The sequence below is a fragment of the Rissa tridactyla genome, chromosome 2 (assembly GCF_028500815.1).
Source record: "Rissa tridactyla isolate bRisTri1 chromosome 2, bRisTri1.patW.cur.20221130, whole genome shotgun sequence".
Lineage (NCBI taxonomy): Eukaryota > Metazoa > Chordata > Aves > Charadriiformes > Laridae > Rissa > Rissa tridactyla.
In genome coordinates, this window is record NC_071467.1 from 66,752,396 (window position 1) to 67,313,472 (window position 561,077).

At 40.5% G+C, this 561,077-nt stretch overlaps 7 protein-coding genes and 1 long non-coding RNA gene across 17 annotated transcripts; 3 read left to right on the forward strand and 5 right to left on the reverse strand.

Moving 5' to 3' along the window:
- Positions 1–22,909: 22,909 nt before the first annotated feature.
- Positions 22,910–108,359, forward strand: AHRR (aryl hydrocarbon receptor repressor). The gene is made up of 11 exons (XM_054192330.1): positions 22,910–23,026; positions 41,116–41,187; positions 47,379–47,560; positions 80,762–80,862; positions 97,182–97,271; positions 98,570–98,699; positions 100,133–100,266; positions 101,600–101,799; positions 103,461–103,579; positions 104,516–104,657; positions 107,240–108,359. The coding sequence occupies exons 2-11, from the start codon at positions 41,126–41,128 to the stop codon at positions 108,357–108,359; spliced, it is 2,280 nt and encodes a 759-aa protein (XP_054048305.1). The 5' UTR covers positions 22,910–23,026; positions 41,116–41,125.
- Positions 108,360–116,883: 8,524 nt separating this feature from the next.
- Positions 116,884–157,659, forward strand: LOC128906265 (uncharacterized). The gene is made up of 16 exons (XM_054193296.1): positions 116,884–117,020; positions 117,385–117,476; positions 118,453–118,521; positions 124,061–124,094; positions 131,863–131,913; positions 133,960–134,037; positions 136,342–136,478; positions 137,013–137,132; positions 137,647–137,677; positions 143,776–143,797; positions 144,440–144,464; positions 145,367–145,405; positions 147,610–147,711; positions 148,917–149,022; positions 150,143–151,051; positions 151,838–157,659. Exons 2-16 carry the CDS (start codon positions 117,402–117,404, stop codon positions 151,891–151,893), a joined length of 1,854 nt encoding a protein of 617 aa, XP_054049271.1. The 5' UTR covers positions 116,884–117,020; positions 117,385–117,401; the 3' UTR covers positions 151,894–157,659.
- Positions 157,099–166,627, reverse strand: PDCD6 (programmed cell death 6). 7 transcript variants are annotated; one of them, XM_054193301.1, is made up of 7 exons: positions 166,468–166,595; positions 163,985–164,118; positions 163,825–163,886; positions 160,548–160,592; positions 159,204–159,362; positions 158,420–158,529; positions 157,099–157,645 (listed from the first exon to the last, which is right to left on the reverse strand). In XM_054193301.1, exons 2-7 carry the CDS (start codon positions 164,023–164,025, stop codon positions 157,547–157,549), a joined length of 516 nt encoding a protein of 171 aa, XP_054049276.1. In that variant the 5' UTR covers positions 164,026–164,118; positions 166,468–166,595; the 3' UTR covers positions 157,099–157,546. The 7 variants fall into 7 exon arrangements, with proteins under 7 accessions (XP_054049276.1, XP_054049275.1, XP_054049274.1 ...); XM_054193300.1 differs by having other exon boundaries at positions 163,985–164,106; positions 166,468–166,586; XM_054193299.1 differs by lacking the exon at positions 163,985–164,118 and having other exon boundaries at positions 159,210–159,362; positions 166,468–166,625.
- Positions 166,628–167,797: 1,170 nt separating this feature from the next.
- On the reverse strand, positions 167,798–195,933 carry EXOC3 (exocyst complex component 3). 4 transcript variants are annotated; one of them, XM_054193293.1, is made up of 13 exons: positions 195,824–195,933; positions 192,666–192,850; positions 188,418–188,637; positions 185,705–186,386; positions 181,079–181,196; positions 178,047–178,172; positions 176,443–176,543; positions 175,838–175,948; positions 174,932–175,082; positions 173,414–173,536; positions 170,646–170,807; positions 169,208–169,335; positions 167,798–168,767 (listed from the first exon to the last, which is right to left on the reverse strand). In XM_054193293.1, exons 2-13 carry the CDS (start codon positions 192,807–192,809, stop codon positions 168,596–168,598), a joined length of 2,238 nt encoding a protein of 745 aa, XP_054049268.1. In that variant the 5' UTR covers positions 192,810–192,850; positions 195,824–195,933; the 3' UTR covers positions 167,798–168,595. The 4 variants fall into 4 exon arrangements, with proteins under 4 accessions (XP_054049268.1, XP_054049269.1, XP_054049267.1 ...); XM_054193294.1 differs by lacking the exon at positions 195,824–195,933 and adding an exon at positions 195,483–195,718; XM_054193292.1 differs by lacking the exon at positions 195,824–195,933 and adding an exon at positions 194,045–195,052.
- A 1,786-nt stretch (positions 195,934–197,719) lies between these two features.
- On the forward strand, positions 197,720–366,114 carry LOC128905824 (dynein axonemal heavy chain 5-like). The gene is made up of 76 exons (XM_054192389.1): positions 197,720–197,882; positions 201,047–201,147; positions 202,064–202,252; positions 202,352–202,426; positions 204,737–204,823; positions 206,204–206,275; positions 208,980–209,081; positions 210,038–210,224; positions 211,424–211,589; positions 211,694–211,787; positions 212,970–213,068; positions 217,356–217,537; positions 219,880–219,999; positions 220,671–220,872; positions 223,821–223,916; positions 224,649–224,822; positions 224,914–225,003; positions 225,696–225,851; positions 226,779–226,918; positions 228,335–228,486; positions 230,366–230,573; positions 231,375–231,462; positions 231,579–231,702; positions 231,815–231,978; positions 233,098–233,190; positions 234,340–234,543; positions 236,376–236,456; positions 236,540–236,944; positions 237,097–237,215; positions 239,444–239,580; positions 240,627–240,789; positions 244,223–244,334; positions 244,658–244,786; positions 249,135–249,334; positions 249,438–249,591; positions 252,011–252,277; positions 252,477–252,605; positions 253,006–253,221; positions 254,807–254,953; positions 256,996–257,168; positions 259,756–259,934; positions 267,075–267,262; positions 268,465–268,659; positions 276,153–276,287; positions 277,297–277,486; positions 279,587–279,804; positions 280,359–280,670; positions 285,781–285,870; positions 285,967–286,203; positions 286,727–286,894; positions 290,833–291,039; positions 292,006–292,335; positions 293,721–293,927; positions 294,014–294,256; positions 295,093–295,247; positions 297,718–298,382; positions 299,595–299,875; positions 300,241–300,456; positions 303,131–303,298; positions 310,314–310,532; positions 313,018–313,194; positions 317,374–317,568; positions 320,478–320,633; positions 320,907–321,089; positions 324,351–324,521; positions 324,941–325,319; positions 326,498–326,769; positions 327,844–328,008; positions 332,512–332,779; positions 334,503–334,624; positions 335,855–336,202; positions 341,017–341,205; positions 349,211–349,343; positions 358,878–359,086; positions 363,988–364,209; positions 365,552–366,114. The coding sequence occupies exons 1-76, from the start codon at positions 197,720–197,722 to the stop codon at positions 365,768–365,770; spliced, it is 13,971 nt and encodes a 4,656-aa protein (XP_054048364.1). The 3' UTR covers positions 365,771–366,114.
- LOC128905826 (uncharacterized) lies at positions 325,391–360,041 on the reverse strand. The gene is made up of 3 exons (XR_008464995.1): positions 359,681–360,041; positions 327,003–327,186; positions 325,391–326,260 (listed from the first exon to the last, which is right to left on the reverse strand). It is a non-coding gene; the product is annotated as an uncharacterized LOC128905826 (long non-coding RNA).
- Positions 366,115–368,304: 2,190 nt separating the features above from the next.
- CAVIN4 (caveolae associated protein 4) lies at positions 368,305–384,228 on the reverse strand. The gene is made up of 2 exons (XM_054192390.1): positions 383,656–384,228; positions 368,305–370,415 (listed from the first exon to the last, which is right to left on the reverse strand). The coding sequence occupies exons 1-2, from the start codon at positions 384,064–384,066 to the stop codon at positions 369,753–369,755; spliced, it is 1,074 nt and encodes a 357-aa protein (XP_054048365.1). The 5' UTR covers positions 384,067–384,228; the 3' UTR covers positions 368,305–369,752.
- Positions 384,229–384,946: 718 nt separating this feature from the next.
- On the reverse strand, positions 384,947–440,839 carry TMEFF1 (transmembrane protein with EGF like and two follistatin like domains 1). The gene is made up of 10 exons (XM_054190566.1): positions 440,692–440,839; positions 438,703–438,812; positions 434,428–434,557; positions 426,550–426,576; positions 414,855–414,951; positions 398,685–398,833; positions 397,751–397,816; positions 390,655–390,778; positions 387,531–387,689; positions 384,947–385,831 (listed from the first exon to the last, which is right to left on the reverse strand). Exons 1-10 carry the CDS (start codon positions 440,837–440,839, stop codon positions 385,747–385,749), a joined length of 1,095 nt encoding a protein of 364 aa, XP_054046541.1. The 3' UTR covers positions 384,947–385,746.
- Between the last annotated feature and the right edge of the window lie 120,238 nt (positions 440,840–561,077).

Here is a 561,077-nt window from a genome sequence, read left to right on the forward strand (position 1 = left end):
TTAGGGACATGGTTTAGTCGTGCACTTGGCAGTGTTAGGTTTATGGTTGGACTTGACGATCTTAAAGGTCTTTTCCAACCTAAGTGATTTTATGACTCTATAGATGAGAAGTTAATGAAGTTCAATAGTGACAAATAAAGCTAAATACAGTAGGAAAAGAAGTCTTGACTGGCAGACCTAAACACAAGAAAAGAGTTTTTGAGGTGTACAAGACAGGGAACAAAACCACTTAAAAATTTAAAGTATATAGTCCTGTTACTGTATGCCAATGGTAAACTGTTATTGATACAGAAAAGGCAAATGTTAAAATGAGTATTCTTCTGTATTTAGAAAGCAGAAAGATATTGGTTTATGGGTGATGGTTGATTTTTCATATGAGGATGACATACAGAAAGAGAACGTCAGATTTCTGCTAGAGGGAAAGACCGGCTTTGGGGGATTGGGGTTTTTTCATTAAAATGAAAGTGATAGGGCAAGGCCAAGATATGATACGGCCTGGCTCGTTCTGTGAGATGGGCCAGTTCACGAAAGCATCTCATTGCAGATAACACAAAACCTTGTATTTGAAACCGATGTGCAGAGGCCGTGCCTGAAGACGGGAAAGCAGAAAAGCAAACACCCCCAGCGAGTAGGCGTAATTTCTGGATCACCAGGGCAGGCACCCGACCTGGCCTCCTGAGGGTGTGCACCTGCAAAGAGGATTAAAGGGGAATATAAAGGAGGGGTGGTGGTAAGAGATGGAAGTGATGCCTCCCTAGGTAGCCCTGGGGAACCCAACAACAAAATATTGTTGGACCGCATGCCTAGGCTTTACACTGATGTTAAAAATGAGAGGGTGAAGGTGTGGATATGAGCCACGGAGTGTTCTGAGGGGTGGGTCTGAGAGGTCTCCTTATATCAGTTGTCTTTATGGGAGCAGCCTTTTGGGCTTATAAATAAGAATTTGGTAAAGCCGCATGATCTGACTGCATAAGAATTCTCCTCAGGAATAAAAAAAGATTGCTGAAGAGCTTTTTAATCAGGCTTTTTAATCTGCTCTAGCAGAATAAGCCTGATACTTAGAAGTCTTAATGGCGATGGGCAGTCAGTCAGCTGCTGGCAGGAGAACCACTGTTACCAAAGACAGGCCTCTGCTTTGTTTATAACCATATGCTAACTAAAATGTTGTTGTTTCCTACTAACCTTCTTATTGTGTGAGAAAACAGCTAATTACTGACCTTCTTACTGTGTGAGAAAATAGTCACTGAGCTGATGTTACAGATAGTGATAATGAGGAGACAGACAGAAGTAGCTAATCACCAAGGATGGGATAACAAGAAGTAGTTAATCTCTTCAAGGTTCTTTTATGCGTCAAGTATGTACTCCTATACCAATTAGGACTGAGCTGTGTCTCCTTCAAGGAACATCCTTATCACCCTCAAGAAGTTGGCAAACTTACAGTAAACTATTTGGTCATCCTAATGAATATGTAAGCCTAGGTGGAGTTATGTATTAGGTAGGTGGAATTATGAGAATATTTTGTGCATAAATAATGGGCAAATATCGCCGGTAAGGCGTGCTAGATCTGCAGGTTTTCCCCCTAGCACCTGACATCGAATAAAGCAGTATCTCCTAACTACTTTTGGTTTCGAGAGCTTTTATTTCAGGTAACACCACCCTGAACTAAGGCTGCTTCTCGCCTCCATGCCACCCCGCCGAGGCCAGGTGCCTCCCTAGGGGGGTGCGACAAGTCGGTTCTGGACTTGCTTCAGAGCCAGCGGCTGGCAGAAGGCGAAACGCCGGGCCTGGAGGGACAAGCGGGACGACGGGACACCCCGGGCCGCCCCCCCGCGGTCCCGGCCCCGGGCCCTGCTCGCTCCCTCCAGCGGGCGGCAGCCGCGGGCCGCGGGGAACCCGGCGTCGAGCCTCTCCTCGGCCGGCTTCCCGGGGGGAAAGCGGCTCCTCCCCGAGGAGCTGGAGTGTCCCCGGATCCGCCGGTCTGCCGGGAAGCGCCGGGCGGTTGCAGCTCCTCAGCGGGAAACCTGCTGCTTCCCGGCGGCTTGTTGCGCCCGCCTCACAGATCAGGAGCTATGGAAGCCCCGCCCCGGGCCATTCCCCGGCACCCGGCGACGCCCAGCGAGCTGGATGGTGGGGTGGAGGTCGGCGGTGGCCCCCCCTCTGTGTCCCCCCCGCCTCGGAGCCGCCTCCCCCGCAGGGGCCGGGGGCCTGCGCCGGAGGTGTGAGGAAAATGGCCGGCGCCCATCAGTTCTAGTGGTCTGAGGCCCAGGAGGAATGCTGGCCTGGCGTAACGGGCCGTGCTGTTTTAAAATTAATTTCCTCGCTGGGTGTCGGAAGCCAAGCCAACATCTTTATTTCGTCTCGGCCTGCGCCAGTGAGGGACTGGTTTATACTGAAAGAAAATCAATCACTTTCCTAGAGAAATCATAATTACATATGGCCTATATATAGCCTGTTGTACTTTGCTTAAAGGCTGAATTAGAGTGAACAAGGCTTTCCAAACCCCTTGGCAACATCTGTCCCCCATTCCACCACCACCATCACGTCCCCCCCACCCCCAAAGTCTCCAAAGTCAAGGGTTTTGTGGCTTCAACACAAAACAAGAACGAGGGAAGCACATTGCAGGTGAAATCCTCACATTTTCCAGCCTGTGGAAGTTTTCCCATTGATACCGGGCTCCAGGAAATCCTCGATAAGGGTCAGGGCAGGATCCAAAACTGCGGGGGATTTTGCCAGATTCCTCTTTGTTCCCTCCACCAGAAAGAGAAATTCCTCAAATCTCCATCTCAGTTTGGCGTGTCTTTTGCATCAGCCGGTCAGGGCAATTCTTCAAAGTCTTCAAGGTATTTATTTTCTCAGGTTACGTCTGCACTAGGAAAAAGGGTTGTATGCCAGTGATAGTAGTCGCTGTCTTATAAAAAGTTGGTTAGGCAGGGCAAGCTGTGAACATACGCTATATTAAAGTGGGGTTTCTTTAAAAACCCTTGTTCTCTCATACAGGTTTTTCCTCATCAAGCCAGCTTATATGAGAAATGCCAGGTACTAACTATCATGTTTTAAAATCACACCATTTTGCCAATCCAGGCAAAGCCTCAGGGAAATTCTCCCAGATTTTGTTTATCCACACAGTGCATAAATCTTTTAACCATTCCATTTGCCTGAGGCCACACGGGGGTTACACACTGCACATAAGCACGGGGAACATGCCGTAGCCTTAGGCAATCCGAATTGTTGAAGAAATTGTATGTAAACAGTTATAAACAAGTTTTCAAGATCTCTATTAAATAAGCAATAAACTAATCCTTGTCATACACAGATAGGCACCCATGTCTCAGCTGTTTAAGAGCAAATTGCGTAAGACATAGTGCCTGAAATACCTCAGTCTAAAAGCACCATCATTGTGTTCATGCGAAAATGAAAACAAAGACAACCAAAGACTGGGGAGACTGATCGGCGCAGATAACGCTAAAGTACACACAAAATAACTGAAGTTCCCGGTTCTTGGTAGCATTCACATTTGTTTCTCGTTTTCAAAGAAAACATACCTGTACCTTGCCATATAGTTTCCGCCAATTCAGCTTCTCGGTGCTCTTGCTAAAAAACTTCTAAATGACACCAGTTTAAACCACTAGCCCCAGACCCAGGAAATTAAATTATACCCCGAGAGCTCAGCCATGAGTAACTTTTTCCTGCCCCCAAGCTGAGAGCTAAACAAAAGGGCTCCAGACGTACACATTTTCTGACCCAAGGAGAGAGGCCAGACAAGAGAAAAAAAATACAACAACATGTAAACTTGGAAAACCTGCTTAACTAATAGGAAAAATTGCCATCCACTGACCCAATAGCCATCCTCACCCAATCCTGACTCCCAGCCCTGCCCGGTTGGTAAGACAGCCACCCTGCCCCAGCTAGTAGCTGCAGCCGCTTCCAGTTTATCATTCTGGTCTGGATGCATCCTGGTGCTCCAGGAGTTGGTATTTAGGCCCTGGCAGTGCTCCCACTCCAGGCAGCGGCCTCGGCACTGGCTGGTAGAGAAGCCATTGCCGCTGCCTGCAGCTCTGCTGCCCACTCCAGCCACTGCCATCCCAGCAGCCCGCTCCCTCTTCTGCCTCCCCAGCCTCTTGGACTCTTGGGGGACATTACAGTTCCGAGGGTACCACAAGTCTATTTTCTTAGCAGAGAAATGAATGGTGAACAGGATCCACATCTAGTCCCTATAAGCAAAGAAAGACATCCTTATTTTACCTTAATTTTTTCATTCTTCTCTCCTGTCTTGCTTGCCCAGCGCTCCCGCATCTCAAGCATCAAAGCTGCACAGGCCGTCTATCATGAAATACCAATATAACCCTACCACCACCAGGCCTTTATTTTATTGGGATAGCTGTAAACCAACAGCTGTAAACAGGCATCAGCTGAGACGCGCCACACTCCAGTCAGCTGCTCATACAGCCTTTCTGCCAGAGGGAGGAGGCCTGAGAGGGGCTCGTCCCCCCTTGCAGGTGGCCACTGCAAGTGAGCCCCCTTCTGCGCTCTCCAGCCACTGGGATCTTGTTAAAAATGGCACAGCCAAACCCTTAGAGGTCATAAGCTAAACACAGAAATATTTTTTTAATTTGACAATATATTTGCAATATATGAAAATGCCAAAGAATTTGCTAAACATGAGTGAGGCTATTCAAAGAGTAAATAGTAATAAGCCATGTATTGTATAGTAGAGTAAATTAAATGAATAATAAACTGCTTCTAGTCACTTTGGGGGAAATCAGAAGACTGCAATGGGCACAAGAGAGGAACCTGTGGACTACTGCTATCCGGGCACTTGCACAAACTACAGTGAAGTCAAATCTACAAATATTATCAGTTTCCTTCACTCTAACAGCAGAACCATCTATGAAAAGTTATCTGGTTTCAACTCCTCCTCCTCCCCCAATTTTTGTTTTTAATAAAGAGGTTTTGTGCCAAGACTGAAAAATGCGACAGATCCCTATCTCAAGTTCCAGAAGAGTTACTTGATATTTATTGTATTACTGAAGAAACAGAATGTAAACAAGTAACTAAAGACCACTGCCTGTCTGGGTAAGTCTGGAGCACTCCCACTAGCCAGTAAAGTTACTGCTTTCCACCAATTTTGCACTACCCTTGTCAGCAGAATAGCCAAGCTGTTTCTGGGCTACACTAAGTAATCTGATGAACATCTATAAGCTTGAGTCTATCTATCTGGGATGGTTACCTCTGGCAAAGTCCCAATATTTTCTGAGCATCTTATGCTGATACCTACTTCTCTGAAATCCAGGGAGGTTTATTAGCTCACTGCTCAACAAGGCAGACAGCATGCAGCACCTCCTGGACGTGAAGTGCTTCGGGGTTACTGTGATAGCAGGATAAGGGAACTATGGGCAACACAGCCATCGGTAGAGGAGATAAGGAAGGTAAGAGATGGTGAGAGAGCCTGTGTCAGCTTTTGTCATGCAACATTTAGTAGCTTCAGAAAAATGGTCTACTGCTGAAACACACTGGTGAGCGTATCGGGTGCAGATGCCCAGCAACAGTCAGGTCCGTTCAGCTGGAGCCCATTAGCTCTGGATGAGCGCCAGTCCCACGGGACCCATGCTGTCACCAGGAGAACTCCTTGTCTCCATATCTCCCTCCTACTCACAAGTCCCCCACTGTCGAGGAAGCTTACCTGTCAGTGTGCAGGCCCTCATAAGTACCCAGAGGTGGTTTGAGGCTGACATCGTGCCCAAGCTGACGAACCTTTCCTGAGACCCACAGTTGCAGGAAACACAGTCCATGCAAACGGTCAGAGGTCCTGCAGGGTCTTTGAGTCTGGGCTCCGTGCTTTATTAAAGTACCAATGCTAATGACAGATCAGGTCCATCCTAGAAATGTTACGGCCGTGACCACTAGAGGTAGGTCCAAACCAGCTCTGCGTTGCCTTCCTTCACTTGCCATGCATCAGTACCCTCACCCAAAGAACATACCAATTGTGTAAGCAGGAAGCATGAGGGCACTTCCAATTCCACCATGAAAACTGGGGTCAGGTTGTTCAAACCCTACATAAACAATATACCTCACAGGATTGGCCCAGTTCTCCTTCCTTCCACCAGATATCACTGTAGCTTCACTGCTCTGCTGGCATCCCCAACATACACTTCTGAAACGACTGTCTCCAGACTTTCTTCCTTGATACCACTTTTGCAGATGTCTGTCCCAGAGGCCTGAGAGCAATTCCTGCACCTGAGAGGTTTGCCAAATGGACATAGGTATCAAACCTACAGTCGTAGCTAAAGGCCTCCTCTTTTGCACTGGGGACTTGGGGCGATTGCTGGAGGAAAGATTGTGAAGGACTCATCTCTGGAATACCGCCGGGCTCCACTCTCTTCCACCCTTTTTGATACATCAGCAAAGCTATTGCAAAAAAACCCGCTGGGGATATTTGACTCTTTTGCCACTGTACACAGAATTACTGTTGTGCTGTTGGTAATACCTATGTTTTCATGATAAATTCCTTGCTTTTAGGTTTATGGAGTGTGTCAACATTGCAACTAATAAACAGGAGACAGCCATCAGGCATCAGATGAAATGAATGCACTCAGCAATGAGAATGATGTGTATCATACTGGATACCACAAAAACCACAGGAGAAATGTACTGAGGGAAAGGCTGACGTACTTGTCACAGGAATACCCTACATATCTCTGTCTCATCATCTCCATTCCTTCTGAGTACTAAGAGAGCTAGGCTTCATTGACTTCAAACTTGGACAGAAAAATAAGCAGACTGAGTAATCAAAGAATTGGTTTGCCCCTTCTTGTGCAATATAATTCGGGGGGACTGAGGAAGATCCAGACAGCGTGGGTAGAAAATGGGTAGAAATTCTGTATTTTGGCAGGAAGTTAATTAGTAACTAATTGTTCCTTAGCAAAACAAGGGGATACCAAGCTATACTTAACTGAAATAAAAAGATACTTTTAAACTATGATTCTGCGGATAATTTATTGTAGTGACAGAAACATTTGACTTACACAGACAAAGTGAGTATTCTATTTTAAAAATAAATTTTATCGTGCCTTTTTCACAGAATCATAGATCACAAGACATCACAGAAGGGCTGAGGTGGGAACATGACCTCTGGTGGTCATCTGGGTCGACTCCCTTTGTCAAGCAGGGTTACCTAGAGCGAGTTGCCCAGGACCACGTCCAGAGGGCTTTTGGATATCTCCAAGGGTGGATGCTCCACAACCTCTCTGGGCAACCTGTGCCAGTTCTTGGTCACCCTCAGAGTAAAAAAGTGTTTGCTAATGTTCAGAGGGAACCTGCTGTGTTTCAGTTTGTGCCCTGTCTCTTCTTTGCATCCTCCCTTCAGGTATTTATATACTTTGGTAAGATTCCCCCTTTTCATATACGTCTTCATTCCCTTGCAATATAAGATACTCTTTAATATCTAAATATAGTCAAAGAAACACTGAATTGAAAGGTAACTTCAGCACTAAGTCCACAGAGCATGTATGAATGGGCACTAGAGACGATCAAAATCTGTGAACGGTGTGTTGTCAATGATGATCCATTTGTGCTTTAAAAATATTGGTCCTTAACTCAAATATTAGACTGGAAAAGAATAAAGAACTGATTTGGAAAACAAACACAACAGTGAAACTTGTAAGCCACTCTAGGTCACCATATTAGGAAATTAGCATATTATATCACAATGTGTAACCAATAAATCATGTGCCAGGTGTAGTTATTCCACTTGTCATGTTGCATTTATAAACACAGATTTCCAAATTGTTTGGAGTTTCGTTTCTGCGCTCTTCCACCATCTTAAAGCAGATAGAAGTTTTACCATTTTAGAGGTATAATCATTTTGACAAAATAAACTCTCTCCACTTGCTAGTAGAAGAAAGTAGTGGAAAGAACAAAATAAGCTGAAAATGAGCTGAAAAATACCTTTGCTATCACCTGTGTTTTTTCTGAAGAAACATGCTTGGGAATTTCAGTGCTGCTGCTAACTATTACTAAATACTTTAACAGTCTGAAAATACAGGTTACATTTGGGCTGGGTAAGAAACCTGTAAACAAAGGAATCTTTGGTGCATAGAAGTTCTGCTGGCAGGCGGCTTGTGGCAGATGCCTTGTTCTTCCTGCATAGCAGGGAAACTTTCCGCCCCCGTGAGACAAACCTGAAGCCTGGGACTAAGGAGCCTGGGTAGAGGTGAAGAGTGACACGGTTGTGCCTCAAACCCTCCTCTTTGGCCATGAGGGCAGAGGCGGGGGTGACTTCTGGAATGACGCCACTTGCATTCTTCCCACACTGTCTGTCAGGGTAGGACTAGCGGATAAGAGGCATGTGAAGAGAGTACTCAAAGCCCCAGTGGTGACTCAGAAACGACAGTGTTCCAGTTGGCATGCAAGAGGGATTGCTTGAGATGATTCTTCATTTTTTTTGTCTCACTGCAGTGGGAGGAGACCTGCGCTGGGACTGGCAGAGGAACAATCCACTCCTTTTCCTAGGCAAAGATTGGAGCCATCTGTCCTTGCTCCAGAGATGATCACAAGAAAGAAATCTGCTACTGGAAGGGGAAAGAGCTCTTTGCTGTGCAAAACCTCAGTTTCTACATGGCGCAAGCATTTGTGAATAGGTTAGGAAAGGTGGCAGATGCTGTAGAGGAAAACCACCAAAACACCTGAAGAAGGTAGAGGTCAGCTGAGGAGCAAGACACACACAGAGGTGCTGGTAGAAGTCTGCAGGTTTCAATAGCTGATTAATCTGTGGCTGCAATCTACCCAGAGACAGATCTCGTGGTGTAGCTGCATTTTGAAAACAGGGGGTTAGAAAATAGTAAAAGTCTTAACAGGTCCACCTTTTGCAATGCACAGTGAACATGTCTCTCTCCCGCTTCCCCCCTCCCAAACATCCTTAGTGAAAGTAAGATTACCAGTGCCAGTTCCAGCCACAATCTTTCTCCATACTGGGAAATGAAGTCTTGAAGGTGGAAAGCTTCCAAATTGCTGCAGAACACCACCAGAAATCACCATTGCTTCATTTTTTCTTCCTGCTGAGACTTGTCATCCTTAAAGCTATGGGGAGTGCTATTGCACAAGGCTGGCACTGCTAAGGCAAGAAAATTTCCTGACCATGACGGCTGCCACTGGCACAATCTGCAGAGCTCTTCATTGAAATATGGCTCAGGATGTTCTAGTGCAGCTCCACTGCCCTAAACAGCTTTGCCAGGCTGTTTTAATTAATCTTGTCACTCTTTGGTCTACTAGCCCCTGATATAATGAATGAACAGGAATTAACAGAGAGCAGTGAGCAGATTGGGGCTGTCTAATTCAAAAGAGTGCTATATGTTATCCCAAAGAGTCTTTTTATGGTAAAAATCATGGTTAGGTTATTCTGAAAAACTCCTACAACCTTTGAAGAGAGACAAATGTCATGCAGAGTTGAGCTCTAGTTTGGGACAAACACGTACTTTGCCTTTTCTCCAAAGATTTGAGTGTAGCAGAAATGGATGTTTTGGAAATCTGCAAAGTATCCACTGGATAACTTTATCACACTTTATTAAAGATAGATCTGGGAAATTAGTTTCTGTATTGATTATATTTTTTGGAATCTTCATGTTCCCCAGCCCACATTTCCTCCAGGAAAACATAATTAAACTGCTTTGGTGCTCCTGTTTTATCTACCTTTCCACTGAAGAACTGAGGTTTAATGGACAAACATCATCCAGCCCATCTTGCCACGTGGGAGTCCTGGTTTCAGGTAAGAGGCTACTAACGAACTGAAGCAGTGCCTAGTCTTAAACACAATACTTCAAGTAAAAAAGATCCCCAAAAGTGAACCCAAGTAGGGCAAGAGGAGTGATCAGAGTTTTAGAAATAATGATGTCTGGCAAAAGACAGAAGGAGACTGGCTTTTTTCTGTTTTCCTCTCTTTTCTAGAAGAAAGTTATTGAATCCTACATATTAGAATGGAACAGTGGTTACTTATTACTGCCTCCCCTGGGAAAAGGCCAAGAATAAGTGCACTTGCTTTGCAGAAAATAGTAATGGGAAAATTTTTAATAGGGTATTGAAGCACTTGAACAGGATACCAAAGGAATTTCTGGAATCTCACTGGGAACTCTTTATTCTTCAGTTCAACATCAGTCTGTTGTCTGCCTGTGGTCTACATATAAGTGGTAATGTCTTATTTCAGGTTTTTGACCTAGAGAGGATAATGTCATTAGACCCTGCATGTCACCTGTATAGAGTGGATAGTCCCATCCACAGCAGATATAGTAATAAAAGATGGCCTTAAAGAAAACGGCTCTGTCTTCTAAACAGCTTTGATCACTTTCTGCCCAACCCATTCTCCTTTACTCTTCTCCAGGCTTTCACTGTTTTAATATTTCTCTTCCCTGGCCACCCAGGAAAGAAGAAAGATGGTGAATTGTAAGAAAAATACATACCATCTGCAGGCAGAAGTAAGTGATGCGTGTTATGGACCAGGACTTTAGAAAGCGGTTGCACACTTCCATCTGCAGCAGAGGAGGTTGAAGTGTGAAATGAAGCCGTCTCTTCACTGACATTCACAGCTGAACAAAACAAGCATGACACATGAAATGACACAATCATGAATTGCTCTTTTCAGATCTGTAGAGTACTTCTGTCTTTGAGGCTTTGATAGTTATGTGCCTGCTACATCCAGCTCCCTACTGCAGACCCTAGTTTCCCAGAAAAAGCAATGCAAAGGAAGGAGGGCATGGCTCATATCCTTTCCCTGGTCAATTAATACTGGAGGAAAAGGAGATGAGGAGTATCTCCTTTTCCTAGCTGGAATACCTGTTGCTGAACAACTGATAGGTGGGTACAAGGGGTGCCACATTCTCCTTTCAATAGCAGGTAAGAAGTTGCCTAGCAGATTGGAGTTCTCTCCAATATTTTTATATATATTTTCCCTCTGTGTTAGTATATATCATTACTTCTGAGCTTTCAGGGATGAAAGATCACTCTGGTACCATACGTTATTGGTGAACTGTGGAAATCCCTTTGTCATTCTAAGTATTGGTCAAAAAATAGGAATTACAAACGACATTGCTCAAATGACTTATACTGAGTTTTCTGGGAGCACATTTCCCCCAAGAGTTGCACAGGATAGCCTTATAAGACAAAGACTAGAACAAAGATTAAAGCAAATATTTTTCACTATCCCTCGCTAGTGGGATATCTGTCTAACTATATCTGTCCTCAAAAGTTACAATGTGAATAGCATTAGGAGATCATGCTGAAGTAGGCGAGGAAGAGGGAAATGAGATGCATCATATCATTTTACCCATTAGTCAGAAATCTATTTCTCTTGATTCAGTTGCTTAGAATACGTGAAAAGCACAAGTCACTGTGACAATATTGTAACCAGTTAGCCTGATCTTCTCCTAATACTAGCTTCTTTCACTGGGAGTCTAAAACAAAACCAGAGTCTGCATGTGGGTCTCTGTCCTTAAACCTCCAGGATGAGCCTCTCAAGAGTGCAGGCAAAGAACAATGTACGCAAAACTTCTAAAAGTTCAAAACTAACAATCTTAGTTTGCAAAAATAGCATTATTGCATGCTTCTCATCATTGGTATAAATCTATGACTGCAATATTAAGTTCTGCATCACCAACTAACTTTTTATATGAATCTTTTTGCCAGAAAATGATTAACTGTAAAAGGGACTGGATTCAATTTCCAGGCGTACGTACCAAAATACTTAAGAGAGATGCCTTGATCTCCTCACCCCCAAACCAGAAAAATTTATCTGCACATCTGGGCACTCAAAAGCGAGCAAAGACTCTCCATTTGCAAAATGTGACACATAGAGGAGATCTAAAGAGAACTCCCAAGGAAAGACAGTGCAAGAAAACTTTAACCAGTAGAGTCTTAGTGAATGGTAGATGAGCTTCTCACAGCACAGTGACTCTGGCAATAGTCCTTATGTAGTTCTCCAACAGAACTGAAGACAGAGGGAGCCAGCTGCCACCTCTTGTCTGATTATGCCCTTGTCTGAGTATCCAGGACAGGAGTCCAACTGCTGCCCGAGGTGATCTCTTGCCTCAGAGGGATACACAAACGTGCCCCATCCATAGGCGCGATCACAGTAGGGTAGTCAAGTTCTGGCTAGCCAGTTTGTAAAGGGCTGCTGTTCTGCAGATGCCTCTTGCCTCAGGGCATGACAGTGCCTGTTCCTGGTGTGCTCCATGGGAGGAACGAGACAGGGGGAGAGAAATGTGAAGGATGATAATGCTCCTGGAGTCAAAGTGAGCAGATGCGACTGTTCCACCTTAATGTTCTGGTACAGCCAAGTTTTTATCTTCTTGCACTTGCACAATCTAGGACTCAACAGGCACACCCTGGAAAATGCTTCTGATGCTTTTCAGCTTATCCTGGGCATCATTCTCCAACTGATGCCTGCTCCCGGGGTAAAGTGGTGATGCAGACAGTCCTGTATTGAGGCAGAAGCTGATACCCTTGGTGGTATTGCCACTGTAAAGCCTGCAGATGTGACACTACAGCATGGAATAAAGATCAAGGGTTTTGAAAGTGGCCAAGAACAGCACTTGAGGCAAACAGCACTCTTGGCAAGGCTCCCGTCATGTCTCCCGGCTCTGGAATTGGACAGGATTGTTGGCATGGTACACTCATTCAGACCCACACATTTAGGCATGGCCAACAGAGGAGAGGCTGATGACAGATGACAAGTGCCAAGGAAACAAGATTGATGACTCCTCCCAAGAGAGTGCACCAGATAGCTGAAGCCTGGCAAGATTTTGCAGAAACAGAGATGGCACCCCATCCTCTCCCTCTACCACCAGCCAGCCTCCTTCCCCTGAGAACACTTGCCCTGTCAGCAACACTTCAGAGAAGATGGTAAAAACTGCTTTGTGCCTGAGGTTGGTATGCCGATTTCAAAGCTCCAAAGAGGCAGAAAAATTCCCTTAGGTTTCCCTAAGGGAAAGACTAGATATTCCTTCTTTCACTCCAGGGACTCTGTTTTTCACAAGAGTATCAGGATTAGCACAGTGGTGAAAATGACTGAATGCGAGCCTTTGCCCGGACTGATACATATGTCATCTCAGTTTGGTTTTCTTCTTGGTTTTGTCTCTCTCATTTTTGGAGAAAATTCTGCCTCTTGTGAGCTTAGAGAAGGGACAGCAATCCACCCCAGCTCAAGTGGTGACTATCTGGGAAAGTAAGGGACAAGGCCAGGTTGGACATAGCTGGAGAAACAAGTCTAAAGGTCTAGTGCCATCCAGTTCAGCTGACCTGTCACATCAAACTAAAGCTTCATTGGTTTTGACATAACACTTTCAAGACATCTACCACAAGACCTGTTAATGCTACTTGTCCTGTCTCTGCAAAAGATGCCAAAATTTGGCTCTAATATCTAATGCGTCTACCAGGGGATTAAGGTAATTCCTTAATTAAATGTATTAAATGTATTTTATAGTGTCATGGTTTCAGCAGGGATGGAGTTAACCTTCTTACTAGCAGCTGGTGTGGGGCTGTGTTTTGGATTCAGGGTGAGAGTGGTGTTGTAGAGCACTAGTGCACTGATGGTTTTGGTTGTTGCTAAGCGGTCAAGGCCTTTTCTGCTCCTCACACCGTGCTGCCCACGAGTGGGCCAGGAGTGCACAAAAAGTTGGGAGCAGACACAGCCGGGACAGCTGATCCCAACTGACCAAAGGGATATTCCATACCATGTGATGTCATGCTCAGTATATAAAGCTGGGGGAAGAAGAAGGAAGCGGTGGGCAGATGTTTGGAATGATGCTGTTTGTCTTCCCGAGTAACCATTACACATGATGGAGCCCTGCTTTCCTGGAGATGGCTGAACACTTGCCTGCCAATGAGAAGTGGTGAATGAACTCCTTGTTTTGCTTTGCTTGTGTGCGCGGCTTTTGCTTTACCTATTAAACTGCCTTTATCTCAACCCATGATTTTTTTCTCACTTTTATTCTTCCAATTCTCTCCCCTATCCCGGCTGGGGGGAGTGAGCAAGCAGCTATGTGGTCCTAGTTTCTGGCTGGGGTTAAACCATGACATATAGTTATCCACAAAATCTAAAAGTATTTAAAATCTAAAGCAAACGCCCACCTTATTCCCCCTTACACTCCCTGGAATCAATAGAACGATTCTTGTGGCACTACATCTTCTCCTGCGTTAGCTTTCAAATCTGGCCATTGCTTCTCTTGTGCTGCTGAGTACCTGGCTGTCGTAGGCCATCCCAACACACCATGAACCCTATCACAGATGCGTTTGAGAGCAGAGCACTGCATAGCTGAAGACTTATCTCCTACAAGGTACGTATCGGATTTTGATGACAAAGGAAATCACTTCAGAAAAAGACTGTGAATTTTCAGTATGTATCTTGGCAGAGCGTTTTTTGATAGTAAGGTTATCGAGCACTATCTCAAATCTTCTGTAAATCACAGTGAAGAAGATGACAAAAGCACAATGAAGCCACACTTTGGCTGTGTCCTCTCCATGGAGCTTTGTACTAACAAACAGCTTTGTGCCTGTACCTGAAGTGGACTGACCTTCTGAGTTAAGGGAAGACCAAAGTTCTGGCTTGTCAGTGGGTATGGGAGGCCTCTGGGACAAACTGCAGGATTTCTCAAAGGTGTCTCAAAGGCAAAGAAGGAGCTAAAGAATGAAAGACCAAGGATGACAGCAGAGTGAGGTGAAAATATTAAACTTGCCAGATAACCTAGCAGAAGAGAGACTTGAGGTGGCTGTTAAAAATGCCAATTGATACAGAGGTGTTATGGCAGCTTGCAAAGGTGAACAACCAAACCCCACGAGGAGGCCTGCTTCCTATCTTCTTCTGTAATTGACACAGTTACAGGGTTCCCAAACCTTATTTGTGTCAGCATGTAAGTGATTAAACCACTAGCAGGTATTGTGCTGGCAAGAACTCAGCTGTCTCAGTTGTTTACATCTGAAAGTTGGGTTGCTGTCATCTTGCAGCAACCCTGACGAAGGCAGTCTACTCACAGTAGCTTTGACTCTGTTGTGGTCAAGATACTATTTCAAATTCTCCCTTTTCCTTAATTTGAACTTCTGCTGTTAGCACAGTGCATAATATTTGCACACTTGATAACACCTATACTGTGTAATTAAGTATAAAGACATGTCCATGAAATCCCTCCAGCCAAACTATTTCCTGGGGGAACATAAGAGGCAATACTGTCCCCCCTCACCAAGATGAATACCTTCTCGTCTGTCATGGGACAGGCAAGAAGCTATTGGGCTGTGCAGAGCACTCATTCTCTGTGACATGAGCCATATGCAGTCCCTCTCTCCCCCCAAAACTTTCACAAGGAACCTGGTAGGTCCCAGCACTCAAACTGGAGATCAAATTATAATTTATGGTACTAAACATTTTAAATTCGATGAAAATACAAAAATGTGCCCAGATGTGCTCTCCCATTTGCCACCATATGCACGCACACACAAGCATCCACCATTGGCAAGTGCTGTTCTGCCAGTTTAAAACTCATGAGGACATCCAGAGCGTGAAAAAGCAATTGCTCTACATCTCCGTCCTCCACAGCAGAAGTCCACAGTGCCCCATCCGCAGCTTATGGGCTGCTGTTCTTTGGGAAGGGGCAGCTTAAGGCTGCTCCAGGTACCCCAAGGAGCTCTCCACAGTGGGACTGGGAACTGAACTAAGGGTGTCCCTGCTTGGCACCACTTTTTCTGCTCCTCCATGTCACAGCCTGGCACCCTTTCCCATATCATGCTGCTTCATATGGCAGAGGCTCCTTCAGGAAACAGCCTCGCTTGACCTTCTTGTGTAGGCTCTAATTGGAAGCTGTAGAGAGGGAGCCGGGTGACCAGAGGCAGAAAGTCAGTGACAGTGGACTGTGGGATCAGCTCTAGCTGGCCACACATGTTCCTGATGCCTGCACTGTCCAAGTGAGTTGTGTGCAGGGGTGAGACAGACTGGCATAGCTTCATATCAGATCCGTGAGCTTTTTCCTGATAGAAGAAATAACCCTCTATCTTATGCAGGACTCGGAAAAGGATCAGGACGATGTCCCTTCTCACTGTGGTTGCTTTCCCCCTCTTTAATTTGAGTTTAGCCTCCTTGCCAGTCCTAGTCGTCTCCTGACAAAGCTCCGGAACAGTCTGATGAACTGAAAGCAATGCCCGCTTTACCAGTCAATGCACCACTCAGAGGAAAGCAGCAGGCAATTTTTTGAAAGGGAGTATCGTTGCCATACTGTCATAAGTCTGAGCCCGAGGTTGAAGAAAGAAGCATTTGGTGCTCCTCTGTCGCTGCGCCTCTCAGGATGAAACATTTTTAGTGCTTCCCAGAGAAAGGGCTGTGCGCAAACAATTATAAAAGCTCACGGGCTGTGCCACACCTCAGATTCTCCATATGTGTGTCAATAAAAACTTTTCCTTCTCTGAGCCATCTATAGCTGTAAACAGAAATCCACATATCCCTGGAACCATTCAAGGTCAGGTTGGACGGGGCTCTGAGCAACCTGATCTAGTTGAAGATGTCCCTGCTCATTGCAGGGGCATTGGACTAGCTGACCTTTAAAGGTCCTTTCCAAACCAAACTATTCTATGATTCTGTGATATTAATCCAGTGATATTTCCTCTGCACATAAACCCCAAGTATTGTTACAACTTTTCTGTTTGCGCAGCTTTTAATTGAGTTACAGAGCTGTGTATCAAGGATGTTTTCTATTCACTGAAATCAGTTATTGCAAATGCATAGTTGTAATAACATACATGTTACCTAAATGCATTTTCCTTTGGGCTTAAAAATCTAGGTTTCAGGTTGCATGCAACCCAAATTTCCATAACTACAGGATAAGAAAGTATATTAGTGTCTTTCAAGTTAGACATCTGTTTAGAATGTTTTGTGGCTGCGCTAAGTCTTAAATCAATTTGGTTATAAAAACAAATATTCTTTACAGTATTAAAATAAAAGAATGGGGATGATTTATTGCTTGTTTTTAGCAACTGACTTGTCGGAGAGAAGATGGACCATATGGAATGAACTGACTTAAAAATTCACTGGCATGATGCAGTTTTTTATTAATTTTTATAGACAATAATGACCTGTAAGGGCTCTGCTCTGCTGTTTCCCTGTTGCTTTAGCACCCTCTTTTAATACTTAAGGAAATCAACTCCGTTTAGCTGTCTCTGTGCTGTCTCACAACAAATGAATAATATGACAAATCATAGTTGGGTATCTCATAATGTGCTGTTATAAATATTTTCTGATCCTTTTCTTCCTGCTTATTCCCATTGAGAAAATAGAATTAGGATTTAGATGTCTAAACATCCTTTCTTCTTTCTCCAATCTCTATATGAGTGCGCTAAACATTTCTCCTTGCATTTTGCAGTAATGCACAGGTTCATATTGACTTCTAGGTAAGAAAGGTCAAAGGAATTGCTAGAAACAGAGTTGGAGCACACAAAAGTGTGCAAAGAAGTATGCAAGAAGTATCTTGTTATGAGCAGTTGTTCTTCTTCTGAGCTCTCTGCATTTATTTTAAAACACTTCATTTTTCTTTTCCATCTCTGTTTCTCCGGTGGCTTGTAAAGGTGGTTCTGTTCCCCAGGCACCCACCTACAGTTTCTGGGCAAGGGGTCCCACTCCTGCCTGAAGTCAACAAATCCTAGAATTGTCTAGGTAGGAAGGGACCTTTCAGGTCCTCGAGTCCAACCATCAACCTAACACTGACAAAAACCAGCACTAAACCATGTGCCTAAGCACCACATCTACCTGCCTTTTAAATACCTCCAGGGATGGTGATTCCACCACTTCCCTGGGCAGCCTGTTCCAGTGTTTGATAACCCTTTCGGTGTAGAAATTTTTCCTAATATCCAGTCTAAACCTCCCCTGGCACAACTTGAGGCCGTTTCCTCTTGTCCTCTTGCTTTTTACTTGGGAGAAGAGACTGACCCCCACCTCGCTACACCCTCCTTTCAGGTAGTTGGAGAGAGAGCGATAAGGTCTCCCCTCAGCTTCCTTTTCTCCAGGCTTCTCCCCTTGGCGGAGAAGCGATGACAAAAGTGACTGAGTTTCCATACCGAGGTCACTGTCACTTTCAGGGTGCTGTTATCTGAGATCTCGGATCAACTGCTACTCCGGGCAGCAGCGAGCAGCGGTTTCAGCCTTCTGTCGCCCAGCGGCTCCCAGTCCGGCTTGTCACTGAGCAGGCAGCAGCCCCTGCATGCAGGCAGCAGCAGCAGCAGCAGCAGCGCAGCAGCCGAAGTGCCTCTTTCCCTCTCTGCAGCATTCAGAAGCCTTCAGTGAAACATCATCACCCCAGCCTCACCAACCTGCAGCCCTCTGAGGGGTAGGAAGAGGAAAACGGAAGCAGAAGTAGCGCAGACGATGAAATTTTTGTTGCTGTATAACACAGTCAGATGAGGTTAATAGAGACAACCCTTAGAAGTATGCAAGTTTAGAGAGCTACCCGATACCAGTTAAGCACGTCTTGGAAAAATAAAAAAAACCCCACAAACCAAAACCCAACTCATCATCAAGATGCTCTTTTGAGCTGCAATTTGACTTCTGCATTTATTATGGACAGTTGATTAAATTAGGGGCTAAATCCAGAGTGAGGACAGCTTGCAGTTTAACAAGAATGTTATCCAAACATCTTACACAGTTTTTAATTTTTTTTTAAATAGGATATGCTAGTTCTGAAAAACTCTTTTGAAAGAAAAGAAGGTAATTTGAAATTGCTAGCTCCGGCAATCTGGAGACCTAGTGTATTTCAATCACTCTAGACTTTAAGAGTTTATAAAAGCAGTATGGAAGGAATAAGAAGCAACCAGTATTGCTTCATGAGGAAATGCTTGTGTTTATGACAATATTAAGAATGTCTGTCTCTTTTTTTCAAATAACATGTGTCATTTAAAGCATCAAGAAGAAAATTATGTTGGCTTCCAACTCCCTGCTAGTTTCCTGCACACGATCACCTCCTTTCCCGGTAGTCTAAAAATAATGGGAAATATTAAAAAATGAGCAAAAGGATACAGTTGAGGAGCCACTTACTTCCAAGAAGCAATAATAGTAGAGATAAAATGGATGTTCTGAGTGTATAGGGGCTTGAAGTAATGAAGACCATAAGAAGACAGATGACGACTGGGGTCTATAATTATTATCCAGAAGTGAAGTGGTGTTATGCGAGAAATTGATGGCACATGGTCTTGAAAATTAAGGTGTGGATGAGAGTCTAGGTGCAGTGTTCAAACCAGCCCGTTGAACGAGCACTCGTTTTCCACCAAGTAGAGGGAGTCTGAGGCGAAAGCAGACTGGTATTTCAAAGTTTCTGCTTTGAAACCCCACGCAGGCACAGATTTTCTAAGTCTGTGAGCCACTTAGTAGCACTATCAGGAACCTGCTTTCCTGGTCACACGACGCAGCTGAGACTGTGTGGGTCTGTAGCCTCCTACTCCATGTGCACTGCAACTGCAGCCCTGTCTGTGTCTCTCTGTATATGTGCTAATATAAAATCGGTATGTCCTGATAACCTTGGTCTCAGCCCTGCGGAATCCTGAGCTCTACTTCCAGTCCTGCAAAGCATCTAGATGCATTCCAGAACTTAAATGCTTATGCCCATGGTTAAATGCTTTGACAGCTCAGGTCCCGATTCCTGCACATTGCGCTGCAGGAGGGAGCAGAGGAGGAGTAAGGAGGGTGCTGACCCCCTGCCTTTACGGTGAGTGATGGAACTTACTGTTCCATTTACAGTTCCATTTTAAAAATAGATGCCGGGCAAGTAAGCAATTAAAATTCAAGAAGGAAAGCAGAACTATCTGGCAGTTGTTCAGTAAGCCTAACTTGTATAAAAAAGATCTGCACATAGCTGGTATAAGTATAAACAGTCAGCAGCATGAGATTATGAAAAACAATTCTTGCCTGGCAAATGTAATTACTTTTAACAAAATTTAAAAACCAGGGAGTGAAGAGAACACAGCACAAATATTCTCTCTGCGGGCTGGGTCATTCAGCTGTACATGGAATAAGCTCCCGTAAAACATCTGAACCGTCGTCTTTGGGCGTATCGATACAAACAGGTGCAAAAGGGTCCAAATTCCAAGCTGGACATATGCTGGCTCGGCGCCGTTCCCAGTCAAACAAACTTGCTAAGAGATTTGGTAGGGTGGCCTGAACACCACATGGTGACACCGCTTCTGAGTCAGAGATGGTTCATGCCTGGTCAATGAGCTCAGATGTGTCTTCACCCACCAAGACACCTCCTATCTCCTCCGTGGCATTGCATTCACCAGGAGAAGTGATGAACAATAGTTGTCCCATGACTGTCTCACCATTATCCAGGCCTTTCTGGGCTCCACCCCCTCCCCCTCCCCAATTCTCTTCTGGGTAAATCACTCCGTGTCAATGGCCTGGCAGCAGAAGCACCATTGTTCCATCTAGTGGAGAGCTATTCAGTGTTGATGGCCTTTGATTTCTCTTTCCAAACATAGGCCTCGCCTCTGCCAGATAGGATTTTGCTGGTAGGGTTATGCTGGCAAATCCTCCTAACATAAGCACAGTCTGTAGTCCCCAAAGATTTATTGTGGCCTGAATTGGTCTAACTTCCATCAATTCTGTGGATATAATAAGTGCAGACAATACCAAATTCTCTCAGAAAATGTCCGATATAAAATAGATACACTAATTTACTGTGAAGGTTACAATCGTAAATAGCCTTCAGAAGAAAAGTAAATAATGGCATTCATAGTTTGGCACCGACGCGCTGCCAATGTGTCACATCCTGACGGATTGGGGATATGTCTGTGTCAAACTATGAATTCCGTTTTTGCTTTTTGAATGCCGTTTACAATTGCAACTGTCCATGTGGATTATTGCATCTATTTTTATAGCCAAGGCTCTGTCTGGGAAGATGTAACGGAGCAATCAACAACACTGACTGGTTCTATTTTGCTGGAACAATAGTGTTCCTGCGAGCTGGGCTCTTCAATCTTCATGCGCAGGACAGGAGGGCTGGGGTCCGGGTGTCCCCTCATCTTGAAGAACACGTCCAAAGAGGGATGGAAACATTTTAGGCAGGGACATTTGTCAAAGTGAGATCCCCCTGCTAAAAGCAAGACAAGAACGGTCCAACCGAAGACTTAACAGTGATGGTGAGGTTGGGCACTGCAGAGAGGTACAGCTCTGAACTGCTGGGGACGCTGGGAAGCCACACAACCGCAGCCACAGAGACCTGCCACGGAGCTAGTGCCACCCTCCTCACTCCTGTTCGGGTGAGAGGGGAGAAAGGAAGGCTCAGGTGCTCCCTAACAGCCCTGTTCCTCTCCCCTCCCTCCCCAGTAAATCCATGCCCAGGCGCTGCATTTTCAGTCAATCTGTACCACAAGCAACCCCAGAGTAAAACTTCGTATGGACAAAACATCTATAAGCAAAAGTGCAGTTCTTTGCTTTCCTGTACATTATTCCTGCCACTTGCATCTTGATAATCAGGCTTTCCCAGAAGGATTGCCCCTGGATATAGAGCTAAGCCAGCTGGTGCCCAAGAAGCTGCAGCAGTGCCTGGGGGGGGCAGTGCTGGGCACTGTTGTCTGAATGGTGGTACCTGCTGTAGGTACCTGGTACTTACAGCATCTGCATCCTAGGCCATACCTCCGCAGTCCAGGGCTGAGGAGCAGTAGACAGTTCCTCCCCACAGCAACCAGTCCCAGAAGTCTGCTGTGGGGGTTCAATGTTTGGATCTCCTCGCTAAGGACTGGCATCGCACCAGGGGGAGGATTGTTTTTCACTTTGCTACCTTGGACTCTCCACATCAGCCTGCTCTCGTTTTGTCTATCCTCTCCTTAAGCCTCCCATGCAAGAGCTGCTTTAGGTGCTTGTCTAACACCAGCACCTCACATCACTTGCAAAAGGCCTTGCTGCTTGACTGGAATCCCCTAGCACTTCCAGTACAAACCAGAAATTCATCGGAAAAACATTCTGGGGAAAAAAAGCCCTGCTAGTTAAAAAAAGAGAAAAAAAAAAAAATCCCAGCTATTACTCAGCTTCTTGGTGAAGCTGGTAAATAGGGTGCTGAACTGAAGGTACCGATGTGCAGAGGGAGATGTGCTTCTACCTGGGCACTGTCCTCCTTTGCAGCAAAAAAAAATTAAGTTGTGGACGCCCCATCCCTGGAAGTGTTCAAGGCCAGGCTGGATGGGGCTTTGAGCAGCCTGGTCTAGTGGGAGGTGTCCCTGCCCAGGGCAGGGGGGTGGGACTAGGTGATCTTTAAGGTCCCTTCCAACCTTAACAATTCTATGATTCTGCCACGTGAGGCGACAAGGGCAAAAGGACCCACAGGGACCGGGGCGGGCAGAGGGGCAGGTGGGCGGCAGAGGGAAGCCCGCTCCGGAGGCACGGATGCCAGAGGTGGGGTTGAGGCTGCTCCAGACATCCCAGAGCAGGGGAAAGACCCGGACGGTACTTTTCTCTTCCAACTTTTCGTGAGAGCCGGGCTCGGCAGGTGCACTGGGGGAGGAGGAGGGGGGGGCGGCCTGTGTGCCCGGTTCGGTCCCCCCCCACGCACCCCGCGGCGGAGGAGCGGGCGGCACCGGCGGGGAGACGGGTTTCAAATCCGCGTCCCCGTCCGGCGGCTCTCCCCAGCTCCCCTCCCCGCCGCCGCGGCCGCCGCCCGCCCCCCGGCCGTCGGTGCCGCCGCCGGTGCCGCCGCCGCAGCGCCCTCTGCCGCCGCCGTGGGGGGGTGACAGCGGCGGCGACGGCGGCGGCGGGCCGGGGATCGCGTGCGAACGGGGTAGCCGGCGGCTCGCCCTGTCACTCGGCCGCCAGCCCGCCACCTGAATCACGAGGGAAGCGGCGGCCGAGCATCCTCCCCACCCCCTCCCTCCCTCTCTCCCTCCCTCCCTCCCCACCGGCCCCCTCCGTCCCGCTCCCGCCGCCGCACCTCCGCCCCGGCACCGCCGCTCCGCGCCGCGGCCGGGGGGCTGCTCCTCGCCCGCGGAAAACTTTGCACCCCCGCCGGGTGGTGGCGGGGACCGTGGGGTAAGTCGTTGCATCCCGAGAGGTCGCGGTGGGCGGGCGAGCGAGGCTTCAGCCCGGGCTTTGGCGGGACAACCCGGGGGTTTGGGTCACCTCGCCCCCCCCAGATTACCCCCCCACACCCCCGAGGGTGTCGCTGCTTCCCCCCCCCGCCCCGGACGTTTCGGTAGGGACCGCAGCCGCTCAGGACGCGCCCCGCTTCTTCCACCCGAGCGCCGGTGATGGTCCGCAGCTGCCGGGCGAAAGCCCCGGGAGGTGGCGGCTGCCCGGGGGATGCACGGGGGGCTGCCTCGCCGTCCCGAGGGCTGAAAGCAGGGGGGGGGGGCATGGCGGTGGGGGGGTGCAGAGGGCTCTGCCATGGCACCTTGGCCACATCTGGCTTCAGCCATCCTTCCCACTGATGCCTGGAGAGACCTTGGGGGTTGGAAAGCAAGCGAAATAAAGTTTCACGTCGCCTCTTTCAAGCCCGAATCGCGCTCGCTTGGCATAGAAGAGGGTGGGTATGCTTTGGGGGTCAGTTGGGATGTCCTCTCAAAATCTTCATTTTCAGCGGTTTGTAACTTCAGAGCTAAAAATTTTTGTTGTCTTTCACTTTGACATACCAAAAGGTGGAAAAAAATCAGTGCCGGAAGGGCGAAGCGTGTGTACGGGCTCTGGTGCTTTTTCTGACTTTGTGTTACTTTGTTCAGTAAACAAGAATTTTGTACATTTTCGGGCGAAGCTGTAGTTTTATGTCTTTATTAAAGAATAACGCAAATAGCAGAAAACCAAGTTATATCACATAAAAAAACTTTTTTTTTTTTCTGAAGACGGGCACAAACAATGTTTGTGCGTCATTTAGCAAGTTTCTAGGAGATAGACTATTAAGACCAAAAAAAAACCAAAAAAAACAAACAAACCACCAGAAAAACCCAAGAATATGCTTCACGTTGTTTGGTAGTTGGAAGTTTCAAAAAGACAACCGGGACCGGATTTAAATAAAACTGACTGATCTGGTTGGGCTCAGAAGTAGTCTGTTGAGAAGAATGTTGATGCACATATGTTTGCAGTAGATAAAATAAAACAGTTCTCCTTTATGAACCATAGAGAGTGTTATTATCCAGGGCTAAGACTATATCATTGCATTTAAGCGAGAGACTTAATGACTGACAAGATCAAATTCACTGGCAAGACACTCGGTTAATTTGCAACCAAGAATCATAGAATCAAGAGCAAGAATTTATTTCCTTGAAAAAAAAAATGCCTAATACCGTAGATGTTAATAACCAGAAAGAGTTACCAGTGAAGGTTTGGATAGTAACTTTAACGCCGCTGCTCCTGCCGGCACCCCCTGCCTGAGCACAGACTGAGACAATCCTCGCTTTTCATTGCCGTATCCACCGCTTCTCTGCACAAGTAGATATGTTTCTGACAACCTTTATTTTATTTTATTTTATTTTATTTTATTTTATTTTATTTTATTTTATTTTATTTTATTTTATTTTAATTTTTTTTCAGTAGGTGACCATATAAGTGTATTTGGGTGTTCTCTGATCTCAAGGAAAGGATTGGGTTTCTAGGGGCTGCCTTGGGCTAGTTTGGTGTAAAAACCTCTAGTCTTCAGCTCTGGAAGGCCAAAGCTCCACAGCCCCATAGGGTGAAGGTGTGCTGAGGGGGACTGTTTTGGCGAAGAGCGGCAGGGAACCAACACTCGTATGTGGAAAAGCCGTGTGGTTGTGGTTTCAGGATTTTTATTCCAAGTGAGCCGTGGGAGGGGGAGGCAGGTTATTACCTCAACTTCCCATCGATTCGGATTCCTGCCCAGGAATCGTATGGAGGAAATGCAGCACTAGGCCCTGTTTGCAGTGGGGATGCTTATGAAAACCAGCCAGCCAGTCTAATATTGATTCATCGGCTTCGGTGTATAAACAGATTTAAACTCTACCGTGGAGGATTTAGTAGTCAGAAATGATTTTTCCATTAGATTTGCCTTTCTGTAGGTACATCTGAAAAGACGGTAAAGACACTTTCAGTATCAGGAACTGCCAATACGTAGTTGAACTAGACTGAGAAGTTGGTACAGGTTTTGCCATCGTGTTTTTAAGGAGTTCGATCTAACCTAAGATCCCGCTAAACATGGGGGCTCTGCTGTTGAATAACCAAGGTCCGGTGCCAAATCTTTCCTTAATATTCCTGGTAATTACTGCTGACTCATGCTGACATGTGAGTTCAATTAGCCCCAACTGGAATGTAAAGGATGTGGGAGTGTCTCTTTGTGCCCAGAGACAGCTAGGACAAAGCAGATTTTGGAGGAAAATTTAAGGAATTGCCAAGTTTGGGTAGGAAGTGTCAGCCAGGGTGTTGGGTTTTTTTTCACAGTAATGTTTGAATAACCAATAAAGTTGAGTCCCGGGAAGGGGGTGAATTTGGATAACACGGGCTTGTCTTCACTATGGAATAACTGGAGTCCTAACTCAGACGTTGCTTCTAATTTGACTCATGTCCACACACACACACACACACACACAAACTCGTTGCTGAAGAGTGGTGATGTTTTCAATTTGAGTTGGCTTACCCACGAGGAATAAGCTATAGCTCAGATAACCACAATTCATCAACTGCTAACGCGATCTGCCTCAACGGCACAAGTGCCATTTCACTCGACTCTGGCTGCTCTGCTCCCGCTCGAATGGGGTTACCTGGAGAGGAACCTGCCTGCTTCCCTGCCACGGGCACAGCAAAGACATCATCGGTTCGACCGTGAGGTAAGCGATGGGACGTTTGGCAATGGGAATGTTCCCACACCGTTGCTGCCTAACCGCCATGTTTGTCACAGCTGGCTGGCGGTGGTCGCTGTCACCGCATGGCCATGGCAAGCCGGACAGGAGGACCTTGCGGCAGCGCAGCGCTCACTGATTAGCTCAGAATGGGGCACGGCTGCAACAAGGTGTTAAAAGTGAAAAATTGTCTTTGCCCCAGAAATTAATTTCATGTCAGTTACCAGCTGTTACGAGAAGGTCAGTTATATGTCAGAGGTATATACATACATATATATATATATAAAAATAAATTGTCTAGCAGTAGCAAGAGCTGCCGCTTTGGGAGGAGCGGTTTCTTTGTTGGCCCTCTATGCAAATTGCTACCAGCAAGCGCAGACCTGGATTTCTACAAATATTTCGAGGCCAAAGCAAAGAAGGTGGACACCAGAGCAAATATGCAGCCTTAAGTCCACCAAGGGGATGCTTTTTTTAAGAGGAAGATGACCCTAATGCAGACTCCTGTGTCTGTATGAAGAATGAAAGTTTCAAAGTGCTTTGCAAGGATTGACCCAGAGTCAGGGACCAGCTGAACATCCTGAGATGGAAATCCTTTAGGAGTATGTCGGTCCGGAGCTCCCACAGAGCTATTGGCAGTCATTTTGGATATAGTTCGATTTACCTCCAGAGTCATGATCTTTGAGGTTACTATAGCAGTGGTGGCTGCCTTGTGCTGTTGTCCACGTAACAAATATGACATGGGCAACTGCAGAACTTGAATGGATGGACTTACAGGATTGCACAGGTGAGGCTGACAAAATGATGCCGACATAACGCCAACTAAATGCACCCCAAATACTTATGGACCCCTGAGATCCCTAGTGCCAGTGTGCCATATGACTGTTCCAGTGTAGACAAGGTAGGATCTGCTCACTCAAGTGCAATCCTCAGGCACAGAGTGATGCAGCTCCTGTCGCAAGAAATCCAGTGTATCTCTTTTCCTTTTGTTTTGGAAACCTTATTTTGGATCTTACCATTTCCCTCCAAGAGGTGCCTTCTGGTATGTAGCAGCAGGGCCAGTGCAGGATGGTGGTGTAAAATTGTGCAAGACGGCAGCGCTTAGCAGCCGCTGGCAGGGGAACACCTTTAATAGGAGTCTATATGAGCGAAGCATTTAGCATGTATATCATCATATTTGTTGGATGATGAGATTGCTTTGGGCTGGACCATAGCGTCTACGGTTCTGAATCAAGGCTGCATCTGCAGAAAACAAATAAATAATTTCCATGATGCGGTCTATTAAGCTGAGGCTGCAAAACATGTTGTTTGCAATCATTTATTCGACCTGTCCTGTGATTGCAGTGGTGCCTGGTGCGCCAGAGGTATTGCTCTCTATTCAACAGCAATATCCGCGCATGGCATTAAATATATTAAATATTTATTCCTCAGTCTTAAACTTCATTTGTATTGATGCTAAATGGCGGTCATTTCAGTAGGTTGAGCTTGCTGAAAACATGTGCTAACATAAAATCAAATTTCATCACTCGTTAGGACTGTAAAAATCCACAATTATTGGATTTCCCCCTCTTCTGTAATGCTGGAGCTGAGACAGAGTGAAGTTGGAATACGTGGCAGTTTTGGGGTCATTGTCTCGCTTTCCTGGGAGCTGTTTCCTACATTTGGTAGGACACTGATCCCTGGAAGTCATGATGCTGAGTAGCCTCTTGAACTTTTTCCTGTGCTGACACTCCAACTATTACGCTCTCACCTCGCAGTCGGGGCAGCATCATTTGGGAAGCAGGCTCTTCTTGGCCTCGTTGTCTTTCATGGGGATTTGCCTCTCCAAAATGCGTTTTTCTGATGTCTGAGAACTTCTAGTGCATTTGTCTTGTTTGAGTCTTCCCCTCCTCGTCGTCAAATGAGGAATCCTTCCATAAACATGGTGTTTTCTTCTTGTTTCGGGCCATTTCTAGAGCAGCAAAATTTGCTGCGGTTGTTCTGTGGGTGAAGAATACAGGCGCTAGAGATTTTGGAGGGGTATATTGAGAAGACTGTCGTTCAGGTTGGGACGCCACAGGGGTCTGTCAGAGCGGTTCCCTATTTCATGAATGGCTCGAATGACGGGTCAGAGCATGTGGGCATTCAGCCTGCAGATGTCACCAAGCTGAAACGGTTTCAGGCACCCTGGAAGACGAGAGTCAAATTCAGAGTGATTTTTGACAGTCACAGCCTCCAGAAAACCAAGCAGGACGCGAGTCTGTAAGGTTTTGTGCAAAAGTTTATCTTGGTTCAGGAATAATCATGTATTCAAATACAGTGTGGGGAAAGGCTGGCTAGGCGACACAAGCTAAGGAGAAAAGGATGTGGAAATTTGGTGGATCACAAATTAAACATGAGTCAGTAGCATCGCGCTGTTGTGAAAATGGCAAATGGACAAATGGGGTGTAGAAATAGGAGTGTTTTTTCTAAGAGATATGAATAATCTTTTCACCCTACTCAGCCCAGGTAGGTCCTTAGCTGGAGTATTGCACTCATTTGGGAGCAGGATACTTGAGGAAAAATACAGACCAAATTCAGTGTCCAGAGGAGAGCAACAGGAATGATCAGGAATGATACCTAGGAAATATCACTTCCAAGAAAAGACTACAATAATTGTTTGGTCTCGGGATGGGAAGAGTAAAGGGAAAAAAAGTTAAAAATCTTTAGAAATATAGGGTTAGCTGCCAAATTAGTTGAACTTAAACTGTTGTTTTAAGTTCATGTCGGCTAGGGCAAGAAATTACCATCTTACGTCACAGTAAGGAAAATTTAGGTTAAGATGCATAGGAAAAATTCTGATATTTTAGTAACAGTTAAATGCTGGAATAAAATCTCTGGGGTACTCACAGAAACTGTACTTCTTCAGTATCAGCAGCTTTTGGGAGTGGTTTAACAGCTGTGTTGTTATAGCTATGATGGCCTAAGCATGTAAGAATGGAAAAGACTAGAAAGATGTGGCGCTTTTTATTATATCAATTGATTGCGCTAGAAAAACCAGACAAGGCTTTCATGCTCACAAGCCATTTCTCCGATCTGAAACCTCTGAATGGTTTTGGTACAGCTGCTTCGCTATGAAACCGGGAAGGATGTTCTGTATGATCTCTTGAGGGTTCTTACAGCCCCGTTTGCAAAGATATAATGATTAACAAAATCTTTCTGTCTCGGGATAGATGGGTGTTCAGGGACCGGGGAGGGAAGGCATGCTGTGAAAGCAGATAAAATAGCTCTCCCCTACCCTGCAATCGGGGAGATTCCCTAAAATTTTCTCGCTGTGAAAAATTCCTGTTTATTACTTTTCAGGAGTGGATGAGAATCAGTAAACGTTAAACTAGCTGCTTTATTAGTGTCAGGTGGTTTGGGATGGTAGCAAATGCTTTATGACAAATTCTATTGTGGTAGGATGTATCCACAAAACGTTTGCCTTTTTATCTTAGAGACTAAAAAAAAAATTCTGGGAGTTTTGAAGGCAAGAGTTCAAATTTCCCCCCACCTCTTACCCTAATTATAAACAGTAAAATACTTGGAGTTGTTACTTGTTTATGAAAATTAAATTTAATTCTTTTTAAAAAGTCAAGAATATATGATGAAAAATTTAGTGAGCGCATAGAAAATACCACTGCTGGGGATATTAATGAGAATAAATTTGTATATATTGATTACTTTAGGGTAGTAACAGATATAAATAGTATTAGAAGACACGGTTGTACTGCAGACAACTTGCAAATGTATTTAAACGTATTTTTTCCTCTGGAGACATATCTCTAAAGCAGTAAAAGTATTTACAATAGAAAGTGCCATAAATTGTCAAATAACAAACAAAAAAAAGGTAGATAGGTCCATAGATCTCAGAAGCAGAACGGGAATAGATATGTTATACTGCTTGTAAATGAGAAATCTGTGTTCCTGGAGAGGAAATCGTATACTTATACATCCATGGTTAAGGACCCGCAGTAAATTTGAGTACGTATCCAAACCAAGGTGCTGGAGTAGTGCCTTGTCAGCGTAGCAGACAAAACTGGGCAGCCTTTCAACCAGTAGAACTTGTTTAGCTACTTTTATAATCTCAAAAATAATAGCTGCATCAGTTTTTATTTTTACTTTTGTCTTCAGATTCCGTATCTGAAAGAACAGGATCGTTTGAGTCTTCATTCTGCTTTTCGTGTACTTCATTAAACCAAAGACTTGCAAGAACTGAGCAAAATCTTGACAACTCCCATGCCAGCCTGGCTCTCGCTGTGCATTTCTAAACTGTGACCTGCTGCTTTCTAACGCTGCAGTGCTTCCTACACTGTTAGCAAAAACATTTTAAAAGACGGAATTGCAGCAATAACAATAATAACAATGTCAATTTAAGCATCAAGCTAACATAACTCACTCACTTCTAGGAGAAAATATTTTATCTTTCATTTCAGTTTTTCTCTGCATTCCCATTTTCCATCCCAAGCTTTGAGAAAAACACCTTTTTTCCCTGAAAGTTTTTGCTTTTTTCCATGGATCTTCAGATATCTGAGCTCTGCTGAACCTCTGTTATGGGGCACTTGGCATTTCATCCTCTGCCTCTCCTTTGGTTCCATCGAACAACCAGGAAGGAGGAACATGGAAGAGCAAGGCCAGGAGAAGAATGGCATTGCATCTTCCCAAAAAGCTGATGTTACCATCTGGGTTTATAAGTAATTTTTCCCCCTGCTCTCCTACTCCTATACACACGCATTTCATAATAACTTTTATAATAATAAAGATGTCAGTGCCTATTTTGTTAGTTCGTGTTTGTGCTGGATCTGCCTTAGATCCAGCCCTCTTTTGCTTCTTTTCTCGGGGAAAACGCTGTGCTGTGTTCTCCTGGTGTCACAGAAGCTCCTCTGGGGACAGGCTGTGGCTCTGAGCCAGAGACGGCCACACTGTCCCTCTGTCAACAGTGATACAGAAATATACAAATATATGAAACATATATGAAACATATATGAAATATATACATATACGAAACTCTCTATATACTAAACATATAAGCTGTCATATATTTTGACTCCTGTTCTGCACTGGAGTGCAACTAGAAACTTTTTAAGAAGCCTTTTGTGAAAAAGAGGAGAGAAATGAGACTACAGTTATAGTGTAGGGCAGACTTTTTCAAAGGACTTGGAATTGAATCTTGGGCCACTCACAGGAGGGATTCACCAGCTTATTGGCTACTGCGGAGAGTCTCCCTGATTTTCATAAGCAGTCCTTTCCTGATAAAGATTCCATTTAAATTAGCGCCAGTGGAAAACTCCTAAAAATGGTTCCTAGTGTTTCTCTCTTCCTGCCTTGTCTGTTCAGTCCTCCCTCTGTGTAACTCGGGGTTTCTCATCATGCTGTTAAGAGTTTGCTCCAAAATTGCCCCACACTTCTAGTTTGGCCTGGTGGATGCACGATGATAGTCTTATCAAAGATCGCTCTTCTACTACTTCAAAGAGAATCCCAAACCCCAGACAATCAAAGTCAGATGAAATGACAAGCAGGGTATTAAAACACAGGTGGTTGGGAAAGTAACACCAGGAATGCTGGTGAACTTACAAGAGGGTTTGGAGGACCGGCATAGATAGCTTCGTAGTTGCATTTCCAACCCCGTGGCTAGTTCTGCAACTCAAAGTGACATGTCTAGTTCACCCTGTCAGAGTGCTGTATGGGTGCTGGATCATGGACCACCTTGTGGTGGAACAGGGGAGTTGGGAATGAGGGTAAAACAAGCCAAAAAGCAGCCAATGCAGGACCACATGTGTTTGTTGTGAAAAAAAGTGACACAACGCATTCGAAGTTATGCTGTTCTCCTTTGATTTAAGGGCATTTATCCCTCACTTACAGTTGCTGAGTAGTGTAGGCAAACTAATGAACTAGACAAACTTGATGAACTAACTAGCTCTAGCAGCCTTATCATAACAGCACAGAGCTAAATGTGGGGAGAACCTATCTAAAAAGTTATCAAGTTACACTTGATAAATATACTTGTGGTGTTAGCTGGTACTGAGCTCTGCGTTGCCAGCATAAAGCTGCTCCCAGAACCTGAACTAGCTAAGGTTTGAAGGCGGCTGAACTAAGGCCCTGCTACACTACACATTCATGGCAGAAATATTTCATTGACCTATCTTAGTGATTTTAGTCAGATTTGCTCTGGAAATTATGGTTACGCTTTCACAGCCTCTGCCTTTCAGTCTCCAGAAGTGACTTCTTTTGACTTGTTAAGTCAGGTTTCAGCAAACATAAGAGAGAGGCAGAGATCTCAAAGATACGATGTTCCTGAGAGTTCAAAGGTGAAACATGCTACACTAATATCCCTGCTGAGGGCAAGATTGCTATGTAAGATTGAGTGTCTTGTTAATCATCAAATAATCCATCTGGTTCAGGCAATATCTTAAATGCCCCAGCTGTAGCAAAACTTTTCATCACTGCTCACACCTTACTATGGAAAGGGTGATCCAGCTGCTGGGGCAACCCCGTCTTCTCCTCTCATGGTCTGTGGCAAAGGCAATGGAGGACCAAAGTCAAGCCTGGTAGAAAGAGATGCCACTCTGTTAAGGATTGTACCACACATATGCCCAATCTGATTGGTTTTGTGTGTGTTTTTATACGTGCTATGGTCTGTATCCTTCCTGAAGTGACACAGCGTACATGTTAGAGGTTCTAAAAACAGCCTAATTTTTAAAACATCACTTAAAAAAAACCCCCTGCATCTAAGCTTTTTTTTTTTAAAGTTGGTTATTTACATCCTCAAAGCTCAAAAAAAGTTTCCTTGAACTTAATTTCAGGCTTTCTTATATAAACAAATAAAGAAAGGAGGGCTGATGAGATAATTTAGTCCCCAAATGAACTTGTTTGTGAGGGAAGAATAGTGATTGAAATTATTGTTCTGCTAAAGATTCCCGAAGAGTGTAGCTGCATAGCCACCCTGTAGCTAAAAGGGCTGCCATGTTTCAAAGCCAAGCACTTGCAAATTAGGCAACCCAGGAGTTAAAGACGAAATGTGAATTCCTCACCTATGTGGACAGGCACTAAACTTAATCTCATATTAAAAATAGAAATTGCATATTTTGTTTTTATTATCCTCATTCACCTTGTGGTCCCAGCTCCGTATGATGAACTGTTCAAATCCCATTCTGAACACAGCGCTATGAATTCTGTTACAGACTTTTTTGTGATATTTGTGACTATAATATCTAAGTACATCAAAACCGCTGCTGAATTAATCTTCATTATGCTGCTGAGACATATGGACTTACTTGCAGAGACAAATCTGAAAGACATATTCTCATTTACTCAATGCCAGGCACTCAGGACGATGCAGCCTTTGGTGTACGTTCATTCAGAGCGCAGTTCTGGGTGCCTTCAGCTGCGGCACTGGATGCTCTTCACTTTCAGAAACCAGATCAAGGCTCCCAGAAAACGAGGATTGACGCCTCTGACGTCGCTGGCTGTAGTCGCGTGCCTCGCATCGCGCGGTCCTCATTCCTACAGCCCCAGATCCTTCCCTAAGCTCTCTGAATGGGGCTGGCTCCGCATGCTCAGACTTCTTCCCGTAACATAGGCAGTGATGGCAAAGGAGCCCGCAGGAGACCTGGGCAGGAAACTGCAGTAGGGGGGTGCAGGCCACCTAATTTCTGGGAAAATCCCATATTTTGGATGGTTATGTTGAAGTAAGTCCTAATGTTCAGTTTTGGGCCTCTCACTACAAGAAAGACATTGAGGTGCTGGAGAGTGTCCAGAGAAGGGCAATGAAGCTGGTGAGGGGTCTGGAGAACAAGTCTCATGAGGAGCAGCTGAGGGAGCTGGGGTTGTTTAGCCTGGAGAAAAGGAGGCTGAGGGGAGACCTTATCGCTCTCTACAACTACCTGAAAGGAGGCTGTAATGAGGTGGGGGTCAGTCTCTTCTCCCAAGTAACAGGTGATAGGACAAGAGGAAACGGCCTCAAGTTGCTCCAGGGCAGGTTTAGATATTTGATACTAGGAAAAATTTCTTCACTGAAAGGGTTGTCAAGCTTTGGAACAGACTGCCCAGGGAAGTGGTTGAGTCACCATCCCTGGAGGTATTTAAAAGACGTGTAGATGTGGTGCTGAGGGACATGGTTTAGTGTAACTGGGCAGTGCTGGGTTAACAGTTGGACTTGATGATCTTAAACATCTTTTCCAACCTAAACAATTCTATGATTCTATAATTCAAAAGCAGCGCTCCCCAGTGATCCCTTTCCGAAGTGTTACGAAACACAGCATCTGCCTGCAGGTCTTAGGGATGCCGAGACTCAGGACTACAAGCAGTCAGCTTCTGTCCCCCCCCCGCCTCCTCCCAGCATGCCTCCCAGTCCTTCCCACCGCCAACTCCTCATTCCTGTGCCTTAAATTTGGAGCCCCGTGTTTCTGGGCTGGGGCGGCTGGAGGGGGGAGAGCACACCAGGATGAGGAGGAACAGCGAGAGGGAAAGTCTGGCTCTGCCTTTGCTGCTCTGCTCCGAGGGGAGGCATGTAAAGCACATGGGGATGCATATGTATAGTGCAGATGCCTGTGGGAGGAATGAAGGGGATGACGTGTGCTCAGCTCAGGCAGAAACTATAGATAACTGTCAGACTACAACAGATCTCCTGAGCACACGCAAACTGGAGATGTTTTTTTTTTTTTTCAGAAGCTCCAAACACAGCCAAATTTGTACATATTTTCTTTAGAGGAAATGAAAAAGAGATTTTATGTGTGCCATGTCAGACAACCTTAGCTGTGCTGTAAGCCCAATATGTGATCCCTGGTACTTGCAGAACCACGCTCTGTAAGTCAAGCGCTATATAGCTTTTTGTTAGTCAATTAACATTTCTAACAGCTCTTCAGGTTTGCGAATTAACCTTCTTCCTTTTTCACTGGAGAGAAGACTGAGGCAGAAAAGTAAATTTTAAGGCCAGAAAGAGCCACTGTGGTCTTGTTTCAATCACACGTATAACATGGACCATCAGATATCCTTAAACAAATTCTTCGCCGCACAAGTCTAACAGTTTTCTTAAGAAAACATTAAGATTTAAAAAATGCTCAGTGATGGAGAGTCTTCTACAGTCCTCGGGAAGTTATTTTAATAGTTATCCTCATTTATTTGTAATTTGAATTTAATTAGCCTCAAATTCTGCAAATTGGATCTTGCTAGAATTAGCTTGATCTCTGTCACGAAATGTTTGTTTCTTACATAACGTAGTTACTTATTGTGAGGAAGTTCTTCCTTGCTGTTCTTCATGATAACCCAAACAGTTTGAGCTCCTGGACTCTGACTGCGGAGCTCATTTCCTCAGACTTTCATCATTTTTGTGACTTTCTGCTCCAGTTTCTCTTGAAGCGGGGCTGCTTGAGCTCATCACAGTATTGCATGCTATTTGTAAAGATAATATATCCAAAGCCATTATCATCTTTTCTCCTAAAACGTGACTGTTCATCAGAAGCAATGCATTTAGCAGAAACATGCTAATCACAATTAATTTGCTGCCCAGAGAGGTGGTGGAATCTTTGTCTCTGGAGACATTCAAAACCCGCCTGGACGCCTTCCTGTGAAGGAAGGACCGCGCGATGCGAGGCACGCGACTACAGCCAGTGACGTCAGAGGCGTCAATCCTCGTTTTTCTGGGAGCCTTGATCTGGTTTCTGAAAGTGAAGAGCATCCAGTGCCGCAGCTGAAGGCAACCAGAACTGCGCTCTGAATGAACGTACACCAAAGGCTGCATCGTCCTGAGTGCCTTCCTAGGTGACCCTGCTCTGGCAGGGGGGTTGGACTAGATGATCTCCAGAGGTCCCTTCCAACCCCTGTCCTTCTGTGATGATTCTGTGACAGCAGGCAGGTAGATTTCTATTATGTTGATCAGCCGTCACGAGTGGAACTCTTTTTCCAGAGTCGCTGTCTCCCAAGGTAGAAGCAACACATAATCCTGTGAAAAGCCAAGCAGTGCTCCGGCCCCGTCCCCTTCTTGCGCTGCTGGTGAAGCTGCTGGGGAAGCTCCGCTGCGGTTCTGTGGTGGAGCAGGGATGAGAACACAACTTTCTTATTCCCAGGCTGCCTCTTTGAAACCTGCGCCGCTCCGAAGCTGTGGTCTGCACAGCCCTTTTATGTAGTTCAGGCATTGAATGCATGGTATGTGATCACATTCGGACAGGAAATGATTCATAAAATTTAATGAAAGGAGAGATCATTGGATAATGTAATTTGACCTCCTATAGCTACCAAAGCTACCAAATGTATACTTTTTTCTGTGCCTGCATTCAGCACAACTGCTTGTATTTAATTGAAGCATAACTTCTGTTAGGGTAAAGTGCACATTACAGAAAGACACCTAACAGTGACTTCAAGACAGCAGGAGGTGCAGGATCCATTAAATCATTTGTAGCTTGCCCCAGTGTTTAAATACTCACAATGTTACAGATTGACACCTTATGTCTTATTTGGATATATCTGACTCTCTCCGTACTTGCTGTGTTTCGGATCAAAATAATTCAGCGCCAGTATCTTCCCCATGGAAGTACTTCACTTTACTCAAGTTGCCTAATTCTTTTTTCTATGCAAGGCAGTTTCTTCATCCCGCAAGCACTTTTTTTAGCTTTTTTCCTCGCCCTTTCCAATTTCTAACATTTTTTGAAAAGCACTTACGTAGGAACTGTACACGCCGTTCCAGCATCAGTCTCATCATATCTGTAAACAGAGGTAAAATCACTTCACTGAGGTCAGCAACTGCATTAGCTGCTTTTGCAGCAGCTCCTCCCTGGGAGCTCAGGGGATGGATTGTATTCAGTTTTCACTTTGATCCCTAATTCCTTTCAAGAATTGCTGGCATTTCAGGATGCAGTCCCCATTCCATATTCTGAGATGCAAATGTTTGCATTTGGCTGTATTAAGATGCATTGTGGATAAAGAGAAACAGCCTACTGGACACTCCAGATTGCTCTATTTCATTATATCTTCTGCATTATTTACCGCTCTTCTAAATTTTTATAACTTTGCAAGTGTTATCACCAATGGCTTTGTATTGAACCTTGATGCTTGTAAAATCTAAAAAAACCTTTCTATTTAGCAGTGATTTCTCTATGATTACTTTTTTTTTTTTTATCTGTCAGTTGACCAATTCTTTACTCATGGAAACTGTGCACTTTAATATTTCGTTGTGTCTTTTAAAAATCAGAATGGTGGGCTGCTAAATTAATTGATTTACAAATACAAGTGAATTCCTTTATCAGGTAGAGGTGATAACGTCTCCATGAGTAAGTTTCACTCCAAAGAGCATGATATTCCATAGAATTCTGCTAAGTGATGTCATTTGTCTTTCTTATCAGCTTTTCTGGTATTTTGCTTGAGATGGATGTCAGTCTCGCCATCCGGTGGTTAGCTGGATCATTATGTTTCCCTTCTCTGAAGATTGTCATACAGCAGCTGTCTTTCAGTCCTTTGGATTTCCCCAGTGTTCCGATTCATTACGACTTAATGTCAGCAGTGATTAAAAGCATCTGACATACGAAAGTGAATGATCATGGTCCACATCTGCCCTTCCCCAGCAATTCTGTTCCTTTCAGTCCTAGCTCTCCTCCTGAAGCTCCTTAAGCTTGTAAGCCCCCTCTCCTGCTGCTGGAGGGGTGAAAGGTTGCAGCTTTGGGTTCATCTTCATCCCCTCCTCAAACAGGGGGAGAGCATGTGAGGACTCTCAAGTGTTACAGAGAGAAAGAGAAAGAGAAAGGAAAGAGCACAATTGTTCTGAGCAGCTGAGTGCCGTCCTCCCAACTTCTTTCCGTTTCTCATTCACATGTGAGGCAGGGGGGCTGGTAGGGGAAGGAGCCCCTGGCCACCTGCAGTGGTGGAGATGGGCTCTTCTGTCCCAGCGGTGGAGAGCAGAGCTTACAGACGATCAGAAGAGGGCATGGTCCAGGCAGGACTATGAATATGTGCTCTTCTCCAGTTTTTAAAAGCAATGTTTTCTTGGTCTATGGTTCTATGCAACTCAACAACTTCAAGTGCTGTTTTCAGATGTATTTTTAGAACCACTAGCCATGAGCCTTCTGACTTCTTTCTTTTTTTTTTTTTTCCCATGTATTCATTCTCAAATTCATTTTATCTGCATGCCACTATTGACATTGGTAGTAGCAGAAGCACCTCTCGGCTGTCCGCGTATCTAGGACGTTGGTGTTCAGTTGCTGAGGCAGTGCTTCATACCATGTTGCTGTGGTAACGCCTTGTCCTAATTCTGTAGAAAGTTCCTGTAGAAAGCCTGAAGAGTGCATCGTGTATTCTTATTTGATGCAAGTGCATGATTCTCCTTCTTTTCAGAGACTAGAAATAAGTCTGTTGAACACTCTTACCTTTTATGCAGTTCTAACATACAGCCATCTCCATCTGATAAGCACTCTACACACTTTTTAGACTTCTTTTGTTCACAATATTCTTCTAAAAAGGCCACTATCTTTTCTCTTTAGCGCTGCAACTTGTGAATTTTCCTTTGGGCCTTTATCTTTCTTAACCAGAATTTTACACTTCATAAATTCTAGCTCATATTGTTTGCTATTTATTTCCTGGTTTTCAGTTGTTTGAATACTGGTCTTTTAATTTATTTCTGTTTGCTGTCACATATTAATCAACTGAACCAGAATGGGTTCTAAAACAAAGCGGTCCTTTTGGGAAATTGAATGAACTCTTAACTTTCAGTTTTCAGTTGAATTATGCTGTCCAAGTCTTTCTCCTCCTTGTAATTTTGCTCATGAAGGCAAGAGAAGGGAAGTCTAGCATGTGACACTCTTTTGAAACATGAACTGTGAGTCATAGATTCATATTATGGACGGGAAGGACTCAGAACACAAAAGTATTACAATATAAAGAAAATAACTTTTAATGTAAGGTCTCACAAGAAACTGCAGCAATGCTTTTGGCTTCTTCACACCATTTCATCTTCCCACTGGAGCAGAAAACACACCAGGGTAGATGAGATCTTAAAAACTGGCAGACTGTTGCAAAAAATGAGCTTGAGACTAGCCTAACCTAACAAGGTCTTTGAAGGCGGCAAGAAGCCTCCCTTTAAGCAAAGGCTGTGGGATAAGCAAACTTTCTTAGCCCAGGGCAGTATTTATTGCACTGTAGACTATCCCTCATAGACTTTGGCCAGGTAGTTCACCCATCTGATGTCTCATGAAATTGTCCCAGTAATAGTGAAAAAAAATGGTTTTGTTTATTTCTTGATGAACTCTGTACCTGAAACTGCTCCAATTGGAGAATGACTGGTGTTTCCACCATCAGCTATAACTGAGAGAAGGCAACTACTGACCTATTTGTCTGATCTCTATACTATGCATCATTTTAGAATGAATTCTCAAGGAAAGAACCATTAACGCCTGTGGTTAGTTGTGTAATGGAATAAAAACGGAATGTAGATTTACATGATTTTGAAAAAGTAATCAGATAGCTTTCTGTTGATACAATAACTGATTTTCCAGATCAGGGAAATACGGCTAACCTAATCTATCTGAATTTAGCAAAGGATGCTGTGCTGCTGAGGACTAGTAAAGAACTGAAAGGGTTGGGGGAAGGAACTGGGTCAACAGGACACGCTGAGAGGAAAATGACTGATCAGGAGGGAAACAACAAGTAGAGTTATTCAACTATCAGTTTGGAGACAAGACAGTTTTACTAAGAAAGTTCATGCAAAACCAGGAGTGTAGCAATAAACTTAGTTGTTTGCACCATCAATACTGAAGAGGCGACAATTCTCACACAACAAAAATGAACTGGAGATGAATTGTGGCTGGGCACTTTGGCACTAAAACTTATATTTTCTCCATAAACTGTGCATTTATTTATTGCAAATTATACATGAAGACAGAGAACTGTGCATATTAGGTGAGGCCAGGATGACTGTGAGCCATGAATTTGATAATGGTTATGAAAAACAAAAATGCACTCGCACAACTATCAAGTGAGATAATTCCCATAAAGAATTAAGGGTTTGTCACTATGTAAGTATATATACATATATGCATGTCTGAAATATTTTTAGATTTCACTTAATATACAGTGCATGACTATGTTTATCTATGTTTTAGACTGATTGATTGAAATGAGGTAGAAAAGGCTCCTTAGGTGATGGGAAGAATAAAGAGTTTGTAACATGAGAGGTGAATAAATGAGTTTGGGTTGTCCTAGAATAGAAAAATGAAGGCTGACTGAAGATATGACTGATATTTAAAAATACACCAATGAGTAAACACAATGGGGGAGGAAGAGCTATTTAAACCAAAAGACAATGTTGGCAGAAGAACAAATGGGCATAAAATGACCATGAACAAATTTAAGCTGGAAAGCAAAAGATTTCTAGTTATCAGAAAGCTGTCTTTCAATGAAAAGCAAAGCTCCTCTAAACAGTTTTTAAATGAAGTTCAGTAAGGCTATGATTTGCATTATATGATATAGGTGTCTTCAATAGCATGGGATTTGATTCAGTGACGTGACGTAGAAGGTCCTCTTAATTTTACATCTTACATAAAGCACCAAATACTCTTGAGATATAGTAACCTCTCAGGCAGCATGTGCCCACTGTTGAACAGCACACAGCAAGTCTAAAATACTCTTTGAGACAGAAAATCAAGGGACTTTCCTATTCGGCTAATCACCAGAAGTTTTAAACAGACTGAATGCAAAGACTTGTTTCAGAGCTTACAATGTCTCTAAGGCTCAAACGCAGCAATAACACGATTAAGTTTTGTCTGAAAATTGTCACCTCCCTCAACACTGCATTGGTTGGATCCTAGTGCTCACCACAACACTGTGTGTCATTTCTTGAGCTGTTGACAGATATACTTTTAGTCTTTAAAAATGAGGATGTGAAGACCTGGAAGAATGCTGATTTGAATAATTGCATCCCACTTATCACAGTGTCAGCAATGGAAGATTATATTCCTGTGTATTTAAAAAGCTGTGAAATCCTCCTGCAGAAGACGATGGGTAGTATTATTTGTTTAGCTGAATTTAAAAATGAGCCTAGAAGGAAAAAAAATTAATTTTGGATATCGAGTAAACAGGATGTATTTTATACCCATTTTTATACCATGTATAGTATGCTTAATTTGGAAAAATGAAAATTGAATATAAACGTCAATATTCTAATAATATTAAGGTAGGAAATTGGAATAAGCCTTAAGCTTCTATCTTAACTAATGCCACTGTGCTTTTTAGTGTTGTTGAACGCCACACTCAAGGAACAAACATTTTCCTCGGTTGAACTTTCTCGGTGCTGTCATTTCGTACAGCGGTTTGAAACACAGAAACCTCTGAACTAAGAAACCTATTCCTTTTGTTTTTCAGCATTGAAACAATGATTCCTCCGGGGGAATGCCTATATGCTGGGAGGAAAAGGAGGAAACCCATTCAGAAACAGTTAAGTATCATATTCATCAGGAGGCATCTCCCTCTGAACGTACGTGCTAGCAGTGAGGTAGAAGAAGGAGTCCCTTCATCCCATGGTCCGCTGGCACAGGAGAGACCTTATATCTTTCTCTCCAGCGAGAAACCCCTGGTCAGGAGGCTGGCTCTTCATGGTTAAGACTGGCCCCAGAAAGGATGCCGAGCATGGGTCAAACCATCCTTACCCATCACTAGGTGTTCCAGAAGGAAGCCAGTGGCGGTTGTGGTGTGAGGAGTGGAGAGGGACAGCACTTTTTCATGGGCAGAAGATACTGGTGGACCAAATGTCATCTGGACAATGGTTTGGAGGGGTGGCTGCTGCCTCCGCGGTTCTGTGTTCCCCGCCACCTGTTGAAGGAGCCTTTTGAGAAGCTGTGTGTGGAGTGGCACCAATGCACTGGCATCGCGCTCCCCCCTTCCCCCTTCCTTGGCTTAGCCTTGCTTGGGGCATCGCTACGTCCTGCATGTGTGAGCCTGGAAAGTGGGTCAGTTCAGCCAACTGAAAAAGCAGGCTGGTGACTCACTTTTTGCATAAAGAACACATCATTTTCGAACCACTATTTACCATGGGATCACTTTCATTAGAAGAAAAATGGGATAGAGGAATTGTATGTGTGAAGGCAAAGCAGAAAAAGAAAAAAAAGCAATGGGAAGCCGTTACTACAAGATGCTTGAAATGGGAGGGAAAAAAAGGTTGCTATCACTGAAATGTAAAATGATTTCCAGATGTCATAAACCACTCTCTGAAATGAAGCTTTTTAATATAATCGTCCCACATCTTCTGTGTTACACTTGATTATATGGTTATGAAACACACATTTTTACTGTGTTAAAATTATGAACTAGCACTGGTGGCCTTCACAGACAATTTAAGGATGAGAAGGTAACTAAAACAGATTTCCCTATTTTCAGTTGTTCAGAACTTCTAAAAATAACCCACTTGGCTTAAAATTGTATATATTGGTCTAAACTCAAAGGGGAGTTTCTCTGAATGTTTGAGTGAAATCTGTTGATTTTGTTCGGATTTTGCAGAGTATTTGCACATGAACCACTTGTTCCCACTTTAGAAAAATATTTATTTTAGTGTAAAATAGATCATAGGTGACAACAGGCAAAGAAAATGACATAAGAAAATAATTCTTCCTGCAAAACCTGAGTGTTAAATGCAAAACGTATGTAACATTTCTGCACTGCTGTTCAAGTATGGATGTGGATATTTAACTTTATAACTGCATGAGGCATGGAACCACTCCAGTACATGAAATAACCTCTCTGCAGAACAGTTTATGGATCATAACTTTTGTGAGAAAGGAGGGAGAGTTGCAGTTGCTTTGAGAAACATTAAGCTTCATGTTTGGAGCATATATGGCAACTCGAAGAACTTCTCTCAATAATGACTTATAGATAAATGCAATGGTTAAGTAAACTACCTGCTGACAAAGGACAGAAGTGTCCCCATTAGCTTTTTTTGAAGTTCTGGCTTCAACAAAACCAGAAGCAAATTCTCACTTACTTTGACGGAACCAAGTTTTCACCTTGGGAACTGTTGCAAGTAATGCTACCTTGAAAATAGGTTTTCTATGAGATTGCAGTACAGGTACCTGAGCATGAGCGTATCCAGCCAGAACACAGACAATTCTGATTAAGAAACTTGGTTTTGTTTAAAACGAAGACAATCTTTTGGATCATTAGAATACTGAGCTCCCACACTGGAAACAGCCCTCTGTTTGCTGTGGTTAGTTACTTATCGCTTGCTGAGGATGATTTCTCAGTTGCTAGCAACACTGGTCTCTTCCTCAAACCTTATCTGTTTGTGGGCTTGGTCTCTGGTGAGCCTTTCCTGTGCTCATTCCCTCACTCAGGGACTTCCTAACTCTCATCTGAAGAGGCTCTGAATGCCCAAGACCAAGCGGCTGACAGAGCTCCTTTCATGGTCTATGTCCTTCAGCCCTGCAGATCATACTGACAGTTCAGGACTCTGAGGTATCCTTCCTGTTATGCTGCCTCAAATCATTTATCTTGAATTTAGAAGGGTAGACAAAGCCTATTAATGGAACAGTATATTTAACCATGATTTTGATCCATGTCATACCGTTTTTGTTACATTTTTTTTCTCTTGTTTGATAGCATAGCATATTTTCCTTCACAGCCTTGTTCTACTTTTCCCCTGTCATTCTGATAACAAATCATGGCAGATGCTGCCACCTGTTCTGGGAAAGGCAGGCAGGAGTATTTGTTCAGTTGAAAAACCTAATTTTTCACAGGAAAAAAAGTTGATAGGAATTTTTTGGCCAGTCCTAGTGATGATTCCTCTCTTTTTAACATTAATAGCCTCTAGAATTTAACTTTCTCTTGACAAAGGAATAAGTGAGCTCAGGTGCCAGTCTGAGCAGGATACTTGATTTTCTGTAGGGATTCATGGATTAGTCCTTTTGATGGTCAGGATTTAAAGGACAGAGGTGCAGCTCTCCCCTCTGCAGAACAACTGGGACTTTCACATCTACCCATACTCAGTGCATCCCAGAAGGCCAACTCTCTGCCTCTCCATCAGCTTTTTGTCACGAGGCTGTCAAGACAGGTCGTGATCCTGCAGCTGGCTTTTAATCCAGGATATCACAGAATTATATCCCTCATTACATTCACGTTTTTTTCAGGCACAGAAGTTCTATTCTGAGGTAGCTTTACAGAGTAATGATGAAAATGTATGAAGCAGCTCCACAGGAGAATGCAGAGACCCACAAGACTGTGGAAGAATGTGTGGAAAACTTGATTTACTGGGAGCAGCTAATATGTGTCATCATCTTCTCTACACAGAACTAGGAGATACTGTCTTCGTTAGGTTGCTATTCTTCAGACAATACATTGGGTTCAAGTTCTACTTTTGTACGTGCAAATAAATAAAAAAACCCTATCTGTTCTCCTTTTGCCCCAGAAAGCTTCCAAACAAGCCCCATTAGATGTGGTCTACACTAAAGAATTTTGGCTTTTTCGGACTCAATTCAAACACCTGGAGCTCAGACTGATTGAAAATTTTCCATCAGATATGCTTTTCAGCCAGAGAACTGTAGTTTTGACTAAAGGAAATATTTTCTACCAAGTGTTTGCTTCCTGTGGAAATCTAACATTTTACGGGTAATTCAAGCATCTGAAAACTAAAGAGATCTTGGTTTTAATCTCAGATTAAAGCCACTGTGCTGAAAGTAATACTTACACTAGAAATGCTAAGGCAGTGCTTCAGGACAGTTACCATTTGAGAGCTTCAGCCACTTCTTCGTCTCAAACCCTGGCATCTTGTAAAACTCTTTCCCTCCACAAAACATTTCTTGTAATGTTTTACAGCTCTTTAAAGGCAAGCTACAGCCACCCGAGCTCTGAGTGTATCTATAACTGCTCCAAACTGCCCACTTCAGCCAGAACCCTACCAGTGCCAGGGTAAACAGAGACCTCAGGAGGTGCAGCTCCCTCCTGCTTCCTCGTTCTCATTTTAAAGCCCTCTGTGGCATAGCCCTTCCTCTTACTTGGTATCACACTATCCTACCTCTCATCTGCTCTGCCAGTCTGGTGTCTTCTTGACCATTAGTTCTGCTTCCTCCTTTCCTTGCTATGGAGACCCAGAAGAGTTAGAAGGTGGAAAAGGGGCCTCCCTTCTCTCAAGCGGCTTTCTCTCATTCAGTCCTTTTCGCTCATAGGAGATGGTGAACATCTGCACATGCACAGCTGGCACTGGAGCTCAGCTCTGCCAGGATGCCTACGCAATGCCCAAGCGCAGCTCAGTGGCTGCAGGTTCTGGTCAGTACGTTCATGGCAATCATCTGCTGGTACTTTGCACTCAGCCTATCTGTTGCATCTCATGGTCTCTCCACTCAGCCTATCTGTTGCATCTCATGGTCTCTCTCCTCTTCCCTTTCCCTTCTTACTGAAACCTTGCCGTCATAGTAGGTGATTAGATTTTTCTCAGTTTAGATCATCTGCTGGTTTAACGCTTCAGCGTACTTTAAAAACTTGATTCAGAGTGAACTTTTTGTTAACAGGGTAGGGCTCCCTCAGAGGGCAGCGAACAGCAGACAGAGCTGTAGCTGCAGGAAATTCCTCTGCAAGCTCACCAAACTGGTTTACACTAGTGGCGGGTCTGTGTGTCATGGGCACACTGAATCATTAAAGCGCAAATGGCTCAATGCCTTACTGCCGCCGAACACAGAAAATGGTCTCTGCCCCAGCTCCCACAAAGCGGTTCCTACCGAACAGGGACTGGTGAGGTGGATCTCGTACGGGTACAAGTGCTTGTTCCTGCACAGCAGAATTTGGATGGTTTACCAATGCAAAGAAGGAAATGCCAGTTTTATTGTTTTAATTACATGTGCTACTTTATTGTAGTCGTGTTGCACGAAAAGCAGATTAAAAGAGGTATCATAGAGTGAGCGCTATGTCTCTGCTTAGACGTGATTTACACAGTTTGAGAATCCCTGTTTTAAAACAAACACAACAAGCACCTTCTACTTGCAGCTCAAAATAAGGGCTAGAATTTCCATTTGCCTCAAAACAGCTCATTGAAGAATTTCCCTGCCTGCCCTTTTCTGTTTATGGATAGCTAAGCTAGCCTTTCCATGGAACTTGCATTGTTTTAAATCGCATCCACTTGGCACCTAATTACCATTTACATCAAACCCCTGTTTGTTTGGATTCACTCCCTTACTGAATCATTTCCTTGAGTTTTCAGGAAGACTCTGTCCTCGGCTTTCTCCTGTAGTGTTTTTACACCGTTCCCTACAATCTCCAGAAAACTGTTCCTTATGCTCAGTACAAATGCAGTCCACATAATTGCCTTAAACCATACCTCTCTGACACAGAACAGTCACTTTTTTTTGTGTGGTAAATAGGTTTGAACAATTTCTGTTCCTATTCCATGTTAGTCTTGGCAATTTTTACCCCTTGAACTCATCAGTCTAATTTCCCTTATTGGTATTAATTTTTTTCTGTCCTAAATTACTTCCTTGCTTCAGCTGGTTTGTCAGATGTAAAAAACAATTAGCAAAAGCTTATGTTCTTTAGCCTCTACTCAACTATAGGCTATATTCCCACGAAATTACTGCTCTCCACAGGTCAGACATCCTTTTGGTGTCGTAGTCATTGGACTGCTGCTGGGTCCAGCAATGGCTGTCTGCTGGAGATTACCACCTTCTCAAACTTACCACTCAGGTCTTGTTGCTTCATTGACAAGTCTGTGCTTCAGCACTGACCACCCATCGCTGTTGCGCTAGAAATCAGGTTCCCATGACTGTGTGCAAGTGCACTGGCTTTTCTTTTTCTCCCTCTTGACAACAGCATCTTACGCGTTCTGTGAGAAGAAAACACCCCAAAATCGAGCTTCCTCATTTGTGATGTATTTAATCTTAACGCATTTTTCACAATCGCTTTTCTGAGGTATCTGGTCCTGTCTGCTGCATGAGAGGGACATGAAATGGGGATGGAACAGGAGTGCTTGGCTTAGAAATCCATGTAATATTAGTCTTTATGTTTTGGGAGGAATATCAGTGTTCTTAAGAGAGAAACCAACTTCTTATCTTTGTTATTACTGATGTTGGAAGATAAATGTGAGAATGCTCACAGGGTTTTTGAGCTTGAGGAAAGAATGTCTTTTCACCTTGCTTCCTATACTTTTTAAAACCATGTCTAAAGACAGGCTCTTTTCTTAATTATTTCCTGACCCACAGGTTAACTTTGAGTCATTAAATGGACGGAACTAAGATGCTTTGAATGAATACAGTGGGTATTGAATGGGTTCATGCATTACTCACGGTAATTTTCCTCTGCTGTTCTGACCCTCATTTGTACAACATAGATGAGAAATTGTTTTTCCCGGTATTCACTAGAACATGAAGACAGTACCCATTCCCCTAAAGTGAGAGGTTTGTAAGTAAGAGATATCAGTTCTTCATCTGTTTTTCACTGGGCAGATGTGAAAAGAGCGCCCAATGTCCATGTCTTTGCACTATGGCAGACGCAGAATGGTAAATCTCTTTTTGGCAGGGGACAGAAACTTTAAAGATTTTCATAGAAGCTAGGTTAAATGTGTCTGTTATCAACTAATTGCAGACAACATCTCAGTCTCTGGTGGTACTATCTGGAGGTAAAACAGGTAATCGAAAATGTGTTCTCCACCACAGAAGGCCTGCAGTCGGGAATGAAAAATCGAATCCTTCAAAGAGACACAGGGACCGTCTGAATGCGGAACTGGACCATCTGGCCAGCCTCCTGCCTTTTCCACCTGACATCATATCGAAGCTGGACAAACTTTCCGTCTTGCGCCTTAGTGTCAGCTATCTCCGAGTCAAAAGTTTCTTTCAAGGTAGGTCTCTTTAAGATATCAATATCCTATTAAAAGTCTCCATCTAATGTACTGCTGCTTTGTACTAAACCCGAGTAAAATTAACAAGTAGAATTATATTGATAAAGGAAGAAAAAAATATCTATTATTGAATTTATTTTGTGCATGGGATGTTGCGTTGTAAATTTTGTGCGTTTCCTCCTATGCCGTTTCTGTGTTTTTCACCAAATAATTAGATAACTCCCACCCTTCCTCAGCAGGCTTTAGGAGACAGGAAAACATGACTGTAAAATCCCTAAACCAGCAAAGAGTCTTGAGGCAGATGTAATACCTGTAGATACTTCGAACTCCCTTTTTGAAGCTATTATCGTGCATGTTCACAATGCCTGTTTAAATACGATGTGAAAGTCAAGCAACTACCGTATTACCTGTGTTTGTTGTATGCCAAGAGGAAATGGGTTTGCCTGAAAGGCCGAAAAGATCTGTTTCTGTCAGGATAAGCGAGATCCAAAGGTTAAAGTGTTGACTAAAGCTGTACTAGGGTACGCTTTGTTTTTGTAGCCTGGCACACTGCACAATGAAAGCCAAATGTGTATGTTCAGATGCACATAATAAGGATCCTTCCAAACTCGTAGACATTTTTAGTTTCTTCTGTTGCTGCAGAGTTCACAAGAGGAAAATCCGGATTAGGGATTTAACAATGAAAATCCTCTCTAGCGTTGTTTAAAAAAAAGAAAAAAAAAACCTATTTGAAGGAGTATAATTGACCAAAACTTATAGGTGGACCTCAGAGATAAAGAGAAGTATCTTTTTATGGACATTATTTTTCCTTTACTACTCTTTACTACTATTTGCTGTTACTATTCTTTATTATGCACAGTGTATACAAGGGAGCCCTATATTTTTTTTTTTGTTTTGACTGGATAATAATATCTGTTGGTTGGTTTCTTGCTTTTAAAATATATTTTAATGTGAAAGAAATGCCAGTTTGACGAGGCTTTGGCGGACTGCAGGGCATTTTACGAGCTGCCATCAGATTACAGATGGTGACATTACTGATAGCAGGAACCTCCCATGTCAACTGTGGCAGCTGGTTGCCCGGCCTCCAGCATCCTGCAGTTTACAGAGTGCCTCTCTTTCCCTTTGAACACATACCTGAGTCTTACGGCCCCTTCCTCTGAGCTTTACTTTCGTTTCTCATGGATTCACAAGCAATAAGCTGTCTTCAGCTGCCTTTACTGCTCTTCTGCCGGAGTTTCTAAAGATTCATTGTCTCCTTTTTTTTAAAGGGATTGGATAAAAGGAAAACAAGTAAAACCAGACTTCATCACCCTGAAATGTTCCATGCTTCGAGAGATTTCATTTAATTTAATCCCCAAATTACCTAACTGAACACATAGTTTGTGTTCCCTTCAATCTTATTTTTAAATGTTTACATCATGAAACTAAGGCTACAGAAAGTGTTGTTTATAGTAAAGGAAGGAAACTACATGCCATTTTAAGACGCGAGAGGAGGCTGGAGCTTCAGAAGGGTGGAGTGGAGGAGAGGTGAGCCCTGGAAGCAGCGCTGGGTGAGGAATGGGTGCTAACCTTTGGGTAAGAGCAGGAGCTGCAGCCTCAGCTTCACAGCACACCACGATCTGCTTCCTTGTAGTTGTGGAGAAATAAGGCAGAATCTGGTGTTTTTAAAACAAAAACTTCGATAGGAAGTCACCTAAAAAAAGCAAACAGAAAATATCCATCCCCAGTGTTTTGATCTTTGTAGTGATGAAAGAGGACAGAAGAGCAGAAATGGCTTGTTTGTGGCTTTTTAAATCAAAGGATGGTACTAAGTTGTGAGCTGTTATAAACACTGTGAGGACAGAGAACAGGCCAGCGGCATACAGGGATGTTATAAAATTGGATAAAATAAAATGTATCTGGAAAAACTGACCTAGCAAATCCGTACTAGTTCACTCAGGGAAAATTAACCCAAAGGAACTGGTGTTCAACAGAAGAGACAAACCTGGAAAAGGGAACATAAAAACAATAATCGAAGAGGGACAGTGGTCAGCAAATTGTTCTGTGCTTGTAATATGATATGTTGACATAAACAAGAAATCCAAGTGTGGATTTTGGTCTGTTTGCCCAGAGGCAGCGTGTCACTACACAGGAAGGTTATAATCCCTCTCTGCATGAGACCAGCATGACTCCATCTGGAATACAGCTTTCTGTTGTGGGCATCTCCTGGTCACAAGGCCATTAGTACATATTAAGGGGTGTGGAATAAATACAGGCAAGAAGCGACTATAAAGTTGGGTGGACATTAAAAAAAAAGAAAAAGAGTTAAATTAGCTTGAATGTTTACAGTTTATATGCTTTGGCTGTTTGTCTTCATAGGAGAGAAAGACAAGAAGGGAGGGATTGCTTCGGATATTTTAGAGTGGCTCAATAGAGGACCCAAGGAATGATGGCTGAAATTTGACTTGAATATCACGCAAAACGTATCTGTAATGAATTCTGCTCAGCTATCCGATATTCCTGAAACTGATGCAGTGGGGATTCACGGCATTGAAATTTGTAATCTATGACACACAGGCGTGTGCATCTTTTGTTTAAAAGCCTGTTCTGTGAGTTTTAAGGAAGTTAAGTTTAAATTCCATGTTTTTAAAAAGTGCTTGTAAGGATGCTGTCTGCCATTTAAAAAAAAAAAAATTAATAGTGCTATTTGGCACATAAGTTCATATATGACATTGCAGATTCAACCCATAACAGTTCGGCAATTCCCGTGACAATTATAATTACACACCTTCAACAGTCCCAGTGGTTTCTAGACATACTCGTTTACTTACCACTAGGTGTCCTTTCAGTAGCTACGCTGCAATACTCGGTGTGTAGCACAAATATTGTATTTATAAAGATCAATAGCCAATTAAAGGGCATAGAGTGACCTCACCGTATTGATTTCAACTATGAAAATAATTTTGCAGAGAATTAGGTATTAGGGGATAGAGACTATTCATCAGTCGTTTGTTCCCTCTTTGGTGACCATTACAGGTTAGTGCCTTGAAGCATGTGGCCAGTTCATCTTATTTAAGTTGTTTAAGCAAAGGCCTGTTTCTTTTCCGAAATTTAGATCTGGTTGTTGAGACAGATTTTTCTGCTATTCAGTTTGAGTTTCTGTGGTGGATTCCCTCCCTCATTCTTAGAAATGTTTTCCTTTGGCTTCAGAACAATTCTTCTGTCTACTTGGTTTACAGTCTTCGTATCTCTGTTATCAGTTGGCTCTATTAATAGCCCTGCTCCCCCTTAAGCTATATGCATTTAGTCATTTTGCATTTTCCTGATAAGCACTTCAAAATGGCTTGCAGTGGTAACCTTCCAATCTCACCAGATCTCTTGTACCAAGCGTCACGGATCTGAACCAGTGCTTAGACTGAGAGACGTCAGCTGCTACAGGAAGCCGTGCCGGTCATTCGACCCTGACAAAAATTTGCCTTGGGTGGGGCTCCTGTGGGAGTGGAGTGGTACTTAGGGGCTGTGACCACTTGAGCTTGTGGGCCCCCGTCTTGGCCATATTCCATCTTGGTTAATTGTAGTCTCTCTTCCTTTACCACTCTTGACAATGCATCCTTTAGTACCTCTTATTTCTCAGTTTTTCCACTGGCGGAAAAATGGTGGTCTTACTCCACTTCAAAACCGACTGCCTTTTGTTGATCCTTTAAATTGTTCCCTTCTAGTATAGGTATTAATTCTGTAAACTTATGTACAAAGAATAGCACCTTGTTCTTTTAGCATCTCAGATCCTTTCTGAGAGACAGCTAACTTCAGCTTCCCAGTACCTGTAAGGAAAGTAGTTACGACAATTTAGATAGACAAATAGAGTTACAACTAGGGCTTCTCATCTTTCAGTTCTTGGTGTAACTTAACCTTGTATTGGTAGGCCACTCAAAGTTTCCTTCAACATACCATTCATCAGTGTTAATCCTTATGAATGATAACTGATGCTGTTGATGGCGTCTTAGATGGCAAAAGTAGAGACCTCAATATGGATAATTTTTTTTTATTATTCAAGAAGTGGGGGTACTTTAAATATTTCACTACATAATTTATGTAAAAAGTAATTCAATTTAATAGCTTGTTATTTTTCCCATCTGGTCATTTTATGCATGCAGAAACGTGTATTTTGTTTTTATACACACATACACAAACACAGCAACATGCATGCACACACAAAAACAGTGTCATCCCAACAAAAAGTTCCTCGCAGTATTATTTTGACTCTGGGTTTATTTCAGACTTCAATGCCTTCTCTGTATTTTCTTACTTCCAGACTTCATTTCATTTTGAAAACTGAAAATCTGAGAGATATACGGATGACTAAATAAGGAATGTAGAGTCATAAATTAACTCTGTGAATAAACATATTCAAAGTTTCGGTGAATTTTATATTTACATTGTAATCCAGTTCTTTCCAAAATTAGTGACAGTCAAGTATGGAGACGTTGTTTGACCTGCTTTATGCTAAAGTTATATATGCATTTTAAGATGAATTTCTGTAGAGTCTAAGAAATTTGTCTACAAATGTTGGTTCATCTGCTTCCATGCAGAATTTAAGATTTTAGGAAAAAGGCCTGTAGTGGACTTTCCTGCGTAAAAAATCAACTGTGCCTAAACCTGAGGGTCATTTGTCTAATGTTTTTGTAAATCTGCAACATGAATGATTCCACACCTTCCTTGTCAATCCCTAACATCCAAGCTGGAGCTCTCCTACTGCACTTCGAGTCCTCCTTCTATAGAAGAACAATTTATTCCCTTTTCTTGTGGCATCCAAGCGTTTACAGCCATGAAAGTGTCCCATCTTTCCCTCAGTCTTTTCTTCCTTAGACAAAACAGCCCTGCCCCGCTCCTTTGTTTTATTCTCAAGGGCTATATTTTCTTTAATCATTCTTGTTGGTCTGCTTTTGTCTTTTTTTCAAAATTAAGCTAGGGTATGTGCAATGCATCCTTCCATTGTACAACAAATAACTGATACCTTTTCTCAGATTACGGTTTCTTAAGTAAGCTTGGTCCCCCTTCCAACAAGATTCTTCAGTTTACTTTTGAAAACACTGTGAGACAGTAGGAATAGCCTTTTTAAACTTCTGAAGACAAGTAATATCTATTCTTCCCATCCACATGTCCAGTTGTAGAAGGTAATTAATTTAGTGTAACATGACAACATATCCTTGACAGATCTGTTGATTTCTACTTCTTTTTTATTACATTTACATCTTTGCAAATAGGCTGTTTGATATTTTTCTCCGGTATTTTTCTAGGAATTGAAGCTCAGCATAGTGGTCCTACTATCTTTTGGTTTCCTCTTCCCGTGCTTTCTCCAGTTAAACTCCATGTTTGTCCTCTTCTAGTCTTTCAAAATCTCCCCTTTCTGTCATGATTTCTCATAGGCTAAGAGCTAATAGCTCTGGGTGTGCTTCAGCTCATTCTCAGAATATGCTGCAATGAGTCTCACCAGAACAACTAACTTGCAAATATTAAACTCCTCCAAGTACCAGAGGTACTAGCCTTGATGCTGGTGTTTAGTGTCAGTATCTGTCTGACCCTAGCTAATAGAAGCAAAAAGAGGCAATAAACACTTAAACTTCTTTGGTTTTGCGTTGTCTGTAGCTCCTCCTCTGCTGAGTAGCAGAAGACTTTTTTCCCAACCTTGTACTTTTCCAAGTCCTTGGCAAAGGGCTTCCAGAATGCTTTTGAGACCCTTCCTTTTCTTCCTACATCTTATTTTATGCATCGTCTTTTCTGTTTCTCTTCTTATACACCTGTGCTTTATTTTATTAATTTAAAAAAATATTTTCTGTGAGCTTCCAGTCATTGAAGAACTCAGGATTTTGTTATGATGGTCTTTTCTTGTATTTCCCACTCTTCACTGACACGGTTTACACTTATCCCCTACGCATTGGTCTGTTCAAAGAACATCCAGCTCCTACTTCCCTTGGATATCTGTCCTCTGAGATTTTGCCTTCCAGTTCGCCAGGTGTACTGAAGTCTCCCTTCCTTAGGTTTGGTGTCTTCATGTTGCTGTGCCTTGGATTGCTGCTGCTGGGAGAACCATCAATTTCAGGATTTCCTGGTCACTTTCACCAACTGCTCTCCCTCCTTCTAACCCATTTCTCCCCTTCAATTAAATCTCTTTTATATATATTTATTTTTTTAGTTCTGGCAGGATAGCACATACTGTGTGGCTTCTGTCTTTCTTCTGATTTAGCATTTATATTAGTGGGTCATTTCCTTTTACTCATTTATGTGTTTGGTGCCATCCAGTTCCCACCGATGTTTATCTTTAATGGAAACTGGATTTGTTCCTTTTAAGAAGAAAGCAACAAAGGATTCCTCTCAGCTGGCCTGATTTTCAGTATCCTCAATTACTTGCAGTCTGTTCCAGCTTTCATCTCCTCTTACTGTATCCATGGCCGTTGATCTCATAGCTCAATGACACACATGGACTTCTTACTACTTTGATTCAGATTCCTTAGGCTCATTCATTAGACTCTTTAGATTAGGCTGTCCTAAGGAAGGACAGCTATTATTTCTTGTAGTATTTGAATATTTAGCGCAGCAGGCCACCCTCTATAGCTTGCAGACATGTTTCTGATGTGACACGCCTGTCACTGCAGTGCCACTCACAGACAATTAAGAAATTAAAACTTGAGGTGGGTAGGGAAGCAGAGAATGATGTTGCTTTCAGTGCATTATCTGCACTGTAATGGTGTTCAGCACTGCTTTATGAGTGCTGTTTACCTGAACCAAAGCTCCTGGCCTGAGGATCCAGGATTCCACTGCAGTGCACGCAGAGGGATTATCAGGCATTCTATTTTTCCCCACTGTCTCTCCCTAACATTTCTGTTTTTCCAGAGTTTTCTTTTCAAAATCTCTCAGCTAAAGTTTTTTTCTGGATTGACAAGTTCTGTTCTTTTGGTATAAATATATTTTTTAGATTTTACTTTACATAAGCAAGGAAAATTTTTCCACAACAAGATTTAACCGATTTTGAAACTAAACTCATACGTTTGAGTTTATTGTTACAATTATGGCCTATACTGGATATATTTCCATGGGAAAATTTCTTCTTTCATTTGTTAGCTGGTTCCAGTAGCCTGAAGCTTTCCCTTAAATTTAAAACCATTGTCTTAGTGAATCACAGACGGGTTGAAGTTGGAAGGGACCTCTGGAGGTCATCTGATCCAACCCGCCGGCTCAGGCAGGGCTACCTAGGGACAGTTTCCCGGGATCATGTCCAAATTGCTTTTGAATATCTCCAGGGAGGGAGACTCCACAACCTCTCTGGGCAATCTGTGCCAGTGCTTGGTCAACCTCACAGTGAAAAAGTATTTCCTGATGTTCAGAGTCTTGTGTTTCACTTTGTGCCCATTACCTCTGATCCTGTCACTGGCCACCACTGAAAAGAGCCTGGCTCCCTCTTCTTTACATCCTTTCTTCAGGTATCTAGATGTGCTGATGAGATCCCATCTGAGCATTCTCTTCTCCAGGCTCTCAGCCTCTCCTCATAGGAGAGATGCTCCAGTGCATTCAGCATCTTCGTATCCTTTCATTGGACCCTGTCCAGGTCCTTTGTACTGGATGTATTTAGAACAGGTATAGGAAAAGTAAAATAATAGAAGACCTGAAATACAAGTAAAGATTATAAGAGAGGCTACACTGAGAACAGGATAAAATGCGTAAATCAACAATCATGGAATTATACCTCCTTGACTCCATCTGTTCACTCCCACTGATCTTTTCTTGGTATGATTTATAAATTGAGTTCCTTTATGGAAATAATAAGAGGCTTTCAGATTATCAACAAGCCTCTAGTTTTTGATGAAACCTGTACTTTGAATTATAAATCCTGGATTCCAATTGCGGTTCTCTGCTTAGTTAGGCTTGAAGCTGTTACCTTGAGTCAAGAAGTCCCCAACACAACTGAACAGTTGAACAAGTTTGTTTTTTAAAGTCATATTCTACTGATTTAGAGCACTCCCAGTTCTGTCCCCTGAAACAAAATGCCTGAATGATTTATTTCTTGAAAGAGAAATAAGGACTTTTCTTTTTGCACACATACAAAACGTCTTTAGGGGATGTGTTGCTGTAGTCCACAGTCATAGCTTATTTGATTGTCTATAAGCATTTAGGCTGTTTAGGCTTCTCAGGGCAGCATATTCAATGACTTGCACTGAGAAGGAACCTTCATGGTCAGAGTGGGTAACAGGTAAGGTTATTGCTGTGGCTGGACTGAATCATCGTATTCAAATTACCACAGTGTTCAGAGTGTTTCAGCCAAAAAGGGAGGGTTCATGAAAGAAACATTTTCCACTCTCTACCACTCTCTAATTTTACCATCTTCATAACAACATAGCAATTGAAAAGAGGAAAAAGTGTTCTGCTGCATAAGTGGTACGCAAGTAAATCTTTGAAGGAAGACCTACTGTCTGCAAGTCATTATCTAATCAAGTGCTAAAATACTACATCAGTGAAATTTTTGTACAAGTGTCAAGACTTTAAGCAGGCTAGCTGCACATATTCATTCCTGAGATCTGGCAGCACTCGTTTCTGGAGAAGCAGCTGCACATTGACTCTCCCCTACATCACCCATTTTCAAACAGTGGATAATTTTGATTAGATTTTTTTGACATTTTTAATTGCCAGAGAGACTATTTTGTTGTGACATATTGCTTATACCAATGCTTCGCTTTTTTCTTTTCCCCTTGTTTTCTGGGGACACCATTCATTCCGTGTAACAAATACCTGAGGCTGTTTTGCACTGCACGTCCTCTTAGATAACCTGGAGATCTCTCTGACCCTGTGGAGACCTTTGCTGACTCTTGGAAGAGGACCATATCTCCTCTTTGTGCCTTGTTGTAAGAGGATGGACCTCCTTCTGCTAGTTGGCTTTCTCTTTAGTTTCTTGCAAACAAGATGGGTTTTGTAGGAGAAGGAGAGTAGATTTACAAGCAGGATTTACTTGAGAATAAGCCTATATTCAGAAAGAACAAGAGGACTCTTAAATTGCTTGAATTCCTGTCACCTTTGAAGACCAAGGAAACCTGTTAGTGCAACACTATGTTAAGTGTCGTATTCTGAGACTGGCTCTAAATTCCATACCTTTTTTTTTTTTGGAGTAATGGCAAATAAAGGACCATAGTTATAAATGTCAGGTCTTCCCTGGTATTCCTTGGGTACTCGTGCCATGTGCTGTGAGTTGTTCATATTATCAGACCTCACAAGCTCAGAGCTGAATCAGTCATCTGCACAGAGAGGGCTGGACTTGATAGACTTCGTGCTGTCTTTGGGAAATACACCATCATGATGATTCTTCCTGCAGAACTTCCTCTTGCGACGCGACTCTGGATCTGTATCTTATACCACTTTTCTATTGTTGGATGCCATTCAAGTGAACATCCCTGTAAGCTGCAGTGTTTCTCCTGGTATTGGCAAGACTGATTATAAAACCAGGGAGCTGGAAATGAGAAGTGACGGGGGAGGAATCTTTGACTGTTAGATTTCTCCTGCGGGCGTTTGGCACTGGAAGAGTTCCACTGTTTCAAGCAATAGTAGAAATCCACTCAGAACCAGACAACATGGTCACAGACCCACACAGTGTCTGATTTTATAGGTGTTCCCACAAACCACAGCTGCTATATTTGTCCAATGCTAGGGGAAGTCCCCAAAATACTTTGAGTTGTTAAGTGCGGGTCCTTATCTTTCTCCAGCTTACTTAGTAATTTTTAACCATTCTGATTTGGTAGGCTTTTATGCTCAGTTACATTTGATTAGCTCACTCTATGCATCTCACATAGCATTGACGTAAATAAATGCAGGTATGTGGCAAGGAAAAAACTGGGCCCATCTAATCCAGTAGGCTGATATATGTACTGACTTTTGCATTCAGTGATGTTCGTCTTGGTCGAGCGCTGTGCTTCTTCAATCCTTCCTCTGCAGCTAAGACCCTTCTTGGCTCAGCCTTGTACCAGCTGTTGAAATACCTTTATAGTCCCCTGTGGATCAAATTCTATTATCCTACGCTATAATGAATAAACTTTTACTGACCTCATTTTCTTGAGTTAAATTGTATTTGGATGTTGGAGACTGAGAATGAACTTAGCATGAAGTTTAGTTCAACTGCAACCTGAGTCTTCCTTGGATATGGAAACAAGATTGGTTTTCATCGTAGGAAAGATTGTATTTTTACTCCAGAAGTTGCTAGCAATTGCAGTGACCATAGAAGGTCCTAGCAATAATTCTGTCCTAAGCACTGCTGCAGTGGATGGGAGGTAGGAAAGCATTCCCTCAGACTTGAACTTTGGCCTGGTTTACACTTGTTCTCAGCTTCATGAGTGATTACCATCTCTGAGAGGAAACGTGTTTCTTTACTGTCAAGAAAATGATTTACTTTGTTTCTTATTTTAAACACAGATATGTTTTAAAGAAAAGACAATACCTCTTATCCAACAGAACAAGGAATTTAGCTTGGCATAATGTAATTGCTTTGAAGACAAATAGGACGAATAGCTTTAGGCTAGAGAACAGTGTGGGAGACTGTCCTCCTGGTTTCTCTTCTCACTTTGCTACTGCCTCACTTTTGGCTTACAGCACATGGTGAAGCTCTCTGTAGAGAACTGTGAAACAATGCAGATGTTAGAGTGCTATAGCAAGAAGCAGAGTGGCTATGTCATTTTGGGGATAAGCCCATGTGAATTAGTCCTTCTAAGAGGCACAGTTTACTAGAGTATGTGCCTTGCCATCCCCATACAGACACAATTTTTTTCAAGCTCCAGTTATGTCCATGTAACAGCGTAAGACACTGTGTGCCCATACCAATATCCTTAGAGCTAGCTCGAAGACCTCTGCGCTACACTCCATCATGTCCAGAGCAGACATACCTCACTGGTGCTTGCCAGATCAGGTAACTCCAATCTTTTGAGTCTGTACAATTATATTGGCTATGCCAAAGTAGATCTTAAGACGATACTTGTAGTCTATGGAGATGGAAAGCTGCAAGTGTAGGCTGAGACCAAGAGCAATCATGTTTCAGTGCATATAGGTCCCTCCTGCTTGTCATTTATCACATTTTCAGGCAAAACCCAGGAAGCTGTCCTAAGACCATTTGCCAGATAGCAGCATGGATGGAGATGGGGAAGAACCGTATGGCAGTATGTCATAGCTCCTTTGAAGACAAGTCTTCCAGAGTAGTGTAAATATAGTCAGGAATGATTTCTGATGAGACTTTAGGGAAGGCAAACCCATTAATACCTTGAATTAAGAGCCTGCCATTCAGATGTAAATCTAAAACACTGCTTTCTTTCTAAGACTTTTCAAAAATAATTTGAATTACAAGACTACTATTTAGCTTTTGGACTTTGTAATAGTCTTATAGAGTCAGCTCATGAAGTTCTGAAATGCTCTCTCGTACGCCTCACTAGCAGTGCATGGTGGTTACTGGGACCCTGAGAAGTCCATGAGATGCAGTCTGAAGGCTAAACATGGGGGCAGGGGAAATGTGGAGATTGCAAAGATGTGCCAAGACTAGACAAAATAATTATATTATTTTAAATTGCACTTACCAGCACTTTTCCCTATTATGATTTTCAACTGGAATTCATACCTAATATAGATCAAGCTACATATAAAGATAAGTTTACTGGTTGTAGTCAAGCTGGATGGGTGGAGGGGGTAAGAAGGCGCAGGGTAGGCTGGAGGGGAGAGGACAAAGATTAATAGCCAGACCCTTAACTGGCTTCCGTCATCTACTTACTGGATTTTCATATAAATGCTGTACTGCTTCTATCTATTAACCACTCACATATGTGTTTTATTATCTACTTTCCAGAGTTTTATTTTAAAAAACGTCTTTCTTGTTCTGCTCCCCAAAGGCTTACTAATTGTTAGGCAACTGAAGCTCTGAGACTATTGCCTGTCATGTGCATCAGTATTGTCTTAGTGGGTTTTCATATTGCTCCCTCTGCATCGTCTGTCTGTGTCTGTTGTTTCCTGACTTATACTAGGTAGATGCATGCTTTATCAGTGAGTGAGCAGTTTTTTATTGTGAGGGGCCAAGTGTCTTTCCATCTCTAATGGTCCTAAAGATCCACTGGAATGAGTAAACATAGGGACAAGAGGATACCAAAACAAGGAAGAGGGCAGGGCTAAGAAGTGGCCTGAAGATTTTCTGTAATTCATTCTGTCTTTTCAAGATCCTATTTAGTCTCTGATAAATTCAATTTAAATTTTGTTTACTGATAGCATTTTATTGACTTTTTTGAATGTACTTGGGGTATTTATTTTTTTTTTTCATACCGTGCTTAGAGTTTTAAATGAGTTTAAAACAAGCAAATGAAATCTAAATTAAATGCTAGCAATAAACAAAACACCTCACTAAAATTCAGGTAGGCAGCCCTGGTTAACCTAGTTACTACTCCAGAAAATGTGTGCCAACGACTGGAAGCTCTTATTTTATGTCATGCAGCACTCAACGGTGACATCTTCTCTGAGTAGCAGCCTGACGCATTTGTTCAGTGTTGACATGGAAGGGCATTATCCTATAACCCACAGACACCATTTCTCAGGATTTCTTTAATGATTGATTTTCCACATTCTGACCAGTCCTCACAGTCTTGGAGAAGGCTGAAGTCTCTTCAGTTCATGCCTTTCGGTCTTCCTTGTGGCGTAATTTCCAGAACAGTTTGGCATATCTTTGTCTGAATGCTGCCCATGGACAAGATTGGTGCTTCCTTCCTTTCCTCCTAAACCTCTGTCCATTTGGTTGCCGACATCACTGCTGCTCCAGCATCTGCTGTCAGAAGCACCTGTCAGGGTGCCGCAAAAGCTGGCAGCTCCCTAAGGGATGGAGGCTCCCCATGGCGTCCATCAGGGCCTCCCAACCAGGGCCTGTCCCACCACCGCATCCAGGAGCAAGGCATCCGGGGTACAATGGGGACAGCCCCAGCCCTGGGCATTGGGCACCTCCCTGGGGATCGTCTGAAGCCACACTCTGCCTTCTTTCTCTGTCTTGCCTCTATAGCCTGGGGACATCTTGTCCCTTCCACCATTTCTGGACTGTAACTTCATTTTTGAACATGATGCAAAGACTGTTGTCCAAAACTTTTATCTTCCTTGTTTTGTAACCTCTGTATCACAGGCACTCCTGTCATCAGCAGCAATTGTGCTCCACAGAAATCATAGCCAATAGCTTCTCTTCCTTGCCCATTTCTCTGAATGAGAAACTTGCTCTGCCACCTCTATGGGCATCTCTATGCCCAGCTTTTTCCTATTAAGGACATGTAATCGCAGTAATCCTTGCCTATCAAGTCTTTATTCTTATCAATCCTCTCTCCTCTTCCTGTAGCTTTGACTCTTTCTCCTACAGCCATTGTTCGTTTTCTTCACGTTGCCCTGTATGAATAAAATGCCCTTCTTGAAATCATGCTTGCGTCACCCACCAATTCCTCCTGCACAAAAACCTTCCTAGTTGTAAGCAGAGCTACAGATGGCTGGGAGGTTTATAGAAGTATGAAAGTAAATAAATAAATTGATGATTTAGTCAAACCCAGAAGTTTATGATTTATCACATGATTTATACAGCTGAATCTGTGCAAGACATCTGTCTTTCTAGGCTGTGACTAGATCTTATTTAGATGCTTGGAAATCATAAAACATGAGACGGGAACTGGTATCTGCAAAGCTTACCTCATTTTGCTATATGATTAATCCCACAGTTTGGCTCAATGGATTACTATAAAGGACTTGTTTTCATTTAATTATATTTGGTCTAGTGTCTTTTTTGTCTTATTGGCAGGAAAATCCCAACTGACAGAGATGCTTTTCTTCTCTATCTAGTGTAGTGGTAGCAAATAAGTGCTCTGAACATTCACCACCATGAAATGAAATATTTTTTTTTAGATGAGGCAGGGCAAATTTCCCTTTATAAATCCAGTTTTCATTTGATTATAATTTTTGTTGCAATTATGTAGATAGCGCAATTGATAAATTTTCTAAAATCTTGACATCTATATGAGTACAAGCGGAAGCAGAATGCATATCAATAAACTAAATTAAATGCTTACTAAGAGAAGTTAAAACGCACTTTAAAACTTCCTTCAAAGAAGCTTATAATTTCTTCTGTGAAAGTTTGATGCTGTGCAACAGTCTCGCCAAACACGTATCACATGGATTTACTGTGTCCCTAAAATTCCATTGAAATCCCCTCAGTGCATTCCCTTTTTATATCTGCACGGAGTATATCAAGTTGAAGGTGTACATATAGGAAGTAAATCTCTGCCTGTAGTTTCTTGTTATAATAAATAAAGTGTCCGCTATTCCCATTTACCTATGAACCTGCAACAAGAATTGGCTACTTACATATTGGAAACAGCTGAAAGAAGTTGGGAGAAGAGGACTGAAAACAAGCAAAGATCAGATCTAAATCAAAACCCAACATATATTTTTCTATTTCTAGTCCATTAACAATTTCATAACCACTTTACTAATTGTATAGTTGCAAAACATGTATGTCACCTTATATTAATCTTACATATTCCGCTGAGTGTTTCAACACCTGCACAGAAAATGCTATCTTCTCTGTGTTAATATTATGTAGTATATCAGTGTCACTGAAAACTTGTCACAAAAACTCTGTATTTTTTCCCACATAATTTATTAAAATGATACTGTGCCAATCAAATGACCCCTATAAACCTCGTGTGGAAAATGGCCCAATAAATAATACTTTATGAAAACACTTCTTGAGAGGAGAAGTAATCTAACCTAGATAATACATCTTGAACTGATGAACGTAAGGATTTATGTGGAAAATATTCCAATATATTATTATGAGGGCTAAGATAGTAAGTGGAGAAAAATGAAATTTCATTTCTTCTTTCCATACTTTTTTATGTCTTAATCTACATCGCTGCATATGGAAAACATCTCAAAACAAGTAATATTTGTGTGAGGAAATTAGAGATGTTTAAAATTACAGGAATTACTTTAATAGTTATTAAAGGCTCAGTCATGCAAGCTGCAAAGTGCTCTCAAATTACTATGTGTTCAACAGGAATTGATTGTTTTCAACACTTCAGAGCCATCAGAACTGTATAATAATTAAACTCTAGCAACAGAGCTCTATATACCTGTTTAAAGGAAGAGTTCTTTCTTGTAAGCCAAAAATGTACTTGGTGACATGGCAGAGAGCTTGAAGGTATTACACGTTGCAATAGCAGTCTTCATTCTTATTGATGCTAGCAAGCGCTTTAGAAATATTTAATGCATTTGGCAGTAAGCGCCATATTATTTGGGGACAGTGATCCAGCCTACATTTGTTGCTGCCGATTTATGGCTAGGAAAGCAGCGATAATGTCAGTTTGAAGGTTTGCTTCGCGATCGCACCTTGTAAGTATGATGGTGGTAATTGATAATGTATTTAAAACCAGTAGCGTGACTGAGATAATAACCTCTGGCAGAATGAGGTGGGAGGAGAGGTCGGTTTATGGACAGAGGACGTGCCCCTTGCAGCAACACTACAGGGGCACTAAGTTTGAAGAGATCATTTGAAAAAGAGGAGTTTCTTTATTGTTTCTTTGTTGTCTTTATCTAGTCAAGTCACGATCTCCAGATAGAGGTCTGGAGGGTGTTTATTTGAGATATTCTAGCTTCAGCAGATATTCCATCTTCCGAATATTTGAACATAACGTTCAACAAGCTCAGTTTTAGTTCTGGAAATAAAGTAAAATGGTTTATCCATCTAGAGAGAAGCTGCAATGGCAAACTACACTGTTGTGACTCTCCATCGCTCTCTTGCCAAACGATACACCCAGCAGCGTGTGAAAAACATGTTGGGGAAGACTTTTAAGGCCTGAAATGCCTGTAGCAGAGACTGGGAAATGCAACAGAAACTTTCCAACGATGAAGAGGACAGTGGGAAACCTAATCTTCTTCCCACTGAGGCAATCTGCCAGGAAAGACCTACTCCAGGCAAAATCCAGGCAAAAGGCCCGTTCTCCGAAAACAACAGGTTTGGTTGGGGGGGAAACAGAAAGGCAACTGGTCAAGTCCTTAATTCCTTATTATATTTCACTTAACTTTGGCATTAGTGGAGTAATACAAGTCAGGCCTTCAGAAGCTGGCCCAGTGTTTTGAAAACTGCATTGCCTGAAGTTAAATGTATTTTTAGGAATCAAAGCAAAAATTCCATTGAAAAGTTTGAAGCCTGGGAGGGGTGAGCTCACACCTTCACCACTCCAGTAATTTGGCTGGAGAGTGTTTCATGCTAGGTAAATTGGGCACCAGCTACCCATATTGCAGCCAGATTCGCAGTGGTAGCAGGCTGCTGGAGGGAAAGAACACTGGAAAGGGAACTCAGATCTACATGGAGATAATGGGATACATGTGAACAATTGGCGGGATTTTATCAGTGTACTTTGGTGTCAAGCTTTTAATGAAATCTGTCATTTTTATTTTTCCTGAATGCGCTTTTGCTGTTTACCTTGGTGACTTTCCTTCCCTGTTTCAGTGTCTGTAGTTTGTTAATCTGTTTTCTTCCTGTAATTTTTGAGAAATATATTCCACGTATTTTTCTCTAGCGGCCTTTCTAGAGATAACTCACCTCACCTCTTTTTAAATGCTTTTCTTTTTTGCATCTTCCTCACCTGTAGACTTTCTTGTTATCTCCATGTAGAACTTTTTACCCCTTTTCCCATCTTTGCTACAACATTCTCCCTTTTCCCTGTATTCCTTGCTTCATCCCCAAGGTTTTTCTTATATCTGCCCTCTGCCGTTCCAGAACTAGATCTCCATCTCTTCTCTCTACTAACAGACCGACTTTGGTGGGAAAGCGATGCTCTTTTTTTTTTTTTTTTTTTTTTTTTGCTAGTAAGACATTGTTCTTGTCTCCTGTTGGGTGAAAGAAGGACTGGGCAAACCTCTTTTCCGTTCCCCTCCGTGAGGGCCTTTTGCCCTATGTGGTCTGGGTGTGGTGAGCTCAGATAGCCCGCTGATGCTTTCATTGCATGGGCCACAGGGAGGGGATGTACCTTTCATTCCCTCCCCTACACAGAGCCCTACCACAGCGTCAAGATGATGAGAATCACTGCAGTGGAGGGACGAAGCCTTAGGGCGGGAGGGGGGGAATAAATAACGAATTGTTGTCAACCCTCCCTACTGCATTAGGCTGCCAGATGATTGCTTATTCCTTGCTCCCACCCACACGCTTCATGCCACCACCAGCATTCTTGGTCCTTTGTGGCTGATGTTGTGGGCTAGTCAGCTGATGAGTCAGCCCTGCTAACCAGTGCTTTTCCAGCTCCCCATGGCAGGGACAGCTTTGGCGTAAGAGTTTCAGCCAGGATTATTTGCATGGAAGGGCAGGGGGGACCGCTTGGGCACCTTAATTGATGTATTTAGAAGTTTGCCATTCTGCATATAAAGAGCAGGTTTCCAGGGGTGTGCAGTTCAGCTCATCTTGTTCTCTTTGCGTACGCTCCGATGCAGGGAGTTTTGAAACTGCACCCTGTATACCATCTGTTAGTATGGGAGCGGGGAGTTAATGGGAAATTCAAACTTTGAATAGGTCAGGAAATTCAAAGTTTTGTTCTCACAGCAATTAACTACATGTTGGTCTCAGATGGTATTTTAGCTCATCGGGTTAATGTACAAAACGAATCTTGCGCCACAGCTGAGTTCCCGCGCCACAGCTGAACTTGGCACGGGGACCGAGTGGGAGAAGAGACGATCAGAGCTTCAAAATACCTTTGTGCCTCCTCGATGCCGGGCAAGCCTGGGCCTCTTTAGCGCTTCCCAGGGGTCAGAACACCCTCCGGGACTGGCGCATCCAGTGTCTCACAGCTCGTGTCAACTGGGGAACATCTGGGCAGTGGAAAATACATCAGGCGTAAGAATGTTCCAGCTGCCCTGTTCCCAGCCTGCCCTGTCCTGCCTCGACTCCAGCGACTCCCAGCTGTGTTGCCTTGGCTGGGGCGCTCCGTTTAGGCACTCCAGCTCCTTTTCTCATCCTGCAATGTCAGGCAAAGGCGGCGCCATGCTGGGAGATGTTGTATGGACCACCACGTGCGGAAGGCTCAGTCACAGCAACTTGCTTTAAACTAATTTCTGCAGCTGCACCATTTGCTGTCGTCTTTAATCTGCCTTCTACTTGGATAGTGCCAGGTATCCTCCAGCAGTCCTGGCCAAGCAAGAACTTCATTTACGTTGCAGTAACAGAACACTTTTTTCTTCCACTTCGAGACAAAAACTGGCTGGAAAGCACTGGGCCATGGTAGAAAAGTAGCCGAACCTCAAGTATGTACTGTATGTTAGGGCAGCAGGAAGACGGTGAGGATAGAAGGGTTTTTTTGAGCATGCTTGCTATAATTTTCGTAACTGAGTTACTCAAGAATCCTTAAAGCTTGATTGTAATTACTGTAATTTCTCACAGTACTTAAACTTATTTCTAATGAAAGAATACCTCTTAGCAGCTATTTAAAGTCAATTCATTTATTAAATAATGATTTGTATTACACTAATTTGAAATCATTTTTTTTTGGATTATTAGTTGGAGTATAAGTGAGCTGGATTATGTTTCTCTGGGTAATCTTAAAATTAAGTAAACTTCACAAAAGGACTAAAAAAATAATGTAAAGGCAGATTTGCAGCTAATCCAAATTACTGTCTGCATGTTCTCTTACATATATAGGTGGTGTACAGATCTTTGACTGTCAAGTGCAAGTTTTTAGGACTGTGAGGGAATGAGGAAACCTTGCAGTAATTATTTGGAAACTGGCATATTAGAGGTCATTGTTTATCCTGATTTCACTATATTAAATTACTGACCGATTCTTTCTCTAGAATTGCAGATCCAGTGGCACTTAGGCACAAGTATTAGACGCCTTCTTGCATCTCCGTAGGAAATGGAGCAATTGACCACATTGTCTTTGAGTAGAAGAGATCATATTCTTGAAAAAAGATCGCAAATATTTTATTTTCATACAGTAAGGAATATAAAAAGGACTCTCAGTAAGGCGAGACCTTTTTAGGTATCAGCTCTGTGGCCAGACTGCCATGCAGAACAGAGCTGAGCAGTAAGTATTCTAGCAGCTGTTTACCCTGATATACCCATATGTAAACTCAATTCCTGCTGTTACCAATGATTTTTTCGCCAACTGCCTCCAGAAGAACAGTATAATTTGTTTGTAAAGGTAAAGTAGGACAACAGTGTTTTCATGTATCTCTTTCCATAACTAGAAAGGAAAAGTTGCCCTGTTAATTAAATACTTGCATTAGCATCCAATGCTTTTTCACTTTGGATAAACTTCTTGTGGTCTAGCCAAAGTTCATAAACAGGGACAAAGTCGCATCTGTTTAGGCAGGAGTTGACCTTGTATCTTTTTCATTTCCATGGGAAGTTGTTGTAGTGGTAACTGAATGGGCACAAATCAGTAACATAAGAGTCAGGGCAACATCTTCAGAAGTTTCAGAAATCTTTGAACCTATGGCCTATCTTCAAAAATTCCTGTGGCCTTGTCTACACTGGTACTGTTGCCCTCAAGGTCATTCTGGAGACTGTCAACACCTTCCCTTTACAGATCATCATCTCTGTCTCATCACCTTCACCAGGACTTTGTCCGAGCTGAGAAACTGTGGTGATGCTCATCGTCTGCGGCTGAGCCTGCCTCGCTGCCCTGATTTTCCATCCACGACTGAGTGTGCCAGGCTCTGACAGCAAGGTCCACCAGCAGTAACCTCACAATCCCTTGTCAAGTTTCCAGCCTAATTCCCTTCCATAAATATAGACAAGACTCAGAGCAGAGACAAGGCTGATTGTGGGGTGTGATTAGTTTCGTATCGAAGTTAGACTGGGAGGTCATCTTTTGTGTAAACAGCAAACTGCCATGCAGACGGCAGGGGACATCTCCCACGGCTTGAGCTGGGTGAAGATATACATCAAGGTCAAGCCTGAATATCCCTTTGGATGAAGCCAAGGGCACTTCACAACCCATGGTTGCATCTCCAGAGTCCCTGAAGCTGTCTGTAGGCATGTGTGGGTGCACCTGAACGAGCTTTCACCTGGCTAGCGTGGCTAATAATAACAATGAACTTGCGGGACAGTGTGCAAACGAGTCATCTCGGCTCACACTGTGAGTCCTCAACGAGCTTAACGCTGTGCCCTCATTGCTTTTGTTACTTATTTAAGCTGGATTATAAAGCTGGTTTGGGCAAGCCTGTTTGTGCTGCCTTTAAATGAAATGTGCCTGTATACTAATCCGTGTAAAATGTCAATGAGCAATACATCCAACTTAATTTTTTTAAATTGTAGGCTCTAAAGTAATTTAACAGCTTTTGGAAACTTTATTTCAGGTAATTAGTGCAAGTAACTCGTGATGGAACAACAACAGTTGCTTTCATAGCACTAACTGCTTGTGAAAATAGGCCAGCGCCCCCCCCCCCCCCCCCCCCTTCATTGGGTAGAGTTGACTTATCGTAAGAGGAAAGATATTTTTCACTTTTTTCCTTAAATTCCAACCTGCCCCCCATCACCCAAAAGCCATTCCAATGACCACCTACAAGGCATGTCCATACAACAGATAAGTATGTAGCTCAGCTGTGGGACACTGTCAGCTAACATATCAAATAGGCTTTTCTGTCCTAGAAACAAGCTGTAACTGGTAGTCATTAGATTTTCATAGTATTTCTTCCGAATAAATTTTTGATAGTAACCCTGTTTCCTGATCTACCATTTCTGTATTGCTGGTGTTTCTAACACTGCAGGAGGGCAGTGTTCAATTCAGGGCAATCGTATCTGTTCTTTATTGAATCTAATGTTTGTTTGACTGTTTACCACGGCTTTTAAATATCTTAATTAACATAATTCACAGTAGCACATGGTTGGCAGACATGGACCTTTAGGATAATAAAAAGGAATGGGCTGAACAAATATTTGAAAAAGCTGCCAGTACAGTTTAAAAGAATCGTAGAGCTATTTATCTTAACTTTTTCATTCGATTCTACTCGAGCGACATGACTCCATCCAGATAAAACTCCAAGCTGCACGTTCCTTCCCTGCTCCAACTGAAATAAAATAGTCCCCACGACACGTTTTGGGGGAAGCCCGTGCGTTAACAAGCCGCGTGCCTTCTTCCTGCGTGGGTCGAAAGGATGGGCTGCCTCTTTAAAAGGTTTCCGTGAACCTGTATTGTTATAGTAAGCTCTGGTAGGCGAGGGGTTGCGTGACTGCAGCAGACTCATTTGTGACCTCAGAAAAGTGGTTATGAAAGTGATCTCTTGATCAGAGGAATAGAGCTCTGCTGCCTGCCAGACCAGCAAGGCAGAAATGAGCCTCCTCCCTGCAAATCTGCCCCGGCAGGAGAAAAAACCTTCCTCTTTCGGATGCAGCGTTCATCGAATAAATCTTTAAAGATTCCCCTGAAAGATACTCGGCTTAAAACAAAGTCGGGTCTGGAATATACATTTTCTCCAGTTAACTCGACACATTTTTAAAGATTATGTGCAAAAGCATCTTTGCTTTTGCTTTTTGCAATTTGCAAGGCACGTTTTCTGCCTTAAACCTATTCGTATTTTCCTTAGCATAGCACTAGTAAGTCTTGTTTCAATGGCTACTGGACTGACTCTGGCAGCACGTTGCAGTGCATATCCAATGAAGATCATATTATAACTGATGAAAAACCAATATAAGCCGATGTTTATGTCACATAATGAGTGTAAAACAGATCTGATCAGTCAGTAGGTAAGAAATCACCAGTTTTCATCCAGAAGACCTTCACAGAATAAGAAGCACGGGAAGTAATTTATTTATCATAATTCTCTTTATACATACTCTTCACCTAGTATTGATCACTTGGTGAAAGCTGTAATTAACTCTAATTGCCTTGAAAGTTGAGGCCACAATCCCCTACGTTTCACGAGTGGGAGACAAGTTCCCTGCCCTTATTCCATAAGGAATACTTGTTATTTCTTTGGTGGCTTGCTATGAGTCAAGGTAGCAGCTACCTTTGCAGGAGTCAGACTTGCCTGTTCAAGTCAATGACACACATGCAGAAAGGCTGAAACTAGAGAAAAGGTTATATTTTATTAGGTAGAACTTTGTTTCTGAAATACAGAACATTGTTTGGTTGTTCCTTGTCTTCACATGGGGCAAGTCTGATAAGAACTCTGTGGCTGCCTTTTAATTTTATCACTGCATCTAAGTAGTTTCTGTTTTGAAAAATTGAAAAGCAAATCAAAGCAGGGCCACAATTTACATTCTTAGAGCTTTAAATGTTACCCCTCCTGCCTTTTTTAAAGATAGTGTTTTTCATTACGCTTAGACATTTCAAAGGTCCTAATTCTGGTTGTTGACCTAGGAATTGTGGCATTTTCAAAAATTCAGTTTCTCCAGTGCTAAGGGGGAGGGAACATGGAAGCCCACTACTGGACAGCTTAGAGTCTTTAGGATCTGCATGGGATCTTTTTCTGAGCGTGGAACCTGGCTGTGAAAAAAGGCAAAGCAAAACGGTTGTGGGGAAGTGAAAAATGAAAGTTCTTGTAGTAATTGAATGCCTCACGTGCATGCATTTTCTAATTCTGCAGAAGGTTCCTGTTCTGCAAAGCAATTTATTTCTGGACAAACCATAATGTCTTCCCTGCAGGCCTTCTGACTTACAAGGGATTCCAGTTGGGAGCAAGGTCCATCTGTTTGGGTAGCTTTTCAGGACTAGTCTTTAAATGCATCATTAAAAAATTAAAGTGTATGAAAACTCATTAAACATATCCAGGGATAGTCACATTATCAATTTAGGGTTCTGGTAGTTCAATTTTTGACTCCTGTTGTTGGCTTGTACTTCATTCTGTAAGATTGAAGTAAGATTTAGGTAAGATTTTCATGTTACTTGTTTTCTTCAGCATTCTAAAAAGTCCTGGAATGTAGTTCAGTGTTTTAAACTTATCCTGAAAATCGATTCTGAAATATTTTTTTTAAAACTTTTAGATACTGTTTCTGATGTTTCATTTGCCTGTGTTTTGTCTCAGCACGTTCTTTTACTTCCTGAAGCAAAAAGGCCAAAGCTCAAGGACCTCCTCTCAGGCATATTTTTCCCACAGCTCATTACGTTCATTTGACCTCTCGAGGCAGCTCTTCATACAGTCAGTCTCATCGTAGAAGTCTCCACAGATAGCAGAAAAGACCAAAGCAAAGCACCTCTGCCTCAGAAAGAGAGTGCCCGGTTGCGTAGGGTGCGTGTATGCATCGGTGACTGTGCAGCAGTGTGTGGTGGCATCCATCTGACTCAAAGGTGGAGATTCTTGCATTTACCCTGGCGAGTGTGTTTGCTTATCCAAAGTACACTGGAAAGCAAACGTGGCTGTGTCTTTGCCTTTAATAGCGGATGCAGTATAGCTGCTATATAAAGCAGATATTAAGGAATTGCTCTTGCGATATTTCTAACTCTGAAACCGATGAAGCCAGAATTGGTTTTCTGGGTAACATATGCACATCCTGTGCACTAAGGTCTCAGCGTGAATATTTTAGATGCAATGTTTATTTCATCTTGGAGGTTTCCTTTATCCTCTCCAGATCGTGTGCTTTGGCTATTTTTAAACAGTCTCTTGGGTGATATACTGGCCTACTGACACATGCTCTTTTAACTCTCTTCTAAGAGATACTGACTTAAATTCCCTCTTGGAGCTAGCAGGTATGAATTTAGCCCATGCCTTTCCATGCAGACTGGTGCAAATGAAATTATAAATGGACAAGAATGTTTCTAGGAGCAGTAGAAATAGAGGAGTGGAAGCTCAGGAGACAGTCTATTTGAAAAACAGGCCTGGAAAAGAGGTTATCAAATCCAAAAAAGCAAGCAAAGATCACGTAAATCTCACATAAGTCAGTCATCGTCAGGTTCATTTCATCAGGAAGGGGGAAGAGGTGCTTTCTCATACACTTTCGTAGTTGCGTTTATTTTCACACTTGGTCTTTGATTTGATTTTAGTTTTCAGGGATTGATTTACTAAATGTTCTAAATTGAAGAGGGTAAGATGGCACACATCTTCTGCAGCCAATAAAGACTAAACATGTTCTGATACTCTCAGGATAAATCTGTTATCAGGACTTCATTGCATTTCTTCTGTAAGCTGCAATTCTTAAAGTCTCCTTTTTTAAAGTGGGGAAGATTCCAGTAGACTGTAGTTGCTTAGTTATCAACCAACGTACATAGCTTTTCTCTTAGCTGTCTTTTCAGTAAAAATGGATTTTGGTCTCAGTAGTTACGTTTCTGAAAAATATTTCAGACTCAAATTTAGTTCAATAGGCTGTTTATCATAAAAGACTTTTTTTTTGTTTATTTGGATGCAATGATTAGTCACAAGCTGGTCTTTCATCATATGCTTAAATTTAGTCACACACAGGCTTTCTCATAAGGTTCCGATTTTTCTTATTGTCGCTTCTGTGATATACTTTGTTTCGCGTCACAGATGCTGCTCTTGTTCATCTGTTGTTTATTTTCTGTCTGCAACAAATTTCGTGGACAAGGTCGTGGCATTGCAGTGAGAATATGGCAATGTAAGAAATACACTACTGTGTCACACAAGTGGTCCATCTAGTCTGGTATTCTCATCTCCAAAATGGCTTTCTTTTATATCTGCTTTAAAGCATTCTGGCACTGGTGTCATTGAGCACTTCACTGCCCCCGTATTGCAGGGCTGGGTGAACAGCAGTTCCGCGTTCAGCTTATCCATTGCCTTTACAGTTTTGTAAACTTCTGTTACATCTCCTCTCATCGTTCTCTCCTCAGTGAACAGTCACAGCCGTTTCAGCCTCTCCTCAAAGGGCAGCCGCCTCTGCTGTGGACCCGATTGTCCATTGTCGTATTATTTTTATTGAGAGAATCAAATGGCCTCGGGACAATGAAGTAATATGAGCCATATCAAAAAAGGACTACATTCTTGGACCACAGAGAGACGAAGTGCTGGGAATTCAGAGGATAGAGAGAACCTAAAGTTTATTTTTCCCTGTACAGATTTTTTAAAATATCCTGACAAGGGAAAAGATGACGAGCTATTCAGCCAACAAGCCATCATGAAGGACACTTGGAAGAACTGAAAAACTCTGCAAGTGCTTTTGATAGGCCAACTGCTCCATAGATCCTAGAATCAATGTGTCCTGATGTTCTATTCCTCTGAATATGTATGTATATCATGACCGGTGGGGTTTGCTGAGATCCCACTCAAGCAATCAGGATGTGGCAGGTCAGAACACGCTACAGTACACTTAACGCTAAGGTGGATTAGTTTGGTGAAGTCTGACTCCCTCTACATTGGCTTAACATGCCGTGTTTCAGAGTGTGGTACAGAGGAAAATGGAAACTAGAATAAAACAAACAAAACCAAAACCAAAACCTCGTACATTCTGAGGTCCTTGACTCTGAAACTAACCAATGTTATGCAAGTTTTCTAAATACAGAATAGTTGTCTTAAATTTATTTTTTTCTACACTAAACTTATGCTGTAGATTTCGATTCTGATTAATGGACATGTAATTTACAAGTTCATGACTTAAGGAGCAAGGAATTTGTTGGAATCGTCTTAATTTTTATGAGGCATGTGGGTATTGATTTGAAAGTGGACTAAGTGGTTTGCAGATTTCTTACTCGAGGTTGCCAATAATTTAGGGTTGCAATCCATTTTGTAGTTTGACAGAATAACCAGTTTGTATTTATCTTTTATGGATTCATTCAAAAGGGTGTGCAAGCAAATACACACCCAGACAAGCTAATGTATTACAGCTTAATTAAACTAAGAATGGAATAATACAGGGATAAAATTAAGGCCCCAGGACTGAACCTATAAATCAATAGGTTCCCATCATCAAATCATCATACTCAAAGTAGTAAGTAATCAAATGGAATTATGAAGATGAAACGTAACACAATTACTTGGAATAAGTCTTATATCTTGGGATAATTTAGGAGGACTGCATGTCTTTGACAGTCTTATAGCCAATATAGTCTACCAGACCAACTGATAACGCAAATATTTACTCACAGTAATGCAAACAGATCTCTAAAATATCGTCTTTGCCAATGCACAATGTGGGGTTCTCTGTTGTGGAGATCATCTGTTGAGTCATATGAAGAGAGAAAGGTTGCAACAGTAAGCTGCGGAGAGGAAATGTACTTTCTAGACAAGTTCTTTTGAGTCTGTTGTTTGTATAGTTATCGTACAATCCGGTTTCACATGGAGGCACAGCTTTTCTTTGGATCTGTGATCCCTCAGAAGTTATGGGATAAGGGAGGTGTTGCAGTCCCAGGCTACATAAAAATGCGACATATAATTGTGGTTTCTTGTGAGCCAGTTGTGTGAGATACAGATAGAATAAACCATCAAAAACCATTATAAGAATAGCTAATAACTTAATTCACACATTCTCCATATGCACACTCTTTTCATGACAGCTGTTTAACCATTCTGAGCCTTTCTTAAATTATTCTACACATTTTAGAGACCAAGAATTGTGGAAACAGGAAATGTCCCTCTAGAACTTATCCTATTGCCCATTCACCTAAATCCATAAGCAACTCTTACCTTACAAAATTAATCCTCTTTGTAATTAATCAATGAAAGTTTCCCTAGAGGGAATGTGAAATGTCCTTTACTGGGGATACTCAACAAAAACCCTGAGCACCCTGACTAACTGAAGTCAGCTCTGTTTTGATCAGGGTGGGGTAGACCAGATGACTTTCAAAGGTCCCTTCCAGCCTACAACTTCCTAAGTATGCGTGATTCTCTGTCCCGACTGAATAAATAGGCCTGGGTTCCTCACAGGTAAAATACGTTGCGAAAGCTTCGCGGAGCTCCTTGCACCGCAGCACAACTGAACATGAGCAGGTAATTGTTTTCAGCTTCTCGGCTTGCCTCATCTAAATTGTATTCCCTGAAGGCACACAGGCTTCTTTCTCACAGGCAAGAAAAACGCTCCTTGGTTTGTTTTCTTCTTTTTCACCCACACCCTGGCTCCTGGACTCTCTGGTACTGCCTGCCCTGGCCTCACGCCAGCTCTGTCCCAAAGACTCAAGTCTGCCCATCATGACCTCCTACCTTGAACTGATTCCCTTCCCAACACAACCTTGCTCAACAGTTAGGTCGAGAGGGAGAGGGTAGGACTGACCGATTTTAGAGGGCAGCTTGAGGAAGAGGGGGGATTTATTCTGGGAACGGGAGGACCTTTCTCACCTGCTAGAAACCCTCTCTGAGATCTCATCCTTATTATCTTGTCCAATCACCACTAAATCTTCTAATGAGCCAGATCTCTCAGAGCTGATGTAGAAAAACTAGAGGAATGCGAGCTTTCTCCATCTTTTCTGGTTTTCTGTGGAAATAACTTCCGTGTGTACTTTTACACACATAGACAGCAGTAGCGGCCAGATCGCTGTTTTAGAAAGTTTCTCTCATCTGCAATAATTTCTAAAATCACAAAACCAGTTGTCCAGTGGAATATAGTGAAATGAATTGTTTTGATGATCACTCCAGCAGCATTTTTCACCGTTTACAAAAGGATTTGACTTTGGGGAAATGCTCCTCACCTCTCGCGCTGCGGGTTTTCTCCCCTCTCCCCGCTGCACAAGAGCTATTTTCTGATCCTTTCCTTTAAGCCCCTTTGCTTTTTTTTTTTTTAAGCGACTTCCAGATATCTGATACAGTATATAATGAGGAATTAGGTTCCATTACACGAAGGCTTAACCTTCTCGAAAAAGCATTCAGCCCTTGCCAGGAGTCATCAATATTTAACAGCTGTTGTTATTATGAAATACTTCATAGGGTAATGCGGCTCGTCTGCTCGCACGCAAGGGTTTGAACGGGCGCCAGGCCCCTGTCAGAGCCGCTGGGGAGATTGACAGGCGGCCAGGCTTTGCGTGACAGCGGGGCTGGGGTTAGTCAGCAGCCTGCCTCCTCCGCAACGGGGACTTCTCCTCCCCTTCGCCTCCCCTTCAAAAGGGCTCCTCCGGGTGGGGGTCTCCGGAGGGGGGTGGTGGGGGTGGCCGAGGTGGCCCCACCAGCTCCCGCTGCCGGGCGGTGGCATCTCTTTGATGCCCCTCTCGCCTCCCCTGCCTGGAAAAACGGTCAAGGCGCGCTGGGAAAAAGGGGGAAAGTGGTTCTGAAAAGAAAGAGGGGATGGGATCTGGGAAGCAAAGGGTTTGGGTTGTACCTTAAATAAATGTCATGCTGTACTCGAGAGACTTCAAAGGGCAGTCGGATTTCAAAGCATCCCTTAAGAAGAAGCAGACTGAGAAAACCGCTAAGTTGGGAAGAAAAACTTTGCATTATTGCTAGCATAATTTCATCTGGCGTTCTGGTAGCCTCCGCAACAGGACAGACACCATACATCTTTTATTCAGAGGGTGCATTTTGGTGCCGATTTTTTGCTCAAGCGTTCGTGCAACCTGTATGTTGTATTTCAGAGTGCAAACATCCTTTTCATATTATTCAGCCATGTATAATAGCTGTTCTTTATGTTGTATATTGTTTAAATCCAGCGTGCATCTAATGAGTCCGGTCCTTATTGTCACTCGGTGTTCTCTGTAATGCAGCAAGAGGAAACAGACCGTTTCAGTTCATGGCTGTAGGTCTGTTAAGCAGAATTGCTCATACCGAGTGTTTCCGAGTTGTTTTGTTTTGTTTTCTTAGCATTCAGGGTAACACGCATAGCTGATCCTTCCTGCAGCTAGAAGATCCAGGAAGAAAGACCCTGTTTTCACTTCCTTTCAACTAACAGTTACCAAAAGTAAGACTTATATTCATAAAGCAGTATCTCTGAACTTGCAAGCTAGATTCGGGTATTTTCATCTGCCCGCTTTAAGAAACAATTTATCCCCTGGGCACCACTGGAGAGAAGTGGTCTCACAGGTATTTCTCGTAGAAGGGCTTGCAACTGATACGCCTGCACCATAGCGAGTCTGAAAAAGACAGTACCGTCCCCTTCGTACACCTCAAATGAAACCCAGGCAAAGCGTTCAGATAAGAAACAGCCTCCCTTCACTGCTCATTTCTCGCCTGTGCCGTTGGCTGACGCAGGCAGCCCGGGCGGGGGGAGGTCCCTGGGGTGGCTGGGGTATACACACAGTTTGACCATGCATTAGTTTGTTATATAGCTTAGCTTGGCAGGTAGTTTTGCTAATTATTTTCTGGAGAAAAAAGGTTGTGCTTGTGCGGGAAGAGGTACAGAAACACTCTGGAGAGCGTAATCCCACAGGTTTAAAAAGTACAGTTTTATGACAGTCCTGAAATTTCCATCCCTCTGAACTGAAGAGCATTCTGCAACGAATAAATGTTCTGTTATTTCTGGGGAAAAGGGAACGGCTGGTTTCATGATACTTCTATAAAGTGTCAGGCAGCTTTTCCCTTCTTTACATTATTCCAGATTTGATTTTCAAGCCAAGCGGTTTGCAAATGCAGATAGCGATGCTCATATCAGAACTGGAGGCTCAAAAGAGATCTCAGCTTTTTACAGTGTTCTGGGGAGAGACAGTGCAGCTGTGAGGGGCTCAGCAGCACCGTCTGAGACAGTCCCAAACGTATCATCCCTTTTGTGGACTTTTTTTCCCCTGCATTAATTAGCTGTCAGTACCAACTCTACATTATTTTTTGGTTTCCACTCCTTTCGCCTCTTTCAGATCAGAAATTGGAACAATGTCCTTAGATCTTTGACCTTTCCTTCAGGAAACTGCTTTGGCCGTTTTTCTTCATTTTTTCTCCCTCCTCTTCTTCCTCCTAGCCCCCTTTCCCCCTCTGCCCTGTATATTTCCACAGTGTTGTCTTTCTGTAGGACCTAGTGTTTCCAAATTTGGGGGCTTTTAATGTTGCCTGGGATTGCGCTAGGCTCACTACATCGCATGACCTTGCAAAACCACCAGCCTTGGTACTTGTATATCTTGTATTTATCACCCTATGGTATCAATACGCTCATTCATCTTCCTTGGCAGAACAGCTCCATCTTCTGTTTTATTTCGTTTTCTGGAAGCGCAGGCTAGATAAGTTGTGCTCAGAAAGAGGTCTCTGCTGATCCTGCTTCCCATCTCCTCAGCTTGCCATTTTTGAACCTGGTAGGTGAGGGCTCTATGCTGAATTGCTGACAATCTAGTCCAAAGAGTTGCCTCTCCCACAGAAAGCAGTCCAAGGCTCCATAAGTCTGAAACTTTCCAGTTTTTTACAGCCAGCAGCGTTCACCAGACTTCGTGCAACATCAGGTTTTTTTCTTGCCCCATTCTTGATATATGGGAACTCCAGCAGCCAGAAGTTTTCCCCTCAGGTCACTGAGTCATCCTCTGCTGTTTGTTGTTCTTTATCTTTCCACACTTTGCTCCTCCCTGCCTACTAGAGACAGTACTCCTGCATTCTCCCACCTTTTGTTTGTTTTTGTCATCGTAGGCTTCACCTTTCCTCCAGAGGGCCACCATTTTATGTCATGGCTAAGCTTGACCACAGCTGTCTTGGCATCAGGGCCCTTGCTACCAAGCCACCCGTCATAACCAACGCTTACTCTCCTTCACTTCTCCCCCTTGATTCTTGCTGGTGACAGGGGCATCACTAGGCTCCTCTGTTTTCTTTCCCCTATTTTTCTGCCTGCTCAGGTAACATCTTGCAAGTTGCCCTCCTCACCCTGCCCTGTCTTGCTTTTCCTTCTCCTCCTCATTTGTTGTGGGGGATCTGCGTGGTTTTCTGCCCATCTTGCTCTGCTTTCCCCAGGTGACAGGCTATCACCATCTCCTCTCAGCCGTCCCTGTACTATCAGCCGAGCCCTGGGTGGATTAATGGAATATTTCCAGGGAAGCAGAACAAGGGTGAGCAGTGAGCAGCGGCTCTGCTGCCTCAGGTGCGAGGATCAAACATCCCCGTCTATGAGGAGCTCTTTCTTCTTGGCACGAAGGGTGTCGTTCGTCTTTGATGGTGCAATGGGTCTCCTTGCAGCCCAGGCCAGTGAGTGGGGTATGTTATGAAACGGATGTGTGTGGCCTAACATACGGGTAACTCTAGCTGGCAAAATAACATTAAAATACTTTCCATTTGGAGATGGAATTTATAGTAGCCAGACGAGCTGCGGAACAAACATCTCTTGTGCTGCTGCTGCTGTGTTTGTGTGAGCCTGAAGGCTAACAAACAGGGAGGGAGCTCTGGCCCGCTCAGTCGGGTAAAATAATAGTTTCCACTAACGATGAAGTTCAAACTGGCGGAATTTTCACAGCGCCAAAAGAACGCATCAAAAAAGTAAACCTTCGTTTCCTCTCACCCCTCCCAGTCTGTCCTTAAACCTGCACAAAGACTGCAAACCACTGTGTCAATAATTACAAAAACATCTTTTCTGAGGGGGGAAACTCTGGAAAAGGCCATTGGAATAGGGGTTGGGCTTTTAAAAATTATTGTCGTGAATGTCCATATGTCTGTTCTTATGGGCAGGCGTAGCAGAAGGCTTGGCCGGTCAAGGGGGGGAAAAGCGACCTCTTCCAATTAGTTGAAAAGGTATACCAAAATGAAAATGCAAATTGAGGAATCTGTATCTCCTGTTCATAGCAGCCAAGCTTGCAAGTCTAAAATCACAAAACTGTTTTTGCTGGAAAACATGGGTAGGGATCTGGTTTAGGCAGCTTGGGATTTTCCTGATGTGTTTTCCCATGCCCAGGGGAGGGATTTATTACATCTAATTATACATTTGAGATGATTGCTTTGGGGTAATGACCGACATTATCACTGGCGGCAAATATTTACAATGTAAGCTAAAAAACATCACGGATATTTAGTCAGTGTGGTTCTGCATTGCCATCATCGGTTGTAAAATGCATATGTACTTTGCAACAGTCCCTCACCAGGCTGTTAAATTGATAAGGGGCTCTTGCACAGTCCTTCGGAAAGGAAGTGACTCCATTTAGATCATATCCTCAGTCATTTGCAGCAAACATTATTCAAGCCATTTAAAAATGTAGACCTTTTTCTTAATTTGGTATCTTACTAAAAATTTAAATCCCATTCTCATGGCTTTTATCAGCAAGCTCAGGAGCATTAGAGGCTTGCTGGCTGTCTCCGCTTCATATTCTCATTTGGTATAAACTATTCCTGTCCGTCTCAACCCTTCTTTTTTTGGATTATTAACCATCTCTGGCAGTGGCTGCTCCAGCTCTCCTTTAGTTGGAAGGGACAATGTGTATCAAATGTCCCAGCTAATCTCGCTGGTATGCTCTCTTCTTTCATTCTCTCCGTGGAAAGGAGAACAAACAGAAAACTGAATCTCTGTTTGCTACCGGCATATTTGTATGACCCATCTCTGGGATGGGGCAGTAAGAGTGAAGCTGACTCCTTAATTTTTACTGACCAAATGATAAAGTCGGGTTCCTGTCATACTCCCTAAATCATGCAGATCCAAACGTGCTAACTGCTGTAAGCCTTCTCAGAAATTCTTTCACTATCCCTAGAAATGGGATTGTATTACAGGGATTTTTCTATGGGATATATCGATACGAAGACTTTAATCTGAGTATTCAACGATACATCAAGCAATGATAACCCGTGTGCTGGGAAGACCACTCACCAGTTTTGACTCCCATGAAGGTTTTCATTATTATTAGGAAAAATGTATGCCATTTCAATCTGTAGTGAGAGAATTTAATGAATTTCATGTAGTAAATCACCTGCTGAAAACAAACTTTAAACCTCTGTTTAAAACTGAAACAGTTTAAGAACATTCCCTTGAATCTTACAGTCAGGCTCAGACACGTAGAAGGGAATAGGGTAAAGTGAGACTGAAAATAATCTGATGCCAAGAAGGTCGGCACTGAAAAGAAGAAACTTATTTCAGTCCCTTGTCTTCTGAGCTATACAGGCATTTCTTTATATTGTCATAATACATATTTTTATAAACAAAACAACTTGCTAACTTTCTTTTCTTTCTTTCCTGTGGGTTTTGGTTGTTGCTTTCTGTAGAGTACACTAATGGAAAAAATATGTTCAATAAAAAATGTGATAGATATTTCATGTAAAAAACATCTGGACTGCCAAATATGTATCTATCTCCCTCACAGCAAAAGAAAGTTGTCAGTGACTGAGATCCAGACCACAAAGACAGCAACTCCCAATGAAATCAATGCATGTTAAATGCCTAAATAAGAATTTTAGTCTAGCGGCCCTAATCGTTATGATTTCTAAGTTGATAATAACTCTTTCCAACAGCCATTCAAGAAAAGCACTTTAAGAAGCAAGTTGGCCCAACGATAAAAGAAGACAATGTGTCTAACAAGACTGCTGTACAAGAAGGTGGACTTCTCCTAGAAGTGAGTGCAAAAATGCCGTCTTTTCTGGCTCTGACTTCTTTAGTTTGATGTTTTGGGTTAATGCTTTGTGGCAATTTTGAACGAATGGTCGGTCTTGGTGCGAGTTGTTCAAGGATCACATTTGGGAGCACTTCTTGCAAGAGCAAAACTGGCAGTCGTCATAGTCCCAGTCAGTCTCTGTTTGGGCAACTGTACCTTGCACCATTATGTCCTCAAAATTACCAGTGGACCAGTTCTTTGTCACTTGGAGTGACAGCAGAGCTTTATTTCACTTGGCCCATATTTTGATGGTGCCAATAGGAGCTTGCCTGGTTTCTGATCTGAGTTGAGAGTATTTTGGGATATTTTAATTTATCCTACTTCCTCAACTCTGTGCTCCGAGGGAAGCGGTGTGTGCAGAAGTTAATCCTTCTATGTATTTTTATCCCCTTCAGGATGACTTTATACTGGCAGAGCAGCATAAAGGGGCCATACTGTTACTGAGAATTGGATCCATTAATCTGGATGAAGAATTAATACTGCTGTGAACTACTGAACCAGATAGAGCACAGCAGTCCATCCCAGATACATCTGCATTTCAAACGCATGATGTAATAATGCCTTTTATACACTGAGGTCCTTGGAAATTCCTATGTGATTAAGAGTACATATGTATAGTTGTTTTGGATAGGATAATATTAATGGTATAAAAATTGTGTTTTACTGACAGCTCTGAGATACATGTAAATGTAAATTAAATAGTAGCCTCCGGCAAATAAATGCTATATACTATTAAAGAAAAAAGACATTTTATCATGGGATCCAATATCGTAAGTCATTCGAGTCTGTGGAATGGAAATTGGCACCCTGCTTTACTTCCTCTGAATACTTTAGAAGATTTTAATTTTGTATTTCAAAGCAAGTAACACAGAGGCATCTGATTAGTTAGTGCTAGTGCTAAATTGAGATGTTTGGCTGTCAGGTATTATTTGCAATCATTGCCATTCTCAACGAAGAGGGAGTCCAGGGCGTACAATAAGTGATAAATATGGTGAGTATCTAATTTTTAATGAGGCTCTCCTGTCATTAGTTTGTGTTTTGTTGGGTGTACGTTACATGCCCACAAGTTGTAATCATTAGGGATCTTCAAACAGTATCCCTACGGCCTCGAGCACATGGAGAGAACACTGATACGTAATTTCAGGTAGGTTACAACAGACCAATACTACTGTGTATGCTAACGGCCTGCTCACTGCAGGGTCTATAGGAGTCATATTCCTTTTGAATATATGGGAGATATTATCTTTTTTTATCCTGGATCATACATAATGTGGATCATTAACTAGATGATTAAGTTAATGTTAATATGAATGTATTCACCAGGCTTCATTTATGGGCATGTCTGACCTAGGATAAGAGGGTGAATTTTCCTTAGACCTTGCTGGGAATGTTTCCTGGGGACTGAGTTTGGCTCAGATGCTCATTCAATGGCCATAGCATGTGAAGAAAAGTGGGTTTTTTTAGTTGTTCAACCAAATTCACCATGTTGGTTATTAGGGACTCTGGGGTTTTAACTAAACAGTCGCATTTGTGATTTCTTCCAAGGAAAAGCAAATCATCTTGCTTTGCATATTGACTTGTGAATCTGGCCACTTTATTTGCTCTCAAAAGATATTTTTCATCTGTCAAAAGCCACTTTGCTCCTTGTGACACCACCTTGCACTGTGTAACCTCCGCTAGAGGCTTTATATAATACAAACCAGAATAATCTGAATCACCAAAATATGTGTGAATAATACTATCCCTAACTGCAATGTTAATGGAAAATCAGGGACAACTGCATTTTTTTTTCCTAGTGGTTATGATCACTGTGCTCTATGCATAGATAGAAATATGGAATAACAGGAACTCTGTTTACTGGTAAATAATGTATCTGTGACTCTCCAGTCTTGGAATAATGCAGCACTTCCCCTTTCAGCTTAAAAGAAAACAGTGGAATTAGGCTGTCTTCAAAGTATGTTTAAAATGCTTTTTATTTCTAAAGGCCTCTGCCACAACATGTGTTTTTTATTTAAGATTTTATAGAGATTTTTTACAGCTATAATCAAATAGCTTTCATCAGCAATAATAGAATAAACAATGATACCAGTTTATCAAAGACTTTTTAGTGGAGCACAGCAGGTAACTAAATAAATAATTTCTTCCAGTGTTTTAAGTTTTAAGATCACTTCTTTTGGATAAGAGAGCTTTTTCTTGCCATCTGTCTGTTTCCCTTCGGAGAGAAGACAGACAAAGCTCTAAGAACCAAAGTCCAATTTTACTAATGGTCTTTTTCAGTATCTCCTATTCTTGCAATCTTTGCTTTCCTTGGAGTCTTCAGACTCCAACTGCTGACTGCAGTAATGATTTTTAACTTTGCAATTTCGAAATATTTTCCAAGACAGGTGGTATTGCAACCCTTGTGCCACATGCCTTCTGGCAGAAAATGGCCACATTCAGTTTCTGAAGCCTGTTACTGAACACTTAAGGAACACTGGGCCAAACCCGTAACCAGAAAAGTGGGAAAATAAATTGTATTGGCAGTCAATAAATCCAGACAGAATTTATGGGGTGATGGGGTGGAGAAACACAATAAAATAGTGACTTGGAAAAATAGGAATGATTCACTGGTGGGTATCTAGGCAATAGGCTTGATTGCAATAATCATCGCATGGCTGTTAGCCACCTCCTACTCTTCCCCCCAGCTACGCTGTACTCACAGTCTCAAGTCCAGACTCAGAGTCTACACTGTTGTGCAGGTTATTTCTCATCCCAAATGCATGTGTTATTGCCATGTATTATACTATCCTATCTGAAGAATTAAATGTCTTTTGTTGAGAGGGAGGTCCTCTCTGGACTTGCTTTCTCAATGGCACGCAGTCAGGCAGTGGCCCCATCATCATGACTGACATTGCTTCTTGCGTAATCATCACCCATATATGAAGCAGCAACCTGCTAAAATTGTCATGTGGACCTTAGTGACCACCCCACAGTTGCTCCTGCAGTTGTTCTGCTCGTTATGGAAGAATCACTGATGTTCAGATTTCTGTCTCAGTCCTTGCTGCTGAAGGAGATGTCTTGATGGTCGTTCCTTCCTTCTTTCTTTTGTCTGTTGGTCTTCTGTTTCACTGTTGTAGGCTGCAGCATAGGATTTATTGTATTTCTGTCTCCAGATGTACTGGACATAATTCTTTTCAGGTGTGAAAATAGTGTTTTATATCCAAAATGTCACAAAAATTAAAATGAAATCTGGGTGAACCAGGCAGCTCTCAAACAGATGCTAATGGAGTAAGACTGCCTGGTTCTGTCATGCCCCATCTCACTGATGAATACTGATAAAGGCCAGACCTAGCCTGTTTTGTCATTTCCGTGCTCACCGGCTGCTCACACTCTTTCATGGAAGGTCCATGTTGTTTTCAGGATATTCCAAGACACTCTTGCCCGGTTCACAGACAGATTTCCATGAGTCCTCTTCTCTTAAGGCTTCAGGGCACAAGAATCACATTTCTGTGATTTTGTCCCATGTTTTTCGTTACGGTTGCACTGAAGATGCCAGTCATCATGCTATCTTGGTATTTCTTATTCAGTGACACTGTACATTTACTCTTCCTGAGCAGAGATGGTTAGCTCTGCATGCCTGAGTTATATTTTTCCTGCTAAAAACAAATAATGACATATGGTTGAATAAAAAGGTATTGGATTTCGTTGCTCTTTCACTTTAAAACACACGCATGGGAGCAAGAAATGCAATAACCTTTCAGGCATAATTTGAGTTACAATCCAGAATGGTGGCTGTAGGCTTAATATGTCTGCGTGCCGAAGAGAAAAACCCCATAGCCTATTTTTCTGTATGTAGTTCAGAGTGATAACAGGCTCCCTTACAAAAGCCTCCACAATGTTGCTCAGATGCGGAAATCACCTGCTCTTTCAGTGGGAACATCTGCACCTCCCTGGGTCTGCAGCCCACCCCACCCTTCCGGAGCATCTGCTGGTAACTACGCCAGCCTTTATTCATTTTGGCATGTCAGGAGACTATGCCCAGGAGACCCCTGCTCTCAGTGTACATCCTTAGCAGCAGGCTGCTGAGCGCTTTGGAATCTCCTCCTGCATGTGAAAGAGACTTCATTTCTTCCGGCCAAACACGGGACAGACCTCTTAGTTTTCACCAATGGCAGAAAAAGCAAATTATTGACATTTTGTATATTATTCTATGGTAAAAATTTCATTCTCCGCCCTTCCTAAACAGTACTATGATTACAACTTACTTATTCGTATTTTTAGACCAAGACTGTCAGATGGCTGGCATCTTAAAAAACATCTTCAAAAATAAAGAAATAACTTCTTCAAGATCATGTGTGTCTTCAGAAGTGGAGGAAAACAGTAAAAGCTAGTTTTGGTGGTGCGGCCCTTATAATTCTCTACTGGTATCAATAATCTTAGCTTCACTACATTAACCACTTAATTGTCTAAAGTTGGATTTTTCAAATTGAGCTTCTGTGTTTTGTAGGCATACTTTTGTTCTACCATTTAGCAGATGATTTTTGCTGATTTGAGTTGTAAGTAACATGTTGTAAGCTAGGCAATTCAGGTATCTAGCTACTGAACCAGCAGCATTTGTGCTTGGAATTGAGCATTGGTGCAAAGCGATAGCAGAGTCAGGTAAACGCACTTTATCACACAGACAAGTCCTTTATATATTATCTCTTAATTCCATATCATGGATTTAGGCATTGTTGTGAATAGGAAATTTTGATTCTTGCTTGGTAGTTCCCGCTGAAGTCAGTGAAGCTTTTTTTCTTTAGCTTTAATACCAAATAGAGCCCGAGTCTTCTTAATCAAAACCAAGGAAAGTCAGACTTTTTCTCTAAGTAAAGGATTCAGGATTTGATAGAACGCCAGCTTGAGCATGTTGTTTAACATTGTGTCGTTACCTTAAAAGTGGCTGCAATTAATAAGCTTTCTGGGAGTTACTTTGAACAGAGAGGTGCATGTGCACATTTCGGCACTGAAAGGTATTTCCAGGTGGCCTCTACTAACAGCTTGAACTAGGGTTCAAGTTTCATTCCAAGGGAGTTGGAAAATGATACATTAGAAAACATCCTATTGGTGCTGTTCTTCACTCTGCATAAGGAAATAACATAGGAAACCCTTTTCCCACTTGGTTTCCTGTAATTTTTTTAAACTTGTTAGTGTAATTCCACTTCCTCCTTCCAAACTGATTTATGTAATCAGTACTTGATAAAACTGTGCTCTTGAAAAAGGTACTCCAGTTTGAATTTCAGTCTGAGAGCAAGAGATTTTACTCTTCCTGTTATTTTTTAATTTAAACTTGAAAAGGAAAATTGGGAGTCAGACAAAGTGCGTTGTTGACCAAGGCACGGGCTTCAGAAATGAAAAGCTGGTAGAGAGAGACATTTTGATTTATTCTGGTCTTGAACTCCTTTTCAGCAACGGTGCTGACTCTCTTAGCACAGTCCTCCTAAAGTAAATCCTGTTGGATTTTGATACCATGCTTTACCTTTTAATCTACTGGTTTAAAATGGTGCCACCAAAATAGGACGTTGTTATAAAGAGCTCATAGTCTCAGTGCATCTTCTTTTTCAGTTAATACAACTTTTAAAAGTTACCCAAACAACCCTTTTGCTTTCCTTTGTTTTCTAGCATGAACCTTCTCCCAGTAATTCAGATGACATGATTTAAGCTGACATTAGTCACTTGGGATGACTTACAGAGAATTTAGCCATGAAAAAAAGAGCCATAAATAGGGTCAGGAGTAACTTGCCATTTTATCACATGCGTACATTTGCTTTCTTCTTGCCAGGCGCAGGCAAAACACAAAGGAACATTTCAGAGGCCCTGGTCCCTCTTTTTTTTTTTTTTTTTTTTTTTCCCTTTGCAAATAGGCATATTTCTAAAATCCAGACTTGAAATTTGGCATGGCCACAACTTTGTGCAAAAAATATCCTTTCTGTTGCCCTTCAAACAAGTAACTAATGTTCTCGCTTATTCCATTCTTCTTTTTTTTTTTTTTTTCTTCTCAAACAAATCCGGACAGAAAAGCCTGTGACCTCTAAATACCATTTGCTCTCTCCTCCAGTCCTTAGTGCTACTGTTAGGACTGTAACGATCACGGATGCTGCCACAGCGCTGAGGTTTCTGAAATACAGGCGGTGGCACCCTCCAGCTCGACAGAGGGGCAGAGCAAAACCAAAAGACGCGATCCTCTCCCTTCAGATTTGCAGCCTAAATATAAGACAAGTGATGAAAGATGCATTTTGATGGGCAACAGAGCGCATGGAAATAGTGAACAAAATGGTAACCCCGATTGCCAGTGCTTATAATGTACGAGCAGCTTGACCATTGCCAGGACTTTTGCAAGGGTTTTAAGGAGGGATTTGAAGGGGAAAAATCAAGTACCCCTGTAGAGGCTTGCATGGAGCCTTTTAGCAAAATGGGAAACACCATTAAGTGCTCGTTTTCAAATCTTGCATATGGGTGAGGGGAACGTGGTTGGACTGATGGGAGTTAGTACTTAGCTTCTCCAACATGAAATGACAGATTATAACTGAGGGGGGCGCAAGCTGTGAGCTGCCAGCCCAGGTGTGCAGTGAGGAGGGACAGCTGGCATCCTCTCTGGTTTGCACTGGCACGGGAAAAGTTGGCTTCCATTTGTCAGGGCAGAGGCAATCTCCCGCTGTCATATGAGGGGGCCTAGCTGAGAAATTTCAGGCGTACTGATGAACGGAGAAGTTGTCCATCAGCAGCGTTAAGGTAAAGAATCAATAAGCTGTGCCAGTCCGGCACAGACCAGATGTGGATCCGAATTTCCGGCCACCGTTGCTGTCCCCAGACTGTTCATCACAGCCAACTCCACCCGAGCTCACTTTTCACAGCCGCTTCCTCTGTTTCTGCTCAGGCTATTTTGGTGCCTCTGGAGACGGTCCAGCGTCCACGTGACTTCCTCCCCAACAAAACATATTCTCCCATTTCAGCTCGGTTAGGTTTTTTTTCTCTCACAGACTTCAGAGCTAACCCTTGGCAACCCTCCTCGCCAATCAATCGGTTCAATATCTGTATGTGAGCACTGCATCGTATGGATGCACCGGCACTTAGTCTGCTACTAGAACTGGACTTTGTGCATTCAAGTAACGAAGGCAATCATGACATGCTGCTCCTTCCATACAAGTTCCTGCATGAGCATTTGCTTTTGAGGAAGCGTCCTATTTTTGAAGATGGTAAAGTCATGTACTGTAAAAAAAAACCCCAACCCAAAGACATAGAAATACACTTTAAATAATGCCTGTCTATTATCGTAGATAATCGCAATCTTACATCGTTTATCTGGCCTTCAACTGGCTGAAGTGAAATCATAAATTAGTAGCCTAATCTGTATTTACAGCTGACACTTGCTTCCAGTGTATTCCTCATTCTCAACTCAGAAAAGCTAATGAGCTGCAGCTGTGGTATCTTCTCAGTAAGGTGAAGGGACGAGCAAGAAAGCAGGTCCAGGCAAGATTGTGTGTTGTCCTAAGAATTTTTGCAAATTTGCAGTGATTTTTTTTTTGTGTGTTTATGAAGATTTCAAAAGAAAACCCTACATATTTTATGAGAAATATTGAGTACATTTCAATTTTACTTTTTGCCTACCTCAGTTACTAAAACTTGAATATGCCATTTGATGGGATTGAACTGAAAAGAAAACTGGTGTTAAAAAGCATGATGCTGACCATTAAGTGTACTGTTTCCTATTAGCAAGGATAGAGCGTTGATTTGGAGACAGGAGGACAGATAGGCACCCTTCAAATAGTTCTGTTCCTGTTCCAAGAACTTCAAGAGAAATCTCCATCATTCTGATTTTAACAGTTCCTGACATTTTATGAGCAGAAAAAAGAAAAATGAGATTGTTTTTGTATCCCACTGAAATCGCAGTCGTCCCAGGAATTCCTAGCTGCAAAAGCCGATGGTGGAACACAGCAGGCATTTTCCCCAACGTGTTTTGCACCTTCCCACCTCCTCACAGTTACTGCAATGCCCCCGCAATTCTCCAGTAACTGCGACGGGGCTTTTTTTTAGCAATAAGAAAACAAATAAAAGCAGGGGCTCACAGAAGGGCCTTGGGGAAGGGTTCATCTACATAACTCAGGCGGAGATTTGCAGTCATTGCTGCTGGTTTGAGGAGTTGTCTCTAACTTTCCATCCTTCCCTCTTTCCAGATGATGATCCGCTGTCATCCACTTGGTGTCTAGATTAGAGAGAAGGTGTCGCTTGGCTCTTCGGGTCAGCGTAACACATCAGTAGTAGAATTCACCCCAGCTGCTGGTGTGGGGCAGGGTGTGTTTTATACAGGATACTTACAGGACACAAGACATGCATAAGATGATAACTAGAACAATAAGACAGTTCCCAGAGTCAAATGCAGGAATGCCACACTCCCTAAAAACTCCACTGACCTGGAATGGCGTTTAAAAAAGCTGTTTTAGCATGTATTATTGAACAGAATGTGAAATACAGGTTGTTTTGCTCCTCTCCCCACCCCCTGAAATAGTTCCATGTTAGAAAATGTAATATATAGTGCTAAATACACAGAAAAATAGTGCTGTGAAATTAGGACATCACATTCTGTTTACAGTATATAGGCTGCAACATTGTGTCTTCTAGGTTTTGATTCCTTACAGCAAGAGATGTCTGCAATTCATACTTGTAAACAGTTTGCAAGCACAAATAAAAGTCAGCTGTGGATGGAATATTATGACAGCTTCTTCTCGCCAGGACTTGATGCACTTATATGTAAATAACACTGAAAAAAAATTCCAGACATTTGGTACTTACATATGTCTAATTGTCCAACATGTTGGATAAATATTACTCGAGACTCTTTTCAGTAAGTTATTTCTGTGGAAGATAATGGGTAATCTTACTACATTTGTTGTTGCAAAGGCTACCTAACTAAATTTATTATTACAAGTGCAGAGCAGCGAGCAATTAATGCTTCATTTTGAGTCTTCTCAAATGGAATTCATCAGGCTTGCATTTTCTATATTGAAATTGTTGAAGAGAAGACTGAAAAGCCCCAAGCAGCTGCAGAACTCCGAAAGAATGAAGGGCTGAACTTGCACTGAAGATACGATATTGCCCCAGCTTTGCTCCCATCTGTGAATACAACATCTGCTTTTGAGGAAGTGAAATGAGAAACTGCATAAATCAATATAAAGATTGTTTCTATTTCCAAGTGTAGTCCAGGGTATAGTATTTGTGAAAGAGCATTGACAGTAGGGTTCCATTACTGGTAGAGCACAGTTTTAAATTCAACATCATGATTAATGAGGAAGCTAAAGGAAAAGATATACAAGATTATGTCATACTTTAGTATCCCTTCATGATAATTGCTAAGGTAAATGACACACTACTCATCCAAGTACTCACTAGCGTATCCAGTAATCGTGATACATACATCTCTGCAGTAATAAAAAAAAATGCTTTTTTTCCTGACAATTTTAGAATTAATGATTTGAATATTCTTCTTCTTTAGATTACTATAAATAGTCTCCTATACTTGTGTAGTGTCCGTTAATCTCAGGAAGTGTTCATATACTCACTTCCCATATGAAATCCCAATTGGTAATGCAAAGAAAAGAATCAGGGATTTTTTTACAATTAGACATGAAAAAATCCACCAAACCTGACCATCAGTAGTGAGCATTGTTAGTATTAATAATTTATTCTAAACAAACACGCCATATAACAAATTTGCACTGAGGTGTTTGTTGTCACCCATGAATTCACTTTTGCAGCAACAAACCCTTCCCTAAACCTGTCTTTAAGGTACTAGTCGTTAGTACTGCTCTGATCTGGAAGCACGGTCTGAATTCTCATTTCTAGTGTTTAGTACTTGTGAAAACAATGGGATTCAATTGGGATGTATCTCTTTCTAGCGTGCACCACATAACATGCGGCACATACAAAGTCAAACGATGCTTCAGCTCTTCTTTCTCAGTACCATCTTGGGCAGAGTGGTTGGCTTTGAGGTGCCGGGCTCATCGGAGGCCAGCGGTTCATGCGTATAGTAAAGACGAGAGGCCCTACCACAAGGACGTGACACAGACTGAGCAAGCTTTGTTACAAAAGCTTAGCTTGGAAGGAAAGTATAAGGGAAGAAAAACTACATTTACAGTTTTGCATCAGGCAATCAAAACAACTTTAAAGGCAAAGCTGTTCTTGGTGGTGTCCAATACTTATTACATATCAAGCATATAAAAAACAACATCACCATGGTTTAAAATGCGTTTACATGTGTGCACGCATTACAGTCTCACCCTCCAGGGAACTACTATGTTTTCTTGAAAGTTTATAGCTCACAATTACCAGAGCTCAGTGACTTACATTTTCCTAACCCATTTCCAGGAAGCCAGTTTTGTCTGCTGCCTCTTGACGAGCCACAGCCCTCCAGCTCCCTTGTTAGACTGAAGACACATATATAAACAAATTTCTCCAAAGTTGCCCTCATTCCTTCATAGAAGTGATGGGATACTGAAAAATGAAATAACGAGAAATTTCACCAGCTGAACGGCTCATAATCATCCATGCCTTTCAGATGGCACAGCTGTTCCCTCCGACAGTACATGGGAGGGCCAGAGTTCAAATTCATGAATGATCTTTGAAAATTCTTCCAGGCCGTGCTTTGGGAAGTGCTGCACTAGATGCTGAATTTCCGTACTGCCTTTAAGGAGCCTGAAGTGATATCCAGGCTCAAGGAGACAGGCAGGAAAGCGAACTTCATTTTATCTGGAAAGACAAGAATAGTGACGGGGGCATAATGATCATATGTATGTATTTCTTTGTATTTGAAAATAAACATTTCTGCTATGAAAACCAATCAATTGGATCGAACGCTTTCCCTCCGAAAGGCTTCCCGTATAAACCCATGGCTGTAGGCATCAGCCTGTAGGGTTTACTTCCTCCTCTGGCTCACATGATGGAAATTTGTCTTCTGGTTTGTTTCTTTTGCCTGAAAACTAAGCAGTACACACAAGCCTTTGATCAAAACTGAATGTTAAAAACAATTCTGCCACTCCCCCTTTGCACGAAATAGTGCTTACTCACAGAAATATTCCTTTTGAAGTTGCTTTGTACATATCAGAGAAATACATAAGAGTCCAGAGGGCTAAGAGATACTGTACTTGTTGAGCAAAGGCCATATTCTGATGTCACCAGATACGGTATTTCTGAATAGTCTTTTATGTGGGGTTTTATTTCAGGGTTCTGTAAGAGCTTCTTTTTTTTTTTTTTTCATTTTGCTTTATAAAGAGAACCTCAGGGATTCCAGAGGGATTTTTGAGAAGAGCAATTATAAGTCCTAAAAACACCAGTGGAAAGAAATACTGATTCACTAAACAATACAGTTAAAGACAGAAGACACATTAACTGTCTGCATTTTCCTCCTAATATGCATAAGACAAGAACGAGTATATCATTTCCAGAGTTTTTAAATAGCTACTTATTTAGATCACCAGAAAATGGCCCCATCCCACATAGGATGCAAAAACCCAGCTATCCACTATTAAATGAAGCTGTTCCAGATAAACTGTGAGCCAACTGACCCTGGAAATTTAGTACCCAAGTTGCGTGACTTGAAAATCTGTTCAAAGCAAGGCATGGCTGCAGGCCTTGATTGTTGTACTTTAGTAACCATAGTAACATGGTCTCTGGAGACCTAATGCTAGTGAATTTTCCTTTATTTCAAGGAAGAGTAATAAGAGAAATGTGGCTTGGAACTTATTCTCTCCCTCTCCCCCCCCCTCCCCCCCCCCTTATTTTTACTATGCCATGACCTTGACCAAACTATCTTTGAAGTATTTGCTGGCTGATTTTCTGCTATGGGACCAGAAAAAAAAAAATCAGGATATATAAAGGTTCTTGCCAAAGGAAGTCCTATCTTCCTCAAAATATTTGCCTTCATTCCCAAAGAGAACCTCTTGACTAATAATGTTTCAAAAACTTCTTAATGGAAGGAACTGATAACTTTCATCTCACAGCTACTGCGGGCACCAGAATAATGTTGTACTCTCTTTGAACTGACAGATTAATTGTTTTTTGTTTCAGTAGCAGGTGCAGCTTTTCGTGAGTACATAATTGGATGTACATGTTTTTTCAAAAGAACACAGGCCCCTGTCTGGTGCCAAGCTCTTTTTTAAATTTTTTTTTCCATTTGGGAAAAAAAACCACAATTTCATTTTTTAAGTACAATGTAGAAAACTCATGTAAGTGTTTTTAAAAAGCCAAATACAAACAAACAAATGTTCACAATACATACTTAAGTCTGTCTCACATGTTTCAGCTATTATCCTGGATTAGAAATTCCATCTGTCATTGAATCCATATGGTTTACCAAATGGCAGTTTACAACCATGTATTTTTTGCAGATTCGAAGTTAGTTGGTTTTTGTTGCAAAAGTTTTAATGTCCACACTCATATCTGTCTGCGTGTGTGTTTCTATCTGTGTGTGTCCCTGTGTGCTTGTATAAGTATATGCAAATTGCTAAAAATTGTGATAGGATGCAAATGGACTTTGTCCATTAGAACACACCAGTTGTACACAAAGCAAATGACATCAACATTGAGCCATGGAGTTCGGTCTAAATCCAAGATCCCTGTTTTAGGCTTTCCCTTATTTCTACTGAAAAGAATAAAGTAAATGAGGAGAGCTGCCTTTACTTCTCTGTGCTGTCCTCTCTGTGTTTTGGGCAGACACGTGCTTACATTAGGAAGCGCAGACTGCACAAGTATGAGGCTGGTCCATGTCCTCTTTCCCTTTCCTTGCCCCCAGTTTATCGATAACCCAGGCAGATTCCGGCTGTGGTTCTGACACAGCACCCCAGTGCAGCCTCCTGTTCACTGGGAACGAGAGAACGCTATCGCCGAAAATTTTATTTCAATAACTGAGAATGTTTAAAATCATAAGTGGAGCCATATACTTTGTTGTCCTGTTTACTGTGAGACCCAGTAACTTGGAACAAAAAATTCTTGTTTGTTTTTGTTCATTCTCACGGACTAAAGCTGTCTCTCTCTTCCACTCAGTCTAACAAATCACTAAGATTCTGGCCAGAATAGCAGAAAATCTCTATGCAGTGTTACTGTAAAGGGCTTGAGTATGGAGTTGTATATGATACCTGAGAGATTTATCTGAGAGGTCGGAAAAGGTCTTTTCCTACTAATTTGCAATCACTGCTGCCCACTTCTGGGGTACCAGACCTGTGAGACCAAACACCCTCCTCCTTTTCCCCAGCTGTGGTAAGTAGGTAAGAAAAGTATAAATCTTAGCCTAACTCTGACTCTGTTCAGAGTCCTCTGTGCTACAGATGTCAGATTTCACGCTGAACTGCATTTTAGGGTAATATAGTAAAAACAGAAAAATTTGCAGTCATGGGTAAGACTCACTGGTTATGAAGTTCTACTCCGTGTCCAGCTCATCTCTTCTTAGTGTGGTTGAAGCAGCAGGTTTCCCAGCTAAAGTGAGGTTTAGACACAAGGAATTTGTGTTTATCCTCAGTAGCTTCATGTGGCTTCATGAAAGTTGTTGTTGCATCGAAGTGGGTTTTGCTTTCCCTGCCTGCAGGGCAGAGCATCTGATGGTTGTGTTTGGGGTCATGAAAACCAGGCAATGCTTACTTAAGAGATCTTAACTCAGAAAAGGACATCAGCATTTTGAGAACAAAACAAAAACAAAGCAGGGGAAGTTTGTAATTCTCTTCATTTACTCCTTCAAATCCATACTTGTTTCTGGCTTAACTGAAACACGTGGCTCCTTGAACTTTTCCTCCACTTCTTCATTCCTCTTACTCTTTCCCACTCTTCCTTAATACCTCCTACAACCTCATAGATGTAGTTGCCAGTCCACTGATCTGAACTCTTAGAAATACACATGGTCCCATTTCCCCTTCCCATTTTTACAAACTGCTGCACCTGGTAGAGCCCAACTTTGGCTTTGTGAAAGAAAAACTTGTGTAAAGAAAAAGCTGCCCTGCCTTCCACTGTGGGATAGAGACTGATCTCTTAGGGTACATGTCTGGGCCTATAGAGTATGTACACATATGTTGGATGAAGAAGATTCATTTTTGCATAGGAGTATTTATTTCTTGATCCATAAAAACAATCCTTGTTTTTACAAAACAATCCAGGTGCTCCCCCATCCATTCCCTACTGGGGCTGAAAAAGTCCGTCTTGCCTGCAGGACAACGGAACGCACATTTTAGGGATGTTCAGCATGATACCGTGTGAGATTCTCTGATCATATTCAGATCTTGTGGTCATTTTCTAAGCCTTCCCAGATAGGGCTTGGTGCATGAATTTGCATAGGTTAAGAACATTCCTTTAATGTTCTTAATTTCTACTTGCCACGGCTGTGCAGGCAGGACCAGAGGTCTTTTGGAACATGCATGGTAACAGCCACAGACATCTGCATGAAGGAGCTCCCTTAAATGTCCTATGGTTATCTTTGTGGAAATTTTTAGTCTGTTCAAATTAAAAGGCCTGCCAGATGTTCAAAATGTAATAAAATTCTAACATCACATCACTGATGGTTTCATTCCTGTGAAGATGAGTCCAAAGAGACAAGATGCCAAAAATGCTTTCTTGTCTCCACTTGACACTGGAAATGGATATGACAGATACCATCTACGGAGGCTCCTCTCTGCGCAGTGGAAGGCGCAGATGTGAAGATGTAGAAATCTTGACACATCATCTTCTGGTTGGTGAGGTGCTGGGATGAATTTGGGCATTACTTGGAGCAGAAAATAGCACTGGTCCAGCAACTCCTTGTGCTCGAAGAGTCGACAGGGATAACTAGTGTTCAACACAAACCCAACTAGGCAGAGACAATGCTTATTCTGGGAAGGATCTGTATCTATGGAGCTGACCTGCAGCTGAACATGGTTTTCCCTTGACTATTCTTAGCGATGACTCATGGTTAGAATTGACTTCATTGAATGAGTTGCTGCTACAGCTTTTTCCAAATGTAGGTGAGCCATTACAGTCTCTCCAGTAGATTTCTCCAGTCACCGTTTCACAGGTTCTCTGAGGTGGAGAGCCCTTGGCTACATATGGTCCCTCTGGGCCACATCTCCAAAGGTGCTCCACATTGACTGGGGCCAAAAGTTTTCTGAGGAGGTCGGCCTATTGTGCACTGAACTCTTGAATTTCTGCCCACCATTGTCACAGTGGGAACAGGCTTCGAGCAGTCTTGGAAATCTGGTCCTTATTTAGGAACCGAAAAGAGAACCAAGCTCACAAAACTATGTCAGTGTATCTGGTTACTGAGCAATTGAAAATCTGCCCTCATTGTGCTTCAGGATTAACCGAGGATTAATAGGCACATCACTACAACAGTCAATTGAGAGAAAGGTGAAGGAAGGATAATAATAATATAGCAGTATTTCATTGGCAGCTATTTGAACTGTAATCTCAAAAGACCTCAAAACCATCCCATGAAAGGATCATCTAAACTACTTTGGAATGCAAGCCTGCTGGTGCGAAGATACGTTACTGAATCTTTATCAAGGGAAGAGAGGCAAAATTAGTCAGTCTGCACGCAGCTTGGTAGATCTTAATGTTTACGTCATGTATTTCAGTTAATCCTTACTTTTATTTTTGCATTTCTTTGGTTGTTTTCCTTGCATCACTGAGTCTATGAGAATTAATTTAGCTTTTTTCTAGACTAAACATTGGCCTATATCAGTGAAGTATTTATTGCCTACTTTTTATATTCTTTGCATATATGCAATTATGCTCTGTATGTATTTTTATAGAAGCTTAAGAAAATAGCCATACTTTAAAATACACATCCAGTTTTAAAGTCATAGCTACAACAGCACATGTATTTAGTTTTCTTGTTGGAGATTATTATATTGTCTATATGTATCAATGCGTATAAATTCAAAGCAATTATTATAGAATGTAATGTTTTAAATTAAAAGCAAAAAGTAGTTGACACTTGCTATTAAACTTTTAATTATATGAATTAACGACAAAACAAAGTTTAAAGTGATAATAAACTGGTAATGTAATACGGTAGTTACACTGTAATTAGCTATCCTAACTTTTTTAAAAAAGGAAAAAAGCATGTTCCAGATTGTTACTCGTTTTTCATGTTAGAAAAAACAAAGACTTTTCTGCAAAAAATGTAATGTCCAACTTTTTTGCAGTAATTTTTTCATATCCAGAATATTCTTAAAATTATTACATTGTATAGCCATTTTACTCTTTACTTTGTGATTATATTTTTAATTATTTTCTTTTCCCTTCTTTAGTCACTGAATGGTTTTGCATTGGTGGTGAGTGCAGATGGAATGATATTTTATGCCTCATCGACGATTGTGGACTATCTAGGGTTTCATCAGGTAAAAACATTAACAAATATTTAGAATACTTAGTCACTGTCATTGTAATGACTTTCTTGTTGTCACTCCTGCTAACGGGCTTTGTCAAATGCAGCACTCGTTGTTTCACTTTATCCTTCTACTGCTGATTAGACATTCACTATTACTGAAATTAAGTTCTTTTATGGTGCCATTTCAGACTAACTTTCTTTTTTTTGGTGATCTGACAGAATTCCTTGTAGTGTTGACCCTTTTGCAAAGCTTTTGTTAACAGAACCATGATCCGTTATAAAAATAATAAGCTAAATGTTTCCTTTCGATTTCATTATAAGATGCTGCTATTCTAGACTGGCTACCCGTGTATAATAAATATCATGTAAAGTCACAGAATAACAGAACCGTGTAGTTGGAAAGGACCTTGGGAGGTCATCTAGTCCAACTTCCAACTCAAAGCAGACCCAGTTAGAGCAGGTTGATCTGCGACTCATCTAGTCAAGTTTTGAGTTCCTGTGACCCCTCTGGAAGATGTGTTCCAGTATTTAACCACCCTGATTGTAATTTTTTTTTGCTTACATCAAGTCCCAGCCCCAATGTTGCGACTTGTGTCTGTTGCTTCTTGTCCTCCCACTTCGTTCTTCTGAGTCGGGCTTTGTCTTCTCTACACCTGCTCATTCAGTTGATGTAGACAGCAGTAAGTTCTTCCCGAAGTTTTCTCAAGGCTGAACAAACCCTGTTATTCTCTCCTCTCCTGGTATGTCATGTGCTCCAGCCCTCTTAAGTGTCTTGGTAGCACTCTTCTGGGCTCACTTTGGTATGCTAATATCTTTCTTTCCTGGGGTACCCAAAATTAGAGACAACTTTGCCTTTGTTGGACTTCCTGAGGTTTCTGTCAGCCCATTTTACTGAGCTACTCAGCCTGTCAAGATCTGAGTAGCTGACCTGCTCTCCCCAGTTGGTACCCTTCGCAAACCTGCTGAGAGTGCACTCTATCCCATCATTCACTAATCAAGACATTAAACAGAGTTGGTTCCAGCATCAGTCCCTGGGGGATGCCACAAGTCAGCAGCTGCCAGTTGGACTTCTCTATGACTCACATTTGCACATGCACAAAAGACTTCGGAATAAAACCAATCATCTTAGGATGTGAAGTCAAAAAGCAGATGTGAAAAACAGAGGCCTCTAAAATAACTTCCCTCAATCAATCTTTGCTCTGAAGGTATCTTACACCAGTCATTATTTTAAGGAAAGTATCAACCTAAAGATAAGTGCCTGCCCCACTACACTTACAAATTAAACATTTCTTGTTGTAATTGTTTCAGACTGATGTAATGCACCAAAACATATATGATTACATTCATGTGGATGATCGCCAGGATTTCTGTAGACAACTGCACTGGGCCATGAATCCTCCCCAGATGTTGTCTGGGCAGCAACTACAGACAGAAACAGGTGGGATTGTATATGTTGATTGGAAACATAGACACCGCTGTATAAAGTTATTGCACTCCACCTATGCCCATGCCTGTTCCACGTCTTGTCTTCACTGAAAAGCTGCGTAGTGGCCATTTATAATGTTTTCATCCCATAGATGATGTTTCTTCCTGATCCTTGACATGTGTGAGGTAGCGTGCGATACTGAGGTTAGAAAGTTGATGTTTCCTTTATTATACCTACAGGTATTCTTATCCCTACAGAATGGACAGCATCGTTGCTCATCCTACCAACCTTTTGTTCATACTGACCAGGACATTAGTATTTCTCTCATTAATGCAAAAACTCCCACGCAAAACTGTGCTGTACAGTACCACAGCAGCCGCTTTTTGCCGCTTGTTTTCCCATGCAAAGTTGTGCGGATAGGAGTTTTCAGAAGAACAAGTAGGTTTAGCAATGCATTTTTTCCTCTGAGGCTGTATTTTCCTAGTATGGCAGGTAAATACATGTTCTTAAGGTTTCTCCTACATGTGGCGTTAAGCTGAAATCACAACTGAAGAAATACAAGGGGATTGAAATTGTAAGCTTTATAAAGAATTATTGATCCCAGCAAATGTATGCATTTCACCAGAAGGTGAGGAAGTAATTGAGGAAAGAAATTGAGGAAGCACAGTCTCCAGAAGGGTGGGGAGAAACTTGCAAGCAGTCCTTCAGCAGCCTTTATGAAGTCGTCAGGAACACAGTCGCAAAACTTTGGTAGGATTTCTTGCAGTTTCTGTTTTGCAAGAGTCTTACAGATATCTGAGGAACTTTGCAAGATTTTGTAGGAAGTACTCAGAAAACAAAACAACGTGCATGAATATTTCAAACTACTAAAAGTTACAAACATTTGGAATTTTTGTCCTAATATATACAGTAGAGAATTTCAGTTCCTGAGTTTGTACTTCTGTACCAATACCTGTGTCTTTTGGGAAGCAAGTATTTCAAAAACTATGTGCTTGTGGTCCAAAACTGGAAAATGCTTCATTAAAAATCAAGGAGGCAACAGCTGAACATTAGCTAATCAGCCAGTGTTCATTTGTTTGGTTTTTTTCCCTTGCATTAGCATTTTTCCTTATTTTGTTCCTTTTTCTAATGTATTTTCTGTGATCTCTGAACTCAAAACCAGCAACATCTGTTACCCTGCTTTGCATCATTAAAAATCACAAAAACTCAGGAAATAAAAAAGTCAAAGTTTCTGAACAAACTCACCTGAATCCCATTGTAGAGCTTTTCTTTTTGCTTTTGGTAGAGCATGTGCAGATGTACCTATACACGATACAACTTAATATTTGCCCCTCCATAAAGTAATTTTTAGCCATTTCCATAACAGCTTCTTCAACTGGCTACAGAACATTTTTCAGTCTTTCTTAGTGTGATCTGATATATATTGCCTCCACTGTTGTTCCTAGGAGAAGAATATATTCTCAGTAAATTGTTTAAAGCACAAGAGAATGACAGCACGACAACAGATTATTCTTCCTTCTTAACTCGTTGTTTCATCTGTCGAGTTCGCTGCTTGTTGGACAGTACTTCTGGCTTCCTTGTAAGTACAATTTCACTTAGAGAACCATAGTCATGACATGCTAGAATTTAATCACTTCATATGAAAAATATTTCAACATAAATATTGTGAAGAGCCATGGACAGGACACATTTTTCATTTGCTGTGCACTAATAAGAAACACCTAAGGACATTTATTAATATGTACAAAGAGTGATGGGAGAAAATAAGTTTGTAATATTTGAAACTGAAAGAATCTATGCACTTCTGTGTTTTAAGTTCTTTTGGACATCATCTGTCCTCGATTTGTACTGGACCTAGCACAAGGGTGGCACGTCTGAATTTCACCGACTACCATTTAAGCACAAAGTATTTGCTTTAAGAAACAGGAATAATAATGATCCATTTTTCCCTTTTATAAAGGGTCCTTTAATTATAAAAACCAGAATTGGAAAGGCTACCACATGCTCCTCAAGTATCCTTACTCAGAGTGGCTCATTTCTAGAAATCACTTCCCTATTTGCGTTGTACAGACCAATGCTGTTTCTTCTTATGACAAAGCACGGCGCGTGCAAAGAAAATCAGAGGATCAGCACGAGACAGGGAAATGCAACTTCTGTCTCAGATGCTCATTTGCCGGAAGACTATGGGTTTGAACAGCCGTACCAGTTAGTCATTTCTGCATCCCTCTTTTAATCTTGTAGCTCTGGAAAATGCCCAACTCAAATGGACTGATTTTTCTCTGGTCATTTTGTGGTGGGTAATTTTTCCAGCGAGAGGCAGCAGCTTGCTATTAACTTGATCTCTGCCTTCTGATTATACAGAGATTTGAGGCAGGGATGGATGGTTCCTTCCAAACTGTGTATACTTTGTATCTGGCTATCTAGGGCATATCTTTTCCCTTGGTGTCTGCCTCCACAGCCCTTGAGTTGTGCCAGCCCATATACTTCCTACAGAAAGTGCAGGGCAAGAGGAAAGAAACTCGGGAGCCATCTCACCGGAGAGAACAGAGCATGGAAAAATAATAGTTCCAGCTTCAGGGTGAGGCATAGAGGAAATAGCTGTTTGCTCCACCATATGTTGCCTGTCTTGGCAAACAGAACGTAACACAGAACTTCTACTTTAAGTACAAAGGAGAGAAAAAAAACCCCAAAAACCGACCTCAAATGTCTGATTGTACTGTGGATACGGTGTACTCTGCTCACCATGCCTCCAAAATGGCATGGTTTAAATCGTATGAAGACAATGAAATTCCTAGTTTTTCTCAGTTTCAAAACTGGTTTGGGTGTTAACACAGTCCTAGGTTGTATTTGCATTTTTAATGTTTATACACTAAATGCTTAAGATAATTCTATTGGTTTTTTTTGTATAACAGACTATGCAGTTCCAAGGCAAACTAAAGTTTCTTTTTGGACAAAGGAGGAAGTCCTCATCAGGAACAGTACTGCCACCTCAGCTGTCCTTATTCTGCATAGTGGTACCACTTCTGCTCCCTTCCATGACAGAGATGAAGATGAAAAGCCTGCTTGTGAAAGCAAAACACAAAGCTGATGATGCAGCAGCAGCGAATACAATGTATTTTCAAATTAATATTTTAGCTGTTAATAAAGTATACTATGGGCTTTATGTTTATTAAGTATGTAAAAAACACAAATTAGGCTAAATAACTCTCCATTTTAAAACTCCTTCTTAGAAAACTGAATTATTTATCTGGATTTAACCATATAATACATCATAACTATGATAATATAATATAATGTAAATATTGTACTTTATGTATAATACATATTAAGTATTATATTATCTTACATATAATTTTATAGAAAAACTGGAAAGTTAAGAAATCTTCCTAACCTTCAGAAGTTACCAACACGATAAGTCATTCTACTAGTTGTAAAAGTTGAAAAGAAAAAGTATTTTTACTAGGAGTTTTCAAATTTCAGTATCTTTGGGTAGCACAATTATTTGGACTAGGGCATTTTGGTAGCAAGCAAAGGAAAATTAAAACTTTAGAAAGCTGAATGTGCGTGTGGGTAGGCGTCCACATAGAGTCAAATGAGATGCATTTGGTGTATGCATTTATCTAACAACAGAAGGCTTATGAATGCAAAAGTCTACAATTGCACTATATGGCCTGGGGCTGATCACTCGGTAGCAATCACAGAAGATCAAGACAGATTGTGTTCAGACTCGTTTCCTTCCTAACACTTATTTTTGTTACTCTTCTATGATTGAATTTTAGTTGGTGTTTGGGGCTAGGATTATGTTTTCCCTTATTTGGTTAAATGTAACCTTACAGCAATGAGGTCCATTGGTGTGAAGCAAAATGCTCTTCAGTGTGACTGACAGCATCATAATTTGGCTTTTAATTAGAATATGCTTGTGTATGTGTGGATTTACTATCCAGACATGTAATGTGGTTCTAGCACATACATCCTTTTGACAAGAATGAAATTACTGGAAGGCTGATATAATGGACTACACAGGCTTTTAGAGCAGAGTTGGAAAGTCATTTCCACTTGCTAGTTTTCAGTGACCCAGGTGAAATTAATTGATGATCAGAATTCAGCTCCTAGAATTACTTAAGTCACTTAAGCGTTACTTAAGTTTTACTAACTGACTGGACAGTGGCCAAAGATTTGACGAGAATGAAGAGAGCATTTAACTTCAGTGTTTCCTTTGGTTCAGGCCTGAAGCATGCTGGCCAAGGACGGTGGGCAAATTTATATAGTCATTTCTTTTCTGACCGTCTTAATAAAAGGAAAAATTTGTAAAGCAGTGTAGGGAATTGGCACCCTTTCCAAGCCCTAATATACATTTCGAACTGAAGACTGGAAGAAATTCATTCAAATCATATGATGATTATTGGAAATTGAAGTCATGCTAACTCTTCCGTGTGATGTATGTACCTTGAATGTACAGGCAGAGCAGGCAATACAGTGTTTGTGTCAATTCAAGCTGAAACTTATTATTCCAGATATAGTTAAGTCATGAGCAGAATATTCCTAAACATAAATATTCCTCTTAATTGAATGCAGAATTCCAGTCATACACTGGTTTGACCAACTTAATGATGCGGTGAACATAGATAATTATTTAGTGTTGGTTACTATATATTTAAACCATAAGTCTTCGCTAATAGTCAACAACTTGAAGATCACATCTTTCAGAGTTTGTCATTTTACTTTATTGTCATTCACTGACAAGGACTTTTTCACATTTTCTGTCCTCTACAGCTCCATTTCCAAAGGTAATTCAGGTCTGGGTGAAGCAGCAGAATTATGTGGAAGAAACAGTCATCATGAAGGTGCAGCTTTCACTAATGTGTTACAGATTGCTGAAAACCAAATCAAAGGTGTGTCTGCTAAGTACTTCTGGATTATATACAATTTATGGAGAACAAATCTTGTCTTTTCTTCTGTTAGGTTTTCCAGGTTTTGGTACCAACGATATCTTTTTTTCTTCTCCCTAAAACCACTTCTGTAAAAAAAATGCAAAAAACAAAAGAAATGACCACCACAAAAGACAGTATTGAATAAGTCTGCTGTTTTGGAGTGGGCAGAAATACCATGATCCTGAGTTTGCAGATATATAAACAATCATAGTAAATCTGAATACTCAAAGTATGCTTTCCTAAATACAGCAGCACTGAATTTAACAAGATTATGTGAAAGACTTAATAGTAAATGACCATATCTATCTCTCTCTGAGGAAAAGCGGATATTTTACAAATGCTAGTTTTTCCCAAAGATCAGAAAACAGAAGCAAATGAGAATAAATGTCTTTAAAACTCATGAGTTGCTTGCAGCTTTAACTCATGCTTTTCCAGTGTTTGCTGTGGCAATATTATGAGAGTCTATGCTGTATTTCAGCTTTTACAATGGATAAAATTTTGATGGTGAGTCTACCCCAATAGGCAACTTCTTCTTGAGTAGAGTTGTACTCAGCCTTCTGCCGTACCTGCTGGAAACCTTTAACTTCTTTAAAACCATTCCTCTGTCATAGCCCCAGTTTTCACGATTATTTTCTTGTTGGTATAGTACTATTACTGAGAGGGAAAAATTGTAATGAACTAATAATAATGAAAAATCCTTGGTTACAGTTTAAGTGCCTCATTAGGCTTTTCAAATTTCATTTTTTAAATGTAATTTGCCTAGTTTTGTGACATACTTTAGCTTGTACTTTGCTGATGATTCTAGGGCAGCAAACAAACCTTTGAACATTCGCCTGTAGTTTAGGTAAGAAATAAATACTGCTTGTATTAAAATAGATTTTCTTTTAAATCGTATAGCAAAGAATAATGGAGAAAATGGCATTTCTCTAGTCAAAGTACAAACAAATGAAGATCACTGGGTCTGGGTTCAAGCTAACACTCAACTTCTGTATCGAAGTGGTTGTTCAGAATATGTCCTTGCCCAACAGCAAATGTTAAAGTAAGTATATTTTTCAATACGAAAAAAATTTCTGTATTTCAGAAAAATGAATGTATTCTTTATGTATGAGATCTTTAAAAGGGCTGTAGTGACCCAAGAGAAGAGCTGAATGAGAAGGATTTAGTTTACTTACAAAATGGAAATCCATTTTTGTCTTGGGTGATATGAAATGGCTATTATAATCCTAAACAATATTTATTGCTTCAGTCTTTTTTTCTTCCGAAGTTGAGTGTACATATATACTAAACCAGAATACTTCAAAACCAAAATGCTTGATTATTAATATGTTTTGACTTTCTTAAAATGTATTTTGGGGTTTTGTTTTACTTTGCAGCTGAAACTCCTCGCTGATTTAGCGTCCTGGTTTTTCTATTTTTTAACATTTCGATTTGATTACGTTAAGGTGGTTTTTTTCCTTTAAGGATGACAATTGAGCTCATGTTTTCAGTTGTGGTTGTTCAACATAATCTAAACAGGGATGCTCATATGCATTGTATGTTTTAGATAGATACATCTAGTTGGCTGTAGGCTCAGCCTTGGAGTGGAAGCTAATCTCACAGATTTGCATTCAAAGGGGACCTCTGTGCTGGGTTTTAGCCTTTCCTCCCAAATAGGCTTTTCTTCCTTCCCCCATGGGACTGTCTGTTCCAGTTCCTGTGGGCCTTGTTGAGGTAGCTCTTCAAGCTGGTCTGAGGGAAGAGATAAGAGAGTGCACTGAATGAGCAGGGGTCAGGAGGTGTACACAGCTGCCATCTGGCCCAGTGGAAAAAATGTGGCTGTTATCACCGTTTTTTTCCTTTAGGATGCTTCACAGGTGGAAGAAATAAATGAAAAAGTCTTTGAACTTCTTGAGTAGATATCCCTTGTAGGCAGTGTATCTCCCAGGATCCACATGAATAGAAGAGGAGCTCCCACCTGAGGGTGGTGGAATGCTTCACCTTTACTGGGATGGCACAAACACCATCTTGCTGTGTGAGGGAATGAGCTTCTATTAAGAAGCCGATTAAAAGAGGCTGTTTCTTGTATTCAAGTCTACTTCTAAATTGGGTTTTGTATAATTAAGCGTGCTCTTTGATGTTTATTTAGTTACATTTTTACCCTCTGAATGGATAAAATCCTTCCTTTGTGCTTGATAGTTCCTGCAGACTGAAGGGTTACGAGAGTTGCCCTCGGAGATTATATTCAGTTCTGTCCTCCTGTCTGCAATAGACTTTATCCTTACTACTACTTTTTTTGCTAAAATATATGCTGTCTTCCTGGAAACATACATTATTTTGGAGAATTTTCACTAGATACTATTTCACTGTAAAATTCTTCATTAGGGAGTCTAAGCTTTTATGACTATTGCATTTTGTTCAGTCCATTGCTTCCCAATTAGACCATTTCCTGAGAACCTAGTTCTACAGCAAACTTGTGTCCTACCTTTTGCATCTCAAGGCTATCAATAATAACAATAGCAATATTTAGCAGAGGACTGAAAATATTTAATACCTCATGGAAAAAAAGAGAGAAAATATTCTGCTTTCTTGGTGTACATTTTATTACAGTGGGACGTTCTCTCTTTCTAACAACATGGACTCCCTCTACTGGAAAATCCTATACTTGCGCATTGATTCGATACCCAAGGAAAAAGTTCTTAATAACGAACTAAGAAAAAACCTTCTAACCCCCTTACTAGCTCTCCAGGTTTCCATGCTCAGTTTCTTATTGAGATGTCTGTCCACCTCTTGTTCAGTGAGGGAGGGCGGCGGTTTTCTAGCACTGATCCTGCCTGGTCAGGAATCAGCACGTTAGTGAATTCCAGACAAATCCTGAACCTGAAGATTTGGACCTCGAGTTCTGAAAACTGCTGCATTGGGCATGGAAATGCTCAGGCAACTTTCTCTGCTAGAGCTCTTTGCTAATGTTGAGTACTTCAGCTGGAGGTCATGGAAAATGAATTCACTGGCCACCTTAAAAAATGAAAGACAACATGAATTAAGTTAGGCATGTAAAACAAACCAACATCTAATATGAATATCTGTGACTATTCTGGACACGTAATTCAGGCATTTTATTTCCTCTCTGCTAACTACGCATTCTCAAAATATAAGACCCCCATGATTCTTCCTCAAATCACTTTGATCAGAAAGTTCTTATGTGTCCAAATAATTCCTTGTTAACAAAATACATCTCATTGAAGATATTATTTGCATTTTATCTCTACATTTTTCTGCACACAAATATTATTTAGATATATTTTAAGGGAAGAAGAGAAGTGTAATGTAGTTACCATACTGCACTACAGTATTTAAGGTCTTTGTGAATTGTGTCCCTGAAATGGACGAGTAAATGCATGTCAGAATTTAAACGAAACAGTGCCACAGAAAGGTAGCTGTGTACACACATTGACACCCAGATGCATGCACATAAATACATCTCAAACAAATACAAATGTTGTATGGACAAGAGTGCGAGAGTCCTATATTCAGTTAAGGACAAAGTATCACTTGTAATGTATGTCAAGCCACTCCATTTGTGTCCCAGAAAACATCCATTTAGAAACCTCTGATTGACTTATTTTTTTCTACTGTTATTGAAAGGGAAGAAGGTGAACAACTGAAGATACCAAGCGGTTTTGCCAGTTTGAAAGGAAACCTGGAGGGACTTTCCTATAACAGCGCCATTGAAACTCTGGGCCAGTGGAAGCATCTTAGCTGGACAACAGTAAAAAATGAACAAGATAATGTAAAAGTGAAGTTTGAGCCTCATACAAACGGTGAGTGTTTTATGCAAGAGGAACCTCTCAGTTCTAACACATCTGTTTTAGGTGTTCAAAACAACTGCACCACAAACAGTAGCTGGACTTTAAGAAACTCAAGCTCTTGTTCTATGAGCCAGCGAATGAACACGTGTTCAAACAGGAGAGCTGGATCATTCTACAACAGAGACCAAAGTTTCTTAAATTTAGCATCAACTTGCCATTCCCACTGGGGGAGTGCAGAAAGCTGCCAGTCTTTTTCGGGTGTACAACAGCGTTGTGCGGAGAACTATGCGACGGACCATCTGAAACTGCAGAGACCATTAATATCCTCAGACTCTCTCTATGACACAGCCTTTCCCTTGGAGATGCCTGTCAAAACGGAATACGATTCTGATTCCGAAAACATTGCCGATAACTACCTGACATCACAAAACCGAGCCTGGTTGGATGAGAACGGCTCGGTGAGAAGACAGGTGTTTAGCTACCCCAATAGAGTACACCTCAAAACAGAACCGGACCTCTGTGAGCCAGCCTCACCTTGTCAGAAGCCAAGGCACTGCCTTTACACGCCGCATAATTGGCAATGCATCGTAGCAAATCATCCCAACAGCCTAACCCTGAACAGATCTTGCAAGGGTTCACGTAGCAAGGAGGTGGCCCCGTTTTGCCCTCAGAACTCCTCCGGGTGTTTGGAAAGCATGCCTGACCTGCCACACACAGCATGCTATGGCCACTTCTACAGCCCCAGCCCAGGGGAGGAGAAAGAGCAGAGTAACGAGGTTTTTAAAATGTCATGTGAATTTAAAAACCCCTGCTTGGTTCAAGCAATCAAGCGTGAGCCCCTGGATTCTCCACCATTGTCCAGCAGTGGACAGAACAGAGTACATGCGAGCTTCCCTGAAAATACATTAGCAGGTCCTGTGCCTCATAAAACCAGTGAATGTACATTTTTACAATAGATATAATAACATTTGGAATATTTATAATGTTAAAAGCAAGAAGTTGTAGATTCTCTTACAGTTGGGTTAAAGGAGTTACTAAAATTAAACGCTAGTGGAAAGAGTGTGTGTATGTGTGTCTGTGTGTGAGAAAAAACAGACACAGACACACACACCCTTCACTGCCCCCCCTTCCCCCTGCCCTTCTCTTAGTGGTCTTTGGAAAGAAGGAAAGATAAAAGCTCAGGCACAGAAAAATAATCATTACTTACTGCACAGGTATACCTGCTAGTTTGTCTTTATCACCTTTCCTCTCTTGTCTACAGTGCATTTCCAAGGTCTATCTATTTCTGCTTCCTGCCTTTGTTCTGTTTGCTTTTCTCAAGCTGATGTGATGCCTCTGAGCGAAAAGAAAATGTTTATGGTCTTCAGTGTGGCCAGTTTACCTTAGGAGTTTTTGCATTTTTATTTTTTTGCTACTCCAATAAGAAGCATCACCTCTTCCTTTATCTCAATGAATGGCAACAGGCAAGGGCTTTCCAATGCAACTTCTTAATTTAAAAGCATAGCATTAATTAAAACAAATGACTTTCATAAAATGCATTAGAAATTATTTCACTTCAAACTGAAGTTCTTCCCAAATTTCCTTGATAATAATAATGTTTTAGTTAACATATTTTTTAATTTTAAAGCCATCAGCATTTCACGTTGCTGTTTGAAAAACTGAACAATGGGATGTTATCCACTTGTATAAATGAGTGACAAAGTGCTGTTAAATGTACATGAAAAGAAAATATTTCTCCAATTATTTTCCTTGCTGTTACTTGTAACATTAACAAGGGAAATTGTTAATTGTTAATGCCCAGAGAAGCTGTGGATGCCCCATCCCTGGAAGTGTTCAAGGCCAGGTTGGATGGGGCTTTGAGCAGCCTGGTCTAGTGGGAGGTGTCCCTGCCCAGGGCAGGGGGTTGGAACTAGGTGATCTTTAAGGTCCCTTCCAACCCAAACAATTCCATGATTCTATGAAATGCACTTTTTAATTTGATGCTCTTTGACTGCTAGCAGCTTGTTAGACATTGTCACCTGACATCAAAACCAAATCCCACACTAAGATTAGATGTGTTGTTTTCAAAAGCATCCTAGTTCCATTCCCAAAAGAAAAGCTTAATCTCACCAAGAGCTAACTGGAGGATGTACACCTTTCGAAAGCACTTTGGTGCACTCTGGTGCTTTTGAAAACAGATTCATATGCTTTCCTTTGAACCCGGCCAGTAATGTATTTTCACATACACAAAAAAATCTACAACTTCTGTTTTGGTTTTTATTGTTGTTGTAGCTTGACTCCTGCACTAACTTTTGTTTGAAAAATTGCACTATTTCAACTTTATATCAACTTCACCTATATAAAAAACACATCATTTAAAAAAAGCTTAGATGTATATGTGCTTTCTGAAAGAAGCCCTATAATGAATATTTTCTTTTTCAAAATGTTATAAATAAAGTCTTCATTTCTATATCTACTAGCCACTAAGGGAATGGCTTTTCATGCCAACAAAGTGGCATAAACTTCTCCCGAATGCTATAAATAAGAGGGATAAATGCAGTTTCCAGGTAGGGGAATGGTTCTGCACCTGGGAGGCTGCTATTGTCCAAGACTGTCTGTCTTCTCTGGTAGAAATTACTGCCTGTACATTACAGCTGGCAGATGTAAAGATATACATACTCTGCGTGTCAGGTAAGGGCTTGTGAACAATGGTTTGATCTGAAATGCTGCACTTTACACTTAAATGGTTGAGATAACACACGTCTCTTGATGACTGTCCTGCAGAAGGCAGTATTCCCAGCAGAAAGGCAGAACTGGACAGTAAAGAAGTGCAATGATGTCTCACTGTAGCTCAAGTTGAATCTGCCATACTCCAGCTGACCATACCCAAGCCATGAGAACATCTCTTTTTGTGTCTGAGGTAAATCATCTCCCTGTTGGCAATGTGCTGCCTTTTATTTGAGACAGTCTTGATATCCTTGGTTTAATACTCCCACCCATGGATGCAATGCAACATCAGACCCCTTTCTGAGATGAGACTGTAATGCTGGAATTTACACCGCTGTCTGGCACACCACTGTTCATGTCACTTAAATTTAATCCCAATTGCAAAAATACTTCTGGACAAGCAAACTGGGTACTCATGTAGAGTGAGACTGTCAGATATCAGTCGCAGTGCACAAGTCTGCCTTGCTGATTCACGATCTACAAAAATAAGCGCAGCAGCTCCTTTTAGACTCTCTCAGAGTAGCTCTCATAGACCATTGCTTGGTGTGCAGCAGTGGCACTGCTTATGTCCCAGTGACACTCTGCTGTGGCAGCACAGCCGCTGGTAGGATTGTGCTATGAACCTTGTAATATTCTCCAGTCCAGCTCCTTGTGCAGCTGCCTGGCAAGAATAGGACAGTGTGGAGGCAGGGTAGTGTGGGAATAGATGGCTGGGGACAAGTGGAGGACACACCAGCATGACTGCTGAAAAGATGCTTGTTTAATTCCATGCTTGGACTCCCTGTCGCAACCCTCCGAATGAGAGTACCTGGGCCTGGTTTCACACTACCTTGCACCTTCTCTTGTCATTTACATTGATGCAACAGGACTGTAAAACACTATTATCCCCGTCTGGACATGCTGGTGCCATTTTGCACAGATGTGAGTGGTCGTACCAGGTGCAGCTCTGTAGAGGACTGTGCCACTGAATGCCTTGCCTCTGCCTAGAAATATTTCCTGGCATGACTGCAGTAGGAGAACTATACCAGCCAGATTTCTCTCTTCAGTGCAGAAGCAATTTATACTAAAACCAGAAGTTCTCTATAGATCTCTGTTATAGAATAAAGGCTATTTTGTTGACATAACTCTATCTACTCTTAGGCTTTCCTAGTTTATTTCAATTGGGATGATTTTTCTCGTGTTGCAAACACAGATCACCCACATTTTATGCATCTTAATTGATGTTATAGAGGTAGATGAAGCTTCTGCATGTAAGAGAATCTAATCTGATATATGAAACATAATGGCCTTCTAGGAGGGTGGATGAACGTGTGACTCAAAAGTGAGATGTCACCTTCTAACTCCCCCCTGTGTAAATGCAGTCAGGTTTGTTTCCTTATCATTCCATAAAGTTTGAACCCAAGAAAAACACTCTTATCCTGTGCATCACATTTGAATTTGGCCCACTTAATTTGTGGCTGAGTTGTTATTCCAGGTCTCACAGAAAAAAATGTGGTATCAGTGGAATTTTTTCTAGTCTAAGTTATCACGCGCATGCAGCAATCTCCTCAGAACTGGGGTTATGAAGAGATCAGCAGCTTATCCTCTTTCTGGACAATCGCTAACCACTGTTCATAGTAAACGAAGATCAGTTCCTTCTAAGTAGTTGGTATATCACACCATTTGGAAAGAACAGAGGAAACAAGCGCTAAAAAAGAATCTCTTGCTATCTGCTTTTAAGGCACATATATTCCTTCCATCTCTCGGCATGTGCCCTGGATTGAGTCTGGGCTGAAATCTGACAATGTATTGTAGCGTGTGAAATTGCCACTGATTTAATCTTATAAAACCTTTTTGTATGAAGATATGGCATATCTTGGCACTGGTACTGGCACTGGTCACTAAACAGCATGAAATACAGAGCAGTTAATTTAAATGGTTACATTTTCTTAGTCTTGTTGTTGCTTTGGTACTATTTTAAAAACTAGCACTGAGAGTAGGGTTTAAGATGTTTTCAGTCACTGGTGTTTAGCTTTTATCCTTAATGAGCTGGTGTTTGTATCCCTCAAGCGCAGCCCTAAAGTCTGTTTTAGGAGCCTCCCAATGCGTTTATTGTAACAACAATAAAAATATTATTCTTGTAGAAGAAATGCCTAATCAAACACTTACCTAATATGAACTTGGAGCACTCAGGCTGAAAGAAATGCCTTTCTTTTTCCAGTGCGTGCCTCTAACATCTGAATGATGATAACATTCAAACTTCTTCAGCCATAAACTCTCCAGTGGCTGGGACAGAATGACCTCATGAATTCTGATGTTTGGGGAGTGTGTTTTTTGGTATGGAAGGTGAGATGTTCTGAAAGCTCTGAGAATATGTCTCCCCCTGAGATGTTACTCAGTGCACAGACAGCACAGACTTTTATCAATGCTAAAGCTGCTGATTAAGGTCTTTACTGAGAACGTGGCCTGATTTTAGCCATCAGTGGACAGCTGCTGAACACCATATAAATGCAAGTCCAACTGAAGTACACCATTGTAAGCCACTATTTTTACTGAATACCAACCTGATTTGAGATAGGGGTAAAGTTGTGCACCAAAAATTTTCCTGCTGCTTCTAAGGTTTGCTGGGATGCAGTTACACCAGTGGCAGACCTCCACTGTAGATAACACTATCAATAATTTGTATTCACTTTAGATTCTTTGGCTACCAAAGCAGATCTTTGTTTTGAAAACGTGAAGCGTGGGTAGGGCAGCAGTGTGGAAGGGGGAAGGTGGTTTCAGTTGGTCCTCAGTTTGGAGATTTAACTATTGAATTGAAAGATCAAGGGACTGTACCTAAATTCTCTGTAGGAAAGACTGACTTCCTGCTCCTTGATTGTAATACCATAATGTGAAGCATATCTCTATGTTTTAATCACCCTTCATTAGATCACAGTGATGCAGTCTTAAAATCCTTAGAATTGAGTTTCCTCTTGATGGCATAGGGAGGTCTGGCCTTTGTGCATCAGCCAGGTCAGTAAGACTTTAGGTGCTGAGATCAACAGGGCATGTGCAATTCTTTTGGAAATTTCTAGTGCTTAAAATACTAAGTGGGAGGCAACAAGCCTAAGGCCAGGAATATTCTGTGTGATAAAATCATCTTCTCCTGCGTAGAAGCTTCTCTTAACTCTCTGTGTTGAAGCCATATTGGAACTTAAGTAGGACAGCCTCACCCACTGTAGTTACTTCAGAAAAGCCATTAATTTGTCTTATATGTGTGATGTTTTAATTGAAATAGTTAAAAGACACCATTTCCCCTACCTATGAATACATACATTGCCTAGGATACTGGGGAAAAACATTAACCTACTCGTTTTCTTTCATCAGTGTCATGTAACTAAAAAACTCAACCTCAGAATAATGGAGGTATAGAGTTGTCGTTCTGTTTTTCTTGTCTTTTCTTTCTGCTCTCTTCCTCTCTTTCTCTCTACTGTCTTAGTGTAAACATTCAAAATGGAAAGATTTTTCTGATTATATTGAGACAAAAATCCTATACTTAAACCAGATTGTAGAAAATTTCTTGCTAGAAAAGGAGTTTTTTTCCCTGGAGTTTCTTCCTCTCTTTTAAATCTTGCGAAGTCCTATGTGAAATCATGTGGCAACTGAAGCAGACCTCAGTAAATGTGTGTAGTGAGCAAAGATATTCTGCAGGTGGCCAAGCTCAGGTTGTAGTCACCAGGTTTTTATTTAGCTGAAGGAGACTCATACAAGAGGGCTGCCAGTAGCTTATGTTCATAGACACTACCACCCTGACAAATATATCTTTGTCGTGTTTGAACGCACGTGACCTATTTTCTTGTCAGTATGAGTACATTTCCCTTTCATGCTATCAGAAATGCTTCTGAACAAAATCATCAGTGACAGGCTGAAAAATATACTACAACCACAAAGTCCTTTTTTTAAAAAAAACACATATGGAGATCCCAAACACTTGCCTGGGCGAAGACTTTCTTTGGGTGGAGGTTTGGAGGGAAAGTAAAAAAAGATTGTTAAGACAAATTTTGGGGAGAAAAAAGATCACCTTGATCGATATATTGCTGTCAAGGTGCAATTACTCTGTGACTACAGCATTAATTTTCTGCCCACTGCTTGTAACTCTGTGCTCTGAAATCGTGTCCTTATTTTTTCTGTAGAAATGAATTTGTAACTTCAGGCTGAAAATAATTTCTTGAAAACAAGGATTGAGGTAATTCAATGCTAAGTTGTATTTCTCAATCAGACTGAAAACATCATTCCAGGAGGCATGAAGCCCTCCTGTTCCTTGTCTGGGGTTAGTCTTTGAAACTTGGCAAATTCAGTGTCTGCAACAACTCTCTTGCTGCTGGTGATTGTAGCTCAGTCATGCAGCTGGTGCTCTAGCTGTGCAGTCTGAAGTCGCTCAGGATTTCCTTGATGCAACAGGGCTCCAGGGACAGCTGTACAACAGCCAAAACTTACAGTTTCACATTTCTATTGGTAGCATTATGGTATTCCAATGACTAATACAAATATGTGGCAGAAAGTAATGGAAAGAACATCAGCTGAGTAGCTAGTCTCAGTAATTGTATTTAACTAATTAAAAAGCTATGTTAAATCAGGTGAGATCCTGTCTAGAATTCCCCATTTTGCACAGGAGGGTGTCATAGGAATTACACTGCTGTTCTCCCTCTTCTTAGGTCACACCTTGGTCTCTTCCTTCCTTATCCCTCTAATATCCCTTCTGAACATCTTTTTTAATTTTTTTATTTTAACTTTTTGACCATATAAATCCCTCCTTTGTTCATTTGAACTGTGAGATAAGGAGAGGCAAGCATCAATTGTTGTGTGTGTTTTTTTTTAATTTTGTCTTTCTAAGAATGAGCTTCAAAAAGGCAAAAGTGATCTCAGTTCTCAGTGACAGTATTCTACTCTTATCACAGCCAAAAAGATTCTTCATCTGCACGGTCAATGAACTTCCCTCTTCTGAAAGGGTCCTTCCTCACACTCCTTCTCCCCTACACAGCTTCTTAGCAAAACCAAAGAACGCTTTCTTCCTTAAAGGCAATTTTGTCCATCAAAAAAACTTTTCCTTTTTCTTCCTCTAGCTTTTCTACCTTTTTGATTTTACCGGATGGTACATTGTGGCGTCCACCCTTTCTGTTTTCTGCATCTGTAGCTTTATTTCCACTTTAGGCATACTTCAGAAGCTTTGACAAAAGAACAGTGTTAGGCAGAAGTGCAATCCCCCATTTCCCCCCTGCCCTCCTTCATAAGACAGTGGTGCTCACTAATTACAACTGTACTCCTAAAAAAGAAAAAAAGGTCACTTTACTGGTGAAATATCCTCTCTTCAGGAGGCTGTACTGCCAAGAAACTCTGAGCTAACACCAACAGTTTAGTTCTGCAAGTATATATGCTGCCAAATCATTTTGTGTTTAGACCTGGTCTCTCTCTCAAAAAATCAAGGAACCCATTTTCTCCTTTTTTGCTTCTCTCGGGTTTTTTTTTTTTTCCCCTGTAAGTTTTTATTCTTTCACTGTGCAATTGCACTTTTAATTTGTAATTTTTTTTAGAAGAAGGGTATGGAAGCATTACACAACATATGCAGTGCAGCGTTTTCAATTAGTCCTTTTGAGATTAGAACCACAAAGAATTACCAAGCATTTTAATGTGATTCCATGTAAAGGACTCTGACCGTTACAGAAATGCCCATGAAAAATACTGGTATAAATAAGAACATTAATCTTGGAAAGGGATATAATCTGCTATCAAACTCCACTAATAATCCTGTACTAAGAGTGCCATTCCTGCTCCTCCTAAGGAAACACAGTGGAGGACAAGATTAAAAAAAAGGTACATGGAGATCTACCAACAGTTTTGCCCTGACTGGTAGTGCCTGATCCCAGAAATTTAAGGGCACATTTCTGGAGAGAACACCGCAACCACCCAAGCATTATTTGAAAACGTACCGGTTTGTGCATGTAAAACACGTGCATTTAGGTGTGTGATTCAGAGAGCTGAAGTCGCTGGGCCCCGCTCCAGCCCCGATGGCCGCCCGGGGGGGGACGCAAACCTGGCAACTCCTGCAAAAGCAAAGCGAGTTAGCGAAAATACCTTTGGTAAACACGTAACCTAACCAGTATCGACTATGCTGCTTCGTATATAATAGACGTCAAGATATATCACTAGCAGGCTAATTTTAAAAACATGGATTTGATATTTTGGAATTTTGTTAAAACCGGTGCACTTTTCTGTTGTGGTTTTTTTTTTTTTTGTACTGTTTTCTGTCTGCTTTTAGAAGGAACTTTCAAGTGTATTTCTTAAATTATATTTTACATTTATTACCAGTCAGAAGCGTAAAGTTAAGACATTTTAAAATAAATATTTGCATTTAAATTAAGGCCGTTGCCGAGTGTGTTTCCTGCCCATTTTTCCTCCAAGGCCCGAAGACTGCAAACCCCGCGGCCCAACCGCCAGCCCCGGGCTGCCTGCGGGCCGGGGCTGGATGTCTACCAGACGGCGACGCGGCCGTTATTTTCGTTACTTTCCGTTACTTGGCTCGCGCTGTCTCCCTCCCGCCCGCCCGCCAGGGGTCGCCAGGCAGCGACCGGGCGGGAGCAGGGCTGCTGCCGCCGGAGGGAGGGGGAGGGCTTAGCGAGGCGGTGCTGGCTCCCCATTGGTTGAGGTGGGAGGCTTCTTGCCTATTGGCTGCTTGCCGCGCGCAGCGGGGTTGTGGCCGCCGGGGCTGTGGCCGCCGGGGCTGTGGTTGGTTTCGCTGTGGAAGCGGCGGAAGTGACGAGGTAGCGGAGAGGAGGTTCGAGCTCTTGGATGCAGTTGGGCGCGCGCGTTCTGCGCTGCCGTTACCGGCGGCGGAGGAGGAGGCGGCGGCGCCAGGCCTGGGCGCCCTGCTGGAGCTAGGCGCCGGGGGGCAGCAGGTGAGAGAGATGCTGAGGTACCACCGTGTCTGGAACAGCGGCGGGGGTGGGGGGGAACAGCGGCGGGGGTGTGCGCGGCCGGAGAGCGGCGCTCCCCGGGGCGGCGGAGGGGGGGACGCGGCAGCGGCTTCTCTGTGAAGCCACTCCAGAAGGACGAAGGGGGAGGGTGCCGTTACCGGAAGGCTTAAGGCTGTAAAGGTGCCCCAGTGATAAAAGATGTGGTTTCATTTGGAAATGCGTTGAAGCAAAACGATCAACTGAATTCATCCAACTAACGCTTCCTTTCCCCCCACCCCCAATTGTTCGCTGAAAAGCACTGTGTAAACAAGAGTTGGATTTATTTTTTTTTCTTCATTGTGTGCAGTGAACCAGTTTTGCAGGATGAGCACTGTGACTGAAGAAGTTAAGCCAGAAGATGGCAAGCCGGAATCTGAAAAGAAAATATTTTACTGTGAAGTGAGTGTGTTTCTTGATGGATTTTCAGACTATATGCTAAAATGTAGGCCCAAGGTATTAAAAACCATGCTCTTAGAAATGGAGACCTAACCTAGATGTAGTGTGGCAAACTTGTGAGAGAAGCTGTTAATGTGGAGAATAACATGGTCAGTCCCTGGAACAGCTTCTTGTCTTAGGATCTGGTGAATTCAGTTTGTTCTTGAGCAGTCACAGGTGCAATATAATGGTCTTTAATTGTAGTCTTTCAAATCTCTGTTAAGTATTTCTCATAGGTGACTACAAAGGCTCATTTATCTGTAAAGTTTACAACTTTGTGTCAGAACATATTAAATTTGTCAATCCTGTTGCTCTAGCAGTGTTTTGTTTTGTTTTTTTTTCTGGTGACAGTATTTCAAGAGAATAGGCAATATTAGCATATATTAATAATTGCTTTTTTTTTGAGCTAAAGGTAGTAACAAATAATTGTAGATTTGTATTCCATTAATTATTGTAATGGTATATGTGTGTCTGGGATTTTAATGAAATGCAGATGTCTTTCTCCATTGGTGTGGTTTTTTTTTTTTGATCCCTTTGATGTAACAGTGAATTATTCTAGTTATTCTAGGGCGTAACTTTGTCTCTGTGTATTATCACTGTTTGATAATGCATTTTTGTTGGCTTTGCGGTCTGCAGAAGTTTAGAAAACTTAAAAATACAGAAAGCAGTGGTAGGAGGAAAGGGGAAGGCTCTTAAAGATTCGTACCACCTGGTGTATTTAAACACGTGTTTAAGTATCATTTGAACAGATTTGCACGCTGTTTCTGATCGCTTTAGTGGTGTGCAGCTCTCCTAAATGTCATGCGAATTGTACTGTTTAAGCCAAAGAAGACCCTAAGAATTGTGATGTAGAAATGTATGTGTTTCCAGTTCTTCTAACTCACCAGCTACAGAATATCCATACCGTAACTGAAGATGTGCTTTCAATTTATTTTTTTAGGTTTGTAAAGTTCCATGTATGAGTTCTATAAGTCTTCAGTCACACTATCGTGGTGCAAAGCATAGAAAGGTAACCTTTTTCTATATTAAGTGTATATGCACTTTTAATCATAAATCTGGGATTCTTGTAAAAATCAGTAATTTATGTCACGTTGCTTCAAGTGCTTATCTAACTCATTGATAGATCTGTAACAGTAACTTGCTTGCAAAATCACCAGGAAAAGATGAGGTGGGAATCTCACAACTCTGCTTCATACAGTGTGTAACTTGAAACATCAACCATGGGTAAAGGTAAATGTGTGTTAATTGTGAAATTAACATTTGGATTACACGAAAGTCACAGATAGTGAAAGAATGCAAACTTCTGTTTTGGATACAGTTGGGAAAAGTACTGCTGTGTTTTACAAGTTACAAAACTCGCCTGTACTTTGAATAAAACTAGCTTTCCTGTTACTTTGATAGTAACATCAATTTGGATTTCTTGCAGGAGTTACATAGGTTTAACTATCAACTCATATGGTTCTGTTTGTTTGAAGCATCTCGATAGCAACTTTCTGGTTTACTGCCTTGGCTTGTTTTGTGTTTGAATTATTAGACAGTGTTCTGTGAGGACGTATTTGGAGATGAGGCTTTTATAAATGTTGTTTGACTGAACTTTTGACTGTTGATGGGCTGGTGATTATCTTTTGTTTAAAATTCCGTATTTTCAGTCTATAAAATTGAGACATATTCAGTTGTCTATACTTCCCTCTGTTACTTATGATCGCTGTCATTAAATTGATTGTATTGTTGTGGCACTGAAGTGCCTCCTCTAGTGTTTTCTTAATGACATTTTTATTTTTCCTGGAACACTAAGGATTAACTGCAATATTGTCTTTTTCAAGTGTTTGTGTGCCCCTTCTCTTTCAGTTGTAGCTGAGGGGCATCTCCCACCTCTTGGTTTTCAAGATAGATTAATCATATTTTGTTACCTGTTTGCTGATAACTTTAATAGTGTTGAAATAAGTCATTATCTCCACTTTCTCCAAACACTTCTTTTTTGTCCCCCCAGGATTCAGTCTTGTGCCCTGCTGATCCAGTAGAAGTGTCCAATACTGTAGTATTTTTCATGTCCTGCCAAATATTCTTTTGGTTTTATGGTTGTTTCTTTTTATTTCCTAGTTAACCTTGATAGTGATCCAATTATTGCTGGTTTTCCCTTTTAAAGTGGGAAAACTAGTGATTATTTTCTTAGAAAATCTGCATGTAGTTTTCCTTCTGTTTCACTCAGGGAAATCAGTATATGCTAGGCTACATCTGTCAAACTTTAAGGAGTTAATGAAGGACTGCAAACTGATCGTGAACAGGAATCAGGCAGGTTAAAACTGGATGCTTGTTAGATGTTGAATGTTAGTGCTGGTGTAGAGTCCTGGTAAGTCACTTGACTGCATTTCTGTAGGAAAAATTCTCCAAGATCGTATCATCCTTGTTTTCAGTTACCTCTAATTCCTCAGTTTAAATCATGAAATCTAGTGTGTGTTTTGTCAGAAGAATATCAGAATTCATTGGGTTATGTCAAGAAGTTTTTGTATCACCCAGTTTGAAGTAACTGTAAAAGTCCTGAGCTATGTTCCTTTTTGATAAAGGATAGGTGCTGATAGTGAATAGCTTAGTTTGCTCCGTATCAGAGGAGTTCCTCTTCAAAATAATACCAAAGGATGTCCTGACAACACAACAAAATGAAGAGAAGATGGTAGTATTTTGCCTAGATTCTGGCAGTAGCCAACCCGCCAGCTATTTCTTATGACTTCAGTGAGATGACTTTTTTCTTACAGCTACCCATTGTTTTTAAAATGGCTTTGGTAAAGATGTTTTATGCTTGTCCTCCACCAGAGGATGTTTCAAAAACACAAGAAATGATACTTCATGAGGAGAAGGACAGTCACTCGAAAAATTCCAAGAAACAAGTGTAAAATTTGCTACATGTGTGAAATGATTCTCATTTCATTTGCCTGTATTTCCCGTAGCTATTCACAGTAAAATGTATTATTTTGAGTAGCTCTAGAGGTAAAGCTTGACTGTCTGACAGATCTGTAGGTATAGTTTAATTGACTTTGCGTACACGGTTATTGTATAATTTATTTTTTTTGTCACCCATGTGGTTTGGTTATTCTGGGTTTTGGATAGGTAGACAAGATACTTACCTGTGACATTTATTAGGTGATTTCTGCATACCTTTGTTTGGTCTCTATATGTGGATTGGTTTGCTCACCTGTATGTCAGTACCATCAACTCCAAATAAATTACTCATTCTGATGCTATTTTTTTACAGAGAGGACACTTCCCAAACCTCAAGCATACTTCTTAGGTAAATTGTATCAAATGCATAGCTTCCATAAAACTAGGGAGTCTTTTTATTAGTGACCTATGTGAAACCAAAGAATTAAGACATCTGTTTTTCTGGGGGGGGGAATCTAATTCATTTGTGCTACTCTTCTCAGACTCAAGGAATATTGCTTTTCGTGAGTTAGAGATTTTTAGGGTGTTTTTCCTGTACTGACTGTCAGCCTGGGTGTTTGAACTGATAGTGCCTAAATCACTTGCTGCTGGAGGGGAAAATGTAAATAATAGCCATCTCTTCATGGCAGCTTAGGCAGACTACCCAGATTTGTTATAAGTTGGACAGAATTTTTACCCAGAATATTTTACTTCCCAAACTAAAAGAGAATAAGCCTATACCTAAAGCCTTGTGGAATTCCTTTGGCTGTGTTGGAGGCTAATAATCTGATGCATTAAGCCGAGTCTATGTTCTTACAAGAAAGTGAGTCCTGAGTTGTTTCACTTGTGTTTTAATTTGTATATTTGCAGGCTTAATGTTCTGTAACCTGCTGGATTGATTTCAAGGGTGAGAAATAGACTGAAGTATTGCATTAGAATATAAGTAAAATAGAAGTAACTTTAAAATATTTCAAGCAAATGATTAGTCGGTGCAATGACTTTCTTCCTAGCTTGTTACTAAATTAGGTTTTGTTTGAAGACTTTTCCATTTGCAGTCTGAAATTTATGTGATTTTTTTTTTTCCAAACAAGTCTGAGTAGTTGCTTTATTCAAATAATAGATGATCAGTTATCTAGTTAGATAAAATTGTTGCCATTTGCATTCTATGATATATGAAACTTAAACATAGAGGTTCTCAAGTCTTTGAATGCTTAATTTAAAAAATGTTAGGTAGTATTTTAGTTCTATATGATGCACCTCTTTAAAGTTCATTTCGTTTCTCTCCCTGAGAGTTGATTCTGTGTTGTGCCAAGAGTTTATATTTCTCACTAACTTCAGTGTTCATGACTATGGTGCTTCGGTGTCTTGAACTTGAGTGAGCTTGAGTGATAAGCAGGATACACATCTAACTTTTTCTAGTGCTGCTTCTATCACGGATTCAAGGTTCCTTGCCCTCCCTTCATATCTGGGGATAGACAGGGTAGAAATACCTATTGCGCTCCAAAAGGAGAGGAATCTGCATTCAGGACTCTGCAACCTCATTAGAAACAAGGAACGTTCAAATCTGTGAAGAGAGTTGTTAGTCTTTGTCTTCACCACTTCAGAGTTCTTGTTTCTGCTATACCTCTTGCCCTGTAGTTGCTGTGCATCAGAACCTGTGGTTGAAAATACCTGAGGTACAGGCAACTTTCTGTCCTTCTGTATGGCATTAAAATCAACCATGCTGGAAAAGTGTTTTAACTGGACATTTTTGTGTTGATATTTGGAATGTTAATGTAGATAGGTTTCAGTTACAGGAAAATTACCTTGCTCTTGTCTTGTTTATGTTTGGTCTCAAGAAGTATGCTATTATGTTCTGCAGCTGGTCTTCATGATCCAAAGAGGCTTAAAACTCTAGAGCTTTTCTTTTTTTTGGGAGGGGGAAACAAACCAAAAAACAACAAACCCAACAACTTGATTTGCTTAGTCTGAGCTTGAAGAGTAAAAATAAATAGAATTTCTGTGTATGAGCTACTAATGTCTAACTGATATGTTTTCAAGAGTGTATATATTTAGGAACAACTAAATTCTGTGATTCTGTGTTAACATAATACTTAACTATGCAGTTGAAACTTTTGTTAGATAACCTGTGAACTTTAATTTTGTGGAAAACTAATTTATACAGTAGCTCTTCAGATTACAATCTGTGTCAGGGGTTTGAACCCTAAAAACCAGGAGGTTTTGAGTTTGGGCTTCTTGAAGTTAGACACTTTAGAAGTTACCCTAACATTTCATAATCTTAACTCAAAAACAGCTGTTGCAACTTGCTTGGAACACTTGACCCAGGACAGAGAATAAGTTTCTTACCTAATGTGTGAGAATCTTCATTCCTGATGTAGTTTTGGGTTTTTTGCTTCTTGCCTTTTTTTTTTTTTAAACAAACCTCAAGAAGGGTTCACAAGTAAAATGGACCCATTAGCTTCAGTTGTGGAACTCCATTTCTAATATTAACAAAAGCAGTAATCCAAGTGCAATCAAAATCAAAGTTGATTGTCCGAAAATGGACAGGAAGAAATTCTCTTTGAGCAGCAGCTCACAATTCCTGATGTTTTCTTCGCTTGTTTGAAAAATTAGGTATTAGCAGCTGTTTGTTGTAAAACTCTGTAGAATGACAAGTAGTGAAAACACTTGTGGCAGCATAACTACAAAAGAGACTGTATTCTAAGGTTATAAAGTCCTGCTGAGCTCGCACACCACCACCCACTATTTGTGGCGATACTGTTGCTTAGGTAACTTCCTTTTTTTATAACTGCCATGAAAACAGCTATTTGGCAGCTTAAACAATTAACAATTGTGTCAGTCTTACTTCCTACTGAATTGTCACATCAGCATGCAGCATCTCTTCCATGCCACTAAATACTGAAAATATAGGACTCAACTGTTTGGACTGCTCTGGACAGACAGCTGCCCTACTGGTAGAATGATCACAGTTATTTTTTCATTCTTGTAAATGGCGAGTTTGTTTTTATTTGCCAAAAAGTTCTCAAAGTGAGTCAGGATTGTTTTAGCCATGTTCTGAAATGAGAATTTAAGTTCCTCTTTTCCTTAGATTCTGCCAAAAAGCAATCTGTTCTGGATTCAGCTGATGAAAGCTACTTTTCCTGTTCTTCATGATCTGAATTAACTTTCAGGAGATTTGGCTAGCCTGAAGGCTTTAGCCAAATCCACTCAAAATGGTGGGAGAGCTTCTTTTTGTTAGTCTTTCCTTTCTGGGCAAGTTTTCTTTTTCTTCTTTTTTGCTGGAACTTCAGCTCTTGAAAACTTAGGAGCTGTAATCATGCAGAACTCAAGGTTATGTCTGGCATCCTTGAGATGTTGTGTTTCAAGCTGTAATCATCTCTTTAAACTTCATTAATAACAAGGCTTATTAACCTTGTATTAACTCTAAGTACACTTTTGTCAGTACTTCCAGCTTTTGCAGAAAATCATAAAGGCTTTGATTTTTCCTATTTGGCAATGGAAACTTTGGTCTGTAATGTAATTCATCTGCAAAGGCTTCTCAGGAAGTACAGAGTTTTTCCTTCAAATGGTGCAGCACGTTAATTTCTTTTTCTTATTTTATTTTGGGATGACTTGCATCTTCATAATTAAAGAAAGAGAAAGCCCTGAGACTCAAGACTGTCTATTGTAAGTATAACACTTTTTTTCCTTCCAGCCTCTTAGGATAGATATTGCTTGGGGATTTTAATGTTTGTTGCTTTTCTAGTAGTTGAGGTATTTGCGCTTGCCAGATTTATGTGTCTATAACTGTGTTTCTCTTTATATGGTGAACATTCTTCTGAGATTTCTATCTAGAGAAATGCTGAGCAAAGAAATATTTTAGCACATGAAACCCTAATTATGCCTTTCCACATCTAAATATTTGTCTATCTATCTAGTAGAGGGACGGATAGTCAGTATTTTAGTTTCTTACTTTTCCAAGCTCAACCTTTTCCCACTTGTCTGTCAGCTTTATGCGCTCACTGCTAAGCTTCAGGCAGTATGCTAAGAAGCTAAATCAGCAGGCTAAGGCAGCCTAGCTGCATGACAGGAATGTTCTGTCTGTCTTTATTGTAGTGAACTTGGAGTAATAAAGACCTGTTAAAGGTAAACTCAGTTGCTGGGGTATCTTTTCCCCCAGAAACTGAGAAGGTGAATTCAGACTGTCATATGTCAACAAAAATAAGAGTTGTGATAACAGGTTGAAAATGTGGGATATAACTAGCTCACAGTAGAAATGGAAATTTTGTTGTAAAGGCGCTGATGATGACATACAATATTTTTAAAGTACAGGAAGCACAGAACATTGGCAGATATGGGAATACTGATTAAAAATCAATGAGAAGATTCAAACCCAAAAAGGTTATGCAGTCAGTTATCATGAGAAATAAGCCTTTCACTTCTAGTTTATCTTCTTAGCCTGTTCTCCTAAGAAACAAGGTTTATATTCTGGCTTTGTCATCTGTTCCCCAGTATCTTTTGAACCTCTCGGCCTTTTTGAACCAAGTTGATCAAGGGTTCCTGGAAATACACATCTGCACAGAGAAGAGCAATGGTGTCAGTCCTCTACTGAGGGAAGTGCTGCAGGCTGAACTCACCACTTTACTGTGATACAGTAGCCGTGAACAGCACAAAACACTGGGGTGGAAGGCTCCTCAGGCCTTACTAATACTGAGTTAAAAAGAACATAGTTCCCTCCTTACTGGAATAATGTAGCGAAGTTTGAAATGCTTTGTAAGTAAGTGTATGGGTTAAACACCTGCTGGGTTTAGTTTGATAAAAGGAAGCCTTGAGACATTGTATCCTTGAGTAGAATAGGTAAGGAGAGATGCTAGAGTAAGCTAGTTTTGTGAAAACAAAGAGTTGCAAACTAGGCCAAAAGACGGACTGAGTATGCACAAAGACTGAGTTCAACCAACAGACGTGGTGAGGAAGACTATCGATGACCACCAGAGGACCCTGGAAGACCACCAGTGGACATGGATGCGCATGGGTCAAGGACATTTACATATATTAATGAGTTCTAGGTGATAATATGAATGTTAATCATTTCTGGGAAATGTAATGAATATGTATATTGTGACTGCTTATAACCTTTGTAGTTGAGCAACTTGGCATGTACACTAGGCAGAGTGTACCCTGTGTGCCCAGTGCTGCAATAAAGAATGCCTGCTTTCTAACACTCCAAGATTGAGTCTTAGAGAGTCCTTAATTGCCAGTTTACGGTATCAACTGGACCCCGAAGAATCAACACAAAAGAAAGATTTACAAAAGCACTGGTCACAATCTGTTTTCTAAGAGACTGGGCTTCATTAGCTACTCTCATTGTTTCGTGTTGACAAGAGAATATCAGTGCAAAACACATCATTCAAGTGTGTGAACAATTCTGAGGCATTTGCCTCAGCAGACACGAGTACCGCATGCAGATCTTTTATTTTTAGAAATACTGGTAATGAAGCTCCTTGAAAGAATTTCTGCAGAAGTTCTGAAAACATAGGTCTCCTCAAAATCCTGTGTATTTGAGCAGTACAGAATTGTAGCAGATTTATTTGGCTCAGTGCTTCTAATGGAAGACAATTTCTAGAGAGGTTTATTTGTATTTCTCATCAGAAATAGTCACTAAAAGTAATACTCACTAGCTGAAGAGGTTCTTGCTTCAAGACCGTAAAATCTGGTTTTGGAGGAGTAATGTAATGGATACATGGGTTAGCAAGTGAGACTTGAATAAGAGGACAGAAGGTGTGGCAGCAAGACTATAAGAAGAGTGGTGGAATACAGGAGCCTGTTACAAAGACTTTGGAAAACAGTGCTGCTTAATATACTACAAGTTCAGTGTTCATGGAGAATTCGGGTTAAGAACATATCCTTATTGTAAACACTGCATGTCTGGAAATGTTATAGGTTAGAATCTTTTAACTGTGATGTATCTTACAGAACGAGAAGACATAAATTAAAATATCTGATTATTAAAGTGAAGAATCTAGAAATGAAATTCTGGTAAACAAGCTGGCTCTAACTTCTGGCAAAGTCCCAGCATCACAAGGTACCAACACGTGTCAGAAGCACTGCAAGCTGTGCTTTAATCCAGAAAGTTCTGTGTCTCAGTGATCATTTTGAAGCAATCAACATCTTTTACTTCTACTATGAAATGATTATTCATACTATTGATATCTCCTTTATCGTACTTTATCCATACTGAACTCTGCTTCACTGAAGATCCAGATGTGGGAGGCCAATTTGCAAGCCACTACTAGGGTTTACTTGTCCAAAAGAGAATGAAATTTTGCCTGATGAAGTTTATTTGTATGTTTTAGTTGTGTGGTGGTGGGTTTTTTGGTGTGTGAGGGGTTTTTTTTGTTGTGTGTGGCTTTTTTTTTTTTTTTTACAGATAGAAAAGCTTTCCACCTGAGTAACTTGAAAGATGGCAATTCAGGTTTTATTTTGGGGACTGCAATGCAGAATTATGTATTCAATGTATATGCAGAAACTCTCCCACAGACAAATTACCAACTATACAAATAATTCTTCCTTAAGAGCCAGCAGGTCCAGGAAATTCGTTGTACTCTGTCACTGAAATATAAGAATAAATTCTAAATTTGCTTGGCCTTTGTTTTTTCATTTTAAATAGTTAATAACTTTTTCTACAGTTTGCAGATATATATAGTAATCATGAATGGAGATTATACTGCCTTTGTGGAGTTAAGTAGTGAAGTCTTGTGAATGAGCATGAAAAATCTGGATATTCTTAAATTAGGTACACAGTAAAGTATGAGTCTAGTATTATTTCAGGATATAAATTAATGAGATGTTCCTCGTATTGCTACTGGATCTGCAGTCCAGTTCTAATGTTCATTTATCAGATACTCCAGTTAATGTGAAATGTGGCAGTATGTTCACAGAGCTGGAGTTCAAAGAGCCAGGAACAAAAATATATGGATGTTGTCAAAGAGAAGGATGGATTTTCTTGTAAATCACTTGGGACAAAACCTGACAAGTATCTGAAATGTATGCTGTCTAAGGAAGAACAGGTACTTCAGAGGATGAGGTTTGACATAGTAAAATGTTTCACACCAACATCTGCAATTTCTTCCTTGCTGCAGAATTAAAACAAAGTTCCTTTGCGAGTAGGGAGAACACCACTAACGCTGCTATCATTTGTAAACCAAAATTAAAAAAAAATTTGGATTCTGAGTGTTTTCAAATGGAGCATGCCATGTACACTATCCTCTCTGAACCCATCAAAAGTAACTGCTCAGAATCCAGAAGTGATGAGCGTGAGTAACCTGACTGTTTAACTTGTACAATCTTGTTGGTTTTGAAGTCAGTTAAGTCAGGAAATGCATCTGTTTCCAGATAATTGTGTTTGGAGAAGTACCGCTTTCCGTAAGACAGACATCTGGATACCATGCAAGTTTCCATATAGCAAAACTATCAACAAGTTATTTTTGTGGTAATGACAGAATTGCGTATCTGGAGTGGTTTTTTGCCTGCTCCCCAGCAGTTCAGAGGAGAGCAGCTTAGTAGAAGATGTGGGAAGAGAAGATGCTGAAGTTCTAGGACTTTACTCATAGAGTTAAATCAAAGCTCAGCTAAGTATATAAATTTCAGTTATGTGACTTCCTTGTACAATAATAGAATTGGACAGATGGAAGATTTGTTTCAGCTCTAGTTGAGGCAGTTGCACGTACATGTTCAGGGATAAGGAGGGGACGAGACTGAACATTGTTTTCCTTCCCAGGACCTTTTGGCCAAAGCAGACAGAAGTTTGGGAAACTTTTTGCTTTGAGCGACAGGCATTAAATGATGGGGAGAATGCCAATATATACGTTAGGCAAATGTTCCCTAGGCAATGGCAAAAATACAGTGGTTTACTAGTAGTGGTTTACTACTAAAATGAGGCAGCTCAGGTAGAAGGCATAGTATAGAGTACATGCCCTCTTAAAGCCATTTCTGGGCTGCCTAGCTTTTTTGGTGAAGTTAATTTGGCACAGAGTGGATTAATGGAATTTTTTTGCACAGCCTGTGGACTTTTTCTTGCGTTACAGGAAGATGCAGAATCAGCTTGTAGTACTTCTCTTACAAAAATACACACAGAAAGTATTGAAAAGTGTAATGAGATCTTGTAGTTGTTTAGTAGCTGGATCTAGCACCCTATGTCTACATTCTTCAACTTAAAACCTTTAAGTAGCACCATGAGTGAAGAAAGCTTCACTATGGTTGTTCTGTTAGCTCTGGAGTCAATGGGAGGAATCGGAGGAAGATAAGCTGCATTTATTTAACACTACTGACTACAACTTCTTCCTCTGGTGAAAGCACAAATATCATGTATTCTGCTTTGGGTTCACCAATGACAGCCTTATCAGTATCTTGGTCAGCATTTCAGCTTTATGATATAACATAAATTTACTTATTTTAACATGTCCCTCTGTGCTTGTCAAGCATTGATTTGTATGCATAAGGTTTTGGGGTGTAAAACTACTACATTTTTAAAGAAAGGAAACCTGGAAGTTTTTTGCTGAGTTACAGACTAGAAGAGAACATGTTTCAGAAATCGTAATAGAATTACGAAGATTGAATGCTACTCAGACTCCCTTACCACCTCTCTCTTGGGGAGTTCCCCCATACAATGGAATATAGAGTGTTTGTGCACTTCACCTCTTGTGTTCAAAAGTGAACTTACAATGCTGAGTCCAGTACCTCTTTGTTGCCACTGAGTAACTGAATTGTCAATGTCTGAAACTGTCCTTAAATTTTGAAACATAGCTGGTTTATTTCTGGCAGTCATTAGGAATGCTGTGTGCATTACAAATACATGTATAGATGTAAAAGGTGGAGAACAAAGGAGTATGTTCAGGACAGTGTCATTGAATATTGAAAGGAAAGGGATTATTTTTTTGTTGTTGTTGTTCATATAGATAACTAGTATCTGGAAAATATCCCTTACTAAATAAAATCACTAGTTGGAAGGGATTTCCTGGGACTAATTAGGTGATTCTGAACTTCCTGAGTGAAGCAGGACTACGGCCAGTGCTGGATCATCACTTGCTTACTGAAGCTTTGAATATCTCCAAGGACAGAGAGCCTGCTACCTGTGTTTAATCAGTCTGTAGTTGCTTCTCTGTCTTAAAGAAGAATTTTATCCTAACATCTAATCCGTGCCTCCTAAGCAGCTATTTCTGGCTGCTGCTTGTTATGCCGTTGTCACATCCCCAAAGGGTTTGACTCATCTTTGTAGCTGCTGTTCAGGTATCCATGCTATTAGGTCTCCCCTTAGCTTCGACTTTACCAGGCTAAACAAGTCCAGCTCCCAAACCTGTTCTCATAATTTATTTTTCCTGGGTTGTTTGTCTTGATGGCCCTTTCACTGGACCCTCTCTGGTTTCTCCACATCCCACTTAAAACTGGAGAAGAATGGAACTAGGCAGCCTCGCAAATCCCAAATAATGGAGGATAAGATATTCTGAAGTATGCTGCCTATGCCAGTATCTCAGTATGGAGTTTGCCTAGTTTATGGGAGACATGCATTTGGCTAATATTTAGCTTAGCATTCATCATAACTCTGAGGTTCTTTTTGACAGTGCAGCTGTTCAGTCAGCCATATCTCAGTCTATACTCGTGAATGGGATTATTTCAGCTGCAGAACTCTACACTTCCTACCAAGTTTCTTAAAGTTTCTTTAATCCTTACTGTTCCTGAGGTCCAGCTCAATGGAAGCTGTGCCATTGATTGTATCCCCTAAATTACTAATGTCTGTGAATTTGCCCAGCGTGTTCTGTGCATCCTCAACCAGGTTATTGATGGTGATGTTAATTGTTGTATGCCCTGGAATCAGTCATTGGGGTACTCTGATGCTTACTGAACGTCAAGAGGCTGGGCTGTTGGTTGTTGCCCTTTGAGCCTGGCAGTCCAGCTGATTTCCAGCTCATTGGTCAGTCTGATGTGCTTTAAGGGAAAATACTGTTGTGTTTTGGTTTTGAGATGCTTAATAAATATAACTTGCATTATTAATAGCATTACAAAGCCATGTGGCTAGTAAATGTGAATTAAATATTAGCCTGGAAACCTGCTATTGATGAATGGGAGAGTGTCTTCAAGATCATAATTGCTTTGTTAAACTTCTGCAGGGAGCAATGATAATGTTTGCTAATTTTATATTTTTTTAAAAAGAAAATATGGTATTTGCTAATTATTTTTTTAAAGAAAAAAATATCTCAAAACCCCAAACTGCTACCTTTGGTGATAGTAGCAGCTGCAACTTGATTTTTAACTTGACCATATTTGTAAACATCAACCGTGTTAAGGCAGACTGCACTGTGAACTGAACTGCTTCTGGTGCAATTCTCTGCAAATACAGTTTGTCCTTAGAAGTAAAGAGAAAATAAAACACTAAAAATCTTATTTCACGGTGTCAAAAGTATACTTGCAGAGTACCCAGAGACGAGGTACCAGAGACTTTGAAGCTTTTTACCAAAAAAGATGGATAACTTACTATAAGAAATCAAGGGAGATGTGCTTTCTCATAGCCTTCCCTTACGTTAATACAGCAGAGTTGTTTGTAAAATGTTTATAACTTTGACTTGATTTACAGCTTTGATACTTATCTCTTAACTGCCTATCTTGTGCAGAAAGAGGAGAAAACCATTGATGTATACAACATGTTGTATTTGCCATCACTATGGAAAACATCTTCAGTTCAAAAATAGAAATTACATTGACAAATATATAGTTTAACTTCAACTTTCACTTTTTCCAGTAAATGAGTACTGGTGTGTCATCTTGATTTAATCTTGAATGCTGCAATTTACAAAATATTGAGGATATTATTAAAGCACTCTTGTGGTGTGTCTGTGTCTATGGATTTGAGGGAAGAGGGAGGCAAGGGAAAGGCATTCCAAAGGAAGCATGTCTAAAAATACAGTTTGAAGCTCTGAGTGATTAAGAATATATGCAGAACCCTATGTACAAGAAGGCGCAGTTTAATGACTTTATGGATTGTCTCTGGGACTGTGTTTAGGCTCTAAATGTTTAGACCAGAAGTTTTCTGTCAGGTATCTATAACATAGGTAGGCTGTCATGCACAATACCAAATAGTTAAAATAATTTAAATAACTAGGCAGCATGAAAAGCACTTAAAAATCAAATAAAAATTGAATATTCTCTGCTTCTGTGACATTCACGCATTTGGTATATTGTTTTGGTGGGGAAGGGGAGTGGAAACGAAGAATTTTTCTTACGTAGAGCAGTAAAGTTACAAAAGGAAAGTGTACCAAGGTGAAATACTGCTATTACTGAGCCTATATTAAACTGTAAAATGAAGATAACTGTTCAGATCTCTAACTTGTTTGTATGTTCTACTGAGTACTTAATAAAAGCAAGTGAGAAGAAGCAGTCTTTAACTGTCAAACTATTATCCTAGGTTCTCCAGCTCCAGTCCAAACTCCGATGAAGTATGAAACACAGAGACCAGGTAGCTGAATATAAATGAGCTAATGTCCTTTTCAGGTGCAACTTTGAAATTGGTGGTTTTGTTTTCATGATGACCAAAGCAGGTGGTTGACTATGTTTAAGAAGCAGTGCAAGTTACCAAACATTTGAACCATTGCTTTTCTTTTGTGCACTGGTTAATTTATGTAAGAAAAGGTCTTAGGAGAATATGAAGTTATGAAACATAGAAAGACTTTCAAACTTAAGACATTATAGTTTCTATCTTCCTGATTATCTGATACCAATTACTCTAGCTGCTGTTTTTTTAGCTGATGAAGTTTTCAACAGAAAATTTTGCAGCATGCATGTGTGTACGCATGCAACATAGTGAAAGTTTGACAAAGCCAAAGCACATAAGCCAAGAACACTACGGGTTCTTTATTATCAAGATGGTACTAAGACAAGAATATTTAGTTGTATGTTAGGAAGCGAGAAGAAAATGGTCATTACCTTGTAGAGACCTTTAACTTTTTTCTGTGTGGATCTTTCCATATTAAGCGGAAAAGACCACATGCCTATCAATGTCAGCTTGGGAACAGCAAGTGCATGTTGAGAGCTACCAAGTGCACGAGAACTGCGTAACACATTTAAGTTTTGGTAAAAATGTGTCTATGGAGACTTGTTACATGGCAACAACTTGTTACATGTCACCTCTGTCATGCTATGCTACTACTGCTGCATGGCATCTCAGACAAAAAACAACAGACAAAGGTTTTTTACAAGACTTAATTTTTGGTGGGAATGGGCCACACTGTTCGCATGGCAGGAGGTGTCCCATCAGCTATTTGCTACCACAATTAAATTATAAGAGGTTTTCCATATAAATTAATGCTGGAACTTTGTGAATTTATTTTTTGTGTGTGTGCAGCCCTGGAGTTTGGTTTGGTGGCAGCACAAGCATATTCCTAATGGAATGAGTATTTAAGAACAAGCATGGAATTCCCTATCCTTCAGAAGTTCTATTTGGTTTTTAAGCCATAATCTGGCATCCTAGGGGGAAAGAATACAGTACATACTATTCAGGGCTTGTGGTATTTCTACTTGTTTGCTCCAATTTGAAGAAACCAGCAGTGTTTATGACTCATGCAGTTCATCAGTCAGTTAAAATACAGCTGTATGTAATTAGGAAGATGAGTTCTATTTCTGCATATTTTTTTCTCAGATTAGAAGTATGTATTTTAACACTTCAGTGTGCTCTTTTATAGTGGCCAACAGTTGAATACACTGACTGCCTCTTTTAGATTGTTTTGCAGATACATTTAGCTGAACTCTGCTGGTGATCCGAGTTGACCAGGAATACTTTAAAATGTTTTAGGGAGTGCAAAAACCAATCTGTTAAAACCCAGTGGGGAGTGAGATACAGCCCTGATTGAAATGTTTTTAGTTCAGGCCCAGGAACATACTAACGGTGTTGTGCTGCTTCTGGTCTGCCAGGGTATGTTTGTGAAGACTGTGTGTTCTTTATTAGACTTAAGGCAATATGATTCTTGAACTTCAGTCTCCAAAGAAGAAGTTTTAGTATGCTAGATGAGTATTAGGGTTTTAGAGGAAGGAGGAGGTTGTTGGCTTGGCTTTTCTTCTTTCCCTTTTTTTTTCTCCTTTTTTTCCCCTCTGTTTTTCCCCCTTTTTTTTGTTTCCTTTTCCTTATTTCCCCCCCCCCCCCCCCCCCTTTTTTTTTTTTCTTTTTTTCCCTCTTTTTTAATGAGAACTGACATGGTCTGGGGCATGCTACGAATGTGTACTTGATATCTTTCCTCAGTAAATTGGATTGTGTTAGAAGGTCCGGTTTGCTTATTTGGTTCTCTTCTTGAAGACATGAATTCCTTGTGTGTAAAATTGTTATGGAAGACAGAGTATTGGAATCTTTTTGTGAGTGATTGAGATCTTGCCCATTTTTCTTACACATTTTAGAGTGAAAATTAATTTTGTCCCCCTAAAATCTCCATTAGAAACTCCTTTAAAGTCTTAGAAATTGTGTGCAAGCTGTCTAATGTATAATATCTCTCTATGTGTATATTTTTTACTTTAGTGAAGAGAGGACTCACAAAGGACATAACCTGTCTGAAGGATTTTATGAATGATCCTAAAAGAGAAGAACCTCTAGTTGGTATGTTTTTTTGTTTTCTATATGGTATGTCTTTGAATTTATAAGCAAAAGGCTCTTGTTTTGAAATAAAAGGTGGAATTTTAGATATTGTTTAATTTTCTGTAAATGTATTGAATAATTTATGGGATGTATCTTATCTCTCATACCTTTTAAAATTTAGCATATTACACTGAGTACTATAAAGGCCACCTCTTTTATAAACCTTAATTATTAGACAACTCATTCCTGAAGGAGCCATCTTAGTAAAGAAGCTTGTCACAGATCACAGAATGCTCGAGATTGGAAGGGACGATTGGAGGTCGTTTGGTCTTAACCCCCTACTGAAGCAGGGTCACCCAGAGCAGGTTGCCCATGACCATGTCCAGATGGCTTTTTAATATCTCCGAGATGGGAAGCTCCACCAACTCTCAGGAAACGTGTGCCAGTGCTCAGTCACCCTGGCAGTCAAAGGTGTTTCCTCATGTTTAGACACCATCTCCTGTGTTTCAGTTTGTGCCCATTGCATCTTGTCCTGTCACTGGGCACAACTGCAAAGAGCTTGGCTCCCTCTGCTTTGCGCTCTCCCTTCAGGTATTTATACATGCTGAAGAGATCCCCTCTGAGTCTTCTCTTCTCCAGACTAAATAGTCCCAGCTCTCACAGCCTTTCCTCATAGGAGGGATGCTCTAGTGCATTCATGGCCCTTTGTATGTCCATGTCTCTTGTACTGGGAAGGTGTGGCCCTACTGGTGCTGAGTGGAGAGGGTGGACCATCTTCAGCCTGCTGGCAACACTCCTCCTCGTGCAGCCCAGGATGACATTAGCCTTCTTGGCCAGAAGGGCCCATTGGTGGCTTGTCTTCAACTTGGTGTCCACCCAGTGCTTTTTCTGAGAAGCTGCTTTCCAGCTGGTCAGACCTCAGCATGTACTGGTACCTGGGCTTGTTCCTTCCCAGGTGCAGGACTTTGATGATAGTTTATTTTCAGAGTTAAGATTTAGCAGTATAACACTGTAGTGGGTCTGAGATGGAGCTGAATTTCTCCATAGCAGTCTATGTGTTTTGAATTTGTGACTAAAACAGTATAGATAATACGCCAGTGTTTTGGCAGTTGCTGAGTAGCACACAGCGTCAAGACTCTGTTTTTTTCCACTCTGGGTGCCCACCCCTCGTCCCTTATGTAGGCTGGGGGGGGTTGGGCGAGAGACTGGGAGGGGACACAGCCAGGACAGTTGACCCAAACTGACCAAAAGGATATTCTGTACCACATAATGTCATGCTCAGCAATCACAATCAGGTAAAGAAAGAAAAGGGAGGAAGAAAAGCCGACGGGAGTGGGGTTTAGCTTCCAAGGTGACTGTTCAGAGACTGGGTATTGGTCTGCTTGTGGGGAGGTGAGTGACTGGTTTTCATATGTGTGGGTTTTTGTTTTTTTTTTCCCCCCCCTCTCTTTTCTTCACCTAGTAAACTGTCTTTATCTCAACCCATGAATTTTCTTGGTTTTGCTCTTCCTGTTTTCTCCTGATCCTGCTGAGGGGTGTGCATGTGAGTGAGCAAGCAGCTGCTTGGTGCTTGGCTGCTGACTGGGGTCAACCCATCACAAATACACAGTATTGGAATTTATCATAATAGGGAACAGCTGCAGATTTTTCCTATTTGTTTTAAGCTGATTATAAAATTGTTGCATTTAAGCTGTTCAGAGTAAAACTTTTCATGCTAGGTATAAACCTCAAACTTACAGGAATACTTCCAAGGCATAGTCTTTCAGTCATTTCTAGAAAAAATGATGAAAAATCCCATTTTCATTCCTGTAATTCTTAAGTTTATGGAAGATTTTTAAATTGTGGGCTCAATTTTTTGAAGTGATTATTGTCTTTCCTACAGCTGCTTTGTGCTACTCTGACACTGTCCAAATTATGTTTGACTGAGTAGTTTAAATCCTGTTTTTTAATAGAGACATTTGTGTGGAATTTCCTGTTCTCATTCTCTTTTTTGTACGCCCTTCTCCATGAATTCTCTTTACATGACTGTATTGAATGGAGGGCTCTTTCTTAGTTTATTAAAACTATCATGGAATATTTTGTTTTTGTGGGCTTGCAAATCTCCCATAGACAGTGTTTTTCCTTTCAGAATAAAGCATCCTAATGAGAGAAATTTAGCTGATGCAGGTAATAAGTCCTATCCTTGTGATCCCAAAGACATGTTGAAATTCTGAAAATGGAATACTTTTCTGTATTAATTTTGGCTTTTAATGAGCAACATTAAAGAGAATACATTTGTTTAGTAGTCTATACTAAAATATAGATATTTGTAACTTGCCTGTACAGGTTTAGAACATGTGGTTGAAATCAGATTTGAAGGAAGAAAAGAGCCGCATTATGAGTGCAAGCTGTGTGGGTTTAACACAGAGATGGCACCTATGATAGAACATCTTAGTGGATATAAACACAGAAGAGCATACATCGTGAGTAGTTTTGATGCATTTTGATCACAATTTCTTTATGATACTCCCCTTTTATTTTTTTCTATAAATACTTACATCAAGTTTGAAGTTTAAACTCCCATATGATACATCACTAGTACTTGTATGGTTGACTCTTCATGGGTCAGATCAACATGAGAGCTATTGAGGAAGTGCGATCCAGGGGTGCGTGTCTGTGTCTGGTCAAAGTCTGTTCCTGAGTGTTTTGATTGCCCCCAGGATCAGGTTCGTAGAATGTTGTGGTTCTGTCTTATTCCTCAGCGTGCCCGTCGCGTTGTTGGATATGGTACAGAGCATGTTACCTTTTGGTAGCAAGCTTTGCGTGTTTTGAAGACTATGTAAACAACTTTAACATTAAAATTTAATTAGTTGTGTTACAGAGAAGAAACTAGTTCATAATGTTCAAAATAATGCTTACCAGTCTTTTGAAAGCTTGCCCAAAAGGTCAAATGTGCCAATTTTTTAATATTGTGATGAATTTTGATACTGACCATTTCAAACCGTTTTTGTCAACAGTCTAAAGAATTTCCGGATAAAATGAAGAGAAAGACAACAGATGTAAAAGAATGCAAAGTCTCGTTTCTCAGACGGATAGCAGGAGAGCTAGAGAAGACTGAAGGATTAAAAATGTATAAGGTAATTGGAAGTAAATATAAAGCATCCAGTAATATGTCTTTTATCAGTGCATTTATGTTTGACCTAGTAAATTTTAAAAGTACTGCTGACAAAGCTTTTTAAATTTCTGTGTCTTTCTAGGAACTGCAGAATTAAATTGAACTAAGACTTAAAGTTGCCCTCAAAAAAGGGAAAAGAACAGTAGTCTTCCAATTCCTCTGAAAAACCAAAATTGTTTATTTTTAAGAAGTTAGGTTTTTTAGATAGAAAATGTCCAGTCTGAATTCAGTAGTTCAGAAATTTTATTGCTTTACATCAATGATTTTTAATTTTTGCAACTTAAATTTTCTCAAATGTAAGCAAATTTTCTCTTAAATTTCATTGATATTTACAAGATTATATCTCCAAGAATATGGGCTACACTATACTGGGATAATTAAAAGTGCTCGTTCTGTTTCTAAAGGCAGTTGCAGTAGAGACTGTTGATGTGAAATTTTAATCAGAAAATCTAATATGAAGCTATTTCTATTCCTAGATTGAAGGTTATGTAAGACCAAGTACCTCACGTAAGTCTATGAATTACTTGAATATAATAGATTTGATGTAATTGATATTTGACTAATTTGAATTAGTAGTTGAATTCAAAGGGTTTGACTGATTTAAAACTTCCAACTTGTAATAGCACAAAATATTTTCAGAGATTTTGCAGTTTTTCTGAATTTGAAATGAGGGAAGAAGGGAATTGCCAGACTTGCAGCGTTTCTTAGACATTTTTAACTGCTTTGTTCTGGAGGTATTTAAGATAACTACAGTAATTTGCTAATCAAGGTAAGTGAAAAAGTATGGAAAAATGGTTTCATGGGTTTCTCTGAATAAGCTGATAAAGCCCTCTCCACCTCATTTCAGTGATCAAAAGGGATACATGCTGAATCACTGCTAAAAGTGGAAGTTATAGTTCTTTAGCAAGTCCATTGGAACAAGCAATGGAAACAAAACCCTCAAACGTAAAAACAGGATGTTCCCTCATACAGTATGTTTGAATTATGTTCTTTGTTACTGTAGATGTGCTATTGATAACTTACTGATGCCAACCTGAAGAAATACCTAGTTGCTACCTTTTGACCCTAGTACTAGTATCAGTGGGAAGGTAGATTTGATTGAAATGGGTTAAGGTTGCGTAGATCAGCAAGAGTTTGTCAGTGTGAATCCTGCTGTAGGTGCCTACCACAGCAGTGGTTTTTTTTGGATTGATCATTGATGGCTTCTGTGGATTGTACCTTTTAATACTGGTCTGCAAAACAAGGTCATGGAGACTCTTTTTGAGCTCTGTTTGTCTCTCTTGTGAAGAAGAGGGAATGTGACCCAGTAATCTAGCTGAGTAATTCTCTGTCCAGAGTAAATTGACATCAACACTTACTGGCTTCTGTAGAACCAGAAGACATGCTCAGATATAAAACCCGAACATCAAAGTAGTGATCCCACCGAGTCCTAGAGGATATGAAGAACTAGGGGAGTGGACAGGAGTCAAGTTAGCTGCAAAAGTGTTGTGTCATTCAGTATTAAGGTTTGCTCTGATTAGGTGGTAAGGGCAATATCAAGTGAATTCTAAAACAAAAATACTGTAATTATTTAGAAGAAAATCATGCTTACTGGTTTAGCAGCTGTGTGTCTTTAGACTAGATCTTATTGGAAGAGAATGACTTCCAGCTTCAAAGCTCCCTTCTGAGAGTGAGAGTGGGTTATAAGAAAGGCCATTTGGTGGCACAGCCTGGTGGCAAAACGGACATTAAGACCCAATTTTGGCTGCTGCAGAGATCATATGCAAAACTAAGATAAGGTTATGTATTCCTTCATATATATGCACACATATATATGTATGTATGAGAGGCCTTGAAGTGATTGATTTGTTGCTTTTCTTAAAGGAAAAATTATGGTATTTCTTTATTCTCTAAGGAAGAGAGGTTATCTGGATTTTGGTTTGGGCTTTAGATTAAAAATATTATCTTATTAAGGTAATTTCTGTAACCAGTAGGGAGTTGAGCTTGAAGGCCTTATGACACTCTGTATAACATATGAAGTTCCAATCTAATTTAGTCTCTGAATTCTGCCTGCGTAATTTTTTTTTCCTTTCTGAAAACTACTCTTAATGCTGCTACAGAGTACAGCAGCAAACTAAATAAATCCAGAGATTTACTTTTCTATTTTGGACGAGCTTTTCAACTTGAATTATTGCTTCCTTGACGTTATAGCAGATACCTGGAGAAGCTTGTCTGTATCTTCAGTGGGGAAGTGATAACTCCATGTGTCAGCACAGGATGGGAAGTGACAGACTGATCAGTCTTGCTAAAAAGGACTTGTTGGTTATGCTGGATGCCAAGCTGAATATGAGCCAAGAGAACACTCTCATTTCACATAAGACAAGTCTTATATTGTGATACTTTGTGAGGAGCACAGACAGCAGATTGAAGAACAGTCTTACCCCTGCTATTCAATGCTTATAAGACCAAACTTGGAATACTGTGTCTTGTTTTGTTCCTTCTAGCTCAAGGGGAAGATGGAGAAATTGGAGAGGTTCCAGCAGAGGATTATGAAGATTCTCAGGAGTCAAGAGCATGTACCTATGATGAGGGTTAGAGGGAGCTGGGCTTCTTTAGAATGGGAAAGAGGAGGGTAAGGGGTGATCTTATAACTGCCCTGCAAGCATCTGTAGACTGCTACAAGGATGAGAAAGACCAAGTTGTTGGTAATTGCAGGCAATGCAGCAAGAGATGGCAGCCACAGATGGCAGCTTGAGAGGCTGAACTCAGGAAAAACTTCTTTCCTAGAGGGTAGTACAGCACTGGAACAGGTTATCCGTCGGTACTAAACCCTTCATCCTTGGAGGTTTCCAAGACCTGGCTATTCAAAACTAGAATCTTATGTTGGCAATAGTCCTGCTTCAAGTGGAAGGTTGGACTAGATGGTGGAACTGGAAGTTACTGTGTGGTCAGAGAGCTATGACATCTCAGAATTGCAGAGATGTAATGCAGTAGCTTGTACGACTGGAGTGCTGTAATGGGTAGATATGGGCTCCTTATGAAAGACAGCATAGAAGATGGCAGTAGAAGTTGTGCTGGATGCACCTTTTCTCTATAAAGCCGTGGCTGTATAGAGCACCTTTTCTGTGTAGAGCCATATAGGTTCTGTATAGGTGGTTGTTGAGATCTTACAGGTCAGGACTAGGGGGAAGGCCAACAAGAACAATATCATGGTAGATGTCTGCCCTTCTTGAACAGGCAGTCTGTAGCAAGGCTGTCTTTATATAATGGGAAGAAATCTCCCAAGTGCAGGTCTGGGTTTTCTTGGGGGGCCTGACTTTTGCTGGAAAAGCCGCATGGCAAGTTGCAAACAACCCAAAAGTGAGTCAAGGCCAGTTTTTCATGCAGGTGCTGGATGAGTCAGCAAGCGGAAGTGTTTTGTGAAGAGTCAAGAATGTGATGGTCAATGGCAGCCTTAGTTGGAGTGATCATGAGATGATACAGGCTAAAACCCTCTGGGGAATGAGGAAGTTACATGTCACACTAATGACCTTGAGCTTCAGGAGAACAGTCTTCAACTTCTTCAGAAAACTAATAGTCAGGATCCCTTGAGAGGCTGCTTTGAAAGGAAAATAAGCCCAAAAGAGCTAATCAGTCTTCCGGGAGAACCTCCTCAAAGAACAGAAATGATCCATTCTGCTGTTCAAGAATATGGGCAGGCATAGCAGGTGGCTAGTGTGTTCGAACAGAGAACTCCCAAGCTAATCTTAAATGCTAAAAGGAGGCAAGCTTCCAAGAAGAAATGTGTAAGATTTACAGATGTAGTTCTGGTAAAATTAAGAAGGCAAAGTTTGCCTGGAGGTGAAAGGAATATGAAGGGCAACAGGAAGGCTTCTGCAGGTATGACAGCAGCAAAAGAAGATGTGGTCCCGCTGCGATGAAGGACATGGAAGAGGCTGAGATATTTGTAATGTTCTTTGCCTTGGTCCTTACTGAGAAGGTGTGCTCTCAGATCTTTGTGCGTAGTTGTAAAGCTTAGGGGAGAATGGCATTACACACTGTAGAGAAGAATCAGTTTAGGGAAGAGCAAATTGAGCATATACAAGGCCACAGGACAAAAAGGGATGCTTCTGGTGTTGAGGAAGCTGTCTGCTCACTAAAGTCTTTGAAAGGTCATGGTGATCAGAGGAGTTCATTGGGGAGCTGAAAAAAACCAAATGTACTTATCTTCAAAAGTAAAAAGTGGCTACAGGCTGTCGCACACTTTATAAAAAATTACAGGGCACGTCCTCATGGACATCATTTACTGGTGTGTGAAGGTCAAGAAGGTCACTGGGAACGGCCAGTGTGGATTTACCGAAGATAAACTGCGTTTGACCAGTGTGATTGTGTTTTGCAATGACATGGGCTGGCTCAGTGGACGGGGGAAGAAGGGTGGATGTCATTTTAACTTTCGCAAAGCTTTCAGCGCAGTCTCCCATGTTATATTTGCAGCCAAACTGAGAAGATAAGTCTTACAGGGTGGATAAAAGGTGGCTGAACTGTTAGACTCAAAGAGTAGTTGTCAGTGATTTTAAGTGTGCTGGGCAGTTACCAGTGGCATTCCTCAGTGGTTTCTCCTGGGGCCAGCACTGTTTAACATGTTTGTGAATAATGGGATAGAATACACCATTGTCACATTTGCAGATAACTGTCAAATTGGGGGAATGCCTGGTATGTGGTAGAGCAAGACTGCCATTCAGAGGGATCGCAACAAGCTGGTGAAATGGGCTGTCAGAAACCTCCTGAAGTTCAGCTGAAGTACACGTGAAGTCTTACACCTGGGATGGAACAACACCCTGATGGATACAGACTGGATACTATTGGGCTAGGGCACAAATCTTATGAACCTGCAGGTTTTGATATACAACAGTATGAGTGTGAATCAAGCAATGCACTCTTGATGTAGTGAAGGCTAACAACATACTAGCTGCATTATCAAAAGCATAGCCAGCAGGTTGAGGGAAGTGCTTATTCCATTCTATTAAGGACTCATTAAGCTGCTTCTGGAATACTGTGTCCTGTGTACATGAGAAGTTTTGGTGAACTGAAGTGAGTCAGCGGAGGACTCACCAGGTACAAAAAATCATGAGGAGACTCGAGCATATGATGTGGAGGACAGCTTTAGTGAGCTGGGTTTGATAACCTTAGAGAAGGCAACAGCTAAGGAAAGGTTCTAATTACCATCTTCTGCTACCTAAAACTTACTACAGAGAAGGAGCTGGACTTCAAGAAGGTGCGCAGGGAAAGAACAAGTGGCAACATTCACAGGCTGCAGTAAATGAAATGCTGATTGAATGTTCAGAAAGTTCTGGACAGTGAGTGGTCAAAGCACTGAAATTGCCTGCCCAAAGAGGTGGGAAATTGCCATTCTTGAAGACTTTTAAAACTCAACTGGACTTGGGCCTAAGCAGCCTGATCTAGTCTTGAGGCTAATCTCTGTCAAAGTGAGCAGAACCTCAGTCATTAGCTTGAGTACCACTCAAATTCCAACCACTGAGTAGCACTCCTTGTCTCCACTGATCTTCTTTTCAAACAGGGAGGATTTTGGAGGCTTACTGGAAAGACAGCACAAATTGAATGATTCAAGAAAAAATATTCTAATTGTCAGTGTCCTCATCTTACAGTTAATTGTTTGGTTTCTGTTGTACCTCTGTGGGTACGTTTCTCTTACCTCTCAGGCTGGACTAGATGACCTCCAGAGGTCCCTTCCAACCTAAACTTTTTTATGATTCTGTGATTCTACCTGCAGAGGTCCCTCCCATCCTACGTTTCCATGATTCTTACTTCGTTGGATATCTTCTGTGAAGTGGTAGCAGTCCTTTTCTCACCCGACAGCCAGAAAACTTTGGGACCTATGGTGCAACTTTTTGTTGCAACTCATCAGTGTTGCAACACTAATCATGTGTTCAACACCAGGTGGTTAAATCGGTAACATGAGTCTTTCAGCCTCATATTCTAGGGGTAAAGTTGTCATTTGTCCTGGGAATTACTTACTACTTGTTGTGTTGCTTATCCTGGAACACCTGTTCTGGTAAATACTTAAGAAGTGATGAGTTATGTATCATGCATTAGCTGATTCTCTGAAGCATAGCTACTGTCTTAAACAGACTACCTGATTTTACTGAGCTTTCCCTCCTTCCACGTGCTTATACACTGTACTGGCAAGAGAGATGATTAGACATTCAGGTCTCCCTAACTTCTCGTTGAGAGACCAGTTGCACTAGAATATGTGCACCTTTGAGGTACACTGGTACGTTCACAGAAAAAAATCCAAATCACTTTTCACTTCTTGTATCAAGCAGGCATGCCCACCTCAGTTCAGTCCATACTGACTTCTTGTGGTGGGATTCAGCTGCCTGAACATAGATGCCGTAGGGTACCCTGCAAAGCTGTTAGGGCATAGGTCTCCCATAGACCTTTCATCAAGGATGCCTGGTGGTTTCTAAAATGACTGTATATGCATAGGTTTAGGGTGCTGAATCCTGCCCTTTAAAAAAACTGCAGCCACTTTAGGGCCAGTAACTGTTCTGTTTGTGTGATGCTTCTATTGCAATAATACAATGGAAACCCTCTGATGTTGCTAATAATTCTTTTTAATTTTCTAGCCCCATCAAAGAAGAAAGCAAGGTGAGAATATAACCCCCACAGGGGAATCAAGAGATTATTTTCTTTGAGATCTCTTTACATATTACAAAGATCTTATTTTCTGTAACAAACATTGTCACGTACGGGCAAATATTTTATATTGTCTTTCTACTGTACTACTTCCTCTTGTGTAAATTGTTCCTTTCTCTCTGTGAGGAAATAATCTGAAATAAAATTCGCTATTCAGTTTAGAAGTAGCTATGGCTTTTGAAATACTGTGCTGGTTATGCATTTCAATAGCAATCTGATGTACTCATGCACAAAAAAATTGCAATTCAAATTTCAAGGTGTGACCACTTTCTTGGGGATGCCATTGCCCAAGTAAGTTGTATAAAAGGCACCGCTGGTCATACAGGAAGAAAAAACCCACCATTACTTTAGTCATCTCCTTTAGTTGATCTGTAAAGAAGTTCATCAGTACTACTGATCTCTTTGGGAGTCACTCAGAATAAGGACCTTTAAGAGATATAATATTGTAGGTATGCCATAGAAAAAGATATCCTATATAGGTAAGCAATATAAATTTGGAAATGGAAATATTTTTATTCTAGATGCTATGAGTAAGCCTAACTTCTTGTTAATCTTTGGAATACATCTTAATATTTTCATTTCTTTCCTTTTAAGGTGGGAAGATGATTATAAGCATGAGGTACGTAGAGGTGGTAATTCTGCAAGTGTCTTATGTTGTAGCATTTTCCTTGCTTTTCATTTTTCTGAAAAACTTTTCTTATTTGGCTTCATTTGCCATTGTATTAATATTATTCCAGAAGCAAAATAGCTGACCTATTGACCAGAGTTTTGTGTTCATCACAGCAGAAGGGAAATGAATATTGTACATCAGGATGCCCATCCACCTTAGCTCTCATAAGTCCTGTTCAAAGTCACTGAGAGTCTCAGACCCAGTGTCTGCAGGTCAGGTCTCCCACCCTGTGCTGCAGTCTTTGCTTCTCTGTTTTGCCCCTCTTCACATCAAATGTATTCTATACTGAAGGTCTGGTTGGTTTAAATCTTAAGATATAGCTAAAGACTTACAGTCCTTCTTTCTGACTCAAAGGTGAAACTCAAAATGCTCTCCCTACTCTCTGTCCTGAATAGCACTGTACACAAACACTGAGAACTGTCTCCTTTTTATTTTAGTGGCAGAGATTATTTTGTAATCTGATGTGTTTTGTGGTGATGTCTTGCTCTTTTAGGCCTCGGGTACTATGCTAGATGCAGGTGGGCACTTAACTTTTTTTTAAAAAAGGGGTTGGACCTGAGTGAGGAAGGCCTGGGAAAGATTGCTCTTGTAGGTATGTAGCTTAGATGTGAAATGTGTTCTTCCTGGTACTGGAAGTAATGCAGTCGCATTTGTAGTGGCTGCCACCTAATTGTTATTGAGGGCCTAATGTTATATGTTTATGACTGTGACCTAAAAATTACTGTCTTTTCTTTGTGTTGACTTGTGTGGTTGGATAAAAGATTAAAAGGTTGTGTTTTGTACAAGATGATACAAAAAATACTGCAGTATTCAGTCTTTCAATTTTTCTTCCCCTTTCTGCAATCCCACAGAATGATCCTGTTCGGAAACAGAAAGCTCTGGAGTTCTTGGTATGTATGTAAAATGATTGTGATAAGAGTTGTGCAGTTTCACCAGTATGATGCAATGAATATTGTGAAAGAGCCTCTGATTACTGATCAAACTCATTTGACCACAATATTAATTTCTAATTAAAAATTTCTATTTTAATGGACTCTGCCCTTTGAAAAGCTAGTGCAGCTGTGGCGTAATGTCATAGAATCATAGAATGTGTTGGGTTGGAAGGGATCTTTAAAGGTCATCTAGTCCAACCCCCCTGCAGTAAGCAGGGACATCTTCAACTAGATCAGGTTGCTCAGAGCCTCATCAAGCCTGGCCTTGAATGTCTCCAGGGATGGGGCATCTACCACCTCTCTGGGCAACCTGTGCCAGCGTCTCACCACCCTCATTGTAAAGAACTTCTTCCTAATGTCTCATCTAAACCTACCCTGCTCGAGTTTAAAACCATTGCCCCTCATCCTATCGCTACATGCCCTTGCAAACAGCCCCTCCCCAGCTTTCTTACAGGCCCCCTTCAGGTACTGGAAGGCTGCTATAAGGTCTCCCTGGAGCCTTCTCGTCTCCAGGCTGAACAACCCCAACTCTCTCAGCCTGTCTTTATAGCAGAGGTGCTCCAGCCCTCTGATCATCTTTGTGTCCCTCCTCTGGACCCGCTCCAACAGGTCCATGTCCCTCTTGTGCTGAGGGTTCCAGAGCTGGACACAGTACTCCAGGTGGGGGCTCACGAGAGCAGAATAGAGGGGCAGAATCACCTCTCTGGATCTGCTGGCCACGGTTCTTTTGATGCAGCCCAGGATGCGATTGGCCCTCCGGGCTGCAAGCGCACATTGTTGGCTCATGTCCAGCTTTCATCCACCAGTACCCCCAAATCCTTTTCTGCAGGGCTGGTTTCTAGCATGTCATCCCCCAGCCTGTAGTGATAATGAGGATTGTCCCAACCCAAGTGTAGGACCTTGCACTTGGCCTTGTTGAAGTTCATAAGGTTTGCTCAGGCCCACCTCTCTGGCTCATCCAGGTCCCTCTGGATGACATTCCGTGTCAGCTCAGAACAACTTGCTGGATTAAATGTGAGCTCTTTACCTGTTCTCTGGATCATTCTTCCCTTTGCTGAGGAGCTACCCTGACAAGCAGTGTTCGCAGCACTGGTGTTGCTCGTGTGGTGTTGGCTGCCCTTATCTAATGGGATTGCTGATAATGCTGAATGAGAGGAGCCAGTCTGGTCTGGTTGCCTGTGGTGCTGTGGCCAGTGCTGCTGCTGCAGAACTAAACAGCCAAGTGACACTGGCTGATACTAGAGCACGGCTGCTGGTGTTGGAGTGGGGAAGTTTTATCAGTTCAGTTGCTGTTATCAGTGGCATAGAAAGCCTCAGTTTGTCTTCTGGTTTTATGTTGTGAAAATACCTGACCATTTATATTTCTCGTTTACTCTGTGAAAGTCATATTCTGTACCTAAGGCAATTGCAGACTTTCACTTGTCTGAATTGTGTTTATACTCTGCAATCACAAGTAGAGGGTTTTGTGATAAGTGCTTCATTGCCAACTGAAGAGATGTTTTTCTCTTTAAGTTTTTCTTATTTTTTCTTTCTTTTAAGCTGTGGTTACTTGTGACTGTAGGAAGAGGTAGAGAAAAAGCAAGTCTGGGGATAATTACTAAACTACCCAGGCTGCCTATATTCTTTTAACTTACTGTAATCACTTATAGCTTCATAGACTTACTAATCAGTCTCTTTAGACATTAAAAAGACAGATAGCCATAATTGTTCTGCGTTTTTTAGAATTATATCAATATCTTTTGGTATCTCTCATTCCCAAAATTACACATGGGACGATTATAATGGAAACTTTCATCCTTCTGTTACTAAAGTGGGGGAATCAAAGGCATTTGATGAAGGTGCTGAAGCTCACTTTTTATTCAATTTTCTACACAGACAACATAAATTTAGGACTTGCGCCCTTCTCCATCTGCAACAAAATGTTCATGATTGATAGTATGGGAGTGGCATGGACATCCAGGGTTTTGTTTTACCTTCTGTCAGGCCATAATTATGTTCACAATTCTGTTTTCTTATACATAGGTGTGTATACTTGTATTATATATGTCTTATATATCAATGAATAGTATAGACTTGGTTATACCAAAATCAAAGTATAACTTTGATCTGTTTGTGTATATGACACTTTTAGCATCCTAATGACCAGTTCTGTTTTTCAACAGGAGACTTTCCACATCACCTCAGACTCCGAAGCAACACTTGTTGTTCATATTACACAGGAACTCACAGAAGCTTTGAAGGCCTTTTGTGAAAAGAAAGCAGCAGTAAGGAACTTAATCTTGACCAGAGTTGGTTTACCATTGGGAGGAAATGAGTGGTTGAACTCATTGTGTTAACACCTTGCCAAACTGTAACAGTTCAAGCATAGGTCAACCCGCCACCCCCCCCCCGCCCCCAGTTAAATATACTTTACTTTTTTTTTACAGTTTCTAAGTACCAAATACATTAATTTCATGGCACATTTCTGTTAGTTTTCCATCATCTTCCATCTGTTTTGGTTTTCTTTTGTACGCGTTCTCCCCCTGTTTTGGGCACCATTTTGCTTCATGGTGTCTGGTTGTCATCCTTCCTTTGCAGTTGGTCCCTTGTGTGATAGCTTTTCTTCTAAGATTAATCAGGCTTTAAGTGCTACCCAAATGTGCCATTTCTTTCTTTTCTGGGCATGTGGATAAGTCTTTCTTACTGATGACTTGTAGCTCTGCTCCCACTTGAGAGCTTTAATCTGTTCAGACTAAGGTAGACAAGATGTTCCTGTCTCTCTGTTGGCCCTTACAAACCTCCGTAGCTTTTTTTGCATAAAAACGGAATACCTGTAGAAAATGGGGTCTGAAGAAGGACCAGAATCTGTACAAAAATGACTCATCACCTCTGGTAGCTACTGGTTTCCAAAATTCAGCATGTGTTTTTCTGAAAGATATTTCAGACTATTTTTTTAGATATTAATAACGCATTCCATGTCAGTTGAGCTATGGTAACTGTCTTTGTGCAAATGTGCCACCACCACCTTTTTGAGAGCTACACTTTCAAAATGTCAGGTACTTGAATATATTACAGTCCTCTGAGCTAGTTAAAAATTGTTTTCATAGCTTAATCTCAGGCAGTAGCTGAGCCTTGCATTCTGCATTCCCCAGCTAGAGACAGGATTTGCATGTGTAGCAGTTTTACATTTTAGCCAGGTGATGTTGAGGGATACGGGTCAATAAAGTAAAGAAATTTGGAACAGGTAACGTTGTCTTCCCCACACACATCATTCTGTTCTCCTCGTGTACCTCTGCCAAATAATTCTTTTGAAAATTGTGGTTTAATGTGGTAATTGTGAATAACAGAACACCACATCCTTCATTTGGAGTTTGCTGTCAACTAAAATTGTAGTTTGCTAACTTTCCGTGGGGAACTTACTGTTTTGGTTTTTTTGAATGCTCAAGATTTGAGTTTAAAACCAGACATTCTGACCTTTTGCTTTATCTAGGTTAATTATACTAGCAATCTGAGGCCACTGATGTCAGTATCTCAAGGTGAATTTCTGGGAAGGAAAAGCATCCCAAATCATTATAAGCCATATGGAAAATCCAAAGGTAATTTAGACGCTTTGTTCTACTAGTTTAAGCCTATTCTTAACACTGCACAGATTGCAAAAATTTGCTTTTATGGGCAGCCATAGTGCTTCTTTGCTGGAGTACTGTGTGTCTTTGCCCTCTGAGTCAGTTAAGGGTATTGTTTTCTGAAGCCTTAATGACTTCAGCCTTGACTAAGAATGTTTCTATCTCACTGGGTAGAATTACAGCAGTAGAGGTTATTAGAAATCCAAGCAGTAACACCTGCCTGGTTTCGGTGTGAAGGTTGATGTGTCAAGGTATCTTCAAAGGAGTATTTGCCATTCTTACATTGAAAGTGAATGTACCGGTACTGCTAAGGGATACAATGAAAGAGATTTTTAGCTTGTTTCCTTAGACTGCTGGCCTTCTAAGTAGTTGTTTCCCTGGACTTCCCACAAACCTTAGGGTGAAAAGAAGCTCAATAAGAAAGGACGTAAGCATGAGCTGCAAAAGTAGAGCTTTGGCAACTTTTTGGTTGGCTGTATTTCTAAAGGATGTTAAGGCTCTAATTTTGTAAACCTTTTCTATTTTTTTTCCCTGCAAACTGCAGAACTGATACATTTAATAAGAAAAAAAGCACTGACAGGAAAACTTACAAATTAAGCTAACCAATTTTATTTCATATCCACGGTGGATTAAGAGCACATGTGCTACCACCATGTGCCAATCAAGTGTGTTAACTTCTTGAGAGATGCTAAGCTTTACTATTTGTAATTGTTGATATATACTGTTGGTGTATCCTGTTCTCCACGAACTGTCTTAGATACGTGTTGCTTTAGAGGCCTTCAAATGGCCTAGTCCATTTTCAGGTTGCTTTGACAGTAAAGCATAGTTGAATTCAGATGATATATCAGTTCAAGTGATTAATTGGTTTGAGTCAGTTGTTCCCCTCCTATTATTCTTTAATTTTATTCTGCTTTACAAATCCAGCCAAAGAAAGAAGGCTGGTCTTTGCTAATGCAGTAAATATGCATTAAACACCATATATAGTCAGACAAAAAAAAGGCTTATACCGAGTTAAGTTTTATTTTACAAAAAATCGCACCAGTTGCATTTAACAAATTAGTAGTGCCCTTTATTTATTTGTTTGTTTGTTCAGGAAATTCTAACTGGAATCAAGGTTTTCTGTCTCAATATGAAGAGTGTTCTGCAGATGCTTCTTTTGCACCCGCTAACTTATACGGTTACCAAATAGATGATGGATCATCTTCCTATGGGCTGAGATCTAATGACTGTGCAATGATGTCTGCACTCAGGGACTCTTTTGCTCTTCAGACTGGAAGTCCTGCCAGTGGTATCAGTGAATGGCTGAGGCAGTTCAGCCGATCTGCTTCTGGCAGTAATTCAGCTGGTGGGGCTTCCTCCTATGAGACAAGTCCAGTGAGTGAGTACTCGGCAGAATATATGTCCAACGATGTGCGAGGAAATGGGCTCCCTGATAACAGAGTCTCGTATGGTGGGGAATGTACAAATTGGAGGAATCAACAAGCATGTTCAAAAGCAAGGAGTATAAGTGACCAAGGATTACCCTATCCCAATTCTTCTGCCTCATATCCTTCATCTGGAAGATATTCCACAAACTATCCTTCACAAAGCTATTCCTCTTACAAGAACAATGAGTCTGTGAATACTTGTACATCTTCTGCAAATTCTGCTGCTTCAGGAAGAGGTGGCTCCAGGTGGAACGAGGACTCCAGGTGGAACGAGGACTCTAGATGGAACCAGGAGTCTAGCTGGAGCAAGGAATCTAGCTGGAACCAGGAATCTAGGTGTCAAGGATTCAGGCATCAGAAGTCAGACTACAAGAGTGATTGGGGTTCACATCAGTACTCGTTTTCTGGCAGTGGTTCGTACAGGGATTACCAGCAATTCAGAAGCTCAGATAAGATGTTTGATGAAGATGCTGTTGGTCTTACTCCCAACATTTTGAACAGAGTACGAGGAAAGGATGTACCTACAGTGACCAGGATGCTCAAACAGTTGGCTCCATATTATCCAGCACTTCAGAGTAAGTTTGTGATTAGTTTTCACGTAAAATGAGTTACACCAACATAGTTGCTTTAACATAAGCAGGAGACTGCGTGTTGCAGAGATAGTATACTCCATTCAGTACACAATTCAGAGTCGAGTTAATTTTGCTCAACATTTCTGTCAGTTGAAGAATGGCATTAATTGCCTCTCTGAGGAGACTTTGCCTCTTGACAACTAGGTAGAGCTGTGAGTGGGAGGAAATTTTTATAGCACAAAAATTTCCTGAATTGAAAGGTTTGTCCTCGGTCATCTTGCTAGCTTGCTGCTTGTGTCATGATCAGAGTTTGTACTGTTTGGGTAACAACTATGGGGAGGGCATGCATTGGCATAAGGAAAAAAATATTGGTAAGTGTGCAGAACCAGCCTTGGATGGCATTATAATAGATGAAAATGCTCCAAATGGATCAAACACATTGGGATAACAAAAGAGAAATGTTATCAAAGAGCCGGGTCGTTATATGACAAATTATTTTTTCCAATTATTGCAAAAATATTCCTTAATGTTAAAAATAGTGATATACTATTCAAATAAAAGATTCTCCTTTAGAAACAGATTATAAGAGGGATTTAAAGGGAGTTAGGCACATGCTACTCTACAGCTGTCACTGGGCATAAGTTTGGATAGAGGTGAACTATGCTTATGGTAGTAGAATAAGGATAGTTAGTTAACAGTAAAACTTTCATTTTAACATTCTCTCTGCTGTATTACGTGAAATAACATGAAATAAAAGTAACTTTAAATGTTTTTATCTGCTCTTTCTAGAACTAAATATTCAGACATTAGTCAATGTGCTAATAGAAACTAGAGGAAAAGATTAAGGAGCAACAACAGCTGAACTGGAAACAGACGAACAGATTCAAGAATCTCCATTTCTTGGCTCCAGAAAGAGACTGCATTTAATTCTGTGTTTGACTGGGTTTGGAAGGGGAAAGGCAGGTAGGGTTTAATTTTTTTAACATGGGAAATATAGCTGGAACACAAACTTGCACATAACGGAGGTGAACATACTATTTTGTTTAGGCTTTTTTAATGTATTTGTTATATCTTAGTATATTACAGAAAAAAATCTTTTGTTACTTTTTGAAAATATGTTAATGTTATTCTGTCAGCAAAAAGCTAATCACCTTTTTAACACCTTTCCCAACTCAGAAAAAAAGAAAGGTTTGCTTTTGTGTTATCTACTTAGGAAGAATAGTCATTGAAAATACAGGTCCGTTGCATGAAAATACAGGTTTACTTTTCTTCACGCAATTTTAAGGCCAGTTCAGTTATTTTAAGGCTTTATAATGAGGATATTTTTAGAAACTGATACACTACATTTCCCTTTAGACGAAGAAAGGAGAATGTCACAGCAAAGGTATTCTCTAGCTTAACGTTGATGCTCTATGAGAAAAATGTAATCTGTTCAAGGGGATTGGTATGTAATGCGGCATATTAATTGCTTTACTTGCAGAGTAAAAAGAGATGTGAAATATATGCAGATTTTTTTTATCATGTTCAGAATGAAACTGTTACAAATCAACTTAAAAACTCATTTGATTAATTGATCCATACTGAAATAAAAATTCTTGATTCTTTCTACTGGCAAAAGTATATCAAGAAATAGGCAATAAGGCAATCAGATAAAATAGCAGGGAAAAATAAATAACCAAAATGACATATTAACTGAGAAATATGTACCAGTTCATTATGTTTATCAGTGGTCCATGCTTATGTTTTCTTTTCCCAACACTTCCAAACCACATGCTTGTGAATGCCTGGCTTTAGATGTCTACTTTAAACAGTCAAATCCAGCTTACATGGAGCTAAAGAAAAGGAGTAAACTGAGATATTTCACTCCCCAGTGGCCATTTTCCTTTTCACTGCTGTGTTGTGGACTATCATTTTTCTTCTCACCCGTACCTGAAATATTTCTCTGATTCTGTGCATTAAATATTTGTGCTAAACCAGAATTAGTCTTCCAGAGCTGTCATATATCTTTTTGCATTAGATTTGTCATGTAAGCTTTAACACAAAGGCAACAAAGCAATTAGTGATACAGCTTATAAACTCAATTCTCTAAAAAAAAAAATCAGAAAGGATCCACTTTCCTTTTTCGTTCCTGTTCACTACTTCTTTTTCTCCTTCTCATACTTATTGAAGGGTTTAGGTAATATCTAATGGCCTGGACTCAGTAGTTGTGCCATACACTTTTGTCCATTGAATTACAGAGTAGACCTTCTTGCTTAAAGGGGAAAAACATTATTTTCTACCACAGGTGTCTGCAAGAGTTTTGATTTAAAGCTCTGTGGGACTGATCAGTTATTATCTTATTATCTATATTTAAAAACTACCAGAAATTATTTCTACAAATGTTACTGTCATAGTTTTTTTCCACAGCAAGTGTAGTGCCACTAGAAGTCTAAAACTGTAGAAAAGTGTTACTAGAAAATGTTACTGCTACAACTCTGTCAATTCAAATGAAGACCTTTTCTTCTGAGGTTTTTGTGGAGAGATTTTTTTTCCCATTCCTCACTCCCTTTGGGATTTTACTGCCGTGACTGGATATCCCAGCGGCATACAGCAGCTGGCTGGTCCCTGCCCACATTAGATGCTCTTTCTGCCTCCGCATTCCCTTCTTATTTTTTGTTCTGAGGAACAGTTCCTGTCCCTGCTTCTTGTTGTGCAGAGTCCTGCATTGGGGAAACGGTTCTTGCATTTTGAAACAGAGTTGGAATAGTGACCAAGTTAAGAGAGGAAATGCATTTCAGCATTGATTTACTAAAGGTTTCCCGAGCTGTAGGTAGCATTTGGAGTCTTGTAAATGCCCTTTGCTTCTCCATTTCAATTTTCAGTTCTTATCAAAATCAGTGGAGTTCTTGAGGTGATTGTCTGTTGGTTCTTATACATAAGCACTATCATGTAGGGAATTTTTTTTAAGCTGGTGGTATCTTGTAATACACACTCTAAGCCTGTCTTATCTCTTATGTGCAATTGCTACCAGCAGTGTGTTCTTCTCAGCATCCTCCAATCACTTGGCTGAGGCTGTTTCAGCTGCATCACTGTTTTCTCCTTAATTCTCTTTTTATTTTTCTTCTTTTCAAAGATCTTCCTAGTTTTGGAAATACAAAGCTTCAGTGTGCAATTTCTGTACTGATACTAGCCTGGGTTCCACCACTTGGCACCCCAGGTTTGACTGACTTTTGGTCTATAGCTGTGACCTCTACAACTGTGTCCCATACCAGCAAACAGGTATAGTTGACTTGTGTCAAACAAGTAGCATCTTAGTTATTGCAGGAACTCATTCCTTCATGGAGTTCGATTTCCTAGTATTCAAATTAAAGTCAAAAAGAAACAGACAGAAGCATCTTCAGGATACAAGTCTGCAAAGGAACTGTCTGCCCCTGTGACAGGAGTGATGATTTTTCCTTTTTTCCTAGGGCTGTATAGAATTGTGAGTGCTGTGCATCATTCCCTCATTTGGAGGGCTTCTGTAGCATCTTCCCTTCCTCCGTAGGGTCGGGTACTTGCAACTCAGAGTATTTTCTTTTACAGGACCCACCCTGAGGATCTGTCTGCCTGTTTCACTTCTTTCTCTCTAGCCAGCAGCTCATCCTACAAACATGACTTCTAAGCAATGGCGACTTTGAATTTTGTCTTATTTGTTCTGACTCACTTCAACCCTGCCACCTTTAAAGGGGGAATCAAATGACGCTAGGAAAACAAATCCAGGCTTCTGACCTTCTTTGGCACCTGACCAGCAGTGTCCACAGAGGCACCAGGTAAGAAGACCTCATGGAAAAAAAAGTGAAATGTGCCTTGGAAGTTCTGTTATCCTACTAGTTACTTCTTCAACAGGCTTGCCTAAGCCAAGACCTCTTGTTCCTTCTGTTTTCTTGCGTTGGCCAATTTCCTTGAATCAGCTTCTGCCTACTCTTCACTCCCAACAAATCTCTTTGCCTTATCTTGCTCCATGTAGTAGAGAACTGGAGCAGAATGAGTCTGCTGCCTGTTCCTCTTTCTCTAGGCTCTGGTCCTTCTTCAGGAAACACCCATCACAAGGTAGGCATTGATAGCCTGCAGAGCAGCATCACTGTAGATGCTTGCCATTCTTCAGCACTAATACAGCTACACCACAAGCTCTGCCGCTGAGATGAGAGTTTTGAGGCTGCACCAGAGCCCTTTCAGCCAATTTCACATTTCCTTAAAAAGCCATTGATAAAAATCCAAACTAGAATATGGTTGGGGGGGTAAACGGTCTACTTTCCAGCCAGTTTCTTGGTCTGTGGTGTACCTGCTTTCACACCTTCAGAAGCATCCGTTTCCCACTGAGACAGGAGTCATTCCAGTCCAGAGCCGCTTTGGTGATTTTCCGCAGCAGCAAGGCTCCTTCAGAAAGTGCTGGAGCCAGTTGTTCTACACCAAAGGCAGTGAAGTATACCAAGGTTGGGTGGAAAAAGGAGACATCCTTCACAGGAGACAACTTGGGAAATTTCTTTGTTTCCAGCTTTTTTAGTTTTGTACCGTGGACCTGTTAATGATCCTCAGAATGCTTCCCAGAAATACTGGGTTTCATTTGGGTGAATGTGTGAGCCAAAGGGACAGATCCTTAGTGGGAAAGGAATGGGGAAGCTCTTTTAAATGTGGGGTCATTTAATGGAGAAGCACTTTTGAGCCCAGAACTCTGGGGCTCTTTTTTTTCTGAAAAGAACATACATAGCGATCGTCTCAGCCTTCTGGGGAGGTAAGGTTTGAGTAGTAACTGTTTGAAGTCTTTCTCCCTTGTCTTCTTAAACATAAGTAACTTTGACAGTTCTCAGGTGTTCTCAGACATCGGTCTTTATTCCTGCTCCCCCACCTCACCCAGAGCCCATTGGGATGATCCACTGCCCTTAGGACGATGATGCCCAGAGTGCTCTGGGAGAGCACCTTGTTTCTATGTGCATAAGCTGTGGAGACCATCAGCCTCTCCACGGATGGGTCACACCAGAAAAGTGTTTAGAAAACGTTGTTGAACTGTTGCTATGGGTCTGTTTGCTTATCACTTGACAACTAGTAGCAGCTTCTCTGCGTGACAGATGTTTAGTTGTTAACTGCACTTGCCACTTGGCTGTCTGCACCCAGACACCAAATACTATATTCTGGCTGAGACACTTGGGAAGTAGCATTTTAACATTGGGGTTTTTTTGAGCAGGATGGCCTGTGGAACCAAACCTTCTCTGCATAATCTCTTGGAACATCAGCTTGGTATCAGTGACAGCATCAGTTTAGGTGTAGGCGCTCCCATCAACCACAGCTTACCTGCCTGTGGCTGTGTGTAATTACAAAATTTGAACCAAAAGGGTGTGTGCGGACTGCCTGCGTACAGTGAGCTGGGGATGGGAGAGGACTTAGGAATAAATTGCTATTGCTACAGTTTAAGAAAAAAGTCTTTGAATAAAAGCTAAAAGCTCTCGCCTGTAAACATATCCTGAAGAGTAGTGATTACAGGGAATAGTGCTGCTTGAGTATTTTTAAGTGCTTTGGATAGTGCTGGTGTAAGATTTTCCTAGAGCAACCTAAGATAACTTGTTAACTTCTCGTTGCTTCTTCAAAGTTACTGCAGGAGATAACGTACGACAGGAATCAGTCACTACTTTTTTTGGTTTGCTTTTTCCACCGTGTCCCTCTCCATCTGCAACTGGTGAGATGAGGGTAAGGTTGTGAGAATTTTGACTGTCAATTCAAGGGCACCGCAAGTAAGTGCTTCAGCACAAAAAGGAAGACTATTGGTGTTAAATGAGCCCACTGAGCAAAGGGAACTATGTATCCAGAGCAGTTTATTGTAGGGAACGTGTTGAGGAAGATGTGGTATTGGACACAGCTGTGAAGAAGTTCTGTTTGAAGGTGTCCCGAGGATACCCTGAAAGAAGGAGGCAACTAGAAAATAAAAAGATAGGGCAAGGAAAAGCGGGAGGGACCCCTGAAGTGTAGAAAACTAGAATACAGAAACAAACTCCCCCCCGCCTAAAAACGCTGTACAAAAATGAAGTAGGCTCTAAAAGTTGATCTAATATTTTTACTTCATTTTAAATTCTGTATTAAAAATTAATACATTAAACTCTTATTTATAAAAGTAAGGCACATGCAAAACATGTTGTGCAACTTCTGACTTTCAACTCTTATAAACTAACAAGCATTATTTTAATTTGGCATTTCTAAAGAGTCATTTTTCCCCATGCAGGATATGTGGAAGAAGGTTAAGTTTGACATTGCACCAGTTAAATCTAGATTCTGTGCTTTCTGTCCTACAGTAAGCAGAGATGGTCATATTGTACAGTCATACAAAATAAAAACCAACTCAAGTACAGATTCTGAAGGTGACGACCAACATACAAAATTCAAGAATGTGAAGTTATATCCATTATAATACATCAATAATCTTATTCAGTACAGGATGATTTGGCAACTCCAGTCTGTGTAACGCCAGTGTGCTATGGCTAGTTATCAGTGTCATACGATGCTGAAGACCATGGAAAGATATTGCTCATAGGACACCTGAATCCAGCCATCTTGATCAGTATCGTAACGTCGGAACACATCAGTCAACCTCTGCAAAGGGGGGGGGGGGGAAACCATAAATTTTTGTACATCGGGAAAGTTGAGACTGCCACGTATTTCCCTTGCCACTTAGGTTGCTATAGTTTTATGAACACTTTCTGTTCATCCCCTCTGTAGACACTTTACAGCCTCCTGCAAATCGAGGTTAGCTCTTTGCCATGTCTCATGCCTGAGCTCCATAGCAGATCTGATTCTAAAACCGCCTTATGATACGATACCTAAGGCTATCATCTAGTGCTTACATAGCCCTAGACCAGGCAGCTTTTAAAACTTACAGACCAGACAGCTTTTTATGACTGGCTTTAAAGGGGGGAGATGTTTTTTACTGCCATTGCCCCTGCAGGAACAGAAGTGACAAAAGACTGAATAATTCAGCTTGCTAGGTCAAATTCCTTTTAGTTTGAGCCTTAAACACACACAAAAAACTCACAATTCAGATTACGAGAATGATGGGCACCATGGGACATGACACACTCCAGTTTTAGTACACACAAGATGCAGAGGAAGCGTGCGTATTAAACCAATGGAAATAGTGTTAAGTGTTTTCCTTTTAAAACAGACTATTTTACTCAAATTTGTATCAAATTTACTTATTATGCAAATGAATAACTAGTGAATAACTAGTGTTTTATCATAAATAAAAGCAAGTTCTAGATCTAATATTATAGTTAAAATAAGAACCATAAAAGCTTAAGAAAAAGTGATTTTTTTGTTTTTTTTTTTTTTTTTTTTACAATGGACATTAAAATATATCTCCTTTCTTACCTGTAAAACAACACAACACTGAATAAAGTCATCAAAAGCAACTTGCCCTCTTCCTTGTCTGTCAAATTTCCGAATAAGGATATCGTAGAATTGATCAGACAGTCGGTAACCTTGGAAAAGAGAAATGCTTTAAAAGGTTCCAATTACCACAGTCCTTCTATAAAAAGAACGAGGTTGTTTAGCAGGCAGGTATAACAAAACCAGAAAACAGTAAGGAGGTAGAAGAGACAACTTTCTTTTTTTTCCTAAATATCTCTATGTTTAAAAAGCATGCAATAAAAGCCGTGCTTAATAATAATAATAGACAAGAGTCACAGTAAACATAATTACTGATTAAAGCGACTAGTTGGTTGAGGGAACGGTTTAGGGCTGCAGCTCAGGTTTTTATAAGTGAAGTCAATTGACTGAAAGTTCTTTTGCCAACAGAATGCTGCCCTGGCATAGCAGCTGGCTGCATTTTAAAAAGCATGAGGCTGTGTCAAGTACCTTCCAAGTTCAGGCATTTACCTGAAGTGTTGGTAACGCCCTCGGAGCAGCTAACAGAGACTGAAACTGGATGTGTCAGTACATGTGTGGAATGTTTTAATTTCTTTCGTTAAAGGAAACAGCTTAAAGAAAAGTAATTGTCGCAGGGACATCTTTAAAAGGTACCTTATACCTAAAAGGAAAACTGTATTTCACTCGCCTCATCTTTAGTCACATTTGTCAGAGCAGTACAGCCCTAATAATCAGCTCATCTGATGACATAATGCAGTCATAAGAACTGTAATTACAAATGAATTACCAAAACCTGTTAGTGCTTGCTTTAGTTCATTTTTGTCAATCATTCCAGAATTGTCTCTGTCATACGTTCGAAAGACATTCTGCCAATCTGAGATGTACTTCCAGACTCCTGTGAATTCATTGAAGTTCACACCACCTTTGTTTTCCCTGTCGAACATGCCTGAAATAAAAAATAAGAAACTTATCAAGCTTTAATCATACTACTCCTCAGAAAGATCTGCTGGTATTTCAGAAGGCAGCAAGAGTGCTTTGTGGAAGGTACTGAAGACAGAAAAGGAATTGCTAAAATACTAGTGGTATTTTGGAAAGTTCTGACAAAAAAAAGCAAGTAGTCATCCACTGAAGGAGGAAAAGACAAAACGAGATAAAAGAGGACCAGAATTAATCACATTATTTTTCCTGGGTTTTCATTTCCAGTTTGAAAATAGGGCTTGATTGATCATCCAGTGACAAAAAGAGGGGTGGGTGGGGGTGTGTGTGTGTGTGTGTTCTTTTTTTAAGGACACAGGAAAAAGTCTGAGTCTACTGACTGACAGAAATGCTGGGATATTTATCTGCATTTGACTTACTGATACTGTAATCTTTATACAAAACGCATATCATAGAGATAGAACTCAAGACTGCTGCTGAATACTTATTAAAAACAACACAAAAAAATTAGTCCTTGGATTTATGAACTGTATGATAGAAAAGATTTTTTTTTGTGCTTGAATTTTTCTCCTGTTCTACTACTATCTTCATATGCATTACTGGAAATTATTTTAGGACACTAAAGAATTAGAATATTGAACAGCTTCTGTTTGGTCTTTTTGGAGCAGAACTTTGGATTAACATGCAAGACAGGAAAAACTAGTTACAAAGACAAGCTATATAATATCGTTTTAGAATCTTCAAGCTGACGGTTTCTCCACGCATAAATGACAGTTGCTATCTGTTCAGTTGTACAGTAACATTTTCTCAGACTACTTCGACAAGCGCCTGTGTGCGCACACAAAGGGCAGTCCTGTATTATTCAAAAGGGAAAATACTTGAGTTTAACTTACTACTGCTGGGCTGTCTGAAGAGGCAAAAAAAAAAAAAAAAAAGGAAGAGTAAAGACATGTTGCAACATACCAGACATACCATCTAACAGTGAAAGCCCAGCTTGTTCACACTACAGGCAAATTAGTTCAAAAGGCCTTTAAACAGGCATTTGTTATTACAGTAGAAATACATCTTGTGTATGTATTGTGATATTTGTACATACTTATTTCTCTGAAACAGTGCAGCAATTGATAGCATTCAGTCATCTGAACAGATCACAAAACAGTATTTTGACTATTTCACATCACACAACTACACTCACCAAGAATTGACCTGACTGTTGCTGGATTAAACGGAGTCCACGTGCCTGAAACAGAAAGAATCACTTAGATCCTCAATACTAGGCAACGTTTTTCAAAAAATGCAACCAACCAACAAACCAACCAAAAAAATCAGGTAAGAACTTAAAACAGTGAATTCAGAGCTAGAAGACATGGAGCTAGCATATTATAAAATAAGGCTGTTTTGAAGTAATTATGTTCTTGACCATTCAGAGATGACTTCAGACCAACGCTCTACAGATAGATACTACACAGAAACCAACGTTTTTCAGGCTGCACCAAAAAAACCCTCCAAAACCTAAAACGTTGGAAGAACTAAGAAGGATTTTTTTCATCCCAGGTAGTCAGAAGGCATTGGATAAAAGGCAAGATCAAAACTGAAGTCCCACTTTTTCTACTGATGGGAGCAGAAGAGTTTTAAGTTATAACTCACACAAGGTCTCATATCTATTACTTGGTAAAAGCCCATCTGCTTATTTCTTATTTTACAAGTGGATTACTCCAAGTTATTTAGTTTCTGACACGTGAAAAGAAAGAGTTCCTAATATGGCAAAACCACACAGCACAATTTAGAGTCTAGTATAAATCCCTCCTCCACTGCTAGATCAATGAAGCGTTAGTTTAAATTAGTATTTTCTGAGCAAGAAATATTGCTGCTTAAAAGGGCCTGAGCAAGAATGATCTGAAGAGGAGCTTTGTACTTCTCTGGATATTTAGAGGCTTTGGAACTTTGGAACAGTTTTCATTCGGTTGGGAGCATTCCAGAGTGCTAGGAAGCATTAAGCTTTCAATTAAGAGGAATACTGTGCCTCATCTAGAATTTCCCTACCAATTCTCTAGAGCCTGTGAAGGTACCAGGAAGACCAAGAAGCATATATTAACTTAACTGTGGCTGAGTGCAGGGACCACAGAGGAACAAGCAAGACTAGGGGTACTGTAGAGGCGTTTGCCATGATGCAGTTAGCTGACCACAAATAAACAGTAGAAAAGCTGCGCTGGTATTAAGCAGGCTCTGTGAAAGCATGGCTGCTTTGCTGCATCAAGCTGCAGTGGTGTAAGTAACACTTATACTAGCGCTGAATTTCTCCCATAGAAGGGAGACTGTATCAGTGGAAGTCTACGGATGCAGTGATGGGGAAACAACCTATACTGTAGGCAGGCCATGGGACCATTTGCACATACAGAAAAACATAAGCAGAGAAAGAGAAGAGTAAAAATGGCTCTGAAAATGCTTAAGCAGTATTTTACACACAGGACATCAGTACCTTAGAGCTGTATGTCTCCTGACAAAAATAAAAAATAATGGAATTATTAATAGGGTGCCAGCATTTAACTCTTAGCAGAATAGAGGAAAAAGTGAAAATACAGTTTGAAAGTTAACTTATTTCATGTTGAAATTTTCAAGAGATTCATATAAACACCATAGAGTGAAATCTGAGCAACTCCGGTGCTGCAGAACTGTACTGATTTCAGCCTGTTCCAATTAACAGGGAAAGACTGTTCCCTCCTCCTCCCCTGACTACTACTAACTTTACATGACAGCACAGAAAAAACAGGAAGGAAAGGAAGCACAGTGTTTTATTGTGCAAACAACTAGATGAAGTGATGATCAGTCCCTCCCAGGTAAGTATACTGTTATTTGCATAGACTTGACATGTTGAAAAGCTGAATGTCAAAAACACATTGAACTTCAAATTTTAATGAGCACTATGCAGACTTTTAAAAATGTTTCAGAGATAAACACGTAACATTATTTTAGCCCATGTTAGACTGCAGGACAGCTACACACAACCATCCACTAGAGGATATATTTTGAAAAGAATATAGTGAATTGTTAGTGACTTTGGTGTACAAGATCTAGAATCTCTCAGAATGAAGGAAGCTTACAGTTCTGTAAATATTTTGTCTAATAGTGAATTCACTTGGTGTGGATTCTTCATAACTGCAAAGCACTGAAACTGCTAATCTACACTGGAAATAAGGAAAGAAAAGAGTTCAGATAGTCATCACTGCCTATTAACCTTAAATTCAATCAGATGAGAAGATATTTAAAATACATGAAGTTTAAAATGGCAGGTGAATCAGGTTCCCACATTGTTCTAAACAGCACTGTAATCGTAAATGAAAACAGTGACTTAATCATTTTAACTTAGCTTTTGCTGAAGTTGTTATTCTAAATAGTATTTTAGTTATGGATCAGGTGCAGCAGCTCCAAAGACCACAATTTTACTACATAGAGTATTTATCCAAATTTATTTCAAGTCAGGTGATTACTGACAAAAAGGAGCCTTTCAGTCTGTGTACACAGCAGCTCACAACATCAGTTTAAGTCCTTCTCAGTCGCAAAGCACAGGAAGGATGAAGGAATTAAACCCTGGGAGACGGGGAACTTGATATGGACTCAAAGATGCACAAACTGCTTCAATATGCACTTTTTCAGATTTCTAAGTGGAAAAAAAAAACCAACCACAAAGTACAACCCTACCCACCCTAAGTCACCAGAAGAAAGTAAAAATAGGCTACTGGAAAAATTTTTGGGTTTTTTTTTTTTTTATTTTGCTTCCATGAGTTATTTCACTATACCTAGTTACTCTTTAAGCGTTATGACAGGGAACTGACAGACTAATAGGAAGTTTTAATACTACGTCTAGAGTGCATTTTTCTACTTTGTTAGGGAAGAAAACCCAAACACGCCTCATTTGGGGAAAAAAAAAAATATTAAAAATTACCATCTTCAATTCCTGCACCGTACTGTATGAAAAGATTTTATGTGCAGTAAAAAGGCTGGCTGTAAACATCTGATCTTTGTCCAGGTTATACACTGATCCTGGTTAAAAAACAAAGGTTCAGTAGTGATGAGAGAGGAATATACAAATCACCGGTTTTTTTTTTTCCTAGAGAGCAGAACTGGAAAAAATAAAGGGATGTCCATGCCTTCATTCCCCAGAATACAAACCAGTAATTTTTACAATAGGTACTCAGTTTATAATGCGTTATTATTAACATGCACCAAACCCAGAAAACTTCCCTTGAAATTCAAAAGAAACAGGAACAATGGGCTCAGCAAAAAATAAATCAGAACTGACCACCTTTTTCCTTCCCCTTCAGTCTTTTCTTATCTATTAAATAGTATTAATCAGTAGTAGGAACATTCTCCCCACCCCCAGTCAAAGAATTATGGCATCAAGTAACCAGTCTCACATGAAGTTTAACATTAAGTTTACAACTAAATACCTCACTGCTCATTTACAGACTTACCATTGGATAATGCCTGCTGAAGTTCATTATCAGATATTATTCCACTCCTATCTTTATCAACCCTGGGGATAAAAAAAAAAGCAAAAAAAAAAAAGCTTTAAATGGCTGAAATTAACAGGTTCCACTTACAGAAGACTTCAACGGTCTGGTTCTTACTCACCAGATAAGATTAATCTTTTCCTGAAAAGTCACTAATTGCATTTACTTGGTAAACAATTCACAGTTTCTGCAAATTAACCACTTCATTCAGATTGATGAAGGCATTCTGGAACATGATAAAAGCTACAAAGAAAACTGCAAGACTTACTTATGAGTGAAGAGACACACACACACACTGGCAGTAAAACAGTCTGGGCATAATCCACACAAAAAAGTATTTTTATGTATTTATGTTTATTTTTAAAAGAACCACAGAGCACACCATGCTGGTTAAATCCACAAAATGCCTAATGTCACTGTAGTAAGCTGTCGGTCTTCCAAATTGGAGCCCCAGGTTTGGCACCCAGTTTCTCTCAGTAAGATGCTGGCAGTGGAGAGAAAGCCACTGTGACCAGTGCCAATACTGAAAGAATCGACTGCAGGGCCTTGACCCCTTTCAAAGGGGTTCAAAAAGTGAAAAAGCGCAGGCAGGTGCCAGCTTCCATTGAGCCGCCACAGTCTACTAGAATAGAGTTCTATCACAAAATTAATAAACTAAGTAATTTCTGCCCAAATAAAGCAGAATTGTGCCTTCTTTAAAAGGATATCTGAAGGTAGTGGGGCCTTCCCTCCATGTTATACAAGGACCTTCCCCTTGACACTGACAGTTTTATTTCCCCTCAGTTACTACCATTCCAAAGCAGAGTGCTTAGTTGATCCCTCTGTTTTTTTCCTTTAGTCCTTATTGTCTTTCTCCAGGCCTTTTCAGTTTGTTCTACTAGATTCCTTCCCCATCTCAAAAATTATATAAACTGCATACAACATTAAAATTGCAAGCTTAAATTGCATAGATTATAGTAATGAAATGACACTGCCCTTTTTTATTTTCTATTTCTTTTCTAGGTATTCCAAACATTCTTTATCTTTTATGAGCTGCTACTAGGTGCTAAGCTGGTATTTTCATAACGATGTGGCCATGACAGGGCGATATGACCCAGTCATTCAGGACTCCTGAGGTCTTCATAGGCCTGATGTACTGCGGGAATTGGTTAGTGTAACCAACAAACTTCATCTGATCATTCACCGTCTTTTCCCCCAGTTGTTCCTGAACACATTGAATAAAGATCTCAGAACAGCTCCATCTGTCAGTGGGGCAGATGACCACATACTCTTCTCTTTAGTCTGTTATTTATCCAGCAAAGGACCTTCCCTTTCATTCTACGTCTACTGCATTTATTCAAAGGCCTTTGATACTTCTGTATGTTGAGAGGATCTCTGGAAGCTATACACGCGATATCAATGGCACCAGTTCTAGCTATATCCATACCCAATCCTTATTCAGCATACTCCAAGCCTTAGACAGTCGTTTGCCAGACAGGAATACTTTGAACAAAAGCCATACAACTTTCCTGACTAGCCACATTACCTAAAACGGTTTCTGCTGGTTTACCTGATGCAAAAGTCAGAAATGTTGATCTGTTTCTTTCTGGACCCTTTAAAAAAAGAAACAGCATCATGCATGAACCCTCCAAGTTCTCAGATGAAGTGGTTTTCCAGAAGGCTGGGTAGGTAAGTTGCCACATTCCTGAGTCACTCCTGAGTAACTAAGTAAATACTATCCAGTTTTAGCAACTTACTACTCTTTGTCTACTCCTTAACCTCTTCTTGCTGTCACTTGAGTCAAGATAGATCCTCTGAGACACCTCCCATAAAAATGGATCCAACGTAGGAACCTGCCAAGTTTCCTCGACATGACACAAATGTGAAAAACTCCTTTAGCTTCTTTAATACTACTGTCTCGACAGCGTGCCTTTTAACACAGGCCTGCTAACTCCCTTACAGGTTCCTGCTCCAGATGTGTTCAAGAGAATATTTGTTGTTAGTTTTTATTCCATTAAGCATTTATCAGATTCCTTTTTACAAGCCTTCCTGTAGTGACACATTGACCCTCTCAGCTTTACAATTCTTTATGGACTCTCAGGTCAAAACTGACTCCAGTGTTTTCGAGGTTATCTATCTTCTCACTTCCATTAACCCCTTTCCTTTGCTCTAAAATGCAGCCATGCTTATTCCTCCTCAAGCCTTTCCTAGATCTCCCCCTCAGACTCCTCCTACAGGGATATAACCGCGATGTCTACCCGCCCGGCAAGGCCTCAAGGCAGCCAAGTCCTACGCTGGATGCCCGCGGCCGGTGACAGGCTCCCCCGCAGCAGCCGGCCGTTTCCGGGCGCCTCCCAAGGCCCGCTGCCTCCCGGTGCCCCCTCAGGGAGCGGCAGCCCCGGGAGGGCCCGGCCCGCCCAGGAAGACTGGGCAGCGCGGCCCGAGAACGACGGAGGGTGGCGGCGGACGCCTCAGCGCGGCGGGATGCGGATGCCTGGGCCCAGCAGGGCCCGGCGGCAGCCGCAGTGTGTGTAGGGAGCCCCCTCAGCCCTCCGCGTCCCTGGGGCAGTTAGGGCGGCGCGGGTCGCGCCGCCAGGACACCCCCGGGGAGCGCGGCGGCCTCACCTCTGGAAGACGTTCCACAGGAAGGTGGGGTCGGGCAGCGGGGCGCCGCCGCCGCCGTTGGGCCTGTACTGGTATCCCGCCGCCATGGCCCCTCCGCAGGGCAGCTCCGGCCCTTCCGCACCTCGCTTCCGGCACCGGCCGCCTGACGCGGTGACGTCGCTGAGCCGGGCACGCGCAGGGGCCCCGCCCCGGGGGAATCCCCAGAGGAGCCCCTGCACCGCCCGCCCGTTGCCGCGGCGACGGTTGCGGGGCTGGGCCGGGCCCGGCGGGGGCCAGGCGGGGCGAGTCGCTCCGCACGCCCTAGCGGGCACGGTGGGCGGTTGTCCCCGCCGGCACCGAGCCTTCAAGGGCTCACCGGGGGAGTTGTGCGGGCTTCGGCAGCGGGGCAGCCCCTCGGGCCGCCCGAGGGAGGGCGGGCGGGGTCTGAGGTAAGGGCCGGCCGCAGAGCGCACTGCGGCCGCCGCCCGTGGCTTGGGCAGGGCGCAGGGATCGGCGCCCCCCCCACAAGGCCTCACTCGTCCGCCGTGACGGTTTCTGCAAGGGCGGGAGCCGCCCCCCTGACCGTCCCCCAGGGAGAGACTAAGGATTCCCCGCTCAGGGGAGGTGGTTTGTCGTGGAGAGGAAGTTGCCAACGTTTAACATCCAAGAGAGAGACAGCTACTGCAGCAGAGAAAGGAGGTGCCCAGAGAAACAAAGCCCGATGAAGTGATGCCCTTGGACAAACTGAAGATCAAAAGCATACGCAACAAGAATTTCAGGTACAGCCCAGAAACCACTGGATTGAAATTGAAGTACAAGCCCCATTAATCAGTATCACCTCAAAAATTCTTAACTGAGCACTGAACACCCTCCAAAAAATCAGCCTAATTCCCCACCCCATCCCCCCCAGCTGCAATTTCTAGGAACGGGGTAAGATCCCATGGGACCTTGCTCAAACTCCTCAGGTACAATCTGGTGCTCTACTCAATCATCCTCATCCTTTGGGAGACGCTCCTCTTATTGATGAAAAAAAGCCACAATCTTTGTTTTACCCTTTGTCCAAACTGCTGACCTTGAATGTATCTCTTCAGGGTAAAGAGGAGTCCATAAAGAGGTAAAGAAAGGGTCAAATGGCACAAGGTCTGTGTGGTCACATGTTACATACACAAACTCCAGAACATTAATTAGAACAAAGTAGGGTTCTGTCTTGCTTGTACTTATCTCCGACAACTCTGTTGACTTTAAATTCACAATTGTCTAGTAGTATTTTATAATTAAAACAGATAATACTGAAAATTAGCGTTAAGCATTGATCTGAAAATACCATGGAAATAAAAAACAGTATCTCATATTTCCAGAAAACTATTAAATCCAGAGTTTATTCACACTTCAACCAAAGAACATAAAAGAAAGATTTAAATCTACTGTCAATCTATAAGGATGCAAAGAATACATAGCTGTAGGTAGCAATGATTTAACGTTTTATTGAACTGGTAGTGCTTTACGTGCTGTTTTTAGTAAATCAAAAAAAAAAAAAAGTTGTACCTCATGTGTCTTTATTCACCCTATAATCAAATTGCACAGTAGCAATTTCATTCAGTCCCTTAGTCGGGAAACTGACTTCATAATTAAGTTTTCTGCAATAAACTATTTTACACCAAAGTAAGTACATACACAAAGTATAATGTGAAAGTGGATTGAGGATGTTAATATAATGCTCAATGAAGTGCCATATAAAGACGCTTCTAAAGGAGTCTGCTTAGGTATTGTGTATGTTAGTATACCCAGCACTAATACAGCTCTCTGTTGGTTTTGGTACAAGTATCTTTATGCGGCACTGCAGTGCACTGTGCAAACATATTCCACAAGAAAAATGTATTTGCTGACAGCAAAAATGGCTGTAACAAATGGGTCAGTAAAAAGCCCCTTGGCCATTAGAAGCTTTATTCTTCAAACATGACCTTTATATCCATCTTCTTTCAGAAATCTGATTATGTTTTCCCACATCCCAGTCTTTAGAAAGAAACATGCCTAGCAAGTATCAGTGTATAGTGAACTTTACTCAAAATAGCATTGCCAAATTTGCTCTCAGATATTTCAAACCTGTTGATCCCAGACCAGTAATGACACACAAACACAGAATTGTCATTTACTTAAGAAGTTTTGGCACCGTTAGAGTAGGAACTATAATTTCTTTAAAAATTGGCACATAGTTTGGATTTGGTTGGCTTGAACCTTGATCCAAAGTCTCAATGATAGTCTGCTTCATGTCTCTGCTGGCATCGCCTCTCACTGTCAGCAAAGCTGCAATATGGTCATCCCTGCCAGAGGAAAACAGTAAAACTGGCATTAGTAGGAAAGGCCACACAAGTAAGATTTTGTCAGAAATATCACTTAGTTTCACTCAGTGTCAGTGTGTACTTTAATTCTTAATCAGATCTCTAGTCACTCAGAACTAGCTTTTCCAGCTCAATATAAAGCACTATTTTGGCTGCTCTTAGGACTCTAAAACACATTTTACCCTCCCAAAACACAGAATGGAAGTATTTTCATTATTGCTTTGCTGTACCACTGAATACTGAATCACACGCACCTTCTAGTCCAGCTCACAAACATTTTATGTTAGCATTACTTTTCATAAGAAAGTGGCTACATTCTAAAATAGGGAAAATACAAACACATTGTTTTAAAATTTGCCCAAGACTACCATGAAACCATGATGTTATCTATCTATATTGACTGTGAGGACAGAGAGAATTACCTGATATCTGGGTATTTACTGACTAAAGTTGAAACTTCCAGATAGAGCAGTGAAGGATCAGTTAGCTTGATAACCTCCGCAATCGCTTCAATGATGTCACAGAGTCCTTCAGTGTCCTCTCCAGAACCCTGCAAGATGAAAATTTAAAAAAAAATAAAAATCCCCACAACAAAAGCAATCGCCCACAATATCTACAAACCTTTAATTAGTATTTTGTCCAACAATGCTGTTGAATTCCCCAAACATCTGAATTTTCAGACATTAAGAAAACAAAATACTTGTGAATTGTTACCATAAGACTTTTCATTCTTTCCCTCTTCTTCATTCAGAGACTTACCCTCAGAATATCAGTAAAGAAAGTCATGGCTTACAAACAATTTTGCTAATTTGCCGGCATAAACAGTATGAATAATTGATGTGAAAGCCAGATCTCTTCTGAAACTATTACTTAAAGAGTGACCCTGTGTTAGCTTCCTCCTAGTCATCTGGCCACCAAGGCAGCTTTCAACAACTGATCAACTGAACTGTAATATCTATTTAATCTCTGGACTATTTTAGCGCTCTTAGTTCTAGGTCATCTGGTCCCACCAATCTGCTATTGTTCATTCCATTTATTCCATAACCTCTTCTATCAATGCCTTAATCTGAAACAGATCTTACACAGGATCCCACATAATGAAGGACTCCAATGCAGGAGTTGCCCCAACATCTTCCACAGTGAACAGAGATGAACTTCCCCTTCCTCACCCTCCCTAGTTTTTCAGGCTTTATCTTTTCTCTGCATTCTTTTTGCATTTTGTCATCTGTTGGTCCTCGGAGCTTTCCAACAGATTGCTGCTCCTTATGCAGTTAAAAAAAAGACTTAAGTATTCATTTTAGGCCTATCTTGTATGTTGTTTCTCAAATACCTTTTTTGGCCCATCTTTTCTATTGGGGTCACATACTTGTCTTGTTGATTCTAAATAAATACACTGCACGCTACTTAGGTAATAAGTTAACTGCATCTGTTTGATGCAGTATCGCCCTTTCTTCCAGCCAGGAAAAGCAAAGCCCCATTACTTTTTTTTTGTTGTTTGTTTGTTTGTGGGTTTTTTGTTTTATTGCTTTTTGTTTGTTTTTTTTTTTTTTAAACAAACAACTGCTTTTTTCTTTCACTTATTACTACAAATTCAGGGTACCTATCTCTGTGAGGGCATTCAGCTGCAGAGAGCTGTATAAACAGAAAGCAGTAGAAACTGGGGCTCAGGAACTTTAGCAGCGGACCCATGCGTGTTCAGAAACTCCATCTGTGCCCTCAGCTGGCATCCTTGATATTTACAAGTCACCCAGCATTTTGGAGACACAGAGATCTAACTCTAGCCATTTTCCCCAAGCAGTAAACATGTGTGGTTTATTCTAAATTACCCGGTTAACAACATTACCCAAAGCAAATACTTACAGCCGCAAGCTTCTTAAACAGAAATCTGAACTGTTCTGCTTCTTTGATCATTTTTTCTGCACCCTCTTTTCTCTCTTCTGCATTCTTGAAAGATATACGTTTTAACATGATTGCTCTGATGTATTCCACAACAACTCTCCGATGGGCCTCAACAGTCATCGTCTGAAAGAAAAGAAAAAGGTGGTGTATTAAGCCAGTGATGCCTGCAAATGTAGCCATTATTTTTAGTCTTTGAACAATTATGAGTCTTTGAAATGTGTACTTGCACTTAATCACCAGTACTCAGTTTTTGATAATACTACACATTTTGAGTAGCTTTAGGTGTTCACAACGCTAACGGAAATGAAAATCTGTCCTTCCCTAATGAAAAGGATGTGCCAGATATGAGAAAGAGACACAACAAACCCAAGATATCTCTAATGACATGTCTGAATTGTTTCTGAAGAGCACCAAAGATAGAAGAACAAACATGAAATAATTTGGATGATCTTCAGAACAGACCTGTGCTTGACCTTGCAGGTTGCTCCTTTTATCTGGTCAAGGAATGACCACCCATCACAGAGGCTTCTGCTGGAGAACTCCAGTACATTGCATAAAGCACTGCAAATCTTGTCTACATTATATCAAGTCTGGTAAGAAGCCTGGAGAGCCAGCAGCAATCACTTTCTCAGATCTTCCTCAACCGGTTTGCTGTTCTGCACTTGTCTTACTCACCTACTGGTGACTAAGTGAAGCATCTAGTATTGGTGTAAGAGTAATTCTGAGCTTTGGAAATAAAGAACAAAACAAACACCCAAACCTTTACATGTTTTTTCAACTCTAATGTAAGGAGAGTCCTTAAATTCCACAAGTTCTCAGGTGTTGTTTTTTTTCTCCCCCTAGGCATGATGGCAAAGTTACTTACGATTAAGAAAAAGCCTGCATAATAGGTAGTCACGAACTTTTTATCATACTTTATTAGTATATATCAAGCTTTAGTTTCAATCAACATGTTCTTTAGTCAAAATTTTAGAGAAAGGTTTCAGGAAGAAGAGAAAAAAAAAAAAAGAGAGAGAGAGAACAACAGATTGCAAAATACTGGAAGTCACAGTCCTCATCCAGGACACAGAAAACACGATTTCAAGTCCTGCTCTCAAGACTGTGCAGAAATACCTGGTTGTTCAGGGATGGATTCCCTTGCATTGGTGGAATTGATGCCAATTACACAGAGGAAAATTAACTGCACAGAATACTGTGGGAGACTGACATGTATGCCCCATCCCACTGAAAAGTAAGTGAAGCACAGCTCTACTACAACTGAGAAAAAGAACACTCAATAAAAGCCAACAACAGGGCACTCACTTTACACACAACGAAAACCACAAAGCAGAATGACTGTAAGATCCCCCCTGTTCCAGAACAGCGTCCTTCCCGTTGGGCTATTTAGTCTTTTTGCACGTGCTCTGTTGACGTGGCTTTTAAAAACTGGATTTTCAAAACAAGGTTAACCAAGAACATTTTAAAACCAGAGAAAAAAGCCCACCCAAACCAGGGAAACAAGAGTGTGTCCCATCCAGTGCTTGAACATATGGCGTTTTGTGTGGGAGATTTTTTCATGCTGGAAGACAGTGGAATAGCAGGTGTGATAAATGCCAAAAATGTGCTTATCATCTTCTTCCCCATAAGGTGACAATAAACGCTAGATGATGAAACACATGTGATTGCAGAAATCGGTATTAAAACTTAAAGAAACTCATGACAAGCACTATTACCTCAGCAACAAACCAAATCTGGAAAAGAAAGCTGTTCCGTGGATATAGACTAATTCTGGGACTGACCTAACTTCCTTTATGTACTTTTTCTGGACTGAAAATGCGTATTCACTTATATAATAAGGCCTCTAGGATCTGCAAATACTGAAAGTTAAGAGGTCATCAGAGGAATTTTGAGCAGACTCGTCAATCTCTTAAGAGTAAGTGTATGATTTTGAGACTGTCTTTTAAGTGGTACTACTGCTTAAATAGTAGTACTGCTTTTAAACAGTACTACTTAGTAAGGATTTGTTCAAAGACCTCACCTAAATCCCGATCTTGCTAGCTTCAAATATTTCCTAGGGAATCATTTAAGACATGCTATCTTAACTACACAAAATTGACTTTAATTCAATAAATGATAAAAAGAAGTACAATAATACTAAATATTAAAGGATAACAGAGAAATAGATACCCTTTGACAGACCACAGGAAAGAAAATAATAATAATAAAAAAAAGATGACCTAACCTAGCACATTATGCTGTTGTAACAGCGCTTGAAACATGAGTTATGCATTTGTTAAACCTTACGGCACCGATTGAACTATAACTCATCATACACGTTAAAACTAGGAATTACAGAATGTGCATTTGTAAAAAAAGTAATTACAGGCCAAACTATCAAAATTAATTTCAGAAGAGCTAATTTTATCTGACTACAAGCTCCTGAGGAGAGGTAGAAAAGTACAAGCTGGTAAGAATACAATCTATTAACAATGCCAATACATTTTCTGGACTAAATCCTGCAACTCAGATCTGTCTTTGACAATATTATATGGCTGTGAACAAAAAAGATAAAGAGAAATATAAGATTCAGTTTTTGCAATATGATTATGAACATTTTTTTCATTTCCAGTGATCGACCAATTCCAATTTCTGTATTCTAATTCTGAATTCTATTCAGGGTTCAGGAATTCCAAAGCAACATGATATTCAGAGTACATTAGCACAGTATCATAGACTTATTTTGCACCTACCTTTTTATAAGGCTTTTTTATTTTTGCAAAGTCATTGAAATAATCCTCTACAGTGACACAGATAGTCCCCACTGCATTAGACCCCATCAACCACTTCTTTGTCATCAGCTCATTGAGATGTGGCTGAGAAGGGAAAAAACAATTGATCAGAACAGATTTTTGACACTTTCATCATATCACTGCTGTTACAAAAAAAAAATAGGAGAAAATTTTAAGTGTCATACATTTCTAAACTATACTCCTTCAAAAGGAATAAACAGTTAGTGTAGGAAAGTGATGTGATCAGTTGTCAGAATGGTAGTTGCCATAAAATGCTACACTGACATACACACTGAATATGTACGTTTACATACACTGAGTGTGTATGTAAACCAACTGCACTAACCTAAGCATTTGTTTCATATGAGTTCTCTAAAATCCTTTATTGCATTCTCTATTTAAACGTCTATGGTAAATAGAAAAATTAAGGTCCAAGGACTAAATAGGTTTAAGAGCTGACGTTCAAATTTTAAATATGAGGAACTTTTAAACTGTTGTGATAATGGAACTTCATGCGTGATTTCTTGAACTGCTACTGGCTACTCAGTTGTTCCTCTTTGATGGCCCCACAAACTTCCTGTGCCTACACCAAACTTGGTGGCCTATATGCTTTACTCCTTTCCCAGAACTCCACAATGCATAATTCCAGTATTCTCTACATCTACATATCCATCTTGCTTTGTTCTCCCCAGAGGAAAAATTCTTTACGTATTAGAGCATGGTATTTTATAAATTATAATAGTGACATGAAGCTTGAGGTTAATGGATTTCAAAGAATGGTCATTAGAGTGGACAGAGTGACTTCTCATAATCAATGAGCATAGCTAATGAGAAATAAAGGTTTTGCTTAAAAGCCATAAACACTGCTCCCACATCTTTCTTAATGTGAGTCATTCAAGGTGTTTACATTAGTTCAAAATATTATTACAAATCTAAGAAGTCCCAGAGCATCTTTCTTCACCCCCGCCATTTCTCTAATTTCCTTGTCTCCCTCCCCATACTCCCTATTTCTTTTTAGTAATAAAAACAACTATTTTTTTTCCTGAGGGATTCTATACAAGAAGCTAGAATTCTTAAACATGGAAAATTACCAGTCAGAAAGGGCCCACCTTTAGATTCAATTAACTATCTTAATTATAGGTGTAGTGCACCTGTACAAAGGTTGTAAAGGCAGCAGTAGTTTCCCAAATATTTTTTAAACTCAACTACATAAGACTAAGTACAATCTGTTAGAAGATATTCACTATATACAAAGCGCCTGCCTGAAGTCATCCTGTGAAATACAATTGAGCAACCTTTCAGTCTCCTACATGCAAACTATACCAGTGAAGAACAGTACTGACATTTACTGGCATTTTGCTAGCATACCACCTATAAAGTGTGTTTAGCAATCAAAAGGCTTCCTAATTACTTAATTCCTGAATTATTTTTCCTTATTTTATAAGAATTCTGATTTTTGGAAGGAAAAAAATTTCTAACCTCTAAATCCATGAAGACTTCATCTAGCAGGCTAGAGCATCCTTCTTTGGCAATGACATCTAAAGTTGCATCCATGCTTGTGTGACTGCTTGACAACGTGTCTTCCATTTCCATTTTCAAGTATTTTCTTTTCAGACTGATTATAGATTCTCTGTGACAAATAACAATGCTTTTCATCATCCACTGATGCAGAATTGCATTGCTACTAAATTTTTGGAGTACATATACAGAAAGAGACATACTAGACAGTCTTATTTTTGCAAGGGGAAATAATGTCTGCTGCTTGCTTTGGAAGACTTAATTTACTCTCCAGCATGGTTTTAGAGCGATCAACATAGGCTACTTGTATGTTGGTGACACACTACTGCTGATTTGTAAACTTGAGAATGACGGCAACTACAGATGAACATGGGGTTGGATTGCTGACCACTGAAACATAAGCAATGAGAATTTCTTTCTCCTGTTTTGATATTCTTAATAGGGCAAGCTCTATCTTTACTTTTCTCCAGTTCAGTTCACCTTGATCACACTGCATGAAAGTGAACTGTGAGAGACCAAATGGAAGAGATGATGGCAGGTCCCAGACAAACTAACTGAAATGACTTCTTCAAATTCTGAAAGTTGAAGATAAATTTTTCTTTGGCAATGAAATTCTTGGAATAACAAGCAGATTTTCACCAGTGAGGGGCAATGGCTTGGCTTGCCAAAGGCAAGAGCAATCACAGTATCTGCCTCTCAAAACAGTAATGTATTTAAACCTGTTGTCTTTGTTTAGTCCGCTAAACTACCTTAACTGAAATTCCCTTTGTATACAAAACAAGAGAAGGTCCTGGGAACACGTAGTATTACAAATGAAATATCAGTACATATTTTTCCTTATAATACTGCAAGAACATGCAGACTTACTTAAAGGTTTGACAGTTGTTGATGACTGCAATCATGTATTGAACATAGCATTGAGGATACTGACGATTTTTAAGATGTTCTTCTTTATACAACTGTGCTTCATCTTTGTACCTGTAACATATACAAGGAATGGCATTAAGCAGACAGAAATTTGTAATAGCTTAAGTGCGCCTGTAGGACCAAATGCTCCAAAAGGGCCTGTCAGGCCCTTTAGAAGTATTTTATAAAGGGATTGTTGCTCATGGGATGTTTAGCGTCTCTGTTCTGGGCAGAATCCAGACAAGGACGTGTATTCTGTCTTCCTTATGAGAAAGAGATACAAATTTGAGATATAAAAAGAAAGTGGAACCGACTGCAAAAATTACAGCCCTTTGCAGAGAGGAACTGAAAGTGCCACTCACCAGCACAGAAGAATATCAGTGAAACTGGGGAAGGGAGGAAGAAAGCAAGAAAAGGAAAGGGAAGAAAAACTTGGTTGGTACGGATGTGATAGAAGAAAGACAAAATAATAAAGAAATATCCATAGGAAAAACAAGTACTGGAACTGTAGGAACAAAGAGAGGCTGAGGCAGGATAAAGCATTTATATTTTAAAAATTTTGTTACCTGGTTAGAAATGAATTCATTTGTTGAAGACATAGAAGGAGTACCTTTGTTTTCAAATCTTCATTTATCTGAGCAGCCACTTGAAGATTCTGCTCAAACATCTAAGTTAAAAATAGTTTAGTTATAAAGAGAGGCCTTTATCAGTGGTAAACCAAAGACAGAACTCCTATGTTGTTGGAGACTCTCACTAGCACCAGCTCTACATACGCTGGGTTTGTTTGTTTGTTCTCTTTTTTGTACAAGTGCAGACAATTGCTGCTGACTAAACCAGAAATCACTATTTCCGTAAGTGTAATTAAAAAATTATTGATAGCTATTAATGTATGCTGCAGTTTTCTCCTGATACTGAAAACAGTTGCATTCTTTCTTCAGCAAAAAAGTACTTAATATTTCTAATTCAGTAGGAATTCGGCTTTACAGCTCCTGCAGCTAGTAATGAATAATCTGGTAACACAAATTCCTTTGCCTTCCCCACATATGGAAGTAATAAGTTCACATTAGTGAAGTAGAAGGGATGCCTGAACTTTAGAAACACAACTAGGCACAAGATCTAGGTGACCTACAGGGAACTGTGTTTGTGAGGAGGGGGATGGAAAGGAAGGCTACAAGCCAGGTGGAAACATGAGCTGTTTCTATGCTGAGATGATTTTGAAAGTTTCACTGTTACATGAATCTCAACACTGCAGCCTTTGACAGCACAACACTAGAGCCAATCTGCCACCAGTTTCTTTGACATCACATGCCTTCTGAAAAGGATTAGATGAAGTCAACCTTGGCACTAATACAAATGTGAAAGAATGTAGCAAAAATCTGGTATAAAGCAGGAAAAAAATAAAGTGGGAAACAAATGCAGGAAGAAGAGATCATCTATCTTTCACTGAAGGTACCTAACACAATATTTGTAAAGAAAAATCACAAAATGAGCATAATAAGCTGACATTTTTCTGGTTGATAAAGACCACTTTAAAAACTTTCCATTTCTACTACCAACAACGGGGGGGTGCAGGTTGGGATTTTTGTGGTTTTTGTTTTGTTTTTTGTTTTTTTTAATATCGCTATCTTTTCTGTTTTGAGGCTCTTTAATAATTTGGACAGGCATTAATGGCAACTGAAGTAGTGTTTAAAGAGCACCATTTTTGATCTTCAACAGAACTTTTCTTTCCAGTATTAAGGTGTTAGTATAATGAATAATTTATAGGAACAAATACATGCCTAACTACCTCAGCACCATATTAACAAACAATATTCTAATAACTTACAAACATCTTATCTGGTAGGCTTATACTACAAATTTTCATGTAGAGACCTAAGTAAAAGCAGTTAACTAAATACAAATATCAATTAAATAGACCAGGAAAAATATGTTTCCAATCTATACATAAAGAACTAAGTCTCAAAGTGTTAAAGTGAAAAAGGCAAATAAAAACCTCAAAAGAAGGAACCCCTCCAACTAACAAATCTACAGGAAAACAACAAACTATACTGCAATAGACATAGAAACAATGGCATTCCAAACAGTTTGGTTTTCCCCTCCTGTCCCTCCATTCCCCCAAATTCACATACTGCTTCTGTAGATTTTCTGGAATAACCAAGCTCTCTTATACCTGAAAAACAATAGCTGGGAGCGTAGTCTGATAGTACCCATCTTGATCTGCTTCTGGTTCAGTTTCTTTTATCCAGTCTTTTTTATCTGTCTCCAGTGCTTTTCGTAGCCAGCCAATGATGTTAGACTACATTAAATAAAGCAAACAAGAAAAAGAGAAGATTTTTTTTAACTTAACATAACAAAAACACCCCACTATAACATTTGGAACAGCAGCCATTTCCATAATGAAGAGTGGCATAGTAACAGATAATGTTGACCACTCTTGTCATCCTTCCAGGATACCGGTACCTTAGACAAATTAAAATTTGCATTTACAAAGACAAAGTTTAGTACCGGTAAACAAGTGGTGTAGTTTGAATGAAGCTTAGGCACATTTTGGAAGGGGACTGCTCCAAACACAAAGAGCAAGTCAGTTTGTCAGAATCAACATGTTAACTAACTTTGGAAGCATTTATTAAGCCTCAGGCTTTAGGTTTCAAACAGAATTTTTCAACAACTGAAAAAATTGGGGTAATACTTGATTTAGGAAAATTAGCACATATCTGCTTGTAGTATCTTTTACCTACATTTTAGGAAACTGACGCTTGTTACCCTTGGGACAAAACCCCATGATTAGATTAAATAAGTTTTGTTTCTTGGAACTTAAGCGCTGAAGAAAATAGTGATGGAGATGCCATAGTTGGCTCTCTTTCCATCTGACAAGCACATTATACAGCAAACGGACATTAAGAACAACTGTTTTTAGAACTAGATTAAGTCAGTTTTCTGATCACTTGCATGACACAGATACCACAGACATATTTACAAGAGTAGGCAGTAAAGACCAGCATGTTTGCTAAGTATCTAATTAGATTGATTTCTATCTAAAATAATTATCCCTATGTTTTCAAAGGATTGAAGTTTTCTGCCTCTTTTCTACTTTGTTCACATATAGTTAAAACCCCTAGTAATATAAAGGTTCATCTTTCTTTCCAATGTGTAACAGGTATATTAATGTGCCCTACAATGCAAAATTAAACATGACCAGTAGGCACGTACAGAAAGGGCAAAAAAGTCTAAAATAGGTATATGTATTTATTTTTTTAAATGTTTACATTTTTTAATGTATTAAATCAGTATCTTTTGGTCAAAAGTCTTATCAGCAGATAGGATAAAGGAAGAAACTGAAAGCTCTACAATCTTCCTGCATAAGAAAGGCTGCTGACCAAACACAGACCTGCAGTTATCTTTTTCTCTTTTTGACTACAGTGAATGGCCTGTCAAGTGCTGTAGCTGGTAAGCACATATAGTACCATCTTCAATTACGTGAAACGATGTACTATCTTTTTTCCTCATAAGCATGGAACTGCTCTGATGAGATATGACTTATAAAGAAGAATTAATCTTTTCAGCCAGCATCCCAGGGTACATCAACATTTCACCTTAAGATCATCATTTACAAGAACTTTTTTTCAAGCTGAGATGCTTGGAAAAAAAAAATCTATTAGAAATCTGTTAAAATCTATTAGTATTTTGTTTCTCATGAAAATGAGACATTTTTTATTCACTTAAACATCAATATTTATTTTCTAATTGCAACTATAAACTTACTTTCATTTACCCAAACAGAACAAGCTGTATTTTGTTCATAAACAGTTTTAAACACAACATCAAAAGAATTAAAGTATAAGTGGGGATGCGTAGAGAATTAGATCAGGCTGAATCCTGTGAAACAAACAGGCAGTTTCAGTAATTTCTGCCTTAAAAAGAAGATACAGACAAAAATCAAAACCAGGAAAAGAAAAACACTCTGTGTTTAACAGAATAGCAGTTTTGCCCCATTTTATTTATAGAATATAAATACAACAATGTTCTGTATATAATATTTTTCAGTAAGTAGGGAAAAAACATTTCTGAAAAAACAATATAGGTATATTTTTTCATCTTAAGGGGGGACAAAATGAATTCAAAGGCATTTCCTGAGTCAAACCAAAAGCAGCTTGAGAAACAAACCAATGTTTTTTTTTGTCCTAAAGGTAAGTGCAGAAAAATAAATTTGCATAAAAGTCCTAGTAAAGCTAATGTAAAGCAGAGCCTCTACTGGCAACTTCCTTGAGACGTAACAAGATAGGTTCATATTATTGTGATGAGTATCAAGTCCAAGTAGTTACTGTTGCTGGACATATTTTAGTAGCTGACACATCCAAAGAAGCAAAAAATTTCCCTCCTCTGCTTGGGAAGAGTAGGAGTTCAGTTGAACAATGTAAGAACAGCAAGTCCAATGTTCCAACTATCCCAATATCCAGTCTTAGAGACAATCAACAGTGGATCTTTAAAGAAAAATACATTTAAAAACCTGACAATCACATACTGATTCTTTTGCCATGTAGTTGACCAATTTCCAGTGACTCTTAGGATAACCAAGAAGCAGTGTCTTTCTACTTAAGATGCACTTGTAATGGCATGCACAAAAGGAAATGATGCTCATGCAGTTGACAGGCATAAAAGGAAAAAAACTGTTAAAAGAATCAAACTGGCAAATATGAACATCCCGATTACCTTGAAACGATCACATCTGTATCAAATGTTAACGTAGTTACTGTAGGGACCAAGCTGCATTTAGGGGCTTCTAAGTGTAGTAATAGCTAACATACTAGCACTATGAATTTAGACATACGAACACTGGAATTCCTTCCTTTCTAATAAAATATGATTAATACACTCTGTAAAGCATAATTATTCCTTGAACTGTCATCATTTACATCTTGTTTCTGTTTTGCTACTTGTATCACATTTGTATCAAAGTTAAAATAGAGTAAAAGAAAACCTACCAATGCTTCCTGTATTGGTAAAGAATGCACCTAATACAAGATGATGACGCATCTTGCAGGCCAAATCACCTGATTATAACTTTATAAACAAACCTACACATAGTATATGAAAATTTATAAAAGTAATGTCACATTAGTTTCCTCTGATGGAGGAAAAGCACTGAGGCACTAATGCACCTATAAACTCATCCAAAGGTGTCTTTGCATTATTATTACTCACAGTAAGTGTTGACATATACTTGCTGAGAAGCTGGTCTACCACGTTTTGTGAAATCAGAGGATTCAGAGAATTTACATCCACTTCAGGAGACAGTTCTGAATTTCCCATCATCTCTGCACTAAGTTTAAAAAAAAAACCAACAAAAAACAAAAAACAACATTGCAGATTAGTAAAGAAAAATTAGATAAAAAGTTAAGAACTATGCAGCTTTTATTTGTAGTACGACCATTGTAAAACGCAATTTTCCAATACCCGTATTTTTCAAAAAGTTCTTAATACTAACTGCAACAATAAATGCATTTGCAAGGAATGTAAATAACACTATATAAAAGAACAGGATGTAAAAGCTATAGCCCAGCATATATTAAAAAAACACATTACAGACTTTTAAAATATTCAACCCTTTCATGTGTTTAACTTTTATGAACAAGAATTAGCGATTGTTTAAGACTGAATAAAACTGAATAAAAACTTGTTCAACCTGTGGGCTCTTAATAGGGGACACTTTTATATGTCTTTTAAATTTCAGAGGTGATGACAGACATCTTCCCCATTCTGAAATTCCGAATGTGTAAGAGCAGTGAAAAGTACTAAATATTCTCCTCAGAGTTTCTCAGAAGAGTTTCTGTTTTGCTACTTGTATCACATCATATCAAAGTTAAAATAGAGTAAAAGAAAATCTACCAATGCCTCATGTATTGGTAAAGAAGACATCTAATACAAGATGATGAGGCATCTTGCAGTCCAAATCAAAGGTGCACTTCATGGGTACTGCATTTTAACAGCACCATTAGCTACAGTTGCTTGCAAAGGAAAATTCTTGATTTTATAGGATTAGAAAGAAACTAGAGCAACCCTCAAAATATTTTGACAAGGATTATATAAAATTAATACTTTACAATGATATTTTGCATCTATATATTATAAGATTATATAATGAGTTGCTTGTGTAACTAAAACAAACAAAAAAGCTATGCCAAAGCACAACATAGCAAGAACTCTAAATATTTCATGCTCAAAAAATCAATAACTCAAAACCACGCTCTTCAGAGAGTGCTTTATTAACACTGGAAAGTTGATGGAAATATAATCAATCATAACAAAATAAATTGTTTCGTATTCCATTTCTAGTGTGCTTTTCAGAAGGAAGCCACAAATTCTAGAGAAAAAAAAAAAAACTAAACAAATGCTTAGTTTGTGTATTTCTGCAAGTTAAAGCTGTGCTCTTGGGTACACGCAGTGAGTCAGCACAGGGGTGCTTCCATATCATGAAAAAAAATTCAAGGCACTAAAAAAACCCAAACAACACCATGGCTAGCTACTTAAAAAACAAAATTCTTGTCTTTGAAACCATTAAAGCTACTGTAACTGAACACTTCACATTTGTAGCGTCTTCCTGAGCCTGTAAGAAAAGAGACAGAAGATATTTTAAGTGGCTCAAGCTATTCACAAAACTGAATTCCATTCTGTTGCTGTTTACATAAAGAAAACACATCATAGCAGGACCTGCTCTAGGCTTATTCATGGGAAATGTGAGAAGCTGTTTATGGCAGTGTGCCATATTAGAAAATATTTCTAGCCTTATTATACCATCATTATCCCTATTTCACAAGGCCACAGAGACACTAAATCTTTCTCAAAGCTTATCAACTGAAACCCCAAAACAAAGACCACAGGCTTCTACTTCCAGCCCCCAAAACCAAAAATTCTTCCTATACACAAGTTCTCTGTCCTGATTGCCACAACCGAAGTGTTGGCGGGAAAAGAAGTGATAGACAACCCTGTTAGAAGTGTCAGGAGGCTTCTAAATATAGGGAAGAGTAATTTCCCTTCAACAGGAAGTTTATAATCAAGTTGAAATTTCAATGAGAATTGTCTTATCTGGAAACTAATGTTTTACAAAGCTGCTATTCTGCCTCCCATACCAGACTTGCCACCAATCCTGCTCTGTCTTGTAAAAAGAGGCACTCAATCCAGAAAACAGCATCCAGCTAGATACACAGTACCATTCCTTCTGTTCTTCAGAGTGAAGATTGTTGACACTGTCAGTAGCAATGCTGTTGAACTCTTAGCAGTATTGTCAACACTTGATCAGTATCTGATAAAATGATGTGATGAATATGGGCATTGGGATCTTACAAGACTTGTATTTTCCCTGAAACACAGATTAGCGTCCTGCTTTCAACACAATAACAGCAGTATGTTTCCAAAGTACTCATTGACTTAAATATGAAAGCAAAATACATCTAGCACATTAAAACTGCATCCCACTCAAATATTAAAGGCTATTATTCCACACAGAGCATCACTTTATTTCTCCGCTATGAGTTGAATGCAGTTCTAAAAAACAGCTTCCATCACATGCTCTGGTGAAGAACATGATTCTTTTAAAACTCCCGTCTTGCAAATATTGTAAGCAGAAATTATGTATGGCTTTCTTACCAATTCATTACATGGAAAAAACGCTCAATGCTTCTCTTAACTGGTGAGTATTTTCTCAGCTGGTTTTAAAGTGCAGCTGTAATATACAAATTTATATGTTCCCTCTAATATTCTATGACATTTAATAAAAACAGAGAAAGATTTGAACGGAAAAAATTATCTTCCACCATACAACGTTCCATGAAAAGTGAACAAGGAATGTAACAGCAATTTAGAACCTATTTTTCATACAGGGAGAAGAGGGTGAAATGTCACAGAAACACAGTTCTCGTGATGTCATATAGGCCATCCTCCTTCACACTTTATTATAAACACAGCCCTATAGAGAATTGTTTATTGTGGTGTTAACAGATGTCCAGCAACTGAGATTTGGTAAGCTCTGCAAGTATCCTGCTTAAGCACTTTTCCCACTCACAAGCCTGAGCTGATTTCTTCTGCCACTGTCCACTACAAACATACAGAAGAGCTAATTATCATCCTCTTTATAACAGTGTATCATAATCTATAAGAATACAATTACTGCACTGCCCTCTCAGGCCTTTTTTTTAAGTTTTCTTTCAAGAAGAGGGAAACTCAAAGTCTTAATTTTTTCCTGAGATATTTCCTCTAATTTCTATCACACTTGTTACATGGATATACTGGGGAGAAGTGTATTTTCAGATACCTTGTACTCTATCTACTCCTCTCAGTGTCTCACTTCCTTTACAAGACTTTGCCATCATGTGCTACAGGCCACATATCTAAACGGAATCATTCCTTCTAAAGCAAGTTTTGTTTGCTTTGTAAATAAACGCAACGCTGGCTCTGCTCCCTCCCTTTGCCCTTCCTATGATGGAGTACGTGGAATGAGAGATTTTAGCTTTGAACTGTCCAACTCAATAGCAATCTGCTTTACTTTCTGGGGGAAGGGAAATTTTAAGACCAAGAATTCTCTTACTGGAACATCAGCCCCAGGACACAAGTGAAGAACCTAGCACCTAGGCCACGCCCCTATAAGCAGAGGGATTCACGTATTTCTGATTATCATTCATTGTGGAGTTATTCCTCTGGCCTTCTGTTAACAAAGAAGAAAAGGCCAATGAACTCAGCTCCTTTATCTCATCAGTAGCTGTATCCTTATTAGTGGCTGTATCTCTCATATACCCTGCACAGGTATGTAAGTATGCATTAGTGGGTGCTCCTGATTGTTCCTTGCAGGCAAGAGAACCAGGAGAACTTGGAAGTGTAGAACAATGCACGGAGTTCTAAATACAAAATGAATCTTAAAGATGGTTATAAAAATTCTACAGAACAGTATCATCTCCTACCTATTTGCTTTATGGTATTATACTCTAAACCTACAAAGCATCCAATTTGTTGAACTAGTGAGATTGAACAATTGAAGACGGCAAAAGTGTACACAGTGCAGACTCTGGGTCAATGCCAGCTATTGAGAACAGGATTACAGTCATGAGCCACAGAAAGGCTAGCATTACTTTTTCCCCAAACAAATCAGTTGTCCTAGTAACTACATGCCAGCAAAAACTAAGTAGTTGCCATTTGAGCTGTTTCTATCTGGAGGATCAAAAAAAAAAAAAAAAAAAGATATAATGCTTAAGTTATCCCAACAAATCCCAAAGAAAAGAGTTTAAGAGTATCACAGGAGACAACCTGTAAGCAGAAATTCTTCTAAATAAACAAATCACCACAGAGTTCTGAGAGAAAACCTGAAGGAAGTTACTACATTCTTTCCATTTAACAGTAATGAAGCAACACTGAAACAGTCACAACCCCTGTAAAAAAGAACAATAGAAAGTTAAGAACCATACAACTCTTCTGAGGCTGTGGCCAACAACATTTTGTTTCACTCACATGAGCTCTCAGTCTCTTCTGCTCTTCCCAATACTTCAAACTGGCCTACAAATACAAGGTGACTGTAGCTTCAAGCAAGTCTTTAACCGAATTAAAACTGGAAGCTTACCAAGCAACTCAAAAATCACATATTAGAAAACGCAAACAAGTTTTAAGGAGCAATTTCCAGAAAGCAAAATACATAACAAATATGAAACCAGCAAGTTCTTTACTGTTATCCCTCTTTTGTTTTATCTTCGTAAATATTAACAGACATACAAATATTAGCACATAAACTGTATTTTGCATGCCTACTCTCAACTATTGCTAACAGAAAAGATACGGGGACCTTACCTTTTGTATGTATTTAAAACCCAAGTTAGAAGGCTAACAATCTCGTTTGCTTCCAGATCTTCTGCAGCAAGCTCTTGCATGCGGGTGGACAAAGCTTGATGGTACATGTTTAGCAATTTGTTGAAAATGTCATAATGTGGAGGAAAACATTGATCCAGCAGGGTTTTAGCCACAAGCAGGTCATCAAGGACATATTTACGTATGATTTCTAGATGGCGCACAAGCCACATTTTGTCAGATTCTCTAGTATCTGCTTGAGTGCCTTCAATTCGTGTGCTCACAGTTCTTTCCAAAATGTTGAACATTTTTTCTTTCCACTTCTTTGGTCTGCCAGGAGGTATGAACCCAGTTTGTTTTTTCCGGTCTAACATGCGCCTGTCAATTTTCTCCTCCCTTTCAATTATCCTAACAACAGAAACAAGCAAGGTTGGATCTCGACGGACTGTAACAAGAGATCTTTGAACCACCATCCAAAGTTGCTTTGCCAACTCCTCAGAAAGTTTCTGCATATCCCCAAAGTATGTATGGATGAGGTTCATGTCATGTGTGTTTTTGCTGTCCATGCGATACTGCTCATACATCAGGTTATCACGAGAACACTCTAAATCCATCAGTTTTCGATGAGCTTGCAGAAGTTCCCCTCGCTCAATCAGATCTTGGGTCTCCCTGACTATCTCTGGAACTGAACAGCAAAAAGGAAGGAAAAAAAAAAGTAAAACAACACAATCAAAATACAAAAAATAAATACAAGGCAATAAAAGCACTAGGAAACAATCTGGGCTGTAGTAAGTCTTTTGAAATAATTTAAAGTAAATTATTTTGAAGTATTAAAAATTGCTAGTAAATGCTATGTATCTTCATACTTTATTAACTATAATGCTCCATTTTGATTGGTGGCTAAACAAACTAAGATCATAGTGCCAACAGAACACAATTTCCTTTCTCTGCCTCGCTCCCCGCCTAAAAAAAAAAAAAAAAAAAAGAAAAAAAAAGGGTCCATGAAAGTCTACCATGAAACAAATGGCAATACAAGCCTTTTGTATAAGAAAGCTAGTAACTTGCCTGACTAAAAGTCAGTCACCCTGTTGAACCTGAGGCTGCATATACCCAACAAATACTGAAATTTACCTCCTTCTTGAAGAAAGTTCTTGCCTGCCTAAGGCACACAGGAAGAATAGAAATAATTATCTATGCTGCTAAGCTAAAAGATGTTTTTTCTTCGTTATTTTTCAGTATTTGAGGAATACTATAGAAGAGAATTAGGATCCTAGGGGGGAAAGAACTGAAAAATCTCATCAGAAAAACTGTCACTACAAACAAGGCAGCTAGTGATAAAACTGGCACCTGCAAAAACGGTTTGAAAATACAGTTACACAGAATCATTAATCATGATGAAAACCACTTGGTTTATAAAACATTTGTTTTGCTCAGAGTGAAGTTATCATCAATTATACTGTTTAACAATCCTGGGGGGAAATGCTTCACACTAAAAACCTCTCAGAATGCCAGAAAAGAAAAGGCTTATTGTCTCAATTGCATTCATCAATGTAAAAGAAAACACCACTCCCAAAATAACTCAGCATTGGAATACACAGAATTTTGTTGTTCTTTTGTTTCTTATTGCAAGACTATGCCTGTAAACAGAAATACTACTCTAAGTTGTACACCATATCCTACTTTGGTACTGTAGCAGTTCGACACACTCTTACAGAGATTAATCAAATCAACCTGGTATGACTGGGAAACAATTTTTCTTTATATCCACACTTTGTGAATTACTATCATGAGAGAAGGGGAGATAAAAGACTATTTAAATTAAATCAAACAGGTAGGATAGGTTTAGCCTCCATTACAGGGGTAAAATTCTTAAAATTACTTATAACCAGAAAAGCCCTGGCAAGGAATTCATCCTGATTCAGGATGGAATGGAATGTGCACCAAAAAGCCTGCAAAAACGGACAGAGGTAATCTCATTTTCTTTATCTTTACAGTATTCATTGCACCACATTAATAATGTTTAATTTTGCAAACCTTCATAGTTACGCAGTCATGCAAGGAAGAAGTGTCTCCCATTGTATAATTTCTTTATGCATGAGTTGGCTTCTGTGATTGTGGTGCTTGATTCTCAAGCAAAGATTGTGCACAGTTGAAACTGAACTTCAGGTAGTTTATACTTAGGCTTGTAACATTAATGGAAATCCTTGAGGCTCCTAATTGTTGTGTGAGAAAGATTGCCAGGGAATCTTTGACTGGAGATCTTGCTGTTTCCTACTTTGCCTTTGTTCGCAAAAATTTTTGCTTGCTAAAATCATTTGGGACTATTTTTACCCAACAGGCTTGCTGTAGGTGCCCAACTCACTGGCAACATTCCAGATCTTTCCAAATTTTTCTCTCTGTACACGCTACTTGCATATTTCAGTCTTTTATACTGAACATGTTACCCCTGCTACCGATTGCTAGCAAGAAGCTCCTTTGTGACTTGTGTCTGATGAGATAGGCCAGACTAGAAGTTCTTACAGTGCAATTTAGACTCAATATATATTAAATGGTTACCAGCTGCTTCCCTGAATGTGATGTGTAGGTGATTCTTCCTTAATTCTTCATTCTCAGTGAGGTTTAAAGTTAAGGACATTACTTAATAACTTTACAGCTGTTAGTACCATTTTAAAGTGCCTTCAGTATGTGACAGATTACATAAAGAACATTGAATTACCTGAAAAGATGTTCTTGAGATTTTCTACAGCAGCTGCCAGTTGGCTATGTTGCACTACAGCATCCTTAACATCCTTGAGGTTTTCTATGGTGTTGATGCTCTGTCTCCAGTCCTTATTGACATCTATCAACGACTGCTGAATGTCCTTTACATCATTCAGTGCATTGTGCAGTTGACTTAAACCTGTTCGTACTCCATCCAACTGCGACTGGATTGCTGCCTTAAATACAAAAAGACAAAGAAAGAACTCATATCAATCATTATGTGTTTTCAGCATCTCTTAAGAATTAATTTTCATTTAGTAATTAATTTTCATTCACAGTATCTAACATTTTTCAGAGATAAATTGACTGACAAGGTAATATTATAGCTTACTAAAAACGTGTAACTTACTGTGTGTGTGCACACATTCTTTTTTTAAAGTTCTGAAGTTGTATCTAGCTTTAAAGGACCTAGATACAACTGGTTCACTCACAAAGCTAACACAGGAGCTTAGGCAGATAAATCTATATTAAAGCTTTATAAATCTACATTAAACCAGGATCATGGGAAGGCAGAATGAGATATCTTTGCGTTTCCTTCATAAATTCATTTCAAAGGGAGATAGAAAAAAACTGATCCAGATGTTCCAACAAAATGCTTGGATCGAAAAAGTATTTTACTAAAGCAATTACAGATTTTGACTGGCAACAGAAAACGTTCTAAAAACACCCCAAAAAATGATTCTGAAGTGTTCTGAAAAAAACCCAAACCTCTGGCCTATGGTGCCAGAAAGCCAAAATAATCAAAAGGAATCCAGTCAAAACAAAAAACAACAAAACCCCAAACTGAATTAAATTTCAACACTGTGAAACACCAACAACCAGACCAACAATCCAACTACTAGACTATTTTGGCATAAAGAGAGGTTATTGATACAAATATCTCTTGTCACAGGTGACACTTGAAGTATGACTTTTCAAATAGGCTATTAGTCCTGAATATCATTTGACAGTCCAGACATCTTACAGAACATGCATTATAGTGCGTATCTGAGTGAAAGAAACCAGTACACATCCACAGCATGTTTTTTTATGTATGTATTTTTAAAGAGATGTGACTAAGACTAAATCAGGTGAGTGGAAAATGAAACTGGAAATAACAGACTTCAAAAGACAAGCCAAAGGCCAGACACCAGTGAAAACTCAGTACTGTATCTCAAGGACTTGAAGTAACCAGTAAAAAAAATGAGGCACTAACCATTTTGCTAAGCTCAAAACACATTTTTTGCCATACTTTTAAAGCCAAAAAGCTTGGGCGGTCATGGAACTTTCTGTCTGTTACTAGAAGCCAAAGAGGAAATCCTGGTAACTATGAACAACGTTTATTGTGTTTTAAATGTACTGGGAAAGTCCCAGAAAAATGCAGTGATTCTTAAACAACTGCTTATTTATGTACTTTCAAATTATGACATGCTGATTTTATTGATAAAAATGTATTTTCCTGTCAGACTCAATACAATTAAGCAGCAGTAAGGCATTTTTGTACAACATTTATCTACAGAACTGCTGCATTAACTCATTTTTTCCCTACAGGAACTGAGGTAATTAGGATACTGAAATTCAATGATACTCAAACACAATCTTCTGAAGCTGATAATGAACTATTTTAAAAATCACATGACCATGAAGTGTTCAATACTTCTGATTTGATATTTTGACTTCTTCTGAGGCACATCTTACAAGTGTTATATGTTCAAATTTTTGCCTATTTAGCTTTTGCAGAAACTTGATTATGTTAAACAGAAACAATCGCTGATCTCCGTAACAAACATCCACCCACGTTCAGTTTGTCTTCTAATAGTCAGATGGGGCCAGGGGAGGGGCGTGGGGAGTGAGGCATGTCCTAGCATTGTGGACTTTGCTTCCTAGAATGCATATTCATCTTAGATTGGACTGACCATCCCTGTAATAACAAAATCAAAACAAACCCAAGCCATGCTAGGAACAGGACTCAAAACTTCATTTTTATCTCTTTTCAAGTGATAGCCCTCAACATCAAGCCATGGAACCAGGATCCTGGCTGCCTGGTCTCCCTAGAGCCCTATGGCTCAAATTCATGATTGCACAGCAGCGAAGAATCAAAAGGTGGAAGATTCAAGGATGTTTATACTCAGGAAAACCCATGACCTAGGAACTCTCCTAGGACACGTATACAGTATTTCTTCAGGGTGAAAGAAAACCAAAACCTAAATTCTCCCATTGACTGAATATGTGCACAAAGAAAGATGGCTGTCAATGCTCCTAACTTTCCAGGCTCTGGAATAGAGTCCAAGCAGCTCTTCATCCCAGAAGTACCAGCCTCCAATGCTAGCTGGTGCTTATCCACCCATCGTTTCAGAGTTCCGCTACCAATCCTTACAAATACCGCTTCTCTAACTGCCATCAGTCTCACACATGAAGCAGGTGAGTTTGACACATTTCAAAGCAGTTTTTCCTATAAGAATTTATATAACACAGGAATAAACACAGAAAAGGATATAAGAAATTGACATAACTAAATATTTGGGATAGGATGTAGAGAGAGGAGTAGGATAACCAACTGGAGGAGATGCTGGGTTTTTTGGGCAGAACACCATTCCAGATCTCTGCTGCTTCATCCCTGTAAGTGACATACAACTACTACCCTGGTTTTCCACTCTTCACCCTTGATTAGCTTGATTCATATGAACAAAATGATGACAAAAATGAAAGCATATCCAGTCAGAAAGAAGCACCATGTTCACACTAAAAGATGTACCATGTGTTCATTCACGTAGATGAAGCAGCTGAGGTTTTTCAACAGAGATCCAACCTCAAAAGTCAGCAGCTCCTCCAGCTGATGATGCTGATGACCCTGTCTCTCCATCTTCCAACACCATACATGTACTCAATTTAAATACAGAGCAAGAGGACTTCTTAGATCCTCTCTGTGCTCCCATCCATTATAGTAATTCTTATGGGAAAAAATGCTTTGCTATCCATTGCATCACTAACAGTCACCCATTTCAGCAATATATCCTGAACGGATTAAGCCGTATTGTACTTCTTTTTGGAACAGGTATTTCTGACCATCTACAGATGACTGAAGCTAAGGCAACTTAAGGAAAATTATGAGGAAACTTCCTAGCTATGAAGTGGATTTAGGCATTTACAAAACTTACAGTTTAGTCATCACTGTCTATTGAAGCAGCCAGTACGCAAATAACTGTGCTCATATATTATAAATAGATCACAGTAACTAAACAGTAGCTCCATTATTAATGGACTCCAGTATATGCTTCCACTCTTAAATCTTTAAAACCCAGTCCACCTGGGTTTTACCCTTTTACCACCTTAAAACCTCAAGTCATCAGGAAAATTTTTGTTTCTATGCTACAGACAAGAATTAACGTGTAATTTGCTAACAGATTTTTTCACTGTGAAAGAAGACGGGCTCTCTTCTACTTAATGCAGACTCCCACAAAGGAGGAGCCTTCAAATAGTTGTAAGATGAACTAACTTATAGTGAAATCTAAGATTAGATACAGTGTATACCAACTATTTTGACCTGGTAAACCCCAAAATATTTCCCAAAACACCGTTCTAAGTCTCTACTCCAATTACTTAATACAGCGGTCTAAAGTGACTGCTGGCTAGTAAGTAATGCTGAAGGAAGAGAACACAGAATTCTGTAATATTCAGATACTAAACACAGGATGAGCTTACTCATATTTCATGCTAAGTCTGTGTGTGTGCATGTGCATGCCTGCACTCACATGTACACATGTGAAGGAGGGGAAAAATGATGGGGTACACTTCTGCAAGAGACAAGAATGTGACAGATCGTAGCTATTTTCCATAAACCTATGTAAAAGTCGGAGACTAAACTGACTGATCTTTTTCAGATGCAATCATCAATTTTGTGTTACAAGTTCAGTATTCAGTCATTAAGAGAAAGGTCTGTTGGCTGCTGGGCTACACAGCACGAGGATAGCTGTCCATAGATAAACTGTAGAAGTTACAGGATGTAAGAACACATTAAAAGCTTGAATAAAATTTCAGTAAGATACACAGCATTAGTTTGTGTTACTTTCAGGATGCAAAGTTTCTGTTTTGCACACAGAACAAAAATTAAAGTCCATGGTTTAAAACTCCCTGGATGAAATTGTAGAAGAAAACAATAAAAGGAAAAAAATAGAAAGTACATTTGTGCTGCACCGTGGACACTCATGTTTATCAAACTTTGTACCTTGAGTCGAGCTTCTACTGAAGCCTTCTTACGAGCTTCCCTCCTGCGATACTGCTCCACTTTATCCAACTGATCAGGACGCTGAAGCATTCCCGCTACTCTCTGAACAGCCGTTGCAACTGCTTCCCTATCCGTTTCCTCCATTGTTGATTAGGACCTCAAAATGCCTTCATAATTTAACAGTACTGAAAAGAAATATGACATATTTAGAAAATGTATTTTCATTTGATGGCTATGTGTCATTTCAAAGCTAACAATTTGAGAACTAACTTTGGCAATAAAAACTGCAACTTGACAGAAGTATCACTAGAAAGCACTACAAACAGTAGTAACGGGAATTCTAAAAGAATCACATTTGAAGTCACTTAACACTGTTTTATTAGTTTACCTGAAATATTCTCTGGTTACTGTTTTTTCATTTACCTTGGTCTCTGTAAGTTTGTATCAGAAAGAGAACAACAACAAAAAAAGAACAGCAGAACTTCATTTTAAAAAAAATTTCTGTCTTACCCTACCCTAGAGTAGGATAGCCCATTAAAAGGGGGACGAGATAACCATAAAGAAATCTTTTGGCAAGTCCAAGCAAAAATCCTATCTCTTTCTGAAATAGAATCTGGTAGAGCTGAGAGAATCATATGGCTCAAATTTGGTACCAAAAGTGTTGAGAACATAGCTGTGGAAGAGAGATTTAACTATAAAACACTTCTATTTATACTTTTGATGGATGATTTTTTTTATTTCCTACTCTTTGTTTGCAGTTCTTCCCACAGCATCAGTCCGTCAGAGGTACAGGTCTACAGGGAAAAATTAAGCAAGTATTTCACCTCAGTCTCCAGTGGAACTTCTAGTGAAGTTGAGACATGCATTCAAACTAGTATTAGATTTAAAATGCACAAAAGGTAAAATTTGCTGGCCATCAAACCAGACCTGTTCTCTCAAGCTTCACTAGCTACTAATAGAAGGCAGGGAGGATCCCAGTCAACAAAGATGCAAAAACATGATGCTCGCAGAACTCCAAGGAACACATCTGGAGTTCATTATTCCTTCCAAATGGAAAGGAAGATTTTACATTTTCACTCTTGGAATCAAATAAAATATTTTAGGTTCTGCTGCCATGACTACACATTATACTCTCTCATATCCGCATTATTCCTTGAAAGTATCACTTTCAAATCATCCCTTAATCTCAACAGATTAAATTAGTGATCTGATGAAGAACTGTACCAAGTGCACAGAACTGGAAGAGCAAAAGCAAGAAAACTCATGGGTCAAGAGAAAGACAGTTAACAGGTGAAGGAAAGAGGAAACAAGTAAACAAAAATCCCCAAACCAAAACAAACAAAACCAAGAAAACAAGTGAAGCAAAGGACATTGCTCACCATCCACCATAGGAAAAACAGTGCCCCAGCCAGTCTCTGAACAATGTCCACCCTAGAAGTCACCTCTCCTGCTTTCTTCTTCACATATCCCATTTTTTTTATTGCTGAGCATGACATCATATGGTAGGGAATATCCCTTTGGCAGGTTTGGGTCAGCTGTCCTGGCTGCGTTCCCTTCCAATCTCTTGCCCATACCCAACCTACTCAAGGGTTAGAGGAGGACTCAACAGGAAAAAAGAGAAAGCCTTGACGCTGTGCAAGCACCTTTCAGCAATAGCCACAACATTGGTGTGTTATCAACACTGTTTTAGCTACAAATCCAAAACACAGCACCATACCGGCTACTATGAAGAAAGTTAACTCCACCCCAGCCAGACCCAGTAGAACATTATTACAATTAGTCAGTTTAGAACTTAACATGGTTAAAAAACACTCCAGGCAAGGGTTGCCTAAGAGCTAGTCAGTAAGACCGTAAGTCTGTATCTCAAGTTCCTTCATCCGATATCTCAAGATCTGTATCTCTAGTATCTTCAAAAGTTAAATGCGTATGTATGCACTTATTCCAGAATTATTTCTACAGTTTAAACTCATGGCCTACTTCACCCCCTCAGCTGTGCAACCATACCCATCACTTCTCTACTAATGGCCCGTTTACTTCAAATGAGGTTTGATTTCCTATGCTACATCTCAAGGTGCAGAATCTATTCCCACCACCCGCACTTTTGAATGAATACTCTGTTTTTGTTTAGTTCAATCCATTTCCAAGTTATCAAGACTACACCTACAACTAAAAGTGAGTTGTTTTTAAATATGAATTTATTACAGAAATAGATGTCTGCAGCTGATAGCTTTATGGCTGATAGCCTTTATTAACAACTCTGGATACATTCAACAGAGTTATGAGAGCTTTAACTCATGCAGCCACTACCCAGGCACATTAAGTAGACCTCATGAACAAAGTCAGTAGTCAATATACTGTAATCTCCTGATTACATGCTTACTTGCTGAGGTAGAGAGGTTATTGCACAACTACTAACCATTCAAAAGGAAGTACAAACTTTAAGAAACCATGCCAACTTTACATGGCGGCTGTCAGCCAACACCACAAATATCTTCAGAGCTATAAAAGAAAGTCCCGAGCCGTCTTGGAAAGCCTTCAGCTGCAAGCACACCCTCCTGCTCCTCCTCCAGACTCAAGCTTGGGCCGGGATGCCAGAAGCGAGCTGGGGGGACGACAGGCCCTCGGTGGGAGGCCCACGCCGGGGCCCTCGGCGGGGACGGCCCCTGCCCTCTCCAGAATGAGCCTCTAGGCGAGAGGCCCTCGGCGACACTCGGGTGTCGGGGCACAACCCCTCACAGAAAAGCTCGGTGGCAGCGCCCTCTCCGCCCGGCTCCTCCCGGCCGCGCTCCCCGACGGAGGCGCCTCAGCTCGAATTACCCGCATCGACGCAGGTGCCCGTCCCAGCCGGGCAAAGGCCAGCGACCTGCCGGGCAAAGCCCCCACCACGCCGAGCTCCTTCAGCGCCGGCACGGCCCCTCGGACGGCAGCCGCGCCGCAGGAGCCCTCAGTACCCGCTTCGGCCCCACCATCCCGGGGGGGGGGCTCCCGGATCGGCCCGGCCTAGCCCAACCCAGCCCTCCTCCGCTTCCCCATCAGTGCCACACTCGGGTCGCTACCGACACCGACAGAGCTCGGCAGGAGCCGGCCGGGCGTCACTGACCGTCCGTGGCGCTGGCAGAGGGCCAGCAGCGAGGGCAGGAGAAGCGGCCGCCACTTACCGGCTGCCGCCCACCCCTCGGCAAGGGGAACTGACAGGCCGCCACCGCGCAGGCGCCGACCGCACGCCGCGGCGCAGCGAGAGGGCGCGCAGGCGCAGAACGAAGACGCGCCCCCCCCCCCCCCCGTCCGCCGGGGGGGGGGGGTGGTGGTGCTGGGGACGGCGCGCATGCGGACTGGGCTCCCTCACCTGTGCGCGGGGGGGCGACGGGCTGCGCCTGCGTCTTCCCGGGAATGGGGACGGGGGATGGGGCTCAAAAAGCCTGTCTGAGAGCAGTAGCCGGTCAGGCTGGTTTAGTGGCCATGGAGCGCTGTTGCTTGTGTCTCCCTGAGGAGCTTCGTGCCGGTAGCGTGTACGCGGCAAGGTGTTGCTGGGGGCCAGGGGGGCGGCCGCTTCTCCTCAGAGCGGGCTCTGGGCCGCGGCTGCAGCCTGCGGGGATACCGGTGGCACCTCCTCTGCCTCATCTTCCTCCCTTCTTGTTTTTTTTTTTTTTAGTCTCTCAGCGTCGAGGGCGCTGTCAGTGCTTTTGGGGCCTGGTTCAAAGTCACTGAGATTGGTTAAAAAACCAAAATGCAGAAGTCCTTTGAGGTAGCAAACCTTTGGGGTTGAGTGGTAACCTATTGCAGTGAAAGCCTGGCCACAGAATCACCGAATGGTCGGGGTTGGAAGGGGCCTCTGGAGATCATCTAGTCTACCCCCCTTGCCAGAGCAGGGTCACCTAGAGCAGGTTGCACAGGAACGTGTCCAGGTGGGTTTTGAATGTCTCTAGAGATGGGGACTCCACCACCTCTCTGGGCAGCCTGTTCCAGTGCTCTGCCACCCTCAGGGTAAAGAAGTTCTTCCTCATGTTTAGATGGAACTTCCAACGTTCCAGTTTGTTCCTGTTGCCCGTTGTCCTGTTGCAGGGCACCACTGAGAAGAGTCTGGCCCCATCCTCTTGACACGTGCCCTTTAGATAGTTACAAGGTGGTTGTTGAGTATCATCTGGAGAAAGGAAGCGTGCTCCTAAGGCTGCTGCAGGTGGATAAGCTGCGGACCATGTGGTACCTTTCAGATCTATGTGGCAGTGGCTTTGCCCAGCAGAGGAAAAGGGAAAGCCCTCGTTCAGCCCCTTGTCTCAACTGTGTCTCTTCAGGTGTTGCCCAGAACCCAGGTTGCTGCTGTGCCGAGAAGGGCTGTGTTGAGGAGAGTGTTATGGCTGCTGGCATGTGTCTCACTGTGGCCTCCCCTGGCTCTGCACATCAGAAATGCTGATGCTCAGGGAAGCTGCTTGCTTAGGATGTAATTTATATGTAAGGGAAAACTCTGGTGCATTTAGAAAGACACGTAGTTATGGAATCAGCACTGGGTTGGTGTATGCAGCAGGAAATGGGGACAGATGAGGTGCCTCCTGGGGACTGGGTTGTTAGCTGGGTTTGTGTAGGGGTTGCCATAGCAGCTGCCGGCAACTCCCAAGTGCCCAGGCAGACCGAACGAAGGCTTAAAAACCAGCCTGAGATTAAGCAAGTGCTTCAGCCGGCGATCTGTGCCCAGCGCTTTGCAGTAGGACCTGCAGCTGTCCTGTAAGAAGGAGCTCAACCTGTCCCTCGATGCGTGAGTTCCCACCTACAGCAGTCTGGTCAGAGAGAAAGGACAGTTATGCAATTAGAAATAAAGTTTTGGTAATGAGCAACCGTAGTGGCTTGCTCATTTTATCATTTTGTAAACTGCTTAGATCTTCTCCTTTTAAATTAGCAACCAAAAGTAGCAAATTTTTTATTTCTTTTCATTGCTAGTCTATCATATTGGTGCTATAACAGGAATAAAAATACTGAAGATGTGGTTAGTTGATACAGTGCTATATTGCCGGTCATTTTCTGTTTTGTTGATTTAGGTTGATTTTTGTGCCGTGGTGGAAATGGAGGAAACTGTGGGAGATGAGACTGAGTTAGGGGGAAGAGTTGAGCTTAGTTCCTCTCCTGGTCACTCTGCACCACAGGAATCAGAACAACTGAAAGCAGTGCAACTTTCTTCCAAACCTGACATTGAACTCTGTCCACCTCTCATTGCTATAAAAAAAGGTAAGGGAGAAAATAATGATAAGTACTTATAAGTACTTCATGTTGTCTTTGTATGGAAAAAAAATTCCATGTACAAAATCATAAACCAATTATTAAGTAGAGTGTTTAAATTTATAACGTACTTAAGTATACTGGATGGGTATGTGCTATTCTGAATGTGCCAGTGTAGGGACTGCAATGTGCAATTTTCTGCTTTATAAATAAATATGTACATATAAATAAACAAATGCATATATTTATATGTATTTACAGGGTCATGCACAGTGCAACTGTGATCCCTTAACAGATTTCCTAGTGTCGAGTCATAGTAACCTGATTAGAACCATTTTTCTGGAGTTCAAATTAGTAGTACTCTATAGTATGGCATATAGTATGTTATCTCTTTTCTGAAATATATTAACAGTGGTAATAGATTGAATAATTAGTTCAAAGATTATTGAACATGGCCTTTCAATGACATCAGCCAGCTCCCCCCCCCGTGATTGTAGGTGCATCCATCAGGGCCGACAGGTTTATGTACGCCCACTTTGCTTCAGTACTCTCTAACCTCGTCCTCTTCCGCAAGGCCGGGGAATACTTAAGCAAAGTGAGCATATGACGTATTTTCAGTAAGGCTTTTGACATTCTCCTGTTGTGAGTTTTTTATTGTGCCCCTTGAGGCAAATTAAACACACTTTTGTGCTGAAATGTAAAAAAAATAATTAATGACCAATGCATTGGACAGTCTTACAGCTATAACCATTCTATAAAAAGTCCTCACAAGGCAATTCCTTATATACAGTTGCACCAGTACCTGTTCTGTTCCATCAGCATGGAGCACCTCAGGCCACCCTTGGGTCCATCCCCCAGCACCAGCTCTGCCGCCTAAAGGTAGACCCTGAGCCTCCAATTCCAGGATGGCAAAGACAATGCTATGGCTGTTTCTTATCTCATCACCAAGGGAAACTACACTCCCTTAATGGGAGTTGTTGTCTCTGGCATTCCTGCTTCCAGCCAGCTTAACCCTTGTTGGGCCTTCTTGCTCTCCGTGCCAAATCATTCTTGTGTAACAGATTAACACTGCTGAGCAGTTACAACTTGAATTTCACCTTCACTCCTGTAAGATCCTCATAGAGAAGCTAATGAAGTGTGGTCTGGCTGAGCAGACAGTGAGATGGACTGAAAACTGAACAGACAAGCTAAGAGCATGGTGATCAGTGGCACAAAATCCAGTGGTGTACCCCAGGGGTCGATACTGCATCCAGTCCTGTTTATCAACTTCATTAATGATCTCGATGATGTGGCAGAGTGTACCCTTTGCAAGGTTGCTGATGACACTTAACTGGGAGGGGTGGCTGATACACCAGGAGGTTGTGCTGCTATCCGGAGGGACCCTGACAAGCTGGAGAAATGAGCTGACAGGGACCTCATACAATTCAACACGGGAAAGTGCAAAGTCCTGCATCTGGGGAGGAACAAGCCCGTGCGCCTGTACGTGCTGGGATCTGACCAGCTGGAAGGCAGAGTGGCAGGAAAGGAGCTGGGGGTCCTGGTGGACACCCAAGTTGAAGATGAGCCAGCAATGGTCCCTTATGGCAAAGAAGGCTGATGATACCATGAGCTGGATGATGAGGAGTGTTGCCAACAGGTCAAGGGGGGTGGTCCGTCCTCTTAACTCAGCACTGGTGAAGCCTCGCCTAGAGTACTATGTCCAGTTCTAAGCTCCCCAGTACAAGAGAGACATGGACATACTGGAGAGAGTCCAGTGAAAGGCCATAAAGATGATGAATGCACTGGAGCATCTCTCCTGTGGGGAAAGGCTGAGAGGAGCTGGAGAAGAGGAGGATCAGGAGGGATCTCATACATATATATATATATACACACACACTTTTTCACTGGGTACTGGCACAGATTGCCCAGCGAGGTTGTGGAGTCTCCCTCCATGGTGATATTCAAAAGCTGTTTGAGTATGGTCTGGGCAACTGGCTTGAGCAGGGAGGGTTGGATCAGGTGACCTCCAGAGGTCCCTTCCAATCTCAACCACTCTGTGATTCTGTGAGTAATACATTATAATCAGGGCAAAGGAGACACAATCTGTAAGAAAATTTATAAGGAATTTATAAGGAAATAGATGCTATTAGAATATTGATTTTAGTCAAAATCTCATCATTTATTTAGAACAGATTAAACAGCAGATCCTAAAAGTTTAGTGAGCTGCTCATTAGCACTGCTGTATACTCCACTGAGGATGCCATTTGCTGCCAAGGATGGGACCTAAATATCATCTTCTGAGAAATAAAATGGTTGCTTTTTCTTGGGATAAAAGCAAGCTGTAGCAATTACAAATAGTGTTGTTTAATGCTTTCAAATAATTATCTTTTTGAAGCTAACTGAAACAGTATTTCTGTTAAGGAGAGATAAAGCAATATTTAGGAATGCTTTGTAACTAAAATTTTTAAAAGATAAATAGTGGCTGGGTGGAGATAAATTATTGTACTTAGTATTGGGCAAACATAAATACTATTATTTGTTACTTAAATTACTTAAAAATATTCAGACCCTAATTTCTGCGAAAAACAAAGGCATGTGATAAATTTTTTATTAAATAACTTCAAGGGCTTCAAAAGCTCTTAAGGAGGCTTACACAATCAAGAGAAGATAGTTACACACTCTAAAGATATACGTCCTGTTTTTATTGCAAATATTAGCAATCTTTGTTGTTCAGGTATTCCATGCGCTCAAGCTTTCTTGCAAGTCTCTGCAAGTAGCAAATTTGTCAGAAATGCATGACAGTCAGAATTTAGATAAAGAAATAACAGAAGAAGAATAACTGTGTGACAATAGCAAGTGTGAAAAGTGACCATATTTCAAAGTCTCTATTTTTTCCAGAACTGATTTCTTCAAGCTAGTACCTTAAATTGCTTTTTCTTACCTTTACTGCTATCAGTAGCAATTGTTTGCAATTGAACTCAAGATAAAAGCTGGTATAGGACATCTTTTCCCCCTAATGGATTCCAGGGGTTTCTGCTGAGGCACGGGTTTTCTAATGTTCCTTTCATGCCTTATTTTCCCCAGCCTGAGAAGAGGTTAGCCAGCAGATATTAAGACACAACACTGCAGGTGTTGTAAATGCATTTATTGTGCATATACCTGAATAATTAGAAGTTGCTGCTTCTTTTATCTAGACACAGAAAGTAAGCATCGTAGACGTGGAGGGGACCTGAAAACAAGGAGCACTGAGCTAGGATCTGCTGTCACAGGATCACCTTTGACTCCTGTTCTTCCGGCAAGTGTTATCATGCTAAAATAGGTGGTGAGTAGGAGGCAAAGGTGGACGTGGGCCAGCTTTTTGGTTTCTTTTTTTTTTTTTTAATCCAGGAGTAAATAAGGATTGATCAATTAGAATTCCCAGTTTAGAGTACTGGGAAGAGGATGTAATTTATCTTTGTTTCTCTGCAATAAAAGTTGTGAGGTACAGAGACGCTCCAGACATCTCCAGACTCCAGATACTCATGTCAGTGGAAGTGATGTGTAGAAGAAAATGATCAGTGTGGTGAATTTTTTACTCAAATCTTTAGTTTTCTGTATAGCTTCTGAAGATTATCTGTTGACTTTAAAATGTTATTCACCATATCTATTTTCAGTCTTGTTCACATTGTTATGAAGACTCTAAAAAATCCTTTGTCTACATAAATTTCCTTCTTTATCATTCAACTGCCACCTTTGTATAGCCTGTGCATTAAACATCAATTGTATATTTGGTCCAGTTGTGACTGATTTTAGAGTGGATTTGTTTTATTTCTTTCCTTTGATGAAATAACTTGATACTATATATTAAAATGCTGGCAGTATGGAGACACATCTGGAATATGGACATACAGAAGTTCGGAAGCTGGATTCACAAAGCTGAGATTTGAATTAGGGCCTTTATATTGCTAAATTTGTATTATGACCTTAGCCTGGATCCACATCTGATTCTGAGGTCCTGATCTGAAGTTTCCATTGTAGCAGCTCTATATGGCAAAATAATTTTGGCCTAACAAGTTAACTATTAGTGATCTTTTCCCTCTGCATTCCTTAGATGTAATTTTTTATGTTCCTGCTTGAAGTAGGTTATGAAACCAGCTTAAAGATCAACAATATAAAATGCAATCCTTAAGTGAGCAAAAAGAATCTCTCTATAACAAACTTTTATTTTCTAGACAACTGGTAAGAAAAGTATAGTACTTTCCAGTGAAACTAGAAAAGAACTAGCCAAGCAAGCCAAAGTCACCAAAGAGGAGAGAAGAGCTCAGATAGATGAAAGATACAAGTATTTGATATCAAGATTAGCAGATGGGATAGGCTTAAGTGAGCAGCAAGTGGAGGAGGCCATTATTTCTGATGACAAGGTAAATATTAATTAAATTATTATGATTAAATATATTTCCAAAATTTCCAGTCTTTTGAAACTACTTCACAATTAACTACAATTTTAATTTTGGTTTTAGTTTCAACTTATAGAACAATTCTTTGCTCCTAGTGGACTTAAAAAGTTGCTCTTCTTTTACCAAGATGTATTGCAGGTATGTTTCTGTTATTACTTCTGTAAAAGCAAAGTTGTATTTTTTTTTAAAATACCTCACATGACTGTTGCAAAATGCAGAAAATCTTAACAAATATTTTTTTGTTATGCATACCAATGTGGAAAGAACTTGGGTCTCATTCTTGAGATTCGGCCATGTTGGCTTACATGAGAATGCCCTATGGCATGTTTTGGTACTGTTCTTGTTTCACAAAAGAAAACTTAAAAATGGCCAAGTAAAGTAAAAATTCAGATTTCAAAAATGATAAAGATAATTGAGATGAAGTGTTCACAGTATTCAGAGTTTAAAAATACTAGATTAGCTAACATAAGTATTATAAGAATGAGGGAACTGTGTGTATAATGACTATTTTGTCTTCTTTTGGTTTGAGCTGTACCAGCTCCACTATGGACACAGCACTGATTCAGGAGAGTGAAAATCGATACAGTTTCTTTCCAAATTAAGGTGGCTTCATGTTCAGGTCTGTCCCATTCTCCGGAAACTAATCTTCGAAAACTGTAACTAGAAATAAGGTAGTTGTGGGCCCCAAGATGTATTTCTCTCTGTTTCAATTTTGAGAAGAAGCCTCTTCATAAAAAGCAAAATAATTTATTCAGCTTCCACTGAGTATGTGATATCAGAACGTGCCAAGCGACCTTGAAATTGCCTAACATGACTGTTGTGGGCTTCCTGAACTGCAGAAGTCCTTCCTCAGTTCTTTCAGGTTATGCCATTGAGGAGCCATGTTAGGGTCAGCTAATTCACCATGTGCTGGTATTTTAGGCTTGTTGGGGAGAAAAAATGATTGATAATGCTTGATCATCAGTTAAGTGCAAGAATGAATTACAGATTCATTATAACCTAGATAAGTTAAAAGAACTTTTGAGTGTTACTGGAATTGCTTAGAGACTTCGCAAAGCTCAGCTGTCGAAACAGTCTGATCAGTTTTTCCTTTTGCTGGGACTGCGTGTACACATTTCTGGGATGAACGTGTTGTTCTCTGACTTAAATCAAGATGAAACTAAAAATCTTGAAATTGCTTTCCTTAACTGACAAGCCAGAAATAAATGCCCAGCTTGGGTTAAATGAATAATTTCATTTCTGCATTTAATTATGTTTTATTATGGTCTTTTTAACCATTAAAATATGAATTTATGAAAATTTTGTTGCAAAAGCAGCATAGCATAAAAATAAATGTTTCTGATGGAAAGTAGGAATGCCATCTCTAGTATCTTCTACCCCATTCTGATGAATCAAGAGATTTCATTAAATTGTGTTCATGTTCTGTCAACAGTTTGGTTTCAAATATATTGGAGAATTGGAGATTACTCAGGGGCAGTATCAAACATGCTCGCCCTGTTCTTATCCATTTTTGGCCATTCTTGGAGACAAAATACTAGCCAGGACAGACCATTGGCCTGGCCAAGTAGGCATGTTCTGACCACGATTTGCCAAAGATCCTTTCTTCAGCGCTGCTTATCTCTCTCTTTCACCACCATGATGCTCACTTGAGACTGTGCATAGGGGTTAGAAGATGCTGATTTGGGGTGGAAGTGGGGAGCCACCACCGTGTATAATACATCACACATTTAGTCTAGCAGGAGCTGAACATTTGACTTTTTAGGAAGAGGTGTCTCCTCAACTTGAAAGAGAAATATACCTGCAGGCTTCTTCCATGTTGTTTTCAGTTACATTCTTCCAGGTTTCAACAGATTCTTTTCGAACGTGGATGACAGAAAATTAGAGGGAAGCACGTCTTTATTAGGCTTAAACCTTTTTGTTGCTTCAAAGAGAAGAGACTGTAGATACATCTCACTGGAGAGGGACCAGCAGCAGCAAGGCTTCTCAGAGAGAAAGTTTTTCAGTGATGCGTGGTTAAAGACATAGGCAGAAAACTAAATTTCTTTGCATTGTTGGCAGGATCCAGCTGACAGTGCTTCTTGTGAATCCCGCATGCAATTACATTATGACTTCGCAGACCAGGCACTGGACTCTTTCTGGAAGACATCCAGTTTGTTTCCATGGAGGAAGTTGTTCTAGGAAACACTTCAGATTTAACTTCATTATATTTTCTGAGATTTTTTTTTTCCCCCTTCTTTGAGTGTTTTCTGAAAAAAACAGGGCTATGAAACTGTGAGATTCATGCAAAGCTTATTCTCCAGATAAAGCCAGCCTCATGATTTCTATCTGGGAATCTACTGACTGATTCAGAATAAGCTTAGTTATAATTCACATATTCAAATACAATAAGATATTTGTATGATAATAGTTTTTATTTTATTAACTTCTCATTTATAATTTAATTGCTAGCAGAAGTTGAATCCGTCACTGAGGTCAGATGAGTCGACAAAGGGTTTCCTTCAGAAGAAGTTATTTATTACCATGGGTTCTACTGAGGTATGGTTGAAAAATTCATTAGATGATGTTTGAAAAGTAAAATATTGAAAAAATATAACAATTGTGCAGTGTTAAGCATCTTTTTGTAATTCTTGGGTAGATATTTAAGGACTTAACTATGTCCTCATAATGCAAGATCTCCCAACATTTCTTGAGCTGAGGTTGGAATTCACCACTAAATAAGCAGTGATTAATGGATTTGACTACCTGAGAGGAGACCAGGTCAAATAAACCCTTGTTAAAAGAATCACAGATCCTAACATTTTTGTTAGTGACTGCATGTTTAAGTATTTTCCAGTGCCTGGGCACTTCTGGTTTAAAAGTGCAGTTCATCGGTGGTTTTAATAATACTGCACATTACTCCAATGGATAAATTCCCTTACTCAATTCAAATTTTTATAACAACCTCCTCATGTAATGTCTAAGCATTATGTAGCAGTGTATTGAGAGTAGTCATTAAGATTTCTGATTAATTTTCTTTCTTTGTATCTCTTTTTGGGGGAATTGGGTGTACCATATACGATTTTCTTTGGAGAAGGCATGGTGATGTCTTTTTTTTTGCCACAAGTTTATATTAACATTCCTATGTTAGAAAAGATATAGCTGAAAAATTCTTTCTTACTTTCAGAGGAGAAAGGAGGTTCATTCTCTGCCAATTGGACCAATTGGAATGGCTCTTCGAATTTGTTACAGTTGAATTAGTGTTAGATTTAATAGATTAAAATTAAGCATTGTTGCAGTACTGCTTTGAAACTTTTACATTACTTCATTCTCGAAAAGATGAAAATACATGTTAAAAAGTATTTGGATCAGAAGGTTTTAGTAATCCTTAAGTTCCCTTTTTTAAAAATGAAATAAATGTCATTATAAGATGCTCCATTCTGGTCTAAATATCTATGAAAAGTACTTTGAATGTTTGAAAGCTGAGGGTGTCTTTAGTTTTCTTCTGTGAATTTATGTTGACAGATTCAGAAAGGGATTAGACAATCTCGTGGATAAGTCCAAAGGATACTAAAATGACTAGACAGGAATATGTCATCTAACAGCTCTCATACAACGGTTGCAGGTGGTCAGGGAATGCAAGAGGAATGGAGCCCAGGAAGTAGCCTAGCTTGCAATCTCTCCTTGAACTGTGTTTTCTTGGTAGAGATGCAATAGTGGACTTGTCTGCCCAGAAGGGCATTTTTGATGTTATGTCAGATGGAGAAAAAACTGTTTGATTTGAGAGGGACAGACGTTCAAATATCCTACAAACAGTTCACTACTTTTTTTAGTAATTAATTTTTTACAATTTTGTTTTTGGCATATTTAAAGTTGTTAAGTAAATTTTACTATACATATGTATACTTTTTTACTGTATGCATTTTGTTGTTTTTACAGAACATTACAGGGACTTGTGCATTTTTCCTAAGGACATCAGATAAAGTTATAACTGCATCAAATGCTTCCCAGGTCAGACCAAAATCATGCAGTGTTTGCAGTGTACTTAGTATTTTCTTAGACCTTTATTCACGCAACTCAAGTCAGAAAAAGAAGTGGGGGGTGCTTTCATGAAATTTCTAGTTCTGTGTTTAACAAAAGTTCTTTTCCACCTGAATAAGTATTTATGATAAAGTAATGTTCTAATGATTTGGAAATTAGCTACTGCAATATTATTAAAAGCAATATTTTAATGAAAATTAATTATTAATCACTCATTAAAATATAATTTTTAATGGCAATAGGGAATAAAGACCTAAACCAGGAGATTTCCTTTTAATTAATCTGGTTAAGTTATGGAAATGCTGCACTGTATCTTTTAAACTTTTAAAAATTTACAATAACTGTAAATTAGATATGATTAGATTAAAAAAAAGGGATACAATAACTGTATCTTTTAAACTTTTAAAATAACGATCATACTTGAAACTAACTAAAGTAAGCTTTTCCTGCCCCTAATACTTTAGTTGTGTGTAAGAAAAGTACTGTAGCAGCCTTTTCTGACTGTCAGAGAGACTCATGTTCTTGGGAAATATTGCAATAGTTTTTTACAGAAAACATCCAGATACCAACATCTAAGAATAGACATTAAAGAAAAAAATATAATAAGCCTTAAATCACATTCTTAAAAATATTGATGCACTCATTTTTATTCTGTGCAGATTTTCTCTGTATTTGTCACCAATAAGTTGGTGTGTTCCATTTCAGCGGGCCAAAGCTGTAATAAGTTTGTTCTCCAGCTACAGGCATGGAAATTAGTATTTCAGTTTCTGTCAGTCACTTGCCTTATAACGATATTTTTACAAATACCTCATCCAGGTGTGCAAAAGTAATTTCTCGGCTTCCTCTTCTTGTGCCCTGCTGCACTGCTTCAGTTGGGTACCTGTCAGAATGGTTGTCTAAACACTTCAGTTAGCTGCCTTGGCACCTTCTCTCTCTGGTTTGCTTGGGATCACCTTCTTTTGGCAGGGCCTGTCATGTAGCTTTCATCAAACTTCATTCTTTATGTGAGGCAATATTTTTAGATGCTACAGGAGGTAAAACAAACCCTACTTTTTCGGTCAGCTGGTCTTCACACTGATGAGGCTTGGAGCTCAGGCTCAGACTGGTTTGACAAATTTTGATTTATTCTGAAGAGCTGTGTAGGAACAGTTGGAAGGAGAATCTGAGAACCCCCTAGAAATACATGGATTTGTCCCCTATTTCTCAAGAGAAACAGCTGAATCTTCATCCTCCTGTGGAAAGAAATGGATCAGCTTGTATGTCGACCTTGTCCTAGAGATTCTTGTGAAGAGACCGATTTGAAAGACTTAATTTTCCCTGCCTCCCCGTCCCTGAAACAAGTGCAAACACTCTCTTATGGGAGTAAGTGACATTGTTAAAACCATCTGAAGGGGAATAATAGAGGTCAGTTCCTATCGCCATTACCCTTCTATCCTTCCCTTCTGCTATTTTGCCAACACACCCTTTTGCAGAAGGAAGTATTTTAGGGGCATTTCTTTATTAAAAACCTTGTGGGCATTGCCTCCCAGGGAGCCTGTTCAGACATGCAAAGAAACTTACTCTTCTTCCTTGTAAGCACTTCCTCAAGCATTGATTGTCATCCGTAATTTGTACACATTTTGAGAAAGGGCCTTCTACCTTCTTATACGCTAGTGGGATTATGAAACTGTAATATTGTTAGGAGATGGTATTCCACCTATGCATAACAACTAATTGTCTTAAATGCTCTTCCTTTGCATGCAAGTGTGAAACTAGCAAGAAAAACATTAGTGATATTAATAATCAAGATAGTCAAGAATGTCAAAATCTCTACAAAAACTTGTTTGCAGTTGCAATTCCTAAAACACTCTGGAATTGCTGTCTTTGCACAGGCAAAACTTGAGAGTAGAAGCTTCTAGGGCAGAACTCAGTACACTTTCCCCTGCATCAGCGAAGCATTCTTTATGACGTTGGCAAAATCAGTGTGTATTTGTGCAGTTCACAAGTTCTGAGAAGAATGAGACTCCCTTTCTTCTAACAAGAGAAATACACAGAGCCAAAATGGCTAGTCGGTGTGAGTCATAGAAAGCATGTGACCCATATTCAGAATGTATACATTTGTAGGCAAAATGCCAGTAACAGAAAAGCCAACCAGTCCGTAAATGAATAGCACTGGGGAAAGATGCAATCCCTCACTTCTGCCAATTTATGCTTCAAGTTTTGCAGTAAAATTCCACTCACCAGTACTGTTTCTCCTTGTCCCCAGCTTCAGCAATTCACCGCTTCTTGCATTAACGATGAACTGGAGAAAACCGAGCAACTGAGAGAGGAATTTCTTGCCTGATACATTTGTTGTCCTTTTTTAGGCATTTATGATAGATGAAAGCTGTTCCTCTAAAAGAGAAATATAGACATAGAATTGTTTTAAGATTAATTAATGCATTGATGTTAAATGGTTCATTTTAATTGATTGCTGGAATGTTGCTACAATATGAGAATGATGTTTCTGGTGACTCAAACTTAAGGGCAAGTCTTGGAATTTCTAATTGAATTTTAGTCTATGTCCAATCCAAATTCAGCAGCTGGGGGGCAATATCCTCATGGAACATTTGTAGTTACGGACTGTATGTATGTCTGCCACGTGTCTGAATTTCACTCAAACATGCATTCTGCTAACTTCTGTTTCTTCCTGAAGGAGGTGAATTTTGGCATATTTGATTGTACTAATGGAAATATCCTTCAGGGCCTGGAATTTTTCTTGTCCCAAATCATGGTACCAGCACTTAAATCCCAACAGGTAATCTAATAGTCTTTTTTCTCAAGAACATTTGGAATAAAGGCAAGTGGCTGCTGTAGTCCCCTTTGTGCATTAGGTGAACATAAAACAGAGGATACAAAAAGATACAAGTCTAATATAGGCCTTTATGAAAGTCATGCAAGTTGTATATGTGTTTGAAATTCACGTAGTTGTTGTTTATTTTCAAGCAATAGCACCAACTGTAATGCTCATGACGAAGGACAACATAGCATAGCAGCCATACTAAGGCAAAACTGTGATGATTTAATTAAAACTAGATTAAGCCTGTGTTGAAAGAACTGCCAAGTTCTTCGGGCAGCACAAAAGATCGGTCCATTATTTTATTCTAGAGTGGACAGCAAGCACTGTATCACAGCCAGGGTATCTAGCATCTTCAAGTTGTCCTTGTTCTGTGGCACTCACAAAGCATCACAGTTGGTTCTGTTGCCTCTAAAAGTACACATTCGTGGTGGGAAATATAATAAAGCTCAGTGTCTGTTGAGGCTGATGGTATCATATGCAGTTAACCATATGCTACCATTTTCTCTGACCCAGGAGCAGGAAGGGAGATCGGAATCTGTTTTTCAGAGAAAACAGATTTTCTCTGTTCAGAGAGTCAAATCAGACTGAAAAAAAGACAATTCGGTGTGAGGACAGTGAGAGCAGGGAGATATTTTTATTTCTTGAGAGCCTCATGCTTGTTTGTCTCTTCTTGTCTAACAGAATAATTAAACCAATGCACACTTTAAAGTAATTGTGCCATAGTACCAATGAGTGTATTTTAAAGGGCATACTGGTAAATCTTTATATACTGCCATGAATAAGAAATACCTTTCTAATGAAAAATAAAATAGCTTTTGTGTTAAAAAAAAAACAAAACCAAAAGAAAGTGTGACCCTTGTTTTAACTTCTTTTTTTTTTTTTTTTTTTTTTGGCATGAATCGTAAAATAATCAGAACTGGGGAGCTGTGAAAGAAGGCTTGAAGAACAGCCAGATACAAGACTTTCTGTATTCAGTGGATAAATTTGTGGGTACTTTGTCATCATCAAGACAGAATATAGAAGATAAAATTCAGCTCACAAAAGTGGATATTGATATTTATATCAGCAACTTACAGAACCCATCTGACTACATAACTGCAGGTGAGTAATTCCTACAGCAAAGCAAACACAATGATGCTGCTTATAAAATAAATGTTATGTCATTAATAAAAAATTACCTTTAAGAAATAATTTGTCTTCCTTCAGCTATATACATTTTTCTGCTTACTCTTTCCAGGTTTCTGACTGTGTAATCTTAAGGTCATCAATCATTTGCCTATCCTTTAATTCATAGGTCTTAAACGATTTAGTTCCTTGTCATATCATGTACGCACTGGCTTGTTTCTCCGAATTTGCTGGCCAAGTAGTTGCCGAGTGAAGCTAACTACTAGTGTGTATACTCTATGCTTTCTTTGATACTGGGGAAACTTATCCAATATTAAGTCTGGCTCTGAGGCTTGTGAGTCAAAACAAGATGTATTTCTATAATTTTTTATATATATATGTGTGTGTGTAAGAAAAAGAGCAGTTATGTCTCTTTGAACAGTAGCCTTCCACCATTTCTTATCACCACGGGGATTTTCAGACTGAAATAATGCCAAACCAGTCAATACTTCTGCAATCCCCTTCAATCTTACATGAGCCTATGGCAGAACAGCTTCCAGAGAAGAACTACTGGCTTTTAAGATGAGGCAATAATGTTATATGGCTGAAAAAGTTCTTTAGGTCTGTTTAGCAGTTTAAGGTCCACAAGTCCTAAACATAATGCATGAAGCAAACCGGACTCTTTCAGCCACTAGGACAATCTAAAATATATGCTGACTTAAAAATGGCAGGGTTTTTTTTGTGACTGTTAATAACGGTGTCCTTTACGTGATGCTTTTAATATGGAATAAGCCGTAATGGCAGAAAGAGAGAAATGTGGAGAAGTCAAGTCTTTACTTACCAAATAGAGGCAGAAAAATACACGCATCATAGCTAATGCATTTCTTGGATCTCTGAAACATGATTCTCCCAAAACCATGTTGCTGGTTTTTTTTTCCTTATGAACTCACTGTATTTTTAACTGTTTCTGTTGTAAAGGATATGCAATAGTAACAGAGTAGGTGGATATAAGTTGTATGTGTGTGCATCTTGTTGCTATAGTCTTTATCTTTTCCTGGTTTTGGTTGGTGATTTGAATATACCCAGCTTACACAGCGTCTTAGCTTACATTTGCCAATGATGTTTCATTTCTGTAGTTAAAAATCTGCATATATTTCTTCATACTTATGAGACTGTCATATCCTGTGATTCTGAAGGCAGTAATACACAGGTCACTGAGAAACTTGAAGAAGCGGTAATGATTTGGATCAAACAGATCAAACAAGTTTTAGTGGAGAGTGAACAAATGAGAAGAGAAGCTGATGACATTGGTCCATCGGCAGAGCTGGAACACTGGAAATCAAGAATGTCATCTTTTAACAGGTTAAATTCCTGCATTATTTCTCATAGAGTCTAGAAAAGCTTTTTAAAAATAAATTTAAACTTTCATTTTAAAGAGATATTTAAATGTGTTTCTTTCTTCAAAGCCTTTTAGATGAGATCAAGAGCTCAAGACTGAAGAAAATTATAAGTATTCTTCAGGCAGCGCGATCAAAGACATTAAAGCAGTGGAAAGAGCTGGTAATTACTATGTTTTATTAAAAGTTTTAAATGAGTACAGTACTGTATTTGTAATACAGAACTGAACACACAATGATAAAAATAGCTTTGAGTGTTTATGCTGGTTTTATACTGTGGTTTATTAATCTGTTTGAAACATTTAACACTGAAGATTCTGAAGTTAAAAAAATAGATAACTTGAAAAGAAGTCAGTGCTTTCTGTAATGTGTCTTTCATTAACATAGTGGGTGGAATAGTTGTGCGAAAGTAAAGTAATGCAGCAATACAACATCTGTCTCTCTCCAGCTGTACCCTGTGATGGCTAACGGTAGAGATGCCTGAAATTTTATCATATTGCTTGTAGGATTATTAACAGCTGGGTTTTTGTAGCATAACTTCTACTTCAGTAATGTAAACTTATCAGTAAAAATTGTAGGCAGGCCAGAAAATAAGCTGCAAGCAAGGTACCGGCAATCAGACCCCCAACACCCATTAGAATGTAGCTCTTACAGCAGTTAAAAAGATAATCTACTGTTTTGAAAATAGACCAGGAGAACAGTGTCATTTTACTGAGTTTTTTACTTTGTGCTTAGCATACTTGCAGACTTTTATGATAAATGGAATTACGATGGTAGTGTCTGTACAAGTCTGTAGAGCCAGTACAAGTCAGAACTACATTCCTTTCTTCATACAGAATTGCCTCCTAAGTACTGGGTAGTTCCACCTGTTATGAGTAGAAATGAGTAGAAAGATATATAGGCATTAGTTATGAACTGCTTTGCCATATTGTTTATGAAAAAATGATGGGAACCACCCTGGTATATTTCAAGGATCTTGTCAAAGTTCTGTAGAACTGGTAGTTTAAAAAACAGTTGTACCATGCTAAAACCATTCTAAAATGTAAATTGCATTATCAACCCCATGCTATAGCGCTTCCATCATGAAGGTAAAACTTTGGGGGTCTGAGTGAGGAGTTCCTCTAAATCACATCCAGAATGTCGCTGATTGGCAGGTAGAGCTTACCAATTCCAATTTACCAATGTAAAAGCAATTATTTCTTAAGTGAAGAAGAAATGGTTTGTTTGAGAGAACTTGTCAGAAAATGTTTGCAAGATGGAATCATAGCCTTGTGGTAGCATGCACTGTAAAAGCGCAAGAACTTTTATAGCAAATTTTAACAGTATTAATTCTATTTCCCTTCAGGATGGTAATATAACAATTGCTGCCAATGAAGCTAAAGACAATGTGAGATATTTATATACATTGGATAAATTTTTTGGTCCACTTGCCAAAGCTTCACCTGTAAGTAGTACTCTAAAAGTACTTAACGTGAAATTCAGAAAAGAAAGGAAGGGCTTTTGCTGCTGAAAGAAAGATATTTCTTCTTTGCTTAATGATTAGTGGACAACCTAACTCCTTTGACATTAATGAATTGAGTTTACATATTTTGAATAAGTCAGAGATAATACTACTTTCTGTGTAGGAGGCAGTTGTCATTCCAGAAGATAACTGAAGGGGATGGCAAAAATAAGCAAAAGATGATGTTTTTCCAAAGCTGATACCGAGCTGAATTGGCTTTGTGAGGTTAGTCTTTACATATGGTACCTTGTCCTGTCTCCATGCTTCAGGTAGCAGTTACTCATGATTGTTTTAACACAAATGTCATAAAATGATCTTATGCTTTCAGTTGAGCTAAAATTAGCTGGGAGGGGTTTCCACTTATTTTATAGGTTGAAGCTGTTTCTCTTCCAGGTAGCATGTATTTACTTTCATCCCGGTTCAAATGATAAAACTTACTGTCATAACCATGTGGCTCTTGGATTTAATTTTTTAAGTGAGAGGATGGATTTTGAAGGTACAGCCACCAAGCAAAGCTGTCTAAGCTTACATGGTTCAGAAGATTTACGCATAATCCAGCTGCTTACAAATTTTCTAAATTTTCAAAGCTTGAACTCTGTTTGAATCCATTGTGCTATTTTACACTGCTTTTCTTCTGCAAATATTCACCATTCTGCCATATTGGACTTGACTTTTAGATACCATGCTTTTTTTATCCTTTTCTAGACCAATCACTGTCTCTTGTTCTGTGTATATCTGGCTTGCATGCATTTCTGTGGAATCTTTCTGTGGGACAGAAAAGGCTATAGTTCAGTATCCTCAGTAAGGGAGAGATTATTGTTGCCTTGCCTCCCCCTTCTGGGTTTCTCTTCCATACAGATCTAGGCAAAATGAGCAAAGGCCAGCTTTCTTTTTGTCCTTCTTACAGCAGGCCAACTCTTTTGTAGCAGTGTATGGCAACTTTTCTTCAGGTAGCATATTCCTTTGCAAAGCAGACTACAGCACCTTCATCGACTGGAGGCCAACGCCAAAAAGAGTGCAGTCTCTGTTTTTCCTCTGGAAAAATCCCACTCCAGAATAAGACCTATTAATTACCCATTCCCCATTTTTTTCTCTTAGTCTTAGTGTGTTAGGTCATGGAATCACAGAATCACGGAATCTTCAGAGTTGGAAGGGACCTCTAGAGATCATCTAGTCCAACTCCCCTGCTAGAGCAGGATTGCCTAAAGCACATCCCTCAGGGCTGCATCCAAGCGGGTCTTGAAAATCTCCAGAGTGGGGGACTCCACAGCCTCCCTGGGCAGCCTGTTCCAGTGCTCTGTCACCCTCACCGTAAAGAAGTTTTTCCGTGTATTTGAACGGAACTTCCTATGTTCTAGCTTGTGCCCATTGCCCCTTGTCCTGTCACTGGGAACCATTGAAAAGAGCCTGGCTCCGTCCTCCTTAAGCCCGCCCTTTAGATACTTGTAAACATTAATCAGGTCCCCCCTCAACCTTCTCTTCTCCAGGCTAAAGAGTCCCAGCTCTTTCAGCCTTTCCTCATAAGGGAGGTGCTCCAGTCCCATAATCATCTTGGTTGCCCTTCGCTGGACTTGCTCCAGTAGTTCCCTGTCCCTCTTGAACTGGGGAGCCCAGAACTGGACACAGTACTCCAGTTGTGGCCTCACCAGTGCAGAGTAGAGGGGGAGAATGACCTCCCTCGACCTACTGGCCACAGTCTTTCCTATGCAGCCCAGGATGCCATTGGCCTTCTTGGCAACAAGGGCACACTGCTGGCTCATGGATAATTTGCTGTCTACTAGGACCCCCAGGTCCTTCTCCTCAGAGCTGCTTCCCAGCATGTCCGCCCCTAACATATACTGGTGTTTGGCATTCTTCCTTCCCAGGTGCAGGACCCTACACTTGCTTTTGTTGAACCTCATTTGGTTCTTCTCTGCCCAGCTCTCCAGCCTGTCCAGGTCACGCTGGATGGCAGCACGGCCCTCTGGAGTGTCGGCCACCCCTCCCAGCTTGGTATCATCAGCAAATTTGCTGAGGATACACTCTGTCCCCTCATCTAGGTCATTAATGAATATATTGAACAAAATTGGACCAAGTATTGACCCCTGAGGGACACCACTGGTTACAGGTCTCCAACTGGACTCTGTGCCGCTGATCACAACCCTCTGGGTTCTGTCACTCAGCCAGCTCTCGATCCACCTCACTGTCACCTCATCTAGCCCATACTTCCTCAGCTTCCTAATGAGGATGTTATGGGAGACAGTGTCAAAAGCCTTGCTAAGGTCAAGGTAGATGACATCTACGGCTCTCCCCTCATCCAGCCAACCCGTTATAACATCATAGAAAGCTATCAGATTGGTCAGGCATGATTTGCCCTTGGTAAATCCATGCTGACCACTTCCAATAACTTCCTGTTCCTCTATGTGTTTGGAGACGAAATCCAGAATGAGTCGCTCCATTACCTTCCCAGGGACAGAGGTGAGACTAACTGGCCTGTAGTTCCCTGGGTCCTCCTTCTTGCCTTTTTTGAAGATTGGAGTGATGTTAGCCTTCCTCCGGTCCTCAGGCACCTCTCCTGTTCCCCATGACCTTGCAAAGACAATGGAGAGCGATCTAGCGATAACATCTGCCAGCTCTCTCAGCACTCGCGGGTGCATCCCGTCAGGGCCCATGGATTCATGAATGTCCAGCTTGGCCAAGTGGTCTCTGACCCGGTCCTCCTCTACTAAGGGAAAGTCTTCCTCTCTCCCGACCTTCCCCCTTGCCTCCAGGGTATGGGATTCGTGAGGGACGGCTTTATCAGTGAAGACCGAAGAAAAGAAGGCATTCAGTAACTCTGCCTTTTCTGTGTCTTACACCACTAGGGCACCCGTCTCATTCATCAGTGGACCTATATTTTCCCTAGTCTTCCTTTTTCTGTTGATATTCTGGAAAAATCTCTTCTTGTTGTCTTTAACTGCAGTGGCCAAGCTGAGTTCTGATTGAGCTTTGGCCCTTATAATCTTCCCCCTGCATAGCTTTGTTATATCTTGATAATCCTCATAAGTTGCTAAGCCCCTTTTCCAGAGAATGTAAGCCTTCCTTTTTTTCCTGAGGTCCAGCCAAAGCTCTCTATTTAGCCAGGCTGGCCTTCTTCCCCGTCGGCTCGTTTTTCGGGACATGGGGATGGCCTTCTCCTGTGCTTCTAAGAGCACCTGCTTGAAGTATGACCAGCCTTCCTGGGCACCTTTGCTCTTCAAAACTGCCTCCCAAGGGACACTCTCAACCATGCTCCTAAACAGGTTAAGGTCTGCCCTTCGGAAATCCAAGGTGGCAGTTCTGCTGGCTCCCCGCCTCCCTTCACCAAGAATTGAAAACTCTATCATTTCATGGTCACTCTGCCCAAGACGACCTCCAACCTTTACATCCCCCACAAGACCTTCTCTGTTAACAAACAGTAGGTCCAGTAGGGCACTTCCCCTAGTAGGTTCCTTCACCAGCTGTGTTAGGAAGTTGTCTTCCACACACTCCAGGAACCTCCGGGACTGTTCCCCCTCTGCTGTGTATTATTCCCAGCGGACATCTGGGAAGTTGAAATCCCCCACAAGAACAAGGGCAGATGATCACGAGACCTCTGCCAGCCGCTTATAGAATACTTCATTGGTTTCTACATCCTGATTAGGGGGTCTATAACAAACTCCCATCACGATATCTGCCTTGTTGGCCTTCCCCTTAATTTTTATCCATACACACTCAACACTGTCATTCACACTGTTGAGTTCTAGACATTCAAAACCGCCCCTGACATAGAGGGCCACCCCACCACCTCTCTTCCCTTGCCTATCTCTTCTGAAAAGCTGGCAGCCATCAATTACAGCACTCCACTTGTGTGTGTCTTCCCACCACGTTTCCGTGATGACAATCACATCATAGTTTCCCTGCTGCACGATGGCCTCCAGCTCGTCCTGCTTATTCCCCATGCTGCGTGCATTAGTGTAGATGCACTTCAGTTGGGTTAATTGTCCTGCCACTTTCTTGGGGGGACAGGCCCTGATTTGCACCTGATCATTCTTGGACACTACTGTAGTTACCAAGGTCCCCGCAAATGAATTGGACGGTCCAGATTATAATGAGATGTTTACAAGAATTATGTGTTACAATCAAAAAGATATTTATCCACTGACAAACATACTCCCAGAGCTGTCACATTTTCTGTTGTGTTAATTTTTAGGAAATTTGAATTGCTCACTTTCCCATTTTTTCCTGTTGTAGGTAACAATGATGGAACAAGTACCCAGTTTAATGAATACTGTCTGTATGATCTACTGTACATCACCATACTACAACACATCAGAGTGCATGACATCTCTTCTTCTTAAAATCACTAATCAAATGATTAACACATGCAAGACATATCTATGTGAAGGTGTTTCAAAAATCTGGGATCTGGACAGGTGATAAAATTTTAGTAATTTCATCTTCATTTGTTAACACTCAAAGTAAAATTATAGATTAGTCATGAAGATTATTAAAAGGTAAATTTAAGTAGCACCTCGTCCTCCTGCCAGGCAGTATTTCCCATGTTAATTTTAAGCTTGTGACTACTCATTTTTATGTAGAATTAAGTACTCTGCAAAACCAAATTTACTATGTTGTGTGAAAAAAAACTATTATCGAAAAGCATGTAATGTATATCAGTATACAACACTCGATGTTTTGTCCTCATGGCTTTTTTTAGACCAAAACACACTCGAGCAATTAGAACTGGGAGCTAAGGTTTTTCATAAAGAAGCTCCAAGGACAGACTGGCAAAGTTCCATCTAAGATTTATATTTTGCTGTTGGTGGGCAGGAAAGCCAGTCTGAGGAAGGAGACAATATGTACCAGGACCAGAATCTCAATTTGATTGTAGTCTGTTTGGAGTGAGGTATGTGGGTGATAGGATGGGACACAGGCTTGTATTTTCTGAGTATTCCGTGGAGAATGCTCTATGAGCAAACATATGAGGCGTGTTAATGGTACCAGTGAGGCACCTTAAATTAAAAAAGCTAGATTTGCTGTAAGTTTGTTAGTTAGACATGCTTAAGACTAGTTTTGTTCTTCCTTTCTATTGTTCTTGTTTCCGCTATTAGTATAGCAAGAGTCCCTGTTTTTCAGCAAATGTTAGGCACTATATGGAAAATGAACAAAATGTTTATCTCAGCTTTAAGGAGCTTGCAATCTAAAACATAAGAAGACCTTGCAATCTGAAACATAAGAAGTGAATAGTGAGATGCGGGGAGGAAAGAGGGATGGAGAAACCCCAGCAATCATGGTGTGTTGATCAGCTGGAATGACAGTGTTTTCAGCAAACCTTGTGATGCCCTTGAGTGTTTTCTAGGCATCACTGCCAGGAGAACTAAAGGAGACATTTCAAGGCAGGGATGAGTTAGCTGCTCTACAGCTACTCGCATGGAGCTGCTCCCAAGTGCTACACACAGCATAAGCAGAAGCACAGAAGTGTTTGTATGAAACTTAACAAGTGGGTGGTGAGTGCTGATGTCGCTGTCAGAACAAGTATATGTGAAGGATGCGAAGTTAAGCGGAGATAGTGTAGGAAGAACACATACTATACGAACAAGTCAATTATTTTTATGCAAAAGAGATGGGGGAAACCATAGACAGGGGTTAAGATGACCATGACATCTAAAGTTATCAACTGGAAAAGTAATGATTGGAATAGCCTCTTGAAAGAGTATAATTGGCGCAAGGTTATGGTTACTGAGGTGAGAAGGAAAAGGTGTTACAAGCTTCATCAGGACATAGACAGTTAGGATGTCTGTGCTTAAATTCCAGCCAAGTCAAAGGTGACACTGAAGTAATAGGCTAGGAGACGTAAATCTAACAGTTTGGATTCCTCCTGTATTTTGCTGTGGGTACAGGGAAGTTTGCATAAATTACCAGCAATCAATTAAGTATTGGCTATGTTTATCCTAAAGAATTAATGTAAATAAAAGTAGAATACGTGTTTTTGTTTATTCTAGCTGAATGTATTTTTGAGACATTAATTTCATTTGCTTATTTGCTGCTGCTGTCCCTGGAAAAGTTTCTCTCTGTCCCAGTTAGTGGTTTCAATCTATAAAGTCTGGCTATCATTTTAATTCCCAATGATCTTTTGGAAGGTGAAAGACAAAGCCACAGTGGAGCAACAGTCTTAGGTAAATGGCTTATAGCTAATTTCCATGCCTCACCTATGCCTCACCTCACCACATGAGGCACCCATGCCTCATGTATATTAGTACCTCAGGGTTAATGAACAACTGTGTGTAAGATGTAACTATCTGCGGCCTTAAGAACCAAAGATCTTCCTGGTGTATCTATGTAAATAAAAAAGACTTTGCTCGTGCTTACTGTAGTCTGGAAAAATCTCTCTCCAGTCTTGTCTGCTTAGAAAAAACAAAGAAGCAAATGAAGGAAAACCCGTCATCAATACCAAGTTTACAGAAGATGAGAGATGGCCAAACTGCAGGCATTCAGTAGCCAGGGTTTGCCTGGTGCAAGTCCTTTCTGGACTGTGCTATGAAAGTTTTGGGTTAATGGCAATGAAATCTAAACTAAAAATATCCAATCTGGATAACAAATTTAAAACAAAAACTTTTAATGTAATCCTCATATTTTGAATTTTTTTCATGTAGTGTATAATTTTGTGTTCTTATTTTGCAGAGTTGCATCTCTGACTGAAATGTTCTATTTTTATTTACGTTCTTTTGACGGCTGCCTTAGGATGATTTTCTGTTTTCTGTGCTTTCTTCCTCAGGCAAGAATTGCTAAAGAGGATACAACAATGCATTTCGCTCAAAGAACAGTACCAAACATCCTTTCAGAAAATTAAGGAGGAGCTAAAGGAAAATCCAAGCGACAGGCAATTTGATTTCAGGTAAATAATTCACTCTAATATTGAATCATATTAATTTATACAATTTATGAATGAGATATCATTATATCTGCTGGCTAGCAGAAAAGCTAAATACTCAATTAAAATGTAGTATTTATTATAATCAGAACATCACCTTGCAGAGTTTTGTTTTTTTTAAATTCAGGAATAAACCAGTGACAGGTTTTTGACAGTCAATTGTTGACTTCACAGATGTCCAAGGGGACTTCAGGGGAATTTATGCATGTGTTAATTTAATACATATGGTCTGAAACCCCAACAAATTTGAGTCATGAATATAAGTGAAAAGACTCCAGGAGAATTTAGTCAGCTCTATCACAATGCCAAGGGGAGTTTTACCTGTATTGGCACTTAAAGCACGAGGCATTTCTTAGTATTGTGCATTCATATTTTGATCTCCTGCAAATGTCTTATTTAAAAGAGTAACTCCTGTAAAATGTGGTAAAGGCTTTTAATTGACATATATAAGGATTAAGCATTTTCTGGTTTATATCCATTGCTTTAAAATGGTTTTTACTTGATTTTTAAGTCTTACAGCATAGAATTTTTAAGTGAAACTTGGTAGCAGTTCTGGTAGAATATATGTGGGTTAAATAGAAAAAATGCATGACAAACAGGTTTGCATAACAATCTGTTGTTTTTTTTATTGTTAGTGAAAACTATATATTTGGAAAATTTGATACATTCTGTAAACGTTTGGAGAAGATTTCAGATATGAGCAATATTATGGAAAGTCTTTTAGGACTCCAGCGTATAAAAATAGAAGGTATTGAAGAGATCAGTACTCATTACCAGAGCATTGCTACAAACGCCAAATCCAAACAGTATGATGTTCTGGATCACAGAAAAAAAGAGGTACATATGTTCAGCACTTGTCTGACAATCACTCCCTTTATTCTCTGCTTTTCACTGAGTTATGCAAAGAAGATTAAATTTTATAACAATGCATATAGTATTTTGCTGTAATAATAGTACTTTCTATCTTTTAATACAATTTGAAAGTGTTTGGGTAAATTTAACTAGGTTTTGTGTGATAGGTAGTACTACAAACAACTTTTCCTAAACTTGTGTGTTTTGAGATGCATATGTTTTGAACTTCAGACTGAAAACTAATTCACACACATCAACGCATTAAATACAGTTTATCTAGTTGCAAGAGTTACTCAGTGTTACTGAAAATACTTAGTGGAATAGTAAAGGCAGTATTATAATAAAGGTAGTAAAGGCACTTAAATAAACATTTTAGAGGGAAAGTGAATGATATCACTCCCAGCGCTGAGCGGGGTGGTAGAAACTAAAGTGGCTTTTCAAGTGCTTTAGATTCATGTTTTAATACATCCTGTATATGCTGGAATTGAGCTGCTTTTTTTGAGCTGTTGTCTGCTTGCTTTGCAGAATTAATAGCCTCACAATAGAAGTGCTAGAAACGTTGATTTCCTCTCCTGCCTTCCTGAACTGTAGTTTGCAACTGTCAGGAACTTTGCTTTAAACATTTAAGTCTAGAATACCTTTGGCTTTCTTCTAACTGGCTGTTGGCTTATGTTTCTGTGGTACTTGTTGCGTGGTTCTTTTCTGAAAGAGAACATTTACTGTTAACTGGAATTTGGAGGTGTTTAAAAACTGCGTGGCTTTTCTACATCTAACTGGTTGGAGCAATCTTCCCAAGCTTGTGGAGTGCTTTCTGCAAGAGGAAGTATGCACTGAACTCTTTCTGTAGGTCCTCAGTATTTTGGACTCTTAAGAAAAATTATTACAGATAAGTACCCAAATTACTTCTAATTAGGAGCTGCCAAATTTGGTAGCCCAGTAGAGGTGAGGCTGTCACAGTTCCATGTCCCCAGGTCCACTCAGCTGCAAGGCTGAGCATGTAACTCCCAACAGGCATGCATGCACGCATACACACAATACATTTACGCACAGGTCTGGCCACATAGCTTAATACAAACTGAAAACACAGCAGTCACTCAATTACAAGTAGTATTAATGACCTCATCCTGTACCTCTCTGGCTGAGCAGGAGGAAAGCCTGTTAGTAGAAAGTATATATACGTGGATTCTTCCAGTAGCTGGTTCTTACATACTTAGTCTATCCAGTAACTGGCCACTGGATATCCAGGTCCCCAGTTTCTGGACTTAAAACCTCACTCCAGGGCCCACAGCCCCACTCCAGTTGCTGGTACTCAGACCTATACCACCACCCCCCACCCCCAGACACATGCACTATGGCTCCCTCCAGTAACTGGTCTTAGGCAATCAGTCTGCCCTCTACCTGACCCCTGGATCCCCTTGCTCTCCTGTTTGCTGACACAGAGAGACACACACGTGCAAACAGTTCTTTCTTGTAGTTGGTCCAGACTTATAACCTTATCAGTAGTTGACCTTCAGACCCTACTGTCTCTCTGGTAGCTGGCTTGGGCCTCCTGGTCCCTCTGGTAGCCAACTCTTTGACCACGCTGGTCTCTTCAATATCCAGCCTAGACTTATGGGTGCTCTGACACTTGATTCCCAAGCCTCTGTCCTATTTGCTGCCCTTCTGGTTTGGTATTCTCTAGACATTATATGTGACCTACACACCCACACAGTATGCACATGTTCAAGTGTCTCTAGTTGCTATGATCCATGGTTCCTACTCTGGTTGCTGATGCTTACACCTCAATACACTCCAGTCTCTCCAGTTGCTGACTCTACAGGTGCACAAGCCCCAGGGACCCGTGGTTTCCATAAAGTCATAGAATGGGTTTGGTTGGAAGGGACCTTTAAAAATTACCTAGTCCAACCCTCCCTGCCATAGACAGGGACATCTTTCACTAGATCAGGTTGCTCAAAGCAGCATACAGCCCCAACCTGACCTTGAACACTTCCAATGATGCGGCATCCACAAGTTCTCTGGGCAACCTGTTTCAGTGTCTCACCACCCTCAGCGTAAAAAATTGCTTCCTTATGTCCAATCTAAATCAACCCTCTTTTGGATAGATTTAAAACTGTTACCCCTTGTCCTGTTGCTACAGGCCTTGGTAAAGGTCTCTATCTTTCTTAGAAGCTCCCTTTAAGCCCCTTCTATTCCTGTTGCTGGTATGTAGACGCCCATACACGCTCACGCACACAGAAGAGAGAGAGAGCCCTTTCAAGCAGGAAAATGGTTAGAAATGGAGATAAGTAAGAAGACAAGACAGACTGGGGTTACCAGGTGCAGGGCATGGCCAGACAAATGTACTGACCAGCAACCTGTTCACATGTGACCAACTCCTTTTATCCTGTCATGCCTCCATTTTCCCTCACCACACCCTGCCTTTGCTTCTTCCCTAACTCCCACAATACGTTTTGTATAGTCCCAAAATGCTCTTCCCTGGTAAATTGTAATGAGTCCCTTATCTCCTAGGCAATAACCTCCCTTAGTCTGTAAGGTGCTCTAGAGAACCTGCCAGTTAGCTTATCTTGATGGGTTTCATATGTGGACAGTGAGCTGAGCGCTCTCCTGTGGCAGTGCTGGGAGTAGCTGGTGGGTGTGCTCTGTTTGGTCTGATTAGGTTGTTAGATTTCCTCTGCCTGTACTTGTTCCTCTGTGCTCCTTTGTGTTCATGAAGATGAGACATTAATCATATAACCTAACACCTCTTATTTTTTGTTTGCTTTGCTTAGAATGTAAATGCCTTTGTTACAGGTGTTGTCCCTGTTCTCTTTAATTCAGTGCTGAACACGTGCTGGGCAGATAAAGCAAATTCCCCAAAAACTTAAGGGAAAGAATTTTGTATGAAATGAAAGCAACACTACAGGTGATTTTTTTTTTCTTTTACCCTTTTCTAGTTTGAAAAAGATTACCTTGAATTTAAGAATCAAATTGCAGCATTGTACGAGTCCATACAAGAATTTGTGGATTCCTGGTTTGAGAAGACAGTAACTGTAAGTAATTTTACAAATGGAAACCCTTTGTTCTGGTGCTCAGAAAAGCTGAGCACCCACAGCTCCTACCGGACTGCTTCATTACTGCCAGTGTTCTGTATTGTGCTGGTGGCTGCCCGAGATAATGTAGGAGGACATCAAGCCTATTACGAGTGTTCTAAAAGTTGCCTGCAGAAGTGCTGGAAGATGATGTTCATTGTTACTTGGTGCCAGTTTTATGTTCCATCTTTCCTTACCAATTTTATAGCCCTGTTTTTTTTATTTTCTTTCTTCATCCTGGTGTTCCCCATGCTTCCTATTGCATTTCTAAGTTATTCCTGTTAGACTGAAAGGAGTTTTTGCCATCTGTTACCTTAATGTCAGTACTGTTCATTGATTCAGGCCCTGATCATGATATGAGATGTTAATGAAGCATGAGTAAGGGTGTAGGTGTGCTACCGCGACTGTTTGTAGAAAAAAAGAGTGATGATTTGAGAGTCAGATAAAAATTAAATATTCCCTTATGCTGTAGTGGTAGTAGTTTCTTGGTTCATACTACAGTAAATATATTACCTATGGGACAAAATACAGAAGTAAAATTCACTAACTTGTCTGGAGGGACTTTTGTATGTTTCCTAGAAAACAACTTACAATCTTACATAACATATTATAAATTAAAAATAACAGTTTATGAGCAATGACTTTCTGAACTATTAAAATCTTCTGTAGTAAATGCTCCGTCTTGCTTTTTAGACTGAACAGATGCTGGGACTTCTGATGAAGCTTGAACAAATAGGAGAAAATCATATTGATCTTAATGAGAAGTATACCATTGTCCTTCAGCAGTACAGCCAAGACTTAGAATTTGTTCGAAAACTCTACCAGAAGGACAAAGAAAATCCACCTATACCACGTAATATACCACCAGTAAGAATGAAATAAAAGAGAGAAAAAAGACTTTGCTTCTTGACTGTTTTTAAGTTAAGGGAAATATAACCTCGTATCTTCTGTGTTTTAGGTAACAGGGAAGATTATGTGGGCTCAGCAGTTATACAGAAAAATTGACCATCCAATGACATTCCTTAAAAAGAAAACCACACTTCTGAAGGTTGGAAATTAGCAGAGGAGGATTTATACTAAGCTTTCAAGCATGTTATTAACAGATATATGATTTATTTTTATACTCCTAAGCTTAATTTTCTAGCAACTTGTATTCAAGCTCATCCGACAGGATAGGTGTTAGTGTTTGCTCCAGGATTTGAATTCCTTTTTGCAGCATTATTATTCTGCGACTGAGGACAGTCACTTCCCTTGAGACATTAAGCTGATGCTTTGGTCCCTTCTGGGGCTTGACTCATGTTAATCCTGATAGCAGCACTGTTGGCTGTGTACCCAAGCCTAGAGCCTTCTGTCTGCTATGTTCTGTAGAGAAGATGACTGAGATATTTAACTTCATACACTAGCCATACTTCATGAAAGAATATAATTTTTATACCTTTTTCAATGGGACATCAGTGCTTTGTACAGGTCGTAGCACAGACTGTGAGGAACAATCAGGAAAAAAGTTATGTTGTTTGGAGCAGTTAAATACTTCTTAATAATTAAATTCCTAAATATATTTCTATGTTTCTGTGTCTTTCCTTATCTCTAAACCAGCATAACTTAAAGCTTTCTATTTGTTTTGTTTTCCTAATGGTGGTGATGAAAAGTCTAGTGGAGTACATTTCTACCATATTAGACTCATTAAATTGATTAAATGGTGTTTGCTCTTCCCCCCCCCCCCCGTCCCTTGAATTGCAGACACTGGAAATGAAAAAGGTTGTTAAGAGCTACAATAAAATGGCTGCAGTTCTTTTGGAATTTGAACTTATTTATCATAGAGCTTGGTGCAGGTTTGCTGACCAGGCTAGAAATGCTCTGTGTGCTTCCTTACTTGTCAGGCACCCAGAAACCAAGGTAAATATGATTTATTCTTTCTATTACTGTTGCATTGTTTAGTATTACACATGCTACTTGAATCATATCATGGATAGACAAGCACTGAACTACTGGAATTGATTTTTTTTTTTCCTTTTTGTGTATATTTGTGGTACAGACTTCATCATGTCTCTTCTTCGTAAGGCTTCTGCCTCATTCAGGGCATAAAAGAGGCAATACGCAGCAAATACATATCTATTATTGACTTACCTACATCTTTTTAGATATTTTTTTGTGGTTTATTTTCTATGTTAGCCAAAATTTTAGTCAAGGAAGGAATTTTTAATTAGATCATGGTCTTTTCTGTAGTGATCAACATCACTGTGTTGAGTATGTATCAATCATTCGTTAATTTGCTTTCAAAACTGCTTGCTGAGACAGAAAATCTTACCATTCTTACTTAACAGATTATTTTTTCTGCCGTATTGCAGAGAAGTTATGGTTACAATGTGGCATTTTTTGAACTAACGATTCCATAATGGACAGCTAGAACCTATTTTTCAAATGTATTTAGCATCTTAATAGCATTTAGTGCCTTGAAAAGTGTACAGAGACTAACCTTCCCAACATTTCTCCCTAGTGTACCAATGGAGAAACTGAGATGAAAAAGCGAATTAGTTTCCACAGAGTGTAGCTGCAGAACTAGAATTAAACTTAGGAGCCAAGTGGTTAGGGCACAGTGAAGGAGTCACGGGAAATTGAAATCAGTGTAAGATATTGATTGATTGATACTTTGGAAAATCCAGATATTTGTAGAGGATAATGAAGTTCTGTGTAGAAACATGGGTATCTGTTTTAAAAATCTTTAGTCATCTACATCTTCTTATATGTTCCAGTTACATGTAACCACCAAACTACTGCCTTATTTTCTAATTCTTTTTTCTCCCTCTGTACTGCTACATGAAGGAATTACTTGTAAACTTGGACCCAGTGGTCCTGGAAGTACTTTATGAAACAAAATACCTGCAAAAAATGCATTTTGAAGTTCCAGATGTTGTGCTTGGCTTGTGTGCAGATGAAGACCAGATTAAAAGACATCAAATGGAGTGAGTGAGCACTTTTTGGATTTGATTCTCATCTGCAAGTGGGAATCCCTAGCTTTGAGTCTGTTGCATATGCTTTTGATTTATTATAATTTTTCTCTTTGATGGAGTTTAATTGAAATTTAATTGCTTTCCCCTGCATTTCCATAGTAATATTGGTAATAAGCAGTTGTTCCTATTTCCACAAATATCTCATTACTAGGAAATGCCTACATACTTCTGTTTTGTTACTGCAACAGCTGCTCTGTAAGTGGGGCTCCTAGGTACCGCTAAGGCATCTATGTGCTATAACATAGGCATTACACTCCAAAATATTACAGTTAACATCAAAAGCTTTTTTCTGTTAGGAAAACAAACTGGAATTTACCACTTGGTTAAGGCACAACACAAACATTTGTATAGATAATACATCACCTAAGTTATAATTTGCTCTCTTGTGTTGAATATCTGAAATTACTTTTGCTGATTCTAAATTATTTCTTTCTGCTTCTAGTAACAGTGCGATTCTGTGCTAGAAGAGTTCTTTGCATTCTCAGCGATGCTGATTGTTAATTCTCTAACTGTTGTGGTTTACCCCAGCCGGCAGCTAGAACCACACAGCCACTCGCTCACTTCCTCCAGTTGCGATGGGGGAGAGTATTGGTAGAGTAAAAGTGAGGAAAAACTTGTGGGTTGAGATAAAGACAGTCTAATAGGTAGAGCAAAAGCTGTGCACGCAAGCAAAGCAAAACAAGAATTCATTCACTGCTTCCCATTGGCAGACAGGTGTCCAGCCATCTCCAGAAAAGCAGGGCTCCATCACATGTAATGGTTACTTGGGAAGACAAATGCCATAACTCCGAACGTCCCCCCCTTCCTTCCTCCCCCAGCTTTATATACTGAGCATAATGTCATACAGCATGGAATAGCCCTCTGGTCAGTTGGGGTCAACTGTCCTGGCTGTGTCTCCTCCCAACTTCTTCTGCCTCCCCAGCCTAACTCACTGGTGGGGCAGTGTGAGGAGCAGAAAAGCCCTTGATTGCTTAGCAACAACCAAAACCATGAGTGCACCATCACATTATTCCCATCCCAAATCCAAAGCATAGCGCTATACCAACTGCTCGTAAGAAAGTTAACTCTATCCCGACTGAAACCACAACAGAATTTCCTGAAGATTTTTACAGTAGTCAATTTTCCTTGGAAGAAAGATTCTCTAAATCAATCACAGTCACTTTACGGGAGGTATTTATTTCCCCAGTCTGGTTCTGCTGTTAGTGAGGAGAAAGAAGTGTAGTTTGATCTAGAAAGAGCTGGGAAGAGTTCTTATTTTTAACATGGTGTTAGAAATTGCAAATCTTATTAACAGAAAACGTGTCTAAACTTCTGTTATGTTTCAAGTATCTGAATTAAGCACATTCTTAACATGATCGTGTATTGTAGGCTCCAGAATCTCTTGATGAATTACAAAGAGCGTCTGAATAGGATTCCTGTTATGTTGAAGCCACTGATGAAACCATTCATAGGACAAGTCGAGGATGCCCTTACTCCGGGCCTGATGCAGCTGTCATGGACTTCTTTGACCATCAATAAATGTATGTAGTAGGAGAAGAAGTGGTGAACTGTTGATGCCGTTAGGTGGTACTGGCCAGATATTTCCGTGTCAGTTTTAGGAAGAGCACTTCATCTGTAGGAGGGAAAAACATGCCAGATCCCTCCCTCCTGATTATAGAAGCAAGTCAGACATGAGTAAGGTGAAAACGGTGGCCTGCTCTAAACTGTGGTGATCAAGTTAGGGCTGTTTGACAGCTGTCTTTGAACAGCCCTTGTTAAGTCATTTTGCTTTACCAGGCATACCCTTTTTTCCCCCCACGGTGATGCCCCTTTACCACTCTTATGTGACAAGATAAACAGGAACAGAGGTAGCCTAAATCCGAACGTGAAATGGGGCATGGGTTTGTGCAGCTATTCATTTGTGACTGTGCCAGGTGGCTCGACCAGTGCTTAAGGCAGGGCTGGCCACCTTTAACTTTACTTGACCTTTGCCTGACCAGAGCACAAAAAATAATAGCAAGTGGTTTTTCATGTTTGTTTTATAGCTTTAAAATGAATTTTTGTGTTTGGTTTGCATAGTTTAGTAACACATCATAAGAAAGGTCTTTACAATATCAGTAATTTATTTATTCATTTAGGTACTCTCTGCACTATGTTAAATATCTGAATAGCTATAATTCAGCTTTTAATTGTTCTTTGGTGGAAATTGGCCTTTTTTACAAGGTAGAGGTTATGCAGTAAGAGTATCTAGGCTACCTCCTGTTTCCTGCTGCTGCAGCTGGAATGGAATCGCCTCTAGAAAGGAATGCTTTTCTTGATTGTTGTATGCATCATCTCTTTTTGAGGATGTGCAATGTCTAGTGTGCCCAGAATGTATACTGGACACTTACAAATTAGCCATTAGTTTGGTGTATATAAAATAACTCTGACCTGTCAACGATGTGCCGAGCTCACTATGCATGAGCCTAATGTCTTAAGTGCCTTATTTCCATCTAATATATGGAAGTATAGGGCCCCATGGTTGCCTTTTAGACTAAAACTCAGGAAAAAAGGGGAAAAAATGGATTTAGTACTACCTAATTTATATGTTAAAAAAAAAAAGCTAAGGAATTAGTTGTGTTATCTGTCCATTTTAGTCAATAAAAAAAGACAAGCTGCATTATTAACTTCCTAATAGGAATAAATTATGTTTTCCACTTAAAGCATCAGGAGCTGGACACCACTGTCACACTGCTGTGTCTTAGATATCATAGCGACTTCTTTCTACATACAGTAAGAAAGAGTGTTGGTGATTCAAATGATACTGTCTGGTAATAACAAATACAAAGACAAAGGGTGTCATGTGACATATTTCTTTCTTTTTTTTGCAATGAAAGTATGAAGGACAGGGAAAGAATTTATCCCCTCTATTCAGAAACTGTCATTTTTATCTAGTTTTAATAAACACATCTGTTAAAGGACTCAGTTTCTCTCTTTCCAAAGCAAGTTAGGTCATATGCAGGAAAGAAGAAATCTAGTGGTTTAACCAGTATGTAATCTTGGCTGGAGGAATTTTAGCTGTTAAATTTATAAGTTAATTACAATGATATAAGTACTGGATTTCCCTGTGGATTTACATAGAAGGACCGAAATAATTTTTGGTCAGTTGTATCCTTTCTGTTTTCCACTGTATACATTATGTTGTTTTTTAATACACAAGAGATATTTTGAAGGCTATTGTACTATTTATTATAAAATGGTTGAATCTGAAGACTCCAAAGTAGAGTAAGTCCAATGTGTTTTGGTTCCAGGCCTTAATAGGATATTTAATTGCCATTAAATCTTCATTTTATTGTAATACCATGGGGGTGGTGGCGGGAGATGAGATTTAAGAGGTCTGTATTTTGCATGATTTGTTTTCATTTTGTTTTCTTTGCTTAGTTATTGAGAATGTTTATAGTACCCTGAGGGAGCTGGACTATGTAGTCAAAGAAGCAGCTGATACCCTGGAATGCAGAATTGGAAGAATTCTGGAGGATATGTCGAACACTGCTTTGATAATTTTGCCAGAAGATGAACCTATAGATGTGCTTTCTTTCCTGGAACAGACAGAAAAGCTTGCTGTCTCTGCTGCTCACAGACTGTCTCAGTAGGTTTATTCACTGCGTAGATCTGAAGGCCATATTTGGGAGGGGTTATTTAGGTGCTACTTTTTTATGCCTAGCGAGTTTACTTTTAAAACTTTATTTTAACAGGGTGCTAGTCTAAAGCAAAATGATAGTCTCAGGATCCAGGGAGAAACGCCAAGTATCTTGAATACAGCAGATGTAAGATTGCATCTGTAGTGTTTAGCATTTCATATTTTTCTTCTTATGGCATTCTAGTCAGTAGCAAGAAAAATGAAGATGGATGACTGGAAATCTCATCCCCTTGTTAATTGCTTGATTCTTCATGCTAGTTTAAGATTTCCCTTCTCCCAGTGTTTCACATTTTTTGGCCTATGCTTATTTTCCAGGTTATAGCAGAATAGTTATTCAGTTCTTCTCCAAAAAGATATCCGTGCTCACTGTGCATAATAAGATACCTTCTATTTATTTTTTTGTTTTTATTTTGCCAATTCTGATTTCACAGATTATCTCACTGTATCATCATGATAAGCCTGTTCTGTTAACTAGCTGGAAAATAACTTTTTTTTCTTTAATTATTATGAAGTACAGTTGAATCAGATATCACAGAGTCTGACAAATGTGTTTCTTGATAGTCTGCATATCTTAATGTCTTATATTCTCTGTATGCCAAGCAATAGGAACAAACTGAAAAGTAAAGGCTTTTTTCCTGCACATAACAATTTTTCGCAGTGCAGTGGGAATGGGAGTGTGTGCCTGGAAAGTAGCAAAGAGTATTCTTTATGTTTTATTCCCTGTGAGTGACTGTAAGGTTGCTTTTGTAGGCAGAGTCAGCAAGTGGAATGCTCTGTGTACGAACTGGTAGATATTCTTAAGCACAGGCTGAAAGCAGATGCCGGGAGAACTCTGGAGGTAAGACCTCTACAGTGTAAAAAGTAACCTTTTATAACATAGTCAGATACTTTATATTTCCTTTACCTGCTGGATAATATTGTTATTTTTCTAAGAATTTCCCTTTAACTCTTCAGGATTCATATGCCTGTACACATCTTGACATGAAACAGAAAACACGCTGCCAAGAGTGCCTGTCCTGTAGTTACTATAATCTGATAGGACAGCTTTGTCAGAAGAATACTGACTCTTTGGTCAGATGTGAGTCTGTCTTTTTTCGATATGTTTAATTTTTTAATATCATTGTAAGATTTTTCTCCAAAGTTTATTGTGGTAAGAAATACAACCTCACTTAAATGTTATATTTCTTTAGGCATGAAGATTTCTTTAGAGTCCTTAAGACATCGATTGCGTGTTGTTGACTCTAGGTATCTGATGACCAAGTGTGTAGAGACACAGAGGGTTCCTTTGTTCAAATCTGAAATTCAACTGGCTATTCCAAATGTTGTCTTGCGACCAAGTCTTGAAGATATTCAGGTAACAAAATAATTGCGCATCTCAGTCATCTGTGGTAAAACATTTATAAATTCCTGTTTTAGAAACAACATGTGGAAGTTTAATCTGGTATAAGAACTAAAAGGAAGGGAAAAAAGAGATTCAAATTCACTTGAGTTCATGACATCATTGGATGGCAAGGACATTAAGCCACCTATCAGGTTTGTTACACAGGCTAGTACAAGGAACTGCATTCCTAAAAGCTCAGTAGCTCATGTTCACAACCCTCTACTTAGAGGCAAACATTTCAAAGTGAATGCAAAAATAAAAATGAATGCCATCGATACAGCCTGATTTGACTTCCTGTTCTCCTTAAACTCTTTCAGAGTGTAAAATGATGTTATCATTTTAAAATGTCATTCATAAATCAGCATTGTGCAGTAGTGAATTGTAAAGAAAAATATTACCAGTCTGAAGCCCTAAACTATGGACAAATTTGAACACTCATTTAAACTTATACTAATTCAGCAAAATTCTTACACGTATAGTCTTCTATGATGTCTGAAATGATTCACAAAGTATTAGTTGTTTGTGGTGTTGATTTATGGACTTTGCATTGTCACTGTCAAAATCAGAAGTTTAATTTCATTTGCAGCCTTCATGGTGGTGTCAGTAAGAAATCAGACCACAAAGTGTAATTTAAAAATACCATAGACAGAAGAAGTTATATAATAATTCATATAGCTGCCTGTATAGATTATAGGCTATACCGTCACAAATTCAGATAAATGTATTCAGGCATTCTGATGTGAATGTGGAAACTATTATTATTAATAATAAATACGTTGATAACCAGTTTAAGGGGAAATGATACTATAATTAAGTTGTGATCCCCAGTGATTCATGGTTACTCTTTGTAAAGGTCTCATGTTCTTGTTTGAAAACCACATGATAAAGCTTTATGGAGTATTTTTTCCCCTTACAAAATGTGTTTTGGGTGATCCTATTTCATGCTTATTATAGTATTTCCTGTAAAGATGGAGGTCTATTTTTTCCATTTTGGTATTGTTTGGAGGATCCCTTTTTTCTTATTTTCTTTTTTCCCCTCTTATTTGTCATAATCTCTCTGTGTGCTCAAAGTGAATGTTTTGCTGTTTTCAGAGTGCTGTAAACAAAGCAGTAAATATCATATTATCAATAGCCAAAGATATCCCCCTGTGGAAATTTGCTTACTTACATCATAAACAGCAGCAGGTAATTATTTTATTTTAATTTTATTAAAATTTTAGTATTTTGGTTAAGGTTTCTTAATTTCATAAGAATATGTTCTGTACCAATACTTTCACTTGTAATCTGGTGGATCTTCCTGTTAAGTGAAAGCCTAGTTTTTAATCTCTATAGCAAGTAATTGCACATAAGAGCAATAATTCATAAACCTTATCTTTGGTAGTTTTTAATATTAAAATTGAAAGTTGCTTTAATAAAAATCTTTTAAAATTACTATTCAAGTATGATGATGATATAGTAGAGAATGTGTGAGAATTATCCACGAGTACTGCTAGCTGAGTATAAATTATTATCAGTCTTCCCAGGCAAAAACTTTATTCTAAGTTAAACTTCCAGGCTGCATACAGCACCTATAATGCTACAGTAAATACAATATAAATATTTTAACTGGCACTAAAATGAGCACTAAAACCTTGGGAAGCTCTGAGGTATAGATAGAAGCTGAAATTTGTTGAAATACAGAAATGCGCAATAACGGTGCTCAAATGTCCTTAATTCTCTCCTCTGGTAACGAAATACAGATCTATGTAGATCTGTGCTGAAAAGTGTCTTTGTAAATATATCTTCCTATTTTGTCAATCTGACATGAAAAATATATCAGCTCATTTCAATGAAGAAACCCCATTCAAGTCCTGAAAATAAATAATAATAAAAAAACCAAGCTAGGAGAGAGTGAGTTGAATTCAGTTTCTTCAAGCGGAATTGTATGCTTATTTCCAAGCAGCCAACCCTACACTGTCTCCAGGCCTTTTTTTGGCCAAAAATGGGTATAGATTGGAATTCTACACTAAAGGAAGCAGGAAGACCTGAGCGGTTGTTTAGGAGCAGGAAACAGCATAGCTGTACTTGTATATGATGAATATTTGACAGATGTCATTCAGAGATGATTAATGTAGAACTCCACATAGCAATTTTTTATAAAATCAGCTTTAACTCTAGAACTATAGTTCTGTAAAAATCCAAGCTAAGAATAGGGAGTCTCCTTGTAGATGCTTTCTCTGCACTTTCTACCTGTTCTTCGAAGTACTTATTATGTGTGCGTTATTGGGAATTCCATAATGTAAAAATATAAATAAAATTAGCAGACATATGTTTTTTTTGTTTAATTTATGCCAGATTGAACAAGCTGTTGCTGTAGAGCTACGTGATGAGAGCAAACTCACCAGGATGGTGGCACTGAAGCCTTTAGACAAGCAGATCATCGAGCATAAGGATGTGAACAAAGTGGTGATCCAACTAAATACAATTATTTTGTCTCTTAAAACTGAAACATCGGATCTTCTGAACAGCTTTTCTGAATTCTCAGGCATCTGGAACAAGGTTAAAATACATACTTAATAAAATATGTTGCTATACTGTGAAATCTTCTAAATAAACTGCTTTGGGTTGCACAAGGAGACTGGGTGCTCAGTAGGAAGTATCAGGTACATGGTAGTATCCATATACCCATAATACTTCCTCTGTCTACTCGTGTTGAACAGAAATTGTCATTCTTTGCCAATTAAACCATCTGAGGAAGAAAGCAGAAGAACAAAAAATGTTGGAGCATAAACAAGCTTATGCTCTCGTATGCTTTTGCAACTTTCTCACAGCACCTTGTCTGCATAGGTTATGGAAAAGAATAATTTAGCAGAATCTCTGAGAAAGTGCAGACTACAAAACTGCTCCTGACTGTTAAACTGACTAGTTCCTTAGCAACTACTGCTGAAAGCAGCTTTTCTGTTTCTTCACAAAAATGATAAACAAAATCTAGGAAATCTTTGCAGTAATAAGGATTACAAAGCAGAAGAGAATTTGGGCTGATGGAGTTGTCCTCATTACGAAGTGCGTGCTGTCACATAAGTGGTAAAGCTCCGCAGAGTGTTTTGGCAGGAGATATTCCATGAAATAAAACCTTGTGTTCATTCTGACTAATGAAATTCAATTCTGTGTGGATGGACAACCCCTGGTCTTACCTGTCAAAGGTGTTTTAGTCAGGATGAGAAACAAGCAATCAAAACAGGAGTAATCTTATCTTTGTAACTGCTCGCTATTTTTAACTTCCCCTTCCTAAACTACCTCATAGATGACCACATTCCCACAGATGACTTTTTTGCAGTTAGAGTTCAGACTAAGACAGGGAATTTTCACCTCTTCATGGCTTCTGCAGTTCCACTTCTTAATGCTTATTTACCTTAGTTTTTGGAGATATTGTTTGAGCTAACCGCATATTGATTGTATGACATTTTACCCAGGCAAGGCACAATCAGATTGGATGATGCAGTAGCATGATATTTCCTTTTAATAAAATCTTCTAAAATAGTTAATTAATCTGCTCCGTAACCTTAAAATTCGTGAGGAGTTGGCACTGTTTCCCCCCCGTCTTTATAATTCCTGTGGGATCACTGGGAACTGTCGCTGGTAACTCGTTATTGGCCAGAGAAGCTGTAATAGCTTCTCAGGGACCTCACAGTGCAGACTGTAGACGAGCGTCACTGAGCGGATGAAGATCATTTTTCTGTCATTGAACTGAGAATCTAACACATTTATTGAGCCGGTGACACTGAAGTTCTCACCTCTGCAGAGACTGGCCTACCTTATGAAAAGGAAGGATGCGGAGTGCTCTGTTCCCTTTAAACAAGCTTCCACAAGCTAAATGCTCCCTCTTCCCTTAGGTCCGTCCTTCCCTGCCAAACTGTGCTTGATCCAAATGGCCAGCCCATTTTTAACTAGAAACTGCGGTAAATTAACATTGTTTCAGGAAGAGTGAAGATGGCTGAATACAATTTCTGCCATTTAAATATCTGTTAGAGGACGTAAGCCGCTTTTGGGGGTTTGCAGGCAGAAGGGAGACTGGGAAGGAAATACTTCCAACAAAGTTTTAGTAGCTGGATTGTAAATTTCATAGTAGAATTCGGATAGATAAGGGATATCGTGATTTCTGTCAGTTTTTGAGTTATGGATAGATTTCAAGTACCTTAAAGAGTACTGTACAAAAAATAAGAGTCAGGAAAAACAGTTCAAATGAAATAATTTGATCTTAATGCTTATATCTTAAGCTCTTTTAGAGAGGGATCATTTGTGTTTGCACAGTACCCCAGACAGCTGGGTCCCCCATAGGTTATTGTAATACTGATGCTAAATAATAATTAAAATAATCTTCTTTTATGTAGGATCCAGAGGAAAAAGTGGGGGAATTTATAGATACTAAACCAACAATGGCTGAATTCCAAACTCAAATCAGATACTTCTCTGTAAGTATTAGGTTTTTAATAAAAATGAACTGTTCAGAGAAATTGTAGTGAAATTAAAAGCTTATTGCTTGTGTTTGTCTTAGCAATTAGAAATGCAAATCAGAGAACTGCCAAATCACTATGTACTGGAATCAGTGGATATTGCAACAGAGTCATTGAAAATAGCCTTAATTCAAGAATGCCGCTCAAGACAAAGAACGTTTGGATCAGCTTTGAACAAAAAGTCTGCCACAGACATGGCTGAAATTTATTCATTCATTGAAAATGTCAGCAAGAGATTAAGCAGACCTATCCATGACCTTGACGATGTACGGGGAGCAATGGAAGCCCTAAAGGAAATTCGAGAGAATGAGATTAAAATTGATATGACGGTAGGACCTATAGAAGAATCTTATTCTGTGCTTCATAAATACAATCTGCTCTTTCAAGATGGAAATGCAGAAAGAGTTGATGGATTGGCTTATGCCTGGAAGAACCTAAACACACAGGTATCATAGCTGTTCTATTTCTCATCACATATATAGGAAAGTTTTGTCAGCCTTTTTAATGATGAAATGCTAGAACAAAACTATTTTCTTAAAAAACTATGACTTTTTTCCTGCCTCTTTTATGCCTGTTTTTCCTCTTTGTCTGCATTTAGGCACTGCAGGTTGAGGACTTGCTGCTGAAGGTACAGCCGGAGATGAAAACAGATTTATTGAGTGGTGTTCAAAAATTCCACATTGATACTGCCGAATTTTACAAAGATTATGAGGAAAAGTAGGTGACTTGTGGTGCAATAAAATTATGCTTCATTAGTGATTGTTGAAAAAAATGATGTATCTAAAGGGCTTCAGAAAATAACCACAGCACAGCCTTAATGTATATATGACAGCTGCTAAAAAAGCCTGATTTCAGAATAATATAAGATGGGCAGATACTGTCACAGATTCATTCACGTAATTTCAGTGCTGGAGTTGGTGAAATTCCAGAAGAGTTAATAGGCTGGGGGAAAAAAACAAAATTCTCAATCCAGGTCCAAATTTAAAGTTTTTTGTGTTTCTAAACTTAACAAAGCACTTAAATCTTTAATATTAAGTGTATAAGTAGTGCCTTGGATGTGAGTGGAGATTCCAGTTTTGGGTGTTTCTAAGTTCACTGAGTCTTACTCAGTCTTACTTCTAAGCTTACTTTGGCTTTTTTTAAATTTAAATTGTGGCGTATGCATGCTTCATTGGATACTTCTACATTAGCAACAAAGGGGGAAAGACCAGAATTTGGTTTTCTCTGATCTGTTATGGTTGTAGGACATGCAGAGTGTGTGTTTTTTTGGCAATGAAGTTCATGTCGGCAGCACTGCCCATGGGCAGTGTGAAGCAGCTTTATGTACTGCCTCTGCAGGCTGCCTTGCTGTTATGAACAGAATTCAGTGCATGTGTAGAGCACATACTCCTGGAGGGACTTGGAGAATATATACTCTTCTGCTAGGGCAGGTGCTTTTGCATCAGTGTTATAAGCAGGGTCGTCCAAATGGTAACCGGGTGTTTGGCTTCAACCTTGGCTTCACCAGGAGTGAAACTTCTCGAAGGCACACTAGCAGATCATTTGAGTGCAAGCTTCAAGACTCCAGCTGTACACACAAAGTGAATTTGCACCTAAAAGCAACCTGCTAGAGCATCAAGTTGCCACTGTGGATGCATACATAGTGCCACCTGCAGGTCTGCTCTCAGAGTTGTCCAGAGGAATTAATGGAAACACCCTGTGGCTGCTACCAGTTGTGGGGACCCTGAAAGCATCTCCCTTCCTGGAGGTTCAGCTGCCTCGGCTCAGGGCTGCCTTAGAGCTAGTGCATCTGAGGGCTTCCCCCTTCCTTTGGTGACAGAGCACTCTCACGAAGCTCTTCTGGGAGGGCTCAGGAAGGCTGACACTCCTTTCTCTGGGATTTGCTTTTAAGTTGAGACTTCACTGCTTGGTCCACCGATCTACGTCTCCAGCTCTGTCGCAGCCATGCCTGTGGCTGCCCATGGACCCTACTGAGCTGAACCTTGATCCCAACATAAAGACTCACTTCCCAGCCTGATCTCAGAACAGCCTGGTAACCGCTGGACTGTCTCATCCTGGTTGCCTTCACTAGACCAGCTCCTGACCCTGACATGCTGACTCACCTTCCCTGCTTGGCCGTGGGCCTGTGTAACTATTGTGGACTTGTCTAAAGATCTGGACTCTCGTTTGAACCTGACTACCATCCTCAGTCCTGCCCTGCTCTCCTGGCTCAGGTAGTATGGGACCAGACCCTGGCTGCTTCCGCTGACTATGCTACTGCTTTCAATTCCTGGTTCCATTTTCCTTTCCAAGCAGCCAGGCTGCACTGCTCTCTCATGCCCATGTGCCTGTATTACTTTCTAGAAATAACCATGGCACAACAGAAGATGACATACTTATTGTTCTCATCCCAAAATATTATGATGCAGCCAAGAAATGGTCCCAAGCATGAGAGCTGGGGATTGCACCCAGTCCTCCAGCTGAGATGTACTCACTGGGGCAAAACCATATTTTTTTTTTCTGTTATTTTTCTGAGTGCTTAGCTATGGTTGTAGTACCAACTACCACAGTTTTCATCCCTGAATTATATACGTGCTGTCTTCCCCTTTTTAATAATATAAATGAAAATAATCATTAAAATGTATTTTACAGGAGAAAAGAAACAGAAAATAACAAAGGCAAAACATTTGTAGATCTTTTTAGTTGTTTTTAATATGTATGGTAACCCAGATTAATCTTATTATTGGAAAATAAATTGGGTTTTCTTTCAGGGACTACTTGATGTGTAATGTTGGGCCACTGAATACACTTTGCATTTTCTCTTTTAGTGTCTTTCGTGAAAATTTCTAGAAAAAATGTTAGAAAATATTAAATACTGTTCAATAAGCAATGTCTGGGTTCTGTTGTGCTTCTTTGTGAAGCCTGTATGATTGATACTTGCACCGAACTTGTTTTGTTTTATACAGGGGCCCCAGTGAGGAGAATATTCCTCCCCATGAAGCAAGCGACAGATTACAGATCTTTCAAGCCAAATTTGATGAACTGTGGAGGAAGTATATCTCTCTTTCTGGTGGGGAAGAATTATTTGGTCTTCCTATCACAGGTAGTTTCTCAGGGGATATGGATACCTGGTCCTAGGCTAATAATTTTTTCTTGTAGATCCTGCTAAATGCATTCAGTGCTGGATTCATTGTAGAAAACTTCTTTGTAGTAAATTGTTATTGTCTTTCCTATGAAAAGCAGCTGTGTGAAACTGGCTGTCAGTCTGCACATACATAAACATCAGGTGGAAAAATATTGCACTGTTCTGTGTATCTCAGGGTGCAGCTGCTTACCTCTCTTGCATTTTCTGTTCAGAGCTAAGCGTATCTCCTGTCTGTATTCTTCCATGTCCAAATTTGGGAAACATGTTGCCCAAGTACTTGAGTTGTCCCTGCTCCAGATATATAATGAATTCCCTCGGGCTGTGTAACTGATCTGTAATATCCTTATGTCTCCTAGCCAGACACACTTCAAGTGTGGAAGGCTGTGGTGTGAATTAAAGTTATAGCAGAATGTATGAGAGGCACTTTAATTTGTACAGACTAAATTCAGCATATTTTCCTGTCTGAAGGCATATGCAATAATCACGATATATTTAACTAGGAATTCCCAAAGAGGTGAGAGAAAAAACATTTCCATTAAAAAGGTCCATTTTAAATACTTTTATTGTGTAACATATTCCATATTTTCATGTTGAAAGCCCAGCCCTCATCACCAATCTCTGCCTCTTAAGTAAATAGTACAAAGTGAGATAGAGGATATTTTAGTTCTTGTCCAAGACTATAGTGTGTTCCTTTGCCATTTCAGCTACTTTTTCAATATTATCTCCCTCACAGAGATAGATCCCTTATAAAATTACATCTACCATTGCAGAAGAATATTTATAAAAAAATCAGCAATCTAAACAATTACTGTGCATCAAAATCTGTTGTTCTTGCATAATGTAACTAGAAACGTTTGTCTTACTAGGCACTATGTAAAAGACTGCAAGTCTGATTTCAGACATTTATTAAATACCAGTTTTAGAAATACATGGATTTTTATGTTCATGCATACAGTTGTACCTAATTAACATTCACAAATCTCTTATTTTAAAATTTGAAACAGAGTATCCTGAGCTGCACAAAATTAAACGTGAACTTTCATTGCTTCAAAAACTTTACAGTCTTTATAATTCAGTTACTGCTAATATCAATGGATACAATGAAATGCTTTGGAGTGATTTAAATATTGAAAAAATTAACAGTGAACTTCTGGATTTTCAAAACAAGTAAGTTATTACTCATTGAACTGCATACAATTTTTATTTCTCGCCTCTCTGTGTTAAGGGGGCAAAAATCTCTTGGTTGATTTCAAGCTCAGGCTCTCTCAAGTGCTCGGCACTGCTGCATTAGTTGCCGACTGTGGTGCAATATGCAACTAGCGCGTGACCTTACTTAGCTCAGTCTAGGAGTCCCTTTAGGCTTGTTGGGGTATACCAACACAGTAGGTTGTAGCTTATTTAATGAATAATGTGCATAAACCTGTGGCAAGGTGGTTGTAAATATAAATAACCTTCATAGCTGATCTTCATATACTACTTTCTCATTTAGTTTACAGGCAATTAATGGTTAGTCTGTGATGTTAGACAGAATTTTGATGTTAATGTCTACTTCTGCACATTTGTATGGATTGAAATTGTTACTAAAAACAAGGGTAGGTAGCCACACTAAATTCTGAGGGGTCATTTGTGAGGTTTGGGAGGAATCACGTTTTCCACATTACATGCAAAATAACTGTTAGCTGAAACCATGCTTTGCTGAAGTCAGAGGAATTCTTCTACTGTGTTGGTAAAGGCGCACCTTTGGTTTTTCAACAGCCATGTCTGGATCTGCAAGACTTCCCTGGCCCAGCTTGTTACTTCTCTCAAAGGCAGGGGCTCATGGACAAACAGTATTTGAATTGATTCCCCTTTGCCAGCTTTGAATTCTGATTCCTGGCACTGGAGTATGGACAGAGTTGCTAGAAAAGGGGAATTTTGTTACATGCAAAAGTGGAGAGTCTATATGCAGGTCTTAAGTATTCTGTGCATCTATTTCTTCAAAGTAGTTGTCTGTACCAGTCTGTGTTTTACTCTTAATGGGAATTACAGAATACACATATGAACCAAATTACATGCAGAAGTTGGAAAATAAAAGTGCAATATTTTAATCCTGTGCATATCTATTGGAAAAAAGATGTGAACTGTCTGTTTTCTTTCTTCTTTTCTTCTTTTATTATTTTTGTATAAGCATTTTCTTCACCTCTTTAATACAATGGCTCTGATCACTTTCTCAGTGAGTTCTGTCGAGACCAGTTCATACTTAATATAAAGAGCTTTCTCTTCTGTGCAGTCTCTCTTCTGGAACAGCCAGTGTGTGTATCTGTTTGCTTCACCAGTAGTTCTGATCAGCTTTTTATTTTGGATTCTCCAGTGTGACCTGAGAGAGACTTCACTTACACTTTGGTATTATTCAAGAGACTGAGATAAAATCTGTGTTTTTCATCTCAAATCCTAAGTCTTTGAAAAGCATAAGAAAAGTTACTTGTGCTCAGGCTTTTTAGTCATATGGTATTTTAAGTGTGTCACCATTTTAGCAGGGTCCGTTTCTGTACACACTGAAGGAGTGAGGCAGAGATTTTCTTCTTTTTCTGGAAAAACTGAGTGAACTGTCTTCTAGTCATTAATTTGGAAAAAAACCTCATTTAAAAAAGAAAAATAATAATAGTAAAAATGAATGTATGTAAAATATATATACTTTTGCATTTGGACAATATCTATAAGTCTTGATATCATTTCAGTAGAATTCTGGAATCTGCATCATCATTTTTTCTATAGTTAATTATATTTTACAGGTTAGTAGGATTCTCTTTATGCCTCCTTCTCCTGGAACTCTAAAGGAAGCCATTGTGTGACAACAGTTTTGGAAGTTGTGTGTTTATCTTTTTACTTCACGTGTGACTTTTTTTTTTTCCTCTCAAGTGTTGAGCTGTATTTGGAGCATGGTGACCACCATGCAGTAACTCCATAGGCAGTAAATATTTGTTTGTAATAGAGTCTAACCCAGTACTATCCTTCCTTTGGCAGTCTTGCTAGCATTATTGCATCAAGCTATTCTCTTTAAAGCTGGAGAAATTTAAACAGTGTACAGGGGATACCTACAGAAATAACTAAGATGGTATGCTGTGTTATGAAAGGAGCAGGAATACTGGAAATACAATTAGTGGTTTAATTGTAAAGATATGCATAATTCTCTAATGTTCTTTTTTGCTATCCCTTTAAAAAATAGTAATAGAATAGAAAACCTAGAATCATGAAAATAAGAATCACAAGAATAACTGTAGGTGAAAATAGATCCATGTAAAAAGAGATTAAAAGGATAAATATTTAAAGAAAACACATGTGATAGAGAACATTATAGAAGTTTATAATAACAGCTAGAGAGAAGTTCCCCTTTATGTTTTACTGTAATATAGTGTAAAGAGAATGTCCGGTAAATTTAAGAAGGAAATTTAAACCTGATTAATGGAGTAGTATTTTAACATAGTATGTAACTCATAGAACTTCCTATTAGAAGATATTACTGAGACCAAGACAGAGAAAAAAGGTATTTGTATAAAAAAGTTAGCAGTTTTCATTACCAAGCCAAGACCTCCAATTTCCAATTGTCAGCCTAAGATAAAGTTTGTAAGAATGTTACTTGTGCCTCAGCATAGAAGTAGCCAGGAGCTGCCTCTTAAAGCTTTATCCATACATGGCAGAGTATAATTTTCCATTCTGCAATGCTTTTCTCTGGCATATTTAATACTGTCTATTGTTGGATTCAAGATGAAAGACTACAGAGATTATTGCAGTGCCATGACAGTATGCATATGTTCGTCTACCTCTTACCAGCAAGCAGTGAAGAATTCACACATGCTCCAGTGTTGTGTGACAGGTCTGTCTGATTTTGAGCTGTGAAAAATGGAGGATTTCTTTGAAGGAATTTTTCATTATGGGTTGGTTTTATGCAGATTTTTGTTTCTGCCATTGAGCTGTAAGAGAACTGCTGTCAGTCTTTGGTCCATAGCTTTGGCAGATGAAAATTGGCATTACTTGTTAGAAGCAAGCGGAGCTCTGACAATTCGTAGTACAAGAGGTTCTTTATTTTAGTTTCGTTTTTTTTTTTCATCTTGAAATTGTGCATAAAGGAAGATTTTTCTTTAAATATCTTTTGTACAAACTAGGTATAAAATAGCAGATGCTTAATTGAAACAAAAGTATTTTTTCTGTTTGCAAGCAGGTCAGTTTTGGTTTACAATGTACTTTATTATGCTTGAAAAAAAAGTATGTTTTTAATCCTTTTTCCCCTTTACAAAATTGGGTGCATTTTCAAATTTTTGATAAAACAGTGACATTGCAAAAGCTTAAGTTCAGACCTGGGTTTGCACATGAAATTAATCTCCTTTAATTCAAACTGAAATAGAAACCAAACCGTTCTACTGTAATTTTTACTGTCTTTAGCAGTGTTTCATGCCTGCAGTCAGAAACAATCAGCTATATATTATGTTGCCAGCTTGCAGCTGGATTTTTATTTAAAGTCTACTGGTCCATTCGTTGAAAAATGAGAAGATATTGTACTATTAAATGGTGGATTGTGATTATTAAGAATAAAATATTTCTTCTTTTTTTGTGCTTTTTAAAGAATCCGTAAGTTACCGAAAGCATTGAAGGAATGGCAAGCTTTTCAAGATCTTAAAAAAAAAATTGATGACTTCACAGAGAGCTGTCCTTTGCTTGAAATGATGGCAAACAAAGTATGTTCAGCGTAATAATTTGGAGATAAGGTTCACTTGAAAAACTCTATTGAAGACTATGTTGTATAAGATGCTTTCTCTAATTCATTTTTTGTAGATAAAAGCAGCTATATTTGTGGCAAAAATCTAGTTAGGATTAGTTAGAGAAGAGTAAAACAAAAGACTTCATAATGTGATTAGTAGAACTATTAATGCTTTCAACGGAATGGAAATACAGACTCTTCTATTTGTTAACAGAGGCAGTGCAAAAGTATGTGATCATTCTAGTCCTAAACATAATACAATTTTAAAAAATCTTCCCTAATTCCTATGGACTTTTCTAGGCAATGATGTCACGACACTGGGAAAGAATTGCACAAGTAACTGGGCATCACTTTGATGTTGACTCTGAAAATTTCGCTTTGAAAAACATAATGGATGCCTCTTTATTAAAATACAAAGAAGATATTGAGGTACAAGTACTTTTCTGGGTTTTCTTTCATTTCTTTTGTTGTTTTGTTTTTTTGTTTTTTTTTTTTTAAATTAATAACTTGTGATCTGGGGCTCTGTGCTTTTGGAATCCTGTTTCTAGCCAGCTTTGTAACATTAAACAATTTGGCTTTAATTGGAGAATTCTTTTGAAGAATGAGCTTTGGTAGCTGGTATTAGCAGTGATGGTTAGTTTATTTCCTTTTTATTCTGGAGAAGGATTAAATGGATAGATGGTATTACACTAATCCTTCCATAGAAGGAATTAGTTTATTTTAAGAGTAGTGTGATTCTGTCATGCTTCTGGTTTATGGTCAGCCTACTTATAATTTTTTCTTCCTTTTAAAAGTCTTATCAGAGAGAAGAAATAGTTGATGTAAGTCTGATCCTGTTTAGTGCTCAAAATCCTTGGAACAAAGTAGAAGTGGAGGATATGGGATTAAAGGAGAACAAGATTCTTTTGTCTTTCAAAAGTGACTCTTCACAAGAGCACAGAGCATTGAGAAGGCTTATGTAATGAACACAAGCCTCAAAGCTATTGCCTCCTCCATTTTGGGGACAGTAGTTATCTATCAAGTACATTAGCTTTATGCTCATTACCTTTTGTAAGAACAAAGTATAGCTAAAAATAAAGAAGGAAAATGCCAACAGTTTCTAACTTCAGTTCTATTGTCACTTAGCTAAATCTGTGGTCCCTTCGTAGTTGTGACCTGATTTCAAGGCTTTGGGAGGGTTAGTAAGGGAATCTAGAGCACAGGTTATATTTTCTCTCTCCTCCCAGTTGTGGGCAGCGACATTGGAAGAAACAGATGAGCCCAGTCTATTAATACATGTCTCCGTGGCTGGTGTCACCACCACCAGGCTTGCTGGCATCAGATGGGTTTCACCTTTCTGAAAGGGGGAAGAGGGTCTTGGCTCATGAGCTAGCAGGGATCATTGACAGAGCTTTAAACTAGGCTTGAGGGAGGAGGGGGACAATATCAGTCTTGCCTGTGACAAGCTGTGGGATGACATGCAACAGTTAGAGGGACGGTGTGCTAGCAAGGGCCTGCAGCCTGTTGCTCTGAGACGTTCTGGCAATACTGTAGCACACTTGAACTCTTACAGAGATGAATCAGGGGCTCTTGAGGTAATAGGAGCCAAGAGGGATACTTCAGTGAAATACCTCAAAAGGAATTAAGAGGTGTTCCTCTAAGAAAGTGACATGGCCAACAACCCAGCTGAAGTACCTCTACACCAATGCACACAGCATGGGCAACAAACAGGATGAGTTGGAAGCCACCATACTGCTAGAAAACTGCGACCTAGTTGCCATTACTGAAACCTGGTGGGGCGAATCCCATGACTTGAGTGTGGCTATCGATGGCTACAGGCTGTTCAGAAGGGACAGGCGAGGAAGGAGGGGTAGAGGTGTTGCCCTCTACATCAAGAAACTGATAGAGCATGAAGAGCTCTCTCCACTCTGGTGAGACCCCACCTGGAGTAATGTGTCCAGCTCTGGAGCCCTCAGCACAGGAAAGACATGGACCTGTTGGAGTGAGTCCAGAGGAGGGCCATAAAAATGATCAGAGGGCTGGAGCACGTCTCCTATTAGGACAGGCTGAGAGAGTTGAGGTTGTTCAGCCTGGAGAAGAGAAGGCTCTAGGGAGACCTTGTTGCAGCCTTTCAGTACTTAAAGGGGGCCTACAGGAAAGATGGGGACAAACTTTTTAGGAGGGCCTGTTGCGACAGGACAAGGGGTAATGGCTTTAAACTAAAAGAGGGAAGGTTTAGGCTAGATATAAGGAAGAAATGTTTTACACTGAGGGTGGTGAAATACTGACACAGGTTGCTCAGAGAGGTGGTAGATGCCCCATCCCTGGAAACTTTCAAGGTCAGGTTGGATGGGGCTCTGAGCAACCTGATCTAGTTGAAGATGTCCCTGCTCGTTGCAGGTGGACTAGGTGACCTTTAAAGGTCCCTTCCAACCCAAACTATTCTATGATACTATGATTTGTCTTGTTCCACAAAAGAACACTTCTAAAGCAAAAACACACAATCAGACATCTTGGTTTCAAACAAGAATTTAAGCCATGTGAAAGGTTCAAAGTGGTAGTCCTACACTTAAGGAAAGACTTTAAACCTGTGATGAAATCCAATAAACTCCTGAACCTGAATTTGGGGTCCAATCCATATAGTTGCTCCTTTTGCCTCTGATGCAGTAACCAATTTTATGACAGTCCTGTCCTCTTGAAGAGGTAGCAGGCAGTCATGTTGTCCACGTAAGCTCTATTCTTGGACTGTTTATTGGTTTTGATTGGTAATGTGTATTTTCCTTAACCTCCTCAGTAGGTATATTTGACTTCAAATTTTAATATATCTAATACAAATTCTGCCTGCAGATTAACTGAGTCAGTGAATTTTCAAATGCGTAAGGTGCTAGTGCAAGTGAAGATGGAGTATAGCCCATAAGATGTTCCAGTTACAAGTAGTACTATAATGTAGTCTAGTTTGTAATATAGTAATTTTGAGGTGTTTCAGTGTATATTTTCATTAGCTAGAAATTAAAGTCTGGATCTAAACAACGAATTTTAATTGTCTTTGTAAGTGTGCATTAAATTAGCCTTAGAGGAACATCATTATTAGCCTTAGAGGAACAGCAGTAGGACCAGTTGTTCCCTGAGTACCCAGACCCCTGAGCTAGAAGACAGGGATGGGGAGCAGAATGAAGCCCCTGTAATCCAAAGGGAAATGGTGAGGGACCTGCTTCAGCACCTGGAGGTGCACAAATCTATGGGGCTGGATGGGATCCACCCAAGGGTATTGAAAGAGCTGGCGGAAGTGCTCGCCAGGCCACTTTGCATCATTTATGAGCAGTCCTGGACAACCGGGGAGGTCCCAGCCGACTGGAGATTAGCAAATGTGACACCCATCCACAAGAAGGGCCAGAAGGAGGATCCGGGGAACTACAGGCCAGTCAGTCTGACCTCGGTGCCTGGGAAGGTCATGGAACAGGTCCTCCTCAGTGCCATTACACGGCACATGCAGGAGAACAGGGTGATCAGGCCCAGTCAGCATGGGTTTGTGAAGGGCAGGTCATGCCTATTAAACCTAATATCCTTCTATGATAAGGTGACCCACTTAGTGGATGAGGGAAAAGCTGTGGATGTTATCTACTTGGATTTTGCAAAGCTTTTGACACTGTTTCCCACAGCATTCTCCTGGAGAAACTGGCTGCTCATGGCCTGGACAGGTGTACTCTTCGCTGGGTAAAAAACTGGCTGGATGGCCGTGCCCAGAGAGTGGTGGTAAATGGAGTTAAATCCAGTTGGTGTCCGGTCACAAGCGGTGTCCCCCAGGGCTCGGTGCTGGGGCCGGTTCTTTTTAATATCTTTATCAATGATCTGGATGAAGGGATCGAATGCACCCTCAGTAAGTTCGCAGATGACACTAAACTGGGCGGGCGTGTTGATCTGCTTGAGGGTAGGTTGGCTCTGCAGAGGGACCTGGACAGGCTGGACCGATGGGCTGAGACCAATGGTATGAGGTTCAACAAGGCCAAATGCCGGGTCCTGCACTTGGGTCACAACAACCCCATGCAGCGCTACAGGATTGGGGCAGAGTGGCTCGAAAGCAGCTTGACAGAAAAGGACCTGGGGGTGTTGGTTGACAGCCGGCTGAATATGAGCCAGCAGTGTGCCCAGGTGGCCAAGAAGGCCAACAGCATCCTAGCCTGTATCAGGAATAGCGTGGTGAGCCGGACTAGGGAAGTGATCATCCCCCTGTACTCGGCACTGGTGAGGCCCCACCTCGAGTACTGCGTTCAGTTTTGGGCCCCTCGCTACAAGAGGGACGTTGAGGTGTTGGAGCGTGTCCAGAGAAGGGCTACAAAGCTGGTGAGGGGTCTGGAGGACAAACCTTATGAAGAACAACTGAGGGAGCTGGGGTTGTTTAGCTTGGAGAAGAGGAAGCTGAGGGGAGACCTTATCACCCTCTACAACTACCTGAAAGGAGGTTGTAGAGAGATGGGGGCTGACCTCTTCTCCCTGGTGACAAGTGATAGGACGAGAGGAAACAGGTTCAAGTTACGTCAGGGGAGGTTTAGATTGGGTATTAGGAAACATTTTTTCACTGAAAGGGTTATTAAACATTGGAATAGGCTGCCCAGGGAGGTGGTGGATTCACCATCCCTGGATGTGTTTAAAAAAAGGGTAGATGGAGCACTTAGGGACATGGTTTAGAAGTGGCTTTTGTCAGGGTAGGTTAAAGGTTGGACTTGATGATCTTAAAGGTCCCTTCCAACCTCAGCAATTCTATGATTCTATGATCATTTACTAGTTTAATTTTACACAGGATATCTGCATCAGTGCTGTTAAAGAAAAGGATATTGAAGGAAAATTGAAGCACGTCATCGATGAATGGAGTACTCATGCTTTCAGTTTTGGCCAATTCAAAACTCGAGGAGAACTCCTTCTGAAAGGATCAGATATATTGGAGAAAATAGCTTTGGTGGAAGACAGCCTCATGATATTGGGGTCGCTAATGAGCAACAGGTACAAAACTTAATAAATACACATATTCTGTAAGTCTAATCAAACCCAAAAGTAAACAGTTATCATCTTAGGTTCTTTTTCCCTTTAACTCATGTTCATACAGGTATAATGCACCATTTAAGTCCACTATACAACAGTGGGTTCAGAAGTTGACCAATACTGCAGAGATAATTGAAAACTGGATAACCGTACAAAACCTCTGGATTTACCTTGAAGCTGTGTTTGTTGGTGGAGACATAGCAAAACAACTACCCCAAGTATGTTGATTTGTGATAACAATATGTTAATAGCAATATGTTGTACCAAGAGATTAGCCACATCACAGAGTTTACTTGCCAATGCATATATGTTTTATGGGCTGTGCATAGGCAGTTCAGAAGAAGTTTTGCCAAACTGGGGTCTGTCTGGTTAGAACTTGATCAAACCTACAGCAGCAGTATTGTTTGTAATTCAGGCTCAAATGTTCCTGTCAGCTTGCAATATTAGTGAATCGTATGATAGCACAGGGCTTAGGACTACTTAATGGTACAAAACTGATATATCACTTCTCCCATATATACCAACATCCCTTTCTTCCTGTGCACACGTGTTTATATGCTCTAAGTTATGTAATAATAGAGTGACAGATTTTCTGTATGAATTCTGTACTTGCTAGGACTCAGTATAACTAAGTCCGAGAGAGGTGCTGCAAGACTTCGGCAGCTGCATGTATGCTAATCTGTGTGGACTATTGCAGCTTCTTCAAATGGCAATTATGACCTTCCGTCACAGCGGCTGCAAAAGAGTTAAGGAATGATCTGACTTCCTGCAGGAGAGAAATACAAGAATACATCATCCTTTCTGTTGCATCTTGTAATGAGGGGTTTTCATATAGTTCTAGGAGACCACAGTTTAGTAGCACTGCATCAACCAGCACTGTAACTTAGCAAAACCATGACTATTGGGAAATTATTAAATATGAATTTATTTCAGGCCACATCTTTTATAATTAACGTCTTACAGTTTCCAAAACTAACATTAATTTTTGTCAGTCAAGTAAATCTTTAACTGTTATTTAAGATAACAATACATTATTTTTAGTTCATTAGATATGTTTATATTGTTAAAGTTTATTAGAGAACTTATAAGCAGTTTTTGCAGATAAACAAGTGCTGCAGCACAGCTGAGGCATTTGATAACTGCTAAAGCTACTTCTTACAAGGATGATACATGAAAGAGTATTCTGGAAACAGGCAAATGTGGTGACTATCTTTAAAGAAGGAGGAGAAGGAACAGCTTGGTGGAGGAGTAATGATAGATGAGTGGGCTTAATTGCAATTCCTGGATGAATACCGCAACAAATAACTGTAAGCATCTGGAATTTAACAAGGAGATGAGTAACAGTCAGTGTGGATTTGTCAGGAGCAAAACGTGTCAAACAAATCTGATCTATTTTTAGAGTGGGCAACAAGCTTTGTGGATAGAAGAAAATCAGTACTTGCTATATATCTTGGCTTTTGACACTGTCTCTCATAGTACCATCAGAAAATGAGTTTTAGATTGCTCATTTGTAAAATGCAGGCAGAAAAGTGGAATGCATAAACAGCAATAACTGATAACTAGAATATTGCACCTGGTTTTGGCCAAATAAACACATAGACAAATTTGAGAGAGCATGAAAGAGGGTGATAAGAATAAAGAGCTGTCCATGAAGGATGAAGCACAAGAAACATTCAACAAACTAGGCTTGTTTGGCTCTAAGGACGGGAAAAATTGAAGGGAAGATGTGATAAGCTTTAACAAAAATAAGTGTTGCTCGCATTGAAAACAATGCGTTCTCTGTATCTATGAATATGATGAGAAGTAATTGGTGTACACACAAGAAAGATTAAGCTTACATAAAACAGTCACCAGTAGCGAAGATTGCCTGGGGAGGCTTCTGAATCTCCAGCACTGAGCATCTTTAAACACAAGAGAGACAGATGTTTTTCAAGAGTGGCATGGGTATGATCCTGTCTTGTGGCAGGCAAATAGCTTTGGATGGTCTCTTGAGATCTCTCTAGAGATCTCTCTTGAGATCTCTCTAGAAATCTCCTCTAGATTTCAGATAATTTATGATCCCATTAACATTTCATTTGTTGTAGGTGAAGAAAGACTTTTTGAAGTCAGTATATCCAGTGTAGGAGAGTATTTATTCTCCAGCTCCCAGTATTTGAGAATTTGTCTCCCTTCACCTACAATACCTTACAAGTGCAGCAGCTTCAGACTATTTATACTGTTTTCGTTTGTCAGTTATTACTACTAACAACTTACTCCTCATTCCTCATAACCTGTGTGGAGCAGCCATTACATGACATTGTGTATTGCTGTTAGGAAGACTGCTATTTCTGCGAATGCCACTGTTTGAGTTTTCTGGTGTGTGCTGGAATCTTTTTATATGGACAATTTTGGTGCCCAACAGGAAGTAAAAGACATTTCCAGAGCTGTCCTATTGGACTCTTTCTCTTGCAATTTGAAGTCTGGTCATTATAAACACTGATCATTATAAGCATGCCTATAAATATTCATACGCTAGTCCTGAAAGAAGACTTGAACAGCAAGGGAAATATTAAACTATTACCTTGTCTCATGGAATCCTTTAATTTTTAGAATTTGACAAACATAAGGAAAAGCTAATGCATTTTTCATGTACTCCAGGAAGCCAGAAGATTTCAGAACATTGATAAGTCATGGCAGAGAATTATGCAGAGAGCCCATGAAACATCAAACATTGTGCAGTGCTGTGTTGGAGATGAGACTTTGGCACAGCTATTACCACATTTGCTGGAACAATTGGAAATCTGTCAGAAATCATTGACTGGGTATTTGGAAAAAAAAAGGTTAATATTTCCAAGATTTTTTTTTGTATCTGACCCTGCTCTTCTGGAAATCCTTGGTCAAGCGTCTGATTCCCACACTATTCAGGTACAAGTAATAAGTCAATAATGTTCTTACGGTCAATATTAGTAAGTGAGGACCATGGAGGATTTTGTTATTTAGTTGAGAGAATTTCGTTCACTTATGGAAAGATTTATAGAATCTTCTAATACAGGATTTAAAGGAAAAGTAATAATGCCATATCAGATGAGTTTATAGAGCTTTTTTTTTTCTGATTCTATTGTAGGCACATTTATTAAGTTTGTTTGACAATGTTAACCGAGTGGGATTTCATGAAAAAAACTACGACCAGATTTTATTGTTTGAATCTCAAGAAGGAGAACAGGTCAATATTATTGAACCAGTTTTAGCTCAGGTAATGGAAGTATATATTGCAGTTTTTCATGACTTGATTTAAAGTAGATTTATGTTTCAGAGACCGACAGTATCGCATCATGCTATTATTTGACTACTTGAAGGAAAACCTTTCAATGTGAACAGCAAGAGCAAAGGCCAGAAAGGACCGGACATTTGTGTCATTCTATAATGATTACTTTACCTGTTTTTTCAGCGGTACTGATGTGAAGTGCCAAATCCATCACATATCTCTAGAAGGGCAGTGCAGTAGAAGGAAGGGAGGAGTCTCTTGAAGATTGGAGAATAACAAAGGGGGAAGTGGGTGTATGAAGGACTGGAAAAAAAGTCGCGTAGGGTTTTTTCTCCTTGTGAATTATTCATAAGCTAATTATTTAAAAATACTTTCTTATTTATTTCAGGGCAACGTGGAATTCTGGTTAGGTCAGCTGCTGAATGGGATTAGGAAAACAATCCACACCATCATTAGACAGGCATCAATGGCCATTAGTGATTCAGGATTTAAGCTGTATGAGTTTCAGGCAATGTTTCCTGCACAAATAGGACTTCTGGGAATTCAAATGATCTGGACCAGAGATGCAGAGAATGCACTAAACAGTGCCAAAACAGACAAAAAGGTAGTATTTAATGAATCTTTGGGGATTAATTGAAAGCATTGTTTGGAACAGTGCATATTGTGAAAAGTTAAAAGTAGCGTGTAGGAAAAAGCACAAAATACTAGTTAAGTAACCAGAATAACAAATAAAATAACAGGAAAACAGAATGATGAAAAATGTGTTAAGAGGTCACACCTCTTCATCATCCCCCAGCACGTGCTTTAGAATTGCTTCTAATCCTGTGATTTTCTCTATTGTTCTGTCAGTGCAGTCATTTTGGAAGGGACAGTTTCTCATTTTGGGAATATAAGGAATCTTATTGTACTATTTTCCCAAAATCAAATTTGGAAAGCAATCAGAGCTCCCAAAATTTGGGGAAATAACTGTGCTTCATGGGCATTGGTCTACTGTAAGAGTGTATTAGATTCTTCATTTGATGAGCTCTTTTTTTTAGGGAAGGGAAAGAATAGAAGCCATTTGGGGAGGTGCTAGTTTAATCTCGAACGTGTAGAGAAGATACTGTTAACACCAAGGTGTTATTACAAACACTGCATCTATAAAGGAGGAAGGAGAGGATGTCAGCTGAAGATTTGCAAATTAACATTAATCATGAATATACAGTGAGATTGAACTAGTAACACCATCTTACAATAAAAGTAAATGCAGGGGAATGGTACCATGCTGTACTTTGACACTGAATGAAAACAAAGACTCTAGACTATGAAAAGGATCACTTAGTGCTACATAGACCTGCTTTTAGTCCACTCCAGTTCATATACTAACTAGAAGCAAAAATTCTTTTGCATTAACAAGAAAACAACTTTCATTTTTTTGGGTTGAACTCTGTGTGTGTGTTTGGGGGGCGGGGAGGTTGTTTAGTTCTCTGTTAGTTTTGCAGTGTTTTTAGCATTTTTTTCTCAGCAAACAGTGTGAGTTTTAGGCTTTGGATATATTTACAGAAAGCAAGTGTGATTGTTCTCTCACACATTTGGAACAGGAGTATATATGAGCTGCCCTTTCTGAAACCTCAGTACTTTATAATTTGTTGTATACCAGGAACACCACTGAAGAGGCTGACGCTGTTTACATAAGTCAGTATTGTATTGTCAATGTTGTATTTTGTGGAATTTTGTAGCAGTGTCTGATGCCACAAAAGAAATTATTGTTTTAGCATTGACATCTAAAATTACACTACATTTCCCCCCTCCTCTGGTTAGGGGATGTGGTAGATCTCCAGGTTCCTGTTCCTCCTAAAGAGTAGATATTGCTTGGGCTGATGTGCGATACCCAAAACCAGAGACTGATAGTTCTGAAAATATGCAGGGATGCAACCAGCTGAAGGTGTAATGTACAGTAGAAGGACCAACAGTCTTGAATAAAATCTCATGATGTGACCTGTTCACCTAGATATAAAATTCTTGTTCTCTTTTGGGCTAAGAATGTATGCATGGAGGGCAGCCTGCAAATCCAAGTTTAGGATTCCAAGCCTAATAAATACAAAGCAGATGATAGATGTCATGGACCCATATGTTTTATTTTTTATTCTAAACATTGGAAGAACAAATGATGTTTGTATTAATATGGCTATTCCTGCTATGTGGAAAAGGTAATGCACGCAACAAATCAGAAGTTTTTGGAACTTTTAAATGATTTGATTGACATGACAACACATGATCTGACAAGAATGGAGCGCACAAAATATGAGACTTTAATCACCATTCATGTGCACCAGAAGGATATCTTTGATGATTTGGTAAGTTTTTGAAAACCTTTAGGGGACTTTCTGCATGGAGGTTTTTGCACCTATAAAAATATTTAAACAAATCTTACGATCTATCCTCTTTGAGTAGCTCTGACATTAGTGCTGTGATATAGCATATCAGATTTAGTTTGATTTCATATAGATGTCACAGAATCACAGAATGATGGGGGTTGGAAGGGACCTCTGGAGATCATCTAGTCCACACCCCCTGCCAGAGCAGGGTCACCTAGAACAGGTTGCACAGGAAGGTGTCCAGGCGGGTTTTGAATGTCTCTAGAGATGGAGACTCCACCACCTCTCTGGGCAGCCTGTTCCAGTGCTCTGCCACCCTCAGGGTGAAGAAGTTCTTCCTCATGTTTAGATGGAATTTCCTATGTTCAAGTTTGTTCCTGTTGCCCCTTGTCCTGTCACTGGGCACCACTGAAAATAGCCTGGCCCCATCCTCCTGACACCCAGCCTTTAAGTATTTATAAGGATGGATAAGATCCCCTCTCAGTTGTCTTTTTTACAGATTGAAAAGACCCAAGTCCCTCAGCCTTTCTTCATGAGAGATGTTCTAGTCCCCCTGATCCATGTTAGGCAGAGATAAGGGTGGATTTACATATAGGTTTGTTCATAGGTTCAGGCTTCAGTTTTTAAAATGGTTGTTGATACCCATCATGCACAAACTCACTGTGAGCAAAAGAATTCAACTTTTAAAATTAAACTATTCTCTCAAATTGAAAATTTAATACTTTATTTAATTGAAATTTAAATGGGAAAAAAGCCTGTTTAGTATTGCTATCAATCATGTGATTTCCAGCCCAGCTTGTATGTTGATTTAAGGTAATAGTTATTCAAAGATTAACGTGGTGAGACTCCATATATTTGAAAAGGGTAGCAACAATAACCAGAACAGATATTTAAATTATTTTATAATTGCATTGCATCAGACTTCCTTTAGAGAAGTGTTTTGAATTCATGAAACTTATAATTATAAAAATGGAAGTAAAATAACTTTCAAAAAGCTTGCAAGATGCAAAGGTCAATAATTCAGTATGTGTTGTTTAATTTATGCATATATGTTAGAAAGATAAAAATTAAGTGCACGTGTAAAGAAAGATAGAAAATCATAAAGAAAAATACTGTAATTTAGAAAGAAAACTGCCAGCTTCTAAGATAGGGATGGGTTTTATCCTCTGCCTGTAATTTTTAATTTATTTTCATAATTATTTTCATAAATGAGCATTTAATCATCAATTACTTTAATGTCATATTATAATATTATAATTAAATGAAATCACAGAAAATTGGTTAAATTTAAAGGGTCCGTATGTGGAATAAAAAATCAGGGGCATGTCCAAAACTGGGGAAAGGATTCTTAATTGTTACATGTAATATTATTCTTTTCTCTCAAAACATTATATTCCCTGCTAAACACGGCCTTTTGTGATTGAGAGAAAGTAGAGGGAAGTGGCTGAGAATCCAGAACCTCCTCTTCACCTTAAACCATGCCTGCAAGGCCGATAACCAGGACTACATTTTCTGTAAGAGGCTGGTAGTTTTGAGTTGAAGTGTCAAAAATAATGAATCAAGATGTATTAATCTGCCAGAAATCTAAATATGTATGTGGCAAGTTCAAACTGGAAAATATATCCCAAACAAACACATCGGTATGTGTACAATATATTCAAGCGTTGCTCACAATCTAGTATTTCTGTGAGTAATGGCACCAGATACTGTGCAGTGTAACCAGTATTGTTACTTAGTTTTTTATGAAGTTTTCTATCACTGTTCTTCAATATCTCTGTAAGATGCAATTCACAATCTCTGTACACAATTCAGAGGAAAATCAAAGTGGTCAAAAGGTTCACAGTGTGTCATAGACAGGTTTGAAAAGATAATTCTGGGTGTCTCGAGTCCTGACAGATCCTGTGCTCGTTCTTCCAGCTCTTGAATTTATGCTTAGTAGACTTTTCTTTCTGTATGGAATTTAAGATGAATTTGTAATACTGTCTCATTTCCGTATTAATGATTTTTCTTTTCCATTATAGGTCCGTATGAACATTAAATCTCCATCTGATTTTGAATGGCAAAAACAGTCTCGATTTTACTTTCTTGAAGACTTGGATAAATGTGTTATCCAAATCACTGATGTAGAGTTCACCTACTGCAATGAATACTTAGGATGTACAGACAGGCTTGTTATAACTCCCTTAACTGACAGGTAGTTATAAAAAGAATGCAGTGCACAGTAGGAATTGTTATGTTGGCTGCGCTATAATGCTGCAATATCGCTGGTGAACAGCAGAGGCCAGTGCTTCTATATTCAGCTAGTGAAAGCAGGCACCCCTAGGAGGGGTCTTGAATTCTCTTTGAGTGTTTGCTTCAGCTGTATGAGCTGTGAATAGGCATTGAAAAATTTACTGGTACTCAACGTAAATATAGCTGAGTGCCATACACTTCACCAGCCTAAACAGAGTGGATCTGAAAAACAAAATATTGCTGCTTTCCATAAGCTAGTAGTTGCATGAGAATTTGGGATTACAGCAAGTGATTTATTTGAAGTCACCCTAGAGGAAAAAGCAGTAATGCGAGATATAGTGTTCAATAACTAGTGCCAATATGGTTTTAAGCAAGGCCTATGGAGCATTACAAACACAGGAAAAGCTCTGAGGGCAAAACATAAGGCTAGAGTGTTAGTTATGCAGCACAGTACAAACTCCACTAGATGCATATTTTCCTAAAGTACTTGGTAGTGCTTCAACTATACAACTATACTGTGCCAGAGCTTGTTCTTCTAAGCGTGGATAGAAATGTCAAAATACTGTGAATGTTCAGTCATTTGTTGGGTGAAGAATGGCTGAAGGCCGTAGAATTAATATTGGAATTGTCTTTGCACTCTCTGTGCAACTAGATTTTATTTACTAGTGAAATTTCAGACTTTTGCCAATTTCTGAACCAAAATTATGCCCAGTGAGAGAGAGCCAAATCCCTGTGCTTTGATACCCGACTTTTAATATGTAACAGATATCTAGCAAATTCGATGCTATGTACCCTACTATTCTTATGCTGGATAGCGATTTGTTTGCAGCAGTAAACATGCAGTTGATTAGTGGGTATGGGACCACTACCAGGCAGACAATATTTTTGCCCACTGGGAGAGACGATATCAAGAAAATGTTGTTTTTCAAACTTTGTTCACAGAATTAAAATGCAAACTAATTGGTTAGGGATTGATTCAAGGCGCTATGTCACATGAGACTGAAAACTAGCGCAGGATGACATTATTCAGGAAAATAAGTCTTTGAATGAATTTAAACTATAATAATAACAACAAAAAGGAACAGAGTAATCTCTCTTTGGGTGAACCTAGAAAAGCCAAGCAGAACTTCAGAGATTGGTGGCTATCCACTGTCATATACTGAAAGAGTATTTGAAGCAGAGATGTTTTCTAGCGTTGGCATGGGAAACTTCTGTATCTAAGCAGTGTTGCATAAGAACAGATTTTATTCCCCTCATAGGCTTTTTCTATTTTAACATTTTTAGTATTGCTATATGGATTTGTATGAGCTTATGGCAGTTTTCAGGTAATGATATCTTTGCTTTCCATTAATCAACTTGGAGTCAAATGCTGTTCGGCTAATGATTTTATGTTCAGAAAGATTCCTGAAGCACATAATAAATACACACTGGCGGTAGTACATTACATTAAGATAATGGGACTGAAATTGAGTGCTCCTGAACATCATGTCAGACACAGACCATGTCATGGCAGATACAAAAAATGAAATGCAAGTTCTGTTTAGGACTTGTACTATGTGTACAGTTTGTCCTTACTGCATTTTCAGTAGCAGAATCATTAGGCGTGGTATTCTTTCTGTGTTAACTGAGTGCCTATTAGCTGATTACTGAGTAACAAGGTGATAAAGCATTGTTATTGCTATTATATGAGAATGAGTACTGTATTATTTTATAGGAAGTGATACTAGCTGGTATCATTTGGGTTTTTTCAGTGCCCATTTTCTTTCCCCAGATATATCATAAAGCTTTTGAGTTTCACAATGTTAAAATGGGCTTACTGGGATTTTGGAGCATTGTAGGTTAGAACAAAAGTCTTTCTACACCCTTCAGTGGTCTCCACACCATCTGGGGAGGCTGAGACTTAAACCTGAAGATGTCAATCCAGGATGGAGGCTGAAGCAGAAGATGGTCCTAGGATTCATGGATCCCTCCTTTCTCCATTCCCCGTTACAATCGTCCCTCTCATCCGTCTCCACCCTGGAACTCAAAGACCCCATGTGACTGGCAGCACTGCTCTGGTTTGGCATGCTGGTAGGGAAATGGCAAGAACAGGAGCTGCTTGTAGCTTCTGTGCCTTCCTATTGCCAGATCAGAGAGCCCATCTTGTGTGCTCTGGGGAGAGAGTAGGAGGATGGGAAAAAAGGCAGAAACCCAGTGGGTCTGGGGGCTGCAGAATGATGCTGAGTCATTGAGGGAGGTCATGTGATTAGTGCGAGAAAATCACATTACTACAGTATTTTGGTATTCAGCATTTAGAATTGGCCTGTGCGTTTCCTGGACTGTTGCAGTCATTGCTGTGCTGGATGCATGCTTTTCTGCAGGTGGAGCAAAGGTGGTACATGGTAACTCAGCTTCACAGTTGGGGATGAGTGAGGACCTACCACATGGAAGCACACCCATTTCTGTCCTCTGCCCCAGCTCTGTATAATACAACTGCTGTGGTTACATTAATGGATTTCAAGTAATTAATAGTAGAAAAAGATTAATAGAACTCTTTGTTCTATCTCTAGGTGTTACATCACTCTAGCACAGGCCCTGGGCATGAGTATGGGTGGTGCACCAGCAGGACCTGCAGGGACGGGGAAAACTGAGACAACTAAAGACATGGGCAAATGCCTGGGAAAGTATGTTGTTGTTTTCAATTGTTCAGACCAAATGGACTACAGAGGACTTGGCCGTATCTATAAAGGTGAGAAATAATCTCCCATTTTCATTTTAGAGTCATAAGTTTTTTTCTCTTCACTAGTGAGTTAGCAATGATTAGTATTTTCTTCTTTGTTTCCTCTTATTTCCAGATGCTCAACCACTTTTCCTGGTGTTTGATTGATTCTCCTTGTTTTTAACTTGTTTCTTCTTGCACGCTTTCCAGTCTTTTTTTATATTCTTGGAGGGTGTCTCCTATCTATGTCTTCTTTTCCTTTTCCCTTTTAATCATTTCTACTGATTTTCTTTATGCCTCTATCCCACCCCTCCCAAGGGGGAGGATGTTTAGCTCTCCTTTGCCACTTTTGTATTAAGCAAGACAAACAAATACGAAGCTCACTGATGTTGTGCAAGGCAGGGAAACATGCAAAGTGGTGCAGTATTTTATTTCGAACTCTAGAACTTATTTGAAACCAGGAAAATGAGGTAGTGGTCAAACTCTGGTAGCTTTTCATGATAAGCAGGGCTTTGAAGTCAGTTTTGCAAACAGTGATCGGGTGATTTGATATCTGTGGACTCCATTATGTCTGTTTTCTAGTATATAACCAGTATTGGTTATATGGAGTGGCAGACAACAGAACACCACCATTTTCTGTGAGTGGTGGGCTCTTAAATCTAACAGAAGGTATCATAAACATAATTTTCACTGTTGTGATATCTCCTGAAGGTTAAAATATAACTTGGAGATCATTTCTAGCTTTAAGTAAGAAGACAACAAAGTTGGCCAAGATTTTAATAGAAGTGACTTTTGTCTTTGGCTTCTTATTAAGAGTATCCTATTAAGCTTTGTAATAGAGATAGAAAGCCTGAAAGGTATACCAGGTTTGGATTAAAGTGGTTTTGTATTTAATTGTGAAAACCTTGTCCATATTTCACTAATTTCTTCTGTGGTCTTACTGGGTTTGTTTGTGGCTGAGTTGTATCAGGAAGACATGTATTTGGGACATGTATGTATTTGGGTACATGTATATATTTGGGAAGAACTGAGTTAAAAGCAGTACTTGTACTGGCTTCACTCGACTACTGTTCTTCGTCCTAATCCTTTTGTACTTTTACAGATATTTTTAGGCCTCATTAACTTGTTAACTTTCTTTAATGGCCATATCAAAAAGAGGGAAATGGGAAGAAGTAGAGCAGAGAAAGAAGAGGAAAAAATGATTTAACCAGTTTGACAAGTTTTTCTAATTCTGACTCAGAAGCTTTGTAGTTCCCTGTGCATTCTGCAGAATGCCCTGCTTCCCTCTAATCATAGAATCATAGAATCATTTAGGTTGGAAAAGACCCTTGGGATCATCGAGCCCAACCATCAACCCCATTCTAGAAAGTTCTCCCCTACACAATATTCCCTAGCACCACATCTAAACGAGTCTTAAACACATTCAGGGATGGTGATTCCACCATCTCCCTGGGACAGTGTCTGACCACTCTTTCTGTGAAGAATTTTTTGCTAATGTCCAGCCTAAACCTACTCTGTTGCAGCTTGAAGCCATTCCCACTTGTTCTATCACTAATTACCTGTGAGAAGAAACCAGAACCAACCTCTCTACAATGGCCTTTCAAGTAGTTGTAGAGAGTGATTAAGGTCTCCCCTCAGCCTCCTCTTCCTCAAACTAAACAGTCCCAGCTCCTTCAGTCGCTCCTCATAAGATCTATTCTCCAGGCCCTTCACCAGCTTTGTTGCCCTCCTCTGCACTCACTCCAGCACCTCGATATCTCTCTCGTATTGAGGTGCCCAGAACTGGACACGATATTCAAGGTGTGGCCTTACCAGTGCTGAGTACAGGGGGACAATCACCTCCCTACTTCTGCTGGTCACACTATTTCTAATACAAGCCAGGATGGCATGCATTGGCTTTCTTGGCCACCTGGGCACACTGCTGGCTCGTGTTCAGCCGCTTGTCAATTAGAACCCCCAGGCCCTTTTCTGCCAGGCAGCTCTCCAGCCACACTTCCCCACACTTCAAACACGTTCGCTCTATTTGTAAGAACATGAAAATAGATAAGAAACAAACATTTCCATTCTTGCTTTCTTTGCCTCAGCCAGCCTCCATCCCCTATTCCTCTGAGACCTGAGCAAAGAGATACACTGAGCTTTGGAAAGGCACTGCTGCCTCTTAGCTGCCCTCTCTCTCCCCCAACCCCTCACCCCGAGGCATGCTCATGTCTGTTGCCTTCGGTCCCACTGGGGATTTTCCTAGTTGGAGCTGCAGGAAGGGGCCAGCCTGGAGCAAGCAGGATAGCTGGAGAAAACAGTCAAGGAGACACTGCTACAAAAAGAGAGGATAAAGTGCTCCCTGCTAGAGCAGCCCTATCATTTCCATACCAGGAATCTGAGGTGGTGCAGTGAATATGGAAGCAGCAGACAGTAGAACTAGTGACCGTCATTATTAGCTCTTGTGTCTAATCCCCAGTCCTGAACTGGTCCCCTGAAGAGACCACTCTTCTAGCTAGAAGTTCTGCTAATGCTACAAGAATGGAAAGTTTGATCACAGTCTTCATTTAAAGCATTAGACAGTCTTTTAGTAGTCTTCTAGCTTTAGCTTTACCTTTGGTCTTTTTAGGTGAATGCACGTATTCACTGTCTTGGAGAAAGCTGAAACTGGCTTGATGCTTGTATGAGCAGTGAGAGCAGAAGACAGGTTTCATAGTATCCCATTAAATTATGCTGGGATGTGGGTTAAACTTTCGTAGAAGCTGATGATTTCTGTACTGAATATATTGTGTTACTGTAGTCCTCACCTGAGGTAAATACTGTGTTTGTTACTTAAGATATGTGTCATTTGAATACAAAAGAGAGTTTATAGCTGCTTTGTCATAATTACTGCACTGTGACACTATTTTTAGCCAGACCTCCCAGTGCGGAACAGCACATAGGGTTTTATCACCTGGCCTGTTGGATCACCTAGGAGAACACGGGTTGTCACAGTAGCCTGCAACATACTTTCTTTCTGTGTGGATCCCCTGTACCTCCACTGGGGACTGTGACCACAATGTAGCGTTCAAGGATCAGGCCACCCAGCTGTGTGTCGCTCATAGGCTCACTGACATGGAAAAGGACACGGCACTGCATTGCAGAGATGCATTTTGAAGTCTTTCTGAGGCAGGAGTGGCTATGCTGTGTGATTCTTACATCATGTGAGGACCAGGTTTGTAGGATGTATGTACTGATTGGGAGATGTCACATTTCTTAGATGTAGTTAAAGATTCTCTGTAGTCCTGTCCTTTATTTTCTGTTTTTAATCCATTTTTGTATTTGATTACCATACTGTGTTCTGTGTGGTGACAGAAAGTAATGCACAGTATGGCAGTGCACAATAAAATTACATTGTCTCTAAGCTGCTATGCAGCTGACAGTTTGCTTGCTGTGCCTTTGCTTATGTGTGTGTGTGTATTTTCTTTCATTTTCCTTTTTAAACACCACCAGAATGAAATAATTTTGCAAGACCGAATTTATTCAAAGCTGTGGGGTATTGGCCTTGCCTGAGAGTCAAGTTTCCTAACTCCATGCAGCAGGTGGCATTACAGAACAAGTGATTTTTTTTGTTCCTTTCCCAAGAAAAAATTGTTTGGTTAGAACCTCACCTCACCACTCTACAGAGAAAGTAATTTCAAAACCCTTTAATATACAGATAGTAAGTGTAAGAGACCATATTATATAGAACTACTCAATGAGTTTTTTGCCTCAGTCTTCACCATCAAGGACTCTAGCCGCACCACCCAAGTGCAGAAGGCAAAGGCAGGAACCGGGAGAATGAACCACCCACTGTAGGAGAAGACCAGATCCAAGTGGCGAGCAGTGATGAGTGGTGTTCCTCAGGGGTTGGTACTGGGACCAGTGCTGTTTAACGTCTTTGTTGTTGACATGGACAGTGGGATTGAGTGCACCCTCAGCAAGTTTGCCGATGACACCAAGCTGAGTGGCGCGGTTGACACACTGGAGTGAAGGGATGCCATCCAGAGAGATCTGGACAGGCGTGAGAGGTGGGCTCATGTGAACCTCATGAAGTTCAACAAGGCCAAGTGCAAAGTCCTGCATGTGGGTTGGAGCAATCCCAAGCACAAATACAGGCTGGGCAGAGAATGGCTTGTGAGCTGCCCTGAGGAGGAGGTCTTGGGGGTGTTGGTTGATGAGAAGCTCAATATGAGCCGGAAATGTGTGCTCACAGCCCAGAAAGCCAACTGTGTCCTGGGCTCCGTAGAAAGAAGCGTGGCCAGCAGGTTAACAGAGGTGATTCTGCCCCTTTACTCCTCTCTGGTGAGACCCCACCTGGAGTACTATGTGCAGCTTTGGAGCCCTCAGCACAGGAAAGACATGGACCTGTTGGAGCGGGTCCAGGGGAGGGCCACAAGGATGACCAGAGGGCTGGAGCACCTCTGCTATGAGGACAGGCGTGGAAGGTGTCCTCACCTATGGCAGGGGTGTTGGGACTAGGTGATCTTTAAGGTCCCTTCCAACTCTAACCATTCTATTGTTCTATGCACAAAGTCTCTTTGTTGAAGAATATACAGCTTTAAGGCTTTTCCTTGTTGCATCCCAAAGAGTAGATATTGATGTTTAATAAACAAAGTAGAAAAAACACTTTTTTTTTTTTAATGGATCCTAGTAGCCAGATAACACATATAACAAAAGGGGCCAAATACATTTGAAAAACCTCTGCAAGAAGTTTTCATCAGGGAGCAGTAAGAATGAAAGAGCTCCACCAGGGAAGACAAGCCAGGTGCCATGGGTGACCACCACACAGGCAGGGGCAGGGACTTCACTGACCAGGGCACAGTTCCACAGTGCCTGAGCAGGGCAGGTTGGTGACAGCTTGTTCCATCGGTTGTCTAGGGACCATCAGACAAGGTGAAATACCAAGCTGGGTCCAGGGTACATCTAGGAAGTTCAGTCAGAAACAGTAGGAGGCAGGGCTGGAGGTAAGACTGTGGATAGTTCTGGGGTCCTCCACAAAGTTCAGTCAGCAAGTCAGGATTACAGCGGATAGGGCTGTGCCCAGCCCCGTGTACAGCATAGCTCAGGCAAAGACTGAAGACTCAGACCTGCCTGAGCTGAAATGGAGCTCCTGGACTGGAGGACAGAGGGTATGGGTAGAAGCCACGGGTAAGGCTGGTCAGGGCAATTAAGGCCTGTTGGTGCATCCAGGGCTCTGATATTCTGCATACAAGAGGGAGAACGTAAGTTAAAGGACTTGCTGCCATACCAGTGAAGTCAAGGAACATTCTTCATTTGTTTTTAAAGACAGTAGGATTGAGTCTTTCATGTTTTAAATTTGGTACCTATCTATAGAATTACTTTACCTTTGCTTCATTATGGCATTGTGGTATTTGTATGTGTTCCGTTTGGTTTTAAATTTTGTAATTAAGTCCATGTGACATTTTACTCTCTTCAAATTCCTTTCTTTTGGAGCATGTTTTTCCTTATAATATCACAGAAATTAGTTAGAAGCAGTTTAGGAAAAAGATTACATATGAAATTGAACCGAATTTCATGGGAGATCTGCAGTATTGCCCTGGCTGAATCGAATCTTAAGGAGCCAATTTTGGCTGTACTACCATTGATTTTGATCTGGTGTGACTCTACTAATTTTGTTTAAGAGTTCTTCTAAAATTATGTGGGTAAAAAAAGACCAATCAATGCAACGATATTAAAAGAAGTGGTTAACGGACATGAAAAAAAGTGAAAAGTGAACGTACAAATTATTTTCATATTTTTTCTTTTTTTTTGCTATCTGTAAACACTGACAAGTATTGATTGTCTATGAAGGCTGATCACAGTAGAAGATGGGATAGAGTAGAGGAGGAGCAGAGAAGAATCATAAAAGGGGTCTTGGGGGGATTTGGAGTAAGATGAGAGTTCCTAGAGAACATCTTAAAGAGCAAGAGAAGATCAGACAAGGAACAGTGGGGGGAAGGGAAGAAGGATAATATAAGCAGAACAGGCCAGAGCAAAGACAAGGAAGAGAAAACAAAACAAAGTGAAAAAAAGTATGTATTAATACTATTATTATTGATTTTTGAGTACTTTCTCTTCCATTATCTTAAGTGTCTTAAGGAATTATCATTATACATAAACCTCCCCTTGATTTATTTTACTAGTGCTATAGGCATTGCTGTATAAAGTATGGGAATTCAGGGGAGCTGCGGCCATAGTTGTTCAACACTGCAAACATACAAATGCCTTGGACACGTGCTTGATTTCTGCATTTAGCACTGTCTTCAAGTAGCTTAAGCCAGTGGAATGAATTAAACTCCTCTGAACATTTGTTTGTAGGACTAGTTAAAGTACTGATTCAGGTCCTTGCTGGACCCAGGCAATAGGAAATACTAGTCCAGAATGAGCTTTGGGAAGGAAGGAGGTGGCATCCATGAAGTTCCTGCATAGACTCACTAGCCTTTGTCTCTTGTGAAATGGACATGGAATAGCAGGGGATTAAGTAGCTTTCCCACTACTGCTCTGGAAAGCTACCACTGTAGACTCTCCTATTTCAATCCTGCTAACATGATACAGAAGGAGGAGTACTTGACTCTCCCAAAAGACATTAATTTCATGATGTTAGTGGATACTAACGTCTGTCTAGAACTCCATGGCCTATTCCAAAGAACCGTTGTAAGTGTGACATCAGATTCCTCTCTCTTGAACAGACAGATGTCATTCTCCAACAACTTTTGACCTGTGAATTAATTGTTATAAAATGCTACAATGCTTGTGTCACATATGTAGTGATTTCTGAATTTGATTCTGTGCTTTTCATTTAGGTAGGGGTGTCTCAAGCTCATCTTTGACAATTTCAACCCCTGTATAGATGAGTTTCCATGCTATGTGCATGTTTGTGGTACTAGGTGCTGTATACAGTATTATTTAACACTTTCTGCCTCATGGTTGCTGTAAAGGTGTAGGATTCTTTGTAAAGAAGTTTGTGTATCGTTCTTCCACAGGGTGATTCTTTTTCTGTGTCATTAATGCACAGCTTGATTTATTTTGAATTTTCCTCATTTTACTCTGTGTTCACACTCTCTGTTCTTCTCGTGTTACATTAAATTGTGTAGAACATGCTGTGTTTTATATATAAATTATTCTTGTTTGATCTGATATTTTAACAAAATATTTTTCTTTTTTCTTTTTTAGGTTTAGCCCAGTCAGGTGCATGGGGTTGCTTTGATGAATTTAACCGCATTGAACTCCCAGTTTTATCAGTAGCTGCTCAGCAGATATATATTGTACTTCAGTGTAAGAAAAATAAGAAACCTCAGTTCACTTTCACTGACGGTGATGTTGTTGACATGGACAGAGAATTTGGTATATTTCTGACTATGGTATGTATGTGAATATGTGTAAATGGCATCATTGTGAAAAAGCTTTCCTAATTATTTTCCCATTGAAGTTTCCCTGTTGAAATACTTGGAACTGTCTGTTAGAAAATAGTGAATACAATTTGAGCAATAATTTGATCAAATAATAATGACAATATATTCTCTTGCCCATATGTTTAGCTGGAACTTAGGACTTGAGGTATGCAATTATCATTAACTACGTATTTTAAGGGCTTTTTTAGTTGAATATTTGACAGATTGAGACTAAACCCAACCCTCTTATACTTTTGGTCAACGTCTGTCAAAATAAAACAGAAGTAATTGACCACTGCAAGGTCTACTGCAGTTGGTCTGGTCAGTACTTCATCATCTGTGAAGAACTTTTGACCATAGTCCTTCTATATGACAGCATGAAAGAAACCACTCTCACTCTGGTTCACCGGCCTCCTGAAGATTTATCTTTGGGGCCTGTGGACTGCTTCTAGCAGTGCAGGAGGCGAAGAAGCAGGAAAGCGTTAAGACTACCCTAAAAGTCTCGCTGTATCTCCCCCTCCTTAGCTGTAGGCTACATACCCATAAGTCAAAATGGAAGCATTTGTCTTTATTTTAAGGTTTCCTACCTTTGAAAAGGTGGTAATGTTATCACTTTAATTTGAAAAAGAGGACAAATTAGTGGCATACAAAGGCCAGTGGGAAGGCGTTTGGAAACAGCTGGAAGAGTTTACGAAGTTATCACTGCATAGCCAGCGACTACTGTTCTCTCAAATGAGCCATGCAGTAGTCACATGGATGTCTTAGACATCTTCAGTGAAAAGTCAGATCCGTTAGTTTAAATTATATTCAGTAATGGCTTGCACCACTTGACTGACTTTGCACTGAAATGGTCTGGGAATGCTCACAAGGGACAATAACCTCCAGCTCTGGAACACTATCAAAACCCTGAGGAACTAAGCATTTAAAACAGCTCCAACAAGATCTGTAAGTGGTTGTCTGTTTATGTGTGTCTTGGGCATCTCCAAATAACACGTGTGATACCACATACTTCATGAACTGCATTATTTAGACAACTGCGTAGTGATGTGTAATTTGTGATGTGCTCAAGTTACCCTCTGTAATCTGGCATGTGCTCCTTTTATCAGAGAAGATAAACCGTTTTATTCTGCTTTCATTATGTAATATTTTATTCTATATTTTCCATTTTTCAGAACCCCGGCTATGCAGGACGACAGGAACTTCCAGAAAATCTGAAGATTCAGTTTCGCACAGTTGCTATGATGGTGCCTGACCGTAGCATTATTATGCGTGTCAAGCTGGCAAGTGCTGGTTTCCGAGACAACCAAGTCCTTAGTCGAAAATTTTATACACTCTACAAACTCTGTGAAGAGCAGTTATCTAAACAGGTAAAATAAATATTTGTCCAACCTTAAGCTGTCACTGGAAAGGAATGAAGAGAATATACTTTCATAGAATACATAATTAGTTTGACACTCATGAACCTATTAATTTTTTAGGGTTTTCAGTTTCAAGTTCTAGAAACAGAGTCTGAAATCATCAATTTGTTTTTATTTTTCAAACTCATTTGCATAGTAAAGGAAATTTGATTTGTTATTTTTTAACAGAGTGCAGTTAATGGAGAAGTTATGAGGAATGGTATATTGCTCTGCTGGTCTTTGTAGAGGACACATTTTTCAGTCTCCTCACTTATGAAGCCTAGAACTATTGGAGAGGCAGTGTAAGAATTCTAAATAACTGAAGAGTGCCTAGAAGGCACTGTCTTGCTGAGTGCTACCAGAAGAATGCTATTCTAGGGGTACGGTATGGGGTATTTAATTAGAAATAAAGGATAAAGCTGCTTTTAAGAACAGAACTAGTTGTTGCCTTTTGAATGCCCTGTGCTGGCTGTCCACTAGAGGGTCTCAAAGAGAAATCATAGGAATGGTAGCTAAGTTGCAGTTCAAATGCCTGCTTTGGTTGGATTCTAATGAATTTAGGCATATTGACTACATTCTCCATAATATTATTTCAGTTCTATACCACATATTTAATAGTGACTGTTAACTCTGATATAGAAATCTTGGACTACACCAGAACGAGATAATGGTGCGTCATATTGCCCTCATTATTTCAGAGTTAAAACAAAAATGTACAGATTTGGATTTTCTCTTCCGTCCTCCATACGTCTGTAATTTCCCTCTCAATATATATAACCAAACTGGATTCCAATTTTAATTTCTCTCAGGTTTCTTCTCCTGGGAGAGTTTTACTCCCCAGCTTTATGTTGTAGACTGGCTTCTGAAGGGTCATATTTGCTATTGGCTTCCCTGTAATATTGCCCAGGGTGTCTCCATTAGCCTTCAAATTAGTTTTTAGGCAATCTGAATCATGCTGTATTGATCTAGCATCACTAGCGTTAGTCCATTTGTTGATGTCCAACCTACTCTCTCAATTCTGTCGTCTGCCTGTGTTTTATAGTTACCAGGCTTACAGGCTGCATTTGTCAGAGGATCAGTTTCCAAGAGCTCTCCCTTAAGTGGAATTTGTGGACATTGTTTGGGAAAATTTGTGCATGCACAGTTTCAGCAGTTACCAACATAACTTGCCTCCAGAGTGCTGAATATAGATCTCTCTTTTTTTCCTCAGGCTTGGCCTCAGTAAGATTACATTTTCTCATTGCCTCAGTTTCTGTGGTCATTTTTGTCCTGGACGTGATTCTTTCCCTCACGGTGGAAGAGACATTTAAGCAGGCACCAGAAATTTGGCCATCTCCCTCTGCAAAAGTGCTTTGCTTGTTTCATGTTGTCACATTTGTTGGAACTGTTTCATTCATGGACAGAGTACTTAAAAACAACACACACCCCCAAACAAAACTTAGCTGTGTGGAAAACTTATTTTAGCTATTTTAACGGTGTCCAATGTTTTGCACATGACCATTGCTGCTGCACAAAGACTTTCTATGTGTAGTTTGGTCATTTCTGCAGCAGAAACTGCCCTGAAGTCTTCAAGACAGCCAGAGTCTCCACTCAGCATGTTAATCAACATATTGAAGCATGTAAGTAGTGCTTATCAGTTGGTCTAGGGATTGTAGGAACTGCCTGGAGAACTCTGTGTAACTGTCTGAAATTCTCATCTGGAGAACTCTTGTACCAATTAGTCAAATGCTTTGTTGTGAAGGCATGTAGCTCAATCACCTTGTCTCAGGTCAGTCCTTTGTCTCATCCGTGCTGATGCTAGCAAGGGAGTTCCTTGGTATTAATGAATGGAAGTTAATGACCAAGAGCTCTGGGTGTGCACATGGGCACAGCCCTCACACCCAGCTACATCACAATTATATATTTGAATTTTATGCTTAAATCTCATTTATAACTTAAATCCCGTAGTTCTTACTATACAAACCACGATGTCACGTGTATTTATAATTTCTTGAGGACTCTAACATTTCTACAGTATCCATCAGAGAAGCCTGCTATGCTGATCTTTGCTCCTAGTGGTAATCCAACATCATGGATTATGATTCTGTACTCTGTAATATGAGCCAGGAAGCATAGCTTTCTGCAAACCTGTGGTAGTATGCTAGTTTGTCCTGCCTGTGCCAGTCAGCAGCCTTTTGGACAGTCCTGCTCTTGTATAAATCCATTATATACAATTGAAAAATCAGAGAACTGAATTTGGAAGGGACCTCTGGAGGTCAACAAGTCTTATACCTGCGTTCACAGTTGGGTCAAATAGAGCAGGTGGCTCAGGACTTTGTCTAGGTGAGTTTTGAGTATCTCCAAGGGTATCTCCACAGCCTTTCTGGTCAAGCTGTTGAAATGCCTTACCACCCTGTCTAGTCCCCATTTTGTCTGTGCGGATGTTATTGGAGAGAGTGTTGAAATCTCTTGGAATGCCTCTGCCCCGCTGTGTTGCCCTTCCAGCAGATAGTGGGCTGTGTGAAGAACCCAGTGAGGACCAGGGCTTGCAAAGATGAGGCTAATTCCAGTTGTTGGAAGAAAGTTTCATCAGGAAGTTTGCAACAGACATCTGCCACAATGTTGATTGGCCCTCTAATCCTAACCCAAATGCTCTCAACTGGCTCATCAGCCATCCTAAGGCAAAGCGTGGCCACTCTCTCACTTTCAAAGGCAACTCCCCAAACGGCCCTCCTGCTTGTCCTTCCTAAGAAGCCTGTATCCATCCATTGCAGGACTCCAGCCTTGTAAGCTATCCCACCACATTTCTGTCATCCCAGTTAGACTGTACCCCTGTAACTGCAGGCAGAGTTCTTTTTTTTCCCTGTTTTGTTCCCATGCTGTATGAATTAGTGAACAGGCACTTCAAATTGGCACCTACTTGTGCTGGTTACCCAAGAAAAATGTGAGAGCTTCTGCCATGATGCTATCCTCTTGGCCCTTTCTTATCTGCAGGCTACACTTGAGATGGGCCACTTTCCACACTGTCTTGTCATTCTTGAGGTCTCTCTTGTCCACCTCTTTTGCTTTTCAATTGGGTCCACCACTTCCTCACTTGAATGTGAGTTGTTATCTCCCTCCCCCACCATTGTAGTAATAATGGGGTATTTCAAAAGGCTTGCTAAAGTTCCTTGTGAAGTTTGTTCTGTATTTAAATTCTTAATGGTAAATTTTAAATTCAAAGTAAGTACTGCTGGGTATATGGGCAGTTGACTGGAAAGACCCGAGTCACATAAAGAATCAACGTGATAGGAAATGGCAGAATGTTGCCTGTTTTCAGCAATTGCAATATACATCAACAGAAGAAAATAACAGCAAAGAAGCATTCACCAATTGAACTTACCTCCCACAAAATCTAAAAGGAATTTGCAGAAGGAACACATGAAGTCCTCCAGACATTTTACACATACAAATGCAGAATTAGAGGAACTGTAGAAAGAGGAACTCAGCCTTACAAATAGCCAAAGGCACCCCGAGTGACTATTGTCTCCTCAGTAAAGAAAAACATACAAAAGTAAAAGAATAGTCCTTAGCATATGTAGAAAGCCCAAGGTGTCCACAGGCCTGTGAAACAGTTATTCTGACAGAGTCCCCAAAGCTGAATTATTTGCCTTTGTTCTAGAACTTCTAGCCAAAGTTCCCCACTGCCTCCTTCCACAGAGCCTCACTGAGATTAGGAAAAACCATAGAAACTGAAAAGAAAAACCTAACAAAACTTGAAAGCAAATGAGGCCATAATCCCATTTTGAGCATCATCTGTCTAAGGTGCTTTCATATGGAGAAAATCACTGATACCCCTTTTTTTCTTTTCCCCACAACAACAAATTATGCTTCTAGTGTTGAGATTTTTATTTGCAGATTTTTAATTCTTTCTTACAAGAGCATCAGCTATACTACTGCAGTCCATTTTGCCCAAGTGCAATCTTTTGCCTGCTGTTAAAAGATGTAGCAAAGAAATAGCTCACAATCCGTATTTGCCAGTAAATTCTATCTGTTCTGTACCATTCCTGAAAGACAAAGCTGTTGTAAAATTAGCAGACTGATTAAGGAAAATAAATGGTGGTTGCTTTGAACCACCCATCATGTAGGTCAGTTGAAATGCACCAGAAAACCCATCTTTAAAAGTAATTTTAGTTTGTTTTAAATTTTCTAATAGATGTGACAGTATTTCTTCAAATTTAACGAAGTCGTCACTTCTGTAGAATCATAGACTCATCTAAGTTGTAAGAGACCTCCGGGGGTCAATATAGAGCAGGTTGCAAAGGCACTTGTTGAGTTTTGAATATCTCTGAGGATGGAGATATGGCCAAAGATTCAGTTTCTCTGGACACCTTTTCTGTGTTTGACCACTCTCATTGTGAAGAATCTTTTCCTTACGCAAACTGTAGCAATTTCCCCTGTTGCAAATTTTGACCATTGTCTCTTTTTGTCTCACTTGGTTGTCCTTTGCTGGACTCATTCCAGTATGTCAATGATGGTCATCTAGCATAGAGAAAAAGAAATATATCAGCCCTTGTCATGATTCCGGATATTTCACTAGGACATATCATTTACTAAACGATATCAGACTTTGTCATCAACCTATAATCTGCCCTCCAAACTTCACGTGAAGTTGTTAATATTTTTGTCGTAATGTTTCCATCTGCAAATGAGATTTCCTGGCAATACCTGGCTGAATATTTGTATCCGATGTTTTCAACTGTTAACAACTTGGCACCTGATTGAATAACAGAAAATGAGGCTGGATGGGGCCTTGAGGGGTCTTCCATTTACCTTCCTGGAGGAAAAATAATTCTTAGCTAAATAATTTGCTACAAATGTTTGTGACCCTCTTGAACATTTTCCTGTGACAGGTAGCCTGCAGTTTCCCAGGCAATCTGTTCCAAAGTTTCGTTTTCCTTATGGTCACAAAGTTTTCTCTAAAAGTTAACTTGAATCTCCCTTGCTGTAGTTAAATGCATTACTTCTTTTCCTTTCTATTCCTTCTGTCTTCCTCTTTGCAGATATTTTTTGTGTGTCAAAGACCTTTATCATAACTAATCCTACATATTTGTTCTTCCTACGTCTACAGTAGATTTTGGTTTACTTCTTCCTGATATAGCATGTTTTCTAGTCAGCTGATAACTTTAACTTCTTTTCGCAATTCTTTTCAGTAGGATTCATCTTCAAGTGTGGAATCCAACTTTTGGGCACAGTACAGAAGTGCCAACTGTAAAGGAAATGTCTTTAACTGTCTTAAAAAGGACATTTTTATTTTTATTGCCCACTATAATTATAATATGTCATTGGGGAGTTTGTGGCTTCAGTCCAATCTCAGATGTTTTTCTGTGAAATTTCTACACCTGACTTGTTTCTCAACTGAATGAAGAAGAGTTGTTACTTGTCTTTATTTATGCAGTTGGTTATTTCTATCTGTGTAGTATTTTGTACTTGTCTGTATTTAATTACATCATACATAGATCATTTATTGAATTTCTCTTGGTAATTTTGAACTCTAGTTGTGGTCTAGCTTGGTAACATCTGCAAACCTAATCAATAAGTTATTCCTTGCTGAAAATTCTGGGTTGTACTCAATGTATTGTTCCAATTTGTCAGCCTGGGAAATAGAGGTGGGGACTAGGGGCAAGGTATTTTTTTTAATTTTGTCTTTGTTTCTCACCATCCAATTATATTATAGTTGTCCATAAATTAAATTAATTCTCCCTAAGTCAAGTCTTTTTTGCCTGTGATGGTAGCTGGTAAGTGAGCTCCCTGTCTTTATATTGACTGATGAGCTTTCTGTTAATCTTTTCACCCTCTATCCTGTTGAGCAGAGGGAATGAGAGAAGGGCTGGGTGGGCGTTTGGAAGCTGGCCAAGTCAATCAATGCACAACAGATAGTGTAAAAAAGAGTCTCTGCACTTGGTCTCAAAAATATTTCTGATCTACCAGAGGGAGCATATATTCTCCAAATGTAACAATATCTTTACTACTTCCTTCCATGTCTGTCTTTATCACTTAGTTTTCCAAGCAGTCGGCAGTAGTGGAGACTTTATAATTTAAAACCTTTACCCTGATAGCTTTCCTTCTAGGATTTGCATAAAAGATTGAAGAGATGACAGAACATTTGCCTATATTTTCAAATCTTTGTTAACTAAGACAGAATTGTATGTTCAGGCACAAGTGCTAAAATTAATTGAGTATGTCTGTATGGCTTTGCACATATGCAGCTGCACTCGTAATGAAAGGGAAGATATGCTGGCTATTACCTGCCTAAGTCCAAAGCTGGTTAGAATCACCTCTAAGATGCATGTGCCTTTTGGAAATAAAGCCTTTTGTTCTGAACCAAGTTGTTTTGAAGCCATCCACAGAGCAGAACGTCATTAAGTGCAAGATAGGATAGGCTTACATATAACAAATTGTATCTGAATGATTTCAGTATGTTTCCTTATATAAGCCAACAGGATGCTAGTTCCATCAACAAGGGCATCGCCAGCTGAGACAAAGTCATTATCCCACTCTACTCAGCACTTATCAGGCCACACCTGGAATGCTGTGTTCTGTTTTGGTCCCCGCTATACAAAAAAAGATGTGGACAGGCTGAAGAGGGTCCAGAGAAGGGCCACAAAGATGATCGAGGGACTGGGAAGCCTGCCATATGAGGAAAGGCTGAGAGAACTGGGTTTGTTCAGCCTTGGGAAAAGAAGTCTTAGGGGAGACCTTATCACCATATTCAAGTATTTAAAGGGTGGCTACAAAGAAGATGGAGACTGCCTTTTTACAAGGAGTCCCATGGAAAAGAGGAGGGGTAATGGGTACAAGTTAGTCCTGAGGAGATTCCAATTGGACACAAGAGGAAAATGTATCACAATGAGAGCAATCAGCCCTTGGAATAACCCCCCCGGGGAAGCGATGAATTCCCCGATATTTGACACTTTAAAGATTCAGTTGGACAGGGTGCTGGGCCATCTTATCTGGACCATGCTTTTGCCAAGAAAGATCGGACCAGATGATCCATGAGGTCCCTTCTAACCTGGTATTCTATGATATTGGCCCTTTCAGTCACGAATCCCAGTACCATATATCAAGATAGCAACAATCCTTGCACGAGCAGAAAACAGGGAGTAGTCTGAATATGCGTGGTTTGCTGTTTGTGCATCTGCCGAATTATGAATTTAGGAAAATGATAGAAGATGCAGCTCTATTACAGATGACTTGTAGAAGTGGTAGTCTACCACCAAAAGGGACGCTTGGCAGGTATGGACGTGCAACACTGGAAAATATCTTCAGGGTATGATAGTAACAGAACTGGAAATCCAGTTGAAAAGATGAAAAGCTGTAAAATTAATCATCCTTAAAACTTCAATAACATATGTATTTCTTCAATTAATTTAGTTTTCATCCCTCTGTTGATTTTAAAGTGTTTAATCTTTGTGATACCTGTTGTTTTTATGTATTATTTCAAGGTTCACTATGACTTCGGGCTTAGAAATATCCTGTCTGTTTTAAGAACACTTGGAGCAGTGAAAAGATCTAATCCCAAGGAGCCGGAGAAAACCGTAGTGATGAGGGTTCTGCGGGACATGAACCTCTCCAAACTGGTACTGTAACACTGTGACTTTCCCAAGAAGAGTACTTTGCATTTTTAAATGTATTTATTATGCACTTTGAAAAGATCTTTTTCTTCAGCAGCTGGATACATTATTTTTCAGTTTTTAATATGGTCTATCAGTGAGTGGAGAATCAGAATATTTATGGTGTGAGCACTATTTGTCTTTTAAAGAGTCGAAAACACGTCAGAAGCCTGAGCTGAAAAATCATTGGGAATACCATCAGAACCTAGGGGACCTAACCTGGTCTTCTAATTGCCTCTTGTTTTTTCTTTTCTGCCCTATCTGAGGATTGAAAGGAATAATACCTTGTATTAACTTTAAATAATGTCATTAAATATCCTTCTTAATCCAAAATTTCAATTTATAAATTTCTTGGGAGTCTTTTCAGAACATCATAAGAATTGTAATGAGTGAGGTAATTGGAAGCAGCTAACGCCTGCTTGTATAGTATAATCTCTTTCAATTTTACTATTTAAAGTATTCATCTTTCTTTTTATTGATATTATTGAAAGGCTATAGCATGTCTAGACTCTGTGTATTTACCTAGGGAGACAGTTTTTTGATGGAACCAATTACTCTGTTTCTGATGTTAACCTATTCAGCACATTGGTACATGCGTTCAAATCTATAGGCGTGCTTCAGTGATTTACAGAAGGAAAAAAAATGATAAAAAATCCAAGGGAAAATACAATTTGAATAAATCTTGCTGGTTTATGTAACAAATGAAGAAATGTGTGTGTGTGTATATTGAAGAAAATTGTACTAAGATATTAACATTTTTATAAGCTTTAAGTATTTAATTTAGAAATTACTACTTGTGATTTCATTGTATGAATTTCACTTAATAAAACTGATTCATAATTATAATATTTGCTTTGGAAAAGAGAAGGTTTTCTACTGCCATCTTTTAAATGGCATAATCTTGAACATTGTTTACAGCTATATTAATAATTTAAATGAATAAATAATGTATTTTCCCCTACTTTATTCTTGACAGGTGGATGAAGATGAACCTTTATTTATGAGTCTCATTAATGACCTATTCCCTGGAATTACTCTGGATAAAGCTGGGTATCCTGAACTACAGTCAGCCATTCAGAAACAGGCAGAGAAAGCAGGGCTTATTTATCATCCACCGTGGATACTTAAACTCATTCAACTGTATGAAACTCAACGAGTCCGACATGGTTAGCATGCTAGATGAAGTTTTGAGACTGCATAAGAGCAATAGTTTTCTATATTATCTGCTACAGATTGCAGACTATTTTCACAAAAAATATATTTTAAAATGAAACAGATGTTATTTTTAAAGCCTATGTGGGTATTTTGCTAGGAAACTGTTATGACTTTTTTTGGTGTGCAATGCACACATAGTGAGATTTTATCTTTGTTGTCTTACATTTTTACGGGAAATACGAGTGTGGCCTTCAGCGATTGGAATTTCTGTGGAACAAGTTAAATGCAGTGTTCATGCACTGGTGGAGTTCAAGTCCTGATGGATATGGGGCAGGGGAAGAGTAAAGTCAGGACCCTGAATTTTAGGAAGGCAAAATTCCAGCTCTTCAAGGAGTTAGTCAATAGGACCCCCTGGGAAACTGCCCTCAGGGGCAAGGGAGCAGAACAGAGCTGGCAGATCTTTAAGGATGCTTTCCACAGAGCACAAGAGTTCTCGATCCCCAGGTGTAAGAAATCAGGAATGGAAGGCAAGAGACCTGCAAGGCTGAGTTGAGACCTGCTGGTCAAACTAAAGGGCAAGAAGGAAATGCACAGGCAGTGGAAGCAGGGACAGGTATCCTGGGGAGAGTATAGGGACACTGCCCAGTTGTGTAGGGATGGGGTCAGGAAAGCCAAGGCGTAGCTGGAGCTGAATTTGGCAAGGGACACCTATTTGGTCCCCAAGCTGTTTGGTCTGTGAGACACCATAGACCACTGTTGCCCAAAAATCTCCAGGTTCCACTGTGGTATTCTGCTTAGATGCCTCTTCTCTCCACACATCCCTGCTATTCCCAGAGGTCGTGCAGCTCTAATTGGCCTAACACCTGGACACCCAGGGCCTTTCTATGACACAAGTTATTGCATGGAGGAAAAAAGATCTCTGTTTTCCCAACTTCTGTTTGTCCTATTCATGGACTCTTGGATTTATGGAGAGGTCACCATGGGATTTCAAGTAATGAGGAAAAATGTGTAAAATACATGACTTCTCTTGGTTGAAATAGAGGCAGTATATGCAAATGGAGTGCTCATACACCCACCCACACGCATGCACACGTGTATGTGTGGAGATTTGATGCATGGATCCTGAAATCTCTTTTGCATAACATTTTTGATTCAAATGCTGTTGAAACCATCAGAAAGGCCATTCCATTAACATTGAAGGGCTTGGATTAGATCTCCCCAAATGTAACATATGGTATGAGTAAGTGATTGTCTGGGTGCCCAAACTGTTTTGGGGAACATTCAGCTCCCTTTAGTTATAGAGGCGGTCTGCATTATACGGGATTATGTTTGTAACTTGTGTTTGTGATTGTTTGTTCCATACCTTTGTTGAAGAGGTTTTCAAAGCCAACTAGGGATTATGTTGTCCAGTTTCCTTTAAGGTTAATAGGAGTTATCTAGCTCCCTTAGATGACTTTGGAAGTCTCAGTTTGAATGTCCCATCTGCTTTTGGACTCTGGGCCTCTTGAATAGTTTATTTAGGAAAATATAACTAAAAAGGATTAACCGTAGGCTCAATTTATTGTTGAAGACATGGCTTCTTCTCCTTAGACAATATAGGTGTAACTGATGAAATTAAAAGTGTGGTTGCTGTTAATGGTTTTTTTTATTTAAGAAAAATATATTAAAATCTTGGCATGGATGGATGCAGGTACATATTTTTTTGTTTTTGCTTCAGAAAGATACACTTGATTTTGTATATCATTGGGAACTACTCATTAAATGCATTCAGAAATTACTGTTTTTGGTTACTAGCAGTCATGCCAATGTCATTGCATGCGAACATCAAAAGGCAGTTGTGTTTTCCAATTAGAAGAAGGAAGAGAACTGCCTGAGGGGAGATACAGACCCACATAGGCTTGTGTATCATAATAGAGCAGACATTTATAGAGGCCTTTTAATAACATTTTAAAATTCCATTTCAGTCAACATTGAGTAAGTGGAGCGAGAAACATCTTTTTTTGTATTGTCTTTTAATAAAAATAAAACAAGGATCATTGATGCAAAGAACCATTAAATGCTGGTGTGACATTTTGACATTTCATTTTAAACCATGTTTGTATTGTTTCAAGGTATGATGACTCTAGGTCCAACTGGTGCAGGAAAGACAAAATGCATTAATATTTTGATGAAGGCAATGACAGATTGTGGTGCTCCTCATAAAGAGATGAGAATGAACCCAAAGGCAATCACAGCTTCCCAGATGTTTGGTACCCTTGATGTTGCTACAAATGACTGGACAGATGGTATTTTCTCTACATTATGGAGAAAAACTTTAAAAGCAAAGAAGGTAATGTGTGTTGCGTCATGGTAGTTAATAAGGACATTTAATACTGCTTCTATAAGGTTTCTCACTACCTGTCATTTGTGTGAATGATCTTACATTATAAAATCAAACGGGAAAATACAGAGTTAGTTTTGCTCTGTATCTGAACAGCTCAATGTACGCCAGAGTCACAATTATGTGTATGTGCCAGAGAGCACTAGGCTTCCCAAGCACTTAAGGTTCCAGAATTAAATCGGAAAAGATTTTAAGGGTTTCATCCACCTTGATGGATGCTCGGATGGCTGATGTACTTTTGTAGAAGAGACAGGTTTCTGCTTAGAACAGCCCAAATTAATTTTTGTCACTTTTCCTTAATATCCTTTTTGGTGTGACACGGGCTAAGAAAAGAAGGATTAAAATCACTGAGCAAATTATAAAAACTGTAGTTCATGCTGAGCTAAACAGCACTGAATTAAGACTCATTATTTATGTCCAAGAGTACGTTCTCTGAGATTAAGTAAATGTGTATTTTTGGTCAGTGTACGTAAAGTTGCTTGGCTGTGTGTCTACTTTTTTAGGGAGAGCATATCTGGATAGTTTTGGATGGACCTGTTGATGCAATATGGATTGAAAATCTGAACTCTGTTCTGGACGATAATAAGACCCTTACGTTGGCCAATGGAGATCGTATTCCGATGTCCCCCAGTTGCAAAATTATTTTTGAACCTCACAACATTGACAATGCTTCTCCTGCAACTGTTTCTCGTAATGGGATGGTCTTCATGAGTTCTTCGGTGTTAGATTGGAAGCCTATTTTAAGAGCTTGGATGCAAACGCTACCTGTTACATACTCTGATGTCCTATGGAGTTGCTTTAATGCTGTATTTCAGGTACTTAATTCAACAACTTGAAAAAAAATTATTGCGTTTCTTATTCTTCATTTAATGAAGCATTGTTTCTTCCTCAGTGCTTTTTCAATTATTTACTTCTCTTTGTTTATGTAATAAAATAAGGATGAAGGATTTAAAAAAAAAAAGAAGAGAAAATTATCTCTAACATTAATGAATGAAACTATAACAAATGAATAATTTGGATGCTTGTTTTGTCTACATAGGTTAGTTGGCAATGAATTGTTAAATCTGTAATTATTTTATAATGTATGTTGGCAAAACAGAGATATTCTCTTTGGCTGTAATTGTTACTGAAATTTTAATTCTTGTTAGGATACATAAAGGGAGTGGATCAACTTCCTTATTTGTTTTAAATGTAAAGAAGTAAATTCAGAAAGAAATTAACCTAGATTCACTCTGGTGGACTCTTTCTCAATTTTGGCTGCAACAGGAATGCATCTGGCCTACTAGTTATTTTTAAAAGACACTCTATAGTTCAAATTAATTAAGGGCAGTTCTGTGCTCTGTGGCATTCTGAAACTCAGCACAGGTGACTATAGTGGTCTCTTCTGATTTTATAATCAATGATTCTGTTCCAAGGGAACAGAGTGGTTTTGAGATGGTATCTCTTTGATGCATTCTCTGACTAAATCGTGTTCAATCAGTAGATCCAAAAAAACATTCCAAATGTTTTTTCCCCTCTATTTGGCCTTAGCATACTGAATCATTAAAAAGTTTCATTAATATTATGGGTGATTGCACTCAACAGTGGATCTAAAAGCATAATCTCAGTGTACTCTTTTTAATTACACCAAAATTCTTATTTTTTCTTTGGAATTTTTAAAAGAAATAGTCATGACTTTGCAATCTTTCAGCATTATTATCTTCTGTTTTCCTCAACATCTGTGGAACAAATGCAACTTTATTCTATACCCCGCTTTCCCATTGGCTCTCTCCTACCAGTTTTCTTGTGTAGTTGGTGCTGGATTTCACAGGGCTTTCTCCTGTAACGTTTTTCATCACTGTTGGATTTTACAAATGCAGTTTTTAATGAACTTCGAGTGACATTTCAGAAAGTTTATTTATAAATCATGATAAGAGCAATGACTAATATAGTTTTGGAATGCCTTGAATGTCTTCTTAACAATGTCTTCTTACAGATATGTTTCATTTCAGTGCCCATTTACTTTAAAACCAATGTTTAACAAGCTATTCATTTTGTTCTACCTCCAAAACATAATGGTATGACATAGTTTTATCGCAGCAGCAAGAGACACAATTCTGATAATGAATTTTAAAATATGCTTCCAAAGTAATGTATATGTGGGTCAATTTACTGCTTCTTTGCCACAATTCTATTTATATTTTATGCTACAACTTGCTCTGAAAACATAATAACAACATTTAAATACCCAAGCCTGCAGCAATAGCAATAAAGTCCAGAAAAATATGTATTTTATTAGATTGAGAGATGAAAATGCAGTGAAATATGAAGTTAGTTCTATGCTGAAGGCTGCATTTGGAACTATGGAAATGTAAATGAAAGCTGTCACGCTGTCAGTTTTCTTTCACTTTTAATGAGCTATCGTTTCTTTTCAAATAATAGAAGTGATAACAGTGATTTTACAGATGAGGGTACTTTTGTATTCAGGTGGCTCTTTTCACAGTTGTTATTTTCCTCCGTGTTAAAAGAACGGGTAAATAAATTCTAAAAAAAATATTGGTGAAATAAGATGCATCAACAGTGGTAGTCAAGCCCCAAATACAGACCTTGGTGAATTTAGTGCCAGTATTAAGAAAAGCATGGATATAAGCAGCTTACAAATATTGGATTTTTAGAAGAAAAGGAAGATTAGGCTATAGATGGAAATATAGTAAGTAAGGAGAATCAGTCTTTAAGTATACCTATAGAGACCTTTTGAAATCAATCTAAATTCAACCAAAATAGATGTAAGACAACTGCTATAGTAATTCCAATTTGCTTACAATAAACATTTATTATTTATGATAATAAAAATAGTATTTGTCACTGAAAGTCTGCATATTGGATAAAATCATTATTAATGAAGGTACAGCAAGTAGCAATAATGTAGGACGAATAATAGCTGTGAATCAGCGGAAAGAATGTATTTATTTTTTCCATATATATTATAAATTCAACCGTAAGTCATTAGTTTTTATATAGAAGACAGGAGGTAGTCCAAAAGACAAGGATAAATTAAAACCAACAAGCAAACAAAAAACCACAAACACAAAAAACCCTCCAAAACCCCCCAAACCCAACCTTTTTTAAAATTGAGATTATCTCTGAGTCCTTTCTATTTCCGCAGAATTTTTTTTAAATGGTGATTGAGGGGTTCGACTTTCATCCTCCCTTTCCCTCTTTAGGAGTAATTCCAAGTAAACTCCCCATCTAAAGTTTCTACTCTCTTAAATTTAGAAGCTATACTGCCAATTTCTTCTCTGTGAATGATGCTCTACCTGTAAGAGTTGCATGGCTGATGGAAGTAATTATCTGAGACAGTTTCAAAGAACTGAAATAATTTAAAAAATTACCTGAGTGGCATTATTTATTTTGTCTGCAAAGTGTGAAGCTCAAACTAGTGATGGATGTTATTTAAGTAATGTAAGTTTCAGCATGTCTATGTATTGTTTAAATGCAAAAAAAAAAAAAAAGATAGTAATTGTTAAATCACACTCACTTTCCTTTTTTTTTAATAAAATCTGGTGTCCTGGATCCCTTATTGACCTATTCTGGAGACTTCAGAGAAGTCCTAAAACCAGCAGAGTAGTCAGATGAGACTTATTCCTCCTTCTGCATTAAATGTCACCCTATTCTTATTTGGGTAAAGGCTGCTATTGCCTCTGGAGCATAGAGTTGAATATATCATCCAAAAAGTTTATTAGCTTTAATATTTAAATGCTGATGTCCAAATTAATATTAAAAATACTAAGAACTTTGCATTATTTAATTGTTCTTGTGCTTGTCTAAACCCTTTGAGTATGTTGCCAACTTCTTGTCCTAAAGAGCATTCTACCGTCCAGTGAGTTCCACAGTGACTGTACGCTGTATGAAAGTCTTTTCTCATATGAGTTTTTACCATCTGACTTCATTTTGCAGTCTCCTTTTAAGGGATAGCAAATTCCTGATCCAGATTCTCTGCAATTTGTGTGCATTTGTCATGGCCCAACTCATTTTTCCAGACCCCCTGTCCAAAAAAAATACCAAAATAAGTAGCTAATTCATGCTAATTGCTATGTTGATCTTGCATTCTTCTTTCTTCCATGTATTGTTTTAAAAATAGTAGTAATAAAGTATTAGTGTATATGGACCTGATTTTTTATTTTTTTTTCATAAACTCAAAGAAAAAGAATTACACAAATCTCACTGGAATTGTAAGTGTTGTAAAACTCATTCTCGTGAAAATTTGGCTGTTGAAAGTACAGCCTACTTTGATTCATGAAATACCTTTATTCTGAGTATCTCAAATCAATTATTAAACAATTTGCAGTGCCCTGTGAGACATGTAGTCTGTTTTGCAGATGAAGAAACTGAATCTCAGAGAGAATTCAGATCCAGATTTTAAAAGTCTTTAGAATCAAATCTTCCATGCTGCTTTCAATGACTTACTTCTACCCATTCCTTGCAGAACCCAGAAACCCCCGATTAGTCACTTGAGCACCCTATGTACTCCTGGGGGCAAAACATGTATTTCAGAGGGTAAAACGACAAAAAGCAACACATAGAGGTGGAAGCACTTTTGCTAGCAAACAAGAAATAAGATAAAAAGGGATGTTTTCTAAGCCTTCCTCCTCTTATGTATGCCCACATTCAGACTGTCTTCTTTCTGAGACCACTTAGCCATGAGACCTATTCTAGCTTAAGATGCTTAAGTGAGTTTTTTCTCTTAATATTTATCTTTGTTGTGTGTGTTACTTACTATTCTAGTGAGATGGAACTCAGGAGGGTGGGGAAAAAATCTTGATTCAGTCTCTGTGCCAATAAATACTCAGTATAGGGTACTTAGAGAACCAGTGGCAAAAAGGTAAACTGAATATTGGAATAAAGCTGGTGTGTGTGTGGGCAAGAACCTTATGGATTTTTCAAAAATATCTAGATGATTGTTTACATCTTTGGCTGATTGAATGTCTTCATTGTCTTAGCTTTCTCACTCACAGGACATGGGAGACATAAATGGAAATCCTCCAAAATTACTATCTCCCATAGTGTCCCTGTTATACTTTTACTTCCCAGAATGAGTAGGCAGTGTTGATTTCCAAAGATTATGAAGGCTAATGGAACCCACAGGGAGGGAATTATATTAAAAAATCTTAAATGAAATTGAAAGTAGGTTATAATTTACATCAGTCTGTACTAGGGATGGCCATCGATATTTTAAAATAATTCTGCACTGCAAATCTCAGAGAGGACTTTACATCAATTTGAAACTTTGCTAAAGATGACAGAATCACAGAATGGTTCAGGTTGGAAAGATGTTGCAGAACACTTGGCAAAGGCAGGCAGGGTAGCCATCACTGTGGAGTAACCTGAGGGAAGTCCACGTTCCATTAAAATCAATTGCAAAATTCCCTTTGGATCCTGCCAGGGTTCTACAGAAAACCAAGAGTATTGGTTTCAAGAGGGACAGGTACATTATGGTGCAGCCAGAACAGATCAGATGATAGATAGACAGAAATTTATAGTGGTGAGGTTGTGCATTATATACATATCATTACCACAATCCTAGGGCTTTTATCTTTCCACTACAAAAATGGCAATGATAGATTAAAATCTCCAGTGGAGAGCACAAATGGCAGATCCCTGATGTAACTGAAAAGCAGTCTTCAAATTGCTCTTCAGGAAATTGCTGTATGGAGCTCATATGAATAATTCTGCTAACTGTTGTACATCAAAGTTATTTTTCTAATATGTTATTGTTAGCAAAATTTCGTGGTCTAAGTCTGAATATTTGTAAGCCCAGAAAGGGGGGGAAACGTTTGGAATAAAGTTTAGAATATACTTGAAATAAAGAAATTGGTCTCATCTAAGAATAAATTGTACCATTGAAACTGGTAAACAGATTCTTTAAATGATGTTTTTCCTTTCCAGGATGTGATAGATTTTGTTTTCTCTGCTGTGACACCAAAAATGCCAATTTTAGAATGTATGTACATCAAACAAGCTATTGACCTCCTACAGGTAGATATGACATTCAGTTTTTCACTCTCTCATTCTGTTATTTGTGCTGTCATTATTCTAGGAGGGCAATAATTACATATTGTATCTGCTTTGCAGGGTTTATTGTCTGACCGAGATGAGAAGCAGCTCAGCGAGGAACATATTGCTCGCTTGTTCATTTTTGCTGTAATGTGGTCAGCTGGAGCTCTTTTGGAACCGGATGACAGGCTGAAAATGGAGCTGTTCCTACGGAAGCACTCTGCAATGAAAGAACTTCCAGCTGTGAATGGAGAAGAAACCATGTTTGAATTTGTTATCAATGCCTGTGGCCAGTGGGAGCACTGGTCAAAGAAGGTTTGTATGCTGCGACATGCTAAGCTTTCTTAATGAGTATACAAGAAAGATGTATTTGGTAAGAGGCATATTATTTTGTTATTTAAAATCCTGCATAATTTGGTTAGGAAGATTAATTCTAACAAATGCTCAAGAGTTTCTTTTTTGAAAGATTTTTCTTCTTTTCTCCATAAATATCTGTGGCAGAGAATAGGAACGTGCATTTGAAATAGCTGTGGAAGTGAAACAGAAGTGATCTTAGATTTGTCTACTGTCTATTGCCCTACTATTTAAGAACTCCCAGCAAGGAAAAGCTTTCTTCAAGTAACAGAGAATAATGGAGTGAAAATATCCCTTTAGTCTAACACCCTTTTAGAAAAGCTTGGCAAGGTACTGATTGATTATAAGTGGATGCTTGGCTTTCAGGAAGAAAAGTTTTGCTAATGTACATTTTGTAAAGTACATTAGGTTTTCTGTTGTGATGCAAAGTGATCGTGGGGCCAGGTAGAAAGTCTCAAACTTTTTGCATGTCTTTCTTATGCAGGTCCCTGAGTATATTTACCCTAAAGATTCAATACCAGAATATAATTCCATTTTAGTTCCAAATGTAGACAGTGTCCGAACAGACTTTCTAATGCACACTATCATGAGGCAAGGAAAAGCTGTTCTGCTAATTGGGGAACAGGGAACAGCCAAAACAGTTATGATTAAGGTAGGTGGAATGGAAAAACATGTAATATCTTTGTATGATAACATTGCAATAATTGACATTGGCACAAATGTTAAATTGAAGTGTAAGAGTAATTTGTTTTTTCTTCAGATTACATACTAGCATTTTTACTAAGGCATTTTGCCAGTACTCACATGGTCTACAAGCAAAAAAATGTAACTGTCTATACTCCGGTATAAAGGGTTCTTTTAAACTTTGCTAACCGTGGCCACAAGGTCATGGGATAAATGCTCTTTCACATGCCTTCTTTTCTTTCCTTCTGAATCTCAAACTGGAGATTTTGCTAAGAAAATATTGATCCTTGGAGGATTTTTTCATTTCCCTGTGCTTTGTTGATGGTGCCATGTATGAACTGATCTGTTGTACACCCGTGTGCACAGACTTTCTTCACAAGCCAAACTGAAGAGAAATAAAGAACTTCCATCTTTACTCAGGGCGATTTTTCAGAGGGTATATTTAGTGTTTATTATCTGGTCCCTTAATTCCTTCACTGAAAATGACGTATTGCCCTTTCTGTAGAAGAAAATAATAACAGGATGTCTATTAAATTAACAAATGCATACTTTCCATATTATAAAATGGTGCAGGTTAATTGTAAGACACTTAAAAAATTTAATATCTTACTGCAGAAGAGCTAATAATCAAAAGGCTGAGCAAACCCATATATCATACCAAACTTGGCATCCCTTGTTTGAAAAAATGCAAGTGTAAGGGTTTTCAGCATGGTGTCTGTGATTTCCAGGGGAACCTGTAGACTCTTTGCTCAATGAAAGGTACCTAAATAAAACTGATCTACTGTTGGGACAGCTGAATTTGCCATACAGGCATCTGTACCTGGAGTTATTTGCAGAGGTCTTGAAATTGAAAATAACTGAAAAACACTGGCCTAAATTGACCTTTGGCTTTCTTAAAATCTGGAGCCATTTTGTGTCTCCCAGCCATGTGCTTTCTGAGCCCTGACATAAAGCGAGTTGTACCAATGCCAGCAGCCTTTAATACTACTTTTTCAGCTTAGCTGTTGATGCCAACATGCATGCCAGTGTAATGTCAACTTCTGTTCCTGGCACCAGGTGGAGAACTATTTTAGCAGAGTGAAGAGGCAGGGTCTGGGTGGTGGTCTTGATATTCTGCATGCTGGATTTTGGCCAGATACTGGCAACCTCCAGCCTTCAGCTGCCATTCCTGTCCCTAAAAATAGTTGGAGCTGATTCTTGGGAGTTGCTTACCCAGTGTCTATTCTATAGAGCAGAGTATGTTCCTTACACAAGGGAGCATAATGCCAGTAGATATTTGATCTCATTTAAGATTAGGAGTGAAAGTTAACTGCCTTCACAACTGTTCCCCTTCTGCTTTCACCTTCTGTAGAATTTTGCTTTACTACACCTTGTGGAAAAGAAATTTCCAGACAAAAGCAGCTGGTTTTATGAAAAAGTAAAAACACTTCAGGTAGCAATCTGAATTAATCTGAAGTAATCTTCAGTGTTGAGTAAGGTATCAGTATATATCAAAATAAAGAACTTAGGTGTTATTTAAGACCTTTACTCTCTGTACTATTAATTCATGAATTGCAAAAAATCCGTAATTTAACATGAAACTGGTATGGTAGAGTTGAAAATTAGGCCCAGAATCTGACAGTTAAAGTAACAAAAATAATCCCATTAAACAACCTCTTCTTTTTCAAAAATAGTTCTAATTTATTACTGTTACCATGTAAGGATTCTGAAATGCCATAATGAATAAAATACAAGTGTGTTTTTTGAATGGTTGTAGCGGCTTGACCTTGGCCAGCTACAGGACCCCCCACCCAGCTACTGGTTCCCTCCCCCTCCTCAACCCCAGGACACGGGTCGAGAGAAGAACAGGGAGATCACTCACCAGTTACCCTCAAGGGCAAAACAGACTCAACTTGGGGAAAATTAATTTAATTTATTGGTGATTAAAACTAGGACGGTGAAAAACAACAACACCACCAAAACCACCCTCCGCTTACCCCTCCCTTCTTCCCAGGCTCAACTTCACTCCTTCACTTCCAACTCCTCTACCTCCTCCCACCCTGAGTGGCACAGGGGATGGGAATGGGGGCTGTGGTCAGTCCATAACAGCTTCTCTCTTCCCCTCCTTCCTTCTCCCACTGTTCCCTGCTCCCACATGGGGTCCTTTCTGTGGGGCACAGTCCTTCAAGACCAGACTGCTCCAGCATAGGTCCCCACAAGCTATAATTCCTGCCAGAAAACCTGCTCCTGCGTCAGCTCCTCTCCACGGCCCTCAGCTCTTGTCAAGAGCCTGCTCTGATGTGGGCTCTCCACGTACTACAGCTTTCGTCAGCACATCCAGCTACTGTGGCATGGGGACCTCCAGGGACTGCAGTGTGAATATCTGCTCCAGCGTGGTCCTCCGTGGACTGCCAGGTGGACAACCTGTACCATCACGGTCTTCTCCATGGGCTGCAGGGGAAGCTCTCCTGGAGTACCTCCTACCCCTCCTTCTGCTCTCACCTTGGTGTCTGCAGGGTAGTTTTTCTCACATTTTTTTCTCACTTCTCCCTCTGAACTGCCAGGCAGCGTTTTGCCTTTTCTTACACAGGTGGAGTGGCTCCGGTGGGTCTGTTGCAGCCGTCTGGAACTGCCTGTGTCTGGCTTGGGGAAACCCTGTCCTCACAAGGGGCTGCCCCACAGTCCCCACTGCCAGCACCTGGGCACCTCCACCCGGAATATTATTTTTATATAAACTGTTGGAGCCTTGAGGAGAGGTCTGAGCAGTGACCTGCACCAACCCATCAGCTGTCAAGAGTACTCACCAAATACAGGACTATTGCTTGTGCATTGCATGTGTAGACTGTCATTTGTGTGATGTCTGAGAAGAACTTATTTCTGAAGGGCACCTCTTCTTAAATTGAGATCATTGTATCAACATTGTATCAACAAAATCAACAGTTTAACACTATTCATCAAAATATTTTGAGGGGGCATAGCCGTGTCTTCCTCGCTATTGTCGCACAGAGTGTACGTCTCACTGGTGGTGTTCTTAGAGCATTTAATCAGCAATGATATAGGTTTATTTTTCTGAGGTACCGAAATGGGAACATTTCTAGTCAACCCTATTATAAAAATGAGAATTTAAATGATATTCAACTTCGTCATCATTGCAGAAGAATTGAATCTTTAAAAAGAAATAATGTTGGAAATCTGGAATTTTTAATAAGATTTTTATGTCCCAGGACTCTTGCTAAACAAAATACTTCCCATGCTTTATATATATGCCTTGGTGTGACTCCAGGGTTACATATTTTTCTTTCCGGTTCTATTATAAAACGTCACTAAACCCAAAAAGTGGAACTTTTTTGCTTTAGGGCATCAGCAGCAGCTGTGGGAATTGTATGCATTCATAAAACCAAGGATTCCTTTCTTCATGAAGAGAGGATAACTATCAGTAAATGTGATGTAGCTGGGTTTAATTTTACAGTACCATTTCTTTACACTGCTTTTGTTCTAAGGTATGGTGCTGTAGTGTAAACGTGAAAAAGGATTTGGGTTTTCACTTGTTTCTTGCAGACTGCTGTAATAGATCGTTAACAGCTTGAATTTAGAAAAACCCTGACAATCACTGATGCAAAGTCTATTTGCATCTTGAGTTGTCACATGTCTACTTTTTGTAACATTTAGTGAAGTCTGTTAAAAGCTTCTAAATCTTAATACTTTGAAACTTTATGCAAAAGATTGACCGAGAGTTTGTTCGAATTTCAGTTTGGAGATGGTATATTGTCTTAAGTAGATTGCTATTTGACATTTTGATGTTAATAGCAGTACTGAGATTTTGTATATGTCTGATTTTTGCAGGGCTGCTGAGCGTCTGCATCTCCTTTTGGCTGAATTCATCTGGGGTTACTGGTGCACTTTACTTAAAAGTGGTTTATCTTGCAGGATTACACGAGGAAGTATGATCCTGATGTTCACTTGACCAAATGCCTAAACTTTTCTTCTGCAACTCTGCCAAATATGTTTCAAAGAAGCATAGAAAGTTACATAGAAAAAAGAATGGGCACCACATACGGTCCTCCGGCAGGGAAGAAAATGACAGTCTTTATTGATGACATCAACATGCCTGTGATTAATGAATGGGGGGATCAGGTAAAAGGAAAATGTTAACTTTTGGGAATTGGTGGTCTCACCATTGCTGCTGATGGAAATGCTGATCTGCGGGTTGCAAAAATAGGAAAGTTTATGAAAAATGTATCATAATACGGAGTAGACCAAGTATGTGTACTAAGTGTAATTTCCTTGAGCCAGTTTTTCCAAGAACGATAAGCTGTCAGCCCCAAAAGATTAGGGTCAGCATCAAGCCACTTGGTGCAATCATTGTAGCTTTTAAGCCTTTTGTTTTGGTTATACACAGATCATGCAGAATTTCCAAACTAGCTGTACTAAGAACCAGTCTGGGAAATGAGACTCCTTCCTTCTTCCGTCTGCCCTGGGCTTTAAAGTACAATTATTAGTAGGTGAAATCTAACATCGCAGTTTACATCCAAGACTAGTGAGATGTCTTGAGGTTCTATAAATAAATACATATAGACCTATACTCTGAAAATCTGACTTAAATTAAAAAAATGAATTACTGCTGAGGAAACCTAATTTTCCTGCTGCCAGTACAGCTCTGTATTCCTCTTCTGTCACTGCCTCTGTACAAGTGAATGTGTGACTATACTTTGTGCTAAACTAACCATTCTTTGTCACTACGTAAGTGCCCTTGTCAATCTGAATATGTAGTCTGGCTTGAAACTTTAAAGTGCTAAATTTTCTTTGATATTATGGAAATCCAGTTGAATGTCTGACCTTGTGTCCACAACTGCTTAGCACGTGAAGCTTACATGCAGAAAATCCACTGCATCAGATTGCTTCGTACCATGTTGCATGGCTTTATAAATTGCTGAAGTGTCCAGCAGAATACCTGAAATTAAGAAAGATAAGGGATGTCTTTCCTTCTGTCTACTATTTTGTTAGAGATTTCCTCTTTTCCTTTTTTTTTTTTTTTTTTTTTAAAGTTGAGAACGCTGAAATACTTAACTGCTCCATTTCTCTTTTTTTGGTGATAACTAGATCACCAATGAGATTGTAAGACAGCTGATGGAACAGAAAGGTTTCTACAATTTGGAGAGACCAGGAGAATTCACGAATGTGGTTGACATCCAATTTGTAGCTGCTATGATTCACCCTGGGGGAGGTCGGAATGACATCCCACAGCGCCTGAAACGCCAGTTCACCATCTACAACTGCACACTGCCTTCCAGTTCCTCTATCGACAAAATATTTCGAACAATAGCTGAAGGCTATTTCTGTGAACAGCGAGGTTTCCCTGCAGAAATATGTAAACTGGCTTCAGCATTAGTATCTACAACTCGAAAGGTTTGGCAAACAACAAAAGCAAAGGTAAAATTACATCTGTTAAGAAGCCTTTGAAACATCTGTACCATGACAAAGCAACAAGACCCAGGTCTTCTGTAATGTCATGTGTGTTCATACTTCATATTGTAAAGCTGTGACCTGTATATATAACTACTGGCTCGTGCCTGTGTTCTGAATTTGTTGCTATCAACACCTAGTTAGCTACCTAAAACCATAACCATATGCAGTGCCTTGTATAGCTAATATAAGAATTAAATTATGTAATTATAATATAGTAGTCATAGCTGATAGGAAGATTTAGGTGTCTTCTGGTTGAGAAAATGTCAAGGGCATAAGGAACCATAAATTAAAAATTAAATAGGAATCTTCTATAAAGATGTTTGGGATTGTGAGAAACTTTAAAGATATGAATTAAAGGAAAGAAGTCCAATTTGGCAGGGAGGGAATCAATTCAAAACAAATGAAATCTGGTATTTAGTAAATTCTAAATATTTACTTCTTTCATTTCAAACAGATTGTAAAAGCATTTAACTGCAATTCCTAAGCAAATGTTGCTTTGAAATAGAAAATAAAATCTATGTGTAGAATGGATTTTGAGCAGTTAAGAGTAAAATAACAGCATAGAAATATGTGCCAAATTTGATCTTCTAATGAAAAAAGTGGAGGAGAATGGTGGAAAGATAGGGATAGGCAGGGATTTGATAAATGATATTTTCTAGTCCAAAAAAGGTTGGTCAGAATTTCCCAAACAACTCAACTGTAGACATAAACTTGGCTCACAGAGAAACAGAGAGAGTTCTAGTGAAACTATTGACCAGTCAGCTGTTGACCAGTGAATTCAACAGAAATGATGCTTATTACTGCTAATTAACTGCCTATAGAGAAAATACATCTTTTGCCAGAGAAAATACATCTTTTGCCAAGTTGTTATTTTTTTCAGATCATCTTTCCTTATTTTTCTGCTCTCTTTTCTTTGCTTTCCTTATCTACTTTTCTTTGTCCTCATGAACTTTTCCTCACACGTTCTTGGAAAGGACAAAAGAGAGTGAGAGAAATGATCTAGAAGAAAGGGCAGGAGCAACACCACAGGTTAAGCAATGCTGACATTTTTACTGTGGCCTTTAATGCCATCATTAACTAACCTGTCCTGGCTACCCTTCAGTCCATGTTCCTGGGACTTGAAAGATTCAAAGAAATTCATGTGAAATCTATGTGAAATTAAAGAGCTGGTCATTGCTACTGTCATTTCTTCATTTTTACCTTTACCTCTTAAATACCAACCATGTATTTCTGCTTTAATGCAATGTTGATTTTGAAGTTTGTGAAAATTACTATATTCATTTAATACTATATAGAAAATATATTTATGTGGTAGTTATTTGAATATAGCTTATGATGTTATTTTGTAGATGTTACCAACTCCAGCTAAATTTCATTACATCTTTAATTTACGAGACCTCAGTCGTATTTGGCAAGGAATACTTACAGTTACTTCTGAAGTCTGCCAGAGCATCAGTGTTTTGGTAGCCTTGTTCCAGCATGAGTGCAGACGTGTTATTGCAGACAGGTTCATCAGCCAGAGTGATAAAGACTGGTTTGAAGATACGATGAAAAAGGTAGGCAAATAAGTTCAAGTATTTGCCACAGAAAGAGGCCAATGAAATGTTTCATTACTAAAGTAATCCCTAATGTATTGTTGTAGATTGCTACTGCTGAACATGGTCAAAATCTATTTGAAGATGAATCCACAGATTTGTACTTTGTGGATTTCTTGCGTGATGTCCCAGAAGCTGCTGGAGATGAACCTGATGATGCAGAGTTGAAGGTTCCTAAAATTTATGAGCTTATCCCTTCTTTGGATTGTTTGGCTGAAAGATTACAGATGTTCATGCAACAGTACAATGAAACAATCAGAGGATCAAGGATGGATTTAGTATTTTTCAAGGTATTAGAACCTGTAATTACATTAATAGAAGAAATGCCCAGTCTCTTGCACTTACTGATACATAGATCTTGAATGTTTCTGTCAACTTATCTTGGAAATAGCTCAGAATGGCTAGCCCTGTATCCAGCAAGCCTTACAAATAAACTCTATAAAACTATGCTGCTGTCTCCCATCTGCCTTCACTCCCATAAATTATTCCATCTCTTTGCAGTTCCCAACTTTTCTTTCTCCTGTCTTGCATAATGCAAAGCATGACTCATTTGTTTCTACAGTGCACATTGTCAATGTCATGCGTTTCTGGAAGCTACCTCCTTCTCAAAGGTCTCTTGATGCATGATGCTTTCTTCAGCTTTAGACTGGGTGCTTTAACAGATTATTAGGGCATTTCAAATTACTTATATCTCTCTGATAAATACAGCAGTTGAATAAGAAATGTCTATAGCGTACTTGTATTTTACATTTGGCAGCCTATTTAGAGAGCCTGTAAATAGCTCAGCTCAAAAGGTTGGGGGAGGTTGTTAATCCACATCCTTTCTACTTTTCCTTCCATCCCCTAAGGGGCATGCCCTCAGCTCTGACGAGTACAAACACTGCATATGACGTTTCTTCATATGAGCTTGATACAAGGACATTTCTCTTGGGCTAGCCCTGACGCCAGTGAAGTCGGGGGAAAATCTCTTACTGATTTTGATGAGTACAGCACTGACTCTTTGGCATAAGCTCCACAGAAGGCATCTGGCTGTTGAGAAGCAATCACTCAGTAATGTGCTTCCAGATGAATATACATTATATCATTTTTACATCTTTTTGTCCTTCATTTTTTTCTCAATACACAGGATGCAATCATCCATTTGATTAAAATATCACGGATTATTCGTACTCCACAAGGAAATGCATTGTTGGTGGGTGTGGGTGGATCTGGAAAACAGAGTCTGACCAGACTAGCGTCATATATTGCTGGATATGAGACCTTTCAGATTACTTTAACAAGGTAACACAACACAGTGTACATAGACATTTGCTCCTTAATTTGCCATAGAAATGAATTGCTCACAATCAACTTGAAATGCAAACTTGTCAAACATTTTATCCCTCATTGTAAACTACATTTTCAATCAAAAGCACCCATATAAATGCACAGTCTATGGACGACAGATCCTGTGTCTTTGGTTTGGTGTCTTTATGCTATTGACAAGAAATCTGTGTTTCCTTCAGCATTTGAATCTGCAATGTACCCCATGAAATCCCACTAAAAATACCATTTTGCACAAAAGATAACATGGAATAATCTGCTGATGTACTCTGTATAGTGGGCAAATGCTGATGGGCAGGGGAAATAATAACTTTTTCTATAGATGCCTATGTACCCAGACTCTGTTATTACAACTGCTATTAATGACTTGATTGTAGGTAGTGCTGGAAGCTGGAATTCAATCATTTATAGAAATTTGAGGGGTGGGGGGGACACTTTTTGTCTTTTTTTTTTTTTTTTTTTTTTTAAAGTTAGAAGCCTATATTTTAAATTCCATTTACTTGGTTTCTTTTCAGAGGGAGAAGGAGTTGGGGGAAGACAAGTAGAGAAAGCGTACAAGCACAAGAGTGCTTCTTTTCTCTGTCTTTATTCTCTGGATGTTGTTTTGAAACTGTCCCTGTCATTCCTGACAAAAGGACTGGAAGAGATCTCTCCAAGGCTTGGTCAGCGTTGCCACCTAATTGTCTGGAAGGCATTCTATATAAGCCTTCCTGAAGTGACTGGGAGTAACCACTGCTTTTCACCTGTTTCTCTTTTGACATAGGGCTTACAGGGGTGAGCACTGAGGGCTGGCAGTGTGTATTTCACCCTGCAAACTACTCGGTACGCTGAGAAATCTTCCTTAGAGAGATATATCAGGCCTTTGAACAATGTCATGAGGTTTCTGATGAAAGAGCAAGAAAGACATATCTTGGTCTCTTTTGTGTCCCAGAAGCAGAAGGAAGGAACAGTGGGAACAAAAATAAAAGGGAAAGAAGAAAGAGTAGAGTCACAGAACAGAGTCCCTAGACTTGCAGGATTCAAAATGCATTGATAAGGCAAATAAATGTCTCTGTCACTTAGGAGGTGTTCATTTGCTGAAGCTAACTGGAGGTGGGCCAAAAGAAGGTAGCTGAAAGTGTGTATTTACAAAACAGATAGTCATCTTTTGTAATTTGCCACAGGAGGCTGTGGAAGAAGACAAAATCAGCAAGCTCATAAAAGAATACCGAAGGGAAAAGATGGACATACCTTCTAATATTCCTAATACAATGGCTATGAATATGGAGGGGGGAAGAAAGAAATGAGCAGCGAAGAGTGAATGTTGGCTCATGTTTTCTCTCTAAGTAGCATTTCCCATTGCCAGTGTTGAGTATTGAGCTAGATGGCCTTCTATTCTGACTCAATAGACAAATTCTTATGGTTTTATGAGAATACCACAAATCACTGTAATAACTGTAGATGACCCATGCAAACTGAAGATGTAGGTTTCTTTTACAAGTTCTGCAGTGCATCCAATAGGGGTATCTATAGACCAGTGGTAAGATGGAGCTGGGGAAGAACAGGGATACTTTCTGTGTGGCAAATTTAATAGAAAAATTGAGTAGTGTTTTCAAATACTGAAGAATGGGTCACGTGTGTATTGCAAGTATTACTTATGACTTTGAAGAGACTCTTGAAAATAAGAAACTCATTTCAAAGAAAACAGGTTCCTAATTTCAGCTTTAATTGGCTAAGAACATAATGGGCACAATCTGACATTTTATTAACCTTACTTTACTTCATTTTATATTGCATAATCTGAAATCTATAGTTGAATTTGTCTTGACTTCATTTGAATCTTACTTGTGTGCACCAGCCATAAGAGTGGTAATGAAAGAACCAGTCATGGTCTCAATTTGCAGCAGAGTTGATCAGCCCAAGTGATAATGTTCAAACAGGATTTACGGGGCTTGATTTCAGTTAAACCGAATAAGACGATAAAAACCTCAGTCTTGGTTATTCTTGTCTCTTAATGATTCCCTTTAACCTGCTCTCAATATCTTTGAAAGATAATCCAGCTGTATTTACGTATGGTGACAGGTATCAGAACCTACTTGACAACTTAATCCAACTGTATTAACCTACAATTCTAATAGTTTACGTCTGCAGACTGTAGGGATGCAAAGCAGCATGATAATTACCTTAGACATAGTATTGCTTTTACCATCTTTTTTTCCAGCACGTTATTCTGTTTATTTCACCTCCTTTCCGTGATTTGTAGTACAGATTATTCACTTTGGGAAAATGTTTAAGAGAAGAACACCCCCAAAAAATGAAACCAGGAAATGTACTATTAATTTCTTATGTAGTTCTTTTCTTCCCTTAAGGAAGCTGAGCCAGATGACAGATACTTCCTAAACTGGTCTGTGATTTTTTTTTCTCTTTCTTTAATTCTTTTCTATCCCAGAACATATGCCACCAATAACCTTTTGGATGATCTGAAAATCTTGTACCGCACTGCTGGGCAAAAAGGAAAGGGCATTATCTTTATATTCACAGACAATGAAATCAGAGATGAATCTTTTCTTGAGTACATGAACAATGTTTTGGCTTCAGGTGAAGTTTCAAATCTTTTTGCACGAGATGAAATAGGTGAAATCACACAAGACCTGATACCAGCAATGAAGAAGGAGTACCCAAGGCGTACTCCCACTGGTGAAAATCTTTATAATTACTTTCTTGCTCGAGTTCGTACTAACCTGCATGTGGTTCTTTGTTTTTCTCCTGTTGGGGAAAAATTCAGAACTCGTGCGCTCAAATTTCCAGGTCTGATTTCAGGCTGTACCGTGGACTGGTTCCAGCGCTGGCCCAAAGATGCTCTTGTAGCGGTTGCACAGCATTTTTTAGTTTCCTACCATATTGAGTGCACAGATGAAGTGAAGCAAAGTGTTGTTAACACCATGGGAACATTTCAAGATATTGTAGCTGAAAAATGTGTTGAATACTTTGAACGATATAGGCGAAGAACATTTGTGACTCCAAAATCTTACCTGTCCTTCATTGGAGGCTACAAAGCTATTTACAAAGAAAAGTTTGCCTATGTTGGAAGTTTGTCTGAGCGCATGAGAACAGGTACTGTAAAATCTGTTTGTTTGTTTGTTTGTTTTTTGGTTTTGTGTGTTTCATTTGTTTGTTTTTAAAAAGGTAAGAAGAATCTGAGCAAAAGAATGTAGAAGTATAGATTCTTAGACATCTAGAGATTTAGTTTATTTAAATTGTGAGTAAATTCAAATTGTGAGCATGAGCTCACTTTCATTTGGAAGCAGACTCCTACGTTTTCAACTGTGTTGTGTGTGTTTACAAAATATATGGAGGTTTTGTTTCAATTAACTTTGTGAATGTTGCAGATTGCTGATGAGATTTGGAAATAGTATTAGTTAGCAGTTAAAATTCCTGAAACTCCTGCTTTGTATGCATGCCAAGGAACTTCTGAGATCCTAGTTTTCACATTTAAACATACTAGAAGTAAATATGAGGGAAGGTAAATAAATGTTCAGATTGAGTCATTCTGAAGAATCTTTTAAAGAAATAGTTATGTGCCAAATGTAAAATTTCCAAAATATCGCACTGCACGAGGTCATACACTGTAAACAATTAGTTTCTGAACCTGAATGGTGTTTGGAAGTGAATGTGAACTTAAACGGTTTCTTCTCCCTTTGTCACCAATTGTAGAACTGAGCTATGTACACATACCTCCATAGGCAGAGGGCGTCTGGCTGCCTGGAAGGAACATATGTGCTTTTTTTTGATGGTTAGAAAGATTTACACGATGCTTTTACATTTACATGCATGCATTTATATATAAGGATTTTTATACTTACAACTTTTCTAGGTGATTTCAGCCTAGTCTCCTTGTGTCTTCATTTACATTGCTCAGGATGGCAGGTTCCTCCTCTTTGTTTTGTACAGAGAGTACAGCCTAGTACTTCTTATGGTCTCATAGTATTCTGAAATTGCACACTTAATTCGTAAGAGTGCCATTCACAATACTAATGCTTTTCGATATGTGTGTTTAATCTTTAGTGTCCCTCTCATATATAAGAATATAAGCAAGTGATCAAGTGACAGATTCTGAAGACTCTTACCCATATAAAAAAAAAAAGAAAAGAAAAATTAAATAGCAAATGGATATTACCCCTGCTAAATTTTGGTGTTCAACAAATGGGATCACTCACTGGGGTTCCTAAATACGAATCTGAGTGACTTATTTTAAGTATCCAGATTGCTTCACTGAGGTTCCTCAATAGGTATTCCTGTTGCTAAAATGGAATTTGTTCAACGCAGGTCTTGCAAAACTGATGGAAGCTGAGGATTCAGTAAATCAGCTCTCCAAAGAGTTGGTGATGAAGGAGAAAGATTTGGCTGTAGCTTCAAAAAAAGCTGATGAAGTTTTACTGGAAGTAACTATGAAAGCCCAAGCTGCTGAAAAAGTGAAAATGCAGGTGCAAAAGGTAAAAGACAAGGCTCAGGCCATTGTGGATGATATTGCCATTGATAAAGCAGCAGCAGAAGAGAAGCTTGAAGCTGCAAGACCTGCACTGGAGGAGGCTGAGGCAGCCCTGCAGGTCAGAACCAAAGATATTGTGAACATGCATGTAGTTAATGATCATTATTTGTAATAATATGGCTTATGCTTCTGACTTAAAAAAAATAATATTGAAGGGACTAGCACTGACTTGTTAATCCTTGTAGAAAAAACCCTGAAAATTGAGGCAGTGCAGAGGTAAGATGGGCAGTACCTCCTTTACTGTTGGGTAAGAAAGCAGCCATTGAGTGGTACTACCTTTATGGACTTTCTGCAGTACTGCTTCTGAGTGACCTGCAAAACTGCAGCAATTGCATTGCATACACAGTCCTCCCAAAAAATGTCTATCTCTACCATCAAGTGGTTGCTTAAATAAATGGTTTATTTTCTTTTTTAATTTTTCAGACAATAAAACCTTCTGACATTGCAACTGTTAGAAAACTGGGTAAACCTCCTCACTTGATCATGAGAATTATGGATTGTGTACTACTTTTATTCCAAAGAAAAATAGACTCAGTAACACCTGATCAAGAACGCCCATCTGTGAAGCCGTCATGGACTGAGGCTCTAAAGCTAATGAATAATTCAGGATTTCTTAGCATGTTGCTTACTTTCCAGAAGGTAAGAAGTTAATAGTGGCACTATTAGTACCCTATAACTACCTTATGAAATCACGTGAAAATGTCTTTTACCTTTAAAGGTATTTTGAAACAGATGAGGTTTTTGTGTACCTATAGCTCTGGATACCTTCATGACTGTGTTCCGCTCCTTTTTCATGGTTCATCATTTCAGTGATCTTTCTCCTGGGCCACAGAGTTTTCACGGCAGACACAAGTATCCCAAGCACTAGATCAAATCTGGAGAAACTTAGTGTTATTTTTATTCAGGCAGCTCCCGCTTCTCAGTAGGAATTTGCCTTAAAAGGACTTGCTGTTGATTTTTCAAATGGCTCACCATCTCCAGCGCTACCAGGCCTGTTTGCATATAAAGCGCTCTAGAACTCTGTCTCCAGAATTATTTGGTGGGGAACTAGGAGAAAATACAGAAGAAAACGAGCATCCTGTCAGGAAAAATACTGAGATATTTGGGAACTTTGGGGGTTCTTTCACTAGAAAAGTAGTGAAATACAGAATGAACTGAGAACCTTAGTATCGACTGTAAGAAAAATAAGCAAACACAGGTTTCTATTTGTCCGGACAGAAACTTGTCCCATTTACAGCAATATTCACTGAACTGTGAGACAAGGGAAATTTTTCTGCAGGGAAGAGAAGAAAGCTGTCACAGCTGGACCAGAAAAACAGCTAGGGTGGAATATGGAATGGCAGAATCATGGCCCAACTTTAAAATCCAGAAAACCAAGCCAGTTTTGGTAAAACCTGGGTTTTCTGCAATGTTGCAGAACATACTCTTTCATTTGTGCACTGATTTTTTAATCTGCTTCAGCTGTGCACTTTGCTGATGACTTTTCTAAGTTACTGGAGTGTTTTTGTTGTGCAGATGGGGCTTGAAACCGTGGTTCCCACTATCCCCAGGAGCCATTTCTCCCAGTGAGCCGTATTGACAAGGCACCACGTGGAAACTCGCACTGCCTGTGTAGGCAGCCTGTTCCTGGGGCTGTCAATCAGGTCACTTTCCCAAGTGCTATCTTCACTAAACAGAAAGAGGAAATTAGTTTAAAGATAATGGGGACTAATTATGCACTCCTTCTTTCTAAGCTATGCACTTGCTTCTCTCTAATGAGGATTCCAGTTTGGGCACTTATTAATAGTGTATGTGTTCCTGCTGGTAGTTTGCAACACATTTAACTTTACTCAGAGGAGTGAGAGCAACCTCTGTGGGACTGAGTTCTTGCAGGAAATGATACTGAGGAATGTGGTGAAGAGCACTAGGAATGTGGTGAAGAGGTACTTCACATGCTGTTCTGCCTCATTTCTTGTTTCCAAGATTAAGTATATGTGAGAAGAAAGCTCATCGTGTCTGGAGTTCTGAGTAGACTACACTGCTTGTTTGTGAGATTTTTGTTCTTTCCTAATTTTTTTAGGCAAGGAAGATCAGTGGATTAAATAGTTCCTTGGGTTTAAAATTCATTACTTAGAAGGAAAAGCATAACATTTTTCAAGCTCTTGAACAGAGACTTAGGACACTGCTGATTGATTGGTCTTTGCTTCACCTTTGCCTGCTTCCTAGCTCATAATTTTGAGTAGGAGAATGAAAAAGTCAAAATGTTTGTCCAGCCCTATTTTACATTTTAGCAAATGCTCATAGTCAAAACATCACCATGTCTGATCTTAGGAAAAGTATAATGAATGTCTTTGTTATTATAGTAGCTAGGGATCAGGCAAGTACAAGACAGTCAGCTATGCAGAAAAGCAGGAAACGGGTATATTGCTTGACTATGAACGAAGGATGATTTTTAGATGCATTAAAAGAAAGGCATTGATATATGGCCAAAAAAAAGGAAGACTCTTAATGCCTCTATTGTTAGGTAACCATTGTTACCCTGTATAAGCTCTTCTACTTTATACATGGCTTAAGGAGATGAATTCCATTTTCTTATGACACTTACATAATTATAGATTAACCACCATCATCAAAGATCTGGCTTTTCATGTTCTCAACAGATTGGCTAGGGTGGAAAAAATCTGAGATTAGAATAATGAAGTGAACAGCTGAAAAAAATCGCTTTTACAATTAGGGAAAAGGGTGAGCTTCAGTGAAGTGAAGTCAGTGCCTTGCAGTTTGACCTTTTTCCTTCGTAAAGCTGCGTGTTTGACTCCCTTAACTGTGTTCACACTGGTTCCTGTCTGATGCCATGGTGAGCTTGCTCAGAGAACCAGCCTAGAAGAAAACTGATCACTAGTTTGCTGAATTAGATTTCTGTCATATTAGCTTCCAAACTAGCTCACCGAGCATTGGTGATGATATTAAAAGTGGGGCAAGAACATTTGGTTGAAGGGGAGAGGAAAGAACGTACAGTGCTGTAGCAGGAGTAACTTAGATCAGCTTAAGTTGTCATGGAGCTACGAATACAAGTAATGTCTGTAAATCTTACGGGTCAAATAGGGATATTAAATGCAAACTCAAGTCAATCTGTTGCAATAGGAGTTATTTTTGCTTGAGTTCACAAAACACAACTCATCTGTCCTTTATAAGAGTGAAAGACAACAGTGGTGTTTTGTTCGTTTCTTCTGTAAGAAGTGGTAGCACCATGTTTTTTAAAAGAAAAATGTTTCTGCGAAGCAGTCTTTATTCTAAAATCCATTTCAAAAAATAATTTTTCCTTTTCATTGCCTAGGACTCAATTACAGGAGAAACTGTGGATCTTTTAGAGCCTTATTTGGATATGGAGGATTATAATCTTGAGACTGCTAAAAAAGTGTGTGGAAATGTAGCAGGTCTTTGTTCGTGGACACAAGCAATGGCTTACTTCTATGGTATTAATAAAGAAGTTCTTCCTCTTAAGGTATTTCATATTACTTATTTTATTTTTTCTGAGGGATGGCTGTAGTTGAGTGGAAAAAAAGTTGTGTTATTTTGGCTAAAAAAGATCACGAGTTACAAGAGATTCTTGCTTACTCACATCCAGTCATGAAGTCAAGCACACAGAGGTTAAATATATCCTGGCAATTTTTTCCCCTTACATGACTACTCTGTGGTACAGTTGTTACTTGTGTGAATGGATTCAGTTTTCAACAGGAGCCTTAACGCACAGGTTCTTTATAGAGCCTGGCTATCTGCAAGGGGGAGATACTGATACTGTCTCTGCTCTTGGACGTGGTGCCAGGCACTATGGTTTCCAGAAAACTTCTCCTCAGTCCTACTGGCCTGGGAAGGAGCGTACTCATTGTGATCTTGGCAGAATCTGGGAGAGGAGAGACCATTCTTGGCACTGAAGTATTCTTTAATGAATTTAGCTGGAATTCAGATCTCTCAAACTTTGCAGTGTAAAACTGCTACATGTGAGTGTATATATAGTAAAGTAAGTAGTCTCCTGGCATAGAATTCTGTTGTAACATTGAACAACAGTAGAAATAGATCAGCTACCATTGTCTGTATTCCTACAGACACCTTTATTGTCTTGGAAATGCTTCATTTATAAGCATATTGAAAAAAAAAAGGACTTTGAATATTTATATAGTGATTTATAATCACTGCATCTACAGGGGATCTTATGGCTCTTTTCTGAAGAAATACATTAATTCAGTTATGCTTCCACTGCACTTATGTTCAGTCTCCTATTGTATAAGCCACTGTTATCAATGGTATATTCAAAACTCTTGGCATATTCTTTTAGTATGTCTAGGCAGATCTGATGCAAATTTGTTAAAAGCATGATATTTTTGATTCAAGTAACCGATAGAGAAGACTATATTTCTGTGATATATAAGTAGCAATTCCCTTTTCAAATAATGGGATGTTCGCTAATGAAAATAGAATTTGAAATGTGGCTATTGAGAGCTATAAAAGAGAGCAGGACCTAGAGGAAATAGTGGCTTTATATGCAGATGCAACTCTGAAAGCTGCAAAAGTGCTCTTGCGGTTTCTATTTGAATATATATGACTTAAGGCTACATATAAATTTAACTTTATATTCAAGTATTTACATTCCTGTAAAAAGCCGAGCATGCATTTAGTGGAAAAATGATGCCTATTGTCATGTATAGCAACAGTCACAAATATTTTAAAACTGAAGATGACAGAGGGAGGAAGTGTTTAAAGTATGCAGGAGATATTGCAGGAAGCGCTGGAGTGATGCTAAGAAAATAATTGAAAATAAATGTAAAATTAAACTGTGTATAGTGCTAGCATAGGCTAAATCATCCAGTGCTCAAAGCCGTTTTACTGAATGAATTGATCAAGCTGCTTTATCCTATCTGCTGTTCTAGAAGATCAACCCCCTTCAACACCTGCAAAATACATCCAATATATTTTTAAATTGCATCTTAACTCTTAACTGAGACTCAGTGCCTCATTTATCTTAAATGTGACAACTTGTGAAAACTAATTAATGGTTACTTATATTTTATTAAATATAGGGTGCAAAAATTAACTCATTCCTAAAACTGGATACCTACATTCTTTAGATGTATGGCCTGGAGCCTAAGGGTCATTAGTTAGAATCAAACACAGAAAGTATAACCAGATGTTGCCTGCAAATACAATGCTTATCATACCGTGGTCACCATGTGTGTGCTACTTTCCTATAAACTTTCAGCACAACCATGAGCTGTTCCTCTCTAGCTTGTTACCTACTAAACAAGCCTGCTGGATTAACCTGATAATCCTGAAACACCATCTGCTATTTATCCATTAGTTGAACAATGTAACAGCAGAACGAAGAAGGCCTGGCTTCTGCTGTGATTCTGTTGGCCTCCTTTTAAAATACTGTGTACAGGGGTATAATTTTGCTTAGAGATATCTCCAGTAATTTTAATTAAGTTCTCCTTAGGCTGTTATGATCATCAAGGGAAGTTTGTCTACAGTTTATAAATTCTGTTTGATATTGAGGATTCTCGCTCTCAAACTCAGTTTTAAATATGAGACTTTATTGCCTTTTCTGCTTTCACTTGCCACCATGCTGAACTAAAAACCACAGCAGGCAATAAGAAGAAATCTTGCACCTGAGGAAGAGGTAACAGTCAAGGAATGTCAAAATTTAATGGTCATCTATTTAAATAGGCGTATCCTTGTCGAGGTAATGCCCACTGGGCAGGAAAACAAGCATTCAACTCTGAATTCAAGGCCCACAATAACTGTGGAAAGAAAGCATATACCCTGGGGATTGAAGGGGAGGATTAGATCACCTAACACAGATTGAAGTCAGGACATGTAACTGAATGGAAGACATGGAGAATCTTTCAGTAGCTAGTAGAGGCTGTGAAAAGCAGATAAGAGGCGTGATCTCTGTGCCTTTCAAAGGTTGTTTTAATTCCAAAGAATGGTCAGTGTTAGCAAAGAAATTGAGGCCAATATTTTATTAATGTCACTCTGCATGGATCTCTTTGCACGAGTACATATATATATATATGTGTATGCTTGTGGATCCTGTGCCCGGGACAGAATTGAAGCAAAGGGCAAAGGTGGTCACACAGCACATCCACAGACGTTCATGAGCAGAGTTACAGTGTCCAAGTACAAGAAGCCTTCTGGCCTGTTCCAGCAGTAGTGAGTGCTCCATTGGACTGTAAGAGCAGTGAACGTGGAAAGCTAAAACAAGAGAGATGCTAAGAAAGCTCCAAATCTTCCTTATCTGTGGTGAACTATAAAGTTTCAGCTGCCTTTTTTTTTCTTTTTTCTTATGGGTTCTCCTACTTATAGTAACATTTCCTGAATTTACTGAGCAACAGCTGGTCTTCAGAGTGATTTGTGGTTGGTCTGGGCATTCCATTCAAGAGCGGGGATAGTATTAAATGGTGTGAGTTTTTTTAATGGAGAAGGCATTTTTATTTAAATGCCTTCTTGAATCAGGGCCAGATATACTTGCTGCTCTGCAAAATTGAGTTTGCAATGAATCAACGAGAAACTTATGGCTATGTCAATACTAATAAATTAAACAGTGCTAGGGAATTTTTCTAGACACTGGAAAGTGATCATCTGCACTGTTAAATTGGTAGAATGATCCCTAGTCTGAATTGGTATTGGCCAAGCAGCATTTTCTCAGCAATCTCTGGGCACCTTTCAGGTACTAGCTTGGTCCAAAGGCCATTTCCACGAGGCTGTTTGCACGCAGCTGTACTGTTTTAGAGGCTGGGAGAGCTTAACGTGAGCTGCTTTATGCTAGTTAACCTCAGTGCCAGAGAAGGGTCCCAGGCATGTTTAATTTAATAGTATAGCTCTGGACTATAATGATGTGTTTATTTGTCCGGGTTTTATGTGGAAAGCAAAAAGCTTAAAAGGGGCAGGATCATCTCACCACCTGCTATGAAGTCCTCTCTGAGGGCATCTCAGAAGAAGGCAAAACAGCTACCTAACAATTTAATCTGTGGCCCTTGTTAGCACAGGTACCATCTCTGTACTTGCCCCATGCAGACAGATGCAGAGAGCCGGTAGAGGCCCTGGCTGCAACAGATGTTGAGAGGATTGTCTGTGTGGTTCCCCACAATGCCAATGGCAAGAAAAGGCTGAAGCTGCTGCTGTCACACGAACCCAGGCATGTTCTAGCGTAGCCCCGTCTCCGGGAGCGCAGATAAGAGTGTGGATCTCATGTCTTGAATCGTCATGATTCATTCACATAAAATCCATTTATTCAGGCTTTCACACTGCATCCAACTGGAACAAATTGTGAATCCTTGCTTTGCTGCGTGACTCAGAGGGATGAAATGGAGGGTGTGAAACTTGTTCACATAGCAATGCCACTAAAATTAGAAAGGCCACAGTGGTTCTTTGTGGTTGGGAGACACATTTCCTTCCCGCCTGTAATTGGCTGGAAATCTTTCTGTGAAGCTGCGTGCGACTGTAATAGCCTTCTTGTGCACAAGAGTCTCCTTGGCAGCAGAACTTGCCTCCTGCTCTCATGGCAAAGCTCTGCACAGAAAGCTGCCAGCCAACCTGCCAGTGATGTCAATACAAAAGCAGTGTTTGTACCCATGTAACTTTGAAAAATGGAGTTGTAAAGAAAGACAGGGAGAGAGCAAATAGTGATGATTTCAAAGGGTAATCTGAAACAAGTAGTCTTTCTGCCTTTGGGAATCACGTAGGTTGGTCATCCTGGTATGTTAGCAGTCAATTCTTGTGCAGCCAACGATTATTCATCACATATGATTAAACAGCCTACAAATCAAACTAATACCAAAATGTATAACTACTTATTTATGATTACCCTAAAATTGGCTGAAAACTTTGGTTGAATTTTCTGTGAAATAATTTCTTATTATAAGTCATCTTCTAGAGGTCCCATAAACTCTTGTGCAAATAATTTTGGGGTTTTTTTTCATTTAAAGTACAAAATATTTTTTCTTTGTACTCATCTGAAATATTTTTTCTTTGTCCCTACATCTTCAAAGCTGATAGCCTTTTAAAAACTTTTAAGAACTAGGAAGTCTGTTTTATTGGTCTTTTGCACTTTTCTGGTTAGTTTATTGCTGCACCGAGGTTTGTTTTTCATATTTACAAGGCATCGTTGCTCATATGTATCGAGGATTCACATGGCCACTCTTTTCCATTGAGGTTCACATCCTGCTGTGATAAATGTCAAGGTGAAATATGATTTCACACAGACAGGTGCAAGTTCTTTGTTGTTCCGGCTGTTCTTCCCAGCTCTCCACAGATCTTGTTTTCCCTGTTTGACTTCACTATTTGTCAGCTGGGGGTGAAACAATATGTCATCATTTTGTTTTACTCCCATTTTTAGCCCTCACAGAGTTTAAGGATAAGAGGATGCTCTGCAGTGGGGAAGGGGTGGCGAGGGTGAGGCAGGAGACAGAGGTCTGATACAGGGCTCTTTCTGAATCTCAGTAAGAAAGGCCTGACAACAGATGGCTTAATAAGGCAAGTGCTTTAATAAGAGGGTATAATAAGAGGAGTTTATAATAGCTTGAATGTCCAAAAGAGAGAATTTTCTCTCCATGGACAGGATCTACTCTGTGCAGCGTGCCATGGGGAAACCTATCCAGGCTCTGTCTGATGCTGCATGAATGTGTGGTGCTCAGCACCTGAAAGGACGTAAAATGTACTCACAATCTATGTTCCGCTTCTTATTATGGATCTTTTTAAAGCAGTTACCTTATTAAGCCATTTGTTCTCAGGCCTTTCTTATTAAGATCCAGAATAGCCCTGCACTCTCTCTCTCTTTCCTCACCTCTCCCCCGCTGCAGGACACAATAACATTGCGTCACCTACTCAAAACTTCTTACTGTTTAAACTTTTCCTGGTAGTCCAGGATTCACTAAAAAATAACAGCAGTCATTCTGAAATCTGCTTAGTCTTAACAAGACTCACTGATTTAACAGCGTTGATCTTGAGGAGATGCTGTTTAATGTGATGAAATTCTTTACCATGAGGGTGGTGAGGCACTGGCACAGGTTGCCCAGGGAAGCTGTGGATGCCCCATCCCTGGAAGTGTTCAAGGCCAGGTTGGATGGGGCTTTGAGCAGCCTGGTCTAGCGGGAGGTGTCCCTGCCCAGGGCAGGGGGTTGGAACTAGGTGATCTTTAAGGTCCCTTCCAAGCGGAACCATTCTGTGATTCTGTGTGCTCTTTGATAAACGGTGGAGTAAAAATATTTCAGCATTCTTATGAGATGGAAATTATATGAGCAGCCATTTCACTGGCTTATCTCTGTTGTAAAATATTTGTATATCTCCAGGATCTGTCAAAAAACACAGTGGCTACAGTAAATGAATTTTCTGCTGACAGTGCTATTCTCTGGATGTGTAACTCTAAAGAAGTGCTAATGTGTTGATTAGTACGTACATGCTTCTCTGATTCCCTGCTCAGAGACCTGTCTTTTGAAATCCACCAGACTTTGTGCTGTATTTTTTATCATGCCTAGATCTCAAAATACGATCTTGGAACCTCTATTCTTTTTTTGTTTTCTCCTATGCAAAGCAAGAAGAATTTGCTGATTTTAGCATACTTTGATCAGAATTAAATCTATATTTTTAGTTAAGATATGATGTAAAAACCCAAGCCATAGTTATACTGTTTGCTGAGAGTCATCACAGAGATTCCTTGTACTGTTACTCTTCTGGTGTGATGTGAGTGTCAAGTTTCATATTTGTATTATGACAATTTTCACAGATTTTTGGTTTCCATTTTCATAACTCTTATAGCAGAAAAAATAGAAGTAAGATACATGATATTAAAAAAGTGTTTTAAATATTCAGAGTAAATGGAAGCAACCTTCATCTGTAAGTGTGAATTTCATAAGAACTTTGTCAATCTCTAATCCTTTTAAACATGTATTTGGAAACAGGTTCTGAATTCACAGAATACTTTTTTTTTACCCCTGTTAGGAATATACAAATTAAGAGGCCAGATTTAAATGACTAGCAACTCATCATTCAAATTTACATAGAGATGTGAGAAAAGTCTCTAGAGTTGTAGTTTCCAGAGGAGTAAAAAATTGCTATATTTTTATTGTGGAACTATGTGATGGGAGTAGTTTCTATTACAATTATTATTATTAATTTTCTTTTGCACTGAGAATAAATTGCAGAAAACATTGTATGGATTGCCTCATATATCTAGTATACAGCTGTTTCAAGTGTATTGTGATTTCAAGTCATTGATCATTGTATAATCAATAGATCATTCTGAAAATATTATTAAAACATTTTAAGATTGCATTGAATAACTTTAATGCTATGCTTGTGTTCCAGTTTTAGGTTGAAAAGTAATAAAGGAAAAAAAATGCAGTCATCTTAAACATTTATTATTTTAAAAGGTACCCAATACAGTACAATATGTGCTATTAAATAAACGTCATTTGCTCTTGCCAAATAATAAGTATTAACTGCTCTTTACTTTTAAATGTTTGTAGGCAAATTTAGCCTTGCAAGAGGGAAGACTTGCAGCTGCCCAAATAGAGCTGAATAATGCACAAATTCAGCTGGATGAGAAGCAAATGGAACTGGATCAAGTACAAGCCATGTATGATACTGCTATGAAAGAGAAGCAGGCCTTACTTGATGATGCTGAGGCATGCAGAAGGAAGATGAACAACGCCACAGCTCTGATTGAAGGATTAGGTGGAGAAAAGGTAGTAGCACATATGAGTAGGTTTCCAGAACAAAGTAGGTTCTCAGTTTTGAGAATACTCCATAATGATCATTAGTAGAGCTCAAGAAATTCAAGGCATGATAACATCTCGATATCATATGACACTTTATTTTAGTTATATGTACGGTTTTTGCTTGAACTGAATGTATCTAACAAAGTAAAATTCTTCTGTATGAAGATTTATGTCATATCATACTGCTTGTATTGGGATAAAGTTCAGATTTAAAGCCAAGGAGACAAATTCCTTTTAGCTTTATTAAGAAGAGGAATTAGGCTTAACCTAAATAATTGCCCTAAAATATTTATAATAAGGATTACTCTCTTTTTCTCACCAAGTATACAAGAATAGGAATTTGAAGCTTGACTAATTTCATGAATTATATTTGAAGTTCAGATTTCTGTTGAAGCCTTTTACAGAATTATGGGCTAATCATTATCTTCTAAACTGAGCTTGAAACCTTTCCTCTGCAGATTTTTCTGGCTTCAGCCTGAAGGTTTCCTGAGGAAGCAGGATACTCTTTTTTCTCATCTGATTGATTGTTTGCCTTGATGATTCCTTGGTTGATTTCTCACAGCGTCAAAATTGATGAGAGTTTTGACTTCAACCATTGTGTCCTGTGAGGCCAGGACCTTAGCATTTGTTTGCATAGCTGCACTTTAAAATTTATCAGTCAAAAATGTTAGATGCTTTATCGTATTTTTCAGTGAATTTCTAAATTTAAGGGCAGCACCAAAATAGGAAGTTACAGTGCCTTATTGTGGGTTTTCTGCAGCCTTGTGCTATGAGGTCTTATAAAAGCTGTTATTCCATTCTACTTTTGAAAATTCAGACGAAAAAATAAAAGACTATATATGGCACTTGGAGCCTTGGGCAAAACTGACACGGCGTTAAATGTGTATTTGCTAAATTTAAAAATGTAGGTCTAGACCAAGATTGCATGCAGAGTGATTGGAAGGGAACAGAAATCTGCAGAGGAAGCAATAAGTAAACCTCAGAAATAATATTCAGAAAATCACAGAATCATGGAATAATTGAGATTGGAAGGGGCCTCTGGAGATCATCTAACCCAAACCCCCCTGCTCAAAACAAGGTCAAATAGAGCAGGTTGCTCAGGGCATTGTCCAGTTGGGTTTTGAATATCTCCAAAGATGGAAACTCCACAATCTCTCTTGGCAACCTATTCCAGTCCTTGACCACTCTCACTGTAAAAAAGTTTTTCTGTGTTTAATTGGAATTTCTTGTATTTTAATTTGTGCCCTTGCCCCTTGTCATTTCACTGGGTACCACTGAAAAGAGTCTGGCACTGTCATCTTTACACCCTCCCATCAGGTACTTGTGCACATTGATAAAATTCCTCCTGAGCTGTCTGTTCTCAAGGCTAAACAATCTCAATTCTCTCAGCCAAGGCTGCCCCCACCCTTTACATCCCTGACCAGTTATTTCTTGTTTGCAAGTCGGAGGTTCAGCAAACTGCCTTCACTCATTAGATCCTCAGTTATGTGTGCTAAGAATTTTTGGTCAGTGCACTCCTTAAAACCTCCTGGATTGCTCGTGTCTTCCTGTGTTGTCCCTCCAGAAGATATCAGAGTGGTTAAAATCCCCCATGTAGACCAGGTCCTGTGAATGTGAGGTTTCTTCCCATTTTCTGAAAATGACCTCATCTACTTCTTCCTGATCACATTGTCCGTAACAGACACACACAGCATCATCCGTGTTGGTCTGCCCTCTAACCCTAGCCAGTACACTCGCAACTGGTTCATTGTCCATCCGGAGTCTCAGATGCAGAGCTCCATGCATCTGCTCTGTCACATAAAAGAAAACTCCCTTCCTCACCTTCCCAGCCTGTCCTTCCTAACAAGCCTGTATACACCTGCTGCAGTGCTCCAGTTGTGGAAGCCTACCCACCACGTCCCCATGATCCCCATGAGATCATGACTCTGCAACCATATGCAGACCTCTGATTCCTCATTTGTTCTCCATGCTGTGCACATTAGTGTACAAGCACTTTAGAGAAGTGCCCAGCTGTGCTATTTCCCAGAAACAGTATGAGAGCTATCCCCATTGTTCTGTCTGGTAGGCATTTCTTTGCGTATGTGGATATGCTTGGGGTGGTCCTCCATTAGCCCTGTTTTAATGATTACAAGGTCCCTACTGTTTATATCATCCCATGTATTTTGTTTGCCAACCCTGTCCTCCACTTCCTCACATGATTATTGGTCATCCTCTCCCTCCCACTTTCCTTCTTTGAAGGAGACAAGCTGGGCCAGCTTGTTGTCAAAGATGCTTTTTCTACACTTAGTCAAGTGGTTGCAATGTCTTCCAAGTAAAATTCTACTTCTGAGAAGAATGATTTAAAGCCAAAAATACTCCTGGCTCGAAGAACAATTATTTACCAGTTAAGTTAGATCTTCGTGTTAGTTTTGTGCCTGCCTAATCTAACCTCTTTATAATATTTTACATACAGCTTCGTTGGACAGCAAGCAGCAAAAACTTTCAAAATCAAATTATTAATTTAGTGGGGAATGTTCTTCTGGCCACTGGATTTCTCTCTTACTCTGGACCTTTCAATCAGGAGTACAGGAATTTGCTGCTCCAGTTGTGGAAGAAAGAGATGGACAACAGTAAGATTCCATACAGTAATGTAAGTGTTTGCGCTCTGTCCTGATCTTTGTCTTGCAGAGAAATAACGTTCAGAGCATTCCGTTCCAGAAAAGTACATAATTGGAAGATTATTTACAGGCTGTCACATTCCATCAAATTATTAATAAGTAAAAAATCTGAGCACTTGATAACTGAGGATCTAAAAACATGTGTTTATACTTTATAAACATGTGTTATATACTTTATACTGTCACGCATTGCAAGATTGGTATATAGGCTATCGCTCTGGCAAATCTGAGGGAGGTGCTGTCTGAAGTCAGCTGCCCTGGGAGGAAGTTGCATAATATGGAAAATAAAGTAAAATTTACCAGCGTAGAATAGATTTACCTTATCATAAGTGATTGCATCAGGTAGTCACAGTTTTCCCCCATAGTTGGTGCTTTTTTGCAAATGCCATGTTGTGTCCATAATTTCAGTCATAAAGTCAAGCTAATCAGCCACATCAAAGTAAAATATGCATATTGAAGAAAACACCAGTTATAACTGTCTCCTTCAACATTTTAAGTTATCCCCTTACAAGGAATAACTGGGAATATGTGGTTGAGAACACCACCCCACAACTAGTACTCCTGTGCCCCTGTAGTTTTCCAGGCAGTCTTTGAAGCAGCAGCTCCCAAGTTAGCCCCACAGGATGGCACAGAGGTGGGGAGATTGCTCTGCGGCTTCTGGGTTGGGTGGGAGTTATGCCCCAACTAAATTCCAGGGACCCAGCAAGATTTACCTTGTTTCCACTTTTACCACCTACAGTCCCATGTACTGCTGCTGAAAATCTGCTCTCTCTCTAGATATTCACTTTTCACTCTGAACTGTAAATGTAGAATATAAAGGGTGAATTTGAATGAAAGGTTTTTCATATATTTTGTATTTATGACATTGCATCATAAATTATTTAGCCTACTGTTCTTAATATATTAAATTTTGAACACAACAACCTAGGAATAAAAATCTCCATTATTTTCATTTAGGATTACTTAAGTACAACTTTTTAATAATATAAATTGGCTAGAAAATATCTGTAAAATGGAACTAAACAGAATTTCCTTTTCAAAGCTTCGCAATTTTATTCTTAGTGTAGCTTGATTAACATAAAAATACTTTTACACCCAATTATAGAAAAGACCATTGCACATTTTGAACCAGGAAATATCCCCTCTGCACCTCCATGTATTATCAGTTAATACCCTCCTGTCCTACCCTCTACTGTGTACCCACACCATGTAATTTAGTTTAGTTTGGAGAGTCTTGTTGAAATGATCAGGTTAAACAAAACCTGGATTTTGTGAAGCTTGGGGTACACCGTTTCAGCTTGCTCCAGTCTAAGCTTTTAAATCCATGTACATTTGTCACCAGTGAGGCTGTTCTCAGTGAGTCTGACATTACAGCTTCTCCTCAAATGGCCCAGTCTGTGCAGGCAGAGGTGGCCTAAAATGCAGCTTCAGTTGCCTACTTCATCGTATACTACCTTTATTAAAGTGAGCAACATGCATGCTGTGACTATGGTACGGCGCAGGTTCCCTTACATGAGTCTTGTTCTTTCCTTTTACCACTGTCTGCCTCAGGAGAGATGGACCTGGCAGCTGTTCCAGGGCACAGGCTTTGCTTGTAGCCAGCGGCAGCCTTGTTCCTATTCCATAACTTTTAGGATGTCTGTCTAATATTCTTCCTTGTACCTTGAAGACATTTTCATGCTGAAGGCAGAATTCAGGCCATAATAATCAAAACTGTCTTTCTGAATAATCTGTCCATGTTGCCTTCCACTTGGTTTTGTGAATACTTGCGTACATTTTCTCCATCAGTAAAGGCTGAAGAAATAGTTCAGGGAGTCTCTCTTACTCTCAGTACAGGAGTGGAGGCATTAAGCCCAAATGGCTCCTGTCCTCAGTGTCCAAGCTTTCGACAGAACAGGTGCTGCTGGAAAGTGCCGGGAGCAGGTGAACAACCTGTGTACAGCGGTGGCTGTGCCATTGAGAAGCAGTTAAAGGTAGATTAGTATCCTTGCCGCATCTTCTTTTCAGGTTCTTGGGGGATTTGACACTCAAAACCTATATTAGGGAGACCTCTTTGCCATGAGAGGTTTGTCATCTCATAGAAGTTAATTTTGAATCTTTTTTTGTGCTAGGTGGTGCATAACGCTTCTTGTAAGAGTGATTAACCTTGACCTGACAGAGTGAACCTCACAGCCCAGCCCATTTTATGCTATGACTTAAAAAGATGAATGATTCTGACTTGCCCAGCAGAGCTCTTTGAAAGCTCCTGATGATAAGCAATATGTAAGACCAAGATGGATTTGTTAATAAAGTACCAGTAGCAGTACGGTCTCAGGCAAGATTCTTCACCCATGTGCTATGGGAGTTATCATACATAGATTCATCCCAGGGAGGCCCCAGGAGTGCAAAATATTCTTAAAAGCTACTTACCTTGGGGAATATCTGTCAAGATTCTTACCATTTAAGGATAAGAACTTGGATGTATAATGTCCTTAGAAAGCAAGACATAAAGAACTAAAATTCTGCCTCTACAAAGATGTTCTGACCACATTACTACTCAGCTGCATCCTTCAAATTTTGAGGAATATTTTTTTGATTGTTTCTGTGTTGCCTTTTTTTTTTTCGTATGGACAGATAAGACACAGAATGCTGTAATTAACGAGTTTCAAACCATAATTACCATTCTGTTTAGATAGCTGCTGTTAAAGACAGGATTATGGTTTTAATGATAGTGTATGGAAGAGAGTTTTAATTTTTTCCAGTGAATTAAGTACTTACAAAAGGCAGCATATGGGCTTCTCTTGATACTTCACACCACAGGAAAGAAAGCAGCTTTGCAGTTCAAGCAAAAGGCTTGACATCTGCCTTACTTTGTCACAGACTAACTGGCTGTGGGTGTATGAGTCATTTAGGCATAACAATTTAAATAGAGCTGTTAAAAATTATCTTATCTATCATCTGTGTAGTTAGGCACTTAAAGTAGCTAAGTTTGAGAGTTGCGTAGTGACTGATACTTCCTGCTGCAGTAAGAAAAAATTCAAAGCTGTTTAGACCCTACTCATCTGCTTACGGAGCTAAGTGCAATTTTAGGTTCCAATTGCTAAAAATTTTGGCTATTAAGTGCTTTACTGTCCTTTTCACAAATGGAAAAGTGCTTTACTGTCCTTTTCACAAATGGAAATTGGATTCCTGAAGTTTCTCTGTCTTCTGAGAATGGCTTGTGTTGCTTCATTCAGATTCTTCAATAATCCGAGTAGTAAAAAAATCAAAGGGGTAAAAAGTCTTTTGAGTTTTGCAACCACTGGTATCACTAACGCTCATGATTGTATCACTTCCCACAGTATTTGAAATTTTGCTTTAGGCTTCAGATGCCGAGTTATGTGATTTTTGCAGGAATCACAGGCTTTTTGTTTCTTTTTAAACATGTTGTTTGTAGAGAAAGCTTACAAATAGGAATTCTTGAGTGAAAAATATAAGGAGCAAATAAAAAAAAACACCTTCAGTTTTATTCTTTTTAAACTCACATCATTATTAAGCTACTTTTCTGATTTGGAGAGCTTGGTTTGTGATTTTAAGCACTGTTTTCTTCACATACACATACTTGAGAGGCCAGTCACTGTTAATAATGAATAAAATAAAGCAGGTTAGTTGACATGTGCAAATCAAACTTCTGGAGAATAGATGAGCTGGGAAGAGTTCTGACCATAGCAACAATAACTTTCCGTGATAGTTCATGGTTATTGATCCATAGCACATCTCCTCCTTCTTTGAGTCTCTTACAAGCCATCCTATATGTATATACACACTTGGAGGGCACTTTACAACTTTACAGCAGGAGCAAGCTTTTGTGACCAAGACGACCCTTCCTCTTGAGCTAGCAAGAAAAGAGTTTGCCAATATCAAAATCAGCTTGTCATTAGACATTGAACTGGCTTCAGAGTTTCTCTGACACTCTTTGATGGACATGAAAGCCTCAACAGAATTCACTTTCATTATTGCTCAACTTCAGTGATTTAGGCACTGAACTTTAAAGAAAGGAAACAATAAACAATAACTAATAAATACATTTTATCCTGCATTATGATCAGAATAAGAAGAAAAACTTTCCATTAAACATTTTAGTATATCACCTGTAACTGGTACTGATTTTATAATTACATATTTTCTATTAGGACCTGAACCTTACAGGTATGCTTGTTGACAATGCTACAGTGGGTGAATGGAACCTCCAGGGTCTTCCGAACGATGACCTTTCAATTCAGAATGGCATCATTGTCACAAAAGCATCTAGATATCCTTTGCTGATTGATCCACAAGGTCAAGGAAAGATATGGATTAAAAATAAGGAAAAGAATAACGGACTCCAGGTAAACAGTTCATTTAATATTTTTTTATGTGTGTGTCATTTCACATCATAGTAAGCAATGCAAACTATTTTTTCTGCCGTTATAATTTGGCCATATGTAATTTAAATCTGATGTTTATTGTATATAGTTAGGCAGAATTTAAAACAAGACTGACGCAAAATCTGTGACCTATCTGTATCAGGGTGAAATAGCTTGTACTGCTTTGCCATTTCACAGTTTCAAGAGCAAATTGGAATTGTATGTTATGCCATATGTATTTTTATGATGAATCTTTTAATTGCTTGTCATAGAGAAAGAGAAATGTAGAGGGAAGTAACTGACTTGCAAAATTAAGACCAGCAGGATCAGGCAGTTGGTGCTGCATGGCAATAATCTTTCAGGGTAAGCATTTTAAGAAGAAAATAGGGAAAAGAGAAAAGGCAGGAAATGGAAATAGAATCATGGCCTGAGGTAGAATGGAAATCTAGTGATTGTTGAGGTGTATCAAACACAAAGCCCAAATTTAGGCTGCGTCTATGCATGTGATAAAAATATTTATTGCTTAATTTATTCACCTTCTTACTTTCTGTCTAACAGTGCATTCTGTTTGGGATCTGTGTCTTCTATTTAATTCAAAACCTTCTTTTATTCCCCTTCTAAGCAGCCTGCCCTCCATGCTTTGTTACACCAATAGTGATAAGATGGGTTATGATAAAGATCTAAACACATGGTATATTTTCAGGCCAGATCAAGCATGATACTAAAGAGTTAGTTGTTAATAAATGGAGTCTATCCTACATCTGTAGATTATCACATGAATACCATGGTATACTATCTTGACTCAAAATGAGAGTGATGGATAAGAAAAAGAAACTGAGAATGAAGGTAAGGATGCTGACATCCAGAGAGCTGATGACATCATGGCAATGTCATTAGCTAAATCCTTAGCCTTCTGGAGCTTGACATAGATCTGTATTTCCTAGCACTGTTAAGAAAGGCCGAACATTCAATCCCCCACCAAATCCAGTTTCTGGTAAGTTGAATGTGCTTAAAAAATGGTGCGGAAACACAACTAGAAATGACAACTATTGACTGAGAAGAGACAGAAGAATAATTTACAACATTCAAAGATCTTGGAAAAATGGATGCCTTTGTTAAAAATATGATGAAAAGCTCTCCTAAAACAGTTGTATTCACAGAAGAATTTAGGCATGTTCTGTCTGTGTGAAATCTACTGTCTTAGAGTAGATAACATGGCTTGCTCTATATTACATCAGACCTTACTTTGGCCACCCAAAATTGGATCAAGAAACACTAGTGAGCAGGATAAATCTCATATTCCATCCTCTTTGAGACTTGCACTTCCTACTTAGGATTTCAGAGAGCTGCTGAGCTGAGTTCAGGACCGGCAACAGTGAATCTCCTTCAGTTAGGGACCTACACCGACTCTTTCTGCCATGCTGTAGCCTTTCCCCCAATAATTTTAGTGTCCTCCAAGCTGCAGCTTGAGTTCCCTCCCTTAATTGGCACTGAGTTTGTGTTGCCCGCCCTCCAGCTGGCTGTTCTCACCATGTGCCGGCGTGCAGCCTGCAGAAGGGGATTGCAAACACACCAGTTCCATTCTCTGGTCCAGAAATTGTGTAAGGATTTTACATCACATACCCCCCAAAGCAGGGACTGGGAGATGTAGATTAAAATACCATATCTTCTTTCCCCACTGTTCATACGCTATAAGTGATGATGGCATTTGACTGATGAGCCAGATAAAAATGTCTACCAGGCTTGCCTTGTGTGAATATCCACCCTTTGAAATGCGTGAATCCTAATGGGGCTTAACTACTGAGCTGCTGAGTACTCTCAAAACTTACATAGCTTTGAATACACACAGGTGCAGCCTCTAAATGCAGAGGAAGCTTTCCTGATGAAAATGCAGTCAGTTACGGGCTTTTAGACATCCTGGCTCAGGTGCCAGCTGTGTTAGAAGAATCTGAGTTCTCCCCCTGTAAAGTCCAGGAGGAACAGTTATGTCAAGACTCTAAATACCCAAGTATTTAGGTTATGTCTTTATATATGGGATATTGTAATTTGCTATTGTCTTGTTAGGGTTATATTGTTGATCACTACAACACTAACTTCATCCCTCAGTTTCAGTTGAACTGAAAATGTAAGTAACGTACTGTTTTGGTGGATACACATGTGTTTACATGATATCAAAGCTAAAAGTTCAGAGTGGTGGAACATAGTATTAATTTTTGTGCCTTTATGTGCCTTACCAAATGTAATGTGCCTTTAGATATTTTAATTATACCTTTTTCAAAGAGCACTGCCTGCAAGAAAAGGATTTATTTTAAAAACATGTCTATCCTAGGTTTTTTTTCTGTTTAAAAAACCCCACACTCTAAAACCAGGCTTAACAGATGCCTGGAAAGGCTATTCAATTACCATCTCAAAGGCTTATGTTACATTTCTTAATTTTAAATAAATGAAAAGGAGTCTATGTGATTTTTAGCAATTTTAAGACTTTATACTGTGAAATGGGAACTGAATTAGAAATTCAACATCTGATGTGAGACTAGGCCTCCTGTGTAACACTGGTTCCCTGTCTGAACCCTATAAATATTTCCCTACTTCACATTAGTGTTCTGAGCATAAATTCATTAATATTTAAAAGATATTAAAATACTACAGTGATTAGATAGATCCGTAGATTAGTAAATAAATAGATAACAATAAAGAGGTGTGATCTCCTATTCTGTTAAGCTTAAAGCAAAACTTCCGTTCATTTCAGCAGAGGTGAGTGTTGGTCCCTAAAATGTCATCATTTGTGTAGATATCCCAGGATGAGTATAATTTTTGAAAGTTGAAATAGATTTTATACTGTTTTCTATGTGCTTGCAAATTCATGATATATTGTGGACCAATCTTCCCAGGTTACAGCTATGAACCACAAGTTCTTCAGAAGTCATATAGAAGATTGCCTGTCCCTTGGCCGACCTTTGTTAATTGAAGATGTTGGAGAGGAACTTGATCCTGCTCTAGATAACATCTTGGAAAAAAATTTCATAAAATCTGGTTCAGCACACAAAGTAAGATGAATTGTGAACATGAAATTAAAAAATAGGACAGATGCTGGGTATCTGGTACTCTGGATACTGCCAAGATTCACACCTTTGCAACACTTAGGAAGACGAGTAGTGAACTCATGGGGTTGTTTGTTATTTTTTTTACCCTTTAAGCAGAAAGTTTAAAAAGTGTAAATGAAAATGTAAAAAAAAAGAGTTCATCAATTTTTCACTGGATAAAATAAATGTTTTTCTGAATTCAGCTTTTGAAAATTGAGTAATATGTTTTATTTTCAGGTGAAAGTAGGTGACAAGGAGGTAGATCTGATGAAGGGGTTTACCCTTTATATGACAACAAAATTGGCTAATCCTGCTTATACTCCAGAAATTAGTGCAAGAACAACTGTGATTGACTTTACTGTTACTCTGAAAGGGCTAGAAGATCAGCTCCTTGGCCGTGTCATCCTCACAGAAAAACAGGTATCTCATAGCTTGCAATATTTGTATAGAGGGAAGGCTTGTTCAATATTTGGACTATGAGTGGATATATTCAATGTCTTGGTTGAAATCAAATGCAAGAACAAAAATGTGAATGAAAGTTTAGGGATTTGTGCATTTGCTGAAACACAATGCGGAGCAGGTTTCTAATTGAATTGAGGGACCTAAACATTTATTTTAAGATCTGGCCTTGGAAAGAGAAGAAAGTAAGTTACTCATTAAAAATACATCACAGACATATACATGACATACATAAAGCATCTTTATTCCTTTATATATAGCAAAGGCTCCCTGTTCAGTCAGAAGCCTCTTTCATTTCTGAATTTCTTTTTAAACTTAATTTGAATTACATGAAAAAATGCTTATGAACTCAGACTACTTTTGCCAGCCAGGCTCTAGTGTGCAAGGAGATATGAGAATTTTAAGGAGCCCCGAACACTGACTTGACTCTGCTCTTACTAAAATTTCCATTGATTATGTGGAAGCAAATATTAAGAAGAAAATCCTCTCTCAGATGTTTTTCAGGAGTTTTATTTCATAATATCAAATCTGAGATATCATCCCTGGTAATTTAATTCCTAGATCACTCCTATGTCTTTTTGTGTGATCTAATTTAACAGCCTGGCTATCCAAAAACTTAGGAGTCAATTAATCAGAAGCAGTGGGGACAAAGGTGGGTTTTTACTGTGGTAGTCATACCAATAAATATGTTGAATGTTATGGTTCAATTACACTAAAATGAAATATTTTCTTCCTTTCTCATTAAAGTGAAAGCACAGAAGTTGTATTTCACATCAAATTGAATGACTTATTTATTTCAAATGGAACATTTCATAATTGTGTATTTGTGAGAAAAGTAACAAAAATTAAGGTTTGGATTAGCAGAGATGCTGCTTTCAGTAAGTAACTCAGATAGGCTTGCTCATGTGAGAGAGGTTGCCCACCTAAGGGAATTCATTCCTCCTCCTAGAACCTCCCAAAGCATGTTCTAACCGGCGTGCTTTAGTGGTGCTGTTACTTTCTCCAGCCAACAACTTTCCACTTTGCTCAAACGAACATTTGCTGAAGTAAGGACTGGAATCTAAGTGCCCTTCCTTCAGTCTGACAGTCACAACCAGAGGCTGGAAAGTTACTGTTATGCTCAAACTTCCTGTGAACTGTTATATGAAAAATGGAAAAGCTACCACAGGAGCTAGTGAGGAAGAGCTATCCATTAGCAGGGTGGGACAAATGCTAGGGATGAAAAACTTTTAACCTTTACTCCAGTAGATGTATGTTTACGTAAGCTAAATTGAACAGCAACAACAGGAGTGGCTGGAACTATCCTGACTGAGTAACTTACCTCTGATGGGAGACAGAGGTTTAAATCAAGATAGAAGTGAAATTGTTTTCTCATGACCTACATATGAAACTCATCTCCTCCCCTGCCCCCCACCCAAATACCCTCACTCTGTGTTTTTTATCCTGGACAAAACTGTTAGAGAATTCATATTGTATGTATGTAGCAACACCTAGACTGCATTTTGGATCAAAAATATAGTCACTGAAAAATATTCTTCCAGTGCTGTGTATCATCTGAAGAGAGCTGCAGGGGTTAGTATCAGCACTGCTTGCTGCACTAGGACATGGTTGCAGGTGATCAACATTTATTAAACTTCTTCCCTTTAGCAGATATGAAGAAATCATGGTTGTTCTGTCTCTTCTGTCTCAATAAGAGATGAATGTCCTGGGTGGATAGCCAGAGCCAATGGAGCTCTGATAAATTTAGTTCAAAGACAAGACAGAGCATGAACAGAGAATCTGAAGAACAGGTTTTCTATTACAAACAAGAAGACAAGTTTATGATCACTGAGCTAAAGTAACAGATTAAAGGAACCAAGATATTCTTAAAGATTGCTATAGTCTTCAGTGAAATCTATGATCAAAGAAGTGTTTATTCTTCTCAGCTTTAAAGGTTGCTGTATGAAAAAAAGGTTGCTGTAACTGTATGAAAAAAAAAACAGTCAGCATCTTTTTGTGCTTGGATAATGAAGTTGCTGCCACTGTTTGTGTTCAGAACAGTTATTTTTTATGTTACAAATGCAGTTGTAAAATCCTCTTGCAAACAAAAGCCTGGCATCTGATATATTTGCTAATTTTCTGAAAGACACTCTTATGCAGGCTTACAATTAGAATAGATGAGGTGCCTGTTCTTAAATTAAGCATGTCCTTACGTAGAATTTAAGCATATACTTAAATGCATGTTTGAGTGTTCTGAAGAACTACTCATTTTGTGTAATTTTAATCTTTTTGGCATTAAAGGTAAAGAAAGAGGAGGAAATGCAGAAAAATTTAAGCTGAATGACTGACGCCTAAGTCATTCTCCCCTGTTGGTATGCAGCTTCCACAGAGCTACATTCTGTAGACCTAGAATATATTACTAACAGGTTTCCAAATAAGAAGTTTTTGAGAGTAAAGAAATCTGTCACTTCTTTGAAATACAGGAGAGACTCTTCTGTACTGCATAACTCTGTACATCTCCTTTTTCTCTAATGGCATATTGACAAGAATGAAAATAAACTGAAGACATAGGTGTAGGAAGACTGGTATTATTAACTACCCTTTTCTTACAGGAAGGTTGACTTGATTGATTAAATGAAGGTTGCCAGCAAAAGTATCCCTGAGCTCCACTGGACTGCAGTATAGCTGCCTCATTTCACTTAGAATTGTGTTGACTTGTCTGTCATTGTTCCCTTGCCATTGTCTGTCTTGTAGAAATAGCATAAAAATTCCATATGACATAGATGATAATTGTAACATTTTCTATTTTGTAAGCAGTAGAGGAGTGTATCTTGCAAAGTCACAGAATAATAGAAATTAGAAATGGAAAAGGTCATCCAGTCAACTTCCCTAACAATGTAAAATCCATCCATATAATGCATCTTTCAGTCCTTTGTCTGATTTAATTTTAAGTACTTAATGTAACGTGGCTTTTATCACTTCCCATTGGAAAATAGCTTTAGTGCTTTTTGCATCTTACTATGAGGAAACTTTTCCTGGTAATTCTCATGTGTTTTCACTCTTGAGCATGTTGCATTAATCAAATAAATGCAATATATATATAAATTACTTTAGTATATATTTCTGAAAAAAGCACCAAAGCCCCCAGTCTATCATGCATGAAATCACATGTTTTCTGTGTCATTATAAAGAATCTTTCTTTGAATTAACCTTAAATATTCTAAGGAAAATTTCTGAATACAGGAACTGGAGGCAGAAAGAGTCAAACTGATGGAAGAAGTGACATCTAACAAGAGGAAAATGCAGGAGCTTGAAGATAATCTACTGTTACGTCTAACCAGTACAGAGGGCTCTTTGGTTGAAGATGAGTCTCTGATAGAAGTCCTAAGAATCACTAAAACCACAGCAGAAGAGGTGAGTTTTGAATGCATTGCAGATACATTTTATAATTGTAATTTAAAGATTATTTGTAGACAGATTTTTTTTCCTGGTTTTGTTTTTTCCATTCAGAGACACTATATAACATCTGACTTCTTAACAAATAAATAGTAGAAACACTGTAAATTTTTCTTCATAAAATGTTGCAAAATTAAACTATTACCTGGATACTACTTTATATTCCAGGCATACTTTGCAGGTGTAAGTGTGAATCAAATAGCATTGTACTCAGTGTTTGAACACATAAAGATACAATGTTGAAACACTGACAGAGGGAAGCAAAGCTTGACTAAAAATACCACTGTGATCTTAATCAAGACCTTTTCTTTTTGTTGTGCACTATAAATCACAAGTGACATGACTTAATCTTCATGGTCTTTTCCATTAATTTTAAGGTCAGTGAAAAATTAAACATAGCAGCGGAGACAGAGGTGAAAATCAATACAGCACGTGAAGAGTATCGGCCTGTTGCTGGTCGTGGTAGCATCCTTTATTTCCTAATTGTGGAACTGAGCTTGGTTAATGTCATGTATCAAACATCCCTACGGCAGTTCCTTGGCATTTTTGACCTATCAGTGGAAAGATCTCGGAAATCTCAGATCACAGCAAAAAGGGTAGCATATATAATTGAGCATCTCACCTATGAAGTTTTCAAGTACACAGTTCGAGGGTTGTATGAAAATCACAGATTCCTGTTTACGTTGCTTCTGGCACTGAAGATTGACTTGCAGGCCAAGAGAATTTCACACACTGAGTTTGAGACACTGATCAAAGGTAATTTCTCTAAAAGTGTTCCTGTTTACATATGTCTGTGAACTGAGAAATTCAGATTTTGCAGTGCTTGCACTAGTGGTATGTTGTATCCAGTGGATCTAATGTTTTTTAACTGCTGAGTGAAAGCATATATAGCCCAAGAAGAGCAATATAGATTATTTATTATCAAAATAAGGCTTAGATGAGGATCATAGAATCATAAAATTGCCTAGGTTGGAAGGGACCTTTCAGATCATCTAGTCCAACCATCAACCTAACTCTGACAAAAACCATCACTAAACTGTATCTCTAAGCACTGTTTTACATGGCAAAATAGAGAAAAATGTCCATTACTTTGTAAGTGACCCTACAGTTTTCTCCTGTATGCCTCTTTTTTGAGTGATCTTGGAGTCAGCAAAATCTCTTTTGGTGGCTGGTGAGCAAGCATGTGAATGCACGAGGACTCTGTACCACATTTAAGTGTCAGTATACAAAAAGTGGAAATCTGTTACATGTTGTAAAATGTTATTATATTGCATTGCATTATGCCACCACTGCATATTGCTACTCTGACACGATAACAAAGAAAAATTTTGGTAAAGTTCATAAAATTTGATGGGGACGAACCCCGCTGCCTCCAAGATATGATAAGTACAATCAGGTACTGAGCTAAGTATAGTCTGGTACTTGCCATCCAAATATCTCTGTGTGCTTTGCAAACACCGATTTCATGTTTAGCTGTGACTCAGCTGTGTTGGAGGTGCAAATGGGCGTGACGCTGGGGTGGTGGTTGAGCTAAGAAGGCTGTTGAAGTTGCACAGTCCTGGAAACGAATGCACCATGTGCTTTCGTATTCTGTAGTCTAGGTGAAAGGAGATCAGATTAACCATAGGTTCTTCCTATATCTGGTCTGAAGACTTGTGTTTCAGCATCCTTTTAGGTAGGCAAGTTTTATTCCAGTTCTGCAAATGGAGAAAAAGCAGCACAAAAATTACTGGGGTATCAACTTTGGGAGGCACTGAGACCACTTTCCCAATCTGCCTTTGTTAAATGAACCTTCCATGCAAATTCTGTGTCTCTGTGTCCTGGTATACAAAGACTTTTACTCTCTAAACTATAGAAATAAATATTTTTTTATTACTTGTCATTTTTCTGTTTAACAATGGTTGATTTCCTCTATAATGCTTTTCATTTTGCAGGAGGTGCCAGTTTGGATCTGAATTCTGTGGAACCAAAACCAAAAAAGTGGATCCTTGACATGACATGGCTCAATCTTGTGCAGTTATCTAGCTTGTACCCGTTTAATCAACTTCTGGTTCAAGTTGTTAGGAATGAGAAATCTTGGAAAGCTTGGTTTGATGAAGCAGCACCTGAAAAAGCTGTTATTCCTGATGGATATGACAGCTTACTGGATCAATTCCGTAAACTGCTCCTTGTCCGTAGCTGGTGCCCTGATCATACTGTTGCCCAAGTAAGAAAATAATAGAGCTACTATTCCTCATTTATCAACAATCTTATCATGTTGCACAACCATCTCTGAGAAAGAATATCTCTGAATAGTGGTTTCAAAAACTGTAATTATTTTAATTTTTGAGGAAAGAAGGGATTCTTTTTGTTATCTTCTTTATCTCTTCTTTCCCTACTGTGTTTCACCAAGTGTTACAAAATTTTACCTCTCTTCACCAGGGCAGAAGTTACACTTACTAGTGGATGATTGAGTTATTTTTTTCTGGAATGGGCGTCTTCCTCAGTCCACTTTGTTCCTGGGTGTTTCTCTCCATACTACATGCCTCAGAATCTGTGCTTTCTTTACACAGTTGGAAAATCATGTCCGTCAAAAAAGAGTTTCATACACCAGGATAGCTTTAGAAGTCCTTTCAGAAAATGTCTGTGAAAAGAGGACAATAGAGGCATAGGGAAGGTTTGACTTTTAAGGATAAAGTCTGAGCTGTGTTTGTGTTTTGTAGAAATAGATAATGAGCGTAAGGACTTGAATTGGATAACCACTGGACAGGAGATTTTGTTTGAAGTTTCAACAAATATACGGAAGATTGTAACTGGGTCAGATGAAAGATCTGTCTAATCTGCTGTGCTGTAGAGACAGTGTCAACAATACATGCTTAGAGGTGTTAAGAATGGGGCTGGTGTAGCGAAGCTCTTTTGTTTGGCTATCCACCAAGCTTTAGCAGTCAGTAATTTAGGGGCAATATCTGGGCTGTCCTTAGAGCCGACAGTGGATCTATTCTGCGTGGGTTTCCTTAGTTCTTTTTAAAAAAACATTTAGCATCCTCTAGCAACAATGTTCACAGGGTGGCTGTTGTGTGAGCAGAGCAGAATTCTTTCTTCTCTTTGTTTGAAGTTTGCTGAGAATTTCAATGGTTCTCTCCTGTGGACTGTAACTTCTGTTACACCGAAGTTGAAAATGAAAGTTTAGAAAGTTGTTGCCTTCCAATGTAGCTATTGGTAAATTCCACATCAGTGATTAATGCTAAATGAAAAAAAAAAAAAAAAGTATATATTTCTGGTAATTTTTTTTTTTTTTTAGGCTCGACACTACATTGCAGAATCTCTTGGAGGGAAATATGCGGAAGGTTTTATTCTTGAAATGGAAGCAATGTGGAGCGAAAGTGACTGTCGAACACCTTTGACATGCTTTTTATCAATGGGGTCTGACCCCACTGAAAATATAGAACGTCTTGCAAAGTCAAAGGTATCCTCCTAAACTGAGTTTGCTAGAGCTGCTAAAGGCATTTAAAACTATCCTTTGAACTAAAAATGGTATTTCCATGTTTTATAGAAGTTCAAATGATGATATTTGTATTCATATAAGTGTTCTCTGGAAGTTAATTTTGGACCAGTAGCCAAAATGCATTTACTGAGGAAATGGAAATGTTACATTCTTTCTTTTTAGAATTGTTTTATTCCAGTGAGTCCTCTATCTTTATCCAGCTGACTATGGTAGTCCATTACTTAGTGAAAGCACTTAGCTATAAGAACAAAGCAATAATTGTGGTTTACAGTGTGTTGCATTCACCGTAGGAGCTGACAGTAATGACGACTACAAGAAGATGCAGAAAAAAATAAGAAATACGGTGACAAGAGAAATTAATTTGGAGACTCTATCATTTAATCGGTTCATTTGATGGATAGACATTGGACATTTCTTACAGCATAGTGTCACTTTAAAGCACTCTGTGCTTTATGTTTTATGGTTTGCAATGTAGATGCAAGTATAATTTTCCCAAGAAGCTATTCACAGTAGATCTCCATAAATTTTCCTCCCTGTTAGAATGCATCTTCATTTAGAGGTGCAGAACTCTGGTATGCACTAAGTAAGACTTGCAAAAGTGGGGAGCACCCACAAATCTCTTAACTTAGTAATTAGAAAGTTTAGATGCTTGTTCTATCTGAAAATCAGGACTCTCTTATTTTATTTGTCTGACTGTGATAAAGAGTGCTTAAATTTAGGTTCTAAATTTAACTCAAGTGTTTAAACTTGGTAATCTTAAGTCTGAAGTTGTTGATGTGATCCTTGTCCCCAAAAACTGTGCAGCCACATAGCCAGCCAATATACAGACATGGGGAGGGAGAAGGATGGCAGTTGGGTGAGCAGGATTTTTAGGTTTACTGGAAGCAATGCATTTGAAGAACAATTTTATTCCTATTCACAAAATATTGTATTGCCTTTTCCTAAGATATAAGAGACATTTTGAGAGTGTAGAAATGAAGTGCAACAATGTTCATAGACTAAAAACAAGCAAATTTTTTTAGTCTCTTTTAAACTCCAGGTAAACTTAGGTGGTTGTGATTGGAATCCTGTTTTTCATGGCCTATGGTATGAATACAAATGGAGTGTCAGCTTTGTGATGGTGTTTTTATTCACCTATTCGGCTCTTTAATATGTGTATCCTGTGAAATGGACTCCTGGCTAGGTACTTACCCCATCTCCAGTAGGAGTTAGTTTCTGTAATCAATAAAGAGAAAGAGTGGCTCATTTGAAAGCAATTCAGAGTACACGATTGAAACTTAACTTTGACTTGCATGGAGGAGTTGAGTATTTCTGTCCCATTGGCAATATAAGGCGATGAGGTACACTAACCTCTAGAGTCACTTGAAATCATCTGGTCACTTAGATTCACTCTTACAAGGAGTGGAACAAAATGCTCTCCTTTCTGTCAAATCTTAATCAAGACCTTAGTCTGTCTGGGGAAGTGCTGGTAGGTAGGAGGTGCTCTGTAATTGTGACTGTCACTGGTTTTGCTGTCATTCTGAAAGTATATTGCAGTGGGGAGTTTTAATATGTTTTCATGCTTTAAGGCAACATGTATAGACTAATAGAAAGTGAGGCTGCAAAAGAGCCAAAGGGATTGCCTTGTTTATTCACACATAGTTTATGAACAAGGCAACAGCAGCTGTCATAACTTGAAGTTCAACCGTAATGTCAACTGTAAATGTAAAGTTAAATGTGATGTTTAACTGTAAAGTTCTGATCTGTCGAAGCAAATATCTTACCACACAGCATATAGAAACCTTTCAAATTTATGAAAGCCATCCAGATTCTGCAAATCAAACTACAAACACAGATCTTTTTTAACGTAAAAATGTATATTAACCTTGTGGTACTGGAGGAGCACTTCAGTAGTTCTTTAGCTTTTAAAAAATGTATCTAGAAATCATTTACAGTTTTCAGAAACATTTGCAACAAATTATACTTAGTTCCTGGCTTTCTCTGGGCTTTCTCTGCTTTTTTTTGCCAAAATAAACCTTTCATTTAACATATGTTAGCTGCACCAAGGATCTGATCTTGGTATATATGTGCTTCTATACCTCCAAAGTGCCCTGTCCACCCCCCCCTTTTTTTTTTTCTTCTTCTTCTTAATGATAGAAAACTTCCAAAAGACATGCTGAGCCTATTTTTCAGTGATTTCCCTTTTATAGGCATAATTTGTAGTCTTAAAATGAATTGTCAGTACTGATAGTACCTCTAAGTATTACATTAACAATATAAATCAATTATCTACAGTTGGAAATGTTCAAATTTGTGACCAGAATTTATTTTTCACTATAAAATTTAGTTACTCAGGTGGCCTTCTCCCAAAGAAATGGAAACAGTATCTGTGACTACTGAGCTATATAACCTTCTTTACAAATCAAGCAAGCTCTATCTTAAAACTAGTTGGATTTCTGCCCCCTTTACTTTCACTTAAAGATGGAGTGAAAATTTAACTTATGTCTACCACTTTGGTTTCATTAAAACTAGATAATTTTATTATTGTAGACATAGTTTCTTCTTTCAGGGAATGATGTACAGAACATTCAACAGAACTGTCAGGACCACTGTAGTGACTAAAATGGCAGTATTTTCATCTGGATAGCGTTGTATTAGGATGACACAGATACATTGGTATGACTCACTATTGAGAGAAACATTCTGTACACAGACATAGATAGAGTTCTTTCAGGAGTAAAATGAGGACAAGCCATAGTGAAAAATATTTTTTCCTTGTCTTGATGTTTCTACAACCTTTAATGATTGTACATTTGAGAGGTAACATTGCTGAGAAGAGCAAATTATAAGCAGATGCTTTGTTAGGAAATAATATAACAGCTGAATATTTATGCACTCTGCAGGGGTAGTCATAGCCTTTGACTGATGGAAGTGCTAGCTGTACTCAGGTACATCTTAGAAAAGGTAAAGTTTTTGCTTCTCTGGCACATAGCCAACTTCACAAACTATTTAGTTTTGCTTCTTTTAGCTGCAATTTCAGGTTTTACTGACCTGAGAGCAGGATTTAACTGCTTTCTTATCTTTGGCATCCTCTTATCCTTAAATCTTTTGCCAGGATGTGGAGGATCATATACAGCAGCTGTATTTATACTGTTCAGTAAGATCAGGTCAGGGCTTGTTCTCTGGCTCTAAGGCCAAATGACCCAGCACAGCTTCTTCCCATACGCTTAACCTTTTTCTCCTGCAAAAGTAGGGCAGCCTCATCCACACTGTTTAGGACTGGATGACTTCCTTCTTTTTTATTTCAAAGTGAGAAAGTCCCAGTAGCAGGAAGACTTGAGACTAACCTTTGTAGCTCTCAGACAGCTGAAGATAGTGCAGATTGATAAGTCTTTATGCAGCTCATTGCTCACAGCATGAGGGACACTTGGCTGTAGTTCTTAAACATGAAACTGTCCATGAAACTAAGTCTCTAAGTCTTTTCATCAATTCCTTTGCCCTCGACATGTATATAGAATAATACGCTCAACTTGGGTTTGATAATTCTGGTTTTCCCTGGTAGAAGTCAGAGAAACAACCTAAGCCAGGGGACTACTTATTTAACAAGAACAGGGGTAGCAAGAACAATAAGCAAGGGGGTGTCTGCCTGCACTTTACTTACAGACTTGTATGGCCCTGATCACAACCTAGTCAGCTTGTCTTTTTTAGATTCCCTTGGAGAGCTTGTATCATCTTCAGTTTTTTCAGAACCACTGGCTCTCTTCTCCTATGGCCTCTGGAGGAAAGACTCCATAAATTTCCAGAATTCTTGTGTTTGCATTTATGAGCTCTCTCTCTTCTGAATCCAGAAAACTAACAGTTAGAAAACTAGCTAGAGATAGCTGATCACCAAACTAGAATCCTCTGAATCAGTGGCGTCACATCTGACAATTAAGAATACAGGGTGTTTGCTAAGGGATGACTTAATGTGAGCCAATCTTTCCTATCTTTTCTGCTTGCTTGACAGTTCTCTTTTAAATGAAATAAATATGTTCAGACAGTAAAAAGACACCAAAATTGTTGGCTTTACTCTGTGCATTAATTATTATGTGGAGCATTAATATCTGTCCATCTCAAGATAGTCCACGTCATAGGAAAAAGAACAGTCAGGCAAGCTATGTTGCTGTCTGTATGTCCTGCTTTATTTGGGGAATGGGAAAAAGGAAGGGAAAATATTTCAGTTGTCTTATCCCATTGACTTTGTCAGACCTGCAAAAAAAGATTATGTCCAGTGATCACAGTTTTCTTTCAGCAAGTGGCAGATAAGAGCAACATGGAGGGTTTTGGCATTTTGTTTACTCTGTTTTGATATAATCAGTCTCCATTGATATTAGCGGTTTCTTTGTGGCACAATGTCACTATACCTGGACCTACAGAAGCAATATGTCATGTCTATAATCATTCTAAAGAACTATATATAAAAGAAGCTTTCTTTTTTCCTTCCAGAACGTTCCCTGTCGTGCCATTTCAATGGGTCAGGGCCAGGAAGTCCATGCAAGGCGCCTGTTAAATCAGTGCATGCAAGATGGAGGATGGCTCCTTCTACAGAACTGCCACCTTGGCTTGGAGTTTCTCAGTGAATTAATGGACACCATCACAACAGCAGAATCTATGAGTGAAGGTTTCAGGACCTGGATCACTACAGAGGCTCACCCAGAGTTTCCTATTAATCTCTTACAGTCCTCTATCAAATATACTAATGAACCCCCCCAAGGTAGGAAACCATGCTTTTTTTGAGTTTTGGAGCTTGCTTTTTTCCCCCACTCTGTATCACTGTACTCTCTGCAGTGTTTTAGTTTTAATCTCTTTTTTCATTAGCTAAATACAGCACTGTGCAGGTCAGTCTTGTGATGTGTAAAGCATGACCCTTTTGGTAAGAAAACCTGCCTTATATTCTACTCATGTATGATGAGAGAAGGTAACTTTGTATTTCAAACTATGGCAGAAAGAAATCCTCAAGCCTGACACTTATTTTGTCTTTTAACTCTCTCATCGTTAACTAACTTTGTAATGCATTAACTTGCCCTTCATTTATATATATGTGTTGCCACTGATTTCAGTTAACGAAGTCAGTAGGAGCTGAGAATTTTTATCCGAGGTTGTATTTAATGCCTCAGTCATTTAAACCTCTTATTTCAGTATTCATCTTCCTTAGTAAGATGTCTACAAAATGTCTGATCTTGTGAAAAACATCCCATTTCAGTGTATATACTCCACTCTCAAGAGCAGATAGTCAGTCTTCTGTTAAAAATGTCTTACTTCTTTTTCTTCTCCCCATCCTTAATTCAGTGCTCAGCATCTTTTTATTGTACTGTGTCCCCTCCTTATCATTCAAATAATAGCACCCTGTAGCTCCAAGAGGCTGTTTTATAAGTCAGGTTATAACCAATTTACAACTTGCATTTAGTAATAGAAATATGCCCCGTGTAACAATTTAAGTCAGGATAAAATATAAACAGTTTTAGTTTCTGATACTGTCCTGCCACATTGGTAGCACGATGTTACAAGGCACTTTTGTTTGGTTACTTTGTCCTGATTTCGAAATGCTATTTGTTTGAGTACTGTTCTACAGGATCTTTGTGAAGTAGTAAAGGAGCAAAAGGGCTTTTATTGTGTCATAGGAAGTATGATGACTTGGACAATCTATTCACTGCACTTGAAATCTGTCTTTTTAGACTTGTGTTAAGATGATTAGGTGCAAGATATCGTAAGAGGGACCTGGTGTCAGTAACTCATGCTCAGCGTTGTCTGCCAAAGGCAGATGATGCTTCAATAACACTGCCTGAAAGCATCTGGGAGTAGTGGGGCTTACGTATTCCATGGAAGCTGAGATTGCATCAGTATCATCTGCCTAAAGCTGTTCCTGGGATTTGAAATGTCACTGCACAAACAAACCTCCCCAAGTATTAGTATTTCCACTGTGAATTTCGGTTCTTATCTCATCAGCTTGGTGCCTGTATGCCAGTTTGAGAAGCTGCATACAGAATTTTGAGATTGTTTTCGGAATGAAATCTAAATAAAATTGTCTTTGGTAGAACTAGAATATCATTTTACATGTAAATATTGAAACACAAACTCTTGGATATTCAGTGCTATATTTCATATGACATTAGGTGTATTTTTGATTACCATATAGTTGCTGAATACTTATGGTTGTATTTCAGTTGTTATTGGTAACATTTAGAATACAATTGCTTAAGTGTAATTCCTTCCAGACTTCTGAACTTAATTTGGTGTGTCAGCTACCTGAAACAAAATGTAATTGCATTTTGACTACTATGACCAGCTGAACAGTTAATTGATTCAAAAAGATTATTTGAAGCTATAAATAAGATGATACTGTAAATTGGATAGAGAATTCTGCTTTATAGAAGTTGGAGTTATGGGTTCCATACATTTTTTTGCTCATATATTACATTTTTATACTTACTTTCTAGGTGTGAAAGCTGGCTTAAAACGAACATACTCAGCTATTACTCAGGATCACCTAGAAGTGAGCAACATGCCACAGTGGAAACCACTGCTATATGCTGTAGCATTTCTTCACACAACTGTTCAGGTTTAAAACTATGTTTCCTTTCTTCTGTCATGAAGCCATGTTTCATTTATTGATGCACCGTGTTATTAAATGAAAAACATGTTTAAGTAGAAATCCCATGTTGGTAAATTAACACAAATAAAATCAGAAAGAAAACAACACATCTCTATTACTGCAGCTGCCTTAGAACTCTACTCATGTTGATCTTGTACCTCCAACAGGGATGGTATTTCAGAGTAAAAAAGGACAGTCAACCAATGATCAATTACCGTACTCTTCTGTTAAAGTCTTTGGGCATGGCTGTGTGATCTGTCTTTCAACTAACTGGTTTTTTACTAATATTTTAAATCATAAAAGCACATTAAAGAAATTTACAGCTTGTGTTGGAAAACCGTAGTCTTAAAACTGCTGTTTTCACAATGAGAAGGTCTAAGAGGGTGAATATAAATCCTTCCTACACTGAAACCTGCAGGAGGAAATGAAGGTGGAAGATGATTTTGGGTCTTGCCTTTCAGGAGTTCCATTAACGAAAGTGCTTTATGGATTAACCACAACTTTTCATCATTCTATTGATAGATTTTGCAGTATCCTGAGTTTATATTTGGTGCATAGTTAATTTTAATCTGTGGCACCCGTGCATTGATATGTTGTGGTCCAAACGCAGCCTGTGGTATGCCTGTCTTTGGCCCATTGCTTCTTTCTTGGTGGGAATTAAGAATGTTTAAATACCAGCTATTGGCCTAGAAACCACATATTGCCAACTGCACCTGTAAATGATTCAGTAAGAACCAACTTTTGCTACTTGCATCTGCACTGTGCAGAGACATCAGTGGTATGAATATACCAGGTCCATAGGAGGACCACAGACAATGATCATGTCCGATGAGTCTAGACATCCTTTCATTTTTTAAATTCAAAAAATATAGTTCTAGACTCACAGATGCGCTGCACTTAAAAAAGAGGATTTTTCCTTAGTGAAAATATTAATATTCCTATTCTTTGTTCGTATAGCAAATGATATCATCTCTCTACTGATGATGATAAATGAGGAAATATTAAACTACTAGATAATTAATCAAGCATTTGGCCTTGTGTGTGTTAAGAGAAGAATGTTTTTTTTAAAGTTGGTGAAATATAGCCCCAGCTGGACTACTGCACTCTTAGCATATTTCTTGTATTCTTCTGCACTTAGTGTTTTGTTCACAATTACTGTCAGTCAGGCTTTTACCTTTAACTCTATCTATTTTACAGGAAAGACGAAAGTTTGGTCCATTGGGCTGGAATATTCCTTATGAATTTAATCAGGCAGACTTTGCAGCCAGCGTGCAATTTGTTCAGAATCATTTGGATGATATGGACATTAAACGTGGAGTCAACTGGAGCTGTGTTCGCTATATGCTTGGAGAAGTACAGTATGGTGGTCGTGTAACTGATGACCTTGACAAAACACTGCTGAATACATATGCAAGAGTGTGGTTTGGAGAGCATATGTTTAATGAAAAATTTTGTTTCTACAAAGATTATGTTATTCCAAAAGGGAAAACAGTTGAAGACTATCTCCAGTACATAGAGCAATTGCCATCGATTGATACACCTGAGGTAAAATATTACAAAGTATTAAAGAGAGTTTTTGTCAGATTTAATCAGGTATATTTTCCAGAGCCATGAATGTAAATGTTAAGATTAGCAGGCAGACTGTTATAGTGAATATCTAGTGTAGATCTGCTGCCCAGGAAGAGGTAGATGAGGCCTTCTTCAAACAATTGGAAGAAGTCTCACATTCACAGGCCCTGGTCCTCATGGAGGACATTAGCGTCCCTAATTATCTGCTGGAAGGGTGATACAGCAGGGTTCAAGCACTCCAGGAGATTTCTTGACTGCAGTAATGACAATTTCCTGACACAGGTAACTAAGGAGCCAACAAAGAAAGGTACTTGGCTGGACCTGATACTTATGAGCAAGGAAGAACTGGTCAGGGATGTGAAATCTGGAGCCTTGACTGTAGTGACCAATGGTGGAGGAAGGAGCAGAGCAAAAAGCAGGACCACAGCCCGGGATTTCAGGAGAGCAGACTTCAACCTCTTCAGAGGTTTCTTCCAGGCTTGGAAGAATCCCATGGATTACGGCCCTGGAGTAAGAGGAGCCCAGGAGAACTGGTTTATATTCAGGGATCGCCTCAAAGTTCAAGAAAGATCCATCCTAACAAGTAGGAAATTAAAGGTAGCAGGAGGCCTGAATGGATGAAAAAGAAATTCCTAACTGAATTCAGACATGAAGAGGAAGTGTGCAAGAGGTGGAAGCAGGGGCAGATGACCCAGCAAGGGTATAGTTCTACTGTCCAATTTTGCAGGGATAGGATTAGGAAAGCCAAGGCCAAAGTGGAGTTGAATCTGTCAAGGAATGTGAAGGGCAACAAGAAAGGATTTTACAAGTATGTAAGCAGCAAAAAGATTACTAGGGAAAATGTGGGTCCATTGCTGAATAGGGCATGAGAACTAGTGAGAAATGATATGGAAAAGGCTCAATGCCTTCTTTGCCTCAGTCTTTACCAGTAAAACTGGCCTCCAGGAATCCCAGGCCCCTGAGACAGAAAATCTAGAACAAGGAACTTAACCCTGATGGAAGAGAACCAGGTTAGGGAACATTTAAACAAACTGGACATATGTTCATGGTACCTTATGGGTTGCACCCATGAGTGCTGAGGGAGCTGGCTGATGTCATTGTCAGGTCACTCCTGATTACTTTTAAATGGTCATGGTGATTGGAAGAAGTTCCTGAAGAATGGAAGATAGCAAATATCGCTCCAGTCTTCAAGATGGGAAGAAGGAAGATCTGAGGAACTACAGGCTGGCCAGACTCACCTCTGTCCCTGGAAAGGTGCTGAAGAAAATCCTCTTGCAAAGCATTTCCAAACATACGAAGGACAAGCAGGTGATTGAGAGTAGCCAGCTTGGATTTGTGAAGGAAAAATCATGCTTAACCAACCTGTCAGCCTTCTACAATGAGGTTACCAGGTGGATGTTTTTTATCTCAACTTTAGTAAGGCTTTTTGACACCGCCTCCCATAACACCTTCATAGATAAGCTGGCAAAGTATGGATTAGATAAGCATGCCGTGAGGTGGTTTGAAAACTGGCTAAATAAGCAGACACAGAGGGTTGTGATCAGCGGCCCAAAGTCCTGTTGAAAACAGGCCACCAATGCTGTGTGCCAGGGGTCAGTACTAGGGCCAATGCTGTTTAATATCTTTGTTAATGACCTGGGTTTTGGGGCAGGGTGCATCTTCAACAAGTTCACAGGAGATACAAAACTGGAAGGAGTGTCTGATAGACCAGATGGTTGTGTTGCTATCCAGAGCGACCTTGGCATACTGGAAAACTGGACAGAGTGGAATCTCATGAAGTTCAACAAGGGGAAATGCAAATTTCTGCATTGGTTGTTCTGGTGGACAACTAGCTGACCATGACCCAGCAAGGCACCCTCATGGCAAAGAGGCTAATAGTATTCTAGGCTTCATTAGGAACAGGGAATTGATCCAGCAGGTTGAGGGAGGTGATCCTCTCTACTGAGCACTGGTGAGACCATATCTGAAGTACTGTGTCTAGTTCTGGGGTCCCCAGTACAAGAAAGATATGGACGTTCTGGAGTGAGTCTGAAGCAGGGCTATAAAGATGATTAAGGGACTGCAGCATCTGTCATATGTGGAAAGGCTGAGAGAGCTGGGACTCTTTAGCTCAGGCAAGATCTTATCAGTGTGGATAAATACTTGTTGGGAGGGTGTAAAGGCAAACCCGGAGTCTTTTTGGTGGTACCTACTAAAAGGACAAGAGGCAATGGGCATAAATTAAACAACAGGAAATTCCATCTGACAACAAGAAAACACATTTTTACAGTGAAGGTTGTCAAGCACGGGAAGAGGTTGTGGAGTCTTGATCTTATTAAAATCCCAATTGGACCCTGTGCTGGACAATGTGCTCCAGCTGACTCTGCTTGAGCAAGTGATTTGAATTAGATGACCTTCAGAGGTCCCTTCCAAACTAAACTACTTTGTGATTTTGCAATTCTGTATGGGATTGAGCAGACATGTGAACTGAGGAATAATGAAAATAAAAAAGCCATATGGCCTCATTTTGCAAGTTATAATTGGGAGATATTCTACATGTTGCCATGAATTGATGGGGCAGGCTGCAGGGTAGCTCCTGGTTGCAGACACTTTTACATGACCCACTGTGTGTATACTGCAGTGGTCACATTAATTGGAGGACTCCAACTTTCTGCTCCCTCTAGTACAGGCACAACTGATGAAGTTAGTTAAAACTGAAACAGAAGTGAATGCTCTGGATTTCTGTCTTGTTGCTATTAAGTTGATAAATGCCTTTGGAAGTAAGTTCTATTAAAATTAAATAGACGGGACTGAACATAAAAAAAATAGTTTTCTGTTACTGATAATGTGCTGGCTAAGAGGGCAAGAAGATTCCAAGGTTATAAAATAAACTTGAAGTTTTGAATCTCTGAAGGTAGTAAAAGCAGAATGCAAGGGTATTTGTGCTAGCAATGATGTACCTTTTCCAAATAAGGGTAAATGCAGCCATGATAACGCACCAGTGGGATCCTTTTGAGCCCAGCTCATGAAGAGGTTCCTGTCAGCATATGAACCTTGACTCTATCAGATTTCAGGTGCTTCTTTCATGGATCGGCTTTTCTAAGCACTTGGGAACCTATCTCACAATGCTGCAATGTATTTTTAAAGTATTTTGTTGCCTGTAAAAAATCTGTATGTATGGTTTGATGTAGGGGAATTTTACCTTTGACTTTTATGTAAATAGGATCAAGTTCGGGAATACAAACATCTTTTTCTCCTTCACATTTTCACAGGTTAGGAGGAAAGCTATGACTTTATTCTGTCATTCCAAAATTTGTCAAAATTGCTCATGGAAACCTTTAACCTTTTAAGCTCCCAGTCTTCTTTCTTCCACAGAGGATATTGTGCTAGTCAAAACAGTGTATCTTTGTTTCCTCCTCTTTCCATTTTTGGTTAAGAAAGAAAGACTGAATAAGTCTGATTGCTGTATCCTTGCTCTTTTCATAAAATTTCAACTTCTGATGAGAATAAACACTGACATCTGAAGAGGACTATTGAACTCAGCAATCCCTTTGAAAATGACTTTGATTTCAGAGGGGTATAAAGCTTTAGCAATTGGTTTTGAGGATTTATCAGGCTAAAAAAACCCAAAAGACAGACTCCAACATCCCTTTTTAAATCAAAATTCCCAGATATTTTGGATCAAAAAGAATGAGAAATTTGGCTGCTTGATTAATTTACAGGACATGCAGGACACTGGTCCACCAACTGCTTTACTATGGTTTCTTTGTTCTTATTCCTTCATACATCACTTGCATAAAAACATAGGACCAGAGTAAATGTAGAATATGTAAAATATGAAAAACACGTAAAATATAAAATATGAAAACGTGAAAAATGAGAAATGGAAAATTGCTTGACTTTGGTGCTCAGTTTGAGGGCAAGACTTCCTCATTGTTGGATCAGTGGTTCAAAGTTTGTAAGAGACAGTTAATAGCTATAATTAAATGAGGGCTTGTGAAATAAGTCACAGTACAATTCCTCCTGGAAAAGAGTTGCAGTTGTCAACCTGACAGTTACAGACTTACTGATATTTCAGCGGAATTTTCTGAGTAAGCTATTATCATTCAGACAAAGGGCAGCTTTGCAGTAATTCTGTCCTAGCTGTATCTTAAATAAAATAATTCTAATTCCATTTCAGAAGAAGGGGAAGTAAGGAGTGGGAGACCTAAACCAAAAATAGCTAAACCATAAAATACGCGGAATATATTACCAGTCATAAAATCTTTACGTACTTTGAATATGGGCAGTGTTTTATTCACTGTGCTGCATCCTTTATAAACCTAAGAGACTGAGTAAAACAAAATGTGTTAGAAATGGCAATGGGTCTGATTATTAGGGGCATCAACTTGAGCGAGTACAGTAAGCAGTAGATCTGTAGAGACAAAGAGCTAGTGGGGAGGGGTCAGAGCTCCCATATGACATGTTTCCAACAAGCTCTAGTCTGATCTAGTGGAAAGAAATAAGTTTGTACCCCCTGACAGCACTCCACAGCATGATCCAAAGCCTGCTATGTGAAGATAATCGGAAGATCAGTTAAAAAAACCCCACTTATATGAATGAAAATGCCATTGTATATGCAGCCTGTGTTAATGTTTTGGTGTAAGTTAGTCTTGGTCCTTGGCAAGTTAAATGAGTGTACTTCCACTGACCTATTCCCATCTATTGTTTTTTAGAGCTGAGGATCTTCTTCCTTGTTTTTACATTTTAATGGATTCTTTCATTGATATATTTGCATTTTCTATTCCTATTTTTTCCCCTTTTACTTCAAGGTATTTGGACTTCACCGTAATGCGGATATAACTTACCAGACTAACCTGGCTAATGAGACATTAAGTACAATAGTGAGCATCCAGCCCAAAGACAGCAGCACCGGAGGAGGGGAAACCCGAGAAGCAGTGGTGCAGCGTCTTGCTGATGAGATGCTAGAGAAGTTACCTCCAGATTATAACCTTCATGAGGTATATGCTGCTTTATAGACACAGATGTTTTATGTATGTGTATGTTTTATGAGTTTTATTGTGCTTCTTAAATTTAACTGGCATGTGTTTTGAAAAGGTCTTAAAATTATGGATAGTGTTTTATAAGTCTGATTTGGTTTATTATTTAAAATGTTCCTGCATCAGAAACATGTATTTCAAATGCTATAGTCTACTTAATTAGTCACCTTAACTCTGAACAGCCATTAGAGACTTCAGAAAGTTCTTGCCCTCCTTAGTAGCTTAGAGAGGGATACTGATGCCTCTTTCTTGAAGGATCAGTGATCTTATAGTGGTTAGAACTTTCAATTTACCTACTCATATTATGATACCAGCATTATGTATAGTGGATTTTACCACTGAGCTTTTCATGCCCCAGATTTTTTGGAGTTTGAGCTCTAACAGGTGTATTTGTCAATCCTTTGCATTTTTTATTAAGTCTCATTAAACGGAAAAATCCAGCATAAAGCACTCTTGCATCAGTTTGTAAGTAGGATCTGGTGTCTTGCCATGTGTTTCATGAACATGTGTTTCAACATAACTGTTGAAAAGCCCTCATTTCCACAATATCATTATTTACAATTCTGGTTTGCACTGACAGTGCTTTTTTCACCTGGTTGCACTCCAAGCTTGTAGACTGCCCAGTATGCAGTATTGCAGCTTGTTATGTTGTACTTTATTTTCCTCTCTGGCCAACTTAGAATGTCCACTTAGGTTACAACCTAACTCAACAACCTTGAGTGTCTTGGGGCCCCGGCAATATTTCCTGTCTTCCATTCTACTATTCATCTCATGTCTTGAATAAAAAGCCTCTTCTGTGCTCTCATAATTGAACTCAGAACTTCTCTTTTCATTCCCCTCTTGGCAAGCTACTTACTTACTTACAATTTGCAACTTTTTTTTAGGTGAGGTTTCCTAACAGATTTCTCCATATAGTTATTTTTCCATCTATCCATGCCTACTTGCATCTCTCTGTTTTTGTCACCTGCTTATCAAGTGATTCCCAGCAATAGTATATAAATAATTTATTTGTAGAATTTGATTTGGAATGGAGTCAGTCTTCTATTTTTCACGTTATTATTTAATAGTAAATAGATATTCTAAATAGCAAATAAAATGAAATATAGTAAGTATAATAATTAGTAACACTTAATTACTAATTTAATAAATTTAATAATTTACACCTTGGTTCTACACCTTGGATTGTTCTCAGTCCTTTTCCCTTATCCTTCCTATCAGAGTAAAGCTTTTTCATGGAACAAGTATCTTCTAGTTTTATTCATCTCCTTAGAATTTTTTTTTTTTCAATTTGCAATAGCAATAGAATACTGAATGCCTGAGTAGCATATATGGTTTTGCCATATTTGTAATATGTGTATTGAGCTATTTTTTTTTCAATATATTTGCTAAATCCTCCAAAGGATTATTTCTTCATTCCCTTGTTAAACTGCCAACTTTTTTCCTCATGAAGAATTTGTAATACTTGGAAGACATTAATAGTACTGGACTTTATATTGTAACCAGAGAGTATTCTTGCCCTCAGACTTTACCCCTGGGAAATCTGTGCAGTGACTTTTAGTCTTGTAAAATGCACACAAACTTTTTTAATCGAAATTTCAGTTCTAAATGGTTTGAACAAATAGTGTTTTTCTCTGGCATTTCTTCTGTTTAATCTTGGTCTCATTCAGTCTCATTCCTTCTTGTTTTTTTCACTCAGGTTATCCACAAAAAACACACATAGAGTAGGCCTCGTCTTTTCAGTGACTTCCTCGAGTGTCTTAGCTTTCGAGACAACCAGTTATGGAGCCAGGAGCTGTAGTTAAGGACAAGGAGTCTGAAGGGTTTATTTTGGAAGTTCCACCCTGCGTTCTTAACTGGTTTCTATTTTACTCCTGTATTTGGGTACAATACATACTTTTTGATGTGACTGTATTAAAAAAAATCATCACCAATTGTTTTCATTGCTGTTTCACTCATCATCCAGGAGTATGACAAGCTATTATCTTTTCTCCTGATCTGCCAATCATACATGCAGGTTTTTGTTTTCTTATAAGCAATCATTTTTATAATGATGCTCACAATTAGATAGTTTTTTGCTTCTGTACCACTTCTCTGACATCTTCTCTGAGCTTCAAGAAAACCTCTTTTGCTTCAATTTGCTTGACAGCTATTCTCTTATGATTCAAGTAAGGAGATTCATGTTTGTACAGGATAAACCAGTATTTAATACTTTCGCGTTAGCTTGCTCCCTGTGTCTCCCTCCACTTTGCTCTTACAGGCACAGTCAGAGGATGTCCTGTTGGATCTACCTTTTCTCTCTGTATTTCTTGTAAATGTTTTTTGAGCTCAGGATATAAATTTGTTTCATTCTCTTATCAATAAGTGTAGATACCACCTCTTCCTGGTGGTTTCTGGTTTTCGCAGGCTCTGTACATCTTGATCTGTGAATTGCGCTTCTCTGATTAATCACACCACCCTATTTATGCGCTGTTTCTTCAGTCCACATTACTGATGGACGACTTGGTAATTTTCCACAGAACCACCCAAAAATTACACTATGTTTCTGTATTATGGTAGTCATTCCTTTGCTCTGAGTATCTAGGGAGCATCCTCTGGTCATTTTCCAACAGTTTGTTATTGGTAATAATGTGTTCCTCCGTATATCTCTTGGCTGTGTCAGCTGCACTACAACTTCAGACTTTAATTCTGCAGTGTTATGAGATTTGGCATTATTTCTTGCAGTTCCTGACTCTTCAATATTTCCTTTTTCATGTTGCCTAATGGATTTACCCTTTCTCGCATTCTCTAGCTCTTAGAACTCATTTGGGTCTTTACCAATGCTTTCTTTGTTTCAGGGGAATTTCCCTTTTCTGCCATTTTCTGCCAAGTTCCACCTCTTCGCTGCAGTTGTTTATGGGCCAGGAGTGTGGCCACCTCCACACAATAAGAAAAAAATCTTTATCAAAAGTGTTTCTCATCTGAACTGAAGCTCTGTTATTCTGGAACCCCTTAGAAGGGGTGGAGATGGTAGAAGTAGGGTGGAGATGCTAGAAGTAAGCTGTATAGAAAGCCACATTTTTTAAATGAAAGTTTGCATAAACTGACAAAAAAAGAAAAAAAAAAAGATTATGTTCACTAACACATAACCAAGAATTTCATTAGAGCAGAAAAGATGGGATGTTCTCTGAGGGAAGACGCAACAGAATTTAGCAGAAGCTACAATACAATAAGGAAATGAAATGAAGCTTGCAAGTATAAGGAGTGAAATGGATTATGTAATTACTTCCTGTGATGTCTGAAAAAAGGGAATGAGATGAGTTCTGTTGTTTGTCAATTTAAGTCAACATTTGGTCATTCAGGACATTATTACCTATATTAAGGACATTATTACCTACTAGATAAGTTTAACAATCCTGAAACAAATAAAATTAATATACTAAATTGTAAGAGACTGAGGGAATGTGTCAAAAAGAGTTCCTATGCATGCCTCATTGATTAAGAGCAGTAAAAAGAAAAGCATTCATTAGTCCTAGCAGTGCAGCTTGAGTTTGCTTTTAGAAGAATATTGTGCTCCAATAAAGCCACAATGTGGTAGTCTTTGGAAATCAAGTTAGAAAGATACTATCAGTGGAGAAAAGGAACAAAAAAATTAGGAAACGAAGGTAATTGAAAGCAAATACTCTTCGGGGAAAGTGGCAGGTGCCTTTGCTATCTTTGATCAGTTCTTGTGGCTCCCTTTAGAAAGTGTGGAGTGAATTTGATCAGACTAGGTTAGGGACGGACGGTACTGAAACCAATTATTTGCTGACATTCAGAGCTCCAGATTGTACTTTCTCTTGATACGTTGTGAATCCAGAGAAAATTCAGGCTGTCACACAGAGGCCTTCATTTCTCAATTATTGTGCTTTGGTAATGACTTTGGAACCAGCGACTTTCAAAAGGGCAACCGTTTTGCCCCACGATATATGCTGCTTCTTTTGCTGTTCTCTTGTAGTGCTTCCTCCCGCCAGTCAAATAGCTGACTCAATGTCCACCCAAAAGACTATAAACAAAACCAGTCACCTTTGCATGCTTTATCAGACCACAGCTTGACACAGGTGACAGAAAAGCAAAATAAACCTTCCTCCTGACCTAAAACTGTCTTCATTTTTCTCACTCCACAGGCAGAGGCGGCTTAAACGTTCTGCTTTCATAACCTTTTTTGCTTCTGGGTCTTGCCTCACAGGTAGCAGAGAGATTAGTGGTAAAATGATTAGGTCCAGTCAGTCCATGTGAGTGAAGATAGATGCCAGAATGAATGTCAGCCTGTCACACACAGAGGTTTATAATGAAAATGATCCTTGCAGCTTGAAAAACAGCTTGCTAGGGAATAGACATAGAGACATTCCAAAGACACTGCACTTTATTGGAGGTTGGCTTTTAACACAAGTAGCAGTAGTTTTTTCCCTTAAAATTTTTTGGTAGTATTGATTTCACCTTATCTTCTGCTAAGGCTATGACTACATTGGCACGTATTGCATGGGAATTGGAGCTCATCAGGGGATGACAGGCCTGCATTAGCTGTTTTACTGGGGAATTTACTTTGGTCTAACTCTAGTCTGGCCTGTAGGCTGAACACCCATTAGTGGTACGTTAACGAGTACGTTAGTCTCCCTGAAGCATACCTTTTGGGTTAGATTAATTTGAGGCTAAGCCAGTTTGTGCGCCTGGAGTCTACATTTCAGCATAGATTTTTTGCTACAAAAAAAAATTCTGGGTCTGAACTGAAACACTAACACATACTTTTCAAGGTGTCTCTGGTTTACTTACCAACCCTGTCAGATGCTTTTCAAAGCACTTCAAAAGAGCTTTGACTCGGACATGGCCTGAGCTTGTCTTTCTTATTTAGACCATCTCACAGAATGATAGACTTCCCATTTCTGCTGACAAAGGGTATAGCAAGTAGGCAAGACTAATTGAAAATGATAGCATTTACTGAAAATGATAGGCAGTTACTACTACAATAACTTGATCACTGATCATTAAATGACATGAGTTCAGCAACTGCTTTTCTGCTGAATGTCCTGTAAAGCATGTGGTGACAAAGGAGTTGGGTACCTGAGGACAGCTAATAAATGTGGATAGAGGAACCTGACACACTAGAGATGTGCATTGCAAAATCATGTAGACAAAGCTATTAAGATTGTGATTTTAGTTGTTCCTTTCTTAAATCACCTTGTTTTATATTAGATGACAGCTGTTTGCATAATGAAAAGGAGATATTGTAAGTGGGCTTTATGGAATTAGTATATTAATCTCAGAAAGGCTATTTTGGTTAGTGAGTTTTGTCTTTTGAGGTTTTTTTCTGTCAGTTGGGATCCATCTCTTTATGTCATAATAAATACAGCACTGGAAGTAAGTAATCTGATTGCTTGATAAGAATTCTAATACAAAACCAGTCAATCATACCTCAGAGCTGGTATTTAAAACTAATCTTAACGGCAAGAAAGGCACTATGTTATACCTAGTAAATCTCACTGCAGATAAGAATTGATTTGTATACAATACAGTAGGAAGTATGTAATTTTTTTCAGTTTTTTATCAGTTATGGTTGGTGCTCCAGGGTGGGAGCTGTGAACAGATCTAGGATTGATTAACAAATTTCTGCGTTATTGGTTCACTCCATTATTCAAACCATTACAGGTATTTTTGTAGGTACATGAAAACAAATTAGAAGAATGTTTAAAACCTGTGAATTCACCAGTTAAACAAATTGTACATTTATCAGTACAGTAATAATTTAGAATATTTATTTCATCTTCTCTTTGTAGATTCATAAATATCAATATTTTGGAAAATAACACCTTTAATGATATCTTCCATACAATTTTCCTCAAACAGGAGAAATTCTTCCTCTAGATCATCCTCAAAAGCAACACGTACTTTGTAGACTAGAAAAATGTGTATTTCTTATTTAAAGGATAAAATGCATGGACTGTATTCTGTATAACTCCTTTCTTATTAGTGGCATGCACTAGACTTCTAAATATACTGGGGAAAAAAATAATCAAACTTTTATTTGCTTTTTTGGCAAGAGGGAGAATTATCAACTCCTGTGAAATTTTCAGAAAGCAGAAGCTTTCCCTGGGTTTTGTATGAAAAAAAATCAGAATACTTCATTGTGTAACTTATCCAAAAAGAGTTTATTATCTCAGCTCTAGTCTCATGATAGTTGATTTTAGTAGTTTTTTCTCTTTTACAGAAAGAAACACATTAACTCAGTCTGTAAAATGAACTGTCACACTGCAAAGCATTAGCATAATTGGCTGGCACCTATTTCTTGGACATTCTGTCTGACAAACTCATGGGTCCTTGTGATTAAAATATGGTGAATAACCTTGCTGATAACTGTCTCCCGAGGAGCATAGCATATAAAGTTGAAAAGAGTATTTTATTGGGCTTGGAGCTGAAACTTGAGAAATGGAAATTGTCAAAGCATTTATTCATTTATACCAGCAATTATAACTACTCATCTGCTATATTATATTCATCTTGCAGAAACTTGCTATTTTAGTGTAATAATAAGATCTTTAGTAATGTTTACTATGTGTGTATAATGTATAGTATACATAGTAATGTATACCATGAGATATATGAATACATCTGGAAAAACACAAAGCAAAATCCAGTGGAATTCTGGCCTTGATGAAATAGCACGCATTATATGAAATCTTGTGGCTTCTACTTGGCTGCAGTAGAATTGCAGTGATATTCTGCTCTTTGAAAGAATAGACTTTCTAACTCTTTCTTCACCTGTTGTTAGTAAGCTCAAAATAAGCTCTTAAATTATTTTAGCAAACTGATCATAAGGTTCAGCTCTTTTATGATAAATTAATGGACAGATAGGTGTCTGGATTTAGGATCTTATTTTACCGTTTGTGATCTGTTTTTGGTTCCAGAGTTTCCTTGCAGAGGGAAGGAGTGAATATGGCAAAGGTCAGGGTTCAGGCTGCTTCCGTGTGAAAGACGATGCATGTGGCTGAGTGGTGGCGAGTACAAAGAGAAGTCCATTGGCTTTCTGAAAGCCGAGTCATAGTGGGGAAAAACACTTGAAAGCCTTGAAAATCAAGAATTCTGGTACTACGTGAGGTATAGGCACCATGATTTCTGCTGGTGACACTAAATCCTCTCTCATGCACTGTTGTATACAGTCATCTTTGATATACAGGGAACATACAGTCTATATCTGAAGCATACTGTATATGCATCATATGCTGAAGCGAGACAGGGAATGCTTTTGCTACTGTTGCTGTGATGTGTCCTTCAGTAACATAGACAACTAATTCCATTTTGAAAATGTTCTCTGTTGAATATGATTGAAACAATTATCCTTAAAAATTAAGAAGGCCCAAAGCTTCTACGTACAAAATGGTGCATGTAATGGTGTAACAGAATTCTGTGGTATCTATATTACTCCTGGCAATGTTGCCTCTCTTGTAATACATCCTTGAGCACCTTGTCTTATGAGTGAGTCACGTGCTATTGGAAGTAGCAGCTTTTATCTATCTTTGTGCTTGTTAAGTCGAACTCCATTTGTAGCATTATTTCAACTCAGCAGGGCAAGAAGAGGTGAGAAAGTTCACCTAGCACAATTTGGAAATCTGAAGAAGTTACCATCGAACATGCTTTTGTATAGCACATGGGTTGTTTTTTTTTTAAGATCTGAGACCCTGCAGCCTAACAAGGACAGAAGGAACTGCTGTGTCCCTTCAAAAAGAGGGAACTTTCCCTCCTTAAAATGATGGAGGAGCTCCTTTTGGTAAGATAAGGAGTCACACTGTGCTAAATCTTACAGTTGGCACAGGAGTTGCTTGGCCATCTGTTACATAAAAGTTTATTTTCTCAGGAATTATGTGATACAATTGAAAAAACATCCTTTTGCTTTCAAAAATTATTTCACGGGAAACGGGAGATTAAATTTTATAATTGTTGCACTATTGTTGTTTAGGTGAAAGCCCAGCTTCAAAAGATGGGAGCTGTTGAACCCATGAACATATTTCTCCGTCAAGAAATTGACCGCATGCAAAATGTTATATCAAGAGTTCGAACTACACTGACTGATCTCAAATTGGCCATCGACGGTAAGTTACATTAAAAATCATACCAATTAAGATGCAATATTTATTAGTAGCATTGCTTATACTGCATAACTAAAAAAATATTTCATCTCCTTACCTCCCTTTCTACCTCTTTCTTTTTTGTTCTCTCCCCCCCCACCTTTTTCTCTTTTTCTCTCTCTTTATCATATGATCACTAATTCTAGCCCTTAAAGCATCCTGACTGCATCTCTAAGGACACTCTACCTTAATTTATTCTGTATGCATGTGCTCCAGTATCGCAGTTCATGTCCCACAGCACTGCTACACTTCTGTGATTCTCTCTGGGATCTCTACAGCGTGCAGAGGAGCTGAATTGCGTGATTGGGTCCACAGGTCGTGTGCTAGAGTCATTTATGAAATTAAGCTGATACATAATGATATAGAACAAGGTAGAAGTGTTGCTGCTAAGCAATTGAGAGACAGGGTACTCAGGAGGCCAGATGGTAAAGACTCTAATTTAAGGATGAGATTTGCAATGTTCACAAAACTGGTTATACCAAATAGGATGTCTTTAAATGGAAGCTGAAGTGAGTGTGAGTGCCAGTCAAAAGAGAATGATAGAGTTCTGCTTTTAGCCATCACAGGATGTGGGTAACAGCACTCCGTATCTCTCAGAGACAGGAGTATTTGGCTGAAAGTGAGCAGTGGTGAATGTAGTTAAAATAAATCAAGGGCGTAGGCTACTAGGGGCGGATGGCAAATTCGATCAGAAAAGGAATGAGGAAAAAGAAGAGATGATGATGTTACCATCTACTTTTTGTTTTCACTTCACATTTTGCTCATCTGCAAGAGTTGAAATATTCAAGAATGAAAGTATACTGTTGCTCAGCCGAGCTTCTTGAATTAACAATAAATGAAAATGAAGCAGGAACGGTTTGGTTCCACTGCTTAACATCTCACTCAAGTCTGCTGTTCTCTGGCAGAGGCAGAAAATATCTGAGACAGCAGACTGTCCCCAGAGGGAGAAGGCTAGAGTCCCTTCTGATATACATAATGGCAGTACTGTGATATGTTTTACTGACATTTTCCAGTCTTTTGACAGTAAGTCTTTCATGAAGATATATTTTTTTAATTTGTATTTTTATTACATAAGAATCAAAAGGGATTTTTTCCTATCATTTGTATGATTCACCGAGGCAACAATGCATGCTTCAGAAATATCATGCCTATAATCTGAATCTAGGAAAGAGGTTCATAAATGTGCCCAAGGCTAATTAGCTTCCATATCGTATAATAATCTATGCAAAGATCAAGCTTGAAGAAACAATTGTCCTCAGTTTCAACACTGAGCTGAAAGTTCCTTTTTATATGTGCATAGAGTCCCTTTTCAAGTAAATTAAAATAATGCTTTCCATCCAGGAAAGTATTAATCTTTCCTTGATTGTGACAGATATATTTAAAGTCTCAAAAAGTACAAAATTCTGCAGAGGAATGGATGAGTAACATAATTTATTTGCGCTTAGTATTCAGTTTCACAGTGGGCGCAGTCCTCTACCAGGTGTTTAATCAAGTTAATGCTGTAACTTCTGTGCAATCCTCTAAAATATTATAATTTTCTTAGGGACAAGCAAGTTAAATATAGTGAAAAATTGCTCTGAGAACAAAATTGAATGTACAGTTAACAATAACGATTAATGGCTTCTGGCAGATTCATGATAAATCAAGTGCATGTGGTAGACTGTTAATTAGGGGATGGAAAGAACATTTAGGCACGCTCTCTTGCCTCAGCAAAGGGGAAAACCCCAAATTCTCTCATACTAGAGCCTGCCCCAAAACTAGTCAACTGCAATCGCAGATCATCTGATGTGCTCCTTTTTCTTTACAATGAGGTAAACTGATCTGCCTGCTCAAACAGGTCTTGTGAATTTTGGCATCTGCCCTGGTCGTGCATCTGGCTCTGGCTTCATGAACCTGCTGAGGCCTCAGCACCTACTTATAGCAGATCTAAATTTTCAAACAAATTTTGTGTTTAAGAATATAGCACATCTTCATGTTGAGTCATGTAGCTTTGTGAAAGGAGGTCTGAATATTTGATTCTACAGGTTGGATGTGAATAGATGGACCTTCAGATGTCATTTTACCGTTGCTCACTAAGTTGCATTTGAGGTAATATGAAGCCCTCCTTAGTGAGAGCCCATGTGCAGCTGCACATGAGGGATGTTGAGGGAATTGGCACAGCCAGTTTTGTCCCTCTGTCCAGAGGGCAGATTAAGCAGTGTTCAGGTTTTGGGAGGGGTGAGGATGCTCAGCATGTGTCCAACATGTCTGTTGGCAGCTGTGCCCCACAAGCCTGCCTCTCTACCAATAAATAAACTTTGCTGCCCAGAGGGATACTTTTTTGGATCAAATTGTAGTAATTAGATTGTAGCTGCACTTTGTACTCTCAGTTATGTCCCAACTATTAGTTCTGTTTTAATTACTTATTGATTGCCCAGAACTTATTTAACAGTTGGTATAATACAGAGCTTCACATAAATCAGAAAACAGCAATGATGACTGTCCTCTCAAGTGACCTAAATAGAGGCAATGTTCCAAATAGAGAAATCTTTTTAAAGATGAGGAAAAAGCTGTTTTCTCATCTTTTTATTTAGGCAGCAGTACGACATGGGGCCTGAACCAAAACTCCAGATCCTAATGGATTATGAACATCAGATCTTGAGCCCCTGGCAGCAGGTGACCATATTCTTTGTAGGGCAGTATATGAGCTATGGAGTTCCTGTGTATGTGCCTTATCTTCCTCTGAAAGTGTAGATGCCTCTGGCATAGAATACTAATACCCTGCCTGTTTGTTGGGGAGCGGGCACTTCAAACCCCCTCTCCCACTAATGAAGACGGTGTCTTTAAATGCAGTAACATCTAACGACCTATTCGATTATTTCTAGTCTCTTAGAGTTTGTTTGAGTAGAGGGGAACTGAATGTGGCCTATCTGTGAGATTGTGGGTAGTTCTCTTTATTTTTCCATGCACTGAAGTAGGAGTGGTAAGCATTTTGATGGCACCGTGATGTGTCTTCTATCATTGAAGAAAATGAGAAGAGAGATTCTGTGGGAGTTATCTCTACTCCCCCTTGAGTGACTTCAATGAATCTCAGCAGTGGAGCGTGCTTGTAGTAGCACTGAAAGTGGATATTGAATCCTTGGCAATGGAAATAAGCACAGCTTTTAATTTGGATTTATTTCCTGGGTTTTTTTAACCTGCTTAATATTCTGTTTATGGGCTTGTCATGAAAGAAACAAATGTTTAACTCATTTATTTATGAGTATATCTAGATTCTACTTTGGTCATAAAACTTCATCCACTTGGCATTTGTTTCTGGTACCTTATAGCTTTGTGTTTTCAAACTAATCCTTTGCAAGTGAGTACTTCATGAACAAGTGAAGGCCATACAGAAAACCTTGGATTTGTTATCCTTTCATGTCATATATGTGCCACACGATCACAGAACTCCCTCTGCTATTTGTGCAGCACTTGCAGAGTTAGGAAAGAGAAGTCCTTTTCCTGTTAACATATTTCCTGAGAATATAGCAATCCCTCTAAAAGCTTTTATGTGACTTGTAATGTGTAAAGATTTGTTTCCACAGGTCCACAGTTTTTGTTCCTTACATTTTTCTTAGTACTTGCAAGACAAGCGTTGTGCAAATACCTGTGGGAGCCATAACACCAACGTAGAAGGCAAAGAAGCGGAATACAAATAACTACTTCAGAAGTCATCATAGCATTTGTCATGGAGAAGCTCTACCAGGCTTAAGCAAACTTTCCACTGCAACTACAATATGGCCCCTCGTGTTGAAAAGCTAGCATATTTTCATGCACGTAGCGCACACTGTACATAACCTACTTGCCAGGACTCGAAAAAAATAATCACAGAGTACTCTTTTCCTACACTGAAACAGAGGGCAATCGGAGCTTTTGGAATAATAGGATCAGGAACAAGGATATTACTAAGGGGAGATGGGACATTGCTATTTGCCCTCTTTTTACCCACACAGATGTATACCATGTGCATGTTCTTTAAATGATGCACAGGTTATATGCATGAAAACTTATTAAGTCACTGGCGTGTTTCAGGTATATGATACCCCAGGTTGTGAGAAAATACAGGTGAGACTATTGGGACAGAAAGAGAAGGTACTAGATAGTAAAAATATGCATTTCTCTATGTATTTCTAATATTTTTGGAACTTTATAATTCAGACAAAGCTGAATAATAACTGTTAATAACAAAGCCTTGAGGAATACTGGTGCATTTCACTAGTTTCTGCACATCTCAGTCATTGATTTGTTACCTTATTGAAAACTATTAAATTATGTACTTTTACCTCCTCACCATCCTTATACTGCATGGCTAACCAGTGTGTTTGCCTTAGGTGTTTCCTTATTGTCATTCATATAAGAATATGTTGAAACACCCAGAACTTCATGTAGATGTGAGGTAGCATGTAGTTCTACGTACATAATAGGAATCGCGTAGAATTCCTACGTCATCTACACAAACTTGTGTTAAGCCCCTGAAAGAATGAGGTAAAGATTCAGTATTTTTTTCCAACTCAGAATACCATGATCTTGATGGTAGTGTTTGCATCATGTTGCTGCAAGGAATTTCTGTTCATTGTGTGTAGCACCTTACAAGAGGGATATAAATGAACTCCAAAAGAGCCAAAAGAGGTAGCCAATAATTTATTCTAATCTATGTGGTGAAAAACTGAAGCTCAGGAAACTAGTCTTGGCAGAGCACACAGGAAAGTTAATTTCCCATGAAGGGAAGGAGCATGGACTCATTCCCACTCGCTGGCTAAGTTCTGTTTTGACTTGTAATGCTTTAAGACTGCTGACTAATACAATTTTGGTTTGGCCTGCTGACAATGGTAACAGACATTTGGACTGAAAATTCTTGGGCTCTTACCTTGCTGATTCGTACAGTGTGTGTATGTAAGGCTTGTAGGGATCATCTGTGTACTCCACTTTCGGAGGAGGATTTTCTTTGAAGATGATTAAGAGCATTCAGTGAGGGCATTAATGGAATGTAACAATAGAAAATTCATTTGAGGAATGGAGGGGATGAGTCTAGTGTGCCTTGTGGCATAGCTACTCTTGGCTCGGCAGCTCTCATCCATTATTTACTTCTCATCCTGATAAGCATGCCAGGATGCCTCCTGTTGTCTTGTACAAAGTGTGGCATGTTATTTCTGGACTTCTTAGTAAGTGTTATGTATGCGTGCCACGATGCTGGCCAGGACAACTGTTTAGAAACACACATTGCACATTTAGGACAAACTGCAGAAAACAGTTTATCTGCCTGTATCTATTACTTTAGCTCAGGATAGTGATTTGTATTAATTTTTGGGGGGTGTGCATGGATTTTTATCTTCAAATTATTGCTTTAAAATTTTTATTTTCAGTCCTTTGGTGGGTGTAGTCAAGTGCATTTAGTACTGGAGGTGTTAAGTTTTCAGAACAATTTGCAAGGTTACTTTCAAATTGCCTTCTTCCTGACTTAAAGGAATAGAGCTGTTGCAGAGAATCTAGGATTCGTGTGCTCTTCTATGTGGAAAAATTACATGCTACTAAAGTTTCTCAGTTCCTTTCATCTCTCTTGACTTGAAGAAGTAAATCAGAGGATTCTGCACCAGAAAAGGAAGGTAGGAAACAAACAGAAAACAGAACAGGGGCAAAGGTTAGCTGCAGCTGGAGAGAATACACAGTCTACAAGTGAAAAATGGAGAGATTGTTGTGCATTGCAGGGCTTGGCTGCCTGATCTACTCTTCCTGTTCTGGAGACCAGGAGCAAAAGGAGGTGATAAATTGTTCAGGTCCTTCGGGTTAAAACAGCATGTTGGAGTTAAATGAGCTTCTGAGAGCTTCCCGGGAATCATCTCCAAATGCTGAAATGCCCAAGTGCTGCAAATGCAGAAAAACCCAAAGATCTGCCTGAAGCAAGGAAGTTGACTTGTTTCAGCACAGCAGTGGCGGTCACTGAACTAGCAGAAACATACTAAAGCTTGCCAAAAAAAAGATTTAAGTTTTAGGTATGGGTAGACATATATTAGCTTTTATTGTTTTTATCTAGTACTCTGTATACCTTGTACCTTTGGGTGGAATAATAAACAATGCTTTCTTTGGGGAAAGCACAAGCAAGTCAGCTGTCGCCGTGAGGCAGAAAGGGAGGAAAGCTCATGAAGTTATGAGCAAGTTGGGATTTTCTCTTCAATATGTTCAGTGAAGAAGAGGGCGTTGCAGCTTGGTGGTGGAGGCAAGGAGTGACTGGTCCAATAACAAAACTGGTTGCCTGGGAGGTAAACCTGAGTGGGGATTAAAGGCTGAAAAGATCAACTTCTGTAGTTGCAACTGTAGCCGTCAAGAATGGATTGATGCTTTCACTGAGCTTTTTCCTCTGTGTACTGTTAAGGCTAGCTTAACAGACTCATTGTCTAGCAAGTATTTTACTCAAGGGACAGTCTCCAATCCTATTATAATGATGTCAGCTATTGGCAAATTGTACTTGATGGAGAAACTAGCTTCTTCTCATCTCATTTATATCCTACATAATTATTCTGGTTATTCATGATTTACATCTGTGCCTGTGGGAAGAGAATCAGTCAGTGGATAGAGGCTTTTTTTGGTTCATGCTGGAGTTTAAGATCCTTCCTTTGTTCCTAACTTTATCCACTCATTTAAATGAGATAGATACGCATGTTTTCTAGTCCAGATACAGGCTTTCCAAAATGCAAAATGTAGATCCCAATTTTTCAAATTCCACTGTTTTTGGATTAAGCTTGTGGTAGGTATGACAGTGAAAAGGGGCAACTCCATGAAATAATATAAGGTCCTGATGTAGTCCATTCAAAGCATTATATCTATTGAATTAATCACCCTAAAACCAGATTAATTTAAAAGATCAGACTATTTACTTTAATTAACAATACAAACTAGTTATTCTCAAAACTGAGTAGCTTTATTTGGCTTATGCACTACACAGCAGTTGGATAGATTTCAATTTGGTTTAAAAGTGAGACAATATAAACTTAGGGCAATGAAAAAGGGGAATCCTAATTTCCAAACTGTGTGCGAACAGTATGGTTACAGTACATATTATTTTTGAAGCATGGAAATACCCTAATGTCTTTAACTGACCTGACCTTTTGTCAGTCATTTTCAGATGGGTTTTATTCCATTCAAGAAAGGGAATTCCATGAAGTAATCCCCAAAATATCCAAGTTATAAACAGCTGGCCTGTCCAATCCATGGAACATTCAAGCCTGTCATGTTAAGTTCACAGGACATTCAGTCTCTTCGTGTGGTAACCAATGCTCGGGGCTTCTGAGAAGCTAGATGTGAGAAGCCTACAGCATTGTGCTGCTCATTCAATTTATCAAATATAGTTTTTCAAACACCTGTATCACCTCTCTCCAGAAAGATGCCATTATTTTTCTCATATGTTACTAATTTTATTTCTGACAGTTTATTTTTTAAATTATTTTTATTTTTATTGCAATATTTTTGCTGGAGGAATGCATCCCAACACCCACAGATGTCATTTAGGGCTGAAATTCAAGCACTGTATGCCTACTGCCAGGGATGACACCCACTCACTAGCAATATTTATGCAGCTATATGGGCAAGGCCAGAACTGTGAACATACCTCATCCTCAAGAACACTCCGGCTTAGAGTTCTCAGCAGCTGCTCTCATTCATAACGGGCAGACATCCAAAGAGATTTCACCATGCTTTGGGGCAGAGATTGGTTGTATCTCCCTACTTGAAAACCTCCAGCCTGCCCACAAGAATAGGGAAGAAAATTTGGCTCTTTCATAACTCTTGTTGCAGGAGAAGGTTGGCTGCATCAGCCTGAAAATAAGGGAGAAACAGAGATGAAAGAGTTCTTTCTTTCTTAGTTGGGATGGTAATGTTCCCCAGGGCTCAAACTGGATGCTCTTCGCTTGTTTTCTGCCCTCGCTATGGTTGCTCCAAAGTTGAAACCAACATGTATTGCATGATTTTTTTCCACTTTTTCTGCCTCCAGAGGATGAATAGAGTGTATGGTCTAATATTACATTTTTCTAGATAAAGGGGAGATGACACAGAGTGTCTTCTTTCTTAAATGTTGATGCTTTTTGTTACATGTTAGAGAAGATTTGTACTCAAAGACAAGGTTTATTTGTTGTGTTATAAAAGACCCTTAGCTATCCCAAAACATGATTCTGAAGCCGACTATGAAGCCATTACAGAGAATGCAGGATGGGCAGTATTTTTTAATATTTGCAGTTTTATAAAAAATGATAGTTTTTGGAAAGCATTTGTTGCACAAAAAGAGGTGTGTATAAATGAGAGCAGGTCATTATCCACTAGAAGGAAATGAAGCCCATTTGCTGTTGATATATAGTAGAAAGTACCGGATTTGCAGACAGTGTTATACAAGCGTTCAGGGTAGCCATTGCTTCTAAATTAAAGCTGGTGTTTGGTTTCTGCATATTCTTCTCCTTCCCCTGAATGGGGGACCTGCCAACCTCAATGGAAGGAAGGGGCTTGAAATGCTTACTTATTACAGGTCACATTTCCATACAGATGTGTTTGGATGGGCTGCTGCAGCTCTTGTTTGCAGTCACCCAGGCTACTTCTCTTTCCTTTACATGTTCTGTGGTGGAAGCCCCCTAATTCTGTTTGTTATCTCATGTAATCCTTGTGGCAATTACAGCAGCTGTGTGTATGACGATGCATTGAACATTGGTATTACAAGAACATTTAATTGGAACGGGGGCTACCAGACCAGTTTATATAATTTAAAATATTTTAGCTGAAATGGAGAAGACATCCTGAGGCATGGCCATGTGCCAGCTCTTAGTACTATTGAGAGTACAAACTGATAAGATGTAGGAACTTCTGGCACATGGAATGGTGAGTGTCACTGAAAAATCATTGTCTTCGTAAATGCTGACATTTTAATGGAGGCAACGGTGCTATGCATGGAGTATGTGAGTACGCACTGCCAAAAAAACATATGAAAAATCTCGCCTCTAGGTTTATTCTCCGTACTGCTTTCCCACTGGGAATCTTGATAATGGGAATGTACAAAGTTATCATTAATAACAGTGAATTTCATGAATATAACCACTGTCGGTACATGCTTAGGATACAGATGAGTTACACATTATATCTCTATCATTGATCATGTATGTGGGAACCATTAAAATATATAAAAAAAGTTTAAATGATTAATCACATTTCAAACACAGTGTGAATATAATGAATATAAATATTATATGTGAGGGAGAAGGAGTTGTTTTAAAAAACCTCTGAACAAAGTAACAGAAGAAATACATTTATCTTGTCACCTTTAACTATGAATCAAGTCTTGTAAGTTTGAGCAAATTAACTGCAAGCTGATAACACTTTAGTGCAACAGGTGTGCAATTAAGGCACAACAAAAGAGGGTTTATTAGACTCAATGTCATTTGGAAGTTTTAATTGCCTTTGCAAGCGAGGGGAAAGTTCATTCTGAATGTTTTATTTATCTTCCAGGAACCATAATTATGTCAGAAGAATTGCGAGATGCTTTAGATAGTATGTATGATGCTAGAATTCCAAAACTGTGGTTTAGGATTTCCTGGGAGTCATCTACTTTGGGATTTTGGTTTACTGAGCTTCTTGAAAGAAACCAGCAGTTCAGCAGTTGGCTGCAGGATGGCCGACCAAATCAGTTCTGGATGACAGGATTCTTTAATCCACAGGTAAGACTGTCAGATTCATCTTTCTAACTTCTCTGTAAGAGTTAAATCAGCCCTTGAGAGAAGTTCAAGCTGCCTCAGTCATGACTATACAAAGTGTAATCTAAATTCAATTTTTAGCATAAACACAGGATAAATTAACTTCCACATATATTGAAGAAATTTTTGCTAGACCGAAATAATGTTACTGCAATAATGGAATGCATCTTCTGGTTTCTTTAATAACAGTGTGGAAACTGGGTAAATACATCTTTTCACATTTCAACGTTATCCTCCTTTTTTCCCCCTCCTCTGTGACAGTAATCTGCTTTTCATTCATTGTATGAAAATCTCTTTGAGTACAAAACAAGGTAAGTTTGAAAACTTTGACATAGGAAGAAAAGATCTGGACTTGACTCTCAATCCGTGCAAATCAGTTCCTTGAAATGGAAGGTTTGTTATTTATACCACCCCAGAATTGTGCCAGACTTGGTCTGCAGAGACATATTAAAAATACAGCCTCTTGCCTGCACCGTCTAAAATAAAAACCTGGCACAAAATGAAAGACAAAAAAAGGAACAGCTGAGAACGGAGTTAAAAGAAGTAAAGTATACATACCTAGATGATGTGTAGTTTCTTTGCACAGCTATCCACATTCATTAAAGCTTTTTACGATTCACAGATGTTTGTGGGAAGTGCGAGTTGTGGAAGTGAGTCATTGTGAGAGTATCGAGCCAACAGGTTTCTGTGAAGCCTTAGCAAAAAGCTATTTTAAAGATCTATTTTAATCTCGGTACTTGTTAGCAATGCAAAAGCTAGCTGAAACAGCTGCCTAGAATAGAGAAAGCAACAGTGGCAAATATTCTCTAGGACTACTGCTGGGAAATATCCATCTATCATCTATCCTGTCTGTGTCAGCTGTCTGCCGGTACCACTTTATAGCACGAAGTGTGCTCACAGAATCCCTGAGCAAAGGGTTCCCAAGCCAAAGTATGAAGGAGAGGAGCAGGAGTTTTAATAAAATGATTATGCTTCCATACTTGGTTTGTTAGCAACACGTTGATAGTGGCACTCTAAAATATTCCTAAGTAACTTTTGCAATGATCAGGCTGGATGCAACCCTTAATGGGCTTTTGGTTTTGTTGGTGTTTGCTTTTGCTCTACAGATGAGCAAGAGCTGATACAGATTTTGTTCTGGCTATTTTAGCTGGCTTTTTTTGTGCTTTGGGGTTGTGTCAGTTCTGAAATTTTGCCAGCTCAAATTGGGCATCCTACCTTTTTTTTTTATTTGGATCTGTACATCTGGATTTCTCAAAAAAGCTGCCAAATAATCAGAGTAAAATGTCCCCAGACAAGTTGTGATTTAATAGACCATAGTAAGTGAGAAAGCCTCCAGAACTACAAAAATGTAACACTTCATAACATGTAGTTCTAAAAGTCCCTGAATATATAGTGTGCAGAGAAAGAAAAATATCTGAGCATGAGATGTGCTTACCTGATTAAAAAAATTATTTGTGCTGACAATCACAAGCTTAAGAATCAGATGGTTATTGTTATAGTCTCCATTTTCTGTAATCCAGGCTGTGGGAGTGGCTCATATGACAAGAAATTCACCTGAGCAAAGACTCCTTTTCTATTTAATTAATTTAATTGTTGATAGTCATATTGCTGTGTTTAAAATCAGTATTTCATATTTAAGAAAATTGATTTGCATCTTCTCAGGCAAGTTGCGGTGATGAAGTCTTAGTGCTGCAGTTCTAATGGCTTGTTTGTAATACCTGAGAAATTGCCTGAAAATTCCTTTCATTTGTGAGATGAAACGCAGCTCCTAGATCTCCCTGTTTGCTTTATAATGGATAAATGCCATGGATAACACAAGACAACAAAGTAGATTTATAGCGCTGGGGGAACGAGGCATTCTGGCAATAAAAAGTAATATAGGACCTGACTCTGCCTTCTCTTGGACTGTTTATACACTAGGATAAATTTAGTAATTTCACAGAAGTTAATCTTTATTTATAGTGATACAAATTAGAGCAGGCTTCTATGTAAAAGAAACGTGATTCCCTGTGTGCCTGCACTGGGCCAAGATAACTGGGGTGAACAAAACAGTAAGTGCCATGAATTTTCTTCCCCCCTGGAAGTTAATCTAATGTTTCTGGATTTTTTCCTGAAAAAACCTGACACTATGCGTATCTCATTTCTGTCTCCCAATTTCCATATTCTGGCTGATACTGTTATTGTTTCCTTGTTTGCATCTCTGTATGCAGTTGCTGTCACTTGTCCTATATAGGGATTTTAAGCCCTGTGAGGCAGAACTGTCTTTCTGGTTGTATAGTACTTAGCGTTATGAACCTTCAGCCTATTTCTAAGACCCTTAGATGCCAAAGCAATGTGAATACTAATGAGAATAGGAAGTACAGTGCCTCCATTCCCCAATGCCCACTTAATTCTAGTAAACCTGCCATAATTTGCGCGCTGTAGAAATTGCAAAATAAGTGACAGACAAGGAACCTCCTAACCAAGGTAAAGGAGAGAATATGATTGTGAAAGCAATAGACTTAACCTGATTTTCATATTTCTTGTCATAGGTTACATGGATGCCTGCTTCTCCCTCACTAGAAGGTTCACAGTTAGTTTGCATGGGTTGTTAGAAGGCAAAAGGGTAAAGCTTTAGCAGCCTTCAGTGAGCAAGCCAGGGAGAAGTGCAGAAAAATGCAGGGGAAGAAAGAAGAAATAATTTTCCCTGTTTCTGAAATCTCAACAAACTGCCACTGCGCCCCCCACCCTCCCAAAAAAAAACAACCCAACACCAAACGACCAAACACACACAAACCAAAAAAAACCCCAACCCAACCAAACAGGACAAAGATTAACAGATATCAAAACAAATGTCACGTGGTCCATTATGTCCCTGACAGAGGGTTTTAGGGGGAGCAAAGCCCTCAGCTGTACAGTGGCACCTCAAGCCACTTGATTCTTTCTTGCTGTTTATTGTGCTGTTCACTCGCTGTAGGATACCCAGCTGGGCCTCCAGCTCACAGCTGTAGTCTTTAAACACTGTCTAGGATTCATTCAAATGAGCGAATAAGTGTTGCAAGTCCCACTGCAGACAGCATATAGGTCCTGCCATCTCTGTAAGAATAGTCTGCAATCCAAATCTTATCTCTGAAGACAACTCACAGCTCTGAGCTTACTTTTATTCCAGTGTTTCCACAGTGCCTTTGAACTGATTCCCTTAGTACAGTCTTTGCTCTGTCCTGTCCTCTTCAAGCTCTTCTTTCTTTAATATTTCAGTTTATCTGGGATCCAGTAGCCCTCTGGGGCCTTCTGGCAGTGAACACTTCATGGATTTTAAACTATTGGTACTAGCATGCTTCTACAAATTAAAATTCCACAAATTAACTGCAGGGATTCTGCTTTCATTTAATGGCATTTCTGATAGAACTTGGCCTTTAATCCTGTCTCCCTTAGCTATATGCTGGACTTCTCAACTACTTCAAACGCAATTACAATTATCTGTGCTATCACAAAACTTCTTTAAAACACTTGTCCTAAGGTCTCTGGAATGATATTAATGAAAAGCAACCAATGTCAGTTAACCGAAACATCTGAGTTCACGAATGTCATCTCATGTTCTCATAACTTGAAGGGTATTGCATAGCTACCAAGTGCTTAGCACGTGCAACAAGCACTCTGGTCCCAGCAGACAGAGATTGGGGCCTGCGTTCCCGTAGACTGACGTGTTAATGTTTCCGCATATGACTTCTTTCCATTCATTTGACCCTAAGAGTAGCTCAACAGAGCATCCTGCATTGTGAATATTGAAGAAAAATAAACAGCCTGTTCAATTGTCTCATTGCTCCTGATTTCTTCCTAGCTGTGCTGTTGGCTCTCTAATGCCCACCTTTGTGTGCTCCACATGTGGCTCCGTATTCCCCCATCTCAGTCTCCAGATTCTTTCTCTGCCCTGAAATCTGTGCTGAAACTTCTTCCTTCCTAGTTGTCCTTCTCAGCAAGTCCCTCTTGCTCTTGCATCTTCAATTTTGGTATTTTATTCATTCATCTCACAGCTATGCAAATGGGTTTCCATAGGGTAAAATAAAGTGTATGTCCGCAGCATGGCCACTGGAAGTGCAAAATGGTCCACCCTCCTGTCTCTTAGGACTAAGGTACTTCCCATGTACTGCGGTGTGCGTGCACATGGACACTTAGTTATATGAGAGAAGCTAACCAGCACCTTCAGCCTGGCTTTGCTTGTGATAGCTCGTAACCGTGTCATGAGATTGTAGCTCTTCAGAACAGAGAGTTTCATTCTGTGAAGTCCTGTGAGTTTATCTTGCTGGTGTCTACAATAGTACGTTATTGTAGTATATTAAGGCTTTGCACTGAGCAAAGTGACAAAGGCATTTCACTGTTTAATTACATGATTCCAGTTTTTATTTTGTGTTCTGTAAAATGCTTCATGATTTCTTGACTGAAAAGGATTTTTACAATGTTGATAAAAGAAAAGGTGAGTGATATAGCACATGAAATACCAGTGTTATTTGTGGCTTAGCAATTACCTGTATTTGGAACCTCACAAAATACATTAATCTGGCAGACTTGTAAACCTCTCTCCATCTGGTTGTAAAGTAGGCATGTGAGGGGAGTTGAGTTATACATGCAGCTTCCGATATGTCAAATAAGCCAGCTTGGTGGCTTCTTAGCACCAACACATGCACACCAAGTATATAAGAATGCATACTACTGGGAAAGCGTAGGGAAGCACTGGATTTATACTATTGAACTTAGTTTTATATGTACATGACATTCTGGGCGATGAGGCTTTATAGTGCTGAGGTCACTTATATAGCAAAAAAAGTTGGGAATGAGTAAATTCAAGTTTTTTTAAAAACCCTCTATGTCATATTCAATCTCCTTAGGGATTCCTAACTGCTATGAGGCAAGAGACAACTCGTATGAATTTAGCAAAAGGGTGGGCACTCGACAGTGTTGTTTTACACAATGAAGTGACCAAGATGATGAAAGAAGATGTTACTGGCCCTCCTCCTGCTGACATCGGTGGGGTTTATATACACGGCCTTTTCCTTGAAGGGGCAGGTTGGGACCGCAGAAACAGTAAGCTGGTCGAGTCGGCACCAAAGGTAAGGATCAAGTGAGCATGACAGCCTGGGGCATAATTTCCACATCTGTGGTGCTCAGAGAACACCAGGATGTATTTTGAGTGCCTGCAGCAGTGGTTTCAAAGCAGGTTTTCAGAGGGTAAAACACTAACAAGGCTGGAAAGAGGACGGGGGGAACCCAACAGAACCGAACAAAAAGGCTTCTGTCGGAAAATGAACTTAGGCTGCACTGCACTAGAGCAGACCAGGTGCTGGGCTTCTTGGCTTCAGGGGCCCTAGAAGCACAGCTATGTTTGAATAAAATAGTGCAACCCATAGTCAGCCTTCTTCTGAATGAGCAAGTGGGACCCCATCACAACTTCCAAAGCCCAGGACCGGGTTTGATGACAGCTGCTGTGGAGGTCAGTGTTTGGATGACTAGAAATCCCTGGCATTTGATTTTGAACAGGAGGAGTAGTACTAGTTCTGGGCGTATGCTCATTTATCCATGCATGGAGTTACATTTTACTGATGTGACTAAGCAGATTTAAAACCTAGCTATGGAGTAGAGATTAGATGCTGTGGTCACTGCCCAGGGACAGCTGCCATTGACTTTTTCCAAACCAGTGATAACTGTCCTGGAATTGGAGTTGAGGTAATTTCTCTCCATAGGTAAAATACTTCTGTGTCTGGCTGAGTGCAAACTTTTCCAAAAGAAACCTTGCCAGCTGTAGCTTCTGGTGACAGCTGTTGCTTGGTTTGTCAATAGACGCCTTCAAAACTGGAGTTTACCCAAGTGTTCTGGAGTCTTCAGCAAGCCTGCATGTTGCTCTTAGGTTCAGGTCTTTTTTTTCCCCCTGCCAATGAATACTTTATATTGCTGGAAGACCTGAGGGGATCTAGCCTGGATAAACACTCAAGAAGCACCTCGGATCTTTGAAGCTCCACTGCCAGCAGTGCAGAGCTAACAAGGAGGCTTGCTAAATGCAGCTTGGCCTTTGTAGCTCCAGTGCTGCCATTCAGGGAACAGGAGGTGGGGGAAAAATGGGGAACACTAGCCAAAGGGGCAAAGGATGGGGAAAAAAGACAGTGGTCTCTCTCCTTCCTAGAACCACCCTGTTGCTTTTCCATCTACTTCTATGGCGTGCAGTTTTCCAGGTTTCTTCTGCTTTCTTTTCCTTCCAGACTCCCTGAGCTGCCACTGGCTTAAAGTTAGGGTCAATACAGTAGTGAGCACAGGACTTGTGTTCTTGCGTGTACCTCTGCTGAGATGCTGGTGCTTTTGCTGAAGGCCATCACTGAATGTAGTTCTCACATTTGGAGTTCAGACATCCTATCCTGCTTCTCTAGTGCTCAGCCCTATGTCTCTTTTTAACATTCTCAGGTGCTGTTCACAAGTCTTCCTGTAGTCCATGTGTATGCTGTCAGCACAACAGCGCTACATGACCCAAAGAAGCAACAAGGAAGTGTGTACTCCTGCCCTGTCTACAAAAAGCCTCGGAGAACAGATCTGACGTACATTTTCTCTTTGTCTCTGAAAACAGTGCAGAATCCTGATCATTGGACTTTACGGGGGGTTGCACTGCTCTGCAATTCAAAATAAGGACCAACAGATAGCTGTAAAGAAAGAACTTCCTAGGAAGATTAATCTGCAGCCAGTAGGACTTTTGTTGTTATTGACAAAGTGGTGGCTACCTTCTCGCAGGGGTAGGGTAATTAATAAGTGACATATAGAGATTGTGGTAATTATGCATAGATCAGTTAATTCTGTTCACAGCAAAAATACTAAATGTATTTAACCTGGGAATATCAGAGGGAAAACAGTTGCAGGTGTAAAATTTGGCATCTGTTATAAAGTAAGTGAGAATATAATCAACTAGCTTGCTCATAATGGAAACACTAGGAAAAAAAGTGCTTATGATAGTGACAACTGCTCTAACATTTATAGTGGTTCTTTGGCAGATGTTATCTTTTCTTCCTAATACAAGACTTCTTCATAATATGATACAATTATTTTTAAATTCACCTTTGTGGTTCAAAACTTATCATCCATAGCATTATTAAAGCTGTAATGACAAGTGAATTAAATGTATGGTAAAACTTTATGTTTATCTGCATATATTCCAACGCACGGTTCCTTTGATTTTGCTTTTGTGAACTTACTGGGTGGTTTTACAAATGGATGCTACCATTTCCTCGAATACTCACTTGATTATGCAAGCGATCATAGAAGTTGTACAAATACGTGAGTTTGTCTTTGCACAAGTAGTGGCTTTTGCACATATTAACTCATTTCTAAACCCATATCCCGTTATAAGGCAGATGTGCATCCCCCCATTATTAGTGAGAAAAAGGTTTTGAAACTCCTCGCAGAATAAACACATCTGAACACCAGTTTGGGTCCATTAGTATTCGCTCCGTTGGTGTTACTGTCTGAATCCTGCAAACTCAGACCTCTTAACTGCTTTTTATTCCTTATTTTGCATCAGTTCAGGTAAAAAAAAAAAGTAGAAGCCACACAGGCCATTTCTGGGAGTCGATTCACCTGAAGTGGTTGAAGTAATTTTTGTGTGTTACCCCATTGCTGTCTACCCTGTAATTGAAGGCTGGTTGCTACTTCTTTTTTAACAGACAGACAGCTATTGGCTTTTTCTACTAGCAGAAATTCAAAGCAAAAGAAATTGCTCTTGGATGTTGTGAAAGAAGGACTTGCAGTGAATGCTTTGTTAATCGCTTTTTTTTCTCCTGTAAACACTTTCAATTTTTGTATAAACACTTCAGTTTCTTTTCAGCTGGCATCTAAGAAAGTACTTCATCCTTTCCCATAACCAGTTTTACTCTGCAGTTAGCAATTGCAGGGCTCTTTCCAGGAGGAAGTTTGATGTTCACACTCCCACCCACAACCAAGCAGAAAGTGACAGATTTCTTCTTGGAAAAAAGAGCAGACAAGGTCCCTTTCTCCCACTGAGCTGGGAGCAGCACACTTAGTGCTGGCAAGATTATCTTACCAAGTGAAAACAGTGGTTCAAAAAATATGCCCCAAACCTCCCTGCAGTACAGCTGTACGTCAACCAGTTTCATTGAGAATTTTGTTTCCGAGAAGGGTGAAGGATTGGGCTTCAAGATCATTGCTCTTGGAAATTATGAAAAAGGGGGACTTCAAGCAGCAAAAGGCTGTGCTGTTGTGTAGAAATTGATGTTGTAAACAATAGTGTTCTCCCCATCCCCTACCTGTGTGAAGGCATATGGAGTAAATTAACTTTGATCTCTTGGTACATGTGGAATTCAAGTCAGTTAACACTGATAATCACTTAAAATGAAAAGCGTACATTGAAATACTTTGCATACCTGAAGAACTCACTACTTGCTATGAAAACAAATCATCCTCTGAACAATTTAAGTTAGAAGTAAACATTAAAAAATACATATTTGATAGAGGTTATATGCAGTGCTTCATGATAAACTCCATGGAAACTGCATCACTTCCTTTCTTTGTCAAGTAAAATGAGAAAATTAAATGCTATATAAAGAAAATCTATAGGCAATTATGTTCTAGCACTTAGTGTTCTGCTGTATGAAAATGCAAAGAAATAGCTTCTTTGAACTTTGACATTTTCATTTCCATAACTAAACCCTGTTTGTCAGTTTAGGAAAACATCAAATCTTGCAGAACAGAATGCAGGCCATACTACAGAAGAACCAGACAAATTACACAGTATTTCACTGAAGATAGCTACAGTTTTACACAGAACTAGAAGAACACACAGTCGCCTGGTTCCAGAAAACACTTCCTATAGCTGGTAAAAAACCAACCACGCAAAACCTCCCCTCTATCCTATAAGCAACCCCCTTTTTTTTTTTTATTTTTTGCATGTAATTATGGTACAGTGGAGATGTATGATTTACTGTTGAAAGCAATGTCTTCCTCTCCCTGTCTCCCTCCCTTGCCCTATCCTGCCCTTCCATTCAGTGGAGTTGCTGCTTCCAAGCTGACAACATTAATTTGATTTGAAATATCATTGACATGGTATAACATTGACCTTCCCCAACCAGCGTGCCCTAGTTACTATTGCTAAAGCTGTTTCACTTCCAATGTGATGTACACCAGACTAAATGAAAGAACTGGCAGGCAGAATATTTGAAATCAAACTAATTATATTTAAATTATAGATTAACAATTAGCTGGGAATCCTCAAACAATGTATATATATATAACCAAGTTATGCTCTGCTGTTAAAATGAATCTGAGATACTAAATACAATCATACAGCTTTTGGCAATATTGTACAAGTTTCACACAGATAGTAATGACTAACATTGCTTTAGATAAGTGCTTTGAAGGCAACGCCGTTTAAGAATGAAGAGAGCGATACAGTCCTGCACCCCTTGTCAGCCTAGCGGCCGTGTTTACAAACAGAGCTGATGTCAGGGCGCTGGCTCCTGAGTGTTGCAAATAAACAGCATTCCATACTCCAAAGGGTGTCTGTCTCATAATCCCTGAGGCTGTGGCTGGTCGATAACGATGATTACAGGAAACAAAGAATTGGGTTAGGGATTGGCCCTGAACTTCAGCGCCTTTGTAGAATAGATTTAATTGCAGTGAAGCTCAGAAAAAGCACAGAGAATGGAAAACAAAACAATTCCCTTGTCTGGTCAGTTATGTTCATGAGCCCTATGACCCTCTGGATAGGGTAGCAATTCTTTAAAACATCTTGAGGAAACTTCAGTTACAATATTCTAAATTTTTTCTCTATTTATGCGGAACCCAGGCATTAACTTTTTTCCTCTTTTACTGCTTCATACCCTTGCCTTTCTCACAATCGCATTTTTCCAAAACATGAAGACAGTACCTCATTCTCTTTTCCTCCTGCTGTTCCATATTTAATGTGTTTTCTGCTTTTTTATTCTCACTCCATAAGTGCAGAAAATGCATTGCTTACGTACATCAAACCTTCCTCTTCCAGAACTCTGGAAATAATCGTTAGTCATTTCAGGAGCTTCACTTTTTCACTGAGAAGAAACACAATTTACTCAAAACCCTATCATTCCTGCCACGTTTTGTCACACCCTGTATAAAGCAGGACTTTCCTTCTGCCCTTTCAGTGAGGGCCCTTAAACAAAAAAATTGCGTAGCTGAATGGACATTTTTCATAGTTTCCTTTTGCTAATATGAAGTAATAGCTTTATTATTGTTTCTGATTAGAGGACCTGGTGTAAGATGGTGGTAATAAGTTTTATGCTATTGCACATAAAACTAAAGAGAGTGATTAGGCTGCTAAGTGACTGCTAAATCAATCTTGAAAATACAGCAGACCTCCATCTCCCTTTGACGTGTGAGTTCCAGTTGGGCTAACGATGGCTACCGGCACACTGCAAGACAGAGGGGGAGCCCCTTCATTCATTTTGCATGGCTTGGCTTTTGTCAGGAAGACAACACTACAGACACCCGTGTAAATGATAGAACACCACCAACATGTATTTTGGGATATAACACAAATTCACACATTTTTCCAAAGCTGAGTGAATACATACTGTGTTATCTCTTGTTCAATAAGGACAGTATGGTGTGTTTGCTACTTGATTTCTTATGCTGATTGCTTTAAGTCTAGCAAAGGGACATCATCACCTCCTCCCCCGCCTCCTTCTTTTCCCTCCTGCTTAAGAACAACTTCTGGGATTGTCACTCCTTTTTCAGTCGACTGGGAAGCACCTTTTGTTGCACTGTTCTTGTCTTTCTTTACCTTAGTGATCACTTCTGTGTAAGAGATTTCTTCAGTGAAGGGCTCTGCTGCTGCGAGCTCAGAGGCGATGTGCGCACCGGCTTCCTGGATCCCCTCCTGACCTTCGGCTCCTGTTCGTTCTTTATTTTTTTTATGGATCTTGAACGTCTCCTTCGTTGGGGCAGCTTGTGAAATGGTTTTCTTGATCCTTATCCCAGATTGTTTCAGTCTCTCTCCTGACTGCCTGATCCTCTCTCTCCTCTCAGGGGTTACTATTCTAGTTCGAAGCCTGTTTACCTTCTTGCCAAAATTTTGTCTCGTCTTTTGGATATTTTCCCTCGAAAATGCCTTTTTGATATCATCTATGCGCCTCATGCCTGATTTCTTGAACTGGGTTGCTTTGCTTTCTTCGATGTAATATTCTTCATCGGAGGACAGGTCATCAGGTGGGAAGAAATCATCCTCTAGAGTTTCACCTGCGGTCCTCTCTTTGATGACAGAGAGAGATGAAGGACACTCGGTTTCCTCCTGTGAACGAAAGCACAGAGTCACCCTCCAGCAAGTGTGTTTTAAAAGGATGGCGATTCAAGCATTTTGTTAGTTGTAGTTAATTAATGCTAACTGAAATACAATATTGTAACAAAGTAAGGTAGGCTTGTACCATCGTCTGTGATCTACACAGAATACAAATGGCAGAAGAAACCTTTGCCAAGTTCTGTGAAGACATCATACCTGCTTAAAAATTTCTTGTCAGTGCGGTTCTACCTGAAACTAATGAATGCCATGGTCCCATGTTTACTGGCCCCAGTGGGTTTCAGAGCAGATTTGTCTACGTCATGGGATTTTTTTGAGGATGATTGGCTTCTCAGAGATTGGACCTAGAGCTGTTATTCCTCACCAATAAAAGTAGACATCCTAGAGACAAAATAGGCTCCTGTGCTTGTGCTCACTGCACATTTTTCCAAATGAGTGCCTCAAGAAGAGCAGTAGCTTGAACCTTTTACTGTCACCAAAACAATTGCACATTTTTGACTAACTGGAACTTAGCAAACATTTCTGTTGCTGCCCAGAAGGGGATGAACCCCAAAATATTAACTTACATGTTCTGTCTCCACAAGGGGACAAAATCACTAAACCAATGAGATGTTATTTGCTAAATCCAGTTCCATACAATTCACCCAGCACCTGCACCATTGCTGAGATGAACTTGACTTGTTCCATCTGGAAAAATACGACTCACCCAGAGCAAGCATCTCTATCTCCTGTGGTGAGTTTGGTGACCTGTATGAGCATGTGGTATTATATATTTATGTTATATATATGTTACATATTAGCTGCGTGTTTGGAAATGGTGACGATCCTAGGTATCTTAGCACTAGGGATGTATCTATCCCCTCCAAAGAAAGACTGCTAGAGGCCCAAAACTTGAAGACAGACAGAAGACTTTCAAAAGCTGTCCACAGTAAATAATTTACCAAGAAGCACTTTGTGGTTAAGGATGTGCAAAAAAAGGAAAAAAAGCTTATGGTAGTGGAAGGATTCAGTAGTACTATTTATCTGAACAGGGAGAATCTGCTAAGAGAGTTGATCCCCTGATCTGAAGACTGCTGTCTGCACGGGCATTACAGATTTGTGGCTCAATGTCACTGAGTCGCTTCTGCCTGGAAGTACTAGTATATGCAGAGTAGAAACCCCATAACTTGTAGGAAGTGTCTGGGTGAGACAAACAACGCCAGCCCTTTCTTCCCCTACTATTTATGTGCACGTGCCTACGCTGTTTTCCCAAGAGGAGCAGCCCTTAAGGGTGCGGACAGGTACAACAGCTGTATGAAACTTCTGTAAGCTTTTTCCCATTAGTACTAACTACTTCAGCTGATTTCTGAGGGGTGACGGTGTCTGGGCTCTATCCTTAGTATTATTACCTTAATGCAGAAAATAGGAGAGAGATTAGAATTGTGAACCTGTGAAGAATGGGTCAGCCTTACTGAATATTTTGCTGTGAACTGATTTCTGGCCAAGAAAGGTGTCTGTCATTTTTCACAGTAACTCATTAGTAGCAAGTCATGTTTAATGTTGTTTTACAGAGTACTAGCAATACGTAAAATAAAATACATTAAGCTATTTGGCAGATAAAGCTCACTTAAGAGCCTGTCATCATGCCTTGGCTTCATTAAAAACCCTGTTGTAAAATAGTTGTTAGTGCTTAGAAAAAATAGGGATGAGTTATGTTGCATTGATTACAGCAGAATGTTATTCAACTCATCTGTCAAAATCAGCAGGAACAAAACTACAATGCTTTGCTAATAATCATCTTCATTTACATGTGCAAATTAACATTAATTATATAAAGACTTCTATATATAAACATAATCCCTTCTTTTCTGAAAATGAACTAAAACACAGCTGGATAATAAATCATTCCTCAAAGTTTGTAAATTATAGCCCACTCCTTCAGCTGAAATGGTAACAAAAATGTTTCCAGAATGACTATTCTGAAATTTCAGAACATACAGAAATGAATACAATATGGTGAATAGGGTATGCTGTTCATATGAAGATTACTTTTTAAAAAGAAAGAAGGCAGAGAGACTATTTTCTCAGCAATATTTAATCTGTCTTCCTGTGGAAGAAGAGCAAAATTTGCTCTATGATTGACAATTATTTGCCAGATTTTTGTTGTATTTAGCTTTATAGTTTGTTACCTAAAGAAGAGAGGGCTTTAACTTCCATACACATGTGTTAGAATGAAGACTTATAAACAATAACACGTGAGATGAAGGCCTTGTAGACAAGACAAAGTAGAGCTGCAGGTCCTGAGGAACATTTTTCATTCTGCTGCAGACTCTAAGAATGATCTTTTACAAATCTCTGATTTTATCTTTTTTTTTTTTCCCCTTGATTTCTGCACACGTCTTGCAGAATCAAATGTAGCAAGGCTAAAAATTAGTGTGAGTTTCTGTCTCCGCTCAAGATTTCTGGATGGAAGATGTTACCAAACTGGAAAGTATTAGGGAAACTGGCTAGCACGTTAGGGGCGGTGTTCATAATAACAATACAGTGATTTAGGCTCAGTAGGAGAGCTTTCTCATCTGCTTCTTTTCTCTCTCCTGCCTCTCCTCGTTTCTTCTTATCACGAGGTATCAGTGGGGTAGAGAGAAGGTAGGAGCTCATCCTTCCTAACAAAGGAACGATAAGTTTTAGCACTAGGTGGGAAATTGATGGGGTCAAAGCATGTAGCTACCAGCTCACTTATAGACTCACTAAAAGCAAAGACAAAACGCCTGCTGATTTCAGTTGCACAGGACAAAGCCCTAAACAGGGTGACAGGTTCATTCTTGGCTTGAAAAGCAGATGGGACTGGAAATAGCAGGACTGGGCAGCCCAGTCTTCTAGGAGGGTGAGACGGAGTTGAACAATTGGTGGTGCTACTTGTAAGCTTTTAGTTAAAATTCTACTGAAGTGTTTTACTAGGAAGGACTCTTATCTGCCACCACCTCCTTGTGGGAGGTAAGGGAGGATCTCTAAGCTAAATTTGTAATTGCTGAAATAAAATGAGGACAGGAGGTTATTGCACAGTAAAAGAAGATACCAAACTGTTGGGTATTTTTAACCTGATTTCTTGAGGAAAGAGGAGTGCCGTCATATGGTCTGTTTATTGGTTAATACAAAGGACAGTACAAAGGACATGTACTCTGTATCTACTGGTAAAAACCAAAGATATACACATGCCAGAACCAGAAATCAAGAAACTAATGTGTGGAAACTGATCTTTCCCCTTCCCTTTCATCTCTCCTGCCGGCTGGAGCACCTGGAGAGGGTGCACCTACAGATGGTGCTCACACTGGTCCCGGTACGCTTGTTGGCCATATTCTCCTGAAAATTTAGTCTACCACTCAACACACTGAAAACAGACCTGGACCTTTAATTTTTTTTCTTCTCCTCCAAGAAAAAAGTGAGAAAATGAGCGATGTGATTGATTTGGAGATCATCTTGGTTTCGTACAAAAGTGTAGCATATATGGTCGTTATGCAGCTCCCACTTTCTCACCCCTACGCAGCCTCTCCACTAACACGTAAACATTTGAGTGTTTTCCACCAACTTGAGAATGGAGCCGCGCTCAGACATGAAGAAAGAAGCTCTCTGCTGAGGAGCTGGCTGTGTTGTGAGTCATTCCGTCTGTCTCCCACCTGATGTCTGTCCTGAGCAAACACAACAGTGGCCCAGGTACCTTGCCTGTAGATCTGGACCTGATGTTTTTGGCAGGTGACGGGGGTGCTGAGAAGAGGGGTGTGTGTTATGAATGGGTGTAGGTGGGGAGAAAGGAGTCAGATTAGATGGTGTGTTGTTGAAACTGGAGATATTTTGGAAAAATGCATGTGTGTGGAAGGAAATGAGGTCTGGAAGGAGAAAGGCTTCAGATTCTGTGATAGCAGAGGAGGGACTGAAGGCATTGGTTGAATGATAAGGGAAAAGCCTGGAGACCTTTGCAGTTCAGCCAGGCAGGGAGAGAAATAGAGAGGCCACAAAGCTGTAAGTTTAGTTAGATCCACTGCTTAAGAAACAACTTTAACGAACAAAACTTAAAGGTATAACATCGTAACAGAACAAGTGTACAATTCAGGAGTGGTTGGTGCCCCCGGCACAGTAAGTTTGCTAAGAAAGCATTTTAAACCTGAAGTTCGGCTTTTCCTAGTTTTTGAGTATTTAGCTTCTCAAATATGCCTAGCCAAAGAAGTCTGCGTTTTTAAGGACCTGGCTGAATACAAAGTAAACCTCAACTTTGATGAAGGAAGCCAGCATGGCATTGGTTTGAATGGATGGCTCTGGGGACAGTCACTGTTGAAACCCAGATGTTTCTAACACTGGCTTCCCAAGAAAATCTGAGTCTGCCATTGTCATTTGCTCCCTCTGCTCCCGTTTGAGTCTAATTCACAATCAGAAGCTTTTCAAAGGGACACGGGTCTTTTGCTGCACAAACTTTTCGGTGGCTGCCAAAATTCTGGCTGTTCTGCACCAGCGCATGAGGGCACTGACCAGGTTGCAGGCACCGCTGGCATGTCCTGATATCACGGCAGGGATCATGGCAGTAGCGTTCTTCTCCCATAGGATACAGCAAGGCGTTTATGAAGGAAGGCTAAAGCATCTGCTCCTTGAACTACGCAAGGTGCAAGGTGCAGGCTCTTTTTCACCTCACAGACACCTTAAAAACAATAGGCAAATAATCTTCAATGTGGCAGTGCCCCTAATCAGTGTCATGAGACTCTTGAGGTGGCGATGCTCAGATAATTGAAAATTACAAGGGAAGAGAGACTGTCTCAAAATGTGCCTACTTGATAACCCTGCCTGCACAGCCAGGCTCTTCTCATCTCTGGGGAAGGGAAGAAGGGAAATGGCAAAGCAAATCGCTTAGCGATGTCTCAGGTATTGCGCTGCCGTGGTGTCCTGGCAAAGATCAGGTCGGCTCTGGTAGCACCCTTCTCTCTGACTGCCGCACTAAGGAGCAAATAAGGCAAGGGGGCTGCTGGAAGAGGAATGTCGTGCCTTCAGCGAGGTCAGGGAGGCTGTGCAAAGGCAAAAGGGTTATTACAAAAATTCCCTTACAAACTTGTTCGCTAAATCTCCACTCTTCCTCTTTGTAAGCACAGGTGGGGTCAATAATTAATAGCAGCAATAGTATTATTTTCATGAAAAAAAGGCGTGCTGCTAATTTAGAGTCCACTGGGTTCGCTAGACGAAGCAGTGACATACTGTCACTGGACAGCCATACTTCAGCTTATGTACAAACTTAGTGTACATAAGAACATTAACACTTTTCGTGATAATTTCAGTAATAATTTAATTGCATTTAAAAATAAAAAATAATGGGATATGAGGGCGTTTTAATGAATGTAGCAAGTTGAAGAGCTTTACTCCCCTTGCCATTTCATGCCTTTTTCCACATGTATTCTGGGTTTGTATTTCAAAGCCCAGACCGAGCTTCCAGAGTGGGCAAGGAGAAAAAAAAGATAATACATTGTCTTATGTGTATATATGCTATACATATATATATTATTATATATGTACAATATATATTATATCTATTATTATATATATGTGTAGCATACATGCTAGAAACACTATAAAAGTTTTGCATTCTCTTTTCAAATGGCTTCAAAGTGTAACTCTAACAAGCTTTAATAAAGGCAACTGTTATCAACTCTCAACCATCATTTAATTTCAGTTAAAACCTTAGCAGAACAAAACTTTTAAAAATACAAAAAACAATAGCAGAGAAAAACAGAATGAAAAAATAGGTAATTAAATTTTATATATATTTAAAAATCATATATTATAAATTAGGTATATTTTATATGTATGTGTATATATATATATAAAAAATCAAGACTCAAAATGCTCCTAAAGAAACTGCTCACAGCAAAAGATGGGAGGAGAGACAGATGAAACTCCATAACTTGGAGTCATTGTGTCGGATGAGGAAAAGGTCACGGCAAACGATCTTTCAGCCCGGGGATGTGTGTGACAGGGAAGGTGCAGGTGATGATTAACATAAGCGCAGATGGGACCGGCGATCACCTGACAATTCTGAAGCAGAGCACGGAGCGGCAAAATGGTCGAAGGCCACCCAGTGCCTGGTCTGGCGCCGCTGCCGTGTCTATGACAACTGGTTGATGCGAATGACTGGCAGCGTATGGGCAGGAAACAGCATCGCCGCAACGTTAAAAAAAAAAAAAAAAATCCTAGGAATTTGCATGTTAAATGAACGATTTTTTATTCAAACCGGCAGCCAAGGTAAATCACTAAAACATCTCCCTGAAATTGTTCTCTAAATCAATATGAAACCACTGATGAATAACCAATTACAAATCATGCCGTACTTCTACTCATATTCTAACAGATAAGGGTGAAGCTTTCTAAATCTCAAGCGAGCCTTTCATTTGTTTCTGCAAATATGCCATTTCAAAATCTCTGCCATCAGGCCAAAAAACCTGTTCAGATGAGAGAGAAATAGCATTATTTAAAAAGGGCACCTAAGGGATTTTATCAAGTAAAGTAGATAGAGAATAAACACTTCAGCACGTAGGGCTTTATGGCTAAGTGCTGTTGCTTGTATTTACAATTATTTTTACATAATGAAAAAGCAGCCTGGCCACAACAGTCAACCCCCCTCAGTTCTCATTTGTGAAGCCTAGTGAACATCCCCTTTCTTTAAATTTTGACAGAAATTCATTAATTTAACCAGGAGCGTACAATGACTATAAAGGAACCCAGCTCCATTCTGTCATTATCTGACTGCAGCCAGCTACAGACAACGAGGAAGCGTTACCCAGTTATACCACATCACTCGGAGAAGCCCCTGGCTCCAGGCCACCCCATGCTGCATAAAAAGGACTACTGCAGCTCCGGGGGAACATTAAAGCTTCCCACTTACTTTGCTTTGCTATTGTTCTACAGCACTAGCCTAGGGAATAGTTCTGCAGGTCAGTCCGCAGGTTTGCAATCAAACTGGGGAAATTTCTCACCTCCGATTTATCTGTCGATACCAACTTTTTGTGAGTGGAGGAGAAAAGGTGCGATAAGACAAAAAAAAAAATAATGTTTGGTAATGTTTTGATTCATTCGTTCCTCACAAGCTGACTGCTCTTGCAAGCTAGCTAGAGCAGGGGAGCGCTCTCAAGTACAAGAGAAACTCCACCTTTCATCAGGCGTTGCTGAACTCGTCTGCCCAAGCAGACCATGTCTCCATATGAACTTGCTTCTGGACCCTCTTTCAACTCAATGGAGAGAACAGGTACTTGTGAAGCCGAAACTGTGTCCAGAAGTAGATGACTACAACAGGTCAGGCGAATCAGGCTCCATACGTTTCTGTCTGCTCGTTTGAAGGGAATCTATAGGCCAAACACCTGCGTTACTGATGTCTAATGCCTGGCAAGATGGATCCTGTCCCAAACTCTGAGCTTGCTGTTAATGACTTCACATATCCCTCCCATCCGTGCCTGTGCTGTTCTGATGAACTTTATTCCTGTGCGAAAGGAATAACTGCAATATTCAGCTATCTTCGGCACTACTGAGTGCCGCATGTCCCCACAGTCAAGGCCACTCCTGGTGCTGGGCCTCAGGCATGAAAGGTATCACTGAAGACACGTGTGTGCCGACAGGGGCCGGCCACAGCTCCTGTCGATAAGTCACTCCAGGCAGCCTCTGGGACTGTGGGGAAGAGGCACAACACAAGAGGCTCACGATGTAGCTATGACCTTCTGCCAGCTTGCAGGCCAACCATAAGCAAAGCCCTGAGCGACTGCATCCAGTGCAAATGTAAATCAACATCAGTTGTTTCCACCACCCGTGTTAATAGGAGGAGAAAAATCAATGGCAGCCCTGAGAAGATGACTGCTTGTCCCTTGTGAGGATCGCCACGAAGGAACAGGCCTGGGGACTCCAGTTACACCAGACCCGTTGGTGTAGCATCAAGTTTATAATCTGCTATGAACACAGTCCTGTGAAATGCACAACCTTTTTCATATTAGGAACACAGAAACGGCCCCACAGCTGCTTTTTAAATTTTTTTTTTTCATTTCCTTTTCTCCTTTTTCCTTGTGAACACGTCCCTAGAAATATAGTTTTTCTTTAGCTGTTTGAAAGCGGTGATTTTTTTTCTAAAAATCCCAGGTAACTTATGATCTTCTTGGCTGCTGGCAGTATGTCGGTGCTGGCCCTGCCGTGCTGCCAGCGGCTGCCGCATGGCACAGGGGCAGCTCAGCCCGTTGAACTGAGGGACCAGGCTTGATACTGCAAACAAAGGACTCCCACTACACTCTCTGACCCAACCGTTTGGTTTCTTTTATTCCCTGGAATCTCGGCGAAGGCAATTACCTGTCCCAGCTGTAAAAATATTTATCAGGTTTCTGCCACACTCCAACAAAGGTCCTGCATCCTTGGGCTGCCAAGGCCTCTGTGTCTGAGGCCAGTGCTCTGCTGTCACAGGGAGTCAACCCATGCCATCTTATTTTCCAGTAAGTTTTCAAACTCCACTTTAATGGCAATTTAGGTTTTCTTCTCTCCTCCTGGGTTCTAGCAGAAGGCTTTGTCCAGACCTTCATGAGTCCAGGACTAAGAATCCATTTCTGGTTTCTGACCTGAGATGACTCATGGACAGTTTACACCCATTTCATCTTTTTGCTGATGGTCTTTACTGGGTTCCTCATCCATGCCCAATGTATGTATAAATGACAGCCACAACCTCTTTTAGCCTCTTTTCTTGCTGGACTAAACCAAGCTAGGACCTCCTGGTCTCCTCTCATGTACCAGGGCTCCCCATTGCTCTGATCGTCCTGCTAGCTGTTCTCCAAACCTGTTCAGTTTGACCACTTCAACAGGGGCGATGGGAGCTCTATGTGGTGGTCTGGGTGCACTCCAAAGTGTTTTGGACAAGGGCACTGGGTCTCTCTGTCACTTCTGGAACTATCTTTCCTGAAGCCTTTCTTGCCCACATATAGCTTTTATAAGAGCCACAACATCAAGTGGGCTCTCAGTCATCTTGGGAGCAATTAATGCACCGTCTTCTGTCCTATCCAAACCGTGGGGCCTCAGACAAACTAACAGCAAGGGCTTCTGCTAAGTACAGGAATTGACACTGTGTACACTTAGGTTACTCCAAGTCTAAAGATGATTTGGTTTCTTGCCTCTATTTGCTTCTCTAGGCTGACAGCTCCTCATTTTGAGCATATTTTATTAGTACCCATACATTTTTCTGTGCCAAGATCTTTAATGAAAATATTACACAGTTGACAAAGACAGCCTTAGAAGCAAACCCTTTCAGAAACTCATCACAAGCCTCACTTCCCATTTCAACACAATCCACTGTCAGCTGTTGTTTTCCCAGATTATCTGTTATGAGGTAACATATCAGGTACATAAATATGAGAAAGGTTAAAACCTCTCCAAATGTGAGTTACCTAGCACAATCTGCTCTCGATGAGCTATTTAACTCCGTAGTACGAACGATTCTGTTCTGCAGAGCACCTTCTAAGCCTGCCATTCTTATGCCTGACTGACATCAGATGAATGGCAACGGTTCAGATAATTTCCTTTGTCTTTTTTTTTTAAATAGAATTGTTATATTTGCTGTCTTTCATGTCATGGTTACTCTCATAGGTTTTTCTCAGAATAGCTGTAATTAAAACTCCATGCTGATGGATGGTGAGTTCGTGCACCAGGTCTTTCGGAGTGTCTTGAGCTCGTGGCAGCCTGACTTTTATTGCCACTTCGGCTGGAAGTGCTTCAACTTCAGATTTTCAGATTATTGTCCCTGTCTTGACGTCACCATTTTTACTTTCCAAGTCATTCTGCTGCAGATGGACAGTGGCCAGCAAAAGCCACTTATATTTTAATTTGTTTATGCTTACTATGAGTGGCATACAGAAGGCTGCTTCTGCTAGCCTCACCCCGTGCGTGCAGTGGAGCAATCGCAGGGCAAACAAATTGGTTGTGACATGGCTGTGTAGACCAGTCAAGCCATAACCTTACTTGGTTTCTGACACGTCCACTGTGGCCGCCCACTAATTTTAAACATCAGACAGCAGTGAGTGAAACAACTGCCTGCGTCCCTTCATAGGAAGTAGTTACTCGTTTATGGCGCTTACGTAAAGTAATAATAGAAAAGAGCCCAGGAACTGTAACATGGACTTTCTGGTGCCTGTATGCTCACTTGCCGAACATGCAGAAAAGCAAATGAACAAGTTCTTTCAGGATTAAAAAAAAAGAAAAATCCTCTTTAATTTCTGAATAATTAGTGAGAATGAGCTAAGTTGTTAGACACTCTGACTGCAGAGAAATGATAGCTCTCACAGCTGATTGTTCAGACTAACCTGAACAGAAGTGAACAGTGACCTGTGCAACTTATAGTGTCCTTTGCGTTCCCTGCTATACCCTTAGGGCACGTAGCACTCCCAGGTCAAAGACCTCACTAGAAAGTCTGAAGTAACCCGGCATTTTTAATCATGCAGTCAGCCTGGGGAGGAGAGCTGCCTGCTACCAAATCTTTTCCTTAACCATATGGCCTTTTAAAAATGAATGCTCTCCATTTCCTTAATCATTATGCTCATGGATAATCACTTTGTCTCTTTTTAATGCGAGGATATTGCCAACTCTTTTCATCATGGCTGAGGTCTCTTGGGACAATCTCCTCCAGCCAATGATCCTTTTCAACCTGCCTACTCCTTCTATCAAAGATAAGATCAAAGCTATCCACTTGAAAGAAAATCTTTAGGATTTAATTGGTGTTTCCTTTTTCCTCATATGCCGATCTTCTGGCAAAAGTTAGAACTAAGGCCCACGTGTGGTCACCCACGTTGGCATTCAGCACCGGCTACACACAGGTCATTGGCTCCATCACAATGTCCCAAATGGCTCATCAGAAAAAAATCTCACTACAGATGATCTGTCACTCACAACCACCAAGTAAACAACTTGGTTATACCCATTTGTAAAATATAGTGAAGGGAGTACGCTGATTAGTGTGTAGCTATTAACAGAGTGCCGCTTGTAGCCAAGCTTCAGTCATTCAGGTCTTGGCACTCCAGCAGTACGCTTACACTGGTGTAAATCAACAGTGTGAAAATCACTACACTTGTGTGAAAGAGACTGTCACAAGTCTACCTGTGCCTTAAAGCTTCAGTGCACTCTTGACTACCTAGCGTGTCCCAGCGTTTGTGGAGCAATGCAGTTCTCCTCCAGAAAAGTGTTAAATGTCGGACCCTAGAGGGATCAGCATATCTGCTCCTCCTTCTCCGTGCAAGAGGGAAAAGGTTCTTCAATCTACCTTACAGAAAGGATGGAATTTAAAGAGGAAGTCAGGAAGTCATTCATATTCTTGCTGGCAGTTCTCAACTACCGTAGGAAGAGGAAGCTAGAAAGAGAGCAATCAAAATTGCTGAAAAATACCCTTCCTGAAAAATACCAACTGAGAATTAAACATACAGAACAGGGTGCAGGTCATTCGGGTCTGGCAAAACAAGCAGAGAGTTCAGAAACTCCTACTGAAGGTGATTCTTAGGGAAAGTATGCATTGTGACAGCCACCTTTTGCATGAAATACCTGAAAATAGCAACAGCTATTCTTTATTACTGTGTGTTAATGCACTTTCACCATATTTTACTGCATTTTAAAATAAGCGTCAACTCGTGTCTTGCTAGGAGAAAAATTTACATTATGTACTGAATACTGTTTTAAAAAAAACCACATTTCCAAAGCATTGATTCTGCTGCATTCATTATGGTAAAGGCCCATCAATGAAGTGGCATTATGCCATTAACCAGGGGAGTCAGAGATATTTATTACCTCTAGCCGGGAAATGATTTGCAAGGAAAAAGCAAAAGTGCCTGTTTCCTGTCCCATCATGATGGTGCAGCTTGCAATAATTGTAATAATAGGCCAAATTATGTCTGTGCTTTCTCCTGAGCATCCATAGTAAGTCATTCAGTCAGAAAATCTGGGAGGCACAATTTGGCTGTGTAAGGTACTAACATAACATTAACGAGGTAACATTTCCTACCTTCAGCTTTTAGCCTTTTTTTTTTTTTTTTTTAGTTATTTTTTCCCAGCAGTAGAAAATGAAGCAGTTAAGAAAGCTAGATTATGCAGAAGAATGTCAGCTGTGTACGGTGGTGAATAAACTCAGTGAAACACACAGCTCCATTCATTGCAAGTTATTTATGTACATGCTATTTATGTACAAACAGATGCGAGCCCAGGGTGTAAGGCTGGGCAACGGGGGCACATCGTGTTACTGACGAGGGCTGGTTATTTTCAACGCCTAATGATGAATACGACTCAGTTGAAAGAAGCTTTGCTGGTATGAAAGAGAAAACTATGCTTCTGGCAGAAGATTAAACACTCTTACTTTCTATTGACGCGGGGAACTGGGAGGTTTCAGCAAATGGCAGGATCAGGCCGTTAAACAAATGGGTTTCACTGCACTCGGTAGCAAGTGACGGACCCCCCTGAGCTGCCTGCACTGTCTACTTGTATGGATGTAGACAAGACCACGCCGTTTCACAAAACTTCTCTTCAAACACAATTGTTTATAAGAACAATGAACATTCTAGAATGAGGTTAGGGAAAGAAAACATATGATTTGCTTGCCCACTGTGGTTGGAAGAACAGTGTTGGGTTAAAACATTTCCAAAGGAGAGCGTGCAAGGGACTATTTGCCTTCATGAAGGGCTGGTGGGTCTGAGCTTAATTAGTGCATATACTGCTGTAGACTGAGACAATGAAAAAAAGCCCCAATTTGTCAGCACTATGAAAGCCCGGGCAATGCAGCAAGTTAAATAAACCATACGTTTTAACATTAGTGTTAGAGGAAAGTCTGTATTCCAGGAAGCCTGCAAGCACTTTTGCTATTTGGACTTCTACCTAATATGGTGAAAAAAATAACAGGGATGAATGTCAGGCATGGTTTCTATGACAAGATTTACAGGGCCAGCCTCATATTACCTTTCGGACAGGCAACAAATAGTCCTTGCTGATCTGCAGTTAATCTTACCCGACTGGCTCAGAAACCTACCAACACTAATAATAGACCGTGTGTGCTGCCGCCAGTAGGTTCACGCTGAAAGGCTCTGCGGAGCGCAACTCAGTGTTAAAGAAAGCATAAAATAACTCTCATGTTGGACAGACTGCCTCTTTTGGTTCATTAAGCGACGCCTGCCAGCAGCCACCAAGGAGGTGGCACAACGACAGCGCTACGAGAAATTAGGTTTGCAGTTACCTGGTAGATTACGACCCGGAATTTGTTTTTCTTCAGCATCTCCTCTTGTTTGGCTTCCACCTTCCGCACGCTGGCGCTCTGCCTCTCCACGCGTGCCCGCACCTCCTTCACGGTGGAGCTGACTTTGCGGGTTTTCTCCAGTAACTTGTTCACCGTGTAGCCGGTATTGCCGTGAGCCTGGGCAAGCTTTAAAATGTCGATCTGTATGGTCTTGACGGCGTTCTCCATCTCCCGGTGCCTCTCCTCTATCCTTTTCTGGCTGGCCTGCACGCTGTCCACAATGTTGGCCACTTTGTCCAGGACCGTCACGATGGTGTAAGCCGCGTCTTGTTCTTCCTCCTCCTCGGTGACGCTGGAGAGACGATTTTGGTGGGTTTTGTCAGCCTCCGGGGTGATTTCGCGGCGATCCATTTTGCCTGCCTTCGGCCGGGTGGGCAGCAGGCGAAGTTTGGGTGATCCTGCCAGGACGATTCTGGCGCTGCTGCTGGGAGCCAGGGCGACAGCTGGCTCCGGCGATGCTCGAAGTGGGGCGTGAAACTCCCCTCCTGGAGCTGGGTCAAATACTTCTGACTACAAAATATCCACACATGATTGTTCGGATACTTTCAGCAACATGAAACCCCTAAAATTAGGAAGCAGTGTCTGGAAAGGAACACACATTTAAAGGGTCACGCTTCTGTACTGATGAAGTTATTAGCGTTAATCCAGGAAAGTTAAGTAACTTACTAATTAAGCAGGAAAGCAAACTTGCATATTTTGAACGATCTACTTTTGTTTTCGCGTTAGTGGAGTGCTTTCCTCTGAGGGAATTCAAAGAGCCGTCAGGAAAACGACCGCAGTTGTTTTTTTCCAGCAAAACAACTTCAGGTCTTCAGCTTGCTGCAATTACCACATGGGGTAACAAATAAACACACTAAACCAGAGGCGATGTAGTGAAAACGTTGTATTGTGACATGCTTTTCCAGTTCAAAATGTTGAAAGCATTATTATTTTTTTCTTTATTGAACAAATTAGTAAATCCTACATGCAAAACTTTGATAGCCTAAACTACATGTTAAAACAGCTGAACACATCCTAGTCACACTTTTACCTCGGGATCTTCCAAACGACAACTAACAGTCTATTAATATAACTATGACCAGCAGACTAATTTGGATGGACTTCTTTAGCTCTTGAAAATACTCTGTACAAGAGCACTAGTAATTCATTCACTTTTATTATTTTTTTTTTATTTTAATCACAAACACTATACAATCCGTATCGTAGGTGTCAAAACATGTATTTTCTTTAAAAAAGTTTAAGAAGTATTAAAACAGCTTTGACAGTGATAAAGTAGGCTTTATTCCAATTATTTGTCTTGGATTATCCAACACCAATTTTTACAATACCTAAATCTACTAAGACCTACTTCTTTTGCACCTGTGCCATCTGCTCCACCAGGTAACTTCCCAAATTATGAAATTTATAATTTTCCTCTTTAAAAATAAATTGTTGGAATTATTTATGAAGATGGCAGTGCTTAGACCCAGTCCACACGTTTTATAAATATGTTACAACTACACACAGCACACAGCTTCACAGTTCATGCGATAGGCAGTGTCTAAAAAATCAGTTACTAACTTCCAAAAACATTTAAATATCTACGGTATTTAAACACAGTGTTTTCTAGTTTCTCATAAGAAAAGTAAGCTGTAAACATTTTTACCTTTAGTTCATGCCTTGTTTGCTAGGTAATGTGGACTTTTTTGTTGGTTTGTTGTTTTGTTTTGTTTTTTTTTTTTTAAATCTACAACCATTGGTGGAATAAATCTGTGTTCCCAAAAATATTACATTCCATGGATAAAGCACAAGTCTATTATATAACCATGTGATACAGATACAGAAAATGAACTACTGTATTCAAAAACATAAAAGTAAAGATACTAAAACAGTCCATAGCTGTTAGGTCTGATGCTTTCAGAATATAGACCAACATTGTTACACTAAAAATGTTCAAAAATAAGGCCTCTGAAATAAATATTTCCATTCTTTAAAAAAAGATATAATAAAAATGTACATCACATGGTCAATGTAGGTATAAAAATCACTAAGTTAAACCATTCTGGATGATGTATCTGAAGTAAAATGGCCTAGGTTTTGCTTCTGCCGACGTCCTCTATTGTTTTTGGGGCATTTTCTGTTAAAAAAAGAGACAAAGAAAGAAAGAAAGAGGGAAAAAGGAGGGCTGATTTTATATATGCTGCATAAAATTAAGCCTAGCAATAACACATTGACTTAATTTCTTGTACTTAACAATAGCAAGGAGTCTATGAGGTGTGCTGACTGGGGGGATGCTGTTTGGTACCAGACTGTCACCTGGGGATGTCCGTGGGACCCCAGGTGACTCAGAAGGGAGTTCTGCTTGAACTTGAGACCGAAACCAGCAACGCGCTACAAGCTTCAGCCTTTGATCCAGCAAAAGACATACCATGGTGAATAATTGCATTGGATTTACTTTATACATATTTCATACTTAAAATCTGGTGGGTGCTAAGACTGGATCAATCAGCCTTTTGAAGTGCTGGGCCTCCTGGTGCCCCTGAAACAGAGTCCACCCTGGACTCTCTGTGGGGTGCCCTCAGGAGATCCCTTTCTTGGGGATGGACACACAACTAGGAAAGGATTCACAAAAGCCAGCAACTGTGAATGGTCCGGGACATTCTCAGCCTGTCAGACAGCAGGTAATGCAAGACAGACTGTTCCTGAGAGACCATGAGGTGGGGAACGGTGTCAGTGAGGCTGAAAGAGGAAGGCTGCTGAACCACAGCCATCCACGCCACTGCTTTGGCCAGAAGGGTGTTGGGCAAAAAAAAGGGATGAGATCAATTGCATGAGCCAAATAACTTTTTTACATGTGCAGGAGGTGTTAGATATGTGTACTTATACCCACTATGTTGAACCTTAGGAGATAGGTAAGGAAGGAAGCCTATGCTGTTTGTTCATAGGGGTGTCATTCTACATCACCGAGCTTGGAAAGCCATGCACTAATGCAGTAGCACAAAGTTTTATGGCCCAATGTCACTGGAGCTGAAAAAGTGAAGGATGAGTTGAGGAGGAAAAGGCAAAATGTAGCATGGATGCCCAAGTGTAGGACTTAAACACTTCATGCACCTATAAGGTAGCTAAGTCATCCTTAATCTAGCCCAGAGCCCTCAGTCCTCCTTGGGTTCAAGTCCTTGACGAGCAAATTGAATCCCTTGTCGTAAAAAAGAATCCATGGCTCTCATCTCAGTTTTCATACAGGGCGAGAGTCGGAGGTAGCCCAGAAATCTGAACTCTATGATTGTGCATCTTTACACTTCATAAAATAGGTTCCCATGAAGAGTGCGTAATAATGGGACTAGCTGCACATGAGTTTTCAGAAAGTATCTATAGTGTGAGGGATACTTCTCTCTCTGTGTAACACCATTTACAGTGGTACTGCAGGGGAACAGCATCTTGTCAACCTCTCTGGTTTTACTGGGCAGGAAGAGGGGAATCACAGCTTCTACAAGATATCAGCAATGCTTGAACAACTCCAGTGAAGGTCTCACACAGTACCTGACCTTTTGGATGTGTTTCAAGACTGATCTGTTCTGCTGGGTGTTTGGTCTGGGGATTCAGAGTGGTTACTGGTGGTTTGTGAATTTAAATAAATGTGTGCTTTGTAAGGGGGAAAAAAAAAAAAGCAATAGGGTGTTACATCATCCTTCCACTTTGGACATTTCATATTTTTTTATGACGGTATTTTAGGATATATGTTAAAGCACATAAAATTTGGGGGGGTCAAACATTTAAATACTGAAAAAGTAAATCCATACAATGCGTAATTTTCCACTGTTTTTGTCTTTACCTACCTTGTTATGCACATGACAATTGCAACTATAATGGCAATCTGTACAGCTCCAATTATTGCTGCAATAAGGACATGCGTAAGCTTTTGTCTACTTGGGACAACATAAAGAATACTAAAGTCTGTCTTTTCACAGTGCTGTCCAGTATATCCTGATTCACACCTGAAAAAGAAAAGGAATATTTCATGGAATCTGTGATTTGATAACAGCCCAGTCAGTCATTTTGCAGATGAAGCAAGGAGTCCAAGGTGACTCCAGCTGAGAAAGAGCTGGTGAGAAGGCAGAGGTGTGGTAACGCTTGGGTTGGGGAACGGTTTGGATTCCTGTGGCAAGAGAAGAGATGGAGCAGACGTGCTCTGCTTTCCTGGATAAGGTCACTCTGAAAACACACCAGCATGGTGAAGGCCCTGATTTGGCAAAGGAAACATGTGAGGTCGTTATTAAATTGGGCTGATATTTAGGAAGAACATAGCAACTAGGTGAAACAAATAGACAAGGTTAAATGAAACACAAAGAAGAACACAAAATGACGACGCTCACTCAGCTGCAATGTCAATAGGGACAATAGGGACAATAGGGACAGGAATAACAAAGAGGGGAAAAAAAAACTTCAAAAATGGGGGGAAAGGAAGATTCTTTTTCAAGCTGAAGCCTACGAAAGTGGAATCCCGCAAAATTTTTTGGATGAGCATTAAAGACCCTCCTGCCTTTTCACCAAACCAAAATTTGACAGAGGTCGGGTTAGACAACCCAGTGGCTCACACCTGTTCAAGTGAGGGTTCATGGAAGAATCCATAAAAATTCACCAGGTGTGGGGGATAAATGGCTGGAGACAGAAGAGAAGCAGCTGCTCTAAATGGTACCTTGGCTGAGCAAAGCAGCAATTAGCTCAGTGAGAAACTCAGCAGAGGCTGCTCCTCATCAGTGCCACGTGTTCAGGGAATGCAAGATGTGCCAGTGGTGAAGGTGGCAGTGGAAACACGCTCTGGAGGAATTCATGTCACAAGGCAAGAGAGGCAGAAACACAACAAGGAAAGGCAAGAGCCACCCAAGACACTGAGCTGAAGTCTGCAGAATCAAAGCCCACTGCTTACATCCCTGAGCAAGTTCCCTGTACAGTTATCCTTTAAAACCGACTGATGCGAATGTACCATTAAGGGCAACAGAATCATACAATTGGCCTCCAGCTCTATAGTAGAAAGCTGGAGAAGAAATACTCACATGCAGGCAGAGAAACAATCCTTTTGTAAACTGGATCAGATAAGTCTGAATGCAGTACAGAATCGGTCTCATCCATCCAAAAGCATTGTGCTAGGGTAGGAATTAATTCTGTTTGGAGCGACGAAATAATTACTCCACAGACCTTCCTACAACTGCTAATGCAACTCCTAATCCCCCTTTGCATGCAGGGATAACAGCTGGGGTTTGCATGTGCATAATCTTGTGACTCTGCTTTCTCCAGCCATGAGCTGCTGTCTAAGGAGTTTGGGTTCAGGCATGAAACAAGTTCCAGTAAGAGCAGAGTTATTAAAGAAAAGCCCTCATGTACTGTAGGTAAGCTTGGTAATGGCTAGGAAGGGTACCAAAAGAAACAGCTATTAGTATACAAGAAGGAAGAGGATGGGGAACACGTTGGTAATCAATCACGCACAAAGAAACAATAAGGAAGAGGACTCCTTGCTAGTGAAGAGGACCGAATTCTTATTGTTACTTTGCTTTTGTTTTCATTAAAGAAGGTAACAGTCAAAGTGTCATCAAGGTGAGAATTGCTTTAAAGCAGAGGAGGCAAAACAAAGCAGAGGAGGAACGTGTAATTCAAAGATGTTTCCTCAGAAACACTGACGCGACAGGAAATTATTTCTTAGAAATGTTGGATGGAGATTCAGGAGTACTGAATCCCTGCAAAGAAGAAGTGCTTGTGTTAGGAACTATATTGGTGGGATGAAGTACTAGGCCCTACTTTAAGCTGCCTTAAACTAGTAAAGCATTCTGCTGCATTAATATATAGCAAGATAATATAGCAGTAATACAGTATTATCAGTAAGTCCTATTGGAAAGGTGAAAATAAACAAGAAAGAGTCTCAGATGGGAAAAGGAATAATATAAGCTTTCAGATGCTTGTGTTGACAACCACACTCACTCGGCCTTTTGGGCTTCCTGCTCCCTGATCAGTCTGGAAACCCTTAAATCTCGGCAGTGGAAAAAACCCTAAATATCCTCGATCCATAAAGATCAAGGGAGAAAATGTGATAGTATCTAATGGATTTACAGCCAAAGTTTCCAAAGTAAAGGAAAGCAAAGAGTTATAGCACCTTCAGCCACATTAATCTGAAAGTACAAGCCTGCAAGATAAAAGTTCAGGACTGAAACCTCATAATAACCAGGGCACTCCATGTTATTAAGAAGAAGTGGCCTTTTTCTATAAACAACTTTTCAAATTATTTTTATTTTAAAAAAACAAAACAAGGAGGCAGAATTTAGTTGGTGAAATGCAAAGAAAACAACTGTCTGGGAGCTAAGGAAATAAAACAAAACATTCAGATTTCCTGGGAAAAACTGAGTGGCTTTATACTGAGTGTACTGATCCACTAGATTATACCATAGACAAAAAATTTGGCCCAAAGAATATTTTGCAATTTGATACTCTCTAGATGAAGCCTATTATTCTGAAAAAGGGCCATAAATGTTAAAAATAAGATATTGATACTCTAGAGAGAGTTTATGACAAGAGCAATAAAAGGTACAGAGAGCGTAAGAACAGAGTGAGGGGTCAATGGGGAAAGAGCAGTCACACAGAGAAGCCATGCAAGACAAAGGCAGGTTTTTTGAGTTTTGGGTTGGGTTTTTTTTCCCCTCTAGGTAGGATTTAGCAGCTGAAAATAAGGAGACAACACTGAGGCCATGGTCCTCAGAGGGATTCAGCTTCTGAACTACCTGAGCGATGGCGCCTCTCCTCTGTCTCCCGCATGACTGGAGCAGCTGGGAGCTGCCCACAGCATGGGGACACGGCTCCGGGGCTGCTGCGGAGGCAATGGCAGACTGACACATGCTGTAATTATGGCTAGAGAGCATTTTGATTAAGCTCTGCAGCAATTTCGAGCACGTTTTGCAGGCATGCAGGACTTACCGGCAGGAAGCCTTCTGAGTGGAATAAATGAATTCACATTTTCCATGTATACAGTAGCCGTTGAAGCTTTCTGAACAAGGTATGTGGTTTCCAATGTAAATGTCTTCTCTTTGATCACTGGCGTCTTGAAAAGGAATATACATAAACAATTATAAACGGCTGTATGATACTCATTAAAAAAATCTCAACCAGGAATAGCATACCCTTAAAATCTCATAGCAAATAAAGGAACACAGAATAATAAAGCAGAGGCTTAAGGGTGAAGCTTCAGAGGCACCTAGAGAGATTTGCTGGGATATACTGCACTGAAAAATGATCCTCAGAGACATCTAAATATGCTTCTTATGTCAGGTTTCTCGAAAGGAGAAAAGTATTCATCACAGAAACAAGCCGATGCAGGAAGATCAGCAGAAGCTTTGTCAATGGCACTGGGTCAAAGAGATAATACACAGATACGCAGAGCTCTCTCCCATGTCTAAACAGAGGAAAAAAAACCCTGAAGGGTTAGAAAGAAGCTAAACTACATTTTATGACTACTGGGTATAAAACAACTTGGTAATGCCCTGATCCGGGCTGGCTGTGTTGATAACACACTGGTGTTTTGGCTGTTGCTGAAGGGAGCTCGCACAGCCTCAAGGCTTTCTTGGCTTCTCGCTCTGGCCCCTGAGCACGTGGGGCTGGGGGTGGGCAAGAGGCTGGCAGGGGACACAGCCGGGACAGCTGACCCAAAATGACCAAATGGATGTTCTGTACCATACGACATCACGCTCAACAACAAAAGAAGGGTGTTTTGGTTTTTCCAAGGTGGCTGTTGGTTAGAGACCAGCTGGGCATCAGTCTGCTGGTCAGATGTCGCAAGTGATGGCTTTTGCATTGCTTGGTTTTTTTCTCTTTTCTTTTTCCCTTTTTTTCTTTCCCTTCACTTCTTAAACTGTCTTTATCTTGAGCAATGAGTTTTTCTCATGTTTTCCCTTCTGATTCCTTCTGGGGGGAAGGTGGAGATGAGATAACTTGCTGTCCTGGTCAGCCCAGCACAGGGAGGCAAACCCTTCTGCCCCAACATCTTTCATGCTTCTTTCGTGTTACTAAAACTATCTAAAGCTGTGTAAATTTTCAACCGTTCTTTCCCCAAAATTGTTCTGTAAAAAAGTCCTAAATACAGAAGTTGGTATTTCATAATGAACTTCTCTAAAGAGCAGGATCTAAAGATGTGAAAGTAATTGTGGAATTATGTTCATTTCCATGGCAATAGCCTATAGCGGCACAAATAAAACATTACAATGAACTGCAGGTGCAAAGCAAAAAAGGGACTGTGAAGAAGAAATCTCTTATACAACTGCAGATATTTGGAATAACACCAGCAAGAAAGAGAATGTATTTACACAAGGAAAAAAAAAAAAGGCATGCTGCTGGTTTAGGTTTTCTCTGCACATTTTCTGGAATGATTGCTAATTTGTTCCAGGAGAAAAAAATCTATTAGAGGTCTGAGATACAAGGAAGCTTGATGGTTCAGGCTATGCTTCAAAGATTTAGGTGACTTGATAGGAGGGAAGAACATTGCCTAATACTGACAATATGTCCAATACCACCCTGTTGGAATAGACTATGTTGTGATATGTCTAAGAGAAGAAAAGTAGGGAAGGCTCATCCCAAAACTATTGTCTCTTCCAAGCAGTTAATTACTGTCATATCTGATCCCAATCAAAGGCTAGTAATAAGCTGCACAGAATTACATTAGTCGGTTCAGTTAGCCGTGCCACGTCTGGCTTTAATGTATGTATTAATACAGAATGTGAGGCCCAGGGAAAGAAGCATTCCCTGAAAGGCCGCCAGGTAGCCGTGGCCACCCAAGTCAGAAGCAAAACTTGCACTGAGAGACATTAAAAACGGGATGTGATTCCTAGTGTAAAATAGACTAGTGATGGCAATCCGTTTTTATCCTGAGAGGCCTGCTAGACTGCTTCAGAGCTTCAAAGTGAAAGATTTAACTAGTGTGGGAGCCTTGAAGGAGTGACTGGATAGAAGAGTTCAGATACTTCCCCAGAAGGAAGAGGCATGCACAAAACCCGAAACCCTGATGCCTGCCTTGGCACAATAAAACCAGCAAGCCAGCTGAATGCGGGAAGAGAGACCTTTCTGTTGTAACTTTAGGTAGACACTTGCACTGTAGGAGAAGGAGATTGTCATGGCTATGGTTCTACAGACCAGAAGGCATTCTACATTCAGAGAACAGGGTGTAAAAAGAGTAACTCACAGGAATTTAAAGCAAAAGCAAACAGACAGAAGTGTGGACTGTTCTCTTATCACGGAAGAAAAAGTCATTCGAAGTAGTTCAGGCTCTCGCTATCTAAAAAGACCTGACTACTGCATAAAAATATTTCAAAACAATTTTTTTGCACAAGGCATGCTCCCTCCATGCACATCATTCACTGAATTTGCAACTGCACAAGCTATACACATTAATAATAATAATTATATACAATGTTTTTTTCACTAACTAGATTTCAAGGGCAATTTATATGCAATGAATAGAAGGCTGTAACTGATTCTGAATAGGAACCAAAAGTGGTGTTTCATTACATCACATAATAAGATGTATATTCCATTTGGTGCCTTTTATGCCTTCATAATGTAAGTGAAAATTGACATTAAATCATTCCAACTGCTACATTATATGGAGTGAGAATAAGAGAATTTGTGGAAAAAAATGTACGAAGCTTTTTGGCACTGAATGGCTTTTCAAGAAGAACACAAGGAATGTCAAAAGCAATGGTGGGATGGCTTTACTGTGGGAAGCCATGGGAGTGCAAAACCAGTATAATGACAGAAAAAAACTAAAGACCAGAGGTAACAGAGAAGATACCAAGCCCTTACAACAAAACCTGCATTAAGACCAGCAGTGAGAAGAATCAACAGTGAGTTATGGTCACTGGCGATTCCCTCCTGTGTGGAATGGAAGCACCATTTGCAGACCAGAGCCTCTTTTCAGGTAAGTTTGCTGTCTCCCTGGTGCCCAAAATAGGGACAACACCACAAGACTGTAGAGCTTCGTACAACCTCCAGACCGCTATCCGTTCCTGCTCTTTCACATGGGTACTAATGATGTAGCAACAAAAAGCCTGAGGCTGATCAAAAGAGATTTCAGAGCCCTGGGAAGAACACTAAAACATTCAGGAGCACAGGCAGCGTTTTCCTCAATCCTCCCAGTAACAGGGGGAGGCTTTGGAAGAAACAGGCGAGCCCAGGATATTGATACCTGGCTCCAGGACTGATGCCTCTGCCAAAACTTTGAGGTTTTAAACCATGGAAGAGCCTTTGAGACACAAGGTATGCTGGGGCCTGACAGCATCCACCTGTCCCGAAGGGGAAAATGTGTCTTTGGGCATAAGCTGATGGGACTGATCGAGAGGGCTTTCAACTAGAACCAATGGGGGAGGGATACCAACAGGATTGCAGTAGGTAAGCCAAGGGTTGGCATAGCATAACCTGAGGGTGAAAATGCTAGTGGGAACATTTGCACTGCTCCTGGGAGCACAGAGGGCTCAGGATCATACCTGACATGCTTGTACACCAACACACGCACTATCAGAAGCAAACAGCGTGAACCGGAAGTGTTGGTTAGTTCCCAGAACTATGATATGATCGGTATTAGTGAGACTTGATGGAATGAGTACCACAGTTGGAGTGCTGGGATGGAGGGCTACCGGCTGTTCCAGAGGGACAGGCAGGGCAGGCGAGGTGGAGGTGTCGTGCTATATGTAAGGGAGAGGTTTGATTGTGCAGCCCTTACAGTTAGTGATGATGGGGTTGAGAGCCTCTGGGTGAGGGTTAGGGGGATGAAAAACAAAGGAGATACAGTAGTGGGTATCTACTACCGATTGCCCAGCCAGGATGTAGGCACTTAAGAGTTAGTCTATAGGCAATTAGGAGAAATTTCTGCAAGTGTAGTCCTTGTCCTTATGGGAGCTTTCAACTTCCTAGACATCAGCTGGGAATATCATACTGCTGTGGTGAGCAGGTCTCAGAAATTCTTGACGTTTGTAAGAGACAACATCTTGTCACAAGTGAGCCAAGTACGAAAGATGCCCTCCTAGATTTGCTATTTGTGAATAGAGAAGGACTCGTGGGAGATGTGTTGGTATGTGGCTGTCTTGGCCACAGTGATCGTGAAATGGATGAGTTTAAAATTTTCAGTGTAATGAGAAAAAAGGACACCAGAGTTGCTACCCTGGACTTCAGGAGAGCAACTGTTAAGCTATTGAGGGAGCTATTTAGCAGAGTACCCTGGGAATCTGATTTTGAGGACTTAGGAGTCCACAAGTGGTGGTCAGTTTTTAAGAAGCAGCTTTTAGAAGCACAGGAGCAGGCAACCCCACTGTGTTGTAAGTGAAGCAAGTAGGGCAGAAGACCAGCTTGCTGAACAGGGAGCTCCTCGTGGAGCTCAAGGAAAAAAGAAATTGTATGATCTCTGGAAGCAAGGTCAGGCTTTGTAGGAAGATTACAGAGCTGTGGTTCCTATACGCAGGGAGAAGACACGAAAGGCCAAAGCTCAATTAGAGTTGAATCTGGCCAGTGTCATGTCAGATAACAAGAAGGTCTTTTTAAAGTACATTAATAGCAAGAGGAGGTCTAAAGACAATATTGTACTGATACTTGTTGAAGGTGGTCATCTGACTAATAGGGATGAAGAAGAAACAAAAGCATTCAATGCTTTTTTTGACTCAGTCTTTAATAACACTGATACACCTTGGGCTGCCCAGTTCCCTGAGTTGGAGGACCACAAGTGTGGGAATGGTGACTTCCCATTTCAATGTGGACACTGAAATTGTAAGGGACCAGTTGTATCAACTGACTGTTCACAAGTTCATGGGGCCTAATGGGGTTCATCCCAGACTACCGAAGGAGCTAGTGGGTGTTATGGCAGAACCCCTCTCGATCATCTACCAAAGGTCTTGGGACTCTGTGGAGGTCCCTGCTGACTGGAAGATAGACAACGTTATTCCAATTTACAAGAAGGGAGTGAGGGAAGACCCAGGAAACTATAGACCTGTTAGTCTAACAGTCTAACCTCAAATCCTGGAAAAATTATGGAGATTATACTGGGTACTATTGAAAGGCATTTAAAGAATAATGCAATCATCAGGCACAGTCAACATGGGTTCACAAAAGGAAAGTCCTCTTTAACTAATTTGATATCCTTCTATGATAAGGTCACCTGCCTAGTGGATGAAGGGAAGGTGGTGGATGTAGTTTTTCTGGATTTTAGTAAGGCTTTTGATACTATCCCTCACAGCATCCTTCTGGATAAGTTGTCCATCTGTGGGATAATCAGGTTCGTGGTGTGCTGGGTGAAGAACTGGCAGGGCTCCAAGGATTTTAGTGGTGGGGGCCACATCTGGCTGGCGACCGGTCACCAGTGCTGTTCCTCAGGGTTCAATTCTAGGGCCGGTTCTGTTGAATATATTTATCAATGATCTGAGTGTAGGAGCTGAATGCACCATTAGCAAGTTTGCTGATGATACCAAGGTGCTGTTGCGTCTCCTGAGGGACAAGAGGCCTTGCAGAGGGATCTAGATAGATTGGAGCATTGGGCAATGATTAATGGGATGAAATTTAGCAAGTCCAAGTGCCAGACTCTGCACCTAGGATGGAGTAACACTAGGCACAAGTATAAACTGGGAGAGGAGTGGCTGGAGAGCAGCCCTGCAGAAAGGGATCTGGGGGTGCTGGGTGGAAGCACGCTCAGTATCAGTCACAGTGTGCCCTGGCAGCCATGAGGGCAAACCACATCCTGGGGTGCATCAAACACAGCATCACCAGCTGGTCAAAAGAGGTGATTATCCTGCTGTATTCAGTGTTGGCGTGTTGGTGCGGCTTCACCTTGAGTACTGTGTGCAGTTCTGGGAGACACAATTAAGAAGGATGTGAAGGTGCTTGAAGGCATCCAGAGGAGGGCAACAAAGCTGGTGAAAGGGCTGGAAGGAATGTCCTATGAGGAGAGGCCGAGGACTCTGGGTTTGTCTAGTCTGGAGAAAAGGAGGCTGAAGGGCGACCTCATTGCTCTCTACAGCTTCCTGAGGAAGGGAAGTGGAGCGGGAGGTGCTGAGCTCTGCTCCCTGGGACCCAGTGATAGGATGTGTGGGAATGGTTCAAAGCTGCACAAGGGGAAGTTTAGACTGGACATTAGGAAGCATTTCTTTACCAAAAGGGTGGTCAAACACTGGAGCAGGCTTCCCAGAGAGGTAGTCGATGCCTGTCACTTTTTAAGAGGCATTTGGACAATGGTCTTAATAACATGCTTTAACTTTTGGTCAGCCCTGAATTGGTGAGGCAGTTGGACTAGATCATCATTGTAAGTTCCTTCCAACTGAAATTATTCTATTCTATTCTAATTCTATTCTATTCTATTCTATTCTATTCTATTCTATTCTATTCTATTCTATTCTATTCATCAGTGCTATTATTTGTGAGAGAAGAAGAGGAAAGGTAAAGACCTACGCAGATCTGCACTTTGCATATTTCTTCTGAGAATGCACCTAACACACATGTGCTACTACTACGTAAAATAACTGAGCAGGAAGTGAAACTCTGCCTTATTTCATTTATACTAAGGTTATTAAAGGCAAGGTAAGGTTTGTACAGGTAAAACATTTTCAACCAATGTGATTAAGCCTATTAGTTTACTGAAAACATTTTAAAACAACCTCACAAATACAGAATCTGCCATTTTTTTTCAGAAGTTAACAGAAAAGATGGGGTCATGGGGTGGGGAGCTTGTGTCATTTCATCAGGAATATCACAGCTTGGTGTCTTCTTGTGTTATTTTCACAGCACTTGGGCGCAGTCGAATCCTGTGACCGCTGCACAGGGTGGTGAGCAGCTGGGCATCTTAGGGGAGTACAGCGGGCAAAACTCACAAATCACACACATCCCCTTCTTGACGGCCTTACAATGTCAGTGCTGTAAGAAAGAAGCTGTTCACAGATCTGTCTCAGTGACAGAAATCAAAGCTGTAAGTCAGACAAGAAGGGACCTGTGTGCTCTAATTTCTCACCTTGTGCAACCATAACCAAACAGCACAAAGTCAGGACAGTACCTTTCACCTCTGGCCGATACTGCATGCCATCGTCTTTCTTTCCAACTGCGTTTGCATCGTCTGTTTCTAGGTGATAAATACATGCATGGACAGCTATTAGGAAAGGCTTATTTCCAGACCACTACATATATGTCATTGAGAAGCCCCAATAATATTCGAAGAAGTATTTTAATTGCAGTAAAACTGGACACATTCCCACATTGGTCCTCCCACACAACCAGGTTGGTGGCACACCTGGTCAGTAACAGAGTCAGTCACCCCAGCATCCAGACCAACACATGGCACACCTCAACCTGTAGGTTTTGAACTAAAAACTCTTCCATGCTACTGGCCTAGGTTATTTTGGTGACAGTCTGTTTTGGTTTTGGAACTAAGTTACAGATCTAGATGGAACTGGCAAAGAGATGGTAGAAAGCTGTTATTCCCATGAGAAGGTCCCAACTGCAAGACCCCAAAACTGAAGAGTCACGCACATGACTAGCTACAAGGCAGAAGACAGAGGGTTTCAGTGGACTGTTGCAACTGGAAAAGGAAATGGGTAAATATTTGTGCAACTGGGGCCTGACTTGACTCACCTTGGAAGTACATTGTACAGCCCACAGCAACAAGAAGGAACATTTCCCACAAGCTGGCATTCCTTTTGCTTTCTTGCTTCTTACCACCCCCTCATGTAAGACCCGTTGGACTATTGCTTAGATTATTCTAAGAGCTTTTACTGTCTTTCCAGGTAACAGCAGCCAAAGGGAAGTAACGTAAACATAGTCCATATATATATAGTGTAAACATACCTCTGTGTGGGGAACTCTAAAATACAAGCAGGGAATTCACTGATAACTGCACCAGTGACTTCTGATCAAAAACGGAAAAGGGAAAGCTTTACCAAGCGCGCTTACGTCAGAATTTACATTTAGCAGAAAACCAAAATTAAGCGTACCTGAGCAGTGTCCGAGATGCCTGATGTCGATCTGCTCTTGCCTCAGACACGATGCTTCTCTAACAAAGCACGGATTGTTATAGGAACTTCCATCAGAAGCACACACAGGATTAAAACTGTATCCACTGCAGTCTATATTGCATACACACCTGTCAATTGAAACGTACAGCAAAACAAAATTCACATCCAGCAAACGAAAATTAAGTCATGTTGAGTCCTGAGTAAACACTAGCTCATACAGTAATACCAGGAGAGAAGAGCGTGTTGCATGAGGATGCTGAAGAATTTGTTGGTGTCTCAGGCTTCCAAGCAGAATATACAAAATTATGAACAGGTGCTTCAGTGTGCTTTTTAATAATGTATTGGTGTTTCTTATAGTTTTACTATGATATCAATCTCATTGATTACCACCTGCAAATTGGTAACACATTGCTAGGAAAATTTACTACGTTAATAAAACTGTGTGTGGTGTCTGTTCTCCAGTGTGAACAAAACCAGGTTAATATTCTACTTTTTTGGGGGTGATCCCTGAGAAGGAAACAAAAAGGAGGCCATTTCTGCTAAGCAGTAAAAAGAGTTTTCCTATTCCAGAGGCTGTACAGAATCAATATTCTTGGTTAACTGTTTCATTTCTGTGAGACATTCATCATACCTTTGAAGGTTAACAGTGGATTTATTATGTTGTATTTAAAACAGGATTATGTAACCGAAATTATTTTATATAGCCTCCAATCCACACTTTGGTTGTTTGAGACACAGCATTTTCCATATAACTTGCAAGTAGGGATTGTCAAACAAAAGTGGGGAAAATGAAGGCCTAACAGGTAGCTGGTTCCTAAAATGTAGGACGTCCAAAGACTTAGGTAGGGATATGACTTAATTGGTTTTGGTTAGATAGTTTTGTTGCCTCAACAAAATATCCTGAAATTTTACGTGTGTGAATGGCACAGGAAAACTTTCCAGCTTTCCAAGCCCCACACCCCCTTTGTTTATTTTAATCAATATTCTACTTTTTAACTGAAACTCATATTTTTGAATGAAAGTTTATGTGTGTTTCACATTGCTCTGCAAGCTCCGCTCCGCCTCTGCACTGGGAAAAGGAGCGTGGCTGTAGAACAGGGGTCGTGGCGAGCACCCGGTTCAGCTCTCCAATGAGCTCCTCCTGATGCCGTGAGAGCAGGAAGAGCCGCTCTGCATCTTCTGAGGAGGTGGAGGTGGACACGTGGTCCTCTCCTTGCCAGAAAGCTCTACACAAGGGGGCACGTGGTCTGACTGCTAGGAGCTGCTGCTGGCTTTATCTTGACTCACTCCCGTAAGACATGGGGTGGTGAAAAAAACCCAAGCTACCAACTCGCCAGGTTTTGTATGCTCTTTACAGCTGGTTCCAGATACATTTTAATGATTAAATAGATGTATGTGTGCCTCAAGATAGTGACAAACCTCCCAGCAGAACCTAATTCCATGCTGCAGAAACACTGAGGAAGGCCTGCGTAACTTTCTCTCTCCCTCTTTTTCCATAAGCACCTTTTGTTACCTAAATTTAAAGATGCTAATTTTGCCAGTAATATTTCATGCCTGTGAACTTCAGATTGTTGCTAGACAAAAGAACCTCTCTAGTGCAAACAGGTTTTTAAGTGCACCTCCTGACAGTGAAAAATGAGTCTCCACACATCTTAGGGACCTACCTCAAAGTACTCATGAAGCTGCTAAATATCAACGTGATGAACATATGATAGTTTTTCTTACTAGAAATGGTAATGGTTGTAAACCTTAGACCCAGGAAAGGAAGTCCTATTTTGTTCACATGCTCCCACATGATTTTAAGCCTACTGAGGGGTTTATTAGGATTTACTATATGCAAATAAAAGGCTCATGGCTCAGCAGTTGTACACATTCATTGACACAAATGAGTGGAGAGCAGGTCCTCGTTTGTGGTACCAGCTATGTGCTCACTACAGATACCTCCGCTCGGCCTTAGCTCTCAGGGATCACCGCTGCCTGCGTGCGCCCATCCTTGTCACATCGGAGCACATTCGCGTATTTATCTCCAGACCAATTCCGTCTCCATTTCTATGTCCAAACAGCTCTAATTCTGCCTGTAGTCACCATCCAAGGTCCACAGCATCATAATTACTGTTGTTTTTTGACAATTTTGGTGACAAATAAGGTGACTTCTGAAAATAGTTTTTTCTTCCTCATGGTGACATCATAGGCTACAATTGAAAATTTATTTTTTTAATTTACATTTTCACGCTGCACTGTTTAGATTTAACATCTCCTGTTAAATCCTCACTTACTTGTTTTGTGGGTAGATGTGAATTCCTGACCCTATTTTTCTGATAAACACTCTCAATCTTAGATCTGTCTCTTCAATGTACAAAAATCTTTTTATCATTTAAAATTTACATCTGAAACTAGGAAACTAAAAAAACCCCAACACTCTACAAGAGGAGAGCTTGTGACACATCCATGAGGGCTGGCGCAGCACGAAGGAGCCGAATCCCACTGACCAGCTGCAAGGGGCTGGCAGCTGCTGCGTGTCCTTGGAGCAGGACAGAGCTGGCCACTGCCAGGGGTGGGGGGCGAGTGAAACTCCCACCCGCTGCCAGTCTGGATACCGGGAGCTGCTGGAGGCTTGCAAGCACACCAAATCCCCCGGCAGGGCCACGTTGTCAGAACAGACCCCGACCAGCTGGCAGACGGACGTGCTTTCCGCCCACAGGCGTGCGGGCTGCCGGCGCGCCACATCTCCAGAGAGGTCCTCGCTGGCCAGACAGACCCGGCCAGTTGGTGGGACACGTGCCTGCTCTCTGATCTCCAGGATCTGCCCCTGCTTCCAGGATCGGTGCCATTCTCCTTCCAGGCCCCCTTCTTCCGTCCAAGGGCACTGCCTTTCAGGACACCTCTTCTCTCCAGAGCCCTCGGTTTCCCAGGCTCAGTAGTCTATCTATCTGCAGAAGTGCACCGCACGACCGCTTCCCAGCTGCTGATTCTGTCTCATGGCTCTTTATTAACTGGAGGATCCGGGACGTGACACTTGTTCAGTCCAGGTGTTACCCAAAATTTACAACCAGTCCACGCTGGCTGCAGCTCAGGAGTTCACAGGTTCAGTTTTGGAGGTTCATCCACCCGCACGCACCCAGTTATCTGCCTGATGATGTTAGCTACTTCTTCTCCTACAGCCATGATGCCAAATGATCTATCTGGCTTTCACCTGGCCATTCAGTTACTGTCATAGATGCTTTGACAGAGCTCTCCGTCATGTAAAAGCAGCTGGTTTAAATACATTGCAGAATAATGAACAGTTGAACTGGACTGATGTACTTGAAAAAAAATTGAGACTATTAGGCTTCATAATTCCAACTTAAAAACCTGAAGCCATTCAGTGGGCTGAAAGGGAAGGAGTTAAGGTGAGGGCATGGCTGGGGCGTGATGCTCTGAAGGGAGCAGGGCCCCGGTGGATGCAGCCAGGTGTCAGCGAGGGAGCCAGGAGCACACATTAGAGACCTGTACCCCTCAGAGAGTCAACGTGGGGTGCAGTGAAGTTGTCCTCCCTCATAGCTGCTGGGCACCAGGCCCAAAATACAGCCAGGCTTGCTGGAAGCACTGAACTGTGAGATGGGAGCAGTGAAATGCGGGGAGTGCTGCTCTGGGTATAAAACATCAAAAGATAGTTGTTTTTAACTGCTGGGTGTTTGTGAAGGAAAGTTAAACCGTGGGGGAGTGAGTTGCTGCGCTGATGCCGCACATCAAACGCATCGAAACTGGCAGCTGAGTCCCTGCAGGAGGACAGGACCACCACCACTGACTGTAACAAAAAAGCAGCTCAGGTAAGTACTGGAAGATCCCCAGGAGAACCCACTATGAAATACAGAAAACACGTTACACCCTGAAGTCAGAAACCTACAAAGGGCAGACAATAGCTCGATACTGAGGAGATGACAGAAAATCCAACCTCCTGAGGGGAGCCAGCTCCCCCCACCAGCCAGTTTGAGCCCTAGAGCCAGGCAGAAGTCAAAGCCCAAGGCTAACAAGCACAGCCCATGGGGCTGCACCCATCCCACGGACCATACAAGCAGCACACGACGTATGGGAGAAGATGCAGCAGACAGGGTTAATGAGCTAAAAGTGGGGCCCCAAAGGGCAGGAGTCTTATCAGGGGCTGTGTTTTACAGGCAGGAGAACCTGTGTGAGGCATCACAGACTGGGGGCTTTGTTTTTCTTTACAGCTGACTGGAACTGGACATAATTAAAGTCTCATATTGTAATTTGGTGCCTGACAAGTCCCGCTTATGCTGAGGAGAGGGCATGGAGAGAGGAGAGAACAAAACAGGGAGCTGCTCAGGAAGGGAGGGCAGGAAAAACCTGAGGTCATGCAGGGTGCACGGAAGATATGTGTGAGGAACGTGAGAGGGGCACCCAGGAGAGGGAGCAGACCCTAACTGTAAAATTCCTAATATCCCACCTTTTAAGCACTTGTTCTCACTTCTGCCTTAGCTCCCACTGGCACCGTGTCCACATAGAGTGGTCTGGGAGGGCAATACCACATGTGGCTCGCTGAGCTCGGCGGTGAAGCTGCCGACACTTTCCAGCACGACTTGGCCGGAATGAGTGATGAACGGCAGCCCTGGCGTGAGGCTGGACTCCACCGGCCACCAGCCCGCTACGGGCACTAGCCTGAAAACTGAGCTTCAAGGGCAAAGGGATGCTAAGGGATGCAAAGGTTTTGACTGTACTTCTAAATTCGATATATATCCATCATAAAAATATTAGGCTATACAATTAAGCGACATAACATAATAATATGCAACAGAAGACAATTTTACAAAACAGGAAGCATTGGAAAGCCTGTATCAGCAAGGTTTAGATTAGGATTTTAATGCATATAAAAAAGGTATTTTGAACAGAATTTTCCACCTTACTTCTACTCACTTTAAACATGTATTAAAACACTATCTTGCATTTGTTGAGACAACATCATAGCTTTCAGTCTAGCTTTAAATATTTCTAACAATGACTTTTACGTAACATTTTCATTCTATACCATATCGAAAAGGAGAGAAGCAAGATGCATTTCCATCCCTAATTACCAGTAGAAATAAAAATGAGGTGTGCTTTTAGTATGCGCTTCCTGATGTGAGCAGGTAGGCGCACACTGAAATAACAATGTACCAAAATGTCTGGTTTGCAAGTAAATAAAAAGAAAAAGAAAAAAAGAATAAAGGAAAAGATTAGTACCTATCACACAACGGTATTTTTAGTGATATGAAACTACTCAGATACAGAAAGTTAGTTAATTTCTCACATAAGAAATTAACTATTTAGCACCTCTTAAACACTGCTTTTTTGACCTCTCAGTATATTTTCACAAATGCTAAAGGCCGGTCTGAGTTTGGATGGCTGACACAGATCAAAGAGACAATTGCATATGATGATGTCAGTCATAAATACCAGCAGAACGACACCTTGTATTTAACTTTCTAATGTGGATAAACTGAGGTTCAAACCCAGGTCTGAGTTGCTTCCATGCTGCGAGCAGACCAGGAAGGTGCACATGGGAGAACCCCCGCGGAGGTGAGCAGCCAGCCTGCGAGCACAGCCAGTGACACTCCTGGTGTCACTCGTGGACACAGTGCAGAAGCTTGAGCCCGGTCTCTCAGGCAAATGCCACTCTGACAGGCATGTTTATTCCTCAGGAGTGACCCCACAAGGGAATCAGGAAGGATCTTGAGAAAGAAGACCCGGAATCATGCACATTTTCACAAAGAGAAAAGTAATTCTTTTGAAAGCTCGCAAAGCAAAAATGTCAGAGTACTTTTGAACATCACAGTGTCTTTCTCCTAGCTCTCAATTATTTACTCCTGCTATTTGGAGTGACTTCCAGGAACAATTGCCTGAAGCCCAGCTGTGGTGCAAGCATAAATTGTTGTGTGAAGCTGATCTTGAGCTGCTAAAGTGAGGATAAGCACAGTAAAGTCTGCATCAAGAAAAACCCCCATAACCTTAAAATAAAAGGCTTCTCTGTTCCCCCAGTTGCTTTTGCAAAGCGCCATGCCACATTGGGTAAATCAATCATTATATCCCAATACAAATCAGGACTATGGAAAAACCGTAGACCTATACTGATACTGGGTGTTTTGCTGCTCTCACTTGGCTCTGCTGTTGGCTTTTCGATCTGTTTGACAACACGATCCTGCTTGGTGCCCCAGGAAAATAAAGAAAAACTACCAGCTGGTGCCTTCAGCCTGATGTGTGGCTGCTCAGTGCAACTTTCAGAAGAAAAGAGTTAGTGCTCAAGGAAAAGTCGCTTAACAGAATCGTGTACTAAGGACGTCTTGAAAATGCTCAATGCTTCATACCAGAAAGAATTGAATGAGTGGTTCAAGTTTTTGCTGTAACAGCTTGTTGTAAAAGTCACGCTGGGATAAAAGGAGTCAGACTACTACGAGAGGGGTTTTTTTCCATGATAACCTTCCTGTTGGTTTTAACCAAAAGGATTGAAACAGGTAGTTAATTCTCCAAGTCGATGTCTTGCTGGAGAGTGTTTCTGCTTAGTGTCCTCAACCGATCTTTTCTCTCGCTTAGTCCTGGAAATCCAACAGGATGTATTCAGGTGTTTTCCTGATGTACTACAGAATGCAGAAAAAAACCCTTAATCTTGTCAAAGAGTTGACATCCTAAGAAAAAAGTCACAGCTTGCTGTGACAAGGTGCTTTTATAAGTTGCAGGCGCATTGTTCATTAACACCATTAGTTAAACAGAAAAGCATTGAATTTCAGGAAAGCACGAAGTGCTATAATTGAACTAAACAAAAATTTTAGGTGGTGTTAATAAATAAGAAATGAGAACGTACAACTCATTTATTAGGGGCTACTGAGTGTAACAAAGAACATGTGTTTAGTAAAATGATATGACATGTTTGAAACGAGCTGAGGCTGTAGGAGCACTTGCTGCTATCAGTAAATTAATTAGATCCCCAGAGATCAGAACACATTTCAAGGCTCCTTTTTGTTTTCAGGCTTCAAGGTGTACGTGGTTTGTTGGAAGCTCTGCGTGCTTAAAAGCCATGCTAGATTCAAAGAAAGGAGGGGAACAAAAAGGAAGGGAAAAGCATTACAGATCTGCGGCGTGGGCTTGGCTATGGAGAGAGGCTGGAATTTCCAACCAGCAGATCCGGCTGCTGCATTTGTGCCCATCTGGGATTTGCTCGTGAATGCGTTTTTCTGGCCTGGCCTCGTGGAAAGTGCTGCTTGCTGCCCCTTCCTAGTAGCCAACAGTAAAGTTTCTCAGCTTACGCACCCTTTCATTGGCACAGCTGTTTACAAACGTAAAATGGAAACACTGGAATAAAACAAAGTATGTGAAATACACATGGAAGGGTAAGTGTATGCTTGATGGAATAAATTTAGGTGACTTGAAATAGCAGGGGTGTTGCAATTGCAGTTAAGAAGATAACTGTGTCAAATGAAGGATTACCTCCCATTGGATGTTCCTTCCCTTGTGCGCAATTCTTCCCAGATGAAACCTGAACTAAGAAAATCTGGATTTCAAAGTGATTTCTCTACCTATTCGACTAGAGCTGAATCTTCATTAGTTTTTTTGGCGGCTTGTTAAAAATCCCTTTGTAGCACTGGGGAGATAAGGGCAAGAGAAGTAGATTTCAATTCTACAAGCTTCTCTGTGTCCTGCTTGAACTCCCTCTCAGCTTTTACTTCTGCCCAGCAATGCAGAACACCCTTTAAATACCGTAAGATTCAGCTACTTTCCACCCGCCCCTTCACTCCCTTATTTAATTTCCTGGCATGGCTTTCTCTGACCACTGCAGAAGGTTAGTCTCTAACTGCCGTGAGTTTCTAGCAGCCCACGTGGTGAACTGATGCTTGTTCTCACAAGAGTGACCTAACCCTCCCTCCACCCTCAACTAACAGAAACCTTCAAAGACTTGGCACACACTGCTACAAAGATTGTTAAAAACATACATTAAAAAACCCAGGCCTGGATTATTATCCATCTAGGATCTGTTCAATTTCTTAATAGCCAATATAATGAAGAGACTTTTATACTATTCCTCTCATATCAGGATTTCCTGTAGCCCAATTTTACATAATTCAGTAATCCCACAGCACAATCATAAATCCCTTGTTTAGGTTGATTTCCTCCATTATTTGTGTTTATGTGTTTTGTTTTACACACAGATACTTTGGATTTTTTTTCTGCTGGACTAGAAATCTGTGAATTGTGTCTAGGCAAGATTAAGATGCCCTTCCTTATATATACCTACATCTGATATGGTACGCTAAAAAGGTACGATAAATGAGTGAAAGAGTGGTCAAAAGGGGTAAGTATAAACCAGCGTGCCGGACTTCAAACAGACTAAATCTTTCTCTGGAAGACAAATTAGATAGACAAGGCAGAGACTGGGACTTTAAAATGTCCATACGGGTATTTCTAAGTGTTAATACTTACATTTCTCAATTTCTGGTTTTGCCATTTTGAAAACAGACAGTATGCAAATTATAAGCTGGTTGAATCTATATGGTGCTGAGACACGTTCTCTTTCCAAAGTAAATCTCGTAAAATGCTAATCTCAAAAGGTCTACTTGGGGATCAATTGTCAATCTCTCTTGAAAATCTACATTATGAGTCAAAACAGATCTTTGACAGCACAGTACACTTATTAAAAAAAGACTGCATGTGCTCAGAATCTCATTTCCATATTTTATCTGTTAAAGAACAAAATGTAGGTAAAACTGAGAACATGACACATTTGAACTTTTACTGTGGGGCTATTTTTAAGCTAATGATTTCCTTACCAAAGACAAAAAAAAAAAGAAGAAAAATGGACCAGACAACCCCCTAGAGATCCCTTCCAACCTAAATTATTCTATAGTTCATGACTTCATTATGGATATTATTTTCCTGAAGTTACAGCATACTTTAAAATACCTTTTAAAGCAACAGTCCTTCTGACACTTACTAGATGTTGGCATTTTGTTTAGGTATCTAGCAGTGCTTTGGCATGCAAGAGGCAAGAGACACACCACACGAAACAGTGCAAGAGCAGGGAATATAACTCTTCATAAGTAATATAGAATCATAGAATTGTTAGGGTTGGAAGGGACCTTAAAGATCATCTAGTTCCAACCCCCCTGCCATGGGCAGGGACATCTCCCACTAGATCAGCTTGCTCGAAGCCCCATCCAGCCTGGCCTTAAAAACTTCCAGGGATGGGGCTTCCACCACCTCTCTGGGCCACCTGTTCCAGTGTCTCACCACCCTCATGGTGACTAACGTCCAGTCTGAATCGTCCCATCTCTAGTTTTAAACCATTCCCTCTAGTCCTACCATTACCCGACATCCTAAAAAGTCCCTCACCAGCTTTCTTGTAGGCCCCCTTAAGATACTGGAAGGCCACTGTAAGGTCTCCCCGGAGCCTTCTTTTCTCCAGACTGAACAACCCCAACTATCTCAGTCTGTCCTCACAGGAGAGGTGCTCCAGCCCTCTGGTCATCCTCATGGCCCTTCTCTGGACACGTTCCAGCACGTCCATATCTCATTTGTAGTAGGGGCTCCAGAATTGGACACAGTACTCCAGGTGGGGTCTCACGAGAGTGGAGTAGAGGGGGAGAATCACCTCCCTTGACCTGCTGGCCACGCTTCTCCTGATGTGTCCCAGGATATGATTGGCTTTCTGGGCTGCTAGTGCACACTGACGGCTCATGTTGAGCCTCTGGTCTACCAGCACCTCCAAGTCCTTTTCTTCAGGGCTGCTCTCAAGCCAGTCACTGCCCAGCCTATATCGGTGCATGGGATTGCCCCAACCCAGATGGAGGACCTTGCACTTGGTCTTGTTGAACTTCATGAGGTTGGCATGGGCCCACCTCTCCAGCCTGTCAAGGTCCCTCTGGATGGCATCCCTTCCCTCCACCGTGTCAGCCGCCCTACACTGCTTGGTGTCGTTGGCAAACTTGCTGAGGGTGCACTCTATGCCACTCAGCAATATGACTTTTTACATTGGAAAGATACTTCACATTTGAAGAAAAAATGTGAGATGAAACCCCTATTCTAAAATTAATTCAGTTTATTTTAAATGTTAATAGTAAAATAGTATAAATATATATTATTTACTATAAATATAATATATACATTATTTATATCTAATGTATAAGTATTCAAATGTTCTCCCTTACTCTGAGCATGAATTTTGATACGTATAAGAAGCAGCTTGTGGAAAAAATGGCCAGGTAATAGTATGGAAATCAAGACCATTTGAAAATTGAAGTCTTATGAAGAAACATATATACTTAAGAGCCCACCTTTCTAATCAAAATATAAAAAAACCCCTCAAACCACAAGTAAGTTTATGTTATCAGTTTCTTTGCCAGTGCTGCAGGTGGCTATTGTAGAAAAAAAATAATTATTCAGCTCTTGAAGGACTGCAAATAATAATTAAAGTTTCAATCATACACAGTAAACTAAGGCATCATGTTGTTTAGAAGCTTTATAAAAAATTAAATTGAACATTTTTTCTTTGAATTTAAAAAAAAAATAAAAATAAATCACTTGGAGTCCTTAATAGACACCACAATATTACAAATATTCATATACGCTGCTTTCATTGAAGAAAGAGTTGATTTAAGTGCTACACTGATGAAAATGGTTTTACAAGCACATCTGTTTTAATTTATTGTGCATTCATACTGTATTATTTTAAGTGTTTCAATGTCATCAGTAGACCACCTTCTGATTGTGTACTGATAGGACGATCTGTTTATCACATGAGCAATCAGTGTGACTGTAAAGTCCACTATGAAAAAACTGCAGTCTGGTTACCCCAGAGCATACCAACAGCAAACCACGTGTGGTTGGGATGGTGCCCTACAGGATTTACCCCGTCAGCTCTAGGTGGCCCCAAGCTTTGTACTGCAACTTCCATCTCCATGTCTCAACCCGACTTCACTTCCAATTCAAAATTCCAGCAGAAGACACACACCACCCTCACATTCCTATGTCTTTAGGCTTCTGGCCAGTTTCCCCCATGAAAGTTTAAATTTACCAACTTCACGTGTGCTTTTTCACTCCCCTGCTACACATTTTGCACCTCTGCATGTATTATGTTGCCTTTTCAACATGGCGCAGCAAGGTTCTGGCCGGAGAGACACTTTGATGGGCAGAGTAGAAAGGGAGGTCCTGACCGATGGGTCTCAGGCAGCAGCTTTTCCCATGACATATACAACCCGTGTTTCAGTTTTGTGGCTAAAGGGGGAAAAAAATCACGGCCAACCCGTGTGAAACCTGTTGTCTGCAGCCTGTTACCACAGACCTACAGGAAAGCGCCATATGGACAATATGGCATAGTACGCCTTTATGCAACTTTAGACAAGTACATCCACAAGTGGTTTTCTATGCTCTTGAAAAGCCTGCCCATAAACTAACAACTCTTTAAAATACTTATAAGTTGTATGACAAAAGAAAAAAAATAGGGAGAAATATATTTCTGTGGTGTTTCCTCAACCTGATTCCTTTTTGCATGTATATAAAGCAATAATGTACTGACTTGTATATGGTTGAACACTAATTTTCTAAGTATGGCATGCTGTTTATAACAACCATCTCCTCAGACTTTATTTCCTTGTCTCAATCAGTCCACTTAAAATCAACATCGAAAATTTTTGCAGAGGCAGTGGAAATGATAAAGTTGTTTATATTTTTGCATTCAATTTACTATGCATTGTAACCACTTCTGGTTTAGATAGATAATGTTTCTGAGAAATCAAACAAAATGAAGATACAAATCTAAAACTCTCTGCAAAGCCTGAATTGTTCAGACTATGCATGATCTTGTGCAATAAAAGCTGATGTAGCAACTTTGATCAGACGCAACCATAATGCTTCAATGCCAAGCATGAAAACTAAAAATTTTAACTTTTTCAAAGGGGAAAATACAATTTAAAAGCAACAAAGTGAATTAAAATCACTAACTTGTAATATGGAGTGCATCTCAGCTGTGTACAACTGAACTTGTTTAATTTTAAAAAGCACCAAGATTTGGTAACTACGCAGAATAATTTAGGCTTGAAGGGATATTTAGAGGTCATCTGGTCAAACCCCCTGCTCAAAGCTGGCCCAGGGCTGTGCCTGATCAAGTTCAGACCATCTCCACGGACGGAAGCTCCACAGCCTCACCAGACACCTTGTTCTAGTGTCCAACTACCCTCATGGTGGAAACATTTTCCATCATGTCAAATCAGAATTGCCCATGCTCCAACTCACGCCTGTTGCCCCTCACACTATCACGGTGCACCTCTGAGAAGAAAGAACTTTCTCAGACATCAGCAAGTCCAACTCTAAAAATCAGGAAATGATAAGTGGTTGCTACTATCTATGGTCACGCTCCTGCTCCTTCATTGTATCGATCATCCTACTGTTTTCACTGAAACTAGCGGATGCCATCATTTTTCACATAGGACTCCCACATCTTTCCAGGTCCAAAAGACAAACCACAGCCCATATGGAATAGAACTGTCTTTAGCAGGATCTTTCTGTTATCAGGGAAAAATCTGCCTATTCTGTGCTCCAAGCTATTGTGGCTGGCCTGTTGGCGGGTCCTGAGATTTCTCATTAATGCTAGCTCGTTTACCTCAAACCACTCACCACTCTGTAGCATGGATGCCTACCCTTCCACCAATTCACTGTCTGTCCGCAGGCTAATAATTTACCCGTAACTTAATTCCTCTATTTATAAAACAGGAGTACAGATACCATTTTACTTCTCAAGAGCACTTGGAGCAGAAGGAGTCGATGTTTGTAAGGTCTCAGATTGCACGGCTTGGAAAAGAGGATGAGCAAATGCATGGTTGTATATTTACTGTAAGCACTAGACAGCATCTCAAGAATATGGCTTGAGATTATCTACTGTACATTAGGAGACAGTTCAGCTACTTCAATCAGTTACTATCACGAAGCAAAATCCTCTTAAAATGCCTCCTGTAATCACATAGATCACTTTATGAAGTGCTTTAACATCATGAAGTCCAAGCAAGGGCTATCCAGGCCTAAGAAGTCTACTTGAACAGAACTAAATGTCCTTTTCATGATTTAGTAGACGTTACCCCACTATCCAAAAAAAGTCACAGTGGCCATTCCCATGCCTTAGAAAGGAAAATGAAGACACGATATTTGAGAAATTAGGGTGCTTGTGTGATTTGCTAGAACTAGGGTTGGCAGTGGTTGTAATATGGTGCAAAATAAAATAAAATAAAAATATGAACCTAGCAGTGTTTATACAAGTCTGGTGAAAGGTCCTTATGCCGCCAATAATTTTATGTATCATGATAGAATTTTATGAGGTTAAAAAAAACAGGCTGAAACCCAACAGGAAAAGGAGTAAGAATAAGATTTTAAAAGCATTCTTAAGGGGTGCCCTACTAGAGTTTCCCAAACATAAATTTTCAATCCCATCTTGTTTCTGCCAGGTAAATATTTGCTTTGATTTTAGGAAAAAAGAAGCCAACTCTTAACTTCTACTTAAGCAAGTCTGTGACTTTTTATGTGACTTGTCAAAATTAACCTTGTAAAGGGAATCTATGTTAACAAAGACCGATGTAATCTAAGTCTAAACACACAGTGAATATCACTAAAGCCTGATTATAATGGTCAAGATACTGAGAAAAAATTTTTAAAATTATTTAGGTTTGAAAACTGACAAAATTGACAAATTTGATAGATTGTGACCAACCTTCATGGGAATATTTTCTAATTTCTGAGTACTTTCTAGATGAAGTTGGGTTTTTTCCACTTTTTTTTTTTTTTTAATGATGACTAATTAAAGAAATCTTAGGGGCAAAAGAGCACTCTCCTCCTGTTGTTGAGAAGAGGGACCATGGCCTCATTTCATGTGAATAGAATGTAGAGAATAAATCTTCCACTCTCCTCAGATTTATCCTAACTCTCTTTGTCATGGTTTGGCTGGATTGGCCAATCAGAATGACAGAACTTCTCCTTCCTCCAAAGAGAGGAGAGGGAGAGATAAGGAGATTTACAAGTTTAGAAAAAGAACTAAACTACTTTAATGAAAATAATCATAAATAAGGAAATAGCAAATAATAATAGAATAATAATAATAATAATTAAAAAAGTATATAATATATACAAAACAGCTCCCAGGATGACGATCGCCTCACCAGCAGGCACAGGGAAAGTCCCAGACTGGAGTCAGCAACAGACAGGAGCTGAATTTCGGATCTGGAGTCGGGAATGCTTGGATTGGGATCAAAGGCAGACGAACAGACAGGGTCCTCCTCGGACGTCAGCCACTGAAGAAAAAGACTTGCCCCTTTGATCCCTTAGCTTTTATACTGAGCGTGATGCACATGGGATGGAATACCCTGTTGGTCAGTTTTGGGTCACCTCTCCCATCCGCTCCTCCCTGCAGGTGGGACCCTTCTGCTTTTCCGCCTCTGACCCTCTAACGGGGCAAATAACGAAGTTAGCTGACCTTGGCTGTTATAGCAATAAGTATAAGCAAGAGCCTCTGTGCCTACCATTCCTTGGTATAATCAGGTCTTACCACTCAGAGTGAACAGTTTCTGAACAATATGCTATTAATTTCAGACTTTAGTCAGTTAGAAGTGGCCCAGCTAAAAGGTAAAATTAAAAAACAGAAAATTGGTTCTGTTTTACCTCAAACCAGGACACTCTTCTAGATACTACATAGCTGCAGGAATGCCAACTCTACAAGTAGAGAATGAATAGCCAAGCTTTTACTGAAATCGAATGCTTCAGGATTTATGTACCAAAGCCAAGAACACATCTCAGTGCATACAAGAAACAAATCTATACCCATCTTGCCAGTCATAAATGAAACAGACCAAGGCAATATTGCAGAAAATTATTAGTATTATAAAAAACAGCTACAGCTCATTTGTCTCTCCACAAAAGAGCAAGCCTACTTTGGTACTATGACATTTTATGAAATGTGAAGTATCATGCTAGTATTCATGAGTACTATTACCATTTTGGTTTCCCTTGTACGCTATGATTTAATCTCAAATACATATCTTGAATATTAGTGCTAAGCCGCTTCACTGCCTGAGCTGTCTTCATGCTGATATCCCATAATAAAATCTTGTGCAATTAAGACATATTTCAACATGAAATGGATTCCAGCTGGAAGACGGGAGAAGGGAGAGTGATGCTTCCCCAGATTAGTGATGTTCAGGCTCTGTTATTCCGAGATGCTGTTCCCTCCATGTACCATTTACACATCTCTTGAACACCCTCATGTGCTGCCTCTGCAGCTGCGACCCCAGTACCCACCATCAGCCCAGACTCTAGTTAAGCTTCTTCCATACTTCCAGCCACTGCCACGACAACGGCTGTGGAAAAACAAAGCCCCATGAATTATATGGGGCTTCTTTTACCTTCCAACAAACCTTAATGCCTCACGAGGCTGTCTAAAGGACCCTTTTCCTCCATGATGTCTCTGCCCCTTCTGACAGCCACCTACAGAGAGCCTAGACAGCCAGGGGATACTCTAGCCATCAAGCACCTTGAGCCGGGAGACTTGGTGCGTGTGCCTGTGCATTATGGATTGTCTTTAAAACCCTCTTGTTTCTTGATCAGTCATTTCGAGCTCTGACAAGTGACCGGTATTTTTCATCAGTTTTCCCCTGGGTGCCCGTAGGAGGTCAAGTGGCACAGTGAGTCTGGAAGAAGTGACTGGCTCAGGTCCCCACTTCAGCTTAATGTTTAGATCCAAGCTTTGTACTGATGGAAACAAGCACCTATAATAAATACGTTATGAATACGCAGAACATAGAGAAAAAATCTCAGAGGTGAAGTATCAGTATTTATTTTGCAGTCCTGTTTGGTTTGCAGGTTTGTTTTTTTTGTTGCCAAGACTAAACAAATCAAGGTCCTTCATTTGAAAAATGTTAGATAAAGATTCTCCAATATACCTCTTTTTTGATTTCTCCCTTTACCTTGCGACTACAGATGGTTTGTTCTTTACAGACACACACCAAACACATTATTATTGGACAGCATTAAAGCTTCAACTAGCAGTAACAAACATAGTCAAGCAGATGATCACATACTTTTCCTTTTTTTGTAACATTTTTTCCTCTCTCTTTGTTCACTAATATTCTTAAAGGAAAACTTACTACTTACCCAACGTTTTCTGCATCTTCATCACACTCAGCCCTATATTTGCAAACTCCACATTTTGAGTGTTTTCTCTGAACTTCTGTCCCAGATCCTTCATACTCTATAAAAAACAAGGTATTGTTAACAGAAAGCATGACTTTCTTATTAAGCTCTGATTTTGCTTACCTAAATCCACTTGCCTTCAGGTATACTGTCAACATGAAGTTATCATATACTGAAGCTATTAAACTTAATAGCGTTCCCTTTTTCAAAATCAGGCAATTGGAGGTTGGTAGAACTGTACCAGTGACAAGAAAGCATCCCTGAGAGCACTAATGCGTCATTGATTGACTCTTCCTTTATTCTTATTTCGGTGATTTGTATATATTCTCACCCCACCAGCCACGCAGCCAGCATGGACATGTGTCCCAGTCACATTTAATCTTAATTGGCGCTGAGAGTGTGTCAACCCCATGCCTTTTAATGTCCTTGAATATTAGGTAGTGGGGATTTGAATGCTATTTTCTTTGACAGTCTTTAATTACAGATATCCTTATGCAAGGTTACTGCTTGCATTTTTTTCCTCTTTCTCTTTCCGACGATGGGATTAGATTGTGCTCATATCTCATACATGCTGCTGTGGTATATTTTCCAGACTACTCTGATTAGTTCTACAAGACTAAAAGAAAAAAGTCATCTTAACAAGAAATTGGTAGAAATGCTATTTCTTTAAAGAAGTAAAATTAGTATTGCAAATATTCTGATCCCCAAAACACCCGCACCAATCTCACTGTTGACATGGACATCAAAACTCTTCACCACGTAAAAGAAAAATATAACTATACTCTTATTATTTCACTACCATTAGTCACTCCTATGTTTTATTTTAACAAAGTCATAAAGGAGAGAGAGAGAGACATTTGAAATGCAAGAAAACAACCACAGAAATCTGCAGAGAGAGTCAGGAACCACTTAATGTATCTCAATATCGTGGTGGTGTGAGGCTGACTACACAAGGCTGTCGGACGGACATTGATCGGTGATTCTCTTTCTCATAGCAGCTTTATGTGCTGTAGCAACAGCTAATCAAACAGCACCAAATAAAAAGCTGCATTTATATTCTTTAAATGTAAATAGGAAAAAGAAATCCACAAGAGTCCTTCTTAATTTTCCTGGATCTTGGCTGAAGGGAATCTCTCCCTCCTACCTGTGGGGCTGGATTTACAGGGAGAATAGTGCAGGAGAGCCTCTCAAATTAACTTCTGTCTAAAGCATGCTGTGCATTTTTCAAAGATTAATACAGATCAAACTTTATTACAAAATTCCCACTGTAGAAATTCTATCATCACTTTTATTAAGTTGCAGTAGAGAGCGTTTGCTTTTATCTTTAGAAGTGTACATCTTGTTTGATTTTTCCTTCTTTCTAGATACCACGTTCCTGTGCCTGTGTTTGGCATCCTAAAGTGTTCTTTAGTGTCAGATTTCACTTTTCCATGCCAATAAATGACCCCCTACAGTTTGAATAAGTTAAAAATGCGGCGCTGCTCATGGCTTTCATTCATCGTATTTCCACTTCTTTTGCTGTCCTTATGACCCTCAATGCCCTTCCCCAGGATGTTAACATCTCTGCACTGACCATTATTATCCACGTTCACTTTATTATCCACCGTATTCCCCAACAAGTCCTTTTCAGGGTCACCAGTCTGCAGGAGAGAGTCTGACATGCACGAAAAATCACCTAGATCCCGGACTCGCTACGTATAACTCTGTCCTTGGGCATTAAAATCCCACCTAGTTGTGCAACCTGTCGGCTCAGTGACCTGTCCTCTGTCTTCCAGGCCTGATCAGTACTGACTGATTCACTCAGGTCACCAGTGGAAGGGGTCACGAGGCCAAGAATAGTCCCTAGAAACACACTCATTTTGTAAGGATTTCTTAACATTGAAGGATCCATTGATTGGCAGTAGTTTTGCACATTAGATGCGCACTGTGTGGATGTTGTGCCCTCTGGTTACTTAGACTTGTATGAGAGAGTGCCTTTGTCTGAAAAGGGTTATGGTTTTGAGGTGGTACGCTTACATAAAATGTTCTCTTGTACAAACGCCTTTCTTGGAAAGATAAGTTTAAAAAAAAAAAAAAAAAAAAGGTAAATTTCTCAATAAAGGTTTTCCGTGAACCCATGATGACTGGCATTAAATATTTTCCTCTCCGTTAATTCTGTACGTGGTTGATTCTTCCACCTTCTATTCCACTGCTTTGCTTCTGATGGATGCCACAACGAGAGAGTGCAGCCTGACCAATCATCACACTTATCTTTTCTCAAAATATTTGTACATTATTTCTCATTGTTTTACTGTAGAAAAAGAGACAAAAAAAGTCATTGTCGGCCCAGAGAATTCTTTAAATTTTTAAAGCTCTCAGGTGCAAACCATCCAGACCTCCTGGTTACAAAACGCCTGTCTTCAACATTTGGTGCTTCTGCAGTACTGCTAGCATGGAAAATAGTTCATCATATCCTATATATGCTCTCTGACTTGACTACAAATACAACCAGAATGTTTTACAGAGCACTTTCGCTGCACTATTAGCATTTCAATTTTGTAACGGAGCTAAGGGAGCAACACATACACACACACACGCACGCATGCATGCACGCACACCCTTCCTCACCAGCTTCGGTTCTGCTCCCTGTGGATGCCCCGGCACCTTTTCATTTTCATAAACATTAGTCCATGACTACTTGTTCATTGTTTTAATACACTATTCAGTGTAAACATCTCTGTCTCTCCTCCCCCCGCCCCCAAATTGCTTTCTCTACCTTTTAAAATTATATTTGTTTTAGAAGAAGTGTGGCCTTTTATTCCTTGATCAGAACTTACTGGATTCATGTATATGGAATTATTTATCGGTACTTTATTTTGTTTGCATATATTAAATATGTGCAAGTCAAGAACACCTGCACCTCAGGTACTAATAATTTACACCTGTCAGGATGAGGTGTAATACAGATGAATGTGTATTGATGCAACATGTGCAAGTTAGGTGATAGTCATCTATAATTTTTAGAAGCTTCTTTCATTACTAGCTGCATGATGTTTTATACTGGTAGCATGAGACACTGCATATAATTTAGACTGAAGTCCTTGAAGAAAATGCAGCTTTCCTCACCAATACAGAATAAATAAATACTGTTTTTCAGCCTGAATTGGTAGCAGACATTTTCAGTTCCCCACTTGTGTGCTGTTAAAATAAGTTAACCCATTAATATTTGAGAACGTAAGTTTCTCTGGTGCAAATGTCTCCAAATAGGCAATGCTTTCCTTGACAGATTGTCCCTCCCTTCTCTTTTCTCCCCCACATTTGATTGTTCCTAAATGCTTATAGCCATTAATTCTAATATTCCAATCAATCAGATCTTCCCAGCAGGTTTCAGTAATATCAGTTAGGTCAAAATATGCTCCTAAATGAGCAATTCAACTCCTCTTGTTTATTATGCAGGCTTCTAATGTTGATGTATAGATGATTACAGAACTTCTTCTCCTCACTTTCATTGGTATCTTGATTAATTCTGTTCTTTGACATCTTAATTTCACCTTGAGTGAAAGCTCATTTTCCCTCTGTTTTCAGCCCCCTTTCGTGTTCCAGGGCAGCACCTCATTAATGCTCTGTCCTTCAAGAGAAATGAGGCACGAGGACGGGATCTGTGACTCCCAGTTGTCTCTCCGAGCTGCAGCGCTCCCTAACGCTTCTCCTCGAGTCATTATTCCTCTGCAGAAGATGGCCAGCTATACCTTAGGAGCCGCAGGGTAGGAGCCCGCAAATGGACAAGTAGCTCTAGAGGAATTGGCCAGCAGTAAATTGCTTCCCTCGGCAACTCATTTGTGCGTTCCTGCAATGGTAGTATGGCTGGGTTTCTGCTGAGGGCTTTCAATCAGGCTTGAAGCAAAAGCATCAGTCTGTGTCAAGGTGAAGCCTGCTCTGCCCCGAGGCATGGCCTGGAAAGGCAGCTCCGCTCCGTGTGCGTGTGTATATATTTATCACTGTCCACAGTGGAGTGGGGGGGAACTTGTGGCGGGCTGCAACTAGTCAGTAGCCATGCGTAGGTGGAATAAAGATCCCCCTGTTTGGGAAAGACCCTCTGAAAAGCAATTCCTGTCCGGTTTGGGAGTATATTGATTTTTACTGATGTGCTATCCCATGGGAGCAACTAATCTCAAAAAGATTTTGGAAAAATAGCAAGGGCCACAGCAAATTCACTTCTGCATCCGAAAGTACAGAAGAACCCACCCCGTGATTAGACTGCGATTCCCTCAGTGCAGGGAAATTCCTCTCAAAATACCACCGTCCACAGCACCATGCATTATGGGCTGCAGTTCGTTGAACCGTTTAGTGGCTTATCCTCTCTTCCATTAATTTCTAGGGCAACTTTAATGACACCCTTAGTTAAAATGGAGATTGTCCCCGTGATTTAAAACAAAGCTGCAAACTCGCTCTTTTGTCTTTAAGTAAGTATGCGTGCATATGTGTGTGTTTATATACATATACATATATACCTACATATATATATATATGTCTGTAAGTATATATCTAAGTATATAAAGCAAGTGCACAACTAGTCTTAGCTATCCCAAATTTTTGGCAAGTGGTGTCTTGAATGATCTCGACCATGCTGCTGGATCCTAGGCAAGAGCAATATTTACCAATGCGAAAGGTCCTGTTCACTTACGCAACTCCCCGGCTGGCTTAGAAGCAAAGCCTGGCTTGCTTCTATATAGCCAGAGATCTATATACGTGGCTGAAAGATACTTTCCCTGTGCAGTACAGGCCACACGCTGCAACTGTAAGCACGCTCCAGTAAAGACACCAGCCTTTGAAGTTCGATTTTGCAAGAAAGGGCATTACAGGTTTAACACAAGGATGCCTGGCCTATTTATGACTGAGGTGCCTGGAGGAGGGCAGTTTGAAGTTTGATACCCTAATCACAACCCAGCCAAGATGACATGTTTGCCCAGTGGTTATGGTGATGATAGTGTGTGTGCTTTTAAGCAAAGGGCTTGAGGATGTGCACTGTAAGGCTCCCTACCACCACTACCCTTGTTATGTGTTAGGTATTTTACACAACTATAACTTCTATTTTGCTTCTATGCATATGACACCATGGATAATGTTGGGGAAAGCTGGCATACTGCGGGAGCTGGATCAGCTTCTACACTGCAGGACCCTCTGGTTGGAGAACTCAAATACCCATGCACTTCACTGTCTTGCTTCAAATGCAGCTAACTCCTTTTTCTCCAAAGGAAGACACAACGACTTCAGCGTAACCACCAGGGAAATTACATATGAGTACATGACAGTGGAAAATAGCAAGGACAGGAAAGTCACCAGATGCCAAGGGAGGCGTCCCACAGTTTCACGAACATGCTGAACGCCATTCTGCAGGCCCTATTCAGGCTGCATAAGATGAACCTGGCCTCATTTCCTATCTGTCATCCTGCATAAGAGGCAAGAGGAATCTCACCTTCCATGCCCCTGGCTCCAGCATCCTTCCAAGCAAGCTCCAGCCTTCCCGAAACCCCCGCTTACAATAAGTTTTCACCAACAGAAGGCCTGAACATTCAGGCACTTTGCCTCTGCCTTGCTGAACCTTTGGCAAAAACACAGTAATTCTCGCAAGTTTTAGTTCAGTGTTAATTTTACCTACAGGGAGTAGGATCTCAACAGAAAAAAATAGGGCTATTTGAAGCTAAAGAGATACTCAGTGACAAGGCACATGATGGAATTGGAACTTAAGTCTTTCTAAGTCGCATGCCATTATAGAAATATGCTAAAAGACGTGATGTTACCTCCTATCCAGGGTGTTAATCACCACCAAGTTTCCATGGTCATATTAAAATACATTAAAACAAATCAGTAGCATTTTTGCAAATTAAAATAAAAAATATTCAAGGTTCTAAACTGTGTCTATTTACACTGCCCTGACTGTGTGACAATTACTGGATAAGTGTTGTCCCCAGTGAGGGGAAGGAACAGATGGCAGCCTGCTAAAAAGCACATACTGTATATCAATTTATTAATTACTAAATGCAATCTGCTAGACGTTCATCACAAGATACTTTAGCTATTAAATTTCAGAGGGATTAGAAATTCAAAACAAATTATTTTAATAATAATTAACTTAGCTATATGTATTGCAAACATGTTATTTCCTAAGCTTAAAAGCCTGAAATGATTGGGTGCCATCTGTCTAACTACCATTACATCTTTTTTAATATCAAAAGTGCGTTTTGCTTAGGTTCACAGGTAAATGCTGAAGAAGAATAAAAAATTAATGTTATGAGCATAGCAGGACATTTAGAAATCTTACCCATGTTGGCTGATTACTAGACTACAGAACCTGCCTCTTCTAGGACACCGATTTGTCTCTGAAAAGCTGGCTTGAAAAGTCGTTACCATTTGTTAACTCTTTGATGGCATACGTAACACATGCTGACGGTTTTCAACACATCCTTGCAAAGGCCTAACTATATCACAAAGTCAACATCACAGCTGCCATTTGCTGGCAGTATCAAATAGAGAAAGTATGGACTATCAAGCAAGAGGAAAAAAGGCTTCTACTTGGAGCGACATGGGAAGAATGGCTCCAAAGTGCTCGTTTACCGAAGATGGGACCCAGGAGCTCAGAAGAAATAAGGTTCTCCTTCAAAAGTTATTGCACTATGTCTGGACGCCAGATGGAAAGTACTACCAAAAAAAGCCTTATGAATAAGAACTACTGCCAGATGAAAGCAAATTCTCTTTGTCATTGATACCTTGGACACAAAAAAAATAGGAACCAGCTTCTTCAAAAAGCTTTCCTTTAAGAATTAATGTTCCCATCTGCAGTGGGCCAAAATTTGTTCTAATAATGTAGGGTACGATTGTAAATCTGAGCAGAATTTAGACCAAGGGCTTTGATTGCCCTTTCAGTTGCCTCACTAGTAGTTGGGCAATGTCTTGCTAGAATCTGTTTTAGAATATTGACAAGGACACGACTTTACACAAGACTGAGATCTTCTGAACACTGCATCTACGTCAGCTAAATGATAGGGCTTCTACCTGGCTAGGAGTCCTGAGTGCCAGCTCTTTGTATAGAGAGAGGGCAAGAAGATCACTAAGATGACTGCTTATTTTTAGACGTTCTTGACTAGTATCAAGTTGCAAATTTGAGAAAAAAACCCTTTATTTGCACACAGAAAGCACCTTGAAGAAAAAATCGTAAAAGCTCATCCTTAGTCACATTCATATAAGCCTACCAAAGTTAATCTTCCCAAGGTTACTTTATTTGGGTGACACAGTTCTTTTTACAGGAAGAACATGGCAGGTTCCACCAGAAATACAAATTTTAAATTCTTATTAGAAAAAAGAAAATGTTTCATGCAAGCTACCAATTTAACTCCTTTATGTACACGTGATAGTCTGAGGATCCTTTTTTGTGCCCCGATCTACCAGTTGTGGAAGTACATCCAGCAGGTCAACTACTGTTGCAATTTACAACTGGTAGAGATGAACATGAATCTGAGCCTGTGACTTCTCTTTCACCAGTTCTTCGTCAAACTCTAACAAATCACCATTTAAACAAAATGGATCAGGAGCCAGTTTTGTGACTGTATTCTTCAGAACAGGGAAACTGCAGAACGATTCATATGAGATTACAGAGAAAAGCCTATGTCTTAAATGCAAATTCTGAAGGATCCCACTGTCTTCAGCTGTGACCTCAGCTAAGCAACTTTTTTTGATCTGAGTCCCCACCCTCTGACATTGCTTTCTGTAGGGGTGAAACATAACGGTAGAGTAATGAAGTTGTTGAAATTTCTCTAATTTCTGAATTAACAATCCATATTCTTCTTAGAAGTGGCTTCAGGATACCCATTGCCACAAGTGATCAACAGCTTGGTTTCACAAGCGTAATTTTTATTATGCTAATTGAAGGTTCAGACTTCTGAAATGAGCAAAATGAGTAATTTTATTACAACTCTTTATTAATACTGTGCTGTCAGAGCATAGAAAATGGAAATCGCTTACCCAGAATGTCAGAGGGCAACTCGACATTTGTGTCACCCTTAAAAATTATACTCCTTCATCTCATTCAGGCATACTGAAACCATTCTCCTATTCGTAATTCTTTTCCTAAAATCTAATATCTTTGTGACAGTAAACATGATTTGGGAGAGAATCTGGATCAGTAGTTCCATGGTCTTTAGAATTTTTGTGGCACGTGACAACTTCTAAGGCAAGACATTGTCTGAAACTGTCTTTGAGGAAAAAGATTTTTGTGGGGTTTTTAATCGGTTGTAAATCTACTCTGTTTTGGGGTTGGTTTTTTGTTTGGTTGGTTTTTTTTTAACATAAAAATGAACGTATTTAACATCATACAGTTTGGGAGTAGGAGGGAGAATCTGCATCAAGTCAAGTTTCAGAATCATTAATGAGCTTGTTCTGCGTCTGGCAAATGAAAGAGAACAGTGTGAACCACGAGCACAAATCTCAGCTGCGCGTGAGGCAAGCAGCTAATTTCAGCAATGGAGACTGTCACAGGCAGAGCCATAGCAACTGAAGAGCACAACTCAGGTGCTTTCCTAGTACTTTCCTCCACAGTTAAAAATCTACCAGCAAACAGTACGTCTCCTGCACAGCAATCGCAACGCTTCCTGAACGCATACAAGCAGCTGCACTCATCCATTCCCTGTGTGCAAGCATCACTGCTGCATACACAATCACACTAATTGTGTGTTTAAGAAACATAGCAAATGCTGATTCTGTGATTAACATCTGGAAATGTAAATCCTAGGAACAAAACAGAAATTTCTAAGCTAGCATGCTTGCTCGCTCTCTCTCACTTATCCTTGCGTTTTTCCACATCCATCGCTGCTTCCTTGTACTTAGGAGCAGCAGTACCAAACCCACAGGGCACAGAAGCTCCTCGTGCAACTTGGTTCCCACTTGTGCACCCTTGGCCAAGAGCATCACAGTAAATGATCAGGGTGATTATTCTACCTCAGCATGTCCTGGCTTCCTCCAGGAAGAAAATGGGGAAGGCTGGTCCAGGAAGGAGCCGTGCTGTGCTCCAGTCAGTCCTGTAGCTGTTATAACCAGGGAGGCAGGACTGTGGTGTGTGCACCAGGGAGCACCCCGACCCTGCAGGTCACCCTCTGCACAGGTTCCCGCCCTCTCCCTTTCCCTGGATCCTGAACAACGCGCTTCCATCCTCAATAGGTTCAACATTCCTTTAGAAGTTTGGTTTTCATTCTAAATTCCCTTAATTTGTAATATTTCTTTGATGTTTTTAATGTCTTGTAACACTTTTACAGTTACTTGAATAATGAAACAAAACCAATTCCAGACACAAAAATATTGTGAGTACAAAAATACTGCTCTGCCAGAGCGGAGTTCAATAATCAAAGCAACCGCAGTTCCATCCTTTGAAGGATTGCTTTCAGATGCAGAAAATGACTCAACCTGCTGAAGACCAGCCAACTATTCTGCAGAAGTATTACCTAACACCCAGTTTAGTGACAAAGGTGGAGGGGGACAGCACTAATTCAGTTTGTCACAAATAGCCTAGATGTATCCAAAAAAAGAAAAAGTGACAAGCAGGATTTTACATTTCTGGTTGTTTAAAATATTTTTTCTGTCTAAAATTAGGAATTAAAGCCAATTGTTTTCATACTGAAGAGAAGCGGGAACACTTCAGTTGGCCCAAAGGCACTCGCAAGAAATCCAAATAAATGAAGGGCTAACGTCACAAAACTGCCGGAGGAGGTAGTGGGTACACTGTCCCTTCTTTATTCAATACTCAGGCAGAGCAGATATCCACCTGGGGCCAAGGGGCACAGATTGAATTCTTTCTGCCTGAAGTGAACTGAACCTACATATTCCACCTCCCAAGACAACGCACAAACCACTGCTACAAAGTAGTGTGGAGGGACCACCAAATCTCCTCAGCCGATGCCACTCTATTTTGCATAAATAATTAAAACTCACTGGCACGCTGAGTCCCAGCTAACAAAGCCTTTCTCTAGCATGCATCCTCCCAACCTCCAGGCTGTCACCGTCCTCCTGCTCCCTTTGTCCCAGGACCAATGAATATTTCAACTGAGAGCAAAATCAACAGCAGCGACCGAGGGAAACCTATTTTGGGCCTCTCTTACCAAGGGATGATGGACTTGGTTCAGTCTTCTGCCCCAAATCAAGCAACGAGTATATTTGAACTTGGATCTTTCACCTCTTCAGTGAGCAGCCTAACCAACAAAACACAGCACCTTCTGTCCTACTTTCCTCCAAAGTCTTCATAAAATTACCCAAAGAATCACCACATCTGTCAGTTGGCTGCCAGTCCCTTCCAGACCAACACAGTAATATTTACAAGGGACTTTAACAGGGATTTTTGTATCCAAGTGGGAAATACTGGGGTGGGGGGGTGGGGAAGTCCCAACAGCATTCAAACATTTCTAAAACTGTTCCAAAAATAAAAGTCAGACGTGGACTAAATTTCTGTCATCTGTCTCCTATAAGAAGCGCATAGCAGTACTGAGGCAAGCGACTCTCGGCTCGCAGGGAGCAGCTGTAGTGGGATAACAGGCTGAGTACTGAAGGGGGAAGGAGAAGCAAACAGAGCTTCTGGGGAAAGACCGTGAGGCAATCTCAGGAAGAAAAGCTTCAGAAAAAAGTCACCAGTGAAGGCAACAAGAGGTAGTGTTTGAACAGAAAATTGTTCCTTCAGACACTGCTCCCAAAGGAAACAAAGGTGAGAACTGAGAACGGCCATGTGCTAGCAGCAGCCCGGGAATTTACTGAGAGCATCTTATTAAAGGGGAGAGAAATGCCTCCCCTTCACTCGATACAGGAAAAAAAGGGGAAGCTAACTCCTGATTTTTGGAAACTTAGCTGTTTTGCTTAGCCACACAGTGATGCCATTGATTGTTTTTCACAAAAGCACATTTTTATGTAGCTTTACCAGATTTCTGATATTTCAAAACTCAGTTTGAACCGCAACACTTTCTTAATACAGGCAAAGCAAATGGCAAAATGGCTTTTCCATGTCTGTGTATATATCTATATCTCACATTTTTCATCCTATATTCTTGCTAGTAGTATCAAAGATAGAATTAAGATAAAGTTGCATTTTTTTTTTCAATCCTTGGAAGAAGGTTAAGATGTGTTCAAAGATAGGAACACATCTACTGTGCTACATCCCCTCTTTGAATATACAGCTTTGAACAGAAACACATAAAGTATTTGGTAAAAAACAGATATCATACTGTAATTATACATTTAAGTCCACATGTTTGCCCAAGAATAAAGTAATAACTAGGCACTGTAGACACTAAAGAAATGAAAGCAAGAAAAAGATGGTAAGAAATTGACTGTGAACGAACGTTCTCAGGAGCAAAATACAGGTGAAATAGGGATCTAAATTTTACTCTATATTACTGGCAACAAATGAAAAATTATATAGGTCAAATCTGAAAGAACAACATCGGTCAAATGCACACTACAACCTTTTCCTATACAAATACTGTTCTGAGATAGGCAGATAACACTGCAACATTAAAGCTTATTTTTAAGTTGTCAGAATTTTTTCTTAATTCACGTGGCACACAGTAACCATGTATATAAAACTGACACACATAGAGTACAAAAGAAAGACCAAAAGCAAGTGTAACTGGGGTTTGGTACTCACCTCCTTCTCCTGACCCAGAGCCATTATCTGGAAAAGAAACACAGGGGGAGAAAAGAAAAGAAATCAAATTAAAATATTGCTCCAGGAGCAGCTGTTTAGGAATTTGTCACTGTAGAAGTTTACACAGGTGCAACATTTCATGAGCCAGGTGTAAAAACAAACATCCCCCATCAAGCCTGGCATATTTTAATACAGTTTTTCCATGCTTATTGTGCCGTACTCTCTCTCTTTCCTGTCAAGATATTTTTAGTCAAGGAACAATATCATCCAGTACTGAAAACTAAGCTGCTTTCTTAGCCTTTTTTCAACTGTTAGAGATTCAAATTTGTTAAACCCAAAAGAGATGAAGAGCAGAGAGTCTGGTTATGTTTCTAGCCTCTGACCCTGGGAGTGGTACATGAAGGAGTAATATATAAATCACCTGACTGCAAAAGTACCTCCAGAAGAGAACTGGTCCTCAAAGTAAAGTTGGCTTAAGTCATCTAACTACAAAATAGCTCCTCTCCGCTGAGTCAATCACTTCGTGTAAGGATGCTCTAATGGCATAGTTATTTCATTGACACCAGACTGACTGGATTAGCATCTGATGAGTGACGGCTTGTGGCTGCATCCCCTTTGCATTAGCAGTTCAAGTGTCAGCGGGACTTGAGCTTCCTCACCACCCCAGGCCAACTAACTCCGCTTCAGAACATTACGGAGCTGGCTAGGGATTTCATACGGGGATGTGCATCCCGCTGGGCAGTGCTCTGCACAGCGTCATCAGCAAGCGCGGCAGTAAAGACAAGCCCTTAGACACACGCTTTGAGTCACAAACCTCCCTTGCTCAAAGGAGGTGGAGAGGAGGGGACGGGTTGGCAATTACTGTCAGTGAATTGCTCCCCAACCCCATGAGCTCGGCGTCTCTGGAAGATGAGGAGAGGAGCAGCGCACACACTCTGCTTGTCCCACACCCCTCCTTTCATGCCTGCTTTGATGATGGAGAAGGCAGATGAATTTATTTCCACAAATCTGAAAGGAGGAGGAGATCAGACAGAGGAGCGGGGTTCTTACTTCCACGTACGAGCTTGTTGTTCACATCAGAGGAAAAACCAAACCCTCTGTTTGCTCAGTTCCCTCCCCTCCTTTTTCTTTAAGCAGTTATATTTCTAAGAATAATTTCCTCCAGCGTATGGATTAAAGTGTGAAATTCCACGTTATTGGGTCACTTCACACACTAAAAATAATCTTCTGTCACATGGAGTATCAGCAGATACTCAGTTTTTTTCCTCTGCCTAAATTTTCCTTTCTGTCCTCCTATACCACTATTCCATGTCTAATAGACTGAGATTATTAGCTTGCAGAAATGAATGCAAAAACAGAAGGGCAGTTGTTCCATCAATAGCGTCCCACTTTACCGACAAAGAAGACAATCCCATATAAAATGTCACTGTTGAGTCACTGAGAAATATGCCTTATAATGCAGTATGGCTTCATTAAGAAATTCAAGAGAGTATAATTTATGTATATGAGGTAAGTATATTGGCTTATTTGTTGTGGTGAAATTGTGTCATAAACTGTTCTGTGGGGGGAGAAGGCTGACATACAAACATGAGCAAGTTTAACGTGTAATTTATATAAAAAACAAAGGCTAAAATGTCTCAAAGAAACTTGACTTGTTCCATGTTTTTATTTACAGCTCTCACTCTCCGGCTGCTTTCCCCTGTGCATTCAGCCCCGAGGCGAGAAACGCAGCTCAGCTCCAGCGTGCGGGGCTTCAGACGTACCCCTGCGGTGCGTATGCTGTGTGGCAGGGGAGGCACCGTCACACAGGCCGTACGAGCTGTCACGAGAAAGCTGTGTAAATGATAGAGGTGATGCTCAGACCACCCGTCTCAATAGATCATTGGGTTGACAGACACGAAGGCCACAGGCAACCCTGTCTCCACCTGGCAGGACATCCTAGTAATGGGACAGATCCATTCCTGCTTCTCGGGGCTTTCAGGTCTCAAGAAACCATAAAAAAAAAGTGTCATCCTCTGTAACACTTTGCATAATTTTCAACTTTTCACTGGGAGCTGTGCTAGGACTCTTGTCTCCAGGGTAACCGTGCTAAACTAAGCCCGTGTTCCTGCTCTTTTCGGAGCCTTGGCTACATTTTCCTAAGCAGCTGCTTGTTAAAAAGGTAGCATTTTTTTTGCAAGCTTAATTGGACAAGCAGCCCCGCTCTTTTCAGGCCCTTAACCAATTCAGGATTTCCAAAAGTGGTCTCCATCCACCAAGAGCTGGCAAGAAAGGTGCTCAAACAAGTGAGGAAGCTGGACAGAAGCAGCATCCCCCCCAGCCACAGGTCAGTGACTTAAAGAAAGAGTGGAAAAGAGTGGTCTCTTTTCCAAATAGGCTTGTGAAAATATGCTTATGCACAAATGTATAGGCTTCTGCTGCTCGCTGCTTTTATCTGTGAAGGAGTTTCTGGATAAAATACATAAAGAAGCACTTGGATCAGAGACAGCATCTGAACGCTGTAAGCAGTAGACTACTGTCAGAATCCCGTTTTTTATTTTTTTTTTTGTTCTCTCTGAACAGGAGCCATTTCTGTACCACGGGTCTGCTTTGCTGCAGATGCAGAAGGTACACTCTCCAAACCCAGAAGAGCCTGCAGCCTCTCTCATTCAGCAGGGGTGGCTTTTAACTCAAACTAGCATGAAAACTGAACTCATCTCTTCCCCATTTAAGGCAAGAGCCCCAAACTGCTAAGTACAAACAGGAGGACAAACAGTCCACTGACAAATTTTAAGCAAGCAGACCCTTCCACTTGATTCACGTGGGGCAGGTGGGCATCTCTGGAGCAGACCCATCAGATCCTGCTCACAGAGAGGCAAGTAAAGAAACGCCAAAATGCTGAACCTTTTATAGATCTATTTAAGAAGCAGGTCGGCAGCTATTCAGTCACAGGCAGACCAGAACACCTTTTGACACACTGGAGGTAAAACTGTATACCATTCTCCAGGAAACACAGAAAAAAAAAAGAAATACATATTTGTGGAGTTTAGGTATTGCAAGGCTTGGCTGACAGCCGAGAAGGGATTTCCAGCATCTGAACTTTGGCCCCCAAGAGTTATTATACTCTGTGTACCCAAGTCCTGGATTTTCCCCAAAAGCTTTTGGGATACAGCTAGGGTGGTTTTAGTACAAAGACAGTATGCACGACTTTGCTTTAAGCAGAAACTAATCTTCCCACACCTGCACTCCAGAAACTTCATGGAGCAAGTCCTGCATAACGTTGACTCTTTTATTCAATTATCTTCATCTACTCATCATATGAGACGGCACTGGAAGACAGAAAGAGCAGCTGCTATCTCAAGTCATAGTTCCTGGTTAGCTAACTATATTCTGCCTGGATTTCACGGTTAACAGAGCCAACAAAGTATCCTTCTCCATAGTGGGACAGGGCAAGCCTTCTGCAGTTAACCCTGGATACACAAGAGTGCCCCTAGCTAAAGGCTGGATAAAGGCATCAAGAACTTACTACCAAAAAAGACCATCCTGATCTACAGCTGGCACCAGACACGGCAACGACAGCGCTATTGCATTACTCAGTGAGAGCTTTTAAACTTTCCCTCTTTCCTCAGCACAGTGCAATTCTCCATCACCTCCTCCAGCAGCAGCAGCACAGAGCCTCAAATCTCCCAACCACGCTGCAATGGCCAGCGTTTTGGAAAAGAACCAAAATCAGCACAGCCCATTTCAAGCCACCAGCCAGAGCAAAGACCAAAGCCAGCTCCAGCTTCCCGCTGCCAGCAGGGGAGCAGAGCTCACTCTGCTGCACAAAAGCTACTTACAAAGCAGCATGCCAGCTCCATCACCCAGTGCTCCCAGCTCAGCCTTCCTCCCGCCGGGATCAGATCCCCACCCTCCAGGAACAGGGCTGCCTGCTAGCAATTACCCTTGATTTCGATATGCCAGCAGGAGCTTTTGGGGAGGAACGCTGACAAGCCTAATTGCCAGCAGCTGCAAGGCCTCTGGCTGCCGGAGATAGGCTTTTAACCTCCGCCTTGCCGGGCTGTCTGTAGGGAACGTCCATTTGCCTTGACATCTTCAGAAGAAAGGCGTTTGCTATTAAATCATTCCTGCTTCATTATGCCATGAAAAAAAAAAAAAGTGCAGGATATTAAATCCTGGCATGTGATGGTGGGGTATTTTTGGATATGACTTGTTCTTTGCTTCCAAAGCATTTCCTAATGACAGAAGGGCGATCCTCTGCTGTCGCAAAACCTCCTCTCAGGCTGGACAGGAAAGCTCCTCCACTGCATTGAGTCTGGGACTAAGGGTCTCAGTCAGTTCTCAGAATGAATGTATGCTTTTATAGCAGGTTTTCAGGTCTTTTATGGCTTTCTTGAGAGAGCATGAAGAGTTATTTTCACACTTTCTTAATCTAGAAGCGAGTTGCCTAGAATTTCTTCCTGAACTCCCTCAAAAGGATTAAACTCATCTTCTTATATTTCTTCTCAGGACAATGTGTGCATCTAATTATGCTTCACTGTAAGCCTCCCACAAAAAAAACATATACTGTAAAAACCTGCGCATTCAAATTCAGGGTAAGAGTTTGATTACTTCAGACTGAAAAACACTAAATTAAAGCCACTCTTTTGAGAATCATTCCTTAAATCCAACAGAGCTATACTGTTTGTTTCTAGTTCTGCAAACAGCTTTTTTTTTTTAACTTTAGATATCCCAAAAGAAAAAAGCAATGGTCTGTGCCTTCAAAATATATACAGTACACTGAGAATCTATACGTACAATATATCAAGTACTACATCATTGTGTGGTTACATTTTCATGTGCATATAATATAAATCTGACAGCAGTCCAAAGCGTGGCTCTGTGTGCGGGCTAACAGGAGCACACATTCTTAGAAATGAATCGTAAAGGTCTATTTCTTATTCACTAAATTAATTTATTTCATTCAAACTAATAAAACACAATAAATCCACCAACGAAAGGATGCAGAAGAAATCAAGGGACTTGGTGACACTCCTCCGGAATGCTCTGAGCACCCTGACCGCGTTCTCTTCCTGGTTTCTTACATCTGTTTAGCAAGCCAGTTCAGGTTAACCTCTTGTAGAGGACAGCGTAACATGAAAGAATTTCAATTTAATGTCACTCTTTATGAACCGCTCAAGGTTTCAGGTCAGCAGCAAGACTGCTGGTGCTGAGAGCTTGGCAGGAGTCCTGGTGTAGGTACGGCCATCTCCCCATGCCCTGATGGGTGGTCACATCTCTGCATTTGGTTGTGGGCTGAACTGCAAACAGGGAACTGGTAAGGGTGAGAAATGAAAGGAGAACACTCTTGTTCATAACATAATCCCACAGAGCAAGGAGCAAATGACTTGTTCATTCACACCTATGATTGACGCTTTTTTCTAACGTTGCTTATTTTAGGATCTTGCAATTCTGACAGCACTTGGACAAAGGAAATAAATATATAAATCTGCTGTTAAATTACCCATGACTGTAAAAATGTAATGAAAATGTTACCTGCCAAGAAATAGGTCTGACTAAATCACTCAGTATAGTCTGTTCCAGTGCCGTAGCTTCAGAGGGTATCAATCCCTAGCAAACGGGAAGTATTTCATTCTTATAAGAGATTCAGAAGTCTGATGTACTTTTAATATTAAATAGTTGTTACAACACCGTAGGGGAATTTCATCCTGTTGTCTCAGATGCATCCTGTCAGGATGAAGATTTGCTTTGAAAAAACGAAACTCTGATAGGAAAACAGTGAATCTATACTTAGGTCCCAATGATGTCCCAGAACAATGCATTTTCATAGCAAATTAGGAAGCACTTGGTGAAAATGAATGGGGGTCTATAAAGGATTTTTTAATTCGGGCATTTGATTCTCAACATATATGGGTTACAGATTCAGAGCACAAATATATTGACTTCTCGATGACCTATGATCCCCAGCAGGGCATGGACAGGTTGTGGAGGATGGCTTTTATCATCCAATGTTCCCACATCAGCCGGAGCACATCAGACACTCGAGGAGCAGCAGGTACCATTCTGGTAGAGCTCCACTTTCCATTGTGCCAGTGTAAACACAGTACGCAGCCTGAATCGCATCCTCAGTTTCAGAAATGTGTTTTCAGTACTTTCTGGTCAATTGTCTCAGCACACGTCTTGATCTATTACATGAAGTACAAAAAATTATGCTGCGTTTCCTGGGTTTTGTGTAGGACTTAAAGAAAAGGAGAGGGAGGTTAAAAAAGAAATCTCGGGCTAGCTGAGTACCGCAGTAATTTGCTGCCAGCAACCTGAGGCTGAGAAGAATCAATTTTTCGTTTCAAAATGTCTTTTTCTTAGTAGGGTAGAATGCATATAAAAATAATCACTATTTTTTGTTGTTCCCAAAACATTATCCTAGTATTTTGCTTTAGTGAGGGAAAGAAACTTTCATGTTGTGAGTCTGTTTCTTAAAATAATTTGGGCATGAAATTAAAAGAAATATTTACTTATACATCCTCAGTTCAAACCTTCATAATACTTCTTGAGTGTTTTTATAGGAATATGTGAGTAGTCCAAAACTGTAAGGAATTTTTTCCTATTTCTGCAGTGTCTGGAGATAATTTACAGGTGGGAGACTGAGAAAGAAGGTAGATTCAGTCATCCGCCTGAGGTGTGCTGGAATTATGCATCTGAGCTGGACACAAAACGCAGGTTTCTTTCCATTCTAGGACCAAAGTCATAGATCGTTTTGGATCTTGGTGAACAACCCCAAATCTCAGTATGGAGCTGTGCTGCAGTCAGAGGCGTTACAGCGGCTCATGTAAAACACAGCCACGCTCCATTTAAGTGAGGTAGCTCTGGGACTGGCAGCAGCAAGGAACTTGGCCTAGGTACACTGCCCAAATATTTACCCTAATTTCCAGGTAGGAGGTTGCAGCTACCAGCGAGTTCCAGGCTGCTACCTCTAAATTGTCATCAATAACTAGCCTAGCCAACGTAAAGCTAGGGAGGAGATCGCACCTCATCTCTAGTCATGCCTCTGGCTGCCATATAGATGTAACCTCACTTAGGCTAATCTAAGCAACTATTGTGTATCAAAAGATGAGGGATGTCCCACAACGTAAATTTTTGTGTGTGTTATTTACATATGAAAGAACGCAGTTGTTGATGCTACCGAGTCATTTAATTTAATTCTGAGAAAGCCAGACATGTGTCTGGTCTCACTAGCTTTGAATCTGTCCAGAGGTTTAGAAGACCTCTGGCAGCTAAAGTTTCTGTGTCCAAGAGCATGTTCTAATATTTAAGACAGTGAAAACCTGTCCCATGTATTGTAAGCATGTGGAAAATCAGTATTTTAAGTGTGTGGAAAGACAGATAAGGCCAGTCCATCACAAATATGAGGTGCAATGATTTGTAAGAGTTGTGCATACCCTCAAAGTAATGACCTAATGTGAAATTAGTCAAAGATGATGCTGGATACAGGTGGAGTGGCAGTCAGAATGATCAGTGTCACTTGCTGGATGTCACGCTAATTCTGTACATCCAAAAAATGAGTCCTAAAGAAATGACTAATTTGGAGTAGTCTCCAAATTTGTGGCAAGCCCTTTGATGATATCAAGGCTCCTCTATACATACAACAGAAGCATTCACAAGCTGTTTTGTCAGATAAAGTACTTCTAATTTTAATGTTTATTTATTAACCTGTTAGCATATCAGAAGATATATCAGATTTCTTCGCTATAAAATACTCCATTGCTAAAAAGGACTTTGGGTTTCCACATTATTTTATTCTATGAAAAGTGTGAAAATTAAAATCTCTGGAATCAAGGGCAAAACCAAAGAGCTAACCATATAACATCATTCATTAGTGACACAAAGGGGTGTTTTACATACCAGAATAACAAGGTCCTCTTGATACCACTGTTATCTCTTTCTGATGCTTGCAAGAAGCTCTCCTGAGGAAGCATTCATTTTGGTAAGTGTCTCCATTTGATCCACAAACAGGAATATAGTTTGTGTGACACTGAAAAAGAAATTATAAAGTAACTCAGACATACAAAATCGCGGTTAATCTCTTCTGCATTCAATACACAGGAAGATAGTTGTGTAAATATGAATTACTAGCAGTAACTTACAAATCTGTTCACTAAAGGAAGATTGAAAATATATTAGTTTCTCAGTATCACTGTATGTCTTCCATTTGGATCACTGAAATAATAGTCCAACTCCTTATGGGCTGAACATAGGAATTCAGTAGGAAAGATTAAAAGAACAAAGTAACTACAGTGGGACTCGGTAATGGCTAGAGGGATTATGACAAGCATCTAGAAGTATTTGAAGAATAAACACACTGAGGAAGGAGAAAACTTCTTCAAGATAATACAAGAATGTGTGACTAGGCACAGGGGGATGAAACTGAGCAAAGGAAAATTTAAGGTGAACAGTGCTTAAGGGGAGATTTTCTGATGTTTTTGGTCATAGAATAATCTTTCAAGGGAGATGGAAAACAATCGCCATCCCCATTAAATTCATGAGCATCAGGAATCTCTTTTACTTGGTCAACAACTATAATAATGCTTTCAGTAAATTTTTAAAAATTTTAAAGATGAAAAATTTTAAGCTCAAAGTCAGTAGCATTGGTACATTTAACAAAAAGCATGGAAGAAAGGAAAATTCATCATTCAGAATGGTTTTGGCAGGAGCAGCCTGTATTTTGCTATTTTCTAACATTCTAAGCATGATGGATTATATACCCCTTGAGTGTATAATGTCTATTAAAATGCTGGGAAACAAACACTGAGACAGGCAATCCGCCTACACCTGCGAGTGCTGCACCGCTCCCTGCTGAACGGGAGATCCAAACCCCACTTCACTGCATGGAAAAGGAGATGTTGCCTTGTTTGGGGCTGCAATTCCAGGTACCTTTTGCATCTTTCAAATCCCGAGGCAAAAAACCACTAAGCAACAAAAAGCAATGAACAAAGACACCGACCAGCCACCGAATTTCTTAACCATATAAAGTGTATGATTAAATTGATGATATAGTTCAACCACTGAGAGTTCACACAAAAATAGCAACATTTAGTTAAATTAAACTGCCCCAAAAGGACAAGAGTTTCTTCTCCAAATTCCAAATGACAGTCTCTGCCGCAACAGTTTGTGCTTTGGCATACACAGACGTCAAAATACTCGATTTTTAAAACATAATTTTGAAGGGAATCTTTCTTCATTCTTCCTTTGTCATCCTGCCATAGATGACCAACCGAGAATGAACTGAGCATGCGTGGGCAGAATTAAATCACGCTGCCAGCTCTTAAAACTATTTCTAACAGTTTTGTAATACTTTCCCATAGTGAGTAGCTTTCAGACATTCAACCACAACCGTCAGTCCTGTCATATCTCCCACTGAACAGTCACTTCTAGGGAATAATTAAACAGGCAACTTTTGGGGGGAACAGTACTTTCCAACAGATAATTCCCTATTCAATATTAAAGTTTTCTGTGCGATGTTTTAAAGCTGCAGGTTTTTGTCCTGAGGATAGAAAATGAGAGGCAAAGTGATTCCTTTTTTACAGTTTGGTAAGACTTTAGCAGTTTGGTACAGTGCAGCCAAAAGTTCTCATGCAAATGTCCCTTAGGAATAGAGTTGTTTTCTTGTGAGGAAATTCTCCAATAGGTTGAATGACCAAGAGGGAGAGCATCTCTCCATGGAAAGGATCTGCTCTGCGCAGCGTCCCGTGGGAAAACCCATCCAGGATCCATCCAATGCTGCATGATTGTGGCGTGCCCAGCATCCGAAGGGATGTGAGATTTACTCCTTATGTCTATTCCTTTCCCTATTCTGTTTTATTAAAGCAGTTACCTTATTAAACCATTTGTTGTCAAGCCTTTCTTATTGAGATTGAAAAAGAGCCCTGTGCCAGCTCTCTCTCACCTCACCTCACCTCACCTCATCTCCCCATGTCCATAACACACTCATGAGGTGTTGATCAGTTTTTAATTTAGGTTTGGTAAAGCATCATCCAAATTGCAGCAAAAGACCTTGCCATAATTTTGGTGAACGTGTGTTATCCCCCACCTCCCTTACAATAAAAAGGAACTTATCCTTTTTCCTGACTAGGCTTGCAGAAAGTTGGGATATCACTAAGGTCACTGCAAGCAGAGCACAAATGAATCCTTCAGCACCTCTCCTACGGTCTAATTTGTAAATTTGATGCTGGGGAATCAAACTTCAATGTCTCACTTTATGTTAGGTGACTTGGCAAGACAGAGAAAGCCTACAAGGTGTTCAGAGAGGTCGTGGCCCACAGAGCTCTTGCTGCCGTGACATTATAGCTCTTTCAATGACAACGCTGAAATTTGGCAGCCAGTCAACTGCAACGGGGATCCTAGGAGGAAAAACTTTGACTCATTAATATTTAAAGTTCTAGAAGACCAAACAGTTAAGAAATGCTGCCAGGTCAGGAGTGGCAGCAGATAAGGAGGAGAAGGAAGGAGTGGTGATGCCTGAAAGGGAACTGAAATCTCTATGCATTTTCCTGAATCTTAGGGAAGGTTTGTGCCAGCCTTGGCCTTAATTCGGGGTGGCTACGAACACGGTAGTGCTAGCTGCAGCTGAATAATTAAGGTTGAGAGTTACAGGAAGAATTCAGCCTGCTATATCTGAAAAATATAATACCTTCTCCTCATCCTTAGACTTCTTTCCTTAGAGTACAGGATTAATTTTTCAAGGAGTACAGGTGAACTTACAATTAGCCTAAAAATAATACTGGTGTTAGAAATGGGTTCTTCAAGAAAATGTATCAGCTTGTCACAGGGGCCAGTTTCTTTTTCAGTCCTCATGACCTGGATATTAGGAGGTCATAAAATTTACCACCTACAGAAAATGAATGACACCTTTGCTTAGCCTAGGGTTGAATTTCTTTTCTTTTTTTTTTTTTAATTAATTTTTGGGTTTTGATTTTATTATTTCTCATAAATAAAAGTTACAGCTAGAGTGAAGGCTGATGAATAAACCTCTTAAGCATTTTTTTTCCCTTTAAAGGCAGTCAGTTCCCATTGTTCTTATGGGATGTAAACTGCAGGATGCCCACAGCATAGGTACCCACCTGAAAGACACCACATCAAAAGCCAGCTCTGAAACACTGGAATCTAAAACCAGTGTAAGATCACACACACACTGTTGCCATTCCGGTTCCCCTTGATTTATTATTCATTGGAAACAGAACACAAGATTATTTTTAAAACACTGAAGGATATCCCGCTCCGGGGTTGGTTGATAACACTGCCACCTCTTGCAGTTTTACCAGGACTCTCATAATATTTGATATGTTTGCCCTGGTTATAAACTGAAAAAAGAAAAAACTTCAGTATTCTCTTTTATCTAAAAGTGAGGGGTGGGAGAGGAGGAAGGATTGCCATGATAGTTATAAAAATTGTAAACTAAAGGCTCAAAAACCAGTGAAGCAAGTTCAACTTGCTATTTACTACTTTTTAAAAGTTCAGGGGATTTTTCAAAATCAAATTTCCATACCTTTTTTTTCCCCAAACGTGACTAATTCACTATTTTCCTTTATAAACATGATCACTGGCAATCCAATTATTATCTGACTTTCAAAATACCTTAAGATCTTCCAGGGTCTAATGTACCACATTTGGCCACCAGCAGAGTGGGGAAGAATTCTCCAAATACTGGGTATTAGAGTAAGTAATCCATAATAAATACTGTGTTTAATTTATAAAGCTTCATCTGGTGTACATGACAATGCTTGGTTACCCTGCTCTGGGTCACCTCCCCTCCTGTCTCAGGTCTCAGGGCAGGATGAGGCAAGGCTGGAGGCACCAGCACCTCTGCTCATGCTGCTCGCAGGGGCTGTGAGTGCCCGGCACATGGTGGCCCTTCATTCTTCCCCATTTCGATCTGTGATGAGGCTGGCTTACCAAAACCATGCGAGGAGCTAACATGATGCTACACTCTCCACTTGCTCCCTGAGCACACCCTGGTGAAGTTTGGTCACATACCATCCCAACCAGTGCCATTAAAAAAGAAGCTTATGTTTATAGAAGCCTGCTGATGAGTGGAATTTTTAAAGCGGTGACTCTACACATACTTCAGTACACCTGAAAGATTGGTCAGAAACGGCAAACAAAAAGGTGAGCAGCCCTTACCTGGAACTGACACGCACATTTCAAGCCGTCGCCCTCTTCCTTGCACACTCCTCCGTATTTACATGACGACTCATCACACACTCTCACGTCGGACTCCCTTACATTTAATTCTGTGAAAAAAAATAGAAAAAGGAGACAGAAAAGAAATTGTAAGATGAGTAATTTTGGGGACTGCCTTGTCCTTAAACCCACTGAGTCCCCCCGCTGCCATATGGCCATAGAGAAATCAAAGGAAAAAAGCCAGAGCTGTTCCCTGGGCTGCCCTGTGTGGGCTCTGTCCTGCTCCCCAGGGGCAGCTTTGCCTGGTTGGCACAGCAGCTGTCGCTAAACGCCGCTTCACCAAACCAACAGATACAGAGCAGGCACATGTTTACACCGCCCAAATTTCCTTCCATGCCCCCCGCTGTCAGGGACGCCCCCAGTACAAAACCTTCCACCACAGAAGCTGCTTCTAGCAGGAGTCAGGACCTTTACACGAGCCACAGCCCATGTTTCTCACCCACCACCTCTTTTTGCCTTACTCGCCACCAAGGTCCCAAAGAAGAAAAAAACCTAAAACATCAGAATATCTCTGCCTGGTTTTCCAGCCTCCGTCCTGCTCACGCTCTTATCCTTCAGACTGAAAATAAACTGAAGTGTGTTTAAACTCTAATAATCTGCTTGCACTGTAGGAGCCAGGGTAATGAACCAGAGCCCTCTGTCTTAGCTGCTGCATAAATACATGGAGCACAAACGCAGGTCCCGCCTCAGAAAGCTGGCAGCAGAGGTACAGCTGGCTCGAGGGAAGCCAATGGGTTGCACACGTCAACTGCATAGCCACGAGATCCACCACAAAGGCTGCTTAAATGGCCTCAAGCTTTTTTGGGCATCACATCCAAGGGTAGTTTTAAAGGAGAATAAATACATCCTTTTGAAATAAGTAGTTGCTTTGAACTATATATATGAGAGAGAGCAAAAGAAGGCACTGGTGGGATAATGGAAGTGGTCAATGTTAGCCTAAATGCGACCTCGTCAGGCTGTGTGGGAAGTGATTGCAATGAAAAGGTGAAAAATAACACCAAGGGCTCTGGAAAAATCCCTTGCCACTGTTTAAGGCCGCACTGATATCAAACGACATCATTTGAAGCTGTCTGCACTTTGGCTTGAGTCATAGAATCATCGAATCATCGAATCCTAGAATCGTGTAGGTTGGAAGGGACCTTTAAGATCATCGAGAACAACCATTAACCCAACAGTAACAAAACCACCACTAAACCATGTCCCTCAGCACTACGTCTACCCGTCTTTTAAATACCTCCAGGGATGGTGACTCCACCACTTCCCTGGGCAGCCTGTTCCAAAGCTTGACAACCCTTTCAGTGAAGAAATTTTTCTTAATATCCATCCTAAACCTCCCCTGTCGCAACTTGAGGCCGTTCCCTTCTTGTCCTACCACTTGTTACATGGGAGAAGAAATCTGCAGGACTCTATAGCAATATCACCCACTAAAGACATTCACTGACGGCAGCGTGATTTAAAATAATGTCTGTGCCTTTTAATAAGCAAAGCCCTACCCAGATAACTGGCTTAAAGAAAGCACTGAACACCAGCCATTCAGGAACGGGGAAAGGTAGGTCAAAAGCAGAAGAAAATAATGCTTGCTACCACTCGCAGTCTTAAACAGGCAGTCACTCTCCTGCTCACGGCAGTGTCAACACTTTGGTGTGGCAGTGACAGACACACCGGAAAACTGCTCCGGTGGGTTTATGTAACATTACACACCCCCACACAAAGCTTATATAAATAAACATATATAATGATATAATAAATTGTGTAATAAATTATGCTACGTGTCATATACTTCTAGATTCAATATAGCATAATTAGGTATTTTTTCATAGCTCTAAAGTTACAGGATTATAGCTCAGCAGAAGGTGCAGTTATATCCACATATTTTGTCAACTGTGATGAAAAATGAAAAAATATTGATCCCCCACCCCCCCCCGATACGTCCATCATTCCCAAAGGCACAAATGAGGAGGGCAATGTATGTAACACCAACCGGGTAGTTAGGTATCCTGGTTGCCATCACAACTCCATGAGCGTGTCCTCTGATGTTATTCTTAATGTCGCCATTTATCAAGCACGACTGCTGCATTGTAGGGAGCGAGTTAATGTGACAGAACATCACAGCTTTTCAATTTAGTGTGTTCATAACTCGCTCCTGAAGGAAATGTGCCTTCCTTTCTCCTCGTGAAGATCTGTTCCGCGAAGATGAGCAAACTATCAAGATTAATTATGGGGAAACGATTGTCATATCTGAAAGAAGGATCCACCTTTAGGTGATACCGCATTTGAGAAAATGCAATTTATAAAAGGGAGTAACCAGACAGACAAATTACAGCGTGAACAGCTTTCAGAATCCTGTTTTCATCAGCTCAGGAAACTAAAGTGATGTGGGTGCCCCCCTCCTCAACTCTTGGCTGAGCTTGCTGGACTTGGTGCTTCGCAGCATCCCACCCGGTACCCCCCCTCAGCAGAAGAAACCCCGTGGCAGCTGCAACTCGTGCTTGAAATCCTGAGGGTCAATGCGATGTCCAGCTGCCCAAGCAGTGTAGCACAGACTTTGCCCCGACGTCTGTGTCCCCCGGTGTGAAGAGGCACACGACCGCCCAGGAAGGAGCCTCTTCACCATGGCGGGTGAAGGCAAGGGACCTCACTTTTCTGCCTGGGAGAAGAAGGACCTGGAGGGGTCAGAAACAGTCCCCAGCTAGCAGTTCAGCATCCAGGCTGAACCAGAGATGTGCTTGTTCCTAACTTAGCTATTGCTCTGACTGCACAAGCCAGTGAGAAAGGGAAAGATTTCAGAGCAAAAGTGTAACAGGAGATGTGAAGATGGAGGTGGGGAATCAGCCCCTGTGAGGCCCTCTCACCCCAAGAAATCAAAACTTAATTTTTTTTAATAAATCCACAGGAGGAATAAAGATGACAGAAAGCACAGCGGTTTAACAGTTACTTAATTTTAGGAGTGGACTGTTTTTCTTTCCACATAAATGATAAATGCTTTTTTGCCTGAGATGAATGCTGAGCACGGAAGGTCATTCAGAGACCAGGAGCCAACGTGATTTTCCAAAAGTATACGAAAGACAAGATACCCCTGTGACTGGCAGTTGAAGATGACAGATGAACTTTATTCTATGACAGCATGTCACCTAATCCCTGCTTCCATTCAGTGGCAAATTCCAGCAGCAGCGAAATCAAGCCTCCGACACGCGCATGATTACATCTGATGGAATCACAAGTACCAGGGAGTGTGGTGGCCATTATGACTTCCATGTCTACGGCGTTTGTTCAAAAACAAATAGATGAGGATAGGTGTTAGTAGAGCGATGTGAAGAGGAACTGTAGGTGTCTCGCATGTCTGAAATACACTCTCTCTTCAGTGGATTCCCCATAGAGAGAGAATTAAAGTGGAGTTTCTGCAATTATTTCCAGAAGAACAGAATCATTACCATCATATGTGAGAACAGATCTATGAAAGGAGTATGAACATACAGCAAATGGTTTAGGGTGATTTCTTACATGTTTCTTTAATGCCTATCGCACCTCATTTCCTAGACTTTTAGCCGGCATAAATAAGAGAAAGCCTCAGTGTGATTCATTACGTACAGCGAGAAGATGGTAAGAAGTAATCCATCAGCTCCCAGGAGAAAATATAATTAGTGCAATTAAATCAGGCTTCCAAATTTATGATAATATTAATCTCCAAAGACCTGAAATGAGGTATTAAAAATGATTTACTAGTATCTGTGCAGCCAATACACTTCCTGGTGGTGTGAGGGCTGACCGGCACAGAGCAGGAAGAATTTGGCTGCAGAGACCCACATCAAGGTCTTTTGAGGGTTTTTTTCCTTTTTTGAAATGAATTCACCTTGTGATAATTTGATACATCAATAAAAATGAGGAAAGCCTTCTCCATTTTGACTCATTTCAGAGAATTTGAAGCACAGCTCAATACAATTAGCTGGAGATTGGCTTTTTGCCTGTGACCTCCAAATGCATTGCTCTGAGGTGTGAACCTCTCATTATAAGCTAAATTACACGTGTCAAAATGCTGAACCTGAAGAGGAAATCCAATTCGTAGGTTGAAGTACATCAAACATGTTGCTTCCATCTGGGTACCTTGACAATAAAATAAAATCTAAGATGAGCAAATCTGGTAACTTTGTAAGAAATTTGTTTTTTTCAAAATTCATGTTTCTCCAGGGTTTGGCCATAATACATAGCAATGATGAATGGATATAAGGAGCCAAAAAAATACCTTTCCCACGTGGAAGCGAGTGGGTGGTTTTAATAGCAGTCCTACCAGCTTTTGCCCTCCTGAATATTTCAGCTGGGCCCGAGAAAAATCCTCTCCGCCTGCCTGCCTGCCTGCTTTCTGTTTCCTACGGGTAAGACCCCAACGAGAGGAGGTGCCAGGACCCCTTGCCCCCTTTTCATATTGACCTGTGGGTTTGGTACAAGATGGGGAGCAGCTCGCACCATTCTCACTAGAGGTGAAAAAGCAAAGCAGTGTGGAGCACGGCACTGCTGCTTTTCTGTCCTCCAGACAGTTTGTTCTTTGTGAAGCCAAGCTTTAAATTAGGATGTACCACCTCTCATGGAGGTCATATACAGAAACACACACATACAGAGATTCGTGAAAGGTCATACAGGGTCTGCTATTCTACAGGTTAAAAGAACCCCCCACATTGTAAGAACAGTTGAAGTGGGTCAACATTGGCTTGGGAAAGGGCTCAGAGGAGAAATTACGTTGCATGAGAGTACGTTAGAGCTCACAAAGTATACTGGAGATAGCGGCATTATGACTGGATGAGCTCTCAGGACCATGGAAAAGAGTCAAAATCTGATGAGCAGAAAACCTATATCCTACTCGATTTTGGAAGTCAGTCTTAGGACTCCGGATTGGCTTCTCTGGCTGGTGATTGTTCTGGTTTTGGCAAATTATTTAGGAATGATTGGAGAACTTAATGGGGAAAAAAAACAAAACAAAACAAAAAAGAAAAGAAAACCTTTTCCTTAAAGATTACAAAGCTGAGCTGCTCGTGTGACAAGTACAGTAATAAGCTATGTCTTAAATCTAACTCTTCAATAAAACTTCACCTGCCAGTCACACCCTTTGCCCCACAACAAAGACGACACTCAGAAAAATCTTACGCCATAGGTGTTCCCAAGCACAGCCTGTCCACTTGAACCATGAAGGTGAGTTTGGGTGACATCACAGGTAAATAAAATTGCTGCAAAAAAGATATTTTGGGTGCCCCCACAATACCTCTGCTCACCTCCAGCTGCCAGCTCAGAAGGAAACAGCACAGCTCTCCTGTAGATCCTACCAGTCCCATGCAGACATACGAGCATCCCAGATGGTACTAGCTTAAATCACTTTAGATTACCATCACCTACCGTGGCTTTGACATTGGCTCAAACACTTAGCTCACATGTAGACATCGACACATAATCGTTTACATTTAGGTGTCTTAATCTACAAGCTTGGCCCCATCCCATTGCTTTTTCAAATTGTGGCCAGTACAGCCATTCCTGCAGTAAGTCATGCAAATTCTTACAGAGCTTGTACCCACAGGCTGTGGACAGGAGGCATAATTTTGGGAGTCCTCGTCTGTGATCTACTTGTTCTGACACTGGCAAAGTGCTGGCATATGTGTTTGAAATGAGGCATCATAAGTTATTCCCCATTTCAGCCACTGGGTACAAATCTCATGGATAAATGCAAGTTACAGCCATGTTCACCAGAACTTGTTTCTATTTATTTTATTGCAGGTCTTCAACTCCCCACTGGTTCCTACTACACCAGTTTGTCTCCTTAACCAATCTTTCTTTCCAGCTTATCCACTATATTTTCTCTGCCCCCTTCAAAACAACAGAGTGACGTTCAAGAAACAGCACGTTTCTGCTTTGCAAGCTGAAATAAGAAGTTTAAGGCGGGGGGGGAATTTCTGCTCCATTTGCAGAGCCACTGAAGAAGCAATCACGAAGCACTGGCAGAGAAGGAGCATTCGCCTCACTGGTATTATGCTACTCCAACAGTGAGATTAGCAAAGACTAGCCGTCTTTTTCCTGGAGACTTTGTGGCTTCTTTTAAGATGGTGAAACTATACGTTGGACTTCTAGTTTGCACAGTATAAATGTGAAACAGGGACACAGGCTCAGGGACACACACACATCTCAGTTCTTTGCAGGAGATGGGAAGCAAAGGTTGTTTGTGTGGTGGACACAGAAGGGTATTTTATCTTCTACCAGCTTCAGTGTGCCACATTCACCAGTGCTAACCTGACATCTCTTACCATAACTTCTGCGCTCTGTTTCTGTAGCAAAAAGCAGAACTAGGAGCCAAACTCACCTAACACAAGCCAAATACCGAAGGTGAAGTGTTGTTCCACCTGCATTGGGCCTGTATGGTGAAGATGGTTTATTTTAAAACAAGCCAGCACGTACCGCTCAGACATGTACCTGTACACAAACAGTTCTGGGGCAAAGGAAGCCCCCAGGCTTTGCATCAATTTCTTTGACACCTGCCACCAATGCCATCTGAAGAAAACACTTAGTATTTACTCCTGCTTTTTCTTCATGTCGTGTTCACAGAGTGTTCCACCGAAACAGAGTTCATCTGAGCAGACAGTGAGGGAGCGGCCGCTGCTACCTGTCTCTTGGTCAAGGAGGATCCCTGGCTTTAGCACTGAAATCAAAGGAGCATGTGTTGTTTCTCGCTTCATCAGTCAGAGCACAAAGTATTACTGAAACATGGTGCCTTCAGAACTATGACCTTCCAAAACATGTACATATCATTAAAAAACCTGAAAATACCAAACCACCATTTATTTGGTAACTAATAAACAGTCCCTACATCAGGTTATCCCTATCTTTTTGCTGTCCCCATCTGTTTCAGCAGTTGTGGACTACGAAAATCATGATAATTTGCATTGTAGAGTTTATGTCTGTTGAATCTTCTCAGAACCTCTTCTCAGAAATTGTCTGAGGTTATGAGGGAGGAATAAGAGAGCAGAAAACCCCCTCAAAGTTAGTAATTACTTGTCTAAATAAATACTTGCTCGTGTCAGACAAGTCAAAGCAAGACAGAATGGATCATACTATCTTGTTCATAGGAAAAAGTGTATTTTTCAGAAAAGAAAACAGAAAATAAGACAAACTCTACTGGGAAAAGATTCAGTGATAAGCAGGATGCCATTCAGACACTACACATCCCCTTTGAAGATGGCTGTTGTCGCTGATTTTAGGTGACATTTTAGCAGAAACAATTTACAAGAAATTAAGAAGGTGGAGAATGTGGATAATGGAAAGATAAGAATGAGGGAAAAAGCTGTTTAAAAAGCAATTAGAGAACAAAAAGAGGAAAATTAAAATATGTACCACAGGACAATCTAAAACAAATGTAAGTTTTAAATAACTGAAACAGTTAAAACTCATTTCAATGCCTGTTCTATGATATGGTATCATTTTCTTTCACACTTGAATTAGAATAAAACAATTCATTGGAACAGCCTAGAGGTTTTATGAAAAAAAAGGAACAAAATCATTAAAATGAATTTACCCTAAAAAAACATAGACAACTGTTGTCTAATGGAATTAAGATACTCCCAGACTTTTTTTTTTTAATTTGGTCAATTAATAGATGCCTTGGGTGGCTGATGGCGAATCTACTGTTTTCAAAACAATCTTATGCAGTATTATAGGACTAGTAAAACCTCTTTTGTTGTGTCTTGATGCAATATTTAAGACTCAATTGTGCAGAAAAAAGCTGTACTTTGGCTCTTGAGAATGCTATCCGAGTGAATAAAGCTTGAAATATTTCCCTAAAACTACTTTTACAAGACTGCATTAACATTTGATTGCTTAAGTGCCGTCCAATTTACCTAGGATGATTATGCTTTTACATTTCTAGTCACTATAATCTCCTTTTAAAGCAGAGAAAAACAGAATGCATACGTGCTGCTAAAATAATTAGTATTCTTGCACAATAGGAAACCACAGCAAATTTTAACAACTAGCACTCACACAGCAAGGTAACAAGATTGGCTTTGAACCTGAGAGTCTCCCACACTGCAATTATTCACATTACCAGTATGCCTCAGACTAACTCTATTCGGTGTGAAAAAAGTAAGGGAAGTGTCACAGTGATGAGCGTTTGGATGACAGTTCTGTCAAAATATTGGATTCAGCCCATGCTGCATTTCTGTTTCCATCGTGCAAAAAAAAAAAAAAAAAAAAAAGTATTTGTGGAGAAAGCCGAGGCACTTTTTTGTTATATTGAAAGCTTTGACAATATTTCAGAAATTATGTATAATCTGTAGGTGAATATTTCAGCAATTGGAACAAATCAACTAGCTGTGCAATTGGTTGGAGACAGGGAAAGATGCAGTGACAACTTGAAATGGTTCTCTCCCATAAACACTTTTGTGTCAAGGTTCGGCGGTACAGCAATCTGGCCTTCAGGACACAGGTCTGGGGTGTTTTTCTGCCAGCAGCTATTCACGACGCTGACTTCAAAACTTGCTTGCAAAGAAGAATCTGTCTTACTACACAAAAATTATTGAATGTGATTATGCAAGGCTGTTATAAAGAAGTTAGTATGACATTGCATATTTTTGCATAAAATTAAAATAAAATATTAGAAAAGAAACATGCCCATATAGTGCATTTGCAGCAAGATTAATTACAACACGCATTATCCATCTTGAGTTTCTAAGGAAACCAAGGCTGTGCAAGAGCAGCGAGTCTCCAAATGTGTCTCTGTAGGTTTCTTCCAATAACTTTTGCACTCACTGGGCAATTCCAGCCAAATCCAGCAGCAGCAGAGGCCTGGGACAATACGCTTCATACGAGTTCATGAAAACTCAGTGGCTGCTTGGAGTAGAGGGGTCCAAAGTCATGCTAATTGGAGGAGTTGAGGGAATGTACGTCAGGACAAGGCTCATGTGACAAAATCCCAAATGCATGCAATGTGTTGCTTTTCACAAACACATGCAAGTAAGCGGTCTTTGACTGTTTCCCACTCACGGCACTGTTATGGTCCTTGCATATTGAGACTTGAAATTGAGACTTGGATCATGTAAACACTTCTAAACACACGGACTTTTTAGGATACTGGATAACTCATGCTGCTGAATGCTAATGCCCGTACAAATGGATGCATTCTGGTAGGGTCACTTAAAAAATCGTGCTCTTAACCTTTGCCAGCCCTTTTCAACTAGTGGAACTCCCATGCAATTTTTCACTTGCATAAACTATACCATTAATTCCTGACAGTTGTGCAACTTGTGCAATTACAGTCAGTACGTCCTTGTTCCCTTAATGCCTACTTGCTCTGTCTCTCGGTCTGCAGATGGTCGAACATCCAAAACATTTCCAAGTGACTTGCCTTTGCCAAGGTATGTTATATCTCTCTTCTCCCCTGGCCCCCAAATTGGGGAGTTTCACTTGATTTCTAGCACCATTGCCCATCTAAGAACCAAGCGGGCAAGCATACTGCTCCCCAGGAAGCTGTAGCTTTGGTTAATTAATCTTTTACCTGAAGAAATCTTTCTACGCCAATTACAAACCAAGGTGAACTCTTTAGTCCTGTTCATAAAGTAAATCTGATAGCTATTTCCCTAAACCTGTAGAGGAATGACAAGCTGTTCAAACACTCCAAAACAACAGAGCTCTTGTTTATAGTCCTGAAGAACCTGAAGGCCAAAGCAAAGTAAAATGGTGGTGAAAACCAACACTGAAGCAATTAATTAGCTTCCATAAACATTATAGGGAATTTCTTCTTTGATCTGTAGGTAACACATGTAACTCACATTGATTCTAAATTGCAAAATAACATTGGCCAAATTCTGATCCCATTTCTGGCATAAAACTTGAAGGCATTGCTTCAGCCTAGGGACCAGCATGCCACATTAAGAGCTGGAATAGAGGAGTCATGCCTTGTTGAGCCTCCAGAATGACAGTATTTATTTACAGCTGGGGGAATGGATGGCTAATGGATCTAACTACCTGTGGAACTAAAAGCCCATCTCCTTCTGTTGTCTTCTACTCACTTCAATTTCTTCTGCAGCAGAAGAGAAACAGGCCCTGGTGCAAACAGTGCTTTGATGCAAAGAAGACGTAGCCTTTCTATAACTGTTTCAGTCATCTCCCCTCCCCAATCACTGCCTTCAAAGTTCTGTGCTGCTGTCAGAAAAAAGGAGCCTTTGCCTCTGTGAGCAATAGTAAGGGAAGCAGTAAAAGGGCCTGACTGTGAGGTTTCTTGGCATTGTTGAAACAAGAGCTGAAGTCAGTGGAAGCTTGAGCACATCAAAAGTGTGACCATTTACCACAAAGCCCATACATTTTCTTTGCTCTCAAGGTCATGTCAACATATGGTTGACTTCAGCATTCAGGACATCCCAATGTGAAGAGAGACTCCGGCTCTGTACGTGGATTTACACTTTCCTCTACGGAAAGTTACGGAAGTTGCTAAGGGTTTTTCTTAAGTTTGTTTTACTTTATTTTAAAGACATGCAGGGAAACTGGGAGATCAAAGCCAACTATAAAGGCTACATTAACCTCACCATCTTCCCTGCCCTTATTCTTCTTGTGGTTTCAGTGTCAGAGAGAATTTTGAAGAGCAGCTGAGTCTTGATCCATCAGACCTTCACAGGCAACCGTGTTCACAGCTGTGGAACAGCCTCCCAGGTTGCCAACTAATACACTTAGGGATGCATTGTGCTTCTGGGAGCCATTTTCTTGTGGCCCATTTAGAAAGCTTTAAAATAAATTTAATTTTTTTTTTTTTTAATATGAAATCTCCCAAGAATAATGGAAAACACTGGAGGAAACCAATATGTTTTCATGGACCTTTTGGGATAAACAAATACAGTACTGATGTAGATCATGCAGCACAACTCGGGTTAGCATACATACTATGCACATTACACAGATGATTATAAATGATCGCCAAAAAATTTTATGTTTTACTGGAAAAATAAAAAATATTTTTAAAAATGTGAAATAAATATATATACATAAATTCCAAACCCAATATTTTCAGTAATAATATTTTCAGTGTTCAGTACTGGCTCCAATGCTACTCTCCTCCCTTTCCACCTTCCCATTATCCCAACATTCTTCCTTTAGACTTAAAACGACAGAAGAAGGAGAAAAGTATCTGGATGGCAAAGTCTCCTCATTTCTCAGCCACAAAACTGAGAAAAACAGGTGGCTTTTGGTGAACTTTCTAGAAAAATACTATTTGCTACAACATGGTTTTCAGTGGGGAACAACTCTATTTGAAAAGATGTTTTGCCATTTAGCATATCTAGTCTGAGGCTACAATCCTATAAACGCTTGGGCAGGGACTTAACCTTGAGCATCTGTGCAATCGAAATAAACTAAATGGAGCTGATCATGTGTAAGATGAAGAATGCCTTTAAGTGCTTGGAGGATCAAGGACACAAGCAATTTTCTGAGGACCTGATTTTTATGCAAATAATAATTAATTTGACTAGGCCTTCCGTCTATTGGAGACAAACGTGTAGAATTACAGTGTGGAGAAGTATTTTAAGACATTGTTTATTCCTCATATTTGAAACCTTCCCTTAAAAGTGGTAGAAAATATCTGACAAAAAGTTGTCAGAGGGTGTATTAATCTACTCTTAATTATTCACTCTCTAAGGGGAAAATGCTGATGCCTGCAAGATGATTTGATAGCAGAAATCTAAAATGTGGCCTCTAAATAGCTTAGATTTTAAACATTACTCATAATTTCCAGTCATTATCATTAACAGCTATGTGAAATATCGTAATACCTAGAGGCTGCAGTGAAGATCAGATCCCCCTTCTGAAAGACATGGATAAGAGCCAGTCCGTGACTTACAGCAGACAAGTCATACAAACTGTGATAAAAATTAGATATTATCGTGTCCATTTCACTGGATGAGGAAGAAAAGTATAGAGAGATAAAATGATTTGTTGAAGGCTACAACACAAGGCCAAGGCAGAATGCCACAACAGAACTTGTCCCTGTCCTATTGTTCTGCTACAAGGTTATCTTTCCTCAGTCTCGTCACCTTCCCTTTAATAGAAAGGTCTTCAATACTGCACCTAGACAATCATTATGGTCACCAAAACCGGAGCAGACACAAAAGACTTTAAGCGTACATGTCGGTCAATTTAAAAAGTGAGAGAAAAATGAATGCTAACTCGCTGAGGCTACTAATGCTAACTAAAGAGCTATGTTGATGTATTAATGCAGTTTGTAGGACTCATTTGCTGTATTCAAATAGCTGATAATCGCTGCTCAGAATTCAAACTGTGCTGCTGTGATAGAGCTTCATGCAGACAGCACCATGCAAAACCCAGATATGTGTCTCATAGCCCCGCTGGGAAAAACTGTTGTTTATTCAGAAACACAACATTGTATGGGGTTCACTCTTGAGTAGCAACGCATAGGAACATGGAGGAACCTGAACACGCTTTTGGGGTGTGTTCTGCCCTAGGGAGGGTGAGATAGAGGGGTAAAGAAGACAAATAAGAGGAAGACAAGTTGGGCTCAAATCAAACATAAATACTACTTTTCAGAAAGGACACTGTCTTTGGGAGAGTGTGAGGAAAAGGGTCTCTGCTCTGCGATTTCTCCCGCTCTCAAGCAGCTCCCGCCCATGCAGTTTCCTCAGTGGTCATCCCTGTGCACCCAGCACCTGTTTTCTAACAGAGATGCCTCTCCCCCCTGCCTCTCACTTTCCAGTCATCTGACTTTTCCAGGAACTGATCCATTCCTCAGATAAACCATAAAAGAAAACACTTCTGCAAGCCTCAACCGTGAGCGTAGCTCAAGGCTGACTGAACACGGGGAGAAACCTGCTGGATCCAGAGTATCCAACTGACATTTCCCAAAAATGCCAGCAAGTCACCTGCCATATGAAGGTGACGAGGGTAACAAAGGTTTTGAAAGCCTTGCAAGATCTGGAAGCTGTGAACTTGTCATAAACCTCATTTCTAAGTTTACAAAAGTTGAAGAGCCAGCCAAACATACAAGTTTCTGAAAGAAAGTAAATTTCAGGTACGTATAACCTCCACACTCTTGCAAACAGAGACTACAGATGAAACTTGATAATTCAGATTGTGGTCACAGGATAGGAAGACCTTCATCCCTGAACTGAATTTCAAATCTAATTCAAGTTAGTAGTGTCTGATACCCATCTTCTATCTGGAAGAAGATGGAAGAGTCTGACCTTCACTAGAGAAAATTGGTAAAGTATTTCCCATGCTACAAGTACCTGTTCAGTGCTACTTCTGAAAACTATTTTGGCAGCTCTGCAGAGGGGGGCCACCATCTCCGATTGAACACCTAAGCAGACAGGTGGGTTGAACACTTGGCAAGGTATTTAACATTACCAATGCCTGCACTAGTATTTTCAATGTTAATAGACACTGACAGAGCTGAGACAGAGAAAAAACTTAAGAAAACAGTCGTCTTGCAATTATGATTATGAACGTTTTCCACAATCTCAGTCAAGCTCTTTGTGCAAGATCTCCACTGACACTGCTGATCGATTCTTTATACACAGGATTACTGAAGGGCCTGTGAAAGCAAATAACTGGAAACGTCTTCCCTGCAACTCCCTAATGCTCTTCACAATGGTTTCATAAAAACACAACCTTACTTGTAACCAGGTGAGGGAAATCAGCAGGGCCTCATGGCCAACTCTTACATATTATATTCTGCTCCCAGCAGCTGTAAATTCAACACTTCGCTAGGCATTAAATTTACTCTCAAGAAATATTTTCTAAGAGAGGTGACAGAGTTATTGCATTGTTGCAGCTGTGGAGACAGATGGCAGTATGCCAAAACTCCAAGAAAATTTTAAATTAGAAATCTGACCATCTGCTATAGGTGGGGAAAAAGGGTTTTCATACCCAGGCTCCTCCTCCCTTCAGTACCTTCCTGGTACTGAAATGCATGACATGGTGTACAACGGATGCCATATGCTTTCCAACTATTTCTTGGTACTTGCAACTGATAAGCACTGGAATGTCTTAAATATGGAAGGGAATCAGGAATTAATTCCTAAATTGCATTATGCTCTGCTATCACTCAGCCTATGCCAAAGCAGGGTAGTACTTTGCAAAAACTCCCAGTTACTTTGGGATACTCCCTATAACAAAGTCTGCTTAGGCTTACTTATTTGTTACTTGAAATAGGCAAAGTTCAACAAGAAGAACATAACGTTTTTGTCACCTTTATCCTAACTAGCTCTCTAATCAACAGGTATAGCTGGTGTATCTTTAAACATTAAGGTAAACTGTTTAACAGCTTCTTTAAGATGTATGTAAAAAAAAATGGAAGGAGGATTCTATTCAGATAGGAAATCATATATTTGGTGTTTACCCCTCATACAAGAATGTTATGAAATTCTCAATAAATACATAACTGGAAATTTTTTATTAATGCTTACATGAACATTGACTATATTGCTTTTATACAATTCCACATTACAGCCTAGAAGAATTATAGAAAGGTATAAAAGTGGTCGTGATATATCACATTATACATCCATAGATGGGAAAACACACTATGCCCTGGAACACAGGTGAATATCGCAGGTCCTGCCACTAAAATGTACACCCCAGTAGCTCGTTTAACCAGTAGCGCAGATGACTACATAAGAAAAGGATTCTAGTTAAGTGTATATACTAATGCTAAATTTTAATTGTATGTATCATTATAATCCCCCATGCATTATTCAAATGATCACTTTGTTTCTATTTTTGCTACACTAGGTAGGGGAAAGAATAAAGCTTCTCAATACATCTAGAGCCATGTATTGACTCAGTAGCTACTTCGAATGTCAGTTGCACTTGTCAATACGAAATTTTTTTTAAAAAAAGAACTTTCACAGATTCTCACAGCAGATAAAAGACCTGCAGACAGTTCTAAGACACAGGCTTTCTACAGGAAATTCACACCGCCCATGGGCCACCTCTTTCTTTCCAAATCTCTGCTTCTGCCTGCACAACATTCTATGAAAAATGGTTGGGGTCTCTGGGTCCATTAAATTCACGTCTTTCTGTAAAGCCGACCGGCTTATAGGACCCCATGAACAGGCTGATGGGGCTCCCTTCTCCAATCCAAAATGGCACCAGAGACACTTTAAACGTGTTTAAATCCCAAGCACCCAGTCAGCATTCTACCTGGGCCCCTTTCACACAGAACAAAGGCGTTTGCAACGGATATTTTTTATCCAGAATGCTCTTTGCAATCTGAAGATGTAGCTGACATACCTTTAGAATACTGAAAAAATCACAAAAACTGTTATAAACAGACCAGATTGTTTAGGGACAGAGAAGTCACATTTCCACAACAGTGACCTTTTAGGATTACTACAGACATGCCAAGGAAATTTGGCCAAGTCTTATTTTTAGAACGTGGCTTTTATAAACAGAACACACTTGATACTGATGGGTAATGATGCAGTCACTTTATCAACTTTCTACTCCTGCTAAATTTTTGGCACCGTGCACAGGTTTCCCACAAAAACTGATTTGGGGCTATTCGCTTGGTGATTTGGTGACTGTGGAAAAACATTCTGTTTATGTGAGGCTGTCTGAAACAATAAGATATCAAACACATAGATCTGCTGTTGTGCCACTGCAGGGCTTCAAAACCACTATTAATATGTTCTCTGTAACACCTGAGATGTCTGTGGGACTTTAAACCAGATGAACACAAATTTCAAAAGCAAGGTAAATAGTAATTCGGTTAGATCAAAATACAAAAAAGAATAGATAATAAAGAGCAGTGGAAAGAGTCAGAAAAAGGACGGCAGGCATTAACAATAAATAAAAAGAAAAACTCTTGGGAGGAGTTCAGTAGATACACTTAGCTGCCCCACATAATAAGAGTTTTCAGCATTGCTTAGTGGCCATGTAATCTTTTTAAAATCGATTTCAAAACATAAATTTAACATCTTTATTTCAAATTTAGACTTTGGACTTTCATTAGAAGTGCTCCCAGCTGGGTGCTTTTAGAAGGTTTGGGCGAAAAGTGTGGGCTAGAAGCACTCGCTGTTTAGAACAGCATGAGTCTTTTATAACATCTTTGGCTGATGCCATGCAATTTTACACTTTTTCATGCATTTAGAACTTCATGTGCCTTTCCTCCCAGTTCATGCAGATTTTTGAAACAGCCATTAACGGACACAGTAACGTGAAAACCAAACGCTTTGCGTCGGATGCCATCGTGTTGACACTTAGTGATGCGCTTCTGTAAAATCTCACTGCAGATTTCCGAGGTTGTTTCACTGTATGTGCCCAAGCCACGGTTTTGTGCTGAGAACAATAAGCAGCTCCTGGGCTGAGCGCGTGAACCGAAGGTGCCCTGGGATCACTCCTTCAGCACACAGGGGAAAGGGAACACTGGGCTGAACTTCACCACTTCTAACTAGCTCAGAAAGCGTGAGGCCCTGGAGAGACCCGAAGAAATGTGTTTTCTTTCCTTATCCTATTCATTTCTTCTTTCTTGCTGTAGAATATTCACCTCAGTCGTCCTGCGCTCCTCAGCTGGACAGCATCCTTCAGTGGGTGGAAAGGGCCTTTAAAATAATGCAGCAGGAAGGCTGTGGGATCAGCTTCACAGCCCACTCATCCCCCTCTCTCCTCTTCCAACTCTATTGTAAGGCTATGTGTATCTTCCCCATTCTATATATACAGAAAACAGTCCTTCGACAAATTCACATTTTCATCGATAACCAAGGTATGGTCTTGCATAATTAAGATGACTGAAAAGATCAGTAATTCAACGCTAGCATTAAAATGCAAGCTATAAACAAAATGGTCTGAAAAGTTCATCTTCGAGAAGCATCGTGTAGAACTCATCAACAATTTAAAACATATCAGGGTGGGTCGGATAATTCTAGTCCATTTTATCAGTGAGCAATCACAATTTTGTTTTTTTCTTGGCTCACCTATTATCCTTTTCTTCCTGGACGTGTCATCTCCTTTTCATGCTAACATAGGGTCAGCTTTCAACATGGAACTTATATTTAGGTTGGAACACACGGGCAGCCAAACCTTTGGAGAAGAAACTGGATATGGGCGGGTATCGCAAAAAGCGCCATGCACATTCAGAATGTGTAAAAAGTAACTATAACATTTTTAAAGGCAAGAAATACAAAGCTATGTATAAAAATGGAGCATGTAGGCTGTTGTAGGCTATTCTTATAATAGCTACCCTACAGTTTTAAACCAACTGGGGGGCAATTCTCATTGTAAACAAAGGTAGAGGATAAAGATGGTAGCAAATCTGAAGCAAAAAAAGCCATCATACGAAAATGCAATTATGCAACACGAGGCTACTTCATGTAACCTTACAAGCAATGCTGGGTCAGTAGATCTGTCTTTGGAAACAGACTGCAAATAGAGCGTCTTGTATTTTCTACATGAGTGAGTAAAAATTATGTTGGCATTGATAAGATTTGTGTGTATTATAGAAACGAAAACAGCTTTTCTTGCCTAGGTCCAGCACAAGTTACTTTATCTGAGCACCAAGGTGGTGACATTCTCTGATTCTGCCTCTTGAGCCCTTTTCCTCACCTATTACATATGGTTCAAAAAATTCTTTAAATAAGTTATTAAAAATAAATGTAACATTTTCCTTCCTCTTCCCAGTATCTTCAGTTAAGATCTAACTCTTTAATGGTCTCTGAAAGCAGAGCGCCATACAATACAGTACAAAACTCAGACACAAAAACATTGCTTCAGTCATCATGCGACTATTTTCTCTCTTTCAGAATGCCTGGATGTTGCACTTCTTACACCCCTTCCTCATCATTATGGCATTTACGCTTCCTGTGCCTGACATTTCAAATTTCTCTTGAAGGATCTTAAAGGTCTTGTGCTCTGTTTTTTTTAATGGCATTTGAAGAGGATTCTTTGAATAATGCTCACTCAGTATTACAACTTTTTTACTGTATTATTTATGTTTGAACTACTTTATTAATAGTGTTAGCATCTTTTTGCAATCACTTTCTACTCCACAGCTATCAATACTTTCTATGATAAAAATGAAACACTGCATTTCTCTGATATGTGAGTAGGATTTGCACTTAATATAAACTTTCCAGCTTCTGCATTTGAGTGAGAACCCCTGACATGTCTCAACTGCTTAGGAAGGAAATGTGAGCATAGGACACTAAACAGTCTCTCAGTACTCTCTCACCAGCCCTGCAGTCTGGATAACCAGGGGTTCACGGCTACAGAAGCTGTCACGAGTGCTTCTGCCCTGTAGTCTGGATGAAAAGTCAGATGACTTAACCCTCCAAAAATCCCCTGCACCTCCTGCAAGTCATGGAAAGAGAAAACGGAAATGAATACTGGTTTTATACCTGGTTGCTATATTTCAGATTATTTTAGATCCAAAATCCGTTGGGCAAGGATCCCTCCTGTAGGTTGTACATGACCCAGAACAGTGTATGTGACAGAAGCAATGGGGAAACCACAAATTACAGCAATAAGATTTTTTTAAACATTAATTAATATAGCTACCAGTGCAGCAGCATGAAAAGACCAGAGTCATGTGGAAGGCACTGTCCACAAATACAATGGCCAACAGTCCGTACCCAAAGAGCAAGAAAGAGACTTTAGAAAAGATAAAAATGCAATAAGAACTAAACAGCTTCTTTGCCTCAGTGTTTACTGTGAAGATGGGGAAAGGCTGAGGTTCATTCCTCCTACAGAAAAGCTTGGCACCCGATGACTGGTAAACTTTGTTTCTCCATTTGTGAGGGGTTCCTGTGAAGTGTTCCCATATCAGCAAGAAAAGGCCAATCAGCAGAAAAGCAATCAGAAGAACAAAACTATAGCAGACACCCCCCCCCCAAATAAATATGGTATGCTGTGGAAGAGCCAGCGTGACTTTGCAAAAGGGATCCATGCCTCAGAAACCTGCTGGAGTCCTTTGAAGGAATAAAGATGCAGGTGGATGAGGGAGATGCTCAGATGCGTACGCGTGCATTCGATAAAAGCCTTTATCGAAAACTCCAAATAAGGTAATGCACCAAAGGACTGATCACATGCAGAAAGAGTTAGCTAACCCTAAACAAATATTAGGGCACAGAGAGTCACTTTTCAGATCAGAGGGATGTCCCCAGTGGAGTCCAAGAGGGGTCTGTGTTCAGCCCTGTTCATCAGTCTTTTCATAAATGATCAGAAAAGGGTATGAACAGTACAGTGAAAAGACTTTTCTAATAGCATCAGGTTACTCAGGGTGCTAAAAAAGATGGCAGAAACCTTATGAGACTGAGTGACTGGGTTATAAAACGGCTGATGAAACTCAGTGCAGATAAATGCAAAACAAGCCATACAGAGGAAAATCCAACTTTTTGGACATATATATTAGCGATAGGTCCTGAGATTATTACCATTTAAGAACAAAATGCTGGCATTATAATAGACAGTTTCACAAAAATGTCAGGTCCGTTCTTAACAGTGATTAAAAAAACAAAACAAATTGAATGTTATGAATTATTAGGAAGAGAACAAAGAATAAACCAGAGAACATTATTATGCCACCATATAATCTAGAGTGTACCCTGCCTTTTTAATAATGTGTGCCATCAGGTCCATTATCACAAAAAGGACATAGCAGAATGGAAAAAAGTTCAGAGACAACAAAAGGAAGATGAAAAATACCAAATCTGGTCCTTCTGCAGCAAAAATGGAGTCCAAACACAGATTTTCTCCTTTTCAAACATATTCCTAAATATGTAACAAACTTCAGCATGTTTTTCTGCAGCTGCCGTACAATGAGACTCCTGATGTTTACAGCTGTAAAGCAATTACAGACATTTGGGTGAAAATCACCATGTAGATAATAACATTATTATCCGGTCTCCTTGAATGGGAAAGAGGAAAAACTTTTCAGAAAACTACTGCAAAGTCTTAGAGCGTTGTGTCGCACAAGAAATTTAAAGGCACAATCTTCTAAATTATCCTACGTGATTTGTGTTTCTGTCCACTAAGAATCTCACATTCTCTAAAAACGCTGTTTAGCTTCCTCCTGAGATAAAGAGAAAACCCCAAACTGTTATTTCTACTCTTGTTCTACTAAATGTACTCCTAGCTCCTAGCCATGCCCATCCCCATCACTCAGCACAACTCTTGAGAAAAGCATTTTCTTGGCATGGAAATTAAAGAGGGAAAGGAGTCATTTCTATGATATAATCCATGTTGCTTTGTGATCTCTACCTGGCGTAACGTTGGCAGCATTTTGCCTGCCTCCCAAGAGGAACTTGGGTAGTTAATTTGGTCCTGGAGAAGCACAACATTCAAGCTACCACCACACTGCTTCTTTTACTGTGTAAATCCCCAGTCCAGCAGCTTGGATCTTCAAGCGTTTTGCTTAACCTATCGACCATTTCAGACAGACACATCGGATCAACGCTCATGCCAGGCAGATGTTATACTCCCTTATCTTCCTGCACCTTCCCTACCAGCTCTGACACAACCCTCCCTGGTTGTGCACCTCCACTGGTTTCTCCAACTCAGGCTGAGATCCTCACTACATGCAATAGCAACAGGGCAGACCCTTGCAGTCTTCTTCTAGAACGCTGTCTTACATTGACAGGGCATTACAAAAGGCAGGCAGACAAATTTTCCCTTGCTGTGCTGACTGTGGCACATCAGCATGATCTCCTAAAGCTGTCACAGAGCAGTCATCATGCCTCTTCTGTAGAGAGGCAACAAAAATGGAAAAAGACTCAAAGGGGAAGAGGGAGAGACAAATTCTCAGACAGCTGAAGCTGCAGCCATGGATTCTCCTGCTTCACAGCAGCTACGGCTTACCTGAGTCAGACCCGCAGGTGCTCTGAGCTTTGGAAAGCATTTCTCAACCTCTGTTGTTATATTTCACAAGAAAACTGAGATGTGCTCCTCCTCAACTTTTGCATGAGAAGGAAAAATAAACAGTTTCATGATGCAAGTATCTAAATAGCTTTTAGAATAATAGTAAAGTTTTACCTTAGTCCATTCCAAGAGGGGACAGTCTTTAGAAGTAGAAGAAGGGGTATTTGAGGAAACATCTGTGCATTCATATATGCAAGTTAAGTTTCCTCTATATTTCACCTCTCTAAAATGAGGTCTGGTTGACAAGAATGATAAAGTGAAGTCTTCCCTTTAGCCACAGATAAAGACAGTATGATCAAAGTATTCTTCCAGCACTGTAATGATACAGGCGATAGTAAATAAGGCTTGCCTCCCCTCCCATGGGGAAGAAGGAATTCAGCTGGACTTTCTTCTAGCTTTACAAGTTCCCTCAGTGTTCACCACCTTCAGTGTCAGGGACATATCTCCATGCCATCTGTGGGCCACATATTGCATTCTAAGCTGAATATGCTACCTAAGGACTTCATATGGAATACAACTGATGGGAAGGATTGAAGGAGAAGCAGGCAGCTATTATACGCAAAGCTGAAAGGTAACAGTAAGTGGCAAATGTGATCCAGATCATGTTTTCCTGAAGTTCAGACAAGAAGTCTGAAGTTTAGAGTCCTTAAGATTACAAGTGCTTGTACTGAAGTTCAGCATTTGAGGCACTACACAGAAAAGCTTCCATATAAAAAGATCCATCAAAAAATGTCATCAGTATTACGTTACAAATGATTGAAACTAAACCACTTCCCACAAGCAATGAAGATACTTTCCCAGCACCATTTTTCAATTTAAGTTACCATTGTTACTGTGGTATGATTTAAAATTGTAAGACAGAAGGGTCAAAGAATATTATACAGTAGGACAGGTGGTTCTGTGATATTTTCTTGGTATAAAAAGGTACCCTAAATGAAGCCATAAGAGATCCTTGCTATAAACAACTTTTAGCTCAGAGGTAAATTTTCTGAAGAGTCATAAGTGCCTGAAGACAAAAGGAATAAAATAAATAATGTCTCCTCAACCATAACTGTAGAATACTGTGAGAGATATTAAAATAAAGTGCCATGACAGTTTATTTTGTTAAAAAAAAAATGCATTCTTTATGTTTTCACGTCCTGTTTCAATAGGAGCCTTCCCTCTGTGAGCATGGCAGTGGTTAACTTTCCCTGCTGCCACTGGAAGACATACTGCTACCTGCACCGTAGGATGCTGAGCACCCTGTGACACGGCACAGGCAGAAAGCAAAGAGAGCAACAGGTTGGTAGTTCACTGGGCCCCACAGAAGCAAGTGTTGAAGCCTGTTAAAGCAATCTGGGGGGAGAGAAAAAGGATGCACAACACACTAAGGCTGAAGCAGATGGGACCAGGGCAGAAAAACCAAAAGGGATGTCCAGGAAAGCCTGGGACATGACTACCTAGTCACCTTAAGGCAAAGACTCTCACAGAAGAGGAAGATGGTCCCCACCTCAGACAGATGACTTGCAGCGAACATGACACAGCTCAACACTGTTCACAACCCTTGGGCCCCAAAGTGCCCCCCAGCCGCCCCCAGCCACCCCCAGCCCAGGGGCAGAGTCCTTTCTGAAAGACCAGACTCCTGCAGAAGCGTTGCCTGGATATCCCGTAGCAACGCCAAAACAAAAGACAGGACCTATGCTGTAAAATCAGCACGGAAACAATGGGATTCAATGGAAAGTACTGAAATAAATAATGCCTTGTCTTTTTGATTGAGCAAACTGTTGGAGAAAAGCTCCATCTGGCATGATTTCTTGGAGTGTCCTCTTATATTTTTCTTTCGTTCTTAAGTTTCCTTTCTTTGTTTCTTTTTTTAAATTGAAACATTTACCAGGGTTATTTTCTTTATATTAATCAGATTGTTTGAGAAGTCACTTTTCTGTGGTGTTAGGAAGTCCCAAGATATGAGAAACAAGTGAAAAAAAGCCAAATAAACCAAATGTAACGTTTGCAATCAAACTGTTGTCATCCAAATGAAGTAACTGTTAACTGTATTCTGGAACCCTGGTGTTAAAAAGATCCCACTGTAGATACCTGCATTCCTTGGACAGTAAATCATTTATCACACTTTCTATTGGGAAGTGCTGGGGAACATTTTAAGAGCCCAACAATAAATATCATTGTTTGCATTTTTTCTGTTTGGGCAGAACTTCGATATTAATCTGTCTTTGGGTTGCAGGGGAATTTTCAAGAGCTCTGCATTGGCCCATTTACTCCCATTGACTTGAAGTAAAAACAGAATGATGAGCATGTTTGAAGATACTATTCTAGAAGTAAACTTGACTAAAAGAGTAAGAATGGAGACAAATTTGGAAGCTGTATCCACTTACAGTAGGAATACATTTGACATCCCGGTTAACAATTGTTTCCATATTTAATAGTTTGGGATGGGTACTGGACTGAATTTTCTTTATGAAAATATGTGGCTGGATATCTTGGATGCTCAGGTCTGAGAAAAAGAGCCTAAAAGTGCACCGGTCCATCTCAGGCAGGATGAGTGCCCTGCCTGCCGCATGTATTAAGTCAAGTAAAGTACAAATCAATAGCACCATTTTAAAGTCTCTAAGATGTTTGGCCTTGAACTCCAATTTTTTCTTTTGCCTGGCCAAATGTGGAAACAAAAGCAAGCCCTCACAGGCAGGGATGAAAAGAAAAGTATGTCTCTCTTTTCCCCTTCCCCCTTCCCTCCCCCTCATCCTCTGAAGGAGAAAAACCAGTATCCCACCTCTGGGGAAGCATCTGCGCTCATTTCCATGCCTACCAGAGTACAGCTGAGAAAAGACAGTGAGGCAGAAACTAAGGAAAAAGTGAAAAAAAGCAAGAACATATTTCATCTGAGAAGATCTCTTACGACATAGGTAACATTCAGGGGGAAAAAAATAACTAAGCCTTTTCAAAAGCCCAGGAGTTTAAAGAAGCACAGGTCATCATTATCAAAAGTCTGAAGTCGATTGCACACTACTTGAAAAGCTTAAGAAGCCTACTCATTTACAAGTAAGAACTACAAATGATCACAACGCTTTATAATTTGACCCCATCTAAATAATTCAATATTCACTGTGTCTGATGTAAAGCAGTCTTCCATTGCAAATGTATTAAACCCAAAATAATTAATGCTGAAACCTGTTCTCTAGTAAAATAATACCATTTCATGTCGCATTTTCTCCCCACTGAATATATGGTTATATTCTGGTTATAGACTGGTTACAGTCTTCCTGTGAAATCTACCCCGCTACTACAAGGTGCTGTGTCTGCAATGTATGCTCCTGAAATCAGAAAGCTGCGTACAAATCAGTGTAAATGTCAGCATTTGCTCAAAACTAGTAATAACAAAGATACTTGGCTGAAGAATGAGATGCTTCTCTAAAGCTCTAAAGATTTAACAGGAAACGATGATGTTCTTCCGAAGTTCCTGGCTCAGAATTAAAACCTAATCCTAGCATTGGAGTCAGACCCTGTGCTAATAGTCGGCGCTTTGTCAGAGTAATTGCCAAGTTCAAATAAGGTAGCTTCAAGCTAACGCCAAGGTGTTCAGGTGTTAAAAATGGGGTTTACAATTACCATGCCTTTTTCCAAAGACATGAGGATCTAACTATTTTGTTTAAGTATTGTTCAATCTCAGCAAAGCAGAAGTATTTTAGATAACTAAAAATTACTATGGCATTATCAGTATTTAGCTTTGCTTGACCAGCATCACTAGGAATAAAGCCATGAGATACCCTGGCCCCTCTGTAATCAATTCAGTTTTCTTTCAGCTTTAAAGATGAGGAACTATTAGCCAATCCTACACCCTAACTACAGACAGAAATAGTCAGTCATTGCTGCCACCATCGTCATCAATAATTATTCAACACTGCTGTTTGCAGGCTTGCATGGAAGCCAGGTCGCTGGAGAATGCTTCACCCTCAGGCTCTCTTTCAACATACAGTAAGACACTTTGCAAACCCGTATAAAAGTTACAGACTGAAAGACAAAGCACTTTTGGGGATGAGACAAAGAAGTGGTGGGGGTGAAGGCATCCCTGTGTTTCCCATGAAGGAGAGAGGGCAAGGAGAGACGCCTGGGGGAAGACCGTGGTAAAAGAGGAGGAGTGAAGAGGACCCAGCTGAAGAACGGGCTGACAGTGAGATGGTGGTACTGGGTTCAAACGTGAAAGCCAGGCAGCTGGCATGAATTGCCATTTGCATGAACGGAGTCATGAGGCAGGGAACTAACGAGGATTAAACGAGTAGATGCCTCACAGTTTGCTGTCCTGCTTCCTCTAAAAACACAGAGGAGAGCACAGGCAGCGTCGGTACTACCTAACCCTGTGATTAAGGAGCTGTGGCAAAAACTTTCAAAATGTTCTTCTAATCGCTTGTTACAAGAGAAACTTAAATTCTGATTGAGAATATGCTGTTGTCTACATTTAATGGAGAGAGAGAGCTTGCCAATTCTTCCATCAGCAGAGCGTTATAAAGCGTGTTCTGGGGGATTTCCAATGGGAGTAGAAGTAGGCCAGCCAAAATGCCATAAATAAAAGATGAAGTAAGATAAAAAGCTCACCACTTGAAGGGCAAGACTTAAGTTGTCTTCCTTGCAACTGTGATATCAAAATTTCTCTAAAACAGCATTTTTCCTTTGCTTAATTATGCAAAATCAGTTGTGTTGGGTGTGAGAAGAGAGAAAATCGGGGATTCCTTGTGTTTAAATCTATACAAAGGGAACTGAATCCACCATTAAACAATAAAGCAGGTTTCTCAGCATAGTATTTCAGTGATAACAGTGGAACAAGACTAGGGGAACCTGTAGGGTTCCAGAAAGAGCAAAGGGAGTCCAGACTAAGGGGAAATTCCCTCTTCTCTTGACTCTTGAGGACAAAGACGCATGCAAAGCTGTGGTGAAAAGAGGGCAGAATTCCTCACTCTATGCTTATAAAGCAAGAAGCTTATAGGCAAAGATAACATTTTCTCAGAAACATACAGATCTGCGTAAAGCAGTCAGACTCCCAAATAAGAGTTGAAAAAATTTACTGGTTTTGCTAATGATAAATCACTCCATTGTACATATATAGATTGTGCCTGATGTCAATGATTTTGAAAAGAAGAAATTCCTTTCACTTGAACCTCAGCTGATCTTTCTTGGCTTATGAAATATTTGTGAGTGCTGCTGACAGTGTTTTGCCACACACAGAGAGACTGGAAGCCCCTGAACTGACAAAGAGGACACCGGCTGCCTCTTTGTTGCTCCTGGAGCACAATAACTGAAGCCATGGAAAATCTGTCTCCCTGCAAACTGCCTTGTCGAAGGCACAGGCTCTTTCCTTTTTCAAAAAGTATAATTCACAAAATGCTTTTAAATTGTAGCTTTTCATTTCCATTCACATTTAACTGAATCACCTGAAAGAACTGCCTTCGAATAACAATTTCTTTTCTTTCACAAATATACAAAACACTGATATTTTGGCTTGGTTTTAGTGTTCTGTTCCTCTGAAAATGCAAATGGAAGGGTTAAATTAAAACAACTAAGTGCCTATAAAACACCAGTGAAATTCATCAGGAATGCTTATGTTTACCTGTAAATAAAAAGACTCAGAGAGAGTAATGTCTTTTCATATAAAATCACATTAGTTGAGTATTATACTATTATACATTGTGTCTCATGATTAGAAAAGAAAAGCATTCTTAGAGCTTACTATTTCATTTTAAAAGCAAGTAAACATTTTTGCCATAATCATAAGACTGGAAAATTTTACAATACCAAATTTACCCTGTGATAATTATAGAAAAGTGAAAGAGATGCTTCTTTCTTATCTTGGGTAAATTACTATAATCGGATTGAAAATGCAATAGATTTTCCAGTATCCATTTTATCCAGCTCCCCCAGAACATTACCTTAGTGCTAATTTCAAGTGTCATTCCCAAATCTCAATTTATTTATAAAACTAATCTCAATACCAAAAGGATATAATTTTTGGAATAGTCTTTGCAGTGTGAAAATCACTGAAAATAGGGTTAGAATACAAACAATGCCCGTATCTGTACTCTTCTATTATCGTGTCAATTATCAGGCATTAGCAAATGCAACTAGGATTTTATTCAGCTCATGTCCCCATTGCTCAGGGCTGTGCATCTGACATTTGTGCATTTTGTCCATTTGTCTGTAAGCTATTGAAATGTTTCTTGATATAAAATGGTGGGGCTTTTTTTTCCTCCGGGTGGAAAAATGGAACATAAATTATCTGACATTTTCTATAATAGCTATCAGATGTTTCGCAGTAAACAGATTATAGTAAACAATCAGAGGATCTGAAAAACTCGTCATTATGTCCATGAATTAGGATGGAGCAGTAGACATCCTAAATTTAAAATATCAGAGGCACAGACACATACTCTGCCAGCTGGCCATTTCTGTCAACAGTGTACATTTGCATTGTGTCTGTGCATCAGATGTTAAAACAGGGAACCACCCGAACCACTCAGTCTCCTTCTTGCCATGATGGATCCACCTCTTCACCCAGCATTCGCCCATCTGCATCCCATGAGGCTGTGGGACACCGGATGAGGACTGAAGCAAAACACAGATGATGCTTTATGGTATCAAATAAGGGGAATATTGTCAGTGCTTTTCAAGTCTTGTATTTTGTGGTGCATTTGGTACTACTTAAACTGATTCATGCCCGATGAATAAAAAACTAGGAAACAATCAGTTTGGTGGTCGCCTTTATGTCTGCGGGGGGACCTCCCTGGTCTTGGTGTGCCAGCTGGCCTTGTGATTGCGGCCAGAAACATGTCCCAGACCTGCTCTGAGCTCCCTGGTGTTTCCAGGTATGGTCGACACATGGTCCTGATCTGCTCTTGGTGTGAACCACTGTGATTGAAAAGACGGTGTAGGCTAAGATGCTTCAGCCCATCCTACTCACAGGTGATGGAAAAGAAAGCAGGCAGGCACCCTCCCTGCTTGGTTGCCATATGCAAGTCCCCTGAGCTCCACAGAAGAGGGTGGGAGCTGCTACGTGACTTTCTTCATCCTGCACAACGTCCTTGACAGCTGGGGTGAAACTGTGGGTGACAGGCTGTGAAAGACCCCAAACCTGAGACCTTAAGGTCTCGTTCAGCTGCTGGTCAGAGCAGGGAACAGCAGCTCATGAGTTGCAGTCTGCTTGGGCCACCTTCAAAGAGTACCAGCTTACAGCTGGGATAAGTCATATAATTACTTTTCTGGAAGGCATGAATGCTTTTTTTCCCCCCTTTTCTCCTCTTTAGTATTTTTTCAGAGTTTTCAAATTCCTTTGTCTAGACTAAGGGCAGTTTCTGCTTCTGGTAACTCGAGAGTCCCATGATCCTCAGGCTGTTCCAGGCTCAGCACATACAGATAAATGTGTTTATGGACTTTAGTGCAAAATACTAATGTGTTTAAAAATTACATTCCATCTCTGGTGATTTTCTGAACCAGGGTGAGACTGCTGAATTAATGGCAGAAATAAGTCTTCACTGTTTATGTTAGTAAGGGTACCCATAATGATGTAAATATAGTTCACAACATTTTCCCTTTCTTTCTGTTAAAACAAGCTCTGTGAGAAGTTGCTTTTAACTTTGCGATACCTCAATTGGTTTTCACTTATCTTCTTCCTTTTGATGGTCCAATAGCATGTTTTACATTCCTGGTGAAATTACTAGTGGTCTTTAGCTATCTTGATCTGATGTCAGATGATATTACTAATATCACTGTAGCAGTAAAATGTTTTCTTCTTGAATGTATTATCCTTGCTATGAGAAATAGTATTTGCAAGCTGCATGCTCAAGAAAATTTAAGTAAATGCATGTCACTCCATGCTTATTTTAAGCTTTCTTTGATTTTTTTTTTCCAGCTGACCACAGTTGATCTTTGAGATAAGACATAAGAAAGCTTTTAAATTGAGAAAATACGTTATTGCTGAGCTCTATTGAGAGTATAAAGTGGGGAAAGAATTGCCATTTGATCATGCTGTTCATAAGAGAAATGTAAATCTTGCATATTTTACAAGATCCAACTTAATTAAAAAAATTAATAACACTTGTGAAAATCAAGATACGTATCTGCATAATTCCTCTCTTTAAAGGTCCATTTTGGTTTTTTTCCTCTTTCTTTCTTTCTCTGTCACATTTGCATGAGATTTTTCTGTAAGGGCGAGAAATATTTTTTTCTCTCTTTACTTTTTCATTTGCCTCCTTACTCTCCGATACTGCGCCCTTACTGGTTGATAGCTCGCTCTCTCCTGCTTGTAAAGCAAAAAGAATATTAGTCAGCCTGCATATCCCCAGTAGCCGATGAACTGGAAGCCACAATACAATGAGTTTGTAAAGAGCAGAGCTGGCTTTCACAGGTACACATGGAGAGAAACGCAGAGAAAGAAAGAAGCACCGTGAGGCAGAGGGCTGATACTTTAAATGTTACTTCTGACGCTGAATGTGAATTGCTTGCATTAAGGCATTCTGTTCCCTGAAATATGACTAATTTTTTGGCTGTGCAGAAATAGAGGGATCTTAATTACGCATTATTCGGGTCTGGGAAAGATAGAGAAATTTGAAAAACATCATCAAAATAAGTGAGATATAGAGAAGTCCTTGATAGAGAAGTCTTTATTTCTCTACCACCCCGTCTCTCTCTCTTTACACAGTGTCTGGGAACTTGCTTTGCAAAAATGCAAATTAACTTATATGTGCATTTAATTGCAAGCCAAACCTGTGGAATTTCCTAGTGCAAATCTAGACCCCCACCTGATTTCTAACAAACCTAATCAAAACCCAGTGGTATTCCACTAAAACTAAGCTAGCTTTCTTTCACTTTCCAAAATCAAACTATAAAAGACACAAGAAGCAGCAGAGATGATCAAAATCAGTACTTTCTGCAAAATGCCCCTTTTGAAGACTTCCATTGTGAATGAAACAAAAGGGGTTTGATTTGCACCTACTGGGGAAGAGCACATGAATTTAAAATCTTCCCTACGCCCGCTCGAACCAGGGGAGTCGCGCTCGGGCGCTTTTGCCCGGGCAGACACCGAAGTCGCCGACAGACCTCCCGTCAATGACCCCGCAAAGCACACGAGGACGCCGTCGTGAAACAGCTAGCTAAGCTGGGGCGTGCCAGCAGCGTGCCTAGGCACACGTTCCATCTGCTGCCATCCTCAACCTTGCTTCCCTCTCTCGCAGGCCCAGCAAGAACACTTTCTGATTTCCAGACTAAGCTCTGACCTCCCCTGTCAATCTGAACAGAGCTACGAGACGGAGAGGCAAAGGCAGGCAGTCTGCGCTAGCGGGTGAAGTTACCGCTCTGTTTCCTTTGAGAAAGCACCATCTGCTCTTTCTGCAAAGAAATACTGTCGCTTATTAGGATGCCATAAACTTAATTTCACCTAAAGTCCTGATATGCTGTATAGACCGGCAGTACGTACAGGGGACATCATGCCGCCACCAAGCTGTGCGTGATCCTCTTGCAATGAATGACCAGAGCTAGAAAGAGACCAAACTATGTAATGCCTGGGCAATTCAAGGATAATCAACATCTCCCTGGTGATTCATGCAACAACTTTGCCAAATGTTTCATCTAACATGGGACAGAATCTGAAGGGAAAATAATCACTCTTCCCTTTTCTCCTGTAATGCAGTCACCTTGACGTCCATCTCGGAAAGCCTTGTGTTACCCTGCAACATCTCCCTTTCCCCACTGCAGCTCAGAGATTCTGGAGGTGCTTTTCATCACCACCTCCCATGACAGCATGCTGGACTAGAGGTTTAGCTACCTAACCACTGGCTTCTAGCACCCTTGTAGATGCTATAGGATATCTGGGAGATCTGTATGGGGCTGAAATCAAAGCATGGGATTCCCACCAAAAGGGTGCAGTACCTTAAATGCAGGGTAGGCACCCTGAGATGGCACCACATATGTTAAAATAGCAGGCATCTGCTGTAATACTAAGAGATCTAAATTTGCTGCTAAGTAGCAAGCAGGGATGTTGTTACAACCGCTAACAAAATAGGCACCCTGTGTGCGAGGCACTTGTCATAATTTTCAATATCTAACAGTAGGCAGGCTTCGGCGATGGATTGTGGAGAACCACTCAAGAGGTCCTGAAATATGTTAGAGCCCTTGTACTGACAGTGAGAGCCAGTGAGAAACAATCGCTCCCAGTAACGGTGGAAATACTTCATGCCGAAAAATGAACTTATCTCACACAGAAAATGTGATAGTCATCCCACGCCTCAAAGAGCACTTGCTACACAAAATGCCCCGTCTCTCCTGCTAGGAGCCCAACCACCCGTTCCAGGCCAAAAATTGCAGAGAAAGTACCTGCTGCCCTCAACAAAAATGTGACAATATCATAAAACTGCAGCCTACAGATTGTCCCGATAGCACTAAACAATATTGACATATCTACAGATGGCACTATTTCTGAGTCTGGGCTGTCGAACCTGTCTGCAACTTCCCTCATATTAAACCTGTTGTTCCAAAAACACAAACACAAGACATGGCAAAGACAGATGGTGAGGCACACTGGAAGCAAAATACTCTTTTATAAGTTCAGAACTCTAGAAATCATGGCTAGCACACAGATCCTTTTTATTAGTCCTAAATTTCAGTCTTCCACAGTGGCACAACAGGAAGATCTGGAAAAAAAATAATAATATTTGGTCCGGAGGACTTGACGCCTGACCATGTGTTCCTTGGAGGCACCGTTTCAGACCAGCTCTGGGCTGGCCCCATGTACTGAATGCCCACGAGCACTTGGAGCATGATGGGTACACATTTTAGTTCAGTTTTCTCTGAAACAAATCCAGTGTGTGTTCCTCAAATCCACACAAAAATCAAAGCACAGCAAATGGGGACAGCTAGGGGATTCACTTCGGACCAGGAGTCCACTTCTGAGCTCAGATGCCAACTGTCAGAGGGACATCCTTGGCTGAAAGCCTCCTTCTCTTTCTCCCCGAGGGTTGGATTAAACCTCTCCTGACTCTAGAAGGCTGCCTCAGCTGCCTGTCTTCTCTGGGGAGATGGAAGCGTTCTTCAGAACGGTGGCCTGTGGGTGGAAGGTTTTTAATTCAGTTAATAATGATTTTCCAGCCCATACTTATGCTGTTGAGAAACAGCAAATCTACAGTGAGGAAGAAAAACAAAACCCCCAAATCTCTGCAGGCTGTAGTGAGAACAAGTGATACTACCTTCGCATCTCTGAAGTTGTCGGCAATTTTTGTTGTATTTTAAGACTTTCTCTTCAGAATGTCCAAAATAAAACCAGCACGGAAGGAGACACGGGAGAAGACCCTTCTGCTGCTCAGTGCCTCTGAAGGGCAGAGAGGGTTGGGAAGTTAACCACAGGCAGAGTACTGCTGACTTGCTCCCGGAAAGTCTGCCTTTTTATTGGTATTCTTGCCTGCTCCCAACTGTAGCAACTGATCAGAGAAACCGCACAATTCTGAAAAGCAATTCAGCCTGTCTGAATGGCAGGTATTCATACTGGAGAGGATCTATTTGTGCTCATTCATATCCTCATTCAAAAGCATTTCTTCATCTCTAAAAGGCATTCTTGATAAGATCATTAAAAAGCAAATAATCAATGCGTAAGACATTTACTTCAAATCAATCAAAAACTACAGAAGCAGGTAAATTATTTGAACATTTATCTCCATCTCATTTTGTTATTTGCACTTATTTCTGGCTCCAGAAGCAACTTTGAAACTGAGCTTTTAAGGGACAATGTCTGCTGAAAGAGACTGAGATTCTCTTACATTTTGTTCAACTGCTCACCACAAACTCAGGTTAGACCTAGCTCTTCCCTGAGGATTAAGGACACACCTGCTTGATAAAAGAAAGCACTGAGGGCAATATTCATGAGCTACTTCACCTTTTCAGAGCAGGAAGCAGGCCCACAGAGTGCTCAGGATTTGATAAGAGAATGCCTTCAGGGAATGCTTTACTATTCATCAATTAATTTTTACAAAGGCCTTTGCAGATGAAAATCGGTTTTCAAATAGTAAGCATTATTGTAAGTCACTATGAGGCAAGGAGCGCTCAAATCCAGGAGCAGGGAAGAAGGCTGGAAAATTCTGAATGCGAACCTCAGTTAAGGAGCAGAAAACAACAGTTTCAGAAAAGAGGGATGGGAGGTAACTACTACAGTTTCCGTAGGAACCGCTCACAGATCCGGGTGCGAAGGGAAGCAGAGAAGGAGGGGAAAATGAAAGAAAACTACAGTCGGTTAAGCCTTGCAGAGAAAAGATAAGGGCAGCAGAAAAGAAGAATGATTTAATGCTAGCTAAAGTGATTACAGAGAACAAAAGGGCTTTCATAAATATACTGCGGCTGTGAAGGGGGAAGAAATACCAGTGAGAAATTATGACTGTTAATAAATAAGGAGGGAAACAATACAAAAGATTACCTTTAAGTGGCTGAGCACATGATTGCTGTCTTAAAAATCCCGAGTCATTAATAGAGAAATATTTTTCCAAGAGGCACAGGCAGTTAGGAAATTAGTAGATTCTTGTAAACATTATTTCCAATACATAAAAAAAAAAGTGTGTAGAAAACATAAGTAAAAAGCCTCACTTACACCAGTGACTTAATGGTAATTTCATCAAGGCATTCTTTTCGAATGAGTGGCTTTTTTTAGCTCTACAAAACTGGACAGCATCCACGAAGCGATAATATTGGTTTTGTTTAAGCCCTTTGGCAAAGCATAAAACTACCAATAAAAAATATATAAAAATCAAGAAAAACAGTAGCTCGTCAATAGGTAATACTGAATGTCATCTCGTCTCAGGCAAACTCCATTACCACTGTTAAATATGATTAGTTTTCAACAGTCCCGTGGAACCTATCATTGAAGTCCTTTAAATCAGGTCTTTCAATACAGATAAAAACTAAACCAAAGGAGCAAATCTGCATTTGATAAAGCATGAACATGATAATGTAATATTAAAAATGCAAAACATTAACAGTTTCGGAGATTCAGCTGCCCCAGCGGACTCAGATGATGCCCTCCCCTGGACTGCAAGCATGATGGACACCGCATCTGAACGCCAAGATTTGAACAGGTTTTGTCTGGACACTTGGTAGCCAGACGTGATGGCAGACTAAAACACGCAGGGGATTTCTCCATCCAGTGGACAGACACGCTGCCCCGTGCTGCTTGCGTATGGCCGCAGCCGACTCTCTGGCTGTGCCAGGTTTGCCGATGAATGGGGCAGCCCCTGTCCACCTCACGACTGCTCTGCCAAGCTTTCTCTGCGAAGCATATACACTGTGGGATTTGCGGATACAAAGCAGAAAATCCAACTCAATATATCCTTACATGACGCCTCTCAGGCAGCAAAAACAATACAAGTAATTACCAGCAAAATATTGAAATTGCAGGTGACTACTGCAGACCCTTAGTGAAGAGGGGATACTAGAGAAGCTTGAGGAAAATCAGAAGCTTTCTCTCTGATTTTCACTCATTCATTCACAAAGACCAAATATATTAGAAATTACTTGAGGGTGTTAAGACACTGAATTCCACCCAGATAGGGAAAGATAATGTGACCAAAAAGCATCATAAAACAGAAGAATATAAAAATATTAATTTATTTCAGCTCAATATAATGATCATCCATCACTGAACTCTGATTTGTAAATGTAAATAGAACAAACTATAAAGCATACAATACAACTAGCATATTCAGAGCATACGGGAAGCCATTCATCACTGAACTAAAAGGCTCCAACTCGGGAAATACCATTCAGATGTGGCAATGGTGTCCTGAGCCAGAACTTAGTGCAGGCAGCGGGGAAATCAGCTTCATCCTAGAGACAACTAAATACTCTGAAGCCAGAATAACCTCTGACATCCGTATGCCTGAATTGCCATTATTAATTATTAAAACTCCTTTCACATTGCCTGAGTGCCTCTTAGAGACCTCAAAGTGCAGAGGAAAAGACACTTCCCTCCCCAAGGCTCCCAGCGCACCTTGACCACGAAGAGCTGCCAAAGCAGTGGCAGATGAGTGACGGACAAGGTGACCAGGGCAAGCCCATGAGGACCCTCTAGTCAGCGCATGGCAGGAAGCATGGGGAAAAAAAGAAATCTTTCTTCCTTTGTCTGTGCAAAAAAACAGCAAGGCTTCTTATGAATGGATATAATCAATGACAACAAAGTCGAGGCACTTGCTGCCTGGGTCAGGGGGAGAGGGCTGGGTGAGAAGGATAAAGAAGAGTGCGAGTGGCAGCAGTGTCTGAGCAGAAAGAGATGGGTGTAGGATAAAATGAAAGGGAACCCGCTTGGCTAGGGTAAGAGTTATGGGAGGCCTGAAAACAAAAGAACAAGAAATTTATACGAGAGGCAGCCAAAGGTGTCAGCACAAGGGTTCAGAGAGGGAGGTAATAAGGTCATCATGACAGGCAAGAAAGGGAATTTTGACGGCTGCCTTTCATGGGGCTTGAAGTAGGAGGTGGAGGTGAAGCAGAGATTACAAAAAACAAAACAGGAGGCAACGCATAGATCTTTCTTTTTTCCATTGCAATAGGGACAAAAGGTCAGCCAGTGTAAATGTTTTTCAGGAGTAAGTATCAGGATTTAAACAGACCCTAAATGCGCAGGCCACAGAGGTGGTGGTAACAGTGCAGAGTTGCAGATAGAACGCTAGTAGAAGAGAGAAAAGGACCTTCATTGTGCTTCCTGACATTAGGTTTAGGGAAGGGTTTGTACTTAAGAAACAGCAATAACAAAGAGAGGCCCACACCAAGCCTGAACAGACCCAGATTATCTGGATATGACAGACTGCTCAGGAAGGTTCACAAACGTTTACTGCTTACCCATACACACGTGCTGTCTGCTGCTGTCATGTCAAGAAAGAGCATCAGCAGAAAACGCTGGAGAACAGCAGAGAAAAGGCATTAGATGAGAAGGGAAATTCAGGTAAGGGGGAGGATACTTGGTCAGAAAGAAAGGAAATCGAGCAGAGAGGAAGCAGACTGTGCGACCCAGAGTCTGATCCCGAGTCCATCAATGCATAATGCTCACATACAGCTGGCTGGAGGCAGGGGGATGGATGGACCAATGACCAAAAGATACTGCGTGATGAGAACTAGAAGACCAAAGGATGGGGATGGGGTGGGGGAGAAAAAAAAATAAGGCCATACTCTGAAAATACATTTTTTTAAGGAAAACCATGTGTTACAATAAGTCTAAGCTACCACAGTGAAGTAAGTGATGGCAGGTCCACAGCTTAGATCAGGTTTTTTGTCCAGATCATTAGAAACCTCAGTGAGGGAAATTCACAAAGAAGGATGCAGAAAAATGATGTATTTGAACAAAATAAGAGGGGAAAGGTGACGCAGCCATCAGGGTATCAGAGACCAAAAGGACTATTTGCAGGGAAGGCAACGGGTTTTTTTGAGGACAGAAGGAACTGGTGCCCGCTTTGTAGAAAGGCATGCAGACAATATGACCCGAGCGTGCAGAAGACAAGCTGTGACAGAAGAAAGCGGAAAAAGCAAGAAAATAATTTCAGCAACAGGTCCCTGGGTAGTGCCGAGATTTCTTTTGCGGGGGCACGTGGCTGACATATACGCCAGGCACGAGCCAGGGCTGGATGCTTTGAACACACAGTGCTGAGAGAAGAAAACGGTAGCCCAGGGTAAAGACAAGAGTGGGCAGAAATGAGATGAGAAGCAAATTAACGGAGCTGGGAGCTGCGAGGGGAAGGATGGGGCTGGGAGTGAGGTGCCGGGGATTTTGAGGGACAGGAGGTCACAGAAAGGCCAGGTGGGGGCAGACGGGTGGGAAGGGGATGAGGGGCCTCGAAAGAAAGGTGGTGGTGGTGGCTGCCAGAAAGAGGGAACTGGGTTGGTGGGAGGTCAGAGAACGACTGCCTCTCCCTCCCAGAGGGTGGAAGGGGTGGGTGTAAATGTGTCATTTGCTCAGTATTTCATGACCCTGTGTCCAAAGGGCAGGATCCTTAATAGCACAAGCATTAGAATATGTGACAGGCTGAGGTTTTATAAGATATTTTTTTACATCCTTAATTTTTTTCAATGATTTAATATAAAGCTGCATTTAAAAAAAACCCAAACCCAATCGTTTAACCAAGTTTACAGCTGAAAAAAAAAATAGATACAGACCACCTTAATAGATAAAAGTATCACAGCACCTCGAATGCCCTTAAGTGTTGGTGTTAACAAGAGTAACTTGGTTTTAAACTATCACTATTTTCAGCCTTTATTGTTGTGCTCTTTCTGGTTTTACTACATGTCTACTGCGTTCAATAAAAAGCATATCACTTGTCCTGAAATTTAGTATCTACGCGCCTAGCACTCTTTTCCTACAAAGGAGATGGACTGATAAAACTAATGTAGTAAGATTTGACTTCTGCACACAACCTCCTATTTACTAGCGAGTGATACGAGCACAAGGTGGTCCTCTGGGTGAGGGTCGGCGCAGGTGGGGTGCACAGCAGCATGATCAGGAGGACACAATGAAGCTCAGCTGGCACGTATGAGAGATTTCAAACACTAGAAACTAGATCAAACTATGGCTAAACTATCTATAAGGATAGAAGGAAACCTGACAGGAGAAGCTTCAGGAAGATATGGAAAACACATTAAAATCTGTCTTCTACTTCACAGAGTTTTTGAATTTTAGTGCGGTTTTAACATTGAGATTTAAATTTCAAAGCCTTGTCTTTAAATACTGGCTGTTAAAACCCAAGGATTTCAGATTACAAATACACAGAATGGTTTTATAAATACTCTTTTCTCTTCTTGTTTAGTGAAAGTTAATTGCTTAACTGAACACTGAATTTCTCTTGCAATCCCCTCTGGCCTTTTTCTCATAGTTGCTCCATTTTTTGAGCCACATCCATCACCTTCCCAAGAACTGGCATGCAGATGCTCAATTCTGCAAATAATGACTGAGTGAAAATAAAATAACATCTTAGCATCCTGAGCCCCCCTGACACACATTGCTCTGGCCAAAAGGGAAGACGTTGATGAGGGATTTCATGGCTGTATTTCACCCTCTCCTAAATTTCCATGACTTGGACTCATGTTTCCTAACTTCAAGGCAAACAGCTTGCCTACAATGAAGAACTGCCACATCTACAGAAACCCACCACTGCAAGCACTAACCATTTCTTATCAAATCCCTACTTTGGAAGAGCTATGCCTCCTATTTGAAAACTTCATTCCCTTAAAAGTATACATTTCCCCCTCAAGATGTCAGAGGCATTATTAAGCCTATTTATAGATAAGTAAAATGAATAGCAGATGGCCTGCGCAGACTAGGATTTTCAGGCATGCTGCAAACCATCACGTCTTGTCTTCGACTCATCTAACGATGACCAGGAACAGCCATCTGTGAGCTGGAACACGCCTCTCTGACTTGTCTACAGTAGTAATTGCAGCAGCAGTGCTGGCTAAGACGTATCATTAAGAAATCCTGATGGATTTTTCTAGTTTTGATCAAGCCAGAGGGAGCCACACGGTGAGGTAGCAGCGCTGCTGGGAACTGAACCGATTCTGGCGGGTTCTCCCTTCCTCTGACTCACAGATGACTCCTATCTTCTCAGGTGCCCGGGAAGCTCTCGCATAGTTTTTCCTGCCATCAAAATTTCCTAGAATAGTCTGTTTATTGAATGGATAGTTTTAAACATTGTTACTAGAAGTCCCCTCAGAGCAGCTGTTAGCTTTGAAGGAAAGAACCTCCCGTCTCACACAACTAAACTTTTTTTTTTTAAAAAGCCAGGGTGAATAGTCACAATGAAGGAGAGAACAAAACCTTTTGAACAATAGTGTTCCATTTTTAAAGCAGAAATTAAAATGCTAATTCGAGCACAGTGTCTGTCTTTTTATTGTTATTCCACTTACACACAAACCCCCTAAATTATAACTTGTATACAGGGGAGGCATTTATAATTAACTTATTTTCCTGACAGGTTTATTCTTGTATATTACCTAAATATTCACTTAAGACTAATTTCTTTGTGCTGTATGGTATACTAAAGTAAATTGATACAGAAGGCTGGGGAGGGTGGGGCTCAAATGAGGCTAATAGTCACATTTTTGTTATGTGCAGAGGGAAGATCTGATCTGGTTCATCATTTCAGCTGGCTTTTGTGTTTTTTATTTTTTTAGGAGAATCATAATTACCACTTAGAGGAAGACAGTCGTATAATGGAGAACACTCATTTCACAACCTTCTTCCTTTCAGAGCCACTTTCTGGCATCACAAGTCTCAGATTGCTCTAAAAAGACCCCAAGGAGTTCATTTATTTACCATCAAAGCTAAAGGAAGAAAGCTAGAGAAGCAAAAGCCAGTCTTCACTTAAAGGGACAACACGCTGGTTCTTTACGTTTGCAAGATAGGAGCACAAAGACCCTCGTCAGACTATGATCAACTCAGATGTGGCCTAGAAAACAAAAACTAGTAATAAAGGAGTTATGCAGGTAAGTAGCTATGAAAAAAGGAAAAAAAAGAAGAAGAAGTCCTAATTAAACTGGCTTGCTCTCATTGCAGTTATTTGCAGTAAAAAATTCTCCCAGCCAGTGGGCATAAACAACTCTTCTCCCCTCCCATGTCAAGTGTAACAGTTCATGTGATATTCCAGCCCTGGAGATATTTAATACCATCGATATCTACCAGGACAGGAATTGATCGGAAAATCCACTTCCCCAGTTCCCCAATTCTGGACATTCTCTAGTTTCCAGAAATAAGAGTACATGTTTCCTGCTACTATGAAACTAGTGAGGAAAGTAGGTTTCATCAAGAAAGATGACAGCAACGAAAAATAGCAGCATCATCCATTATTGCCAGTGTTAAGCTTATAAAAGCATTGAGGCAGGCTCTCCATATCACAGCCAAACTAATGAAATGTTGTTCAGAGCTATAAATTAAAGTTCCCCGCATTTGTTTTTGGATTTCTATGTTCCCAAAGTTTCTCTTGGCCATTACTGACTGCCTCGTCTAATCACTTACTTCTAAGAGTTGAGACTTTCAAAATCTCATTATCACAAACCTTGTCAGCATCGGAGAGCTGTAGTTTCCTTTTTAAGCAACAGAAGAAGCAGCTAAGGATGGTCTAACATCTGAGAAGAGAGTGCCTGTGTTGTCCTTGTAGCAAAGGGACTTGGTGAGGCTGTCTCTGGCTAGTTTAGTCTGTGGTTTTGGGGACCATATACTTCATTTTCCAGCCTTTGCCAAGGGCTGGTTTTTGGAAGTCTTGACAAGGTGGTGGTTGTTCACTAGCTAGAAATGCAAGCTTATTCAAAGGTAAATGTGAAAGTTAAGATGTGAGGTCCATATAGTACCCAGCTACTAGGTCATGAAGAAATTCAAATAGGTCGTTGACATTTGTTGGAAGCAGCTGAAAACCATTTCTCATAAAATTTAGGGGATATATTACCTTGCTGGGAGAGTTATCCACTTCAGTTGCAGGAAAGGATGGATGGATTTTCCATCTCTCTCCTTGCTGCCTAGGGATGTGTCCATGCTGCACCATATTTTCTAGACGTATCTGGTTAGTTATGTTACTTCATGCTGTGTCTTAATGTGCGCACATCTTCAATAGTCTGCTATCACCCCCTTCTTCTCATTTAAACTGATGATACCTGCATTGTCACTTTCCTCATCGTGACAGAGAAATTCTGCAAGAAATATTGATTTTCATCTGCTGGAACTAACTTGATGGCAAGGCTTTCGTTTCCACACACCTCCCCTTGAGCATTGTGCATCACGTACTAGCTGCTTCAATAGAGATGCTGACTGGCATAAGAGCAACGTGCAAAGCTGGGTCCATTTGCTTTCCAGCTGGTTGAGCAAGATTTGTTGCTGTTGTTTCACAAAAACTATCCTAATTCTGGGAAAATTCACAGTGGCCTCTCTCCAGGTCCTCCCTCAGCGTGGAGGATTGTCTCAATTTGCTGAGGCCAGGAGAGCTTTGGAGAGTAATCTTATTTCTCTCTGGCAGAATGAAAATTAAGGACAGGACGAGCTAATCAGAAGGCACTGCGTAATAAATGCAGCTCCTTATACAAATAATACCACATCATACACCCACAACAATTCAAGTTAGGCTGATGTTGATCCTGGGTAACATCACACAACAGCAGATGGGCAATGAAATGAGTACGCTGCTATCTTCATTTCTTAATTTATTTTTATTATTGTGAATCAACTGTTTATGACAGACGGCAAACTTGATACTGTTCTCTGGTGAGATTCCTGTTTCTTTGTGAAGGGTAACTCTGTTGGTAAATAGACTTTTGCAAAGCACTTCATTTAGAATTATTAACAAAAATCATACACAGATATCTGTGCCACTTACTGACTTAAGAATCAACAGTAATTGTAAATCAGGGATTGTGATTTCTGTGAGGGCATTTTCAATGAGATGCTCAGATACCTATTCTCGGCCTGACACCATTCAACAGTTTTCTCAATGGTCTGAGAGAAAATATAGTCTTTATCCAAATAAAGTTCACAGCCCATACAACAGATGAAAGGGCAAATGATGATGGAGACATGCTGACCTGTGGAGTGATCTGTTTTGCCTGGTAGCTTAGGCTTGCTTGAACTCCCAAGAGGCTTTTAATACCACAATACCAAGACATGGCAATGGCAAGAAAAAGAGAAAGAAAGAAACACTGTTCATGTCTATAGAACAAGGAGCTTTGTCATGGTAAAACTGCCTCAGAACAGGATTTAGACATCACCAAAATAAGTTTGAAACCTGTGGCTAACAGGAACCGACACTCCTCTTCCCACTTCCCCCCAAAAGGGAAACCCTGTTAGAAGTCTACTAAGAGATCAGGGACAAGTAAGAAACCCAAAATCTGCAAAGCAAAAACCCTGCTTAAGTGATTATTGAGCTGTTTAGCTTACGCATTGTGTCCTAGATCAAAAGGCGTGAAGATCTTCTAGACATGCAACCTGTCAGGCTGTCCTCCTAGGCAGCACTGGCTATGGCCATGTCCCCAGTCAACCACCGCTCTGGCCAGTGCGCTGCTCGGAAAACCAGCCCCCTGTGGTTAACAAGCATTCCCTAGGGGAGAATCCCATCCAGGACTTTTAAATAGGGGTTAAACATCCACATTTACACTTACTACAACAATAGTGACTGACACAACTCCTCGATTCCTGATCTCAAAATTATCAACAGGTACAGCTTAAAATTCTCACCAATTACTGTTGAAAGGGAAAATATTTTATTCTCCTTCTCATTGTTTCTTGATATACATGTGTCATTTCACTTTTTTTAATTCAGAAGAAAATATTTAATGAACATTTCCCTGAGTTGAGCACTTTTCTGTACAACTACTGGTGATTTTCTACTCTTCCCATGCAGTAATGAAAAAATATCTTTATTAGAAGGTTTTTTTCATCCTATTGTGCCTTAAAAACATTGTGTTGTTCTTACCTCTGCTGGGCATTGATTTCTTCTCATTTGCGTCCTCTTGCTTCCCTTTGCAACACACTACTTTTCTAACATTGAATTCATATCAACATCCTCATTTTTCATTGCATAACACGTGTGTGTGTGTATACGTACATATACATACACACAGGATGGACTAGGTGACCTCTGGAGGGGGCTTGCAACATAAATATTCCTTGACTCTATGATTTTACACACACACATACATATAAATAAAAAAATATAAATGGACCTGTTAATGTGTGTGTGGAAACTGTGGTTTACCTGTTAACTTTGCTTCTCGCCCCCCTGCACCAGACTGTGGATAGGTAAGTATACTCCAGCATTTGGTAAAATATAAAAATGTAAAATTTTTTAAATTTAAACTTTAAAACAATATGAATGCATGATGAAAAATATTTTTCCTCAGAGCTTAATTAGTATTATCAGCTTTGTGAAAATGGCCCTTTCAAAAGCCTGAGTACATATATACATATCTCAGATATACTTGTCTGAGGATTATGCTTTCATCGTATTAGTAATGTGCAAACAAAAATGATTATTTGTACCTCACCACCAACTGCTTTTGTGACGAGCTCATTTTCTCCGCAAAGGGCAGCTTTCCTCTGCCACAGCCAACTGTAAGTGGGGAAACAGCCCTTGGTTTTCAAAGAGAAGAGACATCAAAGCTCTGCTTAACATGGACTCTTCGGCTGCATCGATGACATTTTCCAGGCAGATGCATGGCCTGGAATCACGTGCATCTTCTTTACGCCATTGCCGGGATTTGCCGAAGCCGAGGAGACCTGCAGCACCCAGCTTCCAGCCCTCTCCCGGTGGCCTGGCCCTGCCGTCAGGCCAGTTCCCTCTCCAGCAGGTCCTTCCTGGCCACTGGCCACCGGCGCCTCCTCGGCTCCTCAGGCAGAGCCAGCCCACCCACCCCAGCTGCTGGCATCCCCAGACCCGAGCAGCAAAACCTGACTTGGAGGTTTGCAAAGGCTTTCCTCAGACAGGCAATAGAATGCTATCACCCCACGCCTAAGACTAATAGCATAGGAACTCTGCTCTGTAGTATTTAGAGACACGAAGGACAAGGCCTCTGCACACGTTTCTTGAACGTCAGCTGCTTGCTTTAGAAGAAAGCTTCACATATACCCTGCACATGGCTGCTTAGAGAGGGTCTGCCATCACGTCCCCCAGAGCCGTGTGGCCGCCTGTAGCAGCGGGGCTCAGGACAACACCTACAAGACATCCACGGGCATTGAAGACCACTTACATCTCAGCTGTCAGTGATGTGGAAACAGACTATATAATTTCTAGCTCTAGCGGCCTGTCTCTCAGCTTGAAGCTCAGGAGCGGAGCTGACGATGCCGTATACAAACACCTCAGCAGAAAGATGGCTCCTGACGGTGGAGAGCACTTTAATTTAGGAAACAAAGGAAAAATAAGGTTTGGCTGATGGAAGCAGAAGCTTGAACGAATGCAAAGCCCCAGTGTGGAGCAGATTTCATACTGAGGAGGAGTAACCACTGTGGCAACGTACCTGGGGGCATGGTGGATGCTCTGCCTTTTCAAATCTTTAACAATTGAGCTTGGGATGTCTTCCTAAAATCCATGCTCAGCCAGAAATTATGGTCTTTATATGGGAATTACTGAACGAACATCTAGGCCACGCGCATGCAGAGGTTAGGCTACCTGCTCATAGCAGTCCCTTCTGGCCTTAAATTTCAGATTATTTCCCCTCCCATTTTACATTTTGTGACAACTTAAAAATGTAATTTCTCTTGGCTTAAAAAAGGTAATACACGCACCCATGTGCTTCAAATGAATTTAACTAAGGCTTATGTTTGTAAACCAGCCTTAATCTGAATTACATTATATAAAAGCTGTTCAGTATTCAAATATTCAAATGCTATTATTTGCAGGAGAATTTTGCAACTCTGCAATAATGCTATGCTTCCATTTCACTGTATATTTTCAGTGACAGTATTTAAAAGACTACCTGCAAAAACCCAGCTTTAAAATATTATCCTCAGTGAGAGACTGGTGGAAGAAATGCATAAAATCTTTCAAATTCCCTTTGAATTTGTCTTTAAGGAGATAAAACAACAATAGAGTATTAAGCAGGCTTTCAAAGACAGAACAACACTCTTTTTCCACAAACAATTAGTTTTACAAGGTCATTTGAAAACCAAGTGCCCTATAAAAATGCTTCGTATGCTTTTTGCAATACTTTCATTTTTGTAATCATACATTTAACACAATCTGCAGTATATCATTCAGTGAGCATCCTTCCACATATTCTGTTGACAACTGAATTAATCTAATACTTATATATCAGACACAATGATTTATATCAACTGGAACTATATGTTAATTATCCAATAAATATAAACTTGCAGGATTGCTGTGCAATGTAATTTCTGCAAAAATACAATTTCCCTCTAAGTAGTTAGGAGACTGGCCATTTGTTACGTCATGAAATGACAACAACATTAGAAAGAAGAGTTAGAAAAAAAGGGATGCTTTACTACACGTATTTGTAAATTGATCTAGTAAGTATTTTGATCTAGTAAGTATTTGTCTATTTTTTAAAAAAAATTGCCACTTTTTATAAAGAAAGTATTTGCATTTCTTGCTAAGCAAACAACATTTTTTACGCAAGTCCTCTGTGGATATTTGCCACAACAGAATTAAATTCACAAATTGCAGTGTCTTATTTTTTTTCCTCTGTTTATATAAATATGTATAAATGAGAACGCAAGTTTAGTACTTTGTAAAAAATGTAGACAGCAACATCTAAATCTCCCATCACAAACATGAAATATTAAAGTATTGAATGTTTTTATTTTAAAGTATGCTATCATATTTTAATCCAAACCTGTGTTTGAAATCTAACCCCCCGCTGGTGCTCCCATCATCCCCTAAAAAGAATATTGCAAAATGGAAGATTGGTGATTTTTGTGGTCTGTGGGCAGGTTGATGTTTTTTGGGTAAAGTAGCGGAGTATTCAAAGGCCCTTTAGAGAATAGCCTTCAGGGCGTATGTGTCTGCCCATTTGCCCCTTTGAGGAGGTAGAGGTGCTATTCTACGCTCTGCAAGATTAAATTGAGACGGACGTAAATTTTTATTTTGTACTTTTAAAGAACTGGCAGAGTGCTCAGAGCATAGGAACAGGCACTCTTCAGTTTTTGTTTGAAATAGTAGGAAAACCTGCCAAACTCATTGGTAAAATCTTCATTGAAACTGGTCTTAAAATGCTAAGAAATCTATTCTCCTCCTGTTGTACCCAGACAGAGCCTGTTATTTATACTTGTACCGACCAGCTCTGAGCAGGCATGGAACCAGAACACCTCCATAATTAAGAGTCTGTGTCTCCAAGAGACAGCGACTCAAAGCATGGTTTCTGAAGTAGATCTAAACAGCGAGTCAAATTTGTCTGGACCTCTGTGAGGTCCAGAGCAGAATGAGGAAGAGATGTAGCACTTATTTGCTCACGAACCAAACAATCCCGAGGGAGCAGCTGGATACGGCCGTGCTGGACAAACAGCTCTGAAAAATCCTACCTGTACAAATATCCTCCCCATACAGCCACAATCAATATATGCTGACTGCTCTAAGTATCTACACATACTTCACATACTTCAGAGGGGAATGAGGGATGTCAGTAAAAATGACTTGCCGCAGCTTGAGCGGCAGGACTAAAAGTAGCATCCAGAATGACTGAAGGCAACACTGGATACAAGTGATAGATCATAGAATCATGGAATGGTTTGGGTTGGAAAGGACCTTAAATATCACCTAGTTCCAACCCCCTGCCATGGGCAGGGACACCTCCCACTAGACCAGGTTGCTCAAAGGCCCATCCAGCCTGGCCTTGAACTTTGCGTTTTCACTCATCCAGGACCGAGGATGCTTCTCAGAAAAGGACACAAATGTGTGTCTTCCCCTTACTGTTCCTAGCACCAGGATTTCCTTGCTTGAAATTCTTGTTCTCTCCTGATTGCTGGGTCACTTTTAGTAAAATGTAGCGTGCAAAAAATATTTCTGATGTAGTTAATGAACAGTAAAAGGTCTCTGTCCTGCCACAAGAAATTCAACCTCTGTGCAAGATGAGAAAAGTAAAAAAAAAAAAAGTAGGATAGCAGTAGTGAACATAAAGCAGGAAGAGTTCTTGGAAGATGTGAGTTTTGATGAAGGAAGAAGGCAGCACTTGGCCAAACGCAGAGCATGCCTGAACACAAAGGCACTAGGAAATGCTTTGTCCCTTGCATATCCAACGATGATGTTTGTGACAGTCCATAGACGGCGTACTCCACCGTCCCTGGGGAGAGATCCATCTCCTGCTGAGACGAGCTGGGCTCTGCCTCAGACAGTTTTACAGTGCCTGAGAGTCTTGATAAATCTGCTCCTCCAATTTTTCCCCTGTTTGAATTCTCCTACTTCTCAACTTTGCTTCACTAATAAACTCATTAAGTATAGCAATATAATCAGCATCCAATTTTCCCCAGGGGATGGAGAGAGAAAAGGGAAGGATCCTACATGACAAATGCTACCGTTCTGTTTAATGCACAGTAGGCAGGTATTCAAACACCACGGCTGCGGGCTCGTCACAGGAACTTGTTAGCAGAACAAGATGAGGTGGAAGGGCTGCCTTTATCTCCTTTGTCCATAAGCCTGTTATGAAATAATGAAATGTCATAAGGCTGAGGGGAGGGGAGGGGAGGGGAGGGGAGAGAGGAGAGGAGAGGAGAGGAGGGGAGAGGAGAGGGGAGGGGAGGGGAGGGGAGGGGAGGGGAGGGGAGAGAGGAGAGGAGAGGAGAGGAGAGGAGAGGAGAGGAGAGGAGAGGAGAGGAGAGGAGAGGAGAGGAGAGGGGAGGGGAGGGGAGGGGAGGGGAGGGGAGGGGAGGCTCTCTACAAGAAGAATCTCAGACAGGGAAAGGGTGGCAAAACAGCAAGACAGCCAAAAAAAGAAAAAAAAAAAAGAGCAAAGATCCATGAGATCAAGAAAGCTACAGACTGCAGAGGAAGTTCCTGAACTCTAAGTTGTGTCCACTGTGAAAAGCTGGAGATGCTGGCGTGTTTCTCAAGCACGAGGCTGCTGACAGAGGATGCAGGGATAGCTGCCGGATTCAGCAATGAGCTGTTTCCCAAGGACTGCAACACCATTTCTCACAAAGATAATACCAGAAATATTCTTGTGCAAGAATGCAAGAATATATACTGTTTCTACCTGAGTAATTCTGCTAGCGTACTATTTCTACAGGAGTAACTCCGTTAGCATTAGTACACTAGTAATACTATCGCTACTTGTGTATATTGCTACGGGAGCACGTTACATGGAGAACGTGCCTTTATAGGCACAAGGCCCTGTGTTTTGTCCAACCTTACAAAAATTGTATACATACATAACACACATGCCCTGTGTCCTGCACTACTCCACTGTGGTAGTCATCCCTCAGACAGCTCAGTCAAACCCAAACACTGTTCAAATATCAGACAACTTAAATCATGTTGTCCCAGGGACAACCTTAACATAAAAATCACTGAAGGTGGAAGGTCAGCACACCAATAGAGCATTTGCTTTGTCTTCCTCACAGTGCGGAGCATGTATTATGGGAGCAGAATACAACCCAGATGGCCTCCTGCTATGGAAAAAAAAAGACACTCGTTACATCATCATCTTCCTCTCTGCTTCCAGGATGGGCCAGCAAAGTTCTTCCAGAACTAGCAGGTTCTTTTTTAGGCTGGAAGATGTATTCAAGGCAGGAATATTAAGCTAGAAGACTTTCTGATGAATCAGTCACTGGCCTGTGTTGCTTCTGGGACAGCACACCAGAACACCGTATTTCCCTTGGAGCTGAAAGAGAATCCATAACTGTTCCTCCTGTATTTAATATATGTTTTTCAAATACAGCTGTAAAAATTAGCTTTCACAAAAGGGTCTTGGTTCCATATAGAAACATTTATTTTCATCATTTTTTCTCCAACTAGTTTTTCTCCAAAACATGCATTCTCTTGCGCCTGCACTATGCAATGAGGCTCCTTATTTTTACTAAGTCACCGAAACGATACCAATGGCATTTAATTATGAGCCCACTTACTTATAAGACCTGGTGGAAAGCAACATTAATTTTCTGAAAAATCTTCTAACACATAGAAAATTATGTTAGTTTCTGAATTGGCTATCTTTCAAAAACAACTCACATATTTAAACTTTATATTAGAATTTTAAAATGCAAAGAACCCACCTATAGGTAAATGTAATGATTTGAGAACTTAAATCAGGATACTAAATTTTATCACAGAACTTCTTGCAGTTGCCAAGATGAAAGTCAATGAAGATCAGCATGTCTACATTAAGCTCTGACAGTGTAATAACATAACATTTATGTTGGATAATAGCTACTTAAAAGAAGAGAGGAATAAGACTTATTTTTTTAAGTCACAGATACAAAATTACACCATCATTTGTGCATTTCTCCACAGAGACTAAGGGATAAAAATATAAATTGGGTGATTCCATATTTATAAACAATAAATATTCCTCTAGGAATAAAATCAGAGTATGCTTGGAAAACCCTGACAATATAATTTAATTCTTTTTAACTAGACAGCACAACTAAATGTTCCAATGAAACATCTCAATCAAAAATTATTAATCAAATGTTTTGAATTAATTAGGTATGAACATTAAAGACAAAAAACAGCTCGTGCATATTCCACATTTCTGATTCCAAACCAGAAAAATGCCTAGCCAATTTTAATTTAAAGACTTGATCCAGTCACTGCAGATTAGGTCCAGCATCACACGTGTCTTAATTTAATTTTGGATTTGAACATACATTTTCCTGAAATTAATTAGGAGGAGATTTTCAAAAGTACCAGTAAACATTAAGTAAGTAACTTCAGCTTTGACAATCTCATGAACGATAAATATATGGAATTTACTGTTGTATAAAGATATCATAGCAAATTAAAAATTATGTGTGTCTTTCAGGGTGGTGGGTATTTTCAAGTATTCTTGATCTAATATCCAAATCTGTTAAGTCTGAAACAGTATTAAATCCTTTTGAAAGCATCTTCATTTTCAATATTTAAAGCAGCTGAGCACTCCAGCTCTAACCTAACAGAACAGTTAAGAACATAAGTATATGACCGCAGAATTAAGCACGTGCTTATTTCCAGGATTAGGGGTTTAATCTGTCATTTTTCCTCATGGTCTGTTAAACCGAATATATATATATTTCTAACTGGAAGCCACAGTAAATGACAAAAGGATTTAAATTAAGATCCACCAGCAGGGGGAAGGTTTGGTTTGCTGCATTTTTTTTTAAAGAAAGACAGAAAAAAGAAGAAAGAAATCAGATGTTTGATGAACTGATTTCCCCTCTCTGGTTTTCTTCAGGAATCTTCAACACGTTTCTCTTTCCTATCAATTTACTTTTTCTCTCCCTTAGCCAGTTCCTCAGCTAGATGCAATACCACCCCCTACTCCCTTCTCCCTCTTTCCGCACCCTTTCTCCAGCTGCTTCTCCAACACCCTGGTTGCTACCCACAACCTCTCCTGCCATGTCCTCACCACCCTGTCCCCTCCCTGTCCCCTGCCTCACAGCCACCCACAGTCTCTTCTCTCATGACCATACAGTTTTGCTCCCCCATGGCTAGGAAGGCTTCGTGTTCTCACGCCGTGGGTTTGTGCTTTCTCCTTTTTTGAGGACAGCAAGATTTTTACTCTTTCTTTCCAAGCTGACATCTTAAAATCCCCTTTTTACTGTTCCTTCTGTTCTTATATTTCCCTCTTCCTCTTTCTTTAACTTTTACCTTGAACTCAAGCGATCTTAATCTTCATTCACTTCTGACCGAAGACCTTTCCCTTCTTGTTTGTTTTTCCTTGTCTCAGCCACTCGACCCAGACTTAATAATGAACTCTTCCTTCTGATCTTTTAATCTTCAAATTCCTCTTCTCTGAGGAATAACTTTCCTCACCTGCCATCCTGCTGCACCTTTTCTGACATCCAGCCAATTACCCTCTCTAACTCCCCTTAGAGTCTAACCTCCAGCAGACTCTGCCTGCGTAGACAGACACAACTTTCCTGTTTCCTCAGAAAGCTCTGGGCTTTCGTTATTTCTCTGCTGTCCTGTCCACTTTGAGCTCCACGTAGGGAATTGCGTACAACTGTCTTGGTAGCGATGTGGCTGCGATAATATGAAGTTTAGCATGAAATGAAAAAAATCAGTGAAAAGCAGGATGAACAGTCTGGCATTTCACTCAACCCGATCTCCTTACTTTCAACATCCTCTCCCTGGACAAACAAGGACACCGCTACATCTTATTTTGAAGTCCTTGCCCTCCTCGGCCTAAATAAAAGCCATTCAACAGCTGTATTTTTCATAAGTACACCTTCACATGGCTCTTATTATCCCCTGTCTCGAGTTCACCTTTCTGGCAGAGCGCCTGCTTGGCTGAGAAGAAGAGTCTTAATGAACTGAAAATACAAAAAGGGAGCACACAAGTGTAAATAAAGATAGGCAAGGCAGGAGGAGAATAAAAGCATTGCCTGGGCACTCTGGCACAAAAACAGGAAGGCAAAAGCCCAGCTGGAGCTTGCAGGGGACATTAAGGTTAAAAAGAAACAATTCTACCGGAATGCTATTTGCAAGAGGAAGGTGAGGAAAAATGTGAGTCTGCTGATGTATAGGGAAGAGACAAGCAACAGGCATAAAAGAAGAGGCTGAAGCACTCAGCGTCCTTTTGTACAAGTCTTTGTAGACAAAGCCAGCTCCCAACTACCAGCAAGTATCAACCCCCATCAGAAAACAGAGGGCCAGCCAGCAGCAAAGTAGCAATAGGTTAGAGACTACTTAGAGAAACCAGGTATGTTCAGAGGCATCAGGCCAGATGGGTTTCACCCAAGCATCTGACAGAGATGACTGATGTGATTGGGGAGCTGTTGTCAATCACCCATGAAAAATCAAGGTCATAGGGGAAGTCCCCTGACTAGGAAAAGCTAACGTTATTCCCATCTTTAGGGAGGGCGAGGAAGAGGACCCACAATCAGTGGGTCAGCCTCACCTCAGCCCCTGGAAAGTCCCCTGGAGAACATCCTCTCTTAATTCTATTTCCAAAGACAGATAGGAAAAGTCTAGCAGGAGCAGCCAGCATGGATTTTTCATGCTCGACCCAGGCTCAGCCTCTTCCATGAAGGAAGGGTCTGAAGGGAGAGTGGAAGAGGTAAAATATATTTAGACTTCTGACGCTATCTCCCACAGTCTCCTTTTAAAGCTAAGGAAATACAGGTGGGACAGACAGATGGGCTGCAAATTGACTAGACTGCCAGGCTTAAAAGGTAGTGGTCAATGGCATGACATGACAGTAACAAGCCGGGTACACCAGGGACATGTAACCTTGAATATCTTCATCCATGGCCTGTGCCAGACAGAAGGCACCATGGGCAAAGACGCAGGTGTCGCCAGGTTGCAGGGAGGGGCAGGAGTAGGAGGACGGTACAGTCACCATGTCCTCAGCTTCCCTACTGCCCAGTGCCTGGGAATGCTGCTTCTACGAGCGCAATGGGGAAAAAAAACCCTGCGTATTTTACACAGTGTTTCAAATCAACTGTCTTGCTAAAGCGGAGAGGGTTCACACATCTCTCTCAGAAATAGCCTGTTTTTCCTCGGGTTCTGTGCTCGTGAGCCAAGTTGGCAGATGTAGATCTTGTAAGTTCAGGTGATGAAGCAGACCCCGAGAGACGCCAAGTTTCAGCAGGTGAGAAATCATTAATGTTTCTATTACTCATTTGATTAGGCGATTAAAATTTCCCACCAAGCATGTTTCCAGAGACACTAACTCTGAAAAAGAGGATTCCTCTGAGATAGAAGGTTTACGTTTTGTTTTGTTTGGGGTTGTTTTGTTTTTGCCACTCAAGGTGAACTTGATTGCTCTTTTTTTGTTAGCTACCATGCTTTCTTGGTTTAATCCTGTGGGGTTTTTCTCCCTACAGCTGTGTCTTGTTTTCTTTGCATATTTTTGCTCCTCATAGAAGATACAGTAAATATAACAGCTCTGTGAGGCTTACGTGTATTGCTATTGTTGTGACTGCATTATCACCAACATTTAATGGTAATGTATTCCCAGTATTTTGTTAGCCAAACATGCAACTGCTTTTAACTTGCAATAACTGCATAAGCTCATTAAGAGCTGCTTCCCATTATGCTACCATAATACTTCACAGGTTTCAAGTTCTTTAGTGGAATAAGAAGTTTAATCGCTCCTCAATTTCGGGAAAGACATTACTTAACATCCCGCATTAGATTCCTGCCTCATGTTTTGCTGCTTCACTCGCTTTCTATAAAACCTTTCTTGCAGTTAAAATTCCTTTCTTGCAGATAAATTCTGTTATGTGGAATGGCAGAAATAAAAGTAAATATATTGGTGAAGTGCAACATGAAGAACAAGGCAAATTAAACAAGAAAATGAATCATATGCAGTGTTTCTGCACTGGCTATGTAAGACTCCGAAAAAGGGAACAAACCTTTTCTGTCTGACAGACTTCAGTTACACTGGAAATGTGCAGGAAATTTCCCTGTCAATCTGATTGCACACCCCTACACACTATTCCCCATTTTCAGAAAGATCAAATCTTTACTCCACAAGATTTCTGCCCACTATGCAGAAAGAGAAATACTGAAATTCTTAATTTCAGTGTTGTGATAAAAACCTATGGCATAAGATGCATTCATGGCTGTAGCGAGTCTGTCCCAGCCAGGGAGATGTGCAAGTCTGAATGTGATGGGTGTTCACAGAGAAATACCAAGAACTCACTCAAAAGTCATTCTATATGTAAAATACATATATGGCCTCACTAGCCAAGCAAAGAGGTGCAAAATTTTTCCTGAAGACTTTATCTTCCCATTTGGTTAACCTCTGGAGTTTCCGCTGCTCCATCGGTGAGGCAGAGAAGCGTTAGCAGGAGTTCCTGCTGCAGGACCTTCTCCAGGTGCGGAAAGGGCAGCTCGCTGGTGCCGACAGGTTGGATCAATGGGCCAAGGCCAATGGGATGAGGTTTAATAAGGCCAAGTGCCTTATTTTGGTAGGTGGCAAAGGCAGGCAAAGGCCTGCATTTTGGTCACAACAACCCCGGGCAACGCTACAGGCTTGGGGCTGAGTGGCTGGAAAGCTGCCCGGCAGAAAAGGACCTGGGAGTGTTAGTGGACAGCCGGCTTAACATGAGCCAGCAGTGTGCCCAGGTGGCCAAGAAGGCCAATAGCAGCCTGGCTTGTATCAGGAATAGCGTGGCCAGCAGGAGCAGGGAAGTGATCGTGCCTCTGTACTCGGCACTGGTGAGGCCTCACCTCGAGTACTGTGTTCAGTTTTGGGCCCCTCACTACAGGAAAGACATTGAAGTGCTGGAGCATGTCCAGAGGAGAGCCACCAAGCTGGTGAGGGGTCTGGAGAACAAGGAGGGGCTGAGGGAACTGGGCATGTTTAGTTTGGAGAAGAGGAGGCTGAGGGGAGACCTCATTGCCCTCTACAACTACCTGAAAGGAAACTGTAGAGAGGCAGGGGTTGGCCTCTTCTCCCAAGGGAATAACGACAGGACCAGAGGAAATGGTATGAAGCTGCAGCAAGGGAGATTTAGATTAGATATTAGGAAGAATTACTTTACTGAAAGAGTGGTCAGGCACTGGAACAGCCTGCCCAGGGAGGTGGTGGAGTCACCATCCCTGGAGGTATTTAAGAAACGTGTAGACATGGCTCTTCAGGGCATGCTCTAGTGCCCAAGATTATTGGTTTGTGGTGGGGTGTTGTGTGTGGGGTTGTGGGTGTGGAGTTTAGTAGGTGGGTGCTTTTTTTTTTTTTTTTTTTTTTTTTTTATGTGGTTGGACTCGATGATCTCAGAGGTCCCTTCCAACCACTAAGATTCTGTGATTCTGTGACAGGCACAAGGCCTCACATCTCCTCGTTATCTCTCCCTGCGCTCCACCTCATGGCCCTGTCACATCTGGTCCTTGTCACAACAGTCAGTAAGCCAGTAATAACACAAAGAAAGGAAAATATCCACTTTTTGCTGCATTAGTGTTCTGCCACTTTTTAGTGAGGTGACACAGGTGAGAGCAGGGTGCCCTAAAGGCTGAGGCAGGACAAGGTCTGTGGTGGGATACACAGCCAGGAGCAGGAGGGTGAAACCCCAGAAAAGGTCAATTCTCAATACCTTGGCTCATAAAACCATTCTTTAAATTGGGATTTCCATCACATTTAAAAAACAAAACCCAACTCAAGCCCAACCCCTCCCCAAAACCAAACCCTATAACTTTCCCTTCATGTTCTGCAAAAGTGTTTTCCAGTATTATCTAATTATATTATTCAGCTCATTTTTCTATTAAATAAATAGCAGAACTACTTATTACATTTGTAGTATTTTTCTTTCCATAACAAGAAATAGATGGGCTCACAGAGCCTGGAAAAGAAAGCTATACAAGGCTTCTGAAGCCTAAGCTGTGAGGGAATCTCAGAAACATCCCCATGAAAATGAGAGTATTAGACTCATTTGAGAAAGTGAGTCTGATAGTCCAAAATGTTGGCATTTTCTAACTTCTGAACAACTTCTTGAGCAAATGCAGAGTTCTTTGATTTTAATGCAACTTGCTAACTTTAAAGTTGCAATAATACACGGAGCTGGGAATTACATTTTTAGTTAAGGTTGCATAGCATTTTCCATCATAAGATCATGTTTTAAGTTGTTTATAGCATGCAGGCTTATTGTTTTCATAGAAAACTTCCAGCTGTGTAGTTTTTAGGAATTAAGTTGGGGTACCTACAGTGTTTTGTCTGTCTCTTTTTTTAAGTAACAAAATTACAACTTGTACCATTAAGGTGTTTGAGCTTTCCACGTTTTTATGCAGGAGCTGAGATACCAGGTGCAATGAAGGAGATACGATTTCCGAGGCTCAGACCATTATATTCTGCTAGGCGAAAATACATCCAATCCACACGAAATTTTAAGCTGCTAGAAGAGGTTGATCTGTTACATGCCAACAGCAAAATTCATCACAGGCTTCCCCTTCCATGCGCTCATTTTTCTTGGTGTCCCAGGTGAGCTGTGGCTTCAGCACCAAAAATCAGCAGTGGCAATCTTGTATATTTGTCATACATGTTATATTTGTATGGTCTCAGTGGTCTTTTTGCCCAAGAGCAGAAAATGGTCCGAGTACAAAGCTGAGGACTGACTATGAAGGAAAGAGAGCTCGCAAATACAGCAGAGGTGGAAAGAAGACCACAAGGAAAGGCAGAGGAGAGGGACGACAGAGTGGAAGAGGCAAGGACAGTGAAAAAACAGCCACTGGAAAATATGGGGATCCCAGGCCTGGACAGAAAGTCCAAGGTTGCCAGGTCTTTGCTTTCCAGTAAGTATATGGAAAAATTCTGTGTCTGTTTTTCAGATGTCTGGTCGACAGAGGAGAACTACTTTCAGTGGTACCCATTATGCCATTAACCCAAGTGAGAGGTCTCTGCCAGGATATAATTGTTTTAACCTTCTTCACAGCCACTTAAAAATCAGTCCATCCTATGAAATGTCTGTATTTTCCTTTGCTGTTATTGAGGAGGGTTGCTCTTTTTTTTTTTTAAAGGAACTTAGGCTAACCAAAGCCATAATAAAAGAGCAAATCAAGTACTCAGAAGCAAGAAGATTCCTGAAATAATGTTATTCGAGCAAATGTTATTTTTATGTCGTTGTGCAATACTAGACAATTTGCTCAAATCAGATTTTCCAGACATATTCACTAATTGGGCATTTCTCATTGTCTGGATTCTTTTTTTCTCAGAGCAATTCAAGCGGGATGCAATAATTCACAGCAGTGTAATTCACAGCAGTGCAAGCTCTTCATTGAATACATCAAGTTCTATTAAAAAAAACTAAGTACTCTAATCCACTGTTTTCCTAACATCCAAATTTTCACCCAAACTTAAAGTCTAATTAACACACAAAAAAAGTGTAAAGCAGTTTCCAGGCTAGTCTGGTCCATGTGTAAGTCTTAGAGATCTTTGACAACACATCCAAAAAACTTACTGGTTATCTTCCTGAGCGAGGAAAATTTCTGAAGACCGAAGTTATAAGACCAAGATTATTGTAAGAATATTTACAATAACGTCCCTAATGTCTGTTCTCTTTGTTCTCTTCATTCCTTTTTTTTTTTTTGATATAAGCTGCATATTAAACTTTTTAAACAAAGTTTTAAATTCAGTTGGTAAGACATGATTAAGCAAATAGCATATAGTGGGATCAATCAGAAAGAAATGGGCGATTCTGAGGAGGCGGCTTGAGTGCAGAAATAGTGACCGAGGAGGCTCGATGCCATGGGAGATGTCTTTCAGCCATGTGGATGACAGACTGTCAGCATGACAGTCAGCGTGTATGACAAGCTCTTTTGGGGGAATACTACCTTTCTATTTAAAAGCACAGAAATAAATACCTATTTCTAAGTAAGTTACAGAACTTGATTAGACACAGGAAATGAAACATTGACTTAAAAAGGTGAGTTATCCTACAAAAAAAAAAAAATTAAAGGCTGTTGCTGTATTTGTGGTCTGAAAGATTTTACTGCCAGAACTGAATGTTCTAAAGCTACGGACCTTTTCAAGAAAGAAACAACAAGGATACGCTTCAAAACTTAATAAGAGGGAATCACACCTCCAGGTCCCCACAGACCCTGCTAGTCTACATCAAAATCAAGAATTTATAAAAATATCTTAAGTAGTTATTGATTTCAAAAGAAAGATGAAGTACCTTTTTTATTTTCAGAATGTTATAAAGAAACAAATTCCAGCAGGAGAGTATTTTGCCAGTAAGAGATTAAAATGTAACAGTTAAATCTGGTAGTTTCCAAATTAATACAAAAAACTCAGTTTCCTCTTGCAGTTCAGTCTCATTAAAATCCTTTAACAGATCTATAAATTAAAAAAACATAGCGGTGCATTCTTATGATAAACATACCTTTGTAAAAATAGCATTAGATTCCTATTTTGTATAGAGAGCAAGGAAATAAATTAACTCTTGGGTAATATCCCTGAAACATAAGCAGTACGAATGGTGGTGAAGCATAATTAGGTTTGCATAAACTCTCTCCTCCAAACACCCATACACTATGCTATTTAGGGCTAGTTTTGAAAACCGTAATTAAACAGTCAGAAAACCCCTGGAAAAGTAACAAAATAACCAGCCACATAAAAGTCACAGGGAGAAAACAAACAAACAAGCCCCCAGTTGATCATTCAGGTTTCTTAATGAATTCTGGTAATTCCAGTAAGTTACAGAAGCCAGGAAAGACCCAAGCTCCATTCCTTTCAAACTTTAACAACTATATCAAGCTTCTGAAAAACAAATCACCACCGAGGAGCTGCTCAGCTTACTGAAATACGTTTTTCTCCCCTACACATTCTTGTCAGCTAAATCTATAGCTAATAATTCCCCTCTGCCCGCTCATTTATCCTTACTGAAACACAAGGAGAAATACAATTCCCAAAGCTCCTGCTTAACCCCTTTTGCCAGCCTTGAAAGGCTTTTCAGGGGCCGGGAGTTTCTAGTCCGGCTGCAGCGCGGCATCCGTACAGCAAGGGATGCCCTCCCGCCTCATCGTCCCTTACAGGGCTGAGGGAGCCACAAGGTTTGCAGAGAACTGATGAATTCCAGCTTCCTCGGAGCCCACCACACCGGGCAGAGCCGCTAGACCCGCGATGCCCAGCATTTTGGCCTTATTTAAAGGATGGACAAGAGGCCGCCTCTCCTTCAATATATTCCTCCATCTCCACCTGCTCCCGTCGTGCCACTCAGGCAGCACGGAGCAGGTGGCGATTATTCACGGTTCCCGGCTGGGGATTCCCTCGGCAAATGTAACGGCGGATTAGCCAGCTCAGGAGTTGTCTTCCCGGCGGTTCCCGGGGCCGAGGAGCAGAGCTAGCGGACACTCTGCCAAAATACGCCTGGTGTCAGCGTACAGCTTCTGAGGGAGACTTCCTAATTGACATAAATTAGCTGCTATTACCTGCTTCACAGCAGAGAATCAAGGACCTTTGACTTGTCGGCTCTCATTTTGCCCTCGCCTAGGCACTGCATAGGACATCTTGACTTTGCCAGGCGTCCTCCAAGAGTTGGCCAAGTGAGCAAGGGGCTCCCCCAGTACAGTCAGTCAGGCCAGGGGACATGGGGAGGGGGGGCACGAAACAGGGATCACAGACGGGCCAGCACCCCTTGCTCTCGATTTTCTTGCTGCCATAGCACTGACAGACCTTGCGTCGCTGCCGATCTGAATTTAATCCGCATTTTCTGTTCGAACGCGGGGCCGCAGGCAACCTCACAGGCCACAGCCTTGGTCAGCCATCTTTAACAGCGTTGCGCACATCCGAAATGGCAGAAACAACACAGCAAGCAAAAATCTTCATACAAATACAGCAGGGGAAAAAAAAAAAAAACAAACTACATGTAAATAGACACATGGCTAAATTCTGCCTGTCATTTCACATCCGCACAACTGAAAAGAAGTAAAAGGCCAATTTCACCTTGTGAGATACACAAACACCGACTGAGGTACAGCTCCTATTTATTCCAAGGCTGAACTTGATTAGCACTGGAGCTGTGTAAGTATAATCCAGCACAGCCTCAGAAACAACTTTTACATGGTCGGCATAATTTTAAGGCAAACATGTCTTCGTGACTCGGAGAAATGTAGGCAATGGAGGCCATCACTTTGGTATGGGCTTGGCTGCAGCTCCTGAAAGTCCATGGAAAATCATTGTTTCAATTCCCCTAATCTGTAGAGCTGTATGAGACCAATATTTGCAGGTTCTTACTGCTTAGTCTGTACGCAGAGAAATCTGTTTTTCACAGGGACCATGATCTAGGAGCTCTTGTTGATTTTAAGCAGTGATTAGCGCTTCTGGAAAAACTCCTCAGGTAGCGGGCTTTACTCTGCTGTTTAGGTAGACTGTCAGCTCCTTTCCCCTGTGTTTCTAAAAATCTTTCTCCAGGAATCATTTACCAAAAAAAAAAAACAAACCCAAAAAACACCCAAACCCCCAACAAACCAAAAAAACAAAACCAAAAGAAAAGAAACCCAAAAACCCAAGAAGGAAATACTAAGTAAGTGAAAGATAATTTGGGGGTTACATTGGTACAGGGACACTGGAGATCTTTGTTCTGTGCTTAGCTAGCTGTCCACAAACCCATCAATCCCCACCCCCAGAAAAAAAAACCAACCTATTAAGAAAAGGCCAAAATCAGAGGACAGTATGGCATTAAGGTTTCCTATCTCCTTGGCCGTTTTCAGAAATAAAAGCTACTCACAAAGGAGACACAAGAGCAGTTTCAGGTAGCTTTCCATAGTAGGAAAGAGATATTTTCCAACCTACTTCTTTCAGCTACCTACAGTCACGCAAGTAACTTTGATGCCTCAGGCTTGAGAGGGGACCCACAGCTAGATTTTCCACCTGTGTCAAGTTGCCCCACACCAACATGGCCAGACCCTGCTGCTGCTCTTCTTTCATGCAGAAACAACCTGTACATAGTGTCATTTCCCAAAGAGCCTAACCTATACCTAATCCTTACAAATAAAAAAAAAAACAACCAAACCAAATCTTAAAAAGTGGAAACTGAGCAAAGGAGCCACCTTTTCTTAGCCTTTTCTAGATGGAGACTCTATGGCTTCTCATGAAAAATCAGAGAAAAGTCATGAAGAGCTTTTGATGGTGAAGCTATTCTATTACTCTGGTAGCCTGAGTAACTAAAAGTGGGTAGGGACATGTCTTCAAGATTTTTATAGAAAGATATAATTATGGCATAAAGCTAGTATTGGCATCTTATAATCTTTCATTAGGTAATTCTGAATGCACCGTACTGTGACTTTAAATAGCATAGAAATATGTATTAGTATAATATAGAATACTAATAACTAATTCCTATGACAGAAGACCCTATGTATTTGGGAAAAAAAAAAGTTAAAGCAGTGAAAAACTTCACTTTCCTAAATTAACTCTGATTTCCAGATTCTGATGCTGAACTTCTAAATCATTATGTTTGAATAACAACTTGGACTTGTGCAAAGCATTTGACACTGTCCCACACAACATCCTTGTCTCTACACAGGAGACACATGGATTTGATGGATGGACCACTCAGTGGATAAGGAATTGGCTGGATGGCCGCACTCAAAGGGTTGCAGCCAATGGCTCCATGTCCAAGTGGAGACCAGTGATGAGTGGTGTTTGTCACGGGTCAGTACTAGGACCAGTGCTGTTTAACACTTTTGTCAGTGACACGGACAGTGGGATTGAGTGCACCCTCAGGAATTTTGACAACACCACGAAGCTGTGTGGTGCAGTTGACATGCTGGAGGGAAGGGATGCCATCCAGAGGGACCTGGACAGGCTGTAGAAGCAGGCCCATGTGAACCTCATGAAGTTCAACCAGGCCAAGTGCAAGGTCCTGCACCTGGGTCATGGCAATCCCAGGCACAAATACAGGCTGGGCACAGAATGGATTGACAACAGCCCTGAGGAGAACTCGGGGGTGTTGGTGGATGAGAAGCTCAACATGATCTGGTAATGTGCACTTGCAGTCCAGAAAGCCAACTGTATCTTGGGCTGCAACAAAAGAAGTGTGACCAGCAGGTCGAGTGAGGTGATTCTCCCCCTCTACTCCACTCTCGTGAGACCCCACCTGGAGTACTGCGTTCAGGTCTGGAGGTCCCAACATAAGAAGGACACGGTCCTATTAGAGTGAGTCCAGAGGAAGGCCACGAAGATGGTCAGAGGGGTGGAGCACCTCTCTTATGAAGACAGGCTGAGAGAGCTGGGGTTCTTCAGCCTGGAGAAGAGAAGGCTCTGGGGAGACCTTACAGCAGCCTTACAGTAGTTAAAGGGGGCCTACAGGAAAGGTGGAGAGGGACTGTTTATGAGGGAGTGTAGCGATAGGATGAGCAGTAACAGTTTTAAACTGAAAGAGGGGAGATTTAGATTAGATATTAGGAAGAAATTCTTTACCATGAGGGTGGTGAGGCACTGGAACAGGTTGACAAGAGAGGCTGTAAATGCCCCATCCCTGGAGGTGTTCAAGGCCAGGCTGGATGGGGCTTTGAGCAGCCTGGTCTAGTGGGAGATGTCCCTGCCCAGAGCAGGGGGGTTGGAACTAGCTGATCTTTAAGGTCCCTTCCAACCAAACCATTCTATGATTCTTAAGAAAAATAAGACAAGCTTTAAGAAATAATTTGCAATTGTTTTACAGATTCTGCTCAGCATGTTCATAGCTGTTATTTTGGACAACTTGGAACTTGATGAAGATCTGAAGAAACTTAAACAAGTAAGAACATGTCTTTATTGTGCTTGGAAGTAGTTTCAATAAAACATTACTTTACTGGTATTATTATGGCAAAAGATGGGAAACATCTCCATCAAAATGAACAAAACAGTAGATGTTGAAGAGAACAGCAGTTAGATAGATGACCATCACACAATGTGAGGTAGAAATTAATAGATTGTAAAAGAGATTAAGAAATTGGTTTAAATATTCGATGAAAGTCAATTTAGATAGTCATGTAATTAAAATAACTTTAAAATCACAGCCAGGTCATCTTTTTGCTTATAATCCAGTGAAAGATGTCCCTGCCCATGGTAGGGGGGTTGGACTAGATGATCTTTAAATGTCCCTTCCTACCCAAACCATTTCTGTGACTCTGTGACTAATATTAAGGTTTTGGTACCTAATACACTGCTTTAGACTAGGCTTATCAAGTGTCTAATAAAGCAGTATGTTCATCTCTTTTGTCTTCTGGGTGAAGACTCTTTTATTACAGTGTAGTATCTTTTTGTTTTAATGCTGCTCTGCAGCGGATTGCCAGCTCATTAATTTTTCTGCTATAACACCCAAATCCCTTTGCTGATCAGTGTGCTGGATGATTGATTCCCTGCTCCCAGACTAATTTTTTACATTGGACTGCATTTACCATCTGGTAGATAAATCACCCAAAACACTCCAATTCGGAGTCTGGTTCCAGTGATCCTCTTTGTTTGCTCAGCCAGCAGCACGAATATCACTTGCAAATGTGGAGGTTGTGTTCTCTCACCTGGATAACTCGTCTATATTACAGACAGAGGTTTTAACAAAGAGCATCGAGATAATGATATGCCTCTTCTCACTCAAAAAAAAAAAAAAAAGGCAGCTGTTCTTTGTGTTTTCTAGCCAAAATTTTTGTTTCGTCCCTACCACAACCACTAGTTTCTGACTTGAAAAAGAGCACTTCTTACAGCTCAGAACCAATTTTGCACATTTCGAACACATATAACTATTTTCGCAAAGACATTCTTTGTAGGTGTAAACATCTGGGCAAACAAAGAAAAGGACGTCCTTTGCGGTTAAACAGAGAAAAAATACAACAAAATAAATTGCCTTCCCAACCCATGTTTTATATGAGAAAAAAATTTCTATAACTTCAACAGGAGCCTGCCTATTTTATTTTCGCTTTTATAGCCTTGAAATGATACTTCCATAAAATTATACTTCCAATCAAGACAGGGAAAAGGAACTCTGCCTCGCAGCGTTGTCTAGGTAAATTTCTGTGAGAGATGGAGGATGAAGGAAAAGCTGCTGGAGGGACACGGTGCTTTAGGAAACTAATAGTTCATCTGCCCACCACTGCACATGGTGGTATCGCTCTGGGGGGGGATCCCTTTCTTTAGCCTTTCTAAGGATTTTCTGCTGCTCTCCTCTGCCCCGGAGAACCCATTTGGCACAACACACTGACCTCTGCCTCTCCCAGAGGGATTTGATAAAGGCAGCACACAACCAGAGTCAATACTAGTTAGCAAAATGTAAACATTTAATTAGATCAATGCTTCCCCGAGTTTTAGAGCAGCAAAGTGCTACCCAGCTGCTATTTTTTATCAAAACTTTCTACAGAAATACCTGTTGAAAACATTGTTTGAGCTGTCTCCATCAACTAGCTCAAGACTTTATATCTTGGTCTTGCGTTTTATGGACACCCTTAAGATTAAAACTTACATTTTCAAAAGCACTCATTCATTTTGAATGCCTAGACTATTTGGGGCGTTTTCTGCGTATGCACTGACACTTTTACCTCGCCCATAACTCAAGCTTTTATGCTGCTTTTGTTAAGATCCTCACTTGGTTTAAAATTTCAGAAGAAATTTAGCAACTTCTGCAAATGATGCTTATCTAATCACTCCTTCTTTGTAGTCATATGAGAAACCGCACGTGAAACAGTCTCTGAATAGGAGAGCAACTAAAACTCTTGCAAGGTGCAACAAACTCCTCTGTATGCTTCAGGTTTAAGCAACGGAGCACTAAATTTCTCACCCGCTGCTGAAATATGTGTGTTTATAGAAAGTTTTCTACAGTCATACACAAGTAGATGTGACATCGTGATTTCATTGTGGGCTGTGTGTTTCTTCTTCCATCATCATATATAGTGCTCACAGGAGTCAGTAACTGAGACCAGTTAGAGCAGGATTTTTTGGTCAGCGGTAGGTGAACACTGAAATGTGTCAAACTCCTGAGGCTGGGTGCAAATGTGCCAACCTGGGAAATAATCCTGGATGGATGTGGGGTGAAGCAATTGGGGCTCCTAAAGTTGAGCATTTCGTGTTCATCTCGAACCACGCTACGGTGATCAAGGGCAGATTAACTGGAGTTTGCACAGATCCAGCTCTCTGGCTCGCCCAGCCGCCCCCATTTACCCCATCTGCTTCCCCATTGATCCTATGAGATTGGTGTGAGGCAGAGGAGATGCCCCAGGGCCTTTCCTTGAGGAACCCGGCTGTCACCTGCCAGCAAGCCAGGCAGCTGGAATGAAGCTGCCTGCCAAGGCTTTGCGGCCAGGCAGAGACAGATTTCAGGAGGTTTTTGGCCTCCAGACCAGACCTGAGAACAACCATTTCAAGTCCTGAACACCCTTTTGTCTGTTTGTCAAGAACATTGTGCCTGTTGTCTTTGTCAGCTGCGCCCCACGGGATGCTCGATGCATCTTAGAGTTTTGCACAGAGAGTTTTGCAGCTATTTAAGACACAGAGGAGCACAGTGAGGTAGTCTGGTAGAAACGGGCTAGGAGGAGAGCCGGCAGCTACCGAGAGAAGCCAGGTCCCTTCAGAAAAGTTACTGACAGTTCTGTCTTGTTCCCGATTTTCTTCTCTTCCATTTTCACATGTTTTCCTGCTGGTCTTAATTAACACTATTTTTGAAGCGTGGATGAGGATCCTGCCAGCTTGAACACAGTTATATAATGTGGGTGTTTCAAGACTGTAATTGCAACTAAATTTATTTTTATAATACTAAGTCAAAAGAGAGGTATTACAAGGATTTAATTTTATTTTGAACCAGATCCTTTAAACACTGTTGCTGTAACACATAATCTATTATCAGAAAAGTCCTGTCTTTTCAGTCCTTAGAAATTGTCTACTATAATGAGAATTTAAATTATCCTAAAATAAATCCCGATTTGCAAGTCAAACACCGCCTCCTCACAAACCGCGCTATGACCAATGAGGCAGTTTTAGAGCAACTTAAAAAAAATGGAACGTTGATATCAGTGTAACATTAAATTGCTCTCTTAAAGAGAGACATTCACACCAGCAATATATATGCAAATGCATGCAGAGCCTGGTCAGTCTCCCAGCCCACACCCAGCCAGGTCTGGAGATGTAACTGGGTAGTAAGAACAGAAGCCTTCTAGGTACTCTCCTAGCAAAGAGCTCCACTGGCATCCTGCTCCCCTACTCCCAAGAAGACAAAGGTTCCAAGGTAAGAATCTTTAAGAGACAACAATGACTTGACATGTTTTCTTTTTAAAAACAAACAAACAAATAAATAAATTGAAGAGCATATGACCCATAAATCCCAAATATTTAAACAACTAATGGCATCACTAGGTATCTACCTAATAATACAAGATGAAATAATTCTGCTCTCAGATCCCTTTGAAGCCATCTGTCAACTAAATTAGAACTAAAGATACCTTGTAGCTGTTCACCAAGACAAAGGGACAGCTTTAAGGTTCTCCAGGAAACTTTAATTTCATCAGATCACAATTTTGATTGCTGAACTTACTCCTAACCGGATTTTGTCTTCTCATCCTTTGCTGGAAGAAAAATATCACCCAAAGAAGACCCATTTTGCCAAGTTTCATAAAGTAAAATTTACCGTGGATTGATTTGGTAAAACAAGCCCTTCTCTACACACTTAGGAGGTCAAAAAAATACACCTCCACTCTCTCACGCTCCTCTTTTTCTTCTTGTATTTCTCTGTATTTCTAAATTGTTAGAATTGCAAGATGACCTAGGAATAAACTACAGCAATTAGATTAGAGAGGACTATTTAGTTTGCAGCACATTACTTAATTATCATTTTCTTATTATCTAAAGCTATTCTTGGGATAGAATGATTTTTTTAAGAATAATTTATAAAGCACTTCCTTGGTTTTCAGCCCTATTGAATATTACAGATTGCTTACAAAAAGCTGGGCTTTTACCTCAAAAATGCAAACATGTCCTCTATCTCCACTTCCGTTCCACAGCATCTGTAGGGACTTATCAAGGAGGATAATCAGTAGTCTAGAGTCAGAAAAATATATCTTTTTTTCAATATCCCTGGTTCTCAACATTTTTTCTTCCCCAACTACTACAGCTATGGTTCTTCTGGGAACTACTGCCACTACCTGCTTTGTGGACGCTCACCAAAGTCTGACCACTGGCTAGAAAAGTCACAAGCACTTTCAGCTGATGGATCAATGGTGGAACGTGATAATCTCTTTATCAGAAAAGGGTAAATCGAGCCTCCTGTCAATATCTGTGGGATTCTCTGCCTTCATACTTCTCTACTCAAAGACCTTGACCACAGCTTCTGTTTTTTCCAAGTCCAAGTAAATATTAACTCTCGCCTTTATCCAGTCTACTGTCAACTCCAGAAGAAAACCAGCAGGCTATAAGTACAGAATATTTATCTTCACATCAATAGCAAGAAAAGGGCCAGACTGCTCTTAATAAAGACACTTCTTATTCTCCCTTTTACAGGAATTATCAGAGAGGCCTTGGTACAGAAAAAATGTTTTCTTGGCAATATTTTCCACAAGGAACACAGCTCCTCTTTTCCCCTTTTCAAAAAATGATTAAGAAATTGGATTCCATCCAGCCCCTTCAGTCAAGCCTCGATTACTCCATCACGCTACTGGTTCCCACTACTGACAATGATGGAGTGACACCTGTTACGAGATGATTTTCTGCTATTCTGACACTTTCAGTTCTATTTAAGTACCTTTTGGCTCTTTAATCAGCATAAGAACCTGTACTGCAAGGACATTTCATGTCTAGGTAATTACACTAAAGGGAAACAAATATGTGCATGTTACTGTCTAAGTTTTAATTTCTCTTTTTAATCATTTTTTTTACTTTTTAGTTAGAGTTGATTTATCTTCATGCCTTACGATAGTTTCTCAAAGTGATATGTAACCTGACTGAGTCTAGATCATTTACTTCAGAAGTTCGATCCACACAAACACATATCACAGTTTATTTGGCTTGACTGTTATAATTCATTTACAGGTACATAAGTCATCGTATCTTACATAAAACAACCAATTATTCCAGTCCTGTGTACCATTTCAGGTCAAGTTTATCTATGCAAACATAAAAAAGATGTGTATTTCTTAAAATAGTTAGGCTAATTTACCTGAACCTGTACATCTCTTCCATCCCCTCCCTTTACGTTCTTGCCAATGTGGCTTCATACCTTTAGCACAAATGGTTTTGGCCTCCTGTAACTTAGAATGATATACCAAAAAAAACCCTCACCGACTTAATCTTCAAAAAACCCACAAAGGGTATGTCTGTTCCAGCAGATAAGCACAGATGAAAGCCAGTCTTGAGGCCACATGTGATTCTGCTTCAAAGTCCCTACTGAGCCCAAGCACAAACCAAGGCTGAGCTCCAGAGACTGGCAGCGCCTGATGTTCATGTCCTCCCAAATCCACGTTCACATCTGCCACGTGGATTGGGCACAAGCAGGGCCAAGGGAGGTACATGCTTGTGTTCAGCTCTTCCCCATCGCAGCGGGGACAGTCTGGACCCAAGCTTCAGACAACACACAAGCCCAGAGTGAGAAAGAGCATACACAAATCGCATGTTGGACAACCCACTCATAAACTCAAGTCTTCGCCTCACAGTGTGGGTGTACCAGATATGAGTAGCTTTAGACTCCTCCTTATCCTAAGGAGAAAGGTAAAGTTTTTAGCTACAACAGCTCGCACGTAATAGGTAACATGCCTCAAAGTAGTGACAGTTCATCCTGGTCTGAGCCCTAAAACTGTAAACTGTCAATAGCTACAGAGAGCAATTTTTAAAGTGCGCCTTCTCCTCAGCGCCGACATATCTTAGATGCTTCTGAGAAAGAGACCCTTGCAAAGGTGATTGAGTAATTTTCTCCCTAGGAAACTGTTTCCTTAGGCATTTAGAGCTTGTGCCCCAAATGTTGTGTTTCTAACCCTACTCTGGTCTTGTTCATTTAGGGTTTTAGCACTTTTAGAAGTGTCAGTGTCTCATTCTGCCACTGTCAAACCCTTTTAGAGTTAGCAAAAGCAAGTGCTATGTTCAAGCAGAATCAGTTTCCTGCCAATGCAAAGCATTCTAAGTACTCCCCTGTTTTGGTTTGGCCCCCGTGACCTCAGATTTTGCCATTCCCCACCATCTCCACAAGCTGGCAAGCCCTGAAGAAGGGAGCGCCACTGGTAGCCCACACACAGAATGACAAAGATATGTTCTTAATTTCTAGTCGTTGATTACAGCAGGTATGAATACGTTACATACACCACACCAAAGCGCTACACAGACAAGACTTGAGCAGGTAAATTTTCTTGAAATATGCATGCTGTGTCTCTTCTCCTAGCACTGATATCCGGCAATAGTAAGCTTGGGGATGCCTGCTACAGAGTCTGGAGAACAGACTCGATGGCATCTAACAAAGTAATGGAAACAAAGAGTCCCTAATCGAATGGCCTCCATTGCACATGAAGGATACGGGGGAACGATGAATTCAGCAGAAGATGCTGAAGAAAAGGATGTGCAAATTCTGAATGACACCATGTTCATCAATGGTGGAAAGCAGACAGCAGCAGCAAGGATGAGATAAAAAGAGGTATTCTTTTTCTACGGTACCACATGCATCTCCACTAACAGTGACAGTAGTCATACTCTAAATGCACTGCTCCCTCTTTGGGTGTGTGCAGTAATCAATAATTAATGTCATTTTTCTCTTAAGTTGTTATATTACACAGACTTATGATCATGCTCCTAGATGTTCTCGCCTTACCGGCATTTAAACTGCATCTCCTCTTGCTTATGTCCCTTTCTGTGCCCTTCCCCTCTTCTTCCTCTAAAACTCTGTTCACACAAGGGAAAAGGGCATGCTTTGAAAACAAAAGCAAATGATGTGGCCAGTTCTTGCCACCTTTGTCCATCCTCTGTGAGTTGCTCCCACTCTCAGCTGTGTATCTTTTCTCATACTGCTTCCTCACTCCCTTCTGCTCATGTCCCACCTTCCACTCCCATCCCTCTTCAAGACTCGCTCTTGGTGTCCTGCCTTCAGATGCTTTTTTCCCCGCTGATGATGTCTACCCCTCCCTCCTCATCCTACCACGTTTTAAAATATGAGAACACATGAGTTTTGCTTGTGCTTGTTGTACTCCTGTTGGCTCACCATGTTCTCTGCTTCACCTCTCTCTTTGTTCTACTGTTTCCACATTCTCTGTTTGTCTAATTTCCTCGGTGAGTTATTTCAAGGCAGAAACCATTTCTCTAAAGCATACTGAATGTTAAGATAATGTATATATGGTGAAGGATGGCTCCATTATAGCTTTCTCTGCTGTTCTCCCTAAAAATTTACAAGCTTTTTGACAGCTTGTACTTTCATGCTCAATAAACAGCCCATCATAGACTCAGCCATCACCCTATCGCTGGATGGGTACTTTCCTTTGTCCCTCCATCCCCTTCCCTCTCCCTAATGGGTAATTTCCATTTACTTTTATCTACCAACTATTTCAGACATGTTATGATTGTGCAAAAGAAAAGCATTCATACCCCTTAGAAGAGGAATTCCATGAAAGAGAAGGTGTCCTTAATTTTTCCTTGACCTCATTCAATCCTCAGTAAGCTATGTCAAAACAATTTTATCTTTACCCACTTCACTCAAAGAGAATTTAAGAAATTGGGGGCAGCATATGGCCTCTGAGGCTCACAGGAGGTGTGTGGAATTGTCCCAAACAAGTATATTTTACCAAATGAAGGAACAGCAAGCTGAAAGGCTTACCAACAGAAATACATCCCTATTAATGAAAATCCCAAGTGTACAAATCCAAACCAACGCATTGAGCAGTATCTCTTGTTAGGTCTGTGCACCTCTCACTGAAACCCTCAGCGTCTGGTCAGTTATGACCAAATTGCAACCCCTGTGGCTGCGACACGTGCAACCAGAGCTTATCTCACGACGGAGATTCAACCGGACTAAAACTGAAGATGCCCACGCGGAGTGTGTGTCTCTGGAGAGAGGCGGAGGTGTCTGCGGCAGATTAGGAGCTCATGAACTAACTACCTTTTGTAATCACCTTTACACTCAGGATGCTTAATAACCCCTTGTAGTTCACAGCGTTTATTAAGGACACGGCTATCTTATAGCCTGAGCAGAGGAGCAAGCATCCCGCCACCCTACTCACAGACAGTCAGTGAGAACCAGAAATGTTACAGAAGATGATTACAGGTAGCGCTGGGAACCACGTAACATCAGCCTAAGATTCTCTTTTCCAGAAAGAAACACCAACTTGTTTTTCACCCTGTTCTCAGTAAAATGGGGCTATTTCCTTTTCCTAGCTTAGCGAAGTATGGATTGACAGATGAACGAACGCATACAAGTCCATATCGTCAACTAACTCCAGATATGTCTTAATTCTCTGTTTCCTGTTCTAATCACTTGATTAGATGTTTTTCCCTTGGCCAGGCATGATGCGATTATACCATAATTTAACGAAAGACCGAACCACAGTGCATGTGCCAAAGGGGCAGAATCAAGGCTAAAAAAGCTATCTTAATTTTCATCTTGTCTGCCCATGTCCTCCACCTTGCAATGTTCTTTTGCTACAGCAAACTCTTAAGCAGTATATGCCGGAGAAATAAAGGAGAGGAGTTCAACGTTTCCTAAAAATTTAACAAAAAATAAAGGTAGCTACATAATCTAGTGATGACAAAATGTTACAAGGTCCAGAACCATCCCAAAACTGTTCCAGGGCAGCAGGTCAACCTGATGCAAATATTAAAATGAAAAAATAACAGAGGAGAGAAGAATTGTGCTTCTCTGAGCATGGAAAGTAATTTACAGAGTCCAAAGGTTTGAAGAAAAAGTAGCAATGGTGTTCTTCAGTTTAACTTTCAGTATAAATAGCAATGTATGTGGTAGCAGTCCACCGAGAAAGGTGCTCTGGCCCCACGTGTAAATATAGGAAACTCATCTTTTGGAGGGAGTAGCTTATCCAGTAAAAGTTAATGAAGCCATGCAGAGGTAAGCGAGGGGAAAATCTGTCCCAGATATTATGTATTGATATTAGTTCTTTCAAAATTAATGTTGAGAACGTTGCAGTTTTGCATGAAACAGTTAACACATAGCAGAATCTGATTACTGCATTTTGAAATGAAATTTTCCTTCCATATTTTTGTAGTTACACTAAAAACAGTGCCCGCCATATGTACATATATAGCACATATATTTGCTTCTGCCTATTTTTAGTAGAAACGAATCATTCTGAATGTCTTCGATACAGCATACTGGTTTTCTAATTCCAGGTTGGAAAGCCCTCTTTCCGTGATGGTTTCTAAATAACGGTACCTGTGCGTTCCACGTTATTTTAGAAACTTCCTCACATATTTCATCAGCCTTCCATATTTAATCTCAGTGATTTATGCACATGCCGTGGTCTAATGACCCACATGTCTCTGATGGGTAAGCCGCTAACGCCAGTGACACATTAACCTATTAACCTCTCTTTAAAAATAACCACGATATTCATGCAAATAGAATGAAAAAGTCAGGCAGCGGTAAAACAGTAGCATTGTGGTACCACACACTAACACAGTAGATGTCGAAACTGGCTACAATGAAGAACAAATGAGCATATCAAGAGTGAACAGCAGTCAGATTTATTATATTGCAAAACCATTTTGCCACAGTTTGCTGGTCTGCGAATTTGACAGCCAGCATTATCCATATTATAAAATGTAATTGGGAGGAATATCGCTTTTCCATTCACTCATTTCCTCAAAGCTGTCATGCAGTTTGGGGACCCCATCCTTGGGAGGTACCCAGAGCTCCTTCCAAGGTTGGAATTGCCTTCCCGATCCTGCTGAAGACAATGGGAGCGGGGGGCTCTGAGCACAGGGCGAGAAACGTTCATCACCTTGGAGAAGGCACTTTGTGCGGCTCTCACTGGTGAACCTCGCAGTGGAACAAACCTCTCCTTTTAAACCAGCAATTTTTTGGAGGGAAAAAAAAATATTTTACCTTTTCTAAATAATAGTTTTAGAAGAAAAACAAGTCTTTCTATCAAATTGCAAACTTTTCACTGTACGTATTTACTTTGTTCGACTTTAAAAACACCGTATCACTCAAGATACAAGAAAACGTGCTGCTGTCATACCAAACCAATTCATCTACATGGGAACTGTACTATACCGGCATGTACTTATGCATAGGATGGGCAGACATAATAAAACATGCTCCTGTCATGCAACCAAAGCAGGAAAAAAAAAACCTAAAAACCTTATCCAGCGCCCATCACGGAGTATGTTGCTGTCTACACCTCATCCAGAGCGGATCTGCACGGGCAACCGGCAGAAGGAGGGATGGAGAGGCTCCCCCGGCTCCGGGCTGGACACGGGAGCAGAGTGAGACCGAAGAACCAGCCCCGAGGGGCTGCGCTCACGGTTTTCCCCCCCCCCCCCGCCCCCTCCACACACTCCCCTCTTCCCCCTCCGCCCGGGGCCGGAGCGGCGGGGCGGGCTGCGGGCAGCCCCCGGGGCGGCCGGCGGGCACCTGCCGGCACCGCGGCGGCGGAGCGGGGCCGGGGGGAGAAGAGCGGGCGGGGGGGGACGACACACAGAGGGGAACAACAAAAGCCGAGAGACGGCGGCAAACTCCTTCCTTTGCGCTGGGGAGGGGGGCTCCCCCCGCCACCCCGCCCCCGGAGAGGGGGGATCTCCCCGCCGCGCCCGGGGCCGGGGTGGCCGCCGCTCCTTTGTTTTCCGCCGCCCGCAGCGCCGCGCCGGGCCGGGCCGGGCCGAGAGGAGCAGGGGAGGGGGGGACACCACGCTCAGCTCCCCACCACACACACACACGTTCACGCGTGGGCTGCCCGCACGGGTGGGCGCGGGGGTCCGGCGGGGCATTTACCTGAGCAGTTGATGCCTTTCCCCTTGCCGCCGCCCTGGCACTCGGAGGCGGGCAGGGGGTGGGAGGCGCGGCCGGCGGGCAGGGCGGAGAGGGCGAGCACCAGGAGGGCCGAGGTGTAGCAGAGCGCCAGGGGGGGTCCCGCTCGCAGCAGCGGCCGGGCGGCGGCCGGGCTCTCTCCCAGCATGGCGAGGGGCGGCCGAGGAGCAGCGGGATGGCGGCGGCGGCAGGCCCGCAGCAGCATCAACCGGAGCCCGCGGCGCCGCCCGGGCGGGACCGTCCTTTCTCCGCCGCGCCGAGGCACACCTTAAGCATCCCCGCCGCGCCGGCCGCGCAGACCCGCTGCTGCCGCCGCCGCCGCCTCCTCTTCCTCCACCTCCACCTCCTCCTCCTCCTCCTCCTCCGCCCGCCCGGCGGGGGCTGTCCCCGGCGGTGCGGCGGCCGCCTCCCGCTCCTGACCGCCGGCGGGGCCGCCTCGCCCCGGCCGCCCTCCTTTGTGCGCGGCGCTCGCTCCTCCTGCAACAAAGGGAGCGGAGCCGAGGCGGCTGCCGCTGCTGCCGCCGCCGCCGCCGCCGCGGAGGGGGAGGAGGTGGAGGAGGGAGAGGAGGGGGAGGAAGCACACGTGATGGCAGCCCCCTCCCCCGGGACCGGAGGGGAGGTTGAGGGGCTTCTCTTGGCTCGGCGGGCAGGGCGAGCGGCGGCGGCAGCGCCCGCCCGCCCCGCACGGCGGGGCCGCCCCCGCGGGGAGCGGGTGGGGGGAGCTCGGCGCGGCGGGGGACGGGCCGGGGCCGGGGCCGGGGGTGGGTGCCGGCGAAAGGCGTGCGGGGTAATACTGATGGGTGAATGAAAGCAGAGCGGGTCCCAAGGTGGGGCGGGGGGAGAGGAAGCAGGGCCGCTGGCACCTCATTTGTCATCCCACGGGACGGTTTATTATTCACTAATCAGCCGGCGTGAGTGGGGATGGGGAAGAAAGCAAAGAGACCCTCTCTGCTGTTGATGAATTGTAAAGGTTGCGTTTAATTCTTACTGAACGGAAGCCCAGCACATATGGCGGGAGCGTTTGTACCCATCCAAGTAAATAAATATGTTTAGGGTGAAGGTAGCGACTTTTGTAACACGGTGCTTTTACTATCTAGGGGTTTTCCAATCCCTTACATGGAGACACTTCAGAGGGTCAGAAGCACTGCACGGGTACAGGTGCCTGGCACGTATCTTGAGTGCAGACCCTCAGCATCTTGCTGTGTGGCTGGAAGCTTTGTGTAAACTGACAGCACTGTTGTCACTTTTACATAGGTAAAACACGGGACAATGCTTTACATTCAACAAGAATCTTCCCTGTCTCAGTTGTCACTTACATTTTGTGCAAGTTTTTTAGTCCGCTATACAAACCACTCGTTTTTCAGGAACAAGAACTGCTCATTTCCTTGCTCTCTCTGTTGCTGCATGCCACCAGCTTGCTCTAAGGTACAGCGCTTGTCTGAGGACACTTGGCTTGCTCTAAGGTATAGCTCTTGTGTGAGGAGACTCTGGAGTAGTTTGTTAACCAGAGCAGTCAAGAATAAGGCTATAAACCCAGCAGTAAGCTTTGGGTAGGCACAGTGGTCAGAGGTGTAAAGTCAGATTGTTGCCTTTTTAAACACAGCCATGAGGAGGCAAGTCCTGCATTACGAAGATTGAGAGAGCAATTTCCTTTTGGCGTGTGGGGTTCAACACTGACTGCCTCTGCCAAGTAAATGTTCTGCTGTAATAATTACTTGCTCCTTTTCCTAGCAGTGATGCTTAGATGTCGGAAACGCCCTGCTCCTCGGTAAGCTGGCGTACGTTGGCTCCCGTGGAGCCTGTTCTGCTGCAACTGGGCTGCTGAGGTACGTTGGCCAGGATGTTTAAAGCATGCTAGATCTGCATACTGCAATCAGGTCTACTAAGTAGGTAAACCTTTTGGATCTTTAGACCATAGGACTGGCTCACATCTTGTGTTTTGAAGGCAGTACTTCACTGTTGTAGGCGCAAATACTCCACATAACCCTTTCCATAGACACAACTAGATCCATTTTACACTAAATATGCTGTTTTCCTACACTTCTGGACCAGAACTGCCCTCATCTATATGTTAGAAAGCCCCTTCTAACACCCAGCCTGAACATATTCAAGACCAGTTCATACCCACTTGTCTTTGTGCCGTACAGTATTTCAGTTAGGCATTTCTCTTTCCCTTGCATTTAAACCTATAATATATTTATAGGCAGTAGTCATAGCCACTCTCGACTTGTCTAGCCTATCAGTAAGTTTTGTCGGACTCCTACAACACAGAGCCTCTGTAACTCAGACTTTTCTGCACTAGATACAACTTGAATTCAGATTCCTTCAGCACAGCCAACATGCAATTTGTAACAGCTTTTCACAAAGTACTGCCAGTCTTTGCAATGGAGGTAGTCTCTCCTGATTTCTTCCAAAACGACGTTTTCTCATACAGCCAATTTGCTTTCTGTATGACCAAATCTCACTGATGGTTCGGGGTCATGCTGTGAGTGACTAATACAGGCAACTCCTTCTATTTGTCTGTCATTTGCAGTCTATAATAAAAATGCTTTTCATAAATGTCGAAGTGCACAACCTTATCTTTTCCATTACTGAATTTCATCTCGTTTCTGTTATTCCAGTCCTCAGGATTATGTAGTCATCTCTGTAGGACATCCTGAACCTCCTTTCTATCGACAGTCCTACCCAGTTCTTTGTGTCCCGAGTGCTCCCACCTTCACAATAATGAGAGTATATGCAAATACAAACTATTGGTCCCAGAACAAACTTTAAGAAACAGTAACACTACTTCTCCCAGTTTAAACATTCCCTTTCCAGGGCAGTGGGTAGTCGGCTGTGGTGAGTTCCCAACTGAATTTGCAGCTTTGTTTCAGTTCCCGTTGCCTTTCAGCTTAACTAGGCAATCTGTATTGAAAGCTTTTAACAATGTTAGTAAATCTCATGGGGTTTGGCTTTGGGGTTTTTGTTATTGTTATTTTTTGACTCCTGGGATGGATGACATGCCATTTTTTAGGTAGAAAAGCCATGTCCAAATTGTGCTATCTGCCTGGATGCATCTCTAGCTAGTCTTAAGTGAGTGATACAGTCATGCTTGATTGGCAAATTCACACTATGCCAGCTGGGTATTCATTCTTATTCTGTTCTCTGATACATGTATTAAAAAAAAAACGCTAAATACTTTCCTGCCAGCTAAAGAAGCAAAGGAACTCTGAAAGAATTTGAACAAGCTGCTTCTGCGACACAAATTGTTACAGGCAGAGGGAATGCCAGGCCGACAAAGTGACAGATCGAGTATGTCTTTGAGATCATGCTAAACTCTGTCACATTTGGTACCTTTGGCAAGTAAATGTGACTTTATTGCAATTATACAATAGTTTCACTTCTGCTCACCTCCAACTGCTCTCCTGTGAAAGCAGGAAGCTCTACAGATTGTTGAAAATTGTTACCCTCAATGAGCTCTTGAACACCGACAGCAGTTTTTCAGTCCGCTGCTGGTGCGCGCTCAGTTTCTGCTCTCCCTTACTTTTCTCCAGCAATTGTAGGAAGAGGCAGAACCAAAGGGAAGCAGGGAATATGCAAGAGCAGAGAGAAGCTGCCAGACCAGTGAGAGTGATTTCATTTGCCAGAGATCTGGATACAATACAGATACACTTAATTGTGAAAGCACTGTTTTATTTTAGAGAATGTTTGTTTAGAGAACAAAATAGAGAAGACAGATCTATAATTTAGCGAAATCATTAAAGTGCTGTTTAGAGCCCCCTGCACACCTATGCATCAGGCAGTAGAATCCTGCCCTTGCCAGGTATTTTGCCAGAGAATTGTACTTATTAAGCTCAACTTTCATTCTTAACCAGAAAACATTTCCAACTCCTGTAACTGTGGAGAAAACAACAAAAATTTAAAGAGTATAAATTGGAACAGTGTTCACTAATCAAAGAATCACAGAAAGGTTGAGGGTGGAAGAGACCTCTGGAGGTGATCTGGTCCAACCGCCCCCCCCTGCTCAAGCAGGGCCATCTAGAACTGGTTGCCCGGGACCATGACCAGATGGCTTTTGAATATCTCCAAGTATGGAGGCACCACAACCTACCTGGGCAACCTGTGCCAGTGCTTGGTCACCCTCATAGTAACAAAGTGTTTCCTTGATGTTCAGGGGTGACCTCCCGTGTTTCAGTTTGTGCCCATTGCCTCTTGTCCTGAATCAAAGACCTTGTTGTCTAACCAAATCTAGACTCAGCCTCAACGAAAGCCTCAAGACACAGGAGTCCTCTCATATAAACTATTTCACTTTTGATTTTTTATCAAAACCACTCCATTTGTCCAATAGTTTAACTCATTTAATTGTCCACATATTTTCTACTCATGTTCTGTGCCCAAAAATTCAACTGACACCTACCTAAATCTGCCACCTTCAGCATTTACAACTCAGAAAATACAAATAAGGACTTTCAGTATACAATCCCACTGCATTCTGATAACCAAAAAAAAAAAAAGTTCACTAGCTATTAAATTTCATATTTAATTGACCCACATTAAAATTATTTTTCAGCGCCACAAATTTTCTTCTTGTGTTATTCCTGTGTGCTTCAGCAATCAAGTGCGTGGCCCAGGATTTAGAGAAAGGTCACCGGGTAGGACATGGGAGCGTATCCAACAGACCCTGCACAGATTTATCTTGCCACACTCACCACCTGCCATGCAAACATAATTCTGGAGAAGTTTTCTTGCCTGGAAGGCTCTTGGCTGAACAGAGAGAGTGTTAAGCACAGTACTGTCTTGCTCCTTCCAGCCTAGGACTAAATATGTGGCATCAGTCTCAGATCAATACTTGCCTTCTGTTAAAGTTTCACTTGTCAAACTTTTGGTCCAGACGCTTGATCAAGTGATCCAAGTATTTAACACTGCTCAAAGCTAGGAAAAAAAAAGACAGTTTAGGCCAAGCTGAAGTTGCTGGCACAGTAATGAGGGCAGAGCAAGGGCAAGAGCTCAGGAAAGCTGGGCTTGATGCTACTGCTCCTGGGAGGTGGGAAAGAGAAGCTGGACAATGGCTTGTGCTCTCCCTCCTCCCCCGCCTCAGTATAACTCGATCATGACTCTGGGTCAAGGAACACGGGCAGTGGGGCAGGGTCCATTTTACTGATTCCTGTGCAGCACTGTCCTTTTCCAGCACAGAAAGCTGCCACCTGTGCCTCACCAGTTTTTGAGGCAGCCACACGTTCAGGGTAGTTGTTCCTGGGAAGCTGAGATCTTTTTCCCTTGTTTCACTATGCCACTCTGCTTTGCTTCTTATACTTCACTCCTGTAGTTCTTCAGTTTCCCTCTTTTTCTTTCAATCTCTAATTTTTCACGTTTACCTACATTATTTTTTTCTTCGGTAATTTTCTGCCTTTCACATCCCCGTTCACCGCACTGCCAGTCATTTTGCCTCCCCTTTCCCAGAATATCTTTACACATTTGAAAGACACCACCAAAAACCATTTGGGTCAATGACGATTCTCAAGAACCAGGCTAGAAATACATTTCTTCTCATGTCTTCATAGTGACACTCTTAGTTCATCTCCTCACTAATGTAATCATGAACTTGTCCCCACACTAGCCTGCTGACCCATACATGTTATTGTACCTCCTGTCACAATGTCCCCACGAATCAAGAAATACTGCTGAGCCCATTTTGCTGCTAGGGAAACTGGGTCATGGAGGGACTTCTTTTTTTCTGGCAACAGCCACAGAATACAAAGGATTCGGTAGCCACTGGCAAAGAAAATCCTTACCTTTCAAAACCCAGTTTCAAACTCATGCTTCTCCAGTGCATTTTGGTTCCTCCCAACACTAACACCTTTTGTTGACTTTTTTTTTGGAGTGGTGGCACAACAGAAGTAGAAGCTTCAAAATACGCGGGACCATTTGGTGTGCCCATTTCATATTGTCATTACATACAGATTCTTGGTTCTCGCTCATCCATTCCAAACAATTTTTCTCCTTTCTTGGCTTATATAACAAAATACGAGCTGCCATTTAGCACCTTCACATATTTAGTTTTTTTAATCTTTCCTCATTAATCAATTCTTCAGCACATTAATCAGTTTATTACCCTTTTCTCAGTTTCTTCTAATTTGTTGACATCTTTCTCTTACTCAAATACTGCCAGACTCTAACCACTAATCAGTAAAAGTGATTTCCAGATGTTGATGAATGCTTTTGTCACTTATTGATCAGACTATTTCAATTCTTTATGAGCTTGGACCCCAGCGAATCATATCTGGACTGCAGCTAATTCACAACATAGTGGCCTGTATGCGCCTAGGCCTGCCAGGAAGGTCCCACCTTATTCAGTTCTGCAGTTCTTCCACTGTATCCATAAAGTCATACTGATTTTTTTAATCCCTCTTATAGCTTTTGGCATCCTCAAAGGCAAAAAGATAGTATATTTCACTGAACTTGAGCTGTATTGCCCCGGCAGCACTCTGTATTCTGAATCAGATGGGTATTCAGTTTGCCTTAAGTGTAATCTTCAGTTAATGAGTACTAGGGATCTTGCCAATTACGCCCCTTGCTTTGAGAATATCCTTCACGTTGCTATCTGTGATTCTTAATCAAAACGTAAAAGCAGATTAAAGAATGACATGTTTTATGCTGCATTTAATTGTCCCCAATGACTAGTTTTAGTAGTACATTATATAGTAAAATATTCTCAAACATTTTTGTCAAGGGGCTCTGTAATTTCAATTTTATTTTGTCTTAATTTTTGCTACAGAACCCCACAAGTGGATGCAGCATACAGCTTGTCAGCCCACTAAAGACATACAGAAAGGGACTATTACTTCCCTGCACGGTGACAGCGTGTAATCAGAATTGCATAAGCTTTTCTTTATTGCTATATTGCATTGCATTTCCCAGTCTAATTTCCTCCAGCCTTCTGCTGCTCTCATACTCCAGTTTTGCATAACTTTTCAAAGTTTATTAACCATTTCCATGATGCTGTACATTGATTTCTATCATTATACAGTTAGCCTTCTCAAGCACTGCCATATGCATTGTTACCAAGTGCTATATTTCTCATGCTTGTATCATTACCGAACTGTCCAAACTTCATTTTCTTAGTTATTTTAATGTTTACACAAAAGAGACAGATTACATTGTTCTTGATCCACATTATATGTAATGCTTATAAGCACAAAAGCAATTACATTATCATTATGTTAATATGTAACTATACACTTTTAGAAAAAAATAACTGTTGGGAAGGAGAAACAGAAACTGTGTATTTTTTTAACATGCACAGTGATTGTGGCATATAAAATAAGAATTAGGCAAGGCGCCAACTCTAACCTAATGCACGCTCAGGTTAATGAGAGATTAGAGTCTAGAATAGTGACATTCTTAAATAATAATATATTCTTACCTTGTTTCTTCAAAAAAATTCAGAAAGGACTTCCAAATCTTGTGGAAGCCCGCTGCATGTCCATTAACATAGTAATATGCTTTTTCCAGTGGAGCACATCTCTAAGTATTTGCAAGCCATGACTTATAAATGGGAGGTTTATTGGATTTCCAGAACCTTGTGAAATCTCCTTTGGTGGATAATAAAGCCAAATGAATAAATTTCCATAGGAACTTGTCTAATATGATTACATTTGTGCCCAGAAATATGAGACTATTAGGGATTTAGACTGTCCGGAGCATCAGCTATCTTGCTCCATGTGTTTCTGTCTGTCTGCTGGAAGTTTTCAAGATAAGAACAAGACCCGTTGGATGAGCTGTCGTGCCAGCGACAGCTGGTGCACCTTGGTGAGGGTGCACCTGGAGATATGGCACTTTTGGCTGATGCATGATAGAGGTTTTGTAGTTAATTAGGATAATTTCGCTACGGCTTTCCCATATTTTTTTTTTTTAAAAAAAGCTAGCTGAACTAAGCATTTCCCATCAATCAGTTACACAACTGTAATAAAGGTCTGAATTCAGCTTCAGTCATTTTGACAAAGTGATTTAATAAGTAGTCCCTTAATATCAACAGTGAAATTTCTACTTGGAAAGATAAGGGATTAATATAACTTTTTGCAGATAGCGCAGATCTCTTGACTTACCATAATCACGTGGTTTGTTTGTATGCATCAGTGTCTCCTCTCCCAGCTCCCCCTCAGGAAATGTTCCACCTCTGCCCCTACATGGATATATTCTGATGGGCATTAATTTGCTCAAAGACCACCTGCTTCTGACAGATTAAAAGCACTTTCTGTTTAAAGACTGAGCTCCTTCGTTGGGATGCTCCCACGACAACTCTGCTGGGTTTCAGTGGCTGGGCGCTGCTCTCCAGGCTTCCCCAGCCACCAGCAGCCTGCAGGGCTTTCCTTCTGCCACTTGACTTGAGCACAGATGATGCTGTCGTAGGGATGAAACCTCATTGCCAAGCTGCCTAAAAGTCTGGAGGCCCTGTTGGCTCTCAACATATCCCGGTTTCTCAAACACTTGCTGGGAGCGTGGAGGGGAGCACTACCTTTTCATAGAATCACAGAATCACAGAATTGCCTAGGTTGGAAGGGACCTTTCAGACCATCTTGTCCTACTATCAACCCAACTCTGACAAAAACCATCCCTAAACCATATCACTAAGGTCTATGTCTACCCGTCTTTTAAATACCTCCAGGGATGGCAATTCCACCACTTCCCTGGCCAGCCTATTCCAATGCTTGATAACCCTTTCAGTGTAAATTTTTTTCCTAATATCTAATCTAAACCTCCCCTGGTGCAACTTGAGGCCGTTTCCTCTTGTCCTATGGGTTGTTACTTGGGAGAAGAGACTAACCCCCACCTTTTGAGAGGCACGTGGCTGGTGTAAACATATTCAACATACAGCATTTGCCTATGTTCTTGAAGCAGCATTGCGTTATGTTTAACGGTAGGGGTTCTTTTGTTGAAAATACAGGCAGCATCAGGGTGCAGGTTCAGTAGGTATTGGAGTACAGTATCAATTACACACAATTTCTAAATGTGGAACTTTTGTCTGCATCACAGGATGCTTGTAAGCTTGTGAGGTTCAAATAAGTCCTCCTCCCTGCCCCAGGATGTGTGTTTTGTGTCGGGAAGTGGCACTAATTGCTTGTAAGTAGGGAGCAAGCTAAATTGGCTGAAATATATCAATCAATATGAAAGCACTGGCTAAAACTATTAAGTGAAATGCACTACATCTTACATAGAGAGAAATTATATGACTATTGTGCAGCCCCAAGAGATGCAATGAAATGTTATTTATATTTGATTATTTCCTCTCTCCCTGAAAGACATGATGTTGTGGATACCGACGTGAGTCATACTTAACTTTCAGAATATCATTAATCCCTTTGTTCTTCATCAGGTCACACAGGCTATTGATGCTTCAGATGATGAAAGGAGTTTCACTTCACGAGCCCCTGAACTTGCTACACTCCTTGCTTTGACAAAGGGAGAAATGGAATTGCATCAGAGTCACAAAAACTGCAGATTGCTCTAAAAAGACATATTTTACCAAAGCATTTTCTATGCCTAGTAGCATAATAGGTAGTGGACTTATTGTTGACACAGCTCTGGATATTTATATTCCTTCTGGAATAGCACATGATTCTGAATGTCGTGTGGAGCTTGACAATAGGATTGCTACTGAAGGAAAGAGAACTGGTTCTGAACTGTGTTCTGAATTTCAATCTGCACACAACGAACTTTAGCATGAAGGCTGAGGGGGAAAGAGAGAAATCTTGCTTTTATTAGTGGAGTTAAATTTTATGGAGCATTTTTTTAAATCATTGATCAGTGACCAGTATCACCGAGATAACTAATTTTTAAAAGAATGTATAAATGAATTTGTAGTAATGATGGTAGCATGTAATCCACTTTTAAAGCTCCATTCTTGGACTAAGAAATGTTTCTGTTTATTCAGCATAATGTTTTAAATTGAGCAAGAGGATGTATCACAGTTTTTTAATTCTATTTTTATCTCTGTCACTTGAAGTGTTTGAAATGTGCAACATCTATATTACTTACGTACATTACTTTGAAATACATTTCAGTATGCAGGAAAGTATGTTTTCCATATAGATGTATCAGACGCATTGGTTCCAGTACGCCCAGATACGCTTGCACTGCTGTGGATAAGGAAGTGATTGCTTGAAATAGCTTCCTGTGCATAGCGTTTTTTCAAATTATACCCGCTTTTAGCAAGAATCCATCCCTGGGAACAAGCGGTGGAAGGGCTGCTAAAACCTCCGTATGCTGTACAATATCACAGTTCCTCCGGCGTAACTGCTGCTGGGATGAGCTCAGAGCCAAAGACGGTCAGTGTAACTGAGGAGAAAATGTTTAAGCCGTTCTCACACTAAGAAACACGGAGCTTTTAATTTGACCTCCGGAGTGCATATGCTCTCTTTCATAGCCTCATCACGCACGAGGCTCCCACCCCACCAGGATGTTTTCCCTTTTCTTACCCCAGTCTCCATTTCCTCTTCCAGGACCAGCCCCATGTGCGGCGGTTGTGCTGCTCACGGGAATGTGAGCTTCACACTCGGGAATGTGAAGAGGACAGGCTCGCTACCAAGAAAACCAAAAAGGACAAATCAATGACTTTGTCTCAGAGGTGGATTTGGTGTCCGTCTCCTTTCCATACACACCTCTAGGCAGCATCAAAATACAGCTTCTACGTGCCTTCTGGGAACCTGCAGTAGCCAGAGCTGTCAAAACCACATCCTCTGATGCCTCTCTGAAAACTCTTTCTGCAAGGCAGATGGTGGGCCAGGAAGGAAAAGGAAACCTCATCTGCCATGCAGGCCTTCGTTTTTGGAGTTGGGAAGAGTCTTAAAGCTCCTTAATGGGTAGGTTGACAGACCTCCCCGCTTTGCTGAGACGCTGGCCACAGCAAGGGTGGCACGGCAAGAAGAACCGCAGCTGGAGCTTACCAGCGCTGCCGGTTCTGGCAAATCAGGAGAGAAATGGATTTGTCACATCCCTGATTTATTTCAGTTTAAGATTGAAATGAAAGACGCTGAACTGTGAGGAACACTGTAGTCATAGTGATGATGAACAGCAGAAGTACACGTGAGCGTGTATTTTATTAGAAAACTATTGCTGTACATGTTCGTTATTTGCTGACTGACTCCTGTAGGCAATAACCGCCCTTCTAAAATATCACTGTCTTGGTGGCAGGTTTTTTCTACATTATTTTAAGATGAAAAAGTTTCAATTTTCAGAATCTCCCCCCAACCAACACTTATGTGGACTTAGCTTTCTGTTTTTCTAAAAGATGATATAACTACCCACTTGAAAAAACACCTGTTTCCCTTAAGTATTTAGGTGCTGCGTTGAAAAGCAGCTTACAAATACCTATGATACATAGCTAACAAACCCACATAATTCTATCATATGCACTTGGACACGTAAGGAGAAAACAATGCCACTGATTTGCTTCCATTGTTCTAAAGGCTACTGTCAGAGAAAGAGAAAAAGTTTCCTGTCTTATTAACAGTCTCCTGTTAATTTACGATATCTGGGAGGAATGATGTGCAAGATCTCTTCACAAGAAAGGATTAGAGCAGAGATAAATTTTTAATAAACTAATTTTTATTTTTGGTTCAACAAATTCTTATTTTTATGGCTAGACAAATGAACATAAATTACTGATGTTGAAAAAGCATTTTTCCACTAGGGGAGAGAAATAAAATAATCCAGCACTACAATAGCATGATTGCTGTTTCGAATGTCTTATAATCAGTTTGAGCTATCTGGCTAATAAGATACAGCAAGAGTTTTGTTAGGGAATAGATAATCTCTTTAATGTTACAAAAAATGTAATTAGACAAGGAAATTTAATACGAAATTAAGAGAAATGTAATATGAAGATGTAAAAATTGGTACTTGTTATGCGTAGGCTCTAAGACCACATTTATAAATGTGTTGACGCATAAGATACAAAAGGCCAGCCTCATCTAGAAAAATCCTGCTGCATTGATTCGGAGATCCTGTGCTGCTCCCGCCAATGTCCTGGCAAGATCCAGACCAGGATCTACTAACTACTGCTTATGCACGCAACTGCTGTATACATTGTGCATAATAATACACAAACTGCTTCAGAAAAGCTGGTCTTAAAAGAGTAGATACAAGGAAATATAGGAATGACATCTGGAAGTTTAGTCCTCAGACTAGAATATGTTTGGCAATATTTTGCTAACACTTCCAAAAGCCCAGAAACCTAGTGGACCCTCATGCTCCAAAGAGCCCAGCATCCAGCAGTTTCCAGATCTGCACTCTCTGGAAAACCTGTCTGCCTATTTTGATGTCTAAATGTTGATAGCTTGCTGAACTTGCCGAAAAATCCAGTGCTTAAGAGTCTGCTTCATTTATTGTCCATTTAAAATAAAAGCTGTGACAAAGACGATTCTAACCAGCAGAGAAATGCAACTTCTGTTGCAGCATCTTCCCACCACCTTTCAATTGCTCCCAACTAGTGTACTAATTTATTCTGGATTGTAATGTTCCAATTATGCTTTCAGCACAGCAGCATTTTCTTTTGAAGTGAATCAACAAGCTCTGTTGTATTATTTTAAACTCTGCATGGTAAGGCAAGAAGTGGTGAGACCTTTATTTAAGATAACAAGCATTTTTCCATTATAAAATGTCTTGCAGCAGTATTTGAGGAACTGTGCTTTCTCGATGATTTACAGTTTAGCACCAGCGTTGGCCTTGAGTCAAAAAGCCAGGATCCTTTTTGTAGGCTTTATAAAAAACAGAAAAGGGCAAGCTGCCGACTTCTAGGCCCTGGCATTTTCCACACATTATTTGTTTTGTCCTACCTGAAACACTGGCAAAACCCCATAAAATGCCATAAAACCTATTCCTAGGCTGTTCCAAAATTTCAACATATCATTGCACATGGAAGAGGAAGACATGCTGATCATCCAGCCGCTCTTCTGTCCCCTCAGATCACCAAAATACTCCTTGGTCAACGGGACATGTGTCCTGAACTGAATGATTGACAGGACAAGAGGTAATGGGCACAAACTTGAACACAGGAAGTTCCATCTCAACATGAGGAGGAACTTCTTTACTTTGAGGGTGACAGAGCACTGGAACGGGCTGCCCAGAGAGGTGGTAGAGTCTCCATCTCTGGAGACATTTAAAACCTTTCTGGACACGTTCCTGTGCAACTTGCTCTGGGAGAACCTGCTCTGGCAGGGGGGGGTTGGACTAGATGATCTCCAGAGGCCCCTTCCAACCCCGACCATTCTGTGATTCTGTGATTCTGTGACTGTGCACGACGTAACCTGCTCAGTTCAGAGAGCACGTGGCAGTGCCCACAATTTCTCAAAGCCACATCTGTAGTTGGACAGATGAAAACTTGGTGGTGAATCGCTGAGCTCAAGGCAGGTCACCACAAAGGCTACGTTTCCATTAGCAGGTATTGAAGACCAGCGAGAGCAGATCTGTAAAGCAGCTGGTTCTGAGGACCTTCCGTCCTTGCAGTACACATTTGAGGATGTCTTCCTTCAGCCAGGTTGAAGTTGGTCCCATGAGCTGCACACCTATTGGAACCTGGACTGGACCTTCCAGTTTAGTTTCATGCCAAAGGAATCAAATCCGTGTGTTCAGGGAGCCCTCCATAATGTGAATCAAAGCATGATCATTAAGGAGGACTGGGAAATGCACTCCGGGGCTGCACTACTGATCCAAACTCACGTAACAAGGTAGATGCACTCAAAAGAGAGCAAATGGCTGCATTTTCTTTGTCTGAAAGGTGTAATTTCTCTCCAGGGAGGTTTGCTGTGTTCTGCTCCGCAGGGAGCTGAACTTCCAGGAGGAAGATGATGAAAATCCAATGCCGGATGAGGACCTGTGTCTCTGGTGCATTGCTGTTGTTCCCCAGCTGAACTGAAGTGCTGGAGAGGTGTGGAGAAATCAAGAGAAGAGAAGGCTAACCTGCTGATGTTTAGAAATAAATGTTACATCTTAAATGATACCAGTCTGAACATCTGCTTTACTTATTGAGTATTTATTAGTAACACAGTGTATGAACCCACAGAAATCGAATGGTGTAACTTCTGAACTTTGCTCTCTGTTTCTTAGGAAATAGCAGGAAAAGGATGGTGTACTACTACGTGTTTACAGAACCCTGTTAACTTCTGCACCCTTATTGATCGCCTTATAATGTAGAATTATGTAGCATGGTTGTATCGATTTATCTCTTAAAAAGTTATTCTATTAGGTGTAATCACCATTTCCATTTCATTTTCCATTGAAACAAAAGCCCAGCTGATGGAAGTGAGACTACGTGGCAGTTGTGGCCAAAACTTTCTTTGAATCTAAACTAACTATTCCAACCACCCTCACCCTGAGCTCTGGCCCCAGGAAGGTCAGACAGGCTCATCCCTGGCAGAAGCAAATGCTGCCTAGGGAATTAGCATTTATCAGTCACCATGAAAAGTGCACCTGAAGTGGAAGTTCCCCTTCACTTGAAGCAAAAGGTTCCACAGTCCAATGCAACACCTCACTAATGAGTCTGGCTAATATCGTTGAGATGCTAATTATGAAAATGCCTATAGGATGTGCTCGTAATTAGTCAGACTGCATAAAATAAGTAGATCATAGAATCATAGAATCATAGAATCATAGAATCATAGGGTTGGAAGGGACCTCCGGAGATCTTCTAGTCCAACCCCCCTGCCAGAGCAGGGTCACCTAGAGCAGGTTACACAGGAACACGTCCAGGTGGGTTTTGAATGTCTCCAGAGTTGGAGACTCCACCACCTCTCTGGGCAGCCTGTTCCAGTGCTCTGCCACCCTCAGGGTAAAGAAGTTCCTCCTCATGTTTAGGTGGAACTTCCTATGTTCAAGTTTGTGCCCATTGCCTCTTGTCCTGTCCCCGGGCACCACTGAAAAGAGCCTGGCCCCATCCTCCTGACACCCACCCTTTAAGTATTTATAAGTGTTCATAAGGTCACCCCTCAGACGTCTTTTTTCCAGACTGAAGAGACCCAAATCCCTCAGCCTTTCCTCATAAGAGAGGTGTTCCAGTCCCCTAATCATCTTTGTAGCTCTCTGCTGCACCCTCTCCAGCAGTTCCCTGTCCTTCTTGAACCGGGGAGCCCAGAACTGGACACAGTACTCCAGGTGTGGCCTCACCAAGGCAGAGTAGAGGGGGAGGATGACCTCCCTCGACCTGCTGGCCACACTCTTCTTGATGCACCCCAGGATGCCATTGGCCTTCTTGGCCACAAGGGCACATTGCTGACTCATGGTCATCCTGTTGTCCACCAGGACTCCCAGGTCTCTTTCCACAGAGCTGCTCTCCAGCAGGTCAGCACCCAACCTGTACTGGTGCATGGGGTTGTTCCTCCCCAGGTGCAGCACCCTACACTTGCCCTTGTTGAACTTCATAAGGTTTCTCTCTGCCCAGATCTCCAACCTGTCCAGGTCTCTCTGTATGGTGGCACAGCCTTCCGGTGTGTCAGCCACCCCACCCAGCTTGGTGTCATCAGCAAACTTGCTGAGGGTGCACTCTATCCCCTCATCCAGGTCATTGATGAATATATTGAACAGGACTGGACCCAGTACTGACCCCTGGGGAACACCACTCGTCACTGACCTCCAACTAGACTCTGTGCCCCTGATCACTACCCTCTGAGCTCTATCTTTCAACCAGTTTTCTATCCACCCCACTGTCCATTCATCTAACCCACACTTCCTAAGCTTCCCTATGAGGATGCTGTGGGAGACCGTGTCAAACGCCTTGCTTAAGTCAAGGTAGACCACATCTACCGCCCTCCCCTCATCTATCCATCCAGTCATGCCATCGTAGAAGGCTATCAGATTAGTCAGACATGATTTCCCCTTGGTGAATCCATGCTGAATACTTCTGATAGCTTTCCTTTCCTCCACGTGCCTTGAGATGACACCCAGAACGAGCTGTTCCATCATCTTTCCAGGGATGGAGGTGAGGCTGACCGGCCTGTAGTTCCCCGGCTCTTCCTTTTTGCCTTTCTTGAAGACTGGAGTGACATTGGCTTTCCTCCAGTCCCCAGGCACCTCGCCTGTTCTCCAGGACTTTTCAAAGATGATGGAGAGCGGCCCAGCAATGACTTCTGCCAGCTCCCTCAGCACTCTCGGGTGCATCCCATCAGGGCCCATGGACTTGTGAATATCTAGATGATCTAATTGGTCCCTCACCCGCTCCTCCTCAACCCAAGGGAAGTCTTCTTCTTTCCCTGTTACTTTATTCAATGCCTGGGACTCCTGAGGGCTGGGCCGAGCAGAAAAGACCGAAGCAAAGAAGGCATTCAGTAACTCTGCCTTCTCCACATCCTCCGTCACCATGACTCCTGCCTCATTCAGCAGTGGGCCTACAACTTCTCTGGTCTTCCTTTTGCTTCCAATATACTTGTAGAAGCTCTTTTTGTTGTGCTTGATGTCCCTAGCCAGGTCTAATTCCAAGGCGGCCTTGGCTTTCCTTGTTTCATCCCTGCACGCTCTGGTGGCATTCTTGTAATCCTCCCAAGGGGTCAGTCCCTTCTTCCACTTATTATAAACTTCCTTCTTCCACTTGAGCTTTTTCTGAAGCTCCCTGCTCAACCATGCAGGTCTCCTGCGTCCCTTGGCCGATTTCTTTCTCTTAGGGATGCACCGATCCTGAGCTTGGAGGAAGTGGTCTTTGAATATCAACCAGCTTTCTTGATCCCCTTTGCCTTCCAGAGCCCTAGCCCACGGGATCTCTCCAAGCAGTTTCTTGAAGAGGTCAAAGTTAGCCCTCCTGAAATCCAAGGTTGTAATTTTACTTCTTGTTGATGTTTTGTGGATAGTACCCATGATCCTGAACTCAATCATTTCATGATCACTACAACCTAGGGTGCCCCCAACCTTAATGTCCTCCACCAATCCCTCTGTGTTTGTCAGTACCAGGTCTAGAAGTGCTCCTCTCCTTGTTGGCTCCTGTACCACCTGTGTCAAAAAGTTGTCATCAATGCACTGGAGGAGCCTCCTGGACTGTGCATGCCTGGCTGTGTGGTCTTCCCAGCAGATATCGGGGTGATTGAAGTCCCCCATGAGAACCAGGGCCTGCAATTGCGAGGCTACCTTCAGTTGTCTGTAGAAAGCCTCATCAGTTTCCCCATCCTGATCAGGTGGCCTGTAATAAGTAGATATATTATTCTTGAACGATCTGCTAGTACAGAGCCTGGATGACAGAAAACCAACCACACACCCATACATAAACATTAATTTTCCCACTTGCTTGTAAAGTATCTTCCTGGATCACCAGTTCCTTTCTTTAACTTTCACTCTCTCTGCCTTAAACTTTTTCAGTTGCTGGGCTCAAATGCTGAAGTCTATTTATTATTTATCTTACCATGGCACTTTGGAAGAGAAGCACGGCCTTTCATTTGAGAGCTTGAAAAATGACAGGAAAACATTTCAAGCAGAAATTGATCCCTTGTTTTTACTGCTTTTGGGGTGTTTTGTCCTTTCAGGGTTTTAGCAGAGCGCTGCTTGCAGTTGTCGCCATAGTTGAGCAATTCTTCCTTCATGGTTGTAGTACCACATCCAAGCCAGTTTTTTCCCTGTGCTTAATTTTTCAGGTAGTACGTTAACACAACAGACAAAAAACCCTTCTGATCTCGGTTTTGACAAAAATACCTATGGGATGACAAAATCCTGCAGCCGTGCAGGACAATCCATCTTTTTCCCCACAAATTAACTCTCTTCTCGGACATCTTTATTGATGATCTTGATAAGGACATAGAGTGTATCATCAGTAAGTTTGCAGATGACACCAAGTTAAGCGGGAGTGTTGATCTGCATGAGGATAGGGAGGCTCTACAGAGACACTTGGATAGATTGGACTGATGGGTCAATGCTAATGGAATGTGCTTCAACAAGGCCAAGTGCCGGGTCCTGCGCTTGGGCCACAACAACCCCATGCATCGCTACAGGCCTGGGGAAGTGTGGCTGGAGAGCTGCCTGGCAGAAAAGGGCCTGGGGGTTCTAATTGACAAGCGGCTGAACACGAGCCAGCAGCGTGCCCAGGTGGCCAAGAAAGCCAATGCATGCCATCCTGGCTTGTATTAGAAATAGTGTGACCAGCAGAAGGAGGGAGGTGATTGTCCCCCTGTACTCAGCACTGGTGAGGCCACACCTTGAGTGTTGTGTCCAGTTCTGGGCACCTCAATATGAGAGAGATATTGAGGTGCTGGAGTGAGTGCAGAGGAGGACAACAAAGCTGGTGAAGGGCCTGGAGAATAGATCTTATGAGGAGCGACTGAAGGAGCTGGGACTGTTTAGTTTGAGGAAGAGGAGGCTGAGGGGAGACCTCATCACTCTCTACAACTACTTGAAAGGACATTGTAGAGACGTTGGTGCTGGTCTCTTCTCACAGGTAATTAGTGATAGAACAAGAGGGAATGGGTTGAAGCTGTAGCAGGGTAGGTTTAGGCTGGACATGAGGAAAAAATTCTTCACAGAAAGAGTGGTCAGACACTGGAATAGGCTGCCCAGGGAGGTGGTGGAGTCACCATCCCTGAATGTGTTTAAGACTCGTTTAGATGTGGTGTTAAGGGATATGGTGTAAGGGAGAACTTTGTAGAGTGGGGTTGATGGCTGGACTCGATGATCCCAAGGGTCTTTTCCAACCTAAATGATTCCATGATTCTATGTGCCAGGCTATTACAGAAACGGAAGCATTTCTCTGGTACCAGTTTCTGCAAAAGCTTTTTTTTGAGGTTTGACTTTTCCAAGCAGATCTGAATGTTACTAGGATCTTATACAGGAGCTGTACCAGTCATTTAATACCTATATAAACGTAACCTGCTTATCTCGAATTTTGCTTGTCAACGTCAGGTAATTCTGAATTTTACTCACTGATTGTAGGATACTTGGGCTATAACGCGCCAGCTAAAAATAAAGCAAGACCAGAGAACTGGAAGGAAACGGAAAATGCCGTGTGGGGTGCGGGTGTCCAGGCGCTGGCAGTGGGGGGCTGCAGGGGTGGCCCCTGCGAGGAGGGACCGGACACAGCCGGTTCCAACAGCCCCCCCACAGGGCACAGCACGGCCCTGCAGCCAAGATGGCAGCACCTTTGGGAAACCAAAACCCTGTCCAACAGCGAGGGGTGAGGAAAAAGCTGAGAGAAACAGCCCTGTGATCCCCAAAGGGCGAGTGGCAGGAGGGGAGGAGGTGCTCTGGAGAAGACCATGGGGTGGAGCAGGTGTGTCCTTGCAGCCCCTGGAGGACCCCATGCCACAGCAGGTGGATGTTTCCTGAAGGAACTGCAGCCCATGAAGAGCCCACACTGGAGCAGGTCTGTCCTGAAGGACTGCAGCCCCTGGGACAGACCCAGACTGGAGCAGGGAGCAGTGCGAGGAGGAAGGAGCGGCAGAGAGGAGCTGTTATAGACCGACCGCAGCCCCCATTCCCGACCCCCTGTGCTGCTTGGGGGAGACGGGGTAGAGGAGTTGGGGATGAAGGAGTGAAGTTGAGCCTGGGAAGAAGGGGGAAGAAGGGGAAGGTGTTTTAACTTTTGTCTTTGTTTCTTACTATCAACTCTATTTTAATTGTCAATAAATTAGATTAATCCTCCCAAGCTGAGTCTGTTTTGCCTATGATGGTAACTGGTGCGTGATCTCCCTGTCCATATCTTGGCCCATGAGCTATTTCAACCGATTTCCTCCACCTGTCCTGCTTGAGGAGACGGAGTGAGAGAACAGCTGGGTGGGCATCTGGCAGCCCACCAAGGTCAACCCACCACAAGAAGAAAGCATCCCTGTCTGATTAGAAGGGGGCAGTCAGAAAATTTTAGGAAGCTGAGAAGTGAATCGTATGCTATCATGAGATCTGATGACATCTGAGTTGAAGTTTGAGGTTGCCTTGAGCCTATGACTGGATATACAGGCGCTTTGTATAATCCAAACTCTGGTAGCTGCAGAACACCTGATGTATTCTAAGGTGAAATAAAGAATATTTTAAAGTTTACCAACTGAATTTCAGTTGAAAGGTTCAGTGGTCGTTATACAAAACATTCTGAAAAGTCTTAGAAAACTTAGGGGGGAAAGCTTGCAAAAGCTTTTGGTGGGACCAGTCAGTTTCCAGCTGAACTGAACTTCAGGCAGGCTATTCCATTCCTCTGTGACAGAAGGGCTCAGTAGTGGTTGACGAGCTGTTTGTGACTTTACGGAAAATTGAAGAGCAATCCCTGTGCCAGGACTGCGTGGACGTGACTGGCAGCTGGGCAGAGCTGGAGCAGAGGTTGCTCAGTAAATCCTCAGCGGTATGAGGAAGCAAGACAGTAAGCTCCAGATCCCTAAAGGATCCAGCTGCACACCAAACCCACCACTATTCCTCAACAGATCATCTGGGAAGCCACCGGTTGCCTTTTGTTTGTGAACTACACCTGGAATTTCTGCATCTCACCGTCCCCAAGTAAGCAGTATATATCCTGTCATTGCTACCCTTGTTCCAAGGCCTCAGAAGATTCAGACTCAGGTTTTAATTACTGCACACACAAAATGTGTTCGCATTTGTTTGCTTATACTTGGCAGTGTTGCAGCTAAGCTGGAAACCTAACTTTTATATCAGTCGGATACTTCTGAATCCTCAGTGCTGAGTCAGAAAAATTACAGTTCTTATGTATGAGTCATCATCAATTTTACTATTTTAGATCAAAGAAAGCAAACCCATCTGGATTTTGTGGCTTCTGTGACTTACAAAATTACAATAAATCTGAAGTAATTTCATGCATATACTTTAAGAAAGTTATATAAGTTTCTGAGGGTTCTAGGTCATACAAAATGTAATTTTCTTTAGCTCTTTCTATCTTCCTATTTCAGAAACTGATATTTGTGTATAATTCCACTTAGATTGGTATGCCTTTTTTCCACTTATATATGAAATGTCAATAATCTCTGCTTGCACTGGAGGTAAAGTTACAAAATTTTCTGTGGACTGACACATAGGACATTGTATGAAGGATCTCTTTCTTGGTTTGTCTAAAACAAGCCATTTATTCTGAAAATATAGGTATATATCACACTTTTTGCGAACTCTGACATAAAAACACAAACATATTCTAGATTCAGGGAGATAATTAAGTACTCCTAGCCACATGCAAGTTGTACACATTTTGCAGCTACTGCTTACAGACTAATACACTACTCAACAAATGAGAATATAGTCCAAAAGCAATAAAAAGTGTGAGAAGATTATTGATATCTGAGGTTAAATTTTGACTGCAGCCAATTGCTCCACAATAATAGCGGCCTTTTCACATTCTTCCTAAATGAAATCCAGCTAAGCAGGGGAGAACTAGTAAAGAAAATAAAACGCCCTCATATTTCTATTCTGGATCAGAGTATTACACCTCTGGACAAAAACGGAGCAATGCAGATCTGCCCCGGTATCTGGAACACCGCCCTGGGGTCTGGGTCCTCCATGCGCTCTCCCACACAGTGTAGCTGCGCAATCTTGCTACAAACTGCTCTAGGATGGGACCTTTTTACTTCTTTTTTTTCTATCTTTCTTGCTGTTTAGAACAATGAAATACCTGCTGGGCCAAGGAGAACATTCTTTTTGTGGAAAAGATGAGTTACGTGCTGTCAGCCAGAACAGGACACTGGATGCTGGTCTTCCAGCTCTCTTGTGCAGACTATAACATTCATGGTGTTCCCCCCGGTTTTGAATAACAAAGAATGCACAACGCCCTCCTTTTACAGCCCTCTGAAATAAAAGCCTGTTCTACACTTTTTTGTTTGTTACAGAAAGGGCTTAGACACTTAAGGTTAAAATGTTTCAGGTCAATGAAACCCTAAGTCCCTGCAGTCCAGTGTTAGGTGGCTAACCTTAGCTGAGGATGGTGCTACTTAAGAGACTTGTGTCTCCTGCTAGCTAGATGAAGTACCTCCCAGTTAGAGTGCAGGCTTCTGAGCATCCTGATCTTAGATACCAGTATCTCCTCAAGGAAACAAAACACACTATGTGGAAGTGAGGATCTTACAAACTTTTCTAGCCAAGAATTAGGTTAGGTACCTAACGAACATCAGCAAGTAATGTTCAATGGGTGGATGTCCTTAAAATGATAGCCGATGTTGATGCCTCAACACCGAGTCCTCGCCTCCAGCATGTCAGAGTCTTCTAGGTAAGACTGGCTCTTTTGCAGTCCGTGCGCCTTTCAGTCTCCGTAACCGCTGTTGTATGAAAAATAGCACCAAATATTTCAGATTTATAGAGAATAATATTAGTACTTTAAAGAAGGAGAGCCTTCACGATAAAAATGTCGCCATTTAGACTTTAAAAGAAAAAAATTATACACTTGAGAAAACCGAGTAGCCAGTTGTAATGGCTTTATTAAAACTCACAGCATGCTGAACTCACAGTTTAAGAAATGAGATCTCTGCTACTGTTTACAGACATTAGATATTTTTTATGAATATAAAGAATATTTTTGTCTCCCTACTAAATGATTAAAAAGAAAACAGGGCAGCTAGAGTAATGAAACTGCTAAAACAACAAAACACTTCAAGGAACAAATGTAGCCACTCTTTTCACTGCTTCATTCTTCTAGTGATGGAAATTGGGAAATTTCAAAGATCCTTAAACAAAAGGAATACCTTTTTTTTTTTTTTTACCTTAACTTATATGCAAATCCACGGCCTTATGTAGTGAAACAGACTTCAGTTTGAGATCTAACACCGAATGTCTTGTTTAGGACAAGATTGAATCTATTCTCTGAAAAGATGCCAGTTAAACAGCACACGTATTTCCACATGCTTCCCATGCTTTCTTACTCACAGCCCTTTTTAAGCATCCTTTTGTCTTTAAAAGTATAGCCAGACCTTACGCATTTCCTGCTCAAGAATATCCTACACGAACATTTAAAAGTGCTGCATCTTGCATTTCATTCCATACAATATGACTATAAATGTAATAACCTTTTCTGGATGCAACGGGAAGGTGCATGTCTGTGCAGCGGCGAGAACTTTTTAACAGCATTGCTGAGCTCTCATTTGCAACTAGTTTTACACAATTCTCATTTCTCTAAGACGTATGTGCATAGCATAGCAGTAGAATAAATCTAACACAGGCAAGCAAGAAAGTACAATGTGTTTTCTCTAACTATACTATTAATCATTACACGGTCTCTGCTACATTGGCAACTGCAGCATAAAGTTCATTTCTTGAAGAAACTCTTTGGTATACCAGGTCATTATCACCAGCTAGCATATTCTTACAGATTTTTCTTTGATAAATCTGGTATACTTACTGGCTACATGTTTTAAAACAGCGCCAAGGACCATTCATTGGCCACGTGAGGTGAAATGACACAGCACGCTTCGTCTCCAGATGGCTGTCTCTCCCCTCCCCAAAGTGGCTTTGTCTGCACCACCTTAGGAGGACTGTCCCCTTGCACCTCTACCCCTCAGTGCCCAGGCACTACCTGGTAGGGAGCTGGCTGGCAGAGGTCAAAAATGTGCAAAGAGCATGTAACAAACAGTACAGATCATCTTAGGTCAGTGCTCAAGCCCGTGCTCTGGCATTGTTTCATTAACGACTGTAGATGTGGCAGCAGTAACTTCTGGAAGGAAAGTCCTTCCAACACTTCGTCTTGAATATTTAGCATATATCTATGCAATGCTTTTTCCCCTAAGTTTTGAATGGGAACTTGGATCAGACTAGGATGAAATGGTGTATTTCCGTGTTTCTTTCAGTACTTTAGTCATCCTAAAGCAGACTTGCCTATCTAACATCGGTCTCGTGATGGTGCTGCAAGGTATTATGGGTTATACGGTAAGGAGTTTGGGTTGAACACACTCTTCCCACTTCATCTGCAGTCCATTCATACTCCAAAAATGCCAGTAACAAGAAATCATGTAGGAGATTGAACTTCACACTCTGCACATTGCCCAATGCTTGAGCCTGGGCCCAAGTGTGTTTTCTCAGAGTTAAGTATTAGCCAAGTAGGGGCGCAAATGCTGGCTTCATCTTGGGTTTTACATATGTCCTTACAATGGCATGGTCTGAGGCCAATGGTATGAGGTTCAACAAGGCCAAGTGTCCAGTCCTGCACTTGGGTCACAACCCCCAGCTGGAGAGCTGCCCAATAGAAAAGGACCTGGGGGTGTTGGTCGATTGCCAGCTGAATGTGAGCCAGCAGTGTGCCCAGGTGGCCAAGGCGGCCAACAGCATCCTGGCCTGTATCAGGAATAGTGTGATGAATAGGACTAGGGAAGTGATGGTCCTCCTGCACTCGGCACTGGTGAGGCCCCACCTCAGGCACTGATTTGGGCCCCTCACTACAGGAAAGACATTGAGATTCTGAAGCGAGTCCAGAGAAGGGCAACGGAGCTGGTGAGGGGTCTAGAGAAGAAGTCTTATGAGGAGCAGCTGAGGGAACTGGGATTGTTTACCCTGGAGAAAAGGAAGCTGAGGGGAGACCTTACTGCTGTCTACAACTACCTGAAAGGAGGTTGTAGAGAGGTGGGGGCTGGTCTCTTCTCCCAAGTAACAAGCGATAGGACCGGAAGAAATGGCCTCAAGTTGCACGAGGGGAGGTTTAGATTGGGTATTAGGAAAAGCTTCTTCATTGAAAGGGTTACCAAACATTGGAAGAGGCTGCCCAGGGAAGCGGTGGAATTGCCATCCCTGAAGGTATTTAAAAGATGGGTAGATATGGTGCTTAGGGACATGGTTTAGTGGTGGTTTTGGCAGTGTGAGGTTGATGGTTGGACCTGATGATCTGAAAGGTCCCTTCCAACTGAGACAATTCTATGATTCAATTCTATGACATGTGAGGACATGAAGAAGAATTCATTTGAACGTGCTCAGAGATTGTGACAATTGGTTCACAGGTACTTCAGTACCTTAGTACACAGGTACTAAGAGCTAACCGCTTTTTACTCTCTCAGCAGCAACACAGCATTTTGTCAGGGTCTGCGTAAACCCAGACTGGCATTTCCACGGCATGCAGCATTTTGGTTATTGTTGGGCTGCTGCAACGACCTCTAAGAGGTCTTTGCAACCAAGCGTTAATTAGATAAGCTATTAGGGGCAGGAGTAGCATAAGCCATTCCCTTATTTCAGTACTAACTGATCGCAAGCATATTGAAGTCACTGAAGGTCTTTTTATTGATATTCAGTGAACTTTGGATCAGACCTTGGGTATAGCTCAGTTATGGCAGACAGTAATGACATTATGCTCTTGTGATGTTGTAATATTATGCATTAAGTATTGTAGACATGGTGTATTAGTAATGGATACTGTTCTGCACTTTCCTTTCAATCTAAGTACATATATAGCAAACACTGCATCTGGTTTGCCCTGCTTTTTCTCATTTCCATAATATTCCCATGTCATAATAGTAAAAATTTGCAATTCCCTTCAGAAAGCCTGCTGGACTTTCTGACTCCATGACATTTATCAGTAACAAAGTGTTTGTGTGGGCTGCAGTATATCTTTTGTCAATTTTAAATATTCTGCTTTCACTTTATGTTTTCTGCTTTGTTACTTTCTTAATATTCACAAAGTCTGCTTACTTTACAGTATTCGATATATGGATCTTCCACAATATTCCTCTTTTAAAATTCTTATTATATACAGATTTCTCTCCTCTCCCACACATACTCTCTTAATTTTCATCACTGCTGTCAAGCTTGTCAAGAAAAATAATCAAATCTGAACCAAGCATTCAGGCTGCAGATAACGCTGTAGCAATGCAGCAAGTCACACTTCACATACATTTTCTTAGGTAGAGTCATGCCTGCTGCTTACCCTCTAAAGGGATTTTGATCTGCTTAATCACTACGGGGCATGATAATACGTATTGTACTGCATAGTTATGGCAGAGCACTGCTATATGCCCCTGCCATAGTAAGGTAGATCACAGATTACTGTTGAAAAGGTAAGCATGCTATGTAACCTAAAATCTTCACACTTACTCAGATTGCTCACCAGCCCCACTAAAGGACGTGCAGGAGATGCTTTCCTTCCACTGCCTCAACTAGGAAGACCTAAAATTCTCTTACCTATGCTGCTGCTCGCAGCAGAAGAGAAAAAAAATAGCAGATTGCCCCTTCATGTTGACACTGCAGCCACTTTCAGAGGGAGAAGGCTGTGCAAAGCAATGCAGGAAAAAGTAGGTAGGAAAGAAGGCAGAGAATTCTGTGCTGTGGAAGATGAAGGATGACTTCATCTTTGGTTTAAACCTGTAATATCTTCTGTTCTTCTTTGAACATGTTGCAGCTGACTCCACGAGTCCACTCCTGCACTGAACTTCCTCACTCTCTGCTCAGCCCCACAGTACGCCGCATCCTTGAAGAAAAGAGGGCTAGAATGGGCAGATGTAGAAGACTATCCTTCCAGAATCTAAAATGCATCTATAATCCAGCTTCTGGTAAAGGAAAATATAAGGTATCACTGCCCATGCAACGCAACCGTCTCCTGACCGCGTGAAGATGCTAGGGCAAGTCAAAATTGGGCACCGGTCTTTTTGCTCGCCTGTTAAGCAGAGCATGGGGAAAGGAGCAGGTTAAGTCTAAGTGCTCGTTCAGTGAAGGCACAGTTCAGGCGCTGGTCACAAGCCACAGGTTTCTGCTCAGTGTTCCTTGGCGATGCTGTGGCACCGAGTCTGCTCCAGGTAAAGGAGACTCTATTTCTAAAAGTTACCCCTGTTAATCTCTTCTTAGAAGAGTTCATGAAAACATGACTTTCATTAATCTTTTAATGAACTCCTTTGGACTTTTTCAAATAGAACATGTATCTTCTTCAGGTCAGGGTCAATTAATACAACTCAGTTTTCTTTCACCCTAAAAATGTTATGCTCCACTTTACTTTCCTTACTCTCTTTATTCTGACACATTATGATTTGATTTTTGATATGTAGTTTTAAAGAACAGAAATAACAGCTATATAATGCAGACACTTTCAAACTACATTGGTTTGTTTGTCTTTTGGGGTCCCCTATAATTTTAGTAAGTTTGGGGGTAAAAAATATACTCCTCAAATTTCATTGTAAGTATTAGGTTGCAGAAAATATTAGAGAACAATAAACTCATCTCTGTAAAATGGCTTAATTCAAGTTACTTTTCAAGTTATTTTTCTTGAAACCGTGTTTTCAGAGAGCTGTGTTTCGAGGGCACAATTAGATAAATACATTTCTTCTGCTGTGCTACAAAAACTTGAGATTATTCAATTTTTGTTCAACTGAAATGCAAAACCCTTTTCAGTGACAACCCAGGAATTAGATGGCACTTTTTTCTTACCCTGCCTGCATCTGCAATTCCTTTCTTCAGATAATTGATGGAACAGATGGGGTAAAATCAGCTGTTCTTCAGCAATGCTATTTTTCTTGCTTAGAAGCAGAGAATATGGGTAACTTGTAACTGTTCTTATTTTTTCCTCAGTATACTATCTTGGGGCCATGTATTTAAGCCAAATGCATACCCATTGTAACAGCAGCCCATTGGTAGATGCTAACAGGCAGCACATTAACTTACGCAGGGATAATTACGTTTAACTGATATTAATAGGTAAGGAATAATTAATATGAAGGTCAATGTAGCATGTATAAGCTTTTAGTAGAGCCAATCCTTAGCCTGTTAGGAAAAAAAAAAAAAAAACCAAAACCAAACAACTATAGTGCTGGAGTGCTTCCGTGAGGAAGCCTTAAAAAAAAAATACTCCAGGAGGGAAAACAAGAAGACTGGGCCTTCGAAAAGCTCATGGAAAGAAAACAAACCACCCAGAGGTGGAAACATCATGCTCTGCAGTAATGTTCTCCCATGGAGTCAGAGGTGACAGAGATTTGTTGCAAATGATCCCTGGTCAAGTGTCCAAGTGTGCTGGGGAAACATTCTGCTTATCCATGGCCATCAGTCAATCTGTCTTCAGCTGACAGGTGTATTAACCTCATAACTAGAGAAAATAAAGGTGCTCGCGTAAAGAGACAGTGAATACTTCCACTTAAGATATACGAGCTTTTTCATGAAAATGAGAAAAATTACCATATTCTCATCCGAAAAGTCACTTGTCAATTCTCAGAAGTATAATGGGCTTGTTTACTTGGATATTACAGATTATTTTACTGCTGGTTTGTTCTACATGGGTCTATTTTTTAAAAAATACAAATATATACATAAATATATGTATGTGTGTTATTAATATGGGCAGCATTCCAGGTGAAGTTAAAGATGTTTTCTACAGAACAAATGAAGGAACAAAGATCCATTTGATATATTCTGAGATTTCTTTGAAATAAAAAAAGAGAAGGAGATTCTGACACTGAGTCAGGTCAGGTTAAAGGCCTTATTTATGAAGCAACTTTCCAAACGTCTTATAAATTACATGTGCCGAGAGGTTTTTTATTATTACTATGACTAACATTTTTGAACAGCTCAGTTTTTTAACACATACCACAACTGTGATATGACTTACTTAATAACTGTTGTTATTAGTGTAATGTGATCGCTTTTCTGAGCAACGTTTGTGAAGCCATGGTTGCATTTGTGACATTGTAGCTTCTAAACTTTTTGTAATATTACTTACACTTACATACTTTAATTAAGCTTATATACTTTCAGTGGATATTTATGAACCGAATGCCCAACCTTATCCTAAATCACCAGTGGTTTGGTGGATAAACATGACCAACATACTAAAGTTCTCAAAGTGATGCTGATTTGACTGTGATTTGTGAATTTATGCTTCAATTTATCCTACTTGGTTCAGCAATCACTGACATAGGCCAAGACCAAACTTAGTCCAGTCCTTGCAAGAAAATTAATTTGTAATCTAGGGACATAAGGGATTATATTAAATAGAGCTTAGAAAAATAAACAGATGTTAAAGAAAACCTGTGACTGTTAAACTGTACCACAGCAAATAACGAAACATAAGTTTTAACACCAAAAATATTCAGTGGTATACTCACACAGAAAAAGAGGCAAAGAAAGAGAGTGTTTATTTGACTTAAATCCATTTTTATCTAGCTATTTCCAATACCTGGCCAAATAAGTAGTCTAGCTAAGATGCCAGACACTAAAAAAAACCCAAACAAGGTACAAATGAGTAACCCTTTGGAGAGACAATGTCCACTTTCATTTCACACCTTCCTTAGCCCAGATAAATATTCAAAGCGCTCAAACACATCTTTTTAGATTGTATCTGGACATTAACCTGAAATGTACCATTTAGTTTCTATTTCATTTGGTCACACACTTCATATGTGAAAGAATAATCATTGTGACTGTTACTAAACAGGAATAGTCTAAGAATGCTTTGCTTCCTTCCCAAGTATTTCACAAAAGGCTTTACTTTTCTTGGTATGGAATTACAAATATTGAGTTTACGGCTGAATCCATTCTATTTAATGAGTTGATATGACCCATTACTACTTATTCAAGTCCTGGAAAATGTAGTGTTCTAGAACAAAGTGATCCACATTGCAATGAAAAAAAAATGCATACCTCAGAAATGTATTATTACTGAGTAGAATCTGCTATCAGGATGCTACAATGCATTTATAAATAATGCATGAAATTGCCTCATTTGAACTACTTCCAGGCCTCTCATTGTGTCAGAGTCCAACAGTCTCTCACCGAGTTCTTTTAGATATTCCACACAAGGAGGGTTTAATGCGTTAAGACCGAGTTTACTTATCTGATACATTTGGTGTTACATGCCATTTTGATGTAGAAGCGTGAGACAGCAATATGCTGAAATCACAACACAAGCATAATATAGCAATGGCAACGAACGGCTAAACCACAAGACAAATGGCATGCCCATCGCTGGTCCCCATGTGCTCAATGTCACAAAGCGCATCTACTCCTTTGAAGCATTCAGTGGCCTTTGCCATGGGACCTCTTGACCTTTCCTTGCAGGTCATGGTAGACTAGGATTCAGAAAGCTGCATACTGCTCTGGCTCTGCAGGGTTACATTGGTACATTGAGACTTAAAAGCATGCATTTGGGATTTTTCTAATTTTTCAGTATTTGACTTTTCAATCCAATGGTCTTTTCACATAGTTATCTCAATACAATTCAAAATTTGCATTGCAGTAGTACTCGGAGGAATCAAGTACCTTTGTAATTTCATTGTACTAGGCACTGTCTGAAAGGTTATGAATATACATTTCAGGTCTGTAATTTTGGAAAAGAAGTGACTAGGATATAGATTACATGAAGACCATATTATGCTAAATGTATGCATTCGCTTCCTAGGCACTTTCTTGTTTTCTCTTTTGTAGAACCTTATTTCTCAGCACAGCGTTTCAGTCCAGTATATTTGCAGAATTTCTATTTTTCTAGTTTGCTGTGCTATCAAGACTCATTATTTATGGAAAATTACCCATACTTTTCAAAGGAAAAGTTAAAAACTAGGAAACCTTTTTATTTTCTAAGGACTTGGCATTTTTAAGCAATTCATACTGCAAACTCTATCCTTCAGAAAGATATATTCCTTAATATTCTTCTCGATCTGGGTCAATTTTCCTCATACTGTAATAGCTAGTCAGGACTCTACGATTTCAAGAATGAGTTCTTGGATCAAAGTTCAGTGACTCCAATCAATACTAACTGCGCTTCAACATCACCCACCACCCAGTTAAGACAAGTGATGCCACCACCTGTGACCTCCAAAACAGCCTATATTCCTCAATTTGTGGTATTCTCTAATCTAGACTTATTTTCACGTAAACAGAACAGAAAATAAACCTAACAAGCAAAGGTCCTGCTACTGCATTTGTCCAAGGGAACAGAAGTTAAACCTAGGAACTCAATTTCCTCTGCATGCGCAGTCCTCTCTAGCGCACCTTTTACTTTGTGCAGCTCAATGATGACTGTTTTCAGCATCTTATCTTCTGGTTTGTGGTACACCAGTCTCATCCACAGGTTTCCTTTCTTGGCCCCCATTTCAATTACACTGTCACCGATTTTTCTTCTCTAACAATAGTTTTGTCTTCTCCCAAGTTCCACATCTTTAACTTTTAAATTCAACATGAACAAAAGCTGAACTCGGCATCTTTCCCCTAAAACTCTTCTCCCCGCTTCCTACTCTGTGTATCTAATGACAGGGTCACATTTTTGCTTTGAACATCATGCTGGTGAAACTCATTCAGGGTCAAAACCAGCAAATGGAAACGCTATTGAATTGTAAAGGAATTATCCGTTCCAAATGAGAAGCATAGCAGGTATGGGCTGAGGGCAAAGATTTAGGAGTCAAACTTCTGCCCATTTCACTGACTTACAGAGCCCAGGGAGGGCTGAGAAGGGAGAGCTGGGAAGCTGCCCCATAGCTACAGCTCTCTTGGGCTGCCTTCAAGACACAGGGGATGTGCTCAGCCCTGGTTTACAAACTCCTGGCCTCTGGGAGGTGACAGATGACCTCCTGATGCCTGCCAGCCCACTTCTGGTCTACTGGATTGCTACATGATAATAGAATAATTTGCATTACAAGGGGCCTCAGGAGGTCATCTAATCCAACATCCTGCTACCAGCTGAGTCAACTATGAAGTATGGCTGGCAGAGATGTGCTTTGCATCCCTTTCCTTTGCCCACCTGAAAGGCAGGGGGCACTCTGGTCTTTTTATCCAGGCCTCAGAAACTGCCCCTGCTCCACTAATCTCCTCCTGTTGCCCCAAGACCTTGCAATGATGCTTGAGAGTGTCCCTGCAGTGCTGGGAGCCAGCCCCAAAAGCAGTCTTGGAGGTCTCCCTGCCATCCTGTGCACTGGTGGTATCTTCCAAGTTGCTAAAGGCGACCTGAACTCCAGCTTTTTCATTTGTGCACATCATCATGCATCATAGTAGACCAGCATCCTAGGCGACCAGCCAAGTCAAGTATTATGAGGTCAGACCAGGCTGCTCGCGGCTTCATCCACTTGGGTTTCAAAAGCTTACAAGGATGAAGACTCTCACAGCAACATATCCCAATGCACAACTCTCTTCATGGGGAAAATGGTTCCCCTTACAACAGCTCTGAACCTCCTAGTTTCAGTTTATGCCTGTTGTCTCCCATTATCCTGCCATGCACCACTGAGTCCAGCTGAACTCCATCTTCTTCATGACCTCCTCGTACCTATGGGAACAGTGCCCCCAAAGCCCTCTCCTCCTCAGGCAGAACAAGGCCTGTTCACCCTTTCCCCTCACATGTTCCAGGTCCTGACCACCCCGGTGGCCTTCCACTGGCCCTCCCTCCTTCAGTATATCCATGCCTTTCTTGTAATAAGTGGCTCAAGACCGGACACAATACTCTGGAGAGGGTCTAATGAGTGCTAAGTCAAGACACATAATTACTTCCCTCCATCTAATGCCCATACTGCTGACAGTACAGCTGGCGATGCTGCAGGCCTTCTTTGCTGCCAGGCCACGCTGCTGCCTTACGTCCAGCCTGCTGTCCACCAGGATTTCCACGTCCTTCTCTGCAGAGCTGCTCCCCCACCATTCAGACCTCAGTCAGCATCCTCACGAAGGCTTCTCTCCTTGCAGGTGCAGCACCTGGCATTTGTCTTTGCCGAATTTCACCATGTACCTGCTGACCTATCTCTCCCATCTGCCTGGGTTGCTCCGGATAGCAGCCCTGCCTGTGAGCGCAACCATTGGTCCCCGCTGTTTGGTGTCATCATTTTTGAGCAACCTGGTCTAGTGGGAGGTGCACCTGCCCATGGCAGGGGTTTGGAACTAGATGATTTTTAAAGTCCCTTCCAACCTAAACCATTCTATGATTCTTCTATGATCTCCAAACTAGAGGATAAGGCACTCCACTGCCTTCTCCAGATGTTTCACAGCACAGCTCCCATAACCAATCTCGGGGATACTGGGCTCCAGGGGAAGTACCATCCCTTCACCACTCTCCTTGGAGCCTCATCGGCTGGGCTGGTGTCTTTCTCATGGTGGGGAGCCCCAAGTATGGAGCCAGCCCCTCAGTTGTGGTGTCACAAATGGCTGAGGAGAGGGAAGAAGTCAATTCTCTTGCCCCGCTAGCTCCCACCTTGCTCACAGACCAGGGTCTGCTGGCCACTGCCTTTGCCGCAAGGCACCTGGGGACACCAGCTGAGCCTGATTCCATTGGGCTGCGCACCAGCCTCCCCTTCTGTGCGACATCTTGTGTTCTCAGCTAGATATAAGTGTTAAAAATCTCTGAAAATTGAAAGAATCCTGGTAAACATAAGTAACATAAAATGTAGGGCAAAACCCACACTAGATAAATAGGACAGACAGCAATTATTTCAATGATGAGGCTTTAGGAGAGCACATAGTCCTGACTTACTAGCCTGAGGGCTCACATGCATCCTGCTAGGCTGAGGGAAAAATCCAACACACCAGACTGCATCAGTTTTGTACAGAGATGCAAACTGATGTCTGGTTTTCCAGGAAATTTCACTCTTTCCTTCCACGCAAGCACCTAACCACATTAGTTTAGGCTGCTGTCTCCTCTGTCTCCCCAGTGCTGGTGGGGTTTACCAATTCAGGGTCTGAACCTGGATATGGAAAAGAAATGCAGAAACAAAAATAACCAGAGTCTGACTCAGAAAAGATCAAGGACTTGAACTTTTTTCCATCGTGTCAGAAATTCCATGCAACACCTATATAATCTTGCTTAGCAAAATTTGTCCAAATCTTAAACATTTCCATGAAAAATTTTGGCTTTGATAAATAGAAATTTCTAATGAAAATAACCTATTGCTGTAAATGCAGCCCGGCCCTTCTTCACTGATTGCTGATCAGATTCTAAGGCTTGCAATGTTTTCATCTTAATGGTCAATTAAATTAATGGGTCAGTCCCCAGCTCTTTTACAGATTGAAATAGCTGGACTCCTATGGCACTAAGCAGGTCACAAAGCCAAGAACAAAACTGTATGACATCCAGAAACAAGGCAATTGCTCTTCCATAAATCCACTAAAGACATAGCTAATACTATTGATTTTACATTGAAGATGACTCCCATACTCAGTAGCAGTAAAGAACTCTTAAATGCAAAAAAACACAACTTTTGGCTTGTATCCTTGTAGGGACAGTGCTGCAGGTGCTGTCACTGGGTTGATACCAGAAAAAAGGGGAGCTCCCAAAGGGAGTTTATTTAGGGTGCCCTGTAGGAATTTATACATATCCCTCCACTTGAGCCGACTTCTCTGGGGCAAGTTTTGGAGACTGTTTTTGTTCTGGCCGAATTCACAGTATAGCAGGTGTGGTGCAAAGACAAAGCAGCATGCAACATCTGCCTCAAAGAGTTCACACTCCGGTCTTCAGAAATTTAAATAACCCTTCATAAATTCAAAGGAAGTTTGAATCAATTAGACTGTTGTGAGAATAATGTAAGGCATCACTCCTTTTTAGTAACAGAGACAGAAACATATCACATACTTAGCCTTAAAGTAGTCTCCATGAGCGTGATCTAGTGGTTCCTACACTGATCACAGGATGTGAAGAGGACGCTGCTTACAGCCCTCTTCTCTGACCTGCGAGTTTCTTCCTTGAAATGTTTAGTTAAAGGAAACTGAAGGGCAGGTATTTTCTTCAAGCTAATATTATTTAAAAACTAATTGGAGATGTTAGTGCTGTTTTCCCCCTCTAATTAACAATGTATAATGCAACTTTAACTACAATTTAATTACATTATGAAGGCAGAAGGTATTTTCTGAAAGCCTTCTTTTGCTCTTAGGGAATTAATCCCATTAGTATTAATAGTTTATCTGCTTAAATTCCTCATATATTGTTATGAGAACTGAGCTCAAAGTTTAACTATTCTACAAAAAAAAAAAAAAGTAATGCTTGTAAATGAAACATGTTCTACAGACATTAAAATGGAAAGAGATGTATGGAATTTCAATGTGATTTTGGCTAAACATGTTAGAGAAACTGGACTTTCAGTCACCTTAAGAAACGCTGCATTAATGTAGATGATCAAACTTCTCGAATTCAAAATAGTTAGTATGCTACTCTCAGGAAAGATTTTGACATTGACAGAGGACACCTCTTTCCTGCTCAGAAAGGAAGGTGTGAAAGCATTCCTATTTACACTTCTCAAGAGAACAAGCTGATTCTTCTCCCCTTGGCTGCAACAGGAAAGACTCCTTTTCTCCTTAGCTCCTTGGTAGTTAGGTTTAGATGGCCACATGCACAGCATTCTTTCGAAGGGGGGCTTCAGAGAAGTGGCTTTGGGTTTTGGTAACTCCTTGACATGAATGATGCAATTCACATCTCAAAGGAGCTGTTTCAGGCTATTTGTCAGCTAAGGTAGATAAATTTCTTTGGTTATACGTAGGTCATGGTTCCAATTAGCCTGTGCACTAGAGATCCACCGGTACAGAAAAAAAGAGAAAAACGTCCGCCCCCAAAATCATGACATTCTGATACAAATATCTAACTTTCAAAAACAGTGCAAAAGATAAGAAACAAGAGATCCCAAAATTCATTTTGACCTAACCTGCAGAGGAAACTCAGACATCCACAACAGGGTATAAGCAGGCCACAAGAAAATCCATTACATCCCCTCAGAGGAGAAATTTTAGATTAACCACCAGAGGGAAAAGACCAGCAACACACTGACATCTTTTTAAATTTTCAATGTGCAACTGGCTGTTTTGAGTGTGAGTATATGTGCTTTCTGAGTGCAAAGTTGAAACACAAAGGTTGAGTTGTAGAAGCAGAAGACTAAAGAAACAAATATTGGAACTCTCTCGGACAACCACTGTGAAGTAAACCTCCCTCAGATTCCCTAGTTGAGACCAGCTAATGTTAAGAGGAAACTGACTGACTGGTGGGACACACTCTTGCTTTGACTACTGGAACGAGAAGATCCTAATGCATTTTGTTGAGGAGATTGATGCAAATGACTGCTTCCTACCAGGGTTTCTCAAAAGCAAGTCCTACGAAAGAAGCTGAAAGAGCTCCATTCTTTCTTTGTATATGCAAAGGGAAAAGTACTATTACAGAGACATTTATCTAGATAAACAAATTTCCCCTCAATTTCTTTAGACACACTTGAAGAGTAATTGCAACAAATATGGATTTGTATTTGATGGAACGGTAGGCTCTATCAGAGGTTCAAAAATGAGGACAGGGCTTTTTTCACGTAGTCAGGATTCCCTCCAAATTTCTGATTCCACTTCTGAGGAGCTTCTGTGATAAACAATGCTGGAAGGTGGAGCAAGAGATCTGAGTAAGCTCTGATGATGCCCTGCCTACTGAGCACCTTGGTAAAACTGACTGGCTATGGATGAGGTGGGAAGTCTCCTCCACAGGAGAGGGGAAAGGCCTGCAAAAAGACATGAAGGCAGCTACGACTTTCTACGTCTTGGTGGAGTTTCAGTCTCCCTGTAGGGTGGGAAGTTCTTACAAACCTCACCTAACGTAGTGGCATCCACTATCCCCACATTTCTGGGTGCAGAATCATCTTAGTTATTTTTAAACTTACTGACCCCTGGTGAATGCATAACTGTGACACACAGACTATGGTTAACAGCGGGATTTCTGGCATTGTCGGACAAACAGCTCATAGGGTAGATCCTCAGGAGAATTGACCTTTCTCCCTGTAATTTCTTTGAGACCTCTGGGGAGACCCCAGAAGGTAATCTGCAATTCTCCTGCTGCCAAGAAAGGCTTTGGAAATGCTGCAGTACATACACATCCAGGCAGCCGCGGTGGTTTAGAATAACTCTGGATTTGGTGATGCATTTTTGTTTAAAATTTCTTAAGCCGATTCAACTTTGTCAGCTTTGAATGTTTCTAATTTAACACCTACATCACTATCCTGTGAGTAATTAGATGGAAAATGAAAAGTAGATGGAATTTACAAATTCTCAGGTAGTATAATAGTTCCCATCAATAAATAGTGGAAAAACCTTTACTGGGTGTATTCAAAACTATATGGAAGGAAAAAGGTTAAGGATTACATGTGCAGACATACAGAGTTGATCTTTCCTATTTTCAATTTTTGTGTAATTTGATTGATACGTATTTCCTGGGTTTATCTTATATATTGTACATGATTTTTCTATACTTGTAATTCTGCCTGTGTCTATAGTAATCAAGGTCATAACTATCCACAAGGGGTCTCTAAATAATTAGGGTGGATAGTTAAAGCTTCAGTGAATCCAATACAATTGAAACCTAGAGGAAGTGATCTACAATTTGATTGCCTTAAAAACTATAGAGCATGTATACAAATGAGGTAATTTACCAATGAATTAACTTCTTATAAATCATGGGAGCGATAAAATAAAATCTTGACTCTGTAAACTTAACGCTACCGATTTATATATAGGTGTGATGCAAAGACAAAATAAGAAGCTAAATAAAGTACCAGCTGAGTATGTTTAATACTTACAGATGACACTGCAATCATAGTAATTACACAAACATTTTCTCTGGTGGTGGCAAAGTCCAGAATAAAAGAAATTCTAGAATCATAAGTGCAAATTAAGATTATTTTCCTTTTTTTAAATATCAGGCATATCACCTTAGATTCAAATCATAAAACATGAAAAGCAAAAGGCATAAAAAACCTATGACATGTTTAAAAACAAAAGCAGAATATCATTGAAAACCATCAAGAAGACTTTATTTTTAATTAAATACCAACAGAAAAAATAATGACGTTTCTGTTCATTTGCAAATGGCTCACATATTCATGTAATCTTTCTGGCTTCTATGAACAATCTTGTTGAGCAAAATTCAGGAAAAAAAAAGCAATTAAATAAATATGTGCTTGGACAAACTGTCAGTGGCAATGCTGGATTCAAGCGAGAAATGTAGCAAATGACTCATCTACACTGCCGAGCTGCAAGAAATAATTACTAAATCAGCACTGGTTGTTATTTGACTTTTCTGAATACAACTTCTCGGTAGTTCTATTCCAGTAGCCCATTTATCACTTGCCTTCCCCACACTGCTTATAAACTCTTACTTCTACATTTATTTCTGTTCTCCCCAAGCTAGGTTCCAATCTACTAGTAAGGTTATTTGGAGATACCACTTCTAGTCTTTAATCTTGGAGAAATTCCTTCACCGGATCATCACCATTCCACAACAGGGACTCATAATCATTGTACCTTATTGAAATGAGATAAACCCAAGGCAGACAATATTCATTTTACAGATATTTGAATACAGAAGGAAGTAGAGAACCAGACTCACAAGAGTACTAAGGCTTTGCATTTATATTTAGAAGCTTTACTTCCTGTGAATCCCGGGAGTGGCTGGTGTTAAACTAGTGTCAGGTATGTACACATCCACGAGCACTAAAGGCTACAAAGAATGTAGATTATATGATCTGGGCCACCTCCTCAGACCTTCTTCTACTTGTACTGATTTTGCCCATGTAATACTGAAATAAATTACTCTAACTTTGGTCTTAAAATTGCTTCATGTACAATTGCAGTATTATTATGTCCTGTCTCCACTGTCACTTTACAAAAGCCATGATTACTTAAATCTTTTCACCTTTGCAATCCAGGTTTAATCAAAGCAACAAGTTTTTGAATACTTAACGTTTTCTTAATGAAAGCACTACAAAACTTAAAAAACGTGTATTGACTAAAAGCAACATTCCTACTTCAGCCCTTGTCAGACACAGGCACAGTTTTCTTTCCAATTTAGCCTTTTGAGAATGTCAAAAGAGAGAATAATTTATACGTCTCCTTGAGTTACATTTCAGAAACCAGCTTTTGAAAACTGTTCACTGAAGCAACTAGTCCTTACGTTTCAGAGAGAAATAACACATCCTTTTCTGTTACCTGGGAAGTTCAGACTTCAATGCCCTAAGGGCTCCCTGGGTCTCTTATTTTTTTAGCCTCAGTCAAAGCTAAACAGACAGTCAATCAAATGCCTGCTTAACTTTTACAATAAAGGCAAAAATAAAAGATGAACGGTCCTTAGTACTTCAAGCTCTGGAAGCTGAAGCAACAAAAGAACTAGGAAAAAGTCAACTGGATTTTGAATTTAGTGAGTGAGATAAAGTTGGTCAAATTATGATAAACGCTGGATATCAAGAGACATTTCCAAATAATAAGATCTATTAAAATGTACATTAAAGATAATGACAATGTGTAGGAAGAAAAATGTTCACCACTGTAATTAAACCTGGACTAATATGGAGAGAATGATGTCTGTAGATGTAGAAGGATAACATCACCTCCTTATTTTCCTATGTGAACTATTTTCTATATTTTAAGAATGCTCTAAAAATACAAATACATACAGCCTGCAAACCCCTGCATAAATCAGTAAGTGTGAGGACAAATACCATGAATGCAATTAGGAGTTTATATTTGTCTGGCTGTATCTTAATTACCAAAACAGCTACAAAGTCTGTGCTGACACCCTACTGGTAAAGAGAAATTGATGGCTATTTAAGCAAATTTTCTGGAAAATAAACTTAATTATTGCAATATCTTCCGTAATTCTTTGAAAAGACGAAGTGGGTGAAGAATAAGCCTCCAAAAATGTCCAAGGAAATTCTGATTTTGTTTTTAGAAAAATCCGTTACAAAATACAAAAGTATTCACAGGAAAGATCATAAAAGTTAAGAACAAACAGAGTACACACTTTTAAATGAGAATTATAAGGTTTAATTAAATGAAACTTAAATTTATTTGGTTACCTCAAATGGGATATTACGAAGAAGAAAAATGTGTTAAATATGTCAGACAATAATGCACCAGTGTAGAAGACCAGCTACATCTTTTGAAGTCTGCCTTTATAAATAACAAACTTAATTGGTAGGAGCAAGAAAGGATTTCTCAACTGGTGGGGTTTTGGCCAAGGTTAAGAATTCTTATACCAGTCAACAGCAAACTGGTTTTAGCTCATTCATTAGCTTCTAAAAACTTGTGCAGCTTTTCTAACACGATGAATCTACTTAAGTAAGGGTTTAGGCTAGTTTAAAATTGCTTTGGTTTGAAAATATTGTGTTGATTTAGATATGAACAATGTTCTAAACATTCCACACATACCATTAACAATATAATCTGTGACAAAAGGGTTTTTTATCTGCTTACATTTCACATAACTTTTTGTGAAAATTTGCTGCTCTTTAATGTACTTGTTGCTTCTGGGACTCAAAATGCTACACAAATTCATCTTACATGTTAAATGATCTTAGTCATATTTTTAATGCTCCTGTTTCCCAGAACTACATTTACTACATTTATGGTGTTCATTTCTATATTATATTATTTCATAAGTACTAGACAGGTAAGTAGCAGCTAGACATTTGATTGCCTTGCTATCGCAGTCTAAATATGAATACTTTCTTCCTAACTTTTCCAGGAATCGCTGAATTAACATACAAATTATAAAGAAATACTGCATGCATCATGTATTGTTATGTAAAACAGCCCAGTGACTCTCTAGAGGATATGTCAGGTACAAAAGTGTTTGCCTGAAGAATGTTTGCCTCCTCATGACAGTAAACTGGCCGTGGTCCTGCTGAAAACAGGCAGTGGGATCTGCCTACAAGTGATTTTATCACTTCTTACAAGCCTGGGCTGTTGTATTCACATCAGTTACGTCTGCAGAGCTCCCCTGCCTTACTTCTTGCCAGGCAGCTTCCATTACTTTATAGTGATCTGTAAACTAACAGTGTTAAACATATCAGTGTACGCCATAAGCCCCTACTGCCACAGCAGCTCTACAGTTTCTTAGAATCATAGAATGTGTTGGTTTGGAAGGGACCTTTAAAGGTCATCTAGTCCAAGCCCCCTGCAGTAAGCAGGGACATCTTCAACTAGATCAGGTTGCTCAGAGCCTCATCAAGCCTGGCCTTGAACGTCTTCTTGACACCTTCACAACCATTATGAAAATCAAATCCTGTCACCCAGGAAATCCACCCTGTATTCAAGTTACTATTATTGCAAATTTATTGGCCAAAATTGTGTAATGCTACCAGATAGAAATTGTTTGCTGTGTGGCATGCACTGAGCAGCGTAGCTCAGATTTGTCTAAATGTCAGATTGATTTATAACAGCCTGCTCTCCTTCTAATCTTTTTTCTGAATTTTTTCCTATCAGTAAACTTAGCATGTTGGTATCAGAGGAATAAATATTAGCGGAATATAAACTGGGACAGCTGCAGAGGTTTCTGATGCCATTACTGTAAGGTGGGAGATTCAATTGTTAGATGTTCTGATGGAGTCCTACAATGATGAGTTATTATAATGACAAAGAGGTTTCCAAATGTCCTGGTTCCGGTGGGGATAGGGTTAATTTTTCCTGGTATTCCATGCCATGTGAGCCATGCCCACCCTGAGCTGCCGGGGGAGGGGGCAGGAAGTTGCTGCTTAAAAGCGGGCTGGGGCGTCCCGGGTCCGGCTGGCGAGCGGCGGGCAGCGGCGGTTCCGTAATCGTGTTTGTATATTCCCCTGTCCGTGTTGTTGTTGTTGTTGTTGTTTGCCTGTTCCCTTTGCTGTTCTGTTAAACTGCCTTTGTCTCAACCCAAGAGTCTTGCCTTTTCTTACGATTCTTCCTGTATTAGGAAGGCACGAGCGAGCGGCACGTGGTTCTTTGTTGCCGTCTGAGGCTAAACCACGACACCAAAACATGACAGATTTACTTTGTTTTTTCTTTTTAAAGGGTTCATACCTGGCAAGTCCTGCCTTAATGGGCTAAACAACAAAGAATCTCTAAGTAGTGCTTTCCATGTGTAACTTATTGGGTGGCACGTTTATCTATCCTAGATGTCTTCTCACTCAAGCTTGTGCATATTCTTTGCAAAGTAACAGACATCTTTATTAATAGGGAGAGTAAAGGGTACAGATTATAGCGAAGACAAGAAGTAAGATACAGAATTAATTTATTACTTAATCGGTTTCTACTCCCCATAGACTTTCTAAAGAGAAGATCAATTTTGTCCATGATCCATTCAGGCTCTGAATTCTGCATGGAATGAAGATCCAGGGTATCTTCTTAATATGCCCACGGTGATATCAGATGTCAAGGGTTTTGGCAGGAAGTGAAAACCCCTGATCTGTACAATATACAGTACATGGAAAAAAATATGATTCCTGACAGTTTCTAATTCTGCCAATGCTATACAAATTTTTATGGTGGCAGTAAAAGGCACCTCTCTAACCCAAAGACCGTCTCCTGCCAAGCTTCCAAAATGTGCAGCTAATCATGATGGAATTGGAGCTGTTCAAGTTATAACCATTTTTTTTTTATTATGGAAAGCAATGGACAAACTGAGTCAGAGGCTGCTATTCCTTCTATCCCAATGCCTATATAGTAATGAAATAATTACTTCAAGCAATAACTTTTCAAATAAAAATATCCTTACAATTTTTGAATATATGGTTCTAAAAAACTATCCATATTGAAGGACTGCAAATGCAGCACTTAAATTTAGTTTGATAAGGCACCAAGGACTTAAACGCTTCTGACTTGCTTCTAAACCAAGGCAGGAATGTTTCAACAAATTCTTTTTCTGAAAAAAAGGGCACTTTCTTTGCAGCCACCCTTTAAGTACTGGAATACTGTGATGAGGCCCCTCCAAGCCCTCTCCACTCCAGGGAGAGACTAACCCCATCAGTCTTTCCTCACAGGGCAGGTTCTCCAGCCCTTCGATCATCTTTGTGGCTCTTTTAGACCGTCTCCTGTCAATCCACGTCTTTCTTGAATTGTGGGGACCAGAACTGAACAGAGTACTCCAGGGGTGGCCTGACAAGCACTGCGTAATTGATCTTGTGAATTTTACAGTTTGGAATGATCTCTAATAATGAAGACCCTTTTTGCTGTGGCTTCTAATCCTATTTTTAATGACACAAAATTAAGGAAAATATAAAAAATTGCTCATTTAAATCAGTGGATTTTAGGCTTGAGAAAAGAGCTTTGGAAAGACAGGATATGCTTCAAAGGAAACACTAAACAGTGCCATTTATATGACACAAACTCCACGATTTATATAAAAACATACAGAGAGAAAATGAAAACAGAATTGAGAATTGCAGATTTGCATCAACACACACTGTATGACAGCGAAACTGTCTTGGGAGCAAAAAAGTTGAAAGGAAAAGAACACTACTTCGTCCCTTTTAGAGTATGAAGTGTTAAAACCATCAGACTTTCTACATAGCGACATCATAAATCATGTAGTGTAACAGAAGCAAAGGGAATGATGTCTTTATGAGAAAGAGTTGTTAGCTATAATTTTTCTATGATTGTAGAGAAGAAACTTTCAGTCAAAATAACTATTGCAAATGTGGTCAAAGACACCACAGATGAACTGCTTTTAGATTTATTTGTAAGAAACAAAGAAAATGGAATTTTAGACCTTAACAATGGAAAGCTACTAAGGCTTCTGCAAGAATACAGTATCCAAAATATTAAAGATTGGCAGCAGCTTTTTTTTTTTTTTTCTCTTAGGTAGGTAATATGTCTTTTTCTTCCTTGTTCAGAAACATACGTTCAGGTCTGAAGAATTAATTCTCCTTTCGCCATTTTTAAAGCTTTCAAACCTAGCAACTTTTTAAAGTTGCTCTTCTGCTTTTGCTTGTTATTTATTTATTTTCAAGGAAGATGGTAGACTTGTTTAAAGTCTCTGCCTGTCAGTTCCTAATTATAAGCTTTTGCCTTATAATGTTTGTATACATGTTCTTATAAGCATTTACTTAATTCAAAAATGATTATTTTTTTCCACAAAAAGGCCCTGAATATAAAAATATTGTGTCCAGAGTTTGTAAAATTTAGTTTTTGACAATAATGTTCAAAACATCTGTGGAGAGACACAGGAATACAGAGAGTTTAAAATACTGTATTCTAAAAATTAAAAGACCTTGCCAGTAATGAATACTAACAATATACTGAATGATATGATGATTTTGCAGCTGCATTCTCAGCTGCCCATAATTAGAATGAATAGTACATATATATAGAACAATAACTATTGAGAATCTGTCCCAACATTGTGCCTCAGCTTCAAATGAACAATATCCTAGGTGGACTTAGTAGAGTATGCATTCAGGCACAAAATTATCATCAGAGAAAAGTGAAAATTAACATCTTAAAGTATGAGTTACTTCATGATTAACAATGTCATTTACAGCAAAATTTGGAAAGCCGAGGTATCCCATAAATACTATATTTGCAATTTGGTTGTCATTATTCTATTAGTAACAGTTTTCTCCCTCCTCCACTTGGTAACACTGTTATATATTACTTTATTTCAGTTAAGTATGAGAAAGACTGATGTCCACAACCTGCTGTTATGTGAATAGGCAACCAAAGACAGCAGGTAACAGAGTGGCTGCCATGGAGAAAAAGTTAAGAAAACGTACGCCTGTTTAGAAAAGGTTTGATCAAAAGCCTGCAGAACAAAGCTGTGTAGGGCCCAGGAATACTATCAGTAGTCAGGTTAATCTCAGTTTATCCTCTTATTTATTATACGCTTTCTAAGTAAATGGTCTGATCCACCTCTATGGCTACTTCGCAAGCAACAAGTTTTTGACAAGTTTTGTGACATTATCACCATCACCCTTCCCTACCCCTCAGTTTGCTTTCTGACTAAGGCACAAGATGAATTTCTGTTGCCAGGAAGCACAAAATCAAACACTAGGGCTTCCATTATTCTGGTGTTTGAACAAATTTCTGGTCATAATGACTCAGTGGTTAACCCCTTTCTCTTGCAGCTCACGTAGCTGACAGGAAGATCTTGCCTATAGTCAAGAGGATATCACCAGCTTAACTCACATCTTTACATGTTCAACCAAATCATCCTACTTACATATTCCACTGTTCAAATTGCTTCAGCTTGCAAACCTACTAAGCATACTTCATAGTATGTGAAGCGGATTGCCCATAAAGAAGAATTTCTTTTTTATCTTTGTATCACTTTGTGGGCAAATACACCCTGTTTTTGTTGACAGATGTGCATTAATACGGCACCAAACCCGAACTAGTAAATTCTTTGAGAAGACCAGGGAAGCTCCGTCTCAGTGACTTGCTAATGTGGTCTCCAGCTTTTGGACTAGAGCAGACTCACGCGCTGTTTACTCAAAATGTAGCAAGCTTGTTTGTACCTGCCATCCATACAACACTGTAGCTGTGCTTTACAAAGCTGCCTATAAACTAATTAAGCATTACTAACTTGACTTTTCTTCAGTATTACATCTTATGTTCCTGGACCTCTCCTTTATCTTTCCCTTCTCCCTTGCCCAAAGGAAAAAATGTGGCCGCATGTGCAATGGAATATTTTGGTTGTTTTCAAGTACATAAAGCTTCATCCTTCCTTCTCTGCTCCTGAAGGGAAAAACAGCAGTTACACGTGCAAGGAAAGTTTGGTTTTGTAAAAAGACTCTGATAAAAAAATGCCTTAGTATAAGGAACAGAAGGCAGTTAGAAAAGAAAACCAGCATACGCAGGTCACAAGACAAAGTCATGAGGGAAGCATTTGCAGGAAACAATATAGCAATCATTGCTCTAAATGCAGTATTAGACCTTTCTGCATTTTGCATCTTCCTACTGGAGACTGCTCTGGCTGATGACTGCAGCACTAGTAATTGTGGAGGCTTCATCACGAGTCCAGAAAAATGTGATCAAGTGTGAAATATGGTCCAGAAATACCTGGTGTTCAGCTTTTTGAGTTATTTGAGAAAGTCTGTTTTGAATTTCTGGGCTCATGGTTACAAAAAACCTGAAAACAAAGATTGCTGAACCTCTTGACATCAGAAGGTAACTTATTATTATTATTTTAATCTTAAAAGAGTAGAGAGTTTAAGTCACTCAGGCTTGCTTTCAGCATTTGGCTCACTTTTTTTTAATACTTTTGATTACTAGATAGTGATCCACGGCCTTTTCTTTTCCTTGCCCATTTCTGAAATACTAAGGTGCATGTGGATTAAATTTTCATTTTTTTCCTGGAAAAAATAACTAGAAGTGTACTTTAAAGACATGAATAGTTATATTCCATTCTAAAGACATGATTAAATAAGGAATACTTTAGGGCTTTAAAATAAACATTAGAAAACAAAATTCAGTATGGAGTCATGAATTCACAACCAGTAAGTATGAAGTCCTCTACATCACATAGATCTCATGCAAATTCTTACATCGCTTCGTTGATCCAAGCAGTACCTGCTTAGGAGACAGAGCACAGAGAATATCTGAAGGCTTTTCTGAATCCCCCAAATTTGAGTTGAGGGTATGAGACGCAAGACGATGAAAAAATACCTTTCTCCTTTTCCCACAACTACATTGTTAGTTAAAACATCCTCCCTGGAGGAGAGGACTTCTCTCACTTCAGGACCCATTTTTGCTCCATCCTTTCACCAACTTGCAATAGTTAGTCGCAGTTAATCCTTGGGCAATGCGTCAATGGCTTCAAGTAAAACTTTTAGGATACACCTCAGTGAAAAATCAGGCTTACTATAGCTGCGTTGCACTGTATTAGCACATGTTCCCACTTCATCAAGACAAGACACCTTTCTGTGTTGGAGATGGAGCAGACAGTACAGCCAATGGTTTTCATGTATCTGTAGGTCTCTAACACAAACCTCTGATCTCTGCCCTCGGTGAATTAAGCAGACCAGAGGCACCATCCTTCCTCAGGGCATCACTTATTATCAGGAGGCTTGGAGACTACAACTGACTTGTGTAACATCTACATTATTTTCTTTTTCCCTGTTAAAAACATTCTGGTGACACTTCGAAGAAAACAAACACTCCTCAGCTGTGGAGGTGGGGAAAGAGATACGGTCATCTGGTCAATGATGCTCATGGTAATGCTCATTTTTTGGATGCTTACTTGCAACTTGATTGCGAATAGCACCTTCCAATTATACAGGAGTAACTGGATGACTCTGGAATTTTGCAAAGGACTTTGATCTCCAGCTGAAGAAAGGAAGCCAGGTAATTGTCTTATGAGAAGAAAGTTCAAAACCGACTAGGTTGAGAAATACGGGAAAGTTAGAATCTGGAAATTCTCTGATGTCCCAAACAGAGGAAAGCATTGAACTAGTCATGGTTCACAGCAGAATGAGAAGTCAAAGACTTAAGAGAATCTGGCTGACTGAACCCAGACAAACATCTTAAGTAATTTACCAGCACTCATTTTCACAGGGTTGGAGAACAATCATTCAGGGTACTAAACGACAGGCTGCTGTTTCTTCTGGAAGGGACTCTTAAGAACTAAAACTGCAAGCAACAGCTGAAAGCAAAGGAAAAGCTACAGAATTTGACAGCTATGACATTAAAAGTACCCATGTACTTGTATGTCTGAAGCAAATAGTACTGCATCTTAAAAGGTTAAGTTAGGAGAGCATGTTTTAGCTATAGCTCTCAAGCCATCAGATCACCTGAAACAAGTCAGAATGAAAACGCGAGTGCAGCACAGCATTTAGTGTGCTGTCAGTGCCCAGTAACAGATACAGTAAGTACTGAGCTGTGGTTTTGTTGTCATTGTCTGGCGGCAAGATCATTTGTTTTAATGACCTTCTGCCATCATGTGAAAGCAATAGCTCTTTTGATTGGACTTGTGGTAAAATTAAAGGCTAATTGGTATTCCACTGACAATATACAGTAGGTGCCTCATTGTGCTGCTGACAAGATCTGATGGATGCTGCCTCAAGAACATACAGGTTTAAAGGAAATTAGTTCAATAGGAAAAAAAATTGCAGCGCCGCAGTTTCAAGATATCTACTAGTGTTCTATTTCACAAGAGATATTATACCATCCAAATTTAATACATACCAGGCAGAAGAAACTAGAATGACAATAATCCTAAACATTATTGTGGCATCTGTCATGTGCTGTATAAGGTTATTTTTATATCACTGCTTTGAAACAAGTGCACCTGAAAACAGCAATAATTTAACCTGAGTGAAGACATCAGAGTACCAGTTTATCAAAACAGCCAAGTCTTTAGGCCACCAAGAGGTCTCCTACTTGCATCTCCTTTTTCCTACTAGAAATATTACAGGAAGTCCTGAACACCAGTGCATCCAGAAACCCTGCATATGCTATTCTATTCTGTAGAGCGTAAATGAGCAGTTTGTGCATGCCCCAAGACCTGATGCTATATCTTTCCAGAAAGCTCCACAGAGAAATATTGCAATAATTTTAATGTGTAGAATATACAGTAAACATCTGCATCTCCGATCTAGTCCTTGTGTCAAAACAAGTTTGCTTTGGGTATTATCTTAATGGCAGTCATAACAGCTTAACTGATCAGAATTTAAGCTTACATTATTCATTAAAGACAACCTTTTAAAATGGCATGGGAACTCTAGATCCAGACTGAAGAATGTAAATATGTGGCTTTAGATTCTGAGATGCTCAGCATCCCTTAGCTTCAGTGATTTCAAAGGCATTTAGGTTTGAAAACTTTGATTTTAAACTTGAGATTAGAAAGTCAGCTTCCTGAATGCATGACTTCCAATTATCTTATGTATCCAGCAGAGAGCCTAAAATATAGCAAAACCCGCTCATATACGCTTTTTGAATCCAGCTGTTAATTCTCCTAGCTTTGCAGAGTAACATGAACAGTAAAAATTTATTCCAACAGTACACTAACAAGCTAAGACTTCCATTATTACAATCTATTTTCAAAATACACAAACTAAGTTGGCATCATTGTTCTCTTATGACAAAGCAAAGCAGGATGCAAAAAAGGAGCAGACTATGTCAAAAGGAAAAGTGGCCAGACATAAATCCAATACTGTGTTCAGCCCAAACGACGGTGCCACAACAGAGGTCACCCTAGTGCAACATCCCTTTTACAGGACACTGCACCTAAAACTGGAGAGAATATGCTGCTACCACGAACATCATTCTTCACCACGATTTCTCTCATTGCAAGTGAATGTTGCATTGTTACCTCAGGTAAAGAAATGAAGGCAATGAGCGTCAAAAAGCCCATTAAGATTTGCAGCCCACATTCACTGACTGAGCCAGGGTATTTGAGGTTTGGGCTTACGCAATCAAATGAGGAAAAAAAGAACAAAGAAGGAAGCTATCGCTGCTGCGTTTGTCAAATATAACTTTTTATGATTAAGTTTTCTGATTCCAGAAATTTGTTGATGAAAGAATTGCTACCCCTGTGTTTCAGACACACATAAAGTGTGCATGTTCTATGATGCAGAATCTCTTCGGCAACTTTTAGAAGTAAATAAAAACTATAAGCTCCAGATGATAAACTGCACTTGGACACTTTAACTATTACATTCCTATGCCACAAAACAAACAGAATCTCCATCCTGGGATACCTTGTAATTATGTTGTAGATTCTCCTGTGAAGATACGTAATAATTTATGCTACTTAAAAGCATGCCATGCATGAATAAATGCTCTTACTCTCTTCCTTCAGCATATTCTAGTCCATAGCATTTACAATAATGTATAAAATTATTGTATATTGCATATTGTTGTATTGTGTATATTGTATATCTATAACGTTGCTATATAACAAAGTCCATTGTTCTACAATTCTGAATATGTCTCTCTGGAGTCTTTCTTTTTTTTTTCCTTTACTCATTTTCTGCATATTCGTTTCTAGTAT

Excerpts from the sequence above, each read along its gene's own strand:
- LOC128905824 (XM_054192389.1), top strand. The coding sequence starts at position 197,720 with ATGGAGGAAACTGTGGGAGATGAGACTGAGTTAGGGGGAAGAGTTGAG. Across the intron at positions 285,871-285,966 it reads AAGCTATTGACCTCCTACAG|GGTTTATTGTCTGACCGAGA; the intron begins GTAGATATGACA and ends TCTGCTTTGCAG. Across the intron at positions 313,195-317,373 it reads GTAAGATTCCATACAGTAAT|GACCTGAACCTTACAGGTAT; the intron begins GTAAGTGTTTGC and ends ATTTTCTATTAG.
- PDCD6 (XM_054193298.1), bottom strand. The coding sequence starts at position 166,553 with ATGGCGGCGGGATACCAGTACAGGCCCAACGGCGGCGGCGGCGCCCCG. Across the intron at positions 160,593-163,824 it reads TCAGCAGGCATTATCCAATG|GCACGTGGACTCCGTTTAAT; the intron begins GTAAGTCTGTAA and ends TTTCTGTTTCAG. Across the intron at positions 159,363-160,547 it reads AACAGTCAGGTCAATTCTTG|GCATGTTCGACAGGGAAAAC; the intron begins GTGAGTGTAGTT and ends TTTTTATTTCAG.
- LOC128906265 (XM_054193296.1), top strand. The coding sequence starts at position 117,402 with ATGAGCACTGTGACTGAAGAAGTTAAGCCAGAAGATGGCAAGCCGGAA. Across the intron at positions 118,522-124,060 it reads GTGGTGCAAAGCATAGAAAG|AAAGAGAAAGCCCTGAGACT; the intron begins GTAACCTTTTTC and ends TCATAATTAAAG. Across the intron at positions 137,678-143,775 it reads TGTAAGACCAAGTACCTCAC|CCCCATCAAAGAAGAAAGCA; the intron begins GTAAGTCTATGA and ends TTAATTTTCTAG.
- AHRR (XM_054192330.1), top strand. The coding sequence starts at position 41,126 with ATGATTCCTCCGGGGGAATGCCTATATGCTGGGAGGAAAAGGAGGAAA. Across the intron at positions 41,188-47,378 it reads AGGAAACCCATTCAGAAACA|AAGGCCTGCAGTCGGGAATG; the intron begins GTTAAGTATCAT and ends TCTCCACCACAG. Across the intron at positions 104,658-107,239 it reads GCCCAACAGCAAATGTTAAA|GGAAGAAGGTGAACAACTGA; the intron begins GTAAGTATATTT and ends TGTTATTGAAAG.
- CAVIN4 (XM_054192390.1), bottom strand. The coding sequence starts at position 384,066 with ATGGATCGCCGCGAAATCACCCCGGAGGCTGACAAAACCCACCAAAAT. Across the intron at positions 370,416-383,655 it reads TCCGGGTCGTAATCTACCAG|GAGGAAACCGAGTGTCCTTC; the intron begins GTAACTGCAAAC and ends TTTCGTTCACAG.
- EXOC3 (XM_054193293.1), bottom strand. The coding sequence starts at position 192,809 with ATGGAGGAAACGGATAGGGAAGCAGTTGCAACGGCTGTTCAGAGAGTA. Across the intron at positions 181,197-185,704 it reads GTTTTAAATACATACAAAAG|TGCAGAGATGATGGGAAATT; the intron begins GTAAGGTCCCCG and ends TTTTAAACTTAG. Across the intron at positions 169,336-170,645 it reads TGTTTAAGAAGCTTGCGGCT|GGTTCTGGAGAGGACACTGA; the intron begins GTAAGTATTTGC and ends TTCATCTTGCAG.
- TMEFF1 (XM_054190566.1), bottom strand. The coding sequence starts at position 440,839 with ATGCAGCAGTCGTGCTTGATAAATGGCGACATTAAGAATAACATCAGA. Across the intron at positions 414,952-426,549 it reads CTCTGGGTCAGGAGAAGGAG|AGTATGAAGGATCTGGGACA; the intron begins GTGAGTACCAAA and ends TGTTTTTTATAG. Across the intron at positions 387,690-390,654 it reads ACTCAGAAGGCTTCCTGCCG|GTGTGAATCAGGATATACTG; the intron begins GTAAGTCCTGCA and ends TTTCTTTTTCAG.